Source organism: Acipenser ruthenus, chromosome 49 (genome assembly GCF_902713425.1).
Source record: "Acipenser ruthenus chromosome 49, fAciRut3.2 maternal haplotype, whole genome shotgun sequence".
NCBI lineage: Eukaryota > Metazoa > Chordata > Actinopteri > Acipenseriformes > Acipenseridae > Acipenser > Acipenser ruthenus.
Genome location: NC_081237.1, coordinates 1,731,602 through 2,308,317, shown reverse-complemented (window position 1 = coordinate 2,308,317; position 576,716 = coordinate 1,731,602). Strand labels below are relative to the sequence as shown.

General features: G+C 41.6%; 15 protein-coding genes and 2 long non-coding RNA genes across 38 annotated transcripts in view; 9 read left to right on the top strand and 8 right to left on the bottom strand.

The window, feature by feature from the left end:
* The window catches only part of LOC117428992 (microtubule-associated serine/threonine-protein kinase 3-like), a 95,266-nt gene extending 17,894 nt beyond the window's left edge, over window positions 1–77,372 (bottom strand). The window contains exons 1-18 of one of the 8 annotated variants that reach the window (XM_059014855.1): window positions 77,267–77,372; window positions 71,511–71,542; window positions 51,819–51,908; window positions 33,781–33,869; window positions 28,491–28,563; window positions 24,472–24,492; window positions 22,474–22,552; window positions 20,363–20,520; window positions 19,727–19,802; window positions 16,894–17,103; window positions 12,798–12,899; window positions 10,793–10,925; window positions 10,563–10,630; window positions 10,171–10,259; window positions 7,758–7,966; window positions 6,595–6,733; window positions 5,528–5,660; window positions 608–773 (exon numbers count right to left, since the gene is read on the bottom strand). In XM_059014855.1, coding sequence (XP_058870838.1) covers window positions 608–773; window positions 5,528–5,660; window positions 6,595–6,733; window positions 7,758–7,966; window positions 10,171–10,259; window positions 10,563–10,630; window positions 10,793–10,925; window positions 12,798–12,899; window positions 16,894–17,103; window positions 19,727–19,802; window positions 20,363–20,520; window positions 22,474–22,552; window positions 24,472–24,492; window positions 28,491–28,563; window positions 33,781–33,869; window positions 51,819–51,908; window positions 71,511–71,542; window positions 77,267–77,305 — 1,906 coding nt within the window. In that variant the 5' untranslated portion in view covers window positions 77,306–77,372. The other 7 variants (XM_059014858.1, XM_059014856.1, XM_059014857.1 and 4 more) reach the window with 7 other exon arrangements.
* Window positions 77,373–95,602: 18,230 nt separating this feature from the next.
* On the top strand, window positions 95,603–103,936 carry LOC131721829 (interleukin-12 receptor subunit beta-1-like). The gene is made up of 10 exons (XM_059014820.1): window positions 95,603–95,768; window positions 96,870–96,965; window positions 98,008–98,131; window positions 99,681–99,847; window positions 100,746–100,888; window positions 101,112–101,145; window positions 101,558–101,683; window positions 102,600–102,682; window positions 103,464–103,788; window positions 103,902–103,936. The coding sequence occupies exons 1-10, from the start codon at window positions 95,675–95,677 to the stop codon at window positions 103,934–103,936; spliced, it is 1,227 nt and encodes a 408-aa protein (XP_058870803.1). The 5' UTR covers window positions 95,603–95,674.
* Window positions 103,937–103,945: 9 nt separating this feature from the next.
* LOC131721895 (uncharacterized) lies at window positions 103,946–106,462 on the top strand. Its single transcript, XR_009319959.1, has 3 exons — window positions 103,946–104,947; window positions 105,954–106,046; window positions 106,398–106,462. It is a non-coding gene; the product is annotated as an uncharacterized LOC131721895 (long non-coding RNA).
* Window positions 106,463–114,753: 8,291 nt separating this feature from the next.
* LOC131721878 (uncharacterized) lies at window positions 114,754–118,574 on the top strand. The gene is made up of 3 exons (XR_009319951.1): window positions 114,754–115,429; window positions 117,335–117,404; window positions 117,678–118,574. It is a non-coding gene; the product is annotated as an uncharacterized LOC131721878 (long non-coding RNA).
* A 10,219-nt stretch (window positions 118,575–128,793) lies between these two features.
* LOC131721892 (growth/differentiation factor 8-like) lies at window positions 128,794–132,692 on the top strand. Its single transcript, XM_059015257.1, has 2 exons — window positions 128,794–129,404; window positions 130,758–132,692. The coding sequence occupies exons 1-2, from the start codon at window positions 129,086–129,088 to the stop codon at window positions 131,540–131,542; spliced, it is 1,104 nt and encodes a 367-aa protein (XP_058871240.1). The 5' UTR covers window positions 128,794–129,085; the 3' UTR covers window positions 131,543–132,692.
* A 37,043-nt stretch (window positions 132,693–169,735) lies between these two features.
* Window positions 169,736–175,495, bottom strand: LOC117401331 (uncharacterized). Its single transcript, XM_034911761.2, has 3 exons — window positions 175,400–175,495; window positions 173,088–173,914; window positions 169,736–171,242 (listed from the first exon to the last, which is right to left on the bottom strand). The coding sequence occupies exons 1-3, from the start codon at window positions 175,400–175,402 to the stop codon at window positions 171,098–171,100; spliced, it is 975 nt and encodes a 324-aa protein (XP_034767652.1). The 5' UTR covers window positions 175,403–175,495; the 3' UTR covers window positions 169,736–171,097.
* Window positions 175,496–180,255: 4,760 nt separating this feature from the next.
* On the top strand, window positions 180,256–196,408 carry LOC117401351 (kelch-like protein 26). Of its 4 annotated transcripts, none has more exons than XM_059015067.1 (3): window positions 180,256–180,421; window positions 186,820–187,002; window positions 194,596–196,408. In XM_059015067.1, the coding sequence occupies exons 2-3, from the start codon at window positions 186,821–186,823 to the stop codon at window positions 196,175–196,177; spliced, it is 1,764 nt and encodes a 587-aa protein (XP_058871050.1). In that variant the 5' UTR covers window positions 180,256–180,421; window position 186,820; the 3' UTR covers window positions 196,178–196,408. The 4 variants fall into 4 exon arrangements, with proteins under 4 accessions (XP_058871050.1, XP_033857850.3, XP_033857849.3 ...); XM_034001958.3 differs by lacking the exon at window positions 180,256–180,421 and adding an exon at window positions 180,909–181,206; XM_034001957.3 differs by lacking the exon at window positions 180,256–180,421 and adding an exon at window positions 181,251–181,379.
* An 11,403-nt stretch (window positions 196,409–207,811) lies between these two features.
* On the top strand, window positions 207,812–264,912 carry LOC117401412 (CREB-regulated transcription coactivator 1-like). 3 transcript variants are annotated; one of them, XM_059014934.1, is made up of 15 exons: window positions 207,812–208,050; window positions 223,466–223,582; window positions 224,045–224,184; window positions 225,468–225,527; window positions 226,394–226,488; window positions 227,207–227,292; window positions 227,918–227,961; window positions 234,165–234,385; window positions 236,433–236,566; window positions 237,529–237,744; window positions 250,486–250,587; window positions 255,915–256,001; window positions 256,799–256,900; window positions 257,002–257,182; window positions 260,616–264,912. In XM_059014934.1, exons 1-15 carry the CDS (start codon window positions 207,925–207,927, stop codon window positions 260,825–260,827), a joined length of 1,923 nt encoding a protein of 640 aa, XP_058870917.1. In that variant the 5' UTR covers window positions 207,812–207,924; the 3' UTR covers window positions 260,828–264,912. The 3 variants fall into 3 exon arrangements, with proteins under 3 accessions (XP_058870917.1, XP_058870918.1, XP_058870919.1); XM_059014935.1 differs by lacking the exon at window positions 256,799–256,900 and having other exon boundaries at window positions 207,819–208,050; XM_059014936.1 differs by lacking the exons at window positions 250,486–250,587; window positions 256,799–256,900 and having other exon boundaries at window positions 207,819–208,050.
* A 10,195-nt stretch (window positions 264,913–275,107) lies between these two features.
* Window positions 275,108–305,012, bottom strand: LOC117962947 (thrombospondin-4-like). The gene is made up of 19 exons (XM_059014987.1): window positions 304,873–305,012; window positions 301,313–301,386; window positions 300,320–300,371; window positions 299,020–299,189; window positions 297,553–297,690; window positions 295,272–295,349; window positions 294,558–294,710; window positions 293,844–293,948; window positions 293,156–293,263; window positions 291,825–291,984; window positions 289,509–289,627; window positions 288,546–288,598; window positions 288,236–288,429; window positions 287,400–287,578; window positions 286,368–286,416; window positions 278,270–278,466; window positions 277,434–277,606; window positions 277,112–277,251; window positions 275,108–275,450 (listed from the first exon to the last, which is right to left on the bottom strand). Exons 1-19 carry the CDS (start codon window positions 304,949–304,951, stop codon window positions 275,392–275,394), a joined length of 2,280 nt encoding a protein of 759 aa, XP_058870970.1. The 5' UTR covers window positions 304,952–305,012; the 3' UTR covers window positions 275,108–275,391.
* An 18,051-nt stretch (window positions 305,013–323,063) lies between these two features.
* On the top strand, window positions 323,064–355,458 carry LOC117401385 (regulator of nonsense transcripts 1). Of its 4 annotated transcripts, none has more exons than XM_059015162.1 (24): window positions 323,064–323,494; window positions 328,772–328,911; window positions 329,439–329,528; window positions 330,546–330,713; window positions 331,489–331,669; window positions 332,474–332,635; window positions 333,365–333,443; window positions 336,006–336,104; window positions 337,382–337,490; window positions 338,976–339,135; window positions 339,948–340,066; window positions 340,164–340,328; window positions 340,906–341,020; window positions 341,099–341,242; window positions 341,981–342,194; window positions 342,623–342,740; window positions 343,954–344,110; window positions 344,329–344,471; window positions 344,910–345,084; window positions 346,294–346,375; window positions 348,978–349,139; window positions 349,613–349,833; window positions 350,338–350,460; window positions 353,048–355,458. In XM_059015162.1, the coding sequence occupies exons 1-23, from the start codon at window positions 323,324–323,326 to the stop codon at window positions 350,455–350,457; spliced, it is 3,294 nt and encodes a 1,097-aa protein (XP_058871145.1). In that variant the 5' UTR covers window positions 323,064–323,323; the 3' UTR covers window positions 350,458–350,460; window positions 353,048–355,458. The 4 variants fall into 4 exon arrangements, with proteins under 4 accessions (XP_058871145.1, XP_058871144.1, XP_058871143.1 ...); XM_059015161.1 differs by having other exon boundaries at window positions 333,365–333,446; XM_059015160.1 differs by having other exon boundaries at window positions 333,359–333,443.
* Window positions 355,459–356,590: 1,132 nt separating this feature from the next.
* On the bottom strand, window positions 356,591–372,315 carry LOC117428906 (probable ATP-dependent RNA helicase DDX49). Its single transcript, XM_059015163.1, has 13 exons — window positions 372,059–372,315; window positions 370,031–370,154; window positions 369,597–369,682; window positions 367,087–367,208; window positions 366,039–366,226; window positions 364,612–364,752; window positions 362,720–362,795; window positions 361,360–361,436; window positions 360,615–360,712; window positions 360,462–360,536; window positions 359,813–359,901; window positions 359,046–359,117; window positions 356,591–357,693 (listed from the first exon to the last, which is right to left on the bottom strand). Exons 1-13 carry the CDS (start codon window positions 372,171–372,173, stop codon window positions 357,517–357,519), a joined length of 1,440 nt encoding a protein of 479 aa, XP_058871146.1. The 5' UTR covers window positions 372,174–372,315; the 3' UTR covers window positions 356,591–357,516.
* Window positions 372,316–383,631: 11,316 nt separating this feature from the next.
* Window positions 383,632–443,828, top strand: LOC117401240 (homer protein homolog 3-like). 2 transcript variants are annotated; one of them, XM_034001786.3, is made up of 10 exons: window positions 383,634–384,179; window positions 386,432–386,481; window positions 409,670–409,826; window positions 411,590–411,721; window positions 413,630–413,737; window positions 423,694–423,830; window positions 428,944–429,100; window positions 433,924–434,034; window positions 436,635–436,715; window positions 439,016–443,828. In XM_034001786.3, the coding sequence occupies exons 2-10, from the start codon at window positions 386,459–386,461 to the stop codon at window positions 439,199–439,201; spliced, it is 1,092 nt and encodes a 363-aa protein (XP_033857677.1). In that variant the 5' UTR covers window positions 383,634–384,179; window positions 386,432–386,458; the 3' UTR covers window positions 439,202–443,828. The 2 variants fall into 2 exon arrangements, with proteins under 2 accessions (XP_058871147.1, XP_033857677.1); XM_059015164.1 differs by lacking the exon at window positions 386,432–386,481 and having other exon boundaries at window positions 383,632–384,179.
* Window positions 443,829–447,078: 3,250 nt separating this feature from the next.
* Window positions 447,079–450,941, bottom strand: LOC117428916 (ubiquitin-ribosomal protein eL40 fusion protein). Of its 2 annotated transcripts, none has more exons than XM_034047950.3 (5): window positions 450,831–450,941; window positions 449,716–449,833; window positions 448,959–449,045; window positions 447,937–448,039; window positions 447,079–447,242 (listed from the first exon to the last, which is right to left on the bottom strand). In XM_034047950.3, the coding sequence occupies exons 1-5, from the start codon at window positions 450,882–450,884 to the stop codon at window positions 447,149–447,151; spliced, it is 456 nt and encodes a 151-aa protein (XP_033903841.2). In that variant the 5' UTR covers window positions 450,885–450,941; the 3' UTR covers window positions 447,079–447,148. The 2 variants fall into 2 exon arrangements, with proteins under 2 accessions (XP_033903841.2, XP_033903840.2); XM_034047949.3 differs by having other exon boundaries at window positions 449,716–449,836; window positions 450,831–450,925.
* Window positions 450,942–453,421: 2,480 nt separating this feature from the next.
* On the bottom strand, window positions 453,422–486,625 carry LOC131721849 (paired amphipathic helix protein Sin3b-like). Of its 2 annotated transcripts, XM_059014926.1 has the most exons (19): window positions 486,200–486,625; window positions 479,231–479,337; window positions 476,526–476,679; window positions 474,103–474,453; window positions 471,301–471,453; window positions 470,111–470,224; window positions 467,615–467,701; window positions 467,366–467,484; window positions 466,754–466,964; window positions 465,390–465,506; window positions 463,406–463,644; window positions 462,746–462,929; window positions 461,456–462,059; window positions 459,454–459,623; window positions 456,963–457,136; window positions 456,377–456,469; window positions 455,112–455,206; window positions 454,731–454,929; window positions 453,422–454,197 (listed from the first exon to the last, which is right to left on the bottom strand). In XM_059014926.1, the coding sequence occupies exons 1-19, from the start codon at window positions 486,299–486,301 to the stop codon at window positions 453,967–453,969; spliced, it is 3,504 nt and encodes a 1,167-aa protein (XP_058870909.1). In that variant the 5' UTR covers window positions 486,302–486,625; the 3' UTR covers window positions 453,422–453,966. The 2 variants fall into 2 exon arrangements, with proteins under 2 accessions (XP_058870909.1, XP_058870910.1); XM_059014927.1 differs by lacking the exons at window positions 471,301–471,453; window positions 474,103–474,453; window positions 476,526–476,679; window positions 479,231–479,337; window positions 486,200–486,625 and adding an exon at window positions 470,979–470,986.
* Window positions 486,626–498,057: 11,432 nt separating this feature from the next.
* On the top strand, window positions 498,058–535,378 carry LOC117428895 (NACHT domain- and WD repeat-containing protein 1). The gene is made up of 21 exons (XM_059014996.1): window positions 498,058–498,135; window positions 499,849–500,026; window positions 501,321–501,406; window positions 502,035–502,151; window positions 502,716–503,070; window positions 504,507–505,438; window positions 507,321–507,664; window positions 508,112–508,315; window positions 509,993–510,152; window positions 517,772–517,889; window positions 518,574–518,738; window positions 520,909–521,103; window positions 522,040–522,162; window positions 523,363–523,562; window positions 524,912–525,175; window positions 525,350–525,440; window positions 526,581–526,735; window positions 527,011–527,284; window positions 529,974–530,515; window positions 530,755–530,860; window positions 532,339–535,378. Exons 2-21 carry the CDS (start codon window positions 499,909–499,911, stop codon window positions 532,617–532,619), a joined length of 4,830 nt encoding a protein of 1,609 aa, XP_058870979.1. The 5' UTR covers window positions 498,058–498,135; window positions 499,849–499,908; the 3' UTR covers window positions 532,620–535,378.
* A 5,600-nt stretch (window positions 535,379–540,978) lies between these two features.
* On the bottom strand, window positions 540,979–554,431 carry LOC117428909 (tetraspanin-33). Of its 3 annotated transcripts, XM_034912196.2 has the most exons (8): window positions 554,252–554,429; window positions 551,452–551,509; window positions 550,752–550,876; window positions 550,157–550,231; window positions 547,365–547,460; window positions 546,021–546,146; window positions 543,518–543,679; window positions 540,980–542,661 (listed from the first exon to the last, which is right to left on the bottom strand). In XM_034912196.2, exons 1-8 carry the CDS (start codon window positions 554,306–554,308, stop codon window positions 542,542–542,544), a joined length of 819 nt encoding a protein of 272 aa, XP_034768087.2. In that variant the 5' UTR covers window positions 554,309–554,429; the 3' UTR covers window positions 540,980–542,541. The 3 variants fall into 3 exon arrangements, with proteins under 3 accessions (XP_058870978.1, XP_034768087.2, XP_058870977.1); XM_059014995.1 differs by lacking the exon at window positions 546,021–546,146 and having other exon boundaries at window positions 540,979–542,661; window positions 554,252–554,431; XM_059014994.1 differs by lacking the exon at window positions 550,157–550,231.
* Window positions 554,432–557,853: 3,422 nt separating this feature from the next.
* Window positions 557,854–576,716, bottom strand: part of LOC117966396 (trimeric intracellular cation channel type A-like) — a 20,565-nt gene continuing 1,702 nt past the window's right edge. The window contains exons 1-6 of one of the 2 annotated variants that reach the window (XM_059015140.1): window positions 572,059–572,161; window positions 564,020–564,176; window positions 561,784–561,968; window positions 560,390–560,477; window positions 559,918–560,035; window positions 557,854–558,672 (exon numbers count right to left, since the gene is read on the bottom strand). In XM_059015140.1, coding sequence (XP_058871123.1) covers window positions 558,469–558,672; window positions 559,918–560,035; window positions 560,390–560,477; window positions 561,784–561,968; window positions 564,020–564,176; window positions 572,059–572,128 — 822 coding nt within the window. In that variant the 5' untranslated portion in view covers window positions 572,129–572,161 and the 3' untranslated portion in view covers window positions 557,854–558,468. Of the gene's footprint in view, window positions 558,673–559,917; window positions 560,036–560,389; window positions 560,478–561,783; window positions 561,969–564,019; window positions 564,177–572,058; window positions 572,162–576,716 lie in introns of those variants that run through there. The other variant, XM_059015139.1, reaches the window with a different exon arrangement.

Sequence of the window (576,716 nt, the reverse complement as noted above, 5' to 3'; positions counted from 1 at the left end):
AGATGTACCGAACAGACACATCCCCTCTGATCCAGGCCAACACAACTCAGTTCATAGAAGTTCTGATATTTCAATATGTATTTATGTATTGCTGATCTCACAGCTGTAACTATAAACTGTATTAAACATTCACCTCCACTGCAGCCTGCCTGCCTGCCTTATTTTTGCATTTGTAGCAAAACATATTTTATCTGAAACATGTAACAATCTTAGAACATGTGGTTTCCAAAGGCAGTTTAAATCTTTGTTTTCACGTATGAATAAAAAATTACGAACTGAAAAATAAAATACAGGACATCCTGGAAAGGACTTGCTTTATAAACGTCCCTACACCAGCATGGAGAAAGTGTAAATGATTACCCGGTCTCACACACACAGGAGATATTCCTTTATACAGAGACAAGTTTGTACATCAAACATGTATAACATGAATTAAAACTAGTATTCAAATCATAATTTAGGAACCAAGGATATTAAATTAAGATAATACATTAATTTATAAAATTACACACACACATTTACCTGTGTTGTCTCCCCAATAACTTGAAGGATCATGGATTGATTGTATTTTTTTTTTTTTTTTTTTTTTAAATAAAGCAATCCTTACCGCTGACGACTTGCCCAAACAGCTGCTCTGGAGTGTCTCCGAAGAAAGGCACGCAGCCCACCAGGAACTCGTAGAGGATGATGCCCATCGCCCACCAGTCCACCGGCTTCCCATAGCCCTGTCGCAGGATCACCTCTGGGGCGATGTACTCCGGAGTGCCGCACACCTGCCAGACAACACAGGAAACCTGCCGTCACACTGAGAAACCAGTCATGCTCTTACTGCAACACAGGCCGTCACACTGAGAAACCAGCCCCGCTCTTACTGCAACACAGACCATCACACTGAGAAACCAGCCCAGCTCTTACTGCAACACAGGAAACCTGCAGTCACACTGAGAAACCAGCCACGCTCTTACTGCAACACAGGAAACCTGCAGTCACACTGAGAAACCAGCCACGCTCTTACTGCAACACAGGCCATCACACTGAGAAACCAGCCCTGCTCTTACTGCAACACAGGAAACCTGCAGTCACACTGAGAAACCAGCCATGCTCTTACTGCAACACAGGGAACCTGCCGTCACACTGAGAAACCAGTCATGCTCTTAATGCAACACAGGAAACCTGCAGTCACACTGAGAAACCAGCCATGCTCTTACTGCAACACAGGGAACCTGCCGTCACACTGAGAAACCAGTCATGCTCTTACTGCAACACAGACCATCACACTGAGAAACCAGCCCTGCTCTTACTGCAACACAGACCATCACACTGAGAAACCAGCCCAGCTCTTATTGCAACACAGACCATCACACTGAGAAACCAGCCCAGCTCTTACTGCAACACAGGAAACCTGCAGTCACACTGAGAAACCAGCCACGCTCTTACTGCAACACAGGAAACCTGCAGTCACACTGAGAAACCAGCCACGCTCTTACTGCAACACAGACCATCACACTGAGAAACCAGCCCTGCTCTTACTGCAACACAGGAAACCTGCAGTCACACTGAGAAACCAGCCACGCTCTTACTGCAACACAGGAAACCTGCAGTCACACTGAGAAACCAGCCATGCTCTTACTGCAACACAGGGAACCTGCCGTCACACTGAGAAACCAGCCATTCTCTTACTGCAACACAGGGAACCTGCCGTCACACTGAGAAACCAGTCATGCTCTTACTGCAACACAGGAAACCTGCAGTCACACTGAGAAACCAGCCATGCTCTTACTGCAACACAGGGAACCTGCCGTCACACTGAGAAACCAGCCACGCTCTTACTGCAACACAGGAAACCTGCAGTCACACTGAGAAACCAGCCCAGCTCTTATTGCAACACAGACCATCACACTGAGAAACCAGCCCAGCTCTTACTGCAACACAGGAAACCTGCAGTCACACTGAGAAACCAGCCACGCTCTTACTGCAACACAGGAAACCTGCAGTCACACTGAGAAACCAGCCACGCTCTTACTGCAACACAGGCCATCACACTGAGAAACCAGCCCTGCTCTTACTGCAACACAGGAAACCTGCAGTCACACTGAGAAACCAGCCATGCTCTTACTGCAACACAGGGAACCTGCCGTCACACTGAGAAACCAGTCATGCTCTTACTGCAACACAGGAAACCTGCAGTCACACTGAGAAACCAGCCATGCTCTTACTGCAACACAGGGAACCTGCCGTCACACTGAGAAACCAGTCATGCTCTTACTGCAACACAGACCATCACACTGAGAAACCAGCCCAGCTCTTACTGCAACACAGACCATCACACTGAGAAACCAGCCCAGCTCTTATTGCAACACAGGCCGTCACACTGAGAAACCAGCCACGCTCTTACTGCAACACAGGAAGCCTGCAGTCACACTGAGAAACCAGCCACGCTCTTACTGCAACACAGGGAACCTGTCATCACACTGAGAAACCAGCCACGCTCTTACTGCAACACAGGCCGTCACACTGAGAAACCAGCCATTCTCTTACTGCAACACAGGAAACCTGCAGTCACAATGAGAAACCAGCCATGCTCTTACTGCAACACAGGGAACCTGCCGTCACACTGAGAAACCAGTCATGCTCTTACTGCAACACAGACCATCACACTGAGAAACCAGCCATTCTCTTACTGCAACACAGACCATCACACTGAGAAACCAGCCCAGCTCTTACTGCAACACAGGGAACCTGCAGTCACACTGAGAAACCAGCCATTCTCTTACTGCAACAAAGGGAACCTGCCGTCACACTGAGAAACCAGCCCCGCTCTTACTGCAACACAGGCCGTCACACTGAGAAACCAGCCACGCTCTTACTGCAACACAGGAAACCTGCAGTCACACTGAGAAACCAGCCATGCTCTTACTGCAACACAGGGAACCTGCAGTCACACTGAGAAACCAGCCATTCTCTTACTGCAACACAGGCCGTCACACTGAGAAACCAGCCCCGCTCTTACTGCAACACAGGAAACCTGCCATCACACTGAGAAACCAGCCCCGCTCTTACTGCAACACAGGCCGTCACACTGAGAAACCAGCCACGCTCTTACTGCAACACAGGGAACCTGCCGTCACACACAGAAACCAGCCACGCTCTTACTGCAACACAGGCCGTCACACTGAGAAACCAGCCCCGCTCTTACTGCAACACAGGCCGTCACACTGAGAAACCAGCCACGCTCTTACTGCAACACTGGGAACCTGTCATCACACTGAGAAACCAGCCCCGCTCTTACTGCAACACAGGCCGTCACACTGAGAAACCAGCCACGCTCTTACTGCAACACAGGAAACCTGCCATCACACTGAGAAACCAGCCACGCTCTTACTGCAACACAGGGAACCTGCCGTCACACTGAGAAACCAGCCACGCTCTTACTGCAACACAGGCCGTCACACTGAGAAACCAGCCCCGCTCTTACTGCAACACAGGGAACCTGCCGTCACACTGAGAAACCAGCCCTGCTCTTACTGCAACACAGGCCGTCACACTGAGAAACCAGCCCCGCTCTTACTGCAACACAGGGAACCTGCCGTCACACACAGAAACCAGCCCTGCTCTTACTGCAACACAGGCCGTCACACTGAGAAACCAGCCACGCTCTTACTGCAACACAGGGAACCTGCCGTCACACACAGAAACCAGCCCTGCTCTTACTGCAACACAGGCCGTCACACTGAGAAACCAGCCCCGCTCTTACTGCAACACAGGAAACCTGCCATCACACTGAGAAACCAGCCACGCTCTTACTGCAACACAGGAAACCTGCCGTCACACTGAGAAACCAGCCATGCTCTTACTGCAACACAGGCCGTCACACTGAGAAACCAGCCACGCTCTTACTGCAACACAGGCCGTCACACTGAGAAACCAGCCACGCTCTTACTGCAACACAGGAAACCTGCAGTCACACTGAGAAACCAGCCCTGCTCTTACTGCAACACAGGCCGTCACACTGAGAAACCAGCCCCGCTCTTACTGCAACACAGGCCGTCACACTGAGAAACCAGCCACGCTCTTACTGCAACACAGGGAACCTGCCGTCACACACAGAAACCAGCCCTGCTCTTACTGCAACACAGGCCGTCACACTGAGAAACCAGCCACGCTCTTACTGCAACACAGGCCGTCACACTGAGAAACCAGCCCCGCTCTTACTGCAACACAGGCCGTCACACTGAGAAACCAGTCTTTAAAAGTATGCAAAGGATTTTAATGATCAAGCTGTCTCACAAGTGCAATGGGACCCAGCATGTGATCCATTGTTAGGAATGTAGAGTGACTAGGGGCGGGGCTTCTATTGCACAGTTTTCCTTTCAGGCCTCTTGCTCACTAAATATCTTCATATTTCTGAATAGATCATCTGTAAACATGTGAAAGATTTCGTGAACAATCAGTGGTACCACAAATATTTTCTACTTACTATCCAAAGGGTCTAAATGGGATAAGTCTTTCTACATTCCTAAAAATGGATCACATTTTGGGGTACCACTGAACTTGTGAAATAGCTTAATCAATACAATCCTTTGCATACTTGGCATTTATTTTCGAGGAGATGATTCACTATTCAGGGATACCAAGCTATTTAGTAAGTAAAGAGTCTTTGTGAAATAAAAGGGGCAATACATGTCCCATCCCTAGTCACTGTTTCAAGGTTGGGAATTTTGTCCACCAACGTATGTAACATAGGCTAGATCAGTCAAAGTGTCCTATAGAATTAAGAGCCGTCGCCACCTAGTGATAAGCTAGTTTGGATCAAGTTTCCTTTTGTTTTGATGGTAATACATTGCTGTGGGATTAATAATATAAAGACACTTCGGCTAGCCTATATAATGAACTCACAGCTCCTGAACTCATAGTTAGAGCACCTTATCATAGACTTAGTAAAAGAAAGTACAATGCTTGAGTAATGTCAATAAGAAGCACTCGGAATGATTGCATGATAAAGGAGGGAGGGAGCGACACCACAGGACACTGCATTCAGTCTGGAGCTTATTCACTTTATAGTTTATTCACAGGTACAGGTACAGGTACATCTCAATAGTGCAGCACTAATACATAGAGAGACCTGATTAGACCAGACTCAATAAAATAACAATACAACAATATAATAATTACTATACATCCAGAAAAAATTAATATGCATATCTATCTATCTAGATAGATAGATAGATAGATAGAGATATACACACACACACACACACATGCACACACACGTATATATTTACAGCAGTGTGGAGTAGTGGTTAGTGCTCTGGACTCAATCCCCAGTGGGGGACACTGCTGCTAAAACCTTGAGCAAGGTACTTTACCTAGATTGCTCCAGTAAAAACCAAACTGTATAAATGGGTAATTGTATGTAAAAATAATGTGATATCTTGTAACAAACTGTAAGTCGCCCTGGATAAGGGCGTCTGCTAAGAAATAAATAAATAATAAAAAGGTAACAGTGTTAAACCCAGCAGCCGCTTACCTGCTTGTCAATAAACTCCCTGGTGTCCTTCTCAATGTGTCCTTCATACAGATTGGTGGTCATGTTCATAAGACCAATTCTCGAGAGCCCAAAGTCAGTGAGTTTGATGTGTCCCATCGATGTAATCAACAAACTGGAGAACACAAAGAAATGGTCAAACTGAGCGACATTAGGAGACAAGGAAGTTACACACAGGGAAGCACAAGGTTACATTGTAGTTCCCCAATGCTTCTTGAATGAAGAATACGTGTGTTTTTTGTTGGTATGAACACATACTCTCCTATCTCCTTTAATTATTGTCTTTTAATAAAACAGGCCATCAATAAATGAGTATTTGATCTTATTCATACAAGTAGCCCATCAGGACCATTAAATGCATGGCATCTCTATAGAGCCCCATATTCTGACACACTAAATAACTGAAATAATGTCTTTGGCTACTTTCATTTCAGCAGGGTTAGGGGCTCTCTAGAGGGGTGCCCGGCCCTCCACTCTCCCCAGCGTCTCTCTAGAGGGGTGCCCGGCCCTCCACTCTCCCCAGCGTCTCTCTAGAGGGGTGCCCCTCCCTCCACTCTCCCCAGAGTCTCTCTAGAGGGGTGCCCGTCCCTCCACTCTCCCCAGAGTCTCTCTAGAGGGGTGCCCCTCCCTCCACTCTCCCCAGAGTCTCTCTAGAGGGGTGCCCGTCCCTCCACTCTCCCCAGCGTCTCTCTAGAGGGGTGCCCCTCCCTCCACTCTCCCCAGCGTCTCTCTAGAGGGGTGCCCCTCCCTCCACTCTCCCCAGCGTCTCTCTAGAGGGGTGCCCCTCCCTCCACTCTCCCCAGCGTCTCTCTAGAGGGGTGCCCCTCCCTCCACTCTCCCCAGCGGCTCTCTAGAGGGGTGCCCGTCCCTCCACTCTCCCCAGAGTCTCTCTAGAGGGGTGCCCCTCCCTCCACTCTCCCCAGAGTCTCTCTAGAGGGGTGCCCCTCCCTCCACTCTCCCCAGAGTCTCTCTAGAGGGGTGCCCCTCCCTCCACTCTCCCCAGCGGCTCTCTAGAGGTGTGCCCCTTCCTCCACTCTCCTCGCTCTTACTTGTCAGGTTTGAGATCTCGGTGTACGATTCCATAGTTGTGAAGGTATTCCAACGCCAGCACGGTCTCAGCAAAGTACATCCTGGCCATGTCTACTGGGAGTGGGCCCATGTTCTTCAGCAGGTTTGCACAATCACCACCTAAATAGGGAAACAAGTATGGAAATCAGAGGGAACAGGGGCATGTGGAAGGGGAATGGAGCCTCTCACATGAGATTAAAACCAACTAGTTATTAAAAACAACTACGTTTTGGATCACGCTGATGTTGTATTGGTATTATATGTATTTCTAGGCAGGTATTACTTTTTGAAAAACAATAAAACAAGGTACTGAAATACAAACTGCCTTTCCCAATATAAAAAATAAAGAGAGAGTGACAGAGACAGACAGAGAGAGAGAGAGGAGAGGGAGGAGAGAGAGAGGGAGCAAGAAAGAGGGAGCGAGAGAGAGAGCAGTAGCGGCTGTTTATATACAGGAAATATCAACAATGAGCCCAATGAAAAAATTGCTCACACATTAGATTGGAGTACCACATGGAGAAACTTTTAATTTGCTTTCTGCTTCTTAGGCGAAGAGGAGCTATTTTTCCAAAACTTCTGTATTATATATAGATCTGTGTCAATTAATCCTAAAGGTGTGTTGTCGACAGCACACACAAGCACACAAAAAATCATTTGTTGTACATCCTGTTACAACAACAACAAAAAAAGTGAAAAACAGTGTTTGGGAGCAGAGATTCTGACAAACTATTTATTTACTTATTTATGAGTTCTGGCCTTCGCTACAATTACTGTGTTACAGAACAAGCTGCAAAGTTTACAATAACCACCATTCATTTCAACCAGAGCACGCAGTGTTGCAGGAGGGAGCGTTATCTGGATACACTGCAGTGTTTAGAAGAACATTCCTGAGTAAAAGTAAACACAAAAAGAAAAAGCATGAAAAATATGTGAAAGAAAGAAAATAACTAATCCGGAATCTGTTAAAAGAAAATTGCTGCAATATGGACTGGATACTGGATACTGCAAAAGTAAAGTCGTGTGTTCCTTGCAAACACTGCAGAGGGTTCTGGGTCTGGGATTAGCCTGGTTGATTTTCGCTGGGCATTTACACAACCTCATCATAACCTCCATCTATCTGCTGCTCATGTCCAGAGTGGCTTACCTTCCACGTACTCCATGACCAAGCAGAGGTGGCGCCGCGTCTCGAAGGAGCAGAACATGCTGACCACGAAGGGGTTCTCCGCGAAGGTCAGGATGTCTCGCTCCACAAACACCTGCTGGATCTGGTTCCTCAGGATCACGTTCTGACGGTTGATCTTCTTCATTGCAAAGCGCTGCCGAGTGTCTCTGTGTCTCACCAGGTACACCGCCCTGCTCAAATCAACAGCACATCAGGAACACACACACACACACACACGCACACCCCATAGAGACTCACAGCAGCCATGCAGCCAGTCCTCCCCTTGTTAAGGTATATTCTTGAAATTAAGTGCCAGAAATTTAAGTAATCAGACCCTTGCTAAAACTACATGAAGTCTTGACTGTAGGTTTATTAAAAGGAGTTGTTCACTCACAGAAGAACGGTATATTTAACATATTGCTCCTGGCTTCTTATCATTTAAATATAATTAATTGAGGATAGTTCTGAAACCAAGAACTGCATGCAACCAATGGCTGTAGATGGATTTTTTCTCATTTACAGTAGCTGCCTGCCAGCACCTGACAAGAAACTACAGACACCACAACGCACCTGCACAGAATCAACTCCCTGTTTAAATTGCCTTGCTTGTTAATCATTATAATTATTGTTCCTCTGTATCTGAATCTGGAGACAGTATGGGTGAAGTTCAATTAAGAGTTACTATTTCAAATGATGATATAAAAAGCATGCCTATTTTGTTGTACTTATAAAGCAGTTATTGGCAAAATATGAGTTATTTTTTTTACCGCTGTGTAAGTTACCTACAGATTTGCAGAATGACTGATGAAAGTTTAATAATGTGCAGATAAAGTTTAGCATCACCTAGAATTTTAGCATAAACACAATTAAAAAAAAAAATATATGAACATCATTACAATTTTATTTAACATCATGTAAAGAAAAACTACAAAATTATATTGTAAAAGTCTACTGGAAGTCATAATAGTACAGTATTTAATGAATTCAAAATGTCACATTTCTAAATTTGTCAATTAAGTATATGATCAACTACAAAGTGATATGTGATTCAATGTTAACATTATTAGCAGGTTTCACTTGACTTTATGAAGCAAAATTACTTAATTCTATAGGGTGATGCAAAACATTTGGCCACAGCTTTACAGTGCATAGAAAACGTGTGTTTAAAACCAAATTAAAACAGCTGAATTCCTTCCTAAAAAAGGAACACTGGAACCATGCACACCTATGAATGAAAACACTGGAACCATGCACACCTATGAATGAAGTGCAGGGCTAGCATGCACACCTATGAATGAAGTGCAGGGCTAGCATGCACACCTATGAATGAAGTGCAGGGCTAGCATGCACACCTATGAATGAAGTGCAGGGCTAGCATGCAGCATACTGAAACGCGGATTGGCATGGAGTACCTTCACATTCATTTTCCATGATTGTTCCTTTTCCCTTTCCCTTGATGATGTTTGCAATCATTCGGAGTGGTTCATATTGCAATGACCTAAATACTGGCAAAGTACAGCTGTGCTCTACATGGTGCTGGTGCGGAATATAAGAGACACGTCAGCCTCCGTAACACATGTCAATGACAAACTAGAACAGAAGCTTCATAACTCATTACAACACAAAAAAGAATGATTGCAAACAAAATACAAGAAAAACAAAAAGGAAATGCAATTGGAATCTACTCACCCTGTAAACATTTCAAAACAGGCAGACTCAAAGTTTAAATTCAATTCAATCTAACCGAATCCAACACCTCTAACAGATACACCACGGCTGCCCAGGACCTTTGCTGTGGTGAGCTCAACAGTGAGCGGTACAGTTCGCCTCTGTAGTTTAAAAATGGTTTCTCATTTATGGAACAAACATTTGAGAGTCTACATTGAAGACATGTGTTTGAATGAAGGGGTAGAACGACTCGTAAAATCGGATAGAGTTGAATTGTTGAGGTAAAAATAGTCAATCCCGCATTTGATCGTGCCTGGTGCTCTATTTCATCGTGCCTGGTGCTCTATTTCATCGTGCCTGGTGCTCTATTAAGGCTGCAAAAGTAAATGAGACGACATGAGCTTTCTAATCATACAAAGTGTGTAGCTCATTCCTTTAAGTCCTGGGTTTTTACATATCTTTCCGATAGTCTATTCTGAATTACATTAATATGAAATGTGAAACCACAACCATGGCAATTTTTGCCACTGAATTGAAGCAGTGTTCCTTTGCAATATTCAAATATTTGCCCCAGCACTATTGCACTCTGACATCACAGGTTTAATACAACAGACATTCACCTTAAGGACTGAAAGTGCAGTAAGCAACTGTTGCTGTCTGTCTGTCACTTTAACCCCGAGGGCACGGGCTAGCTAGCTGTATATGGAGCTGCCAGTCTCTCACTCACCCATAGGCCCCGTTGCTGATCAGTTTGAGGGTGTCGAAGTCGCTCTCTCTCGGTTTTCTTCGTGACGGAGTGGAGGAGGCCCGACTGTGCTGAAATGTAAATGTCAGGAACTGTAAAGCACAGTGGCTCACAGAAGAAAACGAATGGGGGTGAAATAAGGAGGATCTTCACTAATAGTATCTCGCCAACGTGGAGTGGCTATTACAAAGGGTACAGGCCCAACATGTTCCAGATTGGCGGCTTTGTATAAAATACATAGAATACCGTATAAGGTACTGTATGAGACAAACTGGGGTGAAAAATCTGGCTATATATAACACAGCACCCTACCACCATTTATATTGATAACTATCTATAGATATATCTATAACTGGGCACACACAGTGACTTACATCTAAAGACTCCTCTGTATCTGGTATGAGAGTATTGGCAGAGTCGTATTGTTCAAGCTGAACCATGTCTGTTGAGAGAAAAAAGTGGATTTAAAAAATAAATTTGTACACTACAATGAAAATACAGGTTTGCTGTAACTTGTGTCAAAACTGCCCATTTGAAGCCTCTACAGTGAGTGGCAGTGCACACTGGGTAAGATTTATACAATCATTTTGTGGGCTGCTCTCACCCTCCAGGGGGTCCTTGGTGAGTCCCAGCTGGCTGATGATGTAGCGGGGGATGTCAGTCTTGATTCCCTGACCAACCTTCGCGTGACCCTCTGCCGCTTCCAACAGGTGATAAAATTCTTCGGGGTCGAACTCCTGTCAAAACAAAGCTGGTTAAAAGACCCTGTACAGAGACACTGGGTGCTAAACAAGAATACCTGCCCCATTTCACAGCTCCATCACTATCTCTGTACAGAGACACTGGGAGCTAAACAAGACGACCTGCCCCATTTCACAGCTCCATCACTATCTCTGTACAGAGACACTGGGAGCTAAACAAGACGACCTGCCCCATTTCACAGCTCCATCACTATCTCTGTACAGAGACACTGGGAGCTAAACAAGACGACCTGCCCCATTTCACAGCTCCATCACTATCTCTATACAGAAACACTGTGTGCTAAACAAGAACACCTGCCCCATTTCACAGCTCCATCACTATCTCTGTACAGAGATACTGGGAGCTAAACAAGAACGCCTGCCCCATTACTATCTCTATACAGAGACACTGGGAGCTAAACAAGAAGACCTGCCCCATTTCACAGCTCCATCACTATCTCTATACAGAAACACTGTGTGCTAAACAAGAACACCTGCCCCATTTCACAGCTCCATCACTATCTCTATACAGAGACACTGGGAGCTAAACAAGAAGACCTGCCCCATTTCACAGCTCCATCACTATCTCTATACAGAAACACTGTGTGCTAAACAAGAACACCTGCCCCATTTCACAGCTCCATCACTATCTCTATACAGAGACACTGGGAGCTAAACAAGAAGACCTGCCCCATTTCACAGCTCCATCACTATCTCTATACAGAAACACTGTGTGCTAAACAAGAACACCTGCCCCATTTCACAGCTCCATCACTATCTCTGTACAGAGACACTGGGAGCTAAACAAGAACGCCTGCCCCATTTCTATCTCTATACAGAGACACTGGGAGCTAAACAAGAAGACCTGCCCCATTTCACAGCTCCATCACTATCTCTGTACAGAGACACTGGGAGCTAAACAAGAAGACCTGCCCCATTTCACAGCTCCATCACTATCTCTGTACAGAGACACTGGGAGCTAAACAAGAAGACCTGCCCCATTTCACAGCTCCATCACTATCTCTATACAGAGACACTGGGAGCTAAACAAGAAGACCTGCCCCATTTCACAGCTCCATCACTATCTCTGTACAGAAACACTGGGTGCTAAACAAGAAGACCTGCCCCATTTCACAGCTCCATCACTATCTCTCAAAATGTGCAGTTTTGAAAGAAATGCATGTTACAGCAAACTGGCACTGCACTGAGTCCAGGAAATCTGTTCCTGCTTTACTTCCTTGGTCACCCCAGCAGTACCTTCTGGGTCATGTTACTGGCTGAATGGGAGGCAGCTGATTGGTTACTGACAGGAAAGAAGCCAGTCAAAGATGGGGATCCACCAGGTGACCCAGGAAGTGCAAGACAGTCTAAAGCATGGCTTGCAAACCTATTTCTTTAACCAAGTGTAGTACCCAATACCGTGTTTTAAAATGAAAATACATGTTTGCTAAACTTTCACAACTGCACATTTGAGACCCATGGAATGGATGTGCATGGCTGAACATGTATGCAACTATTTTGTTAGCTACAATTACTTTTCATTACTGCGTTTTTCATATTTTGTGTTTAACACGCTTTGCCTGCCAGATATATATTACAGATAGGATTGTGTCTAGGTTAGTAAGCTCCAGTGCCATCTACTGAACACCAGCTAAGGACTGAGTTTTGAGTTGCAGGGAATATTGAGTAGCTTCATCTTTGCTTTCATGTTAGCTGATCTCGCCTGTTACATATTTCAATGGCCGGCAACTAGCAGTGAAGATTAGATTCTGAACACAAGCATAATATAATAATAATTGTAATTGTAAATAGCAGATTGTAATTTGACGCTACTTCCTCTTAATGTATTTGATGCACAGGACCCCTTACCAGGCACTCGAGCAGTCGTGCAGGGCGCGAGATGACAATGAGGATCTTCTTCACCAGCTGATCGATCACTGGGACCTCCTCGCTCTCCGATCTCTCATGGGCCTGGCAAGAGGAATACAGCATTGCATTCAACCGATACAAACACATCATTCCTACACTGCATAACGACACTTTCAATTAGCAGCTAATTACCTTAAATCATAAGAACATAAGAAACGTTTGGCAGCACACACACTGTACAGCATTGGAATACAAGGCAAGGCTTGCAGCACACACACTGTACAGCTTTAGGGTGTTCGTTGAAAGTTTTAAAATTCTAAGTGCTATGCCTTATATAGCTTTTAAGTGTAAAGCATTCATGAAAGGAAGTGTGATTTCTAAAATTGCATTTGTGTTCACAAGGTTTTAAACTTCCCAACAAGATCACGTGGCCATATAGAGAAAGTTTGAGCATTTCTTTATTTGCCTATTGGAAGGTAAATGAAATGGGGGTCAGTCATACCTGATGCTTTCCTACTGTTCACTTTGGATATCTCCACCCCACCCGATCACAGCTCAGCTAGTCAGAAATGTGGCAAAACCTGTTGTATAGCTGATGGTGTTCCAATAAAGAACCCGAGTCAAACAAACATTCTAAGCGATTGTGACAGAGATCGAATGAGTCTTAGTGTTAGATCTCCCTCTCGACCTGTGAGAGCACGGTATACGAGGAACAGAGTACCCTTAATGAAGTGGCACGACAATTTATTCCGTAGGGTAGATGGAAGTCGGTCAGTTCGGAAGGGGGCGGAGCCATGGCACCCGAGCTCAGTGACCCAGACGGTAAGCGGCGTGGCATCCGAGGACTGGAGGAGCGGATGCGCTCGTTAACCTCGGGGTCATGGGCGAGGGTATAAATAGGGGGCATGGCTTGAGTGATCTGTTCCTTTGCATATGGTTAAGTTAACTAACCGAGAAGGAGCCCGTACTGTGAGTAAACCGTGAGTGTTTTGTGTCTGTGTATTAACACTGTGTGTCTTGTGTGTTATTTGTCACAGAAGATTACTGAGCACGATCCGGAGCTGCAGCCGCAGGCCAGCGAAAAACCCGGACTTCACCACTCACCTTTCACTACCGGAACTGTCTTTGTGTTTGCACCTTTTAGCACTTGAATCACGCACTGTCTTTGTGTTCGTGTTTAGTGTGGGTGTCGGAACGGGACTTTGGGGTTGCGGGTCAAACCCGTGGGATTATAAATTAGAAGTGATACACGCCGCTGTATCACTTCCAGCACTATTATTATTTACAGGTTTTGCCTTGAGGCTCTGGACATTTACTAAATTAAATAAACACCCTTGCACCTGTACCAACGTCTGTCTGTGTAATTATTCTGCACTGCACTCACCTGCACGTCATTACCACTTTGCCACACGTGGTCGTCAGAAGTAGGAGATGGACTACGCAACACTGTCGGCGCTGCTGGAGCAGCTGGACAGCAGACGGGAGGGGGAGGAAAGACGGAGAGAGGAGAGGTACACCGCGCTGATCGAGAGGGTCGGGCTGGCAATACCTCCCACAGCATCAGCGGAACGCGGCTTCATAGCGCCCAAAGCCAGGACGCATAAAATGACGGCGGATGATGATCCAGCGGCATACCTGGTGGCATTTGAGCGGCTGGCTACCACCGCGTCATGGCCCCGACAGTTCTGGGCAAGCCAGCTGGGACCCTGCCTGATTGGGGAAGCGCAGGCAGCATACCAGGCAATGGGGGATGACGACGCCGCTCAATATGACCTGGTAAAGCTGGCTATTCTCCGCCGTCTGAATATTACGGAGGAAACGCACCGAGTGAGGTTCAGGGAGTACAGGAGGTCCCCGAACGTACGCCCCAGGGTGGTCGCGCAGAAGCTCTGTGACCACATGATACACTGGCTCACCCCGGCGCTAAAAACAACTGCCCAGATGGGGGAGGCCATCGTTATTGAGCAGTTTTGTCATGTGGTCGGCGCCGAGACCCAAGGATGGATACGGCGCCACAACCCCGACACCCTGGAACAGGCAGTCAAGCTCGCTGAGGACTTCGAGGACTCCCTGGTATCCGCCCAGACCGGGCTACTCACCCCGCTACCTCAACGGAGCAGCCGAGCCCCACCTCCTCTCTCTGCTCCATCAGCCCCACCACCAGGACCGGGTCAACGACCTCCGAGAGCACCAACCCCAATGGGCGACCTTGCCTCCTCTTCATGGAGACCAAGGTTGGCCCCCAGCTGGGGTAGAGGTGCTGCCCCTGCCCCGTTGCCATACCAGCAGCGGGACAGACCATTTAATACTGTGCCCTCCTTTCCCTCTACCTGTTTTAGGTGCCGCCAGCCGGGACATCAGGCTAGGTCATGCCCATCTGCGATGGAGTGTGCGTTTGCCAAAAGAGAAACACAATATTTGGGATTTGTAATGGGGAATGGCAGGGTGAAACCCGTTGTCTCCAAGGTCCAGGCCTTGGTAGACACGGCAATCCCCAAAACCAAGGCTCAAGTGCGGTCGCTACTGGGGTTAGCCGGTTATTACCGCCGCTTTATCCCCGAGTATGCCACAGTGGTTAATCCCTTAGTTGACCTCACCAAAAAGAGCGCACCAAATTTAATTAAATGGTCAGAAGAATGTCAGGGGGCGTTTAATACTGTTAAGCAGAGACTTTGCCAGGCCCCTGCTCTCATCACGCCAGACTTCACTAAGAGATTCATCCTCCACACCGATGCTTCGGATGTCGGGTTGGGTGCAGTCCTGTCTCAAATGGTAGGCGGAGTAGAACATCCTGTTCTGTATATAAGTAAAAAAATGCTCCCTCGGGAGCGCAACTACTCCGTCGTCGAAAAAGAGTGTTTGGCCATTAAATGGGCTACTCACTCTTTAAGATACTACCTGCTGGGACACTCATTTGATCTTGTCACTGACCACGCCCCACTCAAGTGGTTAAGCACAATGAAGGACAGCAATGCCCGGATAACTCGGTGGTATCTGGCATTGCAGCCCTTCATGTACCATATGGTACACCGTGCAGGGAAAGACCACCAAAATGCGGATTATTTTTCCCGGGAGGGGGGAGTAATGGGAAAGGTAGGTTTAGCCGAGTGTTCCTTCGGCTCCACTCTGAGCGGTGGGATATGTGACAGAGATCGAATAAGTCTTAGTGTTAGATCTCCCTCTCGAACTGTGAGAGCACGGTATACGAGGAACAGAGTACCCTTAATGAAATGGCACGACAATTTATTCCGTAGGGTAGATGGAAGTCGGTCAGTTCGGAAGGGGGCGGAGCCATGGCACCCGAGCTCAGTGACCCAGACGGTAAGCGGCGTGGCATCCGAGGACTGGAGGAGCGGATGCGCTCGTTAACCTCGGGGTCATGGGCGAGGGTATAAATAGGGGGCATGGCTTGAGTGATCTGTTCCTTTGCATATGGTTAAGTTAACTAACCGAGAAGGAGCCCGTACTGTGAGTAAACCGTGAGTGTTTTGTGTCTGTGTATTAACACTGTGTGTCTTGTGTGTTATTTGTCACAGAAGATTACTGAGCACGATCCGGAGCTGCAGCCGCAGGCCAGCGAAAAACCCGGACTTCACCACTCACCTTTCACTACCGGAACTGTCTTTGTGTTTGCACCTTTTAGCACTTGAATCACGCACTGTCTTTGTGTTCGTGTTTAGTGTGGGTGTCGGAACGGGACTTTGGGGTTGCGGGTCAAACCCGTGGGATTATAAATTAGAAGTGATACACGCCGCTGTATCACTTCCAGCACTATTATTATTTACAGGTTTTGCCTTGAGGCTCTGGACATTTACTAAATTAAATAAACACCCTTGCACCTGTACCAACGTCTGTCTGTGTAATTATTCTGCACTGCACTCACCTGCACGTCATTACCACTTTGCCACAGCGATTTACTGCAGTATTTTGTGGGACCCTGAAAAGGGAGCATCTAGACTATTAGGAGATTGCTCGGAGGCCGGAGGGGGCTGGTTTGGGCTCGCTCGACCCTCTTGACTGTATTAGGAGATTGATTGGGGGCCAGAGGGGGCTGGTTTGGGCTCGCTTGGAAGAATGGTGCCAGTTGGAAGCTCACCTCGTGCAGCATTTTCTCCAGTTTCTCCTGCAGCTCAATGAAGTAGCGGGACGTGACCAGGCCTTCGAGGGACTTGTCCAGGCAGTCTCTGGCCAGCTCTACCAGCTGGTGTTGGATAAATCCCAGGACCCCATCAGCCAGGGGCAGGGTGCTGTCTGGAGAGAAGGTGGTGATGATATCCAGCAACCGCTCCTCCATCTGAGCTGTGGCCTGCAGGGGCAGAAACACTCTGTTACACAGAGACACACACACACACACACACACACACACACACACACACAGAAAGAGAGAGAGACACACACAGACAGAGAGAGAGACACAAAGACAGAGAGAGAGAGAGACAGAGATACAGACACACACACACACAGAGACAGAGGGAAAGAGACAGAGGGAGAGAGAGAGATAGACAGACAGGAGACAGAGGGAGAGAGACAGACAGACAGAGACCCACACACACACACACACACAGAGATAGAGAGAGAAAGAGAGAGAGACAGAGATAGACACACACAGAGAGACGGAGACAGAGAGAGAGAGCGAGGAGAAAGAGCGAGAGAAAGAGAGAGAGAGAGAGACAGAGATAGAGACACACACAGACACAGAGAGAGAGAGAGACACACACACACACAGAGGGAAAGAGACAGAGGGACAGAGAGAGACAGACACACACACACACACACACACACACAGAGACACAGAGTGATACTCTATCTGCATATCTACAAACTGAGGTATGAAATACAAGCAAAGAATCAAACTATCTTCAATAGAAGTGGTGCCAATTAGGGGTAATAAAATAGATTTTAAAACCTGAGCAGAGACAGTACTCAGAAACCTGGGATATTCTTTTAAATGGAAGTGTACGCTAAGAAAATAAAACAGTACTGCAAATGATATTCAATTTTTGCTTTGTCATACAACTGTCATACAAAAAAAAACTTGTTTTTAATTACCTAGCCAACCAAAAAATGAATTTAGTTCAGTGACCATGAAAGCAGAATGCTACCGTCAACATATTACAATTACATGCCTTATAAAAAGACACAAACCACTGAAAATGTTCAAATCTATAATTAACAGCAGACATCTATCAAATCATAAGACAGACAGGGATGCTGGAAGGAAGCAGTTTTCTTGTATTGACAGCCCTGTCAGAGGCAGCTGGGTTAGGACACAATGAAGGAATGAACCCAAGCAACTGGCTAGAGTCTACAGTGTGAATACCTGACAAACAGGAGGATCCCATTCACATAGTTAACACAGTAAGTGTTATCTACAGTAACATGTCTCCCCATCACTTCGTAGCTCTTACATTTCCCTGTATGAAAGAGGCTCACTTCATATTTAATGTGTATTTGATTTTTAATGCTATTTTGTTTTTATCCAGCACTTCCTGTTGAAATAATGCATCCGACACCCATGCTTCTGGGAGTTTGAACCCTTGTAGGAAAAGCAGTTCAGAATTTTTTTTTTGACAACGCCACTTCCTGAACGCATTTTTAAATAATAATAAAACAAACACATTCTAAATTTCTGCCATTAATTTTGTTTTTTTCGTTAGATTAATATTGTTCTCTGACAGCTTCAAATAGCGGGCAGCAGTGTGGAGTAGTGGTTAGGGCTCTGGACTCTTGACCGGAGGGTCGTGGGTTCAATCCCCGGTTGGGGACACTGCTGCTGCTGTACTCTTGAGCAAGGTACTTTACCTAGATTGCTCCAATAAAAACCCAACTGTATAAATGGGTAAGTGTATGTAAAAATAATGAGATATCTTGTAACAATTGTAAGTAGCCCTGGATAAGTGTGTCAGCTATGAAATAAATAATAATAATAATGATAAATGACCATTAAAAAATCCAATTCCTCTTTACCATAATGTGTGCGTTTTTCATTTAGGAATATCCGAGACCTGTGAAATGATGGCAAGATCTATCAGGTAAAACTTCCTGGAATTATTTTACTAGGAATAGTGTGGTTTAAGTACAGTATGGTATTGATACTGTTTTTGCTATGCTACACCGCACAAATATCATATTCACAGTTGCATCTTATTTGTGTTCCTATGAACAAAGTGATCATTTGAACACCTTTTCATTCAACATCCCGTACAAAACAAGTGTCAGTACCACTCTGCTTTCTCTCCGAGCCTCACACCTGAACATCCCTGCCACTTCTACTGTGCCGTCAATCCCCATCATCGCTGCTGTCATGTCTCTAGTGCAAGCACGCTTCTCAACTGTGCTGTCAATCCCCATCATCGCTGCTGTCATGTCTCTAGTGCAAGCACGCTTCTCAACCGTGCCGTCAATCCCCATCATCGCTGCTGTCATGTCTCTAGTGCAAGCACGCTTCTCAACCGTGCCGTCAATCCCCATCATCGCTGCTGTCATGTCTCTAGTGCAAGCACGCTTCTCAACCGAGCGGGGACACCTGCAGCCTCAGCAGAGTGTCACAGGAACATCTTTTCCCACCCACTATTATCTTCACTGAAGCACCAATGTTATTTATATTTAAACGCTAGACTTTATGATTATTATAATGCTGCCTAATACAATCAATACATTTTATCATCTTATTCATAGCCATACTAAATGTAATAGTTTATTTTTTAGTGTGAACTGATTATATTGTACTTTGATAATGGTTTTAAATGAATTAGCAGGAAAGCCTACTAATTCTCAAAGTGGTCTTGTTTAAAACATGTTATTTACAGTATTCAAAAGGTTAAGACAGTTATCATACCATGGAAATGTTATACTGGCCCACCCATAATAAGCACCATGCACCTTAACTGCCATAGGAGTGTGTGCTGGAGAGCGGAGTGTACCCTTACCTTGGGGAATCTCTCCTTGTACACGTGATTCATCATAACAATCTCATTATCAAACGAGCCACTTGTCCTTCCAGGGCTGAAAAAAGAAAACGAATGAGATGAAACCATACAGGAGGAAAGAGGAGAAATTTTGGTTGCATAGCACCATTTACTTTGCGCTTTAGATGACTGGCAGACACCATTATATTAATTGTTCAGTACAACACATATTCAAAACGAAACAAATGAAACGTATGGTATGATAAATATTCACTCTGTGGTATGACATCGTGTTACGACGGCGGTATTTAAATCTGCCCTGGTACTATTGAAGGGTTTATAGCTGGTGTTGAATTGCATGGAGAGAGCAGCCCTACCTGAGGCTGCGTGACCGGGGAGCAGGGGCAGCGCGTGATGAATTGCATTGCATTGAGAGAGCAGCCCTACCTGAGGCTGCGTGACCGGGGAGCAGGGGCAGCGCGTGATGAATTGCATTGCATTGAGAGAGCAGCCCTACCTGAGGCTGCGTGACCGGGGAGCAGGGGCAGCGCGTGATGAATTGCATTGCATTGAGAGAGCAGCCCTACCTGAGGCTGCGTGACCGGGGAGCAGGGGCAGCGCGTGATGAATTGCATTGCATGGAGAGAGCAGCCCTACCTGAGGCTGCGTGACCGGTGGCGCAGGGAGGGCGAGTGGCGCCCCTCCTCGTCCGTCATGCTCTCTGTGCTCCGGAAGTGTCTTGACAGGAAATGCAGCTCATCCGGGGTGGGCTGGTAGGGTAGCTGGTGCAAGTGTTCCTGGGAAGAGGATGAAGACTGTAAAACAAAAACAACAGATTAACAGATTACTCAATCCAGCAAGGCCTGCTATGCCCAGACTGCCAACACTAGATGATCTGCTCCGAATAAAAGGAATGAGCAAAATATTTAAAATACAAACATGCTGAGTTCATTGCAGTCATCAGCTGCACAGATTCAGCAGAATGAGGCAACAAACAAGTGAGTACAGACACAACAAACCTGGTTGTGATGGGGTAGGTCTTGGTTTTACAACAGCAGTTAAAGATTGCACACAGTTACTGGGACACCTGGTGGTCCCTGCTGGAAACACTGTTACTTGAGATGAAAAGACACTTTGTCGGGTTATCTAGCCTATATATTCCTATAGCAGGAAACTAGACCTGAAGAGCAGGTCCGAAACTTAAACACACTTCATAAAAAGGGGCAGTGATTAAAAAAAGCAATCAGTCAATCAATCTGAATCTCAGAGGTGTTCAGGGTGTAGCGGTTTAGAAGGGTCCACTTCTTTCATCCTGAACGAGGAAGTAGAAAAGGGAACTAAAAAGGCAGGGGGCTCTTCTGCCTGCCCCAACACTGCTGGTGATACTGAGCAGCAACTAACAATGAAAATCCAATGTTTAAAAATACTTTTGCACGAAACATGAATATACTGGACTTTATGCCAGTCAGTCTCATTTCCTCATTTTTATAATTTTCTTTTACTAGGAATGGTGCAGCGAGTCCAGACTGCCCCAGCACTGTACAGTTCATAGATATGCTTGGTTTCCTGTGTTAAAGGCAACTTCCTCTCAAATGCTGGCATCAGGCTCAGGGGTTCTACTGTATTTCCTACATCACAAGAAGTGAACAGATATGGTCCTTCCTCTTGCTTTAAGATTTAAATCTACTACAGGTTTACTGCCTAAATCAAACCCATCTTGTCACACTCATGCCAAACCTCTTCCTGTAACTGTTGTGACTATTTGCACTACAGCCTGCTCCCCTGACCATTCCAAATCCAATTCCAATCGCAAAACAGTGTGTGGAAGATATGAGTAATGCATTCAAGCTGACAGTGTTAGTTTACTGTGAGGACCTGCACATTTGTAAAACAGAGACTGTACTGACTCAGACAAATACTGCAGGGAATTCAAGGATGGGTAAGACTTGAATGCAGTTGTTTGGTATTAAAGGATTGCTAACTTTTAGGTCCATGTGTTTCTCAGAGCTGTTTATTGTGTAGAAACTTTGTTTAAGTTTGGTGAGCTACAGTATGTTTTGTTGCCTGATTTAGGCAAACAGAATGCTTGGTTATATTAATGAGAAATTACGATGCTCTGGTGAGACCACACTCAGAATACTGTGTTCAGTTCTGGTCTCCACACTATAAAAAGGTACATGGGAGCTTTGAAGACAGCCATCAATATAATTGCATTAATCTTACTGGGTTTGTACTTCCATTAGCTACACAAGTCTAAAGTGTGCAGTTTGGAAAGAAACACGTTATAGCAAACATGTATTTCTATTTTAAAACTTAAATCTGGTATTAGTTTAGGTTAAGGAATGTTCTCAGTTTCTATGCCTTATTCTCAGGATATATTTTACACTCCCAGGTCACTTCACCTCAGCAGTGTCTTCTGATCATGTTACTGGCTAAAAGTCTGTCAGGGGAAGCAAGAGCTGGTGGTTTAAAGACAGGAAAGCTGTTGAAGGGGTGGGGATGATTACACCCTGCAGGTGACCAAGGAAGTGCAACCCTAATGACAGCTTGTAAACTGGGATTTCTTTAACCAAGTACAGTACCGTAGATCATGTTTTAAAAATGAGCTGTTTACCATAACGTGTTTCTTTCGAAACTGCACATTTGTATAATGAACGGAAGTGCACAACAGATTCATGGAATTCTTTTTCAGCTACAATCACCAAAGGGCCTCCTCCGACGCTCTCAGCCTTTCTGATGCGCTCATGTGAAACGGGACAGTCACTTACTGAGACAGTGGAACTGGGGGTGTTGGTACCATAGCCAGAAGAGGGGAGAGAAGCCAAAGACCATCTTCGACCATCCGCCCTGGAGAAAACAGACAGGAAGAGGATTCCTATTATTTAACAAGCACACTCGGACTGCATGCTTTTTACCATCAATGCATCAACACAGTAAACATTTCACCAAACATAACAGCAGTAATTATGGTGCATTTGGAGATGCTGATAACAGTGCTAAGCTAGTACATATCTTTTAAAAAAAAAACAACAAAAAAAAAAAAAACACAATCAGCTACAAATGCTCCTAGAATAAAATTATCGGAACATCATAGTCTTCTATTGAACACCTCAGAGCTCAATCTCACTGGACCGTCACCTGAACAGCCCAGACACAGAGATAAAGTCATTAAAAAAACATGCACAGGACTGATGCATCACCCTAGCCTTGGTGTTTTGTTCAGTGCTTTCTGGATAAAACAAATGATACTGTTAGTAAGGCTGCATTTTTTTCACGGAAGATCCTTGAAATCTACCCATTGCCGTGTAATATGTAATTCCCCGTCAATTCCCAAATAGTGTAAATATATACACAGTGTATTTTTCTCCACTTAATAAATACAGCAAGCGTTTGCCTTATTGCCACACTACCTGTTGCACTGCATTTGGAACCTGGCAGTCGGTTTAGTTTGCTTCCGGTAAATGAAATGAAAAGGGCACCAGCTGCTTCAAAGATCGGAAATATTTCTGCTAAAGATCACTCTGTCCAGTACAAGAAGGGGACATTTCACGTGTCTGTTGTTATTTTTACATTTATGTTTTTATTTAGTTTGATAATTCACTGATGGTGAAAATAGAATGTCTTTAAAAGGACATACATAAACAAAATGTTCTATAATTTAGCATTTACTGTTGTTCAGGTAAAGCATTTAAATATTTAGGAAAATGTATAATAACTGCAGAGAAAATGATCTGTTTTGAATGTGACAACACTATTTTTCTACTCTAATAAATATTAAGTTTACTCATGAAATATATTGCTATGTTTTGACCGTGAAATAAGCCCATACAGGGAAAGATACAGCCCTAACTACAAAATAAGAAACTAAAGGGTTGATTTAAACAGCCTATACCTGCCAGGATAAACTACAGCTGGATTGTTTTATATGGTAGCTCAGCTGCCCGTGAATACATTTGATAATTTTATCAAACAACGTACCGGTATTGTCACTGTTACTGATGAATAAACTGAAGCAATCCTTATTCAAATATGTGTTTTTCCCAGCATGTACACACACACACAATTACTGGGTCTGTTATTTTGTGTTTACTATCAGGTTTTATTTTTGATCACGTGACGTCCCTTTAAACATATTTTGAGCCGATTCGTTTTCTTAATCAAACACTAATTACCAAAGGAAGTTGTTTCTTTTCATCCTCTTATCTTGATTGAGTTCACAAACGACATGCATTGATCTCCCCTGATTCTATTTTTTCGTTCTGGCTCTAATCGCCGAATTCAGCTTCTTAATCCCCACTGCGTTAGTTTCTAGTAGTGTGTCGCTAATTTAAACAATCTGGTATTCAGTTAAGGCTCAACAACTATTAATGTTTAAAGGGAGGGAGATGGAAAACAAAAACTAGAAGCCCTACCTATAATACAGTATACAGTCATATATCATAGCGGCTTCAAAGTAATTCATCTTTACATACAATGCGTGTAAAAGTACGTTGCTAATGGTATTTTTTCTAAGCTATTATGGAGAAAAATATATAAATTGTGTAATGCTTCACGTTCACTGCTTTCTACTATACGTCACGAGGCGAATAGCTATGAAACAACATCATTAAAACCATTCATTTAGAGAATCTTTGAAGTGGTGGCAATATCATATTAAGGTAAGAGTTCCTGGAATTATTTTGTTAACAGAGCAGAAAAGTAAAATAAACGCTGGGGTTACAGAGCTTAAAGGAGGAAAAACAACAAAAGAATAGATATTACTGTACCTGTCAGTCCTGGGCACGTGACTGTAGGTGTGAGAGAGAGAGAGAGGAGAGAGAGAGAGAGAGAGAGAGAGAGAGGAGACACACTCAGAGGTAATACATGAAATGTAGTAAGATGCATACATTAAAGTTGCTACAGTCATGACTTTTCTCAAAAGCTAAACTGCACCATGAACCAGGGGGGAGAAGTGAACCCACACAAATAAATGTAGTTTATTTCAACCCATGCATACAGAAAACAAATGATCTCTATGAAAAAAAAAGAGAGAAGCTACACGTATTTCTAATAAAAACATTTACTTCCTGGAAAAAGAAGAGCAACACACATAGAAAAGGGAATTTTTTGTAAAGAGGAACAAATTTGAAAACTTTCCCAGCTGCCCCACTGCTCTGAGCTGGGTGAAAAAACATGTTGGGATTCCTGATAATCACAGCAGTAGGGAAATCACTGAGGCAGGCCACGGAGGCATTCAGTGCTGGGACATGGGGTTTTCATGCTTGAATTCTCTTTCAAAATGCAAACAAATAATAATAATAATAATAATAATAATAATAGAATATTCTTTAAATCTGGGGGGGAAAAAAAGTATAATAATTTGTACCATATTACAGAAAAAAATCTCTTGGTAGTAAAATAAACCCTGGCACCCCAGCACCTATTAAAGAAAGGAAAGACTTCTTAGAACGTGCGTTATTTATTTTAGACGTGATTTATAAAACTGGTTTTATTTTTACTATTTCAAGCAGTGTTTGTCCCAGCACTAGTTATTTTTAAAGTTTATAATCCGTGTTGAATTCCTTCGCATTGAGCCGAGCGAAGGGATCTAGCCGCTGTGTCAGACGATGTAAACAGCATGGACGGGTTTAGCAATACACGCAGCCGCAGAGCCGTGTCTGGGTGTGATCCTGTACCTGTGTGAACTTGCATCATTATACACCTTCTCCATAAACAAAGAGCCGTCTCATTGCATGGACGCTGCTTGCCTGGGGGTCGGTGGCTGTGCTTAACTGTGTCTATCTGATGAGATGACGCAGCATTTCAATGGCAGAACTATATTCAAACAGACTGATGATGCCACAAATTACATGAAATGGGTAACACCCAGTCTTTTCATTTTCATTTAAAAGTAGGAGCCTAGGAATCCCAAGTAGAAGGCAGGGGGTATGGGGGTCCTCCCCCAGCGCAACGAGTTAACCAATCTATGCCTACATGTTGTATACTGTGTACCTATGTTGGCACCATGCCTTTTAGCATTTCCTAATTTTAGCATTTGGAACAGCAAATTCTGATTTGGACTATTTTCAATTACTACTATGAATGTGATTTTTTTTTTAAATTATGTTAGCTAATTGTACCAATTTTATTGTAAGTGCTTTGGTAGCTTTATCAACCGATGTGCATTAATGAGTGAAGATATTTTGTGTTCGATATAATTGTTTAAGTGATTCTCCAGATATAGCCAACATTTGACATAGACAGATGGATAAACGGACAGACAGACACCTCCAGTATCTCCATAAACATACACCCAATCACTAAATAATAAAACCAAGTTCCATTACAATTTAATAAGTATTTTTCCAGATTTATGCAACAATGTGTGACATACAGATGGGCCAATATACAAAGAGATAGAGAATCTGATACTCAATAACTTCTGCTAAATAATGTTAATATCAAGTTTCATGATAACTGGATAAGCGTTTTTCCCAAATAAAGTGGAACCTACGAACAACCACCTTCGCTGTACCCTGTTGTCACGTCTAGTTTTGTGAAAAATACTTGTGTGTCTAATTATGAATTAAAGTGTTGCCGACCCAACCCACATACTTTTACAGATCATAAAAAAAACAACTGCTAAACTGTGAGGCTGTAGCCCGAAGAACTGACAGTTTGACATCCTTTTATTCTTCACAATCGCTTCATTAGTCTAGAGATGACTGTCAAGTGGTTTAACACCTCAGAGGGTAAATTAAAGCTACAATGAGCTGTGTCTCTTGAAATACCAGCCTGGAGTGCATTTTCAAATCTCTTATTCAATGGTATATGCAATGCTATGCAAATAAATGAAAATGTGATGGAGAAAAGACAGAGTTAGCAACAAGAAATGCACCTGCAGTTTATTTGTATGCAAATTTAAAGACCTCGCTGCGTGCTAATTCACATGAGTTATCTGCACAGCATTTAACAGGAAAGAGAACTGATCGTTGCAGATTAGCTTTAGTTTTGTTTTGTTTATTTTGGTCTCAGTTATGGAAGTAAATTGTATTCAGGGTGTCTGTATAAAAGATGCTGCTCAAAGTGTGTGACATCGTTTCTCAGTACCACCCATGCCCCACCACGGCTGTAAATTCAAAGTTACAGCTATCAGTGTGATGAAAAAGTCGATCAGGACGTAGAGAAACAGCGGTGGAGAATCCTTAGAGGAGGCAAGGAAAAAAATCAAAGTGTAGCACATAGTATAATAATGTTCAATAAAACAAAAAAAAATGTAAGAAAATAAATGACATTCGAACCCAAGATTCAACATCCCTATATTAACAGCAGTTCCTATATTAACAGCAGCTCTGGCTCCTCAGAGGAGGCAAGTCTCTGTTATAAACTCCTTTCTGCTATTAACCACAGTACTAGCAGTAGCAGATCACATGATTTGAGCACTGGTTTTAATTGGAGGAGCCCAGAGTTTTTTTTCTTAAGTGGAGGCTAGCCTCTGTTATAAACTCCTTTCTGCTTTAACCACAGCACCAGCAATGGCAGATGACGTAGTCTCATCCCTGGTTTTAATTTGAGGAGCCACTCACACCTTCCAGCCCCCTGCTGAAGCACTGCTGTACTGAGCATGTGCGATCAGAGAATCCAAATTTTCTGAAGGAGATTTTTTAAAAAGTGACCAGAATAAAAAAAAAAAAATCCATCATAACGGTAAGAAAACAAACAAAAACCCAACATATTTAAAACACAGCTATTTTATTGTTTTATTAGGCCTTGGGGCTTGTTTTATACAGGAATTTTTAAAGGTAGAATACAGTAAGTATATTGTGTTGAAGCAATTGGGCTTTTAAAAAAAAGCAAGACAGTGATGGGTTGATCTGGGCCAGTCCTCAACATTACGATGGGTTGATCTGGGCCAGTCCTCAACATTACGATGGGTTGATCTGGGCCAGTCCTCAACATTACGATGGGTTGATCTGGGCCAGTCCTCAACATTACGATGGGTTGATCTGGGTCAGTCCTCAACATTACGATGGGTTGATCTGGGCCAGTCCTCAACATTGCTGATTTTAAGCAGGTTGCTGCCTCTCTAAAGGTGGAAACCCTGACTCTTGTTTTTGTGCGAGTCACAGCTTAAAAAAATTAAAATAAAAAAGCCACCCACCTTTCTGTACTGTGTGGGATCTGTGAGTCAGATTCGCCACTAAATTGCACGCCTGGGAGAAAATAAAATACCTAGTCTTTCTTCATTCTCAACCTTCTGACTTTTGTAGATGTGCAGAGATGAGATGAAGAGATCTCAACAAGAGATGAAGAGATCTCTACCCACGGTAATACCATAAACAAGAATCTAATTGAACTTTATAACATCCTAAATGCTATAGATAGTTAATCCAATTCACTACTACAAAAATAGTAGAACAAGCGGGCAGGGATGGAAATAAGACTCCTATTGCATAGCAGTTCACCCATTCCAGGTTTTACTTCGCGTCCGATTAGACACAGTGTATAGACAACAAGCTCAGGTGTGTCTCAAACTCAGTAAAACCAGGACTGGAAACTGCCATTGTTATTTCCATCGCTTCCATCTACTTGTGTTCTTATGTGACAGCTGCAGAGCTTGAGCTAGCTATGAGCAAAGGAGCAGTAACTGTTGCCATTTTTAAAGACAGAATTAAACACCTCTAGTGTTTAGTACTTGGTTTGCTCTGCTGGCTAAGCAACTATTAAATATTAGAGAATAGCTGCCAAACACTGCAATCTCTGGTAAAGTCCTGTCAGGCGGTATCCCTGCAATGCAAAGCCTTACCTGCGAGCGAAGGGGAAGTTAAGAGCAGCGCTGGCGGAGAAGTTTCTGGGACTTTCCAAAGGGCTGCTTCCAGCTGAGAGAACAAAGATAATTCAATATTAACACTGAGTATGCATACAGATAATGGGGTCCATTTAAATAAACTGCGACTCGTCTGAACTCCACCACTGTGTTTATCATTAAAAGACTGGAAATGTACCACAATACTGTTTGAGAAAACCGTGTCTTTTAAAAGCAATCAATTGCACCCCATAATAAAATAAAACGGAAAGCTGTGGACTGTGCTTTCTGACATGTGTAAATAGCTGGGTGTATTCAGCCCCTGCTATCCCCCTGTGGCACAATGTAAGGGGATGGCTTATCAGTTAGAAGGCTTGTAAAAATGAAGTAAAACATGTTAAAGATTAACACTGTCATGACAGGAGATTAGAATACAGAACTGTAACAGATCATTTGTACTGGACAACACATGCAATGAAACTGAGAAAGTGCAGCTGTGTAATAAAGATGAAGACGTCTCTCTACACCTGAAGCTGTCATATTAAAATAAAAACTAAAATAGGCATAGATACAGACGTGCTCAAATTTGTTGGTACCCCTCCACAAAAAACGAAGAATGCACAATTTTCTCTGAAATAACTTGAAACTGACAAAAGTAATTGGCACCCACCATTGTTTATTCCATATTTAATAGAAATCAGACTTTGCTTTTGATTTTTTTATTCAACATAATATTGTAAATAAGAAAACAAATGAAAATGGCATGGACAAAAATGATGGGACCGCTAACCTAATATTTTGTTGCACAACCTTTAGAGGCAATCACTGCAATCAAATGTTTTCTGTAGCTCTCAATTAGACTTCTGCACCTGTTAACAGTTAGTTTGGCCCACTCTTCCTGAGCAAACTGCTCCAGCTGTCTCAGGTTTGATGGGTGCCTTCTCCAGACTGCAAGTTTCAGCTCTTTCCATAGATGTTCGATAGGATTCAGATCAGGACTCATAGAAGGCCACTTCAGAATAGTCCAATGTTTTGTTCTTATCCATTCTTGGGTGCTTTTAGCTGTGTGTTTTGGGTCATTATCCTGTTGGAGGACCCATGACCTACGACTGAGACAGAGCTTTCTGACACTGGGCAGTACGTTTCGCTCCAGAATACCTTGATAGTCTTGAGATTTCATTGTGCCCTGCACAGATTCAAGGCACCCTGTGCCAGGCGCAGCAAAGCAGCCCCAAAACATAACCAAGCCTCCTCCATGTTTCACTGTAGGTATGGTGTTCTTTTCTTTGAAAGCTTCATTTTTTCATCTGTGAACATAGAGCTGATGTGACTTGCCAAAAAGCTCCAGTTTTGACTCATCTGTCCAAAGGACATTCTCCCAGAAGGATTGTGGCTTGTCAATATGCATTTTAGCAAATTCCAGTCTGGCTTTTTTATGTTTTTCTTTCAAAAGTGGAGTCCTCCTGGGTCTTCTTCCATGGAGCCCACTTTCGCTCAAAAAGCGACGGATGGTGCGATCAGAAACTGACGTACCTTCACCTTGGAGTTCAGCTTGTATCTCTTTGGCAGTTATCCTTGGGTCTTTTTCTACCATTTGCACTATCCTTCTGTTCAATCTGGGGTCGATTTTCCTCTTGCTGCCGCGCCCAGGGAGGTTGGCTACAGTTCCATGGACCTTAAACTTCTTAATAATATTTGCAACTGTCGTCACAGGAACATCAAGCTGCTTGGAGATGGTCTTGTAGCCTTTACCTTTACCATGCTTGTCTATTATGTTCTTTCTGATCTCCTCAGACAACTCTCTCCTTTGCTTTCTCTGGTCCATGTTCAGTGTGGTGCACACAATGATACCAAACAGCACAGTGACTACTTTTATCCATTTAAATAGGTTGAATGACTGATTACAAGATTGGAGACATGTGTGATACTAATTAAAGAAACTAATTAGTTTGAAATATCACTATAATCCAATTATTTATTATCTTTTGTACCAACAAATGTGTCCAGGCCATTTTAGAATATCTTTGTAGAATAAGCAATAATTCATCTCTTCACAGCTTCTTTGCTTTATTCTATGACATACCAAAGGCATGCAAGTATACATGATAAAATAGCTCTTAATTTCATCACTTTTCAGGAGGAATGAAGCATTATTTCAATGAGCTGTAAGGGTACCAACAAATTTGAGCACGTCTGTACATAGTGTATGAATTTGTTGACCGTTTTGAACGGTGTGATCTTGAGGAATTTGACAATCTCAATACTTTTATGCTGTAGACTTTCACATGAAGAGACCTTTGAGGTCTTGAAAGCTTGTGTTTGTTCAGTTAGTCCAATAAAAGGTATCACATCTCCTTCTCTATCTATCATCTCTGGACTGATACGGCTCCCATTTCATCTATCAAATGTAGACTGAAATGAATGAATGACCATTTAAATGAAGGGTTGTTTTGTTAAGACAAGGCAGTCTACTGCACAAAATGAGACAGAATGAGAAGGATACATTTTGAACTTTGGATGAAAAGCTAATACTGCAGTTGAATGTTTAATGGCCACTTCACATCACACTGAAACATTCTTATGCAATCTCAACAAATCCTGTTAAACAATCCCCTGTCGGGACGGGAAAGGTCAGGGGTTCTCCAAATAGAAACAACGACACAAACTCTTCACAGCAGACTCTTCAGATAGCTGCTGCACTTGTGAGCAATTCAAAGTGCAGCAGGTCAAGGGAAATGAATGTCTGAAGCACAAAGAAACACACAAGAGGAGATGACACACAGGACTGATCTATTCAAATAGGAGCCGGAAACATCGGACATCAAACTGGATTATTCTTAAAAAGAAAATACTGTAGCTCCATTTTAGTGTTTTTTTTTTTTTTTTTTTTTTTACTATCCCTGTAACTTTTTATCATGTTTAAATTACTGGGTGTTTTTGTTACTGCACACCGGTGCCTTCTGCCAGTTCTGATGTCAATTCAACGCGTGTCTGCTTTCTATTCCTTAAGGATATTATCATTCCCTCACAGTAACAGTTTAAAGTTTTTATAGAGCATGGTATAAAAAACTAATTCAAACAAACCCCAATGGTTTTGAGACACATTTGATAAATACATTGGCATTTAAATATAGCACTCTCCAGTTTTCATATTCCTGCTGTCACTAGCCTCTAGTAGGTTTGAAAACTACATTAACATTATGGCCTATTCACGTGGAAATAATTTGATCTCTCATTTGTTTTTAATTTGCTGTTGGTTACGATTTATGAATTACGTGGCCCAGCTTCTGCTAATGAAAGCAGCAGTCCCTTCCAGTGTGCCATGGATGCAGCTCACTTTTTGCTGTCATATTTTAATCAACACTTTACATGACTTTGCATAGCCACTTAGATTTGCATTATCTTAAGTGAATATAACTATGTCGTCATTTTTCCAATCAGTACATAGAGGTAGCCTACCCTTTCCTGCAAAGGAGCTTTCAACAGCGACAACTCCGGATGATACTTTTATTTTACGTCTCCATACTTGAATATGTTGAATATCTCTTTCACACGTGTATGTGGATTTATTATTAATTGACTTACAGCCCACATCGCAACCAAGATCTGTAGAATTGTGGCAGCAGTGTGGAGTAATGGTTAGGGCTCTGGACTCTTGACCGGAGGGTTGTGGGTTCAATCCCCAGTGGGGGACACTGCTGCTGTACCCTTGAGCAAGGTATTTTACCTAGACTGCTCCAGTAAAAACCCAACTGTATAAATGGGTAATTGTATGTAAAAATAATGTGATATCTGTATAATGTGAAATAATGTATAATGTGATATCTTGTAACAATTGTAAGTCGCCCTGGATAAGGGCGTCTGCTAAGAAATAAATAATAATAATAGAATATCTCTTTCATACATGTGTAGGCCTAATCAATCTACATACCACGCTGCAACCAAAAATGTGTCACATACTGGAGTGCTCGAGAAGCGTTTCGCCCACGTGGATTCACTTACACAGTACATTACCAAGGCTCTATCTATTTCACTGCCATGAAAAACGTGACATGGACCGTGAAATTCATTCTTCACCGTGAAACTGTCTGTTTTGTGTACTTTTACCCTGCACTTAAATCCAATTAAGTTATGTGTATCGGTCCAGGTTCCTGATGTGATTATAAGCTTGTATCAATCTGAAAAAGAAAACTGGACAGGATTTATTGATTGACACTTAATAGCAGCCAATAACCACACTGGGCTCTCCTCACTGATTGGTAGATATGGGCATCCGGGGCGGGTTTACTATCCTAGGAGATCTCAACTGATTAAGCGAGTGAACAGTTTGCGAGTGTCTAAAATTAATTTAAAAAAAATCTACAATAATTACTGCAGCGGATTGTGGGCAATAATTTTGCATTCTACCAGTTGCAAACTATTTTGTATAACCTGCAATGTTTCACTGGATCACATACGTCGAGCTACGATCCAGCTGACAGACAGCAATCAAAAACGAAAAAAGGTTGCGGATAGTCCACTGCTTCAAAACAAAAAGGTAAAAAAATATATATATCTGAAACAGCGGCACGTGACAACGTAGTAATGTTAAATATTATTAGTTTCGCTCAAGACAGATGGCTACAGTTGTGACCGATTTAAAACAAAGTAATATGTATAAAATACATTAACAAAGCAGGTTACTCTTGATCTCTGTATCATCCTGTATTTGTTGACAGATGCATATTCTCAATAACTTGAAGCAACAACACAGCTTACGTTCTTGTCAGTAAGTTTCATGGAATATTCGATTTCATTAAAATATTATCAATTTGTTATCATGGGGTCCCAATCGATAAATAATTTGATTATTATTGTTATCGTTACAAGCCTAATAAGTGTAATGAAAGAGTTTATACGTATTACCTACAATCACTATAAGCACTAGAAAAACATAAGTGCGACGTGCATACGTTCCTCCACATATCCCTCAATTCTAAAATAAGATTTATGGATTGATTGTTTCAGCTACAAATCACTTTACTAACTCCTGCAATATGTCTGTAACAGTAAACACAGAGATTGCGTCCAGTGTTAGTTCAGTCAGACCTTGTTAATAATCTGTTCTTCCCTACAGCTGTATAAACAACTCCTATTAGCAAACCTACAGATTCAGCAGGGCCTGCTTGTTCAGACTCCTGGGTCACTTCAATAATATAGCTGAAGAAGGAGAGTTCTGAAGCCAGGACTTTCTCAATGCAGTGCTGTCATAGTCTTTGTTTCTGCAGTGGAGAAAGGGCTGTGCTCTTACCTGTCGGCACGGACAGAGGAGAGAGAGGGCGGGACAGGGTGGGAGAAGGTGTTCCCACAGCGAGACTTTTGCGGTTGCTGCTGCGGCAACTGGAAATAAAAGAAATTAATTGTTAACTCATTACTCAGCTTCACACAGACATGTGCATTAAAGTCATTTCCACGTTGAACCTGAAGCCTCAAGAAACATGTCATATTTCTACAGCGCCTTTCATCACAAGGAATCCCAATGAACAATTAAACCACTACATTACAAACAGTCCAATAGAAAATTTGATTGAACAGAATAAAAAAGAGATTAAAAAAATATGGTTTTATTTGTTAAAAAAAAAAGGTAGTTTGTAGAAATACAACAATTAAGAGTCTAGAATTAATAAGGTGTATAACATTCAATTATCATTCATGCTGTTTTGCTGTAATTCATGTTTTTGAAGTTTGAGCTCAGCAGGGTTCAGATCAATATTTTCTCTACAGATGACCATTACAAGACGTTTCTATCAGCTCCCCACAAAGGCTTTACTGCATCATGGAGTCTATAAAACCAACACTGCCTCCGTTTCCAGTTTGGAAACTAAACCGCAAACATTGTCACTGCCTGTAGCAGGTTTCCTTTGTGCTCCTGTTTCTTGTCGTTGATTACTATGCCAGTGTAATACCTGTGCTTTGCCGCCAGTACCATGCTCTGACCCAGAAGACACTGCTGGTTTATTCTACTTCAAGCAGACTAACTTCAGGACTAGAAAATCTCCAGGAACTGAACAAGATGCGTCCCGATTGCTGCTCACTACTGTAATCAAAAGAGTCACTTACTTAGTTTAGCAGATCTAATCAAGTGGACCAAGTTAGACTGATCATAGGAACTAACCAATAGGCCCTGTACATAGAAAATATAAACCAGTATTTTAGACAATTTGAAGACACATTTTCTGTGTGCTGTTGTGCAAATATAATTAGACCACATTATTTCCCCCGCCTGCTTTTCCCTGTATTCACTTTTAACATCAATTGGACTGTGACAGGGAAGGCTTGTATTTGGTTGTCAGGCGCATGCGTAACCCTGCAGGGCGGGTCAGAAACCCCGTTTGATCCCACCTGTCAATCATGACAATGACACGGAGAGGGCGGACAGGGGTGTGTTGGCTGGCGATCTCCGATTGGCTGTGGGGTGGGTCTTGTGGGGCTGCTGACCAGTTAAAATGGCACTGTACCTTATCCTCGGTTCCTTGCTTTTTCAGGAAACTGGTCAGGTAAAGCAGGGGGAATTTCAATCCTGACACTGTTTTTCATGTGGCGAAGCTTTACCAGGGCTGCAGATCCTGACGCGGGTGGCGTGCAAGTGGCAGCTTGACAAAGTGAAGCAAGGACAGCTTCAGGAGAGAGAGACATTTATTCATTCAACCAGTAAACCGGTGCGGTCCGGCCAGTAAATACAAGGGCGCCCTAGTTCAAGGTGGGGAGTTAAGCAAGCCCCACAGTAGTATAGAGAGGATACAGTGTTTTTGGATCTCGGGGGCTCTGCACCTATTCTTTGTAGTTTGGTTTGCATTTTTTAATTTCCCTTTTGGTCTCTCCTTTGGTTTTGCACTGTGTGGATTATAATAGAAACACCAGCACGTGAATTATAATGGAAACACCTGCGTGTGGTATTGCAACATTACTACACAGTGGTACAGCAACTAATAATAATTAAAAAGAAACTTAAATAAATCAGTGCGCCTGAGCTGCGTGTCAAATAATAACTCCTGTCTGTCGACTTCAGTGAACCACCCACACCCTCTCCCAGACTTATATTATCCGTCATATAAAAAAGAAGGGGAATCTACACAAAGAATAAGCTGGAAAGTACATTCCTCACGGTTTATTGTTATAGATAAAAGGTACAAAGGAGACAATATTCCTATTCATAGACTGACCTCATCCACTCACTGTGGATCTGTGCTGTGACCACAACGCTCAGGTTTATTAAGCTACAATCAGCACTAAACTAGATCTAGTTTAACTGATGATCCCAATGATCTCATCAACTTTTGGTACATTGCAATTGGGATTAGCAATGGTACTAACGTTAGTCCAAGCAGGATTTAAAGGATGTGTTGCAGTAAGAATACCTGTTAAGAAAGGGGAACAAGACTAAAAGGCTAAAACACAGAAATTGGACTGTGGAACAATGGTCAAAGGTGCTTTGGACTGTTGATGGATGGACAACGACACCGGTGCCTTCTGCCAGTTCTGTTGTCAATTCAACGCTTGTTGTCTTTCTTTTCCTTAAGGATATTATCTTCAAGTATTGCTCATCTTTGTTAGACAGCTTTTTGATTCTTCCAGTCCTGGGTTTGTCAATTGCAGATGATGTTTCTCTGTACTTGTTGATTATGCTTCGGATACCACACCTTGAAAATCGAGTGATGCAAGCTATTTCACTCAGTGTGTTTCCTTCTTTATGCCAAGGTCGTTATAATAGTAGAAAAAACTAGTGGAGGCTTTGAGTAACTGCTGATGCTCATAATGCAGCAGAGCAGAAAAATGCAACATTTCTAAGACTTTTGCACATCAGTGTGTGTATGTGTATATTTTAGCCATGAACACTGAAATATTAGGTTATTTGTATGTTTTTGATTATGATCAGGATTTGGAAAGTTCAACATTGAACTTTCTGTGCATTGGTCCACATTTAGTGTACTGTATTTCATTGGATTTAGTTTAATTTCCTGTACAATCAAAGAATAACGTGTAGTATTTCAAAAAAATCAGAAAAAACAAACAAACAAAAACGACAGCCATTACTTTAGCTTATCAAACTAAACATGAGCTCCCACTAACTATCCAGGCACAGAGCAGCTCTGCAGTAGAATCAGGCCAGTCTAAACAAACAGAGCACCACTTATCAGCAATTAGCGGAACAAGATAAGGCATCAAAGCTTTCGTATCTGAACAGGGCTGTAGCTAACAACTTTCATAAATCTGTCCTGTCATGCAATATCATTGACTGTATTAGAGCTGAAATGTGCAGTTTCAAAAGACACTAATTTCAAATTAGTTCAAGTCAAATAAAACTCAGTTTGCTTGCATTACCTTCCAGGAAATGTGTCATACTTCCTGTCTCATTTTACATCAGCGGTGTGTTAATGGCTGTAAAGAACATCAGTCATTAGGGGAAGCAGTTGGTTCGTTACTGACAGACGAGACGGCCCTGAAGGGGCGGGGACAATTTCCCTCTCATGGGGATGTGACAGTGGAAGACTATCAGAAAGCAAGGCTCGCAATTAACCTCCTGGTGTAGTTTCAGGTACAGCAAAACCTGCCAAGAGCAACACTCATGGGAGTAAGGAAAAGGGGTTGCTTGTAAGAGCGGGTCTCTCTTCAGTGGTCAGCTGTAAAATGGGCACTTTCACGATGTACAGAAAGGCTAAAGAAAACCGTGCAACATTTGCAGAGCTTTTTGAGATGTTACAGTAACAGTATGTTACAGTAATAAAATAATGACTTGGATAGCATTATTGAGGAGTTTGGTGATAAATCGAGTGATCAGGAGATGATTTATCAGTATGCACGACTATGAATAGATGTGATAAATACAGTGAACAAGGGATGGGGTGGGGCTGAAGAGGCAGTGTCATGTTGGTATGCAGAGCCTTTTAAACCTGTTTTACTGTGAATAAAATTACTTTGAAACCATGAGTGTAAAATAAACAGCTTGTGTAAATATAAATTAGACCCGACGTGCCTGACAGGCACAGAATAAACAGACTGCAAAGGGTTAAAATAAAATACAGACAAGCACTAAGTAAACCCAGGTTTTCCTAAATGTTTAAATCTGTGTTTTTATTACAGTTTCGCTGGCAAGGAACTGCTGTGCACTAGATGGTGCTGGAGCTTACTTCTATTAACCCTTTAAGGACTGTGATTGTGAAAACACCATGCTTTGCAGTACAGCTTGTTAATGCAGATCACTGGATGGGGGGGGCGGGGGGGGGGGGGGGATTTCACTGCCTGCTTGTTTATTTTTTTTCATGTGATGTCACTGAGACAGGCATTTCATATTTAAAGGGCAGAGACATTTTCAAGCACCATGCAGAAACGCAACAGGAAAACACTGTAAATCCAATGTATATGAATTACCATTATATTAGAACCTTTATTCTGTCTTGTGTGTTTTAATATATATGTTTTTACAACATTATATTATCAAGAAACGAGTGCATACAAGAACTAAAACTGATCAGGTATGTGCTTTTCCCTTATTACTAATTAGGGATGGGAATTTCGAGTAATTCTGTGTTCGAATACTCAAGCGTTAAATTTCAAGTATTCGAACCTAATGCCAGATAATATTATTCTACATATGCGCCACAAAAATTACCACAAGTTAACAATAGAACCGCCACGGTTATACTCATACCTAAAACCACCGCCGGCAATCGATATGATGGTACATTTTAAACAACATCAATATTAAAATGAAAGACAACTATCGGATGCAACTCAAACGTTTTAATCAAGCACATCATGCCAAACATCTGCATAGCCGACACGCCGTATTTAAATGAACAATTAAACATAAAAGGATTTATTTAACTTACCGCATATAAAGCACTATTTGAAAAAATGAAAAAATATATAATAAAATAAACATTTCAAAAGAAACTAGTGTGTAAACAGGTATATGCACACACAAAACTGTAAAAACAAAAGTATTTTATTAAAAACGAAAGTAACATGTGTTAGATCTTGCGTGTGTCACTCGGTGCTGCACAGAATCCAGGTTGAGCTGCTGCAGCCTGCAGCTTTGCAGTTTTCTGATCGAAATGTTTCTGCTGAAGCGCTGTGGCTATTTTCAAGATGAAATCTCTCCTACTGATATTTTCCCTGGTGCATTCCTTGCACACTGTATTTATTTAGGAAAAGTCATAAACGGACAAACACATAACTTCAGACACGCAGAGTAATTTATATTTGAAAACCTCAACCCGCCAAAATGACTTCCGTGGCTAGTATAGAACATTGTAACGACCCCTGGCCTTGAGGCTCAAAGCAGGAGACGGAGACGGGATTCAGCGCTAACAAAACTACTTTAATAAAACAGGGTCCGTGTTTGGGTCAGGACCACACCACAAAAACAATAAATCCTTCCTCCGGTCTCTATCCTAAAAACTCACTCACTTTCTCTTTCGCTCTATTCCACACACACAGGAGCGCCATTTGTGCCAAAACTATCCAGCCATTAATCTGTCAATTTGTCCAGCAATTCGTCCATAAATTCATCAATTCATAAACGTATTTGTTAATTCATCTAATAATTCATTAATACAAAACGCTGTACGGACCTGCAAATTTCCAATTAACCAGACGAACTTCCCTGTAAACTTCCCAACAAACAGAAACTTCCAAATGTCAATCTCGCACTGTGCCGAAAACACTGCAACCTTTCTAGCCAATGGGAGCACACACTAATATATTATAACCAATGAAAATCCAGCCTCACTCAAAACTGCTTCAGCCAATAATATTGCAGTTTATTAGAAAGGGCGTTTCCAAAGATATTCTATTTAACAAGATACTTGACTCTGCTGATTTTCAATGGAGACTTCCGTCTCACTGCACGCAAAGCACTGTGGTATATACAGAGAGCTCGGCAAAAAAAAATTCTATGGGAGAGTCAATGCAGGCGTACGAAATTTTGAAGGTTTCCGCCATGTTAAAAAAATGCATCAAACTTTTGAAGTAGATTTCACATTTGCCCAAGACCTTTTGAAGAAAACGGCAACATTAGCAGATTATGACAATATGTAATTATTATGAAAAAAGCTATTTTCTGAACACTGTCCTGTTCCGTGGCACAAAAAATATATATATAAATATATATATATCATGTTGAAAAAGAAAAACGTTTATATGGTTTCTGAAGTACAGTACTTTACAATGTTCCCCAGTGTCCTGAAAAAAAGGACATGAATTCCAAGATTCTACTGTAAAAAATAGATTTTTTGTGAATTTTTATAGGAAGAGTCAGATACAGCCCAAAAAACACCTGGTCCTGGGGGAGCATCCCACTGTAAAACACTTAGTCCTTAAAGGGTTAAGACACAGGCTGTTCTAGGCTGCATTACACATGTCAAAGACAGGCAACTGCAAATGAAGAGCAGCTCCTGAAATCATAGTCACAGCCTCATTTACCTGTTAACCAAAGGGACTACAAGCATGGTCTGCTTTCTGATAAAAAGTTATTACTAATTTTGCTAATGACAAATACTGAAAAGAATAATCTCAAGAGTATTAGTGTTATTTGCAAAGGTATGTGCTAACTATGTTGCATCTGGAGCTGTAAATGTAAAACACACATGTCAAAGTACAAAGGTGTAGCCTGTTGGTTTACTGTCTGTCTTGTCAAACAAGCTTGCCAACCAAAACAATATTGTACTTCCTAACAAACCACGTGAAGAGAGAGTTTATCAGGCTCTTCAGATCTAGCTGCCTGCGTGTGTACTGCGGGTGTGACTGCTTATTAATTCAGAGTGACAGGATATCAGTGACTGGGGTAAATAGGTGATAACATAAACACAGTGTGAAAATTTTAACCAATCAGAAAAGCCATCAAGAAGCCCTCTGTCATGTTATATAAATGACTGCAGTGTTTGTGTAGCAGACTGTGGATATGTACAGCACTTCATCGCAAATGGAAAAAAGCTGAAGGAATATTGAAATAAATTGGCTTCCATTGTACATTTTAACTGTGCAAACACTAAGGCTAGCTTCTATTTGGGTTGCTTCCGGTTCAATGCGATACTTTTCCATTTATTTTTTGGTTCTGATCGGCAGCTGACCAAATATGGCCAGGGCCGAGATATCCAAGCAACTGAAACGGGTGTCAATCATACCCCCTAACCCCACCTGCAGCCCAGTCGATCACAGGGTGTCCTCAGCTCAGCTGGTCAGAAACAACTCAAACTAAGTGATCAAACCTGTATAATTAACAGGTTTCAAGGTGTTTCAATACAGAACACCCCAGTCAAAACTTACTCTAAAAGGTGTGTGATGAATATCAGATCTTAACTAGCATTCTTCTTCTTCTTCTTTAGATGTTGTGTATTTTGTTTCAGCCATCATGTCCTGGTGACTTCTTATAATAAGCACCTATGTGGCTTCACCAGAACGAATGCTCGAGTACACGTAATACCCATTAACCTGTACCCCAGCCTCTAGTGAAACGGGGTCAAACTCCAGTCCTCAAGGGCCGCAGGGTCTTCTGGTTTTCATTTCAACCAAAGACCTCAATTACTGAACCATAATTAATCTCAATTTTTGTTCAATTGGACATATTTTTCAAGGTCTGTTAAATGTGTCCAATTAATCAAAAGACCAATTAAGTAATTGAGAGCTCAGGTGGAATGAAAGCCAGAAGGCACTGCAGCTCGCCAGGAGCGGAGTTTGACAGCCCTGCTCTAGTGGAATCATCATACATTAATATGAAAAACACACTAAAAAAATATGGATGTGCAAAGCAAAAAAAAAAGGTAACTATTATAGTAAATGCTGCAGAGTTCAACCAAAGTACATAGCTACTTTGCACCCACCACTACGAGTATGAAGAAAAAAATTTAAATTAGGAAAATATATTTTACTATGATTTACATATTTACAAGTAGATCGGTGACATGCAGCCTAACATGGTTTTAAATACATAATTGAAGCCATCAGCTTGACTTGTATCCACCGTATGCATTGTACAAATGCAAGTTTGACATACAGACAGATACTAGAGTGTGATGCACTTAATTACTAAAAAAAAGAATACCCTTACCAAGTTTTATCAATTCGACAGTGTGACATATGGCCAGGACAGATACCCTCCCCCCTCCCCCTCCAGATTCTGATACTCTCAATAAAAGAATCTCTTTTGCCAGTTAATAGAATTGGAGAAGCGGTTCTCTAAATCTAATGGCATATATATATGTTCTTATCTATATAACATGCAGCTTAAGTACAATCCAGTGAAACAGACAGCCGCACAGCTTCTATAAAGCCCTGCCCCCTTACCGCTCTGCAGGCTGCACATCCCCACTGAGAAACAACACAGTGAAAGCTGACATTTCTAGGTCATGGAAGACACCAAGTAGTATATTCCAGTTGCCTGGAAACCCTTCATCCCATTCAATCAAATAAAGCAGTTTGAAAAACTACCAGATTAGTACATGGGACCTCACAGAAGCTACATGCATTATTTCACCTTACAAAATGCCAAGCTTCAAATGTTGCAAAAGCCAAGTCCAATTGCATGAGCTCTGATTTCATCAGTATGTAATGTACCATCTCTTTCCAATATGTACAGCTGCTGGCTTTAGTCTACCAACCACACAAGATCCTTACCAAGTTTAAACAGAATTTAAATAACTGCGTCCCTAGATAGTGTAGCAGTGTGACATGCGTACACAGGGATGGCATTGCATAGCAGTTTTCCCCATTCCAGGTTTTAATCCGAGTTTGATTAGCCCCACTGTATTGGTAACAAGCTCGAGTGTATCTTATTAGTAAGTCTCATAGTAAAAGACGGAAAGGATCAATGGGAGTCTTATTTCCATCCCTGTATACCTACAGACAGACCACCCATATACTCCCGGATCTGGATCATCTAAATGTCCTTTGCGAGTTTTAACAGAATGTTTAGGTAACATTTTTAAATCCCTTAATTCCTTGACAGTAAAATGAATTCACTGTTCTACATATATATGCCATTAGCCACGCAGACCAAATCGATCTCACTTGGGACTCTGTTAGCCCCAGTTTGGATTAGGCTGGTAGAACTCAATCTCTCCACACTGATGGTGGAAGCTTCCTAACAAACATTCATTGCGATGGATGCAAGAGGCAGATTTTACATTTCAGACTGCAGAGAAAAACATGTAGGGTGAACACGAGGGCTGTGAATTTAATATCAGGGAAATGTTGGAGGGAACCCATTTATAAATAGCAGTTCTATGGAAAAGGTGATATATGCAGGTGATATGTGACGTGTGTATTGTTCGGTATACTGGAAAGAGACTGGTTGCATGGTGCAGATGGAAACGCATGGAAATATACCTTGAAATCTTTGTCCCTTATGAAGCTTGACTCAGTTTTGAGTTTACATTGCAAGAGGCAGCACAGAGCTAATAGTGAGCTAGTGTGTTTGTGTAGCTTTCCAGATGATAAAGTCCCTACTTCACAAGTATTACCCCTGTGTTAATACAGCTGCCATACAAGATGCTCATTCATGTTGTCCAGTTCCAGTCTGAATTGTTCTGCACACAGTTAACCCATTAACCCATGAGGACCAACAATTAGGAGTTGAAAAGCCCTGATGTAATTTAGGGTGGGGGTGGAATAGCCACATACACATTATGAAATCTATAAACACTTTCAAATATGGGTTTTTAAAGTAATAGCACTCTTATGTAAAAACTAATTTATAAAAGCGTTTGTATTTAAGACTAAACATATTCATCCAGCTTGTAAATACTATTGTATAAAGCCATGGGTATGTGCGAATGAGCTGGAAGTGAAACGGTTTTGTGATGTTCCATTTTTATCTCCAGTGTTCAAGCTAACGCAATCCAGTCTTCGCTGGAAATAAACACAAGCATAGGCTGAAGCCAATGTACACACGCGCACGTGCTGAATACAAGCTTGTGTGCTTAATGGTTAGATAGCTACAGTGTGCATGAAACAATACGAAATAAGACTAGAAATAATACAACCGTACTGATATTCTGATTTTTTCCCCATCCGATTGTTCTATTTAGATTGAAAACAATGTTCGTTTTTCTTGCGCGTTGGCAAAGGTGCATGACGTAAACCACACTCTTTACCCCAAATACGTGTCTGCTCGACTGCAGACAGTAGCTGCCTGTGTTGTATTTACAAAATATTATCAACAGGAAAGCAAAAAAAATAAATAATAGCATTTGAACAAAATGCATACTGTACCTAAGGTCCACCTCTTCAAAACAAAGGTACAGCATTTCTACCGCGACGACTGCTTGGCGCATGTTGCATTTAAACAATACCTACTGAAAATGAGAATTACCTTTTGGAACGCTGCAGCAGAGCGCCCGTCACATAATGAGTCTTGTAACTCGGTAGAGCAGTCCAGTAGCTCGGGTCCGACATGGTTCCGGTCAATCGTTTAAAACAAAGCAGCAAAAAAGCTTGATGGTGAAATCTAAACAAAAAAAACGGAACCTTGGATTTTTCTTTTTAAACCCCCTTAAGTCTCTTCTGAATCTACGGCAAAACAAAGCGTTTCATGTCCTGAACCAGATCAACTTGTACGCAACCCATGACGTACATGGCAGACTCCATCACTAACACCGAGCAACTGCCTTTGTGCACTCTTCGTCTCTTGGTCAAATGATTAAAAGCATCTGGAATTTGTTCACAGGCACTCCAGCCATGTTTCTATGGTGTCCCCCACAGTATTAGACCAAAACGACCCGAAATAAGTCAAGCAGGAACATAACCGCCCCAGCTCCACGCTAATAACACACAAACACCAGCATTCTTAAACAACACCAGCGGCGGCGCGCACACAAGCCTCGGACTACCGCTGCAGGAAACTCGTCAGGGATGCCATCCTTCTTCTGAAGACAGCGCTCCTTCCGGGGAGGGGTGAAGACGGGTAATAACAGTTGCAATGCCACAGACTGTTGCTTTGTGTGAAATGTTAGTTTTTCTTTAACAATTTAAAATACCGAACATTTTTGTTAAGAAATGAAATGCAACTGTGACGTTTGCGTTTTAAAAGTGTATGAAAAAGGTTAAAAGCAGAAGGGTGAAAAATTGACTTCTAGTCTACTTTTAAAATGTTAAAGCTTAATTTTCACTGATGAAATTGTGAGGAAAGAGAATCTCTCCAGAACTGCAAGAGCAAATTTCATGAAACTTTACTTGGGTTTTAGTAATAGGAAGTAATTACATGTGCTGTGCATGCTGTTCATTCTGATCTATAGTTTTACAACACTCAGATATACCATCCTTAACATGTAGTTACATTATAATCAGATCTGAAACAAACAAACCAAAAAAAAACATTGGAAATGTGACACAATGCCAAGTTATCAGAAGTGCCCAGTCATTAAAGTGGAGATATCAAAAACACAAGCCAAGTTTCAAGAAACCATTGGGGCAACCTTGGCCAGCACAAAGCAAATAGGCACAACTGTAAAACCGATGGGGGTCAAGGTTGCCCCAATTGTTTTCAACTTGGCTTGTGTTTTTCAGGCACAATGAAAGCGGATCAAACTTACAGCTTGTTTTTGATATCTCCACTTTAAATGGCTGGGCACTTTTGATAACTTGGCATTTTGTCACATTTCCAATGTGTTTTTGTTTCAGATATCACTTATTTTTTTCACTTATAACACACGCGCGCACACACACATTACGGGAATAGCAAAATTGTTCAACCTATATTGAGACAATGTATTGCTGTTTGGATAGGGTAAATGTAAATAGTAGCCTAGTCTGTTGAATTGCTCACGTTGGGGAAACCAGAAATGTCATAGAAATTTGTTTTCAAGGCTTGTAAGTACACCCTGCTTTTAGGGAAAAATAGGTACTTGGGTATTTGCCTCAAAAATGTATTGAGCACAGCTGGCAACGCATGAGAAAAATCGGATTGGGAAATGCCAGCAACATTTATTGTCACTGTTGAAAATGTGCTTTCAAAAGTTTTCAACAAATTGATGCAATTGTAATTGTCGCAATTGCCGGCATCTTTAGTGCATCTCATTATAATATTTGAGAACCCTTATTTGCACATCTCCACCCCATTTTTGCAGGAACGCCCATAATTACATATTCATCTAAGGCTGAACTGCAAAGAAAAACTGCTGCCACAAGGCATTCCCTAAAAAGTCGCTAACAGTGAAAGTGAATTTAGTACATTTCACCCTAGACTTTCGACTCTTGAGACAGCCACAACACGTTAGTACCTCTACCCCTATATAGCTACAGTATAATTTATTAATAGGATACATCACATTTCTGTACAATATACTTAAAATGTGTATTTATACATTGTTGAATACTTGCCATCCTGTGTGATTAATACTGTTCAATTCAAAGAAAACCAAAGACCGTGCAAACATGTCAGCAACATACACCCCCCATTACCACGACTTTAAATTCAAAATGAGACCCATCTGTGAGATGAAGTTGATGACCATGGCACATTCAACAGTATGTACAAAATAATATAGAATACAAATCATCAAGTTTCATGACAGTTTGATTAGCCAGATGTAAGCACTGAATTATCAACTTATCTCTGCATTTAATTATTTACGAGAAGAAACCAGAATAAAAAAGTTGAAACTGTGCCGTCACTTTAGAATGTCAGTCAGTATTGGAATAGCAGTGCTTGATTATTCTAGAGACCTGTGTACGAGCTACACTGAGCACAGCCTCTGAGGGCCCTGCTCTTTGTGCTAAATTCAAAGAGGCTGTCGTCTCAATCAGCCAATAATTATTTTCTGTGCAAACGGGCTGTAATTTGCTTTATGAAAAAAGCAATTCATTAAATAGACTAATTAAACTGCTTCACCCTTTTAGGCCTCAGAGTGTCTGTCACTCCGTTTTGTACAAAATCACCACCATTTTCACTTTACTAGTTGACACAGGGCCAATATTTTTGATTTGCTTAATTATTTGGTGTAGATTTAAATGCTTTCTTTAAGCAAGGTAGTTCAGATAGGTCTCCAATGTAATGTACTATATGTAAATCTCTGATTCTCACTACACAGTGCAGCACTGAAAATCAACATGATTCGAAACAAGCAGTTCTGAATCCCTGATATTCTAATTTCCATGCAGTTCAGGTTTAAATATCAAGCACTTTGCATGCTGGAACTGCAAACAGAAGCTTTACCAGTCGACACTAGAGGGTACTGTTTCATAAAAAAGACATTAGGTCTTTTTTTTATTTTATTTTTTTAAATGGCAGGCCCTGAACTCAAGCACCTTAACAGTGACTTACCAAACAGTAAAGAAAACACAGTGATTGCAATTGGGACCACTCAGAATGACTGCAAACATCATGAAAAGATAAGGAGAGAAACAAAAATAGTTACTTTACATGAGGTGGAAATGAGTTGTGTGACTAATTAACTGGAAAGTGATACTATCAGCAGCATATCTCCATTGACTCCTGCTCTGTTCTGTCCGGGACATTGCAATGTGGTGATAATAAGCAGGTGTGACATTAACAGCAGTGATATTAAGCAGGCTTGACTGTTTTAATGTCTCAATTTTCTGAGATTTCAGACAATTGACAGTTTTTGCAATGAATAAACACTGCCACAAAGCCTGTCTCAAGTCTCACATGTAATTCTCTCGACCCATCACTAGATGGAAGCATCTACAGCGTGGCTCCCTGGTGAGTTTTCTGGCACAGATGTCTTTGAAATGTCTGACAAAGTAAAGTATAAAAAAAGAACCACATCTTCAACAGTAGTAAAGGGGTGGCATGCTAATCTTTGGATTTTCAGTGCTAGCAAGCATTCTGCCCCCGCCTCGACTAAAAATAAAAAACAGAGCTACATTACAACCTGTCTAATCCGGCATCGCTTGGGACTGGATAATAGTACAGGACTGTACAGCGTGCTGGATTACAGAGGTACATCTAATACTGTACTGTAATCACAAACTATCTGAAAAAAAACTCAAGGGGTGAATTCATACCTGTAAACATGTGCATCATACGTGATTATAAACTAAACAAGAACCACAGGACTCGGTGGCAGAGTGCACTGCTGGGTTTCCTTTGTTTTTAGGCAGACAAGACTTACACATCATGCCGGATTGTAGAGGGGAGCACACCATTCAATAGGGATTGTAAAAGGGACCACACCATTCATTTCAATAGGGATTGTAGAGGGGATCACACCATTCATTTCAATAGGGATTTTAGAGGGGATCACACCATTCATTTCAATAGGGATTGTAGAGGGGAGCACACCATTCATTTCAATAGGGATTGTAGAGGGGATCACACCATTCATTTCAATAGGGATTGTAGAGAGGATCACACCATTCATTTCAATAATGATTTGGTCAGGACCCAAAAACGATGGCGATTTACACACAGAATGCTGGTTTGTAGAGGAGCTGGAGTGGACGGGTGTTACTGTATCAGGGACATGACAAAGTATATCCACAATATGTAGAAATGAAAGTTTGGCATACATATGCCCCTGATTCAGAGAGCATGTGCTAATGTAATACAGACCAAGTTTCATCACAATTGGCTAACCTGTGCCATTACTGGACACCATGTCTTACTATACTGTATATGTCCACTTTGCGCGTGAAATACAAACATACAGAATACATTTATCCTGAGATTATGACATATTCAATAACTTGTGCTAAAGAAGGTCCTTAGCAAGTTTAATCACAATAGGAAAAGTGGTTCTCTAGGTGTAAAGTGTAAAGTGTGATGTACGCCTGTGACAGAGAGAATCTTGGTTATAAATCTCCCTCCCGACCTGTGAGGTTGCTGTGTAAAGGGAACAGAGTGCCTCGGACTGGATGGTCTGACAATTCATTCCAGGGAAAGGTGGAAGCCAGCCATCTAGAAAGGGGGTGGTGCCACGGTACACCAAGTCATCGCCCCAAAAGGGAAGCGATGTGGCAACTGCGGATTGGAGGAGAAACGATTGCACTCGCTAACCGTAGAGGGCGTGACTGACGGTACAAAAGGGGACGTGGCTAAGCGATCTGTTCCTTGTTCATGGTTGAGATGAACCTAAAAGGACCGAGAGTAAAATTACCGCGAGTGTTCAGTGTTTGTTTGTTTGTCGGATTCTAATTGTACTTGTTTGTTATCATTAGACGACTAACACGTACCGGGAGCTGTCACTTATAAGGCCAGCACCAACCCAGACAACACTTCACCATTGTACACCGATAAATTGTATTTCACCACTGCATGTAAACCACTCGCTCTGGACTTGTGATCGTGTGTGTCTGTGTGTGTGTGTTAATACTTGTATTATTACTTCAGGACTGCAACCTGTTGTTTAGAGACAGTGCAATACACATTGCTGTGTATTGCCTGGATGATAAAAATAAAACCTGTTTGGATCGTGAACTTTGTTGTCTGTCTTCTGTTTCATAATCGCATCACCCCACAACGCTCCACTCAACTGTATCATTAGCAGAAGGTTAAGATTTTAAAGCCTTAGTAAGCATTCCTTCAAAGAGCTAGGATATGATATATCAGGGTTATACATGGAGGATACACTCTGAGTTCAGGAGCTGCTCTTCAGTTCTAGTTGCTTGCCTATATTAAGTAAGCTAGATCTTTAAGTGTTTATACTAGCACCAAAAACGTCTTGTGCATAGCAGTGTATTGCCAACAAAACAAAAACATGATCCAAAGTGGCAGATCACTTCTATAAAACACTTTGGCTCATCTAGCCTAGGTTACATATATCTGTGGCAGGCAACTAGAACTGAAGAGCACCCTAACACCAATGTATCAAAATATCAAAAACGTAGGTAACATTGCAATACAAAACACCCAGAATGATTATAGTAAAATGAAATGTGATAAAGTCCCACATAGCCCTGTAAGGCAATGGCTTGAACAGCTTTCCTGGTAACAATTGTTCTGATTGGCAGGCTTATTGATACAACAACACTTCCTAAAGTACACAAGGATGACAAGGCGGTGTTCAAGGCCAGCAGCACTGCTGGAGGGACATCTGTTGCTAGGCAACCCTGTTTCCATACTATCGACAATAGCCCTCACGCACTTGCTGTCTGTCAAGCAGGAAACAAACAGCTGGGTGAGAACTAGAAAATGTGGGTAGAAATATATCAGTACAGCATTTTTATTAAAGAGCCATTCGATATAAACTGTTTGTATTGAGACAGAAGCACCCTCTGGTCTCTGTATACCTTTCAGAGATATCTCTTAGTACAGCAGGTACACCCGAGTGTAACCAATTAACCAGATCTAGCAGCGCTGGAAAGAGGCATGCTAGTGGGTGCAGGTGGAGCAGGTGCCATGGCAACAAGGACAGTCCTGTTGGTTCGGCTGCTCCAAGAGTCACCAGAGTGGATCAGCATGACAAAGGGAAAGCCGAGAGAAAGCTTGTGACAGGGCATGGGCCCTGCACATTAAATATATGTGTTTCTGTGGCCGGCAGTCATGTTGGCTCAGGAGCATGGGAACAGCCCGGAGCCAAGATGCCACCCTTTGCACAGCCACATGGCTTGAAATTAGTTCATTGGTGTGGTGTCTTTCTGGTGAGGCTGATTGTCTGATTGATCAGCAAGAGAATGCTGGGCAGGCAGTTCCTGGTCAGCAATCAGTCAGTTAACCACCTGGAGAATACACCACACCATTTCAAAATGTTGCTTTGGGTGGTGAGTTCTGTGGCAGTGTTAGAGGAGTCAGTTCCGGAAGGACTCAGAGAATGTATAGTTCAGTGAAGGCGCTGCTCAGCATGAACTTTACCCTAAAAATAGAGTTTGCAAAGTGTTTGTTTGGCTACCATGCTAATGTTTATTTTGAATGATTATTTGGAAAAATAAGAAACGTTTATTTGATAAAAGTTCCAGATTTGCCTCCAGTCTGCCTGAGTGATGGCTGCTTTACCACACAGCTGTGAGTGACGGCTGCTTTACCACACAGCTGTGAGTGACGGCTGCTTTACCACACAGCTGTTAGTGACGGCTGCTTTACCACACAGCTGTGAGTGACGGCTGCTTTACCATACAGCTGTTAGTGACGGCTGCTTTACCACACAGCTGTGAGTGACGGCTGCTTTACCATACAGCTGTTAGTGACGGCTGCTTTACCACACAGCTGTGAGTGACGGCTGCTTTACCACACAGCTGTGCATGACGGCTGCTTTACCACACAGCTGTGGCTGCAAACGGAGAGCAGATGTTCAGAGAGGGAATATAATGACTGAATGCAGTAACACTGTGGAGACACCTTCATTAGATAACTGTGCGGAACCTGCTTCCTATCTGCAACCTTGTTTATTTCTAGAACTGTTTCTCTGGCATAGCAACCCACACAACCAGCAGAAAGCCTTAAATAACATGACATGGTGCACACAGACAAGCTCATAGAAACATACTCTCTCACAGTCCTGCTTGATATCTCAATTAATACTTGAAGAGCTACAGCACAGCACATACACTCTGCTCTAGAAGCTACTGCAGGCACAAGCATTTACATTACCTTTTTAATACAGGGACTGAAAACAGGGTTAGAAATGTCTATTTACATATAGAAGCAGCGTTAGTAAAGCAGGAATGAGACTGCTACCCCTGTAATGCAGTGTTAGTAAGGCAAGTGTGAGATGGCTCGCTTACCTCCAGGGATGCAGTGTTAGTAAGGCAGGTGTGAGATGGTTAGCTTACCTCCAGGGATGCAGTGTTAGTAAAGCAGGTGTGAGATGGCTAGCTTACCTCCAGGGATGCAGTGTTAGTAAGGCAGGTGTGAGATGGTTAGCTTACCTCCAGGGATGCAGTGTTAGTAAGGCAGGTGTGAGATGGCTAGCTTACCTCCAGGGATGTAGTGTTAGTAAGGCAGGTGTGAGATGGTTAGCTTACCTCCAGAGATGCAGTGTTAGTAAGGCAGGTGTGAGATGGTTAGCTTACCTCCAGGGATGCAGTGTTAGTAAGGCAGGTGTGAGATGGTTAGCTTACCTCCAGGGATGCAGTGTTAGTAAGGCAGGTGTGAGATGGTTAGCTTACCTCCAGAGATGCAGTGTTAGTAAGGCAGGTGTGAGATGGTTAGCTTACCTCCAGGGATGCAGTGTTAGTAAGGCAGGTGTGAGATGGTTAGCTTACCTCCAGGGATGCAGTGTTAGTAAGGCAGGTGTGAGATGGTTAGCTTACCTCCAGGGATGCAGTGTTAGTAAGGCAGGTGTGAGATGGTTAGCTTACCTCCAGGGATGCAGTGTTAGTAAGGCAGGTGTGAGATGGTTAGCTTACCTCCAGGGATGCAGTGTTAGTAAGGCAGGTGTGAGATGGTTAGCTTACCTCCAGGGATGCAGTGTTAGTAAAGGGCTGCAGGGACTACATGGACTGCAGGGGCTCAGGAGTGTTGGGCTCTGACAAGTAGGAGACAAACTGCAAAGCAAGACACATCACATCGGTCAATTAATTTACACACTCAATAAGAGAGAACTTCTTCACTGCATAGCATAGGAAACAGGTGTTTTTACAAGGGTTACAGAACACCCTCTTAAAAGACCTTTTACTCATTTGCACATTTTATTCGGTTGGAGTGAAAGCAGCACGTAACTCAATTATTATTCCAATCAAGGAGAAAACAAATCACTTGTGATATAATATCGCGATTGTCTCCTTCTGCATTCTTTATTCCGTTGCTTAATTATACACAGTTCATCAGCCAGCAAATAGCAGAGCTGATACCTGCTGGCAAATAAACTCTAGTTAGGTAAAAAAAAAAAGCACTGGCTGAGACAGTTGCTAGGGTAGAGACTGGCTTGGTTGCTTAGCAACCTGGTAAACGCCAGAGAAGGAAGCTGAATCATCTTTGAAGTGGGTGGGGGTACAATAACCACATCCATTTACAAATACTTATTGCCATTTCAAATGGGTTTTTGTTTTTTTTAACAGATTATGCTATTTCAGCGAAGCTAAGGTCTTTATGCTATATCAGAATATTTTCATACTACTACTATAGAAAACCTTTCTTATATGCATTTAGTTGTTTTGTTACGCTATCATTCATTTACAACGATACTGTAATGAACGCACTCGCTCTCAGATAGCTAATATACAGCTGCTTACACAGACCCTGATTTGCACTAGTCTTGCACCACCTTACCCAAGAGAGCATTAGGCAGTGAAATATTAGTGTTAATCACAGTCTGTGAAACCAGCCCATGAAGTTTGATCTGTCTGCTCCGCAAATGGATGACAATTTCAACACAACTGGATAAGCAGTTCTGTGCACATGAAGTGTAATAATAATGGGTTATATCAACTTTACTAGGGACATGCAAACCACAGGACCCCATACTGCAGATGACAGTCATGAATGGCTGTGTTAAAACATGCAGACCCCTGGGTCTCCCTCAACCTCCCTTCAGGCTCGCCCTGTGGCTGCCAGCAGCAAAGCTCACGCTGCTTGGGGATACATCAGGCTGCTCTTGTAAAATATTTCTGCTAAAACAACAAAGTGACAGCTCTGCAGGTTGCTTCTGCTTTCAAAGCATGTCTCTGGGGCAAATGACAACGAAACGGCAAATGTGTGCGTGGGGAGCTGGAATCCATGGCACAGGAGCAGACGAGAAGATTATAGAGCAAGCGTGTTTGATATGACAGTGCCTCACAGGATTGCTGTGGTGCTGTGTGAGCGGGTGGCTTATCAAACGTTTCATTTAATGCCTTCAGCAATGCGATTACTCAGACTTATTATAACTGGGTGCAGGGCTTTAGTCAAAATTTGCCTAAGTAAGATAAGAAATTGCATTATGGAATACACCGGAGATAATGACTGACTTCTCACCTTACAGAAAACAAAAATGGCAATATAAAAAACATCATTACCACGGCTAAAATATGCACTACTATCAATATTATCCATGATATACTAACCGTTTGAATAGCTGGGGTGCAATTATATATTGTACTATAAATACAGAGGCTGCTAATGAAAACTCTATTAAAGTAAGAGCTCCCGAGGGATGGTTTAATGAATGTTGCTATAGCTGGCATTGTCTCTTCAATAGAAGATGCATTCCAGGGACAGGTGCCGTGGTACAGCAGTGTCTGCAGCACCCTCAGCCAGCAGGGTAGTCTTGTTATTCATATACTGTGCTGCTGCTGTTGTTACTCCTGTACAGAGCCATTCACTTGGGGTTGATATTCTTGGAATTTGAGAATTTACATCAGATGGGTCCACATAAAGTTACATCACAGAAAAAAAAAAAAATTCAAATATGTTTGTTAAAGGTATAGATTTTTGTTAACCTGTTACTTGTAGCAAAATAGTTCCATACATTTTCTCCACCGTGAACATCCAGTCATTATATACAGTAGGTTTCAAATGTGCAGTTTTGCAAACATTCATTTTTCCTTTTAAACTATCTGCTTGCAAGCTGTGCTTTTAGGCGTTCTTGCACTTCCTGCTTCAGCCAGTAGCATGACCCCGAAGACACTGCTGAGGTGAAATAACCCAGGAAGTGCAACATATTTCTTGTGAAAAAGGCATGTACACTTCCTTTAACCTAAAGTAGTATGTAAGTTTATTTATTTATATAGCGCCTTTCATACAACAGTATCTCAACGCACTTTACAAGTAAAAAAATATATATAATAAAATGATAAAATAAAAAAAATGAACATGAAAAAGTTCTAGTAAAATAAATAAAAACACCAAAAAAGCATCAATATTAGTAGACAAATTAAAAATAAACAAAACACTTAACATTTTGTATAAAATAAGTCCAAAAAAGTGAGTTTTAATCTTGATTTAAAAATACTAAATCACTCTGCATCTCTATATCAGATAGTTTATTCCATGATCTGGGAGCATTGTAACTGAAAGCTCTTCCTCCTTTTGTTTTTGTCTTAATCTTTGTAGAAGACCAGAATCAGCCGACCTTAAAGCATGTCAGGAACGTTATGAGTTCTAACCGGGGCCACTGTATCAAAAGTATTTGATAAAAGAAAATTCTAACTATCAACTAACCTATCAAATGAAAGAGACGTAGCAGCGCTGAGCGTTGATAGCCTCAGTATATCAGAGAGCCTGGAGGCAGCTGATGAATTTGTTTTGCAAGTTTTAATGTATCGCACTGCACTCTTAGTCTGTAAAGCCAACTTAATCTCAGAAAGAATAGCCAAATGATCACATATAGTAGTATCTAATGTTGACAATTTTTGAACATCTAAGCCATGAGAAATGATTAAATCTAATATATGGCCACGATTATGCATAGGCCCTGTAACATGCTGAGTGTAATCAAGACAATCTAAAAGCCTTAGGATCAGATTCAGCACCAACATGTACATTAAAATCTCCAAGTAGAAGGACCCTACTGTGTTTATCAGAAAGCCATGATAGGAAATTGGCAAATTCTGTCAGAAAAGATTCATTAAATTGAGGCAGACGGTATATGATTACAATATGAACAGGTAATTGCATATTTAACATTAGTGTCAACGATTCAAATGAAGAATAATATTCATTATTTTCTTGTTTAATATTGGTATTTGTGTGACAAATAGTGGCAAGTCCACCCCCCCACCCCCCAGAGCGTGCCTTCTGCAAAAAAGTCTAATGTGGAGGAGAAGCCTCTATCAGGGAAATACTATCAGCAGCACTGAGTCATGTTTCCTCTAAACATAACATGTCAAGGCTGTGATCTGTAATAAAATAATGTATTAAAAAAGATTAATTGGATAGAGATCTAACATTCAATAATGCTAATTATAGATTAGTATTTGCAGCTGGCAATGTTGGAGCAGGGTTAATATTTGTGAGATTACTAAGGGAAGCCTCTAAAGATTTGCATAGAGGCATAGAATGGGAGCCATTTGATTGTGTAACTTCTATTTTTTTAAGCAAATCAGCCTCAATTGTATTTGTTCTCCCTCCCACCTCCACCTCTAGTTTCAATTATTAGCTAAATGACGTTCAATATGTTCTGCAAATCTACTTGCCCCCAGTTTATTTAGGTGCAGCCCATCTGTTAAATAATACCCAGAGGTTCCCCTGAAACAGTCCCAATTATTTATAAAACCAATACCTTCTTGTGTACACCAACCAGCTAACCACTTGTTTATTGATCATATTCTGCTGTAAATGTCATTACCTTTACCCACAACTGGTAATAAGCCGGATAAAAAGATTTTGCCTCCCAGTTTTTTTTATTTCTTTGTCAGAGATCTGAAATTTTCCTTTGAAGATTTCATGTTTTAAATACATGTTTGCCATATTGAGATTTCTGTCCTTTTTCTGTCATCTAGCTTACCTGTGTGTTTTTTGTGTTAAGAAACCATGCGATATTGTGACCTTTCAACTCAACTGTCTTCCTGCGATCTAAAGTATATATATGCGAAAGATGTCCATCAGTTTTCCTCTACTTGTTTTCACTTATATTCACGTATAGGTACATGATAAAATATATAATGTCCAATTCAGTTCCCTCACCGCAGCAACTCCCCACACAGCTCAGGAGAACTGAAGGTCAGTGGGTGTCCTCCAATCCCCAAGCCAGTCGCCTACTTACACCCAGGAGCGCCACAGCGGATGTTAGCTACCGACCCCCAGACTCAAGGACAAAAGCCAGCCCTGCAGGAGTCCGCTTGAGGACTCAAGAGGCGCCTGATCACAAGTGTGCACTGTAGCACAGTGAGGTGACCTGACAATTTTGGCTCCTTGACCCAGCGCCAGAGCCAATGCTCTGTGTGGAGTCCCACGTGAACACTGGCGAGGCGGCACAGCCAGGAACCTGCACTGCCCTGACTGCACGACTAACACAGACATGCTTCACCCAGTGTCTTCATCAGTCCCTGGGAATTTATGAAGATCTATACAATCTTCCTAGTAAAATACGTTTAGAGGAAATGAACAATGCTTTCTCATAATGTGCACGTCTCAGGTTTGCTTGACTGTTGAAAAGGAAGACAACAGTTAACTGCACACACAACTGAGTGGATGCACTAAAGGGTTGTCATAGAAATGGCATTCCTCACATACCCGGTGCTGTGTAGACCGCTTTCAAATGTTTCAGATCATTAGGGAGAGACCATCGTTCGCTTGAATTGGGGGGTGTAACAGGGCGAGCAGCCCTGTACATTGTTTTGTGTTATTTTTAGAACGAGGGTTCATCCTCCGCCCCTGTGCAAAGTATTGTTTTTGTTTTATTATGATTTATTGTATTTATGTCGGCGAGCGCCGTATGTTTTATTGTATTGTATTGTATTTATGACGGCGTAGCGCCGTGTTTGTTGTTTTGTTTATTTTTAAAACATGTCCTGGCAGAGGCGAGATCGGTGCTCGTCCTCTGCCAGGTGTAATAATTAAAACTCGTGCAGAAGGTGGCCATCTCCCGAATTAATTAGGCGATTTAATTTGTTGCTAATCGGGAGATGGTCACCTGTTATAAAAAGCCTGCAGCTCTCTAGATCGGGGTGGGTGATAGAGACGGAGAGCGAGAGAAGGTTTATTTAAAAACGAAACTAAAGCATAGCCTACAGGAACAGTGACAGCGACTGCCCAGCCTGACCTGTATGGTGTATGGTTTATTTATTTTGGATTTTGTGTTCGTGATTTGTTTTTGTTTACCCTTTTATTTTGCTCTGTGAGCGACTGTTTTCTGTTTGAATATTTTATTTATTTTTTTGGATTCATTAAATAAAACGGCGCCCGCGCCACTGCACAATACCTTTTTGGTTTTGTTGTCCCTGCTTCTGCCGTGACGTCAGACCCTCAGCCATTCCTGTCACACGTGGTGTCCTGCGTGGGATCGCAGCGCCTCCAGGACGCAGGCAGAAGTAGGGTACTGCATCTTTTTCATTTTTTGTTTCTCGTTTTTTGATTGGGTGGAGTGAAGAGGAGGAAGGAAGATGGGAGGAAAGAGGTTGGAGGAAGCTTCGTGGTGCCTGCACTTCACAGAAGTGAGGCACTACCAGAGGGAAAGTGCTCCACAGAGGCCACCTCTCCAGAGAAGGATGGAAAGGTATGAGAGCTGGCTGAGGGACCCCAGCGCCCCGCTGTGGTTAAAAACAGAGGGGAGACATCTGCTGGGGGACAGCAACCTGGATATCCTCTTGGACTTCGTTAGGCTGGAGCCAGAAGTTCAGAAAAAAGCCATCACCAGAGGATATCCAGGGCTCATAGAGGCCTTGGAGAGGATGACCCAGATGGTCGACTGGGTCTACCAGGAGCGAGAGGGGAGAGAGCGGAAGGTGAGGAGAAGGAGGCAGAGAGGGAACACGGACCTGGAGTGGGAGGAGCCCGAACGTCCTGCGCCTGAGTGGGAGGAGCCCGAACATCCTGCGCCTGAAAGGGAGGAGCCCGAACGTCCTGCGCCTAAAAGGGAGGAGCCCGAACGTCCTGCGCCTAAAAGGGAGGAGTCGGTGCGTCCACGGCCCGAGAGGGGGGAGTCGGTGCGTCCACGGCCCGAGAGGGGGGAGTCGGTGCGTCCACGGCCCGAGAGGGGGGAGTCGGTGCGTCCACGGCCCAAGAAGGGGAAGGCCGAAGGTCCACAGCCCAGGTACCGGCCAGCAGAGGGGGAATACCTGCTGGTGCCGCCTCCATCTCCATGGGAGGACTGTGAGTCGCTCCCACCTCCGCCAGCAGAGGGAGCATACCTGCTGGTGCCACCTCCGTCTCCATGGGAGGACTGTGAGTCGCTCCCACCTCCACCAGCAGAGGGAGCATACCTGCTGGTTCAACCTCCACCGCCGTGGGAGGACTGTGAGTCGCTCCCACCTCCGCCAGCAGAGGGAGCATACCTGCTGGTGCCACCTCAGTCTCCATGGGAGGACTGTGTGTCGCTCCCACCTCCGCCAGCAGAGGGAGCATACCTGCTGGTTCCACCTCCACTGCCGTGGGAGAACGACGTGTCACTCCCACCACCAGCAGAGGGAGAATACCTGCTGGTGCCACCTCCGTCTCCATGGGAGGACTGTGTGTTGCTCCCACCACCACCAGCAGAGGGAGCATGCCTGCTGGTTCCGCTTCCACCACCGCCAGCAGAGGGAACATGCCTGCTGGTTTCCCTGTTGCTGCCAGAAGGGGAGGAGCCGCCTTCGCTGCCAGAAGGGGAGGAGCCGCCTTCGCTGCCAGAAGGGGAGGAGCCGCCTTCGCTGCCAGAAGGGGAGGAGCCGCCTTCGCTGCCAGAAGGGGAGGAGCCGCCTTCGCAGCCTGAAGGGGAGGAAGCCCTGCCGCCTTCGCAGCCTGAAGGGGAGGAAGCCCTGCCGCCTTTGCAGCCTGAAGGGGAGGAAGCCCTGCCGCCTTTGCAGCCTGAAGGGGAGGAAGCCCTGCCGCCTTCGCAGCCTGAAGGGGAGGAAGCCCTGCCGCCTTCGCAGCCTGAAGGGGAGGAAGCCCTGCCGCCTTCGCAGCCTGAAGGGGAGGAAGCCCTGCCGCCTTCGCAGCCTGAAGGGGAGGAAGCCCTGCCGCCTTCGCAGCCTGAAGGGGAGGAAGCCCTGCCGCCTTCGCAGCCTGAAGGGGAGGAAGCCCTGCAGCCTGAAGGGGAGGAAGCCCTGCCGCCTTGGCCGCCTGAAGGGGAGGAAGCCCTGCCGCCTTGGCCGCCTGAAGGGGAGGAAGCCCTGCCGCCTTGGCCGCCTGAAGGGGAGGAAGCCCTGCCGCCTTGGCCGCCTGAAGGGGAGGAAGCCCTGCCGCCTTGGCCGCCAGAAGGGGAGAAGCCTTGGCCGCCAGAAGAGGAGGAGCCCCTGCCACCTTTACCGTCAGGAGGAGAGGAGCAGGAGCTACCTCTATCTCCACCACCACCATTGGGAGAAGTGGAGCTCCTGCTGCCGCCTTCATGGCCAGGGGCTCCCCTCCCGCCGTCAGCATCGCCTTGGGTCGCCTGTGTCTCCCTTGCGTCTCCTAGGGTTGCTGCCGGTCCTGCGTCGCCTCCCGAGGGTCCGCTGCCGTCGCCTCCCGAGGGTCCGCTGCCGTCGCCTCCCGAGGGTCCGCTGCTGTCGCCTCCCGAGGGTCCGCTGCCGCTGCCGTCGCCTCCCGAGGGTCCGCTGCCGTCGCCTCCCGAGGGTCCGCTGCCGTCGCCTCCCGAGGGTCCGCTGCCGTCGCCTCCCGAGGGTCCGCTGCCGTCGCCTCCCGAGGGTCCGCTGCCGTCGCCTGGGGTCGCCAGGGATCCTGCTTCACCTGGGGTCCCTACACTGTGGTCGGAGCCCCACGGAGGGGAGCTGCCGGCCATGAAGAAAGGGGGAGAGGTCAGGAGACCAGCTCCCCCAGCCGCACTTTCGCGGCCGGAGATAATGTGGTCGGAGCCCCACGGAGGGGAACTGCCGGCTATGAAGAAGGGGGGGGAGGTCAGGAGACCAGCTCCCCCAGCCGCACTTTCGCGGCAGGAGTTTGTGTGGCCAGAGCCCCACGGAGGGGAACTGCTGGCCATGAAGAGGAGGGGGAAGGTCAGGAGACCAGCTCCCCCAGCCGCAATTTCGCGGCAGGACAGAGTGTGGAGGGAGCCCCGGAAGAGGGAGCTGTCGGCCACGAAGAATTGGGGGGTGCTGGAGATTCCACCATGGCCACCCCCCAGAAGCAACTTGCTTCCCCCTCTCCCAGGACTTTGAGACTGAGGGGGGAGGTGGCCGTTGGGGCCATGTGTGCGTTGCACAAGGGGGGGGATATGTAACAGGGCGAGCAGCCCTGTACATTGTTTTGTGTTATTTTTAGAACGAGGGTTCATCCTCCGCCCCTGTGCAAAGTATTGTTTTTGTTTTATTATGATTTATTGTATTTATGTCGGCGAGCGCCGTATGTTTTATTGTATTGTATTGTATTTATGACGGCGTAGCGCCGTGTTTGTTGTTTTGTTTATTTTTAAAACATGTCCTGGCAGAGGCGAGATCGGTGCTCGTCCTCTGCCAGGTGTAATAATTAAAACTCGTGCAGAAGGTGGCCATCTCCCGAATTAATTAGGCGATTTAATTTGTTGCTAATCGGGAGATGGTCACCTGTTATAAAAAGCCTGCAGCTCTCTAGATCGGGGTGGGTGATAGAGACGGAGAGCGAGAGAAGGTTTATTTAAAAACGAAACTAAAGCATAGCCTACAGGAACAGTGACAGCGACTGCCCAGCCTGACCTGTATGGTGTATGGTTTATTTATTTTGGATTTTGTGTTCGTGATTTGTTTTTGTTTACCCTTTTATTTTGCTCTGTGAGCGACTGTTTTCTGTTTGAATATTTTATTTATTTTTTTGGATTCATTAAATAAAACGGCGCCCGCGCCACTGCACAATACCTTTTTGGTTTTGTTGTCCCTGCTTCTGCCGTGACGTCAGACCCTCAGCCATTCCTGTCACAGGGGGCTATGTGAAATATTCAAGGCCTGTTATATTCGGTTTTTATTTTATATACAATTTCCTGGGAATTTATCAGTGTTTATCAAGAACACTGGGGACGATCACAAAGGCAGCTCGCCTGCTTCTGACTGTGTAAAGCTGTGAAGTTAACCAGCATCAGTGCTTCAGTGTGTTAAATTGACAGACCTGTATTGCACTAAAACTATTTTCTATTTAAATAAATGTATCAGCTGAATGTAAAGTCATGCATTTTCAATGAGTAATCAGTATTTTCACATGCTTGAACAAGTACCGTCCTATACCTTTAGTGAAACCCGAGAATACAGAGCCTTGGTGATATTATATATCAAACCTCAGAATTCTACCAAAAATAGCCAAACTCAGTTATAGTGTATGGTCACACTGGTGAAAAATACCTGTATATCCTTATGAAACGAAATATATTGTAATATAATGATGAGATATTAAGAAATATTTTATATCACACATGTGGCTAAATGTCCGGGAGTTATTTTTATTAGTTATTTTACAAAAATGTAATAAGCACATTTTATTATTATTAATTTATTAGCAGACGCCCTTACCCAGGGCGACTTACAATTGTTACAAAATATCTCATTATTTTTACATACAATTACCCATTTATACAGTTGGGTTTTTCCTGGAGCAATCTAGGTAAAGTACCTTGCTCAAGAGTACAGCAGCAGTGTCCCCTACCAGGGATTGAACCCGCAACCCTCCGGTCAAGAGTCCAGAGCCCTGACCGCTACTCCACACTGGATTTTGCAACGCAAAGCCATTCTATTGCTGAGAATGCTGCATATTATTAAGAGAAACACTGCTTACGAAACGCTGATAGTCTCATAATATTTTAAGATGGAAGAACAATGTGATCTATTTTAATAGCTGAATTTCATACAGACTGAAGAATGCTCTTCTCTACACCCAGCCCACCTGTCAGACGGGGGGAGCTCCGTGCTGCGTACTCTGTACTGCCTTGTAAACAGTAATAAATTAGCGTACAGAACCTTCAAATGAGTTCGGGGAGCTACAGTGTTGTTACTGATATCTTAATCATAGAAAATGGAAACCTTCAAGGCATAAACAAGCTATGCTATAAAAAACCATGACACACCGGTTTGTATTTGTGTGAAATCCATCTTCAATAGAGGAACCGTAACAGTTCAATAGATATTACAGCTTGTATAGAATTAGACTTGCTGTAAATATCTTAGTATCAGTGTAAGTTGCAGGCACACAGAGCAGGTGGTTGCTATTGTAGAAGTAACAGTGGCTGCTTGCTTATCTCTGTAGCCATGATAAGAGCAGTCAGCTTGTTGACTCAGTGGAATAACCAATTCCTATATCTGCTTTTAAACAGACATTTGTCTTGTAAAATTATTGTAAAAAAAAACACTGTATGCTTACAAAAACAACTAAACTATTTCATGGTGTTTGCAATCCTCCTGAGTGAGATGATCTAACTTGAGATTGTCTGGAGAATCCTCAGTGACACCACGGAACAGCCTTCCTCATTCTATATTCCAAATCATGTAACAATTAAGAAATAAGTCTCGTCGTAGGATATCGCTACCCTGGGGTGCATTGGGAGACACGAGGCAAAGCTGAGCTCCTTCAACCAACCAGAGAAGTGTCGATACCCTGTGACACACAGCCTGGTGCCACACTGCGCTTATGCAATGGCTAAGAGATCATCTGAAATTAAAAACAACCAACGAGGACCTCTCAGGACATTACATATCTTACTGAAATGAATAGGAAGTGATTGTAACCACTAACCCTTTAACCCTAACCCTAAACCCAGAACCACTTACCTTGACACTGAGGCTTCTAGTGAAAACGTTTTCATTGAATTAAGTTTCTTTTTGAGATTCTAAATTATTTGAGGTAACTGTTTTAACCTAGTCTTTAGTCAAAATGTTAAGTAACGATATTGAAATAACAAGCTAACTAAATAAAGTTTTTTAACATATTATTTTTCTGTTTACTTCTAATAAATAAAATTAAATATACCGTATATAAAATATAAATACAGGGTGATTCATAATCATAATTCCCACAACATTGTCATGCATTGCCAAAACTGCAGGGTACGTGGAGGATCATATGCAAAGGAAATGTCTGTGATGCTCTGTGATGTACAATAATGTCAACATTTAAGTAGAATTGAAAACAATCCAAAACAACAATGTTGATAGATATAGATATATATAGATATAGATAGATAGATAGATAGATAGATAGATAGATAGATAGATAGATAGATAGATATGCTGTACTCCACAAATTAGTTTTTATTTCTCCAGCATAAAACCAGCATCGTAGCATGTCTGCTTTGCTATTAAACTATTAAGAATTATATAATAACTCAAACTTAATTCACAAAAAACAACAACATGGAATAATATTATAATACATTCCCCATATTTCATAATGATATATATATTCCTCCCGCTGTTTCATGAATCATACAAAAATAACATTATTTTTCATCATTATTAGAGAGATAGACTGTACACCATATGCATATGTTTTTAACATAAAGATACTTTATAAAGATAAATATAAAGATTCTATTCACAGCCTATTCTCAACTCTTGTGGATCATAAACAGACATGAATAATACAGAATGCAACATTCCCCTTGCTCATTTTTGCACCTACTGAAGCTCTACACATCTCCTCTCTGCATTATTTATTTTACATGTGAATGTAGAAATGTCAGCCATCAATATTAATAAGGAAATGTAATATTAAAATACTTACTCCAGGGTTAGGGAAGGGATTTTCAGCTTGTCTCTTCTAGATTTCATAGCTACTCACGGCTCACACTAGCTGATGTTGTGTGCGTTCCTTCCTCTATACAGATAACTGCACAAAGACAGTCATAGGCAGCATGGAGCAGGGGCTGGATCTACTGCAATCCAGTGTGGATTCCCCAGGCATCGCCTTTTAACACAGCCCTCTACGATTCCTTCTAGGAATAGAAAGCTAATACAATCTGTAGCAGAGTTACAACGATGATAGGTGGTGAAATAAATAGATGACTGCATTGAATCACTGAACCATGTGACTGGTGGGGTGAGAGGGGGTGCACAATCAATCTCACTGCCCTGGCTGCTCTTCAATGTTTTCAGCACTGATAGTCGCTGTCATGTGAATCTGGATTTCAGCTGTAGTTTCCTCTCCTGGTAATCAATTAGCCACAGGTCACAGTTTTACTTCATATTTTAGTAAGCTCTGAATTCAGCTTGAGGAAGAGAAAACGTATTTGAAAGTAAATGAAGGGCTTGTAAAAGATGAGGAACAATGGCAATAGCCAGAGAACAGTGCCTACGAGCTCCTCAATCCTGACCTGAACCCCCTGCCTGCCATCCAGTCCTGGGCCTCTCTCAAGCAGACTGACAGTATTGTTCACTGTAAGTGGTTTGCTTGGCTAAAGCGTCCTGTGGCGGAGTCTCTGCCCCTATATATATATATATATATATATATATATATATGTGTGTGTGTGTATCTTAGGGGCGGACACTCTGCCACAGGACCCTTTAAAAAATCTGCTAACTGCGAGTGTAGATATTGACCGCTGGTCCACACACCACTGAACATCCCTATTTCGCATGTATCAACAATATTCAGAAGAAATAATGACATTACATAACCAGTTATGCACCAGTGTTATCACTTGAAAGTATGGGTCAGAACTGGGCTGAAATGTGGGGAATGAAATTTGTATATTAAAGCCATCAATCAGTTACATGAAAAAGTTGTGATCTATATCTAAAAAGAAGGTCATTTTCAAGTTTCAATTGCATAAGCAACTTCTATATATATCTTAAAAAGTGTGACAGAGAGTGGAACGGACAGACAGACAGCCTCAGATGTGTGTAATAGTTATATTGTCCAGACTGTACAAGATGACATCTCTGCTACAATTAGCGACCGAACACAAAACACACACACACACACACAACGCATTAACTTACATCTGTGCTGTATTTAGGTCCTGCCAATGTATTTATGGACACCATAATCTATGAACTCTGCAATATTCTGAATTCTGAGCAAAACTGCACAAGGATACACATGGAAAAATAAGAATGTGGTATTACAAACAATAATTCCATTAAAGGTGAAACAGCTTCATAGTAAATATACTGTTTTTGGCCTTCACTTGTAAGAAAACCGCTATCTTATAGACCTTTGTTCTTTTCTAAAAATAAATAAATAATATAAGAAATACAAACTGTGATACCTGAGTAAAGGTTTACCACAGTAAATCTGCACAGTAATTTTGCAGTTTTTACCATACCTGACCATGCCTTACAATGCTTGCCTATGTTTTTTCATACCTCTCTGTGCTTTACAATGCTTGCCTGTGCTTTACCATGCTCTCACTGTGCTTTATTACACTTTGCTATGCTTTTACTATGGGAATCTCTTAGAAGGCTAGTCCCAGAATGAAGCTTCATAAATCTATTTTCATGTTAGGCTACACAGACAAAATGTCTGGCTTTGTTTTCATGGTTTTGAGAGAGTAGAGTCACCAGTTCTATTTAGTGTCTCCTAGAATATCAAAGCTCAAATCTTTAACCTAAATAGCCATTGAAGCAGCCTGCTGATTGACAATCCAGGCATTCCTCCTTCAGCACCCCTGATTTGATACAGGAGAGTGACCCCATCTCCATTGCATGCCTTTGTGTCTGCCATGTTGCCAAGTTGTGTTCTCATGGCAACCAACACAAATGGTCCAAGTCAATGGCTAGCTGAGGGGAAAAAAACATCTTGGAAAACCCTTATACCATGTGTTGTTCATACTGTATATTCGTTTTTTTAATGTTTATTTTTCAGGAGTGCACAACTGTACCACGGTCTTTACAATAAATGCAATTTTCACTATTTTTTTGTGTATACTGTTAGTAACAAAACCCTCAGGGGTAGATGTACTAAAGTGTCGGAAGTCTAGGGTGAAATGTACTAAACATGCGCAATGCTGTTAGCGACTTTTTAGGGAAGGCTTTGTGGCAGCAGTTTTTCTTTGCGGTTCAACCTTAGATGAATATGTAATTATTGGCGTTCCTGCATAAATTTGCAAAAAGGGGGCAGAGGTAGTGCAAATGAGGGTTCACAGATATTACAATGAGATGTACTAAAGCTGCAGACAATCGCGACACTTACAATTGCATCAGTTTGTTCAGAACTTTTGAAAGCACGTTTCAAAACAGTCACAATTGTTGCTGGTATTTCCCAGTCTGCTTTTCTCTCGTGCGTTGTAGCATTGGCTACAGCACAGCAGCATAAGAAATGTGCTGTCTGCTGCACTTAATGGAGTGGCAGAAACCTGGCCAGGTGATTGTGTTCTGTATGGATAAGACTAATCTCATTAATTAATCATTTAAGATAAATTATCTTAATAACAGGGTTTGTTAGTAAAAAAAAAAAGCTGAAACTAAAGCTTCACAGTCATTCTATCCTCACATTTTAAAGTTACTCGATCTCTGTACTCTGGGTTCTGTAAAGGGGACTATTAAAATCAATATGATATCCAATCAAGGCACTAACAATCAAACCGTTTCCCTAATTAAGAGAAAAAAAGGGTTAGGTGTGTTTAAATAGTTTCTTTTGTTCTGGTGTTAGGGGTTCGGGTTTGTTAGGAGGAAGCAACCTTCTGAGCTATCGTGTGGAATAAAACTCAGTGAAAGAAGATATTCTCAGTGTTAAATAGAAAGTGCTTTGCTGTTTCGTTATTCTTTTGTTCTTGTTAACGGAGTTAAGTGTATATGTGTACTGCTTTTTTATTTACTTCTCTCCTGTCATGATGTTTGCTGCCGTTCTCCCAAGGACACTGCCACCTCCTCTGGTTCCCTTCAACAGGTCTTTCCATTTATATAACTCCCAATACAGTACCAGGACTTTCAAGGGGTACTGGAAACAGGCCCAGGACGCTGAGTGAGATTGAACTGTGTTTTTTTTTTTTTTTTTTTTTTACTTTTTCTGATAGATTATTTTGACTGGGAGAACTGTTTTGTTTTGTTTATAGGGTTAAACGAGCGCCTCGTACATAAATCTCATTTCGTTTGTTTTATCTCGGGGTTAAACGAGCACCCCGTTATCTAGGCTCATTTCATGTTGTTTTGTTTGATTAGTCATGCTCCTGATTTGTTGTCAGATGCACATTATATTGCTTTAAAAGGACTTTTTTTTTTTTTTGTTCTCAACACTCTCTTGTAGTTTGCTGTACAGACTTTTTATTCATATATTTGTTTTTTTAAATGTGTGAATTGCTGTAGCTGCTGTGCATATAAATGTATTGTTGTACTGTAAGGGCGTGGGTTATAATTAACTGGAGGAGCTTTATTTGAAGATTGTATATATTTTGCATACTATTGAAGTATTTCTTGTAAACTTCTGTTGTAATTTGAAACTGACTGACCCAGCGATTTTTGTTTTTCTTGGATCTGTGGCTCAACTCCCCTTCCTTTTATATTATCCATATATTCTGGGGGGCAGTTTTATTATTAATTCCAATAGGGATATTTAATATTGGGTTTGTCCGTGGAGTTGAGTTTGTTACTAAGTTGCAAGTTGTGCTCAATGCATTTGAGTACCTAATTTTCACTAAAGTCAGGGTGTACTTATAAGCCTTGAAAACAAATTTCTATGACATTTCTGGTTTTCCCAGCATGTCGGGAGCAATAGACTGCACATGTGCCACTAACCCCTCCAGCTCATTCTGAGCATCTGTATAGGACCAGGATCTATTGTGTGTTAATTGTCTAGGCTACTAAGTAGGCCAAGTTAAAAATAATAATTAAAATAAACCCTAAACTCATTTGTTTTCAATTTAAAATAATCTTATTCTCATTGTACACTAGTGTACAATGCAGCAGCATGATTTATTTTGTGTTCGGTAGTCTGAAGTAAAAAAGTACGCTAGGTATTCATTTGATTTTACTGCTGTACTGTATAGGGCAGCAGTGTGGAGTAGTGGTTAGGGCTCTGGACTCTTGACCGGAGGGTCGTGGGTTCAATCCCAGGTGGGGGACATTGCTGCTGTACCCTTAAGCAAGGTACTTTACCTAGATTGCTCCAGTAAAAACCCAACTGTATAAAAGGGTAATTGTATGTAAAAAATAATGTAATTGTATGTAAAAATAATGTGATATCTTGTAACCATTGTAAGTCACCCTGGATAAGGGCGTCTGCTAAGAAATAAATAGGCCTACTGTACAGATTTATATTTTTTATAATGTAATGTGTAGCGTACCCAAAACACATTACTGTTATTTCAGCGCAATGATTTACATTTAAAATACATCGAGAACTGTAAATGTGTATGTGTGCGATTTTATTGTATTGTTTTTAAACCCAACACCTCCTTATGTCGGACATAAGGGGCTACTCTATGATTTATGAAAAGCTTTTTGGGGGTGAAGGTTGGGACCCAACTATAGAATCTGATGGGATTAAACTGTCTTTCATTTTTCATATATATATAACAGTTAAAATAGGTAAAATGAATACAGAGCAGAATGCATTGTATAGATGATGTTTACATTTAACAAAAACAATGTTATTTTGATTCCTGCACCCTTGCATGTATAGACGTTATCCTTCAGGCACCCTCTGCTGCAGCAAACCACAACTCAACTGCCACGGTTTATTTGAACAATGTCGCACGACTCTCGCAATGTATGCTAGAGATCTTGCTAAGAAGACGCAACAAATTTTTTAATTAATACATTGCGGCACTTTTCATTAACATATTTTCTCTTGGTATACGACAAAATGTATAATTTGCAAATTGTCGCAACAAAAATGCAAACTGCGTTTTTTTTTCGCGCTGCGACTGGCCCATCTTAGTTCATCTACCCCTTAGCGTTCCAGAGCACCCTGCAAGGTTTACAAGAAATGTATTGCGTTACCTTTGCTGTGTCCCTTGTCTGTATCGCAGCGTTATATTTTTTTGCATTTTTAATCGCACATCCTGGGTTATTAATCAACTGGACAAATACATTCTCAATGGCAGCGCTCTGCAGTAGAAAGAGAATTCCTCTTATAGGGATGGCAGTGTATCGGATCATGCTCCTGTAACAATTGCTGGGATACCTTCACACAGACTGGGATTATCAAAACTTCATGCTGATTCAAAACTGTATCACATCTGTAAATACAATTAAGTCACGTCCCCATTGGAACCAGTTAGCAGCAACTACACTTCTACCTTTGCAGAGAGTGTAGATCTCGCACTCAGAATGGCAATGACAAAACTATTGAAATGTTTAAACCACAACTGGTTCTATAGAAACAGATTAGTGTTTAATAAGTCTGTTTTTTATTTAGATGTAATGACTTCTAATAAGTTGTAAGTGTTCGGTAGCTGCCTCTAGTCTAGTAGAGTGCATTTTCTCTTGCACTCTTTGTATGACACACCCAACAAGGAGTGTGCACTTGCACTTATAAACATACCAATGACAGCTAACAGTATCATGGGAAAGCAGATCAAAATGGCCTACATTCCCAGGACATGTGAAAATGGGAACATACTGTATGTAAAGACAGAGTTCTCCATACATCGCCAGATTCTGACTCTCAATAATTTGTGCTAAAGAATGTCCTAACCAAGTTTTATCACTACCTTTTAAACTGTAGGGGACAACATTAAAGGAAACCCCCCTCTCAGTGCACTGGACATTACCACTGTGAAGCATCTGGGGTTAAACTCCCCTTACACAGCTGTCTGGTGCTTGAGTGAATAGTGCATGTCCTGATCTGCACATCTTAGCTTTGTGCTCCATCAACCTGGATAACCAGTTGCAAGCTCGTCATGTGCTAGTTTTCATTAATAAAATATAACCCAGTAAAGACTGCCACCCACAGGCAGCACTGGCATACTTCAATGGAATAGAGATCCTTAGCCTGGTAGGTTATCCACATTTTTTGCCCTATGTATTGTAAAAAACAATTGGTCCTATTTACAAAACTTCAGGAATGTTTTGTTAGGGACTGTTTTTTTAAACCAATATGGATTTATAAATGTTTCCTAACCCTTTTCATGAGTCTTGCAATGTAATTGTATGTAAAAATAATGTGATATCTTGTAACAATTGTAAGTCGCCCTGGATAAGGGCGTCTGCTAAGAAATAAATAATAATAATAATAAAAATAATAATAATAATAATAATAATAATCATCATTCTTGGTGGTTCTTATTACAATTACTTAAATATTGAGTTTTTTAAATATTTTTTTGTCTGTGTTGCTTTGACAAGGAGTTTGGGATCTGCTTATCAGTTCTAGTTTCCTGACACAGACTAGCCGTGTGTGTTTATATTAGTACAGCAACATCCAGCACCATCTAGTGCACAGGAATGTATTGCCAGCAAAAAGAGAACTGGTTTCCAAAGTGGCAGACCACTAGATGGCGCTGGTTCTTACGTCTATAAAGACACTGATCTAGCCCACATTACATGTCTATGGTGGACAACTAGAACTGAAGACTAGCTCCTGAAGTTGGGTTGAACTTATTGAAGTAAACGAAAACAGTATTTGAGTAATTGCAGTTAGAACCACTCAAATTGTGCAAAAAAAAACAAAACATAAATGTACGATCAAATTTGAAGCTAGTTTTTTCCATAAAGCTTGCAATAAATGAACCCTTTTTTCATGAACTGATTTAGGCAGGGTTTGAAGTGCATCCTCCTTTTTTAAAATCACGTTTAACCTAAAAGAACATTTATAAAACAGTCCTTAAAAATATTCATTAAAACAATTTGTGTGAATCTCAATCATTTGTATTTTAAAAAGGGTGTGTGCATCTTTTATATGAAAAGCACGATGCATTGGATGCTGTTAATAAGAAAAAGTGTGACAAACAATATCCCAATCGCTGCTCCATCAGAACCAATTCTCAATCAGCAGGGAGTTCTATCGGGATGCAGAGGGAGCCCATGTATGCAGACTTCAGAGTTTTAGACCTATCTAGAGAACTGCATATCCAATTCTTTAGCATTATTGGGAGCATCTGAATGTGCATAAGCAGGTGCTTGTATGTATGTCTGTCTATGTATAGGAATATGTCACGTTTACAGTCTATCTAGACAACCGCTTGTCCAATCTTTAACTACCTGAGTATCAGAATCTGGGTGTTTATGATGGAACCTGTCTGTAAGTATGTATTCTTAACATATATACGGATGGCATGTTGATATTTTTCATGCTACTGATGCTATAATGTTTTATTGCCAGCAGTGGTGGGGTTTTTTTTTGTTGCTATCATGCTAAAATACATGCATGGCAGAAAATGAATAAAAGATCACGTGCAAACGACCATCGATGCTCTTCCGGTTCCTATCAACTGATTGACCTCAAAGCAGAGCCTCAAAGAATTCCACTGATTTCAGCATCAACAACGTGGCAGCTGTAGGTAATGCACTCCATACCCTCAGCACTCTCTGTGTAAGAAGTGTCTCCACTGAAAACTAAATCCAGCATTTCCAATAAAGCACACGTATCACCTGTCATCAAGCCCCCTGGCAGGGGAAAGGAAACCGGTTCGCTTTCCATGTGCAAACACTCACAGCACAACATTGTATTACACTAGATTAGGTGTAGATATTTACCAGCCAGACAAAAGACACTGCATTCGTCAAGAGAGGTGTCAGTAATGAACAGTTGGTACTTACATGCTGCCTCTCCTTGGAAGACTCAACTCCTTCTGTGAATTGAAAGAAACGAAATGCGAGGCATTAACAGTCAATAAATGAACGTGTACTTGTGTACTATTGCAGCATTCTGGATAGGTGTTTTAAATTAACGGGACTGTAACTGGCAACAGAATTCCATAAATCTTGTCATGCACTTCCATGTGTTTATCTGGATCTCAGATGTGCAGTGCTGAAAGAAACATATGTAACAGTAAGCTGGATTTCCATTTGAAGCATGCTGTCAGGCTGTGCTTGCTGCGTCACCTGGAGGATGAAATTCTTTCCAGCGGTTCATGTTTTGTTGTCATATGAGTAATAATACTATTTAATTAGTTTTGATAATGTATTGAAAAAAACAAATGTTGACTGATCAGCAATACAAATGTTAGTCTACATATGGTAGGTTGTTTTTTTTGTTTTGTTTTGGTTTTTGTAATGGTTATTGCCCATTGGTAGAAAATGTTATTTGGGATTCAAATTTAGCTGACGTTTTGGTCCACAGTAAACAAACAGATCAGCCACATTAAAGGGCATTAAAACCTTTAAGAGCACATGTCAAATATATGCAAATATATTTGTAAAGGTAAAATGAAAATCACAAATAGTGAAAATAAACACAATATTAATAAACCTGTCCTGCAAAACTAGCAACCTTGTTTATGGTATATTTTGCCAAACATTTTAAATAAAATATGTAGGACAGGCAGGTACAGCATTATATAAACAAATACAGAATCCCCTCCCAAACCCAAGAAATAAAGTAAATGAACCAATAATAGTTCAACACTTCATAAAAAATGTGCTTAACATGAATGACCTACACTTTGTAGTTTTAGAAGAAAGTTAGATAAATGTATAGTACAGAAGAATAAAGGAAAATAAATGGATAAATAGACTCAATACCATGATGCCTGTTAAATAAAGGAATAGTAGATCGTTACATCATTAACTATGTAGTAAATGACATCACAAGCACATTAATAACAGATTTAAACAGAAAGAAGTGAGTGGAGTTACCATGGCATCAGAATCCTGTAAGTACCTCCTGTTTGTTTTCAAACACACTTTCCCTTGACAAAGGCAGGTTAAGCACACCAAAATGTTGGGAAGGTGGTTCTTTTTAATCAAACAACTTTATATAATCGTGATTTTTAAAATTGTATTTATTTATCAAGAAGTCGCGTCCACTGTGTATTAAAGTTGCGGTTTCGGCGCGGTCATAAGTAAACTGTTTGCACGCATGTATAATTGCTTTCAAGATGGATTTTTGTTCATATCTTCAAAAACAACACTAAGAAAAAAACATACAAACAGATAATAACCAGAACATAAGTTCTTAAGACTCCCTCTTTATCACCATTTGAAAGAACACGTTTTATGTTTCATTACAAGTGAAGAGTTGCAGCTAACAATAATGACGCATAACATACAGTACCTGCATAACAGTAAAAACTCACTCATAAAAATGAACAGCCACTACAGTATCTGCAAAACGCCAATAAACCTTCAGTCACAAAATTTAACAGTAACTAAGTTACAGTACTTGCATCACGGCTCACAATCTTCCTTCCCGTTCCTAACCATAGCAACGGGAAAGAAGATCACTGATTGGCTAGAGAGGATGAAGGCATACCAATCCACCACTAGCAAAAGACAATGTGAGTGACGTTTCCTTTTCTGTTTCAGTTTACGTTTCAGCATTATTTTGTAACGAAATTACATATAAATAATAGAACCATTGTAGTCACATTAAAAGTTGCAGCAACTATATAAAAAATGAGTTTTCCGCAACAAAGGCCCGCGCTTTTCCTACACCCTTATATATAAACAAATAAAAACAAGCTGTTGAAGGAGGAGACGATTTCAAATCCAGGTGAAATGAGGAAAGAGGTACAAAACATATTTATGAAATCATTTTACTAGCTGCCACAGAAAAGGCAGGTGTAATTGTCTTCAGCGTGGTGCCAAATCAATTAGGAGCTGTGAATAAACACAGGCTGCCAACACTTTGACACAATGCATACAGATTCCTCCTATGTGACAGTAATTACTTTCTTAGGAAATGTGTTCCATGCTGGGCCCCGCAGTTCACAGTGGGCCCTGCTCGACAGGATAATCAATAACATTAATTTGGACCTTTTTATACTCCTTGTCAGGTAGTTATGAAAAGGCTTCACTGGAATCCTCTTATACACTTGTAAATTGTAAAATTAAGGTGACAGTCTGAACCAGCAGCCACTGCATTCAGATATGAAAAGACTTTACCTGAAGCCGTCTTCTTCGTAGAAATTTCATGATGAGAGTTTCTAATATAACACCTGTGTCTTCAATATGATTTCCAAACCTGGTCAATGTTTCACCGTTACAGAGAACACCTCTTATTCTGACTGCTTCGATGGTGCGAGACTAAGTCAGTGACCTGTTTAACATAGATTTAGCTGCAATGACATGAGCTCCTTCAATCATTAACCGTCTGCAGAATGACCCGTCGAAACCTGAACTAGCTAGTGTGTCTCTTTCATAACTTTAGAAAGCTAATCTTGATTAGTGAAATGCTAAACCTTGAAGCTGTTATTCATTTATGCTGGAAGGCATCCTCTTCCTTTTTCAAAACAGAGGCACTTTATGAAGCGTGCTTTTCAGAATGACGTGGTGGCTTTTATTATTGTATTTACTGGGCTAGCTCCTGTAACTAAGCTAGTCAGCCACCTGGAATCATTTTTTGTTTACTGTTTCTGCACTCATGGGTATTTGGCATGTTTAAAAACGTCACCTGCACATTTGTCTCTGAACAGGCCTGGGAAAGTGGAATTGTTTTTCCTGAGTCTAGTATATACATGACCTCTAGAGATGCACTAGTAACTTCTTACCTCTGGAACAGTTGTATATTTTCCATTGCAAATCTTTATATTTAGAAAATTCTTCAGAGTAATCGTAGCTAGCAAAACTGTTCTATAAAAGGTCTCCACCATGCACATCTATTCACTGTATAGGCCTCAAATGTGTAGTTCTGAATGAGACATTTTAGCAAACGTGTATCATTTCATAACATGATGGGCACATTCACTAAACCTTCTTAAGTAGAAACAAGGTGTGTCTTAACACAATCCCTTAACATACACCTTATTTCTACAACTGAGGTGGTATTAACTAGGGTGACGCGCCATGGCGAGTGTTATGGAATTCATTAGCACACCATAGCGCGTGCCCACGACCTATTAAGCAAGGAGCTGAGCTGGAGGATGTGTGGAGGAGAAGAGAGGCTCTAGAAAAAACTTGTGCTGAAAGGCAGCTTTTTATAAGACGGGTCTGTGACAGCGAGCGAATGAATCCTAGTCAACAATCTCCCTCCCGACCTGTGAGGGCGCTGTCTAACAGGAACTGGGTGCCCCGGACTGGATGGTTTGGCAGTTCATTCCAGGGTCAGTTGGAAGTCGGCCATACAGAAAGGAGGCGGAGTCACAATACCAGAAGTCATCGCCTTAATGCGGTCGGTGATGTGTCAGTCATGGATTGGAGGACACGTGATTGCACTTGCTACAGAAGGGGGTGTGGCTGAGGGTATATCAGGGGATGTGGCAAAGCAATCTGTTCCCTACAAAAGGACCTATAAAGGGTGCAGCGAAAATATAACCGTGAGTGTTTTCTGTTTACTCCGTGGTTTACCTGTGTGATACACATTGTTGTGTAGAGCCAGGTATTATTATTTCAGGCTGCAAAACAAGCAACCCGGCTGAATAAAGAGCTGTTTTGACCGTGAACTGTATTTGTGTCAATCATTCCTGAGCACCGCATCACCACCACACCTGAGCACAGCATCACCACTACACCTGAGCACTGCAAACCACTTTGCCACAGGGTCTCGGCTCATAACACCTGCTTTCCATCCGTGTTACTAAGCACGGGATTTAAGGTGCACCTAATGGTCAGCACGGTTTAGTGAACACCATGTGCATACCATTCCCCTCGTTAATGCTATCTTTCCACATCATTTGAATACATTACAATGCATTAGGCATATTCAGCAGACCCTAATCAACTCAACACCTTATTTTTAAGGTGTGTGTGTTAACATGCACCTTATTTGTTAAAGTGCACCATATCTAGGTTGATGAATAAAGTTTTTAATAGCACACACCTTATCCTAGGATAACCCATAAGAGTCTTTTGTGAATGAGTTCCCATATCTGGCGCTACATTAGGGTCAAGAAAACTGTTTGGAAGCCATGCTTTTTTGACTGTCTAGTACTTCCTGGGTCACTTCACACAGAGAGTGAAATTGTCCCCACCCCTTCACTGACTTCTTTCCTGTCAATAACCAATCAGCTGCTTCCTCTATTGACTGACATGCTTTCAGCCAGTAATATGACCCAGAAGACACTGCTGAGGTGAAATGACATGGGGAGTACAAGTACAAACAGATAACCCAAGAATAAGGCACAGGAACTGAGCTTCCTTTAACCTGAAGTAGGACCAGATTTCATGTTTTAAAATCCATGTGTGCTATAACATGTGTTTCTTTCAAAACTGCACATTTGAGACTGCAACTAAACATGTGTGGTATACAAGTGCCTTTTTTCCTGCTTTTTGTCAAAAGCTGATGAAGTGCAAAATGTAAGCTGTAATTACGTTTAAATGTCTAGTTTCTTATGTTATCATTCTTGCTCATCAAGTAAACCAAATGAATAAAAACATAAAAATGCACTTTATCCGGTGCCTCTCTTTTATATATATATAAATTATATCTGTGTTTTGTTTTTTGGGTATGGCTTGCTTTAGCGAAATAGACTGGTAATTAAGCACACTTCCTGTGTGGTTGTTCAAGACACTAACTGACCTGCGCTAAGTCCTGTGGAATCTGCATCAGCAGCTCGAGCTTGACTTACAGAGATATCGCCACAGCAACAGATGATGCAATCAATCCCTGTTGGTGACGATGACAACTGCGTCCTCAAACAGGTTGCTTTGGAAACAGTGGTACCAAATAATACCCAGACAGTGACCCTGAAGAAGGTTCAGTGGTAGATCATACTAGCGCACTTAGTTCCAGCTAAATGTGTGTGTTTTTTTTCTTTCTACAAAACAATAGTTCTTTTGTATGCAAATGTTTACATTGCTATAAAAACAATAATAAACATATTAATATGCGTCAGTGATAAGACATGATCATCTTTAGTTGATAATTATCTGTAAATCACATAGCACACAAAGGTGCTTCATCTTTTAATGGACAAATAATGCTTCTGTAGGATTTGAATCCAATCAGTTTGCGCTCAGCCCCATTCACTAGATCATATAGTTTTTTCATATCGGTTCTTACTCTAGACGTGCCATTTATTATTATTATTATTATTATTATTATTATTATTATTATTATTATTATTACATATGCCTAATGCATTGTTAAACCTCCCTTTTACAGTATTGTAAAAATCAAACCAATACACGACCATTACCTTTAGTGCAATGACTTCATAGGGCTTCAATGAGCTCTAAATCATAAGGCAAAGTAATGCAACATTGTATCAGCATTGTCAACATCATTATTGATACCATTGTATCAGCATTATCAACATCATTATTGATACCATTGTATCAGCATTATCAACATTATTATTGATATCATTGTTGCAAATCCATGGTATTATGTAGCCGAGTACATAAAAAAAACGGAAACGCTTAATTAAAAAAACACAACTTCCAATTACAGTACCGGTATTTGTTTTGCATGTTACCTGTAGCCCGCGGCGTCTCAAAATGTTTGGCTCGTCCATGGTCCGGCTGGGGGACGCTGCCGGCAGTGCTGCTTGTTTCTCTCAGTTCATCCTTGCACTATTTCTCAATGAACGAGCTCACCGCTGCCCTTGGATACTCAACATTCAGCTCTGTTGTGTTGCCATTGAACAGGACTGTGGTCAGCTGACCACACACCAGCGATGAATGAACACAGACTCCCGTAGCCATCCTTCCTCTCTCAAAATCTCTACACGGAATATATAATGACCGAGGATATTTAACCCTAGTGAATCCGACTGGCCGAGGGGTTAGGAATTAGTGCGTACTATTTTGACTCGATTTTTTTGCTTGGGCCCGTAAATCCAGTTAGATAATTGATTGACTTTATACGATGTTATCTGCGGGAAATATTGTTCATATGAAATTATGGCTGGATTTTAAGATTCTCATTTTAATTTGTTTAAGGCAAAAGTACATTTTTCGTTGCGTTTCTACTGATGTTGCCGGGCTACGCGAATTACCTCAAAACAAGCCTGGCTCACCATGTTATAACAACTGCCTGAGTCAGACCCGTGAGGAATGCGAGAGAGACGTTATGGGATGTGAGAGATGTGTTACTCTCATTCCATACTTCATTACACCTCATTGTAAAAATATCAAACATCTATTTATTTAATTTAGTTTTTCATATTTCATAACTTGTTTAGATTTCAAAGTGACAAGGAGACAAAACAGCCTCATGTTTGTGACTATCGTTCAGGAAAGAAAACAAACCGGACATCAAAGTCTGGTTTCTGGTAAAATAAGGTTCATGCAAGAGTAAACAGTCATACAGTAATGATACATTTCTCTAAATAAAATGATTAAAATAAAAAAAGAAACGGCAGGGGTGAAATTCTCAACAAACACGTGCAGGTACTCATATGCACAGGCCGGTCTAAACATTTTAAAAAAATGGAGACAATCGGTTTGCCAATGAATAAATACTTTTAAAATGTACACAATACATTTATAAATACAAAATATAACTGATCAATTATAACCAATTCACTGTAAACAAGGAAGCTGAAAATCCTGAAAGCGTTGTATCCTCTGCTTGTATCACTCAGTCATGCACTGTAATATAACACTGAAGCTAAACCTTAAATGACAAGCATTAAGAAATATTACACTATGCAGTAACTGCTGTAGAGAGGGAGTTTTGTTTCAAGATATCCTAAAAAGGGATGATGTTATAAAAAATGGTATGAAAAAAATGTGCTATGAAAAAATGATACAAAAAGGTCTAAGTCAAACCATGCACAATAGGGGCTAAAATACCCCTCAAATGTTTTATGTAACAGGCACTACTAGTACTAATGATGTACCGGTACTTGACTTGGCCATTGTAATCTCCAGAGTATTCTCTGAAATCATCCCCTTACTTTCCAGACCCTGGGTACTCACCTACAACAGGACCTGGTCATGCTACAATAATAGCCTTTTGCTTTATTACTTTACCAGCAATAATATATTCTGTGTGTTGCTTTGTTGTGTTTCTGTGTAGATTAATTACCATGCTCTATTCCATATAAAGATTTTCCAGGTAAAAACAGTATAAAAGTTGACTTAAAAAAATAAATGAATGTATCCCTGGTATTATGGTTTCTGCACAATAAACAAAGTGGCAAAAGACACGTTTTCATAAAGTAACATCATTACTGTGGTTACTGATGCCTTTGTTGTTTTTAGATGTACACACAAGTGAAAACTCATGTTTAATTTAAATCAGCTCTTCAAAATGTTTTTGAAAAGGGGGCATTGTACAAAGAAAAACACCTCAAGTCTCCATGCCTCAAGCCTGCCCTGGACTGGAGGGAACACCCTTTCTCTTAGGGGGTGAGGGAGGGAGCAGTTCAGTCTCCATGCTTCAAGCCTGCCCTGGACTGGAGGGAGCACCCTTTCTCTTAGGGGGTGAGGGAGGGAGCAGTTCAGTCTCCATGCTTCAAGCCTGCCCTGGACTGGAGGGAGCACCCTTTCTCTTAGGGGGTGAGGGAGGGAGCAGTTCAGTCTCCATGCTTCAAGCCTGCCCTGGACTGGAGGGAACACCCTTTCTCTTAGGGGGTGAGGGAGGGAGCAGTTCAGTCTCCATGCTTCAAGCCTGCCCTGGACTGGAGGAAGCACCCTTTCTCTTAGGGGGTGAGGGAGGGAGCAGTTCAGTCTCCATGCTTCAAGCCTGCCCTGGACTAGAGGGAGCACCCTTTCTCTTAGGGGGTGAGGGAGCAGTTCAATCTTCCTTGTGAAAAATCCAAGTGAAAAAATAATGCTTTAACCTCCTTCTGTTTTTCAATATACCAACAAATACATTTCTTCAGTTTTATGGATATATGTAAGGACTGAAATCTACTAAATGAACGGGGTCTATCCATTGTACATGTGCAGATAAACAGCTACTGTCTTGGAGGCCTCCTGCAGAAGCTTGATTAATTGCTATGCTTCTCAATGCTCATCTGTCTGTTGTGCCACACAGCTCTTTGGCTGTCGTCATCTGGAAATGCTGCTGTTATTGCCAGACTCAAAGTGGCACAGGATTTTCACACAAAGCCTGTCTCTCATGTCAGACAAGGCGCTCCATTATCTGTGCCCAATAGCATCAACACCCTTTTGTTCCGGCTCTCTGGTGGTGAATAGCTGTGCTACATGATCAGATGAGGACAGCAGACTGAGTCTGTTCTCCCAGAAGCGTTGCTTCATTTCTTAAAGGTGCAGTGTCACAATTCACACATTTCTACCTGTATCTGCAGGTACAGACGTGCTCAAATTTGTTGGTACCCCTCCACAAAAAACGAAGAATGCACAATTTTCTCTGAAATAACTTGAAACTGACAAAAGTAATTTGCATCCACCATTGTTTATTCCATATTTAATAGAAATCAGACTTTGCTTTTGATTTTTTATTCAACATAATATTGTAAATAATAAAACAAATGAAAATGGCATGGACAAAAATGATGGGACCCCTAACCTAATATTTTGTTGCACAACCTTTAGAGGCAATCACTGCAATCAAACATTTTCTGTAGCTCTCAATGAGACTTCTGCACCTGTTAACAGGTAGTTTGGCCCACTCTTCCTGAGCAAACTGCTCCAGCTGTCTCAGGTTTGATGGGTGCCTTCTCCAGACTGCAAGTTTCAGCTCTTTCCATAGATGTTCGATAGGATTCAGATCAGGACTCATAGAAGGCCACTTCAGAATAGTCCAATGTTTTGTTCTTATCCATTCTTGGGTGCTTTTAGCTGTGTGTTTTGGGTCATTATCCTGTTGGAGGACCCATGACCTGCGACTGAGACAGAGCTTTCTGACACTGGGCAGTACGTTTCGCTCCAGAATGCCTTGATAGTCTTGAGATTTCATTGTGCCCTGCACAGATTCAAGGCACCCTGTGCCAGGTGCAGCAAAGCAGCCCCAAAACATAACCGAGCCTCCTCCATGTTTCAATGTAGGTATGGTGTTCTTTTCTTTGAAAGCTTCATTTTTTCGTCTGTGAACATAGAGCTGATGTGACTTGCCAAAAAGCTCCAGTTTTGACTCATCTGTCCAAAGAACATTCTCCCAGAAGGATTGTGGCTTGTCAATATGCATTTTAGCAAATTCCAGTCTGGCTTTTTTATGTTTTTCTGTCAAAAGTGGAGTCCTCCTGGGTCTTCTTCCATGGAGCCCACTTTCGCTCAAAAAGCAACGGATGGTGCGATCAGAAACTGACGTACCTTCACCTTGGAGTTCAGCTTGTATCTCTTTGGCAGTTATCCTTGGTTCTTTTTCTACCATTCACACTATCCTTCTGTTCAATCTGGGGTCGATTTTCCTCTTGCGGCCGCGCCCAGGGAGTTTGGCTACAGTTCCATGGACCTTAAACTTCTTAATAATATTTGCAACTGTTGTCACAGGAACATCAAGCTGCTTGGAGATGGTCTTGTAGCCTTTACCTTTACCATGCTTGTCTATCATTTTCTTTCTGATCTCCTCAGACAACTCTCTCCTTTGCTTTCTCTGGTCCATGTTCAGTGTGGTGCACACAATGATACCAAACAGTACAGTGACTACTTTTCTCCATTTAAATAGGCTGAATGACTGATTACAAGATTGGAGACATGTGTGATACTAATTAAAGAAACTAATTAGTTTGAAATATCACTATAATCCAATTATTTATTATCTTTTCTAAGGGGTACCAACAAATGTGTCCAGGCCATTTTAGAATATCTTTGTAGAATAAGCAATAATTCATCTCTTTTCACAGCTTCTTTGCTTTATTCTATAACATACCAAAGGCATGCAAGTATACATGATAAAATAGCTTTTAATTTCATCACTTTTCAGGAGGAATGAAGCATTATTTCAATGAGCTGTAAGGGTACCAACAAATTTGAGCACGTCTGTATATATCAGATTCTGGAGATAGGGGGTCCTTTCATCTATCCCTCTGGAAATGTTTGCATTAATCTGGAGCATTGTGATTTCATTGCTAATTCTTTCATTGCGAATTCTATACTATGCTGTAATACTGTTGATGCAGATCTTGTTCATAAACTGCTTTTCCATCACACTGGAAGCTCGAACTTTGAATTTACAGCTGTGGCAGGAGATGTATGTTACGAACATGTCTAAAAATGTAAAAGCTTCAAATGTTATTTTATTTCAAGGACTGACCATCTGAATGTCAAATATCATTTTCTATTCAGAAATCAAATCCTGGTGAATTTTAAAAGTGGCCTCAATAAACCTCTCAGAATCATGTCAATCTGCAACACCAGCGTGTAACCATTAAACTGTTCCCCTGCAACACTTTCCCCCAAATGGATATAAGAAATTGTTGCAGGGGGACAGGTTAATGGTTACACTCTGGTGTACTGGCTGTAGTCAGAAGCCATGTTTAAGAGCTATACTGAGGCCACAGGTGGTCTTTAAACATTTTAAAAAGGCACTAGTATATGATAACTGAAACAGAAAATGATACAAAGTGAATCTAAAGACCATTCATTTGAATAGCTGTGTCAAAACTACAGCAAGTCACTATTTAAAGTTAGGATGACGGTTCAATTGGGATTAAAGGGTACGATTACTGTGGTTTATAAAAAGCACAGTGAAGTGTAATCGAGCACAGTGAGAGCTTGGTAAAGCATAGGGAAGCATTGTAAAGCACAGAGAGGTAAAGAGTGTGGCAAACCATGGTAAACACATAGCATAACCATGAGAAAACTGCTCATTTACTGTGGTGCTTCTGGAAAACACTGAGAGACTTCTAGTCAAACCATTTGTCATTGAACTTGAGGTTCTTTTATTATTATTATTATTATTATTATTATTATTATTATTATTATTATTATTATTATTATTTCTTTCTTAGCAGACACCCTTATCCAGGGCGACTTACAGTCGTAAACACAAATACATTTCAAGAATCACAGTACAAGTATTAATACAATTAAGAGCAAGATAAAATACAATGACTTCAGTTCTAGTAAGTACAAGTATATTACAAAATACGAATCAATATCAGAGCGGATAACAGTGTCAGTGATAGTTACATCATGATACGATTAAATGAAAAATACTACAGATTGAATAACACTTGTGGCAGATTACAGTACAGTACTCTGTAAAGTACAGGATTAAATGCAGTAAAATAGGGAGCAGATAAGTGCAAGTAAAGCGCATTAAGGAAGAGTGATAAAGTGTCCAGAGGGAAAAGAGGAGTTCTACAGGTGCTGTCTGAAGAGGTGAGTCTTGAGGAGGCGCTGGAAGGTGGTCAGGGACTGGGCAATCCTGACATCTGTAGGAAGGTCATTCCACCACTGCGGGGCGAGGATGGAGAAGGAGCAGGCTCTGGAGGCAGGGGATCGTAGAGGAGGTACAGCCAGTCTTCTAGTGCAGGCGGAGCGGAGAGGTTGAGTGGGGGTGTAGGGAGAGATGAGGGTCTGGAGGTAGCTGGGCGCAGTCTGGTCAAGGCATCTGTAGGCGAGTGGTGATCGGGAGCCAGTGGAGTAGCGTGGGAGAAGCGAGGCAGAGAGAACACCAGGCGAGCAGCGGATTTCTGGATGAGCTGGAGCGGACGGGTGGCGGACGCAGGGAGGCCAGCCAGGAGGGAATTGCAGTAGTCTAGGCGGGAGAGTACCAGGGCCTGGACAAGGAGCTGGGAGGCGTAGTTGGTGAGGAAGGGTCAGAGTCTTCGTATATTGCTCAGGAAAAATCGGCAAGTGCGTGCCAGAGTGGAGATGTGCTGGGAATATGAGAGGCAGGGGTCCAGGGTGACTCCGAGGTTCTTAGCTGAGGAGGAGGGAGAGTGTGGTAGATTCCAGAGGAATAGAGATAGAGAGATCAGAGGAGGGGGATGAGGAGGAGGGAAAGAAAAGGAGGTCAGATTTAGAGAGTATGTATACATCCAGCCGTACTGAGTGTTTGCTAGGCACGGATGATGGTGTGTAGTGTTTAGTATATCAGGAGATGCAATAATGACCAGTTTTATATGGTAACCTCACTCTTAAAATGCAATTTGTAATTATTTTTTTCCACTGCATAATTTCAGCTCCACACTGCCAGAAATTGTTCTGATCTTCGCATTGGGGGTGTATTTGAACCTCACTTCTGCAAAACATTGAATAAACCCTGTGACAATATCACCACTACTCCATAGAAAAGAATGCAATTATTGCTTTAGAAATACAAAAGCATTATTTGCCTTTACATCAGAATGAATCAATACATGAATAATAACACATTATATTAACTTGTTGTGTCCGCAATAATTCTGAGCGGTTCGTCTTACTCTAGAAGGTGTTATTTGACAGCTCTGTGTAAGGTGCCTTGACGGTGAGTTCAGGAGCTGCTCTTCAGTTCTATCAGCCTGCAATACACATATGTATCATACTGAAGGCTAAATGAAGTGTCTTTGTATTAGTGAGCTCCAGCACCATCTAGTGCACAGCAGAGTACTGCCAGAAAAACAAAAGGAAACTTGCTCCAAAGCGACAGATCACTAGATGGCGCTGGCTCTTACACTGGCTGCTCATCTTGCCCTCGTTACATGTCTATGGTGGGCAACTAGAACAGAAGAGCGTGTCCTGAACTCGTAGTCAAAGCACCTGGACACAGACTTATCAAAGGTGATAAATCACATATCAGAAATCAACCAATTACAGTGAAGTATTTGCCAAGATTCCAGTACCCCTTGCCCTGTGTACAGATGCCATCCCGTGCAGAGAGCACTGCACCTAATTCCAACGTAAAAAAAACACACACCTGGTACCTTTAAGAAACATTACCGAAATGCAGAGATAGACAAGCAAGAAATGAAATCGCTACAATCTGAACAAGGTAAAAGACGTTTACCTGTTGGCCTGCACGCATTATTCAAGGACTGTGCCAGATGATTCTAGACTGAACCATTTCCGAGGGGAGGATAAAAGTTATTTTAAAAAAGAATAAAATGTTAAAAGCTATTCCTGAGTTCAATCCTCAGCTTTGCCTTGCGGTCCTCTCGCCCAAACCGCATGAGATGACATCTCTTGTACAAGAGACACCATACGTACGTATTAACTTATTAAAAAAAAAAAAAAAAACCAAAACACAATATGTATGTAATAATATTACTATGAATGATTGTAGACATCATGAAAAAATAAGGGGACAGTAAAAAACATAAATTGTAATTTCACAACTTGTTCATTTTAGTCATCAATTTGTATTATTTACCCGTGCTTCTCAATGAGTATCCAGCAGAGGGGGCTATAGCTCTCAAATAGCACTCTCAGTCCCAGCTTTAAGCTTTACGTCGGCTTGGTACAGGTGTTTTTCTTATTTCGATTCACTTTGTAAATCAGTTTCTGTTTCACTCACACACACCAGTAAGAATTACCTCATAGCCATTATAATTTTTAAAATTGTAAGATTTATTTTAATGGAAATTAAAAAAAAAAAAGATTGCTTCTGATAAGAAAGTGCTGATAATGTGGAGTGTGGTTGAACGAGATAACATCAGGTTGTATAAACAGCCACATAATGTGGTTAAAAACAAGGTATCAAAACAAATGGTTTATTAAAACAGGTCACTGAGCCGATGTGTTAAACACAGAACTAAACACTAAGGTTTAAGCTTCTGGCCAGGGACTAAACTAGATCAGCCAGTGTTTTATACTCCTGAACTCGGTCACTTTAACAGACTTAATACAAAAACCACGACATCTGAGCAGGCCCCAATTGCACTTTGAAGCACTATAATTACAAACATAACAGAGAAAAAGTATAAACAAAAAACATTTCAAATGTCTTATTGAAGTGTTAACCTTGTCTGAGAAGCTGTGTTTATGATACCTATTGAGATGACTTCTATTATAAATGACTATTCATCTGACTCTTAAAGGTGCTTTCTAACTATTACAAAATCTAATGAGACTAACCTTTGCAACGTTTCCATTGATATTAATGTTCTTCTATCAGATTGTTTGTGAGACCTTTAAAAACGAGCAGAATAAAAACACCTTCAGATTTGGAATGCTGTGAATTATTGTGGAACATTTTAGTGTATAAACCCAATACTGTGACCTAAGATGCATGAATCTGTAAGTATGTATTACACTGAATGAAAATGATAGAATCCTGTATTGTGACAACAAACACACAAGCCCTACGGTGTCCCAAATAAACAGCACAGCACCTTGCATTCTAATGAATTGGTATCTCAGCCCTTTGAATTGAATGCAAATGCAAGGTCTGGATGGGAACCACAAAACAATGGGTTCAAAGAGGAGCGTCTTACCTGAAGAGCAAGCCCTGTAGTCTTACCATTCAACTAGAGAGCAGGCCCTGTAGTGTTACCAAATATAGTAAGTGTTAGCAAATATATTAAATGATTATATTTCACAGGTTTTTACAAAGGAGGACACGGACAACATGCCCCACATGTCGACCTGTTCCTATCCAGTTTTAAATAACTTTAGCATAACAGAGGCAGAAGTGTTAAAGGGACTAGGAGCTCTTAAAATAAACAAATCCCCTGGGCCGGATGAAATCGTCCCAATAGTACTCAAAGAAATGAAAGAAGTTATTTACAAACCGCTAACCAAGATCATGCAACAGTCTCTTGACACAGGGGTTGTACCAACAGACTGGAAAACAGCAAACGTAATACCGATCCACAAAAAGGGAGACAAAACCGAACCAGGTAACTACAGACCAATAAGCCTGACTTCTATTATATGTAAACTTATGGAAACTATAATAAGATCCAAAATGAAAAATTACCTATATGGTAACAATATCCTGGGAGACAGTCAGCATGGTTTTAGGAAAGGGAGATTGTGTCTAACTAACCTGCATGATGTTTTTGAGGATGCAACATCGACAATGGATAATTGCAAAGCATACGACATGGTTTATTTAGATTTCCAGAAAGTTTTTGACAAAGTCCCGCATAAAAGATTAATTCTCAAACTGAACGCAGTAGGGATTCAAGGAAATGCATGCACATGGATTAGGGAGTGGTTAACATGTAGAAAACAAAAAGTACTGATTAGAGGAAAAACCTCAAAATGGAGTGAAGTAACCAGTGGTGTACCACAAGGATCAATATTAGGTCCTCTGCTATTCCTAATCTACATTAATGATTTAGATTCTGGTATAGTAAGCAAACTTGTTTTTCAGACGACACAAAAGTAGGAGGAGTGGCAAACACTGTTTGCAGCAGCAAAGGTCATTCAAAATGATCTAGACCGCATTCAAAACTAATACAGACACATGACAAATGACATTTAATAGAGAAAAGTGTAAGGTATTGCACGCAGGCAATAAAAATGTGCATTATAAATATCATATGGGAGATACTGAAATTGAAAAAGGGATCTATGAAAAAGATCTTCTAGACAATGTGGGGAAGCTATGAAAAAGGCCAACAAGATACTCGGATATATTGTGAGAAGTGTTTAATTTAAATCAAGTGAAGTAATGTTAAAACTGTACAATGCATTAGTAAGACCTCACCTAGAATATTGTGTTCAGTTCTGGTCACCTCGTTACAAAAAGGATATTGCTGCTCTAGAAAGAGTGCAAAGAAGAGCAACCTGAATTATGCCTTTTAAATTATTATTTAAAAGGCATGTCGTATGCAGACAGGCTAAAATAATTGAATCTATTCAGTCTTGAACAAAGAAGATTACGCGGTGATCTGATACAAGCATTCAAAATCCTAAAAAGTATAGACAATGTCTACCCAGGGGACTTTTTTGACCTGAAAAAAGAAACAAGGACCAGGGGTCACAAATGGAGATTAGATAAAGGGAAATTCAGAATACAAAATAGGAGGCACTTTTTTACACAGAGAATTGTGAGGGTATGGAACCAACTCCCCAGTAAATTTGTTGAAGCTGACACCCTGGGATCCTTCAAGAAGCTGCTTGAAGAGATTCTGGGATCAATAAGCTACTAACAACCAAACGAGCAAGATGGGCTGAATGGCCTCCTCTCGTTTGTAAATTTTCTTATGTTCCTATTCAACTGTACAGCAGGCTCTATAGTCTTGCCATTGAACAAGAGAGTAGAGAGTGACATGAAGATGGGACTCCCGAGGGACCCACGGGATTCCCGCGGTACAGGAAAAAAAAGGTGTTAAATTTTGCGGGACGGGATGGTACAGGAGTGAAGCGGGCGGGACCGGGAAATAAAATAAATAAATAAACCTCTCAGGACGGGCAAGAACGGGATTTAAGATTCCAGGAATGGGAAGGAATGGGACTACTCTGCCACCAGCAGACAGGAAGAGTGTTTTTTTGAAAGTCGTAAAAGAGCCTATGACATGGAACTTGACTGCTACCATAAACATACAAAATAATATTAACATATAATCACATTAATTTTACCAAATTATGTTTAATCACGCTACAATTAATCAAATAATACCCTGAAATACTCAGAGGGCGATCTCCATTTCCTGGTGTGGGGCCAGGAGGCTGTGACCTCAGGCTCCTTGCATCTGCCAGTGTGGATTTTAACCGTATCAGACACCTCTTATGAATGTGAATTATGTAGTGATGGATGAGAGGTAGAGAGAGAAAACAAGGATTGTCTCCACCGGCTACCGGTGTAGCGTTTGAATTTTTATTGTTGTCAAGTCATTTTCATCAAGTCTCAAGTCAAGTCCCAAGTCAAGTCTCAAGTCCCAAAAGAAGTGACTTGAGTCGGACTTGAGTCCGAGTCACCAACTCGAGTCAACAACTCTGTTAAATAATAAGACTGACTCTCTGGCCTCTTTCCCTCTGACTTCAAACAAGCCTCTATCACCCTCCTCCTCAAAAAACCTACCCTCTAGCCCACCTCCCTCCAGAACTACTGTCCTGTCTCCCTCTTACCCTTCCCCTCTAAAACCCTCGAGCAGGCAGTACACCACCAGCTCTTTGCTTTCCTGTCTAACCATTCCCTGCTCAACCTTCTCCAAACTGGTTTCCACTCTGCTCACTCCACTGAAACTGCTTTCCTGTCTGTCACTAACTTGCTAAACACTGCCCGTGCTGCCTGTCTCTCCTCTATCCTAATTCTCCTCGAACTCTCTGCTGCCTTTGACACTGTCGATCACTCTATTCTCCTATCCTCTCTCGCTGACCTGGGAATCTCTGGCACTGCTCTGGCCTGGTTCTCCTCCTACCTCTCCGACTGCACCTACCACGTAATCTGGTGCGGCTCAACCTCCACACCTGACCTCCTCTCTATGTCCGTTCCTCTGGAATCTACAACGCTCTCTCCCTCCTCCTCAGCCAAGAACCTCGGAGTAACCCTGGACCCCTGCCTCCTACTCCCAGCACATCTCCACTCTAGCACGCACCTGCTGATTCTTCCTGAGCAACATACGACAAAATCTGGATTTGTTTGCAGTCAACAAACGACACAGTTATTGAAACACACAAAACACTCCTTCTCCCCCTCATAGCGGGCCTGCAGCCCTTGTATACTGACCTGCCCCCTCTCGCGTCTGAGAATCTGGTTGGCGGAGACCTCTTGGTAGCCTCCGCCTCTCGCCCACAACGCTCCAGTCACCTGTCCATCACACAGGTCCTCCGAGGATCTTATCACGATGTGTACACTTAAACATATTTAGGTCGTTATGGGCCCCTTCTGAGTGTGGGCCCGGCGCCATTGTAAACCCGGCCCTGACAAAGACGCATATACGACTCCTTGTACAGGCGTACATTTTCAATCCAGTCACTTGGAAATCACTCAAGTTGTTCCCACCAGCCTTCTGATTTGAAGATCGCCCGAATGTTTCGATCTACCCTCATGGTACTACAGATCGTCGCCACTGTATTTAGCAGGACAGAAAAATCAAAACGGCGTCTCCGCTGGTTTTCCAAAAAATTGGGTTTTTTTTTTACATTTGTGGCAATTTATTTATTCCAGTTCTCCTTAGTTATGTCAGACTTTAAATGAAGACTCTTGAAGGTTCCTGCCTTGAACTAGTAAATAACTACAAATATTGGGAGTATGGTTAGATAGGAATTTGAATTTTACAACAGGTATTGATATGCTCTCAAAAAAACTAAAATTGAAATTGGGTTGTTTTTATAGACATAAATCCTGTTTTTCAGAACAAACCAGAAAACAACTGACCTTGAGTACACTTTTGCCTCTGATTGACTATAGTGACATTATTTACAGAGTATCTACTACAACAGTCTAAGGAGAGCTGGATCATTTGTACCATTCTGTACTGATGTTTATAACAAACCTGGGTTATTCTGTTCATCATTGTGAATTATATAGATTAGCTGGTCTGACTTCTTTATCTTCATGAAGAGTGAAACACTGCTACATAATTGTTTATAAGGTTGTCCTTGGCAAAAACCCAGATTATTTCAATAAATTGTAATTGCCTCTAGTAGTACTTATAATCTTAAATCTCAGACTCTTCTAAGTTTTTCAGTTCCTAAAGTTCGTACAGAATTTGCCATTCCGTTTTCTTGCTCCATAGGCTTGGAATAAACTTCAGGAAGAACTGAAACTTACTGTCTTGATCCCTTTAAAGGAGTTCAAACTGAATGTGCTCCTATGCAGCCGAGCCTTGTTTCTGTTTTGGCCGGTGCTCCTGAATTGTTTCTTGTGATTTGATTGATTGTTTGTATTGGTTGTGCCGTTTGAATTTGTGCTTTTTTGTTTTGTATTAAATGCCACCTTCTTGACCAGGTCTCCCTTGAAAAAAGAGATTTAAATTTCAACTGGACTTTTCCAGTTAAATAAAAATTAAATAAATAAATACATAAATGTCATATTGCAAAGAAGCCTTCTGATGTGGTTCACCAGAACGGACCCCAGACACCTCCATACTTTCTACTGTCTTCTGATGTGGTTCACCAGTACGGACCCCAGACACCTCCTTACTTTCTACTGTCTGCTGATGTGGTTCACCAGAACGGACCCCAGACACCTCCATACTTTCTACTGTCTACTGATGTGGTTCACCAGAACGGACCCCAGACACCTCCATACTTTCTACTATCTGCTGTATATAGTCAAAACTTTTGATTAAGTATTGATGTTCGCAAACATGTACCTGAAGATGTAAAAGTTGGGGGAGGTGCCTCAACAGTTATCATGATGGTTGGTTCTCTACACAAGCTTTTTGCATAATTCTCATACATATTTTACCCAATGTGCCCAATTATTTTACCCCTGTTTTTTCAACCAATTTAGAATGTCCAGTTATGTTCCTTCACACAGCAATTCCCCTCAGCATCTCAGGAGAACAGAATTTCAGTGGGTGTCCTCCAATCCGCAAGCCAATTGCCTCTTTGCACCCAGAATCTCCACAGCAGATGGAGCTACCGCTCTCTGGAGGACAACGGCAGCCCTACAGGTGTGTGCTTGGAGCTCACCAGGCAGCTGGCCTGTAGGGGCCGCTGTAGCGTTTTGAGGGGAAACAGTCGTGCTAGTTTTGCCTCCCGGGAGCAGGAGAGCCAGAGGCAATGTGACATTCCCTCTGGAATCCTCGTGCGAATCACACAGCCAGGAACCTGCACTCACCCCTAACCCTAACCCTGCACTCACCCTGCACTCACCCCTAACCCTAACCCTAACCCTGCCCTCAACCCTAACCCTAACCCTGCACTCACCCCTAACCCTAACCCTAACCCTGCACTCACCCCTAACCCTAACCCTGCATTCACCCCTAACCCTAACCCTGCACTCACCCCTAACCCTAACCCTAACCCTGCCCTCAACCCTAACCCTAACCCTGCACTCACCCTGCACTCACCCCTAACCCTAACCCTAACCCTGCCCTCAACCCTAACCCTAACCCTGCACTCACCCCTAACCCTAACCCTAACCCTGCACTCACCCCTAACCCTAACCCTAACCCTGTCTCCCAGCAGTGAGCCGGGTTGAAATAAACAATAATTGGGCTTACCAAATTGGGGAGAAAATAAGAAAAATAATTGCAGATTCCAAATTTATAAATAAATAAACAAATAAATAAATAAATAATTAAGAGCCAGCGCCATCTAGTGACCTGACACTATGGATCAAGTTTACTTTTTTTCGTTTATTTTACTGCAGTATACTGCTGTGCACTAGATGGTGCTCGAGCTTACTAATATAAAGACACTTTGGCTGATCTAGCCTACAGAACATGTGTTTATGGCAGGCAATTTGAACTGCAGAGAAGCTCTTGAACTCATAGTAAAGCACCTCACTTATCAAATAATACAAAATACTTGTGCACATGCATTAGAGCAGGGGTTCCCAAACTGTGGTCTGCGGCCCAAAGGCGAGAGCAATGACAGTCTATGTATTTTTTTCTATTAATAGCGAAAAGCAGGCGCTGGCGGCAGCTGTAATTGTAGAAAAATAAAGTGTGGCATGAGAATATTGGCGGACTGTCAATCAAAACAGAAATTCACAAATCAGAGCTAACAGATTGGCGGGATGTAAAGCGAGAGCTCTGGCAATAAGAACCACATCATATAGTGAGGGAACAGTGAAGAAACTAAGACTGTGTTATTTGAAGCTACCGAGTCTCTAAGTGCTTGAGTTTTCAGTTTGGGAGGTTACGCACAATCGAGGAAGAACTGGATTTCATTTAACAGCAGGCTTACAGGTCTGGGGCTGCACAGCTGACAGGAAGCAGTCTAGCTGCGGATAGACTGCACACACACAAGATATACTGTGAGAGTGGCTGGAAAGACAGCCGACTGCAGGGAAGTAAAAGTGAACCGAGACTCGAGAAAGGGGAATTGAGAGCCTGTCTGGCACAAAGTGTGTGGAGAGTCAGATTCATCCAGACACAGAAAGATAACTAACCACTGGGTTTAGTTTAGTAGCCCAATTGCCTGCCAGAAGTGACGTTCAGTGTTGCACATTTTAAGGGGGCGTTTAAATATTACGTCGACACTGGGGGGGTGTTACCTTGACGACTGCTGCTGATTAATTTGAAAGGGCAAATTTCATTATTTACACTTAACTGAAGAAGAGACTTTTAAGGTCTTGAGAACTAGTGTTTTATCTGTTTATCTAATAAACTTTATCAGCTCTTCAAAATAATATAAGTATGAACATTTTAATAAAACTATCATCATTCTATTTTGAAACAAAACTACATTCATTTTGTGAATGACCATTTTGTCTAAGATTGATGTATTCTGAAGGGTACCTAATTTAAGTAAAATACTTCATTAACCTGTGGTGTACAGTCAGGGGAGCGCAGGGGTCCCCAAGGTCACCCCTGGTAAAGGCACGACTGTGTGGTGTGCAGAATGAATCATACAGTCAGGGGAGTGCAGTTACTGATCTTCGCTGGGGATTCTATAGGGAGCATTGACTGTGGCACTAGGTTAGGGGAAAAAAATCAGCAGGGATGTCGTCTCCTACAATGCCCCCTACTGGCCAGGCGCCTGGTGAGCTCAAGCGGACTCCTGAAGGGCTGGCCTTTGTCTTCCGAGGGGTAGTAGCTCACATCCGCTGTGGAGCTCCTAAGGGGTGACTGGCTTGGGGATCGGAGGATGCCCACTGGCCTTCAGCCTTCCTGAGCTGTGTGGGGAGTTGCTACAGTCAGGGAGCAAAAGAGAAAATTCGAACTGGGGTTAAAATGAGGGTAAGATAACTGGGCAATTGAATTAAAAAGCATGAATGCCTCAACTGGTATCACACTGACTGTCAGTTCAATTGTCTTCCTGGAATGATGAAGCCTCAACTGGTATCACACTGACTGTCCGTTCAATTGTCTTCCTGGAATGATGAAGCCTCAACTGGTATCACACTGACTGTCCGTTCAATTGTCTTCCTGGAATGATGAAGCCTCAACTGGTATCACACTGACTGTCCGTTCAATTGTCTTCCTGGAATGATGAAGCCTCAACTGGTATCACACTGACTGGCTGTTCAGCCTTTCCCAGCACTGGACATTTTTTTGAAAAGATTTGATGCTTTCCACATCATTAGCTATTTTCATAATCAGTCACCGACCCATTTTGAAATCGAAACCACTGCATCATATCCTCAGTGTGGTTACTCCCCCGCGCAAGTATTTCCTGGATTGAGGGTTTGCAGTTTGTAGGAAATACAATACTGAGGTTGGGGGACATCGCTTTGTATCTGCCCCTAGAAACCCTAACCCTTCTGTTCCGATTGGATACCAAGATAACTGTCCCAGGGTTCTTATCAGTACTATTTTAACCTGATACTGATAACTTGTAAAACAAAATGTAAAAGGCCTTTCGTTGCATTAAATTCCACTGTGCATTAATTCTATAAAATAGTAGTGAAGGTGACATGCTCAATTGTAAACACTTCATAATTTATATAGTTTATACTATGTAGTATAATGCATCCCTCCACCGACCCTGCATTTCAAGATGATAATGCACCCATCCACGACCCAGCATTTCAAGATGATAATGCACCCCTCCACCAACCCAGCATTTCAAGATGATAATGCACCCCTCCACCAACCCAGCATTTCAAGATGATAATGCACCCATCCACGACCCAGCATTTCAAGATGATAATGCACCCATCCATGACCCAGCATTTCAAGATGATAATGCACCCCTCCACCAACCCAGCATTTCAAGATGATAATGCACCCATCCACGACCCAGCATTTCAAGATGATAATGCACCCATCCACGACCCAGCATTTCAAGATGATAATGCACCCCTCCACCGACCCTGCATTTCAAGATGATAATGCACCCATCCACGACCCAGCATTTCAAGATGATAATGCACCCATCCACGACCCAGCATTTCAAGATGATAATGCACCCCTCCACCGACCCAGCATTTCAAGATGATAATGCACCCCTCCACTGACCCAGCATTTCAAGATGATAATGCACCCATCCACGACCCTGCATTTCAAGATGATAATGCACCCATCCACGACCCAGCATTTCAAGATGATAATGCACCCATCCACGACCCAGCATTTCAAGATGATAATGCACCCCTCCACCGACCCAGCATTTCAAGATGATAATGCATCCATCCACGACCCAGCATTTCAGGATGATAATGCACCCATCCACAACCCAGCATTTCAAGATGATAATGCACCCATCCACAACCCAGCATTTCAAGATGATAATGCACCCCTCCACGACCCAGCATTTCAAGATGATAATGCACCCATCCACGACCCAGCATTTCAAGATGATAATGCACCCATCCACAATCCAGCATTTCAAGATGATAATGCACCCATCCACGACCCAGCATTTCAAGATGATAATGCACCCATCCACGACCCAGCATTTTAAGATGATAATGCACCCCTCCACTGACCCAGCATTTCAAGATGATAATGCACCCCTCCACCGACCCAGCATTTCAAGGTTTTAGTTTAAGGAGTTCATTGCCACCACAATCCCTGGATCTCATTTCAATTGAGCAAATGTGGGATGAACTTGGAAGCATCTGTTTTCTCCATCCTCTGCCTACCTCTCCAATTGCGTGGAATAAAAAATGTCTGAATGGATTTGAGACACCTTCCAGCACCTTGGGAAGTTTATGCCACTTTGTGTCAAGGCTGTGATCATGGCAAACGGTAGCCCAACCCAATATTAGGAACAGGTCCTAATAAAGTGGCCAGGCAGTGTGTAATGTGAATGTATGAATATTTATAGATTTTGTTTTTCATAGCTATAATCAAGGTCATTCTAATTACACAACTGTATTTCACTCTTGGTCTCCCCTCCCCTCAGTAAGTGTGGTCTGTGGTTTTACTAAGTGTGAATACCTGCAGCCTATGCAAATGGCTTATGCACTTTGGAATATATGAGAACACAGTGACATTAGACACACGTCCCTTACCAGAAACACATGTGAAACACAGAGCACATAAGTTTTGTTTTCAGTTGTAGCAGCCAAGAAGAAGAATGACTCTTAAGAGATGAGTTCTAGACACAGCAAAATTGCTTCAAAAGCACTCGGACTCAGAAACAAGATGCTACTTCTTATCTTTATGCTGTTGTTTTCAGCGGAAGGTAAGGCCAGATAAGATTATCTAGTTGCTATGTGCTGAACACATTTTCATTTATAGCAGCCCTCTATCAGATAAAAATGTTAGTGTTATCTCGTGCTATCTGCCTTTAAACCATAACAATACCACATCAGCAAGTCACATAAAAGACTGAAAGTGGGGAGGTTTTTTGGAATATTATATATTTTTTATATAAATCATAGTTTGTAATAAAACCATTTAGAAATACTAGAAGAAACTTAAATTCAATGGCAAACTTTTTTGAAGACATTGAGAATTGATTAAGTTTGTTTTGATATTTCTAAATTCCGTACTATTGAGTGTTTAATAGTTATTGATGTAATAAAACTATGTTACAATTTATCAAACTTATCAGAGCTGCTGGTTTGCTGGTTATCAACTGGTTTTCAACTGGTTGTACGGGTTCAGGGGACTTGGTGCTGATCAGTCCAAGTAAAATAGTTCATGTAAATCAAATAAAATAGATGTCCATTTTTATGAATAAAATGAAGTTTGATAATTATGAAACCACCAATAGCCCAGAACAGTTTCTTACATATCAAACATAATTTTATTCATCAAACAGATCTAAAAACATCTATTTTATTTATTAATCTTTAAAAAAATACATTAAAATATAATTTCCTCTTAATATCCATAATAAAAGTTTACCACAGTAGACTGCATTACATCAGTCAGTTTTTTTTTCAAGCAGTGACCCAATTCAATGAAAGCACACTTTGAGCAGCAGAGTGGCAGTTGTCAGCTGCACAGGAAATGAAGGATATCCACTGGCTGTTGACAGCAATCACTTTAATCTCATGAAAACTAGGTGACCTCGATCCACAGGTCATGCACATGAGAGATGCAGCAAGTGGTCCTCCTCTCATGGCTTTCTAAATCGTTATTCTAATTTGGTATGACCTCGTTTGGAATTAACATTGCTCTTGGAGCACCTGTGCTCACATGTTTGAGGGATATACAGTATGGCATTTAAGTATGGGAGATATCTCAGTCGGAACCTGTAGTAATGTTATAAGTAGGCTTGCTCCTTTTTGATGGTTATTTTTCACAGAATATCACATGGACCCTGTTAATTGTACAGCAGGTTTCAACACTCAGTGCTGTGACGATCTCAAGCCCTGTGAAGATATCAATCACTGCACAAGTGGGCACCAGATACCGGCAAAGAAAACTACAGGTATTGTGTCTTTAGTTGTGTCTACATATTCTGTGTTTAAAGAGCATAAGAGTAGTGTGCACATGTATTAGAACACGCCACTGCTTCTGTAGTTTGGATTTGTTGTGCATATGAAATCAATCCACTGGAACTGAAAATCTGGGAAAACTGTAAAAATAGTCAACTTAGTGATTGTCTAATTTAAATGATGACTTTAATAGGCCACACATGCAGTTCATTTAAAATAGTAAGAGAAAAGGAACACAGAGCCACAAATGGTAAAATGCATGAAACTTTTTAGTTGCTTAAGATGCCTAATAAAGTATATTTCTATAACATGACTTGAAAAATGACAATAAAATGAAATGCTCACACCCAGTTTTCATGCTGGTAGGTAGATACAGTGTAAAGAATATAAGTGACACATCTTGAGGTGCTCTAATACATTTGCACATGACTGTATAGTAATTATAGATGCCCTGGATAAGGGCGTCTGCTAAGAAATAAATAATAAATAATTATCAGGTTGGAGATGTGAATCTGATAAAGGGAATGTTATTGAGTTGTAAAAAACTACATGATTACTGGACCAAAATATTCAGGCACATCCTTGAATGTCTGCTCCTTTAATACACATTCCTTTAGCCTTCGAACACGCAAAGTTACTGAACCACAGTACAAATTAATACTCACGTTATTTCTTATAGCTAATAAAATAAATTACTTTCTAGAAGGAATATGAATCCCCAAAATTAGCGCTTTGGAATATATCTGTTCTATAAATTATTAATTTGGATTATTGAGATAAATACTCTGAATTCACTGAAATATGGAATAGAACCTTCTCTTATTTTAGAGATGTGGAATTTGACTAAAATGTGTTGTTTCACATCAGTATTTAATTAATCTTTACCTGACCCTTTTATCTGGACCACTTGACTGATATCTGTGATTTGTTTATTGAACACTAGCAGATGAACTGATAATGTGAAAACAATCAAACATTAACACTGAAATACTATTACTACTACTACTAACAATAATGATGCTGTGGTCTTTCCAGAAGATTGCGAAGGCCTTTGTGGTTTAGAGTGCTATAAAAAGACAACAGACGACGACGATCCTCTCCTTTGTACCTGGAAGTCAGACACAGCCTCTCCCGAGGCTCAGTACACTCTCCACTACTGGTGAGGGAAAGAACCAGCCAGGGCAAGCATGCAACCTCGACCACTGCATTCTCCTCATTGCAACCTCGACCACTGCATTCTCCTCACTGCAACCTCGACCACTGCATTCTCCTCACTGCAACCTCGACCACTGCATTCTCCTCACTGCAACCTCGACCACTGCATTCTCCTCACTGCAACCTCAATCACTGCATTTTCCTAACTGCAACCTCCACCACTGCATTCTCCTCACTGCAACCTCAATCACTGCATTCTCCTCACTGCAACCTCGGCCACTGCATTCTCCTCACTGCAACCTCAACCACTGCATTCTCCTCACTGCAACCTCGACCACTGCATTCTCCTCACTGCAGCCTCAACCACTGCATTCTCCTCACTGCAACCTCGACCACTGCATTCTCCTCACTGCAACCTCAACCACTACATTATCCTCACTGCAACCTTGACCACTGCATTCTCCTCACTGCAACCTCGACCACTGCATTCTCCTCACTGCAACCTCGACCACTGCATTCTCCTCACTGCAACCTCGACCACTGCATTCTCCTCACTGCAACCTCGACCACTGCATTCTCCTCACTGCAACCTCGACCACTGCATTCTCCTCACTGCAACCTCGACCACTGCATTCTCCTCACTGCAACCTCGACCACTGCATTCTCCTCACTGCAACCTCGACCACTGCATTCTCCTCACTGCAACCCCGACCACTGCATTCTCCTCACTGCAACCTTGACCACTGCATTCTCCTCACTGCAACCTCGACCACTGCATTCTCCTCACTGCAACCCCGACCACTGCATTCTCCTTGCTGTTCAGATTCTATTTCTGTTTCATCACATCCTGGGGAGTTGTTAAAGCTCAAAAGTTTAAAGAACCTCAAGATATCTTTCAGAATCTCGAGCCGGTACACTCAGGTGCTTTGCTGCTTGTGCACTAGATTTAAAAACTGCTTGGAATTTTTTAAAACTATTTATTAATGTTCTAAAATAAAATCCCCATGCACCTCTGTCCATCTGAAACGGCATGCTTCACAAGGACCTCTCCACTGAGGTCAAAGGAGGGCTTCTGAAATGTAACCAGTCATGAATGAATGAAACAGAATGGTAATCTAAACAACAGGAATATATTAGTCAAGGTAATTTTGATGTTACTGACCCAGAGTTGCTTAGAAAAGTGTGACAGTCAGATTATTTGATTAGTCCATAGCAGACAGATACAATCAAAATACTCAACCAGAGAAAGCCCATTGCAAATTTGTGAAATAATCTATATATCATTGCTATGATAATTCAGATAATTAACCAATGCAACCTTATGGGAATGGTTTTAGGAATGACCACTAGGGGTGCACAACTGTAATTTCTGCAACTCTGTTGCAAAGGTATCCCTTTAATTTGACAAATAAAAATATGGAATAGACTTCTGTTAATATTCTAGTAATATATAAAAAAAAATATTAAAAATATTTAGTTTCTTAAGCAACCAAGTACCAAACAATCTGCCCTGCGGGGTCTTTTTCAAGTTGCCCTCTTCTGATGTTTTCTAGTGCTCAAGGTAAACACTGCCTTTCCTTTGATGCTGGGACCTCCACTTACTGCTGTATTAAACGAATTGACTTGCGGATGAGACTCAACATGACGTTCTGGGTTCAAGAGAGAGCAACCAATACAAACATCACATCCAGGAATATTACTGTTAATCTCACAAAAGCTGGTAAATTTCATTTCAAAAGTGTTTTTCAAACTCCACCCTTTAAAGATGGTTATCTTGGTCTGTAATAAATAAAGTACACAGTGCTAACAAAATGATCCCAGTAAATCCCACCTATATATTCTCATTTCTCATTTTGTCCTTTTTTAATGATCATTTATTTGAAGCTGTTAGAGAAAATATTTTCTGAACACTCCGTTTTCAATTCTACACTTCCGGAAAGACAGATCAGGGGGACCTTGATTGAACATTTTAAAGGAGTTGACAGTTCACTCTAACCAATACCTTAAGCGCAGTACAGAAACCAGGACCAGAGGACAGTTGGAAATTAAGTGGAGACAGACTTAGGACAGAGGGAAGGACACACAGGAGTGCTGAGGGGATGGAATGGGTTACCAAGCCATGTTGTTGATGTTAAATCACTAGGATCCTTTAAGACCTAACTTGAAAAAGTTTTAAAATGAATAATCTACTAGGAACCTTATAAGCTTAGGTGGGCCACCTGTCTGGTTCCTAACAGACCTCAGCATTGGTTCTGAAAAGATCCCAGCGATTCAGCATCAATAAGGTGGTTATGTAGCTGCTCTCTGTGTGCTGGTTACTTTTAAACAGTAATCGCTATAGTTACAACTTGAACAAAATTGTAACTAGTTACAGCTGCGATAGTCACTCCCCAGGTTTGGACTGCGCTGTTGAAGCACTTTCTGAGTTCAATGTTACACATTCGCTGTAGTCCCTAGAGGAACGTCAGTTTTTCACATAACATGTATTGCGTTACCACATTCCATTGTCATTGTCAGAAAAAGGAACCATTACACTTCCAAATGACTGAAAACCTGATAATAGCAATGCATGCAAACACTGATTTGTTCTCTTTTTTTGTGTTCATGTATATTGGCAGTGAAGCCTGACCCTCCGAAGGATTTGAAAATGAATAAATCTTCTGGAAACCTTCATCTGTCATGGAAGAAAGCAGCTAAAGAAATCGAGGGCTCCCTCAATGAGATTCACATCAGAAGATTGAATGACTCCCACTGGCACAATGTATGAAACCTGCAATCCACCCTATACAAGAATATTATATACAGCAAGACGAATGCAGAAGAGAAAGACATTGCAACATGCATCTGTACTTTAATACCATTCTATTTTGTAATCAATAGAAAAATGGTTCTGCAGAACATCCAATTTATTGGTGTGTTGCTAAACTGCACTCTGTAGAACTAGCTGGAAATGATTTCATTGAAATACTGTTATGTCATTTTAGGTAACATGTGAAACCTCAGGAAAAGAGACTCCAGGTAAGAGCACTGCAATTTCTCACAGCCAATATGTTTAAAGTGGTAAGTTCAAATTGTATCTTACCAAAAAGCTCCATTAAATGACTCTGTCATGCACATCCATTCGTTATATAGGTCTCAAATGTGCAGTTTTGAAAGAAACACATGTTATAGCAAACATGTATTTTCATTTTAAGATATATGGTACTACACTATGCTAAATAAATCTGTTTATAAGCCATGATTTTAGACTATCTTGTACTTTCTGGGTCATTGCACCTGGAGAGTCACAGTGTCCCCTTGTCTGGCTGCTTCCCCCATTCACTGACATGCTTTCAGTTAGTACCATGCTTTGACCCAGAAGACACTGCTGAGGTACAATGACCCAGGAAGTGCAAGTGAGACAGACTCCCCCTTTCCCTCTCCCTTCCAGAGCAGTGCAGTGTGCAGGTGGACAGTCAGCCAGCCTACAAGCTTCAAATTCGGACGATACTCAAGAAACATACAGAGCTGTGGGGTTTCTGGAGTGAATGGAGCAAAATTGTGTTTGTTCCTGCTGGTAAACCTTTTATTGCTGTTTTCTATAAAAAGCCTCATATTATAAATACATCACTTACATTCAAGAGCTTCTAATACAGTTTTTCTTAACAGTTTTGAATGTGTTCATTTTGTTATGGTATTCGCAATTGTTGCAAGTGTTGCCCCTCGATTTGTTATTGGACAGTGCTTTGAACTGTTTTAAGAGTTTCAAACACTGTCCTAGGTCATATGAATTTCTTTTATACAACTCAATATTTGACCATGGCACTCGGAATGGGGCTAGAATGGCTACTTATTTGCCAAAGTCGAATAGTCAAGGTAAGAAGACATTTCTTTACACAGAGAGTGGTGAGGGTATGGAATGGGTTGTCTAGCCATTCCTTACACAGAGAGTGGTGAGGGTATGGAATGGGTTGCCTAGCCATTCCTTACACAGAGAGTGGTGAGGGTATGGAATGGGTTGCCTAGCCATTCCTTACACAGAGAGTGGTGAGGGTATGGAATGGGTTGCTTAGCCATTCCTTACACAGAGAGTGGTGAGGGTATGGAATGGGTTGCCTAGCCATTCCTTACACAGAGAGTGGTGAGGGTATGGAATGGGTTGCCTAGCCATTCCTTACACAGAGAGTGGTGAGGGTATGGAATGGGTTGCCTAGCCATTCCTTACACAGAGAGTGGTGAGGGTATGGAATGGGTTGCCTAGCCATTCCTTACACAGAGAGTGGTGAGGGTATGGAATGGGTTGCCTAGCCACAACGTTGCAGCTGAATAATTGGGATCCTATAACCTGACTAGAGTTCTGTGATCAATCAGCTGCTAGGAACCGGACGAGCACTGATGGGCTGAACAGCCTCCTCTCATTCATAACTTTTCTTCTGCTCTTATTACAATCAGAGTTTCTGAACCTGTTGTGTGTTTTTCGTTCTCTTGTACAGAAATTCAAGAGCCTCCACAGTTGCAGTTTGTGTTAAGGAAACTGGAATCCAGTGGCACCCGATCATTGAATCTAAAATGGACGGTAACAAAAAAGATTGAAAATATAGTACTATTTTCTGTCCTGCTTAATTCTGCATTTACAACACATTCATTAAGGCTACTTAACGCTGGGTAACTACGAGCTAGAGCATGACTGGGACTCCTAGCGATGAACACATTTACTGTACCAATTGAGATCAAGTAGATCATATAATGTTGTAGCATTTAAGCAAAAAGGTTGGGGAGATGTCGTGGAGATTTTGTTTCCAGAGTTCATGAAATAAAAGAAAAGAAGTTAAAACTAAGAGTTGTAACTAACAAAATAATCCATAAATTTTACCTGTTCTTTACTTTCATTTGTTATTCACTGTCAAATGTTCAGTTTTGAAAGAAACACACGTTATAGCAAGCATGTATTATAAAACCTGATATCTGGTGCTACATTAGGTTAAAAAAAGGTTTCTATGTTGTATTACACTGTGTGGGTCATGTTACTGGCTGAGCAGTCCGTACGGGAGGTAATGACAGAAAAGAAGCCATTGAAAGGGTAGGGAAAATGTCTCCCTCCAGGTGGAGTTACCAAGCAAGTGCAACACTAAAAGCATGGCTTCCTAACAGGTACTTTACTTGTACTGTACTCTGACACGTGTTCCTTTCATTGGAACGGTGGACGGGTGATACTGATTATCATCTTCAAAGCAGCCACTGTCAGCAGGGTACAGCTGCAGCATTGTTGGGTGAATCTTGATGTTTAACTAAACTATTTGTTCAGCCTTTCCAGAATAATGAAGGGATTCTGACCATCTTTACATTGTCTTCTCCAGGCTCCTCACAATGCTATGGATTCTCTAGGGAAGATGAAGTATATCCTAACCATCAGTATGTTGCCTAAAGAATGCAGAACACCTCTGAAATTAAAAATAAACACAACAGAACATACCATGAACATCTTTAATGCAGGATACAGAGTGTCGCTGGTTGCGTTCAACAAAGTCGGACAATCCCCAAAGCAAACTGTTTTCATCTCCCCTGATCACACAGGTAAGAGCATGATTCTCATCTCCCCCGATCACACAGGTAAGAGCATGATTCTCATCTCTCCCGATCACACAGGTAAGAGCATGATTCTCATCTCCCCCGATCACACAGGTAAGAGCATGATTCTCATCTCCTCCGATCACACAGGTAAGAGCATGATTCTCATCTCCCCTGATCACACAGGTAAGAGCATGATTCTCATCTCTCCCGATCACACAGGTAAGAGCATGATTCTCATCTCCCCCGATCACACAGGTAAGAGCATGATTCTCATCTCCCCCGATCACACAGGTAAGAGCATGATTCTCATCTCCCCTGATCACACAGGTAAGAGCATGATTCTCATCTCCCCCGATCACACAGGTAAGAGCATGATTCTCATCTCCCTTGATCGCACAGGTAAGAGCATGATTCTCATCTCCCCTGATCGCACAGGTAAGAGCATGATTCTCATCTCCCCTGATTGCACAGGTAAGAGCATGATCTGTATACATGACAATGCTTGTAAGAGAAACCCTGTAAAAGTTGAGTATTTATTTCAATGTATTGCTGAAATGCAGACACCACACGACACTGCAAAAGTAAAATAATGAGTTTTGAGTTTCTTATAAACACTGTAGGGAGTTCTGTAACACAAATGTATAAAAAAAATAAAGACTGAAGTATAATATTTGACTAAGTGCAATAATAATAATAAACACTCAGCAAACATCAGAAAAAGGTAAGGGGACAGTAAAATAAAAACCTAGTCATTTGAAGGAAGAACGAATGTGAGTCAAATAAGTGAGTTAAAATAGAATAGGTCGACTAAATAAACTTAATAATAAATATTAATAAAACATGTGTTTGATAATGTCTGCTACTCTTTGTGAACATATTGTTTTGTAAGACTTTGCTGTTTAAAACTGTCCATCTGAAACCGCCCACGCTTCACAATCACTTCACAATCACGTGACATGTGATCAGTGGACTGCCAGTTTCTGACTGTCACGTTACTGTACCTTAGTAGTTGACTATTCGGTGCTACCCCTAACTTGAACTGCATCCAAAGCAGAATGCCATCTCTACACCCTTATGCTAATAGTTTCTTCTATTCTCCTTTTAAAAGAAGTGTGTCGAGCGAATCTCACCATGGTGATAGACAGGATCCGGCAGGAACAGCATTGCAAGAAAATATGCGTTCAGTGCCAAGATGTGCTGGAAACGCAGCCATCGGGATCCTGTGGCACTTACACTGGTAATAAAAGACACATCATGAAAGAGATCTTCGGTAAGGCTGGTACTGTACTCGGAAATGATCTGCTGTTTTGAATCATTATTGCCAACATAGTGAAACTTTCCTTTTAAGGCCAAAATACCAGTAATTACAGTAAATGTTATCTAATATATATTGCCATCATTCTGTAGGCCTCACATTTTCCTATACAGAACACCCACAAATTATAGTAAAGGTGCATTTGATTTTTGTTATGGTATCTGAGCCACAGTGTCTTTACTATTATATAATAAACACTATGGATATAGATGTACATTTTTGGGGCGGGTGTACACAAAAGGCTTGTGTACATTGCAGTTATACTGCCTTTCCTGATCAAATCTCTTGTATATTTTTAAATTATCTATTCAGGGACACCAAGATATTTAGTGAGCAAGTAGTCTGAGTGAAGTTATCTGGCAACAAACTCCCCATCCCCAGCTGTGCTGCTTTCCAAATAAAAGGAGAACATTTCAGGAGACCATTCTACTTGTGAGATGTCTTGCTCATTAAAATATTTAGCATATTTTTTAAATAGGAGACACTTATATATTCAGTCTATTTAGTGAGGAAAAATGGGCAATACAATCCTCACCCCTAATCTTGTTTTAAATCATACACACACACACACACACACACACACACACACAGGTGATTCATAATTTGCACAGTAGGGACTGTGAATACAGAGGAATTGCAGCATCCAGCCTCTTTTATACCTGAACACCCCTCTGTTGGGCAAACAGTGCACCACAGAGCATCTGTCAGACATTCTCCTTTGCATATCATCCTCCACGTACCCTGCAGTTTCCGCGATGCTCCCACAATGTTGCTCCAGTTATACATCACCCTGTATATATCTCTAACATTATTAAGATTAAACAACGCTTTGAAAAATGTAAATAAACTCCTTATTTTCTCTAAAACAGTTTTGAGAACTGCAAGCTTGATTGAATTAATCAAAATGGACCTTAACCACCCTTAAACCCTGTTTTGTGATTTTCTTCTGTTTTTTTTTTAGGTAATATGAAGAATCTCACACGATACCGAATCACAGTTCATTGTTTAAAGAAGCTTAAAACTCGAACATATGAAGTGTATTTAACAGAAGGAAGTACGTTGTACAAATCTTTTAAAGTCAATAATAAACACTACAAGGGGCCATTCAGTCCCTTATAAAAGTCTACCATAGTAAAAGAGTAGTAAAGGTTATAGCACAGTGAAAGCATGGCACAGCATAGGCAAGCCTTGCAAAGCACAGAGCGGTACGGTAAAGCATATTAAATAATCTTGACAAACCATGGTAAACTATGGTCAATGCACAGCAAAAGCAATTGGGGGTGGACTGCACAGATCTATTTTGCAATTTAGATCTAACAATGTTTAGATCATTTGAAAAGCCATGAAAAAGCCATAAAATGAGTTGACTAATTTGTTGATTTCTAACTGTTGGTTGGTTTCATAGCTCCCAAGAGTGGCCCGAGGAACATTTCCGTGCAGGCAACTCATAATTCAGTCCTGGTCACATGGCACCCAATTCCGATTGAAGCCTGCAAGGGGTTTCTGCTAAAATACCGCCTCTATTATTCTGCTGGGAATGAGAGGAACCAAACACAAGGTATACATTGAGCTCAGCTTTACAAGCATCGCAGATAAAGATACATTCCAGGGAATCTCCCCTGATATACATTACCATCACTTCATGGCTCTCAGATTTTGATATATGAAAAAGGCACACATTATGGCAAAGTGAAGACTATGTATGGAATACTTCCTACAGACACCTCAATGCTACACCGGTCACCTGTGTAAAGCGAAGGAAACAAAACAAAACCCAGACGTATCGTTACACAGATACCAAAAAAATAAAAACAACATTCCACAAGAGAGCGCTTTGCACTATCCATGCATTATTTGCTAAACATTTTTGACTGCATATACTGTATATTCATATACATATTATACACGAACATAGAGTCGCAGACAAAAGTATTGGCACCTAAGCTTCATATCATATTAAGGATAAGCATTTAGTAAACTTTAACCACTGTTTAATAAAACAAAAAGCAAAATAACACAATTTCTAGTAATTAAACAAATAATGTATTATGGTTTTCAGACATTTCTGATAATTCTTAACCAGTACAGTATGTTACATCTTGTTGGTGAAATCTGGGCCCATTCTGTCTTGCATATTTCCTTCAGCTCAGACAGATTGGATATACAATGCTTGGCTACAGCTTTTTTCAGATCAGTCCAAAGCATTTCTATTGGCTTGAGATCTGGTGATTGCAAAGGTCATTCTAGAACTTGTCTCTTCATTTTTTTCAAGAATTCCACAGTTGACTTAGCTGTATGCTTTGGGTCGTTGTCGTGTTGGAAGACAAACTCTCTGCCAATCAGCCTTTGAGCAGATGGAATCATTGTACTGTGTAGAATGTTTTGATACATGGCTGCGTTCATTCGATCTTCAATCACATGAATGTCTCCAGTCCCTGAACTGCTAAAACACCCCCATATCATGATCACACCACCTGCAAGGTTTTCTTCATTGAAGGCTTTCCCTTTTTTACTGTGGTCCATTTTTGGGGAAAAGTTCAATTTTAGTCTAATTGGACCAAAGAATTTTGTTGAAGAATGCTTCAGATTTTCTGTTTATATTTCTTGGCAAATTTTAGATGGTTTGTTTTATGAAAAGTGGTTTGCAGTGAGGTCTGCATGTATACAGCTCTTCTGTGTTCAGATACAGTGAGGTCTGTGTGTATACAGCTCTTCTGTGTTCAGATACAGTGAGGTCTGCCTGTATACAACTCTTCTGTGTTCAGATACAGTGAGGTCTGTGTGTATACAACTCTTCTGTGTTCAGATACAGTGAGGTCTGCATGTATACAGCTCTTCTGTGTTCAGATACAGTGAGGTCTGCCTGTATACAACTCTTCTGTGTTCAGGTACAGCGAGGTCTGTGTGTATACAACTCTTCTGTGTTCAGATACAGCGAGGTCTGCCTGTATACAACTCTTCTGTGTTCAGATACAGCGAGGTCTGCCTGTATACAACTCTTCTGTGTTCAGATACAGTGAGGTCTGCGTGTATACAACTCTTCTGTGTTCAGATACAGTGAGGTCTGTGTGTATACAACTCTTCTGTGTTCAGATACAGTGAGGTCTGCGTGTATACAACTCTTCTGTGTTCAGATACAGCGAGGTCTGTGTGTATACAACTCTTCTGTGTTCAGGTGCAGCAAGGTCTGCGTGTATACAACTCTTCTGTGTTCAGATACAGCGAGGTCTGTGTGTATACAACTCTTCTGTGTTCAGATACAGTGAGGTCTGCGTGTATACAACTCTTCTGTGTTCAGATACAGTGAGGTCTGCCTGTATACAACTCTTCTGTGTTCAGATACAGCGAGGTCTGCCTGTATACAACTCTTCTGTGTTCAGATACAGCGAGGTCTGTGTGTATACAACTCTTCTGTGTTCAGATACAGCGAGGTCTGCCTGTATACAACTCTTCTGTGTTCAGATACAGCGAGGTCTGCCTGTATACAACTCTTCTGTGTTCAGGTGCAGTGAGGTCTGCGTGTATACAACTCTTCTGTGTTCAGATACAGTGAGGTCTGTGTGTATACAACTCTTCTGTGTTCAGATACAGTGAGGTCTGCGTGTATACAACTCTTCTGTGTTCAGATACAGCGAGGTCTGTGTGTATACAACTCTTCTGTGTTCAGGTGCAGCGAGGTCTGCGTGTATACAACTCTTCTGTGTTCAGGTGCAGCGAGGTCTGCGTGTATACAACTCTTCTGTGTTCAGATACAGCGAGGTCTGTGTGTATACAACTCTTCTGTGTTCAGGTGCAGCGAGGTCTGCGTGTATACAACTCTTCTGTGTTCAGATACAGCGAGGTCTGCGTGTATACAACTCTTCTGTGTTCAGATACAGCGAGGTCTGTGTGTATACAACTCTTCTGTGTTCAGGTGCAGTGAGGTCTGTGTGTATACAACTCTTCTGTGTTCAGATACAGTGAGGTCTGTGTGTATACAACTCTTCTGTGTTCAGATACAGTGAGGTCTGCGTGTATACAACTCTTCTGTGTTCAGGTGCAGCGAGGTCTGCCTGTATACAACTCTTCTGTGTTCAGGTGCAGCGAGGTCTGTGTGTATACAACTCTTCTGTGTTCAGATACAGCGAGGTCTGCGTGTATACAACTCTTCTGTGTTCAGGTGCAGCGAGGTCTGTGTGTATACAACTCTTCTGTGTTCAGGTGCAGCGAGGTCTGTGTGTATACAACTCTTCTGTGTTCAGATACAGCGAGGTCTGCCTGTATACAACTCTTCTGTGTTCAGATACAGTGAGGTCTGCGTGTATACAACTCTTCTGTGTTCAGGTGCAGCGAGGTCTGTGTGTATACAACTCTTCTGTGTTCAGATACAGCGAGGTCTGTGTGTATACAACTCTTCTGTGTTCAGATACAGCGAGGTCTGTGTGTATAGAACTCTTCTGTGTTCAGGTGCAGCAAGGTCTGCGTGTATACAACTCTTCTGTGTTCAGATACAGTGAGGTCTGCCTGTATACAACTCTTCTGTGTTCAGATACAGCGAGGTCTGCCTGTATACAACTCTTCTGTGTTCAGATACAGCGAGGTCTGTGTGTATACAACTCTTCTGTGTTCAGATACAGTGAGGTCTGTGTGTATACAACTCTTCTGTGTTCAGATGCCTTGTGTAGTTCTTTCCTACACTGTTATGAATGATGCTTCTAAATTTTCCTTTAAGTCCTTAAGTTTTTATAAAGATTGTTTGTCAAAGTATCAAAAATTGTGCATTTTCGTCTTAGTCATATTAATTAGTGGTGAATGTTCAATAAATGCTTGTATTGCTTTCTTCAATGATCTTATATTAAGTGTAGGGTGTGTAACAGGGTGATGAGTTACGTGCATGGGTCGTCACTGAATAATAATGAGTCAGACACAGAGCAGTGGGTGTTGGCACACCGCACAGGCGCGCAGATTAATTAACACAGGCCCCGACGCAGTTTACCAACAGTGGTAATCCTAGCGAGGGATTTAATAAATAAAACAAAACAAAACAAAGCTAAAAATAAACAGTTGCCACACAAGGCGAGGGCTAGTCTCAATAAAAGAGGACTTCCAGGAACCTACTAGACTACAAAAACCCTCTCTATACACTGTTTGTGACCAACCTCCCCTAAACTAACCTACTGCTGTTGCTCCCGAAGTCCCGGCCTCCCAGCGACTCTGGGTCTTTACCACAGTCCTGGCTGAGCAGAGCCTTCACAGGCACCGTCTTGCAGGTGCAGGGTTCCGTTGTAGTTATCCGGCAGAGCGGACGCTCTCCTCCTTGATGTCCTCGAGCTGTGGAGCAGACGCTTCCTGAGCTCCACGAAGCCTCCTCGCGCACGCCCCCCAGCCAATCCGCACCTCCCGATCAGCTCAGCGCTGGGTGAGCCTAACTGCTCAATTGGTTGCTCATCAACGCGTCTCCTGTTCCACGTCCCAGCTGCACACATCTGCACTGGAACCAGCGACAGGGCTCTCCCTGTCACAGGTGCCAATACTTTTGTCATTACATGAGAGTAGCTGTTATCTACTAAATGCTAATATTTGACTCTGCTTTCTCTAAGATAAAATTAGATAGTCGTGGTGGGGACCAAACAAGACGTAGCCACACTGTAATATATGAGCTTTCAGTGCTTTTCCTATTGGCTGAAGTGTAATGCTGGCTCACGGGATCAGCCTATTTGCACCCCCCCCAGTGCATCAGCACACACAACGCCAGCGATGTTGGCTCCAGGGGTACAGCCTCCCTAGCGCCTCAGCATGGCAGCCGTGTGGAATGGGCTGGGTGGGGCACTTCTTAAGGGTCATCAGGTGGGCACCTCCCATCTTCAGTGTTACGTCGACTAGCCCACAACACCTCAGGAAAACTTGACATTGATCCACAGAATCCTCCCATGGCTTTAATGTCGGGTACGTTCCTTCAATGGGAACTTGCTAGAAACTTGTGAATGGAACGTTTTGAAATGACGCTAATGGGTTAAAATACATTGTAACTATATAGACCTGCTGTGTTTGTCATGGTTCTCTTCTCCATTACATCAGAACATTACACTGATATATCTCAGCTTTCCAAAAGAAGGTTTTGATTTTGACCCCAGTTTGTTGTGTTAATAAATAACTTGCTGTGCTCTTCCCCATGCTTGTCTGTCACCCAGTTGCTGAAGTAGATGGGGAGATGACAGAGTATGAAATCAAGAACCTGTCTTCAAATACTGTGTACAAGCTGGAGATAACAGGGACCACCGCTCAGGGGGAGGGAGTGCGTAGCACCAGACACTTTCAAACATTGTACAGAGGTATCAGCATTATTATTATTATTATTATTATTATTATTATTATTATTATTATTATTATTATTATTATTATTATTGTTGATTAGTAATTGGGATAGTCTACTGCATTCATTGTGCATGTCTTGCTTGATCCTAACAAGATCCTTGCATTTGTATTTGCATGTGTGACAGGGTAGCGTCATGGCCCAAGCTGTTACAGGCAGGAAAGAGACCCAGAGACAGATAGGAGACTCAGAGACAGAAAGAGACCCAGAGACAGAAAGAGACTCAGAGACAGAAAGAGACTCAGAGACAGAGACAGATAGGAGACTCAGAGACAGAAAGAGACCCAGAGACAGAAAGAGACTCAGAGACAGAGACAGATAGGAGACTCAGAGACAGAAAGAGACCCAGAGACAGATAGAGACTCAGAGACAGAGACAGATAGGAGACTCAGAGACAGAAAGAGACTCAGAGACAGAGACAGAAAGGAGACCCAGAGACAGATAGAGACTCAGAGACAGATAGGAGACTCAGAGACAGATAGAGACTCAGAGACAGAAAGAGACCCAGAGACAGATAGGAGACTCAGAGACAGATAGAGACTCAGAGACAGAGACAGAAAGAGACTCAGAGACAGATAGAGACTCAGAGACAGAAAGAGACCCAGAGACAGAGACAGATAGGAGACTCAGAGACAGAAAGAGACTCAGAGACAGAAAGAGACCCAGAGACAGATAGAGACTCAGAGACAGAAAGAGACTCAAAGACAGATAGAGACTCAGAGACAGAAAGAGACCCAGAGACAGAGACATATAGGAGACTCAGAGACAGAAAGAGACCCAGAGACAGATAGAGACTCAGAGACAGAAAGAGACCCAGAGACAGAGACAGATAGAGACTCAGAGACAGAAAGAGACCCAGAGACAGATAGAGACCCAGAGACAGATAGAGACTCAGAGACAGAAAGAGACTCGGAGACAGATAGAGACTCAGAGACAGAGACAGATAGGACACTCAGAGACAGAAAGAGACCCAGAGACAGATAGAGACCCAGAGACAGATAGAGACCCAGAGACAGAGACAGATAGGAGACTCAGAGACAGATAGGAGACTCAGATACAGATAGGAGACTCAGAGACAGAAAGAGACCCAGAGACAGATAGGAGACTCAGAGACAGAAAGAGACCCAGAGACAGAAAGAGACTCAAAGACAGATAGAGACTCAGAGACAGAAAGAGACCCAGAGACAGAGACAGATAGAGACTCAGAGACAGAAAGAGACCCAGAGACAGATAGAGACCCAGAGACAGATAGAGACTCAGAGACAGAAAGAGACTCGGAGACAGATAGAGACTCAGAGACAGAGACAGATAGGACACTCAGAGACAAAAAGAGACCCAGAGACAGATAGAGACCCAGAGACAGATAGAGACCCAGAGACAGAGACAGATAGGAGACTCAGAGACAGATAGGAGACTCAGAGACAGAAAGAGACCCAGAGACAGATAGGAGACTCAGAGACAGAAAGAGACCCAGAGACAGAAAGAGACTCAGAGACAGAGACAGAAAGGAGACTCAGAGACAGATAGGAGACCCAGAGACAGATAGGAGACTCAGAGACAGAAAGAGACCCAGAGACAGATAGAGACTCAGAGACAGAGACAGATAGGAGACTCAGAGACAGAAAGAGACTCAGAGACAGAGACAGAAAGGAGACCCAGAGACAGATAGAGACTCAGAGACAGAGACAGAAAGAGACTCAGAGACAGATAGAGACTCAGAGACAGAAAGAGACCCAGAGACAGAGACAGATAGGAGACTCAGAGACAGAAAGAGACTCAGAGACAGAAAGAGACCCAGAGACAGATAGAGACTCAGAGACAGAAAGAGACTCAAAGACAGATATAGACTCAGAGACAGAAAGAGACCCAGAGACAGAAAGAGACTCAGAGACAGAGACATATAGGAGACTCAGAGACAGAAAGAGACCCAGAGACAGATAGAGACTCAGAGACAGAAAGAGACCCAGAGACAGAGACAGATAGAGACTCAGAGACAGAAAGAGACCCAGAGACAGATAGAGACTCAGAGACAGAGACAGAAAGGAGACTCAGAGACGATAGGAGACTCAGATACAGATAGGAGACTCAGAGACAGAAAGAGACCCAGAGACAGATAGAGACTCAGAGACAGAAAGGAGACCCAGAGACAGATAGAGACTCAGAGACAGAAAGGAGACCCAGAGACAGATAGAGACTCAGAGACAGAGACAGAAAGGAGACTCAGAGACAGAAAGAGACTCGGAGACAGATAGAGACTCAGAGACAGAAAGAGACCCAGAGACAGATAGAGACCCAGAGACAGATAGAGACCCAGAGACAGAGACAGATAGGAGACTCAGAGACAGAAAGAGACCCAGAGACAGATAGAGACTCAGAGACAGAGACAGATAGGAGACTCAGAGACAGAAAGAGACTCGGAGACAGATAGAGACTCAGAGACAGAAGGAGACTCAGAGACAGAAAGAGACTCAGAGAGAGAAAGAGACAGAAACAGAAAGAGACTCAGGTTCCTTTTATACATGTGGCCACTCCCCAGTTAGCATCAATGACCTAACTGGGGAATGGCCACACCTGTGATTGCTGGCAGGGACAGATTTAACCCCATCCCTGCCAACCTGGCATTCCCACACACACACACTGTTTAGAGCAGCAGGGCTTCTGCCCTGTCACAGTATGAAAATAATGTTATCCAGAAACTAGTATACATCTTTAGATTCAGATTAAAAGAATAATTGTATACCCTGTAATAACGGTCAGTGTGTGTTTTGTATAATTCTCTATTGCTGTTTCTACTTACTAACTAATGTCATTTTGCTCTTTTGAAAAGTCAAAATCCTCTTACTATCACTTCTATAATCACTTCATATATTCATTTCTTGTATTTAATGGAAATCAAGTTTTACATACTGTAGCAGTAGTATTGGCTGTTTTAGATTGTGGTTGGAGCAGGTCAGTAATGGGACTTGGATTCATATAATACTACCATTGCATAGCAGGGGGATCTGTTCCAGGGTTTCTATTAGCCTTTGATACAGGTGAGAGGCATGGTTCACTGTGAGTCTTATTATCACCTCATTGAAATGTCCCAGACGCAATATAATGGGAGTCAGGGGGGACACGCTGCTGATAGGAAAATCACTCTGGTTATTATCACTCACTTGTATCAGTCATACAACTGATTTCTACCCCCACTTGATATCACTTAGGGAAATCATTGAAGATATACACAGAAGTGTGTTGCAGTACAGCACTGGACTGTTCTGCCTTAGAAAGTAAATGGACAAGTCGACAAGGCCTTTTATTTTCAATTTTTATTGCATGTAAAATTTCCTGGGAATGTATCAGGGTTTATTAAAAATGTATAAAACAGGTGAGGGAACATTCTAAATTAGAAGTAAACCCAAACATTCTAAATTAGAAGTAAACCCAAACATTCTAAATTAGAAGTAAACCCAAACATTCTAAATTAGAAGTAAAGATAACAACATGCCCCAACCACAGCCCAGCGTAAGAGATTAATAACATGGGGATAAATAACAAGACTGTTGAATTTGCAGACGACACAACACTTGGGGGAATGTGAAATCCTAAATGATTAAAACTACATACAGAACTGGGTAGAAACATGGCAAAAGAAATGTCATGTCATCAAGTGTAAAGTGTTACATGAGGAGACCCAGCTTGATGAAGTTCTGAGATCAGTCAGCTACTAGGAACCAGGTGAGCTGAGATGAAGTTTTGAGATCAGTCAGCTACTAGGAACCAGATGAGCTGAGATGAAGTTCTGAGATCAGTCAGCTACTAGGAGCCAGATGAGCGGAGATGAAGTTCTGAGATCAGTCAGCTGCTAGAAACCAGATGAGCTGAGATGTGCTGAATGGCCTCCTCTCGTTTGTGGATTGTCTTCTGTTCTTGTGTATTTGTGCTCATTTGGAATTTGTAAGGATGGGTTTGTTACCATGAATTCCTGCAATTTCTCCGGCAAATACATATCCCTTTGTAGTTGTAGGAAGCATCTTGCAGTGGACTATAGCAGCAATCAGTGTCTGCACACTGTCTCTCACAGGAGTCCTGGCCATCAAAAGGTAAGGCGCTGGGTTTGGAATCGACAAGCAGAGAATGAGCAGCAAGCTAACGTGTGTGAAATATTAAAGTAAATAATTACAGGTGTGGAAGTTTAACAAAAAGGAGCTTACCTTCATTTTTGTTTAACATTCCTGTTACTTTGAATAATTTCTTTAGGCTTGTATATGCAATTTTACCATGAACATTATTTTAAGCATCTCTCCTCAGAAACTGTAAACAAAATAACATCCCCATCAAGCACTTACTCTGATGGAATGTGTTCCTGACTGCAAGCAGAGCCACGTGCTCACGTGCAAATTAACCCCTTAGGGGTCAGGTGGGCATACACAAAACTCAGAGACCATAGAGATTATTGACAGACAGATAGGCTAAACAGCCCTTCAGTTCCTACAGTGCCTGTGTTTCTACAAAAGCCTGTATTTAATCTACTGTTAAATCTGTATATCACTGGATAAACAAAAACACAGCTCAGAGGCAAAAATAAAAGTTTAAACAAAAACAAATCTCGCTCACAGAATACCTCCACCCAAAACAAGTACCATGCTGGTCCTTCCAGCACACGTTCTTCTGCCCTGCTACAATCACGTTAATGTATTTTAACTTTTAATTGTTTGGGATGTGCAAATAATTAATTTGAGAACTTCTTGAATGAATGTTAACGTTAAGCAGCTTGCCTGTGTAGTAATTACAAGATGATGTCATGTTGTACTGTATAGTAATTACAAGATGATGTCATGTTGTACTGTATAGTAATTACAAGATGATGTCATGTTGTACTGTATAGTAATTATAAGATGATGTCATGCTTGCCCGTGTCATGTTGTACTGTGCTTGCCTACAACACATCAGGTATTTTTGGTTTCGTATAGAATATAAGTTAATTTACGAATACAAAAATATAAGAACAATAAATGTAGTGTCTTTGTGATACAAGGTGCCATCAATTCTCTTCATTAATTTGCTGGCCTATACATGTACAGCCAGTCGCTGAACATGTTTAAATCCGATTTCATGTAGTTCAAAGTTCTACCACACCGGTATATAATGTTGCAGAGCCACGACTCCAATTTGATGATGTATCATTAAAAACAAACAATATTCTGTAGATGGCTTTTTCAAAAACAGCCTGAAGAAATTATTCTAGGATTATACTAGGAGTATTAAACAAAAACAAAGGTACGCTCTGTTTTGTTAAACTTCCACACCAATAAATATTCAATTTAATGCATTTCTGTCTTGTTTAGACTCTTTTTGTATAATTTTCTCTTTCGGTCAGAAAATCCTGGTGACTTTTTAATAAAAGTTTGAAGCACCCCTGTGACCCCAGTAGAGCTCTCAGAATCATGTCTAACCTATAAGTACATCTGGTACACCAGAGTGTAACCATTAATCTGTTCCCCTGCAACACTTCTAATAGATGTTGAAGATGTGGAGTTTTTTTACTTCCATCCACTAGGGGCAGAGTGTTGCCAGGGGGCAGGGTAATGGTTACACTCTGGTGTAGCAGCTGTACTTTGAGAGCTCAGGGGTGTTTTAAGAAAAATGTCACCAGAATGGGATGCCTGAAACAGAACATTATACAAAGTGAATCTAAACTACATACATTATGTAACTTTAAATTCCACCCAGGTTATTAAAATCTTGACTTTTCTATGTGGCATTCTGTGTTTCTATCGCATATCACCATCATTTCACAACATCAGAGCTCAATTGCACAACATGAAACACAGAAGTTTGAACAGGTGGTTAGCTCGAACAAGATAGTTATAGTTAATGTTAAATTGAGACTTCCCCTTTATTTTCATTCAGGGTTTTTAAATGGCTTAAGAGTGACTATATTAGCTTTAAATATTACAATAAAATATACAATTCAGCATTATATAAAATGAACCCATTTTTTTCAGAATAAAGAAAGTATTGTTGTCTGCAATACCCAGTCCAGAATGCAGTTCTGCAATGAACTTCCCTGCACAGGTATGCTTTCTGCTTGATTGTTTAACAATACAAAGCCCTGAGGAACATGTCTGAAATATCAGTTATCGTGAGAAATATATTCGTCTTGTTGTTTAGGGTTAAGGTTGGGGTATTTTTTACATACAGGTCACAGGTTAAAGCTAACAAAATAGTCGTTGTTCCACCATGCACATCCAATCATCATATAGGTCTCAAATGTGCAGTTTTGAAAGAAACACATGTTTTATCAACATGCATAATTAATTGCTATAGTATTTTCAATACACATTCCAGGCTCCTATCCCTCTACAAGCACTGAAATGTGAAGAAGAGGATGAAGTGAAGGTGCTGGTAGTGCTGGAGAGAAGCGCTGGACCCCCCCCTGCCGAGGACACAGCCCTGACGAGGGCGGAGGAGAGCGGGGACAGCGACCACACGGACTCCTCGTCAGAGAGCGGGAGCCTGGCCGGCTTTGAAAGCAACTTCAATCCACATTATAAAACACAGGTGCTGACCCACCCTGAACTGGAGGGGGACGATTCACATGATGAAGCCCATTTATAGAAACAGACAAAAAACACTGAGTGTGGAGCAGCCTAAGGGATATGTTAAACAAGGCGATATTGTCAATCACAGCTGACAATAATAGATAGTACACACATTGCCTAGCGTAAATATACACTGGCAACCTTGCCAAAGAAGATCTGACTCATGGGTCTCAGAGTCTCTCCTGGTAAAGGCACGACCGCGTGGTGTGCAGGGTGAGTCGTACAGTCAGAGCAGTGGTGGTTATTGCTGTGTGAAGCTGCTGTTCTTCGCTGGGGATTCCACAGGAAGCTCTGGCAATCCAGTAAGATCGTCAGGGACTATCTCCAAATTGCTGGCCAATGCCTGGTGAGCTCAATCAGACACCTGCAGGACTGTCCTCCAGCGGCCGGCAGCTCACATCCGCTGTGGAGCTCCTGGGTGTAAAGAGGTGATTGGCTTGGGGATCGGAGGATGCCCACTGACCTTCAGTTCTCCTGGTGTTGTCGGGAGTTGCTGCTGTGAGGGGCTAAATTGACTTCTAAATTGGGGTGAAAACTAGAGAGGCAATTCCAAGATGTTATTGTATTTTTCAAGGTTAACAGATGTTATGGAGACTGTACACATACAGAATATTTCCATATTGACATGTCACACAATTCTTAACAGCTTGGCAAATATATATATACAGTATATATATATATATATATATATATATATATATATATATATATATATATATATATATATATATATATATATTTGTGTGTCTTTGTTACTGTAAATGTGTGTAGGCTTTCTCAGCTGTTTCTTGCACTTTTATCAATACAGTAGACCAGAGCTGTCTGACTTATCTAGCTCTCTAGCTTCTCTAGCTACTTCTAAAAATATCACACACAAAGAAAAAGGGTAGTTTACTGAAAAAATGTAACAGCAACTATACTCAGACACTACTGCGGTAGCTTTCTGCTCACAAGACATTTTCACTGCGTTTCCTCCATTCTTAATTCACTCCTATTTTTTGAAAGTAGAGAATCATGTTAGTGTGACAAAATGAAAAGCTTGAAATATGTCATGTAAGTTATTTGGTTCTTGTTTTGTAAAATGTACCTCTTTCAAAAAATAGGAGTTAAATGAAGACTCGAGTAAACTTTGAAAATTGGTCCTGCATGTTTAAACATCAGCATGCTGAATGTTGTCAGACTGTTACAGATTGTCCTTGCAGTCTTTTCAAACTCGTTAAAAACTTGAATTGTGTGCTTCTAAAGAGCCATATTGTATTTGCCATGCATGGAATAGAACAACTGATATGATATGTGTTGGCAACTTTTGCCTAGTGTGAAAAAACATCCCAAAGACCTCATCTCTTCAGTATAGAAACAGAAGTAGCAGAGGGAATTGACTTTATAAAATCCACTGCTTCAGATTTAGCATGGAGAGAAGGAAGAATGAGAGGGTGTAAATGGAAGTTTAGAACAAATGGTAGGAAGCAGTGTTTTACACTGAGTTCAAAATGAGTGGACTAGCACAGGGGTAGGCAACCCTGGTTCTGGAGTGTCACAATCCTGCAGGTTTTGTAGGTATCTCTTAACATCAATTGCTAAATACCTGGAACACATGGTCATTCTGACCAATTAAGCCAATCATTGAATCAATTAGGGCTTGGGCAAAACAAAAACCAGAAGTGCTGTGACACTCCAGGACTAGCCCACCAGGTGAAGCGTCTAAAACACTAAGAACATAAAAAAACTATTAGATTCTGTCCTAACAAATTCGATGCACTAGTCTGGGTGAATGGTGTCCTGGGACAGGATGAGCCTTGATGGCCTTTTTTGTTCCTAAACTTTTCTTATATTCTTCTTTAGCAAATTAATGTTTTTAAATCTAATAATTCATTCTATATCTCTCAAATTGAACAAAGAAGCAGACACTTAAGCTTGCAGTTTGTGGCAAGGATGATTATTACCTTCCGATGAAGGGACTAATAAGAAAAAGTGCATTTGCAGTAAAATGTACATCCTGTTGTGTGGCTTTTCTGTGTATTTCAGGCCAGCATCTTCACATGTTTGCTGGTTTTCAAAGAACATTCAGCCCACACTGTGTATTTTCCACATGCAAACCTCAAACAGCATTCAATGAAATGAAAAAAAGACTTCCATTTTACAACTTCTGGAAAGTTTGTTAAAGATCTGGGCTTTTCAAAAAACACTTTTTCAAGTCAAAGGAAATCATGAAAACTCAGTGTAATGGAACAGCAATTGCAAATATCACAAAGAGGTACAGCAATGTGAAACTGCTGAAGCTCCTTTCTCTTTAAAGTGCATACAACTAACACAATAATTCCAGTACATCTGATGTAATATGTATTGTCATAACATCGTAGATATCTCTTATTTGAAAGATGCACACATGATGTTAAATGTGCATTTCAGTTTTAATGGTATTTATTTCTTAGCTGTTAGTTAGGAGCGCAGTAGACGTGTGTTTCTTTTATTATCTATCTCTTTTTTTCTTCTTTTTTTAAATGTAGTCGTTGCCAATTATTTTTTTATTATTTTCTCCCCAATTTGGAAATGGCCAATTATTTTTAGGCTCAGCTCACCGCTACCAGCCCTGTGACAAACACACGCTGTCCTCCGAAGCGTGTGCTGTCAGCCGACCGCTTTTTTTCACACTGCGGACTCACCATGCACCTAAAAGTTACAGCGTCGGAGGACAATGCAGCTCTCGGGCAGCTTACAGGCAAGCCCACAGGCGCCCGGCCAGACTACAGGGGTGGTTGGTGCGCGGTGAGCCGAGGACATCCTAGCCGACCTAGCCCTCCTTCCCCTCAATTGGCCGAGCGCCGCCCCCTAGAAGCTCCCGTCCTCGGCCGGCAAAGGAATAGCCTGGACTCGAACTCGCGACGTCCAGACTATAGAGAGCATTCTGCCCTCCACGTGGAGCGCCTTTACTGGATGCGCCACTCGGGAGCCCCCTTATTATCTATTTCTTAAGGAAGATGTAAAGTCAATCAAAACATTCCACATTTCTGCTTTGTATGTTTTTATTAGAACTCAAACTCCAAGCAGCATCACACTTTGGCTCACTTTCCCAGCACCAACTGCTGCGTTTCCTGTTTTCAAAGATGACTGCGTTCCTTAATGCAACATAAGAAGATTCATAAGAACATTAGAAGATTTAAGAACAAATGGAGGGCTTTCAGCCCATCCGACCTCGTCTATTTCCTAGCAGATGATTGATCTGAGAACTTTGTCAGGTCAGGTCTTAAAGGATCCCAGTGATTCAGCCTCAATAACATTACTAGGTAGCCCATTCCATACCCTCCCCATTCACTGTGTAAAGAAGTGTATCCTTCCCTCTGTCCTAGTCTATATCCACTTAATTTCCAGCTGTGTCCACTGTTCCTGGTTTCTGTACTGCGCTTAAAGTACCATTAAAAAAACAAACTCACCTTATAGAAAAATGTGAGACCTGTGAAAATGTAAATACATATTAGATAAGATGTACTGGAATTATCTTCGCTAGGGATTCTGAAGGGAACGTCGTATTGGCTCTGGCACTCCTGTGGGTTAGGGAGGTGAAGAAACTGGCAGGGACTGTTTCTCCTCATCGCACTACAGCTGTGTGGGGAATTGCTGAGGTGAGGGGGAAAATGATTGGACATTTCAAAGCAGTTTTGAAGGCAGCTGGAACTGTTCCTATTGACCGAGATCTGCAGCTGCAGCCGTATTAACACCCTACACTTAATATAAGAAAAATAAGTAATTATTTCCACATTTGAGAAAAGCACTCGTAGCAAACAAAGGAAATGACTACAGAACAGTATCAAAGAAATCTGGAATACCAAAACCCACAATCAGAGCAATAATCAAGAAGTACCACAAAGGAAATTCAGCTGAAGCGCTTGAAAAAGAGGATGTCCAAAGAAAATGATGGGTACAGCAGGTAGGAGAATCATCCGACAGCTATCCACGATAAACAGCCAAGGACTTCAAGAAAGATTCAGAAGCATCAGGCATAATCGTGCACGAAGGAACTGCACAAGGCATCTGAACACAGAAGACTTACTGCAAACTTTTAAAGAAAATTCTTAAAACAAGCCATCTGAAATTTGCCAAGAAATATGAACAGGAAACTGAAGCATTTTTTTTCTGGTCCAATGAGACTAAAATAGAACTTTTCCATAAAAATGGACCACAGTATGTTTAGGGAACAAAATGAAAAGCTTTAAATGAAGAAAACCTAGTACACAGTTAAACAAGATGGTTCGATCGTGATATGGGGCAACAGTGCCGGAGCCTTTCTAAAAGTGGGGGGGGGGGGGGAAGGTGCCGGAGCCTTTCTAAAAGTGGGGGGCCAAAGTCCGGGGATAAAGGTGTAGTCGGGGTGGAGGGTTGCAACAGTTTTCATGAATAAATTAAAATACTATTTTGAGAATGCACTTTAATTTGAAATGGACTTTATTCCTTCATAGGTGAGTTTGCATTGATTTTCTATATGAAGGAGCTGCTCTTCAGTTGTAGTTGCTTGCCATAAATATAAACAGTAGTTCTTTGTAGAGAGCCATCTAGTGATCTGCCACCCAAGTTTCCTTTTATTTTGCTTGAAATACACTGCTATCCAGTAGATGGTGCTGGTGCTTAGTAATATATATTTTAAAAAAATGGCCTGTGTTATGTAACTAGAACTGAAGAGCAGCTCCGGAACACAAAGTTATAGCACTTTAACACAGACTGTGAGAGAGAGACGGAGTACACCTCAATCCTGACCTGAACACCCCCTGCACCCCAGTCAGTCCTGGTCCTCTCTCAGAAATGGTGCCGGATTATGTGCTGGCTTTATGATTATGTCCACCACTAAAGCCCACTTACCAAACTCATGTGTGAGCCGGGCGTCCCCACCAAGCTCTCTGTGAGCCAGACGTCCTCACCAAGCTATCTGTGAGCCAGACGTCCTCACCAAGCTCTCTGCGAGCCGGGCGTCCCCACCAAGATCTCTGCGAGCCGGGCGTCCCCACCAAGCTCTCTGCGAGCCGGGCGTCCCCACCAAGCTCTCTGTGAGCCAGACGTCCTCACCAAGCTCTCTACGAGCCGGGCGTCCCCACCAAGCTCTCTGCGAGCCGGGCGTCCCCACCAAGCTCTCTGCAAGCCGGGCGTCCCCACCAAGCTCTCTGTGAGCCGGGCGTCCCCACCAAGCTCTCTGTGAGCCAGACGTCCTCACCAAGCTCTCTGCGAGCCGGACGTCCCCACCAAGCTCTCTGCAAGCCGGGCGTCCCCACCAAGCTCTCTGCGAGACGGGCGTCCCCACCAAGCTCTCTGTGAGCCGGGCGTCCCCACCAAGCTCTCTGTGAGCCGGGCGTCCCCACCAAGCTCTCTGCGAGCCAGACGTCCCCACCAAGCTCTCTGCGAGCCGGGCGTCCCCACCAAGCTCACTGTGAGCCGGGCGTCCCCACCAAGCTCTCTGCGAGCCGGGCGTCCCCACCAAGCTCTCTGTGAGCCGGGCGTCCCCACCAAGCTCTCTGTGAGCCAGACGTCCTCACCAAGCTCTCTGCGAGCCGGGCGTCCTCACCAAGCTCTCTGCAAGCCGGGCGTCCCCACCAAGCTCTCTGCGAGACGGGCGTCCCCACCAAGCTCTCTGCGAGCCAGACGTCCTCACCAAGCTCTCTGCGAGCCGGGCGTCCCCACCAAGCTCACTGTGAGCCGGGCGTCCCCACCAAGCTCTCTGCGAGCCGGGCGTCCCCACCAAGCTCTCTGTGAGCCGGGCGTCCCCACCAAGCTCTCTGTGAGCCAGACGTCTTCACCAAGCTCTCTGCGAGCCGGGCGTCCCCACCAAGCTCTCTGCGAGCCGGGTGTCCCCACCAAGCTCACTGTGAGCCGGGCATCCCCACCAAGCTCTCTGCGAGCCGGGCGTCCCCACCAAGCTCTCTGTGAGCCGGGCATCCTCACCAAGCTCTCTGCGAGGCAGGTGTCCCCACCAAGTTCTCTGTAACAAGCACGTGCAGCGAGTCACTGCAGCAGCGGTGCAGTTTCCTCATTCGATAGCTTGTCTTTGAGGTTGTGGTTGTAGGTTTCTGTCTCAGCCTACTTTGCGTGGTTTGAAATCTGCCTCTTCACAGTGCTTTTATAACGGTTTGAAAAGTACATGGGAAGTTTTGCTGATAAACTGAAACTTACCACCTGTGTAGAAAAAATGTGCTTTGTCTGAAAAAGTAGGTAAGCTTCGGAAATGAACAACCTTAAATTTAGACTTAGTCAGATAAAAACAATCTCTTTCAAAGGTTTGTGGGGAGCTACACAATTAATCATATTTTTCTTTTGCTTTATGACACACATTTTGGAAAAGTGCACCACAATTTTACAAATTAAAGTAGCTAATTTTCCATACCTTTGATCAGATTTGCAATCATTTTGAGCAGTGCTGAGTGTCTTTGCCTAAATATTGAGTTCTATTTAATGTTTATATATACTGTATATATATATATATATATAATGGGAATTGATTTGTTTCTTAATACAAGGATGGTAAGACGCGACTGACATGCATCTAAGTGTCGTATATCCGAGTGCTGTCTCTAATACCCACTGGGTGGCACCAGATTTAGTACTGTGCGAACAGAACACATATGAAGGCTAAAACCAATGACTGTCCGTAGCTGACGTTTCAAATGGGGTCTTAAAGGATCCTAGTGATTCAGCATCAACAACATGGCTTGGTAACCCATTCCATCCCCTCAGCACTCTGTGTGGAGAAGTGCCTCCTTCTCTCTGCTCTAAGTATCTCCACTTACTTCCAACTGGATCCTCTGGTCCTGGTTTCAGTACTGAGTTTGGCTGGGGTTAACTCCTTGTAAGAGTTTACATACTTTGATTAAGTCTCTCCTAATCTTTTTCATGCTAGGCTTAATAGATTCAGTGTGCTCAACATTCTTAACTAATTCCTTTAAGCCCTGGGATTAGTCTGGTTGTTCTTCACTGGACTCTCTTTTTGTATTGCAGGGACTAGAACTGAACACAGTATTCTCAGGATACAGATAAAGATATGTGTGACATAATCACTACAAACAGACAGGTGCCTGTCTGCTCCAGATTCTGATGAACTCAACAACTTTTGCTATAGAATTCTCATTAAGTTGCATCACAATTGGATAACAATTCTCTAGCTGGAATGGTATCCCCGTAGCTAATAATAAACACAATTACCATGGCCATCTACAAAAAGGACTGAAATAACAATGTTTTTTGTGAATTGGTCAAATGCTGCCATCTGCTGGAGAACATAAAATGTTGCATGAGGTGAGGTGCTCACCTGAGCCGTTTAAGCTGTACTTAGGTTAGAAGTTCATACAACATACAATCTAAAAACGTCATAGATGCCTTAGAAACTATGGAAAATGTATCAATAAGACATGGACACGGGGTTCCATTGAAGTAATAGAACCCGAAAAAGAGGGCTTGAACCATCTGGTAAGGCCCGCCTCATGCCGGTAAATGCCTGAGCCGGTGAAGGCTTTTAACATAACTAGGACAGCAAAGCCGCCTTCTTTGGGTTACATTGCTATTGCATTATCAAAAGAGCGGCTCAGCCCCAAAGAAACACTTGGAATCTCAATTCATAACATTCACTTTGGGTGTCTTAGTCAAAGGAAAATCTGTAGTACGAAGAAATTCAAAAATGGCTGCGTTAAAAATATAACATTTTAAGTTTTTCTGCATGTTCGCGTATGTGTGTATTTTTTTTTTTTTTTTGTATTTACGTTAACGTTAGGTCCTAAATGTATTAGCAAAAGTAATATGCAATAATCTGTCTGCCGCTTAATGACAGCTTTTATTTTTAAAATTTCTGTGACGACGACACGCACACGAATACATTGCGCGCACGCAGCTGTACATTTCTGATTGTCGTCGTCATCATGGCTTCAAAACTTGTAGACCTTTCTATAGCCGATACAGTTTGGATTCTGGAAGCACTACGCTAAACAAGTACGGGTAGCAGAAAAGTTTGGCATCTCAAAATTTGTTGTATCCCGTATTTTGAAATTGGCTACGAAGCTGCACGCAAAATTGAGAGTGATTTACAGCTGGAGGTGGCGAATCGTAAAATAACAAACAACATTGGACCATTAATTTAAAGTGATGCTTCTGTATTAAATGTAAGTCCTGTATACCAAGTTTCTTGACTGTTTTTAAGGACAGTACTTTTTGTAGTACTGTGTGTATGTAGCGTGCACGGGGAAGGCAGCAGTAAGGCTGGTAGGTGACGTAATCACACAGAAAGACAGCGGTTTCGGCGCTGTGCTTTAGTGCGAGAGGTCCCGGGTTCGCGCCCGCCCTCCGCCTGTGTGTGGATTGCCTCGTCCTGAGTGATGCACCTGCCTGCGGGAATCGCTCCAATATTTTATTGACTTTTCAACAGCACTCACAAGACATTGATCTCCCGCAACAATACATCAACCAAAAGAGTTCATATTAAATAGAGCTATGCAATTCCATAACTATATGACCTAAATAAATAAACACATGAACATGTTCGTGCTCTCTAGTCAAAAGAGTGGAAGTAAACCATTACAGTATGCCAGAGACCAGAACATTCTGAACATTTATCCAAATAAAGACAGTGTATTTTTTCAAGTGAAGGTTCAGTGTCCTTCCAGATACAAAGGATAGCTTTTTTTTTTTTTTTTTTTTTAGCAAGAATTAAAAGATTAATAACTAGTCTTTGTTCTGGATAAGAAAGATATAGATCAGAAGTATCAAGTATAGCCAGATTGCGAGAGATATTTATATGAGTATTAAATATTTGATTTATATGAAAGAAAACATCTGACCGGAATGTAACTTTTGTGCAATACCAAATTAAATGTGGCAAGTCAGAATTTTCTTTGCTACATCTCCAGCATAAATAATTATTTATTAATGTACAATTTATAATTGATACTGGGGTAAAGTAAGCGCTGTGTACATTTCGGGACTGTCCCGCCCAATCACGGACGGGTGGTGCGCTGTATTATTACTGTTGCTATTGTGTACAATTTGACCTAAAACCAAAGTTCATGTTGACATTAGCCTGCCCACTCTCCTTCCACTGGCGCGCCTGGTATTCCTTACAGCAAGCACATATTTATTTGGATGTCTGGTACATTAAGTTAAAGAAGTTTCCATGTACTGCTGGCGCTCTTTATTGTGTCTTTGCTGTACTAAAACGAATTTCAAACAATGATAAATCGCTCAAAGAAGGATCCCAGCAATTGCACAGATTCCTTTTATAGTGCGAATGCCGCGGACTCGTGCCAGTGTGATTAGCCTGTAGTTAATGTGTTAGTCACGCGGGGAATGTAAGCTTGTGAAGTGTGCGCAGTATGGATCATACCTGTCCGACTCGCCCTGCTGCTGTAGTCAATTTGAAAAACATGTCGTTAACTTATCAGAATTGCATAACATAATAACGGTATCTTATCTGCAAGTAAAACTACTTATGATATTTATAAAGGGAATTAGTTGCGTCGACGCGTGCAGTATCATCGTGACTAATGTGTGTCATATCAGGTCGTTGTGTTCTCAATTGCAACGAAACCAAAGCAGGGGCGTCGTTTGAGAAACATTTAAAAATTGTATCTGAAAGTACAATTTTGAAAACTTGTAAGAACGTGTTTGGTAACATTTATGTATTAGCTAAATCTGGATTTGTTGTGGTTACATTTAGGGGGAAATACGCGATTTACATTAAAACAGGTGTTGTGAAATATCTGCATCCCGTGGACTCTTTGCAACCCCCGCCCGTGAGAATATACGAAAGGAGCAGTTGACGTCTTCAGAACTGGTTTCAGTGCAAAGTTAAAGCGGTTAGCAAATATCAAATAAAGGCGAATACACAAAATAACTATTAAAAAATGGCAAAATGAAGCTCTAAGCAGAGCAATATCCCAAACCATTTCGTGAAAGCGAAGGGCTTTAATGAGAAACCAACTTCAAATTAACCGAAGCCTTTTGTGCAGAAAATATACCCCTACCTACACCTGATAATGCAAAGCCTAAAGGGAGGGCGGTTTACAGTTCTGCAGAAGCATGAAACCCGATTTGCAGCTCTTGCAGTCGTTCCTCTGTGGTGCTTAACCGGTCAACAGTGTAAATGCAGAACGATGCATCTAATATTTTAATGTACATCCTGTAATACCAGCACCACAGGATATTGTACAATTCTCAATTTAACCAGAACATTTATTTAAAAATACTAAATGTCAGTGTTCAGATTGTTCTCAATTAATTAATTAATTAATTAATTAATTAATTAATTAATTAATTAACTTTACATAGGCAAGGTATAGGCCTACGTGTTAAAATTCAAAGGTAAGCATGTTCCTGCTACGGCTGTTTTTAAAAGTTAAGCCTGCTGTTAAAATAAAATCAATGTTTACTTTTGACTAAAAGCGCGTGGTATAAAGCACATTAAATACATTAAATCTATATTTGCTTATCAAATATTAGAGTATATTACATTAATACATATATTTAAGTTCAACTCTTTGTAGCCGTGAAATTGTCTAGTTTTAGCTGTGACTGTGCCGTGATTTTTACATATTTTTACCCTAGCCACGATTGCCAGGTGCCAGATGTACTGAGAAATGAAGCTTTTATAGGCAATGGCTGAAATATTCGCCTTTCTGATTCGATTCACACTTTTTATAGTCTACAGCACACCTTTGGTATACACGCATGCATTTGTTTTGTTTGTGAATTGAATAGTGAGGACTAATTAAGTTGTGTTTATCCTCTAACGCAGCTTCATTGATTTTGGTGGTGTTTTAGCAAAACGTGTTTATAGATGTGAATTTGGTTTAAGAAAATGGGAAAATATGTAAGTCAGCCTTAGTATTTAAATTCGAGCGTAAATACGTTTCCGTACATCATTTTCTTAAGTTCAAAAAATGAAAATTTAAAAAACAATAATAATTAAGATGTTAGGTCTCTCACAGCCTACACTTCAGTTAACATAATAATAATAATAATAATAATAATAATAATCATCATCATCATCATCATCATCTCCAGCCAAATTAGGAATTCCTGTAACCAGGGATTCCATTTCACGATAAGTGATGCGTGTGAAAAGGTGGAGTTTAAGCACACTATAAATGGGAGCAACCTCTGGAATTTCATTCATACATCTCAGCACAGACCATGCTGCTATTACAGAGAGCTGCATGCGTCAGGTACCTCGTGGCCTGTGCGGTTTTATTCTGTAGAACGCCGGGGGCGGAATTGAGACCCCGCCAGCAGGACCAAGCACGGGACACGCTCCTACTTGAAGCTGTCAAAAAGGGAATACTCGAATCTCTGGGAGCTGAGAGCCCGCCTGTTCCCCGCGAGACAGTGCCCACGCACGAGCTGGAGAGGGTGCGGAGCCTGTATGAGGAGAAACTGCGTGAACTCCGAAAAAACACGACGGGAGAAGACATCCATTCATCAGAGACGAGGACAATTCTACTTACAGCTAAGTGTGAGTAAAACACAAAAGCAAACAAGTTTGAGTTGCTGTTGTTATTATTATTATTATTATTATTATTATTATTATTATTATTATTATTATTATTATTATTATTATTATTATTATCTGGAATTATGAAAAGAGGTTTAGGTTTAGGACGTCATTGTAACCCAGTATTACTAATAATATAGCAGAATACTTTGTACCTTAGAAAAAGCCTAGCAATTAATGTGACAGAATATTATTATTATTATTATTTATTTCTTAGCAGACGCCCTTATCCAGGGCGACTTACAATCGAAAGCAAATACAAGTGTTACAATACAAGTAATACAATAAGAGCAAGAAATACAATAACTTTTGTTCAAGCAAAGTACAAGTGTGACAAACCACAATTCAATAATACAGCAGATAATAGTGATAGTTACATCAGGATATGATTAAATACAAAGTACTACAGGTTAAACACTTGGCAGATTACAGTATTCTGAAGTACAGGATTAAATGCAGTAAAATAGGGGGCAGATAAGAGCAAAATAAAGCACATTTAAATGAAGGGTGATAGTGTCCCAGGATACAAACAGAGGAGTTCTACAGGTGAGTCTTAAGGAGGCGCCGGAATGTGGTCAGGGACTGGGCAGTCCTGACATCTGTAGGAAGGTCGTTCCACCACTGCGGAGCAAGGGTGGAGAAGGAGCGGGCTATGGAGGCAGGGGAGCGTAGCAGAGGTAGAGCCAGTCTTCTAGTGCAGGCGGAGCGGAGAGGTCGAGTGGGGGTGTAGGGAGAGATGAGGGTCTGGAGGTAGCTGGGTGCAGTCTGGTCAAGGCATCTGTAGGCTAGTACAAGAGTCTTGAACTGGATGCGAGCGGTGATCGGCTCGAATAAAACACAAACAATACGTATGTAATATGAAATCAGTATGTATGAAGTTTCACAAATATCAGTTAATAGATACATAGACAAGCTGTGGCCAAGTGATCAAATTAAGAGGGTAAATTAATGTTCAAATAAATAAATAAATATAACCCCTTTGGTCATTATATAATTTAGAAATCTGAAAACAGTTTGTGTGAACTCTATGGAGTTCGAGAAGTTGCCCTGACAAAACTAAAAAAAAAAAAAAAACACATTATAAAACAGATACATAGATAGGAAACTTAACATGGTACAATTATATACACAGTCACTACTGATATGATGAAACTTAATCTGAAACATACATAATATGCCTTTTAATATCTTTAACTTCTGTGGTTGCTTGGTGGTTTACATTTAGGATATTATTATTACAATTATATATGTTTAGTAATGTCTGAACAGGTTAAAGAAAACTATTTATAATAACTTTCTTTATTTCTTCTACAGTAGAACCTTCTGTTGAAAGTATAGAACTACACAAAGGAGTTGCCAGCCAACACACTCAGAAGTTCAAAGCCGTGTTCCACAAGACCAACCTAATTACAAACAAACTCCACATCGTACGCGCTGAACTAAAGCTTTACAAACAACTACTAAATGCCCTTCCCCCCAGAAAGCATCCTTCTGGGATCACCCTTTACAAACTACAGAAGACTGCTCCGGACCGTGAACCGACTGCAAACCTCATTGCCTCAGATCTCTTGGCCTTCAAAAACGTTGATGTCAAAGCCGCCATTTCAGAATGGCAAGCGAGCTCAGAAATCACTTTGGAGCTGGGGATCGAATTTGTTCCACAAGCCAACGAAAGCCTCTTATCCTGGGCAGAACCTCAGCAACTCACGCTGCAGATCGAAACCAAGGAAGGAGAAGATAGACAGAGAAGGAAAAGATCTGTGGTGTCCGAGGAGGACTGTAAGAAAAATGAGAATGAGTGCTGCCGAAAATCGCTGAGGGTGTCCTTTAAGGACATTGGCTGGACTGACTGGGTGGTTGCCCCCGAATCCTACACCATGTATTTCTGTGATGGATCCTGCCCTCATAATTACAAGCCAGCCAGCATGCATGCACAGATCAAATCTAGAATGCACCATTTCTCTAAAGGAGCAACGCCTGCTCCCTGCTGCATCCCAGCCTCGTATGAACCCATGGTTCTAATGCACTATAACACTGAGGGGAAACTGACTTTGACTCCTTTCAATGATATGATTGTCAGCAAGTGTTATTGTGCTTAGGTTTATAGGAATGTAAGAATATAAGAAAAGAACATTCAGCCCATCAGTGCTCGTCTGGTTCCTTAATTAATCTCAAAACTTGAGTCTGATCTTAAAGGAGCCCAATGATTCAGCTTCAAAACTATGACTAGGTAACCCATTCCATACCCCCACTGTGTGAAGGTGTCTCCTACCCTAAGTCTATTTCCAACAGTGTCCTCTGGTCCTGGTTTCTGTACTGTACTTAAAGTATAGATTGGGGTTAACTTTGTCAGGTCATTTTACGATTTTAAAGACTCCCTCTAATGTGTGAGCCGGTAAATCAAAAGGGGGGAAAAGCAATGTGCAAAATAAACTAAAAACCGCCATACTATTTACAATGCAAACTGAAATTATTACAGCCATACAATCTGAAAATGTTGCAAAAGTGTGTATAAAAAAATATGTGAAATATATTGTTTGTTGTTTGACCAGCCTGCACGCTGTTAAGCCACAGCTCTGTGATTATCCTGAGGTTACCCCACAAAGTGCATTACGTGGATTCTAAAGGGCTCTAAAACATCCAAAATGAATGGTATATATTATAACTTCCACTGACTGTCAACAAAACGGTTTGCAGAAATTGTGCATAAAATTGCACATGATTGTGGAACACAGTAGTTTTCTTTTTTTAAATGCATTTGGTCTTTGTTTTTGTATCACAAATGAATTCTGCTATATTGCTGTTTTATCCCCATAGAAAGCCCAGGCTGCTTTCAGTTGAAGTTCAAGCTACACAGCCAGAAAAGGGTTTGGCTAAAATCAGCAGCTATCTTTGTTCAAAGTTCAAAGAAAGCATAATAAAGGGAACTTTCACTTACATGTGACGTAGCGCAGCACATTTCACAATTAGTTAACAATTTTCTAACACTGCCTTAGCAACTATATAATATTAGGGATTTTAATCAGATTTCTTTACTGTTTCTTATGTTTATGCTTATATTATTTATTATTTACACAGCTTCCCCAACTGGGTCGGCTTCTGAAAAAACTCCTACAAGCTGATGTGGTTTGAAAAATGACTACTAGCGTAGATATTACTGTTCCACACCCCTAGTGGTCACCTCACTTCAGAATTTTAGGAGTCTTTTCAGAAACAGACCCAGTGGTTGAAGAAAATATTAGTAAGCTTAGTAAATAATATAGCAACACAAAATTAGACATCAGACAGGTATAGTAATCCTGTACTTAATTGATCTTAGGTTTCTTAAGGTACTGTTTTTCAATATTTGAATGCATTATCACAAATATATTTCTGTATCCAAAAGAAATATGTTAAATGAAAACCTATTAAAAAAAGTTATTCTCAGGCACAATAATACAGTGTTGTGCAATATATTTAATATAAGTAAGTAAGAACAAATGTATTTATAAAGAAGCATATTTATTGTAACTTATTTACTATTTATAAGATGCCTACGTTGGTTTTGCAAAGATATTTAAAATGTTATTTTAAAAAATGTTTTATGAATTTGTAAAATTCCAGACTTGTTAAGCTTTATTTTTGATAATAAAATTATTTTTAAAGAACTCACTGATTTTGTTCTTGAGAGCGGACCCCTGCAGGACTGGTCTTTGTCCTCCAGGGGCCGTAGCTCACGTCCGCTCTCCAGTTCCTGGGTGTAAACAGGTTATTGGTGGGGATCAGAGGACGTCCACTGACCTTTAGTTCTCCCGAGCAGCAGTGTGGGTAATTACTGCAGCGAGGGAAGGTAATTGGACATTTTGAATTAGGGAGAAAATAATATACATATATACTGTATAATCAGACTTGTAGGACTCGAGTCATCAGGGTCAGAGTACGAGTCACTATCATTTGAGTCCAAGTCAGAGTCACAAGTGCTTGACTTCGAATATAAATACATAAGAACATAAGAAAGTTTACAAACAAGAGGAGGCCATTCGTCCCATCTTGCTCGTTTGGTTGTTAGTAGCTTATTGATCCCAGAATCTCTTCAAGCAGCTTCTTGAAGGATCCCAGGGTGTCAGCTTCAACAAATTTACTGGGGAGTTGGTTCCAGACCCTCACAATTCTCTCTGTAAAAAAGTGCCTCCTATTTTCTGTTCTGAATGCCCCTTTATCTAATCTCCATTTGTGACCCCTGGTCCTTGTTTCTTTTTTCAAGTCGAAAAAGTCCCCTGGGTCGACACTGTCAATACATTTTAGAATTTTGAATGCTTGAATCAGATCACCACGTAGTCTTCTTTGTTCAAGACTGAATAGATTCAATTCGTTGAGCCTTTCTGCATACGACATGCATTTTAAACCCGGGATAATTCTGGTCTTTCTAGAGCAGCAATATCCTTTTTGTAATGAGGTGACCAGAACTGAACACAATATTCTAGGTGAGGTCTTACTAATACATTGTAAAGTTTTAACATTACTTCCCTTGATTTAAATTCAACACTTTTCACAATATATCCGAGCATCTTGTTGGCCTTCTTTATAGGTTCCCCACATTGTCTAGATGAAGACATTTCAACATAAACTCCTAGGTCTTCATAAATTGCAGTATCTCCCATATGATATTTATAATGCATATTTTTATTGCCTGCGTGCAGTACCTTACACTTTTCTCTATTAAATGTCATTTGCCATGTGTCTGCACAGTTCTGAATGCTGTCTAGATCATTTTGAATGACCTTTGCTGCTGCAACAGTGTTTGCCACTCCTCCTATTTCAAGTTTGCTTACTATACTAGAATCTAAATCATTAATGTAGATTAGGAATAGGAGAGGACCTAATACTGATCCCTGTGGTACACCACTAATTACCTCGCTCCATTTTGAGGTTTTTCCTCTAATCAGTACTTTCTGTTTTCTACATGTTAACCACTCCCTAATCCATGTGCATGCATTTCCTTGAATCCCTACTGCGTTCAGTTTGAGGATTAATCTTTTATGCAGGACTTTGTCAAAAGCTTTCTGGAAATCAAAATAAACCATGTTGTATGCTTTGCAATTATCCATTGTCAATGTTGCATCCTCAAAAACATCAAGCAGGTTTGTTAGACACGATCTCCCTTTCCTAAAACCATACTGACTGTCTCCCAGGATACTGTCACCATATAGGTAATTTTCCATTTTGGATCTTATTATAGTTTCCACAAGTTTACACATAATAGAAGTCATGCTTATTGGTCTGTAGTTACCTGGTTTGGTTTTGTCTCCCTTTCTGTGGATCGGTATTACGTTTGCAATTTTCCAGTCTGTCGGTACAACCCGTGTCTGTTGCATGATCTTGGTTAGTGGTTTGTAAATAACTTCTTTCATTTCTTTGAGTACTATTGGGAGGATCTCATCCGGCCCAGGGGATTTGTTTATTTTAAGAGCTCCTAGTCCCTTTAACACTTCTCCTCTGTTATGCTAAAGTTATTTAAAACTGGATAGGAACAGGTCGACATGTGGGGCATGTTGTCCGTATACTCCCTTGTAAAAACTTGTGAAAAATAATCATTTAATATATTTGCTATTTTTTTTTCTTTGTCTATGATTTTGCCATTTGTGTCTCTTAGACATTTAAACTCCTCTTTGAATGTTCTCTTGCTGTTATAGTATTGGAAAAACATTTTGGAATTGGTTTTAGCCCCGTTAGCAATGTTCATTTCACTCTCTCTTGGCCTTTCTAACATCCTTTTTGACTTGCGTTTGCAGTTCCAAGTACTCCTTCTGTGTACTTTGTTTTTGGTCCCTTTTAAACGCTCTGTAAAGTGCCTTTTTTCACTGAATATTTTTTTTTTAATTGATCTATTAAACCATTTTGGCCATTTTGTTTTAGATTTAGATTTGTCTACTTTTGGGATGTAATTGTTTTGTGCCTCTAGTACTACATTTTTAAAAAACTGCCATCCTTTTTCTGTGGACGTTTTCTCTATTTTACTCCAATCTACTTCTGTTAGTCTCTGTTTCATACCTTCATAGTTTGCTTTTCTAAAATTGTAAACCTTATCTTTAGTCATTACTTTTGGGGTTTTAAAAATCACTTCAAATAAGACCATGTTGTGGTCTGAGTTTGCCAATGGTCCTGACCTCTGTTTTAGTTATTCTGTCTTCGTTATTTGAAAAGACTAAATCAAGGCATGCCTCCCCTCTAGTCGGTGCCTTGACAAATTGCGTTAAGAAGCAGTCATTTGTCATTTCCACCATTTCAATTTCGTCCGTTGTGTTCCCCACCGGGTTCTTCCCCCATTAGTATGGCTTCTCCTTTGCTACACTCATTTCGAATGTCATTGTATAACACATTATTTTGCTCAGCGTCTGAATTTGGTGGTCTATAGCATGCTCCTATTATTATGCCCTTTGAATTTTTGTCCATTATTCTGACCCATATTGATTCGGTGTTGTTTTTTTTGTCCAGATTTAACACCTGGGCTTCAAGACTATTTCTTATGTATAGCGCTACCCCTCCGCCTCTTCTGTCCTGCCTGTCTTTCCTATACAGTATATACCTACTAATATTATATTTGTCTCCATCACTCTCAGACAACCAAGTTTCTGTAACACCTATCACATCGTAGTTACTTGTTAGTGCAGTAGCTTCAAGTTCTAACATTTTGTTTCTGAGACTTCTACCATTTAGATACATACATTTAATGGCTGTCTTACCTGAGTTGTTGCCCTTGTTTTGATGTAGTCTCCCTTCTGTTTTTTTGTTTTCTTCCCCCTTCCTTTCTAGTTTAAATGTTTCTGAACCTCCTCAAGGATCCTTTCTCCGAGTAGATCGGTTCCCTTTTTGTTTAAGTGCAGCCCGTCCCACCTGTATAGATAGTCCTTGTTGTAGAATGTGGTCCAATGTTCAAGAAAGGTGAAGCCTTCCTGTGTGCACCACGATTTCAGCCATGCATTTTGATTATGTATTTCCAGCTGTCCGTATGGTCATTTGCAAGGTGCCGGCTGTATCCCAGAAAATACCACAGTTTTGGTCTTGTCTTTTAATTTCCTTCCTAGCTCTCTGAATTTGTTTTGCAGGGATCTTGGCCTGTATATACAGTGCCTTGCAAACGTATTCAGACCCCTGACCAATTCTCTCATATTACTGAATTACAAATGGTACATTGAAATTTCTGTTTGATATTTTATTTTAAAACACTGAAACTCAAAATCAATTATTGTAAAGTGACATTGGTTTTATGGTGGGAAATATTTTTAAGAAAAATAAAAAACTGAAATATTCAGTAATATGAGAGAATTGGTCAGGGGTCTGAATACTTTTGCAAGGCACTGTATATATATATATATATATATATATATATATATATATATATATATATATATATACATATATATATATCACTAAAAAAAGCTGTCTGAATAATAGAAACTATACTCAGACACCGCTTCACTAGTTTTCTGCTCAATGAACATATTTAAACACAGGTTGCATTTTGACTGTACTAGCATCTATTAAAAGCAACAGATTATGGGATACTTCAAAAGAGCCATATTGATGAGCTAGGCCAGTGACTCAAGAGCCACCTGTCAGACAGCCCTGTTTTACACAATAGTTCCTGTACGTAGATTACATTATTTTCATGCCCCCTTCACTGAGCTTATATATTTAATCGTCAATGAAGTGACAATTTCAACACAGTTTACTAAAGGATTGGTGTAAACCCTTGTCCTTGTAAAAACCAGGGTGGACCGCAAGCTCGTGTCTCAACTACAGCAATAAAATGGTTCTTCTTGCTGAGATATTGGATTGTATAACAATATAAGGACACTGTAAAAAAAAAAAAAATTCCTCAAACAACTGCCACCAAATTGTATTTTTATTTTTCTGGAGAAATAAACAACTATGGCTAAAAGTTTTTCATTACGTAGAGTTTTAGGATTAAGACTAAATGAACATAATTGTGATATTTTATTTAACATCATGTAATCAAAGAAACTACAAAATGATATTCCAAAAGTCTACCAGAAGCCATACTAGTAGTACAGTATTTCATGTTAGATTTCAAAATGTCAAATTTTTACATTTTTGTCAGTTTTTCATTAAGTATATGGAAAACTATAAAGCGGTGTGTAATTCAATACGTTAACACAACATTATTCAGCAGGTTTCATTCAACTTTATGAAGCTAAATTAGTTAATTCTATAGGATGATGCCAAACATTTTTGGCCATAGCTGTAACATAGCAGGTATTTATCAATAAATAATCCCTATGGTCAATTATTATATTAGTTTGGTCCATTAATTCGATTTATGTCCACTGTTTAACAAATGAGAAATGAATGTTATTCCTCCATCCAGTATTTTATATACAAAGCTTATTGTTAGATAATATGAGTTGATTATTCCAGTGAAGATATACTGTAATTATGTCAGTTATTTAACAAGTGTTTACTGTTTAATCTTTTATGACGTTAGTCATGACATTGCTCGCTGGTTGAGAAACAATTGAAAAATGTGGTTACGGCATTTGGCCTAGAGCTGTGTGTAATTTAACAGTGAAGGCAGGAGAAACTAGTTTGGCATGTTTACCTTAGTGGCAGCGTTACCACATTCTGGGTATTTGTGCTGTGGCCGAGCTAGCCACATCATAGTCTTTGAAGATTACTCACCACAGTATTGTGAAATATTTCAATAAAATAATGTAAGGCTTATAAAAGCTTGTCATGGTAAAATCAACTAAACACATCGTTTATTTATTTCCTTCTGTGCCAGCAATGATTTTCCAGACTTACCTTTAAGTTTTAACATCTGTAGCTGTAATTATTGTCCCCTGCTGTGGATGAAATCCTCTGTGAAAGGGATATAGTGAAGGCAGTCGTATCTGTGAACATCCATTTCTATAGCCCCCTTCACATTACATTTAACCATCTATCTGGACAAACACTTATCTAATTGTCATGAAACTTGGTCCTAATATTTTCATGTTATTGAAAATCTTATATTATGGGGGTATATGGAGATCTGTCCGTTCATCCATCTGTCGCTATGTAACACTGTTTTTAACATGTTAGCTTATACCTGGAGAAACGCTTATGAAATTGTGATGAAATATTTCATCCCCATTTCTTATACTATGCTGTACTTTTGATAACATCAGGTCATCAACTTTTTCATCATTACAAATTCAGCCACCCAGGAAATCCAAAAGGATTTAGACCACATAAGGCCGAAACTCATGAGTGAAAAAAAACTCTGCATTCTATGAACGTTCATGGAGTATTCTGTTTATATAATAACTCCCTTTTTAGTATTTGACTGGGGCAGAGATATCCATTCTACAATAGGGAAGCGTCGGGTATGATTGACACCCGTTTCATTTGATTTTCCTCAGGTTGGCTATCCCAGCCGCATTTGGTCAGCCGCTGCACGAAGCAGGGAATACATTGAAAATGATCGCACTGAGAGCAGCAAAGCTCCTGCAACCTGGTGCACAATTAACAGGATTTTGCAGTGTTGCAGAAATGAGTGCAATGTTACAGTATTTTGCGAGCCCCTGAAAAATAAACATTGGAAAAGAGCAGCATAGCCCCAACTGCAGGGCGACACATATTTGTATAAACATTCGAACAATCAGTTGGAACAAAGCGGGCCAATGTCCAGTAGTAGACAACATCACAGGTGGGGTGAGTGTTATGATGTACTGTTTAAACAGCATGGACACTCCCTTTTCAGACCCCCCAAGTGCAGCAAGCAGGCATGGTTTGGGAAACTGCTCTTCATCAGTGCCATCAGGGAACAGGTAGTCACCTCCACGATAGGCAGGTTCAAAGGGCAGGGTAAGTCACCTATATGTATTCCAGCAGGTATGATGGTGTGGGTCCCTGTGACCTGCCCTCAAGGGAGGGTGGCTGAACCTTTAGCAGTGCTCCTGGACCCTCAAGGGCTGGAGGAGGGTAGCTTACCAGCAGGGCTTTTAGTCTCTCCAGAGCTGGTGACCATCGAGCGGGGAATACCATACATACCTGTAGTTAATGTGGGCATCAGTGAGGCTTGGCTGAGGCCTAGAGAGGTTCTTGGGATCATGCATTACACAGAACCCATGGCTTCTAGGAAAAAGGTTAGTTTTGAGGTGGAGGTTACTGCCCACAGGCATGTTGCTCACATTCTATCACAGGGTGCGAGTGTTGCGTTTAGTGACATGAACTCACAGCTGCCTGCGACATGTCTGTCTGGCAGCCGATTAATTATGAACAGAGTTGCTGTCGACCATTCAAATATTAAAAACCCAGTGCAGAAGGAGACCGTCTCCAGATTAATGGATTAATTTATTGTTAATTTGGAGTCACCGATATAAAAACCAGCAGCTTTTGCTGGTTGGTGTGGGTGTTCTGAGGAGGAGTGTGTACGAGAGATGAGAGACGAGAGATGAGAGACGGGAGACAAAGTGAGTTAAAACGAAAGTAAAGGTATAGGACCAGTGAAGACGACTGCCTAGCCTGACCTAGATTTTGTGTTTTGTCCATGATTTGTTTTTGTTTAAACCTTTTATTTCGCTCTGTGAGCAGTTGTTTTGTTTCAATATTTATTCAATAATGTTTCTCAATAAAAACACGCCGCAGCGCCTTCACCCTACCTGCCTGTGTGTCTCTGTCAGCTGTCTGCTCTGGGAACATCACTACTCGGCCAACCTGTCACATGAACGTATTTAATTCAGTGAGGGAGCCACATTCCTTCATTCTTTCCATCTCGCTGTTTTAAACAGACCATAATATTTTGAAGGAATGGTTTATCTACAGTTTAATATCATACCTGTTTAATATCCTGTTAAATGTTTTGCATAACTCTGTATTGCTGCGTCTGATTAAATCATACTTTCCAGTGCTTGCCTGATGCTAATGATAAACAGAAGTAATGTGAATGCAAAGAAAACAGCCAGTCCTTTATTCAATGCACAATTAATCATCAGGTGAAAATTGGTTGATATTCCAACATGCAACAAGTTACTTGTAATCAAATTATTTATTTTGAGTAATTTATATTGAGTTTTTGTTTTTAAATGTAATCAGACTGCTTTTCAGGGACACAATTGCCAGATATTACACTTCATGAATAGGTAATTGTGCAGAATCTGCAGTTGCTAATACAGAATTTGAATTTAATTTAAAGATTAAAAGTATACTTTGTGTCGTCGTCTTCTTCTTCTTCTTCTTCATTGATTAAAATATTCATTATTAATCAATATTTTTCTTATTTTCAAAAGTAATACATAAGTAATCAATAATATATTAGTTTTAAAATATAGTAATCAGTAATAAGAAATTAAATTTATATTACAATCACTAATCCAAATAATTAGTGTCTACCTGTGAAAAACTCAAGGACTCTAATCAATGCTCAACTGCCAAAAGAATATGCATTTGTTGATCAGCAAAGTTCAGGAGCTTCTAATAGTGTGCTGGAGCATTGATTCAGCTGGAAGAGAGAGCCCACTACTGAGCCATCAACACCACCTCCCTCACTGCATGTTTCCTTAAAGGCTGACGAGGTCTCGTCTTGCCGTGCTGTCCCACTGCTGTAAAATGCTCTTTAAAATCCAGCTGTAGCTTTTCACTGAAACGTGTTTACCAATGTACCATCTGACAGCCTTCCTTCTCTACCTCCCACACACATACACAACCATTAGTTATTATTTATTTATGTATTTATTTATTTGACAGATGTTCATTCCCATGTCCTGTGTGCTGCTTCGTGACTCTGAAACCCATCAAAAACAAGGAAGAGTTTTTTCAGTATATGTAGAGCAGATTATATATAAAACCACATGGTTCCTGCAGTTCACACGTAACCTGGAAAAAATGCAGTTTTAACAACATAAAAACCTTGTGAACCAGAGGAGGCCCATCAGCGGCCATCCAGTTCTGAGCAGCTGATTGATCTCAAAACTGTGTCAAGTCAGGTCATAAATGATTATGAATTATTATTTGTTTATTTAGCAGATGCCTTTATCCAAGGCAACTTACAGAGACTAGGCTATGTGAACTATCATCAGCTGCAGAGTCACTTACAACTACGTCTCACCCGAAAGACAGAGCACCAGGAGGTTTTTAATGACTTGCTCAGGGTCACACAGTGAGTCAGTGAGTGAGCCGGGATTTGGTCCAGGGACTTGCTGGTTACAAGCAATTTTCTTTAACCACTGGACCACTCAACCTCCTATAAAAGGATCCCAATGATTCAGCATCACTGGGTATCTCATTCCATCCCCTCACACTGTCTGTCTCCTACCCTCTAAGTCTATATCTACTTCTTTTCCAATTCTGTCCAGTCACTGTACTGGACTTAAATTATTAGCTAAGGTTTGTCAACACCTTATAGACCTTAAAGACTGCAATGAACGTTCTCCCAACCTTTCTTTGTTCTAGGCTGGATAGATGTAGTGAGGGAGCCTCTCTTCCAATGTAATACTTTTTAATTATAATTATGGAAAGTAGAGAAGAAACACTTTTTTACATCATAACAACGTAAGGAAAGTTGAGCTAAAGTTAATCCATATGAACAATTCCAAAAAATATCCAAATCTTTTCTATAGGAAGTGTGTTATTTCTATGACTAACAACCTACAGAGTTACCTGAACCCTAAAGCTTTGTGCAATTAGGCTCTACTTTAAAAACCACGGTTCAAGTGAGAAGAAATACTTTACAACTGCACATCTGAAAGAGACCTCTGTGGATAGTAGACTTTGCAAAATATATAAATAGAAATTGGATATAGTTTAAAATATGCATATTCATATATTGTAATATATTTGTAAATATATTAGAGTCAATTATCCGAACTAATTGGGTCCGATACTAGTTTGCATAATTGATTTGTATGGATAATCGAACAGGTATTAATAACAATTACTGTACCTTTTAATAATGTTTAGAATAAAGTTAACAAACACAAGTACTTTGTGCACAAGTACCCACTGATGATGATATATAGCATTCTGTCACATTAAACACACACAATTACACAGCTTTACAAATCATTAAATTAATGCAATTCAGTAAAGAGAACACCTACAGTTAAGGTGATGAAATACTGTAATTAAATGTACTATATACCTTTTAAAACTTTGAAAATCAACAAATAATACAATTCAGTACAACTTTGACACATTACAGAACTTCAGGAATCATTAAACTTCAAAAATTCAGTAAAATGTTTCTATACTTTGATACTTGCTGTTAAGGCATTGTAATAACGTGCAATTGAAATGAATAAAATAAAAGTTCTTAGCTGCTCAATAACATAGACAGGATCTCCAGCCCTTACTGACAAAATACAAGAAAAACGAGGTGACTGTTTATTTTAATTTGGTTAACTGCAACAGTTTAAAGCACACAATGCTTCATCTAAGGTTTTGGTGGTCTGCATAATTCTGTGACTTTCATTTGCCTCAGTCTACGCTGGTCCTTTTTTTGGCAGCTAAATCTCGTAGGCGTTTTAGCAGCAGAAGCTGTGTGTGTAATACACCACACGTAATTCATCATGTGATTACAGGTGCGTTCGGTTGATTAGACAGTAGTGACTCTACTGTATATTATTTTTTCAGTTTAATATGACTTTCATAAATCAATTATTGTAAGGAAGTGGTAAATTACGCAAGGGATAAACACAATGGTTCTCTGTGGGTAACTGTGGCAAAGTGCCCGCCCCTGTGTGTATTTTGTGTGTTGTGTGGTGTATGTTGCGTGTGTTAATGTTGGTGTATAGATTGGTACACGGGATATAAACGGGTCTGTGTTTCACGTGTATTTAAAAAGTGTAGAGTTATATTTAGGCACGAGGATGGCACATCACTTCACGTGCAGAAAAATGTGTATAAGGTGTGGCACGGGGTTGCACGGAATTAATTCACGTGCTGGGATTCAAGTGAATAATTAATTAGTAATTGAATCCCAGCACAACAGTATAAATAGGCACATTTTTAGTCACTCGGGGTTAGGTGTTCAGAGAGTGGAGAACGGGAGAGAGAGAGAGAGAGAGAGAGAGAGAGAGAGAGAGAGAGAGAGAGAGAGAGAGAGAGAGAGAGAGAGAGAGAGAGAGAGAGAGAGAGAGAGAGAGAGAGAGAGAGAGAGAGAGAGAGAGAGAGAGAGAGAGAGAGAAAAAAATCATTAAGAGTAAAGATAAGTGTGTGTACTCACCGTGTTTGTTTGTCTCCGTGCACCGTTTGTGTTTAGTGCGTTTTTGTATGTCTGTTTATTTTGGCGTCAAGTGCCGTGTCCTGTTTTTGTGCTGTTTCAACCCTTTTATTTGTTAATAAACGCTGAGTGCAGCCATTGCACTCAGCTCATCACAACCACCGTGTCTGTGTTTGAATTCCTTTCTGGTCTGACGCAACCCACTCTGGCCGTCTTTGTGACAGTAACACATAAATAATTATCAGTTAAGACATAAACAGCTTGAGACTGTATCTACCAGTGTTTATGTCTTCCCTCACTCATCAGTGCCTTTCCCCCTTAGTCATCGTGAATCCTCTGTTTAAAGCACTTCTCAGATTCCCCGTTCTGAGCGGGGTAATGTAATCACAAAGCTTATTGAGGAGTGTTGTTTAAATACATCTCAAAATCAAGAGTGCAAAGAAGAGCAACCAGAATTATCCCGGGTTTAAAAGGCATGTTGTATGCAGACAGGCTAAAAGAATTGAATCTATTCAGTCTTGAACAAAGAAGACTACGCGGGGATCTGATTCAAGCATTCAAAATCCTAAAAGGTATAGACAATGTCGACCCAGGGGACTTTTTTGACCTGAAAAAAGAAACAAGGACCAGGGGTCACAAATGGAGATTAGATAAAGGGGCATTCAGAACAGAAAATAGGAGGCACTTTTTTACAGAGAGGATTGTGAGGGTCTGGAACCAACTCCCCAGTAATGTTGTTGATGCTGACACCCTGCGATCCTTCAAGAAGCTGCTTGATGAGATTCTGGGATCAATAAGCTACTAACAACCAATGAGCAAGATGGGCTGAATGGCCTCCTCTTGTTTGTAAACTTTCTTATGGTCATATGTTCTTAAGGGCCAGCTTAGTCAGTACTATGAGTGATGTATGAGCTCTCCTGTGTATTTAGCTAACAGCTTTGTTTTATAAGTCAATACATGATGTGCTGTGGAAGAAATCTCCTGCGAAGGGCATATAGTGGAGGCATACTATATATCTGGAGAACCACTTGTCTTGAAACTGGGTTTTACAGACGTTATTGAAAATATCAGATTGTGGCTCGATAGGGGAGTGTCTGTCTATCCGCACCTCCATCCATCTGTATGTCACACTGACATGTTTGCATAGAGCTGGAGAACTGTTTCTCAAACTGTGATTAAACATTTCATTACCAATTGTTATTCTATACTACTGTTGATGCATGTCATGGTCATCAACTTTTTTCATGTATATTGATAGCTCTAATTTTGAATTTACAGTGGCGGGATGGATGTAACTGACTGACAGAAATACAACGATTCTTGGTTGTAAATTACCCTCGTGAGGGTGCTAAGCAGCGAGAACAGAGTTCTTTGGACTGGCTGGTCTTTCTTTCCCAGGGTCGGAAAGTCGGACAGTCTGGATGAAGACGAGACTCTGTTGCAAGAACGCATTGACCTGGAAGAGAAACGATGTGGCAGCCACAGATTGGAGAGGTGGTTGCACTCGTTTACCAAGGGGTCAATGTGTGACGGCATAAAAGGGGACAGAGAATCGCAATCCGTTCCTTCGTGTTGGTTTTGTACTTTAACCTAGAAGGACTGTGAGAGACCCCAGAGAACGCTGCAGTTTCATGAGTGTTTTGTTTGTTTTGTTCAGTCTGTTAGTTGTCTTGTTTGTGAATCACCAGACGGCTATCACGTTTCCGGAACTGTCGCCTTGGGCCAGCACAAAGCCGGAACAGCACTTCACCACTGTCACGAAATAAACTTGTATCACCCACCACGAGCACTACAGCACGCACTCAGGACTGGTGACCGTGTTTGTATTATTGAGGGGCGGATATTATTGTTTATTATTTGGGACTGCAATCCTATTGTTATTTACCCCGTGCAGTTTATAATCATCTCTGTCTGTTTCATTCTCGCACTGCATCACTCCTGCACCTGTACACTGACATACTTGTTTTTGTACATTATCAGATGTCTTAATAGTTTCGTTTTGTAATTCTTCGAAAAAGTTAAAGGATAAAAACCAACCCTGGAACAAAAAAGACGTACATTCATAGGTAACAGAATACAAGAATCACATGGTTTGTCATTTATTTAAAGAAGGGGAGGTTGTGGTGTTCTGACAACAGAAGAAAAGGCATCTGTTTATTTAACTCTGTTTTCTTGGCTGTTATATTTGTATCACTTAAACAGAAGAAAGCCAGCGGAGTGACTGTTCTGTTTACATTTTCAGTGTGTTACTCACTTCAAAACTCCTGAAAGCTCAGCGCTTCAGCCTTTCCATTTACCATCAAGAAGCGTAATTAAAAGATGTGAGTCGCTGCTATTGGAATGTATAAATCTACTTCTGTGAGTCAAGAAGGGTTAATCAATGTGGGAATAGAAAGCAGCGAAGCTGTGATTAATTCATGAATGTACCCCACTTACCTTGTAAGTAAGCCAGCAGCAACTGGATCTTATTGATCTGATCTTATCTCTCCAATCCTGTTCTTTCACCTGAGTTCAGGAGCTGCTCTCCAGGTCCAGTTTCTGCCCCTCTATTCTATTAGATTCTGTATGTGACATGGGGTTGGCCACCGTTTACCCTGATCCCAGCATTACAGTGGCATCGAGTCCACAGGGCGCTGTCTCGAGGGATGTCAATCCATTTACTCATTCATATATCACACAATTGGTATGTTTTGTCTTTCTTGGGTATTCCCTGTTCTGCTTTTCTGAATTCTAAAGCACCTGTTGAAGTTTTTATTTTGTATGTTACTGTCCTGGCCTGCAAGTCTGGCTACAAATGTGGCATCAGTGGGCAGGGCAGCAATGGGCAGCAGTGTGGAGTAGTGATTAGGGCTCTGGACTCTTGACCGGAGGGTTGTGGGTTCAATCCCCAGTGGGGGACACTGCTGTTGTACCCTTGAGCAAGGTACTTTACCTAGATTGCTCCAGTAATAACCCAACTGTATAAATGGGTAATTGTATGTAAAAATAATGTGATATCTGTAAAAAAAAAAAAGTGAAATAATGTATCATGTGATATGTTGTAACAATTGTAAGTCGCCCTGGATAAGGGCGTCTGCTAAGAAATAAAAATAAATAATAATGTAAAGAGAACCATTTGGGTAAATTGGGGCACTGTGGTGCTGTTACAGAAACACACAGCTTTTTATTTGTGGGGATGTAATTAAAGCACATTCATTTATTCAGTTTCCGATTGGAAGTTAAAGCCAGCCATGACCTGACAGCGCTTATAATTCCCCAGGGGCAGTTTTGCAACATACGGATGGCATTTTTGCTTACCCAGCAGCACCGCATAAATTAATCTGCAATGAATCCATTCATATGCTGTGGAAGGGTAGTGTTACAGTCAAGGCTAGCAGCTGGAATAGCAGAGGCAGGAGACAGGAGATTGTAGGGATGGAGATATACCACGTGGTCAGGTCTAACTTGCAATCTATCCAGTAGAACCTGGCCACATTCTTTGCAGCGATGGCATTTGAACTCCTCTACAGACAAGCTGCATTTTTCCTTGGACCCCAAGGATCATTAAGCCATGGCATCCCTGTTGTTGACTTCTGGAACAATCCTCTCAGGATTTACTCTGATCAGCACGATTTTACCCTGGAGTTTAAACTGGGTTGGCAGAAGCAGGTGGAACGAGCCCAGTGAACAGAGCTTAAAGTAGAGAATGACTTTGTGATTAAGTTCTGCAGTGAGCCTGCAGAATTGGAGGAAAGGTTCATTCAGGAAGCATTACTGCTGGAGCTGCTGCACTCCAAGAGACTGGCTTCACACAGCCCAGCAAGCATTACTGCTGGAGCTGCTAAGAGACTGGCTTCACACAGCCAGAGCGATCGGAAAGCTCTGGAAGAAGGACCCACTGGGGGCATGTGACTGTGTTTCAAATAAAAAGTAACCACAAGTTAATATCACTAACATGTTTAGCAGGATTATATACACTAGCTGACATTTAAGAACTTTTAAACTTTCTGAAAACATCTTTAAAATCGTAGTCTTGCAGATAAAAGTGAAGCCTCTTTATATACAAATAAGGGGACCAGTTGCTAAAAGGTGAGAACACGTATTATAAAGCCTTGTTTTTAATATATAACGATTATATTAAATACTGGTTTTATTATACATAAAACAAAGAATAATTATAGGGAACTTCGATGTTTTTAAAAACTGGAATTGACATAGTTAGCCCAAACCAATACTAAGGCAGCACAGAAACCAGGCCCAGAGGACACTGTTGGAAACTAAGTGGACAGAGACTTTGGGCAGAGGGTGGAGACATGTCTTCTCCACACAGAGAGTGCTGAGGGGATGGAATGGGTTAGTGTGCCATGTTGTTGATGCTGAATCAATAGGATCCTATAAGACCCGACTTGACAAAGTTTTATAATCAGTCATTGAGATCAATCAGCTACTCTGAACTGGACAAGCACTGATGAGCTGAACAGCACCTTCGCGTTTCTACATTTTCTTCTGTTCTTAATGTTTGCACTCTGGTACACCAACTGAGCTCTGAGAGAAGACATGTTTGAGAGCTCTGTGAAGGCAGAGACCTGGATTCAATCTAATTCATGGTGGTGCTGTGCTTTACAATGGCTATGGCATCACATTGATATAGGAGGCTGTGTGGTCCAGTGGTTAAAGAAAAGGGCTTGTAACCAGGAGATCCCAGTTCAAATCCCGGCTCCCTAACTGACTCACTGTGTCACCTTGAGCAAGTCACTTCACCTCCTTGTGCTCTGTCTTTCGAGTGAGACGTAGTTGTAAGTGACTCTGCAGCTGATGCATAGTTCACACACCCTAGTCTCTGTAAGTTTCCTTGGATAAAAGCAGCTGCTCAAATAATAAAATATAATCTACTGCAGATCCTGGTGGGGAAATTCTTAAAAACCTTTACTCCAAAATGTCAAAACTAGAACTGAATCATCTCTAAGAGACGTCACAGAAATAATAATGTGAATTACACTGTGGAATAAATGGTCCATTTCAAGTTTTTGCTGGAAAAAAAGCACTTTAGGAAAATAACCCCAGAGTTAATGAGACACAACATTTACTGTGATTAGATCGACCATCGCTGAGAAATCACAACATTGTGTATTGCATGAATTTGTATTTTAATTTTAATTTTTTTTCTAATGAAAACATCATAGAATGTGGAGCAGTTTTAATTTGATGCCTTAATATGTATTTATTAATTCTGAATAATAAAAAACTATATTCTTTTAGTACAGTTTATAATTTCCATGTCATTTTTTTGTGATTATATTTTATTTAAATTACTGTAAAACTAAGCAAAAATAATAGGGGGTCGCCAGGCTTGTTTGTTTTATTTTTATTACATTTTCATTTTCCATTATTGTCTATGGGAACATCTCAAAATTCATATATTCTCAGAGCATTTAATATGTTCATCCCATGAAAAACACACATACCGACAATCAATGACAGAATGTAAAGAATAACGTTAAATCTGCTGATTTGTACTCTACACTATAAACTGTAAATAGTAAGATATATTTCAGTTTTTCATTTTATATAACATTGTGTTCAACTTTTATGCAGCTCTGCTTGCATTGCAAATATCTTGCATATATTTCCAAGTCTGTGAAATTCAGAAGGGTTTGGAGGAAATTGCTAATATCACAATGCTGTGGAAATGAATACACTTAAATGAATAAACAGGAAATGAATCACAACTCAGAGTACACTTGCTATCCCGGTGCTTGCTCTCTCTCCTACACTCTCTCTCTCCTCTCTCCTACACGCTCTCAAAAACAAACATTTCTCTCTTCCTTTTAGACCATGTGGCCAGGGGATGACTGACAATTACTCATTCAATCAACCCCTGGCCACATTCCACACAATCACTCTCTGTCAATCAAACAATTACTCATTCAATCAATCAGGAGGCTGTGTGGTTCAGTGGTTAAAGAAAAGGACTTGTAACCAGGAGGTCCCCGGTTCAAATCCCACCTCAGCCACTGACTCATTGTGTGACCCTAAGCAAGTCACTTAGCCTCCTTGTGCTCCGTCTTTCGGGTGAGATGTAATTGTAAGTGACTCTGCAGCTGATGCATAGTTCACACACCCTAGTCTCTGTAAGTTGCCTTGGATAAAGGCGTCTGCTAAATAAACTAATAATAATAATAATAATAATAATAATAATAATAATAATAATAATAATAATAATCAACCCCTGGCCACATTCCACACAACCACTGACTGTCAATCAAACAATTACTCATTCAATCAAACAATCAATAACCAAAAACTCTCACTCACTCACTCACTCAAACACCCCCACATTGACTAAGACAAACCTGCCCGGAAGGGGCACCAAATCAATGAGAAATGTTTTCTAAACTATACCACACAATTACAGAAGTATGAAGTCATATAATGATAATTATTTTAATATATAGAGGCTGCGTAATCATTCATGTGCTCCAGATGTTACACACTGTGCCATGTCTAGGCAGTTTTGTCTTCATCTGGCTTTCACAGATCCTCAGTGTAAATGCTGTTTCAACTGCTCCATGGGTTTTTGATGGGCATTATGATTTGAAATATAGAGCTAAGAAAAAACTGCTCAGATTCGAAAATCTGCCAAATCCACTGGAGGAGGACCTGCTTCAGAGCCGACCTCTTTAACAGAGGCATTAGAAAGGACGTCCCAAACAATTCTCATGGACCTGCTTCAGAGCCGGCCTCTTTAACAGAAGAAAGGGTGTCCCAAACAATTCTCATGGACCTGCTTCAGAGCCGACCTCTTTAACAGAAGAAAGGGCGTCCCAAACAATTCTCATGGACCTGCTTCAGAGCCGACCTCTTTAACAGAAGAAAGGGCATCCCAAACATTTCTCATGGACCTGCTTCAAAGCCGGCCTCTTTAACAGAAGAAAGGGCGTCCCAAACAATTCTCATGGACCTGCTTCAAAGCCGGCCTCTTTAACAGAAGAAAGGGCGTCCCAAACAATTCTCATGGACCTGCTTCAGAGCCGGCCTCTTTAACAGAAGAAAGGGCGTCCCAAACAATTCTCATAGAGCTTGTGGAGGGTATTCGAGGTCATGACATTATTGGGAGCGCTCAGGGCACAGCTACACCATCAGTGCCACCAGCTTCTGCTTTTACTGGACCAATATCTAAAACTGTGAACTTACCTGGGACATCCGTTACTGGAGCTACAGACATCTTAGAAAAAATGTGTCGAGACACACAGGAATTTTTTTTTAGACTTATTTAATAATGCCAATAATACATTTTTGTATATTTAGTGACAGTATCTATTCAAGTTTTTTTCAGTTCTCGCTCCACTCTGAACAACTAGAACTAAAGTTAGTTTAAGCAAAGCTTAGTGAGCTCTAGACTCCCTCTTGTGGTCAACATTGGTACAGTAGTAGTTTATTTTTTGAAATATTGCATGGATGAGAATCAGTTTTATTATTTTTTTGTTTAACATTACATATTTCATAATTCCAGAACGGTATTTTCTCTTTCTTTTTTCGTGTTGCTGTTGTTCAGTCAGCATTCTAAAAATACAAATGCTGAAATGCCATCTTGATTAATTATAAAAATCCACACACACAATTGACTTTAAATGGTATTTTAGTGTGTTTGTGAATGAATTCAGTGAAATCAGACACACGCAATACATTTGTGTACATGCCTTTGGTCATTAAGCTGAAATGTTATTGTATTTATATTATATTATTGTATAGTATATTTATTTTTCATGTGAAGCGCTTTGGGATGCCTTGGAATGAAAGGCGCTATACAAAATCAATTTGATTGATTGATTGATTTGTCCCACATATTGTGATTTGTGGAAACACTTCATGTTCAGTGGTATTATAGATCCATTCACTTCCTGTGTCCATGTTCAGTGGTATTATAGATCCATTCATTTCCAGGGGTGCAGTCCATTCATCCTTTGTTCCCCGATGGTCTGTGACTGATCCGATGAACATGATGTCGTCCTCATCCTCACTCAAGTCACCACATGCTCCATCCTCATGATGAACTAGCTGCACTAGGGCAGCAGTGTGGAGTAGTGGTTAGGGCTCTGGACTCTTGACCGGACGGTTGTGGGTTCAATCCCAGGTGGGGGACACTGCTGCTGTACCCTTGAGCAAGGTACTTTACCTAGATTGCTCCAGTAAAAAAACCCAACTATATAAATGGGTAATTATATGTAAAGATAATGTGATATCTTGTAACAATTGCAAGTCGCCCTGGATAAGGGCGTCTGCTAAGCAATTAATAATAATAATAATAATAATAATAATAATAAACATGTCTTTTTGAGAAACAGTGTTTAGCAAAGTGATTCTTGCCCCCGCATTTTCGGCACATTCTTCCAAAAGCTGGGCACTTTTTCGGTTCATGTTTATTTCCACTCCTTCCACATTTATCGGTTTCTTTTGAGGTGCTAGTTTTAAATGTACTTGTATATGCTCTCTTTTGACCTGAGGCTTTACACACAGCTATACAGTGCCTTGCGAAAGTATTCGGCCCCCTTGAACTTTGCGACCTTTTGCCACATTTCAGGCTTCAAACATAAAGATATGAAACTGTAATTTTTTGTGAAGAATCAACAACAAGTGGGACACAATCATGAAGTGGAACGAAATTTATTGGATATTTCAAACTTTTTTAACAAATAAAAAACTGAAAAATTGGGTGTGCAAAATTATTCAGCCCCCTTAAGTTAATACTTTGTAGCGCCACCTTTTGCTGCGATTACAGCTGTAAGTCGCTTGGGGTATGTCTCTATCAGTTTTTCACATCGAGAGACTGAAATTTTTGCCCATTCCTCCTTGCAAAACAGCTCGAGCTCAGTGAGGTTGGATGGAGAGCATTTGTGAACAGCAGTTTTCAGTCCTTTCCACAGATTCTCGATTGGATTCAGGTCTGGACTTTGACTTGGCCATTCTAACACCTGGATATGTTTATTTGTGAACCATTCCATTGTAGATTTTGCTTTATGTTTTGGATCATTGTCTTGTTGGAAGACAAATCTCCGTCCCAGTCTCAGGTCTTTTGCAGACTCCATCAGGTTTTCTTCCAGAATGGTCCTGTATTTGGCTCCATCCATCTTCCCATCAATTTTAACCATCTTCCCTGTCCCTGCTGAAGAAAAGCAGGCCCAAACCATGATGCTGCCACCACCATGTTTGACAGTGGGGATGGTGTGTTCAGGGTGATGAGCTGTGTTGCTTTTACGCCAAACATAACGTTTTGCATTGTTGCCAAAAAGTTCGATTTTGGTTTCATCTGACCAGAGCACCTTCTTCCACATGTTTGGTGTGTCTCCCAGGTGGCTTGTGGCAAACTGTAAACGACACTTTTTATGGATATCTTTAAGAAATGGCTTTCTTCTTGCCACTCTTCCATAAAGGCCAGATTTGTTCAGTATACGACTGATTGTTGTCCTATGGACAGAGTCTCCCACCTCAGCTGTAGATCTCTGCAGTTCATCCAGAGTGATCATGGGCCTCTTGGCTGCATCTCTGATCAGTCTTCTCCTTGTATGAGCTGAAAGTTTAGAGGGACGGCCAGGTCTTGGTAGATTTGCAGTGGTCTGATACTCCTTCCATTTCAATATTATCGCTTGCACAGTGCTCCTTGGGATGTTTAAAGCTTGGGAAATCTTTTTGTATCCAAATCCGGCTTTAAACTTCTCCACAACAGTATCTCGGACCAGCCTGGTGTGTTCCTTGTTCTTCATGATGCTCTCTGCGCTTTAAACGGACCTCTGAGACTATCACAGTGCAGGTGCATTTATACGGAGACTTGATTACACACAGGTGGATTCTATTTATCATCATTAGTCATTTAGGTCAACATTGGATCATTCAGAGATCCTCACTGAACTTCTGGAGAGAGTTTGCTGCACTGAAAGTAAAGGGGCTGAATAATTTTGCACACCCAATTTTTCAGTTTTTTATTTGTTAAAAAAGTTTGAAATATCCAATAAATTTCGTTCCACTTCATGATTGTGTCCCACTTGTTGTTGATTCTTCACAAAAAATTACAGTTTCATATCTTTATGTTTGAAGCCTGAAATGTGGCAAAAGGTCGCAAAGTTCAAGGGGGCCGAATACTTTCGCAAGGCACTGTATATATATATATACACACTCTGCTGTGCAAAAGTCTTAGACATGTTGCATTTTTCTACTCTGATGCATTATGAGCATCAACAATTTACTCAAAGCCTCCACTAGTGTTTTCTACTATTATAACAACCTTGATGTGCATAAAGAAGGAAAAACATTGAGTGAAATAGCTCGCATCACTCGATTTTCAAGGTGTGGTATCCGAAGCATAATCAACAAGTACAGAGAAACATCATCTGTAATTGACAAAACCAGGACTGGAACACCCAAAAAGCTGTCTAACAAGGATGAGCAATACTTGAAGATAATATCCTTAAGGAATAGAAAGAAGACAAGCATTGAATTGACAACAGAACTGGCAGAAGGCGCAGGTGTCGTTGTCCATCCATCAACAGTCCAAAGCACATTTGACCATTGTTCCATAGTCCAGTTTCTGTGTTCTTGTGCATATTTTAGCCTTTTAGTCTTGTTCCCCTTTCTTAACAGAGGTATTCTTACTGCAACACATCCTTTAAGTCCTGATTTTGAGAGTCCTGACCTTCGTACTGTTGATTTGATGGACAAAGGGACAACACTGCATTGAATATTACACCAGCCTTGCCACTCACACCCAGGAACATCGTTTTGTCAGTAAAATAGAGAGCAAATGCTCCCCCAGTCATTCAGCATTGTGAGTAAATGAATCATATTGATGGTACCATTGAACTTGTGTGCATGGTTCTTAATAGTCACATTAGGTAGAGAGTGCTGATTTTGTGTTAGACATTAACCTTTGGTGTGAATGGTGCTAGAATAATTGTAATTTATAAATTAATTCATCAACCTCCAACATTTCCCTGACCGTATAATATATTCACAGTCAACTCCCCCCATCAGTGTAGACATGGAGTTCTGCCAGCCTGCAATCCTAACAGGGCCCAATTGAGATCGATTTGAACTCAAATCACTAAAAAACATGTTTGCAAAACGTGGACTGTCAACTAAGCATGCTACCAAACCAAATTATACAAGGATTTGTCAATAAATGTACACATTTAGGTAAATAAATAATGACTTGGTATGTATTAGTCATGTCCAGACTTGAAGCAGACTGGATTGTAGATTGCTGGTGGAACCTGCACCTTTGAGGCTAGCCAGCTTTTGAATAGCACCTGCCAGATGTCATAAGTGTTTCTGTTTTTTCCCAGTGAAGTTTTAAACTCTGTTCTTTGACTGGCGGAGGAACATGACAGTTAAAGAGTCTCTCAGTCACTGCAGCGTGTGAGATTCACGACGGGAACCAATTGTTCTCCTTTTACAAAAGAAGAAGTTCAACCTCTTAATCAGCAACTGTCAGCTTGAGGTTTTATAATCTGTCATGCAGTAAACCTGCATGTCAGCAAAATTAAACAGAGCTGATAACCCCGCTAAAAACCCTTCACTCTCGTCATGCCTCTGAATCGATCATGTTCCCGGATATACATGCAAAACATTTCAATGAGCAGTATGACTTCCCTGCAGGGAAATAGAGGATAATAGCAATTGTTTTTTCTGAAGCTGTTATTTCCTGTTTTGCTGAGCTTTGGACAGCTCACTCCCTGACTGTACTGTGCTTGGTAAGAGCCCTCTATACCTGTAGTTATAGTTATGTATAACCTATAGTTATACATGTATACTGCTCGGATATCTGCTGACTGCACTGCACTGTGAAGTCATATTGATTTTCTCAGCCTTACCTGACATCACACTGCCCGGATGTTGTGACTTGGTTTCCATGCATTCTTGTTCCATTGTGAGAATGTGAGGTAGCGCGCACACGTCACCCCCGGTCCTCACGCTGAAGGAAGTGTGCGGCCAAAACATGATGCGACTTAAGAGTGGGTAAAGTGCCTTCTCACACTAAAAAAAAAAACGCAATACAACAAGTCCGAAAGCCAATTCTTTATGAACAACTGAGCCCTGGCAAGCTTCTCTGATCAAATTAAAATAACAATAATAATGAAGCCCTTTGCAAAGCAGAGACAGATATCTTTTATTCTTTACACTTTTGCTATTTTTATGTTTGGTGATTGGACAGCTGATTGCTTTGAGCTTAGACTTTTCAGTTCCTTAGCAGTAAGATAATTCATTATTTATTAGCAGATGCCCTTATCCAAGGTGAATTACAGTTGTTACAAGATATCACATTTATTTGTACATACATTACTTTATTTTTTACATACAATTACCCATTTATACAGTTGGGTTTTTACTGGAGCAATCTAGGTAAAGTACCTTGCTCAAGGGTACAGCAGCAGTGTCCCCCACCTGGGATTGAACCCACAACCCTCCAGTCAGGAGTCTAGAGCCCTAACCACTACACCACACTGCTACCCTTACACTAGTGTTAAGTAACATCTATCATGGGTACCTACTAGGAACAAAAACAAGTCATGTTTGTCCCCCAAGACGTATCTCAGTATTTCTCAAATAGTAAAATATATAAATCAAAACCCTTGACACAAATACTAAAACATGTAGGATAAATATCTAAACTGCAACACATTTGCAAAACTGACCACACATTTCACTCGTAAACACACACATAGCAAAACTTTAAATACATCCTCTGATTCTGTGAACACAGTTTCTTATCTGAGTGTTCCTCCTCAAAATGCCAGTATCTTATGCAATTGCCAATAATGAACACTCATTTATTTAAAGAAGCGGTCCTGGAAACTCAATCAGCATGCTTGATAAACACTTTCCACCTGGGATTCCTGTGTAACAGGCCTGTATACAAGGACAAGGTTTTTATTGACACGGAACAGAGACAATGCGATTGTGTATCTGAGATGATGGCTGCTCATGGGTGTCAACAGCAGAGAGATTAGAGAGACCTCAGCGTGTCTCAAATGCAACGCGGGCGACAGTGGTTGACCATGTCAAACGGGTGTGACAGTGAGTGAAGCCAGGAAAATGCTCCAGCCAAACATGACACGCTCAGTGATTGCATCTATTATACGTACATTTCATACTGAGAATAGGTAAGTGCAAACCATGGTACATGTATGCAGGGTGCGATTTGTCAAATTTCCAGTGGGGGGGATTAAATAGACAAACACAAAATCTCATGGCAAGCCTTGATACACAATGTAAACAGTTAAGAGAATCACTGTTACTTATTTATACTGAATCAACTGCTGACAAAATCTTCGCACATTTGCCGAATCTGCCGTCATGCAGGATAAATGCAGTTATTATTATTATTATTTTTATGGATACGGTATCAAAAGGCAATAAAAAAACTACCTGCGCTTACAGCAACTAAAATAATGTTTAAACGCACTCATGACAGGTGCTTGCGTTGTTGTTATTTTATTATTATTTGTTTATTTAGCAGACGCCTTTATCCAAGGCGACTTACAGAGACTAGGGTGTGTGAACTATGCAGCAGCTGCAGAGTCACTTACAATTACGTCTCATCCGAAAGATGGAGCACAAGGAGGTTAAGTGACTTGCTCAAGGTCACACAATGAGTCAGTGGCTGAGGTGGGATTTGAACCGGGGACCACCTGGTTACAAGCCCTTTTCTTTAACCACTGGACCACACATAACCTCATTGATAACTAGTCTCTTAATTTATTTTTTCTTTAGTATTTATTTATTTATTGCATTTATATAGCGCTTTTTATACAAAGTATCGCAAAACACTGTTCAGTACAGAGCAGAAAAAAAGAACAAACCACAATACATTTGTATAGCATGTCACACATACAACTGCCATAATCAGACCATTTAAATAACAGATTTAAATAATAGTATACAATTTTAAAGTTACATTAAAACCCAGTAAGATAAGAAAGCCATTTTATAAAAGTGCATTTTTAGTCTTGACTTGAAAACTGGAACAGTCCCAGCTTCCCTGACAAACGAAGGCAGAGCATTCCATAATTTAGGAGCTCTACAAGATAAAGCCGTGCCTCCCGTGTTGCTTTTGTTGACCCTAGGAATAACCAGCAGCCCCGCATCCTGTGATCTCAGAGTGCGGTTTGGAAGATACAGGGTCAGTTACTCCTGCAAATAACTAGGTGCTAATCCATTCAGGGCCTTGTAAGTTAACAGCAAAATCTTAGCTGAAACATAGCTGCTGTTTATTGCTTCACTATCCAGTGCGTTGTTACTACTGAACAAGCTGTTTAAAGATTCTTAAAACGATTATAAATAAATAAATAAATAAATAAAATCACCCTTAAAGATCAGGTCAATGAGTTTGGCAATAGCCACTCAGGTGACAAACTCGAGACACTAATATGAATACTATTTTTTGGTTTTTATTATGACTACACAGCCGTATTTGTAATGTTTAAAGTAAAATGGTAAGTGTGTTTATGTAATTGATTGATGGCACTGGTGAGCGTGTAACTTCCTTAGAATTTAAAAGTGTACTAATAAATACTTCCTGTGTTAACTGTTATTCAATAGTACTGTTTGTGTATCTTATAATTTTAGTTTTTATTTAAATTGCGGAATAACACTTTTAAAAAAAAAAAATAATATTTATTTATTTATTTATTTATTTATTTATTTATTTATTTTTTTTATCAGAGAATGTGGTTATTTCTTTTTGCAGGAAACTAAGATCCCTGGTCATGAACCACAATATTAACCAAGACATACATGCCTGCATTATTTTCTCTTAGTGTCGCAATTTCTTATAAAGCTGACAGTGAATCATTTTCTACAACACATCAGTATTAAAAAATATATATATCTACTTCCTTGAATCTTAATTAAAATGGGCACATTATTGAAAAAAGAAAAACTTTTGATATATTGTTGTACTTTGTTGTCTTCTTTCTTTCAAACATGTACCTGGCTGATTTTTACCGAGGCTAGCCGCCTCGGCTGCCTCAATGTACGCTACGCCCCTACGAGGGGGGAGGGGCGGGTATAACCACTTACAATGTTATGATTTATGATTGACATTTAATAATACAAAGGAAATAGACATCCCTGTAATGCTATTACAACTGCATGCTGGTAATCTTAATGTTATTACAACTGCATGCTGGTAATCTTAATGTTATTACAATTGCATGCTGGTAATCTTAATGTTATTACAACTGCATGCTGGTAATCTTAATGTTATTACAATTGCATGCTGGTAATCTTAATGTTATTACAACTGCATGCTGGTAATCTTAATGTTATTACAACTGCATGCTGGTAATCTTAATGTTATTACAATTGCATGCTGGTAATCTTAATGTTATTACAACTGCATGCTGGTAATCTTAATGTTATTACAACTGCATGCTGGTAATCTTAATGTTATTACAACTGCATGCTGGTAATCTTAATGCTATTAAAACTGCATGCTGGTAATCTTAATGTTATTACAACTGCATGCTGGTAATCTTGATTCTATTAAAACTGCATGCTGGTAATCTTAATGTTATTACAACTGCATGCTGGTAATCTTGATTCTATTAAAACTGCATGCTGGTAATCTTAATGTTATTGCAACTGCATGCTGGTAATCTTAATGTTATTACAACTGCATGCTGGTAATCTTAATGTTATTAAAACTGTTAAATTAAAATGAACACCTAATTTCCTTTCCATGATGTGGAAGTGTGGGGGACAGAACCAAAAATTGAGGGGGCTACACCCCACTTTGTGCGGGCATGCATAATATACATTCAAATAATTCAGTGTCAGAAGTGGACCAGGATGAAGAGCAAGCATTTAAACAGCAACCTTAATGAAAGATAGAAGCTACAGGAGAGGAGTCATTATCTGAAGAAGTGAAGTAATAATAATAAACTGTAAAAAAAAAGATTCAATTCAAGATTAGGTTATGGAGTGTACTGACGCGAATGGGAATGAATGTGCATACCGAGTGTGTGACTCAGTGTGCTCTCCCCTATCTGCCCTTGGTACTTCGGTATCTCGGTGCTCATTGCATACGGCACACGGTGCCCAGTGCTACAGCGTCAGTGCACAGACACAGCGCTGCACGGTACACAATGCACGTAGTGCTGGGTACGTACGGTGCACACGGTGCACATGGTGCTTGGTGCCCACTGTTACTGCGCTAGTGCACAAACGCACAGTACTGCATGGTACACACAGTGCATGCGGTGCACATGGTGCAAGGTGCACACCGTGCTTGACCACTGCTATGGAGCTAGCGCAAGAGCGCATGGTGCTGCACAGTACTCGGTGTATGTAGTGCTATGGTACTCGGTGCGCATGGTGCTCAGTACACATGGTGCACGTGCCACTGCTACACTAGTGCACGGGCAAATGGTGCTGCACAGTACATGGTGCACGCAATGCCCACGGTACTCTGTGCGCATGGTGCTTGGTACACACAGTGCACGGTGTTCGGTTCCCTCTACTACATAGCCAGTTGGTGAGCACATGACATTGCAGTATTAATCAGTGCTTGAGCTCAGTGCAAGCGGTGTTCGGTGCACAGCCCGTGCAGAACACCAGACCCATGTCAGGCAAGTCGGGGTTCCACCCCTGCACGGCCTGCAATGCAAATATCCCGCAGGAGGATAAACATACCCTCTGTGCGCGGTGCTTGAGCATCCAACATGCCAGCTTGGCCCTCGAGAGGGACGTGGCCTGCAGCATCTGTGTGGCTTTTCAGCCCCGGGTGAAGGAAAATAGGTTGGAGAGGACCACGAAGGTGAGTTCCATGTCCGAGGGTGCCCGAACCCTCAATGCAAGGTGACGGAAATGCATCTTAAGCGGGCATATGCAGCAGAGGTGCAGGCAACTCGCCTGTCAAACACGGCGAGTGTGCTCACAGCCTATATGGATGGTGTACTGCGCGAGGCACCGCTCCCTGAGTTCCCTGAAAGAGAAGACGACCTCCAACCGCGAGGTCGCATCAGTCGCTCTCACGGGTTCGATGGAAAAAGAGAAATGGCTTCCTCAGGATGACAGGTTTAATCTCTCGGTGGGCGGGACTGAGTGCATCATCCCAGGAAGGGTCCTATCGGCAGCTCTAGTATAGAGAGCTCAGCGATACCTTCCCAATGGGCAGGCATATCCCATACGTAATGTTTGTTGGTGGTCGTCTTCTCTTTTAGGGAACCACGGTTACGTGAGTAACCTAACGTTTTAAGTGGTCATTTAAAAAAAAAAAGTGGTCTTGTTTTAGTGTTCTTCATTCTGCATTTAATGAGAAATTAAAGACTTGGATGATAAATTAAAGTGATCTTCCCACAAAACGTAATTAAAAACACCCACATTTTGCTGAAAAACCGCCCAGTAGGCTTTCACGGACTGCCAATTGAAGAACGCTGGGGAACAGGAATTGGAAACTAATTGTCTTTCAGAAAGGAGACTCCACCCATCAATCATATACGTTACCAGTTTAACCAGTTAAATAGGCTCTCTGCCCACAAACCCTGGTCGTTTCTTTGTTTGGTATGCTTACCTGGCACTATGGATTCGACTCCTCATTCTGAAAGTCGCATTCTGTCTCCTGAGAGCCCAGCTACTCCAATTCAACCTAACCGCAAGAAAACGTCTCGGCCGTCTCTCCAACGCGCCTGCACCAATAAAAAGAGGAAATACCAGTCATGGAAAATTCTTCAGCTTCTTAATACCCTGTTCTCCAGGAAAGTTTCTTACAGCGCTGATGCTTCCCGTGAGGATCTCATCTCCTTGCTAAATCAATCCAATGCATCAACCTCCAAGTCTCCGGACCCATCTCCAGTCGACGATGCCTCCACCGTTCTAGCCCCCCAGTCTGGGTCAGATTCCCCCGACATCATCGTAAAATCCCCCATTCATGCCAGCTCCGTCTGCAACGCGGACATGCTCTAAGCCCTGCAAACGATTCAAGCTTCATTCTCCAGGATGGATAAACGCTTATGTTACCTTGAATGCCATCTCATACCTCTCAGTCCTTCTGCATCAGCTCTCCTCGCCACTCCATCTCAGCTCCCCGCTGCGGTGCCCTGTTCAAGCTCACTCACTACCACCCCTTCTTTTAATGTTTCTACAGCAGTAGCTAGCTCCCATTCCCACAACCCGGCTTCCCTGCTGCTCAGACCAGCCTGTCTCCAGCAATCTCTGTACTCAAATTCAAAAAGGTAGGGACATAAATCTAGTTATTTTGCTTCTCTGTTCCCTCGAGGTGCATGGTAACAGAGTGTGGAGAAGTATCCATTGTTTTAAAATCCAAAGACCCCCGGTTGTTCAAAATACTTACCTTGGCAGACATTCTCTGTGACGCATTTCCCATGCGCTGTCAGGATCTTAGCCCTGTGACCGATTTGTCTATGAGATACGGAGGTACAGCTTTTTAAGACTATCACAAGTCTTTTTCAGCTGAGGCCACCTCAATTTTGGAACAATTTAACATGGGGCATCTTAGACAGTGAGCTATTTTGTCGCCATTTTGCCGGCCTGAGAGCTTTCACTTGCATGGTTTCCACAAAACTAACCTCTGCCCCTTTCAGCCCAGTCCACTTTAAACCAGCAAATGTATTCCCACGTTTCGCCAGCAATTCCAAGTTGTAGTTCTTTCCAACCACAGTTTTCAGTTCATTTACCTCCCCAGTCACAGGTTCCTCATAATCCTTCACTGCTCATTTACCCAGCCCAATCAGCAGGTCAGGTGCATGGCTCTCAAAGGCTAATATCACAGATGCATTCAAAGTCATGCCCATTCATCCCTCCCAGTGGCATCTCTTCGGAGTTCAATGGAAACAGCAATTTTATTTCTCAGTTTGCCTCACTTTCAGTTGTAGGACCAACCCTCACATCTTCAATTCACTATCTGAAGCATTGTGTTGGATTCTCCTAAATAATTTCAAATTGCCATTCATGCTCCATCTATTTCTGTTAGTGGACTTTAATGATCAGCCCCCTGCTCGTTCTATTAGTATTTTAAGAACTGCATTTTTCAAACTCAGAGTTCCTCTATCAGAGGAGAAAACCTTGGGACCTACCACCGGCCTGAAATTCCTCGGGATTGAACTGGAAGCACATGGAAGCACATCTCCCCCAAGACAAACTTTCAGGACAGAAAATCTTGTACTAAACGTGAACTGCTTTCTCTACTGGGTCATCTTAATTTTGCCACAAGGATCATTCCACAATGACGTTCATCTTTTGAAACTAGCATCTTCCGTATTCGAACTACAACACCATGTAAAATCAATGCGGGGTGCCGGGCTGATATCACCCTATGGTCTCGCCCCCCCTCTCCAACTGGAATGGCATTTCCTTATTCTACAACAACTTAACTACCTCTGCAGACTCTCTCAGTCTCTATACCGATGCTGCCCTGTCACAAAGACGGCCGGAGTGGGTGGCGTCAGACCAGAAGCAGGAAATAAACAGACAGAGATGTGTGGTTTGGTGAAGCTGAGCGAATGCTTTCGCTCAGCATTTAATAAACAGAACAGAAAATAAAAGGTTTGAACACAAAAACACGGGACACGGCACTATACGCCAAAATAAAAAGACAAACAAAACGTACTACACTTAAACAACAGACGAACAAACACGGTGAGTGAAAACTTATATTTACGTTCTTTGTAATATTTTAGTTTCTCCTTCTCCACACTCGTTCTCCACTCACCGAACACCCAACCACGAGTGAAAGAAAATGTGTCTATATATACTGTTGTGCTGGGATTCAATTACTAATTAATTATTCACTTGAATCCCAGCACGTGAATTAATTCTGTGCAACCCCGTGCTCACATATTACATTTAACCAGCACGTGAAGTGATTTGTGCCCTCCTCGTGCCTAAATACAAATCTACACTTATTAAATCACACGTGAAACACAGACCCGTTTATATCCCGTGTACCAATCTATACACCAACATTAACACACGCACGCAACACACAAATGCACACAGGAACGGGGCACATTGCCACATATACCCCCCCCTTGTGCGCAGCACACACGGCCTCAACGGCCACCTCCCCCCTTAAAAATCCAGCAGTCCAGGACAAAGTCTCGGGCTGGGAAGGGAGGCTTCAGTGGGCCCATGGCTGGCAATGCTGTCAGCACCCCTGCCGGTAGTGGCACGGCTGACAGCCTGCTGGTCCATGCTTGCAGCGAAATTGCTGCGGGGGATGCTGGTCTCCTGACCTCTCCCCCTTCCTTCGTAGCCGGTAGCTCCCCTTGGTGGGGCTCCGACCACAGTACTGCCGGCAGCGAAGAAGCTGCAGTGGGAGCAGGTCTCCGGACCTCCCCCACGATCTCCGGCAGCGAAACTGCTGCAGTGGGAGCAGGTCTCCGGACCTCCCCCACGATCTCCGGCAGCGAAACTGCTGCAGTGGGAGCAGGTCTCCGGACCTCCCCCACGATCTCCGGCAGCGAAACTGCTGCTGGGTTGGTGGTCTCCAGACCTCCTCCCCCTTCTTCGTGGCCGACAGCTCCCCTTTCTGGGGCTCCGGCCATCGTACTCCCTGTGGTGGAGGTACGGAAAGCAGAGACAGCTCCTGCTGTTCTGCTTCTGACAGTGGCGGAGGCAGAGGCAGCTCCTGCTCCTCTGCTCCTGGAAGTGGCAGAGGCAGCTCCTGCTCCTCTGCTCCTGGCGGTGGTGGTGGAGAAGGCAGAGGCAGCTCCTGCTGCTCTGCTCCTTCCGGTGGAGGTGACGGAGGCAGAGGCAGCTCCTGCTGCTCTGCTCCTGCCGGTGTAGGTGGCGGAGGCAGAGGCAGCTCCGGCTGCTCTGCTCCTGCCGGTGAAGGTGGGAGCAGCGTGTAGTCTCCTGCCGATGGAGGTGGGAGCAGCGTGTAGTCTCCCCCTTTTCCAGGGGACTGGTGCTGCTCTGCCTCTCTTGCAGGGAACTGGTGCGGCTCCGCCTTTGACGGGGAAACCAGCAGGCATTCTCCCTCTGCTGGTGGAGGTGGAACCAGCAGGCATTCTCCCTCTGCTGGTAGCTTGGGTCCTGGGGCTGTGGAAGCCCCGACTTCCCTCTCTTCGGGCTGTGGACGCACAGACTCCTCCCTTTTGGGCTGTGGACGCACCGACTCCTCCCTTTTGGGCTGTGGACGCACCGACTCCTCCCTTTTGGGCTGTGGACGCACCGACTCCTCCCTTTTGGGCTGTGGACGCACCGACTCCCCCCTCTTGGGCTGTGGACGCTCGGGCTCCCCCCAATCAGGCGTAGGACGTTCGGGCTCCTCCCACTCAGGCGTAGGACGTTCGGGCTCCTCCCACTCAGGCGTAGGACGTTCGGGCTCCTCCCGCTCAGGCGTAGGACGTTCAGGCTCCTCCCGCTTGGGCTGTGGACGCTCAGGCTCCTCCCGCTTGGGCTGTGGACGCTCAGGCTCCTCCCGCTTGGGCTGTGGACGCTCAGGCTCCTCCCGCTCGGGCTGTGGACGCTCAGGCTCCTCCCGCTCGGGCTGTGGACGCAAAACCAGCAGGCATTCTTCCTCTGCTGGTGGAGACGGGGACAGCAGGCATTCTTCCTCTGCTGGTGGACCTGCTACCTGGGCTGCTGTTCCACTTATAATTGCCTCCAGGTAGCTGAGGACCAACCCCACACCTTCCTCCCAGGTGCTTACGGTCTGTTCCCTCTCGTAAGCCTCCCATCGTTCCCTATCCATAAACCGCAGGAACCGGACGACTACTGGTATAGACTGGGCCTCCAGCCCAGCATTTTCCAGCATCCAGTCCCGCACTTTGATGGCGTCTTCTGCCATGTTTTTTTTTTCCTCTTTTTTTTTTTTTTTTTTTTTAAACACAAAACCCCCTCTCCTGGTCTGACGCTTGGAGGCGCTGTTTATCCCACGATGACACCACGTGTCACAAAGACGGCCGGAGTGGGTGGCGTCAGACCAGAAGCAGGAAATAAACAGACAGAGATGTGTGGTTTGGTGAAGCTGAGCGAATGCTTTCGCTCAGCATTTAATAAACAGAACAGAAAATAAAAGGTTTGAACACAAAAACACGGGACACGGCACTATACGCCAAAATAAAAAGACAAACAAAACGTACTACACTTAAACAGACAGACGAACAAACACGGTGAGTGAAAACTTATATTTACGTTCTTTGTAATATTTTAGTTTCTCCTTCTCCACACTCGTTCTCCACTCACCGAACACCCAACCACGAGTGAAAGAAAATGTGTCTATATATACTGTTGTGCTGGGATTCAATTACTAATTAATTATTCACTTGAATCCCAGCACGTGAATTAATTCTGTGCAACCCCGTGCTCACATATTACATTTAACCAGCACGTGAAGTGATTTGTGCCCTCCTCGTGCCTAAATACAAATCTACACTTTTAAATACACGTGAAACACAGACCCGTTTATATCCCGTGTACCAATCTATACACCAACATTAACACACGCACGCAACACACAAATGCACACAGGGACGGGGCACATTGCCACATGCCCCCTCTCAGGGCTTCGGTGATATCTCAGGTTCCAAGTGGTTCTACGGGAATTGGCCCCCCGAGATGTCATCCCTTCCTTCCACAGAGCAATCTTCAGTTGCGGCTGTAATCTGGGGGCATCAATGCTCAAAAAAGGTCATAACACCTCTACAGTAGCTATTATCAATAAAGGCAAATCCTCTTCCCCTGCCTTCAATGAGGCTCATCAGAAAACTCACCTGGGTTTCAATGTTGGGTAACTTTAGAATCCAAGCTAAACACATCCCGGGTTCAAAAAACATAATTGCTGACTCTCTTTCTCATTTTAATTTTCAGAAATTCCATTCACTGTTTTCAGGAGACCCCCTACCGCATCCATGTCCAGGGTTCAAGGACCTCACATTGTACTAAGTCAACCATCTCCCAACATCCAGATCTCCGAATCAGCAGTTAATCTCATGAAACAATCAGTCTCACAAAGCACCAGAGCTGCTTATAATACAGGGTGGCGTTCTTACATCAAATACTGCTCCCTGTCACATTCACGCCTTACTTCCGAATCTTCCATCATAGAATTCATTACTTATTGTTTTAAAAAACGCAATCTCTCCCTTTCCACCATACACCGATACTTGTAAGGACTACAGTTTCGCTGTCGTTTGCTCGGAATCTCGATCTCTCCCTGTGGCATTCTTACGTGTTGTTCCCGCACTGAGGCAGGCAGACAGACAGGCAGGTGAGAGCCAGAATGGAAGCACGGAGACACAGAAGTGCAGTGAAACACGACAGCACGGCGCTCACGATTTATTACCACATAAACAAACTCTACGTTCAGGCTGCTTTTCTCCATACAAAGATGCCATGCTCATAATGATATATTTGTATGTTTTGTAATATGCACTTGACTTGCCGATTCTCAGTATGAAATGTACGGATGAGAGATGCAACCGTGGAGCGTTTCAGGTTTGGTTGAACTATCAACCCAGCTGCTTTCATTGTCAAGCCTCTGTTTATGACATGATCAATGACAGTTACTCGTATGTTATTTGAGACAGCAGCATGTTTTTGTCTCCCTTGTCAAGGCTGTCTGCTCACAATACCACGACCGCGACCACATCCACGCCCACGTCCACATCCACATGTGTTTACATGTTTTGGGAATTGTGCTAATAGTTTCAGGAATTTTGTTTTAGCAATTGAGAAAAACTGTAATTGGTCTATCTAAATTTTGGAGAAAAAAACTGCTGCATTTTATTTTGGATGAGGGGTTAAATACTATATAACTTTTTGTTTGATGTATTGATGTTAGCATTATGTTTTGCAAGATGTGTGAATAAATTTGACATACTTAATTTTGCAAATGTGTGATATGTCTTAAAATGTGCGAAGTGTTTTTGCATTTGAGTTAAATGTTTTGATAATTGCTTTCGGAGTATCCAACATTGTGCTTTAGCAACTGAGAAAAACTGTAAATTAGCATAGACTAAATACACAAGCAATACTGTATTTATGTGAGGTGTTCCTGTGGCAGTGCAGATAATCACTAAGATTCTACACTGCAGGGGGCTTTCAAAGATCCATCGAGACAACTCAGGTATATAAGCCAGTTATCATGTCCAAAATAGCAACTGAAGTGACTGCGTGTGAATAAATATCTATGCTATACATTTGCGGGGATTCAAGATGTTATTCCATCCTCTGTTTTGTATGGTTACTGGATCTGCTGATCTTTTGCCTTGCTGGAAGGTTTTATATAAATTAAAAGTTACATCAGCTAGTATGGTAAATGAAAGATATATTCTAACGCTTAATCATTCAAGAGTCATGAAAAGACATTTTGCCAAATTCCACCAGCAAACCTCAACTAAACAAAACAAAAGAACGCAAGCTTGACTGCTGCTTGTGACGTCACTTCTCAGAAAGAGGAGTAGAGCGCAAAGTACCACAAGCTAGGGACAAATTAAAAAAACTAAAACAGTCCTACCTGCAGGAACGAGCAAGGAGGGGCCATTCGGGAGAAGTGGGACGGTCCCGCAGAGCAATGCTTTGTGCTTCAGTTACATTTGGCATAGCTATGTACGTGTTGCAGTGAACAAGGGAGTTGACAAACTTGTAAATACAGCGATGAACTGTGGTTTTATGCACCCCAAACACATTGCCAACTACCCTGTACTCAGCTGAGTAACCCTAACCCTGTACTCAGCTGAGTAACCCTAACCCTGCACTCAGCTGAGTAACCCTAACCCTGCACTCAGCTGAGTAACCCTAACCCTGCACTCAGCTGAGTAACCCTAACCCTGCACTCAGCTGAGTAACCCTAACCCTGCACTCAGCTGAGGATGCCAGCCTATACAGAGCAATCGCCACTCTTTTTTTCCACTGGCACAGGAGGCAGTACGTAATTCCTTTTTGGCTGCATATCTTCTTTTACCAGTGCCACTATAATACTGAATGTTGCCCTGGTGATGCAAAATGACATCCACTGCACTTCTGAAAGCACAACCCCTTCCCACCAGCAAGATGGATGAGTATGTGTCCAAACCATCCTTTCGCTAGCCACTAGCATTAGATAACAAGGCATAAGGACTTGCTGGTAGAGGATGTTTGAAGGTTAAAGCCCCCGAAACAAATGGAAAACATCCACTGTTCCCAATCCAGACAGCCTTGGGAGCACACGTGGAAGATGTCTGGCACAGAGCTTAGGAAGCTTACGTCTCCACCGGTTTTCAGCCGTGGTGATCTGCAATACCTGTGTTGGTCAGTTTCATTATACCTCTCAGTTAATTTTTAATAAATGAGTCGTAAGATAAAATTAGTTCAATACTAATGACATGACACCCCACTAATGACATTTGAAAAACTATTTGGGCAGAGCAGTAAAACACTTTATTAACCAACCAGGCACCAGGTATTTTGCTTTATTACAGCAGCTTAGATTCACTCCTGTACCAGTTCTCTGCGCATGTAAACCACATTTTCACAAAATGTCACTAGTAATCTTCAAAACCAGCACGAGTATTTTACGCATAGTTAATTTACATATCAACCCCCACCTTTCCCATTCATTTGCATGACGTTGGGTGAAAAGCCCGGTTTACTCGAGTAAAATAAACTGAGCGAATGGAAACTCAGAAAAGCATTTTACACGAGACATTTTTCTTGAGCAAATGTCTCGAGCTAAAAAAACACGCATGGAAACTCCACTGTTGACACGTCTAAATCCAATGTTACCTGTAGGAACAAATGAGCTCTGAATTACTTAACTAGACCCTTCATTGAACTGATAATATGCTTAATTCAACCTTTTTAGTTGTTTTCAGCATCAGATTTCAAGTTAAATATATCATTTTATAAGTAACTTTTTAGGCACTGAGAACAATTAAAATGGTCTAATGAACCACATTAGTTCAATTAAGAGTTTCATTAAGTAATTGGAATGAATCCCTGCTCTAGACGAGCATAAGTGATTTAGATGCTTAGTCATTTACAAAAACCGGGGCTATACCAGCCTACACCTGCCCAAAAAAAACTACAGCCTTACATTTTTAACTGTAATGTTACTTTGAACCACTGTACAAAAGCTTGGTCTTACAATAAAAACAAAAATGACTATTGTTTTTTTTTTTTTTACTTTATTGACCACAAATGGCTGTGAAGCAAACACAGAAACAGAACTTTCATTTGATCCAGCGCTGCAGATGGAATATACTTAACAAAAGCATAACAGTATATATTTCTAAAGAAACGATAATATTGTATTCCTGACTGAGCCTTGCTTTAGCAATATAACGCATCCCGACTCTCTCCAAACACGGAATATTGTATTTATTAGATAGATTTACCTTCCAAAAGTTTGGTCGACAAGAAGCAAAATGGCGATGCGTATTATTTATGCATTAAAAGTAAATATCATGCATAATTCATATTTTCAATGGGCAAAACCCCCTTTACATGGCCTGATCGTGTTATTTATTAGTATTATTTATTTCTTAGCAGATGCCCTTATCCAGGGAGACTTACAATTGTTACAACATATCACATTATTTTTACATTCAATTCTGTTATTTTTTTTACACATTATTTATTTATATACAATTACCCATTTATAGAGCTGGGTTTTTACCAGAGCAATCTAGGTAAAGTACCTTGCTCAAGGGTACAGTGTCCCCCCACCTGGGATTGAACCCACAACCCTCCAGTCAAGAGTCCAGCGCCCCTAACCATTACTCCACACTGCTGCCCTACTAGGAGTGTGGTTAGTGTGGTGAGTAGTGTGGTTAGTCCAGAGCCCTAACCACACCACTACACACTGCTGTTATTAGGACTTGCATCGCCCTGCTGTGAGTTTTCAGATATATCATGATGCTCATAATAATGCTGAGTGGTTCTTATTGCAGTTACTCAAATAGTGTGTGTTTTTAAAGAGTCTCTTCAGCTCTAGACCAGGCAGAGTGTATTCATATTAGAAAACTCCATCCAGTGCACAGAGGTGCATTGCCATGAAAACTAAAGGCAACTCAAATCCAAAGTGGTGCAGATGGTGCTGGCTCTTACCTCTCTAAACTGACTTGGACTAATCTCGTCACAGCTATCTACAGCAGGTAACTAGAACTGAAGAGCAGCTCCTGAACTCAGGTGAAAGCACTGGACACAGAGAATGATTGCAAGCATATGTAAAGGTAAAGGGTCAGCGAAAATATATCCCATTCAATTACAAGGGACTGCAGGGAGGGAGGAAACCTGCAAAGCTACAATAAAACTGCCTTTAGAAAACATAATCAAACTGGAGCCAGAGAGGAAGCTGCCACTAAACTGACCTGCCTTCGTAGCACATTAACAAACGAGGGAGTCCACAGTGTCTTGTTTCCAATGAAGTACAGTGCAGAATAAATCCTGGGTGTGACTGAGATTCTGCAGCTTTAAAGCCTCATTGCACTTGTTTTAGTGACATCTTCCACAAGCACTGCTGTGTGTTTTTGTTGTGTTACTGATCAGGCATGATGTAGACATCGTCAGTGGGATTGGCAGAGCTGGAGTAGTTGTAGTACACAGATGGGTCATTGTTGTAGATGGCTTCATCCTGAGGTTCGTACTGCATGTAGCACTCATCATCACCCTGGGGGGGCTGCCTAAACAAACAGCAAACAAAGGGTATTCTAAACAAAAATACAACTGGAACACAGATACAAGAACCAATACAAGAAACGGCATCAATTAAATGGCAAATGATTCGACTACAGTTTCAGCACTAGTGAGTGTTTCTCAAAGGGTATTCAGTAATGTCGTTCTCTGGGAAAATCTGATACAAGGTGCAATTGGTATGTTACCCGTAAAATGAAATCATGCTTTTTTATACTCTGGGCAGTCACCCTGGGTTGCATTGTGTGATTACCCCTAACAATAAGGGGTCAATACAGCCCAGGGGAATACCCTGGGAATATAAATGCAACTGCACACTTTTCTGATCTAGCCGGCGCTACACATGTCTAAGCAATGCAGGCACACACAGAGAGTCCTGATAATCAGGTAACAGCCCAGGGGAATACCCTGGGAATATAAATGCAACTGCACACTTTTCTGATCTAGCCGGCGCTACACATGTCTAAGCAATGCAGGCATACACAGTCTCCTCATAATCAGGTAACAGTCACACAATACCTGAAAGATTCATAATATTTGTTTAAAATAGCAGCAGTGTGGTGTAATGGTTAGGGCTCTGGACTCTTGACCGGAGGGTTGTGGGTTCAATCCCCAGTGGGGGACACTGCTGTTGTACCCTTGAGCAAGGTACTTTACCTAGATTGCTCCAGTAAAAACCCAACTGTATAAATGGGTAATTGTATGTAAAAATAATGTGACATCTGTATAATGTGAAATAATGTGATATCTTGTAACAATTGTAAGTCGCCCTGGATAAGGGCGTCTGCTAAGAAATAAATAATAATAATAAAATCGCAAGTTTATCGTATTATTGCCAAATGCAATCCATGGGAGTATGGGAGGCTGGAGAGTAAAAGTTTAGCGAAGAAATCAAGGAAATTAGTCTGACAGACAAATGGATGTATAGACAGATGGATGGGACCATTAAGAAATTTGCCTCAACTTGTTGCACTATTTAAGACATTGAAACTATAAAAGAAACTTAATAAATGTTACATTTTGTCATTGAATTTACTATATTTATGTAATTATTTCAAAATTCAGCACTATTGAGTGTTTACTAGTTATGGATACCATTGAGACTTCTAGGCGAGACGTGTGGCAAAGAGTTGTATGTTGTTGCTAGTTAAGCTATAGCAGAGACACCCGGAGCTGTGTACTCACCCCTGTGCTTGGAGCTGTGTACTCACCCCTGTGCTTGGAGCTGTGTACTCACCCCTGTGCTTGGAGCTGTGTACTCACCCCTGTGCTTGGAGCTGTGTACTCACCCCTGTGCTTGGAGCTGTGTACTCACCCCTGTGCTTGCTGGTGTGTACTCACCCCTGTGCTTGGAGCTGTGTACTCACCCCTGTGCTTGGAGCTGTGTACTCACCCCTGTGCTTGCTGGTGTGTACTCACCCCTGTGCTTGGAGCTGTGTACTCACCCCTGTGCTTGGAGCTGTGTACTCACCCCTGTGCTTGGAGCTGTGTACTCACCCCTGTGCTTGGAGCTGTGTACTCACCCCTGTGCTTGGAGCTGTGTACTCACCCCTGTGCTTGGAGCTGTGTACTCACCACTGTGCTTGGAGCTGTGTACTCACCCCTGTGCTTGGAGCTGTGTACTCACCCCTGTGCTTGCTGGTGTGTACTCACCCCTGTGCTTGCTGGTGTGTACTCACCCCTGTGCTTGGAGCTGTGTACTCACCCCTGTGCTTGCTGGTGTGTACTCACCCCTGTGCTTGGAGCTGTGTACTCACCCCTGTGCTTGGAGCTGTGTACTCACCCCTGTGCTTGGAGCTGTGTACTCACCCCTGTGCTTGGAGCTGTGTACTCACCCCTGTGCTTGCTGGTGTGTACTCATGCCCACACTTTCATACTCCATTTTCTGTGCCGCAGCAGTGGCAGCAACCTCCACATTTTCATAAAACTGGTTCTGCGAAAACGTCTCTCTCATAGTTGTGGCGGCGTACCTAGGATTCTGGCCTTCTGGGCTTCTGTTTGCTACTTCTTTATTGCCACAAGAAGGTGTAATTGTCTTTGAAGTACTCCTCAGACGCCAGATCACAGCCCCGATCACAACTACAGCAACCACAAGAAATGCTAGACTAAGACTGACGGCAAGTATAATACTAATCGAACATTTCTCTTCATAGAAACTGTAAACGTTGGTCAAGTTTGAATTTGATGAACATTTTAGAAAAGAGCTGCAGTTTTGACAGTGTGTTATTGCACTTTGTACAACATCACACCTGCAGTCCACCACCATCTGCTGCAGAGCTTTATTTTCAAATATGGTGGACGGGACTGAATTCAGAGGGTTTCCTTCCAGGTTCAAATGTTTTAGATTGGTTGCGCGCTCCAAAAAATTTGAAGGGAGAACAACCAGGAGATTATGGCTGAGATTGAGGGTTTTTAATGAGGTTGTGTTCACAAGAAAATCATGCTGTAAGCGCGTGAGTTTATTATTGGAAAGATCTACTTCAGCTAGATTTGATACACTATGATTGGTGTGTATAATTGTGGAAATGTTCCTGTTTCGACACTGAAGATTTCTAGCAGTAAGATGTGCCCAGTCTAGTGTAGCATCTGTGCCACAGTCTGTGCTGCTACAAGTCCGGATGAAAAGAAGCAGAAGTGGTATCGTCCTCCTTAGTGCCATGCTCTACTCAACAAAAAAAGAAAATCAATTTACATTCATTCAACTGTTTCCAGGCTCATCCATATTGATAGCAAACAAATGGTTTTTGCAATGGTGACTGCCAAGAGTCTTGCGAGTCTTGCCAGTCACCATCGAAGAAACTAATTGGCAAAGGTAGAAAATAAAGGGTAGAAACACCCCACCAGTCTATTCTAAATTGGTTGGTAAATAGATAACATTTGCGGTATCACACACAACTTATCCATTGACAAAATTCCAGTAACTGCTGGTGACCAGTTAAAAGCTGGGAATTTGAACAAATACATTGTGGTCTCTTACTGGGAACCCAGCAGGTGTATCAAACCCCAGGATGAATTATTTAAGTTAAAAAATCCAGCAAACATTTCTAAATATAATCAAAAGGAGTAGATATCGGGTTTTATGCAAAAAATAAATAAATAAAATAATAAAGTTCTACTTATAGCTATAAAATGACATTACAGTGTCAGCTGGGATCGTTTAAACAGTGGTACTCAGCTCTAGCCCTCGAGATCCACTCCAGTCCTGGTCTTTATTCCAGCCAGGTCCTACATTAGTTAATTGCCTCTCAGCAGCTTCAATTAACTACATTAGAACCTGCTTGGAGTAAAAACCTGGACTGGATTGTATCTCGAGGGCCAGAGCTGAGTACCACTTTGTGTTAAATCCTTAAAGAAAAATAAATAATAACTTCCTCAAAATGCTGGCTGTGATCTGTCTACCCTGCAATCTAACACTGCACACTAAGCATTCACTTCCAAATACACATCACCATTATCAAGTTCATCTTCCTGCCCCTCCAGATGAGCTACCCGGGCTTTAGTGGGTTAAAACCTGTACATTTCAGTCAAAACACAGGGTAGCCCGTTTGAAGCCGTCATTTGTGCTTCTCCAAATGAGCTTCCTTGTATTGTTTGATTTAGGTAGCTCATTTGGAGGGGAGGCGCTATTTATCAGAGGCTCAGATTTTCAGAACACTGGTACTGTGTGTGTGTGTATATATATATATATATATATATATATATATATATATATTATCAGTTATATATCAGTTATATAGGTTATATATAAACTCCTCAGTCTTCAATAATGTTTTTATTTCCCATTAATAGAAATAATTGTACAACATGTACTGCTGGAATGTTTACCATTTATATATTTTCATATCTTATTTTTAACTGTTTCTATTTCTCTAATAAAATGTTTCTTCAGCCCTTAATCAGTGAATCCCTAAACTAACAAACATCCTTTATACTTGACAATGAATTCAAATTAATAGAAATAAACTATTTACTAATTTATTTCTATTAGTTAAAATGTAGCATGTTCTGAACCCAGATGTGACCCTGATAAACAACAGTGGAAGCAGCCTGTGCAATCTCTAGTTTAATCATTCAATTAGCTTCCCAGCTGTTTAGAATATTCTCGATATTAAATATATACAGAAATAATTCAATGTGTGGAACTTACCATAATGTGCGTGTGTACCTCTGAACACTTGACAAAACCATCTGAGAACTGAGTTAGCACATATGTAACCAGACTGCCTAATATTGCAGAAAAAGGAAACAAAATTGCTCTGCGCAGTAAAAAAGCTGGACTTCCCGTTTTGTATGTGCTGAAATTTGAGTCTTACAAACGAAGTAGTGAAAACTGAGGGAGCATTAAAACTTCACAGCGAAATAGTGAAAGAATTCAGACAATGCAAAAGGATGCAGTTGTGACAGCAAAAGTAAATGGGTTGCATGGGCTTTACCAAATGTGTCCTTCTTTCCATGATGTTTTATTATTGGTACAATTATTGAATGTTTCACAATTAAAGAACAACTTGGTACTGCTATCAATTATCACAGTTATCTGGTGTATGACTAATTTAATGATGTCTTTTCATTTAGAATCACTTCGTACTTCATTTTTTGTTTCAGTCATACATCCTGGTGAATTTAAAATCAGCCCTGTGGCTTCTAGAGTTCTCAAACACGTCTTCTCTCTAAGTGCAGCTCGTACACCAGAGTGTACCCATTAAACCTGTCCCCCGGCAACACATTGCCGCCAACATGTCCTATGAGGTATTTCTAGGGACAGCGTGTTGCAGGGGAATGGGTTAATGGTTACACTCTGGTGTACCAGCTGTTCTTAAAGAAAAGACTCTTACCTTACTGTATATTTTGCTAGTACGAAATACTGTCAAACAGTTCCCTTAACCAAATGACTCAGGCTGGTGGCTGGGTGGTTTCCAAAATTACTAATGCACATATTGCAACCCTATTGACACACAAGTGTGACTTAGCTTACATTTTGAAATTCAAGCACAGTATCACGCCATTTTTGCTACTACTAAGGAAATAGACATTATTTCCAATAATTGAATCAAAGGTTTGTGGTATATGTAATACAAAACAGTGACAGAAACCATAACATTTCACAAGCCCATCATTTTTTATGCTTTATGTTCTTAAGGCTTAAGCTTTAAAATTGTAGCTAACAAAATAATTCCATAAATGTGACCTGTCATGCGCTTGCATTCACTACACAGGTGTCAAATGTGCAGTTTTGAAAGAAATGCATATTACAGCAAACATTTACATTTTAAAACATGATATCTGGTGGTGCACTTTGTTTAAAGAAAATTCTCAGTTTTGTTTGCACCTCTTTCCAGGAAGTCTGTTACTGCTTTAGTTCTGAAAGTGCAAGACTAAAAGCATGGCTTGCTGTGACCAGGATGACTTGTGGTGATGTCAGACCAGGAAGAGACAGACTCGGTACTACGGGGTATGAAGCGCTGATGCGCATGTTTATTATAAATAAATAAAAGTGCTTTTCAAAACAAAACGGCACAATTGCCAAAACAGACAGACAATAAAAAACACGGTGAACATACCCAAAACAAATAACATGCTGGTTTAAGAGCCAGCACGAGTAGCAATTGTTTTCGAAGTATTTAATTTCACTCACGACTCAAGTCTTTCGTCTCTGAACCAAACCAACCCCGTTCAGCCAAAGCTGCGAGTTTTTATACATGTGACCCTCTCCAGATTAGTAATAAATTAATCATCTGGAGATGGTCACATTCTGCACAAGTTTAGCATGGATGGGGAATTTTAACCCCATCCATGCTGTAAAACATTAATAACAAACATTGTGTTTTATTAAACACTAAACAATAAATTTGATTCATATTACAACAAATATAATACAAAATACGCACAGGGGCTGGATGTAGTGCCAGATATCATGATCTAAAATGCAAATACCTCTACATATGTTCCACATATGAGACCTATATAGTGAATGGATGTGCATGGCAGAGAAAATACATGGAACATAGCTGCAATTACTGTAACATGAGAAATGTATCAAAACTTTTAAATAGAAAATGACCAGCCTACTAACTTAATGTCCTCTTTACTATTTTAAGCAGTATTCACATTTTTTGATAATGATGCTTAACACAAGCTGCTTAAAAAAAAAAAAAAAAAAAACAGAAGGAAGTTACAAGCAGAATTATATGGGTACGAAACACAACTGGATTTGACAACGGCACTGTAGTAAAATCGAAAGTAGACAGTTTGTTTTTAAATCGACAGCCGTCTCGAATTATAGGAGAAGTTTAGTTGGTTACTTTCTATAGGATTGCACTGCACACTTTCAATAAACAAACATCACAAAGGCTCCCACTGACAGCCTGTCCCTGAATGATGCATTCGGTTGAAGTCAGACTCCAAAACTTGTACAAAATGTACAACTTTTTGAAAGAAAAACAAGTTTTAACAGGGAGGAGGCTGGGGGCATGAATCAGCGACCCCGCGTACCGCAAGTGAGAGCCTAAACCACAATGCGAAAGAGCTGGGCTTGTCTGCTTTCGTGGTTTTAGTGCTTTTAACCTCATCTCGTCTCACTGACACACTGTCAAAATCCCTGGGTTATTTCACCTGGAGGCTGAAATTGTATCTACCCTTTTACTGGCTTCTTTCCTGTCACCCCACCCCCCATCTTGCCCAGCTGCACCGGCTACCTGTAAATTCAGGATTACTTTCAAAATTCTCCTGCTCCCCTACAATGCCCTTCATCACACAGGTCCTGAGTACCTCCTCAACTTGCTGTCCCTGCCCACAAGCTGAGGTCCTCCGACTCTATATGGCCTGCTTGTTATCCCCAAGCAAAAGTGCACCACACTTGGAGAACGCTCATTTAGCTTCATGGCTCCGACTCTCTGGAACTCTCTCCCAGTTTTGGTGCTTGATGCACCCATTGTCCCGCGCTTTATATCAACTCTCAACTTGTTCTCTCTTGCTTTCCATGCTCTTTAAGCCTGAATTTTCACATCCTAGCCTTGTATTGTTTCTTACTGTATCTTGTAAAGCGCTTTGTGATGGTGGTCCACTATGAAAGGCGCTATATAAAATAAAGATCAATTGAATAACCAATCGGCTGCTTCCCTTATTAACTGTCCTGCCAGTGACCCAGAAGACTATTGGGGTCTAATAACCAAGGAAGTAAAGCAGGAACAGACTGTAATACCAGATGTCTGTTTTAAAATAAAAACATGTTTGCAATCACGTGTTTCTTTCAGAACTGCACATTTGAGACCTATGTAGCTAATAGAAGTGCAAAATGGGTGCGATTCACAGAATTATTTTGTCAGTACAATTACTTTAAAAGGCTGCCATTGTAAAGCTTCATCCTTCAATGTTACCCCATTAAGAAAAAGTCATGGTATAATGACATCAGTATTACATCACAAAGCCACTTTGACTCAAGGACAACACGAAATGCTCTCTGGCCCCATGCAGCATGCAGTTGTGTATTTCTTTTACATTGGTTACTAGATAGTGTCAAATGTAGTAGTGGTTCATTCTGTTGCCTTTTTTGTTCACTGCATGTCACCCTTGTCATTGTGTTTGAGGAACTGCACAGAAGAGATCATCTAGATTAAACAACTGGTGAGATACAAATAAATTGTTTTACTGAGAGTCTCACCTACTGTTGTAAAAGAAGTAGAGTGCAGAGTTAGTCATGTTAGCAGTTCAGTCTCCATGCCTCAAGCCTGCCCTGGACTGGAGGGAGCCCCCTTTCTCTTCGGGGTGAGCAGTTCAGTCTCCATGCCTCAAGCCTGCCCTGGAATGAAGGGAGCCCTCTTTCTCTTAGGGGTGAGCAGTTCAGTCTCCATGCCTCAAGCCTGCCCTGGACTGGAGGGAGCCCCCTTTCTCTTAGGGGTGAGCAGTTCAGTCTCCATGCCTCAAGCCTGCCCTGGACTGAAGGGAGCCCCCTTTCTCTTAGGGGTGAGCAGTTCAGTCTCCATGCCTCAAGCCTGCCCTGGACTGGAGGGAGCCCCCTTTCTCTTAGGGGTGAGCAGTTCAGTCTCCATGCCTCAAGCCTGCCCTGCCCTGGAGGGAGCCCCCTTTCTCTTCGGGGATAAGTGAGGCAGCAGTTCACTTACCCCCGAAGAGAAAGGGGGCTTCCACCAGTCCAGGATAGTTTTGAGGCATGGAGATTGCAACCCCCTCCAGTTTGTCAGTACTTAGTAAGACTAATCTTCACTAAACATAGTATTTTTCAATTGGACTTACTGTAAAAAACTTTCTTTTTTTTTTTTAAGTACTAGAGTATCTTGAAAAGTTACTTTAAAGACTAGCAGCTTCAAACTCCAGTCTCTTTTCCCTTTCTATCATGTTTGCAGTCATCCAGAGAAGTGTTTTTATTGCAGTTACTCCAATACTGTGCTGTTGTTTTATTGTAATTACACCAATACTGTGCTGTTGTTTTATTGTAATTACTCCAATACTGTGCTGTTGTTTTATTGTAATTACACCAATACTGTGCTGTTGTTTTATTGTAATTACACCAATACTGTGCTGTTGTTTTATTGTAATTACACCAATACTGTGCTGTTGTTTTATTGTAATTACTCCAATACTGTGCTGTTGTTTTATTGTAATTACACCAATACTGTGCTGTTGTTTTATTGTAATTACACCAATACTGTGCTGTTGTTTTACTGTAATTACACCAATACTGTGCTGTTGTTTTATTGTAATTACACCAATACTGAGCTGTTGTTTTATTGTAATTACACCAATACTGAGCTGTTGTTTTATTGTAATTGCACCAATACTGTGCTGTTGTTTTATTGTAATTACTCCAATACTGAGCTGTTGTTTTTTGATAATAGTGTGTTATGTTTTGACAATGAGTTTAGGAGCTGCGCTTCAGTTCTAGTGTCCTGCCATTGATTAGTCTAGACCAGCCAACGTGTCTTTGAATAAGTAGGCGCTAGCACCACCTAGTGCACAGTAGGGTATTGCCAGCAAAACAACTTGTTTTCAAAATGGCAGATCACTTGGTGTTGCCAGTAAGAAAAAAAAAATACAAAAATGGAATTTGAAGCTAAACTCTTTGGAATATACCACTGAAAGAAGGTTGTTTTTCTTTCAAGCAGGTCTTAAAAATACAGCTTTATCACCACCCACAGGAGGCAATAACCAATCAAAGGTAAGGTGTGTGGTTGTGTTTACATGCAGGGGCCTTGAGTAAATAGGAATTCATCCATTTGATGAGCAATTCCACTATGCATGTTTTTGTATACATCTCACCACGTCTGCAAAAAGATATCAGGTCATAATAATGTCAGAAATTGTGGTGTAACACTCAGCCCACTTGTGAATCATTCTAACTTTAGGTAATTTACACACTTTGGTAGCAAACGCAGACTGACACATGTGAAGATTTATAGCGACTCCTGCTGATAATAAAAAAAAATACCAGAAATTACATGTCAATAAAATCATTTTTTAAAATTCACGTAAAAAATATTTACATTACTACTTTTTAAATGCTGTGTGAAACGGTTTTACAGCTGGAAAATGCACCGCCATTGCACGCTTTTCACCACAAACAGATTAACAGCTGACCTTGAATTTCACAGTATGGGATATTTAGACGACCTATTTTATCTTGAACCAGTTTAACCAGTTCCTAAACCAGAACGCACCTGAACCAGTAAACCAGTTAAAAAACAGCAGCTCTAATTAGAATTACCGACATTTTCCTTACAGCACACCTACTGGAAAATATGTAAACATGTTGTTTGCCATGTTTTAGTCATTAATAAAACAGTGATGGTACTCAGACACTGGTTTGTCACGGAACCTGTACCCTGCTTCAACCCCGTTGAATGAACCGTCCGCGTCTCCTGTGCTGCACCTGTGCGTGTGTGACTGAGTGAAGATGGCGGAATCGGGAGGTAGGGAGTTCGCCTCGGAGCGACCGCAGAACAGGTGAGGATGAGACCACGGACAAAGCGACTAATTCGGGCTAGTATCTGTCATCCGTCGGGACTTCAGACATCTATGCCATGTCAAAAAAAAAAAAAAAAAAACCGGCACCGGAAAGGAAATCGTAAAGAGGTTTATGTGAAGTTTGATAACAGTTTGCGTGAGGGGGTATGGCGGTGAGTAAAGGCAGGAAATTCCGAGGATTCATTTGAGGTCTTACTGTAGGCCCCTGCGAGTAAATATCGTGAACATGTGTGTATATTTTAAATTACTGTAGTTGAATGTTATCATAATTAACGTTATAAAAATGTATTAAATACCGTATTTTTTGTTTTAGCTGACTGCAGTCATACAATAACGGGACGTTCAGGCATGCATGAGAATAAGTAGCGTATGTCAAATATACTGTAATTTATTATAAAGCTTAAAAATAAAAGACTTAATGACAATAGAGTTCTAGTACATTTGTGTCAGGAAGCGTTGATAACACTTGTCGATTTTATGCACTCCCTGTCCTGTAAGTGACAGCGTGTGCATTTTGTGTTAAAACAAGTTTAGTTTGCAAACTCCAGCAACCTACACGTATATTATTAAATAAGCATTAAGCTGTTTCGAGTTATCATTGGTTTACGAAATGGCATTGACGCTTGAACTTGGCGGCTGGTATTCTAATGAAGGTCTTTGAAGTACAGTCACACAGTTGAGTTGTGTTTGGATAAGCAGATCTGTTAATTACACTATAGGCCTCTCTCCACTATTAAACAAACAAAAACGCGCTTTCCATATACTGTAACTTCTCCCACATAGTAACTTCTACATGACATCTATGCTGTAATGTACCTCACATTACAACAGACCAGCGTTATGTTTCAACAAAGAATTTTTTTTTTCTCAGTGCATCTGCGATTTAAAGGTCACACACACACACACACACAATGTTTAATCGAAGCGTAGCTTTACAGATTTAAGAGATACAAAGAGACAGACTAATTCATGAGTTTTGTAGGACAGAAAGCTGATGGCACACACACACACACATAAAAAAAGAAAAAGTCTGTTCTCATCGGGTTAAACTAAGAATTGTATAATAAATCTGTAAATGGGAGCTGGGCAGGTGTTGCTGCGGGACTCATTCCCTGTAACTGCTTGCTTTTCTCAGTACACAGGGATTAGAGACTATAGTTATATTGCTTTATTCAAATGGAAACCATACAGACAAGCTGCTTAATATCACTCCTGTTAATGTCACCTCCGCTAATCATCACCACATTGCAATGTCCCGGACAGAATATAACTGGATCAACAGAGACAAACTTTTCATAACATCATGGTAGCAGCACAGTATACGGAGCAGCGTCCTGGGTTTCCTTTGTTTTTGGTTACGACAAAGTGTTGTAGTGTACACCTTCAGTGTAGTAGACTGTTGTGAACAGTCTGGCTTTAGGGGTGACGTCAGGCCAGAAAGAAGCACACACACAGGCAGTCCTTGCGGTGAACCGGAGACGCTGTGGCGCTCAGTGTTTTATTGCACACAGAAAATAAGTTTGAACAAAACAGAACACGGCACTTGACGCCAAAATAAACAGACAAACAAACAAAAAGTACCGTGCTGGTCCTCCAGCACGACGTAGCAATTGATTATTATTATTATTTATTACTTTTACCTCCTCACTCTCCCCCGTTCCTTCGCCCTGAACACACAAACCCGTGTGAATGAGATGTGCATCTATATATATAACTTGAATCCCAGCACGTGAACTAATTTGTGAAAACCCTGTGCTCACATATTTTTAAGTACTTTAAATGCACGTGAAGTGCAATCCCCGTGCCTAAATATAATTATACATTTTAAATAACTCGTGCTACACACACCCATTTATATCCCGTGCAGCAACTACAATACACCAACATTTACACACTACATACAACATAAAACACAAAAATACACACGGGTGGGGCACATTGCCACATATACCCCCCCCCTTGTGTGCAGCACACATGGCCTCAACGGCCACCTCCCCCCTTAAAAGGCCAAAAGTCCAGCACAAAGTCCTGGGCCAGAACCATAGGCTACAAGGGGCCCACATGTCGTAAGGCTGTCAACAGCAATGCTGACAGCGGGGTGGCACACTCCTGCCACTCTTCTGCTGCTGGTGGCAATGCCAACAGCTTCCCAGCTGACAGCGGAAATGCTGTCAGCAAAGACATTAATAGCTTCCGGTCTCGCTTCTCCAGCCGGGGTACTCCTGGCAGCAGAAAGGCTGCTTGGGGGGTGGTCTCCTGACCTCCCCCATGATCTCCGGCAGCGAAACTGCTGCTGGGGTTGGTGGTCTCTGGACCTCCTCCCCCTTCTTCGTGGCCGACAGCTCCCCTTGGTGGGGTTCCGGCCACAGTACTTCCTGCTGCCATGCAGGGCTGGCAGCAACCCCAGGCGAAGCGAGGCAGGCATCCTTGGGCGAAGCGAGGCAGACATCCTTGGGCGAAGCGAGGCAGGCATCCTTGGGCGAAGCGAGGCAGGCATCCTTGGGCGAAGCGAGGCAGACATCCTTGGGCGGTGCGAGGCAGGCATCCCCGGGCGGTGACGTGAAGGCATCCCTGGGCGATGGCAAACTCAGCTGTAGCTCCTCTTGTGGTGGAGGTGGGAGCTGCAAGCAGTCCTCCCACGTTGGGGGAGGTGGAACCAGCAGGTATTCACCCTCTGGGTGGAGGTGGTGGAGGCAGAGGCAGCTCCTGCTGCTCTGCTCCTGGTGGAGGTGGTGGAGGCAGAGGCAGCTCCTGCTGCTCTGCTCCTGCCGGTGAATGTGGTGGAGGCAGAGGCAGCTCCTGCTGCTCTGCTCCTGCCGGTGGAGGTGGCAGAGGCAGAGGCAGCTCCTGCTGCTCTGCTCCTGCCGGTGGAGGTGGTGGAGGCAGAGGCAGCTCCTGCTGCTCTGCTCCTAGTGGCGGAAGCGTTGGAGGTGGGAGCAGCGTATAGTCTTCTGGCGACTGAGGTGTTTTATTTGCATGTTGTGATTCATGCAGTCCCTAGTAATAAATTTGCAGTCCACAATCAGTCATGTTTGATGCCTCTTCCATGGAAACTCCCTGTAATGAGATTCTCTCTGAGGAATTATTCACTGTTGACTTTCTAAATAAATAATTGAAATACATTAAAGGAACTTCTAATTTAATTCTGGGACACATTTCTTGTTAGATGGTAGATTGAGGAGCAATCAGCAAGCAATTTCCTAAATTAATGTGATTATCAATAATCAGTGCATTGGGAACACTTCTATTCAATAGCAAGAAGCACAAAAACAAGACTCTTCACAATAGCCTTCAAATAGGACTGAAAACGTGCATTTAATTTTACATGTTTGTAAAGTAATATATGCATTGAGGAAACTGTAATAACTATTCAAGCAGAGATTCTGCCATTTCTCATCACAAAACAAATAAAAGCCATTGTGATGAATACTAGATTAACTGATGAGTGCTGTAAGGGTATAACTAGGTTAGTGGTATTTTTCTAGTGTTGGTCTTCACTCTCAAGCGGAGAAGCCATTTGTGTTGTATGTTTTTATAATTACCCGACTTGACAATCTTGACAGCTCAGATAAATCCCATGCTGGAATTCTCCCCCCACTTTATAAACGAATGCAGATGCCGCTTGAGTGCTGAGAATGGACAGTCTTGCATTCCACGTATTCCAGGCTGCTGTTCCTGCGAGAACGATGAGTCTTCTTTTATATCAGGTTGTTCAGTTTTGAGTTGCAGCCAATGCCAGGTTTCTATCTGCCACATCAGCAGCAAATCAGATGGATTTTTTAAAATTGGGACTATGCCAGCCCCCCTTAAGATTGCTAGTAGAACCTGATCTCTCCAACTAGCACTGCTGATGAAAGGTAGCTACTGTCAATGTGAGGGCTGTGAATATATTATACTGCCAGAGAAATATTGGACTGCTGTGTAATGTCTGGTAGCGGATTGGATTGTAGACTGCAGCTGGAACCGACTGCAGCCCCAGTTTCATACTGGAACGAGATGACAGTTTTACAGAATGGTTTTATGGTGCAGATGGAAATGTGGCAAAGTAATCCATTTTTTTAAAATCTTAATCGTTACAACAGATATATGGTAGAGGAAATAACACATTAATAATATGGTAAGAAATTCAATGTTGTAAATCCTACATAGTTGGTAAGTTTTTGTAGCTTTCTTCTTCATAACTTCAAATTTCACTCAATGTATTTTTGCAATTCTGTGTTTAACCTTTTTTAATAGATCAACTTGGTGCTAGAAATAATATAAGATTCTGGAAACTCTGGTCCACATTTCAACATTGCTGCACTCGTGTATGTTGTAGGTGTCTCTGCACTCTTAAACATTTTTAGCAGAGTTCAGACAATCTTTTTGTAATGTTTTTATTTTAATCTACACTGTTGCTCTAGGCGTTCCCCTGCCCTAGTATTCTGTAGCTGTGAAGCACCTGGTTTCACATTGTGCACTGAGTGTAAAGATATCTGTTGGTAGAGAGGTTGGAAACGGGTATACATGTTTTTAGCTTTGTTTAATTGTTGTTTTTAAACTCACGTTTAAAAATACAGCGCCTCTCATTGAACTTCACACTAAATTTGATCATGACTGACATACCATGACCTCCAGGTTTTTATTTCAACCAAGGAACTAAATATTTTAATAGCGGTCTCACTGCACTTTGCAAATCTATATATTTTATAAACGTATGCAGTTTATGAATTTGTGTTTCAAAGTTTTTTAGAAATTGTGCTTCTGTTTTATTATTATTTCAAACAATGTACAGTAGTGTACAATATACAAATAGTGTACATTGGTTATAAATAAAGACACGCTTAAAATTATCTTATTTTATGAATTACAACAATATACTAGAATAGGGTAGGTTGCAGCAAACATTTGAGAAACAAACAGGTAGCAAATTTAACTTGCTACCTGTTCTGAATAGATCATAGATTTCTGTGGCACGACAGCTGCTGGTTGCACAGACCCTGCTTTAGGCAAGGTAGTCCAGGATTGCACAGAGAAGCCAGCAACAACAAAAGCACAAGGGTTAGAAATGGGAATCTTGACAGCAAGTGACAGCCAAAAATGATATGTTTACTAATGGAAGTGGTTTAACCTTTTGTGGAACTACAATAGGGTATCATTTGTATTTAGGCCCACTTGTGCAATTTTTTCGATTTTAAGGTAATTTCCCCTTACTTTACATCAGGTTTTTAGTACGTTGTTGTTGAGATGTGATGAATATTAAGAGATGATATTGTTTAAAGAATGCGCTCACCTTAAAAGATCAATGCAAAACTCAAGGGAACAAAATTGCACAAGGGAGACTACATAAGATTCGATGCACATGTTTTGTCTTCTGAACTTGTGTAAGCAGCCAGGCCACGTGAGCCTTGTTTAATATTATATAATCCAAGCCATCAGTGTTTGTAGTTGCCCCTTCAGTACTGCAGTCTGTTGAAATGTGGAAACCTGCATGCACTGAATACTGAAATGATGCTTCCAACTGCTAAGGCAGTTAATAATTCATGGTAGGAGGGAGGGAGAGCAGGGGGGTGGAAAGTGCTTACAGAGTTTCTTGTGGCTTGTCTCTTGCAGCATGGCTAACAAGAACAGCACTCTGCGCTGCACATTCTCTGCCCCTGGCCACAGCACCACACTCCTGCAGGGTCTCTCTGCACTACGAGCGCAGGGGCAGCTCCTTGACGTCGTCCTCACCATCAATGAGGAGCAGTTCCAGGTCCACAAAGCCGTCCTCGCCTCCTGCAGTGACTATTTCAGGTACAACACCAGGGCTCCGATACGCCGGCTGGCTGTGTGTCACTTCAGACTTTGCTTAGTTGTGGTGCAAGTCTTTACTGTTACGCTGGGGATTCTGTTTCATTTCCTAAGTGTTTAAACTTGAACATATTGGGAATTTAAAAAAGGAGCACTAAAGCATTCATGTGGATAAGATGTCATGTATACAGCAATGATGTGTATATGGAAAAGACTTTCAATGAGTATTGAAATAACTTTACACTGCACACCTTCTTTAGAAACACTACAGCTCACCTCTGCATTTGAAATGCATATCTTTGACAATGGTTAAACGTTTTGGAACAGTTCTAAACATTTAGTACTTGGGGAAACATTTAAACTCTAAGCTATTAACATCCCTATTTTACACATTCCCTTATAGAGGCTTTACATTTTAACCTTTTTTTTTATACTGGTGCAATCCATTGTATAATAAGACATCACTTCTTATATGTTAGATTCTGTTCCATTTTCTGATGCTTTTGACACTGTGGATAATGAGCTTCTGTCTCAAAGACTTGTAGAAATCTGTATCAGTGAGAAGGCAGTTCGATGGTTTAATAATTATCTTCTAAATCGAACCCAAAGTATAAAAACAGATTGATTAACCTCTGAGAGTACTGAATTCAAAAAAGGAGTTCCTCTGGGATCTGTACCGGTTTACTCTTTACATTAACAATCGGCATTAGTATTGAAAATCCTCAATTATGTGGTTATGCAGATGATGCTGTATTGTATTCTAATGGCTATTTGCTTGACCGGGTTAATAAAAACATGCAGGGAGCTTTCAGGATCATTCAGCAACATTTGTTGGATTTGAAACTTGTGTTAAACAGTGCGAGACTTTAAGTGAAGACTCTTCATTGAACTAGTAAATAACTACAAATATTGGGAGTATGGTTAGATAGGAATTTGAATTTTACAACAGGTGTTGATATGCTCTCAAAAAAACAAAAAATGAAATTGGGCTATTTTTATAGACATAAATCCTGTTTTTCAGAACAAACTAGAAAACAACTGATCTTGAATACATTTTTGCCTCTGATTGACTATAGTGACATTATTTATAGAGTATCTACTACGACAGTCTAAGGAGAGCTGGATCATTTGTACCATTCTGCACTGATGTTTATAACAAACCTGGGTTATTCTGTTCATCATTGTGAATTATATAGATTAGCTGGTCTGACTTCTTTATCTCCATGAAGAGTGAAACACTGCTACATAATTGTTTATAAGGTTGTCCTTGGCAAAAGCCCAGATTATTTCAATAAATTGTAATTGCCTCTAGTAGTACTTATAATCTTAAATCTCAGACTCTTCTAAGTTTTTCAGTTCCTAAAGTTCGTACAGAGTTTGCCATTCTGTTTTCTTGCTCCATAGGCTTGGAATAAACAGTATTAATCACCAAAGGTTTGTATGATGCCTGGAGAACGAGGGTATAAAGTGTGGTCACCAAGCCCTTTGATTTTCCCCCTTTAATTAGAATATTGTGTAATATGTGTGAAGGCAGCTCGGTCCCCCAAGGCACCCCATAGGCACGCATTGCGGAACGTAGACGTAAATAAAAAAAGAATAGGAAGATTTTGGTACATTGAATTGTAGCTGTAAATCTTGGAACACACAAAGGTACTTATTCCTACAAATGTCTGAGAGAGTGTGTATTCCCCTGTCCCTCCATTGTGGAAAGGAAAACGGGCGACCGCCTGATAAAAGTTTATAATTATGAATAATAGGAGTATGTGAGTGCCATTTGAACTGAATTTTGGTGTGCTTTTCAACTGTGCGCCACACAGAAATTAGATGGGAGATTATAGGGCCAAAACGCAATTTGCAATGTTTGAGAGGAACAGCTGAGTAAACCAAATCTTGAAGTCTATGCGGAAATACCAATTTTTCCTTGATTGGTCGCCAGGACACATGAACATTGGAGTCCAGCCAAGATGCAATTGGACGAAGTACAAATGACCAAAAATAATACTTAAAATTAGGCAATGATAGCCCTCCTGTGCATTTTTCACGAAGAGTAGAAAGTTTATTGCGGGAACACTTCCCATTCCATACGAATTTAGCAATCATACTATGCAATGTGTCCCAATATTTAGTAGTGGGGGAAAGGGGGATCATAGAACTGAAGAAGTTAATGCGTGGAAGTACATTCATTTTGACTATTGAGATACAAGCTTGTAATGAGTTGGGGAGGTGGGTCCATCTGGTTCAGTCAGTCTCTATCTGTCTGAAAATTGTGTTAAAGTTATTCGAACTGATAGCATGCAGTGAGGAGTATATTTCTACGCCAAGATATCTGAAATGCTTAACCACCGGTATATTAGAAGGCAGGACACATTTTCTCATTGCAGCATTCAGGGGCATTAGGGCGGACTTAGACCAATTAATCTTATAACCTGATAACAAACTAAAATCATCAAAAATGGACAGTGAATGAGGGAGTGATTGAGGCACATTATCAACAAATAAAAGCACATCATCAGCATAGAGTGAAATGTGATGCTGAGTATCATTGATATTAATAGGATTAAAAGCTGTTCACTGAGGAACAGCCTGGGCAAGTGGTTCGAGTGATAGGGCGAACAGAAGCGGAGAGAGCGGGCAACGCTGATGAGTACCGCTGGAGATAGCAAACTGGGAAGAACATTTACTGCCCGTAAGCACCATTGCAGATGGGTTAGCATACAACACCTTAATCATACAAATAAAGTCTGACCCCAGACCCATATGCTCCAAAACCGACCACAGATACCCCCATTCAAGGCGATCAAAGGCTTTCTCAGCATCCAGTGACAGGACTGCACAAGGAGTATTGATATCCATAGCTGCATGGATAATATGAAGAAGGCGACGCACATTATCAGATGCGAGGCGTGACATGAACCAGTTTAGTCATATAAGTTTAATCATATAAACCTCAAAACGACGTGACAAGACCTTGGCATAGATCTTAACATCAGAATTTATTAACGACAGAGGGCAGTAGCGCGCACAGTTAGTGGGGTCTTTATCTTTTTTTAGCAATAGAGATACAATAGATGAATTAACATCTCTTGGTTCAGATTTTCCTGAGGGTGTGTTTGGTTGTCACTGCTAAGAAGTCTGCAGAATCTCTATTGTTTAATAATAAGCCATGGGCCAGTGCCCTTCTAGAGCACAGTTTGGTAATACAGTACATACTGCCTGTAGTAAAGTGGTGTCCCAAACTTCAGTGCTAACCTGGCTCTTTGTGGGCCTCTTTCAGCAGAGACTGCAGGTGGTTCAGTTTTGTTGATCCCAGTGTCTGCTAGAAATAGGTTGAGACCACCAAACCAACGGAGACGGGTTTGAACCCAGGCCTCCAGAGGCTAAAGACTCTGAGAGGTTAATTAGAAGTTAGCAAGTAGCACTGTGAGATGACACCTAATGGTGTTTATTGCAGTTCAGTGACTTTAAATCTTATCAACATTTTTTATGAGATTCTTTGTCTTCAATTTCCAGTTCTCACCTGATCTTTTGTGCTCTTGAAAACTTTTGTGTGTGTGTGTGTGTGTGTATATATATATATATATATATATATATATATATATATATATATATATATATATATATATATATATAATACAGTACTGTGCAAAAGTTTTAGGCAGGTGTGAAAAAATGCTGTAAAGTAAGAATGCTTTCAAAAATAGACATGTTAATAGTTTATATTTATGAATTAACAAAATGCAAAGTGAGTGAACAGAAGAAAAATCTACATCAAATCAATATTTGGTGTGACCACCCTTTGCCTTCAAAACATCATCAATTCTTCTAGGTACACTTGCACACAGTTTTTGAAGGAACTCGGCAGGTAGGTTGGCCCAAACATCTTGGAGAACTAACCACAGTTCTTCTGTGGATTTAGGCAGCCTCAGTTGCTTCTCTCTCTTCATGTAATCCCAGACAGACTCGATGATGTTGAGATCAGGGCTCTGTGGGGGCCATACCATCACTTCCAGGACTCCTTGTTCTTCTTTACGCTGAAGATAGTTCTTAATGACTTTTGCTGTATGTTTGGGGTCGTTGTCATGCTGCAGAATAAATTTGGAGCCAATCAGATGCCTCCCTGATGGTATTGCATGACGGATAAGTATCTGCCTGTACTTCTCAGCATTGAGGAGACCATTAATTCTGACCAAATCCCCAACTCCATTTGCAGAAATGCAGCCCCAAACTTGCAAGGAACCTCCACCATGCTTCACTGTTGCCTGCAGACACTCATTTGTGTACCGCTCTCCAGCCCTTCGGTGAACAAACTGCCTTCTGCTACAGTCAAATATTTCAAATTTTGACTCATCAGTCCAGAGCACCTGCTGCCATTTTTCTGGACCCCAGTTCCTGTGTTTTCGTGCATAGTTGAGTCGCTTGGCCTTGTTTCCACGTCGGAGGTATGGCTTTTTGGCCGCAAGTCTTCCATGAAGGCCACTTCTGACCAGACTTCTCCGGACAGTAGATGGGTGTACCAGGGTCCCACTGTTTTCTGCCAATTCTGAGCTGATGGCACTGCTGGACATCTTCCGATTGCGAAGGGAAGTAAGCATGATGTGTCTTTCATCTGCTGCAGTAAGTTTCCTTGGCCGACCACTGTGTCTACGGTCCTCAACGTTGCCCGTTTCTTTGTGCTTCTTCAAAAGAGCTTGGACAGCACATCTGGAAACCCCTGTCTGCCTTGAAATTTCTGCCTGGGAGAGACCTTGCTGATGCAGTATAACTACCTTGTGTCTTGTTGCTGTGCTCAGTCTTGCCATGGTGTATGACTTTTGACAGTAAACTGTCTTCAGCAACCTCACCTTGTTAGCTGAGTTTGGCTGTTCCTCACCCAGTTTTATTCCTCCTACACAGATGTTTCTGTTTCAGTTAATGATTGTGTTTCAACCTACATATTGAATTGATGATCATTAGCACCTGTTTGGTGTAATTGTTTAATCATACACCTGACCTATATGCCTACAAAATCCCTGACTTTGTGCAAGTGTACCTAGAAGAATTGGTGCTGTTTTGAAGGCAAAGGGTGGTCACACCAAATATGGATTTGATTTAGATTTTTCTTCTGTTCAGTCACTTTGCATTTAGTTAACTGATAAATATAATCTATTAACATGTCTATTTTTGAAAGCATTCTTACTTTACAGCATTTTTTCACACCTGCCTAAAACTTTTGCACAGTACTGTGTGTGTGTGTGTGTGTGTGTATATATATATATATATATATATATATATATATATATATATATGAAAAAAGGAGTAACACAGGGATGTCTCTGTCATGAATATAGGTTGTCAAAAAACACTTTCCTAAGCAACCATGCGGCAAAGCAAAATTGATTAAAGAAAAAAAAAAAAAGCCTGTATCTGACTTTTCATGTCAAACTTTTCATGCTGGGTTGATTTGGAATAAAAGCTCAGGTTGGAATTCTTGCATGTTGGATTAAGATTTGGTGCACTTTGAAACGATTCGTGTCAGATTCTGAATAAATGTTCAGCTTCAATTTGGGATTTGTGCTTTCTGTACTGCATTATAATACTTTAACGAACAGGATAAAGCAAAGGCAGAATACTGCATACATGAGACTAACAGGTATGTGTTCTACTTGTATTCACAATCTCATCTCATTAACTTACTCCAACAGTTTATCCTTCATTTTGATTGTTCTTTCGCTGTAACAAACCCCTCGATATAATGAACAAAAGGCTTGGACCCCAGCAGGTTCGTTATAGCGAGCGTGTACTGTATATGTAGATTGGTGCTGGGACGAACATGGTATTTTCATGTTCGGATATTCACTTAAATATTAACTTAAATATTCGTTCAGATATTCGTTCGTTTTTCAAAAACTAATAAAAGCCAGTAATTGCTCAGAACGCAGGCAGACAGCAGCAGGGGCAGGGGGCATGGCTGTATCCGCTGTGTGTGTGTGCCTTTATTTTACAGTATGTAACATGTTAAAATGAAAATATCCCAGGAGTAAAGAATATGTTGCGCAGGCTTTACATTACCCCAGTGAATTAGCTACAAAACAAAGGATGCCAAATAGTAGTTGCATCGTTATAATAACAGGTGAGCTTGAAAAAGAATTGACTAATGCTATTGTTATAACCATGTTTGAAACAATATAAAAATTGTATTAATATTTCTAAAGTAAAAATGAAATGGATCAGTCACTCTGGTATTTTGAATGGATTGTCTGTTTTGTATCAAATCTTATTTTACTCTTCATGTAGGGGATCTAGCAGTTTTGATGCCAATGCAGTAGGATATTTTTGTGTTTGTTCTACATAATGTTGGTGTGCATACATATTTAAACAACACATTTCTTTTCACTATTAGCCAAAGTTTATAACCAAATAGACTGTTGCTTCACTTCATTTATATTAAAATACCCATGTAGTCCACTCCTATCAATATAATTAGGGTTTCTGATTTTCGGTTTTAACCGATAAACACCCCCGATTACAAAAAAAATAAAATCGGTGGATAGCCAATAAACTCCGGAAACCACCAGAAGTACAGTGTAAATGGATGATCAATTCACGTTGACTTCACCCCTTTCCCATTAAAAAATAAAACCTACTACAAATTTAAAAAATATATATGTACATTTCCCACTTTCCTGCCTTGTATCTATCATTCATTCGTTCTGAATATTTTAAAACCGCCCCAACTACTGAGTGACAGCACATTCCTACATTTCTATTGGAGACTCCGCTTGCGAGATTTTTAAACAAGATAACAATTAGGAATGGAGGGTTGTTAGCAGGATTTAAAGCTGTATTACACAAAAACCCCAGAAGAATATGCCCGTGACCATAAGGATTTTGTTGTTGAAGACAAAGGAAAGAAGGTACAACTTAAGTGTTCAAGTACTGTTGAGTTACTACTGTACATATTTTGACAGAAAAAAAAATGCTCAAGCATTTTGTAAAGTAACCGAAAACACTAATTTCATACAGTATATTAAAAACGAAAGCCCCCCCAAAAAAACTATTTACATAAAACTCAAAAATAGCTAAAAATAAGCAGCGAAAAATAAAATGAACTCCGAAAAACAGAAGCCCTAAATATAATCTACATTTAAACTTTTCCATTGATGTTGTAAAAGGTACAGTATCTAGTATGTTAAATATTACTAAAATTGTAATCATACATTTCATTGAACTATTTCACTGACCCACATGTCTGTCGGTTGCACCCTACATTGTGAATATGATAACTATATTAATTTTGCACCAATCTACAACAGACTTTTATTTTACACTCCTAGAATCCTATAGAAGTTTCAGAATACATTTCACTCTAACCACCTACTGGGATTATGAGGACCCTCTGTATGTAACTGCACTGGTTTTAAAGTCGTGGATGTACAACACAAAGTACCTGTTAGAATTCTGAGTAGTGACATTAGGCTTCATTCTAGAACTCTTTAAGCAATCAAAAAATGCAGAAGCCATGGCGATACTTAAAATTTGTACATATACACTGCTGGACAATCAGTAAAGCTTCTTATACAGTGTGACTGATTGTTTGTTTGTAATCTTGACTTGCAGAGCCATGTTTACTGGGGGGATGCGAGAGGCTAATCAAGACGCTATTGAGCTGAAAGGCGTGTCAGCAAGAGGACTGAAGCACATCGTTGATTTTGCGTACAGCGCTGAAGTGACGTTAGACCTGGATTGCATCCAGGATGTGCTGGGGGCAGCCGTGTTCCTGCAGATGCTGCCAGTTGTTGAGCTCTGCGAGGAGTTCCTCAAATCGGCTATGAGCGTGGAGACCTGTTTAAACATCGGACAAATGGCTACCACCTTCAGCCTTTCTTCCCTGAAGGAGTCTGTGGACGCCTTCACTTTCCGGCATTTCCTCCAGATTGCCGAGGAGGACGACTTCCTTCACATTCCACTGGAGAGGCTGGTCTTTTTCCTTCAAAGCAATAAACTGAAAAACTGCAACGAGATCAACCTTTTCCATGCTGCAATCCGCTGGTTACAGCACGAGGAATCCAGGCGCTTAAGTGCCAGCCAAGTCCTATGCCACATCCGCTTTCCGCTAATGAAATCCTCAGAGCTGGTGGACAGTGTCCAGACCGTTGATATCATGGTGGAAGACGTCTTATGCAGACAGTACCTCTTAGAGGCCTTTAACTACCAGATCCTGCCTTTCCGCCAGCATGAGATGCAGTCACCTCGGACGATAATCCGATCGGATGTTGTGTCTCTCATAACGTTCGGTGGCACTCCTTACACAGACAACGACAGGACTGTAAGCAGCAAAGTCTACTATCTCCCCGACGTAGGTGCCAGGCAGTTTAAAGAGCTGACTGAAATGGAGACCTGCTGCAGCCACGCGTGTGTTTCCATTCTGGATAATTCCGTCTACGTTGTCGGAGGGCAGCATTTGCAGTACCGTAGCGGGGAAGGCGCGGTGGACATTTGTTACCGCTACGATCCTCACTTGAACCGATGGCTCCGGATACAGCCGCTGCAGGAAAGCAGAATACAGTTCCAGCTGAACATCTTGCAGGGCCAGCTTTATGCCACAGGAGGGCGTAATCGGTCCGGAAGCTTGTCCTCAGTGGAACGCTACTGCCCCAAAAAGAACGAGTGGACATACGTTGATTCTCTAAAACGGAGGATTTGGGGTCACGCTGGCGCATCCTGTGGGGGGAAGCTGTATATTTCCGGTGGATACGGCGTCTCTGTAGAAGATAAAAAGACTCTTCATTGCTACGACCCTGCGGTGGACCAGTGGGAGTTTAAAGCCCCGATGAATGAACCGAGAGTACTGCACGCAATGGTTGGGACCAATGGCCGGATCTATGCACTGGGAGGCAGGATGGATCATGTTGACCGCTGCTTTGATGTCTTAGCTGTGGAATATTACGCTCCCGACACGGATCAGTGGACTACTGTAAGCCCTATGCGAGCTGGTCAGTCGGAGGCTGGGTGCTGCTTGTTGGATAAGAAGATCTACGTTGTTGGGGGCTACAACTGGCATTTAAATAACGTGACGAGCATTGTACAAGTTTATAACAGCGAGACAGATGAATGGGAACGAGACTTGCATTTCCCTGAATCCTTTGCCGGAATAGCATGTGTGCCAGTTATACTCCCACAGATGACCACTCAGCGATAACCATGCCACAGAAACCAGTGAAATAATAGCATGCTATTTGTTGATGTAATAAATACAGAGGATGTATAAACTTAGTAAAGACGCATTTTGAGGGAACCTGTTGATTTTGCACATTTTAGAGGATTTTTGATAGTGTTTTAAATTAATCAGTGTATATACATATATATGTGCGTGTGTCTTAGAAAATGTAACTTTTTATAATTAAATATAATAAAGAGTCTAGGTATTGTATTCTGAAAGCATTTATATTGATTTAACTGATCTCCTTCAAGGTAGATCCTTAGATTGCAATTAGCAACCTATTTGGCAATATATTTATTTATTACTTTTCTTAGCTTTTTATATTTGCAGTCGTTCTGAGTTTTATTTTTTTATTTTTTTTTTTATATGACCGGGTTGCTTGAACTGTTTTGAAAATCAATCACCACTTTATTTAACCAGGTAAGTCAGCTGAGTTCAAATTCTGATTTCCATACTTGCACAGCTGCAATGCAAAAATTACAAGCAAAGCTAAACCGAAAAACTGCTTCCAACAATACAAACCAATATCACAATGTACTGTATATTATACAACTGGTGGTAGTGAAGTACAGACTCTAGTGCACACAAGATATCCACCAGCAAGGAGTCTACATTCTGACTGAAGAGATCAACAGAGAGTTAAATTCAACCTTTTTTGAAGGGTATTCCAAACATCAGCAGACAAGAATTTGAAAGCGTGTCTGCCAAAAGTAGTTGGGAACAATTCATTTCATAAATGTATTGGACCCCAATTGATGATGAGGGAAAGGCCATTAAATACGAAGGTACCCTGGTGTGTTCTACCAGCTAATGAACCTGTACCAGGTTTGATTAATATGCCTTATAGTCGGGGAGGGGCAATTCAAAGACTGTATAAAACACAGTGGTGAGTTCTGCAGGGTGCATTATTGGACAATTGCAGAGTGATATAAAACAAAACTTAGCGAAGTTGCTGGAACTTTGAATGTTTCTTGCTCTTCCTCATTCTGGCCATTCTGTTACTTGACCCCGTAAGCCAAAACAATCACATTGTGTCATATATTGGATTGTATAAACAGTGTTCTGAAAACACATCTAATTATTACTCGGATAAACCCACAGTAAAAACTGCAGAGGCTCTGTAGAGGAGCAATGACACTTAGGACTACTCAGAATGATTGCATCCTATGGTACTGTGCAAGAAAGCTTGTGCGTGTGTGATTTTGACCGGGGTTTTCACAACTCGGGGCAATAGTTTCTACTATGGACCTGTACCAGGTTGAGCCTCCATTTGCCCTGATCAAAGCCTTTACACAGTGCGACTCCACAAGGTGTTGGAAGATGCATCCAGGGATCCATTCAGTCATTAATGTTTCAGGCAGTCGGTGAAGTGAGGTAGGTGACGTTTTAAAATGAAAACCCTCTACGTGATTGCTATAACGTGTGTTTCTAAACATTTGAAACATGACAAGATTATCTGAGTTCAGATAACTGTTAAAACTCTTCGATTAGAACACATCCTGTAATACTGTTATTTTCACAAGCTGCTTCGATTCAGAATCACCCAGCATTTCACATACACGAAATGATCAATTAACTGCATTTGTACAAATTACACTTGGCCATGCTCCTTTTCAACGTTAATTTTTCAGAAGCTCACAAAACACCCAATACAGCTTTATTCAAACATCATGACTTAATTGTGCACCGAGTTTCAGGGGCTTTCCTACTAAATGTGATAATTTTCAATTTACTCTTTGCTTCTGACCAGATAAAATGCAGCCGATTCAGAGATAAGTGGGATTATGTATTCTAGAACAGCTGCAGTTCAAACACGGTTGAAATCCCTGTGCCAGATAACCCGGTAATGTCCTCTGCTGCACCGACGCAACTCACATTTCCTACCCGTCTGCTGTGGTCATGATGATTGCTATATTGCTGTTGTGCTTGCCGTAGTTTCTTTTGCTTGAGGATTTTTATTTCATTCTAATCTTGGCACTACCCTGACATAAAACCGTGTTCCTCTTTTTATATTTGAAAGAACAAGTATGTTCTGTAATCGATGCTATTTCAGACAAGTAACTAAATGTATAAATTAAATTAGGGAGCCTAAATAGCTGTGCATTGCTCTGTGATTCACCCTCGATGTGCATTAAGTTAACAACAGTCATGCCAGCACAAAGCTTTCTCCGGTGACATCTGGCCAGCTCAACAGCAGAACACAGGGCTGCTGGCAGGCAGCCAGGCTAGGTGAGGATTTCACTGCAATCACAACTGGCATGACTCCAGCCATGAATGAATGAGTGAATGAATGAATGAGTGATCAGTCATCATTCGAGTGGTTCTGGGTTCTTTTGCTCTCGTACTGAGTTATGATCAACAGTGAATGTTTCTGTAAATTAAATATACACTGGCTGGTGACAAAATTATGGTGTTCCCAGCCTTGAAACAGAATGCATGGGTGTAGGACATTTATTGTCCCTTTGATCCCACTTAGACTCCTTACTTACTCTTGGTATCCCTGAATAGCTAACAGTCTCCTCTTTAAAAACAATCAAGCCATCTCAGAAGTGCAGTGGTACCACAAAGTTTTTATATGATACAACATTGCATGTTGTACCAGCCTTGGCAGTCACTATTGCAGAAACATGTATTTTGGGTAAAAATGAAGAACAATTGTCCCACTCTGTCATTCTGCATTGGAAGTAAATTGATAAGATGTGTGGTACTACTGCACCTGTGTAAATCTTTCGCACATATTTAAAGAGGACACTTCAGAGATAGCAAGATATTTAAGAGGGGGAAACTGGGTGATAAAAGCCCCACCTTTAGTCATTCTACACTCCTAAGAATTGACATTTTGGACTACCACTGCACTTGTGTGATCACTGAAATCCTTTGCATATTTACAAAGAGGAGACTATTAGCTGTTCAGAGATACCTATATGTTTAGTAAGAAAGGGGCAATAAATGTCCCACCCCCATAATTTGGACCGTGTTGTTTTTCGAAATCGAATTTTCCAGAACTGCCTGCGTGTTTTGGTTCCACTGTGTGTGTGTTCAAGCAGAGCTCTTGTTAAGAAGAGCAGCACCTCTCCCTCGAAGTCCCTCACATTATGAAAATCTCTGAAAGCCTTTTGAAATTGTAATCACTGGACAAATTGACGTCACCACGATGAACAGCACAATTGCAGCTTTTGAAAGTGTGACAAGATGGTGTGTGTGGTGACATCAGGCCATGAAATGAATGCATCACAACAATTGCAGACTGGGGTGCAGCTGCGCTGTGGCGCGTTTATTTACAAAATAAAAGTTTTAAACAAAACAAAACACTGATACAAAACAAAGGGCACGTGGGCCAAAATAAACAGACAAACAAAACACTAATACAAACAAGTATCGTGCTGGTATAAAGCCAGCATGAGTAGCAATTGTTTACTTTTTTTAGTTTTCCTTTCTTTACCTCCTCTCTACTCCCGTTCTCCACTCACCATCACTACAAACCGGTTGCAGCCAAAGCTGCAGGTCTTTATAGTGGTGACCGAGGGATCAACTAGCTATTAATTATCTTATTATCCCTCTGGCACGTTCTCACAGGTTTATTAATTCTGCGTGACTGTCAGCATCAGTAGCTGATAGTCACGTATTTTAAAATAATAACAAATAATGACGGACGGCACCTCGCTCGTCCTGCCAAACATAATAAATCAAAACACTGACTTTTCGCCGTCATATAAAATACATTATTAATAATAATAATAATAATAATAATAATAATAATAATAATAAACAAATAAACTAATATATAACATGCACAGGGGCGGGGAGTACCCGTCACAGATGGGTACATAATTTTAATATATGTTGCCATTCAATTATTTTCAGCTGTAAAGATAGATGTTGCTGGCTGCCAAACAGAAGAACGCGGTGCCAGTGTTGTGTAGCAAGCCTGCTGGTTCTGTAATTGTTTGTCAACTTTATGTTCTTTCCAAAAAAAAAAAAAAAGAATCAAGGTCACTTGCTAATATATATATATATAGTGTTATTCAATTTATAAAGATATATTTGAATAAAACATTTATCTCTTTGCACAAGTGTATATCGCTGTCAGAAAAGAAGGGGGAGTGATGTCCGGTTTTGAAACAATGGAAAGTTGGCAACCCTACAGGAAACACTACCACTGGATATAATCTTATGCAAACTGCTGGCTCCCATGTGAGAGCTGTGTGTTAGCGTAATTATACCATCCCTGATCCCAGTGGTGATCAGATGAGGATGTGTCCTCATTACAGAGTCTGATGGTACAATATTATTAAGAGGGCTGGAATAACTGCTTCATATTAAGTTGTAATGGCTACATGCTGGGGAAGCAGACTCATTGACATCTTAAAGAATATGTTGCTTCAAATGACTCCATTTTGACTGGACATTAAGATGTTTGCATTGTAAGTGGTTCTTATTGCAATGATCTGGAATCTCTTCTTGTTTGAGAGCCTGTGTTAAGATGACTGTGAGCTCAGGAGCTGCTCTTCAGCTCTACTTGCCATAGACGGTTTTAGGCTAAATCAGGGTCTTTACATTCATAAGGGCCATCTAGAGCACAGCAGAGTACTAACGGGACTTGTTTGAAAAGTGGTGCTGTCAGTCATACCTGATGCTTTCCTATTGTTGACTTTGGATATCTCAGCTCTACTCAATCAGTCGTCAGCTCAGCTGGTCAGAAACGACTCATAAACTGAAAGTGTTGAACCTGCTATATAATGAACAGGTTTCATGGTGTTCCGCCAAGAAGCCCAGTCAAACACATAATCTAAGGGGATTTATTACAGTATTTTGGGAGCCCCTTAAAAGTAAACATTAAAAAGGAACAGGCCTATGTAATTATGAGACAACAGGAACAGTATCTGGTTACAATAATTTTTTTTATTATTATTTTTCATAATGATATAGATAGCTATTTTAGTGTGTCAGTTTCATTTAAATGATTGACAGGCGCTTTGAGAGTGCAGTCAGTGTCAGTTCCATTGCGTGGAGGCTGAGCTGACTGAGGTTTAAAAAGTAAAGCCTATATGACATCGTGTTTATCATAGGATATACTCTTTCTGTACTGAGTGGGTATATCGTAGGATATACTGACTTGAAACCCCTTTAGAAGTAAGTGGGACAGTCAAATCCACTCTAGTATAATACTAAGTAACACAAATTCTAAGGATCACATGATAATTCCAACATGTTTCAATGCAATTCAATGAAAGTAATCCCTAACGCACTACATGTTCAGCACTGTAATGTTCTCATTGATTTTACTGTTGATATTTGTGCTCATGAAGATAGTAATTAAATGGTAATTAAAGAGAGTTGTGTCTAGCAAACAGCCGCAGTCATTATGTAGTGTTGAGCTAATAAACAAAGACAGACTTCAAGGTTTTCTGAAGCCAGGAGGCCTCTGAATAAAAACTAGGCCAGGTTTCCATGGTAACCTCAGAGTGTCTACTATTGCCTGTATCAAACAAAACAGCAGAAGCAGTGGAACACACTCACAAAACAAAAAACCTTGTTTACACCACCTTGTTATACCGACACCAGTGTAGAAATGGTTATGTAGACAATTATACCACGTTTCCATGAACCACACAACCCGGGTACGCGCTCTTAAAGGGCACTCGCATTTACTCTATTACACTCCTCCCTCTTAAGCTAAGAAGATCCTTCAATAAGCAGCAACATTTTTTTTTTTTTTTTTTTTAACTATCTAACTACAAGGTGGAGATAGACTGCTCCATCCTCAATCCCCAGTCCAGGGGATTATTCTGCCCCGTTGATGGATCTGAGTTCCTGTTCTAACTATATGCACAACACAGTCCCTTCAGTTATTAAAGATTAAGTCTCTGAGGAGATCTCCTTTGCTGGGCTGGGTAATGCTCTCCTGTGGGTAACGGTGAGGGCGTGGCTTGCTCTGACTGTGGTGTCTGTGTACTCATGGTATCCCCTCCACTCAGACTGCTCCTTGGTTCTGGTGGAAGCTCTGCCTGAGGTACCTTGAACTCCTGGTCTGTCGTTACTGCTGGGTCTATGTTCTCTATAATTGAGTTCCGTCTAAGTGAAGTTAGCTCCGGGTCAGGAATACTGACACTTGGATTAGACTGGTCCTCTGCTTCACCCTCAGCAACACCTTCTGTAGCTTTAAGCAAATGATCTAAATACTTTCACCATGAACGATCGTGGTCCTCGTTTTCTGTAAACCACTCCTTTAATCCACTTGTTCTTCCGCCCCCCTTCAATTTTTCACCCACACTTTGTCATTCTCCCCTATCTGTCTTTCAGTGTGGTGTCTTTTGTCATGGTACACATTCTGTTGGTCTTGTTTTGCCTCCATTGCTCGTTCCAAATTTGGTTTCAGCATGGACGGTCTTGTGCGAATTTCTCGCTTGAGGAACATTTCTGCAGGTGATCTTCCAGTTACAGAGTGAGGGGTATTTCTATACATGATCAGGAAGTTAGCTAACCGATGCTGCAGTGCTAATTTTGTTTTAGTTTGGTCTGCCTCCAACACATCTCTGGCTAGAGCCCGTTTCAAAATCTGTACTGTACATTCTGCTGTTCCATTAGTAGCAGGATGATATGGTGGAATTAGACTGTGCTTGATACCATTGCCCCTGGTAAAACGTTTAAATTCTGCTGATATGAATTGTGGACCATTATCCAATACCAGTTCTTCTAGGACTCCATATGCAGTTCTCAAACTGTCGATTGTGCTGGACGTAGTAATTTGTGTGAGGAGCATCACCTCAGTCCACTTTGAATGGCTATCAATCAGGACCAAAAAATATTGGTGATCCTTCTCTGCAAAATCAATGTTTATGCTTTGCCATATTCGGGTAGGCCAGCTCCAGTAGTGCAACGGTGCAGCTGATGGCATGTTTCTCACTGTTATGCACACATTGCATTGTTGAACCTTGTTTTCCATGTCTTTGTCAAGACCTGGCCACCACAGGTAACTGCGAGCAAGTGCTTTCATACGGCACATTCCGGGGTGTGTCTCATGTAGATCCTCCAGTAGCTTTGATCTGTACACTGGTGGTATGATCACTCTTCGTCCCCAGGGCACACAACCCTGTTCAGTTGAAAGCTGTTCCTTTCTGCTAAAATATGGACGCAAGACTTCACTGTCCCCATGGTTTGGCCAGCCATTTAGGGTACAGTCCAATACCCGAGACAAAATTGGGTCTTTTTGGGTTGCCCTTGCAATGTCAGTGGCTTGGATAGGAAGCTCATCAACAGTTGAGAAATAGAAGACTTCGCCTCCACTGTCAGCCGTTTCCGCATTCTGTTATGGTAACCTGGACAATGCGTCCGCATTTCTATGGTCCTCAGATTGTCGGTACTCAATCTCAATGTCATACCGATAGGCAGACAAAGTAATGGCTCAACACTGCATTCTGGCAGCTGCCAGAGTTGGCATGGCTGTTTTGGGTCTTAAAATTGAAAGCAGAGGTTTGTGGTCTTTAACCAGCGTGAATCTGCGGCCATACAAATATTTGTGACATTTCTTCACCCCGAATATTATGGCTAGGGCCTCTTTTTTGATTTGTGCGTAATTTCTTTCACTAGAACTGAGTATTCTGGATGCAAAAGCAATGGGTTTTTCTTCCACATTTTTGAAGACATGTGAAATCAGCACTCCAACACCCTACGGCGATGCATCACATGCTAAGCGAAGTGGCTTTCTTGTATCAGGATGAACCAGCGCTTGGCTTTTAAGCAGTACTTGCTTACACTTGCTGAAAGCTTCATCACATGTCTTGGTCCATTGCCAGGGTGTGGATTGTAATAATTCAGTAGGGCAAGAAATGACTGGAGCTCAGTCACATTCTGAGGTTGGGAGCTTCTGTAATAGCTGACACCTTCCCTTTGGTTGGGTGAAGGCCTTCTGCATCAATTCAGGGTCCCAGATACTCCACACTGGTTGGCATGAAACTGCACTTTGCAAGCTTCACCTGGATTCCCTGTTTTTACGTTTCCATTCGGTACTTCAGAAATCTTTTAAAACATCTTTGTCCATATCAGTAGAAAGATTGTTAATATAACATGTTATCTATAGTCAGATAATGGAATCCTGTTTCAGCTGATAATTTAAATGGGCAAGAGACATTCTCCCGAGGTGATCCTGTTCAAGGTAAACGCTATTATACTTCTATTTATATTACACCTTCCACATTTTATAAGGTTATGTGGAATATTTATATTGGTATTACTTATACAATGTAGCAGATTTAGCTATAGCTCAAGTAAAGTACAAATTGTTTTTTGTGCTATAAACACATTATTTTCTCCACACAGACTGAGCTAAAGAGAGAAAAATAAAATACATCTTGTTAGATTTTTTTTGAAGCACAGTTGAGATAGTGGAGTTGAAATATGAAGACATAAGATGTTAAGACAAACTACATGAAATTAATCTGAACAACGAAATGTTGAAACATTTTTTTGTGAAATAGCCTGGGAAGGACAAAAAATATTAGGCAAGGAAATTTGCAGGTATGCTTTGTATTTAAAAAAAAAACAACTTTGTCATCCAAATTATTAAATTACACATTCTTAATTATTAGAGATACAAAGTTTGACCTCTGGGTGATACTTGGCAGAGGGAAAAGGAAACATTTTAATGTTGTGTATTTCTGTCAAGCTGCGACCTCGCCGCCTGCCCGTGGCCAGACAGGAGGCTGCCGAGAAGGTTCTGAGGGAGATGCGGGATGCGGGCCTGATTGAGCCGTCACACAGCCCCTGGACGTCACCAGTTGGGATGGTTCCCAAGAAGAATGGAGAGTGGCGCTTCTGCGTGACTGCAGATGGCGGAACGAGATGACCAAAAAGGACTCCTATCCCCTCCCCCGTATCGATGAGTCCCTGGACCTGGTAGCAGGGTCTACATGGTTCTCGTTGCTGGACGAGAGGTGCTGACACAGTTCCCGGTGGGACATTCACGTTGGGGTTCTGCAGCACCAATGAAAGGAGCCAGCTACAGGAGAGGTGAGGAGGTGGCAAGTGGTGTTCCCTCAGGTAATGCGGGAGGACGTACTGAAGGCCCACCATGGCACCCCCGGCACCGGGCACTTCGAGGTCACTAAAACCCTGCGCCGGGTGCGACAGGGGTTCTACAGGATGGTGCAGGCGAGATTTGGAGGACTACTGCTGCCGCTGCGACAGCTGCACCGCCCGCAAAGGACCCATGGATTGGTCACATGCCCCCCTCAAGACGTTTCCCATTGGCGGACCCATGGAGAGGGTTGGGGTCGACATCCTAGACCTATTCCCCCGCTCAGAAAAAACGATACATAGGTTCAGCCTATGCACTGCCTGACCAGGAAGTGGAGACAGTGGTTGAATCACTGCTGGAGGGGTTCTTCAGCTGATTCGAGGTTCCCCAGCTCCACAGCGACCAGGGGCGGAACTCTGAATCAAGGGTGTTCGCGGAGATGTGCCGACGGCTTGGCATCAGCAAGACGCAGATGACCCCCCTTCACTTGCAGAGCGGTGGCTTGGCCGAGCGGTTTAACTGCACGCTCGCGGTCCAGCTGGCCATCACCACTGCCACTCACCAACACAACTGCCCCTTGTCCTCCTGGCCTGGCACTCCACCGTACAGGACTCCACCTCCTGCACCCCCGCACTCTTGCTGTTGGGCCAGGAACTTCGCACCCTGCTGAGATGGTGTTCGGCTAGCCGCCGGACCCCTCCGCTAAACCAACTGGACCAGAGTATGCCAGGCTGCTGCAGGACCACCTGGAATTGGCCCACGGCTTAACCAGGAAACAATTGAGGCTGCAGGCTGCCGGCAGAAGAGGAACTATGACAACAGGGCACAAGGGAGGCACTTCACAGCGGGGGAGCTGGTCTGGGTGTACAGCCCCCGACGGAAGCAGCGCCACTGCCCCAAGCTGGACAGTCACTGGCTAGGACATTGACAGGTCGGAACAAATCAGCGAAGTGGTATACCGGATTCAGTTACGACCCAGAGGACGCCGGGTGGTGCTCCACTGTGATCGGCTCGCCTCCTACCAGGGATGGGACCCTGTCCAGCCCTGTCCGACAGCACCTGCCTCCCCCTTACCTGACAGTCCTGGTCCGCCACCCTTCAGCCCTGGCATGGCCGATAGTCCCCCACCTGGACTCGACAGATCGCAGCATAAAGGAATATCCATTAGAAAGTGTCCTGAGGGCATCAGATGATTCTAGGGCATTTGCCATTTACTCACACCTTTCACGTTCAGAGCTCGGCATCTCTACGAAATCAACCCATCCTGACCCTAACCCAACCCCAACACTAACCTTAAGCAACCCCAGCCCTAAAACCTAACCCTAAACCTAACCATTAAAAATCATCTGATGACCTCAGGACACTCTCCTGGATATTCATTTGTGCTGCCGACAGATCAGCAACTGCGGATGCAGGGAGTCTTTGTGGTCCCCTCGGGGACGAGGGACTTTAAGGGGGGAGCTGTGTAACGACCGTGGGTCTGCTGTAACCAGGTTTGGGAAGGTTCTATGACCCAGGGTCAACAGTTCAATGCAGCAGGTGTTCGGGGACGTCACCAATCAGAGGCTCGGCTTGCTGCAGCGAGTGGTACCCACAGACGAGATGTTGCAACCATCAGGGGATCGAGAGCTTGGGATTGGTGGCCAGTGTATCGTGGGCGTGCCCTGGACGCGGGGATAAGTAACGGGCTGCTGCTGAGACGAGTGACAAACTGGAGTAAGAAAAATAACTCAGAAGAGAAGCAGGACTACAGCAAAGAGAAACCAGGCTAAGAGTGTATTTTTTTTACTTTCTTTTTATTATTATTATTTGACAGTCTGATTAGCACTACGCTGTTCACCTGTAGTTGTACCATGGCGGGGAAAGCAGCACGCTTTTACCTGCCTAGTGTAGAGTCCCGGCTTAATAAACAGTGAATCTGAGAACCTACAAATATCAGCGTGAGCCTCCTTCATTTTCCATGCAACGCTACAATACCATGGAGAATGTATAAAAACTGAGCTGGGGTCTGTGTACTGGTATTTGAGTGCACAGAAATATATACTATGGGAGAAAGAGGGTAAAGACATCGATTTATCAAAATTAGTATTAAAGTGTGAATTATCGTAAAGCACCATAAACAAACGTTTGTCAATTTGTTTCATTCGGATAATAGAACCAGTAGCCTTTATATGTATTGATGTATTTATAATTTATTGACATTAAATTAATAAAATCAGTAGTTACATTATACAACATTGGACAAGGAAATCAGCTGCTTTTGGTGCCAGTAAAAATCCTACTGGTGACTATTGCAGCCTGGCTCGTGCAAAATAAAAAAATATTATTACCGGTAAAACATGAACTTCACAACCGCACACGCGTTTCTCATTTATAAAAATGTTTTACTATTGTAATCAATTTCGTGGTTTTGTGAATGGTTTCTTTTGTGCTCATTATATAGAGAATAACGCTAACGTGTACAATTCACCTGTGGCAGAGCTGGAGACATGAGTAAATCACGGTTCAGGGGAAACAGACTTCAAAAAACAACTCCACGTCTCGTAATATTTAGTCAAAAAAGTTATTATCAAATCATGCCAGCCGCATTCATGAAATTACTGTAGTGTATTCAAACATCACCGTACCGAGCGTCCTCATGACAGCGTGGTGACGTCGCCGACGCGCTGCTACGTCCCCGCAGAGGGAAAGAGGAGGAGAAGAGCGAAAGATGGCGACCTCAAACAATCCACGGAAATTCAGCGAGAAAATCGCTTTACATAACCAGAAACAGGCCGAGGAAACGGCGGCTTTCGATGAGGTGATGAAAGACCTGAGCATCACCAGAGCGGCACGGGTAAGCGGCCATGTCAATATTTCCAATTATTTCTGCTCGGCACGCACATCGGCACCGTTACCTTGACAAGAAGGTAAACAATAACAAGCAGCCGGTCACTCGGTGTCAGTAATCGATCGCAGGGGTCGAGGCAGAGCCGACACATGGACGCGGACGCATTAGGTAAAGTACAGGTACCGTTTGCATTGCGAGCACCTGACTCGGTGTTATAAGTTCAATAGACGCATGCATGGGATTGTAATGGCAGGCTGGCAACTGTGTGACACCAACTGACAGCTCCACTCATTCCGCAGGAAATCTGGAACAAACACAAGATTCGTCTACCTTCCAGAGAAAGACACGGGCACAGTTAAAGGGTGCTCAGGTCTGACTGGTGTCGTTTTGAAGAAAAAACTAAACAAAACCGTGAACATCATATACCCCGCAGCCAGAGTATATAGACTTTTCAGAATACGTTATTTTATTTTATTTTTTATCAATTTAAATGAACTGATTTGTTAAAATGTTGCTAGACTAACCCAATTTACGCCGCATACGTTTGGAGTACACACGCTTTTTGTATTGTAGTCTTGCTGCATTGCCTTGATGAACACTGTATTTTTTATGAATGGGCGGTTAAGGGATTCGCTAGTGTTGCAAGGCTGAACGGAGCAAGTTGCTGTTTGGATAACGTGATCGTTGAATCGTATAAACAGCATTGCACTGCAGGTTCATTCGTGTGAGTGTACAGAATTGTATGTTAAAACGAGTACAGTTTCTTGAACTTGGAAGCAAATGAGGGAATTGGACCGAGTCGATATCTGTTACCTGTCAGAAAACACATTGGTTGACCACAGTTTCACTAGTGTTGTTAACACAAATCTCCACTATCGCTTGTGGTATCTCAAAATCGTAATGATGTTTGCTTTGGTGCTGTGTGTGTAATGCTGATTATTGTTGTTATTATTATTATTATTATTATTATTATTATTATTGGTAGAGAAATCACTGCTGTGCAAACCTACTCGTGAATTGAGTGCAAAATGTGGTCTTACTACTGAAGGGGCAACAGATTGTCTAAGAATTGTGCTAAGATGTTACTTGTAGTTTTCTTCTGTGCAAACTATTCCAGTTCACTGCTTTGAGTTCAGTTTTTTTAAATCTCAATCCATGGAAAGGGTGTGTTTCATCAAGCGGTAGTTTTAAAGCATGTTGGTCTTATTAAAGAGGTTTGGCACTGCTGGTGTCCGCCTTCAAATTGAATAAAGGGGTGGCCTTAATATTAGAGGCGGTTTATGTTGCTGTCAATGGGAGCACAACACAGTGCCCTTAATTGTGTGGGTTTATAGTAATAACCTGGTCTTACCTGAATGTGAACTCCAGAATTAGGCTTTTCCAGTGCAAGTTAATGTGAGCTGTCTGAATATGAAGCCACCTGCTTTAGACAGCTATACATGTGGGAGCCCCTTTGGCAGGTTACTTCAGGTTCCACTTTATATAGGATGCTATGCATGTGGTAAATGTATATACTGTAGTTACTGCTGCAACGAACATGGCTTTATCATGTTGGAGTGTTTTGAAAGAACGTTCTTTTATTTTAACTTGGATTGGAAACAAAATCATAATGTGTACCATATTACATTAAAACAAATCTCCAGGAGTAAAATGAACCCTGTACCCCATCACCTCCATCACCTATTAAAGAAAGGAGAGACACAGTACAATGTGTTGTTTAAAGGGGAGGCACGCTCCTGTACTGTACAGTGTGTGTTTAAAGGGGAGGCACGCTCCTGTACTGTACAGTGTGTGTTTAAAGGGGAGGCACGCTCCTGTTCATTACAATGTGTGTTTAAAGGGGAGGCACGCTCCTGTTCAGTACAATGTGTGTTTAAAGGGGAGGCACGCTCCTGTACAGTACAATGTGTTGTTTAAAGGGGAGGCACGCTCCTGTACTGTACAGTGTGTGTTTAAAGGGGAGGCACGCTCCTGTTCATTACAATGTGTGTTTAAAGGGGAGGCACGCTCCTGTTCAGTACAATGTGTGTTTAAAGGGGAGGCACGGTCCTGTACAGTACAATGTGTTGTTTAAAGGGGAGGCACGCTCCTGTACAGTACAATGTGTTGTTTAAAGGGGAGGCACGGTCCTGTACAGTACAATGTGTTGTTTAAAGGGGAGGCACGCTCCTGTACAGTACAATGTGTTGTTTAAAGGGGAGGCACGGTCCTGTACAGTAGAATGTGTTTAAAGGGGAGGCACGCTCCTGTACAGTACAATGTGTGTTTAAAGGGGAGGCATGCTCCTGTACAGTACAATATGTTTAAAGGGGAGGCACGCTCCTGTACAGTACAATGTCGTGTTTAAAGGGGAGGCCCGCTCCTGTACAGTAGAATGTGTGTTATAATTCAGACATTGTTAATGCATTGGTTTACACAATCTTTTTGATATAAGCATTTATAAATGCTGTTATAGGAACAGACATGTCTTTCCTCTGTTTGTTCGAATATTTTTTGTCCCAGCTCTATGTACTGTATATTTTAAGCTTTACTACTTTTTAGTATTTAATAGAAAGTGTTTGTGACATTTAAAATTACTTTTAATTGACTGCTAACCAAAGCCATGAAATCCTGAATTTGTGGAATATTTAAAAATTGCTGGAACACATTTTATTTAATTGGAAAAAGAAGTTTTACACACTGTAATAGTAGTATTGGTTGTTTTAGATTATGATTGGTGCAGGTCTTAGTAATGTGACTGGGATTCAGACAATACTACCATTGCATAGCAGTTGGATCCGTTCCAGGGTTTCTGTTAGCCTTTTCGTAACCCTCCACTGGTTTTAGGTTAAACCACAAGCAACATTCATTTTACAGTCACACCCATTGTTTATTGTCACCACATTGAAATGTCCCGGACAGAATATCATGGGGGTCAGCGGTGACAAGCTGTTGATAATGTCACATAGGTTCTTATCACACTGGGTAATATCTCTCACATTTAATCAGCATACAACAGATTCACACTCCTCTTAATATCACTTTGTGCAATAAAAGCATAAGATCTGGAGCTGTACGTGGAAGTAAGATGCTGTTCAGTGACATTTTCTGATTAATGATGAAGTACAGTCGCACATACAGCAGGTTTACAGCTTTCTTATGTTATGTTTTGTAAATGTACAGTATAGTTGACTGTATATTAAGTTCATTTTAAATATCACAGGTTTTAGTAATGGTTTTTAAAACAGAGTTGTACTTTTCAAATGTCATCTTCTTAGTTCTTGCTTTCTTTTGCAATCATTGAGTGGTTCTAGTTGCCATTACTCAAGTACTATATATTAGTGATGCAATCAACAACCTCATTTCTTAATCGATTATGACATATGTATTTATCGACAACAAGCGATGCATCAACAACATTTTAATTCTCAAAATCAAGAACAAACATTACGATTTTTATCTGAAGATTCAATAACTAAAAACGGTTTGGACAATAGTTAAACAGCAAAGCACAACTTGCATTTGAATGAGAACTCATTTGATATAAATAAATAAATACATCCTCACCATTTGTAACTTGTAAGACATTAATAATAATAAAAAATCAATACTGTTTTATTTATATTTATTTATTTATTTTGATTCCTCTGTGTTGAAGTGCTTTCACCAAGTTCTGGTTGCCTGTTGCAACAAAAGTCTGTTCATAGAAGTAAGAGCCAGTGCCATCTAGTGATCTGCCACTTTGGCTTCCATTTTGCTGGCAGTACCCAGCAGTGCTCAGTGATGCTGGCACTTACTAACAAACCTGAAGATCTGGAACTGAAGAGAAGCTTCTGAACTCACAGTCAAAGGACCTTAACTCAGACTCTCACACAATAATTCCAATGAGAAGCACTCTGAATGTTTGCAAACATAAAAAGGTTGGGGGACAGTACAAAAGAAACTATCAAACAAACATATAATCTATTTTTTAAATTCAAACTCTAACCCCCGTCTACGAAATACTTTATCCTGGAGATACCTTCTCCAGGATGAGACGCTGGAGCTGCATTCATTTTAAGCTGGTAAGTACAGCTCACCAGCTGCTTGCATTTCTTCTCTAATTAACATTTTGGCTTACTTTTTCTGTCCATCAGGGGCTGATACAAAAAGCAATGATCCAGAACTTTATATTTTATTTACTCCAAAAAAAAAAACCCAACAACAAAAGCTACAACATGCATATTGCACATTTTCCATTTAAAAGTAACAGGGATTTCCGCACTGTGTGTTTCACAGATAGTGAAGGTTAGGTGGTACAGCGTTAACAAGATGCAATGCGGGATGCTGCAGCTGTCACTGAATAAAAAGATGGTTTTCATAAACTCGCGTCTCGTTTATATAGATTACATTCGAAAGTACTGTGATCTGTTTGGAATAAATATTTTAGTAACAACCCTGTATGTTAAACTTGCTTTAGGCTCCTTTTAAAAGTAGAAGAAATCTGTTGTCCAAAATTAAATCATTCTCTCGCTCATTCAAAATTTTAGTTTAAAAAAAAAAAAAAAAAAAATGTAATTCGTTGTCCATTTTAAATCACATTTTTTTGATACAATGTGCAAAAATCTCACTTTCAGCACTAAGTCACACAAGCACCAAAACACAAACTAACAGATCTGAACAAGAATAACACAGTTTACAAGCACACATTATTTACAGAGTACATCCCCTTCCCCAGTCTCCTCTTCAGCTACAGAAACCCCAGCTTTTTGCATTGTTTGCTGACTGACAGAATTCCAAGCATGCTTTAGCAAGCGCACAGCATCTCGCAGAGACATTTTATTTACACTGAATTTTCGTGCTGATGTGCATCACTTTTCTCTCTCCAGCCATGCTTGCTGTTGCAGTTGGTGCTGTTTTTTCAAACTATAAACCCGACACTGTACAGGGATTAAATAGCCAAGATATAGTACTGGGGTAATCGCTCAGTAACAAGGTGCAAACAGTTGCTTGATCGATTAACACGGTATAAACAATGCCTTTGTTATTGAAATCAATGGGAATGGCAAACGCTATTTGTCCAATATAAACAGCTGACTGAAATAACCCTGTATGGTGTAAGTGGTGGATACTGTATATCATTATAAAGACCAAACTAGTAGCATCGACACAAATGTACCACTGCTCGACTCATGACATTCTACCCCACTGTTCATTTAGGTACACCTACCCTCTGCTCCTGTTGGTGTTTCTGTTCCTGGAGGCTGTTGTTGTTATTTTTATTATTTATTTCTTAGCAGATGTCCTTACCCAGGGCGACTTAAAGTCATAAACAAAAAATACATTTCAAGAATCACAGCACAAGTATTAATACAAATAAAATGCTTTGACATGTTTATGTTTTTAATCTGTTAAAGATAGGTTCCCTTATAAAAGTTTACCCCCAATTTTCATGATATTTTTGCAGTTTTCCCATGCATTTCCAATGGCTATGCATTTTGCATATTATGTTGCATTAATTTTAACCATGCTTTTATTACAGTTTTTCTAATTTAAAACTAAATAATGTAATCAAAATGAGGGCCGATTTCTAAGTAAGTTTTAAATCATTGAAATAATGTAGGATGCTCTTCACATGTTTGAGGTGAGTGTATTATTATTATTATTATTATTATTATTATTATTATTATTATTATTATTATTATTATTTATTCCTTAGCAGACGTCCTTATCCAGGACGACTTACAGTCGTAAACACAAATACATTTCAAGAATCACAGTACAAGTAATAATACAATTAAAAGCAAGATAAAATACAATGACTTCAGTTCTAGTAAGTACAAGTATATGACAAAATATGATTCAATATCGGAGCAGATAACAGTGTCAGTGATAGTTACATCAAGATACGATTAAATGCAAAATACTACAGATTGAATAACACTAGTGGCAGATTACAGTACAGTACTCTGTAAAGTACAGGATTAAATGCAGTAAAATAGGGAGCAGATAAGTGCAAGTAAAGCGCATTAAGGAAGAGTGATAAAGTGTCCAGAGGGAAAAGAGGAGTTCTACAGGTGCTGTCTGAAGAGGTGAGTCTTGAGGAGGCGCTGGAAGGTGGTCAGGGACAGGGCAGTCCTGACATCTGTAGGAAGGTCATTCCAACACTGAGGGTGGAGAAGGAGCGTAGAGGAGGTACAGACAATCTTCTAGTGCAGGCGTGTAGGGAGAGATGATGGTCTGGAGGTAGCTGGATGCAGTCTGGTCAAGGCATCTGTAGGCGAGTACAAGTCTTGAACTGTATGCGAGAGGTGATCGGGAGCCAGTGGAGTGAGTGAAGCAGTGAAGTTGCGTGGGAGAAGCGAGGCAGAGAAAACACCAGGCGAGCAGCGGAGTTCTGGATGAGCTGGATCGGATGGCTGGCGGACGCAGGGAGGCCAGCCAGGAGGGAGTTGCAGTAGTAGTTTTACCATGTTTTGATTGGTCGATAGACCTATCAACAAGCAATATGCATGCTAACACAAGTCACAATGTGTAACCACACTTGTACAATGTTTCTTTGAGTTTCGAGACACAGTGTAGTTTGAGCTTTGTTAAAAATGGCAAAAAGAAAGAAAACAGATCTTCACCTTTGTGGAGAGCTCTGGATTTCCACATTGCCTCAGATGCAACGAACGACTGGCTTCAAACAAAAAATCTAACTTACACCTACATCTCATGACAAAACATTTTGCATTTGAAGTGAAATAACCAGAAAGTGCGACGCGGAAAAAGGCCTGCGAGGAGCTGCAGAGAAAAATGAAAGCAGGGCAAAGTAAACTGTTGGCGTGGTTTAAAGGTAGACGTTTAACTTATCTTTAGAGGTCGTTCACAATGATAAGCCTTTCACTGATGCAAATATGTAAAGAAATGCTCAATATAGCCAAGGATTTATTTGAAGAATTACCCAACAAAGACCAAATCTTGCAGCAAATACAAGATATGCTTTTATCTGCATAAACAGTTCATGATCAAACTGTGAAAATGGCAAATCAGGTTGACAAGCAGCAATTAAACAACAAGTTTTGCAATGGTTGAGTCAGCAGGTGTTTGTGATGTTGCACAGCTGTGTATTCTTGGGCGGTATATATGCAGCAATGTAGTAGGAGAAGAAATGCTTGCAATTCAGCGAATGAAAAATCAAACAAGAGGCGAAGATATACCAAATGCTGTGCTGGATTTTGTTAGTGAGAAGCAGATACAGTTAGGGAAACTTGTTTCAGTGTGTACACACAGTGCACCTGGCATGATGCGTAAACACAAAGGATTTGTTGCTCTGTTGTCAGAACAACACAAACGGCCCATTTTAAGTTGTTTTTCTGTGCAGCAGGAAGCACTTTGTGCCTAGTCATGTGGAGTGGAGCTGTGTGATGTGATGGCATTGGTTGTGCGTGTTGTCAGTTGGGTTTTTGCTTGAGTGTTCAGTCATCGTCAGTTCCAGGCCCTGTTGGATGAAGTGGATTGTGAGTATCCACGACTTTCGATGCACAACGATGTATGCTGGCTGTCCCTGGCATAGTTTTAGCTCGCTTTGCTGCCTGCTTGAAAGAAGTAAAAACATTCCTAAAAATGAAAGGTATCACAAAGTCTGAACTTCTAGACTGTGAATGGCTACTCAAGTATTAATATCTTGTGGACATTACAGATAATTTCAGTCAACTTAATGTCAAACTGCAAGGGCAAGTGAACACTATCCTATCTCTACAGCAGGTGGTTTTTGCATTTTAATCCAAATTGAATCTGTTAATTAGTGACATCGAGACTGGCAGACTGACTCGCTTTGTTTTGAACGATTTGAGATGCATGCATGGAAGACGATCCTGGCAACAGTCTGGATCTGCAACAGCCTGTGGCATTCACATCTGATCCGTTTATGTCCTTCAAGTCTCGCCTTGTGGACTCACCAGCATTGCGTCTTGTTCAAGTTTATGATTCGCCCCCATGAAGCTTGTGTGGAACAACTGGAGCTGACGGTGATTCCAGGCATCTCAATTAGAGATTCAGAGCCAAGTTGTTGACTTCAAAGAGTCAGACATTGGGTTGAAAAGTTTTGCACACCAAATGCAAATCTGTAAACCCTAGCTCGGCAATGTGCATAACTGCACAAACTCACTAATATGAAGAAACTGGAGCACGAACGACCTCATGAACTTACACTTACATACAGCACAATGCTCTCTTAACAGTGTTTGGCGTTTCCCACTTGAATCATATGAAAAACAACCTGCACTCAAGATTGACAGGAGAAAGTGAATGTTTGCATGAAGCTAAACTTGACCAGCTATGAACCCGATTTCAAATGAGCGAAACCATGCAGCAGCAGAATTAAAGCTGCTCGCTGTTAGCACAATAATCAATTTACATTTCATTTTTTAATTTGACATTATATTTTTTACATTGCACTTAAAAGTACACAAAATATGTATATGTAAAAAATATATATATATTTGAAAAGTTGCAAAATCAAAAAGAAAAATGTAATGTAGGTACACAAAAATGTGAATAATCGATTTAAAAAAAATCTATGATAACAGGAGGTTTCCGACAAGTCCTTCATGTGGATGGAAAAAGCAGTGCTGTAAACAAGCTGTCATAAGCAAGTTGTCTTTCAAAAGAAAAGCTCTGGAGGATGGTGACTTCAGAGCAGATTGTTAATATATATTAGGGCTGTCAAGTGATTAAAAAAATGAATCTCGATTTAATCTTGAGATTTAAAAAAATTAATCTCAGTTAATCTTGGTTTGAATCGCATATTTAATTGAAACAATTACTGCATCCATCTCATTTAAGTTTGCTTTACTGATGCTATTTTAATGTTGGAATGCATTTTCTATTGTTTGGCCAGGTTACAGTATTTGCACTGTTCAGATTATTGTATTAATGTTATCAGTGTAGAATTAATACAGCAGAAATGATTCGTTGGAACTCTGTTTTGTACTGCGCAGCTAATGCAACTGTACCTTTAACTGGAAGACGTGGCTGCTGAATTGAGCAAGTTTCATTGAGCTCTGTATTCCAGTGCTGTAACTAAAAGCAACAAACCTGTGCCAAGGAAATAAAGAATATTGAAGTGAGAAATCTCATTTGGACATTGTTTATACACTTCACGGTCCCAGCTGGCTCCTCTGAAGAGAAAACAAACTGTACATTGTTTTCCTATTTCTGGATTCTCTTTATAGTTTTATATTTACAATCCAGCATTGTTGTTAAATTGTTTGAACCAACTTCTAAATCACAATGGAGTCAGTTTATTATTGCATTTACAATTATTAGTTTCAGTTTCCTTTACTCATAAACTGATGTTTTTCACTGCCGTTTTAAATAATAATAATTGTAAGTTCTCTTAATATGAAATTGCCTAAATAAAACAAAACATTCACTGAGTAATGGTTATATCCTCCATAATTATAAATAATATCTTATAAAAAAAAAAAATTAAAAAAATGTGGTTATTGAAATGAAACCAAGCTACAATGTTAACGGGTCGGCAGCTATCCAACAGCACTGGTTATAGCATTGTAGCACTGAGCTTGATTCAAGGGTTTGCAGCGATCCTGAATTTCTAAAAGAGTACTTCATTTGTTGTTGCTTTGTTGTTGACTGTACTGTAGCAGAAAAGTGTATTTTAAGAAGTGAAAGCATGTTTAGCATGCAGGTGGTACAGCAGACTAGAAGCGCTTCTGTGATACTGAAACTCACTTTGACAGTAGATAGAAGTAACCCTCTTTCTATCCAGTGAACCGTCAGAAAATGTTTAAAAAATAAACGTCCCATTCACAAGTCCTTTAGTTTGAGTGCTTTGCTACATAATGTGGTTCCATGAAACTAAAATGGTGGTGCAGGAAATGAGTTAAGGTATGCTAAGAGGGACAAACTAGTAAAGGCCATTACATGTAACACCACACAGCAGTTAAACTAGGCACTCTCATGAGACGATCGCTTCTTAAGTATACTGTAGTAAAATAGGACTCTGCAGCCTTGAGTAAACATAATTGTGATCATATAACAAGCTGCTTACCCACGAGGACTTGTTGTGATGTATTGTCCTCAGTGATTGAGCAGCATCTGTATACTGTATTTAAACTCCTGATGCGCAGAGGCACGCTTTTGCTAATTGTAATCATAACTGTCTGCTTTTAAGAATCAACGAGCTTATAAGAATCAAATAATCCTGGACGGATGTCATTCTTATAAACGGAGTGCACTGTATATATATATATATATATATATATATATATATATATATATATGTGTGTGTATTTACACACATACAGGCTGGCTCAAATCAGGTCGCCCGGTCACCAAATGCGACCTTCAATTTTAATATGGCCAGTAGATTTTACCATAAAGTCCCCATGTCGGCAACTAAGCATTTACAGGATTTACAACAGAACTTCAGTTCTGTAATAAAGGCTATCTGCTTCACTGTCAGAATCTATACAGTACTGTCAATCTCACAGTGCAATCCTTTCGTGGGATCAGACCCCTTTCCCTATTTCCATAGTAACATGCACCAGCCTGAAGTTAGGGTAGAACAGCGTAAATTATCATTCTGAATTCATTCTGCGTTGTCTGCAGTTTGGAAGAGACAGCTATTGCCACTTAAAAACTTAAAAACTTCCAAAGCAAGTAGATTCCCCTTACCCCAACAACAGCAAGGGACGAAAGGAGTGTTGTGGTGTTTAGGCTGCCTTACGGCACAGACAGGGTGGGTTAAAATAACTGCACAGCTTTTATAAAAACTCTCCGTGTTGCAGGAGGGCTGCAATGCTACAGGCCATTGCGTTTCCCCGACTCGCTCGGCTGATCAGACTGCACAGGAAATAAAAAATAAATAAAAAACATTTTCTCAAAATATCTCTTACTTACCCTGAATAAAATGTCAAAGAAACTGAAGCAACAATCAAATTTATTTGCATTTGGATTTGGAAAATCTACATCTGGCCAACTCCATGAAAATGAGATTGTAACTGAAGAGAGGAGGAGGAGCTAACAGAGTGTTAGTATTTTAGCCAGTAACTGAAAAATAAAAACGTGTTCACTTCCATGTATTTGTCTTCCCTGGCATTTGATTAATACAGTTCTATTTCCTGGCATTTTATGTATATAGTTACCTGGCATTTTATGAATATTTTTCACTCGCTGGTGCGCGGTAAGCCGAGAACACCCTGGCCGACCGGCACTCGGCCAATTATGCGCTGCCCCCTGGAAGCTCCCGTCCACGGTCGGCAGTGGAATAGCCTGGACTCGATCCGGCGACGTCCAGGCTATAGAGCGCATCCTGCACTCCACGTGGAGCACCTTTACTGGATGCGCCACCCGGGAGCCCTCCCGAATGCATCGTTGATTGAGAACTCAAGTGGTTGGTTTACCATTGTGCAGCAAAGGCTTTTGAGGTAGCAATAACATGGCTCCAACACCTTAGCTGTTTTGTGAATTAAAGACAATGATGGCTGAGATTAAAAACTACATTTGAATACCATGTGTGTACTATAAACAGACACTACTTAACAGAAAAAGAGCGATCGCTCTCACTTCATAAAAATGTCTGTCTGTCTGTCTGTCACGTGGTGAACGTGGTAACTTATTTTCACTTATCATACACTCCTAGCCTCTTATAGACAATTTGGATTACATTTGGCTAAACTATAAAGACCGGTAACAGTATTTGTTTTTTTCATTGTTAGTGCAGTAGTGACGACAATGTTTTTTTTATGTACGTATGCATGTCAAATGCAGACAGAATGAAAGTAGGAGAAACTATGAATGATTGTTTTTCTTTGTACTTCAGAATCTGTATTGTGGATGGATCTGTATTATAATAACTGTAAATACATTTGCTAAATGATTAGGAAGTGGGTTTTTTTTTTTTTTTAATATATAAGCTGATTTTATATATACAGTTGTAGTCAAAAGTTTACATACCCCAATGGAAATGTGTAAGTTTTAGAAATTTCTCAAACAAAGAATTTTAGGAAAAATCTTTTGCAGTAAAAGTTTTGCATCTGTGGATGAAGAAAAAAAAGTTACAAGAACTAGATGTCTACAGTTATTTATTTCAGCAGTTTTTTTTAGCAAAACTCAAAAAATGCCAATTCAAAAGTATTCATACCCTTTGATGCTATGATTGTATTGTCTACAAGGTGCTAGAAATGTCAATATGATAATGCAGAACCTAAAGTTTAGAAAATGCTGGATTGTAGGTGAACATTCTTAGAAAGTATAAAAGGGTTAGGCATAGGATGATTGCTGTCATTACCAATAAGTCAATATGGGAAAAAAGTAAAGAGCTATCTGAAGACCTTCGGCAAAAAAATATTTGTTGTCATAAAGCTGGATACAAGAAGATTTCCAAGCATTTGAGTATCCCAATTTGAACTATTGTTTCTACTATCAAGAAGTACAAGACTCATGGTACTGTCACAACGCTCCCTCGGTCTGGAAGAAAGAAGGTTCTTTCACCAAGAACAAGTAGAAGAATTGTGAGGAAGGTTAATAACAATCAGACATTGACTGCCAAAGATATTCAAAGTGAATTGGCTGCAAGTGGGACTGGGGTTTCCATTTCAACCATAGGTCAAGTATTGCATGGTGAAGATCTCAATGGTCGCAGGCCAAGGAAAATATATATATAATGTAATTCATTAATGTTTGTATTGTTATGTAACCTGTTGATATTTTCATTACAGTTGTTTGCTGTTGTACCAAGTGGTGAAGTTGGTTAAGTTGAGTGTAATTACTGTAGCTTCAATAATTAATGTTACAGTTTAAAAAAAAAAAAAATCAATAAACCACTTATGGGGGAAATCCATGTTCATAAAGAAAAGGGCTTGTAACCAGGAGGTCCCCGGTTTAAATCCCACTTCAGCCACTGACTCATTGTGTGACCCTGAACAAGTCACTTAACCTCCTTGTGCTCCGTCTTTCGGGTGAGACGTAATTGTAAGTGACTCTGCAGCTGATGCATAGTTCGCACACCCTAGTCTCTAAGTCGCCTTGGATAAAGGTGTCTGCTAAATAAACTAATAATAATAATAATAATAATAATAATAATAAATATATGTGTGTGTGTATATATATATATATATATATTACACACACACACACAAACACACACTGCTTAATTATTAAAAAAGGAGGTCAAGTTGTTCAGACACACCCTGTTATACAGGCCTGAGCAGAATTCCAGGATTCAGGCAATGACAGCTGTGGAAAAACAAGTGGAACAGGGTCTGTTTGAGTACATAGAGTGCAACCCAAGCTCCATTTCTTACCTCATGTTAGCACTAGCATTAGCACTGATCCGCATTTGGACTGATTTATTGCTGGTTTTGTATTCTTCCATTCATTTGTTTCAGGTGTAAATAATAATAATTAAAAATATATATGCTATCTCCGGTGTAGTCCAATTATTTTTTGCGAAGGTCCACAATTCTTGGTCACAGCAAGGTCAAGATCCAGAGTAACATTTACACTCCTCTCCCCAAACCCACAAACACACAGCTGCACAAATATAGTTATTACACATGCTGTTGGTTTCACAGTTTTTTGTGTTTTTTTGGGAATAGATTTTTTGCATAATTGCTTTCTCTTTTCCCTCCTTGCTGTTGTGTTACTGATAACATTCCCTCACAGAACTGTAGAACTATTCTTGTATGTTTCTGTGTAACAAAGCGAGTCTGTGTGGTCCAGTGGTTAAAGAAACAGACTTGTAACCAAGAGGTCCCCGGTTCAAATCCCACCTCAGCCACTGACTCATTGTGTGACCCTGAGCAAGTCACTTCACCTCCTTGTGCTCCGTCTTTCGGGTGAGACGTAGTTGTAAGTGACTCTGCAGCTGATGCATAGTTCACACGCCCTAGTCTCTGTAAGTCGCCTTGGATAAAGGCGTCTGCTAAATAAACAAATAATAATAATAATAATAATAAAATACAAATTACTGTGCTTTCTCTTTCAAGTGAATTACAAATAAAATAAACGCATCTTTATAGATAATTTAGCAATTTTACATTCAGTGCATTTAAAACAGGCTAATACTCACAGTAAATGGCAGGTCCTCAAGAGTCCTGAGTTACAGGAGAGCTATACTGAGGTACATGCAAAGATTTACATCAGAACAGAACGCTCACATCAATAATATTTATAATGCTAATATTGCAGAACGAACACACACACACACATAATGTGATCTGCAGATACTTCGGACTGGAAACATTTTAATTGCATGTGTTGTAAGACTGGCTTGGACCGCAAAATATGTCATTTTGAATCTTTGCACGTAACACAATTTGGTGTGATATGGAATGATGCCATATCAAGGAGGTGAAATCTGTCAGTTGTGCTTCCATTGCTTGTAAAGTGTTTCGTACAGTGTGTGTAGTACAGTACAGTATTGTGTGCATTCCTGAGTGATGCGTATGCAACAGAATAACAAATACACGTGAACTCCTACAAGTTATTAATAAGAGCATATCATAGGTTATATTTTAATAAGCTTGGAAGAGCTACTTTTATAAATGGGCTTTGTAGCACTCGTATAGTTGCTGTCTTTGTCTCGGTGAAGAGTGATTTTTCTGAACTCAAACTATTTGCAAAACACGTCCTAATGACCGTTGTTTAATTGCTGTAGCCATAGAGGCGGCGCTTGCAAACCAAGCTGAAGCAGCCCAAGCACGCTACAGCAGTGTCATGTAACTATAGCTGCCGCTACTGTTGTATATTTAGTTTATTCATAGCACTCGCTGTTTATCTGCTACTGTACTTCCCATCACAACACCTGTTATACCCTCTGCTACCACACTCATAAGAACTGTCATGCTTTATTTCCAGTGTGAATGCAACATAAAGTATATAACCTGGCTGTCCGTTCAGAATGTACTGGTGGTCCGCCTGCCCCAGGTGCTAATTTCACAAAACTCTTTTCAGTGGATTATCAATGTAATTATATAAAGTGATAATGGCATTACTGATGTCTCGGGTCTCTGGGTTTATAGACTCCGGTGTTCCATTATTACCTTGCCGTTATCCCTTAAATACAATATATACATTCAGAAAATGTTCTATTAAAAAGCAAGAAAACTTTATTATTAAAAAGGCATAGCTTGAGGCATGCATCGTTTAAGGAGATCACGTGTTACTGGGTAGCAACTACATTAGCCTCCAAATACTGTAGGGTGATGAATTGATCAATGTTTAATTGAGGTTTGAAAAATAAAGACTTTTGTGATCAATAATTATTTCATCAATTTAATTATTGAGTTGTTTATGGCATCTAATTTTGCTTTTAAAAATTGCAACCAAAACTTAACGATGGGTTTGAATTAGTGCAAAATAAATACAAAAAATTGTTTGTCGAGGACCAGTTGTGCATCAGATGATCCGTTTCTTTTTCAACGCGTTTTGACTTCATGATATTTGTGTTCAGCTGCAGTTACAGAAGACTCAGTATTTACAGCTGGGACAGAGCCGTGGGCAGTACTATGGAGGATCCCTGCCCAATGTGAACCAGATCGGCAGCAGCACCATCGACCTGCCCTTCCAGGTGAGATGTGTCTCTGTCATGCACTTCACACAAACAAAAACAGCCTAAGAAAGGAGGCAAAGCAATCCGGTTTAAGAAACAGAGACTATATCAAATAATAATATGGGTCAGAATATATTGCCACACAGTAATGGGTCTCTTTGGTTTTGAGTTAGTAATGGACTCGTGGCTCCACCACTCATGCATTACGACTCATAACCATCTCAAAACATATTATTGTATGGTTATATATTCTGACCCATAAAACTATAACATTTAGAAATAACATAAAATACTGTACTACTATTATGGCTTCCGGTAGACTTTAGCAGTATCAGTTTGTAGTTGTAGTTAATTGAGGTTAACTATATGAAATAAAACTACACAAGGCATTGTTAGTTTAGGGCAATCACTTATCTGTAACCGGGTCAGAAATGGTTTGGATTAGCGAGTCCACTGTATTAATGTCTGTTGATGTTGCAGACTGCTTTCCAGACAGCAGGACTGGACACAAGCCGATCAACCCGACATCATGGACTGGTGGACAGGGTGTACCGAGACCGGAACCGGCTCAGCTCTCCACACAGACGCCCGCTGTCAGTGGACAAGCACGGGCGCCAGATATCCTTTCAGTGGGACGCTAATGCAAGGCTGCCTCCTTCCTGGGTGTTTACTGGATTCAGATACGCTTGGATGATAGTGGCGTTTATTAGGGGTGTAGTGATTCATCATGTACCGATGGGTCATGATGCTTTCATTCCACAATATATCACATCCTAATATTGGTATATATTGTGGTACAAGACCAAAAGCACAACATTGAAGTTCACCATGTGGTTCTTGAATGTGTGTTTTATAGCTGGTATGAATGCATGCTTTTCCTTACCCATTTATTTTTTAGTTTTAACAAAATAGTCCTTTAATAAGTGATCACATTTTGCATCATACAAGTAGCCCATCTAGACTATCACATGTATTGTGATACATATTGTATCGTTACTTGCATATCACAATACGTATCATGACATTATCGTAACCCCTATTGGCTACAGGGATTTAATCACGAAAATCTTCTTAATTCATATTTGAACACCCATTAATTGTGACCTTCTCCCTAGTTGCTAGTTCTCTCTCTCACACACTATTTTTCCCATTTTGCTTTTTATAAATACAATTTATGTATTTATTACAGCATTGTTAGTTATATGGCTAAAAGCTAAACTGAGATAGTTACTTTTTGTATTTTAGTTTTCTCTAATTAGCTGCAATTGGCATCTGTTTTTCAGCCTGTTCCTACACAGGAAGCCAGGAATCTATGCACTGACCTGTTGTAGAATCTGTCTGTGGGATTTGCTAGCCAGTGAAGTGAGAATCTACTTAAGTAGAAAAAGCTGGCAATGTTTTGTAGTGCTATTTCTGAGCAATTGTGATGCAACACCAAGAATAGAGCACACTCCCCAGAGGCGGTTATGCATCATTTATAGTCAAGCTTGTAACTGGGTCCTTAGCGCATCATTTCTAGAATGTCCAGCATTGTGTTCTGAATACTCAAGCCTGCAGTTCAGTTTCCAGCTCTATCCTCCTAGAGAAAGAAACATTATTTTTCTACACACAGAACATGTGTGTCCAACGCAGTACTGATTGTGTCTCAGTAGAGGATACACCATGACTGTTCCTGGAGTACTGTAGTTATGGCTGTCCTCATGAGTGAAATAAACACAGCACTCTTCAAACATTCATGCAAGTACAATGTATGGAAAGGAAAGTTCAGCCTAGATAAGCAACTGAATTTGGAGGTTTTTAAAGATTCTTCTACTGGACCTGGTTTAAATTGTACCTGTTGATTTTCCCCTCTGCTTTTTGAAGTGTTTTCTTGATTGCTGTTCCTTGACTGCTAGCCCCACATTGATAGCTGTCCCTACAGCTCTGTTTACCTGTCCCCCCCACCGGACACCAGCTGGAGAAGGTAAGCAATACCGACATTTTCACTTTTAAAAATATTGGTAAAGTAATTGTAGCTAATAAAATAATTCCATAAATCCAATCATTTATCACTTCTACAAACGTCTCCATTTTAAAAATAACATGTTATAGCACACATGGATTTTAATTTTAAAACATGAAATCTGGTCCTACTTCACATTAAAGGAAGCTCAGTTCCTGTGCCTTATTCTTGGGTTATCTGTTTGTACTTGTACTCCCTATGTCATTTCACCTCAGCAGTGTCTTCTGGGTCATATTACTGGCTGAAAACATGTCAGTCAATAGAGGAAGCAGCTGATTGGTTATTGACAGGAAAGAAGCCACTGAAGAGGTGGGGACAATTTCACTCTCCAGGTGAAATGACCCAGGAAGTGAAAGACAGTCAAGCATGGCATGTCAAGTTTTCTTTACCCTAGTATGGTACCAGATATCATGTTTTGAAATGAAAATACATGTTTGCTAGAACATGTTTTTTTCAAAACTACACATTTGAGACCTATAACATGAATAGATATGCATGTCAAAGAGGTTTTATGGAACTGTTTTGTTCGATACAATGACTTGCATATTTGCTAAAGAGAAGTACATAATAGTCTCCTAGTGAAGTAGAGGCATTACAACATTAGACCTTTTCCAAAACCAAATTCATTCTTCTAATAAAATATAATTGTGGGAGGTCATTAAACAAGGGCTCTTTTGAGTTATAATATGTCATACATTAGTCCTTTGTGGCTTAAAAGGCTGTGGGTCGAATGCTTAGTAGAGCTCCTGGTAATTAGTAGCGAAGGATATAAGAACAAAAGAAAACGTGATTCCTTCTTAAACTGTGCAACCCCCTTGTTCCGGTAGGACCAATTCAGACTCTGCCCTGCATCAGAGTACCATGAACCCCAACCCACAGGACACCTTCACAGGAGGATCACAGGACATGCAGCACAAAAGAGGTAAGCTACTGCTGGAGATGAAATCCTCCTGCACTGCAATAATATCTGTCAATGCTAATCGATAAATCAGAGCCAATGTTATTGAGAGATAGAACAGGATAAAGAACATCGGTGCTCATTGTCAAATAATCAGAGTATACTATGTTTATTTCAGTTAAGTAGTCTTAAATAGTGTAATCTCTTTCTTGTTTAGATTCACTTTGTATATCATTTTCTGTTTGAGTCATCACATCACATACTCAGAAGTTTTAAAGCGCCCCTCAATAGAGCTCTCCCATCCTAGTTCCTAAATAGAGCTCTCAGAATCACCTCCTAGTACATCTGGCACACCAGTGTAACCCTCAACCTGTACCCCTGCAACACTCTTCCCTTGTGGATGTAAGAATTTCTTGTCTGAAATACCACATAGAACAAATGTGCCATTTCTTACTTGCGCTGGGGGCAGTGTTGCAGGGGCACAGGTTAATGGTTGACTAGGAGGGTAGACATGATTCTGCGAGCTCTATTGAAGCCACAAGGTTGCTTTTATCACCAAGATGTGACAACTGAAAAAGAATGATACATTAGTTAGATAACAACTGATATTTTAAACCCATGCTAAGTAGGGGTAGAATTGGACTCCAGTAGTTGAATAGGACAAATAGGTTGACTAGTCACCACCAAAATCTTAAAATGTTTCTTGAAAGCTGCTCAATTTTGTTCGTCTGTCCCCCCACAGTGCTTTTATTAACAGTACCCGGCACAGAAGAAAATGAATCGGAGACGGACAAAACACACCCAAAGCAAATGTGGGACAACAAAAAGGTAGGCAGGCCTGTGCAGTCTGGAACACCAGTGAGTGTTGTTCCAATTATTTATTTATTTTTTTAAATTTAGTCGTTGCCAATTCGTTTTTTTTTAATTATTTTCTCCCCAATTTGAAATGCCCAATTATTTTTAGGCTCAGGTCACCGCTACCACCCCTGCGCTGACTCGGGAGGGGCGAAGATGAACACACGCTGTCCTCTGAAGCGTGTGCCGTCAGCCGCCCGCTTCTTTACACTCTGTAGACTCACCGTGCAGCCGCCTCAGAGCTACAGCGTCGGAGGACAACGCAGCTCTGTGCAGCTTACAGGCAAGCCCGCAGGCGCCCGGCCAGACTACAGGGGTCGCTGGTGCGCGGTGAGCCGAGGACACCCTGGCCGACCTAACCCTCCCTCCCCACCGGACGACGCTCGGCCAATTGAGCGCCGCCCTCTGGGAGCTCCCGTCCACGGTCAGCTGTGGAATAGCCTGGACTCGATCCGGCGACGTCCAGGCTATAGAGCGCATCCGGCACTCTGGCGAGTGCTTTTACTGGATGCGCCACTCGGGAGCCCCGTGTTGTTCCAATTTTTTAAGTTGGAATGATAATTGGCCAACTTCAGAGACATTGTTATTCTTTTTGCAGAATGTGTCGTCGAGGCCGAAGTCCTGTGAAGTCCCGGGAATCAAGTGAGTGTTCAGCCTGTACTTGTGTTAGCTCAGTGGGGGTACGCTGGCCTTTCTGTACTTGTGTTAGCTCAGTGGGGGGGAGGTACACTGACCTTTCACCTTTGGAAACTGGAGAGTGTTAGGAATGCATGTTTGGGAGCAGTTGCAGGTATCATGAAAAGGTCTTGCTCTTTATTCACTACTTGTGTTGATACTTGACCAGAAGGTCTGCACAGCAACCTGTAGTATACCAGCGGCTCTTGAATTGTGTGTACAAGTGATTCATAGTTGGTATGACTCCCCTTAACTCATCTTAAAGTATCTGTAGTTTACAAATACATGCATTTTCTCTGCCAGCACATCCATACTATAGGTCTCAAGTGTGCAGTTTTGAAAGATGAGAAAAAACAAAACTGAGTAATGTGTAAGCTAGAGTGCAGTTTACTCAATATATTAGACAGCTAATGATAATGGAGAGATGCGATAATGGAGAGCTGTGCTGCTCTGCATAGGAAATAAGTAATCACTGTAAAATCAGGATGTATTCAATGTAAATCAATGTATTCTCACTAACTAACCAGGAGTTATATGCAACGTGTTGCTGTCCTGTGTTTTTGCTTGAGCAAATTTCAAAGGCAGCAGCACCCCTGGTACTGTCGGTCACTCGGATGAACGCATTGTGTAGTTCATCCACAATTGACCGCACATCGTTTACTTTCATTACTTTTTTTTTCTCTGTACTGTTACAAAGCACAACATAACTGTAGTAGATTTATTCTCTTACCAAATTGCCATGACGTTGACCCGACTCCACATAGGGAGTGTGAATAACATGTGCGTGCAGCATGCGTTTTACTGGTATCTGGTATAGCAAATATGTATTTCCGTTTTAAAACATGATATCTGGTTCTACACTAGGTTAAATAAACCTCTGTTTGCAAGCCATTACACTTCCTGGGTCATTTCACCTGGAGATTGAAACTGCCCCCACCCCTTCACTGGCTTCTTTCCTGTCAATAACCAATCGGCTGCTTTCTCTGTTGGTAAGACATGCTTTCAGCCAATAGACCCAGAAGACACTGGGGTGGAATAACCAAGGAACAGACTCCTTTGAAGGAAAGACAAGCAAACTGAAATTTCTTGAATCTAGTGTGGTACCACATGTCTGCTTTAAAATGAAAACACATGTCTACTATAACTAGGGTGTCTGATTTTCGGGTTTTTACCTGATTTAACCCGATCTCACCCAAAATGCTTTTTTCTGCATTCGGGTTAAACCCGAAAACTCCCCGAATAGGCACATACTATATATGAATAAATGCATGTGCAGTTGTATGTGATTCACATGCAACAGAGCAGAACTGGCGCCGATGACGGTAAGATGATTTACCTTTTAGAAAAATGTGGCGGTTTAAGTTTTTGCTTTGTTTGCACACTTTTCTTCCCAGTTATTTGTTTTATGAGTGTGTGTTTAAGCCAAGAGCATTTAGATGTGACAGTCGATCGTTTCTCTTTGTAAAACAGCATGGAGTAAAGTTGTTTAGTTTTCCTGTATGTTCTGTGTGCAATTATACCTGCAACTCCACTACAAAATAAAACTTGATTGGAATGGAGAAATGCACCCATATACAGTATGTGTGTGTGTGTGTCTGAGAGAGAGAGAGAGAGGGGGGGAGAGACAGATGTCGTCAAAAGTTTGCATACCCCACTGTGTGGAACTATACATACGCTGGGGATTTAAACTGGTGACGACAACTTTGTTGTCAACACTGTGCTTAAGCTTTTGTTTATTTCTTTCTAAATAAAACCCGATTTCTACCTGAATATTTATTCTTTCTTGATTTATATATTAAAAAATCCACCGGATTTTTACCAGATTTTTAATTAAATAATTCTACCCGATTTTTAAAAAAGCATTCTGAAAATCAGACGTCCAAGCTATATGTGTTTCTTTAACAACTGCACATCTGTGACCTGTGTAGTTAATGGATGTGCAGAATGGGTGAGATTAATGCAGTTATTTTGTTATCTCGAATTATTTTAAGTTTTAAAGTCCATCAGGTTCTTCATTTATTACACAGTGCTCGAAGTAGCAACCAATTTGGTCGCCTTGGCAACCTTTTTTTACTGTAGGCGACTGTAAATATTAATTTAGGTGCCTTCAGGCAACCACCTTTCTGTTTGAATTTATTTTTACATACATACTTTTCACAACATTTTACAACAATATTTAGATGTTTTTCTTAACAAAAAAATATAGTATTACAGCACATTTCACTTTGCGCCTGCATAAAAATAACATTACGGTATCCTATGACTCCAGACCCACGCTCCATAGCTGGCTATAGGTCATAGCTGTTTTTTCTTTCAAGAAGACATTTTGTACTAGTCCTGCAGTAGAACTATGCTTTATTGAAGGCATCAAAGGGGTGTACTGTACTTTGATGCCTTCAATAAAGCATAAATTAACTTGAACAAAAAAACCAACACTACTACTACTACTACTACTACTACTAAATAATAATAATGATGAACATGCAGACCAGAGTGGTCAAGTCAGGTGGTAAAAATTGCAGCAAACGGACAGCGGAAAATACTCAAATGTATTACAAAACCAACTAACATACCATCAGAAGTTGAAAGCCGCAGCAGCAGCACAAATAAAGAGGAGAGTGAGCCAACTTCTGAAAGGGAAGCGCTCTCAACATCCAAGTCTTCGTTTTCTGAGCCGGTGAAATGAAAAGCTCAGCCATTATGGTGCCAACAGTTCAGCCGGGTAGTTCATCAAATCAGGGAAGTGCACTGCAGTTATTGTACGCAAGCAGGGCCACAGATTTTAATACTGATTTTATAGCAGGCTGTTCCTCTTTTAAGAAAGAGTCACTCATTAAAAATAACAGTAGTGCAAGACATGCAAAGGCTCAGCAGTATATTTCAGGAAAGCAAACGCATCCTACAGAGCGTAGAACCTCCATGTGTTTTCATCAAACGGAGTCAAACCGCAGCAAAGCACAGAAAGAGGATGTGCACATAGAACTGATCTCCGCCTGTTTTATTGCAAAAGAAGAGCTCCCTTTCACAAAATATCACCCAGTGCTGGAGTTACAAAGAATGAATGGGGTGAATGTCAGCGCTACCTTTGCAAACGACAAAATGTGTGCTGAAATGATGGGCACCATTGCTGTACAAATGCAAAATTTACTCAAAACACAACTCTTAGAGTAATTGTTTTTCATTAATGGTGGATGGATCCACCGATGTCTCTGGTTCAGAAAAATGAGGTGGTCTACGTGCGACTTATCCAGGAGGGAAAGCCAAGAAACCATCTTGTTGGAATCCAATCTGTTCAACATGCTCGTGCAAATGGTACATTTCACACTTTCTGTTTTCATTTTATTTAGTAATAAATTCTATTTAATTTTGTGATATGGTATTATTTATTGCTACTGCAGTGGCAGTTAGTGTAACAAAATACACTGGGGGGGGGGGGCATTGGTGACAGTGTCACTGACACACACTCACACTACTTTAGACTGTTGAAAACATATTTCAAACGTATGTGGCTCATCATGCTATATTATCAGACAACACTACCAGAAGTACTAGAATTACAAAGTTACAGTTCATGTTGGATTGAACTCTGCAAACAATTAAAGTCGCTAAAAGCTTGCTTCTGTTACCGTTTCAGAATCGTTACTGTATGTCTATGCAGGCTGGATTTTTCTAACTTATTTTTACAAACTAAGACTGTAGCATATCTTACGCACTCATGCTTTAAATAGGCAACCATAATAGGAAAAATAGGAGCCTGCAGACTCCCAAAAATAAAAAGCTTACTTTGAGCACTGTTACATATTGTATAAGACCTGCCTGTTCTAATATTTAGTAATGTAAAAATATCTTTCAAAAATGTAATATATGATTCACATAGAGTGCAGTTCCACCTAACCCAGAGTCTCTGACAAGCAGAGCAGATAGCCAGGCACTGAGGTACTAAATGAGTTTCAAATTAAATCAAAGTACTGTCAATCTGAACTGTAGCTGGCCTGCAGGGCTGGATTTCTGTAAATCAAATGCTTCACTGGGGAATCCTAATTTGAGTTGTAAGCTCACCAGGCGCATTGTCCTCTTGCTTTTTTTATTTGATTACATCAACGATTTCCACAGGAACTGCAGGTCACCTGATTAGCAGCATGCTTTAAACTTTGCCATAATATTGTATCTCTTGCATGCTGATATTAAGGTCTTCAGCCACTAGCTCATACACTCTTCTTAAAGTGATTGTAGCTGGTAAATCGTTTTATAAAACCTGTTTTGCACTCGCTATATACACTGCCTGGCCACTTCATTAGGACGTGTCTACCCAATTGGATTTGGCACCGCCCTGGTGTAGGGCATGGTCTCCTGGTATAGCCGGGTCCCTTGATTATGTTCTGTTGTGGGGAGTTGCTGTATTGAGGGACATTCTAAATTGGGGGAAAAAAGGGGGGGAAACAATTGAACCCTCCTTTTTAAAGAAAAAAAAAGTCAAGACAAGACACAAGAAGATTTTTACAGAACAAATGAATCCCTAAACTCATTTGAATCCAGTACTATTTAAGCACTAGAACCCGAAGAAGAAATCTGTAGTCTGGTAAGGCCCTCCTCGTGCTGTGAAATGTCCTGAGCCGCACTCGTTTTTGTTTGCTAATGAATACAAACGTTTTCCTCAGTATTCCATGAATAATACGGTTAGCTCTGAATTCCATGTGCGCTTCTACTTCAATGGAGCTGCTCTTCAGTTCAGGACCTCGTACACAAAAGTGAACATGGTTTGTGAACAGTTTGTAAAACATTTAAATAAATAAACTTCTTATTTTTTAATTCGGGTTTGAGTGCAGATTTGTGTATTTGTGTAAGTTTCAGTATTTACTGTTGGGTCCTATAATGTATTTGCAAAATAAATAAATAAAGTTGTAGTAATTAAAAATATCTCTTAGTCTACACGTGATTGTGCTGTTTGTTCAGTAACTTGTTCACAGTGTATTTAAAGCCTCCTTCCTGGCTTTGTTAGAGAAGGGAGCACCGTCCTGTGTTGAAATAACGTAGCTGAAAGTTATCAGACTGCATCCAGTTTGATTTCTTCAACTCGTCGTTCAAACCGGAGACTTGTTGCTATTGTGGTTACTGTATTGCTGCCGACAGCAAACACTATTCTCTTTGCTATACTAAATTCAAATAGACAGCTTGAACGTGTAGGACAGTGGGGAAGCAGACTTTGTCTACATTGATTGACAGCATTCAGAGGGCGTGTTATGTACTAGAACAGAGATTTTCTTTCATCAAGCAGCAAAAATGTACATTACATAAATGAATACTGTATTTACTGACGGATTGATTTGGAACAGTGATTAAACATAGTTTGAACGATAACATTCAAGGCCATTTAGGTAGGTCATTTTGAAGACTTTCTCTAGAGCATGAGGAGATCCTTGGCATGGATTTCTATGCCAGTATAATTACACAGCACTTGATTAAGTCATTCAAATTGGACCAGTCATGATGTCAGTCTCACAGTATTTTTTTCCCATACCGATTTCTTGTGCATCATAGACTAGTGTAAGTGCTGTGCTACAGTAGGAAGTATTGCTGTATCTAAGAAATGATCAGAATAATAAAAGCCTTTCTGAGTGTGACCGGTTCTTAATTAAAACTGATTAGAGTGAGTCTGGCTGCTGGGAATGTCATTCAACTGAGCTTCCTTGATTTGCATTAAAGCACAAGATTGCTGATTTGTGTCGGGATAAACTGGGAGTCACAGTAATTGCTTAGGCCAAGCTGGGCTCCCTCTACCGGATGGGACTTTATGGGAAATCCTAATGAGACTATCTCAGTTGTTCCAGTGCCAATGAATATTTTTCTGAACACTCTAACATCACACGCAAAAGTATATTTTAAGATCTTCGGAGAAATCAAAAAGTGGAAACAAAAATCTTTTCTTTGGTCATGAAATTCTGCATGCTTACAGGGATTGAGATGAACCAGGGAGTGATCTGAACTGGCACTTGTGTTGCTGTTTTTTTGTGTTTCTTTGATTGAGTTTATCTCTTTAACTACCCCTTTTACCAAGCAGAATGATTACAAACAACATTTTAAAGAAGAAATGAAAATGACAGTTGAAGTTACTTAACTGAAATAGTTTCATCACAGTATAATGCTCGTATTATTTTTCTCTTTGGATTTAGTATATTTCCATCACCTGACCAGGAAACGACCTCGTCTCTGATTCCAGCTGCTCACAACACAGGGGGGTCTCTGCCAGACCTGACAAACATCCACTTCCCTCCTCCTCTCCCCACCCCGCTGGACCCTGAAGACTCGTCCTTCCCAGTTCTGAGCTCCTCCAGCAGCACTGGCAACCTGGCAGCCACCCTCACCCACCTGGGCATCACCACTGCTAATCAAGGTATCCCTGCAGCCATTGCCTTGCACATGCAACAGTATGGCACCTGTACTAGAGGCCGGCAGATTCTCAGAATATATGAGGAATTCCCTTTTTAACATGTGTTTTCAGCAGGTATTAAGTAAACTGAAGCCTGTTACAAATGAGTTAATTTCAGGGCAAGAAAAGCAGCCTTTCCCTCATTTGCCCTCATCTATACAATTGAGTACCAATCAATGGCAGTGAAGTTCCACACTGAGTGATTTTAAAAGCCGCTTGGAAGCTAGTTTTCCTTTCACTTGGGGTGCAGACATTTTTATTGCCGTACCGAGGCTTTAAACTGACAAGAAACTTGGAAATGCCTTTTCTAATCCTACCTTAGAGTTAATCACTCGGACCGAATTATCTTCCAGTGTTGTATACTGGGATATGTAGTTGTTTGTCGACTTTAATCGCAGGTTAAATCTAGCTCAGGACTACAATCCCACAATTCACTGCATGGATATTGCGCACACTGGGAGACGCAAGTTTCTATGTAAATATAAAAATCAGGAAGCAAAATCAAAAGGACTTCATATCAAATGGATAAAAGACAAAGGAGGCTGTGTTTTCCAGTGGTTAAAGAAAAGTGCTTGTAACCAGGAGGTCCCCGGTTCAAATCCTGGCTCAGTCACTGACTCATTGTGTAACCCTGAGCAAGTCACTTAACCTCCTTGTGCTCTGTCTTTCGGGTGAGACAGTGTTGTAAGTGACTCTGCAGCTGATGCATAGTTCACACACCCTAGTCTCTACAAGTCGCCTTGGATAAAGGCGTCTGCTAAATATACAAATAATAATAATAATCACATCTAAAATATGAGTGATTTTAGTTGGTTTGATCGTGACAGATGCTATATAGGTTCAATTACTCAGATACAGCAAAATTAAAAATAGGAAATATTGTTTGGCTGCATTGTCTATAGGGGTGTTTATAGCTTTAATCGTGAAATATGTAAGCCATATTAATTGTTACCCTTACATAATAGTAAGTGTACAGTGTACGCCAATTGACTTCATATTCAGTATTTTGTCACAGTTGAGACCGTTCAGCCCATCAGTGCTTGTCTGGTTCCTAGTAGCTAGAACCCAAAACTTTGTCAAGTTGGGTCTTAAGGATCCCAGTGATTCAACAACATGACTAGGTAACCTAATCCTTTATCTCCTACCCTCTGTCCTTAGTCTAGCTCCACTTAATTTCTAACTGGTCATGGTAATGGCTAGGGCTAAGTCCACTGACCCTCACTAAATTCATGAGTACTAAATTCACAAGAATCAATAATAGGATTAGTCTTGGTATCGGAAGTTATCAGAAGAATAATCATACTGTGTATAATGTGAAAAGTCTCTGAAATAATGCATAGTTTTGTATGTTTTAAGACAGATTAGTTCAGTTAGCAGTCATTATTGTAGTATGAGCACAAGTGATCCTATCAGGAATCTGGGATGGCCCTTTCTGTCTGTCACACCGTCTCTTTGTATTTCACAATCTGCAAACACGGTCCTAATTGAATAACTGACAGGTAATCAAGAATAATCAATGAAAACACTTTATTATACAAGAGCAAAAACCCTTAAAATAAAACAAAACATTTGAGAAGAGCTGAGGTTTGCTTGGGGTAATGAGTAATGTTTGGTACAGCCGGAGTATTATTGCAATCCCCTGCAAAGGGGGTATAGCAGAGACGGTCATACGTGTGTAACTTAAACACAAGGTTATTTCATTTTAATATGCTTGAACTTGATTTGCTTAAAATGCCAACTATCCAATTTTCCATTTTTCATTACAGTTTCTTATTCTATACTATTCTGTACATACTGTTGATATAATTGTTGTCTCTAATGTTGAATCTATAGCTGTGGTGGGGATATTTATTACTGACATACTTGTTTAAATTATCTAGAATTGGAACAAACTAGTTTGTTTTGGGTAACGCATATTTTTTGGAATACAGCCCGGATATTGCTTCCAGTTTCTGTTGGTGGAGTCCCATTCAGATCAGGTCTTAAGGCTTGTAATTTTCCTCCCCCGCAGTGGTTACAACATCACAGGCAACACTAAGTGGATCCGGCCAGCATCGTCAGCAGGCAGTGGGGCCGCTATCCCTGAACACAGACTCCAGGAGACAGCCACCCCAGCAACTCTCCCCCCCTCTAACCATCTCCCAGGTACAGCTCTCCCCAATGCTGTCCCCTCTAACCATCTCCCAGGTACAGCTCTCCCCAATGCTGTCCCCTCCTCTAATCAACTCCCAGGTACAGCTCTCCCCAACGCTTTCCCCTCTAACCATCTCCCAGGTACAGCTCTCCCCATTGCTGTCCCCTCCTCTAACCATCTCCCAGGTACAGCTCTCCCCAATGCTGTCCCCTCCTCTAACCATCTCCCAGGTACAGCTCTCCCCAACGCTTTCCCCTCTAACCATCTCCCAGGTACAGCTCTCCCCAATGCTGTCCCCTCCTCTAACCATCTCCCAGGTACAGCTCTCCCCAACGCTTTCCCCTCTAACCATCTCCCAGGTACAGCAGCAGATTTTATACAGGATAAAAAGCGGAACAGGGTTAATTGTTCCATTAACTGTTTCCACAGGTCTCAAATGTGGATTTTCTAAAGGAAAAATATGTTCCAGCAAATGTTTGTTTTTATTTTAAAACAGACACCTGGTACTGCAATAGTTTTGCTTGCCTTGGAGAAATGACCCAGGAAGTGCAAGACAGTCTAAAATCATGGCTTGTAAACAGCAATTTCTTTAACCTAGTTTAGTACCATGTGTTTTAAAAGGAAAATACTTCATTATGAATATATAGGCACATTTACTTAGGTTAAGATAGGCAATGAATTACAAAAATCAATAGATGGCATTGTACGGCCATATTAGGGCAGCAGTGTGAAGTAGTGGTTAGGGCTCTGGGCTCTTGACCGGAGGGTTGTGGGTTCAATCCCAGGTGGAGGACACTGCTGCTGTACCCTTGAGCAAGATATTTTACCTAGATTGCTCCAGTAAAAACCCAACTGTATAAATGGGTAATTGTATGTCAAAATAATGTGATATCTTGTAACAATTGTAAGTCGCCCTGGATAAGGGCATCTGCTAATAAATAATAATTAGTGACCTTTTGTTCTGTTTTTGAAGGCTATCGCGATGGAGGCTCTGACCCTGGAGCAGCAGCTCCCTCTCTACACCTTCTTCACCCAGCCCAGCTCACAGGCCCACACCCAGGTAGTGAGCGGCCTGCAGCAGCACAGGCTAGTGCAGCTCCCCGCCCTGTCTGTTTGCACCACATCCACCCTGCCCCAGTCTCCTCCGGGCAGCCAGACGCAGACATCCGTGGGCATCGACATCAATTCGGTGAGCATGGCTCAGGTGCAAACACTTGGAATCTGGCTCTTATCAGCTTAAGGCCCTAGTTTAAAAGGCAAAGAGGAAAAAGTATTAAACTTAGGACTATAAGAATCAGCGGAGGCCATTCAACCCATCAGTGCCTGTCCAGTTCTTAGGTCATAAAGGATCCCATTGATTCAGTATCAACGACATGGCTTGGTAATCCATTCCATGCCCTCACCACTATCTGTGAAGAAGTGTCTCCTTTGCTGTTTTCAGTCTGTAATCATTTTTTAACTGTGCTTCACTTTTAGTGAAAGTAAAAGCTGTTCATGCAGCAAGTAACAAGCAGGTATTCAACCATTAACAGACCCTAAACATACTGGTTAAAAAAACCAAACCAAACACTTTGCTTATTTGTAGATGTACTGCTGTATTAGGAAGACATATTCACATGGTGTGTGTTATAATCCAGTCTACTTATAAAAAGAATGCAACAGTCCCATACATTTGTGCGTTGGTTGTACTTTAGAGTTTTCCATGTATCTAGAGAATCGCTTGGGTATGTGGAGGTGTCGGTCCAACAGTCTTTATATATACTTGCTAAGGACTTTTTTTTATCACAACTTATTCAGTGTTTCAAAATCTCTGGGCAGTGTGGAGGTTGTCTGTCTGACTGTCAGTCACACTTCCATTTGTTTTCAGTCATCTAGAATCCTTTGTCCAGTTGTGAGGAAACTTGCTAGGGACATTCTTTAGGGAGTATGAAGGCATCTATCTGTATGCTATACTTTTGTACTGCTATATATGGAAATGATGGATTTGGGTCATGGTGATCTACGTGGCATGGCATGAGTGTCTTGCTGGGAATTTAGTATCTGTAAAAGCGTTTATCAGATTGTGATAAATCTTAGTGATGACAATCCATAGCAGATTATTGAGAGCATCAAAATCTGGGTACATGTGAAGAAATCTGTCTGGTTAAGACAATGGAGAGGTATTTGCCAAGTTAGATCAACTGTTATTCGATAGCTGGATGAAACGCCTCTTAATTTAACTGCTGATTAGTAAAGAATAAGAGAGACTTTAGCTGGCTTTGAGAGTTGGGTTAATCTGTGCATTCTATACCTGCTGATGACAAGTTTCCAGTTTCTTATGGTACGTGTCTTCTTTGTGAGAGCTTTGGGTGCCCAAGAAGGCAGAGAAGACGGGAGAGCCATCATTGCTGTAAATTAGAGGTACCGACCCATTGTAAACGCATTGTTCATGTTTCAATCATTGTGCTCCTCTTTAGAGAGCCGCTTATCTGATTTGTAATACATTTTGGTTCCAAGTAAGGCTCTAAAGGTATACATGTTTAAAAGGTAAAGAAAAATAAAATAAAATAAACCTTATTAACATATAGTATTTTAAATGTTTACTGAAGATCTGTTTTATCAGAATGTTGCAATGATTTTAAAATATTGATACATTATAAATCACTGTATTTGAATACTGGGTGTAAAAATTAAATAAGTACAAAAGTAAAATATAAATATGACTAAATACTAAATCAAGTCTACTTTTCCATTTAAAATGTATAGGAATGTTTAAAATGCTTTGACATGTTTATGTTTTTAATCTGTTAAAGATAGGTTCCCTTATAAAAGTTTACCCCCAATTTTCATGATATTTTTGCAGTTTTCCCATGCATTTCCAATGGCTATGCATTTTGCATATTACTATGCATTAATTTTAACCATGCTTTTATTACAGTTTAAATAATTTAAAACCAAATAATGTAATCAAAATGAGGGCCGATTTCTAAGTAAGTTTTAAATCATTGAAATAATGTAGGATGCTCTTCACATGTTTGAGGTGAGTGTATTATTATTATTATTATGATTATTATTATTATTATTATTATTACTATTATTTATTCCTTAGCAGACGTCCTTATCCAGGACGACTTACAGTCGTAAACACAAATACATTTCAAGAATCACAGTACAAGTAATAATACAAATAAAAGCAAGATAAATACAATGACTTTGGTTCTAGCAAGTACAAGTATGACAAAATACGATTCAATAACGGAGCAGATAACAGTGTCAGTGATAGTTACATCAGGATATAATTAAATACAAAATACTACAGATTAAATAACACTTGACAGATTACAGTACTCTAAAGTACAGGATTAAATGCAGTAAAATAGGGGTAAGAAGATGCTTTGTGCACACAGATCTAGTGAGTTAAGCTGTTTCAATCCAAACAAACACAGCATTACTGGATGGAAACCCCATTCGTAATACACTGAAGAGACTTGCATACACTGTTAATCTTGGTACACTGAGAACCACAAGACTCTAAATGTCAAGTGATGCTTCTTGCCCACTCAAAGTGCTCAGAATATAATGTAGAAGACAAGCCTCTACTCTAAGAAACAAGGTCAGCTCTATAAAATACTATGTTTACTGTGAAGTACATGTTTCACCTTCAATCTCTAATAATCCTTTTTACAAGGTGTTCCAGAACCCCCTGCTGTGTTTACAAGAAGCGCATTACGTTACCTTTGCTGTGTCCCATGTTGTCCTACCGCAGCATTACATTGTTATATTTTGTTATGTCATATTGCACTCTTTTTTTAAAGTTTTTTCCCTTATTACTGATAATAATGGAATGAAGAACTAATATTTTATTTATAAATATTTATTTTGAGAAAATAATTGAGAGTAGTGTCCATTATTGCTTAAAAAGAACCTGAGAATAAACGTTTATTCTGGCATTGCAGTTCCAGCTTGGGGGGGTTACTATGCTGGTTTATAGTTGTCTTGGGGGGGTTACTATGCTGGTTTATAGTTGTCTTGGGGGGGTTACTATGCTGGTTTATAGTTGTCTTGGGGGGGTTACTATGCTGGTTTATAGTTGTCTTGGGGGGGTTACTATGCTGGTTTATAGTTGGATTGGGGGGGTTACTGTGCTGGTTTATAGTTGTCTGGGGGGGGTTACTATGCTGGTTTATAGTTGTCTGGGGGGGTTACTATGCTGGTTTATAGTTGTCTTGGGGGGGGTTACTATGCTGGTTTATAGTTGACTTGGGGGGGTTACTATGCTGGTTTATAGTTGTCTTGGGGGGGGTTACTATGCTGGTTTATAGTTGTCTTGGGGGGGTTACTATGCTGGTTTATAGTTGTCTTGGGGGGGTTACTATGCTGGTTTATAGTTGTCTTGGGGGGGGTTACTATGCTGGTTTATAGTTGACTTGGGGGGGTTACTGTGCTGGTTTATAGTTGTCTGGGGGGGGTTACTATGCTGGTTTATAGTTGTCTGGGGGGGTTACTATGCTGGTTTATAGTTGTCTTGGGGGGGGTTACTATGCTGGTTTATAGTTGACTTGGGGGGGTTACTATGCTGGTTTATAGTTGTCTTGGGGGGGGTTACTATGCTGGTTTATAGTTGACTTGGTGGGGTTACTATGCTGGTTTATAGTTGTCTTGGGGGGGGTTACTATGCTGGTTTATAGTTGTCTTGGGGGGGTTACTGTGCTGGTTTATAGTTGTCTTGGGGGGGTTACTATGCTAGTTTATAGTTGGCTTGGGGGGGTTACTATGCTGGTTTATAGTTGGCTATTATTATTATTATTATTATTATTATTATTATTATTATTATTTATTCCTTAGCAGACGTCCTTATCCAGGACGACTTACAGTCATAAACACAAATACATTTCAAGAATCACAGTACAAGTAATAATACAATTAAAAGCAAGATAAATACAATGACTTTGGTTCTAGCAAGTACAAGTATGACAAAATACGATTCAATAACGGAGCAGATAACAGTGTCAGTGATAGTTACATCAGGATATAATTAAATACAAAATACTACAGATTAAATAACACTTGACAGATTACAGTACTCTAAAGTACAGGATTAAATGCAGTAAAATAGGGGTAAGAAGATGCTTTGTGCACACAGATCTAGTGAGTTAAGCTGTTTCAATCCAAACAAACACAGCATTACTGGATGGAAACCCAATTCGTAATACACTGAAGAGACTTGCATACACTGTTAATCTTGGTACACTGAGAACCACAAGACTCTAAATGTCAAGTGATGCTTCTTGCCCACTCAAAGTGCTCAGAATATAATGTAGAAGACAAGACTCTAAGAAACAAGGTCAGCTCTATAAAATACTATGTTTACTGTGAAGTACATGTTTCACCTTCAATCTCTAATAATCCTTTTTACAAGGTGTTCCAGAACCCCCTGCTGTGTTTACAAGAAGCGCATTACGTTACCTTTGCTGTGTCCCATGTTGTCCTACCGCAGCATTACATTGTTATATTTTGTTATGTCATATTGCACTCTTTTTTTAAAGTTTTTTCCCTTATTACTGATAATAATGGAATGAAGAACTAATATTTTATTTATAAATATTTATTTTGAGAAAATAATTGAGAGTAGTGTCCATTATTGCTTAAAAAGAACCTGAGAATAAACGTTTATTCTGGCATTGCAGTTCCAGCTTGGGGGGGTTACTATGCTGGTTTATAGTTGGCTTGGGGGGGTTACTATGCTGGTTTATAGTTGTCTTGGGGGGGTTACTATGCTGGTTTATAGTTGTCTTGGGGGGGGTTACTATGCTGGTTTATAGTTGGCTTGGGGGGGTTACTGTGCTGGTTTATAGTTGTCTTGGGGGGGGTGTGACAGTCTGGCTCGCAGTGGTGTGGTGATGACGTCACGGACCAGGAAGTAACTGACTCCAAAACAGTGGATGGGCGGGTGAAACCGAGTGCAAAAGCACTCGGCGTATTTAATAATAAACAAACAACAGATTTAAACAAAATACAAACAAAAGGGCACGAGGGCCAAACGAATAAATAAACAAACAAGTAAGTGCCGTGCTGGATAATCCAGCACGTATTAGCAATTGTTTTTAAATGTTATACCTTCTCTCCGCTCCCCGTACTCTCTACTCCAACACCCCAACATCAAGTGCAGAGAGCTGCAGGTTTATATACTCTGGCCGAGGGATTAACTAGTTAGTAATTATCTTATTATCCCCCGGCCAGAGTCTGCACGCGTTTGGTAAGGATGCATGACTGTCAGCTATTTAAATAATCAGTAGCTGATCAGCCATGCATCCTCACGGGGTTTTTAAATAATAATAAAAGACGCGGCGCTTTTACCCGCGCCGCAAACAAAAATACAAATAATAATAAATAGGGGCGGGACACTCCGCCACACATGCCCCCCCTTGTGCGCAGCACACATGGCCCCAACGGCCACCTCCCCCCTCAGTCTTAAAGTCCCGGAAGAGGGGGAAGCAAGTTACTTCTGGGGGGTGGCCATGGTGGAATCTCTGGCACCCCCCCATTCTTCGTGGCCGGCAGCTCCCTCTTCCGGGGCTCCCGCCACACTCTATCCTGCCGCGAAAGTGCGGCTGGGGGAGCTGGTCTCCTGACCTCTCCCCCCTTCTTCATGGCCGGCAGTTCCCCTCCGTGGGGCTCCGACCACATGATCTCCAGCCGCGAAAGTGCGGCTGGGGGAGCTGGTCTCCTGACCTCCCCCCCTTTCTTCATTTCTGGCAGCTCCCTTTCATGGAGCTCCGGCCATCGTGTAGCGACCCCAGGCGAAGCAGGATCCCTGGCGACCCCAGGTGAAGCCGGACCCTCGACGACCCCAGGCGAAGCAGGATCCCTGGCGACCCCAGGCAAAGCCGGACCCTCGACGACCCCAGGCGAAGCAGGATCCCTGGCGACCCCAGGCGACGGCAGCAGCAGCGGACCCTCGGAAGGCGACGGCAGCAGCAGCGGACCCTCGGAAGGCGACGGCAGCAGCAGCGGACCCTCGGAAGGCGACGGCAGCAGCAGCGGACCCTCGGAAGGCGACGGCAGCAGCAGCGGACCCTCGGAAGGCGACGGCAGCAGCAGCGGACCCTCGGAAGGCGACGGCAGCAGCAGCGGACCCCCGGAAGGCGACGGCAGCAGCAGCGGACCCTCGGAAGGCGAACTCGGGAGGGGAGCCCCTGGCCATGGAGGCGGCAGCGGGAGCTCCACTTCTCCCTCGTACCCTGTGTCCTGTGGAGAACAAAAGGCAGCCCCAGGCGATGCAGAACAGCCATCCCCAGGCAATGGCGATGGTGGGAGGGGAAAGCAGTCCTCCCACAGCGGCTGAGACGGAACCAGCAGGTATTTACCCTCTGCTGGTGGAGCTGGGAGTGGCAAGCAGTCCTCCCACGGCGGCTGAGGCGGAACCAGCAGGTATTCACCCTCTGCTGGTGGAGGTGGGAGGGGCAAGCAGTCCTCCCACGACGGTTGAGGCAGAACCAGCCGGCATTCACCCTCTGCTGGTGGAGGTGGGAGGGGCAAGCAGTCCTCCCACGACGGTGGATGTGGAACCAGCAGGCATTCACCCTCTGCTGGTGGAGGTGGGAGGGGCAAGCAGTCCTCCCACGACGGTGGAGGCGGAACCAGCAGGCATTCACCCTCTGCTGGTGGAGGTGGGAGGGGCAAGCAGTCCTCCCACGACGGTGGATGTGGAACCAGCAGGCATTCACCCTCTGCTGGTGGAGGTGGCGGAGGCAGAGGCAGCTCTTGCTGCTCTGCTCCTGGTGATGGTGGAGACAGAAGCAGCTCCTGCTGCTCTGCTCCTGGTGGTGGTGGAGACAGAGGCAGCTCCTGCTGCTCTGCTCCTGGTGGTGGTGGAGGCAGAGGCGATGGGGCGGATGCTGGCCACTCAGAGGGAGGCTGTGGCGGTGCTGGCTCCCTCTGCTGTGGCGGCTGGGCTGGTGTGTGCCGTGCTCCCTTCAGCAGCATAAATAGAGGCTGCTGGGGAACACCAGCATCCTGCCCTTCTCCCCCCCAGAAAAATTCAGGGGGTTGAGCCTGTAACTCCTCCCCTTCTGGCTCTTGGGACTGCAGCTTGGGTCCTAAGGCTGTGGAAGCGCAGACTTCCACCTCTTGGGCTATGGACGCACCGACTCCCCCCTCTTTGGGCTGTGGACGCACCGACTCCTCCCTCTTGGGCTGTGGACGCACCGACTCCTCCCTCTTGGGCTGTGGACGCACCGACTCCCCCCTCTTGGGCGTAGGACGTTCGGGCTCCTCCCACTCGGGCGTAGGACGTTCGGGCTCCTCCCACTCGGGCGTAGGACGTTCGGGCTCCTCCCACTCGGGCGTAGGACGTTCGGGCTCCTCCCACTCGGGCGTAGGACGTTCGGGCTCCTCCCACTCGGGCGTAGGACGTTCGGGCTCCTCCCACTCGGGCGTAGGACGTTCAGGCTCCTCCCACTCGGGCGTAGGACGTTCGGGCTCCTCCCACTCGGGCGTAGGACGTTCGGGCTCCTCCCCAGGCTGTGGAGGCGAAACCAGCAGGCATTCTCCCTCTGCTGGTGGAGACGGTAGCGATGGCTCCTCTCCCTCTGATGCTGGAGACGGTAGCGATGGCTCCTCTCCCTCTGATGCTGGAGATGGTAGCGATGGCTCCTCTCCCTCTGGCGCTGGAGACGGCAGCGATGGCTCCTCTCCCTCTGGCGCTGGAGACGGCAGCGATGGCTCCTCTCCCTCTGGCGCTGGAGACGGCAGCGATGGCTCCTCTCCCTCTGGCGCTGGAGACGGCAGCGATGGCTCCTCTCCCTCTGGCGCTGGAGACGGCAGCGATGGCTCCTCTCCCTCTGGCGCTGGAGACGGCAGCGATGGCTCCTCTCCCTCTGGCGCTGGAGACGGCAGCGATGGCTCCTCTCCCTCTGGCGCTGGAGACGGCAGCGATGGCTCCTCTCCCTCTGCTGGTGGAGACGGTAGTGATGGCTCCTCTCCCTTTTGTGCTGGAGATGGCAGCAGCAGGGTCTCTCCCATATCCGCAGCCAGGTAGTTGAACACCATGGCTGCGATGTCTGGGAGGGAAGCTGGGTGGTGTTGCTGTTCCCAGGCCTCCCAGCGCTCCCCATCTCTTGCCCACAGGAGGTTGATCACTGCAGGGAGGGCTTCCTCATAATCCCTCCCCGGCTCCACCAGCCAGTCCCAGACTCCCTCAGAGGAGAGTGCATTCGTCCTCTTTGGAGGATGCAGGTCCTCCCTCACTGGACGCTCTGGCTCCTCTTTCTCCTGCCATGGAGGGGGTTGGTCGGGTGCTATGTGACCCACCTCCCCAACAGCGAAGCACCACTCCTCACCTTTCAAGCAGGTGGGGCAGACGTCCAGCATGGTTGAGCTACAGTGGGACCTGCGACCGGCCCCACGCTGCTGTAGCTGCTGCTTCCTCCGTCCGCTTCTTCCCATATTTTTTTTTTCTTTTTTTTTTTTTCCCCAAAAACCACACAAAAACACTTTGAAAAAAAAACGAACAAAAAAAACGAGCTTTTCTTTCCTGGTCCGGCTATTGGAGGCGTTTGTTTTGTCCCACGCAGGACACCATATGTGACAGTCTGGCTCGCAGTGGTGTGGTGATGACGTCACGGACCAGGAAGTAACTGACTCCAAAACAGTGGATGGGCGGGTGAAACCGAGTGCAAAAGCACTCGGCGTATTTAATAATAAACAAACAACAGATTTAAACAAAATACAAACAAAAGGGCACGAGGGCCAAACGAATAAATAAACAAACAAGTAAGTGCCGTGCTGGATAATCCAGCACGTATTAGCAATTGTTTTTAAATGTTATACCTTCTCTCCGCTCCCCGTACTCTCTACTCCAACACCCCAACATCAAGTGCAGAGAGCTGCAGGTTTATATACTCTGGCCGAGGGATTAACTAGTTAGTAATTATCTTATTATCCCCCGGCCAGAGTCTGCACGCGTTTGGTAAGGATGCATGACTGTCAGCTATTTAAATAATCAGTAGCTGATCAGCCATGCATCCTCACGGGGTTTTTAAATAATAATAAAAGACGCGGCGCTTTTACCCGCGCCGCAAACAAAAATACAAATAATAATAAATAGGGGCGGGACACTCCGCCACAGGGGGTTACTATGCTGGTTTATAGTTGTCTTGGGGGGGTTACTGTGCTGGTTTATAGTTGTCTTGGGGGGGTTACTATGCTGGTTTATAGTTGGATTGGGGGGGTTACTATGCTGGTTTATAGTTGTCTTGGGGGGGTTACTATGCTGGTTTATGGTTGGATTGGGGGGGTTACTGTGCTGGTTTATAGTTGGATTGGGGGGGTTACTATGCTGGTTTATAGTTGTCTTGGGGGGGTTACTGTGCTGGTTTATAGTTGTCTTGGGGGGGTTACTGTGCTGGTTTATAGTTGGATTGGGGGGGTTACTATGCTGGCTTTTAGTTGGCTTGGGGGGGTTACTATGCTGGTTTATAGTTGGCTTGGGGGGGTTACTATGCTGGTTTATAGTTGTCTTGGGGGGGTTACTATGCTGGTTTATAGTTGTCTTGGGGGGGTTACTATGCTGGTTTATAGTTGGATTGGGGGGGTTACTATGCTGGTTTATAGTTGTCTTGGGGGGGTTACTATGCTGGTTTATAGTTGTCTTGGGGGGGTTACTGTGCTGGTTTATAGTTGGCTTGGGGGGGTTACTGTGCTTGCTTATAGTTGGCGTCTTGTAGTTGGCAGTATTTATTCTGCTGTTCTTGCTGTTTGTAAAATACTGCTTTTGATAATAGAATTTTCTGTGTATATGTTTAGTGTTTATGTACAGAAGTTGATATGCACACAATATAAGCGTTTACAAAATGTTATTTCAAGCTGGCAAGACGATTATTATATTATTGTTTATTTCTTAGCAGACGCCCTTATCCAGGGCGACTTACAATTGTTACAAGATATCACATTATTTTTACATACAATTACATTATTTTTTACACATTATTTTACATACAATTACCCATTTATACAGTTGGGTTTTTACTGGAGCAATCTAGTTAAAGTACCTTGCTCAAGGGTGCAGCAGCAGTGTCCCCTGCCTGGGATTGAACCCACAACCCTCCGGTCAAGAGTCCAGAGCCCTAACCACTACATACTGTCGTCTGATTCGGTGAATCAGAATTTTCTGACAGTGACTCACTGTATATAATATAGATGTTCTTAGTATTTCTTTTAAAAATAAATGTTCAGTTCTAAACCATGTGTTGTGTTTTTTAACAAAAGGCTCAATTCATAAAGTCACTCAAAGAATGTATTGTATTTTGCCCATATTTAAAAAAAAGAAATCAACGAAACTTTCATGGTGTTGTAGGGTCCTCCAGTAACAGATTTTTTTTTTTTTGTACCATTATTTCTATGAAACCCAAACATTTTACTGAATAATTCATTTTTTTTTTATTATTATTTATTTTTTTAATACTTTAATTGAAGAGGAACATCTGAACTATTGTATAATATTCTCCTAAACCAAAAAATACCAATTTAAAGTCTTTGCTACAATTTTTTTTTTAATGAATTTCAAAGATAGAAAGGCAGTCGTCTAAAAATTTGTAAAAATAAATCACAAAATCCCTCGGGTGAAGTAATCAATCAATCAGTCTTTATTTTATATAGCGCCTTTCATAGTGGACCACCGTCACAAAGCACTTTACAAGATGCAGTAACAAGAAAATTCATAATACTTCAAATACAGAGAAATGCATCATACATGATATACAGTAAAAACAATGCATAATACATGATACAGTTTTAAAAAAGTATAATACATTAAATACAGTGAAAAATGCATAATGCATGAAATAGTAGCAACAACACAGCAGCTAATAGCAGATATCAGGCTTAAAGAGCATGGAAAGCGAGAGAGAACAGGTGGGTCTTGAGAGTTGATTTAAAGCGAGTGACGGTGGGAGCATCACACACCAAAGCTGGGAGAGCGTTCCAAAGAGTCGGAGCCATGAAGCTAAACGAGCGCTCTCCGAGTGTGGTGCACTTTTGTTTGTGGATAACAAGCAGACCAGAGTCGGAGGACCTCAGCTTGCGGGCAGGGACACAGCGGGTCAGCAAGATGAGGTACTCGGGACCTGTGTGAGGAAGAGCATTGTAGGGGAGCAGGAGAGTTTTGAAAGTAATCCTGAAATTTACAGGTAGCCAGTGCAGCTGGGCAAGACGGGGGGGTGATGTGATCACGTTTTTTACATCTGGTAAGGATCCTGGCAGCGGCATTCTGAACTAGCTGCAGTCGGTTTATGGTGTGTGCTGGGAGACCACCATATAGAGAGTTGCAGGAGTCGAGAGGAGACAAATGCATGACAAAGTATCTCCGCATCCGGATGGGAAAGGTAGGGACGGACTTTGGAGATGTTTCAAAGATGATAGAAGGAAGGTTTGACCACAGAGGAGATGTGGGCATCAAAGTCAAGAAGTACACCAAGGCTTCGTACTGTGGGGGAAGGCAGCAGCAGACAGTTTCCGAGGTTCAGGGCAGCTATATTGAGATTCTTAAGTTGAGTTTTAGATCCTACTAGGAGTTCAGATTTGCTAGTGTTCAGCTGAAGAAAATTGGCAGACATCCAGGCCTCAATGTCTTGAATGCAAGCCGAGAGCTGGACCATGGCAGAGGGGCTACCAGGGTCGAGTTTTAAGTAGAGCTTGGTGTCGTCCGCATAGGAGTGAAACATGAGGCTGTGTTGGCGGATGAGGTGACCCAAGGGAAGCATGTAGATATTGAAGAGAAGGGGCCCAAGAACAGATCCTTGATGGACACCACAAGTGACATCAATGTTTTTCAACAAAACTTTGTGGACGTATTGTGAGGTCACTCATGTCATAGAATAACAAGCTTGTATACAAGTATCTCTTTGAAAACACTAAGTGGAATACATAGTAATACAAAATAAATAAATAAATATAGTGCTGGGGGGTAAGAGCACCAATTCCAAGGTGCTTGTGTGAACTTTCATATATGAAAATGTGAGCTGTGAGGTTCTTCATTTATCAGGTTTATGAGTCACCATTTCACAGCCCTATTTCATTTGGGAATGTCTAATTCAAGGTAACAATGGAACTCATTTGAAGTGTGGGTAAGGAATAACAAACTGAGCATTATAATAAAGTGATCTGATTTTATTTACCGGTGGCATGCTATTGTGTGCTGTTTGCAACCACAGTGGTTCTGGGTTGTGTCTCCAATATTGAGTTTTTAGCTTGCTTTAAGCTTGTCTGGAGAAATCTAACTGCCAGCACTGAGTGGACTTCCTCATTCCACTCACTTCATCTGGCACTGTAACTTTTCAACTCTGTCAGCCCCACCTACTTTATTTAGCCTTTATTTATTCCATGATTAGTATTTATTCTTTACTCCCGTCTAAAGTACAGGTAGCTTTTTCAATGTGGGGCGAAAAAGAGAAAAGGTTAAATATCTGTATTGGAGCAACATAACCCAGAACCACTCGGAATGATGGCAAACACCCTGCCTTTTACTTTAGCATGCAAAAAAATACAAACAGTAAATATTGTTGTTGAACTTTGTTGTTGAACTTTCTCAATGTTTAAAAAGATGCGGTGCATCTCAAGTTTCTCTTTTTACTAAAACAGCTTGCAGTCAGAAAAGGAAGTGCCTGAACCAATGAGAAAGCTCCATTACCTTGTTGTAACCAATCAGTGATGAAAAAGCAGGGATCCTGCCTGGAAGACCGACCAATGTCTTTAATTAATGTATGCTTGCACAATTTGCAAGTATGTTGTTGGAGGCCAGTTATAAAAGGGGCCAGAAATTGGATGTGTTTGTAGTTTGAGATGTGCAGAAAATGTAGTGCAATAATCATCTACCAGGTGGATAAAACCAGTAAAGGAATTTGTCAATGGTCAAATGAAGCTCTTGTCTTTAACACCTATGTTGATCCTGTAGGCTTCACTCCAGCAGTACCGCAGTAATGCTGGGTCGCCAGCCAACCAGTCTCCCACCTCTCCTGTCTCCAATCAAGGCTTCTCTCCTGGCAGCTCCCCTCAAGTAAGGGCCACCGTGCTTCCAAGGGCCTTGCTTTCCGTTTTCAGTGCAGCCTTCCATCACTGACCCATGGTCCCACTGCTCACTGTGCTTGTCTGCATCACACCTCACCACGGCAACCTTGTATTCTCCGTTGTTTGTTTATTGTATTTATTTATCAGGGACACATACAATTATAACACAAGTGTCACTTACATGACACAAGATGCTTTGCATTTTCAATTTAGCCAATAGGCTAATTTCTATTGACAGTCCCCGGGCAGACATTGATGACAACTGTAATAAATCTCCATATTACTTCTATTCTAAACTATAGCAATAACCACCTATTGAATTTGATTTAAAAATACATACAACATTGAAGTCGTAAATTACGTATTTAAAGTGCATAACAAAGAGCAGCATACATAATCAAGTTACAGTACAATTTATATAATCTAAATATCCAATATACGCAATACAAATTCAAATACATCCTGAAGAAATTAATGATGGCATAATTGATTATGTTTCAACCAAGCCTTAAGTTTATTACAAAATATTTTAAAATCCCTGTTGACTGTCAGAGTGCTTTGATTATCTGTCGCTGCAGTGTGTCTTTCATGTTGTTGCTGCTTTTCACAGTCATCTTTACTTTGGAAATCTGTTGATAGCAACTCGAAAAAAAGAGAATTGACCTTAAAGCAGAACGCATAAAATATTTTTTTTTTTTACTGTTCCCTTACATTTGTTTTCAGTGATCAATCTGTTTTAAGTTTCTATGCCTGCCCTAGATATAATGTAGATGCCAAAGTGTCTTTATAGAAGTAAGAGTCAGTGCCATCAAGTGCACAGGATTATATTGCCAGCAACACTAATGGAAACTTGTGTGTGTATATATATATATATATATATATATATATATATATATATATATATATATATATATATATATATATATATATATATATATATAATGGCAGCAACTAGAGCTGAAGAGCAGCTCCTGCACTCAGGTGAAAGCTCCTTCATACTGTGGTAGGGTAGCTGGACAGTCTAGGCTGGCTGGCGTCAACAATAGCACACCCAGGAGACAGGAGACGACAGTTTTTGCAGTTTTATGCACTACTTGCCGCACTTTTTACAAACAAAAACAAGAGCGCTAAACAATAAAACAAACAAATCCAAAACAAAACTGCACCCAAGCAAAGCTATACCTGTGTAGTGACAGGGGCCGCCTTCTGGTCTCAGTCAATTCTCTAAACTAACTGCATAGGAGCTGTCAACCAGCTCCTCTGTTATACAGGGCGCCACCCCCAATAGCAACCAGTTAACCAACAGGGTGCCACCCCCAATAGCAACCAGTTAACCAACAGGGCGCCGCCCCCAATAGCAACCAGTTAATCAACAGGGTGCCATCCCCAATAGCAACCAGTTAACCAACAGGGCGCCACCCCCAATAGCAACCAGTTAACCAACAGGGCGCCGCCCCCAATAGCAACCAGTTAACCAACAGGGCGCCACCCCCAATAGCAACCAGTTAACCAACAGGGCTCCGCCCCCAATAGCAACCAGTTAACCAACAGGGCTCCGCCCCCAATAGCAACCAGTTAACCAACAGGGCTCCGCCCCCAATAGCAACCAGTTAACCAACAGGGCGCCATCCCCAATAGCAACCAGTTAACCAACAGGGTGCCACCCCCAATAGCAACCAGTTAACCAACAGGGCGCCACCCCCAATAGCAACCAGTTAACCAACAGGGCTCCGCCCCCAATAGCAACCAGTTAACCAACAGGGCTCCGCCCCCAATAGCAACCAGTTAACCAACAGGGCGCCATCCCCAATAGCAACCAGTTAACCAACAGGGTGCCACCCCCAATAGCAACCAGTTAACCAACAGGGCGCCGCCCCCAATAGCAACCAGTTAACCAACAGGGCGCCGCCCCCAATAGCAACCAGTTAACCAACAGGGCTCCACCCCCAATAGCAACCAGTTAACCAACAGGGCTCCACCCCCAATAGCAACCAGTTAACCAACAGGGCGCCATCCCCAATAGCAACCAGTTAACCAACAGGGCTCCACCCCCAATAGCAACCAGTTAACCAACAGGGCTCCACCCCCAATAGCAACCAGTTAACCAACAGGGTGCCACCCCCAATAGCAACCAGTTAACCAACAGGGCTCCACCCCCAATAGCAACCAGTTAACCAACAGGGCGCCGCCCCCAATAGCAACCAGTTAACCAACAGGGCTCCACCCCCAATAGCAACCAGTTAAACAACAGGGCTCCACCCCCAATAGCAACCAGTTAACCAACAGGGCTCCACCCCCAATAGCAACCAGTTAACCAACAGGGTGCCACCCCCAATAGCAACCAGTTAACCAACAGGGCTCCGCGCCACCCCCAATAGCAACCAGTTAACCAACAGGGCTCTGCCCCCAATAGCAACCAGTTAACCAACAGGGCGCCATCCCCAATAGCAACCAGTTAACCAACAGGGCGCCATCCCCAATAGCAACCTGTTAACCAATTCCACACGTTTTTGTAGGGATGGGATTTTGCCAACCTTCAAATTCTAAATAAACCACACTTAATTTACAAAACTAACACACACACAATCTCGCACACACAATATGTACATAATGACACATGCAGGTTCTCTGCCCTCCTCGCATAGTAATTCTGTATTTACAGATAGAACCACTCAGGGTGACTTGCGTAAAATGATAAGGGGGCAGTAAGAAACTACAAGGAACAAGCCGGTGTTATGCAATGAAACACAGGGAAACTGTTTCTGTCCACTAGTTAAAGGGAAGTCTCAAGTAGTATTTAGCTTACCTGAATTCTTCTCCCTGGGTTAGCTAGAACCACCCTCGCATATTCAGTTTGTGTAAATGTATGTACAGCCCATATTGAGTCCCTGCTCACTGCCATGAGTAAGAGATGTTTGCTTCTCCTTCCCAGAATCCTACTGCAAAATTACATTGTAGAGCGGTCAAGAGATCACTTCATGTTTCCATAGCACAAACCAGGCCTGCACACCTGCCCAATTCCAGAGAGGGACCATAGCACAAACCAGGCCTGCGCACCTGCCCAATTCCAGAGAGGGACCATAGCACAAACCAGGCCTGCGCACCTGCCCAATTCCAGAGAGGGACCATAGCACAAACCAGGCCTGCGCACCTGCCCAATTCCAGAGAGGGACCATAGCACAAACCAGGCCTGCGCACCTGCCCAATTCCAGAGAGGGACCATAGCACAAACCAGGCCTGCACACCTGCCCAATTCCAGAGAGGGACCATAGCACAAACCAGGCCTGCGCACCTGCCCAATTCCAGAGAGGGACCATAGCACAAACCAGGCCTGCGCACCTGCCCAATTCCAGAGAGGGACCATAGCACAAACCAGACCTGCACACCTGCCCAATTCCAGAGAGGGACCATAGCACAAACCAGACCTGCACACCTGCCCAATTCCAGAGAGGGATGATAAACTAGACAAAAAAGTGTTTCAGAGCCCAGGCAGTTGAGATGTGAAAATAGTGGATTCCCCCATTGGGTATATGATCTATTGCAAAGCATTGAATCCCCACATAGTGGCAGCAAAAACATTTTAAAAAATCTGATTCCAGGGGTTGACACCAGCTGAATTCATGGGCAGGAAACGAAATTAGATGAAACAAGTTGTTTTGACCACAGTTCAAGTGTCCACAGAGGTTTTAGGGACAAAAGAAACATCTATCCACTGATTTTTATAGAACTTATGGGTTTCTATCGCACTGCAGTGTCAAGGATTTAAAATGATTAATTTGTTAGTGAAAATGTTTTACATTTATAATTTACCTTTAAAAGCACCAATGAGACTCCTCCTTTTAATTGAGACATTTTCAACAACTTTCAGCATGCTTCTCAAACCAAAATTAATACAATGTAACTTGAACACCACATGTGGAAAAATTGATAAACAATTTTTTATTTTTTTTATTTCCTGGAAACAGTATTTCATGGTCTTTTAAAGCTACAAAACGTCAAAATATGTTTTTTAAGGCCAGCAGCAGTATATGTAGTGAGTTTAATTGTTAGAAGCACTGCCTTCTCCAACTCTGTAAAAGCACCAGCTAATTCTAGGTTTGATTCATGGATTTGGTGTCTAAAGAGTAGCAGTATATTGTTTTGTATGTATATATTATCCTGGTTGAAAGGGAATATTTCTCAGGCGGTCTTGCAGATCCAGCGATAACCTTGAATATGATGTTGCATGTGATTTTCATTTGGATTGCGTAGAATGCTACTGCCTGTGACCAGAAGCAAGGAATTCAATTTCAGTTCATTGAAACAAAATCCAGTTAGCATGGCTTAAACAAGGGCCACAGTTGTATTTTTCATGTTTAGATTCACTTTTTGTTTGTCATCACATCCTGGGGCCTTTTTAAACTCAGAAGCATCCCTGTGTCCTTTGTAGAGTGCTCAGGATCACGTCTAATCTGCTACACCAGAGTGTAACCATGAACCTGTCCCCCTGCAACAAGCCAGGGGATGTAAGAAAAAAAGTGTTCTATGTGGTATTTCTTACAACCACTGAGGTGTTGCAGGGGGGCAGGTTAAGGGCTACACTCTGGTGTACCCACTGTACTTGGATGTTTCACATATTCGTAACGATTTTATATTTTATATAAATAACAATCAGAAAATATGCAATAATAACAAGAACAAACTATTCAAAAAATGTACATACATGTTTCAATGCATATCGGCATGTACAAAATATATCTTCCATAAATACATAGATTTACTTGTCAGTAATTAAGAAAACAAATCAAAGACTTCCAAGGTTTTTTTGGGTTTTTTTTAAAGCAATTTAACTACATACTTTTTTTCTTTGGGACAGTTTTTTAGGCTCCAATACCATGTTAGACATGACTCTGAAGAGCTCTCTAGAGGCCATGGTAGGAGTTCTTCAAACTTTTACAAAGTCATCAGTATGCGACTGAAATAGAAAATGATACAAAATGAATCTAAACAAAAAGAATACATGGCATTTCACATCTGTACCGTGATGCCCTTTGCAGTCGATTCCTATCGGTAACATAGAACAGTTACCTGTTACACAGAAACTGAAAACAAAGGTGACAGGAAAACTGGACAGCAATAAAGCAGAATATTAGTAAGCTATGAGAATTTTCTTTATTGGACCGCTTTTTGTTTTTGGTCTGTTTAGAATTGGAAAAATGGTATTTAAAACCCAGGCAGCTTGCAGTTCTTTTTCTGCATAAAAAAAACAAAAGTGGTGACAAAGTGTATTTGTTTTGAGTCAGAGCCTTTATTAAATCACATGTGCTTTTATTTTAGCACACTTCAATCCTTGGCAGCATCTTTGGGGATTCGTACTATGATCAGCAACTCACGGCCCGGCAGACGAATGCTCTGTCCCACCAGGTGAGTGAACTCGCTGCTTAGATTGCAGCTTACCACAGTTACATTGCTGTCTTTACTGGTGCCATTGTGTTTGATTTGAAGGGACTATGTTAGTAATTGTATTATTGCTGTGCCTTCTTTCTTTCTTGCAGATTTTTGGTAGGATGTAGAACACAGTAAACTTTAACAGAAAAAGTAGTTCTGTTAAAGTGTTTACATGAAACACATTGCATCACCTTTGCTGTGTCCTGTGTTGTCCGTATCGCAGCGTTATATTTTTAAACATATTGCCAACTCTTGAAATTTGAATCACACATCCTTGGTCATAAGTCAACTGGGGAAACATTTCTCAACATTTACTCAGGAGCGTTCGCCAGGAGAAAAAAAAAAAAAAAATCTTCTAAGGATTGCGGTGTATCTAGATCACGCTCCCTCTGCAACAGTGCAGATTTTTTTTATCTCCCACAATACGGCACTAATTTCTGTCAGAGCACCAGCATTGTTGCAGGAGGGAGCATGAACTGAATACACTGCCATGTTTAGAAGAAAATTCCCTACTCACCTCTAAGGTGTGAATAAAAATATCAAAACAATCAGGATTGTGTTGAAAAATATATTCTCTAAGGGTGGTAAAGGCACGGCCGTAGGGTGATTATATACAGTCGATGGGGATACCACAGGGAGCATTGGATCCAGTGCTTCGTTAGGGTTAGGGTTAGGGAATGGAAACTGGCAGGGACTGTTTCACTCACCACGCTGCAGTGGACCCTACTGGCCAGGCACTCAGTGAGCTCAAAGGCTGCCCTTTTGTCCTCCAGCAGCCGGCAGCTCACATCCACTGTGGAACTCCTGGGTGTAAAGAGGTGATTGGCTTGGGGATCGGAGGATGCCCTCTGACCTTCAGTTTGTGGGGAGCTGCGGTGAGGAAAAGTAATTGGACATTCTAAAATTGGGGGAAAGAACTAAACAAAAAACCGTGATGTCACTCCTGATTGTCTAATTCATTGTTTATTCCACACAGCTGGAACAGTTCAATATGATTGAGAATCCTGTCAGCGCCAATAACCTGTACAGCCAGTGTTCCACCCTGAACTACTCCCAGGCAACCATGATGGGCCTGACAGGGAGTCATGGGAGTCTACAAGATTCACAGCAACTGAGTTACATGAGCCACGGAAACATCCCCAACATCATATTGACAGGTAACACCAACTACTGCACACCATCACACAAAACATCCCCAGCATCATATTGACAGGTACCACCAGCTACTGCACACCATCACACGAAACATCCCCAGCATCATATTGACAGGTACCACCAGCTACTGCACACCATCACACGAAACATCCCCAGCATCATATTGACAGGTACCACCAGCTACTGCACACCATCACACGGGCAGGCAGGGCGGGGAATGTCTTTAAAAGTTACTGAGGAAAACAAAATGTGTTACAATTACAAATCGGGACTCCTAGGCACATTTTATAGAGGTTTTTTTTTTTTTCGGTTTGTTCAAGCTGTAGTTGGAAATATTCTTTAAAGATCCAGCTATCGAACCACATGTTCCCTCCTCGGACACCATTTCTAGTAAAATTATTTGAAAGCGTGTTCCTGTCACGTGTAAGGTGTGCATTTGCCACCTGATCTCTGTTTCCTGTACATACCCCACCCTGCCTGATCTCTGTTTCCTGTGCATACCCCACCCTGCCTGATCTCTGTTTCCTGTACATACCCCACCCTGCCTGATCTCTGTTTCCTCTGTATACCCACCCTGCCTGATCTCTGTTTCCTGTACATACCCCACCCTGCCTGATCTCTGTTTCCTGTGCATACCCCACCCTGCCTGATCTCTGTTTCCTGTGCATACCCCACCCTGCCTGATCTCTGTTTCCTGTGCATACCCCACCCTGCCTGATCTCTGTTTCCTGTGCATACCCCACCCTGCCTGATCTCTGTTTCCTGTGCATACCCCATCCTGCCTGATCTCTGTTTCCTGTGCATACCCCACCCTGCCTGATCTCTGTTTCCTGTGCATACACCACCCTGCCTGATCTCTGTTTCCTGTGCATACCCCATCCTGCCTGATCTCTGTTTCCTGTGCATACCCCACCCTGCCTGATCTCTGTTTCCTGTGCATACCCCACCCTGCCTGATCTCTGTTTCCTGTGCATACCCCACCCTGCCTGATCTCTGTTTCCTGTGCATACCCCACCCTGCCTGATCTCTGTTTCTGTGCATACCCCACCCTGCCTGATCTCTGTTTCCTGTGCATACCCCACCCTGCCTGATCTCTGTTTCCTGTACATACACCACCCTGCCTGATCTCTGTTTCCTGTGCATACCCCACCCTGCCTGATCTCTGTTTCCTGTGCATACCCCACCCTGCCTGATCTCTGTTTCCTGTACATACCCCACCCTGCCTGATCTCTGTTTCCTGTGCATACCCCACTCTGCCTGATCTCTGTTTCCTGTGCATACACCACCCTGCCTGATCTCTGTTTCCTGTACAAGGAATATTACTCTGGAAGGCTGAGACAATGCTGTAGTTAAATAAGCATTGTTGGGGTTCAGGTAAGGGCAGAGCTGTCTGTTACATGCTGTCGTACCAGGACTTCACTAACACAGAGCATGGGAGCTGCACCGTGCTATTTCCCATATTACAACTGTACACAATTAAAGGTGCGGTCACCAATTCCATACACAACACTTGCAAAATATTTAAAATATAAACATGCTGAGTTCATTGCAGTCATCAGCTGCACGGATTAACCACTCAGCAGAACACGCAAGTACAGACATTAAGTTACTGTTTAGTATCACTTTAGTGTCTGAGCAAGGTGTTGTATTTTAAGCAGTTGAATATGGTAGCAACTTGACTTACCCCTGAAGTGGCACTCAGCAATTAGATTTGGTAGCCAATTCTTTGGGACCTAGGAGCCATTGGCTTCTGGAGCCCTGTAGGGGAGTGGACCTGTCAACTTGGAAAGGGAGAGCACAAGAAATACGTTGTTATTATTTCTGTTTAAATAACTGTAAATATATAGTATCTGCATACAGGCCTTTCATTATTTCATCTGCAGTGTTGGAATTTAAAAAAATCTAAAAGTGATTTGCTTCACAGCCATAATGTTTGTGGTCAATAAAGCAAATAAGAACAATTGTTTTTTGTTTTTATTTTAAGACCCAAGTTTTTGTACAGTACAGTCGGCACTCGCATATCCGACCCTATAAAATGTTGACTTCAGTGACGGTTAAATGTGTGTGATGCATATCTGAATATTTCATTTTGTCCCGTTCCAACCCTTGTCCGTTTCAGGGAACACAAAAAAGATCCAATATCAAAAATACATAGCTGAAAAGACTGTGTTTTAAAATAAGTAGGCTTCCATTTAGATGTACTGTATTGGTTTTGTTGGTACAGTACTATATTTTCAACAGAAGAACGATATGATTCTGAAAATATCACTTGCCAAAAGACACGTGGCCTGTAATGCCGTACATACTTTTAAATCCGGTACATATTGTAGCAGTTAGTAAAATTCCCTGTTAATGATCCAACAGCAAAATGAAATAAAAATGTTACCCATACGCAAAACTGCGTACAGCATAAAAGGTAATGCAATTTAGTAAAAGATTTAAAAAAAAATCAGTTTCCAGAATTAAAACAGTATCCAAAGTCAGTATTCAAAATTGCAGAATATAGTGCTCGATAAGGCCCTAATGTCACAGTTCACTTGCAAATGAAAATGCACCAAAAATACTAAATATCACAGATTAAAAATAAAAACAAAAATCACAGTATCTAAAACGGTTTAATGATTAACTGTTGCATTACCCTAGCTTGTCTCATTTGCTTTGTTTTGGCTGCATTTTCATCAGGTGAAACTGGAGGAAGCGCTGTGTAACTGCACAATAAAAACAGACTGATTTGGCATGCGAGAGAAAGAAATTAATTAAATTAAACACGGGCTGTGATGGATATTCACATAAATTGTAACATGAAGAGATGGGCTTTGTATCAGAAAGCTGGTGACGGAGTCAGAAATGTGACGGGTAAGCGCATTAATTTGTTACGTATATATATATATATAATGGGGATTGATTTTATTCTTTAATACAAGGGCTGCAAAACAAGACTGACGTGTAACTGGGTAATCCCAGTGCTCACGATAGTTCAAAGTAACATTACAGTTAAAACGTAATGCATAAGAAGTATGTACAGTATTTATTGAAAGTATTCATGACTTCAAGGTAATGTTGCCTTTTACTCACATAGTGTCTAAATTGGGGAGTAAATTATTCAATGACCCATAACCTTATCTGGAGCTCTTCCTGAAGGGCTGGCCTTTGTCCTCCAGGGGCCGGTAGCTCGCTGACATCCGCTCTCAAGTTCCTGGGTGTTGAGAGGAAGTTACGGGTAGGTTGATCATGGTATTGGAGAATGCTCTCTGACCTTCAGTTCTCCGGAGATGTTGTGGGGAGTAGCTGCGGTGAGGGAATGTAATTGCACATTCTAAATTGGGGAGACAATGGTAGGTAAAATAATTGGGCAGGTAGTAATAAAATGAATATGAGATTGGAATGAAAATCCTCTGGGGGTTGATGCTTACCTCTGCTAATTTCCTGCTTCAGTTACAGGAGAGTCTCCTCCCAGCTTGTCTAAGGAACTAACCAACTCGCTGGCAGGGGTCGGTGACGTCAGCTTTGATGCAGACTCCCACTTCCCTCTGGACGAACTGAAAATCGACCCTTTGACCCTCGACGGACTTCACATGCTCAATGACCCAGACATGGTCCTTGCAGACCCCGCCACAGAGGACACGTTCAGAATGGACCGGCTGTAGCATGGGACCACCCGTGGAAGGGGCCAGGGAACAGCGCCCCTTGCAGGTTCTGAGAAGAATAGCAACCCAACTGATTGGTCAGATGTGTTTGAATGGTGTGCCACTGTTGATAGTGGCAGCTCTGTCATGTACAATGAATTTAAGCTTCTTGTTCTGAGCTTATTTTGCCACAGCGCTCAGTTTAGCGCTTGCCATTTGTCCCTCGTCGCAGCTGATGAACGGGAGATTCTGCATCGCCCAGACTTAAACACGCTTTTAAGGTTGTCGATTTGTATTTTGCATCAGATTGAGCTTTGATCTGGCTGAAATCAGTTAAAAAAAAAAAAAAAATCCCAATTTAAAAATGATGGCAATGTGTATATAATTCTTTTCATGACGTCTTACGTTGACCAGATGTGTCCAGGCTGCAATTTAAGATGTGCAACTTCTATCGACACCCACATGTTCTTAACTGCTGTGTTGTATGCTTTTGTTATTTATTTGCCATTATTTGTTACGTTTTGAATTGACCAGCATTCACTGCCTATTTTTGTACCCTGCCAAACTATTCAATGTGAATAGTCATATTTTATTTTTATTTTTTACTATTTATTTAAAATCTACCAGCACTGGTCAACATTTCTTTCTCTTTTTTTTATTTTTAAGCACAAGGAGTACTAAACCTCCCCATAGTTAATATTTTTGGTTCTAAAAACAGATGTCATGCTTAAAATGAAACAGCACTTGTACACGTTTTAGTTTTGTAATCCGACTAGTTTACTTTGCAGTCTACGCAGCAGAATTAAAGGGAATCCTTACGATTTGTATTATTTTTATATTTGGACAAATTCTAAAATGTAAATGCTACTATAAGGTGTAAAACGATACACTACAGCGATGAAAACCAACTACAATGAGTCACTGTGATCACCCGAGTTTGCCTTAAGTAGTGAGTTTTTTGTCCGTTAGATAATGGGAAGAATATTTTCGTAAAAAAATTGTTTTAAATAAAAATGTAATTGGTGATGAGGCAACAAAATCTTACTCACTCTTTGCCGAGTCTATTTTTTTACTTGCACACTAAAAGGGATTATGTGCAATCCTTAAGGAAGCATCATGGTTGAAACTTTAACCAGCATTCGGGAGGGGGAGGGTTATTACTCCTTGGGATGTCTCACTGATAAGACATCAGGAAGGGTGAGGCTTATCCAGCAGGGCACCATTACTGATCACTACTGAGGCGAATGTTTTGCAGTCAGTTGCATCATTTTTGTATTCTGTGCAGGACAGATTTAATAAGCTTTGACTCTTTAAAAAAAACTGAAAAAAATAACTGAAAAAAGAATAAAACTGTAATGATACAAACATTTAGAAAAAGACTTCTAAATGAAACATTTGCCATTGTATTTCTAAATTTAGCACAGTATTAATAGCTATGATGATAACTTTGAGTAAGTAGCTTGAAATGTCATTTCAGTGTTTTTTGGGTTTTTTTCACACATTTGCCTCACTATTTTGTGGTGTTTGCAATGAAGCTGCCAGCACTGCAAACTGTCTGTGAGTAGGGGGATTTGAAAGGTCACGTTGTCACATGATTTGAATGGAATAAGAAGGCTGTTCAGTCCTGGCATTTAGAGTAATCCAGACAATCTTAAAGCCAGGCAGATTTAGAGCAATGATGACAACTCTGAACCACTCACAATGATTGCAGATACCCTCAGATAGTGAAGGCAATGTAAAAAAAAAGAGATTGAAATGACACTAGAAGCTACTTGCTCTTTAAAACGGCTCATTTTTGCATTAAATGCTACAAAGCCATTTGGATAGATTTTCTTCTGAAATGTAAAACCGTTTTGTAGAGTACTATTCAAAACGTTTTTTTTCATTGAATTTATTGAGTTTCCTTTCAAATTTCAGAATGTAATGTAAATGTTTTATACACTACTGTAGATAAAATGGCAGAGATTTTATCTTCATGAAAGTCCACCTCTGCTGATCACTATAAAACACTAAGGGCTGGTTTCACAGACCTGGATTCGCACTAGTCTTGAACTTCCTTACCTAAAGTAACATCGTTCAGTACTAACCAGGGTCACAATAGAAGTCATTGAATTTTTCAAGATTGTTAGATATTACAGTTTAGACTATCAACTTTAAAATGCATCTGTAACTTCTGAACACAAATTGTTACTTTTGACAACGTTTTTTGATGGAAAAATGCAAGCAAATCATTCTCAATTTCTTTAATCAGTTATTTTAAAAAATCCTTTCTCAACAATCTTGCACACACTTTTAATACTAGCTGTTACTAAGTTTGTAACATTGCCAGTTGTATTTTGCTTTTACAAACAGTTGTGCAAAGTGGGCTTCAGAGTAAAGTGTAAATCTGGTCCTGTGTCTTTCGTGCCATTTCAAATGGTTAGCACTGTTATGTTTGTCCTGCAGAAAACAATGCATAAAGCTTTGACATAATGCATTACAATGCTGTTAATACATAGCTTATATAGTAGGATGGGACTGAGTGAAACCGTATGCATACATTTTAATAGGGAAATATGCAGAGACCAGTATATTGCATTCCTCAGGAATGAAATCAATATACCTTTCCGTAACATATGGAAACTGGCACTTTGTTAAGATTGCTGGATTAGCAGTATAGGGGCAGTGTCCCAACCAGAATGTATTTATTTGTTATCTTAAACCTAAGGTAAGGTCTCTGTTACATCTGTAAGACCCAAAGGTGGACCTGTTTCTAAGATTTATGTACAAAACTGTACATGATGAGTCAGTGTGTGTGTATTTATATAGCTATATCTATCTATCTATATATATAAACCATATTGCAGCAGTTTCTCCCCTTATTTTCAATCTGAAAACTTTCCGAAGGTGAGCCAGTGTTGTGTTCCCTCAATGGCTTTGTCTTTTTGCATCTGTGACACCAGTGGTGCAGCATTAAACCTAAGAGGGTCATGGATTGATTTCATGTTTTTAAAAGACTGTTAACTGTTGCATTTCTAACCCATTAGTTAACATTATAATTCGATTACAGTAGCCAGCGACCTAGGGATATAGGTGTATAAACGCATGAATGTATTTATGTATTTATCTATGTATGAACAGTACCAACACAAATTATGGAAACCACTGATTTACTGAACTTGGGGTGTGGATTTTATTGCCCATTTTTCCTCGCTCAAACCCCTTACTAATATCTTGGTATACCTGAATAGGTAATCTCTTCAAAACTATGCATAATATTTTAATAACAATTCATCTCACCTGGTACCCCGGAAAAAATATCTTTCTCGGAAAGCCGTGCAACTGGGCATGGGCAGTTTACTGCCAGGTAACCTCATTCGGGCTACTTCACATACTAAATATCTTTGTATCCCTGAATAGATAATATTATTTTAATGAGCACTCTGTCCACACAGTGTTACCCCAAAATATGACCCACCTACTACCTTTGTATGTATGTATGTATGTATTTATCTGTCATGCATACCCTCCAACAATTCATATATTGATATCCTTAAATATAAAATCATTACTTCTTAAAAACACGCAGGTTATTTCAACTGAGCAATCTGCCTCACACAATTTATACCAATACAGAATTACAGTTGGGCATTTTTACTCCAAAAAACGGTATTGCAAAAATGAGTCTCGCCTTCTCCCCCTGTGCGAGCTTCCCTGCTGACCTCTGTTTTAACTAATGTGAGGCAAAACACTGTTAGATTAGTCTTTGAAAACATCTTCTGTATGAAAATACAATAATAGTTATACTGTGGCACAAGAGTAATGGGTTAATTTTAAAGTTTAAATTTAAAATGTTTCTTTTAGATGAATAAAGTCCAACCCCTTAAGCAGCTACTCACTGGGATCAGAAAATAATCTTGACTTCCTTGAGGGTTTAATGTTGAAACTGAATACCGTGGACTCCCCCCTCGTCCTATTTACCACCCCACCCCACCCCCCACCCCCCACCCCTTGTGCAGCTGACTGTTTGTTTTTTTAATAGTTCAGAATTCTTCTTGGGAATTGCCTTGCCTGAAATGTTGCTATTGATTACATAGGGCTAGTTTACCCTGCTCTGTGTGTGTGTCCTGTCTATATATATATATATATATATATATATATATATATATATATATATATATATATATATATATAGGTGTTGATTCTGGCTTCAAAATCTGCATTAGAATGGCATTTTAAACATGCATGAAAACGATGCAGTATTATCAGTACTGTTTTGTAGTGATGCTTGTGCATGTTGGTTAATCTGTTCCCAGCATTGTTTTGTGTACTAAACTTGTCTTTTTAAGTTGTAAAAAGATCATTTGTATTGCCATCGGAGATTTGATATTTCAGTTGAATCAGGACATTGGAACCCATCTCCATTGACCTATATTAGCATGCAGCTTTTAAACTTCACAAAATGTCCTGTCATGATAACACTTCGAGAAAGTGGCTACCCCTTTTCCATTATGTGAAAAAGTAGTTTGGGCAAAATGTGTGTCTCGTGTTTAGCTGTTATTGTCATTGCAGTATTATTTATGTTTTGTAGTTGTAGGCATGTAATGCATGTTGTTGTTTTTTTGTTTTTGTTTTTTTAAAGGCCAGCACGACATTTATGATGACATGTACTATAGACCATTTTTACCTTTTTAAAAATGTGTGGACTTTATATATTGCAAATGGAGCACTACGTTAGTTTATAATTTGTTTCCCTTTTTAAAAAGACCTGTTTTCTTGCTAGGTTCTAGCTGTGATGTTAACTGCCTTATACCTCTAGACTTGGCAGACATGGGTGTAAAGTACTGAATAGAAGTAATACCTTGACTTTGTTTTACATTACTTAAGGATTAGCTTCAAACAGCGTTTGGTTTTACTGCCCTCTTATCTTTGTGTGATGTTTGCAATCGTTCTGAATGGTTCTTTCTGCAATTACACAAATACGGTGTGGCTTTCATTTTCTGATAACTCTGTCTTGTGTTCAGGAGCTGCTCTTCAGTTCTAGTTGCCTGTCATAGACACATAGGCTAGCTCAGCCATTTTTATATTAGTAAGCACCAGCACCATCTAGTGCACAGGGTGGTATTGCAGGAAATCTGAATGAAACTTGTTTGAAAAGTGGCAGCTCACTAGATGGCACTGGTCTAGACGCTTGATCAGACTATGGTACATATATCTATGGGAGTCAGCAAGAACTGAAGAGCAGCTTCTGGACTTGGATGAAAGCACCTTAACACAGACTTACCAAAATATATCAGAGCACAGTATTTGAGTAATTACAATAAGAATCACTTAGAATAATTGCTAACATCAAAACAAGGTAAGGGGAACTTAAAATTGGAAGCTGTTTACTTTTTGTTTTTTGTTTATCATAAACATTTTGCTTAAATGTGTTGAGTGAAAATGGAATATGGGGTAACAATTGTATTGCTCTTTTGTAATTTCTATCCTGTAAATAAAGCGTATTTAGGAAAAAAAAACATGCTGAAATGAGCAGTAAAAAAACCATCATATTTGATTTTGCCCTGAACACATTTAAACAAAACCTTTAGAACATATAAGAATTTTAGACTGGGACTGTGTACAAAACAAAATCAAAAAATGTATTTTTAATTTTTTTAATCCTTAAGAAAACTACTGTGCCTAATTCTGCCAAGCCTACCTATACTCTGTTGCTGTGGGCACTTTTTAAAAGCTTTTTTTAAAAAAAAAATAATAATAATAATTTATATTTGGTTTTCGTCAATGACAAAAAAAATAATGTGAATGACAAACGCACAGTGATTTTCCACCCCGCTGTCTCTCCTTCCTGAGAGTAAAATAAACCTGGTTCTCCATCAAATCATCAAAGAAAAGAGAGGAACACTTTTCAGTACGGTTGAATATGTGTTATTTATTTTATTGGTTTACATATTTTTTATAGTCTTTTTCTAAATGCTGCCATATGAATGAATACGAACATGGCCGTTTTTGCATACATTTCAGGCTGTTTGTTTTCCAATATTTGCCCCAGCTAAACGTCTAGCTGTGATCCAGCACTGTTTTAATGTTTCTGCATGTTTGTTTTTATTAAGTCTAGTAGGTCATTTGGAAACAGCTATATGATGAGGATTCTTCTGTGAACTAGTTGCAGAAAAAAGGGGCTACTGCAGCTTTTACAAAAAAAGAAAGAAAGAAAGAAAGAAAGAAAGAGAGATGTCCCTGGTATTTATTCCATTGTCTTTTCTCTAAACAATGCTGTTATTTTTTCTTGCAGTTCTGTAAAGACTTCTTGTATGCACACCCTATGATTGCTAAAGCTTTGTTCTGTAAAGACCGAAGATTGTTAAAGCTCTCAAAACTACAGCGATTTCAGTAGTAAAACCCAGTCATAGTATTATTTGCTGTGGAAAAAAGAAATATCTTTTTTATGACCACTCAGAGTAGAGGGATTGTTTTTCACCCAGTCTGTGTACAGTATACTCTGTTTATTCACCCGAGCCAGCACAGCTTCATCTAAACACTATTGCATCCAGAATCTGAAAAATGGGGACCCTTATGCACTGATTGTGTCCATTTGCCTGTGGATACAATAACTGACTTGATTTTGCCCAGATCTTAATTTTGCTATTATCTGATGAACTTGATTTCATACAGTAAAACCTGTCCAATCCAACATCGCTTGGGACTGGAACATTTATTACTGTACATATATTATAGTAAACACAATGCCTCAATGAAATCTGTACCTGTTATACCTGTTTAAACCATTCCCACAGAAAGACGTTCACTTGATCCTATTGTACCTGCATGTGGCATTCAGGTTGTCTACATGTTGCTTCAAATGCATCTTCTCAGAATGTCTCAAACGGTTTGCCTTGCAATTTCGAATTTGTGTTGTTTTTGGTAAACTTTCAGCTTTTTTGATCAAAGCATTTTTTTCTATGCTTTTATCAAAAGACAGCTCATAGAGTGGAAGGTTACACAGTGTATTTGCTGTTCAACGTTACACATTGTATTTGCTCTTCAACACCTGCACATTCAGCATGGTGCTGGTGGGACATGCGAGTCTATATGCAACCTATCGCTTTATTTGAGTTTTTTTAGTACTAGTTTAAAATGTACAAAAGAACAATCACATGGCCCGGTGGCAGACTGCAGTGTCAGATTTCCGTTGGTTTTAAGCCAAGGGGACACTAGTCTATATGTTGCTAGAAAATGTAGAATGAAATCTGTTGCTTCTACACTGTTGCTTCAGATTTCAGGGGACACTGTAGATGGAATGCTGATGGATGGCCAATGAGATGTGTAAATAAAACTAATTGTAAATAGAGTGAAGTTGAAATGTGATTATTGTTATAGTTTTTTTTTTATTATATTATTTTGAACAGAATTCATAATTATGCCAAGTGAAGATTATTATGTATTTATATTCTACACATCAGATATCGGTAACTGTGTAACAATATTTGCAAGTTGCGTCTGCTGAACTGCAATGTTCAAAAGGCTTGAAACAAAAGTAGGACTCGCTTTATCCATTACTATGAAGTTGTATCAAATGAAAGCCTTTATTTGTGACAAAATGACCACTGAAAACACAACTTGGAAACTTAAACGCAACACACCGTTAACACACTGCTGCAGTTTAACATGAACGCTCCAATGCTTCAGCATCGGCACCAAACCGGCTTTTTTTTTTTTTTTTTGTAATTTCTAGAATTAGACTATAATGCCAAAACAACATTGTTTAAAACGGTTCATAGTAGTAAATCTTTTTTATTCAAGGGATATAATATTAATAATTGTCGACTTTAATGCCGCTCCACTACATCTTGTGGCATTAACTGACACATTGGTCTTGAACTTTCAAGAATGGACCGATTTAACACTTATTGACTTGCCTATACCACCTATAGATTTATTTTTATTTTTTAAATCACCCTGAAAAAAATCGATAAGGAGAGTCACCCTCACAATATCGCACAAGGCTCCACATTCATTTTCTCCATCTCTTTTTTTTCTTCTATAAAGTTAGTCGTTGCCAATGATTTTTACCCAGTTTTCTCCCCAATTTAGAATCGCCAGTTGTGGTGTTATTAATCCTGGTTCACCGCTGCAACCCCCCAGCGACTCGGGAAACGGAGGCTGAAACATTCGTCCTCCGAAGCGTGTTCCTGCCAATCCATCAATCCACAGTGAAGCCATCAGACCTATAGTGCCGGAGGACAACACACATCTGAATGGCTCCACTGCAGACCCGCAGGTGTCCTATCAGCCACAGGGGTCGCTGACGCGCGGTGAACCCTGGATTGCCCTGCCGACCTAAGCCCTCCCTACCTGGGCGGCGCGCGACCGATTGTGTGCTGCCCCCTGGGAACCCCCGGCCACGGTCGGCTGTGACATAGCCTGATTTCGAACCTGCGATCTCCAGGCTATAGGGCGCATCCTGCAGTCCACGCGGAGTGCCTTTACTGGATGCGCCACTCGGGAGCCCTTCCACCTCTTTGAAAAAAAAGGTAGTCCCATTACTTTTTACATCACTTTCATTGGCTGATTTGTTCTACAAAATCAACAGTCCTTTGATACAGTTGCTTGCAACAAAGGCCCTGTCTACACCACCTGATCTGGAGAACCGTATTCGAAACCACTCTAATAAATCCAGTTTATTTCAAACAGAGCTGACAAATTACGTGAATTGTTCATCCCCGGTCCTACTTATAACTTGCATTTCATTTTTGCAGTCGCCTAATTTAACGTTGTGCTTTTGTTATTGCCCCCACTAGTTTTAATAGAGATTAGATATAAGAGAATAGATCTAATTTAGAACCGAACTCGAGACTACCCCTGAGGTGGTCTCGAGTGTGGTTCTCGAGTACGGTATTACACACTGTGTAGTGTAGACGCTAGCCGTATTTAGCACTTTTAAGTAGGTTTAAGGGCAACTAATACAGTTTAAAGCAGGGGTCTCCAATCCTGGTCCCAGAGAGCCAGTGTCCCTCCTGGTTTTTGTTCCAACTGTACTCTAAATTAATTAATTGGTCCAATTTAGCTTCTAATAAGCACTTCATTGGTCCAATTAAATAATTTAGGGTATAGTTGGGACAAAAACCAGGATGGACACCGGCCCTCCAGGACCAGGATTGGACAGCCCTGGATTAAAGGCATAGTGTGGACAGGGCCTAAGTTGCCTGAAACTTGTAGCTTGCATGTCACGTTCTACAAAAAAAAGTATCCCTTTCTACATTTTTCTAGTAACATGTAGACTAGTGTCCCCTCAGCTTTAGACAGACAAGACTTACAAATCATGCCAGATTCCAGAATAGATAGGCTCCAGATTGTAGAGGGGAGCACACCATTCATTTCAATAGGGATTGTAGAGAGGATCCCACCATTCATTTCAACAGAGATTGTAGCAGGGATTGTAGAGAGGGTCACACCATTCATTTCAATAGGGATTTGGTCGAGACCCAGAAGTCTTGCAGTTCAGAATGCCGGTATGTAGAGGGTCTGGATTAGACAGGTTTTACTGTACAGATGTTTTTTCCATTTCACGTAGGCACTTATTAGGGCCCGCTGATCTGATCCTTGGTGTCCAAGGTACAATAAGAAATGTACGTGTTTAAGTTCTGTTTTGTACATTCAAATTCAGATAAAGAAACCATGGCAGCTTCCTCTGTGTTAGACTGGCAATATTAAGCGTAATGTGAACTAGAAATTACAATTAGCAACTTATTATTGAATCGTTGCAGAATATGACCCAGGTAACTATGGATGGGGTTTAGCATGGCCTGAATTCTTGGCTCAGTCTTGACCATTTTAGTTGCACATTTTAACAAGGTGATGAGATACACGGCTGGGTCCATGACAGTGCAACATTTCCTCAGGTATTAGGGGTCATCTCAAAATGCTTATAACAGGTGCTGTTGAAGACAGCAGCCTGTTTTTTTTGGACACGGGGTTCAAAGCGACTTGGGATTTTATTAATCCTTTACTTTTTTTCTTGCTGTTTACGTCTCATCCGAAGGACGGAGCACAAGAATGTTAAGTGACTTGGTCAGAGTCACACACGATGAGTCAGTGGCTGAGCTGGGATTCAGCTGGGACCCTCCTGGTAAGAAGCCTCTGCTCTAACCACAATCCTACATATGATCTAGCCTGTTGCATATATCTTTGGGAGGCAACTACAACTGAAGAGCAGCACCTGAACTCAGGTGATAGCACTCTGACACAGATATCCAAAAAATAAGAAAGTGTTATTTGCAGATTACGCATTATAGTTAATAAGGTGATGCACTAGATTTTAGGATTTAAAACACTATTTGGAAGTAACATGATGACAGTTCAGACTCTATAATTCTTAGAGCCCCTCCACTACTTGTGCTCCCTGGGGTCAGTTGCATCATCATGATTCTCTGGGTTCAGCAAAGATCTCTGAAAAGTGGCTTGCGGATTCTAATATGGACCTTCTGACATCCAAATTCCTACTGATTAACCAACCCGTTGAGTAGCCACTAGGTGGAGTACACACCCTGTTTGAACCTGGATCCTTTTAAGAATCCAGTTAACCCCAGGAAGAACGAGCTGTGAAAATGTATTCGGGGGAATGTGCATGGAAAGCTTGAAATAACTGTCCTCCTATGCTGCCAATTATTTCCGTGGCTATTGCTTTCAAACTGTATGCAGCCACCACAAGGAATGACAGCACACTAATCAAGATGTATTGGTGTGCTACTTCAAATGCTCAGTACCTGATTTCATGTTTACAAGATAAATACAATATAAATAAACTTTTAACTTTAGAAGACACTTGGATATTTGAAGACGATATGTATGGCTCCTTTGAACAAATTGTTTACATTGTGTACAGATTTAGACAGCGTATTGGCATTCAATGAGAAGGGCTTGCTTTGTCAGCTTTACTCGTAACACTGGCAGCTACAATGTGTTTCTGTAACACTGCTCATACACTGCTGCTGTTCAGAGAGCAGAGCTGTACACTCACTCACTCACTATACACACCTTGGGTGCAGCTCTTGGATCCCGGTAGTTTTGAGGAGCTGACCCTTCAAAAGTCTGGTTCATTTATTATTGTGCTTTTTATATAAAATGGAAAATCAAAGTTGGCTTTAGCTGTGTGTGATCTGAGAAATGATGTGAAAGCTTAATTTGAAAAAGTACATTTGTAAGTATTTTTGTTGTGAGGGCTTCTGTCTTTGTATCTTTGCATTACTATTTGTAAATGAAATGTAATAAAAGTTCAATTCTTTTCGTCACACAGATTGTTTCTTGTTTGCTTTTACACACTGGTAATAATATACAGTTGAGGTCAAAAGTTGCCATACCCCAATGGAAATGTATAATTTCTAGAAATTTCTCAAAAACGAAGAATTTTAGGAACAATCTTTTGTAGCAAAAGTTTTGCTTTTGTGGATGAGGAAAAAGTTACAAGAAACAGATACAATTATTTATTTCGGCAATTTTTTTTGCAAAACTCAAAAAATGCTAATTCGAAATTACTAGAAATTTCAATATGATAATACAGAACCTAATTCTAGAAAAGCCTAGAAAATGCTGGATTGTAAGTGAGTATAAAAGGGTTAGGCATAGGATTGCTGTAATTACCAAATGTAAAAGTAAAGAGTAAAGAGCTATCTAAAGACCGTAGGCAGAACAGTATACATTGTCATGAAGCATTTGAGTATCCCAATTTCAAGTATTATTTCTATTATCAAGAAGTACAAGACTCAACGCCCCCCCTGAGTCTGGAAGAAAGAAAGTTCTTTCACTGAGAACCAGTAGAAGAATTGTGAGGAAGGTTAATAACAATCAGACATTGACTGCCAAAGATATTCAAAGTGAATTGGCTGCAAGTGGGACTGGGGTTTCCATTTCAACCATAGGTCGAGTATTGCATGGTGAAGGTCTTAATGGTCGCAGGCCAAGGAAAAAGCCACTCTTAGGAAAACGTCACAAGGACAATCGCTTAGTTTGAGTTCTGGTCAAATGTTTTGTGGAGTGATGAAACAAAAATTGAGCTATTTGGTCACGCTGATATTCGTTACGCTTGGAGAAAGCCTGGTGAAGCTTACAAAAAAAAGAACACCATACCTACTGTCAAGCATGGAGATGGTAATATCCTTCTATGGGGTGGTTTTTCCGCTAGTGGCACAGGAAATGTAGTTCCAATACATGGTAAAATGGATTCCATAGCATACCAAATGATATTGGCCAATCATCTGAAACCCTCCGCTACAAAACTTGGTTTAATGCTCAAATGGACATTCAGAAGAATAAAATTAAGGTTCTGGAATGGCCTAGTCAAAGTCCTGATCTAAATCTGATTGAGAATCTTTGGTATGAGTTGAAGAAGGCTGTGCATAAGAGAAGTCCTCGGAATTGGAATGAACTGGAACAATTTTGCGCTGAGGAATGGTCAAAAATCATTAAAGAATCATGCCAAAAGCTGATTGAGAAATATCCTAATAAATTAAAATAGGTTATTATTGCTAAAGATGCCTCAACTAGCTATTCATTTCATTTTCCTTGTTAGGGTATGAATACTTTTGAATTAGCATTTTTGGAGTTTTGCTGAAATAAATATTTCTTGTAACTTGTTTTCCTCATCCACAAAACCTACAATCCCTATTGAAGTGAATGGTGTGATCCCCTCTACAATCCCTATTGAAATGAATGGTGTGCTCCCCTCTACAATCCCTATTGAAATGAATGGTGTGATCCCCTCTACAATCCCTATTGAAATGAATGGTGTGATCCCCTCTACAATCTCTATTGAAATGAATGGTGTGATCCCCTCTACAATCCCTATTGAAATGAATGGTGTGCTCCCCTCTACAATCCCTATTGAAATGAATGGTGTGATCCCCTCTACAATCCCTATTGAAATGAATGGTGTGATCCCCTCTACAATCCCTATTGAAATGAATGGTGTGATCCCCTCTACAATCTCTATTGAAATGAATGGTGTGCGCCAATCCTCTACAATCTCTATTGAAATGAATGGTGTGCTCCAATCCTCTACAACCCCTATTGAAATGAATGGTGTGCTCCCCTCTACAATCCCTATTGAAATGAATGGTGTGCTCCCCTCTACAATCCCTATTGAAATGAATGGTGTGCTCCCCTCTACAATCTCTATTGAAATGAATGGTGTGATCCCCTCTACAATCCCTATTGAAATGAATGGTGTGCTCCCCTCTACAATCTCTATTGAAATGAATGGTGTGATCCCCTCTACAATCCCTATTGAAATGAATGGTGTGATCCCCTCTACAATCCCTATTGAATGGTGTGATCCTCTCTACAATCCCTATTGAAATGAATGGTGTGATCCCCTCTACAATCCCTATTGAATGGTGTGATCCTCTCTACAATCCCTATTGAAATGAATGGTGTGATCCCCTCTACAATCCCTATTGAAATGAATGGTGTGATCCCCTCTACAATCCATATTGAATGGTGTGCTCCCCTCTACAATCCAGAGCCTGTCTCTTCTGGAATCCGGCATGATGTGTAAGTCTTGTCTGCCTAAAAGCAATGGAAACCCAGCAGTGCACTCTGCCACCAGGTCCAGATTTTTTATTTATTTTTAAAGTTTAAAAGTAGTATTAAAAACACAAAAGCAAGATGTTGCGTATAGACTCGCGTGCCCCTCCGGCACCATGCTGAATTGTGCAGTTCTTGAACAGCAAATACAATATGTAAACTTCCACACAACGAGCTAGCGCTTGATAGAAAATGTGCTTTTATCAACAAAAAAAAGTGGAAAATTTACTAAAACAACACAAAAAGAGCTAAGTGACACGTTCAGATTTGCAAGGCAAACCGTTCGAGACATTCTGAGAAGATGCATTTGAAGCAACATGTAGACAACCTGAATGCCACATGCAGGTACAATAGGATCAAGTGAACGTCTTTCTGTGGGAATGGTTTAAACAGGATCGTGCGAATAACAGGTACAGATTTCATTGAGGCATTGTTGTGCTTATACTGTGTGTGTACAGTAAACGTTTTCTTTTTCTAAAGTGTTCAAATAGTTTTGTCATTTTACCTTTTTTTAGGTACAGTATTGGATTTTTTACTGCACAGTTTTCCGGTCCCAGGCGATGCTGGATTGGACACGTTTTACTGTAATTGCAATAAGAATCATTCACAAGGTTTACAAACATCATATAAAGGCAATTTGAAGACCCAGGTTGAAGCTAGTTAATCTCTAAACGACTGGGCCCGTTCTATTTCACACTAAATGATCCATTAATAACCATTTCATCTATCATCAATTAATAATTAAAACTGAAAAATGAATTGTTTATTACATTGAACGGGAAACCGTCATATAGCATTGTACAACAAAATATATTTTCAATTACAGTATAAGAAACAAACATTTCATTACATAATCTGATACAAACAGTTCAGTGAACAGGATAGAATTGGCAACAAATTAACCAGCAGCAATATACTAGCATGTTTAGTTTTAATGGTTTTATAACTTTGCCAAAAACGGACTGGTGAGTTGCTTAAAAATGCGATTGTAAAGGATTGGCAGCCTCATTCTGCCTGTCCAGTCTTCAACCCTGGAATTGGACCTGTTGAGTTCTGTATGTGTCAAAATCTTCAGGGAGGGTGTCTAGAAAAAAGAAAACATATTTACCAATATTGCAGATTTCAGCTATAGCAGCGCAGCGGTGCAGTTCAGTTTTTGTATGAGTTTGTTGTATTGCACACTCCTATGGATACCCTTGTATCGGTTCTTAGCACTACATTCTTACCTCGTCTGAGGAACTCCACACACAAGTGAACTCCTGGGCTCCATGTCGCTTGGGTCAGGAGAAACAAACTGATCTCTTACCCAGAGATCATTGTAATCTAATCCTTTTTAGCGCCAAAGTCAAGATACCTCCTCCCTAAAAACCTCACGTCATTATAGATTAATGTCCACATTTCTCCTCTCCTTACAGACAGTACAGGCGCTCGCATTTCTCCTTCGCTTGCTTTGGTACAGACCGTACAGGTGTTCGTGTTTCTCCTTCGCTTGCTTTGGTACAGACCGTACAGGTGCTCGTGTTTCTCCTTCGCTTGCTTTGGTACAGACCGTACAGGTGCTCGTATTTCTCCTTCGCTTGCTTTGGTACAGACCGTTGGAATCTGATGATTCCAACCAGGCTCAGCCTCCACAGCCTGTAGCCCCTGCGCTGGTTCCTGGTACCGCAACACCGATGATTGCACATGAGCGGATGCGCCTAGCCTGGTGGACAACGACGTCATCAACTCTGCCCCCGACAATGATGCTCCGGAATACTCAGAAGGTCATTCCACTCCTATACACCAATGCAGAGGCTGTTCTGAGATAAATTTCATCCTCTCTCAATGACCAGTACCGAGGAGGATGGTTTCCTGAGCATCATTGATGCAAAGGATAAAAAAGTGTTTGAAGGATTCCCCTTCCTTAAGGCTGGAGGCTGGTTGGGGCTGTATGGGAGAAATCTGCCTTCGCTGTGCAATGTCTTCCTGGAGTATATACATTCTACAGGGTGCCACCAGACCACAAGAACTCGCTTTTTAAACAGCTTGAGCTGGATTCCATCCTGGCTACACCAGCTGCGGGTGCCAGCAGGCGTTACGGTGTCACAGGAAACAAATCATAGAATACACGCTGCAATGCATCCCCGCATCCATCTTCATCATCCTCAATAATATGCATTATACTCTGAGAACTACAGTAACTATGGCACGTGGAATCTCTTTGCCATGCACTTTGATTGGGATGCCAAATCCTGTATAAATCAATGCTGTACAATTTGGATAAGGAGTCCATGAACAGCATAGCTGAAAAAAATGGCAAAGTTGATTTTTTTCAGCTATGCTGTTCTGTTGAAGTTCAATTCGGAGTAAAAGCAACACTTAAATGCCCTTTATTTAAAAAAAAACAGGAGATTAAAACAAAGAACAGCCAATACTCTAAAATAACAAAAGGACACGAAAAGCAATTAAGTGGTTTCCATTCTCTAGCTGATTTACATTTTCAACAAAAAACAACCTGCTTTTAGTGATTTAACAGTTCTTAGATCCACCACTGTTGAGATGAAGCAAATAAACACCACAGCATATTTCACAGCGGTTGCACTCTGTATAATATTAAATCACAGAAAATGAAACGGGTGTCAATCATACCTGACGCTGTCCTATTGGACACCAGTATCATGGAGTGTCGAAAGGAGCTAGCCTAGTTCTCCTCCTTTTTTTCTAACTCGTTGCTTTAGTACAGTACACAGGTAAGGCTGCACTCACCGTTGCAGCGGTAGCGCAGGTTTGCCCAGATGATATTCTCCTGTGAGAAGCAGAAGACTCCCAGACGGCCTCCTCGCATCGTGGTGTCAATGATGATGCCAGTGTCTGCAACCATCTGAGGGCCTTCATAAAACCTCACTCTGAAAATGAACAGGCATGAACAAGACCTTTAACCAAAGTACAACCCAGAGGGAAGCTCTTATACTCTCCTAACAGCCTCCCTCTGTTCTGTGCTGGTGGAGCAGAGAAAGAGGGGCTCTTACACTCTTCTAACAGCCTCCCTCCCCCTGAATGGAGCCTAACTGCCCGAAGTTGCCCATACCTGATGTACCCCTCTTGTGGCCGGTGCTGTAGGAACCAGCGGTAGGACGTCTTGTCTTTCCAGCCCACGTTTCGGGCATCTTTCCACAGGAGCTTCACCTGATCCGGCGTGTTCCCGGTGTGCCACAGAGAGTTCCGCAGATTTTCCCCAGGGCCAGTTTTCGATTTCACAGCCTGAAACACATAATATACAGGATAAGGACAGGAATGCGTTTCAAAAATACCTTTTTGTGGGTGGAGGTTTCTAAACTTAGGACTCAATTGAGAGAACTCTTTACAGAAACATCTCTTAAAGTACAAATCCCTAACAAAATAATTCACTAATTGTAATATGTGTTACCATCACATCATAGACACCACATTTGTACTGTTTTTCCTATGACAAACGTGTTTTCAGTGTCATCTTAAACCCTTCATGCACCCTTATGAAGCTGATAGCACATGCAGACTTGTATCTGCAAGGAGCATTCAATAAATACTGTACTCTTACAGCTCAAATAAATTACCATTACAAAATCAAATTCACCTTTACCAGAATGTCTGAGTTTTATGAAAAAAACATATATATTAGGTAAGATTTACTGGAGTTATTTTGTTAGCACCATGCACCTTATCATACATTTCTAAACTTCATTGTCAATGCCTGTGCTAACTGCATGTACTATTGGACAATGATAGAGGCTATAGTAAAGAGAACGTTTCACATTTTGTATTGATTAAATGGGTGGGGATTCTCAGTCAGAGTGCCTTAAGTAACAGGGGGCCACAAGCTAAGTAAGTTGGAGACCATTGATTTATGATGCCAGTTTTAGCCCAGTCTACCCCCTCCTGGTCTACCTTGAGCTGAATCCCAGGATCAGCCACTGCCCTGAAAGGGTTAGCCTGCCAGTAGATCTGCTCCACCTGCTTCCACATCACCACGTAGAAACTGGAGCTGTCCTGGTATCCGAAAATAAATCCAGCATAGTCGTCGTCCGTGACTGTGTTCACGTGAAACGTCCCTTCAAAATCCACCCCATTGAAGGCAGTGTAGCCTGCGAATGACAATCGGAGTTACAAATCTCTGTGTCTGCTTAGCAATGCTGTGCGATTCACAGGCTCGTTCTGCTGTTTAGCAATGCCGTGCGATTCACAGGCTCGTTCTGTTTAGCAATGCCGTGTGATTCGCAGGCTCGTTCTGCTTAGCAATGCTGTGCGATTCACAGGCTCGTTCTGCTTAGCAATGCCATGCGATTCGCAGGCTTGTTCTGTTTAGCAATGCTGTGTGATTCGCAGGCTCGTTCTGCTGTTTAGCAATGCCGTGTGATTCGCAGGCTCGTTCTGCTTAGCAATGCCGTGTGATTCGCAGGCTCGTTCTGTTTAGCAATGCCATGCGATTCGCAGGCTCGTTCTGTTTAGCAATGCCGTGTGATTCGCAGGCTCGTTCTGTTTAGCAATGCCGTGTGATTCGCAGGCTCGTTCTGTTTAGCAATGCCGTGTGATTCGCACGCTCGTTCTGTTTAGCAATGCCGTGTGATTCGCAGGCTCGTTCTGCTTAGCAATGCCGTGTGATTCGCAGGCTCGTTCTGCTTAGCAATGCCGTGTGATTCGCAGGCTCGTTCTGCTTAGCAATGTCATGCGATTCACAGGCTCGTTCTGCTGTTTAGCAATGCCGTGCGATTCACAGGCTCGTTCTGCTGTTTAGCAATGCCGTGTGATTCGCAGGCTCGTTCTGCTTAGCAATGTCATGCGATTCACAGGCTCGTTCTGCTGTTTAGCAATGCCGTGCGATTCACAGGCTCGTTCTGCTTAGCAATGTCGTGCGATTCACAGGCTCGTTCTGTTTAGCAATGCCGTGTGATTCGCAGGCTCGTTCTGCTTAGCAATGCCGTGCGATTCACAGGCTTGTTCTGCTGTTTAGCAATGCCGTGTGATTCGCAGGCTCGTTCTGCTTAGCAATGCCGTGTGATTCGCAGGCTCGTTCTGCTTAGCAATGTCGTGCGATTCGCAGGCTTGTTCTGCTGTTTAGCAATGCCGTGTGATTCGCAGGCTTGTTCTGCTGTTTAGCAATGCCGTGTGATTCGCAGGCTCGTTCTGCTTAGCAATGCCGTGTGATTCGCAGGCTCGTTCTGCTGTTTAGCAATGCCGTGCGATTCGCAGGCTCGTTCTGCTTAGCAATGCCGTGTGATTCGCAGGCTCGTTCTGCTGTTTAGCAATGCCGTGTGATTCGCAGGCTTGTTCTGCTGTTTAGCAATGCCGTGTGATTCACAGGCTCGTTCTGCTGTTTAGCAATGCCGTGTGATTCGCAGGCTTGTTCTGCTGTTTAGCAATGCCGTGCGATTCGCAGGCTCGTTCTGCTGTTTAGCAATGCCGTGTGATTCGCAGGCTTGTTCTGCTGTTTAGCAATGCCGTGTGATTCGCAGGCTCGTTCTGCTGTTTAGCAATGCCGTGTGATTCGCAGGCTTGTTCTGCTGTTTAGCAATGCCGTGTGATTCACAGGCTCGTTCTGCTTAGCAATGCCGTGTGATTCGCAGGCTCGTTCTGTTTAGCAATGCCGTGCGATTCGCAGGCTCGTTCTGCTGTTTAGCAATGCTGTGTGATTCGCAGGCTCGTTCTGCTGTTTAGCAATGCCGTGTGATTCGCAGGCTCGTTCTGCTTAGCAATGCCGTGTGATTCGCAGGCTCGTTCTGTTTAGCAATGCCGTGTGATTCGCAGGCTCGTTCTGCTGTTTAGCAATGCCGTGTGATTCGCAGGCTTGTTCTGCTGTTTAGCAATGCTGTGTGATTCGCAGGCTCGTTCTGTTTAGCAATGCCGTGTGATTCGCAGGCTCGTTCTGCTTAGCAATGCTGTGTGATTCGCAGGCTCGTTCTGCTTAGCAATGCCGTGTGATTCGCAGGCTCGTTCTGCTTAGCAATGCCGTGTGATTCGCAGGCTCGTTCTGCTGTTTAGCAATGCCGTGTGATTCGCAGGCTCGTTCTGCTTAGCAATGCCGTGCGATTCGCAGGCTCGTTCTGCTTAGCAATGCCGTGTGATTCGCAGGCTTGTTCTGCTGTTTAGCAATGCCGTGTGATTCACAGGCTCGTTCTGTTTAGCAATGCCGTGCGATTCGCAGGCTCGTTCTGCTGTTTAGCAATGCTGTGTGATTCGCAGGCTCGTTCTGCTGTTTAGCAATGCCGTGTGATTCGCAGGCTCGTTCTGTTTAGCAATGCCGTGTGATTCGCAGGCTCGTTCTGTTTAGCAATGCCGTGTGATTCGCAGGCTCGTTCTGCTGTTTAGCAATGCCGTGTGATTCGCAGGCTTGTTCTGCTGTTTAGCAATGCTGTGTGATTCGCAGGCTCGTTCTGTTTAGCAATGCCGTGTGATTCGCAGGCTCGTTCTGCTTAGCAATGCTGTGTGATTCGCAGGCTCGTTCTGCTTAGCAATGCCGTGCGATTCGCAGGCTCGTTCTGCTGTTTAGCAATGCCGTGTGATTCGCAGGCTCGTTCTGCTTAGCAATGCCGTGTGATTCGCAGGCTCGTTCTGTTTAGCAATGCCGTGTGATTCGCAGGCTCGTTCTGCTGTTTAGCAATGCTGTGTGATTCGCAGGCTCGTTCTGCTGTTTAGCAATGCCGTGTGATTCGCAGGCTCGTTCTGTTTAGCAATGCCGTGTGATTCGCAGGCTCGTTCTGCTGTTTAGCAATGCCGTGTGATTCGCAGGCTCGTTCTGCTGTTTAGCAATGCCGTGTGATTCGCAGGCTCGTTCTGTTTAGCAATGCCGTGCGATTCGCAGGCTCGTTCTGTTTAGCAATGCTGTGTGATTCGCAGGCTCGTTCTGCTGTTTAGCAATGCCGTGTGATTCGCAGGCTCGTTCTGTTTAGCAATGCCGTGTGATTCGCAGGCTCGTTCTGCTGTTTAGCAATGCCGTGTGATTCGCAGGCTCGTTCTGCTGTTTAGCAATGCCGTGCGATTCGCAGGCTCGTTCTGCTGTTTAGCAATGCCGTGTGATTCGCAGGCTCGTTCTGCTGTTTAGCAATGCCGTGTGATTCGCAGGCTCGTTCTGCTGTTTAGCAATGCCGTGTGATTCGCAGGCTCGTTCTGCTGTTTAGCAATGCCGTGTGATTCGCAGGCTCGTTCTGCTGTTTAGCAATGCCGTGTGATTCGCAGGCTCGTTCTGCTGTTTAGCAATGCCGTGTGATTCGCAGGCTCGTTCTGCTTAGCAATGCCGTGCGATTCGCAGGCTCGTTCTGCTTAGCAATGCCGTGTGATTCGCAGGCTCGTTCTGCTGTTTAGCAATGCCGTGTGATTCGCAGGCTCGTTCTGCTTAGCAATGCCGTGTGATTCGCAGGCTCGTTCTGTTTAGCAATGCCGTGTGATTCGCAGGCTCGTTCTGTTTAGCAATGCTGTGCGATTCGCAGGCTCGTTCTGCTGTTTAGCAATGCCGTGTGATTCGCAGGCTCGTTCTGCTGTTTAGCAATGCCGTGTGATTCGCAGGCTCGTTCTGCTGTTTAGCAATGCCGTGTGATTCACAGGCTCGTTCTGCTGTTTAGCAATGCCGTGTGATTCGCAGGCTCGTTCTGCTGTTTAGCAATGCCGTGTGATTCGCAGGCTCGTTCTGCTGTTTAGCAATGCCGTGTGATTCACAGGCTCGTTCTGCTGCTTAGCAATGCCGTGTGATTCACAGGCTCGTTCTGCTTAGCAATGCCGTGCGATTCGCAGGCTCGTTCTGCTTAGCAATGCCGTGCGATTCGCAGGCTCGTTCTGCTTAGCAATGCCGTGCGATTCGCAGGCTCGTTCTGCTTAGCAATGCTGTGTGATTCGCAGGCTCGTTCTGCTTAGCAATGCCGTGTGATTCGCAGGCTCGTTCTGCTTAGCAATGCCGTGCGATTCGCAGGCTCGTTCTGCTGTTTAGCAATGCCGTGTGATTCGCAGGCTCGTTCTGCTTAGCAATGCCGTGTGATTCGCAGGCTCGTTCTGCTTAGCAATGCCGTGCGATTCGCAGGCTCGTTCTGCTGTTTAGCAATGCCGTGTGATTCGCAGGCTTGTTCTGCTGTTTAGCAATGCCGTGCGATTCGCAGGCTCGTTCTGCTGTTTAGCAATGCCGTGTGATTCACAGGCTCGTTCTGCTTAGCAATGCCGTGTGATTCGCAGGCTCGTTCTGCTTAGCAATGCCGTGCGATTCGCAGGCTCGTTCTGCTGTTTAGCAATGCCGTGTGATTCGCAGGCTTGTTCTGTTTAGCAATGCCGTGTGATTCGCAGGCTCGTTCTGCTTAGCAATGCCGTGTGATTCGCAGGCTCGTTCTGCTGTTTAGCAATGCCGTGTGATTCACAGGCTCGTTCTGCTTAGCAATGCCGTGTGATTCGCAGGCTCGTTCTGCTTAGCAATGCCGTGCGATTCGCAGGCTCGTTCTGCTGTTTAGCAATGCCGTGTGATTCGCAGGCTCGTTCTGCTTAGCAATGCCGTGTGATTCGCAGGCTCGTTCTGCTTAGCAATGCCGTGCGATTCGCAGGCTCGTTCTGCTGTTTAGCAATGCCGTGTGATTCGCAGGCTCGTTCTGCTGTTTAGCAATGCCGTGTGATTCGCAGGCTCGTTCTGCTGTTTAGCAATGCCGTGCGATTCGCAGGCTCGTTCTGTTTAGCAATGCCGTGTGATTCGCAGGCTCGTTCTGCTGTTTAGCAATGCCGTGCGATTCACAGGCTCGTTCTGCTTAGCAATGCTGTGTGATTCGCAGGCTCGTTCTGCTTAGCAATGCCGTGTGATTCGCAGGCTCGTTCTTCTTAGCAATGCCGTGCGATTCGCAGGCTCGTTCTGCTTAGCAATGCTGTGTGATTCGCAGGCTCGTTCTGCTTAGCAATGCCGTGTGATTCACAGGCTCGTTCTGCTTAGCAATGCTGTGTGATTCGCAGGCTCGTTCTGCTTAGCAATGCCGTGTGATTCGCAGGCTCGTTCTGTTTAGCAATGCCGTGTGATTCGCAGGCTCGTTCTGTTTAGCAATGCCGTGTGATTCGCAGGCTCGTTCTGCTTAGCAATGCCGTGCGATTCACAGGCTCGTTCTGCTTAGCAATGCTGTGTGATTCACAGGCTCGTTCTGCTTAGCAATGCCGTGTGATTCGCAGGCTCGTTCTGTTTAGCAATGCCGTGTGATTCGCAGGCTCGTTCTGTTTAGCAATGCCGTGTGATTCGCAGGCTCGTTCTGCTTAGCAATGCCGTGCGATTCGCAGGCTCGTTCTGCTTAGCAATGCTGTGTGATTCGCAGGCTCGTTCTGTTTAGCAATGCCGTGTGATTCGCAGGCTCGTTCTGCTTAGCAATGCCGTGTGATTCGCAGGCTCGTTCTGTTTAGCAATGCCGTGTGATTCGCAGGCTCGTTCTGTTTAGCAATGCCGTGTGATTCGCAGGCTCGTTCTGCTTAGCAATGCCGTGTGATTCGCAGGCTCGTTCTGTTTAGCAATGCCGTGTGATTCGCAGGCTCGTTCTGCTTAGCAATGCCGTGTGATTCGCAGGCTCGTTCTGTTTAGCAATGCCGTGTGATTCGCAGGCTCGTTCTGCTTAGCAATGCTGTGTGATTCGCAGGCTCGTTCTGCTTAGCAATGCCGTGTGATTCGCAGGCTCGTTCTGTTTAGCAATGTCGTGTGATTCGCAGGCTCGTTCTGTTTAGCAATGCCGTGTGATTCGCAGGCTCGTTCTGCTGTTTAGCAATGCCGTGCGATTCGCAGGCTCGTTCTGTTTAGCAATGCCGTGTGATTCGCAGGCTCGTTCTGTTTAGCAATGCCGTGTGATTCGCAGGCTCGTTCTGCTGTTTAGCAATGCCGTGCGATTCGCAGGCTCGTTCTGTTTAGCAATGCCGTGTGATTCGCAGGCTTGTTCTGCTGTTTAGCAATGCCGTGTGATTCGCAGGCTCGTTCTGCTTAGCAATGCCGTGTGATTCGCAGGCTCGTTCTGTTTAGCAATGCCGTGTGATTCGCAGGCTCGTTCTGCTTAGCAATGCCGTGTGATTCGCAGGCTCGTTCTGCTTAGCAATGTCGTGCGATTCGCAGGCTCGTTCTGCTTAGCAATGCTGTGTGATTCGCAGGCTCGTTCTGTTTAGCAATGCCGTGTGATTCGCAGGCTCGTTCTGTTTAGCAATGTCGTGTGATTCGCAGGCTCGTTCTGCTTAGCAATGCCGTGTGATTCGCAGGCTCGTTCTGCTTAGCAATGCCGTGTGATTCGCAGGCTCGTTCTGTTTAGCAATGCCGTGTGATTCGCAGGCTCGTTCTGTTTAGCAATGCCGTGTGATTCGCAGGCTCGTTCTGTTTAGCAATGCCGTGTGATTCGCAGGCTCGTTCTGCTTAGCAATGCCGTGTGATTCGCAGGCTCGTTCTGTTTAGCAATGTCGTGTGATTCGCAGGCTCGTTCTGCTTAGCAATGCTGTGTGATTCGCAGGCTCGTTCTGCTTAGCAATGCCGTGCGATTCGCAGGCTCGTTCTGCTGTTTAGCAATGCCGTGTGATTCGCAGGCTCGTTCTGCTTAGCAATGCCGTGTGATTCACAGGCTCGTTCTGCTTAGCAATGCCGTGCGATTCGCAGGCTCGTTCTGCTTAGCAATGCCGTGTGATTCGCAGGCTCGTTCTGCTGTTTAGCAATGCCGTGTGATTCGCAGGCTCGTTCTGCTGTTTAGCAATGCCGTGTGATTCGCAGGCTCGTTCTGCTGTTTAGCAATGCCGTGTGATTCGCAGGCTCGTTCTGCTGTTTAGCAATGCTGTGTGATTCGCAGGCTTGTTCTGCTGTTTAGCAATGCCGTGTGATTCGCAGGCTCGTTCTGTTTAGCAATGCCGTGTGATTCGCAGGCTCGTTCTGTTTAGCAATGCCGTGTGATTCGCAGGCTCGTTCTGCTGTTTAGCAATGCCGTGTGATTCGCAGGCTCGTTCTGCTGTTTAGCAATGCTGTGTGATTCGCAGGCTTGTTCTGCTGTTTAGCAATGCCGTGTGATTCGCAGGCTCGTTCTGTTTAGCAATGCCGTGTGATTCACAGGCTCGTTCTGCTTAGCAATGCTGTGCGATTCGCAGGCTCGTTCTGCTTAGCAATGCTGTGTGATTCGCAGGCTCGTTCTGCTGTTTAGCAATGCCGTGTGATTCGCAGGCTCGTTCTGCTTAGCAATGCCGTGTGATTCGCAGGCTCGTTCTGTTTAGCAATGCCGTACGATTCGCAGGCTCGTTCTGCTGTTTAGCAATGCCGTGTGATTCGCAGGCTCGTTCTGCTTAGCAATGCCGTGTGATTCGCAGGCTTGTTCTGCTGTTTAGCAATGCCGTGTGATTCGCAGGCTCGTTCTGCTGTTTAGCAATGCCGTGTGATTCGCAGGCTCGTTCTGCTTAGCAATGCCGTGTGATTCGCAGGCTCGTTCTGTTTAGCAATGCTGTGTGATTCGCAGGCTCGTTCTGCTTAGCAATGCCGTGTGATTCGCAGGCTTGTTCTGCTGTTTAGCAATGCCGTGTGATTCGCAGGCTCGTTCTGCTGTTTAGCAATGCCGTGTGATTCGCAGGCTCGTTCTGCTGTTTAGCAATGCTGTGTGATTCGCAGGCTTGTTCTGCTGTTTAGCAATGCCGTGTGATTCGCAGGCTCGTTCTGCTTAGCAATGCCGTGTGATTCGCAGGCTTGTTCTGCTGTTTAGCAATGCCGTGTGATTCGCAGGCTCGTTCTGCTTAGCAATGCCGTGTGATTCGCAGGCTCGTTCTGCTGTTTAGCAATGCCGTGTGATTCGCAGGCTCGTTCTGCTGTTTAGCAATGCCGTGTGATTCGCAGGCTCGTTCTGCTGTTTAGCAATGCCGTGTGATTCGCAGGCTCGTTCTGCTGTTTAGCAATGCTGTGTGATTCGCAGGCTCGTTCTGCTTAGCAATGTCGTGCGATTCGCAGACTCGTTCTTCTGCAAGATTCCAAAATGAAATCTGGTAAAACTACATTTTTCACTCTGTAGCATTTAAAAGGAAAAAAGGTTAGACTGCTTACCAACTGCCAGTCCAGGGTCACTGTTCATGGTCTGAACAATTTCTCTACCCTGTAAAATTGAAAAAAACTTACTTAGGAAAAGTGCTGTCATATCATTTGTTGAAACTATTGCATATCAAGGACTCTGTACACAATTATACTACTGCATATCGAGGGCTCTACACAATTATACTACTGCGTATCGAGGGCTCTACACAATTATACTACTGCATATCGAGGGCTCTACACAATTATACTACTGACTCTGGACACAAATCTACTGAACGGGTTTTATTAGGGCTGTCCAGATTCCCTTGAATGTGTTTTAAGTCAGCAGGTATAAATTCAATTAGAGAGAAAGAAATGATGCTTTTCCCATCATTTGCAAGCTAAGTGCGAATCAGTGATAAAAAGACAATGTCTTCTGGCAGTGTGAATAGATATAAGATGATCTAATAGCTTTCAGAACCTAGTCTTAAAACAACTCTTTGTCCTACCGTTGATTAGGGTTCGACTCACTGGTTTTATTTCATGAATATACAGGAAGCGTCAACTACAATATTCAAGGAACGCAAGGGAATGTTTATCTATGTAACACAATCTAACAAGAGCGAGTAAGTGTGAGTTTGTGTTAATCTTCAGAATGGAGTTTGCGATGGCCTAGATGCAGGCAAAACATTACTGAAACCTTCTGCATAACCTATGTGGAATGCTTTAGTCCTATTGAAAGCAGCGCAAATTGCACTGAATGTTAATTGCAGACGTTCTGTCCCCAGGTCCGCTGGACACACCCTGCCCCTCCTGACGATTTAGTTACATTTGAATCAATTAAAGCCGATACAACACTGGTGTGAATTTTCATTCCAAAGTTGCAGATAGCATCAACTCTTGCAGGAATACATAGAAAGCTTTTTCAAGAATGAGTCCATTCATAAATTCATATTCATTGGACTCACCTTGTCCACCTGCTGTCTTAATACACGTTGAAGGGGATTGCATGGAGAGTATCAGCACAGCCCTGCCTGAAACCTCCTGTGCCTCGTAATGTCTTACCTGATTGAGGACCACCCAGTAGGGATCAATCTGGGCGTCTCCTTCAGGGTCAAGAACCACAGTCTGATAGGCTCGGAAGTCAGTCAGTGTGATCTCGGCGTTCTCTGGACACACGTCAATGGTGTCTATAACTGTGTCATTGTCAAAGTCATGCTCGCATATGTTACCAACACCGTCCCCTGCATCAGAGAAGAGCAACACAATGTCACACCAATGTCCCAAAAACAATGCGCATGTACAGAGTTCTTCATTTTTATTATTTTTGAGAAATAATAATTCATATGCTCAGTCTAATCAGACTCCAGCTGCCTGTTCCAGGAAGCGATTCCCACATGCTCTCATATATTCTGCATGCAAACCAGCTGCAAGCTGGACCCCGTCTGAGGGTTTATCAGTTTCTGCCATTTCTAATGCACCTTTAAAAGCTCAAATGATTTTGATTCCACACCCTCCTCTAACAATTACAGACTTTTCAAAACTGTAGATCTGCTTTGATTTTGTATTTTCACTTGCATTTGATTTTTTGCTCAGATAAGTGTTGCTAAGTAAACAGTCACAACATCTGCTCTTTATGAACTTCTTTGTGGTTCATTTTGGTCTTTTATCGACAGACTAGGGTGCTACTTTATTAAACAACAGGGTGGATTCAATTGATGGCAGACGGACACAGTCAGGTCAGTGTATTCAGCTGATATAAATACTATTGAAATCGTTAGGATTTGTTTGCAAAGTCTGTAAGAATATGTAAAGCAGTAGTGAGGCTCCTGCAGTATAAAGACATATAAAGGACGATCCTTCACTGTTGAATCAGTTGAATCAAGCCCATGGATTGTTACCGTCGGAATCCTCCTGCCTGGGATTCGGAATGAGTCTGCAGTTGTCAGGTCCAGGAGGAAGCTCATCTGGGATTCCGTCTCCATCATCATCATCGTCACACTCATCTCCCAGCCCGTCCCGGTCGGTGTCCAGCTGGGAGCTGTTGATGACGGTGGGGCAATTATCCCGAGAGTCCTGGTGCCCGTCCCCATCGCTGAGGAACCAGGAACACACAATGCAGTGTTTAAGAAGTCACCTTCACTGAGGAACCAGGGACACACAATGCAGTGTTTAAGAATAAAGCAGGTATATGTTTGGAGTGTTTTTTACCTGTCCTTATTAGTGTCACATGAGTCTCCAACAAGATCATTGTCCATGTCCAGCTTTCGAAACACAAGAGAAGGGAGTAGTGTGTCATTCAGATGCATGTCTGACTGTGACTAGATTAAGGCAAAATGAATTATACAAAGGCTTACAGTGGAAACCTCTTGCCCTGAGTGTTAAAACAGTGAGAGAGCTTTGTTACTCACTAGAAGCCTCATTTTCAGCTCAAGGGATACCATTTTGTAATTCGAATATTTAAAAAAAATCACTTCAGAATAGTGCTGGGACAAATATTCCAATATTCCAACAAACACTGCTGAAATATTTGTGACACAAATGACCATGGTCGTATTTATTCATATAACAGACTTTATAAATAAGTTTTTCAAAAGGAAACTAATTCATAATGAGGGCTGAAGTACACATTCTACTGCACAGAAAAGTGTTCCTCCACTTTTGTAAGTAATTTGGTTACCGGATTTATTGGATGCCATTGAGATGTATGAATTATACTTAGTTTTTTAGCGAATTCAAAATTGTATTCAAATGAATGTTAAATTTTGAAAGAATATTCAAACATGAATAACCTGTTTGTCCCATTTCTACTTTAGAAGAAAACTTTCAATACAGAGAGATTTACTTTTGCATCATTTAAACAGGGATAGAAATAAGACTCCTATTGCATAGCAGTTTCAGCCAGTGCAGGTTTTACTACGAGCTTGATTACCCACAGTGCATAGGTAACAAGCTCCATTGTGTCTTACTAAATTCATAATAAAACCAGGAATGGATCAAACTGCTATGCAATGGGAGTCTTATGTACATCCCTGGTAAATCCACACTATATGGGAGTGACAATTGGCTGGTTTGGGACACTGTATTTGCTAACAGGGTTGCAAGTTACTGTATAATCCACGGGTTGAATAAATGATACAATACACATGGGTGTTTGTATATTGTTGTTCCGACCTGGTCTGGATTCCGGTCGTCAGGACAGCTGTCACAGGCGTCCCCAACCCCATCCCCGTCTCTGTCCCGCTGATCCGTGTTCGGAACCTTCTCACAGTTATCAAGAGCGTTCCGGATTCCTGGAATAAACGGCACACACATCTGTGCTTTCAGTAAGGGATCAACAACCATTATTTTCTTACTGATTCAACACTTTGAGTTGTTTATGCCACTTTCTACACTTCTTCCTAACTGATACTTGTTGAGATTCAATATTGTTAATTTGTTTTTTGCTCGTTTGTTATGCTTACTGTAATTCAAACAGTTAAAATGATTGTCTCTCATATTGTGGGAATGTTGCCATGAGTTTCTCCGAGTTTGAAATCCCACTCACATAGACAAATGTGTCTGCTGTAAATGAAGATAGTAGCTTGAACAGGAAAGTGGCTTTAGAAAAATAAAAATGCAAAAAACAAAGCAAAGTGAACCGGGAACGGAGAGTAAAGTTACTGTCAAACCAAAAACAGATGAAGACCTAAATAACATTGGATTTTGGCAAGATAAGTGGGCTGTAATCTTGTTTGAACAACAGAAATTAAATAAATGCAAAAGCAATATGAAATGTGAAATGCTAAACTGAAATCGCAAGCCTGTATGCTTAGTGTTACTCTTGAAATGTGTAATACTCTAATGAACTCATTGTTGAAAGGATTGTTGAGTAATAAAATGGTGATCGCTTTTCTATTGAAGTGTTCTGTGGTTTTGTTGACAAATCAACAATATATCTGCGCCGCACTGTCCTTCTCTTCAAAGCTACACAGCCACTTAGATTCAATCAAAAGACCAAAGGTGACAGAAATCTTTCAACACAGGAATAATCTTCAAACTACTGTTTCAAAAACGGATTTGTCAAATTAAAAGACCAGTTTCAAACCAGGATATAGCAAGCATCACACAAGAATGTGGGTGTGATTTTTGGGGGTTCGTATGAATAGTGGCTGAGTTCACCAATGCCCCGTTTCCACTGTGTTCCTGTACCTGACCCTTGAAGAGCCAGGTAACATATCTGAGTCAGGCCGTGGGCCAAAGCAGAGCGAGGGCGGGGCACCAGTGTCAACCCGTGACGTATCACCCCGTCTCAACCCGTGATGTGGAATCAACCAGTGTTTGGAATTGCATTGACTGTTTTAATTATTTATTACTTTTGTATTGTCTGCTGTGTTATTGGTATTGAATGTAATGGAATAAGAAATCTAAAGGTTACATTCATGAAAATAGGGAAAGATACATTCCTTTTTGCACCTTTGTTGAGTTTTGCACGATAAGTTTAGGAATTGATATTATTTTTGTATTCTATTATTTGTGTTTCTATGTATTATTTGAGATGTGGGTGTGATTTGAAATGTATTTGAGAGTGATTTGTATTTCATTTGATTTGTTTTATGGAGATGGTGAGCTACCATCACCCTTTTTCTCTGGAAGTATCTTTTTCGTGAGCAAGATTTGTGGACTGTGACTATTAACAACTAAGCTAACTTTCTTGGATACGGTGCCCCAGCATTCTACACACAGCCCTTACACACTGACGTGGCAGGAGCACTAGTCTACTCGTGGTAATCCCACCTTTAATTTAGTTTTAATAGCTTCTTCCTCGTCACCACTCTTGCCGCATCCTAACCATCATCTTCTACTCTTATACTTTCTCTGCTGCTCCACCTCAATTCCATTAATCATGCATTCCTTCCATCTTCTGGTAAGTTTTGAAGTGACCGTCTTGAAACACGTCATAACGTAGGGCTACGCATTTTCATCAGCGAATCAGCAATGGACCTGCAGTGGAAATGTACCCGACCCGAACCTACCCATACCTGGGCAGCCTAAGTACGTGTCGGGTATGACAGTGGAAACATAGTACAAGAGAACAATATCAGAGTTTCAGTTCCCTGCATATCCCATCTGCTTACTGAGCCGATACAGCATGTGCACCACAAGCGCCCTGTTCTACAGGCATTAGTGTACAACACACATAACAACACTGACTTCTCAAAGCAAAATGTGTCCATTAGAAGACTACATTGATGCTATTAGTAATGAAAGACTAACAGTGTTTAAATTTAGAAAATAATAAGAATTTAGAGAGCTTCTCGAACCTCAAGGCAAGTTCTCTGTCCATTGGGCTACAGCAAGCAGCTCAGCAAGCCACTCAGATTTGTGCCTGCAGCAGACGCTGGTCTGGAAACAGCACACTGGTATTGTGCACTCGCCCCAGTATTGATCTGGTTATTGCACTAAAGCTCCCAGCTGCCCACTAAGGAAATGCGCACTGGATTGGCATACCATCTCCGTCTATGTCATCATCGCAGGCGTCCCCCTTGCTGTCCCCGTCAGTATCTCGCTGGTCGTTGTTGTTAATGAGTCGGCAGTTATCACAGGCGTCCCCGAAGGCGTCCTGATCCACGTTCCTCTGGTTCACATTGGGCACCAGCACACAGTTATCCTGCATGAGACGTATCCTATTGTTAGCACTGGAACTGCAGAGGACGTACCCTAGCATTGAAACTGCATGAGATGTATCCTATTGTTAGTATTGGAACTGCAGGGGACGTACCCTAGCATTGAAACTGCATGAGATGTATCCTATTGTTAGTATTGGAACTGCAGGGGACGTACCCTAGCATTGAAACTGCATGAGATGTATCCTATTGTTAGCACTGGAACTGCAGGGGACGTACCCTAGCACTGAAACTGCATGAGATGTATCCTATTGTTAGCATTGGAACTGCAGGGGACGTACCCTAGCATTGAAACTGCATGAGATGTATCCTATTGTTAGCACTGGAACTGCAGGGGACGTACCCTAGCATTGAAACTGCATGAGATGTATCCTATTGTTAGCACTGGAACTGCAGGGGACGTACCCTAGCATTGAAACTGCATGAGATGTATCCTATTGTTAGCACTGGAACTGCAGGGGACGTACCCTAGCATTGAAACTGCATGAGATGTATCCTATTGTTAGCACTGGAACTGCAGGGGACGTACCCTAGCACTGAAACTGCATGAGATGTATCCTATTGTTAGCATTGGAACTGCAGGGGACGTACCTGTTGTGTGCAGCAGCCTCATCGCCACCGCTCACGCTTCCTAGTGTTCAAGATTCTGGTCCTGTGACTGTGCAGGTTATTGTTTTCTTAAACTATAGTTTAATCAGTACATTACAGTAGCTGTCGCAATGTACTGCTACTAGTTAATTGTATTGCTTAGCTTCAAATTACATTTCTTTCATTGTTTTTTATTTGTTTATTTGTTTTTTTAACTTTATGATGTTTGAAATCATCCCGAGTGGTTCTTCTTGCAATTAGATATTCCATAAATATTGCTTATTTTTATATAAATCTGTGTTCAGGTTCTTTGACTGAGTCCAGAGCTGCTCTGGTTGCCTGCCATAAGTAATGCAACGAAGGCTAGATCAGCCAAGTGTCTTCTTATCAGTACAGCACAATCTAGTGTACTGCAGGGTATTGACTGCAAACAAAGCAGCATGGCAGCAAGACGCTGGCTGATCTAGCCTGGGCTACATATATGTATGGCTGGCAGGCAGCTAGACCTGAAGAGCACAGTGTTTGAATCATTGCAGTAAGAACCACTCTGTGGTGAGATGAACTGACCTCCATGTTCAATATCCCGTCTCCATCAGCGTCCTCATCACAGGCATCTCCAATCCCATCACTGTCCGCATCCTCCTGGCCTGAGTTCGGCACGGTCAGGCAGTTATCCTGGAAGACAACCGAATGTACCGTCACTGCACACGCTAACACAGACACACTGCATACAACAGGATCCAGTGCTCTACCGTCACTGCACACACTAACACAGACACACTGCATACAACAGGATCCAGTGCTCTACCGTCACTGCACACGCTAACACAGACAGGTTAAAATTGCAAAAGAAGTCATCCTCCTAGTATTTTATATTATTATTATTATTATTATTATGTATTTCTTAGCAGACGCCCTTATCCAGGGCGACTTACAATTGTTACAAAATATCAAATTATTTTTACATACAATTACCCATTTATACAGGTGGGTTTTTACTGGAGCAATTTAGGTAAAGTACCTTGCTCAAGGGTACAGCAACAGTGTCCCCGACCTGTGATCGAACCCACAACCCTCTGGTCAAGAGTCCAGAGCCCTAACCACTACTCCACACTGCTGCCCTACTACGCCACACTGCTGCCCTAACTGGAAGCATTGTTTGACTAAAAACTTGATAATTGCTGTTAAAATATAAATACTAAAAGAAACGTAATAAATTCAGTGGCAAACATTTTCAATGTTTTGAAAACATTACCTTCTGACAGGGTGTCTCTGGACATGGCAGCTTCTCATCAGGGAATCCATCAATATCAGTGTCTTCTCCACACATGAAGCCATTCCCTGCCCATCCAACACCACACTGCGGAGAAACCGTTCAATAAGAGGGTGTTATTATACAGTCACCTGTGTGATATCTTTATTAACACGCCTTGTGAGTCACCTTCAATATTAAGACCTCTCCTGTATTCAGTATTAAAGCCACTAGCTGCAGACCCAAACATATAAAGCCTCTGTTAAATAACCTCTTAATCAGACTCACATGCTGTAGATTATTTTTAACAAATCCTCTAACTTGGATGCAACATAATGTAATACACTGGGAACATTTTAATAATCAGAATCCTAAGATAAGTAATTTTCAATCCCTTCAGCAGTAAGACCCTCCTCCCCCCCATTAGACTCTTGACTGGACCTAATAGCAAGTTGCATTTTAAATACAACTCTGGAATTAAAAGCTGCTGTTGTTTCCTCGTGCATAAATGTGTCCTGTTCTGCACTGTAGTGTATATCCCTCAATCAGACCACGTGGCCTACACCACAGGAAGTGCTTCTTTTATCTGTAGTACCGAAAAATCCCAAACTGACGTTAAAAGGAAGCAAAAAGATTTCAATCACATGACAGCGTTTCTAAACACAGTTGTTTCTGTGAATGCGACCCAGTGTTCAGTAATATTTGTCCTATCCTCACAGTGCAGGTGACTGCTCCGTCTCTCTGAGGGATGCACTGTGCGTTCCTGTGGCAGGGGCTGGGCTGTCCATTCACACAGCCCTGCTTTGCCCGACAGCCTTGCCTCTGGTCTCCGATATATCCAGATTTGCAGGGGCCACACCTGAAGGATCCCTGCTCAGAACACAGAGACACAGACAGACAGGTGGGGAATGCTTTAGTTGAATTAGACACAATGTAGGATTCAGAACGCCTTCATAAAGGCTATATATAACTGCGTGCAGAATTCTTCAGAATCACTCTGAGAACGCACATAACATGCATGTAAGTAGGCATTTTAAATGCTAGTATGTGAGTTAATGTTACAACTCACATATGAGAAATCAACAAATCACAGTGGAGGGTTTGTGACAATCCCAGAACATCTCATCCTGTGTATAACTGTCACCCCCTGCATAGAACATACAGCATCACGTTTACCTGTCTAATGGTTCCTGGGTATACCTTTGTTTTGTGATGTATAGTAAGTTAATGTGTTGAGTATAGGGTGTCTTTTATTGTCTAAGAGATTCACAAGATGACATCTCTTAGACACCTTACACACAACATGCTAACTTAAACCCCTTTTACTAGCTCAGAGGGAGGGGCAGCCCTTCAAATAAAATGACGATACTACTTCTAATCAGTACATTTTGACCAGGCCCTGACCCTAATGTTTCCCTTTATTATTTGTACCTGTGTGTTGGAGCAGATAGAGTTGGCAACACAGCCCCCATTGCGACCATCCTCACATTCATTCACATCACTGCAAACCTGCACAGGAAACAATGTCACACAAACATTAACAGGGCTAGTTATGCTTAAATAATATTTGTGTTTCCAAAATACATCACTTAGTCATCTCAAAACAAATACTCTTCCTGGCACCTTTATTAGGATATGTACCTAATACTGGGTTGGGCAACGTTTGCCCTGACCACAGCCTTGACACGAAAAACAAATCCACGCTTTGGTGTCTTCCCGACTTGACTATTGCAATGCTCTATTCACTGGGCTTCCGGGTCACTCCATAAATCACCTGCAGCTGATACACAATGCAGCTGCTGGGCTTCACTGCAGCTGATACACAATGCAGCTGCTGGGCTTCACTGCAGCTGATACACAATGCAGCTGCTGGGCTTCACTGCAGCTGATACACAATGCAGCTGCTGGGCTTCACTGCAGCTGATACACAATGCAGCTGCTGGGCTTCACTGCAGCTGATACACAATGCAGCTGCTAGACTTCACTGCAGCTGATACACAATGCAACTGCTGGGCTTCACTGCAGCTGATACACAATGCAGCTGCTGGGCTTCTCAGAAGAACAAAAAAAAGAGACCATATAACTCCTGTGCTGGCTTCACTGCACTGGCTCTCAGTGAAGTTCAGAGTTGATTTTAAAATTGCACTTCTGACTTATGAAGCACTTGGAGGTCTGGCACCAGATTATATAAAGGAGCTTCTAGTTACAGATATACCTTCTCGTGATTCAAGGTCATCTCATGCAGGCCTCTGTGCTCCCACAAGTGTGCACAAGAAGGGAGAGAGCTTTTAGTCACTGTGGACTGCACTGCCACATACCATATGTTTGGATTTTCTCCTGTTTTTTATATGAGCTTTTTTTCTTTAATTTCTATACACATGAATTGTATTTTGATTTTCTTCTGTTTGATATACTTTTTGTATGTAAGGCTCTATATAAATAAAGTAGTGATTGATTGATTGATTGATTGATTGATTGACATGGCACAGAGTCCACAAGGTGCTGGAAGGTGTCTCGAGTGCTCCATTCATGTGATTGGTGCGGAAGGCAGAGGGTGCGCTTTTCAAATTCCTCCCAGACTTGCTCAGCTGGATTGAAATACAGGGATTGTGGTGACTCTGTCATCAGGGTTCAAGTGCAGCTTGGTTGGGTGGACATGATCCACAGCATTGCCTTACTACAGCCTTCATTCAGCCTTGATCCACAGCATTGCTTTACTACAGCCTTCATTCAGCCTTGATCCATAGCATTGCTTTACTACAGCCTTCATTCAGCCTTGATCCACAGCATTGCTTTACTACAGCCTTCATTCAGCCTTGATCCATAGCATTGCTTTACTACAGCCTTCATTCAGCCTTGATCCACAGCATTGCTTTACTACAGCCTTCATTCAGCCTTCATCCACAGCATTGCTTTACTACAGCCTTCATTCAGCCTTGATCCACAGCATTGCTTTACTACAACCTTCATTCAGCCTTGATCCACAGCATTGCTTTACTACAACCTTCATTCAGCCTTGATCCACAGCATTGCTTTACTACAGCCTTCATTCAGCCTTCATCCACAGCATTGCTTTACTACAGCCTTCATTCAGCCTTGATCCACAGCATTGCTTTACTACAGCCTTCATTCAGCCTTCATCCACAGCATTGCTTTACTACAGCCTTCATTCAGCCTTGATCCACAGCATTGCTTTACTACAGCCTTCATTCAGCCTTGACCCACAGCATTGCTTCACTACAGCCTTCATTCAGCCTTGATCCACAGCATTGCTTTACTACAGCCTTCATTCAGCCTTGATCCACAGCATTGCTTTACTACAGCCTTCATTCAGCCTTGATCCACAGCATTGCTTTACTACAGCCTTCATTCAGCCTTGATCCACAGCATTGCTTTACTACAGCCTTCATTCAGCCTTGATCCACAGCATTGCTTTACTACAGCCTTCATTCAGACTTGATCCACAGCATTGCTTTACTACAGCCTTCGTTCAGCCTTGATCCACAGCATTGCTTTACTACAGCATTCGTTCAGCCTTGATCCACAGCATTGCTTTACTACAGCATTCGTTCAGTCCTCCACAGTAATTGAGGGACCCAGGATATACCAGGAGAACATGCCCCTAATAAAGTGGCCAGGCAGTGTCTGTTTCTATCAAAGTGATTTATTGTGACTATGTCCAGTCTATCTGTATTGCTCTATAAATGGCTACCTGCTTGTTTGCTCTTGCGAAGGACAGGCCGACTCCCTCCAAGGTGGGCCCCGAGTATCCAGCAGGACAAGGGCCACAGCGGAATCCGGGAGCTGTGTTCATGCAGCGCACGGCGGGGTGGCAGGGGCTCATAGTGCACTGGAGAGACAAACTACACTTAGACCAGAAGAGCACAAAAACTTAAAAAACCGAAAGAGAGGCCGCCATTTGGCCCCCAGTGCTCGTATCCTATAGCTGATTGACCTCTTAAAGAGCCCAGTAATTCAGCATCAACAACATGGCTAAGTAACCCATCCCATCCCTGCAGCACTCTCCTTGTGAAGAAGGGTCTCCTACCCCCTGTCCTAATTATGTCTACCTTGTTTTTAACTGTGTCCTTTGATCCTGTACTGTGCTTAAAGTGTTGGTTTGGGTTAACTTTGTCAATGCCTTTTAAGATTTTAAAAAACCAATCAAGTCCCCCCTTTATTCTTTGATCAAGGCTAAATAAATTCAGTTACTTCATCTTCATAGCTGAATACTTTCAGCCCTGGGATTAGTCTGGAATTGAACACAGTACTGTAAGCGTGGTCTCATCAGTGCATTATACAACCTCATCATAACCTCTTGATCTATATGCTACACTTTTATCTATATACCCAAGTATTTGACTGTCTGACAGCGAAGAGTCTATTACAATGCCAAGCTCGTTCTTTTGCTGGGATACAGCCACAGCACACTGGCATGTGACGAGCCAGCACGCGGGCATGTGACGAGCCAGCACGCGGGGCATGTGATGAGCCAGCGCACGGCGTGTGACCAGCCAGTGCGTGGGCGTGTGACAAACCAGCACGTGACCAGCCAGCATGCGGGGCGTGTGACGAGCCAGCACGCGGGCGTGTGACGAACCACCACGTGGAGCATGTGACGAGCCAGCACGCGGGGCGTGTGACGAGCCAGCACGCGGGGTGTGTGACCAGCCAACACACGGGCGTGTGACCAGCCAGCACACGAGGTGTGTGACCAGCCGACACACGGGGCGTGTGACCAGCCAGCACACAGGGCATGTGACGAACCAGCACACGGGGCGTGTGACGAGCCAGCACACGAGGCGTGTGACCAGCCAACACACGGGGCGTGTGACCAGCCAGGACGCGGGCGTGTGACGAGCCAGCGCACGGTCATGTGACGAGCCTTGGTTCATTTTTATGGTGCCTTGTAGGAGTCCAGGAGCTACTCTTTAGTTCTAGTTGCCATAGATGTAGATATCTGTGCCTTTACAGTGAAATAGTAAAACAAATATGAAAATGTACCTTGAAGCTTGTTGGAGGTAAAACATATCATGCAAATATAAACAGTAACTCTTTAACCTGAAGAAGAAATGTTACATTAAAAACATATACATTGTGGCTATTGCAGTTCATAGTAACATCTGTAATAAACCAGACTGTTTTATTTCCACCCCAGTGGTTATGGTAGACTCTCTACCTCATCAATATCAGTGCAGTGTGTTCCGTTTCCCAGCATGCCGTTGGGACAGGCGGCACACTTAATCCCTGCAGCCGTCTCCATGCACGGCACGCCGGGGTGGCACGGGCTCGGCACACAGGTCTGTCGGGGGGCGGGCTTTGGGGGGTCGACCCGGTCATTGCGAATCCCTGCAGGAAACAAATGTCAGAACCAGTGAGAGCATTGTCTCCGTGTTCCAGGTAACGGGACCCCACCTGGAGCTCACTTTATAAACGGGGTGCACCTTTTTGCCAACCCAAGAAGCCAGTGCTCAGAGGTTATATAGCAATAGGCTACGAAAAGAAGAATGAAGTAACAATGCATCTTCCAACAGAGCAGAAGTTCAGTAACAGCATGTAACGATCTGGGATGGGCATCTCTGAGGTAGTAGAAGGCCACAAAAACCAAAAAACCTTTGGCAGACCATGCATTTATTTTAGTGAGCTACAACATAATGCATAACTGAGAAATATTTGCTACAATGAATGCAGCACATCACAATACAATTAACCACGTATTAACAGTGTAAAACTAAAAATGCCCCTATAGCAAATAACCTTTATAAAAAGTATTTTGTGTTCAATGTGCAGATGATTAAGCGGTAAATAATTTATCATAACAAAAATAAAAATAAAAAAAGACATCTTTCGAAATGTTTTTTTCTCATGTTGGTATTGCGACGAGACAGGGTTAATGGACAGTCCTTACAAGAACTCTTCGGAACTAAGCGATCACACTGATGTGATTGGCAGCAAAGAAAAGAATCACTCACTGACTGACTGACTGAATGTAGCTCAGAGCCCAAAGGATGTCTGCTCTAGCACTGTAAAAGCAGGGGGTCCCCAGGTTTCTCCCCACATTTATAACCCACCCCTAGTCCTGTACACATCACAGTATCTTGCCAGTCACTCAGTGAAACGTGTGGTTCACGTTAGGCTATATTCCATTGGCACTGCCACCAGGCATTGGGTTTACCTCCATTTTCTTAAGAAATCACGTTGCCACCATGCATGGAAGCCCTGGTTTTCTTTATCTATCTTTGTTTTCTGTAAATGCTTCGCTTCCCATCTGATTCACGTCCCGGGGGTGAACTGTAGTGATAGGGACCGGGTAATACGTCTTATTTTGCATTGGCCTATTATTTACAGTTATAACATGTCTTTTTCAATTAGTGAAGTTAGCACTGCATGCAACTGCAAACCCGGGACATTGTACACAACATGACAGGTTCGTTAATTAGGTTAGTCTGTGAGCATCTCGTTTCAATAGCTTGACTCACCGCATGCTTCACACTCCATGACCGTGTTCTTCAGGAAAACAATCTCCTTTATCTAATGAAACACAATAAATAACACAATTCAACAAAAAATAGCCCCATACCGGTAACATGCAATGTGCATTCTATGTGTAGAGGCTGCAAAGAAGGAATCTGAAAATGAGGAAAATGCACATGTGTGATTTGATCCCCAAGTAAAAAATAAATCAATTTCTGCAATATCCTCTTCTACGGGTGAAACAACTGCCACAGTAAATATTTCATTCTTGGCCGTCACAGGAAGGCAGAATTCTATTCTCTTATAGCCTTGTCCTTTCTGTGTGGTGCAACACATTAACAATAATTACAAAAGCAAATTACTTTTCAAATAATATGGTCAGCTCTAATTGGCCAGCTGACGTGATCTGATTGAATATGATTTTAAAAAATCCATATTGCAAATTGAGGAGGTCCAGTGACATTCCAGAGAGGGTTACCTTTCATATGATGCCACACATGCAAGCATATACTGTGAGGAAAGCAAGCCTCTTAAAATTGGATCAAGGGTCTACAAGCTAGTCCATGATGAAACATTTACTATGGAAGCTTTCTTCTTTAATGAAACTACCACAGAGTATCTTTACACAGAGTAATGTGTCTGCTGCCACATGCTTAAACAACCACAATCTTCTGCATGGTGTTTATCAATATGAGATGAACTCAAAGATTACATTGTTTAAAGATGGCGCTCACATTAAAAAACCGAAGCAAAAATAAATACATCATTTGGGCCTACATAGGATTCGATAAACATGGAAAGAATAAGACAAGGTAAATTCTGCAGATATACCATATGGTACTTCCACTAAAGATGAAATGACTCCCACAGGAAATATTTAATTTTTGGCCGTCACTTAGACAACATTCCTCATCTTGCAGACCCTGAGAAAACTAAACCCATTCAAGTGCTTAGTTGGGACCTCGCTTGTAATGTTAGCATTGTATTCCTATGCTTACCTGTTGCTTTAAGAGTTCTTTGATTTCAGACAGAGCTTGATTGGTCTCCTTTATCTGACTGACAATTTGCCCTTCTGTTTTTGGAAGAAAAAAAAAAGAACATTTAAATGTGAAATGTTCTAGTTAAACCAGAGTTCCACGTATGGGTTCAAAGGACTGGGTTTAAAGGACAGGGTTCAAAGGACTGGGTTCAAGTTCAGCTGAGAGGATGAGTTTGGTGTCCTGGTCTTCCTGCTTCTATATAAAAGCACAGCTGGGTTTCTGGTATTTACTCACAGACAGATCAAATGGAATTGAAAGGGATACTTTGCAACATCTTCTTTTCCTCACTATGTCATGCCTTACTTGTGTCAGACCCTATTACTGTATGTATGTTCAGTATGATTCTACATGTTTTTTCTCAGGTTATTTTTTACCATGCTGGAATAATCAAGGTTAAGGTTGATTGTGGGGAAGGGAAGACAGTCGTTGAATTTGTATGTATTGTTCCTAATTTTAGCACTAGTGAGTGTTTTCTCGTTCCAGTGAGACTGAGGTGAGAAGGCATGCTGGTGCTCTGCATGGCACTAAAGCTGTACCTGCTGCATTACCCACCGTGCCACACAGCTGTGCTTCAACCACACCAGAAAAGGAGCCTTAAAGAGTAAGTAGTGGGGTTCTGCAAGTCTACTGGAAGCCATAATAGTAGTACAGTATTTAATGTTAGATGCAAGTATATGGAAAACCTCAAGGTGGTATGTAATTCAATATGTTAACGTAACATTATTCAGCAGGTTTCATTCGACTTTATGAAGCAAAATTAGTTCATTCTATAGGGTGATGCAAAACTTTTGGCCATAGCTGTAGATGTTCTAAAGTGTTCATTTCATGTCTCCCTGGTTGAGAGGCTAACCCCATGACAGAACACACCCACAGATGTTACAGTAATCACTGGAGGTCTGTAGAATTTGTTACAAATGTCCCATTTATCATTGTTAGTACTGTATCAAAACAAGCTTCCTGTTGGGTCCCAAAGACCATGTTGCTGATGCTAATAAGTGGTATGAATTGAAAGTCTTGTTAGAACCCCTTTAAATGATGTCCCAAAAAAACTTGATGGGTTGTATCGTAAGGCTGCAAGGTTTGTATTAAATGTTTAAAAATTAATATGTTCAAAAACGGCCAAGTTAGCATAAATGGACTATCCACATAAAGATGTGATATGTACAAAAGGGTCCTCTCACCCAAACTGCACAAGATGACATGTCTAATACAATTAGAGACACCCTACATACCATATATTAACATTTACAATTGGGCTAAGCTTGATCCCCAAATTTTATTGCACTATTAACAATATGAATAAAAGAGCTGAAGCCAAGTTTACCCCAATTGTGTCTACTTAGAGTTAGATACACATAGAAAAATACAATAGACAAAAATAATATTTCATTTCTGGCTATTACCTGTAGGCAGAATTTTCAACTTCTAGCCAATTGTCCTGTAACTGTTTTAAAAGTTCTGGAAATGGTCTGAAGTTTCGATGTGCTGTTTGTTCTGTTACCAATTCAAATGATGCAGCTCTTGCTGTGGCGTTTCCGTTTCTGTCTGTCTGTACATGTTTTGATCTGTGTGTCGCACTTACATGTTTGCATGTATCTGGTAAAGCATGTATTCAGTTATGAAGGAGCTTCATTTCTCATGTATTATTGGGAGTATCAGCTTGCAGGGGTGTATCGAGTCTGTCTGTACATACGTCCATTTGTCAGTCTGTCATGCTATGTGTCGTGGTCATCAGCAGTTGCTAATACTGGCAGTACTCATTCTCAGTGTTTGCTAGTGGTATACTGAGCCTCATTGTCTCAGCACTCCCATGGGGATTTTGTACTGACATCTCCAAGCCACTCTCCCCTCCAGCACGTACACTGTAGCTTCCTGCTGACAGGCTGCCTTCCTCTGCCCCCAGGTGAGTTAAATACCCCCTGGGTGTTCTCACATTAGGAAGTGTGCTGTTTTCATTCAAAAACACGGAGAATATATTTACAGAGTGATTTTCAACAGGGGCTCATTTGTCAGAACTCATCTGTAGAACAGGTTTGTAACCTGAATCCTTTGGGACAGATGAATCAATACAGAACGACTGGGGCTGGCTCATTCCTTTTACCCCTGTCTGCCCCTCATAGTAAATAGCATGGCTTAATTAGCATTGTATTTAAAGTAAATGGATAATATGGGGTGCCTCTGCATATAGCATGTCACACATACACCTGCCACAGTCAGACCATTTAAATAACAGTATACACATAATACAAAAGCAGCAATTTTAAAGTTACATTAAAACTCACTAAGATAAGAAAGCCATTTTATAAAAGTAATTTTTTTAAAAATCAATTTTAAAAAAAATCAGACACACTAACAAAAGTTTATATAATATTAGCTCAGATTCTGTATTATTCAATAGCAACTTTTTAATAGAAATCCTAATTATTTCTATTGGAATGTGTCAGTGGTGCCCAGTATTAGGGAATGGAAGATACATTCTCTGTTAAATATTGTCTGCTACAATCCGACAGAGGAAAATCAAATCTGTGATAAAGCCTGCTGTTAATAAACATAAAGAACATTCATTTATTTTAATACCGGTAATGCAATCACTGTTAGAACACAAGAACAGCTGATCCATATCCTCACCACTCTGAAATTGACTTGTATCCAGTATTAAATAACAAATGACATAATTATCTAACATATTGAAACTCATAGCAGCTGCCTGAATATTCTGGTGCTACTGTAGATTGCAAAAAAACAAAATGATCTCATGAATTTACTCCCTATACAAAACAGCAGCATTTCACTGCTAACAAGATTTGATTCCCCTAAACACCTGAAATGCTGCTGGAAATGAATTAACTTGTTTTTTCTTTAAGAAATAAACATACCTGAATCAAGCATTTTAAGTGATCAAAATGAAGAGTGGGTGATTGCATGAATTCCAATGGAATAGCTAAACATTCTGTTGGAATTCACTGCAACACTGGTGCCATTACTATACCGTTATATGTACAAGCATGGTAAAGTATAGGTATGCATTACACAGCCCAGAGAGGTATGGTAAAGCATACTAAAAAGCATGGCAAATCATTGTAAACTATGTAATTCACAGCATAACAGAAAAAAAGTTTGGTAAAACTTTTAAAAACATAATTACTGTTTTTTTTTGTTTTGCTTTGTTTTTTTTACTTTTGTAAGTGATAACTTCAGTTGTAAGAAGCCAATCATTTAAGACCGGTGTTTTTCATTTTACGTTTTAAAAATGAAAAGTAAATTATTAAGAAAAGTTTAAAGAAAATGCTTACAAACAGAAACCTAGTTGATGCAGCGCTCACAAAATACTATTTTAAAATTCATGGAAACACAATTTTCTGAAAAAAATATTGCAATATTACTATAGATTATGTAGCCCAAGTCATGTAAACACAGACAAGTGCAATCTTCAGAAAAAAAAAACATTCTGCTGAGGAATAGCTAAAAAAATGTGCCAAAAATATAGAAATACAAAAATTAGCTTTCATAAAACCTACCTTTGGATGCTGACAACTGACCTGAAACCAACCGGCCCCCAATATCGAGAGCCATCATCAAAAACAGAAGTTTAAACATGTTCTGTGTTCCTTCAGAAACGAAAAAGAAAAGAATGGTTTCCAAACAGCTCAAGATTCCCTCCTGGCTCTGCAATCTCTGTGCTTAGACTGCCTTGCTTCTTTATATACCCCTTGTGTGTGTGTGTGTGTGTCTGTCTGTCTGACATCATCACTGGCCTGAGCCCTTGTGAGAATCGAATCAATCCTGGACAAGCATCTCTGCTTGAAAGAACCGTGGTGTCAGCTGGCAGCAACCAGGCAGTTTGGACAAGTACTTAAAAGGCAAACAGCATGCTGGGGCACATAGTCACAAGTGTACAAATCTAATGGCAGTTATGATGAGGTTGTATAACGCACTGGTGAGACCACACCTAGAATTCAGTTCTGATCATCACAGCACCAAAAGGACATTGTGGCCCTGGAGAGAGACCACCAAGAGCAACTTCATAACTATATGAAGACTGGGGACAGTGAATCTATTCAGTCTATAACAAGAAAGAATTAGGAGGGACAGGATTGAAGTCTTTAAAATCTTCAAAGGAGTTGACAAAGTGAACCCAAACCAATACTTTAAACTCAGAAACCAGGGCTAGAGGGCACAGTTGGAAATCAAGTGGATGGGCAGAGGGTAGGAGAAACAAAAGGTAAAGGTAGATAAAGTATGGGGTACAAAAAACCATTTCCTCACACACGTGTCATTCATGAGATTTGGTTTACCAGTCTCGTCTCGTTTCCATTTTTCATCACATCCTTGAAGTGTATTTGTAAAATGCTTGTGCTCAGCAAGGTTTAAAGCAGTATCTGCTAAAGACCATTACACGATCATTTTAATAGTTCCACACAAGGGCTTTTTGCTTCATCAGTGTGAGACTAAAGGTAAGACAGTGAGATGGATCACCTTCAACACCTGTGCGATCGTCCCTGCTGACAGTGCATTGTGACGGGCTGGTAGAAGTAAAAATGCTGCTATTGACTGATACATCAATACTCTTCTCTTAATGGGGGAAAACAACAGTAGACATTTATTTTAGTGTGAAATTGAACATGATTGTGGTTAACTGCTATAGGGTTAATCATTGCAAAGCATTCTCTTTGGGCTTTATTAGCAGGCTCTAAACCAAATTGGTTCTGCACACCTGTAAACGGCTGTCCCTCGTGATAAAATATAATGGGAATGTGTTTCAGAATTACATTAGCATGTCTAATTAGCATGTCTTGTGGCTTTTATTCGCATGATCTTCTCTTGTGAGTCTCAGATGTATTGCTGTGGGTGTAGTCTGTGCTCTACGTTTCTCCTAATAGCTTATTTATATTACTGTCTGAATGCGGTTCAGTTCATAGTTTTGTATTTAATACTGCCTGCATTATTCATTTTTTCCTACCGTGTTACTAAATGTTCCTGGGATTTGTGTGATTTCCTTTATAAACAAAACCTTCCATTGAAAGCCAAACTGCTCAATTTCACTCAAATGCTCCTAAAAAATCAGACTACAGTCCTAAAGTGTAGTCTAAAGTAAAGTCTAAAATTACTCAAAATCAACAGGCCGGATGTCAGGGCCTGGTAAAGGCATGGCGCTGGAGTGCAGGGGGAGTCGTGCAATACAGCTCCAAATCCACCAGGGGGAGTCGTGCAATACAGCTCCCAATCCACTAGGGCGAGTCGTGCCATACAGCTCCAAATCCAACAGGGTGAGTCATGCCATACAACTCCCAATCCAACAGGGTGAGTCGTGCCATACAGCTCCAAATCCAACAGGGGGAGTCGTGCAATACAGCTCCCAATCCACCAGGGCGAGTCGTGCCATACAGCTCCAAATCCAACAGGGCGAGTCGTGCCATACAGCTCCAAATCCAACAGGGCGAGTCGTGCCATACAGCTCCAAATCCAACAGGGCGAGTCGTGCCATACAGCTCCCAATCCACCAGAGCGAGTCGTGCCATACAGCTCCCAATCCACCAGGGCGAGTCGTGCCATACAGCTCCAAATCCACCAGGGCGAGTCGTGCCATACAGCTCCCAATCCACCAGGGCGAGTCGTGCCATACAGCTCCCAATCCACCAGGGCGAGTCGTGCCATACAGCTCCCAATCCACCAGGGCGAGTCGTGCCATACAGCTCCCAATCCACCAGGGCGAGTCGTGCCATACAGCTCCCAATCCACCAGGGCGAGTCGTGCCATACAGCTCCCAATCCACCAGGGCAAGTCGTGCCATACAGCTCCAAATCCAACAGGGCGAGTCGTGCCATACAGCTCCCAATCCAACAGGGTGAGTCGTGCCATACAGCTCCCAATCCATCATGGGGAGTCGTGCCATACAGCTCCCAATCCACCAGGGCGAGTCATCAATCCCAATCCACTTCAAGACAAGCTGCCAATCTTGGCTGAGAACCAACATCCTGCGGGTTTCACCCAGTGGTGTAGTCGAGGGTATACGCAGGTAAACAGCGTTTACCCACCTTTAATTTGGGCAATGTAGCGTTTATCCACTTCTCATATAAGAGATACAGAGATTACTAATTTCTACTCTCCTGTGATATGCAAATCCTGGGTCAAAATCAAGATATTTTAACAGTGAGTGTTTCTGAACGAGAAACTGACAGCTGAGAGCTCTCAGTTAGAACTCTGGCACGAGCAGGGGGCGTGGCCACTGGACTGCGTGTTCTGTTTGTGTGTGTGTGTGTGATCTGTGATTGGTTGTTTATATTCTGTTAATGTTCAGTTGTTAGGCACACTGGACCTGCAGGGCGGTGCTAGTAGCCTTCATTCTAGCCCGTGAAAGGACGCTCACAGAGCTGTTCAGTGAAGCGCATCATCGGCTCTGTGACTGTTCACACGTAAACAGCACCTGAGAGGGGAATAACTGTATGGGGGGGCAATAACAATGTATGTGTTCATGTTTATCTGTTCAATCTATCTGTTCAACTCCACCAAACTGGGGCGTTTACCCACGTTTTTATTTACCATTACACCACTGGTTTCACCAATCAGATATTCTCAATAATGCTTGCTAAATAATATTAAACCAAGTTTCATGACAATTGGAGCGGTTCTTCAGTGACATGCAGATGCAAGGATGGATAGACAGACACCCCCATATATCCCCAGACTCTGATATTCCCAACCACTTACAGGCTAAATATAAATATATGAACACATGTGCACCATCCTCAGCACAGGATAATAACATGTGAATACAGTAATACACTTATAATACAAAACTGGAGGTAAAACCAGTGACTTTCCTAAATCTTAAGCTACCAATTACAGAATAACCTTTTATAACATTTTAACATTCATTTAGTCATTGTCCGTGTGGCAACAATGTGATACACACCAGTATAATAATGACTTGGTGATTTTATTTGAGTGTTCCAGTGTAGCTACTTCAGAATGTCTTCAGGGAAGTGGAAAGCTGTCAGTTATTCCAGAAGTGCAGCGCAGATGACAGGGTAGCTTCGCTGTAGTGCTCACCAGGGTTTGTTTCTCAAGACTGCCCTGTTCTGTGTGAAACGGTTTCTTCAGACTCCTCTTGTGATAACGAGCTCTGCAGATGTTTGACAGTGATTCAGATCCCTGTTGCACACCGCTGCTCGGAGCTCATGCCCCTCCCCTCCCGAGAGCTCTCATGTGGGGATTCCATTCAGATACAGCTCCTGGAGAACTGGGACACGGCTCCACAGGAAAACCGCACATTTTTCCATTGCTACTCATTTAAATAATTTAACAAACAATGAAATGTAAAGTAAAACACCAGAGGTAACCCACACAGAAATGGGTTATAGCAGCCTTTCTAAAACTTAGCATTCCAGCTTTCCCTTTAGTCAGTCTTTAGCTTTCCAGATTCACTCCCTCTGCAGCAGGTAAAACAACCGAATAAACACAATTAAATAATACCAGTCCTTCCGGATATTGGGGTTGCAATTCTTGCTTTGTTTCCTTTTTCATTCTTGAAACTTTTTTTTAAAGAAGTTTCAGTTCAGCAAGGTTCATAGCAATATTTTCTCTACCAAAGACCATTGCGAGATGGTTAGTCCCCACAAGGGTTTTTTGTAATACTAAAGGTTAGAGAGTGAGATTAATTTGTTTTGTCGCACCTTCAGCACTTGTGTGAGCTTCCCTGCATTGAAGACCTCCCCGCCACGGCTGTGAATCACAATCAGAGCTCTCAGTATGATGAACAAGATGATGACCATGACATATACCAGTGTTACAGAATCTCTCCCACTTATCATTCATGTTATTTGGTTTCCAGTTCTTGTTTGTTTTCTGTTTTTTCATTGCTGTACATCCTTGAAACTTGGAGCTCAGCGTGGTTCTTAAGGATATTTTGTCAACTTAAGACATTACATCATGATTCTAGTTAGTTCCCCTTAAGGGATTTTGCATCATCTGTCTTACCTTCACTTCATATGAGCTTCCTTGCAATAAATGAAAACAAGAAAACTAAAACCAGCAATAGAATATGAATTAGCAATGAAATGTTGAAACAATTGGAGAAGCTGCTCCCCAGGTATTTCATCCCCAGCGGGGATAATTAAGAACTGGAAACCAAACTCCATGAATAATGAGGGTTTCAAATGAATAATGTGCACAGTGATGTTTTATTTAGATGTAGGAAGGTGATTGCATGGAAGGATGTGTATGGATGAAGCTTGTGGTTCAGTAGTTTTCTCTTTTTACTAAAATACAAAACAATCTAAACGCCAGGTTCCCTTTACAAAGTCAACATACGGAACAAAGAAGACTGAGAATTTTTCTTAAACAAATATGTTCTCATGCCAGAAACCGCTAAAATATTAGTGGAAAAAATCCCAATGCTGCAATGCAGACAGACTGTCTATATTAGATCATTCCAGTTTAGTTGATGTGGTTACTGGAGTTTACGTAACTTGTAGTTCTACCAAGAACTTTCACAAGCACTGACTATTACTGCTCGGATATTATTTTTTCAGATGAACATTAAAGGAGACAAACACAAGAACATAAGAAAGTTTACAAACGAGAGGAGGCCATTCAGCCCATCTTGCTCGTTTGATTGTTAGTAACTTATTGATCACAAAATCTCATCAAGCAGCTTCTTAAAGGATCCCAGGGTGTCAGCTTCAACAACATTACTGGGGAGTTGGTTCCAGACCCTCACAATTCTCTGTGTAAAAAAGTGCCTCCTATTTTCTGTTCTGAATGCCCCTTTATCTAATCTCCATTTGTGACCCCTGGTCCTTGATTCTTTTTTCAGGTCAAAAAAGTCCCCTGGGTTGACATTGTCTATACCTTTTAGGATTTTGAATGCTTGAATCGGGTCACCGCGTAGTCTTTTTTGTTCAAGACTGAATAGATTCAATTCTTTTAGCCTGTCTGCATACAACATGCCTTTTAAATAATTCTGGTTGCTCTTCTTTGTACTCTTTCTAGAGCAGCAATATCCTTTTTGTAATGAGGTGACCAGAACTGAACACAATATTCTAGGTGAGGTTTTACTAATGCATTGTAAAGTTTTAACATTACTTCCCTTGATTTAAATTCAACAAACCTTTGGCTAATGTCTTCATCAGTGTTGTAGAAGGTTGAAAGCATCCATGACTTTCAGTGTATTTCCTTTTACAAGGCAGTATGGAGCTGACCCCATCCAACAGGTGAGCTAGGTGTAGAGAAGAGCATTCTTCACCATTAAATCATTGTAATCTGAGTTCAGACAGGGAACTCATGCAATAGATAAAATATTTATTACAGATCAGACACGATAACACTTTTATGCATATTATACGTTCTTGAATAACATGTTTCATATATAATCTTCGGCCTCGCCTCGGGGAACTCCTGCCCATAAATTGTTCCGCTGATAAGTGGAGAGGCTGAATGTAGGGAAGCCATGGGCAGGGGCAGGATAGCTGCCCTGCCCCTTAGACGAAGCCAAAAAACAGATGGAGGTAAACTCTAACTTACAGCAGGGAGGTAATGGATCAGGTGAGATTTCAATCCTTTCCCTGACGATCATTGGATAAGTAATGACATTGTTAGCGATAAGGTACTGCTATTTCGATTGGCAATTGTCTGGTTATCAACGCTTAATAAGCTTGATTTGATTGATTAAAAGTGAGTTCCCTGTCCGAACCACCGCTTTGCTTCGTTAAAAATGTCGGTCAGTGTTTACTTCCATCTTCAATCTCCATTTTGTGAATATCAGCGTTTTGTAAAAGTGTTGGTTTTAAATGATACACTGCCTGCTTAGCAACAGAATGTATTTGTATAGCAGTTTGTCATGAACAAATTAAAACAAACTTTCTGAACTTCATGACATAACATTAAGAACGGGAATGTAGCCACATTACTACAGTTCTCCACTACATCAGAGCTGGCCAAAGAAAGCTGGCCTTTTAAGAGCCATACTGATGAATAAAGCACGGGTAACAGGGTACAGTCAAAACAACTGCATTTAAAATGAATAAAAGCATTTCTTTTGTTCAGGAATGTATTAACAGATGCAATCAGATGTTTTTATTAGGCACAACTATTTATACTGCCCTTTAAAAGTGACCTGAAAGACAGGGCCCTGGGTGAGAGGTAAAAGGTTACTGACCCCAAGGAGGCAGTTCTACCTCACTGGCTATAACATAGTAACATTAAAAACATCTCCTTTTAAAAATATATAAACTTTAGCACTGCAAACAGTCATTTTGCAGTTTTCCTATGCTTTCCCATGTTTCCCATTAAAAAATCTGGCTTGCCAATATAGAAATTTTAGCCGAGAGTTACTTCTCTTTATAATGTGATGTGCCACAGACTCTCTTGACATTGTGACTTCTAGTGTAACTATTGAACAGAGCTCTTTCTTTCTATGTGTACATTAGTGCACGATACAGCAAAGTTCTCAGTGTCTTTATCTTTCCTCTTAGAGATAAATAGGGCAGATTCTGTCTTTCCCGAATGCATGAAAGTTTGTCTTTAAGCCATTGGCTACACGATTCTAATTCCGAACTCAATGTGTTGCCAGTTCCTGCGAGTCCTTGCCTGATTCCAATATAGCACTATTGTCAGCATAAAGTAAAAATTTGCATTTAACACTTGTTGGCATGTCATTAATATAACATAAGAACAGCAATGGGTCCAAAATACATCCCTGTGGATCGTCACAATTGATGCTCATGAATGATGGTTCAACTCCATTAACACTAACTAACTGCTTCCTATTGCTTGGATAAGACTCAAACCACATCATCAGTTCCACCCCCATCGCTTCTAATTTCTTAAGTGAAATTGTATGATGAAATCTAAAAATCCTGATTGAAATGCATACAGTATTTTATTATCTGTTAAATAACTTTCTAATTGAGTGTAAACTGATCTTTCTAATACTTTGGATACTGCTGAGAGAATACTAACAGGTCTATAATTTTCTTGTGTTTTTCTTAGAGAGGTCTTACTCTTGCTATTTTAAAGTCATCAGGTACCGTGTTTGTAAGAATAGATACAGTTACAATAAATGTAACAGCACACTTTAATTCACTAGCACCGTCTTTCAAGAATCTCACAGGTATATTATCAAGTCCAGTACTTTTGCAGGGGTTCACACCACATAATTATTCATATATAAAACGTTCACTTACAGGTTGCAATTTAAAACTGTTTGATACTACTCCTTTAGTTCTATAATAATCTTTAAGATTTATTTTTTAAATATAGGTTAAAATGTTACAGGGTAGTTCATGGCAGTGAGCGTCAGATGTAGTAGCCGCTAGAGGCCGCTAGAGGGTGCAAAAGGTATTGCAATAATAATAGTAACAGAGTTAGTGTTTAAATAATAGTAACAGTGGGGCAGTTTACAAGCAAAAACTGAAAAGCGTGACAACAGATCTCTCGCGCTTTTTTGGTCATGACAGTTCTGCTTCCACGTTTACATGAGAGTTTATTTTAGAGAGAGAATTTAGTCGTCCAAATGCAAACGACCTCATTAAAATAATAATAAAATAATGGGAGGATTTATTGAAATATCACCAAACGCACTGAAAAGAGATGCTGCGCGATAAAGGATATCGTTCAAATAATGCATAGGGGTTTACATGAGGCTTTACGAGCTAGGCAGAGATGAAGAGAAGGTTACCCCCCATCTGTCTAGAATGCAAAAGGCTTGCAGTTAAAACGGTTCATGCTGCCAAGAAGTAGAAAATAATAACAGTTATTACTAGTGATGAACCTAATGATCCTTGTGAACCCGGTCAGACAAACCAGCATAAGAGAGAAAAGAACCTCAACGGGCACAAGCCTGGAGTTAAATGGCCAAGAGCTTGTGAGAAAACTGCATGGGACACAGTAAACACAGATCTCTGCGTTGCATTGGAAAGATTAAGTGGAACAGTTGAAAAGAAGCTGGATAAATTTGGGGACATCATCTACGCATATGGAAGTGAGAGGTTTGGAGTTGAAAAAAGGAAGGAAAAAGTACAAACTATTCCTGGAAAGTCTAGACGGCAGCAGGAGATTGAACGCTTAGTTAGAGAAAGGAGACAGCTGAGGAACCAATGGAGAAGAGCAGAACAAAGTCAGAAGGAGGGACTCAATCTCTTACAAAAGGTCATAAAAGATAAGCTTGCAACATTGCGCAGAGCTGAGCGCCTACGGAAACGCTACAAAAAGAAGGAGCGTGCGAGAGCTAACTTTTATAAAGACCCATTCAAATTTGTAAAGAAGTTATTCACCAGTGAGAAGAATGGCACACTAAAAGCATCTAAGGTTGAGCTGGAGAGATATTTGGAGGAAACACATACAGATTCAAAAAGGCAGGAGCCTATGTCAATTCCGTCAGACATCCCACCTATCAATCCACCAGAATACCAAATGGAGGACTGTGCACCTAAGTGAAAAGAAGTAGAGCAAGCTGTGAAAAAAGCAAGGGCTTCATCATCTCCAGGGCCTAATGGAGTTCCGTACAGAGTGTACAAGAGTGCTTCAGGAGTTCTACGAATTCTGTGGAAATTGATGAAAGTGGCATGGGAAAAACAGGTTGTACCAAGAGCATGGCACCGAGCAGGTGGAGTCTTTATACCTAAAGAAAAAGATTCTACAAGCATCAGTCAGTTTCGTCCCATTTCCCTATTAAACGTAGAAGGCAAGATTTTCTTCAGCATTATTGCTCAGAGATTGTCAGCTTACCTATTAAAGAACTGCTTCATTGACACTTCAATGCAAAAAGCGGGCATTCCAGGTTTCCCAGGTTGCTTAGAACACATCAATGTGATCTGGCAACAAATTCAATCAGCTAAAAAGGAGAGGAAGGAGCTCCATGTGACATTCCTGGATTTGGCTAATGCATATGGTTCAGTGCCACATGAACTACTTTGGGCAGCATTTGATTTTTTCAGTGTACCGATGACAATAACAAATTTAGTGAAAGCCTATTTTGGAGATTTGCAATTCAGTTTTTCAACTTCAGAATTCAGCACTACATGGCAATGCCTAGAGGTTGGAATAATGGCAGGATGCACCATTTCTCCACTGGCTTTTACCATGGCAATGGAAGTAATCATTAGGGCATCAAAATGGGTAGTAGGAGGAGAGCGCTTGGCTTCTGGAATGCGACTACCACCAATTCGAGCATATATGGATGACATGACAACCATGACTACAACAGTAGCCTGCACTAATCGATTATTGGGCAAATTAACCAATAACATTGAATGGGCACGAATGCAATTCAAGCCCACTAAATCAAGGAGCATCTCTATAATTAAAGGCAAAGTAGTAGATAAAACATTCTTCATTAATGGTGAGGCAATACCAACAGTGTCTGAGAAGCCAGTGAAGAGTCTTGGGAGATGGTACGACGGGGATCTAAAGGACACAGTTCGTGTGGGAGAAGTTAGACAACAAGCAGTGGAAGGGTTGAAGAGCATAGACAGCTGCGCTCTACCAGGTAAACTAAAACTCTGGTGCTTTCAGTTTGGTCTACTGCCGAGGTTGCTGTGGCCACTGACTGTGTACGAGGTTTCTTTGACAACAGTAGAGAAGCTGGAAGCTTTAATCAGTTCATACATCAGGAAATGGTTGGGAGTTCCACGCTGCCTCAGCAGAGTGGGACTTTATGGTAAAGGAATACTGCAGCTACCAGTCTCTGCTCTAACTGAGGAGTTTAAGTGCGCCAAGGTCAGACTGGAAATGACATTAGTAGAGTCACGCGATAAATGCGTAAGGGAGGCAGCACCTGTGTTGAAAACTGGAAGAAAGTGGGCGGCAAAGAAAGCTGTGGAAGATGCAAAGGCTGCCCTTCGAATTGGTGATATCATGGGGCAAGTTCAGCATGGAAGAGGGGGTCTTGGTTTCAGTTCAACTCCTCCTACATGGCACAAGGCGGCCCCAGCTCAAAGGAGGAAGCTGGTAGTCAACGAGGTGCAAAAGCAGGAGGAGAGGATGAGGTGTATAAAGGCCATTTCCCAGGCCAAACAGGGAGAATGGATGAGATGGGAGAGTGTGGAACAACGCAAGATTGGCTGGCAAGACCTATGGCCAATGGAACAGAGCAGGATCAGTTTCCTCATCAGGTCAACATATGATGTTCTCCCATCACCACAGAACCTAAACCTCTGGGTAGGAGAGGATCCCTCATGTCCTTTGTGTTCATCACCTGCAACATTAAGGCACATTTTGACAGGATGTAAGGTGGCTCTTAGCCAAGGACGGTTTACTTGGCGCCATGACCAGGTGCTGCGATGTTTGGCCTTAGCATTGGAAGACAAGCGTAACATGACCAATAAGTTGCCACCTGTTCCATCAAAACATTACACACAAAAGACAACATTCCTCCGCCCAGGAGAGCAACCACCAAGAAAATGTGTTAAAACCAATCCTCGCCCAGGACAACTGGAAGCTGCTAGAGACTGGAATATGCTGGCAGATGTTGGTCAACGGCTTATTTTTCCACCTGAGATTGCCACCACTAACCTTCGACCAGATATTGTCTTGTGGTCTGGATCAGCACGCCTTGTTCACCTGGTAGAGTTAACAGTGCCATGGGAGGATGCTGTAGATGAGGCGTATGAGAGGAAGAAACTGCGGTATGCTCAACTAGCCACTGAAGCGGAACAGCGAGGATGGAGAGTTCGGGTTTACCCAGTGGAAGTGGGTTGTCGAGGATTTGTGGCACACTCTACAACCCGGTTTCTCAGAGACGTCGGATTCAGTGGCCAAGAGTTGCGTCGCACAGTGAAGAACTTATCTGAAGCAGCAGAGAGGAGCAGCAACTGGCTGTGGTTGAGACGGAAAGATTCTGGCTGGGGACAGGTAAGTAAGCTGGGCTGAGTTGAGTGGGGGACGGAGGGGGGTGATGCTGGGACGCCAGAATCACCGTCGAGCCCTCTTGAGGTGTCGTGGGCTAGTCGACGAAACACTGAGGATGGAAGGTGCCCACTTGAAAACCCCAGAGATGTACCCTACTTAGCTCAATCCAGACGGTTGTCATGCTGATGCGCTGGGGAGGCCGCACTTTGGTTGATCCCCGGAGCCAGCATCGCAGCCGTTGTGTGTGCTGATGCGCCAGGGAGGCAAAATAAGCTGATCCCTGGAGCCAGCATTACACTTCAGCCATTAACACCAGACAGAAGGATATCTACATCATCATGTGGAAGGAAACGTAAATGGATGGAGACACATATGGATCACATTAGTTTACTGTAAAGCTACGTCTTAGTTGGTGCTTATCTTGGCGAGAGCCGAGTTCAAATCAGCATGAAGTTTTAACATCTACTCTCGTGTAATGGAAATAATAATAATTATTGTTGAGAATTAGTTGTTCTAGAAATGGTAGAAGTATCATGTGTACACAAACCGACACTACTCACCAATTCCCATTACTGCTTTTCTTATGCTTCTTAGGCTACTGATGTCCTTTCACACACCCATATATATTAGTATTAGCCAACTGCGTAACTGTTAATGTGCTAAACAAAAGGATTATGCGTTCAATAATCACACATATGAGTTAATGTGGAACAAATATATTAAAAACAACTCAGGATGTGTTGGTTTCAAACACAGGTACTTTGGGTATATAAAATCATAGGCCTACTTACAACGTACTTGCGACAAAAATTGATGGATGGAGAAGACGCAGACAAACACTGGCTAGATTAAGTCTTGTATGGGAAGAACTCCTTCAGTCCCATGCAATGGGTTTGCAGGAAAGGAATCGTATTGTGCGCAGAAATTCGGCGTGCAACGCAACCACATCTTGGTGCTGTTGATCAGCGTGGTCCAGCCTTTCCAAAAGGTGGCTGTATTGCCGATCCTGTCTGGCAGCGGTGCGTGCAATCAGACGGTACATCCTTCTGTACTCCAGGCGCATCAGACAATGCTCCTGGATCAGCAGCTACAGCAGCTACAGCGTTCAAACCAACTTTAATTTAAAGATGAACAGTTGTGAATTGCTTGCGTAAAATGGCTTGATATCCCCAACCATTTGTTTTTTTTCACAAATTATTATTAGGATTCACATATAAAACAGAAGCTGTGAAGCAATTCACAGCTGGTCTTCTTTAAATTAAAGTTGTTTTGAAAATGCTAGCTGCTGTGGTTGGGAATATCAAGCACTTTTAATTGGCGCTGGGACGGTGGTGTGTATATGCGATGTTATCGTATTCACAAATTATTCTTAGGCTTCACAGGTAAAACGGTCCGTATACATTCCGGCCAATCGTTTTTGCATTCTAAATCGGAAATCGGAAAACCAGAAAACGACTCGTTTTTCTATTTCGGTTTTTCATAAAAACAAAAATCGACCCGTTTTAAATTTTCCAATTTCTGAGTTTAAAATTCAAAAACTGATTCAGACTTGTTTTCCCATTTTTCATATTGCATTTTGTAACGAAGTATTCGAAATGGAATAATCTAATACAAAAATAAATAACAGACTGCAGGGACGGAAAATGAAATCAATCTCCAAGAGTCGGTGACAGAGAAGGTAGTCTTTATTCAAGCAGATATCTGGAGAGACAATACTTCGCAGGAAATATGTTAATGCTTCTCTAACAGGTACACACTTAAACAATGATAGATATACTAACGTATCTGAAGAGGGGCAGACCTATTCAACCAAGCGTGCCAGCCCCTTCAGTGATCCTATGGCAAGCTCTGTAAGATGCTAACATGTCCTCTCCCTGCGGTTTGCAGCTCTTACAAAAGACGGAACTGCGATAGAGTGCGAAACTGTAAACAGAATTCACCCCCCACCCTTCACCATATTCTGTTACAAAAGAACCCCCCACTGCAGCATGAAAACACTCCACAACATTTAATATCTTAAAAAGTATGTAGCTCCTTCAAGACCTTTAATAAAAAGGTCAGACACGGCCAACTCTCTGTGTCTCGCTCTTATAACGATGCAATAATTTCGGGCCTGTGCTTATTGTCGTGGAGGTGTTCTCTCTGTTTACCAGCATTATTTATTAATTAATTTAGCAGTTGTTACAAAGTACTGTATTATAATACAGCCGTAGGGCTACACTAAGTTAATATAATAATCATCCTTGTATCACTCAGGTACAGTGCATTATAATAATACTAAAAATAATACGCCTTCACATAAAGGGGGAAAAAAATCCAGGTACGGTTCATATAATATTTATATCCGGCTTTATAAATTAACTGGATTATATTATCATAGCACATTTGTCCAGGACGCTCACCTATGTTTAGAGCTCCCGTTTCACTGGTACCCAATTTGTTTCACTTGGGGGGTGCATCTCCATAGATATAGATATCAATGTATTGATGCAGAAAACATCATTATTATTTATTTCTTAGCAGACGCTCTTATCCAGGGCGACTTACAACTGTTACAAGATATCACATTATTTTTACATACAATTTCCCATTTATACAGTTGGGTTTTTACTGAAGCAATCGAGGTAAAGTACCTTGCTTAAGGGTACAGCAGCAGTGTATGAAAAATATGAAAAATGGGAAACAAGCCTAAATCAGTTTTTGTACTTTAAACTCAGAAATTGGAAAATGAATAACAGGTCGATTTTTGTTTTTATGAAAAACCGAAATAGAAAAAACAAGTCATTTTCTGGTTTTCTGATTTCCGATTTAGAATACAAAAACGATTGGCCGGAATGTACACGGACCTAAAACACAGACTGTCAAGCAATTCACATTTGGCCTCCTTTAAATTAAAGTTGGTTTGAGCGCTGTAGCTGCTGTGGTGGAGGAGATAAAGCCATTTTACGCGTGTCAGGTAGGCTGTGTGCGTATATGCGGTATGTTATTGTTTTTCACAATTTATTTGTTTGATTCACATGTAATGGAGGGCTTGTGAAACAATTCACAATTGGTCTTCTAAACATTAAGGTTGGTTTGGACGCTCTAGCTACTGTGGTTGGGGAGATAAAGCCCCTTTACGCGTGGCTGAGGCTAAGTGTGCGTATGTGCGGTATGTTATTATTTCGCAGAAATTATTCTTAGGATTCACATGTAAAACAGAGACTGAAACCATTCCCAATTGGTCAATCTGGTGTTGCGTGCTGTCAGAAGGGGTGGAAGCTTGAAACATCCTGCGGGAAAAAAAAGCTACATTATTCGTAGCATTATTATTATGATCATAATGCTGGTCATAACGATCTCGTAGTTGTCATGCATCGTTCATAATACACTGAAATGAATAAATAATGGTATAAATCAACATCTCTATATGCAATTTATATATAATGTAGCCGCGACCCTCATCAGGAGAAGCGCATTGATAATAATGGATGGATGGATATTTAACTGATTTGTATTAGTAAGACTGGGATAAGAGCGTTTTTTTACATAAGGAAAGTGGAAGAGGTATCGTGTTATTTCATGAAAGTCTATTGTTAAGTATTTTGCACGACTGTGGAGTGTGTTGCTATGGGACTAATGAGGCCAATTAGCGCACACTTTACCGTGCTTTACCAAAGTGTAATGACACTTGAGTCACACACTTTCTTTTGCCGTGCACTTTTGGAACGAGCACAATCATGCGTCATTTGATCGTGACACGTCATGAATGCACTATGGTAGCGCGATTAAAACTTTCATGTAAACACCGCCGGTGTTAGTGTGATAGTGACAGTTAGGTTTAGGGGTTAGATGTAAGTCGCATATGATGTGGCGTGGACTGAAGTTGCAGCTGTATTTTGTTTTGCTATTTTTGTAAATAACTTTAGAATTTATATTTTATTTTACTATTTTTCCCAATTAAATTAATATAATAAAGGTCAAGGATGAGAAATTTGCTAGAATTGTGTTTAAGTGTTACGTTATTGTGCCCCATCAGGGGCCAACTGCCCTGAACTGAAAGGTAATACGCAGTAATGTTTTCACCTATATTTCATAAATAAATTCATAATGTCTGTATCCTCCTCACTTTATAGTTATTAAATTAACCTATTAAAGTTTAACGAGAAAAAATATGGCAGAATGTTCTATTTTTGTGTGTTTGAGTTAAGTGTACCGTATCTGTGTAATGTAATAACTATACTTAGTTATTAATGTAAATTAATTTGGAAGTTATTCACAATGTCCCGGTTAAAGAACTTACAAATCTGCTCACCTTAACAATAGGCTACCCTACTCACCCACATTTATCACCACATAATATTCTTATAATAAGCCTGTCGGTGTCCACACAATAATACAGGAGACCACTGGCCGGAGTCCCAGCTATGATAACTTAATACATTTTGGTGTACAAACGTGACTTTTTTTGTCCCTAGTTGCTGCTTAAGGGTACAATGAATTGCTTCGTATTGCCAAGGGACAGAAAAGTCTAGGCTTAAAGCAATCAGCTATCCGATAACCAAACATAAAAGATGAAAAAATATATTTCTGTGCTTTGCAAAGGGCTTCGTTCTTTATGTATTTATTTCTGTATTAATTGCAAAGGGCTGCATTTTTTAAGATGTGTAGTAGCTTCAGTATTTTTTTTATAACCTCGCTTCTAAAACAACTCAGTTAGTATAAAGCACTATCATTTTATCATTTTTAGTTAAATGGCAAAAATTTGAAACGTTTATAAATGGTGTCACATTTAAAAATAAAAATAAAATCCTGAATGAACAGGTATCTAAACCCGTACGGTATGCTTATTTACTGTATGCTTTTTTATTTATTTTGCTATTTGGTCAAAGAAGCTTGCCAGGGCTATTTCCATCAGATTCGGTTGTTAATAAAGAATCATTTGGTACAGCCTTTAGTTCTAATAGTTTAGTTATGAAGTCTAGTGAACATACGGTACGACTTTCAGACATGTTTTTGGTCAATTTGCTCTGCTTTTTAGCGTGAGAAGGCGACTTACTTGTGGTTTTAAGTCATACAATGTTTTGGCCGCCACTTCATATAGGAACGTGTGTTCATGTGCTGCTACGTCACATTCTCACAACAAAGAAGTGTGTGCAGGGGTTGCATGGTGGGTGTGTGCCTACAGAGGTTGCATGGAGGTGTGTGCGTGCAGGGTTTGCATGGTGGGTGTATGTGTGCAGGGGTTGCATGGTGGGTGTATGCATGCAGGGGTTACATGGTGGTGTGTGCATACAGGGGTTGCATGGTGGTGTGTGCTTACAGGGGTTGCATGGTGGGTGTATGCGTGCAGGGGTTGCATGGTGGGTGTATGCATGCAGGGGTTACATGGTGGTGTGTGCATACAGGGGTTGCATGGTGGTGTGTGCTTACAGGGGTTGCATGGTGGGTGTATGCGTGCAGGGGTTGCATGGTGGGTGTATGCATGCAGGGGTTACATGGTGGTGTGTGCATACAGGGGTTGCATGGTGGTGTGTGCTTACAGGGGTTGCATGGTGGGTGTATGCGTGCAGGGGTTGCATGGTGGGTGTATGGGTGCAGGGGTTGCATGGTGGTGTGTGTGTGTGTGCAGGGGGTGCATGTGGATGTGTGTGGAGGGGAATTGGAGTGAGAGGGGGAAGCAAGGGCATATAAGGGGGTGCAGGGAAAAGACTGGGAAGGGTAGGGTAAAAGACAAACTACTACAATCATTTATTTTCACTTTCAACTCCCAATCCCCTTTCCCTGATTATTTAATTATTGTAAAAATAAAGGGCCTTCATCTACTCACGGTTGCAGTCTCATTTCTGTCCCAAAAAGAACCCGAAACGCTACAATATATTGATGGACATTACATAAGAAAATGAGATGTCCTTTTTTTGGAATACCATGTTCCTTCTCAAAAATGTGTTTTAATATTAGCCTTTAATATAGGAAAACGACTGCTTTAATTAATTTTCATGTATCTGTTTCAGTGCAATGTAGTTTTTTCATTATAATAAAGAAATACGTTTTTTAACATTAACATTTTATTTCTGTTTCTTCATAAAACAAATAATGTTTTCTGGGGAGAGTAAAAAATACATTAACTTTGATTCATCTACTAAGGGTTACTCTTAAATGAATTCACGATCCAGTTAATGGTAAACTGTGCATGCATTACTACAAACTCGGCTGTCAGGTGACAAAACTAGGCTGAATTCGAAAATGCAAAGCGGCCCAGAATTTGGGACGTAAATGAAAACAGGGACAGTCTATATGTAAAACTGTGATTACATTAGAGATAAACTAATGTATCCTGTAACAAAACTATTATAGTGTGGAAGAGATATATTTGCTATTAAAATATATCGTGCAAACGATTAGAGATATATGCTATTTGAAAGAAAAAAGTACACCACCACAGAAAGCCAATTCTTACATTCGTGCATAACATGATAATTCATATAAAGTAATCGCCCATAGTTTGTTACATTAGTACAGCAAAATACCACATTATATTTTAATTGAAAAGTTGTGGAAACATACATGCCGTTAGTGAAAACCACACGCTGTGCTCTTCGTGCGGCTGACACATCTGCTGATCACGAACTTATACCAAGGTAGGAACGCTTCATTGTGTCTATTTTTACTGTCATGATGGACGTGTCGTGTTGAGTGGGGGGGGGGGGGGGGGGGGTACGTCTATTATATGATAATGAGTGTTTTTGCGTATCGGTCTCATAAGTAAGCTGAGTATTTGTTGTGGTGAGTACATATTAAACACACACAACCAGCGGTATATCAAAAAGGCATCACCGTTAACAGAGGCCAAATTCCCCGCCCCGCCCTACAAACGAGCAAAAGATCTGAGCGTTCTACGTCACCTATTCTTGCGTACTACGTCGAAGTTCAGCGTGCAGCTGAATGTTTCGTCACTAGTTGGTGTGGGAGTTGAAGCTCGAGCTGTGTGTTTCAGTTTAATTTGTGGTTCGGTTCGATTTCGGTTTGCGAGTGAGTTTTTACAGCTTCGGACGACACGTTTTGGTACAGTGAACATCGCTGCACATTTGCTGAATCTTTTTTGAAAAGGCGGCTGTATAACCCACCGGATCTTCAGTAGAAATGAGCGTGGAGGCGTACGGGCCGAGCTCCCAGACTCTCACCTTCCTGGACACGGAGGAAGCGGAGCTGCTGGGAGCTGACACGCAGGGATCGGAGTTCGAGTTTACTGACTTCACTCTGCCGAGTCAGACCCAGACCCAGGGGCACACTCAGAGCCAGCTGGACAATCAGGTACGCGTCTCGGTGAAGCATGCATAACACATACTTAACGTGCGGTTGTTCTCCTGAGTTGTGTATCATAAAGCGCACACTCGCGGCCTGCTGTACCTCACACAGTCCTCTGCTCTGGACAACTGTGGTGCTCACATTGTACGTGCAGCAAGCAACACCCGCCAGAGCCAGGTTATGCTAACTAATCGAAGCTTTTAATACTTTTTACCCAATCGTATTTAATCTGTATTTCATATCTAATCGAACTAGGCGGGGGGCGCTGTAGTACTAGGCCGGGCTGCTTTACCTGGTGCGTGTCGTTATCATTTTACGAATTTGATCAGACAGGTATCCGTGTCCTCATGGATTTATTATGGTGCTATACAAAACTGATAAGCGGATCCTGTCGAGACAACCCTCCAGCTAGGTGCAGTTTGCTTTATTAGTAGTAAACCAACACATAGCTACCACGAGTTGTGTGTGTGCGCAAATATATACATTATTAATACAGTTCCGTACTCGCAAGTGAATGATCTGTAGTGGTTCACATTTTATAATACAATGCGGTGCTAGGTAACGTCAGCAGTAGTGAGTAACTAAGTAAAAAGTAAGCAAAGTTTTTAGGTACCCTGCAAGTCCCATTCAGCCGGTCAGTACTGAGTTTGGGCGTGTACTGGTAGTGTTATGCCTAGCACAGTTCCGGTAAACGAGGCTGTGACTATAGTACTGCTAGCCGCCAATATTAACACATCAGCAGCAGCCCACGTCTAGAAGTCCCAAAACTTTCCCAAAGTCGATATTCATCAGTTTACTTCTTATAAGTGGTCCCGGTAGACCGTGTGCTCGGTTTTTATAGCTACAGTTTAGTGTTAAACTGTATGTGTGACATTTTTTTGTCTTTGTTTACTTTTAAAATAGCGAGGGAGGTAGTTAGAATCTGACAACATTCTCGTCAGACCCTGGTGGTTTTTGTTTTGTGTTGTTTTTTAAAATTTATCACATGATCATAATGGCTGTTTCCTTAAACATTAGAAACCTATAACATACATGTGTCGTTTGTTCAACGGGTTTTAATAAAGTTAGTCTATTTCTGTGTATACTGCACTGTAACAATATGACATCAATTTATTATTATTATTATTATTTATTATTATTTATTTCTTAGCAGACGCCCTTATCCAGGGCGACTTACAATCGCAAGCAAATACAAATACATTCAAGTGTTACAATACAAGTAATACAATAAGAGCAAGAAATACAATAATTTTTGTTCAAGTGTGACAAACCACAATTCAATAATACAGCAGATAATAGTGATAGTTACATCAGGATATGATTACATAGTGATAGTTACATCAGGATATGATTAAGTACAAAATAATACAGTAAAATACAGTCGGCCAGCTTTATGCTGTGACAAATGTTAATAATTATCAGTCAGGGATCAGTCAGGGATGTGTTTAAGATTTCAGAACAGGGATCACAAAAGATAGGGGGATCCCTCTGCCGGGCATAGCGATGCAATATTTCTTTCTAGACAGGTCTTTGTGAAGCTCTGCCAAGCCAAGGAACCTCTTTTGCTGTTCAATCTGAGGCTCAAGTTAGAGTTTTTGTAGTTGTAAACCCTAAATGTGGGAAGGTGTTTCAGCATAAAATATTAAGTATATGCCGAGTGTTGAAAACAACTCTTCTGGGGGGGTTGTTTTGAAATCACAGAAATGACCTGTTATCAAAGTATGTGTTTGGTCATCATGCTTATTTGTAGAACTTTTAGTGGCAGGGATGCCAAAGGTACAGTATGCTTCAATCATGTCTTCAGAAGTGGAATTATAATATGAAGAGGTTTGTACATAGCTTGTTCTCTCATTGTTTATATAGCTTGTTATAATCTTGAATCTCCCTTAGCAACACAGCTACCATTTTTCATGGCGGTAGTGTGCTACATGTTTTTTGAGCAGCAACTTCAGTTATATTGGTAAGGCATACGAGAAAGCTCACTTCCTGTAGGTTATCTACCAGTCTTAATAATTGTATTTAAATATTAGGTAAAGTTGCCAGATACTAATTTGAAGATTTTCTCAAACACCTTCATTTACATAAATACATTCCTGTTAGTTGGGGCCTGGGAGGTTTTTTTTTATTTATAAGTGCTGGGATGAACACAGGATTTTCAGGTTTGGATATTTGCTCATAATGTAAATATTCGTTTGGATATTCATTCTTTTTCAAAAAGTATTAAAAGCCATTATATTGCTCTGAACGCACGCAGACAGCATAGCAGCAGGGGCAGGGGGTGTGGCAGTGACCCCGTGTGTGCGCCTTTATTTTAGAGACCTTGCAATATGTAACACGTTAAAATAAAAAAAATATCCCAGGAGTAAAGAATAAGTTGTGTAGGACTGGCTTTACCCAGTGAATTAACTACAAGACAAAGGATGCCAAGTAACAGTTCAAGTTAAACGTTGTTTTGTTTATTCCCGAAATATAGTACATAAAGTTGACACCGCATTTTATATTATTTTTCATTTCTTGCCATTTGCGTTTCTTCACAGTACAGCGGCCATAGACACGTTTCCATAAACTAATAACACAAGGTTTAGTTCTGCCTTTTTGTAACTGAACAAGCAAACAAAAACTGAAATTTAAACTTTAAACACTTCAAATAAAACAAACCTGGAAATGGCGTTGTAAAATGAAGGTGAAGAAAACTCACCGTTTTGCTTCTCATTTATTACATTCCACATAACATAAAGCTGCAACACATAATATATAATGTCAAAGCTAGAAATTAACTTTAAGACAGCAGTGAGGATTTGCTACCTGCCTGGAAAGTAGGTAGCAAAATGGTCTTATTCAGTAGCGGTTTATTTGACTAATAATTATATAGAAAAATAATTAAAAAAATAAACACCTATGTACTGTTTTAAATAGACTGAATAAACCAAATTATCACACAGTAGGCCAATATTTAAATCATAAAGTATTTATTGAAACCACCTTGTGCTTAACTAAGTAATGGAACTAATGTAATTCCTTGTTGAAATGTATTTTGTTTTATCCTTAAGTTCTACAAGAAGCAACCATATCTGTCATCTAAGCATCTGATATGCCATCAGTATGTTTCATCGGTGCAATTTAAGTGGTACGAAATTATTCTTATGTCTTCAGTTGTTAACTGAGATTTCGGTAACTAACAAATTGTACACAGACAGCGATTAAATAAAAAAAAAAGTAAAAAAAAGTAACACGTGCCACAATATCATTGAATCCTGCATTGTATGACCTTCTTAATTATAAGGTTACAGCCACAACTGAGCTGTTTTGAAAATGAAAGCTAATTCCAGCATGGTACCACTACATTTAAAAGATTCATGCAACATGTCATACTAACTGGTTTGTTCATAAATATGTATGCTTGCACCCTGCCTTTCACTGCATTTTTAAATGCTCTACAATTTTGAAGAAATTAACAAAGAAGTAATAACCGAATAAGGGATATAAACTAGGGCTCTCAATTAGGCCTCCAAATAACAATCGATTAATTGGGCACACAAAATCGAATTGTTTGAATAAATATCGCTGATTGTACCGTCCACATACATATTCACTCCATTCCTCTCCCCGACGTGATTATTTTAATATCATTGCAGTTCAGTAAAAGCTTGTGAATGCGAGAGGTAATTTTACCTTGGTAGTGTCAGAAGAAAGAAAAAAAAAAAAAAACACACAACATTCGCAACAAGCCTAAAGCAAGTTTAACATACTACAGGGGTGTTACTAAAATATTTATTCCAAACAGAGTACAGTACTTTGGAATGTAGTCTATGTAAACTAGACGCAAGTTTATGAAAACCTTTTTTTTTTATTCAGTGACAGCTGCAGCATCACGCATTGCATCTTGTTAATACTGTACCACCTAACCTTCACTGTGTGAAACACACATAATAATAATAATACAAATAAATTGCCTAAAACAACATCATCATAATAGTAATACAAATAAATTGATTTACTTACCACAACGTGCATACCTGCTACAGATCAAGCTGATCATTACTCCAAAATAGCGTTTAACATCACTGATCTAGCGGTTTCTTCTTCTTTTTTTTTTTAACGTTATTGAATATTGTTAAATATTCATTATATAACAGTTCATTTTGAAACTGTCAAGTATAGCAACACATTTTATAGACACTGTATAAACTTAATATCCTGTTAGGTCATTGCCTGTTATCTTGTAAAATTGTAATGTTTTTAACAGTTATTTAATTTTACTTTTGGTCTATAAAATAAACTTTTAAATTGTATCCACGTTGTTCTGCTGTAGGTACAGTGTTTGTACTTTACTGTGCAATACGACTTGCATTGTGGGTCTCGCGTGTATCTACATGGGGCGGTACAAACCTCAGTCATCTATCGGGAAGCTCTATAGCAGTGGTTTCCCGCTTTATGACATGAAGCTACCATTTCACCCAAAGCTCTGTGGGACGCGGGTACCCTTGTCCTTTACGCACACAGGGTTTGTCGGCACATTCAGGTTTACAGCTATCTGCGTCCCTGGGACACGTGTCTGTTTGTAACACAGGCAGCCCTACCACAGATTTTTAATTTTTGTTTTAATCATGCAGGTAATGCAGTTGTGTTGTGTGAAGTGCATGGTTCAGAATGTCGGCTAGCTCAAACTCTGTGTTGTACAGTAGTTTCTGCTGTGGAGTACTGGGAAACATGGATACGGGTACGTCGTGGGTCGGAGAAGAAAACTCCATTAAACTTCTGAACCATTTCTTTCTGTTAGCAGCCGCTACAAACACAGTTGCTTATGCTTGGGAAGCAGGAGGCAAAAAGCCTGAAATGGATTTCAGCAAAGCTCGCAGCCGTACACAGGTCACGTAAAAAGGGGTGCAACTCAGTATTCTGTCTGCTCCAATCCAAGAGTGTCTGCATCCATGTATTCCAGTTCTCCACAGCGGGAACTACAACGCGAGCACAACAACATTCTGAAGCTTGCACAGACAATTGCAGACCTAAGAGTCCTGACAAACCATGCGCGTGTAAAGGACGGGTACCTGCATCCCAGAGAGCCTTGTATAAATCATTAAAAAGAATAAGAAAATCAATACAAGATCTTCATAAAACATTACATTTTCCATTCTACATAAATAAATGCCATTTAGGATTTTTACTTTTGTTTACCGCTTGAATGCTTGAACCATTGCAGCCTTAATTATGACATCACTCTTCGGAGGTGTCACCTCTGGTGTGCGTCGCTGTACTTGACCGCTTTATTTCCGCTCTTAGGTTAATGGTCCTGATGGAGTACTGCAGAATGGGGCAGTTGATGATGCAGCTAAAGCAAGCCAACTTCTTGCTGAACTGAATTTTGAAGAAGATGAGGAGGATACCTATTACACCAAGGACCTTCCAGTGCATGCCTGCAGGTAGGAACTTGGGAAATCTGGGGACAAAGACTGAAAACAAAACCTTATTGTAGTGTAGTGCCTGTATGTAAGGCATCGCTGGTTTAGCATTGTTTGTTTTACTGTAATATGTCCCATAGTAAGGTGTAGCTATAAAGCAGTCATGTTTTAAATGGACCTGAAATGGAAAACTGCACTAGTGATATGGGGCCATTTTTTCTTTTTCTTTTGAGCTTGTCTTCTGTTTACCTAGATCACATGGTTATGTACAATGGTTAGACAGCTGCAAATTTACAACATACTCCTAATGCATTCATGATGAAAGCACTATGTATTGTACAGTGCTTTGCAATACTTTTATATAAAAAGTGCTATATAAATGCAATGAATAAATTAAATATACCAGAAAAAACAATGCACAGGTTGCTTTTGAGAATTTGTATTAATTCTTAATCTTAGAACTGGTCAATTGTTGGCATACATTCTTTTGAATAATCTTTATTACAGCTAAGATTGCTTGTTAGAAATGTCTTTTATTACAATTTAAGCTACTGTGGAATACATGACCCGGCCTGCGTGGTTTACTGCAATACCAGTAAGAAGTGGTTCTGTAATGGACGAGGAAATACTTCGGGCAGGTAAGCGCATTATAAAAATATCTATGGTACAAGTAGGTTTGTATGTACAGCTTGAATAAAGTGGAAAGTGAGGCTTCAGGCAGATGCTGCTTTCGGCGTTCAGTAAAGAAGCTGATTTAACGACTCAAGCGAGTTTTCTATGGCGAGCATCGAATATCGCCTGTGGCAAACGTCCTTATTCAGATGAATGGATCTTTTTATAAAATTGGAGTGTTGGCGCTAGACTAGAGAATGTATGTTTAAATGTTATGCAGGTCTAAAAGTAATATATTTATGTATCTTACTGTAATCCCTTTCAAAATAAAACCCAGCGTTCAGATGTGGTTCTTTTTTTTTTAAATTGGGTCAGTTATTGTATTTTGCTTCATAATAACTGAATATTTTATTTAAAGTGTGAAATACATACAGTATAAACAGAAATAATGGAAAAACACCATAGTGTTACATTTAAAGTTTAACACACTGTAGATCTACAGTACAATACAAATTACACAGAAACTGTGTAGGCAATGTTCTATCCATTGTTCTTGTGTATTTTGCTGCCATCAAGAGATAGCCCAACAGCTGTACTGAACAACACTGCTAGTATTTAAAAAGGCTTGCTCTTGCAAACATTTCATGTTTTACAGTACCTGTCTTGCAGCTCTCGACCATATGGAAATTTTGGAATGCGGCTCGTAGGGTCAGGAAGTTTGGCCACTCCTGGCATAGACTGAGAAAGCATTTTAAGAACTGTTATTGGAATGCTGTTTTGTAAATTGCCAAATACATTATTCCAGTGCTTTGTTTTGCAATAATGTTCACAGATTCTTTGTAATGTGCATGCAGTACCGTCCTTTGGTGTTTTAGACACTGATGTTCCTGACTGTTCATTTTATAATTGCACAACGTTAATAAAGCAACTACAATGTAGTATAGCAAGTCCCTCTGAGATCCAATAGTTGTACATATCCAATGGACCCCTGGAACCAATTCAATCAGATATGACGGGTCAATACGCTTGTTTGTTTTTTTTAGCCACATTGTGAACCACCTTGTCAGAGCGAAATGTAAAGAAGTGACTCTGCATAAAGATGGCCCGCTTGGGGAGACTGTCTTGGAGTGTTACAACTGTGGGTGTCGCAACGTCTTTCTTTTGGGCTTCATCCCTGCCAAGGCTGATTCTGTTGTTGTACTGCTGTGCAGGTAAATTGAATCCTTTCAATTCAAAGAGATAAATCCATTATAATTCTCATGCTGTAAAACCACAATTATTGTCTCTGTTAAGGGGCTTTGAACGTGGAACTGCTCTTCAGTTCTAGTTTCCTGCCATAGACCTATGTAATGTGGGCTAGATCTGCCAAAAAGTCTTGTAATAGTAATGCCAGCACCATCTAGTGCTCGGCAGCGTATTGTCAGAAAGAGAGAACTCTGATCCAAAGCATGAGATGGTGCTGTGTTATGCTTTATAAAGACACTTGTCTGATCTGTCTAATCTAGTCTGTGTTATGTGGCAGGCTATTATTATTATTATTATTATTATTATTATTATTATTATTATTATTATCATTATTTATTTCTTAGCAGGCGTCCTTATCCAGGGCGACTTACAATTGTTACAAGATATCACATTATTTTTACATACAATTACCCATTTATATGGTTGGGTTTTTACTGGAGCAATCTAGGTAAAGTACCTTGCTCAAGGGTACAGCAGCAGTGTCCCCCACCTGGGATTGAACCCACGACCCTCCGGTCAAGAGTCCAGAGTCCTAACCACTACTCCACACTGCTGCCCTTGAACCTGAAGAAGAGCTTTTTGAACTCGGGTGAAACTTCAGTGACAAACATTTCAACAAAGTATTTTTTATGTCTTAAATTTGAAGATATTGTAGAATGTCAAGTGGAAAAGCGATTGGTAAATGAGAAATCGTTCACGTGATATATGTTGTGTTGCTAATATGTTCCTTTTAAAATTCAGACAGCCCTGTGCCAGTCAAAGCAGCCTGAAGGATATCAACTGGGACAGTTCTCAGTGGCAGCCTCTGATCCAAGACCGCTGCTTCCTTTCCTGGCTGGTAAAGATTCCTTCTGAGCAGGAGCAGCTGAGAGCAAGGCAGATCACAGCTCAGCAGATCAACAAACTGGAGGAGCTCTGGAAGGTAAGAGAGGCAGCATGTGACTGAAACTTCCTTCAGAGATGGTAAACAAACAAGGTCACTACATAAGAGTATACAGTGACATAATGGGGCCTATATGCAAAACATTTAGTCTTAAAAGAGAAGAACACGTAATCATAGAATCAGCATTCAAACAATAAAAACAGCACTGAAGAAATGCTTTGTAAATATGAAGCAGACTTTCCCAGGTATCAAAATAAATTTGAACATGACTGTGGGACACAAACTTCAATATTGGTTTGAATCTGTAATTTTGTGGTTCGTATGAAGAATTTCACCTCTTCAAGTTTGATTAAGTTTATTGTTAAATATTGATAGTCGCGTAACTCTGGGTCACTTCTATATATTGGCTTTACATTTGACATCCAGCTTTCTTCTATTCTCTTATTCTACTTGCTGTGAATAGGCAATGGTTAGCTACTTTTTCATTGCACTACCTGTTTGGGTAAGTAACTGAATGCTATAACTTGGGGTCCATTCCCCTAAAATTTGTATGAACCTTTACAATCAAATTATTGCACAGTATACTTTTTATATTGAATGATTAAGGTACAGAAATGTTTTTTTTTTTTTTTAACATACCGGTTTGTGTAAAGAACTAGATTTGTTGCCTAACTTAAATGTCCAATAAAATGTACAGCTGACAGAGGGGTTAACATGGTTTTGAGTGATTTCTTTATAACAATTCTATATACTGTATTGGGAATATTTGTTTAGGAAACTCTACGGGAAATCCTTTTTAAATGAATTCATCTCTGCAGCACCAATAATGTTTGTGTTCCTCAGGAAAACCCTTCAGCCACTCTTGAGGATCTGGAGAAACCTGGAGTGGATGAGGAGCCACAGCACGTTCTACTCCGTTATGAAGATGCCTACCAGTACCAGAACATCTTCGGACCGCTTGTCAAGCTGGAGGCGGACTATGACAAGAAACTCAAGGAATCTCAGGTGCGATAGTAGAGCCATATCTAGTACTTTAAATGTTAGCCAAGAATTTAGCCTAAACGTTTAACTGTTATAATATGCAGGCCAAATCTAATTGTTAGTCTTAAGGGGCGTTCACACCGGATGCGGCACGCATGCTGCCTGCTTGCGCGCCGCGCTGCAGTACTGTTCACACCAAACGCGACAGGGTAAAGTCAGTGGGCGGTCCGTTGTTACCTCACGGCTGCAGGTACCGTGGCTTTTGGTTACCGAGCAACAAACCGTAAATGCCAGCGGGAAAATAAAACGCTTTTGACAGAACTGAAGACACTGTATTATGTACTGTACAGTTAACGTGTCGTCTCTAGTTTTGGCAAGTGATATTTTCAGAATCATACCATTCTGAATTAAAATAGTACTTCTGTTAAATATAGTACTCTACCAACAAAACCAATACAGTACATCTAAATAGAAGCCTACTTATTTTAAAAACACAGTCCTTTCAGATGCGTATTTTTGATATTGTCTGTTTTGCAAGGAAGGGTTACAAGGGTTGCAACGGGCCAAAATGAAATAATCAGATATGCAGCACACGTGTTTAACCGTCACTGAAGTCAAAGTTTTATAGGGTCGGATATGTGAGTGCTGACTGTATTGAGAATTGCCCATATAAACTGTTTATAAACTGTAATCTGAATGAATGTGTGTTTAAATTGTGACTCACTAAATGCTCTGCTTCTTTCGTAGACACAGGATAATATAACTGTGAGGTGGGACCTGGGTCTCAACAAAAAGCGAATTGCCAACTTCTCTTTGCCGAAGACTGACTCAGGTGGTAATATTGTTCGAGTTTATATTCATTTTTTAATTTCTTTGGAAAAAATAAGAATTTTGTAAATAGACTGTGTAAGCAGTAGCCTAAAAATGAAAAATCATTTAAAGTGATTCGTATTCCCTGTGTATATAGGGACGTGATATTTTCATGGTTATCTAAACTCATCATTTTGAATCTTTTAGTGACAATGCCATTGACCTCTCACCTAATATAGCTGCCATATTAAAGTCATGATGTTTTATGATTCACAGTACATTATTGTACTAATGTTTGGAACATGGCTGTATTCTATTATTTTGTTAGTCAATTTCCATTACTAGTGTTAGCCAATAGAAAAAATAACCCTTTCAGTGCCGCATTGTTTTAACCTCTATCCATATCAATGATACAGACCACATGCTTTGACATGGGGTCTGATTCACAAACTGGTTTTATTGGCGTTAAGTACCATTTCTGACTTCATATCAGTACTAAAATCCTCCTTTTGCAAATGATCTAACCCACAAAGGTCAGTCTCTGTGCTTGAATTCGTGCTATTAACATGTTTTCTTAATAGCGCTTTGTGAATGCATTTGGGACGCTTCCATTTTAATTATATAATTTGTGCAATCCACAAAGGTGCAAGACAATTTTTGCAGCTCTCAATGGAGCATTATTAAAACCAGGAGAGGTCAGCTTTTGAAAGGTGTGTTAAAACCAATTCTTATACACAGGAGTAGTAGGAAGATGTCTGCCATTCGTTGGTTACATAGAAGGTCACAGAGTAAGAATTATGCAGGTGGAAATCCCATCCACCCCATATCAGTCCCCTAATAAATGTAGTGTTTCCCAGATTACATGTTAAAAGGTTTCAGAATTATGCAAAGAGCGAAGACCCAAACGGGAATCTCTACCAGATAATGATATGCGATATTTGTTTAGGCTAATATTTTATCAGCAAGTTTTAAGTAGTGGTTATAGTGCTGCCTTTTCTGTAATATAAGTGTGTGTTATTTCCTATTACAGTTATTATAATTAAGTGATATACCAAAATACTACACCAGTCCTTTTTTTATTAGTATGTTTACTCGCAGTTCTTTTTGTTTGACCGACCGTGTTTATTTCCTGTCATATTTGATTTCCAAATTATGTCTCTTCTTGATTAGCTGTGTTTTGTTCCTTTTACATTTATAGTTATTAATAATCCCTTAAACCATTCAGCATAGCAGCACATATGAAAGCCGGACCAAGACAAAACTGCATGGAAAGGGCACGCAAACAATTTAAAACGTATTGAAAGCTGCACCACGCGATTAGTCTAGTTTATATATTAAACATAATTATCAATATGTGAGGTTTTTTAGTGCCTCGTCCGGGCAGTTTTGTCTTGATCCGGAAGCATTTTAAGTTATAGAAGAAATATGAAAAATCATCCAACGATAATTCTTTTCATATGTAAACTGTAGATGAAGTGATTGTGTGGTATAGTTTTCAAGGTGGTTCGCATTTGTCTGGCATTCATCTACTCCCTGTTTTCATCTACAGATTGTATGATGAAAGTATTAATTGTAGTGTGAAATTTTAATCACTTTAACTAAATCAGAGATTGTTTAAATGCTGGTATCTCAAATGTACATTCTCTGCCTTAACATGTAAGGAAAAAATATAGAATTAACATTTTTAATCACACTAAACAAATGATTAGTCACAAAATCCTACACAGCGTTTAGTTCTACATGTCATAGGAGGTCCCCGGTTCAAATCCCACCTCAGCCACTGACTCATTGTGTGACGTCACAAGTCACTTAACCTCCTTGTGCTCCGTCTTTCGGGTGAGACGTAATTGTAAGTGACTCTGCAGCTGATGCATAGTTCACACACCCTAGTCTCTGTAAGTCATCTTGGATAAAGATGTCTGCTAAATAAATAAACAAATAATAGAAATCAAAAGAAAAAAAGTTAAAGTAACTCGTAACAAACTTCTATTAGAACGAATGTTAAAATGTACTCCCTTATTGAGCCATTTTTCTTTAACGCAAGGGCTTTTCAAAGCTATGTTATCCCGGTGTGTCTACAGGTAGCTGTACCAGAGGTATTACACGTAGGTAATTTATTTGAAGGACATAATAAAGTAGGAGTCGTGCTATCATGGTAAAAAGGGTGGTATTAACGCAAATTCATGAGAACTGGTCAAACACCACAGTAAAAACATCTTTTGGATGTTTGTGAATTACAGCGGAAGCAAGGAGTAAAGTTTGGAGCAGTGATAATAACACACATCCAATCTTCACTCCAGTTTTACCACTGGTACATGAATCAAGCCCATAGTGTCTTTAGGTGGTACACAGCTGTATTCTATGATTGTCAAAGTCAATTAACCACTTCCACGTTGCTTTAACTTGATGTTTACAAGCTATTCACTCTGATATGGTATCCCACTTAGATTATGCCCCCTGTGAGGATTTGTTATTGTTCAGAAAACACCCGTTTCAGTTTTGTAGTGCTGTGTAAAGTGAAACTTGCCTCAAGTACTCAAGGAGTACAGTAAACCATTTTAATCAGTTTCCCTTTGCTTCTCAGACATGCGTTTAATGCAAGGAGATGAGATTTGTCTGAGGTACAAAGGAGACCTGGCTCCCTTGTGGAAAGGAATTGGACATGTCATCAAAGTTCCAGACAGTATCCTTTCATTCGCTTGAATCATTTAACTTTTTATACCTAACATACGTAAGTATTTAAACATAACTTTGAATATGATGTCAAACACTTCAGCTGTGCTTTCTAAAACAAATTGCTATATTTAATTTCTGTCTTAAACTACTGTACTGCATGAATTCATGTATTAAGAATATATATATATATATATATATATATATATATATATATATATATATATATATATATATATATATACAGTAAAAAGTATGGAAATATATAATTTCTAGAAGTTTCTCAAACAAAGCATTCTAGGAAAAAGAACAGCAGCAAGCCTTGCAAAAGCAAATCCAGTGATTTGTATGTTTCTAAATCTAATTTTTTATTTTTTTAAATGAGTTCTCATTATGGTTTCTTTATATGTCTAATTTGATTGAGCTACTTTAATTTGATCTGATTCTTGTTATCTGAACAATCGAAACAGTGTTTTAAAATGAGGCTCAGTGCCCAGTGGAGCTCTCAATATGGTTTCTATTGAGACTGTTCATTTAGTTAAGTTCTCGTCATCTAAAATAAAAACATTTAAGAAGGTGTTTTTTTTATTTGATTTTATTTATTGCATTTATATAGCGCGTTTTATACAAAAGTATTGCAAAGCACTGTACAGTACATAGCAGAAAAAAAACAAGAAACCACGATGCATTTGTATAGCAGTCTCCATCTTTATTCCACAGGCTGATCGGGGTGTGCAAAACCTTTTTTCTGAGTGGTAGTTCACCCCTTCTATGATTTATGAGAATATTATAAATGTTTAAGCATTTCTTTCTTTCTTTCTTTTTTCGCTTAAACAGTGATTAGACAATGTGGATTGACATTTGATTGTGTAGTTTGAATACTGTATATACAGTAGTCTTTTATAATATGAATAAAACAATACATTTTTAATTGTTAGTTTTTTACTCTAAAACTGTATTTTCTAAATAACAAGGCATGAGCCATACAAACCTTATTTCAAACCTCGTTTGAAGTTTAATTTTTGAGGTCACTGTTCTCCTAAATTGCTTGCCACAACCTTCTTGCAAATGAGGCCACGTACGTTCTCAATGGATTAACTTCCTGCATAAATAATAAATACATAAGTAATGAATCGATGACATGTATCTTATAAATATTTATATATATAAAAAATAAGGCAAATTTACTAAACATAATTGGGTACTTTTCTATTCTTTACTCTGCAAGTTTGTATTGTATGACTGATATAAATTGTTTAACTGAAGTTGGTCCTTAACAACACTAAGATTATGGAGATGAAATTGCTATTGAGTTGAGAAGCAGCGTTGGTGCCCCCGTCGAAGTTCCTCACAATTTCCAGGTCGACTTTGTTTGGAAATCGACTTCCTTTGACAGGTAAGATGCTTCATGATTACACGTGAAGTAGAATACAAGGAAAACCCATTTCAGGGGTCTTCAGTCTTCTGAAGTATAGAAACTAACAATACTAGTGAAAAATGAACCAATTATTAGTCAAGCGTTTAAGAACCTCTCACGTTTTTCTTACTTGCTCATTTTGATATGTTGTACCCCTACGCTTCTGCTCATCCAGTTGGGTATCAATCCGGGTTTGTCCAACAGCGGGTTTGTAACAGCGGCTTGCAAGTGACTGTGGGAACGCTCATGTTTTTGTGCTGACTCTGATAGACATCCTAGATTGCTGTAGCCAGTGCTGTTCCATATCGCCTTTTCTGTACTGAACAAAATACTGCTCCACCAGTATCCTTTTTTAATTGACATCTTCTGGTAACCCACGGATACCTTTCATAATTAGAATTTTGGAAGTGGCGTGTATATACCTTCCCTTCCTGTGTCAGTTTGGGTATTTGTGGTGTATACCCTCAATACTTGTTGAAAATTGATTCGTAACCAAATCGACTATGATGTCTCCTTTTTTTTTTTTAATTTGTAAAAAGCAATTCGAAATATTACTTTGAAGTTCTCAATATAATTCTCAGTAACAGTCTCTATAATGAGCAATATCGTGTGAAATTCAGCTGTTTTTATAACCTTACCCTAGCATTTTTATGTCCTGCCACTTCTCACTAATGATTGGACAGCTGCAAAACCAGGGCAGATCTTTGACTTTCCCATTGGTTAAACTCCCAATTATGTCCCGCCTTTGCTCACTTATGATTGGATACCTGCATAACATAGGAGACTGTGGTCCAGTGGTAAAAGAAAAGGGCTTGTAACTAGGAGGTCCCCGGTTCAAATCCCAGCTCACTCACTGTCTGACCCACTGTCTTAACCTCCTTCTGCTCTGTCTTTCGGGTGAGACGTAAGTGACTCTGCAGTTGATGCATAGTTCACACACCATAGTCTCTGTAAGTCACCTTGGATAGAGGCATCTGCTAAATAAACAATAACAAGTGGCAGATCTTTCACTCTCCCATTGGTTAAACCTACTAAGACCTTCAACTGTTTGTGCCCTGCCTCCACTCACTTATGATTGGACTGCCGCGGAGAAAATGCAGATCTTCTATTGGTTGATTTTATTTTATATACAAAAATAAAATTCTGCATGATTTAAAATTGTAAAAAAAATAAATCTGTGATCAGCTCTTTAGTTGGTTAATCGGAGCGGCCCTAGTATATACATTACATTGCTACAGGAACAGATGTAAGCAAACCTTTCATGCAGTGTTTGTTTGAATATTGCAATATTTGACCCTGCCTTATTGATTTAATGTGCTGTATATTGATTATTGCTTAAATTATTCACCTACTGTACAAGAGCCTTTCAGTAATTCCCTGTTTTAAATATTTCAAATAAGGCTTTTACCTTGTCAACGGGCATTTATTAACCTATTTCGTTGTTTTGAATCTGCTTCCATGCAGGATGCAAAGTGCTCTGAAAACCTTTGCAGTGGATGAGACCTCTGTTTCTGGATACATTTACCATAAACTGCTGGGGCACGAAGTGGAAGATGTCATCATAAAGTGTCAGCTGCCGAAGCGCTTCACTGCCCATGGGCTCCCTGACCTTAACCATTCTCAGGTTGCGTTTTGAGCTTTTAGTCAAATTCCAGAAAAGTTTAGAGCACGCTTTCTGTATTGAATTAGTTAGAATAGAATGCTTTTTTTATACCTGCAGGGGATGAAATGGGGATACAGTACAGTGGAGGCGTTCATACAGTACGTCTGTATGTAACACTTTACATTTTTCCATGGGAAATCGCTTACTCAGTTGTTATGAAACTTAGTATTACCATTATTTAGCATACGTTATTGAGAAGATTAGACTTGAGATATATGGGGTGTCTGTCCGTACATTTATCCATCTTTAAGTCACACTCACATTTTTACATGTATCTTGAGAACAAGTTCTTCTACCTGCTGTGAATCATTTTAATATATATTACCATGATACGCCTCAGCATGTCACTTACATGTTATGCTTATTAAACTGTGATTAAACTTGGTTTTAATTATCTAGAATCAATTATTGGAAGTATGAGATTGTTGTGATATATGGAGGTGCCTCTGTCTGTACAACCATCTGTATGTCACACTTATATTTGACGTTTTACACAATTTTACCATACTTCACCGTAATATGTAATATTAAAACCTTATTTGCTTACCTAATTCAATCTAGGTCTTAAATACTACTCAATTTTCATGAAACTGTTCAACCATTTCTTAATCTATAAGAGTGTACATGCTGTTGAGGTTACATAGTGGGCATCAACTGTTTTCATACTGTTGGCTTTAATTTTGCATTTACAGCCATGGTGGGGGTTGTATGTTACTGACATACTAGTTTAAGGTGCATTAATGGAGGCATTTTCTCCCCTGTGTTCTGTCCAGGTTTATGCAGTGAAGACTGTACTTCAGCGTCCTCTCAGCCTTATTCAGGGCCCCCCAGGGACAGGAAAAACTGTTACATCTGCTACCATTGTGTACCATCTGGCCAGGCAGGGCAATGGGTAAGAGTTGTCTTGACTACTGTTCTGTTTTGTACATGCCATGGAGGTAAAGAGTGGAATACATAAATTACTAATTTCTCTTTTAAACATTTTTCAGACCAGTGCTCGTCTGTGCTCCAAGTAACATTGCTGTGGATCAGCTGACTGAGAAAATTCACCAGACTGGACTTAAAGTTGTAAGGCTTTGTGCTAAGAGCAGGGAAGCCATTGATTCTCCTGTATCTTTCTTGGCATTGCACAACCAAATCCGTAACATGGATAGGTAAGAATACACACATTCCTAGCTTTAAAAAAAAATGGACAATACAACTTAATACTACAGAATTGTCCGGTGCTAAAATATTATAAAAATTCATAGTAAAATGTTGTAATGCAACATGGGTTTTTTCATGTTCAAATATGTTTTCAAAGTTTTAAATTAATATTCTGTTATTTCGAATTAGCTGGAAAGCAAAAAGTATAATTTTGTACCATATTACAGTACAGCGATCACTCAGGTGTAACATATGCAGAGTACAACACTCTTCTGTATAGTAAAATGGTTTGCATAATCTATATCTGATAGTCATTTATAAATTCTGTTAAATGAACCGGTCATTTTTTGCCACAGAATACATTTCAAGCAGTGTTTGTTTGATCATTCAGATATTTGGCCGAGTCCTGTTAAAATAGATCCTCTACTAAGTGACACTGTTAGGATTAGACACTGCAATTATTTGGCTGCTTCTACACATGTTCAGAGGTTTTGTTCTTTTATATGCTAGTTTTTGCAGGTAATAAAACAACAGCAGACATTGTTTTATAAGGTCATTTTTTAAATTGTGAATCTTGTATTTCAGTATGCCTGAACTTCAGAAGTTGCAACAGCTGAAAGATGAAACTGGGGAATTGTCCTCTGCAGATGAGAAGCGCTATCGAGCATTGAAGCGCACGGCTGAAAGGGAGCTACTGATGGTGAGGCTTTCTCTCATTTCTTCTTGTTCCTTGGTTTGACTCCAGCAGGTATTTCACAGTTGTGTGTTTCTCTTTTAGAATGCTGATGTGATCTGCTGCACCTGTGTTGGAGCCGGGGACCCACGTTTAGCTAAAATGCAATTCCGCTCAATTCTGATTGATGAGAGTACCCAAGCTACTGAACCTGAATGCATGGTGCCTGTGGTGCTGGGAGCAAAACAGGTAATGCAGGAATAAGTAGACATAGAAGCAACATCAAACACAAAGACAACATCCAGTATACATCACAAAGATTCTCCTAACCAATATTAAAATATGTAGAAATGATTATATATACCTTTTTAATTGTTTTGAGCTCTTTAAACAGTTGCAGAGTTCAACTTGGCTATAACATTTTATAAGTAACTTGAACTCTGCAACTGTTTAAGAGCTCAAAACAATTAAAAAGGTCTAATTAAGCAAATTATCAGTTCAATTAATGGTCTAGTTAAGTAATTGAGAGCTCATTTGGAATGAAAACCAGCAGGCACAGGGGGTCCCCCAGGACCAGGGTTATGAACCCCTAATTTAGAAGACAGATCTCAAACCCAAGTGGACTAGAGCGGCCATTTTGAAAAGAGCATTGAAACAGTCTTTTAAAAGTGTAAAGAGTTGTCAGGGTATTAACAATAAAAAGAACAACTTCAGTACGTTATTTAAAGAGTTGTAGCAACACGTGGGGATGTATAACGGTAGATTTTTTGGAACCCCGCTACTTTTAAGATGCTAACTGATTTTTAGTTTTTATTAAACAGGACATTTCCGGTTAAATGTTTTGTAATATTTGTGCTTACCGTTTAAAAGTCTAAACTATTACAGCGTTTGTATACACTTGCAGTTCTGTACATGTAAACATCTGTGTTCATTTCAAGAAAATTACAAATAAGCATATTGTCTTTCTTTTTTATTTATTTGATATAGTTGATCCTTGTTGGTGATCATTGCCAGCTAGGTCCTGTTGTCATGTGTAAGAAAGCAGCCAAAGCAGGCCTGTCCCAGTCTCTGTTTGAACGGCTGGTGGTGCTGGGGATCCGTCCCATTCGTTTGCAAGTACAGTACCGTATGCACCCAGCACTCAGTGCCTTTCCATCCAACATCTTCTATGAGGGCTCCCTTCAGAACGGAGTCACTGCAGGTAAGCTCGGCAACAAAATCTAACAAGTTTGATGTTTTATTACGGCTACCAAAAATGTGGTGGATCTAAGAATGTGAAGACAATTTTATTTGAAAATCTAATGTGCTTATTGGGCGTCTTCTGAGATTTTACAACACGCCGCAAAAGTATGAAAATGTTGTGACCAAGATATCTCCGGAATTCATTAGACCTGGAATGCTTATCCGAAGAGCATTGGATATACAAATGGGCTGCTGGTGTAACCAGGCTGTTTGCCTCTTGGCATGGGTATTTACTGTACCCAGGTCTGTCTTCTACCCAGTTGAGAGCTTTGGTATAGCAAGAGACACTGAGATTTTGGGTTGAATGGGTCACTAATTGTCTAAACCGCCAAACAGATTTTCAATACAATAAACATACTTATTTTTTATTTTTATTTTTCTCTCTAGCTGACCGCATTAAGAAGGGGTTTGACTTCCAATGGCCACAGCCAGACAAGCCCATGTTCTTCTATGTAACTCAAGGGCAGGAAGAAATTGCAAGCTCAGGAACTTCCTATTTGAACAGGTATGTTTGAAATTAGGAGTTAATTTCATTTTAAAAACATTTTAATTAACATGTTGGAATGTTTGTAACCATCAGAAAAGCCATCGTGAGAAGTCCTCCATCACTTTTTATAAAATGCCACACGTATAAATGTAAAAAACGTGCCCATATTTTGAATACAAGGAGGCTGTGTGGTCCAGTGGTTAAAGAAAAGGGCTTGTAACCAGGAGGTCGCCGGTTCTAATCCCGGCTCAGCCACTGACTCATTGTGTGACCCTGAGCAAGTCACTTAACCCTTTGCGGTCCATTGTCGGACTGGGTCCGACATTGCAATTATTCCTCACAGGTCCTTTGTCGGACTGGGTCCGACATCATTATAGCAACGCAATAAACGGGTGTTTAGTCGTTTTTTCTCCGGAAAAAGCCGAGAAAACCATTCAATTGCCGAGTGGTAGCGACAGGAGCCGAGACAAGTCGGAAAAAAAAAAAAAAAAAAAAAAAAGGCGTATTTCATGAATAGTCATACATGGTATCAGGTATCAGATAATGGGCGTCCATAATAAACAAGCTGGCTAAGTGCGTCGGCGCACTGAGACTATCATGGATATTTGCAGAGCTTTTTTCAGATGTTATAGTAATAAAATAATGACTTTGATCGCATTATTGAGGAGTTTGGTGATAAAACGAGTGATCTGGAGATGATCGATCGGTATGTACGACTATTATTATTATTATTATTTATTTCTTACACAGCTGAACGCTATAGCAAACAAAAGGCTGGGGAGGGGCTGGAGATGCCTAGTGTGTGCTTTGTTGATATGCAGGGCCATTTAAACCCGTTTGACTGTGAAAAAAAATACTTTTAAACAGCGCGTATAAAATTAACTGCGCGTGTGAAAATTAATTATTCCTGGCGTGCCTGACGCGCGATTAATAAATGGACCGCAAAGGGTTAACCTCCTTGTGCTCCGTCTTTTGGGTGAGGCGTTGTAAGTGACTCTGTAACTGATGCATAGTTCAAACACCCTGGTCTCTAAGTCGCCTCGGATAAAGTCATCTGCTAAATATACAAATAATAATAACAACAATGAAGTTCAGTTTTGTCAATAAGGAATTAATTTAGGCCATGTTGATAAAGTGCACATGTAGATTGCAGGTTTGAATTACGAATTGCTGACTTAAGCTTATCCTGTAATTTGTGAATCATGTTAATGTGTAACCTTCTTCCTCACAGAACTGAAGCTGCTAATGTGGAAAAGATCACCACAAAGCTTCTGAAAGCAGGAGCCAAACCAGACCAGATTGGAATTATTACACCCTATGAGGGTCAGCGCTCTTACTTGGTGCAGTACATGCAGTTCAGTGGCTCTCTGCACACTAAACTTTATCAGGTATTACAATACATCTCAGAACTCGTGGCATTAATGTTATTGATGTATTCTTAGTTAGTTTAATATGTATGCTATTGTTCCCACTAGGGATAGGGGCAATAGGGCCACACTTTCAATTTGTGAATGAAGCAATAAATACAATTCCAGATCCCAGCACCACTTGCTTTGGATCGGTACTGCTCTTGTTTTCATTAATAGCAGTTGCTGTTTTTTCCCAGGAGGTTGAGATTGCCAGTGTGGATGCTTTCCAAGGACGTGAAAAAGACTTCATCATTCTGTCTTGTGTCAGAGCTAATGAACATCAGGGTATAGGATTCTTAAATGATCCCAGGCGTCTCAATGTGGCTCTTACTAGGGCAAGGTATGAGACCATTTTTATTAGATTTTCTCTAGGCGTAAATTCAGATTTTCAGTAGGGAAGTTCGTTTTCGTTTTTAATTTGTGACATCTAAAACAAATGTGTAGAATACTACAAACTTCTCCATATTGTGAATCATGAAAGCCAAACATCTCTTTTTTACATAAATTACTGAAATGTGTATTTGTGTAGAAGACTATATGTGTACAGCATTTAATTGTTGATGGAAAGAGAGTAGAAATGTTTAATATTAAATAAATTGGAATACACTGTACAGTCACTATTATATAAACACTAAGGCTGCATATATGTCATTCATATTTTTGACAACTGTTGAACTAAATGGTACACTTCTAAACCTGTAACACTTGGCAAACTGAATGATTGTTCTCATGATAGCGAGAGAAATTCAGATGTCTTTTTGTTTCTGTTTTTGTGTAGGTATGGTGTGATTATTGTTGGCAACCCTAAGGCTTTGTCCAAGCAGCCTCTCTGGAACCACCTTCTGAACTATTACAAGGAGCAGAAGGTCCTGGTTGAGGGGCCGCTGAACAATCTGCGAGAGAGCCTCATGCAGTTCAGCAAGCCTCGCAAGCTGGTCAATACTATAAATCCAGTGAGTAGCTGTTACTGAAGGAAGCTTTACCTGGATGAAAACGTTATTCATGTTTCATACAACAGCAACCTAAACCGTGTTAATATACACTGAAGCATGCAGTTATACTGCTGAAAGTGTAAAGCCATGCATTTATACTACAGCCCCGGATGAAACCTGCATTACAGTTCAGTTAGCTTTATGTGCCTGGTCATTTCAGACATCTCCCTTTCATTGCTAAGGTTCATCTTTGGCCTTTGTTTACTTGAAGACAAATAACATTTTTAACATTCAAAGCAAATGCTGAAAGGTATGAGTTTATTTTGTTTTGCTTACCTTTGTTTGGTGCATGTTTCACCTTTTCTCGGTCTCTTAGTTGCCGTTTTGAACATTATAATCATTATATTCATTGCAATAAATTTACGACACAAGCTCACAAAACTAAGGAAATTGGGGTTAAGTTTGTACAATACAGCAATCTTAAGAGAGACTTGTTCATCCTAGGCAGCATAGTCAAGGAAAGTGTGGAGTCTTCCCCGGTACCCACATGTGTAATAGTTGGCTTTAAATCAGGGATCTATGTATGTACGCACCACTTGTAAAACACTAATTTCACATTCTTCTATGTCTTTAAACACATTGACAAAGTAAATATTTCTTTTTTCAGATACAGCTGTGATGACTGTAATTCACTTTGCAATATAAGCAGTGTTTTCCTCGACTCCGTCAGGGAAGCAGAGTGCTCCACATACTGTTTTCTAAGATCACCGTGCCAAGCGTTTGGCTAATCACTCACTATAGAGAAAGAACATACCTTCAGCTAGGCTACATCCAGGCATACCTGGTATAGAAATCAGCAAGTGGAGCACTCTGACATGCAGGGAAAGCACTGATAAGTAATACTTTAACAATGCACTTCAATCTTTGTTGTCCGAGGCTTTGCATGCAATTCGGTTCGGTATTTTTTTTTCAAACTCAGCTGTTTTTGAGGTCCAGGAAACACTTCTAGTTTAAAAGGTCATGTAGATTTATGTCAGCAAAAAACTAAAGCTGGGCCTCGCATCTGCCGCCAGAGTTCTCGTTGAGTATGCTGATTTATTGAAGCCTGTTACTAGAATACATGTGACTCCGTGGATATGGCTCTTGCACATCAATGTCAGTGTGTGTGTGTGTAGTCAGTGGAAGCTGAGTCGTTAGCTTGTTTTATTCACAGTCTTTAATTTGTTGCAGGGAGCACGGTTTATGAGTACAGCTATGTATGATGCCAGGGAAGCGCTCATCCCAGGATCAGTGTACGACCGGAGCAACCAGGGTAAGGGTCCTGTATAATTATACTGTATGTGTGAATTGGCAATGTTGATGAAAGTGTTAGTTGAAACCTTTGCCTACACGATTATGACTGTTTCTTGTACTGTTAAGATTGCTAAATATACATATTTTAAAATGCTTTCAATGAGAACATTGTTGCAAAGAAAATAAGTGTTCATTTTTTAAAGTCAATCTCATTTAGGATATAGTTGCCACCTGTGTCCGTTCAGATTGTGTGACAATGTGACCTGCCAGCCCTGCCTACTCTCCTTTTTATAAATGTAGAGTAGGCAAGGCTAGCAGAACGGAAAAGTCACATGATGCCATGAAGAAGGCTGTTGAGTCCCGGCACATAGGATACTTCTAACAAGCTAAAAGCCTGGTAAAGGCAGCTTTCTAGTTTCACATTCTCAACACCATCAAAGAGCAATGGAAATGCAAGAAGCAGTTCAAATGACATTTAAAGCTACTTAAAGGGAACTTGTAGTGGCACTTAATATACAATCATTTCAATAGAAAACGTGTGGCTGAATACATTTGACACACTTTAAAACTTCTGCTCGGCCAGTTTCCGATATAAAAGCATTAAAACAACGTTAAGCTTCTATGCATTGGGTCTCTCATGTGGCACACAGGACATGCGGTCCGGTCATTGATTTCCCTATTTCCGAACACTACTAGTCTATAGCTGGAACTGTAAGACGATGTTTATCCGATGTATTATGAAACCACTCGTTTCAGTACAACAGATACTAACGAGCAATAATATCACTCCAGCCAGAATAAAGTTGCAGCAGAGAGTATTATAATTAGGGCTTCTGATTTTCAGTTTTAACCGATAAAACACAATAAAACACCCCCGATACCAAACAAATTAAATCAGTGGATAGCAAATAAACACTGGAAAACACTGGAAAAACTGTGGAAATGGTTAATCTATTCACGTTGACTTTACCCTTTTCACATTTAAAACAGTAAAACCTACTACAAAAATAATAATAAATACATTTCCCTGTGCTGCTGGGCAATGTCCCGCCTTCCTGACTATAATGTTGTTGAAGCTGACACCCTGGGATCCTTCAAGAAGCTGCTTGATGAGATTCTGGGATCAATAAGCTACTAACAACCAAACGAGCAAGATGGGCTGAATGGCCTCCTCTCGTTTGTAAACTTTCTTATGACTTGTATCTATCATTGATTAGTTCTGAATACTTAAACCCACCCCAACTACTGAGTGACGGCACATTCCTACATTTCTATTGGAGACTGTGCTTGTGAGATTTAAAACAAGATTACAATCAGGATGGAGGCTTGTTAGCGGGATTTAAAGCTGTATTACAGTTAAGACACGAAGGATTTAAAACAGAATTGTGCCGAAATGTACAAAAATGCGTACACACAGAAACCCCAGAAGAATGTGCCCGTGATCATAGGGATTTCGTTGTGGAAGACAGCAAAGGAAAGAAGGTACAATTTAAGTGTGCAAGTACTGTCGAGTTACTATACATACACACAAAAAAGCATTTTGGAAAGTAACCGAAAACACCAATTTCATACAGTATATCAAAAACGAAAGCCCCGAAAAAAAATGATTTACGTAAAACTCGAAAATAGCTAAAAATAAGCACCAAAAAATACAATTAATAAAACCCGAAAAACAGCAGCCCTAATTATAATTTCTAGAGTGAGAACAGAGAAAACAGCATGGCGCCAATACACACGTACGAGAAAACACCATGGAGCCACTGCACACGTACGAGAAAACACCATGGAGCCACTGCACACGTACGAGAAAACACCATGGAGCCAGTATTTGTGTTTTGTGGACTTTTGGAAAGATGCACCTCAATTGTTTTTACATACACATCCAAGAAATACACAAATCATTGTCAAAATGTAATACACGTCCGCTTTTTTTTGTCCTGTATGGCATACAGACAAAAAACGAATATGGTGACCTTTCAATTTTATAGCTTTAAAACATTTCTATAGATCTGTTCTTTGAAACAAAACCAAAAATATAGCAAGGTTTCATGCAAAATATGAAGATATAATTAATTATATGCAGTAGAACGCACTTGTAAGGGTTGGTCTGCACAGGAATTCAAAAATGTTCTTATATCTATGTGTCTCAGTTGCTCTGTGTTTTAGAACAGTTAGTCCATTCAGTCAATTTTTTTACCACTTTTACACTTGCATGCAGCACATTTTGTGTTGACATTGTAGCAGGATTTGTGAGAACTGCCTGCTGTAGAGTGCTGTTTTTTTCCCCAATGTCTTCTTTTAAATTTTTTTTTGTAAATATGGTATATGATCACTTGTTGTGATCACTTCAACTTCCTCTGCTGGCACATGCGTGATCGAGGATGTTATTCTAAACGGAATGAGGTTTAAAAAACATTTGCAAGCAAACTTTCCTTTAACTCTGGGCGCTGACATCTACTCCGTACTGTCAGAACTGCCGTTAATGATACAGAATGTATGCAAATTAACAAAACGATAATTTCTTTAGCCCTACCTTAAACTTTCTCAGGGGATGTGTTAACCATGATTTGGCACACTTCCTTGACTATAGTAAAATGTGTCAATCTGAATTCTTGTTGCAGGGCGCCCTTCAAATATGTACTTTCAGACCCACGATCAGATTGGAATGATTGGTGCTGGTCCCAGCCATGTTGCTGCAATGAACATTCCCATCCCCTTCAATCTCATGATGCCACCCATACCTCCCCCAGGATACTTCGGCCAGGCTAATGGCCCGGCAGCAGGTGAGATTGACTGTGATACCAGGAAACAGGGCGCCACACGGAAATGTATGTTAGTTGAAAAGAAAAAATATAGTATGTGAATGTGTGGATGAAGTCCAGAGATGTTCATAAAAAGGTTTAAAAAGATGATGAGCGGTATATTTTTAAAATGTGTCGACTTTTATGGTGACATACAGGCGCTTCCTGTATTAGGAAGTACAAAGCGAAGTAATGTGTGTCTATATGTATCTCTCTATATATCTAGATCTCTCTCTCGGGGGGGATATAAATAAAAAAAATGGATGTAAAATAGTTCAACACAGTTTTGGACAGCTTGGAATGGTTGGTGTGTATGAGCTATAAAATATTTAATTTGCTATTCTAATATCCTTCTAATTGTACATTCAGTCTGCTCAGTTGTAGTATTTTTTGGTTTTCAGTGTTGGACTATAATTGTGCTGCACTCAGTAAATGTGTGTGTTTGTTTTTATCAGGCAGGGGAGCACTGAAGGGGAAGGCTGGCCGGGGAGGACGCCAGAGAAATCGTGGCATTGGCAATCAGGGAAATAGCCAGTGCAACCTGCCTAACAGCCAGGCCAGTCAGGACGCTGTGTCCCAGCCGTTTTCACAGGGTCCGCTGACTCAGGGCTACATCTCTATGAGCCAGCCATCTCAAATGAGCCAGCCAGGCCTTTCTCAGCCAGAATTGTCGCAGGTAAACAGGAAAGATTGTCCAATTCGTCTTTAAAGAGAAGTGCAGTGTGTGTCTTTTTAGTATTTGATATCATTATACTGAAGCCTTGAATACATTAATACTTGCATCTCTAGTATGGAACTAGTACTGCACTCTAACTGCACAGAATCGGCAGTTTTAAAGGGTTAAAAAGAAATATCAAATGCCAGGAAGTGTTTGATTTAGTAATTACATCTAGGGAAATTATTGTGGAAATGTATCAATAGGAATACCAGATATGCTAATAGAATCTTTAAAAAAAAAAAAAAACTACTTTCTCCATCAGATTGCATAAATAGAATTCTACATTATTCTAACACACCCAGTGTAAAGATCCACAAACACATAGCACAGTGGTATTTTATTTTGAAGTTATATGGTAGGTGAGATGCGTTCAAGCAGGAAATGATGCTTAGTATCTCTCTAGGGTGAAATGTGTTGCTTCTTCCTTTTTATTTCCATTGCTGTTGTTTTTTTTTTTAACAGGACAGTTATTTGGGTGATGAATTCAAGTCCCAGATTGATGTGGCGTTGTCACAGGATTCTACTTACCAGGGTGAACGTGCTTACCAACATGGCGGGGTGACTGGACTGTCACAGTACTAGAGTGTAAGCCTCTTTGTTTATGAAGTGCTGGCAAAACATTTCAATAACAACTTCATGGATCCAATATATTTTCATTGGAGAAACCTTGAAATTCATTTCTTCCTGTTTTTTTTTTTTTTTAAAGCTACTCAGAATCTTTTCTTTATAAAGGCTACACATTCATAACTGGCTGCTATGACACTGGAAGTTGTGAAAATCAGCTTCTATCTATATTGCTACAAGGAAATTAAAGATGACTATCACATCACTATTCGGGTCTACTATAAATATATATATATATACAGTGCCTTGCAAAAGTATTCAGACCCCTGACCAATTCTCTCATATTACTGAATTACAAATGGTACATTGAAATTTCATTCTGTTTGATATTTTATTTTAAAACACTGAAACTCAAAATCAATTATTGTAAGGTGACATTGGTTTTATGTTGGGAAATATTTTTAAGAAAAATAAAAAACTGAAATATCTTGCTTGCATAAGTATCCAACCACCACACATTAATATTTGGTAGAGCCACCTTTCGCTGCAATAACAGCTTTAAGTCTTTTGGGGTAAGTATGTACCAGCTTTGCACACAGTGTTGGAGTGATTTTGGCCCATTCTTCTTGGCAGATTTGCTCCAGGTTGTTCAGGTTGGTTGGACGACGCTTGTGGCCCGCAATTTTCAAATAGTGCCACAGATTCTCAATGGGATTGAGATCAGGACTTTGACTGGGCCACTGTAGGACATTCACATTTGTGTTCTTGAGCCACTCCAATGTTGCTTTGGCCTTGTGCTTGGGATCATTGTCCTGCTGAAAGGTGAATTTCCTCCAAAGCTTCAGTTTTTTAGCAGACTGAAGCAGGTTGTCTTGCAGTATTTCCCTGTATTTTGCTCCATCCATTCTTCCTTCAATTTTAACAAGATTCCCAGTCCCTGCTGATGAGAAGCATCCCCACAGCATGATGCTGCCACTACCATACTTCACTGTAGGGATGGTGTGTCTTGAGGCATGGGTAGTGTTAGCTTTGCGCCACACATAGCGCTTTGAGTTTTGGCCAAAAAGCTCTATTTTGGTCTCATCTGACCACAAAACTTTCCCACATCGCAGCTGGGTCACTCTCATGCTTTCTGGCAAACTCCAGATGTGCTTTCAGATGGTACTTTTTGAGTAACAGCTTCTTTCTTGCCACCCTCCCATACAGGCCAGTGCTATGCAGAGCTCTTGATATGGTTGACTGGTGCACCATTACTCCTCTCCCAGCCACTGAAGTAGAGCTCCTTCAAAGTGATTGTTGGCCTCTCTGTGGCTTCTCTCACAAGTCTCCTTCTTGTTTGAGTTTTGAGGGACGGCCTTTTCTTGGCAGTGCCTGGGTAGTGTGATGCTGCTTCCACTTCCTGATTATTGATCCTACTGTGCTCACTGGGATATCCAAACACTTGGATATTATTTTGTACCCTTTCCCTAATCTATGCATTTGTATTACTTTATCTCTAACTTCTGTAGAATGCTCTTTGGTCTTCATTTTCCTTCAGATTCACAGCCTGACCAATGATCCTTCAACAGTGGGGTTTTTATCCAGAAAATGTGACAGCAACTTTAATGATTCACAGGTAGAGGCCAATGGTAAGGTAATTGTGTCCTCATTAGGGCAATTTCTTTCATCGGTGTAAACTGGGAGCTTCCACAGCACAGGGGTTGAATACTTAAGCAAGCAAGATATTTAAGTTTTTTTATTTTTCTTAAAAATATTTCCCAACATAAAACCAATGTCACCTTACAATAATTGATTTTGAGTTTCAGTGTTTTAAAATAAAATATCAAACAGAACGAAATTTCAATGTACCATTTGTAATTCAGTAATATGAGAGAATTGGTCAGGGGTCTGAATACTTTAGCAAGGCACTGTGTATATATATATATATATGCTAAGCAGTAAATTTAGGTTTAACCCTTTGCGGTCCTACATTACAATTTTCCCTTTCTGGTCCGATGTCGGACTCTGGGGGGGGGGGGAAGGGTCGGATCTGAGCAATACACAATACCCTGGCACCACAGAGATAACACGGCTATAAACAAACAAGATAGCTGCTTCCACATCCAGCGCTCAAAGAATATCACAGACATTTGCAGAGCTTTTTGAGATGTTCTAGTAATAAAATAACGACTTGGATCGCATTATTGAGGAGTTTGGTGATAAAACAAGTGATCAGGAGATGATTTATCAGTATGCACGACTATGAAGAGGTATATGAAAAATACAACACAAGGGGTGGGGCGGGGCTGGAGATGCAGTACTGAGTGTCCTATTGATATGCAGTGCCTTTTAAACCTTTTAAAATACTTTTAAACAGCGTGTGTAAAATAAACTGCGCGTTTGAAAATAAATTGGACCTGAAGCGCTGAATAAATGGACCACTAAGGGTTAAACATTTATTCGGCCGTCATCATTTGTGGAATAACTACAGCACTCCATGAACATGCACCTGAAATGAATCGATGCTGGAATCTAGATCATCGTGTCAGCTCTGTACCTGTGATTGTATCCATAACCCTAGGATTGTATCCTTTATTTCTGTGTATGACGTTTCAATTTTGTTTTCCAGGTTGTGGGAAGAAGAGCTAAGCTTGAGATGAGCTTAGTTCATCAGCATTTTAATCTGGGAAATAAAAAAAAACAAAAAAGGATACCTGTTTTCCACTGCTACAACTGAAGCACCACTGTGTGAAAGCAACAGGAGAGAGAAACCAACCAATCACGAGAGAGAGGAGAAAGACGGACGGATGGACGGACAGACAGAAAAGGAGAGCGAGAGAAAGACCACTGCTAGCACACTGAGACACGGAGAAGGAAAGGAGGAAACACTGGGTGCGTGGTAGCGCCTGTCGCGGAAGGCAGGGGACCTGGTCTTCAATCCTAAACAAAGTTCCTCCCTGTGAATCAAGCTCCCCCAAGAATGACTGATTGTCTGAGGACCTTACTCTACTGGCAGAGTGAGAGAGAGGGAAGGGCCTCAAGCAATTGATAAGCTCATTCTGAAATTTGCGTTCTTACATGGAGCAGGGGGAGTGCTTGAAGCACTCAAAGAAAATTTTTACCTCAAAGTTGATCTGTTTACACAAGGCATCACTTTCAGTCGACACCGTACTGAAAAATGTGGCAGCAAAACCAACTTTAAAAGCAGGAGAAATACATATCTTATCTTGTATTCCATAACAACTACGCAGTAAAAAAATCCCTGGGTTCAACTTTGAGTTGCAAAGTTTTCTGTTTTAAGTCTGATGAGAAATTCTTGATCTACATGCTTTTGAAGCATTTGAATTTCACCTGCTTTCTAAATCAGGTCTTTCATAAGGTGGTTTACTAAGTATGAGGTTAATGCACTGGATTTATAATGAGGTTTGTCTCTTGAGATCTTAGCGGTGAACCTGAAAGATCTATAGTCGTGAGACAATTTCCAAAGTCAAACTTTCTTCTTGTAGAAAACCAGCATTGAAGAGAACTAACTTGGTGTAATTTGAAGTTGCAGCAACGGCTTATTGATCTTCTTAATGAAGGAAAGCAGTAAATAATAGTAACATGTGGCCTTTGCGCTGCCAATGGAGGAGGGGTTTCAATGTTTTAAATGCTCTGTACGCTTTAATCGGCTACTGTCCGAACTCTGAAAAGGGGATTGATTTTTTTAAAACAATGCCTTCGGCTGTAAGGATAAACCTGCTTTCAGTGTCTCCCTGGAACACAAGGAGCAGTTGATAGGGAGCTCATGCATACTGAAGGACTCATACAGCTTAAGATAAAGCAGGTAAATGAGGATTCAGTAGAAAAATAAATTAAGTAAGGAAGGTGGCTGAATGTAGTTTAAACCCAATAAAGAATAGATGCCATGTGTGCATACCTTTTTATCTTGCAAGGAAATTTGAAAGTATTTCCAGAAGTGGACACAAAAATATATAGCAGACCACAGGGCTGATGCACAAACCATTACAGTGCAAAATGGTGGCATATTGGAAGCACGAAACTGAAATCTTTTAACATATAGGAAGAACAATTATGAATGTTCGTGTTCACAGTCCTCAACAAGTGGAAAGTGTACATTTCATTTTATTTGACACATTGTACTTTCAGCAGTAAAGTTTTAAGATGGCGTTCCCATAATTTCCTAAAATGAGTGACATTTCAGTTTAGATACAAATAAAGGGTTATTAAATTAACAGCCTTCATGTAGAACTTATGGAGAGCACGTTATGCAAGTGTATACAGCACCATCAAATAACAGAAGTAACCCTACTCCAGTTTAACAATAAATAAATTAAAAACCATTTTTAATATCAAGGACTATTGGAATAATCACAGGTAGTTTCCGAATAAGAGGGAGGAGTTATCAGCTGGTGCCTATTCCTGTACTGTTTTTTATGGAAATGTTTTCAGATGAAGATAAAATAATTAAGATAGGTAACTCAAACGGCACCAGTCGATCCTACACCTAACTCCTACTCTACACAACTTTTTAAAGCTACGAGTAACCCCAGGTTAAACTGAGGAGTTGCCCTTCATTTTTCTTTTTCGCCTGGTTAATTTTGTTGTGTGCTAATTACATTCAGAAGGACAGACAGACGCAAGCCACCTTCCTTCTGTAAAATGAGTTGCCATAATTAAAAATATGGACTTGCCGAAGGGCTTTTCTTTCATTAATTGCGGTTTTTGTTTTGCTTTTTGGTTGTTGATCTAGGCTGTATTCTGCCTGTTTTGTAGAAGTAGAGGCTTTCACCCTTTGTGAAATGTGATGGCGTGATGTAACCCCCTCCCCTTTTCACTGGTTGGAATGATTGCTTCTTTGTGCTGTTATTTTATTAACATTTTTTGTTTTTGTAGCAGCAAGTGATTCCGTTTTATTATCCATGGAGATCGATGCATGTACTGCGTCTGATTATTAAATGGAAAGTTGTTTTTGATTTTTGTCCAAGTTGTTTTAAATGTCTTTAATAAACTATCCTAAGTAGCTTCTGCAATACAGAAGATGTGTCTTTATTTGTCAATGTGTTGGTTTCCTTGTTTCTTGGGAGATTTTTATCCAGCATTTATGTATATCTTACCAAGTAAGATCTTGCATAAATCAAGTAAAACTATTATCTGTGGTCATTGTAAAGGTTCAGTGTGTCATAGTTTAATTAGTATTATTTATTTATATATGTCAGATGGGCTTCAGTGAGTTACAGGAAAATAATTAGAGGGTTTCTGTGACCCTTGTAATGCTAATATTAAAGAAGACGAGGTCCAGCAGTACAGGTGTTTTTTTTTTTTTTAAATGTAGTGTTTCAGTGCTGTACAGACGTTCTGTGTCGTTATCCGTTTCTCGGAAATATGAATGTACCAGCTTTACTTTTTTTTTTTTTTTTTTTTTTATAAACGTATTCTCATTTTGTTGCTCTTTAATGAACATTTCTTTACTGTGGCTGTTGTCGAGTGATTGGAAACGAGACATTTTGTGTTTGAATTGAAAGTGATGGTCTCGGAGTCGAATGGGTCAAAGTTCAAGTACGTTTTCCTCTAGAGGAATTATCACTTTTTGACGGCACTACTGTGGTATTATGCCTTTTGGGGCGTACTATCAAAACTATCAATCCTATTCTTACTTCGTGTTCATATTAATTTGTGCCTCTTTTTCTGTTTAGATATACAATATAATAACAGCAAAAGGCATCAATGTGAAATAATTTATTTACAGTTTGGTAAAGAACGTAGAGTCTTAACATAAGAAAGGTTACAAACAAGAGGTAATTTGGCCCATCTTGCTCGTTTGGTTGTTAGTAACTTATTTATCCCAGAATCTCATCAAGCAGCTTCTTGAAGGATCCTAGGGTGTCGGCTTCAACAACATTACTGGTATTTTGGTATATGTGTTAACTGTTTTGATGATTGTGATAATAGTACAGGTAAATTTATGATAGCAATTGAGAGAAACTCTGATCTGCTTAGTGGTTTTAAGTTCTAACCAGTGCTTTTAAGTGGTTAGGCAACAATGCTTGTTCCTCTCATTAACAGATGTGGTCTTTGTCCAAGCAGTGGAACCCTATTTAGAAATGAGTGCATAGAAAGCATCAACACCATGGAGAAGATAAGAAAACTGTTCTGCAAAAGAATGAAAACACAATTTTATCATTATATATCATTTTATTTTGAGAGAAACATTTTCTTCCAAACCATGAAAAAACAAATCTGCATTAACATTCTTTTTTTTTTTTTTAAATGTATGATGCTGTGGTTTTCACAGAAAGAGTCAAACTGGTGAAACTGTTTGTCGCTGTGAAACTGAGGCGTGAAAGTGTAACCTGGGAAGTGCCTTTATGCCCTTTGACACAAAGAACCAACCCCACGAAACCTGTTTCAAATAAGAAGGCCATTACAGAGCTTGCTGACAGATGGACAGTTAAAGGCCTATTCCACTCAGCAAGGGGCACTTGTTTTGTTATGGCATGATCTAAACAGCTGCTTTTAACCCCATTTCTACCATGGAAATATTTACTTAAATACACAAAAGCAGGAAGGAAACCCAATGGAAAACAAAGTGTGTGCAATACACTGGAAGCTGTCAACGTATTACTGGATTACAGACTTCAATAAGTTCATTTCAGAAGTTACTGATAGATATAAAGCATTTCGTGTTAAAATCACTACTGCAATTCCAGGACCTTACAGGGTTTTACACTGGACAAACCAGCCTCTTCTCTTCAGCCTGAACTTGTGTACACGCTTGAGATAAAGAATCCAATTTAAAATAGGCTGACTGAACTCTGCACAAAATCAGATCTTCAGTAAATGCAGGGGTCACAGCAACTAGATTATCAGACATGACAAAATATTAACAAACAGCATTTTAGTCACTATTGCAGGATCTTTTGGTGTAAACTGAACAATAAATGACCCACCAAGTCATTCTGTAGAATGTCCCAATGCCTGTTAAAGGGTACTATAAGAAATGGATCTTTAATGGACTGGAATTTTTAGTTGCTGGTTTAATGTTGTCAATCTGGACCCAAAGCAGACCCGATCCATGTGGAAAAGTTCCCCAGTCCCTCATGGCTTCTCCTTTGCCTCTTGTTTCTGTTGCCTGCGTTTTTTCTTCAGCAGTTTCTTCTTCAGCAGAATGTCTTTCTGTCTCTGCAGATTCTCCTGTATCTTCTCCTTGAATTTTCTCTTCTGTTTATGGATTTTCTCCAGTTCAGCTTTCCTTTTCTCTTCCAGGTCTGGGTCCTACAGGGTTCAGAGGGATTGATAATGTTAGGATTGCCATCAGTCTGTTCTAGTTCAAAAGACTGTAAAAACTACGGCATGTTAAAAATCAAACACACCTTTCTGAAAATGAAATGTCCGTGGGTTATAGTGTTTTTCCACAAAGTAGTTTTATTAAGCAAAATGAGGTGAATCTGAAATCGTGGATATAGTTTTTTTTCTCCAATACATTTTTTAAATCACAAGCTGTCTGACTGAATGGAAGATCATGCCACAGTATTCGACTGTCCAGGACCGTGAACATCTTTATATTTATTTGGCATGGATACAAAATCTGGAACCAGTTTTGTTTTCAGGTAATTTCAAACTTGTGTTGGATTAAGTGCATTGAAAGCTCAGCATACCCAGACCTGCTTTCAGACTCGTACTAGAAAACTCATTTTCACCAGCGACGACGCAGCAGCTCAAAGACCTCAAGGGGGTCATTCTTGAACAGACTTTAAAGTTAAAGCTTGAGTGTAGGAAAAGAGAGCTGCACTTCTACAACCTTCAGTTAGATGATCAATGTGAGAGCTTCCCCCCACAGCTCTGCAAGCACACCTGAATCTCCCCATTAGTGCTAAGTGCCTCTCAAGCAGAATTGTGCCGAACAGCTGAGAAACATGATAAACTACTTGGAATCAGACCACTACACAACACTGGCCCTCAGCTTTATTACAAAGACTAGCTCAACCAAAGGATCTGCAGAGTTAGGCTTCCTTCAGTATATTTTCTTTTCCGATGCTGGTAAACAAGATGGCATTGTCTCACCAGTGTTTGATTTTAAGGCTTGTCCATTTCCCATATGGTAATCACTGCCATTTATTGATTGAATATCGTTCATTGAAATCAGTTTAAAAGTGCCCGTCACCTTGAGCAATGCAAGCTATGTGGTTATACATTAAGTGCTACGTATACTGTAGCATACTACTGTATATTTGCATATTAATAATTCTGTTTATAGGTACCATAAGTATATATAGATATTTTTGTTTTGTGTTGCGGACAATCAGTCTTGTTGGGGACAGCCACTGATCTGCCTTTCACTCATCTGTGGGACAATCAGAAACAAACCCTGAAAGCTTGCCAGTTATTACACACCCCTGCTGTATTGAATGATCAGTTATTACACACCCCTGCTGTATTGAATGATCAGTTATTACACACCCCTGCTGTATTGAATGATCAGTTATTACACACCCCTGCTGTATTGAATGATCAGTTATTACACACCCCTGCTGTATTGAATGACCAGTTATTTCACACCCCTGCTGTATTGAATGATCAGTTATTACACACCCCTGCTGTATCGAATGATCAGTTATTATACCCACTTTTCCTTCCAGAATCATTTGCTTTCTTTTGTTGATTTCCTTCTTCTCATCAAAGTCCGACGATTCCAGTTTCTAAAAAATAAATATAAAAAGCTTCAATGTTCATTATATATATATATAAATAATTAAATAAATAAATTAGAGGTTGGCACGGGTACCCGTCGGGTTTTATATTACCCGACGCTACCCGGGTCTCTTTTTACTATCCGGGTTTCAATTTATTAATTCAAGAATTTAAAGAAAAAGTAGAATAACAATGAGGTTGTAAGCGCGGGTTTCTGGCCGGCGTAATAAAGACGTTAAAACAAGCTTTTGCATTAAGTCTTTTCTTAACTGACAGGATATCAATGTTTTACAGAAAACAATAATACACAGCAAGCGAGCGTTCAGCACTTACAATCTCACACCGAGGACAGCGAGCGCTCAGCACTTACAATCTCACACCGAGGACAGCGAGCGCTCAGCACTTACAATCTCACACCGAGGACAGCGAGCTCTCAGCACTTACAATCTCACACCGAGGACAGCGAGCTCTCAGCACTTACAATCTCACACCGAGGACAGCGAGCGCTCAGCACTTACAATCTCACACCGAGGACAGCGAGCGCTCAGCACTTACAATCACACACCGAGGACAGCGAGCTCTCAGCACTTACAATCTCACACCGAGGACAGCGAGCGCTCAGCACTTACAATCTCACACCGAGGACAGCGAGCGCTCAGCACTTACAATCTCACACTGAGGACAGCGAGCGCTCAGCACTTACAATCTCACATTCTCTCCTCGTCACGTTCACCTGGGTCAGGATCTTCAGCACCTCACTCTCCGCCACGGAGAATTCCTTCAGCTTGGCTTCTAAACACACAAGAAAATACCCTTCCTTGATTAAAAACATTTTGGAAGCATTTGCATAAACTATCCTGCAACGGGTATTGAAAACAGAGGCATTCATTACCTGTTTTACTCATTATCTTGGTGCCCTGACTCACTAATCTGAAGTACCAGTATTGTGCCTTTTTTTTGTGCACACACACAGACTTACCTACTACCTCTATCAGGTATTGACCCTGTGTTTTATGGTACAGGTTACTGTGAGGTGGGCACAAAGACAGGCCTTTAATCTCCAGCTCTCCTGAATTCTGGATAATACACAGTCTCAATATTTGATGTTCTTACTCAAATTCTAATGACAAATAAAAAATATAAAATGTGTGTTTCTTGGGTCCTTTGTGGATAAAGCTGGCTGTGCAACTTGATAACCTTTTCCTGCTGTGTATAAAATGAAAATAAGATAACAAAATAAAGCTTGTTTGACAAGGCAACAAAAACAAGTGACTACTTACTGTCTTGAATGATACACTACTTACTGTTCAGAATGATACACTGCGCAGTGTCTTGAATGACACACTACTTACTGTTTTGCTCTTCAATGGCGTGAACAAGGTGAATATCGTACTGGGTCACCAGTGTAATGGAAACACCGTGTCGCCCTGAAGAGAGGAAACAGAGACGCACGTTATTCGTGAAGCTGTGCTCCTGTGCGAGGCGTTCTCATCGAGTTCACGTACCTGCGCGGGCCGTCCTGCCGACGCGGTGCACGTAGATTTTGGGCAGGCCAGGGGTGTTGTGATTGATCACAACCTGAACAGTGGGGATGTCCAAACCCCTGGTGGAAAATGAGGAGAAAAACAAACAGAAAACGTCAGGAGCTGCTCTACTTCCCTATTAAAACCTCCTCCAGTGCATTCATAAAATCATGAATGAATGCATGTGCATTTCTCCATATATCCAGAGAAGCACTTCTCCAATTGTCATGAAACATGGTGTAAGAACAGGTATTGAGAGGATAGCATCGATCAGGAGGACCGTTTATCTAACTGATTGAACATTTCTTATTCTATACTATTCTGTACACACTGGTGACACATGTCATGTTCATCATGAGAGCTCTAATTCAGAATTGAGAGTTGTGCAGAGCAGTGCTGAGTCCCTGCAATGTTGTACAGCAAGCTGCCCAGAGCCACTCTCCACTCAGCAGCCTGAGAGCTAGTGAAGGGGAGGATGGATAGAGCAGTGCTGAGCCCCTGCAATGCTGTACAGCAAGCTGCCCAGAGCCACTCTCCACTCAGCAGCCTGAGAGCTAGTGAAGGGGAGGATGGATAGAGCAGTGCTGAGTCCCTGCAATGTTGTACAGCAAGCTGCCCAGAGCCACTCTCCACTCAGCAGCCTGAGAGCTAGTGAAGGGGAGACATGGAATCTGTAACCCGCAGCTGGGTTTTGTCCGTATGCGGGGGTTGGGGAGGGGTTTCTTACCTGGCAGCTACATCAGTTGCAATGAGGATCTTGAAAATGCTGGACTTGAATTTCGCCAGAGCTGCAAATCTCTGTTTCTGAAGTAACATAAAAATGTGTCATTTTAGTACAGCTATAACAAATGTAAAATGGATACAAAAACATGAGATTTCAAAAATAATGGTTTGCTGCAGTTCACAGTGAGTTGTAGTAATGTTGATAATAATACAATGCATGTTTACTATATATATATATATATATATATATATACACAGTAGTCACATGTTCTAGGCAATATTTTCTTCACTTTCTCTTCTCCACTCCATGTTTACTTGATAAAGGGACACGTGGTTTTGAAGCTTGTATATTTTAAACCTATGAAATCTTTTTTTTCTCTCTCTCTACACATACACAGTCGCAGACAAAAGTATTGGCACCCTACACTTAATATAAGACAATTCAAGAAAACATGTTCAATACTAGCATTTAGTGAGCATTCGCCACTAATTAATATAGCAAAGACCAAAATACACAATTTCTGGTACTTTAACAAATAATATTTAAAAGAAATCTGGAATACCAAAATCCACAATCAGAGCAATAATCAAGAAGTACCACAAAGGAAATTCAACTGAAGCGCTTGAAAAAGAGGACGGCCAAAGAAAATGATGGGTACAGCAGGTAGGAGAATCATCCGACAGCTATCCACGATAAACAGCCAAGGACTTCAAGAAAAATTCAGAAGCATCAGGCATAATCGTGCACGAAGGAACTGCACAAGGCATCTGAACACAGAAGAGTTGCACGCATGCAGACCTCGCTGCACCTGAACACAGAAGAGTTGCACACACGCAGACCTCGCTGCAAACTTTTAAAGGAAATTCTTAAAACAAGCCATCTGAAATTTGCCAAGAAATATGAACAGGAAACAAGCATTTTTTCTGGTCCAACAACTTTTCTCCAAAAATGGGCTACAGTAAAAAAAGGGAAAGCCTTCAATGAAGAAAACCTCGTACCTACCGTTAAACCTTGCAGGTGGTGTGATCATGATATGGGGGTGTTTCAGCAGTTCAGAGACTGGAGACATTCATGTGATTGAAGATCGGATGAATGCAGCCATGTATCAAATCATTCTACACAGTACAATGATTCCATCTGCTCGAAGGCTGATTGGCAGATTTTTTTTAGTCTATTTCAGGGTATCTACATAATACTTAAAAGTTGCTAAAAATAAACACCAAAAAACAGAAGCACTAATTATGGTATAATAAGCATAGGGTGCCAATACTTTTGTATGTGACTGTATATATGTTAAGATATGTGTAAAATAAAATACCTCAAATTAACACTTTCCCAGAAGTGTTTCCCCTTCATGGCCTACCTGTTTCATCATGGAGTGGAGAGCCACAGACGGGAAGCTGAATTCTCGAAGCATCATGTTCAGGATTTGACAATTTCTAAAAACAAAACAAACACACACACAGTTCAGCCTGGCTGCACAATGTGTTCCAGCAGTGCTAGTGGAGAGAGCGCACGCACGCACACACGCGCCTGGCTGCACGCTCCGTTATAGCAGTGCTAGTGGAGAGAGCGCACGCACGCACGCACGCACGCACGCACGCACGCACACACGCGCCTGGCTGCACACTCCGTTATAGCAGTGCTAGTGGAGAGCACGCACGCACGCACGCACGCGCCTGGCTGCACGCTCCGTTATAGCAGTGCTAGTGGAGAGCGCACACACACACACACACACACACACACGCACGCACGCGCACACACACACACACACACACGCCTGGCTGGACACTCCGTTATAGCAGTGCTAGTGGAGAGCGCGCACACACACACACACACACGCACCTGGCTGCACACTCCGTTATAGCAGTGCTAGAGGACAGCAGTTCTGCTCCGTTATCATACAGAACGTGTGCTGTCCACCTTCCACACTGTCACTGCAGAGTACATTATTAACAGACAAACCCTTTAACGTCACTCTGTTACACTTATTATCACACTGAAATGTCCCAGCCACAATATGATGGGAGTCGCTGGCTACACTTACAACAAAAACAGCCGTATCACACTCTAGTGCTATTACTCCTGAAATCTACTTCACCCTCTCCTTTTTTATAAGGGTTACAACAAACTTCCAATGGGGGGGGTCACTGTAATTAAACGTACATTGTATTTAGATTGATGTTACAGAAACGCTCCAATTTTACTTACCTAATCGTGGCCATACATCACCTCTGCTTTTTATTTTTATTTCTGAGATCGGTAAAATGTAATTATTTGTAAAATGTTTCCATTAATAGTAATTCAATCTCATTAGCACAAGAGATTTGTTACTGTGCTGTGCTAAAGCTGTGCCATTAGGCTATCGCTTTTAATTCCACTCTGCAATGCAATCATCAGCATCAACAGCTTCCCTGTAAAATGAATTTCAACTTAAAAAAAAATATGTCTGCTAAAATGTAGAATCTAAAAGATTCTTAACTCCATATTATTATGAATTAGTCATTTCGCAGACTCTTTCATCCAACGCGACTTACAGAGACTAGGGGGTGAAATATGCATCACAACTGCTGCTGCAGAGTCACTTCCAATTTACATCTCATCTGATGGACGGAGCACAAGGAGGTTAAGTGCCTTGCTCAGGGTCACACACACACACAGCGAGTCAGTGGCTGAGCTGGGATTGAACCGGGAACCTCCTGGTAACAACAAGAACCTTTCTTTAACTGGCCCTTGTGTTATTTTTTCTAAAGTTGTGTGATAAATTTCTTAACATGAGATTTGCAGCCAGATTACAGGAGATAAGGAAGTGTATTACTGTCTCGTGCATCAATCTCCTGATCATTTCAATAATATACTTCAAATCATTTTTAATGGTAATTTATTTGAAGCTGGTATTTATGGAACGCTCCTTGCAGACACTTCAATGCTACACTTCCGATCAACTTCATAAAGTCACATGAAGGAATCAGATCAACACTGAAAACACGTCAGCCACAGGAAAGGCAGCGTGGGTCTCAAACGCAAGCCAATGCAGGAAGAAGACATATATTTCTGGAGAAATATATATCTGACAATAAAGCACTCCGACAGAGTCACTGAAACATTGAGAATTCCTGCAAGGACTCTCAGAAGAGACTTTCACAGGACAATGTGAGATGTACGAGGTCATGGCAACACATATTACATACGATTTACCAGAATGATTTGGTTAGCTACGTGTTCTTTAAGTACTGTATGAACAGAGATACCTACTTGCAAGTGCTGGTGAAGATCATGATAGACCAGTCTTCATGTTCGGTCTGAAATTTCTGAATCAAACGCACGAGGTAAGCGTCTTTCACTTTCTCAGCAACAAGAATGTACCTCTGGTCCAGTTCATCAACCGTGCGCACCCTGAGAGAGAGAGACAGAGAGAGAGTGAGAGAGAGAACAAAACAGGAAAATGTCTCCAATCATCTGTATTGGATCAGTGCTCAACTAACAACCCTTGAATTAGACCAAACTAAAGTATTGATTATTAAAGCCAACATAGACAATATTTTCAGAGTTACAGATAAAATAACACACACACACACACACTCACTCTTCTATGATTTAATATTATTTTCTGGGGCGTGTTTAATGTCTTGTATAAGAGAGTAACTTATTTTAAATTCCTTTACTGTTTTATGGTGTTTGCAATCATTAAGAGGTTGCTACAATATTCAATTTCTTTCCTCTAAATCTGGTTTTATTGTTATTCATTTAGTAGATGCTTTTATCCATAGCGACTTACAAAGCTTTTACCTGTCTTTGAGCTGCTTTGAGCTTTCCTGGAGAATCCTAAGTGCAGGGACAGCAGCCTTCTTCATTCCATTCACATCATGTGACAATGATACCTTTCAACGGTGCTGCCAGCCCCGCCCGCTCTCTACCATGTGAGCTGTGCTGCCAGCCCCGCCCGCCCGCTCTCTCCCATGTGAGCTGTGCTGCCAGCCCCACCCGCCCGCTCTCTACCATGTGAGCTGTGCTGCCAGCCCCGCCCGCTCTCTACCATGTGAGCTGTGCTGCCAGCCCCTCCCGCCCGCTCTCTACCATGTGAGCTGTGCTGCCAGCCTACGTGAATGGAATGAGGAAGGCTCACAGTCCCGACACTTAGGATTCCTGCAGTTCAAAGCCTGGCGAAGGCAGATTTAGAGATACAGGATAACTCCATACTGGAGCAACAGTGACTGTATCTATCAAAATAATTCCATACATGATTACCTCCATGTCCAGCGCTGAAAGAAACACATGATAAACATTTATTTTTAAAAACATGATATCTGGTACTACTCTAGGTTAAATAAATCTCTGTTTGCAAGCCTTGCTGTCTTGCACTTCCTGGGTCATTTCACCTGGAGAGAGAAATTGTCCCCACCCCTTTAGGGCTGCCTTTCCTGCTAGTAACCAATCAGCTGTTTCCCTGAATGAATGATGGAAGAAAGTGCAGAGCTGAAATTAATCACGAAATGTGAGTGGAACAGATACCGGGCAAGCAAACTGAGAACTGTGTTACTTAGTGTAGGGCCAAATAGAATGCTTTCAATGAAAACACATTGCTTGTGAAACTTTACATGCGAGACCAATATGGTGAATGGCAGTGCACACTAGGTCAGTTATATGAGAGTATTGTGTGTGGCTGTATCGTGGATGCTCACTCAGACTGAGACTCCCAGTAGAAGGGCTTGTTCAGGGCTATGCTCTTCAGCTCCTGCAGGGTGTCTGTTAAGGTGGCACTGAACAGCAAAGTCTGTCTTTTAGCAGGAACAGCTCCCAGGATCACCTCCAAGTCTTTGGTGAAATCTGTACAGCCTTGTTCTAGGAGTCTGTCAGCTTCATCCAGAACCTGGGAGGAAGGGTAAACTGTTAGGAGATTCAGCAAGCCCAATGCACTCTCAATGTATTACCTAGTGTGCAGACGCAGCAAGCCCAATGCATTCTCAATGTATTACCTAGTGTGCAGACGCAGCAAGCCCAATGCATTCTCAATGTATCACCTAGTGTGCAGATGCAGCAAGCCCAATGCATTCTCAGTGTACCACCAAGTGTGCAGACGCAGCAAGCCCTATGCATTCTCAATGTATTACCTAGTGTGCAGACGCAGCAAGCCCAATGCATTCTCAATGTATCACCTAGTGTGCAGACGCAGCAAGCCCAATGCATTCTCAAAGTATTACCTAGTGTGCAGACGCAGCAAGCCCAATGCATTCTCAATGTATTACCTAGTGTGCAGACGCTGCAAGCCCAATGCATTCTCAGTGTATCACCTAGTGTGCAGACGCAGCAAGCCCAATGCATTCTCAATGTATTACCTAGTGTGCAGACGCAGCAAGCCCAATGCATTCTCAATGTATTACCTAGTGTGCAGACGCAGCAAGCCCAATGCATTCTCAATTCCCAAGACTTTTAGATTTTAAAGACTTTAATCATGTCTGCCTAATTCTTCTCTGTTCTAGGCTAAATGGATTCAGTTCTGTACAGCTGACCTGGTCTCTTATGGTACAAGAGTGCCTTCTCCGGAGCACTCCGAGGCAAACCCGAGTGGTTGTGTCACCCGAAGAGCAAAACAAATCTACTAAAAGGTACAGGTGATCTTAAATACTAGATTTTGTATAATGTGTCGTATTAAGGGAAATAAGGGATTTGGCTAGCTTCCCCTCTGGTGTTTGGTGTAGGGGAATGACAAGAAGCCTGACTAGTTTATACCAGGAAGCGGAGTTTTCTCATGTTGAAGGTGTTGGAACTTCTGATATGGTCTGCCAGTCTCCCAGGGGTTGCTATGACAACGTGAGGCTTTTTGGAGAGTTCCAGGGCCTGTGCTACCATATCTGAAAAGAAAACACAAAAACAGAGTCACCCTGTTACAGAGGCACACACGCATCAGGAAAAATTATTCCAAGTATTATTTTTTGTTTTATTATTAAAGATCTCTCCAAATGTAAACAATGTTTTGCACAATGAAAGATAACGTCTGAATACTACCACAAAATAAACTATGAAGCTAGTGTGCGAAGTCAAGTTATTTCCACCTGTGTGACCATGTGACTGGCTTTGTCAGGGCCTTTTGCACCACTATACAGTAAAACCTGTCCAATCTGGCGTTGCTTGTGACTGGAAATGTGTGCCGGTTTAGACAGTGTGCTGGATCACATGTTAAAATCTAATATTGTACCTAAAAAAGGTCAAATGACAGCACCATTTCAATGCTTTAAAATAATAATAATAATTACTATTATTACTGTACATACACAATATAATTAACACAATAATGCCTCAATGAAATCTGTACCTGTTATTCGCACGATCCTGTTTAAACCATTCCCACAGAAAGACGTTCACTTGATCCTATTGTACCTCCATGTGGCAGTCAGGTTTTCTACATGTTGCTTCAAATGCATCTTCTCAGAATGTCTCAAACGGTTTGCCTGAGCTCTTTTTATATTAGTTTTGGTAAACTCATCTTATCTAGCATGAACTACCATCGCTTCAGAGATCTCCTATCTCCTAGATATGGAAGAGGCACACATTATGTTGAATGTGTATTTGATTTTTAAATGCATTTTTGTAAACAATAAAACAGCTGAACTTCTCTTGCACTCTTTCCCATGCTGCACGTCCCGCTGAAGGAACATAGCTGGCACACTAGGGCTGGGTATGGGCTGTGTCTTCATGATACGATACCTATCACAATACAATATCTATCACGATACGATACCTATCACGATACAATATCTATCACAATACAAATATCTATCACGATACAATATCTATCACGATACAATATCTATCACGATACAATATCTATCACGATACAGTAAATTAAGCATGAAACAGAAGAATCACACAATCATCTCATGTGCTTGTGCAAGTGTTTGCAATAACACTGGTAAAGCACTTACGATCCAATAAGCTTCACGGCCTGTTCTGCTTTTGTTTCCTGTTTATTCTTGAAAATACATTTTTAAAACAAAATTACAAATCAGGGCTCCAGACAAAGTTTTTGTCTTAGGAGCCAATGGCTCCAGGCCAAACAAATTGGTTGCCAAATTCAATTGCTAGGTGCCACTTCAGGAGCAGGTTAGCTGCTACCATATTCAAGTGCTTAAAATACAACACCTTGCTCAGACACTAAAGTGATACTAAAACAGTAACTTCATGTCTGTACTCGTGTGTTCAGCTGAATGGTTCATCTCTGCAGCTGATGACTGCAATGAACTCAGCATGTTTATATCTTAAATATTTTTTATAACGTATATTTTGTATAACGTATTTCAAGTTGGCTTATTTTTCTGAACTTGTTCAGTATTTTAAGCTACATGTAATAAAATATAAAAGGAAAAATAAAGTTATGAATCTGATCAAAACGAGTCATATATACATGTACATGTGAGACGTACTTTCATTGCATCCCATTGTATTCTCTCACTCCGGTTATGTGCGTGACCTCACACCGAGTCGACTGTATTCACTTTAAAATGTTTGAATGTTTCATTTATTTTCTTTAGAGGCTTCACACACTGGCTTGCATTTGAGTACCACGCTGCTTTTCCTGTGACATGTGTTTCCCATGGCAACCGAATTCCTTCATGTGACTTTATGAAGCTGATTGGAAGTGTAGCATTATCTGCAAGTAGCTTTTGATAAATATTTTTCACTAACAGCTTCAAATTATTATTATTATTTGTTTCTTAGCAGACGCCCTTATCCAGGGCAACTTACAATTGTTACAAGATATCACATTATTTTTTACATACAATAACCCATTTATACAGTTGTGTTTTTTTTTGTTGTTGTTTTTTTTTACTGGAGCAATCTAGGTAAAGTACCTTGCTCAAGGGTACAGTAGCAGTGTCCCCACCTGGAATTGAACCCACAATGTTCTGGTTAAGAGTCCAGAGCCCTAACGAAAATGTGCATGCATTATGGTAAAATATGAGACCTACAAATGTCAGCACCATGTACTTTAATGCAGAACCATGCAATGCGTGTCATTTTGTGATGCTCTAACCTTTTGCCCTTTTAAAACAGTCAAAAAAGGGGTTTGGCTTTTGTTCATTTGACCCCACTGCTCAGAGCATTAGCCCTATAGAATAGATTATCTTCTCCTAGGCAATATATAATACAACTTTTAATAAGTAAACTGTCTCAATAGTGAACTGATATCTAGCTGAACATCGAATCTGTAGTTTACAGAGTTCACAGTGTAAGAGTCTTACTCATTCCTCCCACTACGACACAGTCCCTCAGTCCCAGTGGCCTTCCCAGTACTCGGAACTGCTCTCCAATCTGATACGCCAGCTCCCTGGAAACACAAACAACATTCATTTATTACCTATAATCTAGACTTGCTCCTTTTCAGGCTCACACAATGCAGTGATAAATCGCCTTTCAGAGTATCAGAACCACTTTGAGTAGGAGTCATTCCTGACTAGCTGGGTCTGATTGAGTGGGGCGGAGATACTGCCCCTCCCAGCACCCAGGGTTCCAGTGCCCTGGCATTGAGGAGCAAAGTGCCTGCAGCCTGCTGCACAATGACCAGGTTTCACAATGGATCAGCAAGATCTCAAGTCAGTTCAATAACACTGAAAAGGATCTGTAATCATAGTAAACCCAACACAATCTGCAGTGCATGATCTTTGAATATACTGACCTTGTGGGCGTAAGCACCAGACAGAATATCCCGTAGGGGTCCTCGGATAGTTTCTGCAGCACTGGCAGGACGAACGCAGCCGTCTTTCCACTGCCAGTTTTTGCACAGCCCATGCAGTCCCGACCTTACAAAAAACAGACAAAATGCACTGGGGTCACCAGCCTTGAAACAGAATGACTGGGAGGGACATTCATTTTCCCTTTTATTCCACTCACATCCCTTCTTACCAGACATTTCTGAATATCTCACTGTATCCCTGAATACAAATCTGCCATGCAGGTGTAATGGTTCCCCAGATGTTATCAATGCAGAATGACTGTGTGGCTCCACTGATCTTGAGTTTTGTTACAGTAATGGCAGTTGCCATTGCAGAACATGTTTGGGATAAATGAAACCAATGCTTTAGGTTTGTACCATGATGAAACCTGAAAACAATTAAAAGCCAAACATCACAACTTCAACAAAAGCTGACTTGATGGAAATGAATAATTCAGATTCACAATCATTCCACCACCTCCCTAAACAAATGCAGAGCTTGTCCACACACGGTTCAGGGGTGGAACATCCCCACGTGTATCATTATCACCTTCCCTTTCTTTGCCAATAACCACGTGGACAAAACCGTTCTAATTTCAGCTACACACAAGACATGTGCAGCATAACTTTTATATGGGAACTCAAAATGGAGCGAGGTAACCAGTGGTGTACCACAGGGATCAGTATTAGGTCCTCTGCTATTCCTAATCTACATTAATGATTTAGATTCTGGTATAGTAAGCAAACTTGTTAAACTTGCAGACGACACAAAAATAGGAGGAGTGGAAAACACTGTTGCAGCAGCAAAGGTCATTCAAAATGATCTAGACAGCATTCAGAACTGGGCAGACACATGGCAAATGACATTTAATAGAGAAAAGTGTAAAGTATTGCATGCAGGAAATAAAAATATGCATTATAAATATCATATGGGAGATACTGAAATTGAAGAAGGGAACTATGAAAAAGACCTAGGAGTTTATGTTGACTCAGAAATGTCTTCATCTAGACAATGTGGGGAAGCTATAAAAAAGGCCAACAAGATGCTTGGATATATTGTGAGAAGTGTTGAATTTAAATCAAGGGAAGTAATGTTAAAACTTTACAATGCATTAGTAAGACCTCACCTAGAATATTGTGTTCAGTTCTGGTCACCTTGTTACAAAAAGGATATTGCTGCTAATTGCTGATATTGCTAGAAAGAGTGCAAAGAAGAGTGACCAGAATTATCCCGGGTTTAAAAGTCATGTCGTATGCAGACAGGCTAAAAGAATTGAATCTATTCAGTCTTGAACAAAGAAGACTACGTGGTGATCTGATTCAAGCATTCAAAATCCTAAAAGGTATAGACAATGTCAACCCAGAGGACTTTTTTGACCTGAAAAAAGAAACAAGGACCATGGGTCACAAATGGAGATTAGATAAAGGGGCATTCAGAACAGAAAATAGGAGGCACTTTTTTACACAGAGAATTGTGAGGGTCTGGAACCAACTCCCCAGTAATGTTGTTGAAGCTGACACCCTGGGATCCTTCAAGAAGCTGCTTGATGAGATTCTGGGATCAATAAGCTACTAACAACCAAACGAGCAAGATGGGCTGAATGGCCTCCTCTCGTTTGTAAACTTTCTTATGTTCTTAAACAAGTGCGAGTAGTGTCCTGCGTTTTGAAGTCGGGAATTTCTCATTTCAAAGCTAGACCAACTTGATTTCATGTGATCTGTGTTGATTCAAATACAGTGCGATTAATCCTAACCCTTCACTCTTAGCTCAGCACGACTGCGTGATTACTGTCTCAGGTAACCGGAGGGGGGTAAGCATATTATTGGAATAGCCCCGCCTCACCCGATCACATGTACAGCAGTGTATAGTCGAGTTTAGAGGGTCTTGTCTGTATATTGATTTGTATGACGTTGTATTTACAAATTGATTCAATACATTAAATATTTTTAATATTCAGTATAGTTCAATATATAGCATTACTGTGTCCTTACCTTCTAATATCGCCGGCACACAGCTCTGCTGGACTGGAGTCGGTTTATTTATGCCCATCTGTCTGCACTGCTGTGACAGCCACTCCGACAGCCCCAGAGCTGAGAAATCCGACATCTTTATATCCAAGTTGTCAGGCTCCTAAAATATCGTTTACTGAGCGGAGTTATTTACCAGGACAGACAAGCTCTCGCTTTAACCCAAACTGTAAACGCGTGATGCTTACTCTAGCGTCGCATACATTATACACAGCAATACGTCATCATGTGGCTGCTCGCTGTGTGGGTGGGTGCTTTGTGGAATTGCAGGCCAGTGTTATTGTATATCGTTATCAGTAAGTTTGTCCCCAATTATTTTTATTTCTGTCTTTGCGACAATTCCTGACTAGTTTAAAACCTTGTTCTAGGGCGGCTAAGCAATAGTATTGGACAACAAACTATTTGGAATGATCTTTTTAATACTGTGTCGTCGAATGAGCCTGTGATGAAGGAATTAGTAAAGTACACAACATTTGCAAAATGTCCAAAGCTGTGAACGAACTGATGACGAATTAATTAAGTTAAAACGAATTAACTGCGTGGGGAGTCCAAAAATGGTGTTACACCGTTCAGTCTAACTACCGCGTCGCTGTGTTACACCGTTCAGTATCTCACGCGTAATCAATGCAGGGAGAACGTGGACAATAATATTTTAAATCAGATGTGGTGTTGTTGTACACAATCATATGTACTTTTTGTCAAGGTTGTGCCGAAGTGTATCATGTACACTCCATTTCTCTTATAAAAAAGCAGGTTGTTTGCAGTCCAGTTTGTGTACATTCCCACAGGTAGATTCAACCCTCCTTCAAAGAGCTTTTACTATCATCTTGCTTTGTTATGTTTTTTTTTTTTTTATTAAAAATATTTTTTAAAAGACATAATTTAAATGATTGACAGAATAATACCGTTTACAAAACAGGAAATCTTTACTTTTGTTTTTTAAGGGCTAGCAGTGGACCCTATATTTTTATTTATTTATTTATTTTTAAACAGTTCAGTCTACAGAACCTCACTCTGCAACAGCTTATCCAAGTGTGGAATGGGAAGAATAATATAATGTTGAATTCGTTTTTATTGAAAGGAAGAGCATGAGAAATGATTCAGAAGTTAATAAACAGGAATTACGGTGCAATATGTTTCGTTTGTTTGGTAAATTAAAACCTTCATGTTTTTTCTGGTGTGGTATTTGTGTACATAGCCACTAGATGGCAGCAAATGACAAGCAAATGTATAAAATAAACTCGCCAATAGTTCAATAGTGACAAAACCGTACTAACATTCCAGGCCTCTCTATATAAGAATATAAAATCACCTGTAATGAATTTTGCTGAAATACATATGAAATGGATGAACATATTTTAAATACATATTTTCAGTAAGCTTCAAATGTTATTTGAATTTCTTTTTTTATGGTTATGGAGTTGTGTTGTTCTAATATAAATTTTTTCTCTAAATCTGCCTTTAATGACCGCTAGAGATGTGCAGCTGTAATTCCTGTCCCCTCAGAAACTGATTTTGCACAGAGATGTTCCATTGACTATACAGTACTAATGTGTGGTCTGTGTGGTCCGGTGGTTAAAGAAAAGGGCTTGAAACCAGGAGGTCCCGGGTGCAAATCTCAGCTCACTCACTGACTCACTGGTGACCCTGAGCAAGTCATTTAACCTCCTTGTGCTCCGTCTTTCGGGTGAGACATTGTTGTAAGTGACTGCCGCTGGTGCATAGTTCACACACCTGTCTCTGTAAGTCGCTTGGATAAAGGCATCTGCTGAATAAACAAATAGTTGCAGATACTAACTGAGATTGCAAATCACAGTTGTACTCACCCTAGTGGTCATTAATTAAAAGTACAAATAAAAGGAGAGCAAACAGGTAAAACATTGGTCTTAAATATCCCAGTTATCTTAACTAATATATTCTTCTTGTTTAGATTCACTTTGTGTTTCAGTCACCACATCCTGGTTTAAATCCCAGAAGTTTAAAGCACCCCTGTGTCCTCAAAACGGTTCTTAACATGTTCACACAGAACAATGAGGTGTTTCTTACATCCACAAGGGGGCAGTGTTGCCAGGGGACAGGTTAATCGTTACACTCTGATGTACCTGCTGTACTGAGAGAGAAGACATTGTTGAGAGTCCTATAGAGGTCTCAGGAGAGCTTTATACTTTTGAATTGTTATCAGGATGTGACGACTGACACACAAAATGATACAAAGTGAATCTAGGGGTCCCCGAGTGGCTCACCTGGTAAAAGCACAGCGACGTGGTTGGCCGGGGGAGTCATACAGTGCAGGTTTGGGCGCTTGCTGTGTGAAGTCCCCGGTCTTCGCTGGGGATTCCAAAGGGAGCGTCGTATTGGCTCCAACACTCCCGTGGGTTAGGAAGCAGAACCACAGGGACTGTTTCTCTTCATCGCCGGCCAGGCATCCAGTGAGCTCCAAGGCGTACAGCTGCAGGGCTGGCCTTTGTCCTCCAGAGGTCGGTAGCTCACTGACATCCGCTCTCGAGTTCCTGGGTGTAAAAGGCTCGGTCGTGGGATCGGAGGATGCCCACTGAACCTTCGGATCTCCTGTGCTGTGTGGGGAATTATTATTATTATTATTATCTATTTCTTAGCAGATGCCCTTATCCAGGGCGACTTACAATTGTTACAAGATATCACATTATTTTTACATACAGTTACCCATTTATACAGTTAGTTTTTACTGGAGCAATCTAGGTAAAGTACCTTGCTCAAGGGTTCAGCAGCAGTGTCCCCACCGGGGATTGAACCCACAACCCTCCGGTCAAGAGTCCAGAGCCCTAACCACTACTCCACACTGCTGCCCTATTACTGAATTAAAAGGAGTGCAAACAGGTAAAACATTACTGCAGTGAGGAGAAAAAAGAATTGGACATTCCAAATTGGGGATAAAATCGGGGGGAAATAATAGGGCACACTAAATTAAAAAATAAATATTAGGGAAATGTATAAATTCCTGTATTGAATTCTACTATAAAAAATGAGCTTTTCCAAACACTGCTAGTGCAGTAGGACTTAGAACATAAGAAGAACATAAGAACATAAGAAAGTTTACAAACTAGAGGAGGCCATTCAGCCCATCTTGCTCGTTTGGTTGTTAGTAGCTTATTGATCCCAGAATCTCATCAAGCAGCTTCTTGAAGGATCCCAGGGTGTCATCTTCAACAACATTACTGGGGAGTTGGTTCCAGACCCTCACAATTCTCTGTGTAAAAAAGTGCCTCCTATTTTCTGTTCTGAATGCCCCTTTATCTAATCTCCATTTGTGACCCCTGGTCCTTGTTTCTTTTTTCAGGTCAAAAAAGTCCCCTGGGTCGACATTGTCTATACTTTTAGGATTTTGAATGTTTGAATCAGATCACCGTGTAGTCTTCTTTGTTCAAGACTGAATAGATTAAATTCTTTTAGCCTGTCTGCATACGACATGCCTTTTAAACCCGGGATAATTATGGCTGCTCTTCTTTGCACTCTTTCTAGAGCAGCAATATCCTTTTTGTAACGAGGTGACCAGAACTGAACACAATATTCTAGGTGAGGTCTTACTAATGCATTGTAAAGTTTTAACATTACTTCCCTTGATTTAAATTCAACACTTCTCACAATATATCCGAGCATCTTGTTGGCCTTTTTTATAGCTTCCCCACATTGTCTAGATGAAGACATTTCTGAGTCAACATAAACTCCTAGGTCTTTTTCATAGATTCCTTCTACAATTTCAGTATCTCCCATATGATGTTTATAATGCACATTTTTATTGCCTGTGTGCAGTACTTTACACTTTTGTCTGCCCAGTTCTGAATGCTGTCTAGATCATTTTGAATGACCTTTGCTGTTGCAACAGTGTTTGCCACTCCTCCTATTTTTGTGTCGTCTGCAATTTTAACAAGTTTGCTTACTATACCAGAATCTAAATCATTAATGTAGATTAGGAATAGCAGAGGACCTAATACTGATCCCTGTGGTACACCACTGGTTACTTCACTCCATTTTGAGGTTTCTCCTCTAATCAGTACTTTCTGTTTTCTACATGTTAACCACTCCCTAATCCATCTGCATTAATTTCCTTGAATCCCTACTGCATTCAGTTTGAGAATAAATCTTTTATGCGGACTTTGTCAAAAGCTTTCTGGAAATCTAAATAAATCATGCTGTATGCTTTGCAATTATCCATTGTCGATGTTGCATCCTCAAAAAAATCAAGCAGGTTAGTTAGACACGATCTCCCTTTCCTAAAACCATGCTGACTGTCTCCCAGGATATTGTTACCATATAGGTAATTTTCCATTTTAGATCTTATTTTTGTCTCCCTTTTTGTGGATTGGTATTACGTTTGAAATTTTCCAGTCTGTCGGTACAACCCCTGTGTCAAGAGACTGTTGCATGATCTTGGTTAGCGGTTTGTAAATAACTTCTTTCATTTCTTTGAGTACTATTGGGAAGATCTCATCCGGCCCAGGGGATTTGTTTATTTTAAGAGCTCCAAGCCCCTTTAACACTTCTGCCTCTGTTAGTTTTTTTAAACTGGATAGGAACAGGTCTACATGTGGGGCATGTTGTCCGTGTCCTCCTTTGTAAAAACCTGTGAAAAGTAATCATTTAATATATTTGCTATTTTTTTTTCTTTGTCTGTGATTTTGCCATTTGTGTCTCTTAGACATTTAACCTCCTCTTTGAATGTTCTCTTGCTGTTATAATATTGGAAAAACATTTTGGAATTGGTGTTAGCCCCCTTAGCAATATTGATTTCTATCTCTCTCTTGGCCTTTCTAACTTCCTTTTTGACTTGTGTTTGCAGTTCCAAGTACTCTTTCTGTGTACTTTGTTTTTGGTCCCTTTAAACGCTCTGTAAAGTGCCTTTTTTCGCTGAATATTTTTTTTAATTGATCTATTAAACCATTTTGGCCATTTTGTTTTAGATTTAGATTTGTCTACTTTTGGGATGTAATTGTTTTGCACCTCTAGTACTACATTTTTAAAAAACAGCCATCCTTTTTCTATGGATGTTTTCTCTATTTTACTCCAATCTACTTCTGTTAGTCTCTGTTTCATACCTTCATAGTTTGCTTTTCTAAAATTGTAAACCTTAGCTTTAGTCATTACTTTTGGGGTTTTAAAAAACATTTCAAATGAGACCATGTTGTGGTCTGAGTTTGCCAATGGCTCTCTGACCTCTGTTTTAGTTATTCTCTCTTAGTCTTTTCAAATGACGAAATCAAGGCATGCCTCCCCTCTAGTCGGTGCCTTGACAAATTGCGTTAGGAAGCAGTCATTTGTCATTTCCACCATTTCAATTTCGTCCGTTGTGCTCCCCACCGGGTTCTCCCATTTCATATGAGGAAAGTTGAAATCCCCCATTAGTATGGCTTCTCCTTTTCTACACACATTTCGAATGTCATTGTATAACAGATGATTTTGCTCTCATTTCTTCAGACTTGTTGCAGACATGTTGGATTTGCCTCATAAATGAAATAGTTATGACGTATGGATGCACCAGTACAATATTATTTATTAACATTAAAGGTAACGTGAGATGAAAAGTAAGATAGCCCTTCTGTAAAAACATAAAAATATATAAAGGAGAGGAGGCCATTGTCCGTTTCCTGGCAGCTGATTAATCCCAAATCTCTGCGTTGGGTCTTAAAGGATCCCAAGCATGAACAGGACTAGGTAACCCACTCCATACTTTCACATCTCTCTGTGGAAAGTCTCCACGCAATCTCCAGCAGGGTTCTTAATGTATTTGTTGGGGTTAACTTCAATCAAGTCCCCCTAATTCTTTGTTCTAGCCTCAGTACAATGAACTCCTCTTAAGGGTTAGGGCTCTGGACTCTTGACCGGAGGGTCGTTGGTTCAATCCCAGGTGGCGGACACTGCTGCTGTACCCTTGAGCAAGGTACTTTACCTGGATTGCTCCAGTAAAAAAACAACTGTATAAATGGGTAATTGTATGTAAAAATAATGTGTAAAAAAAAAAATGTAATTGTATGTAAAAATAAAAAAAGTGATATCTTGTAAAAATTGTAAGTCACCCTGGATAAGGGCATCTGCTAAGAAATAAATATAATATAATAATATCCTTCATTTACCAGCAATGCTATCTTTACTGACAGTGTGGAACAGTACATTCCATGACCTTGTCACACAAAAGCACACAATGAATGAACATTCGGGCTTGTCGTCTGCATTGAAATCTTAAACAGGATGTTAATCAGTCTTTCTTTTAGAATGTGGCGTTCTGGTCTTTGGGTGTAGCTAACACAATGATTCAATACATCTTACTTGCTGAACCCTTCCTTTAGCTACACATGTCTCTGCAGTTTTGAAAGGAGCATATGCTACAGCAAATGTACTGTATTTTCATTGTATATATCTTGTATGCCAGGTTAAAGACATTGCTCAGTTTCATTTCACTCCAGCAGTGTCTTCTGGGTCATGTTGCTGTCTGAAAGCATGTCAGTGAATAGAGGAAGCAGCTGGTTAGTTTTTGAAAGAAAGTGTGGGATCATTTCTGCAGCTGACCAAGGAAGTGCAACACTACCTGAATGCATAGCTTGCAAACAGAATAACCTTGTATCAGATATCTTGTTTTAAAATGAAAATACATGTGTTTCTTTCAAAACTGCACAATTGAGACAACTGTCTACAATTATTTGCAGCCAACATAATGTACAAATGACTGTATAAAAATATATTGTGCATAGAAAACCAATGACTGTTCAAGAACACATGGGAACTCATGTTTGTTACAGTAATTATATATATATATATATATATATATATATATATATATATATATATATATATATATAATTTATTTCTGATGCTTTGACTGAGTTCACTAGCAACACTTCCAGTTGCCTGCCATATTATGCTAGCACCATCTAGTGCACTGCTGTGTATTGCCAGCAATACACAGCAGGCTCACACAACGCAGTCAATACAATATTGTTGCTATTGAGACCAATGCTGGTCTAGGATTAGTAGATTACAGCATTGCCGATTGAGCAGCTGCTTCCAATGGTGTAATACTGTCTGCATTGATGAAAGACCAGTCACTGCCTTACTTCAGCAGTATTAGCAGTGCTGGCACTCAGCATTCCAGCAGGGATTTCACTCCTATGAGTTCCAAGCTCAGGGAGTCCGAATTTCAACTTGCCACATGAAACACAGTGTAGTATAAAATGTGTAATGTATCAAACCAAGGCCCTCGGCTGAAATGGTTTTTCTGCTACAGCTCAGTCTGAACTGAGAATAGCACACACTGGTAGAGTATACAAACTTGGAATTTCATTCACTTGGTGAAAGAAATCTGTTTGCAAGCTATGCTTTCAGATAGTGTTGCACTTCCTGGGTAATTTTAACCTTGAGAGTGTCCCCACCCCTTTATTGGTTTCTTCCCTGTCAATAACCAATCACAGCTGCTTCCCCTATTGACTGACACGCTTTCAGCCAGCGACATGACCCAGAAGACACTGCTGGAGTGATCAAGGAAGTGAAGCAGTAAGAGACTTCCTGGCAGGCAAGGTAAGCACACTGAGAATATCCTTTAGCCTCGTGGAATACCAGATTTTAAAATGAAAACACATGCTTGCTATAACGTGTCTCATTAAAAACGGCATATTTGAGACCTATTTACTAATAGAAGTGCAAAATGGGTAAGAGTTCTGTAAATATTTTGTCAGCTGCAATCACTTTAATGGAACTCAGCTCAGGCACCTGTATCTATAATGTCATCCCTGTAGTAAGTGGATTCCTCCCATTCAGCAGAGTGGGCTGCAGCTCATCAGAGACTCAATACCTTGCTTAGCCAGCATTCCCCCAGGGTGCTGGGAGAGCCAGCAGACATTCCTCCAATCAGAGCATCACTACAGACATTCCTCCAATCAGAGCATCTCTACAGACATTCCTCCAATCAGAGCATCATTAGACATTCCTCCAATCAGAGCATCATTATTGCTACCAACTACAGTCAACGGAATGACATCAGGTCAGGTCAAGCCTAGGCACTGCTAGCTATTGGATAATCACTCCACCTTTGCTGGGGTTCAGCTACTGTCCACAGTGAGGGCTACCAGGAGTAAGAAATGGGCTTCCCTCCAAGTTTTATATTTTTTATTACAGACCCATCTTGTCTTGCAAGCTGTCACATTAAACTTTCTTCTGTGAAGTCATCTTTTGCCTGTCATTTACCAGACGCTATACTGAAATGGCCCTGTATAAAACATGCTGCATATCAATTTTTGAATAAAGAAACAGATATTTAAAGAGTAATGTTAATAAACGTTTACCACAGTAAAAGCATAGCAAAGTGTAATAAAGCAAAGCATGGTAAAGCATAGGTAAGCATTGTAAAGCCTAGAAAGGTATAGTAAAGAATATTTAAAAAGACATGGTAAACTATGGGAAATGCATAGTATAGCCATGGGAAAATTGCACAATGACGTGGTGGCTTTGTAATACAAAGAGAGGAAGAACAAAGATGCCACAGCTGCTCCTGTCCTTCAGAGCTCTGAAGAATTTGCCATTTAGAAGAGCGGTGATGGAAACTGGATCAGTCATACTGCCAGGAGCTGGGTGGGATTCTTTCAGACAGTTCTATGTCTTCTCGACCCTTCACATTCTCCCAAAGAAGAGCAGAGAGAGCACAGTTACTGCTTCCTAAAAACGGTCTGAAAAAAGATCTAGCAATTCCACTGTACAGTAAAGGGTTGGTACAATAGATATTGTGATATTGTTGCTAATTTGATTATTTATGTACTGAAAAATTATTATTGTCAATAATTGTGTTTCTGAGCATAAAGAGAGGTGTGTTAAGAGTCATGTAATTTAGGGGGTCCTGGAGTGGCAGTCACCTGGTGCGCAGGTGAGTCCTACAGCACAGGTTCACGTCCTGGCTGTGCACAGCTGTCAGTCTTCACTGGGGACTCCGAAGGGAGCACCGCATTGGCCCAGGCGTTCCCGTGGGTTAAGGAGGCAAAACCAGGTACTGTTTCTCCTCATCGCGCTACAGCGAACCCAGACACCCAGTGTGCTCAAAGAGACACCTGCAGGGCTGGCCTTGTCCTCCAGAGGTCGGTATCTCGCTAACATCTGCTCTCGAGTTCCTGGGTAAGAGGAAGCCGGCTCGGTCGTGGGATCGGAGGAACCTTCAGGTCTCCTGAGCCGTGTGGGGAACTGCTGTGGTGAAGGCGAAAACGATTGGGCATCCCATATTGGGAGAAAATCAGGGGGGGAAATAATAATTGGACACACTAATTTTAAAAAAGGTCATTTAGAGTGATTGCAGCTAACAATATAATTTAATAAATATTACACATTTTAACTTATATTAGCTACATGGGTTTCAAATGTGCAGTTTTGAAAGAACACATAACAAACACATGTTCATTTTAAAACATGATATCTGGTTAGGTTAAAGGAAGTTTCAATCTTCTCTGCCTTTTTCTGAGGAAATATTGTATACTTGAACTTCCTGGGTCATTTCAGCCCAGCACTGTCTTCTGGGTCATGTTACTGGCTGAAAGCATGTCAATCAATAGGGGAAGCAGCTGATTGGTTGACAGAAAAGAAGCCAGTGAGTGGGGGACAATTCCACCCTCCAGGTGAAACGATGAAGCAAGTGCATCTTTACATTCAATAAGAACAGAAGATTTACGAGCGAGAGGGGGTCATTCAGCCCGTCTATGCTTTTTTGAGTCTTAAAGTATCCTAATGATTCAGCCCACTGACCATTTCCCCTGTTGTGGGTAATTGCTGCAGTGAGGCAGTGCAATTGAACTTTTGAAATTGGTGAAATAATAAGGGGTATAAGACCACTGTTCCTGCTCCCCATGCTTAGAATTCCTGTCTGTTTGACCTCAATGAAACTCACACCCAAACTCACATCCACAGATGTATGTTCCATTCAAATACAAAGATCTCACTGACATAAACAAGCCAGGCAGCCTGTCCCTACAACAGGAATACTCTCTGTATACTGTCCCTACAACAGGAATACTCCGTGTAAACTGCCCCTACAACAGGAATACTCTCTGTATACTGTCCCTACAACAGGAATACTCTCTGTATACTGTCCCTACAACATGAATACTCTGTGTATACTGTCCCTACAACAGGAATACTCTCTGTATACTGTCCCTACAACAGGAATACTCTCTGTATACTGTCCCTGCAACAGGAATACTCTGTGTATACTGTCCCTACAACAGGAATACTCTGTGTATACTGTCCCTACAACAGGAATACTCTGTGTATACTGTCCCTACAACATGAATACTCTCTGTATACTGTCCCTGCAACATGAATACTCTGTGTATACTGTCCCTACAACAGGAATACTCTCTGTATACTGCCCCTACAACAGGAATACTCTCTGTATACTGTCCCTACAACAGGAATACTCTGTGTATACTGTCCCTACAACATGAATACTCTCTGTATACTGTCCCTGCAACATGAATACTCTGTGTATACTGTCCCTACAACAGGAATACTCTCTGTATACTGCCCCTACAACAGGAATACTCTCTGTATACTGTCCCTACAACAGGAATACTCTGTGTATACTGTCCCTACAACAGGAATACTCTGTGTATACTGTCCCTGCAACAGGAATACTCTGTGTATACTGTCCCTGCAACAGGAATACTCTGTGTATACTGTCCCTGCAACAGGAATACTCTGTGTATACTGTCCCTACAACAGGAATACTCTGTGTATACTGTCCCTGCAACAGGAATACTCTGTGTATACTGGGTTACATCAAACCTGTATTTTTATTTCAAACACCTGGTACTACACTAGGGGAAAGATGATCAGGCCCTAAAGGGGTGGGGACGGTTTCACTGACCAGGTGAAATGACCCAGGAAGTGCAAGGCAGTCTACAGCAAGGCTTGCAAAGATTTCATGATGTCATACAGTGTATTAAACTCTGGACATATAAACGAGTCTGTTAAGTCAGGCCATCCTAGAGCTACAGAATACTGAAGAACATTAATAATAATAATAATAATAATAATAATAATAATAATAATAATAATAATAATAATAATAATTTTCAAGACAATTGGATAGCGGTTCTACAGATATATATGCAAAAATGTAGGTGTGTCAGATGCATGGACAGACATTATTACACACCAAACCTCGCATTAATACAACATGAGAAATATAAAAATGATAAAGTCTTCAGGGGGCTGAATGTTTATTTCAGGATGATACCACAGGGGTAACCAATGGCAACATTTTATTTCCCCTGCTTGCTGGTGATGATGTGATTTATCACATGCAATGTATCATAGCATATACAGCACATTGTATAGGTAAACAGAAATCAGGATGTAATCTCGACTAACTAAACACGGTTAAAATAAAATATAACATTTGAATAAACTAATTGTATTGTACACCAATATTAAAAACAATACCGGGTATTGTTGTATTGAAGAAGCTAATACAGGTCATGAAATTTGTGTGGCGTGGCTTTAAGTAATTTGACACTAGGAGCTATCGCCAGCAGGCGGTGTGAGTGAGGATTTAATAAAATCCAACTGGAGCAAGAAATCTCTAGCACAATGGGTTCGGGAGAGTCATTCAAGAAGAAAACAACGGAAGCCACAATATAAGTAAAGGAACCAATTAACTTGTGATCCTCTTTGGCATTATAAAACACAGAGAAAAAGAAAAGATAGACAGCCAAATGAAGCTCTGCGAAGGATCACAGCCTTTGAGCTATACAGCGAAGAAGAGGCAGCACGAGACCGTCTAAAAAAGACGAATAATATTTTAAGAAAAGCATATTAAAAAAACTTAGAGTAAGCGAAACTGCAGGAGAAAGACTGTATGATCAATAAAGACGCGTAGAAGTAAAAGGACAGTCTTTTTGAAGAAAAAAAGAAACGTTTTTTTTTTCCTGTGAAATTCCGGTGGTAATTTAAGAAGCATCCGGATCCGGAGACAAAACGGGGAAGAAAAAGAGGAAGGAAAAAACAACACGATAGAAAAAAGGACAATTGGAATAAAACCAAAAGAAAAGAAATATAGAAGAGGCAAGACCGAAATGGGGTGAGTTTTTAAAACTTGTTTTGTGGGATTAAAAAATGCCAGTATAATATGGTTAAACAGCAAGGAGAGTTTGAAGCAATAAAAGTAAACAAATATTCTTGAGCAACAGCGTGCTAATTATTTTAAACCCTGTGTTAAGTTTGAACGAAAAAGTGCCAACGGCGCTGACTAGCATTCAGTCACCTGATAAACGGTGCAGGGGGGTTACGGATAACTGTAACCAAATGACAATTCTAATAATGCAATACAGTGCAACTATATTATGCATGCTGTTTTAAACATTACATTAACCACCAGTTTAGACTTCATGAATTTGGTAGCCGAAACACGAAATATACATTTTACTTAAGATTACCTGTTCAAACTTTGTGACAGTCTGAAGGTACTGCAGCTCAAATAATTATGAAACATGTGTAAAATAACGCGAATACGATCATTTATAATATGTTTTATATAAATACAATTCCAAGATTAGTATTAGTATTGTTATTGTTAGTAGTCGTAGTATTAATTGTACGTTAAAGTGGCATTGATAACTCCTAGAGTCTGGCTCTTAAATTGAGCATCACTGAATACAGTAGGTTCGCTTATATTGTATATAATAATTGCAAACTTTATCGTTCTAAAATTCATTTTAAGTTATATTGACAATACCATACGAAATAAATATCCGTACTAGATTTGATGCCCAAATTCTAACCGAGACATGGGATAGATGGTAAAGCAATTCGGGGTGATCTGTAATCTATTTCTGATGTTGCTTATTATTGTAGTCAAGACAACATGGTACGATTTTGTATTGACGGGGTCCTGTTAAGTGCATATGAATCAGACTGGGAAACGTTTAAGTACACTGTAGCTACGAGCAGCTCTCCGTCACCGCCAGACCTATCCCGTATTGCAGATAGAAGCGATGTGCTAAAAGCATTCGTGGTTCCATCAGCGAGAAACCTGATACAGTCATAGCTTTCCTGGCCTAGATTTATTTGATTGGGTAAAGTGCTGGAGAGACCAGGGCAGGATCACTTTCTGAAAGATACATTTAGACAGACCTAGTTTTTAACCTAGTTGCAATTGGATACAAGACTTCCTCTTATAAATGTGAAACTTGCAGCTAGTAGCTTCCAATTAGATGTTCTTGGTATTATTCAATGCCCCTTGCTTTTTATGATGTGTAAAATGAGTATCTTATTACAATTTCTCAATCACTTTCTTGTATTAACTTTTGCTAAGTCTGGGATGGCTTTGCTTCGGAGTTCAGAGCCTATAGATGTAACACAGGCTAGATCACTGTCCTTATAGCAGTTCAGATCTGACACTTTGTATCACATTTCCTTTGTTTTGCTGCAATACACAGCACTGTGCTAGATGGCGCTGGAGCTCACTGATATAAAGACACTGGCTGATTTAGCCTGCATTACATAAGTAAACTGGGACTGAAAAGCATTTAAAGTGCAGCTAACAAAATAATTCTATCAGTCTTTCCTGTCGTACACTTCCATTAGCTTCGTAGGTCTCATGTGCAGTATTGAAAGAAACAGCAAACCTGCTTTTTATTGTAAAAGATGATCTCTGGTGCTAAAGAAAGTTCTCTGTTTTCTTTCTTTAGTAAGTTACTCTCACTAAACCTGTCTTCTGGGTCCAAGCATGTCACTGTTTGAAAGCATGTCAGTCAGCAGGGGGAGCAGTTGAAAGGGTGGGTGCAGTTCCACCCTCGAGGTGGCCAAGGATGAGCAACACTATCTGAAAGCAGAGCTTGGAAACAGGTTTCTTCAGCTGTGTAGTACAAGATGTTTCAAAATAAATACAATCTGTGTTTCTTTCCAAACTGCCCATTTGAGACCTATATGAGAATGAGGCAGTGATACAGTGGAGACGGTTGTTGGTGTGTCTGTCACACTGGCGTTGTAGTGCATATCCGCAGAACTGCTCATCCAGTTGTCATGAAACTTGGTATTAACGCTGTTTAGTTTATCGTGGGGATGTGGGTGGAGGAGGGCTACTGTCCATACTGTACATCCTTCGATATGTGTGTCACACTGTCATCGCCATTTCTTATTCTATACTGTTGTGTACATACAGTTGATGTCCTGGTCCTCCGCTGTTTCACCAGACGGATGGCTCTCATTTTGAATTTGCAGCCGTGGCTGGGGCTGGGTGCGAGTGACATACTTGTTTAAGCTTCATTGGTTGAGTTGCTTGTTGTTTTGATTGTGTACAGTATGCTTACAGAGCTTTCTTTTCTCTTCCAGACAGGGCTTCTCGACTGGCCTGTAAGAATGTATCCGCTTCACAGAGAGAGGTACGAGTACATTTCCAGTATTTTGGGGGTGATTTTTAAAATCCTTTTTATGTACGGTGAAAATGTAGTACCATCATGTTTTAAAGTGATTCTAGCTGACATAATAATTCCAGAAATATGAACCATTCTGCACTTCTGTTTGATACACAGGGTTCAAATGTGCAGTTTTGAAAGAAACATGTGTTATAGCAGACATGTCTTTTCAGACATCTGGTACTACACTAAGTTCCCAGTGTGCTTGCTTTGCCTTCCTCTGTTACTACTTTACTTCCTTGGTCACTTCAGCCGTGTCTTCTGGGTCATGTCACTGTTTGAAAGCTTGCAAACAGAGATGTATTTAAGCTAGTGTAGTAGCAGATGTTTTGAAATGAAAATACATGTTTTGCTAAAACAAGTGTTTCCTTCAAAACTGCACATTTGAGACCTATATAGTGAATGGGATTTGCATGGCTGGGAACATGAATTAACTATTTTGATAGCTACAATTACCTTAAAGTGTAACAGAACACTCTGGTTGGTGTTTATTGCACAGGCTCGTGGAGTGCTGAAGGAAATCTCCTGCTTGATAATCCTGGGGAGTTTTTCATTAGACTTGCATTCCAGTTCTGCTGATTTAATTGGGGAGCAGCAACGCTGTCATGCTAATTTTAAAGCTACTTCTCTGCACAGAGCAACTAAATATCTAAATATCAAGGCTCAAAGTTAATGTATCTTTGGTAGCATTTTGCTACTCAAAACTCTTCATTTGCTAGTTTTTTTATGCAGTAGCATTTTTCTGATACCTTACGCTGCAGTTTATATGACCGACCCTGAGTGAACAGGCACATAATTACCGGTATTAGTTTTTTAAACATACATTATCTTTCATAAAGCGGGAAACCATTGCTATAGAGCTTCCCAATAGATGACTGAGGTTTGTACCGCCCCATGTAGATACACGCGAGGCCCACAATGCAAATCGTATTGCACAGTAAAGTACAAACAACGTGGATACAATTTAAAGGTACAATTATTTATTTCAGCAATTTTTACGTTACGTTTGGAGAAAGTCTGGTGAGGCATATAAAGAAAAGAACACCATACCTCCTGTCAAGCATGGAGGTGGTAATATCCTTCTATGGGACTGTTTTCCTCTAATGGCACAGGAAATTTAGTTTCAATACGGATTCCATAGCATATCAAAAGATATTGGCCAATCATCTGAAACTCTCCGCTACAAAACTTGGTTTAAAGTGCAACTGGACGTTCAACACGACAACGATCCAAAGCACACATCAAAATCTACTTCAGAATGGTTAAAGAAGAATAAAATCAAGGTTCTGGAATGGCCTAGTCAAAGTCCTGATCTAAATCCGATTGAGAATCTTTGGTATGAGTTGAAGAAGGCTGTGCATAAGAGAAGTCCTCGGAATTTGAATGAACTGGAACAATTTAGCGTTGAAGAATGGTCAAAAATCACTAAAGAATAATGCTAAAAGTTCATTGACAGTCATTTAAAAGAGGTTATTATTGTTAAAGGTGCCTCAACAAGCTATTAATTTCATTTTCCTTGGGGTATGAATACTTCTTAATTAGCATTTTTTGAGTTTTGCAAAAAAAGAAAAATGTAAATCTATTTCTTGTAACTTTTTTCCTCATCCACAAAAGCAAAACCTTTGCTACAAAAGATTTTTCCTATAATTTGTTTTTGAGAAATTTCTAGAAATTACACATCTCCAGTGGGGTATGTAAACTTTTGACTACAACTGTGTATGTGTAATAAAAATCTATCTATCTATCTATCTATCTCTATCTATCTATCTATATATATATATATATATATATATATATATATACACACAGTACTGTGCAAAAGTTTTAGGCAGGTGTGAAAAAATGCTGTAAAGTAAGAATGCTTTCAAAAATAGACATGTTAATATATTATATTTATCAATTAACTAAATGCAAAGTGAGTGAACAGAAGAAAAATCTAAATCAAATCCATATTTGGTGTGACCACCCTTTGCCTTCAAAACAGCATCAATTCTTCTAGGTACACTTGCACAAAGTCAGGGATTTTGTAGGCATATAGTCAGGTGTATGATTAAACAAGTATACCAAACAGGTGCTAATGATCATCAATTCAATATGTAGGTTGAAACACAATCATTAACTGAAACAGAAACAGCTGTGTAGGAGGAATAAAACTGGGTGAGGAACAGCCAAACTCAGCTAACAAGGTGAGGTTGCTGAAGACAGTTTACTGTCAAAAGTCATACACCATGGCAAGACTGAGCACAGCAACAAGACACAAGGTAGTTATACTGCATCAGCAAGGTCTCTCCCAGGCAGAAATTTCAAGGCAGACAGGGGTTTCCAGATGTGCTGTCCAAGCTGAGGACCGTAGACGCAGTGGTCGGCCAAGGAAACTTACTCTCAGCAGATGAAAGACACATCATGCTTACTTCCCTTCGCAATCGGAAGAAGTCCAGCAGTGCCATCAGCTCAGAATTGGCAGAAAACAGTGGGACCCTGGTACACCCATCTACTGTCCGGAGAAGTCTGGTCAGAAGTGACCTTCATGGAAGACTTGCGGCCAAAAAGCCATACCTCCGACGTTGAAACAAGGCCAAGCGACTCAACTATGCATGAAAACACAGGAACTGGGGTGCAGAAAAATGGCAGCAGGTGCTCTGGACTGATGAGTCAAAATTTGAAATATTTGGCTGTAGCAGAAGGCAGTTTGTTCGTCGAAGGGCTGGAGAGCTGTACACGAATGAGTGTCTGCAGGCAACAGTGAGGCATGGTGGAGGTTCTTTGCAAGTGTGGGGCTGCATTTCTGCAAATGGAGTTGGGGATTTGGTCAGAATTAATGGTCTCCTCAATGCTGAGAAGTACAGGCAGATACTTATCCATCATGCAATACCATCAGGGAGGCATCTGATTGGCCCCAAATTTATTCTGCAGCATGACAACGACCCCAAACATACAGCGAAAGTCATTAAGAACTATCTTCAGCGTAAAGAAGAACAAGGAGTCCTGGAAGTGATGGTATGGCCCCCACAGAGCCCTGATCTCAACATCATCGAGTCTGTCTGGGATTACATGAAGAGAGAGAAGCAACTGAGGCTGCCTAAATCCACAGAAGAACTGTGGTTAGTTCTCCAAGATGTTTGGGCCAACCTACCTGCCGAGTTCCTTCAAAAACTGTGTGCAAGTGTACCTAGAAGAATTGATGATGTTTTGAAGGCAAAGGGTGGTCACACCAAATATTGATTTGATGTAGATTTTTCTTCTGTTCACTCACTTTGCATTTTGTTAATTCATAAATATAAACTATTAACATGTCTATTTTTGAAAGCATTCTTACTTTACAGCATTTTTTCACACCTGCCTAAAACTTTTGCACAGTACTGTATTATATATATATATATATATATATATATAATGTATGTATAGTTTACAAACGAGAGGAGGCCATTCAGCCCACCTTGCTCTTTTTGGTTGTTAGTAGCTTATTGATCCCAGAATCTCATCAAGCAGCTTCTTGAAGGGTCCCAGGGTGTCAACTTCAACAACATTACTGGGGAGTTGGTTCCAGACCCTCACAATTCTCTGTGTAAAAAAAGTGCCTCCTATCTTCTGTTCTGAATGCCCCTTTATCTAATCTCCATTTGTGACCCCTGGTCCTTGTTTCTTTTTTCAGGTCAAAAAAGTCCCCTGGGTCGACATTGTCTATACCTTTTAGAATTCTGAATGATTGAATCACCGCGTAGCCTTCTTTGTTCAAGACTGAATAGATTCAATTCTTTTAGCCTGTCTGCATACAGCATGCCTTTTAAACCTGGGATAATTCAGGTCACTGTTCTTTGCACTCTTTCTAGAGCAGCAATATCCTTTTTGTAACGAGGTGACCAGAACTGAACACAATATTCTAGATGCATTGTATAGTTTTACCATTACTTCCCTTGATTTTAAATTCAACACTTTTCACAATATAGCCAAGCATTTTGCTGGGATTTTGCTGGCATATTGTTCCCGAAACTTGTACAGTAAATATTGTTTTATTGCTGGCTCCCAGCATCTCATGAGCTGTAGCTGCTGTACCACTGCATAGATGCCGGCACACATCAATACAGGAAGAGTCAGCTTTTTTACAGAATATTTAAGACTTTCATTAGGGGTTGTCTAAATAAATAAATATACTTTTATAAAAATGCTGACATCAGAAACAGCCCCTATGTTTTCACAATGTAATTAGCCACCATGGTGGAAGTGAAAATAAACGCTTTTGAGTAGTTAACTGCATAATAATGTATAATAATCTTTTTCTCTTTGTCTCGCAAGAAGATCATCATTTGTAACATTATTGGCTTTTCTGAGCTTAACCTAAGGAAGCACCGAGAGGGCTGGCTTTTCACTTGTGAAAATGTATTGAGATGCCTCTGCCTTACCTAGAACAAAGATCCCTGTATCGCTATCTTTAATATTACTACTATTATATAGTACAATTCTGCTGGGGGCCCTACGCTATAGTGTAATTTGCATATAGGTTAATTTTCTTGTTCTCCTTTTCAAGGGTAAAATCCATACAGCACATGTTTAAATGCCTGCTGTTCACACAGGTCCACTTATCTGACCCGGAAAACGATTCCAATGTATTGTATGCATGCCGCACAAGACCCCCACAGATTTTTGTTCTGCCCCCCTTAGACCCCTCACCAGGGAAGGTCTGGCGCCGCCACTGTTATTGAGAGAGGCAGCTCAAGTCATTTTAAGGTAAATTGTATTACTTTCATGGGGGGCAAGTCCCCCGTCACGTAGGAGTGATACAGCGGCGTCTATCACTCGGTATTTGTAATCCCCGGGTTTGACCCGCAACCAAAAGTCCAGTTTCACACACAAACACTAAACACAAAACACAAACACAGTTTTTAGTGACAGTGGACAGGTGGTAGTGGTGTATTACAGTTCTCTGTGAAAGTGATGTCCGGGTTTATGCTGGCTTCTGCTACAGCTCCGGATCGTGTTATAGGAAGTCTAGTTTGAGACAAACAGACACTCAAAAATACTGCAAACACAGGCTCCTTGTAGTGTAAGTGAACAGATCACTTACACTACGACGCCTATTATACCCTCGCTCGTGACCCCAAGGTTAACGAGCGCATCAGCTCCCCCAATCCTTGGATGCCATGTCGTTTCCCATCCGAGTCATTGAGTTTGGGTACCGTAGCTCTGCCCCCTTCCTAAATGACTTCCACCTACCCTAAGGAATAAATTATTCCTAATTGGAATAAATCATCCATCCAACAGTATGTCACACTTACATTTTTGCATATTTCTGGATATTGCTTATCAAATTCTCCTATACTATTTTGTACATACTGTTTTATGTACATCATGATCTCCATCTAGCTGTGGGTATAGGAGCACCGAGTGTCACCGCAGCACATGGATACGTTTATTACCGCTGAGCTAGAAGATTTAGTGCTGTGTAAAACCAAATTAAGACAACAATCAAACCGACTAAGCAACACAGACAGGATGAAGAGGAATCTGGGGATTTACAGTAAAAAGGAGTTAAGGTGCTTTCCTCAGAGTATCAAGGAGATTAAGGAGTTTGATTTCTGGTTTTTAGATGATGGGGGGGGGGGGGGGACACGTTGATGGAGTCGGGGAACAGAATAATAATAATGAAATAATAATCCAAAGGGCTGACCACAGTATACCAGAATTGTGTTTTTTCTAAACCAATTGTGTCTGAAAAGGGAGGATCTGGCACTAGCCCTGCACCCAGTCCTGGGTTTCAGGACTCCCTGTTCAGGTATTTTATTTATATTACAGGTGCCAGTGGTTTGAACAATCCGTTCCCTGTTAATCAGCTCTGAGCTTCAGTGTACACTGCCCCCAGTGAATGTAAGACTGCAAGTGGTATTTCTGGCTGAGGTAAGAAATACCACTTACAGAAATACCAATGAGCTTGTTTCTTACACAGCACCCTAGACTATATTAAATCAGAATAATCGATAGTTAAATCAGAATAATGAAACATTATAGCTCATTTTAATGTCATGTAATTTTACTTGTTATACAGAGACATTTCAGATGGCTGTGTAACATCAATATCAAGGTGTGCTATATATTATAAAGAAATTCCAGATGGCTGTGTCTCATTCATATCGGGGTCTACTATATAATTAGGGCTTCTGATTCTCGGTTTTAAACGATAAAACACCCCCGATTACAAAAAAAAAAATGAAATCGGTGTATAGCCAATAAACACCAGAAAACACTATCATTGATTCGCTCTGAATACTTTAAACCCGCCCCAACTACTGAGTGGCAGCGCATTCCTACGTTTCTATTGGAGACGCCACTTGCGAGATTTAAAACGAGATTACAATCAGGAATGGAGGCTGCTTTTTTTTTTTTTTTTTTTTTTTTTTTTTTTATTTAGTCGTCGCCAATTTTTTTACCCCGGTTTTCTCCCCAATTCTGTATGCCCAATTATTATCTGTATCCTCTGCTCACCGCTCGCAACCCCCCCGCCGACTCAGGAAACGGAGGCTGGAACACGCATCTTCCGAAACGTGCTCCTGCCAAGCCGTCATTTTTCGCACTGCAGATCCACAGCAATGCCACCAGACCTATAGTGCCGGAGGACAACTCAGATCTGGCGGCTCCGCTGCAGAGCCACAGGCGCCCTATCGGCCACAGGGGTCGCTGATGCGCGGTGAGCCGTGGATTCCCCTGCCGACCTAAGCCCTCCCTACCCGGGCAGCGCTCAGCCAATTGTGTGCCGCCCCCTAGGAACTGCCAGTCACGGTCGGCTGTGACATAGCCTGGATTCGAACCTGCGATCTCCAGGCTATAGGGCACATCCTGCACTCCGTGCGGAGCGCCTTTACTGGATGCGCCACTCGGGAGCCCTATAGGAATGGAGGCTTGTTCGCAGGATTTAAAGCTGTATTACAGTTAAGATACTGAGGATTTAAAACAGAATTGCAAATTGTGGCGAAATGTACAAAAATGCGTACACACAAAATCCCCAGAAGAATGTGCCCGTGACCCTAGGGATTTCGTTGTGGAAGACAGCAAAGGAAAGAAGGTACAACTTAAGTGTGCAAGTACTGTCGAGTTACTATACATGTTTTGACAGAAGAAAACGGCCAAGCATTTTGGAAAGTAACCAAAAACACTAATTTCAGTGAAAACCCCGGGGGGAAAAAAACAAAAAAAACAAAAAAAAAAAACTATTTACATAATTAGAAAATAGCTAAAAATAAGCACCGAAAAATGAAACTAATAAAAACTGAACAGAAGCTCTATATACAGTGCCTTGCGAAAGTATTCGGCCCCCTTGAACTTTGCGACCTTTTGCCACATTTCAGGCTTCAAACATAAAGATATGAAACTGTAATTTTTTGTGAAGAATCAACAAGAAGTGGGACACAATCATGAAGTGGAACGAAATTTATTGGATATTTCAAACTTTTTTAACAAATAAAAAACTGAAAAATTGGGCGTGCAAAATTATTCAGCCCCTTTACTTTCAGTGCAGCAAACTCTCTCCAGAAGTTCAGTGAGGATCTCTGAATGATCCAATGTTGACCTAAATGACTAATGATGATAAATAGAATCCACCTGTGTGTAATCAAGTCTCCGTATAAATGCACCTGCACTGTGATAGTCTCAGAGGTCCGTTTAAAGCGCAGAGAGCATCATGAAGAACAAGGAACACACCAGGCAGGTCCGAGATACTGTTGTGGAGAAATTTAAAGCCGGATTTGGATACAAAAAGATTTCCCAAGCTTTAAACATCCCAAGGAGCACTGTGCACGTGATAATATTGAAATGGAAGGAGTATCAGACCACTGCAAATCTACCAAGACCTGGCCGTCCCTCTAAACTTTCAGCTCATACAAGGAGAAGACTGATCAGAGATGCAGCCAAGAGGCCCATGATCACTCTGGATGAACTGCAGAGATCTACAGCTGAGGTTGGAGATTCTGTCCATAGGACAACAATCAGTCGTATACTGCACAAATCTGGCCTTTATTGAAGAGTGGCAAGAAGAAAGCCATTTCTTAAAGATATCCATAAAAAGTGTCGTTTACAGTTTGCCACAAGCCACCTGGGAGACACACCAAACATGTGGAAGAAGGTGCTCTGGTCAGATGAAACCAAAATCGAACTTTTTGGCAACAATGCAAAACGTTATGTTTGGCGTAAAAGCAACACAGCTCATCACCCTGAACACACCATCCCCACTGTCAAACATGGTGGTGGCAGCATCATGGTTTGGGCCTGCTTTTCTTCAGCAGGGACAGGGAAGATGGTTAAAATTGATGGGAAGATGGATGGAGCCAAATACAGGACCATTCTGGAAGAAAACCTGATGGAGTCTGCAAAAGACCTGAGACTGGGACGGAGATTTGTCTTCCAACAAGACAATGATCCAAAACATAAAGCAAAATCTACAATGGAATGGTTCACAAATAAACATATCCAGGTGTTAGAATGGCCAAGTCAAAGTCCAGATCTGAATCCAATCGAGAATCTGTGGAAAGAACTGAAAACTGCTGTTCACAAATGCTCTCCATCCAACCTCACTGAGCTCGAGCTGTTTTGCAAGGAGGAATGGGCAAAAATTTCAGTCTCTCGATGTGCAAAACTGATAGAGACATACCCCAAGCGACTTACAGCTGTAATCGCAGCAAAAGGTGGCGCTACAAAGTATTAACTTAAGGAAGCTGAATAATTTTGCACGCCCAATTTTTCAGTTTTTTATTTGTTAAAAAAGTTTGAAATATCCAATAAATTTCGTTCCACTTCATGATTGTGTCCTACTTGTTGTTGATTCTTCACAAAAAATTACAGTTTCATATCTTTATGTTTGAAGCCTGAAATGTGGCAAAAGGTCGCAAAGTTCAAGGGGGCCGAATACTTTCGCAAGGCACTGTATAATGTATAACATAATAATAATGTATAAAATAATAATCAAGATGTGTATTTTATTAAAAACACTGACATCTCTAATAAATACTATGATTGAAAAGATTGAAAGAAAGAGTAGATCTTTGAAATGAATAAATATTGTGTCTGTTTGCTTTGTTTACACCTGTGTGTGTTTCCATGGAGATGAGCAGTGGTAGGGGAACAGTGGGCTTGTTAAGTAAGTGAGCCGCTCAGAGCAGCTCAGTGAAAGAACCCATGTAACGGCAATGCTCCCTTCCACTCCCTCTGAGCCACTCTGTCACTTCACGCACCCAGCGATTCCCATGGGAACACTGTATAATTGGGGTGTGTTTCCATGGAGATGAGCAGAGTGGTAGTGGGAATAGTCCCTTCAGTGGTTCACTTGGGAACGCTGTTTATAACAGGGGGGGACTCCACTGAAGCACTCGAGCAGATGACTGGAGTTCAAGCAACAGAAACTGAATTCTGTGAAAAGTCCCCTTGCTTTTATGTCTTTCATTGGTAGTTGATTTGTAAAATGCAGCTTTCAAGAAAATCCATTAAGAAATCCGAATGCAAAGAAGACTTTGAGCAGCTCTGAATGTGTGTGTCTTTGCATTTATTAAAGTAATGGCAGCTAATAAAATAATTCCGTAAATCTTACCCATTTTGCATCATGTTTTTAAATAAAAATACATGTTAAAAAACAAAAACAGTTGAGACCTGTATAATGAATGGATTTGCATGGTGAACAAAAATGAGCTACAATTCCGAAGTAATTTTATTTTAGTATTTTAAATTGAGTGTTTAATAGTTATGAAAGAAAATACACCTGCCCGACAAGTATTTGGACATGAAAGTCGCAATTATTGGTTGCTAAAACTTGATTTCAGATAATAAAGATAATTATGATCATATGAAAAATGTACAGGGTGTATCCGAATTAATAAATACATTTCTATATTTTACATTCAAAATGCCATTACCAGCTGCCATTAATATTCCACTTTAGCAGTAAACCATGTAGTATTAACAACTGGCTGAGATCGCTTCATTTAAATTGCATGCTGTGGAAAACGTGGTATTAATAGAACTCCCCACCTAGTGAGCTGCCTCTTGAGGTCAAGCTTCCTTCAGTTTTGTGGGTGATTTATGTTGCTGTGCTGGCAATTATTAATGTAAAGACACATCGGCTGATCTAGCAAATACATACATACATACATACATACATACATACATACATACATACATACATATATATAATGAGATAAAGATAGCAGGCAACTAGGACTGAAGACAGCTCCTGAACTCCTAGTCAAAGCACAGCCACTCACAGATTGACCGGAGGACGGTAAGAAAGGGCACGTGAAGATGTAATCCTGAAGAGGCTCACTGTTCTCTCCAGCTTGTTTCAGTGTGCACTCTTGAACTCCACAATGAAGCCAAATAGAAGAGATAATGTGTAAAAGAAAGCATCATTAATTCATAGGCATTCAGAATTCATCTCGGTTTAAAGAGGATTGTCTTGCATATAGCACGAGAAACTGAAAACTGTGTTAGGGAATCGCTTTCAGGTGAGTGGACCATGAATTCACTCGTGACTTAACCTTCTGAGCACCAACCCAAATAGAGCATTCGTGTTCCATCTCAGTAACAGAATGGCACTTTTACACCATGTGGTGCTGACATGATAGTGCATTAAATGTTACCTAATATGTGTACCCCTTTAAATCTCAGGTTACCCTATGTGAAAAACACACCCATTATGGTAAAGATTAATTTGTTTTTAATGCTAATTTATTTGAAGCTGTTTGTGAAGAAAATATATATATATATATATATATATATATATATATATATATATATATATATATATATATACAGTACTGTGCAAAAGTTTTAGGCAGGTGTGAAAAAATGCTGTAAAGTAAGAATGCTTTCAAAAATAGACATGTTAATAGTTTATATTTATCAATTAACAAAATGCAAAGTGAGTGAACAGAAGAAAAATCTGCATCAAATCAATATTTGGTGTGACCACCCTTTGCCTTCAAAACAGCATCACACCTGCCTAAAACTTTTGCACAGTACTGTGTGTATATATATATATATATATATATATATATATATATATATATATATATATATATATGCACTAATAAATTTTTCATTTATTTCAGTAAAAATCTGGTGTTTTGTTAGATTTTTGTATTGCTCTGACAACAGGACAAACTTAGGCTAACCAATGCTATTGATAGAACCATTGATAGAAATCAACACAATACCTAAGATAAGGTTAATTACTTGCACATTGAAGTTAAATAAATACAAAAACTACTTTCACTTTCCTGTTCCAATCACATGCTGCACAATTCTCAGCTAAATCCAATACCAGTATAACAATTTGCAATGCTCTCGTATCATAAAATGATATTTACACTTCCAGAACAGGCTGTGAAGACCTTACTTTGCCTCACTGAATAACTATAAATCAAAGGATGTCACGCAGTAGTTAAAATTAAAATTTTTATCTTGTGTGTATTTAAAGCAGAAATAAATACGCTCAGCAATACTTAATAAAAGTTCCCCATGGTAAAGCATAGGTAAGCATTATATATCCCAGATAGGTTTGGTAAAGCTTATTAAGCTATGGTAAATGCATAGTATTTGATTGTAAAAGGCATTCCCCAATTTATCCCCAAATAACTAAATAAATACCATTAAAAATCAAATGCATGCTTAATATACCGTATGCATCTTTCATATAGGAGAATGAGAGCTCTGCAGAGCAATGGCAATACATGTCTGATTTACTGGAATCTGCTTTAATATTACCCAGCACGTGCCACTTGAGACATGCTGCCAGTTTAGCAGGAGAGAGGATCTTAATCCTAATCTGTTGGCTGGTTGCCACGCTAAAGAATTTGATGGTGCTTGAACTCATTTTACATTTGATTAAGATTTGAGAGCTCTATATTGCTGGAGTACAAGACCGTCCAAGCGCTCGGGAAATGCTCAGTCCATCAGGTCAACTCGGACCGTCCACACCCCAGAACAGTCCATCAGGTCAGCTCGGACCGTCCGCACCCCAGAACAGTCCATCAGGTCAGCTCGGACCGTCCGCACCCCAGAACAGTCCATCAGGTCAGCTCGGACCGTCCGCACCCCAGAACAGTCCATCAGGTCAGCTCGGACCGTCCGCACCCCAGAACAGAGCCCAGCCTGGGGGCTCAAACCCACAGCGATCATGTTCCTGTGGAACTTGAGGTATGAAATTTCAAATCCGCTGAAAAGTGTTTTGTGCTTTGTCTAAGATATCGATTGGGTAAGTGCCTCTTTGTGTAAGATATCGATTGGGTAAGTGCCTCTTTGTGTAAGATATCGATTGGGTAAGTGCCTGGGTTAATATCAGTTAGGTATGAAGTGTCAGCAGGTTAATGTATGTTTTTGGTTGGTGTGTTTGGTTCATAGTGTCGTCACACTAACATTTCTAGCTGTGTTCTAGCAGCCAGGCTTTCTCTGCAATACCTGCTAGAACTACATCAACGCATTGTGTAATGTGGAAATGAATTTGTTCCATTTCAGAAGTCTGTTCAGATTTTATATTCATGCTGAAATTTGATGTTGGCTTCTTGGTTATACTTAAGCTTAGTTCTGTTTTCAGTTTAAACCCAGGGTTCCAAGTTGGTGGACCGGCAGCTTAAATGGGAACTTCCTAAAAGCGTGCCATGTGAAAAACCTCGCAGAGTTGCAAATCCTCATGTCTGTGGAATGCAGCTGTTTGGTTCAGATTAATACTGCATATATGTGTGTGTGTGTGTGTGTGTGTGCTCTGATTTTCGCAACTTGGTGAATGATTTTAAACAAAGCAGGGGAACAAAATAAGAGGAAGTCTTGCTTTTTATGCACATAATTATTTATGTAAGTACACAGTATTTAATTATTGACCTCTCCCTTGGTTCCCAAATTCAATATTAGAGAGAAGAAAAGCTGATCACCATGACATCACAGCAGGTACAGAAAGGTATAGAATAGGAATTGGTGATGAAATGCTTAATCATAGTTTGATAAGCACTTCTCTGTGAACAGACAGACGGTTTGATGCTAAACGTGTGTCATTTTTTAACATGCCTGGAGAACCACTTATTGTCATGAACATTTAATAAGTGGCTCTACAGTTATTTGCACAAATGTAAGAGTGACAGACGGATGTACGGACAGACAGGGACCTCCCTATTTCACCACAATCTGATATTCTCATTACCATATGCAAAGTAAAATTAATAATACCGACTTTTATAGCAGTGCGATACGCGGTTCTCCAGATAGATTGAATAAGTAAGCAGTAAGGCACGACAGGGTGTGTGAGATACTCTAAAATAACCAGGCCCTGGGTGCGTGGTGATATTGGAGTATATCACACACCCTGAAGTGCCTTATTGCGCTTAGAAAATGCGTTAACTAACTAAATTGAAAAAGTAAAAACATTTAACAAAAGTCATTTTTATTAAATATCCTTCCGCCTAAAACTGAACAAGAAAAAAGTTCCATATAACTTTAAAAATAAATAAAACCAAAAATGAATTTAAAAAAAAAAAAAAAATTAATTGAACATTGCCATTGAAAGTGCAGTTTCTTTGATTTTTTCTACTTATTGTAATTCTTGGTTTGTTCATTACATTTTAGAGTAAAATATTAATGCCCATTTTCATCATGACGCGGCACAAATGAGTCTGCCTTCACGTAACCCCTTCCTCACAAGACCTGCAACAGTATGAGGTGACAGTGCTGTTTCTTATTTATTTTAGTTTTTTGTTATCCAGGGTAGTGACAGGAGGTATTCATACCAGATTTGTGCTTCCGCTTCACAGTGGCGAGAAAGACATTATTTGCATTATGGAATACCCTGTTACTTATCAAACTGACCTTGCAGTTTACAGCTTGACAACGTTGGGAACTGCTGGGCCCGTGTTAAGAAACAACTTAAAACAATGCAGGGCACAGCAGAAGAGATGATACCATCGTACCTGGACACATTTATGTGGAGAGAAAGGTGATGCATTTATAAATATTCTGCATCAGATCACACAGCTATGCAGGGGGTGGGACCTGTAACAGCAGGCAGGGCAGGAGATGAAACCGACCAGAGAAGAATGGACAAAGACGGGGGCAGTGGCAGTAAAACATCCATTTAACCACCAAAGTCTTTTAAGAGCAAACCAAATCTTTTAAAAAGCTGAAAGTTTAAGATATATTTTTGTTGTCCAAGTCAGACTCATTCAATATCTCATGTACATTCGGTTTCCCAAAAAGTCAACATCTACATAAATCCCGTCAGTCATGTTAATTGCGATAAATTCAAATATGTCTGCCTTTTTTTTTTCTTCTAAATTCTACTAGCATATGGATATCTATCAGTGATTTGACCCTTTTTGAAAAGAAGTGCTGACCCATGGTGATATGCTGTAATATCAACACCCCCATGTGCTGTAACCCTGCATTGCAGCGTTGCCTTGTTTCTGAACTGCTTGTAAACGCACTGGGTCCCCTGTCCTTTTGAAGCACAGCCCCACAAGGACAGCTTCAAATCGGGTCAAGCGGAATCAGTTGCTGAGGAGTAAGAACAGCTGGCTGGGCTTGTGGTGTTTTAATATTGCAGTCACAGACCAGAAGCTTTAGGTCCAGTACTAGAGATTAAATAGCATCTGGAATACAAATACAATCTCAACTTGCAAATGCTGTCTTTTGCCAAAATGTTGTAAAATATAGCAGACCCTGATACTGTAGAATATGTAGTAGATCCTCAAGGTCAGAATGGTAGATCCGTACCCGCAGAATCTGATATTCTCAATAACTTATGCTACATAATGTTAATACCAAGTTTTATAACAATTAGGTAAGTGGTTCTCCAGATGTATTGAAACGTGTGCAGTGTGACGTGCCTGCGTACGACAGCTTCCACTAGATCCCCTTCACATATTATAGAGCATTCAAATCTGGAGCTATTTAGATGTGTCTTCTAGTCTATAAATCTAGAAAACTGCTTATCTAACTGTGAGCTAGTCTAATATATGGCAGAGCCTGTCCGTATTTACTTGCATAGAGTATGTCGCACTTACATTTTTACACTTCATGCTACTGTATGTAGGTTGGTCTACTTATTCACGATACTGATAGCTACTGGCATGCAAGTTATTCTGGTACATGCTGTTTAAACCATGTCTGTTCTCCACCTACCAATTACAATCTCCAGTCTCCTGCGGTTAGGACGTTTGCGCCAATGCACAGAGCCAGCTGGGTTAATATGCCCTTCACAGCTTCATGTCCTTCTCCTAGTCCTCAAATATTCTATCATTGTAAACCTAGGTAACTCCTCCTCATAACCCAGTGTGCTGTCTGACTGGGTGACTTTCAGTAATGTCTCCTGAGAGGGTGTTGCTAACAAGCTCTGCACTGGAGCCCATGTGTTCTTGTAACGTGTCTCTACTGTGTGCAGATGAAAGCAGGCTGGAATAGTTTCAACATTTTCAGTAGTTCAGGACACACTCCCACCACACAGAATGTAATATAGGACACAGCCCCGCCGCACAGAATGTAATATAGGACACAGCCCCGCCGCACAGAATGTAATATAGGACACACTCCCACCACACAGAATGTGTAATATAGGACACACTCCCACCACACAGAATGTGTAATATAGGACACACTCCCACCACACAGAATGTAATACAGGACACGGCCCCACCACACAGAATGTAATATAGGACACACTCCCACCACACAGAATGTGTAATATAGGACACACTCCCACCACACAGAATGTAATACAGGACACAGCCCCGCCACACAGAATGTGTAATATAGGACACAGCCCCGCCACACAGAATGTAATATAGGACACAGCCCCACCACACAGAATGTAATATAGGACACAGCCCCACCACACAGAATGTAATATAGGACACAGCCCACCACACAGAATGTAATATAGGACACACCCCACCACACAGAATGTAATATAGGACACAGCCCCACCGCACAGAATGTAATATAGGACACAGCCCCGCCGCACAGAATGTAATATAGGACACAGCCCCGCCGCACAGAATGTAATATAGGACACAGCCCACCACACAGAATGTAATATAGGACACAGCCCCGCCGCACAGAATGTAATATAGGACACAGTCCCACCATACAGAATGTAATATAGGACACACCCCACCACACAGAATGTAATATAGGACACAGCCCTGCCGCACAGAATGTAATATAGGACACAGCCCCGCCGCACAGAATGTGTAATGAATGGTGTTTATTTGATGATGGAGTACGGTACAAGGTGAAACACTCGGCTTCACTTGGTTGAGAGTTCGTTGCCGGGCTGTTTGGATGATACGATAGACCCCCTGTGGTTACCATAGGGGAAGTGAAGCGGGCTGGCGATTGGGGGGAAAAGGAAGGATGGGAGTACACTGTATATATATATATTGTAAGACAGCAGGGAGGGGGTTAAAGCCTCCCTGAAGAAAAAACATGTGGAATGCACGGTTAATTGTGTTTTGCTTTATTGTTTGATTGTGTTACTTTATTGTTTAATTTAATTTGTTAGTTTTGTTATTGTTTAATTGTATTTTGCTTTGTTGTTAATCAGTTCCATTAATTGTTTTATTGCTTAATTATTCCCTGCACCTGGAGATCATTATTAAATTAGAACTAGGTGCAGGGTATAAAGTGGGAGCAGTCAGTTTGTTTGGGGCTGCTAAGGAGAAGGAGGCAGAAGGGGTGCTCTGCTTCCAGGGCAGTCATTGAAAGGGCAAAACGTAAGTTTATAGTACGGAGTGTTTTGATGTTTGTAGCAGGTGAACGGCTTAGCCGTCCTGTGGTTCAGTTCAGGTTCCCGTGTGTTTAGTCCGTGCTCAGAAAGGAGCTAGGTGTTTATTTTGTGTTTTGTGTTTTGTTTGTTTTATTAAAAGTGCGCGGAAGCACTGAACCTCTAATTTCTGTGTGTTGGGTCGTGATTTTAAAAGGGGCAAGAACCCTGAGTGGTGCAAGTGTGTTACATTTGGTGTCAGAAGTGTAGGTGCTCCTACGACCCAAGAAAAAAAAAAAGGATATTGCGGAACTGATAAGGACTTTGGAAAAGTCCACGGCGGAGACGCGGGAGGCGACTCGTAAGCAGTGGGAGTGCAACCAGCAATGGAGGCAAGAGTTGGAATTGCCTACACGGGAACTGGAGTTCCCCGTGTCACAGCTAGGGCTGGTGCTGCAGCAGGTGCTGGAGAAAATGGTGTGGCCAGCACCCGAGCGGGAGGGGGAGGAGCTGCTGCCCCGAGAGGCAGAGGGGGAGGAGCTGCCGCCCCGAGAGCCAGAGGGGGAGGAGCTGCTCTGGCCCGAGAGCCATAGGGGGTGGAGCTGCCGTCCCGAGAGCCATAGGGGGTGGAGCTGCTGTCCCGAGAGCCAGAGGGGGAGGAGCTGCTGTGGCCCGAGAGCCAGAGGGGGAGGAGCTGCTGTGGCCCGAGAGCCAGAGGGGGAGGAGCTGCTGTGGCCCGAGAGCCAGAGGGGGAGGAGCTGCTGTGGCCCGAGTTAGAGGGGGTGGAGCTGCTGCCCCGAGAGCCAGAGAGGGAGGAGCTGCCGCCCCGAGAGCCAGAGGGGGAGGAGCTGCCGCCGCCCGAGCAAGAGGGGGAGGAGCTGCTGTGGCCCGAGTTAGAGGGGGAGGAGATGAAGAGCCCTCCAGTGCTCCGGTTGTCGCTCCGGTCGCCCCTGACAAACCAGTGGGGTCCCTCGTCGCAGGTGCGCGGTCCCTACCTGGCGGGGCGGGAATGTGGACCGGCCCATCCTCAAGTCCGCCTGTGGAAGAGGGCGAAAAGGGACAGTGATGGACTCGAGGGTGGGTGGTTGTGTTTTAGGGGAAGAAGTGGCCGTCAAATGGCCGGTGTCTTGAAAGACAAGGGGGGGATATGCAAGACAGCAGGGAGGTGGTTAAAGCCTCCCTGAAGAAAAAACATGTGTGGAATGCACATTTGTTTGGTTAATTGTGTTTTGCTTTATTGTTTGATTGTGTTACTTTATTGTTTAATTTAGTTTGTTAGTTTTGTTATTGTTTAATTGTATTTTGCTTTGTTGTTAATCAGTTCCATTAATTGTTTTATTGCTTAATTATTCCCTGCACCTGGAGATCATTATTAAATTAGAACTAGGTGCAGGGTATAAAATGGGAGCAGTCAGTTTGTTTGGGGCTGCTAAGGAGAAGGAGGCAGAAGGGGTGCTCTGCTTCCAGGCAGTCATTGAAAGGGCAAAACGTAAGTTTATAGTACGGAGTGTTTTGATGTTTGTAGCAGGTGAACGGCTTAGCCGTCCTGTGGTTCAGTTCAGGTTCCCGTGTGTTTAGTCCGTGCTCAGAAAGGAGCTAGGTGTTTTGTTTGTTTTATTAAAAGTGCACGGAAGCACTGAACCTCTAATTTCTGTGTGTTGGGTCGTGATTTTAAAAGGGGCAAGAACCCTGAGTGGTGCAAGTGTGTTACAATATATACACACACACACACACAGCGGTGTGTATGTACTGTATATTGTAACAAAGCCTTCTGTCTAAGGTTCATTTGCGCCCTTTTAAAGCAGACAGAGACACAGAACAGTACTTATTTTTTAGCACTTTTTATTATTTACAAAAATAAACAAAACAAAAACCTAACTCCCACGTTGAGTGCTAAACTATACTTGTCTTCCAGTTCTCACTAAAACTGGACAGCTAAGCCGTTTACCAGTCAAACAGAACTCTTGTAACACACTCACATACGCACACACCGGTTTACAGACTTTCACACATTTTTTTCTTTCACAGACTTTTCATTTGTTCCTAGCTCCCTGGTGGTCTCCCCAAATGGAGCTTCAAGCGCTCTTTATTCTCTGTGGCTGTTCCCAATTAACAACAGTTGGCTCATTTGGGAACAGCTAACATTCACACATATATTTGGCAGGGACAGGAATTAACCCCATCCCTGCCAACCATCACCAAAACACATAACACCAAAACTTTAGTTACAGGCAGTGCTCTGCCCGGCCACAATATATAATGTGTGTGTCTGTGTGTGTGTAATATATATATATATATATATATATATATATATATATATATATATATATATATATATATAATGAGATATATTACACACAGTGCCTTGCAAAAGTATTCAGACCCCTGACCAATTCTCTCATATTACTGAATTACAAATGGTACATTGAAATTTCGTTCTGTTTGATATTTTAATTTAAAACACTGAAACTCAAAATCAATTATTGTAAGGTGACATTGGTTTTATGTTGGGAAATATTTTTAAGAAAAATAAAAAACTGAAATATCTTGCTTGTATAAGTATTCAACCCCTGTGCTGTGGAAGCTCCCAGTTTACACTGATGAAAGAAATTGCCCTAACAAGGACACAATTACCTTACCATTGGTCTCCACCTGTGAACCATTAAAGTTGCTGTCACATTTTCTGGATAAGAACCCCACAGTTGAAGGATCATTGGTCAGGCTGTGAATCTGAAGGAAAATGAAGACCAAAGAGCATTCTACAGAAGTTAGAGATAAAGTAATACAAATGCATAGATTAGGGAAAGGGTACAAAATAATATCCAAGTGTTTGGATATCCCAGTGAGCACAGTTGGATCAATAATCTGGAAGTGGAAGCTGCATCACACCACTCAGGCACTGCCAAGAAAAGGCCGTCCCTCAAAACACAGCGCTCAAACAAAAAGGAGACTTGTGAGAGAAGCCACAGAGAGGCCAACAATCACTTTGAAGGAGCTACAGAGTTCAGTGGCTGGGAGAGGAGTAATGGTGCACCAGTCAACCATATCAAGAGCTCTGCATAGCACTGGCCTGTATGGGAGGGTGGCAAGAAAGAAGCTGTTACTCAAAAAGTACCATCTGAAAGCACATCTGGAGTTTGCCAGAAAGCATAAGAGTGACCCAGCTGCGATGTGGGAAAAGGTTTTGTGGTCAGAAAGGTGGCTGTACCAAATATTAATATGTGGCTCTAACAAATATTAATGTGTGGGGGTTGAATACTTATGCAAGCAAGATATTTCAGTTTTTTATTTTTCTTAAAAATATTTCCCAACATAAAACCAATGTCACCTTACAATAATTGATTTTGCGTTTCATTGTTTTAAAATAAAATATCAAACTGAATGAAATTTCAATGTACCTTTTGTAATTCAGTAATATGAGAGAATTGGTCAGGGGTCTGAATACTTTTGCAAGGCACTGTGTATATACAGCTCTGGAAAAAATTAAGAGACCACTGCAAAATTATCAGTTTCTCTGGTTTTACTATTTATAGGTATGTGTTTGGGTAAAATGAACATTTTTGTTTTATTCTATAAACTACTGACAACATTTCTCCTAAATTCCAAATAAAAATATTGTCATTTAGAGCATTTATTTGCAGAAAATGACAACTGGTCAAAATAACAAAAAAGATGCAGTGTTGTCAGACCTCGAATAATGCAAAGAAAATAAGTTCATATTCATTTTTAAACACCACAATACTAATGTTTTAACTTAGGAAGAGTTCAGAAATCAATATATGTGGTGGAATAACCCTGATTTTCAAGCACAGCTTTCATGTGTCTTGGCATGCTCTCCACTCTTTCACATTGATGTTGGGTGACTTTATGCCACTCCTGGCGCAAAACTTCAAGCAGCTCGGCTTTGTTTGATGGCTTGTGACCATCCATCTTCCTCTTGATCACATTCCAGAGGTTTTCAATGGGGTTCAGGTTTGGAGATTGGGCTGGCCATGACAGGGTCTTGATCTGGTCGTCCTCCATCCACACCTTGATTGACCTGGCTGTGTGGCATGGAGCATTGTCCTGCTGGAAAAACCAATCCTCAGAGTTGGGGAACATTGTCAGAGCAGAAGGAAGCAAGTTTTCTTCCAGGACAACCTTGTACTTGGCTTGCTTCGTGCGTCCTTCACAAAGACAAATCTGCCCGATTCCAGCCTTGCTGAAGCACCCCCAGAGGAGTCCAATTTTCAGCTTTGCCCAACTCCTGGTCGTCTAATGGTTAGACGGAGACCTGGAGAGGCCTACAAGCCACAGTGTCTCGCACCCACTGTGAAATGTGGTGGAGGATCGGTGATGATCTGGGGGTGCTTCAGCAAGGCTGGAATCGGGCAGCTTTAGCATGAATCAAGCCAAGTACAAGGTTGTCCTGGAAGAAAACTTGCTTCCTGCCCTTCCTGCTCTGACAATGTTCCCCAACTCTGAGGATTGGTTTTTTCCAGCAGGACAATGCTCCATGCCACACAGCCAGGTCAATCAAGGTGTGGATGGAGGACGACCAGATCAAGACCCTGTCATGGCCAGCCCAATCTCCAGACCTGAACCCCATTGAAAACCTCTGGAATGTGATCAAGAGGAAGATGGATGGTCACAAGCCATCAAACAAAGCCGAGCTGCTTGAAGTTTTGCGCCATGAGTGGCATAAAGTCACCCAACATCAATGTGAAAGACTGGTGGAGAGCATGCCAAGACGCATGAAAGCTGTGCTTGAAAATCAGGGTTATTCCACCACATATATTGATTTCTGAACTCTTCCTAAGTTAAAACATTAGTATTGTGTTGTTTAAAAATGAATATGAACTTATTTTCTTTGCATTATTCGAGGTCTGACAACACTGCATCTTTTTTGTTATTTTGACCAGTTGTCATTTTCTGCAAATAAATGCTCTAAATGACAATATATTTATTTGGAATTTGGGAGAAATGTTGTCAGTCGTTTATAGAATAAAACAATCATTGTTTTTGCATCAGTGACTGAAAGGTGGCATTTTAAAGCATGGTAACCCATTGTAATTGAATACTGTATGTGAATATCTGTGTAAATAGTCATGGTATGAAATGGTAAAGAGTTATTGTAGAGAAGGTTTAAATGTTTAATCTAATAAATGTACAGCCTTAATCCAGTCGCTTCTCCAATTGTCATGAAACTTGCGAAGGACATTAATAGTAATTTAGAGATGTATGGCGGTTGTCTGTCTGTCCGTCTCTCTATGTAACACATGAGTTTTTCCATATATATATATATATATATATATATATATATATATATATATATATATATATATATAATATTATACCCAACAGCGCTTGTCCAGTTCCTTGTAGCTGATTGTTCTCTCAAAACTTTATCCAGTCGGGTCTTCAAGGATCCAAGTGATTCTGCCTCAACAGCATGACTAGGCACCCATTCCAGTCTATCGCCTCGGTCTATCTCCTCTTAATTTCCAACTGGTCCTGCTTCTGTACTTCTGTATCTCATCCTTTTGAAGACATGTCTCGCTACTGAAAAGTTGTGTTTTCAATGTAAAAGATCTGTTTTTATAAATGAAACCTGCAGGAATTCAGTTGTCAGGCTTCAAGTCAACAAACAGCCTGAATATTTCCAGCTCTGATACAGTTTTCACAATGCACCGACAAAGATGCGCAGATTAGGAATCGCCCGGTATCTGTAAAACTCCCCATTTTATTTTTCAGCCTGAGAGCCCCTGTTTGCAACAAGACATGAGAACAAGAACAGCGCCTCCCTGGGGACACAGTGTGGGATTGATCCCACTCCTATAATGGCTTGTAAAATGTAGTCGTGGAAAAATCTATTTCTAGTCACAAAAACATTCTTTAAATAACTCATGAGTTAAAGCTTTGGGAATACGGCTGTGATTTTGTTAAGCAAACAAGTGTGTCAGTGTTCACTGCTGGAAATACAGAAGACCACCATGCACTATACATGCATAGGGCAGCAGTGTGGAGTAATAGTTAGGGCTCTGGACTCTTGACCGAAGGGTTGTGGGTTCAATCCCAGGTGGGGGACACTGCTGCTGTACCCTTGAGCAAGGTACTTTACCTAGATTGCTCCAGTAAAAACCCAACTGTATAAATGGGTAATTGTAATTGTAAAAAAATAAATAAATAATGTGTAAAAAATAATGTAATTGTATGTAAAAATAATGTGATATCTTGTAACAATTTTAAGTCGCCCTGGATAAGGGCGTCTGCTAAGCACAAATAGACAGGCGGACAGATGACTCCATGTATCCCCAGATTCTCTAAATAATGCTAAACAATGTCCTAACCTGGAGAAGCAGTAGACCTATGTAAAATAGCAGACACCCCTCCAGATTACAATGTAGCTTCGCATTGCCTGAAAGCAAATCTGTTTCTTTTTTCTTCTTCATCCAGGGAGCAGCCGATTTTCAGTGCTAGAGCTCATGTGTTTCAAATCGACCCGACGACCAAGCGAAACTGGATCCCAGCCAGCAAGCATTCCGTTACTGTGTCCTTCTTCTACGATGCTACAAGAAACGTGTATCGCATCATCAGTGTGGGGGGCACCAAGGTGAACATACTAACACACTCACTACATGTACATGCAGCCTACATCACTGTTTAGTGATCTGTACTGTTGAAATATTACTTAGCAACGCACTAAAATGCTTATTTGAAAAAATAACACTGGAGGACGTGTCTCAGTTGACCTATTTTTCAAGCCCCAAATGACACCTGGTCAGCCTTGTTTTCTCGTACCCTGTTGTACAACAGCAATTACCTGCAACAAATTAAAGTTCATGCCTAGACTGTGTGTGTAACCACATATTTCAAAATCCTCTTTGGCTTCTGACAGTATTTTCAGAAATGAATTGGACGAAGGTCTAAACATGTGTCTGTGTGTCACAGTTGTACATATATCTAGAGAACCACTTTGTAAAATTGCGATAATGTTTTTAAATGAATTCAGGAATGTTCTGTAATGTGCGTACGACTGTTAAATAAACAGCGTCTTTCCCCAAGTGGCTGCCCTGGAAACAGCACAACCGTGTGGTGTGCAAGGTGAGTCATACAGAGTGCAGGTTCCTGGCTGTGCCAAGTCGCCGCTCTTCACTGGGGATTCCTTACGCTGGGCGGGTCGCCGCTCTTCACTGGGGATTCCTTACGCTGGGCGGGTCGCCGCTCTTCACTGGGGATTCCTTACGCTGGGCGGGTCGCCGCTCTTCACTGGGGATTCCTTACGCTGGGCGGGTCGCCGCTCTTCACTGGGGATTCCTTACGCAGGGCGGGTCGCCGCTCTTCACTGGGGATTCCTTACGCAGGGCGGGTCGCCGCTCTTCACTGGGGATTCCTTACGCAGGGCGGGTCGCCGCTCTTCACTGGGGATTTCTTACGCTGTGCCAAGTCGCCGCTCTTCACTGGGGATTCCTTACGCTGGGCCGGTCGCCGCTCTTCACTGGGGATTCCTTACGCTGGGCCGGTCGCCGCTCTTCACTGGGGATTCCTTACGCAGGGCGGGTCGCCGCTCTTCACTGGGGATTCCTTACGCTGGGCCGGTCGCCGCTCTTCACTGGGAATTCCTTACGCTGGGCCGGTCGCCGCTCTTCACTGGGGATTCCTTACGCTGGGCGGGTGGCCGCTCTTCACTGGGGATTTCTTACGCTGTGCCAAGTCGCCGCTCTTCACTGGGGATTCCTTACGCTGGGCCGGTCGCCGCTCTTCACTGGGGATTCCTTACGCTGGGCCGGTCGCCGCTCTTCACTGGGGATTCCTTACGCAGGGCGGGTCGCCGCTCTTCACTGGGGATTCCTTACGCTGGGCCGGTCGCCGCTCTTCACTGGGAATTCCTTACGCTGGGCCGGTCGCCGCTCTTCACTGGGGATTCCTTACGCTGGGCGGGTGGCCGCTCTTCACTGGGGATTCCTTACGCTGGGCGGGTCGCCGCTCTTCACTGGGAATTCCTTACGCTGGGCGGGTCGCCGCTCTTCACTGGGGATTCCTTACGCTGGGCCGGTCGCCGCTCTTCACTGGGGATTCCTTACGCTGGGCGGGTGGCCGCTCTTCACTGGGGATTCCTTACGCAGGGCGGGTCGCCGCTCTTCACTGGGGATTCCTTACGCAGGGCGGGTCGCCGCTCTTCACTGGGGATTCCTTACGCTGGGCGGGTCGCCGCTCGTCACTGGGGATTCCTTACGCTGGGCGGCCCCCAAACCTCCAGCCAAAAGATTTTTGCCCAGGAGTTTGTCAAAATAGTCATTCGCCACTTTCACCCATGTAAATAATCAGTGGTTCATTTACACCAAATTGTTCAAAATATATTTCATTCATTTTCAGGCGATCATTAACAGCACCATTACTCCCAACATGACGTTCACTAAAACGTCCCAGAAGTTTGGGCAGTGGGCAGACAGCCGAGCGAACACGGTGTATGGACTAGGCTTCTCCTCAGAACAGCAGCTTCAGCAGGTAAGCACCCAGCTGCCAGTGGATACCAATCATTTAACTGAACTCTGCAATACATTTGAGCTCATGTTGCCTTTTCCTATTACATTTTAAAGTGATTTGTAGCTAACACAATAATTCCATCTTATCTGTCGTGTGCTTCCATTCGTCATAGAGGTCTCAAATGTACAGCTTTGAAAGACCTGTGCTAATTGGTTAAGAACACCTCTGTTTGCAGCTCGTGCTGTGAGTTAGGGTTGCACTTGCTTGGTAACCTGAATCATCTCGCTCCATTCGCAGTCTACAAATTTAAGTATGAATCGATGATAATAAGATGTCTTCTTGTAGTGTGAATGAATATACAATGATCTCCTAGCTTTCAGAACCTAATCTATTAAAACCACTGGCTGTGTGAATCTGCTGGGGATTCCAGAGGGAGGGTTGCATTGGGTCTGGCTCTAGGGTTAGAGTGGCAAAACCTGCAAGGCCTTTGTCCTCCAGGGGCTGGTAGATCAATGTTGGCTTTTACCTCCTGACTGCCGAACGGTTTTACTGTTTGCCCATCAAAACTAAAAGGATGGATCTCAGTAAAAGGCATTCTTTGACCCTCATGAAAATGACATATCTGGAAAACTGTGCAAGGTCTCCACTTCATTTCCAGCAGTGTCCTCTGCTCCTGATTTCTGTGTTGTGCTTGATGTATTGTTGAGGATTAGCTTTGTCATCTCTTTAAGATTTTAAAGATGATCAAGTCCCCTAATCCTTCTAATATCCAGTTCTTTCAGACCATCTTCAGAGCTCATTCCTTTAAGTCATCAGTGCATTCTATAACCTCCTTTTGATTTGTACTCTTCACTTTTGGCTATTTTTCCCCCCTGCATGAATAACGAAATTTCAGGAAAACTGAACATTTATGCCCATTGTTAGTTGTCAATATGCCCTTCATAGTAAGATAAGTGTTCAATGCTTATCTGCAGATCTTCTCTGTAGCATTCAGACTTGTCTAGACAACCTAGCTTAGTGCTGGATCTATGGGGAAAATGGCATGAATGAGTAAGTCCTTGTTGGATAAGCACAGATGTTTCTGTTGGAAACTCGTACAGACACACACATATCTGTGCTGTTCGTGGAGGGTGATTGATTTTTGCCCAGTGTTCTGTGTTTTTTTCCCAATAGAAAGCACAGTTTAAGAGATTGTAGCTAACAAAATAACGGTTTGGTATTTTATATTATTGTGAATTTCAGATTCTGAGTATGTCAGTACATCAATCTATCTGTGTGCCTCATTTCTCCATAACAGCTTATACATTACTGAGAGTATGCTAAGTCTGTGTTAATCCATCTGTGTTTATCACTTACATTTTTGTATATATCTGGAGAATTGGTTATCTAACTGATTTAAACTAGTTTGATTATTAGTCTCACCTTTATTAGCTTAATGAAATCAGACTCATTGCATGTCATTCTAGCAGCAGCAATGAACTCAACTAGCCCGTCACACCGAGACTGTCAGCAGGGTAGCTCACACAGGTCTTGAAGGTGAGACTGATAATCAAACTAGCCTCACTGTATTACCTTTAGTCTCATGTTGCAAAAAACAAACCCTGTGGGAACTAACCTAGAAGTATCTCGTCATGGTAGATATTGCTATGAACCTTGCTGGTCTTAAACCTTTTAAAAAATTATGTTTCAAGGATGGGATAAAAAACAAAACAAGAATGGGAAACCAAATACCATGGGTTATGGGTGAGAGAATGCCTTAATGTTGTACACCTATTTATTCTACTTTTTACTCTGCTTCTTGTCAGCCCAGTCCCTTTTGAAGTGATTTTTTTTTTTTTGTAAAAATTTGAATTTTCTGTGGTCCGAACCTTTTAAAATAAGAAGAGTTCCTTGTCACGGTTGACATCTTTTGTGTTTTTTTTTTTTCAGTTTTCAGAAAGGTTTAAAGAGGTGAAAGAGGCGGCACGCCTCGCGAGGGAAAAATCTCAGGATAAACCCGAGCTGAGCAACCCAGCGCTGAGCATCGCTGCACCGCAGGTGAGACTGTGCAGCACCAAACAAGCCACAAGCATGGCAAACAAAGAGTTAAGTTGTGGATGTGTGTGGAGAGAGAGAGGGGGGAGGGGGATAGAACATGACAGAACAGGTCATTTATCTTTCAGAGGAGAGAGAAACTAGGACACCGCTAAAATTATCACAGCTCCCCTTTACAGACTGCTGTCGGCTAGGGGTTTCAACTGAAAAGACAAGACAGAAAAAGTGCCACTGACCTGGACACTGAACAGCAGGCTGTAACTGGTATTAGCACTGGATGTGTGACGCTGGCTATGGCATTGACACTGGAGTAATAACACAATCATTATTGACTCGCAGTCTGGAGTTTCCTAGCAACACAGCCTATCAAGTCCACTTTGTAAAGCACATTAGGGCCTGAACACGTATTCTATTATCCATTTTAATTAGTTTAGTCTTAATTGCATGTATTGTACAAAAATTTATAATTGTATCAGCAATAATTGTCTTTCCTGCAGTCATAAACCAACTATTTCAATAGTGCTACATTTAGAAATACTAAAACATAAGTGAAATGACTAACGTTAATGTCATCAAATAAGTCGAAACATCTGTCTGAGGTTTCTGTTCGTATTAAGCAGCTGATTTTAAGATGATCAGGATTTTGGTGATAAGTGTTTGGCTGAAAATCAATAAACAAATTCATTTTTTGTCTAATTCATGCCCTCAAAACAAAGTTGTTTCACCTTTTAAGGGATCTGCCATCGTGTATATGAGCACATCTTGTAACGCTCAGCATGCTGAATTTGTTTAAAGAGGGCACTTGCATTTAAAAACATTGATACAAAGTAGGAACCTTAATGAGTGGGCATACATAGGATTCGATTTGCATGGAAAAAATAAGACAAGAGACAGGATCATTTCTTCAGCCTTATTCTAGTTCCATTAAAGGTGGAACAACTTCCATAGGAAATAGTTAATAGAGCCTTGCCCTTCAAGGGGAAAAATACAGTTTATTTAAAGGTGCAATGCATGTTTAAAAGAAGGGTAGTCTTTACTTATAAGGAATATTTGTACTAAATTGTTTGGCTCATTTTAACCAGTGTTTTCAATTTGTTTTATTCCCTTGCTTCTGTTCTGGTGGTTCTGACAGATGTCACAGGTGAGTGTTCCATTGTATTCCCATCAGCCAGCGGGGTGCAGAGTCACCTGCACTGTGTACACAACTCTCATGAACACTGACTCACCAGAAGCATGACCTGCCAGGACAGTCTGTTTATTGGCACTGAGGGCCTGCAGGTGTTTATTGTATCACTGCAGATAGAAGCAGCGTTTACACATCATGAAAACGTTTCAATACTAGTAAAGTCCTGAATGATATCCTCAAGATCTTTCCAGTGTTCTCAGCTGCACTCGGATGCCCTTGCAGACAGGTGTTCTTAGTGCTCAGTCTGTTACGTGTACGTGTGCACTAGCTTTCTGTCCATCTGTCACACTCTGTCTGACAATCTAAGCAGGTTGCGGAGGTCAACATAGATAAACTAGGTGACATACAAGGGAGACACCATTCATTCATTCATTCTTATGTGCTTCATCCACCTTTTCTTTTAAACACATTATATTTGTTTAAAATCCATTGATAGGTGTTCATAGTCATAGTTTCTTCACTTCAGTATTTGGCACACTTAATAAATTCACCAGCATATTTTACTGTCTCAAACCTGAGCAAGGTGGAATTTCTGTCACAAAGCCTCTATAAAGATGACCACAAGAGGTTGCGCACCAGAAGCACCCCCCCTCCTATGAAATAGACAGTTTGACATATTTTGCTGTAAAACAGTTTAAATTGAATAAATAAATGAATGATTTCCTTTTTTCTTTTTTTTCCCATTGCTGCTTTGCCGAGCCTCACAGCTGTCTCAGGTGAGTTCCATTATAGCGTCTTGTGATCCATCGTGTGGGGGACAGCGCAATCTTATTGTTGCATTTCAGTGACCCTGTGACGGAGTGTCCCGCCCCTATATGTATATTTGTATTATTATTTGTATTCTTGTTTGCAGCGCAGATCAAAACGCCGCCTATTTGTTATTGGTTTTATAGTTTTAAAAACCTCGTGAGGATGTCTGACTGATCAGCTGGTGATTTATTTAGCTAGCTGACAGTCATGCATCCTTATTAAACTCGTGCAGACGGTGACCATCTCCCGAGTTAATTCATTGATTAATTGTTGCTAATCGGGAGATGGTCACTGTATATAAACCTGCAGCTCTCTACCCTCAGGGGAGAGTGTATTAGGAGTGAGAGTGGAGAGAGTGAGGAGAGAGAAAATGAAACTTAAAAACAACTGGTAAAACCAGCACGCTTATTTGTTTGGCCAACGTGCCCTTTTGTTTCTGTGTTGTTTGTTTAAATCTTTTGTTTGTTTTATCATTTAATAAATACACTGAGCGCCGTAGCTCTGCAGTTTCACCACCATCCATTCCTTGTTTTGGTTCCTGTTTCTGGTCCATGACATCACCACTCACACGCCACTCAACAGCACTCGGTCACAGACCCCTACTGATCAGACATTTCACAGCACCAGGGAATCCACCTGGATGTATCAACAGTGTACTTTAAGGGCAATTAATCCAGGGGGGTTCCCAATGCTGTAGTAAAATTCTCAAGTTATATTGAGTATCATATTCTGTGACTATATGGAGGTGTCTGTTCCACAGCCACCCTTTCTGTATGTTGTACCTCAGTTATATCTGAAGAACAGCTTATTCACTTGTCATGAGACTTGGTATTAACATTAATTAGCGTTTGCGAATAACCTAGTTGTCGTGAGACTTGGTATTCTATATCCTGTGCTATTCTGCAATACCATTGATATATGCCATGGTCATCAACCTGTTCCTCATTTTGATGGCTAATTTTGAATTCGCAGCTGTGGCAGGGATGTGTGTTCCTGACATGTTTTTTAAAGATCATTAAAACAGACTCCACCTCTAGTAGCTTCATAGCCATGTATACACTGCAGGAAGACATTCTTTGAGCAATCCAGTATTACTTATTCATGCCCCTTTATCATGTATAATTCAGGATCTGAAGATGCCTTTCCATTGGTTCTGAGAGCTCTGTCATGTTTTATTTAAAATATGGGTCTCTGCACAGCTTCAGTTTCCAAGCCCTACTTTTCTCCAGCGCATCTCTCTTTTTTCTAGTTTTTCTGTCTTTCTTTTTAAATTGCTTCTCTCTGCCTCTGTGTCTAAGCCGCTTTCGAGACTTCTGGGATTTTTATATGTGGCAGAACATGCAAACTAAAGCACAGTATCTCACAGGGCGTGGTTCAGCTACATGCTGTTTTTGTATTGCACTCTAGAAACATCTTAAGTTAAAATGTTTAGTAAATTTCTAAACTAAACAAAGACTACAGTTTTGATACACATGCAATACACTTGATATTTAACTTATCCAGGAACATTTTAAAGGCACTCTGATGGCATTCTATCTGTCAGAGTTGTATGTGTGTGTATAATATATATAATATATAACGCTGGCTCTTTGAGCTAAAATATATGTATATATATATATATAATATATATATATATATATATATATATATATATATACATACAGACGTGCTCAAATTTGTTGGTACCCCTCCACAAAAAACGAAGAATGCACAATTTTCTCTGAAATAACTTGAAACTGACAAAAGTAATTGGCATCCACCATTGTTTATTCCATATTTAATAGAAATCAAACTTTGCTTTTGATTTTTTATTCAACATAATATTGTAAATAATAAAACAAATGAAAATGGCATGGACAAAAATTATGGGACCGCTAACCTAATATTTTGTTGCACAACCTTTAGAGGCAATCACTGCAATCAAATGTTTTCTGTAGCTCTCAATGAGACTTCTGCACCTGTTAACAGGTAGTTTGGCCCACTCTTCCTGAGAACTGCTCCAGCTGTCTCAGGTTTGATGGGTGCCTTCTCCAGACTGCAAGTTTCAGCTCTTTCCATAGATGTTCGATAGGATTCAGATCAGGACTCATAAAAGGCCACTTCAGAATAGTCCAATGTTTTGTTCTTATCCATTCTTGGGTGCTTTTAGCTGTGTGTTTTGGGTCATTATCCTGTTGGAGGACCCATGACCTGCGACTGAGACAGAGCTTTCTGGCACTGGGCAGTACGTTTTGCTCCAGAATGCCTTGATAGTCTTGAGATTTCATTGTGCCCTGCACAGATTCAAGGCACCCTGTGCCAAGCGCAGCAAAGCAGCCCCAAAACATAACCGAGCCTCCTCCATGTTTCACTGTAGGTATGGTGTTCTTTTCTTTTGAAAACTTCATTTTTTCATCTGTGAACATAGAGCTGATGTGACTTGCCAAAAAGCTCCAGTTTTGACTCATCTGTCCAAAGGACATTCTCCCAGAAGGATTGTGGCTTGTCAATATGCATTTTAGCAAATTCCAGTCTGGCTTTTTTATGTTTTTCTTTCAAAAGTGGAGTCCTCCTGGGTCTTCTTCCATGGAGCCCACTTTTGCTCAAAAAGCGACGGATGGTGCGATCAGAAACTGATGTACCTTCACCTTGGAGTTCAGCTTGTATCTCTTTGGCAGTTATCCTTGGTTCTTTTTCTACCATTCGCACTATCCTTCTGTTCAATCTGGGGTCGATTTTCAATCTTGCGGCCGCGCCCAGGGAGGTTGGCTACAGTTCCATGGACCTTAAACTTCTTAATAATATTTGCAACTGTTGTCACAGGAACATCAAGCTGCTTGGAGATGGTCTTGTAGCCTTTACCTTTACCATGCTTGTCTATTATTTTCTTTCTGATCTCCTCAGACAACTCTCTCCTTTGCTTTCTCTGGTCCATGTTCAGTGTGGTGCACACAATGATACCAAACAGCACAGTGACTACTTTTCTCCATTTAAATAGGCTGAATGACTGATTACAAGATTGGAGACATGTGTGATACTAATTAAAGAAACTAATTAGTTTGAAATATCACTATAATCCAATTATTTATTATCTTTTCTAAGGGGTACCAACAAATGTGTCCAGGCCATTTTAGAATATCTTTGTAGAATAAGCAATAATTCATCTCTTTTCACAGCTTCTTTGCTTTATTCTATGACATACCAAAGGCATGCAAGTATACATGATAAAATAGCTTTTAATTTGATCACTTTTCAGGAGGAATGAAACATTATTTCAATGAGCTGTAAGGGTACCAACAAATCTGAGCACGTCTGTAGATATATATATATATATATATATAAGGGCAGCAGTGTGGAGTAGTGGTTAGGGCTCTGGACTCTTGACCGGAGGGTCATGGGTTCAATCCCTGGTGGGGACACTGCTGTTGTATCCTTGAGCAAGGTACTTTACCTAGATTGCTCCAGTAAAAACCCAACTGTATAAATGGGTAATTGTATGTACAAATAATGTGGTATCTTGTAACAATTGTAAGTCGCCCTGGATAAGGGCGTCAGCTAAGAAATAAATAATAATAATAATAATAATATATATATATATATATATATATATACCTAGCTACTTTATTAGGACCTGTGCAGATAAGTAGAGGATCATACTGTCTAATCATTCATGTTCATCCCAAAGATGATCAATTGGAGTCTTCACTGGGGATTCCACAAGGAGCATTGCCTCTGGTGCTAGGCTGGGCATTTTAGGGGCTTTGTCCTCCAGCGGCCGGCAGCTCACATCCGCTGTAGAGCTCCTGGGTGTAAAGAGGGGACTGGCTTGGAGATTGAAGGACACGCACTGACCTTCTATAATAAAATACATGCAAATTAAAGGAGGGTTATATTCACAAGAGAGCCCATTTACAAGTGTGTGTTGCACATTGAAACCATTTAGAATATTTGTCCAGATCTGTTTGTTCCCAACCTGGCAGTGTAATGTTTTATAGGATGTTCTAGTCGGTGCTCTGAGTAAGTGCCAGCCAGAGAAGGTGAGAGACAGTGAGAAATGTGCTGAAAGCAATCATAGTGATAATGTGACAGAGAGGAGAGATGAAAGGGAGCCAGCACATTCAGTGCCCTGTCTCAGAGGAGGGCTAGCTAATCAGAGCAGGGGCGGGTAAAGGGCACTGCTGGATAAACATTGTAGGCTTTTTATCCACGCAGCAGAGGCGACTGTCTGTATTTCTCATGACGTAGGTGTTGCACTGACATTTTCCATACAGGCACAGCATACGTAATGGGACACACATTATTGGAAAGTCCTACAGGACTAATATTCTAATCCTGAGCAGAAAGATATTTAATGACTGTTTTATTATACTTTTACATGATTATAATGTGTTAGTTTAACATGTTGTTAAAACTGGGCTAATTTATTCAAGTGTTCCAGAACCCCCTACAGTGTTTACAATAAACCCATGACTTTACCTTTGCGGTATCCCGTGCTGTCCATATGACAACATGACTGTATACCTATAAGCAATATATGCAATCCCTGATTTTAAACAGTTAAAATAAGTCAAGTTCCTGGTGTCCTCCGAGTTGGTCCAAAGCAGAGGACATCTAGTAACCTCCCAGACGTGGATTAGTTTTCATTGAGGAAAGTCGGTAAATTCAGAATGAAATCCCATGTGTGGCCAGAGAGGGCGCTGTTGTGCATGATTTGTAAACTGAACAGCGTGTGACTAACTTGTGCAAGAGGAGGAAGAATGAAGCGTATCGACGCAGCCTTTTCATTTCATTGTACCTGCTTTTCATAGGCTAGCGGTGCCTTGACTGAGTTGAACCGTTTTGTCCCTTGAGTGATGTGTATTTTGATACATATCTCCAAATGCTTCATTCAAAGCATCAATTTAGTAAATATTTTGTATTTTTGTCGTCACAAATTTGGTTTTGCCCAATCATAGCATTTTACTGAACTGTAGAATCCCCGGACAGATCGTACCAATACTGTATTAGATTATGGTTTATTGTAAAGGCTGGTATTACTTTGAGGCGAATACCCTGGAAATGCTTGTAACAATGCTAATGTAACTCTGACATGCAGTGGAGGTGTTTGTCCCGCAGTGGCCCCATGCAATGCTCGATTTCCGGGGCCCCTATTCTCTATTCTGACCAGTAGTACTACACTACTGTACCAGTACTTTCAAGCAAGGCAACAACAACACTATTAAATGTATTGCATTTTACAACAGCAATCACAAAAAAACACTTGCAGAGATGGTTAGAAATTAACTTTTCGTACTTTCGCAGCGGCAAAGTCTGCAGTTCTAGCTGAATAATCCAGTTTCCTGCAAATCTGGTGCCCGATCGATTTCTGCCCGAGTCCTATCAAACACTGCTGCGACATTGTAGAAAGTAAATAGTTTTTGATTAATTTCATGTTCAGGCAAGAATGCTTCTCCCCTGACACTACAGTCAGGCACAGTCTAAAGCAGACACAAGGCAATACTGATGTTAGGGCAGCCCAGCAAACTTCCCTTGTAGATGTAATCGAGCATCGCAAGAGACGAGGACGATACATTGGCTGGAAACGCATTTATTTGTTTGTAGTGTGTCGAAATGAGTTAATTTTTAAATGTGTTATTTTTTTTTAGGTTAAATCATGGGTGACATGATTAGGAGGCACATACTGACATAAACTTGCGCACAGCTTTAAAACCCTACACGTTGTTTTTTCTGTTTGGCTTGTTGCATATTGATAAAAAGAACAGTAAAATGGCTAAAGCTGTTCATTCTGGTGCAGACTTGAGGTGAATATAAGCTTTTTTTAATAGTAACTGAGCCACGACAATAGTGGGGCCCTTGCTGCCTCGGGGGTCCATGCAGTTGCATGGGCTGCATGTGCCTAAACCCTCTACTGCTGACCTGGTCGATTCACACGGGAGTAAAAAGACACAGGACGCCCGAGTTTGAAATTTTACAGAAGGTCTCGATGTCCTGTAAAAAAATCAAAGGACTTCTGAGAATTATCTGGATAAAAAGAAATGGACGATTCACACGGGACTACATTTCACAGGCATTCCGAGGCCATCTGATTTTTTTGCGAATCTGGCTTTAATGTGGCTGGTATAGTGAGGTCATGTTTCTGGGGTATAGACACAACAGTTTGAGTTAATGTCTGAATATTTGGTATACAAATGTATCTAGGATTCTGTCAGTTCCAGTGCCATTGTTGTACTGTGAAAATGAACCATGACTGCTGCACTGTTTTAACATCGGAGTATACAACTGGAATACATTTTTTAATTTGATTAAAAGTGTTTTGAGTGAGTTCATCTTTTATTTAATTTATATGAGAGAATGCCAGCTGCCTGCTCTGCTGTTGTAGCAGCGTGTGGTGAGTGAACATCATGCAGGCTGTCTCTGGGGTGCAGACTGTGACTCGACTGCTGGAGTCCAGCTGAGATCTGAACAAACCCGGGACGTAGGGCCAAGCAGCGCAGTCACACCGGGAATCCACTGATTTTAAAATGATTGTAGCTAACCAAACAATTCGATGCATCTACCCTCTGTGCACCTCCATTCACTACACAGCTCTCACCTGTGCAGTGTGGAAAGAAACACATGCTTTAGCAAACATGTGTTTTCATTAAGACCTCTGGTACTACACTAGGTTCCATGTTTGCTATAACGTGCGAGACCTATGTGTGAATGACAGTGGACAACGGGGGAGATGTGTTAAGTTATTGTGTAGGCTACAGTCACTTTTCATAGTATACGTATGGAAAAGAAAGGATGTTAAAACCTAAAATGAATCCAGACTTTCTTAGATTAAGCTCTGCATCTGCTTGGCAGTGCAGCTTCATTAGGAGTAATGTGAATCCCCTGTGCATTCTGTCATTGGATCTCATAAGATTGCAAAATGAGATCCAGAAAAAACCCAAGGAAAACAAGGGGTCATATGCATCATACACATGGGAGGACTCATACGCAAAACACACTCATTATCATAGAAAAGACGTATCCCCCCCAACCCGACACGACCATCATGACAGTAAAAATAGACATAATGAAGCGTTCTTACGGTTGTATAAGTTAGTGATCAGCAGATATGTCAGCCGCACGAAGAGCACAGTGTGTGGTTTTCAATAACTCTGCTGTGCAGAATAAATAATTTTTTTTCTATGGGTAAATATCGTGACTTTCTTCCTTTGCATCGGGACGCAGGACATTTTCTAGGAAATCGGGACTGTCCTGACCATATAGGGACTGTTGGCATGTATGGAGTAATATCTAGTGAAGCCCATTACAAGCTGCTTGTCTCCCCTGTGTGGGTTTCCTTTGTGAATGCAAACTGAGTAAAGCTGGTGATCAGTAACCTGTATCCGTGCCTCCGTGTTAAACAGACCCATATTACACTCAAAGGTGAAAGAGTTGAAAGAGTTCTCATTATGGGAGTGGATGTGCATGACAGTGCAGCAGTGGTAATGATCTTAAGATTTTGCTGTTAACTTACAAGGCTCTGAAATGGATTAGCACCTAGTTGTTTGCAGGAGTTACTGACCCTGTATCTTCCAAACCGCACTCTGAGATCACAGGACACGGGGCTGCTGGTTATTCCTTGGGTCAACAAAAGTAACATGGGAGGGAGGAGGGCTTTTTCTTGTAGAGCTACTAAATTATGGAATGCTCTGCCTTCGTTTGTCAGGGAAGCTGGGACTGTTACAGTTTTCAAGTCAAGACTAAAAATGCACTTTTATAAAATGGCTTTCTTATCTTAGTGGGTTTTAATGTAACTTTAAAATTGCTGGTTTTATATTGTGTGTGTATACTGTTATTTATATGGTCTGACTGTGGCAGTTGTATGTGTGACATGCTATACAGATGTATTGTGGTTCTTTTTTTTCTGCTATGTGCTGTACAGTGCTTTGCGATACTTTTGTATAAAAAGCGCTATATCAATGCAATAAATAAATAAATAATGGTATCAGAACGGTTTCACGCCGCTGTATTGGAAGGAGTGAGTCTCAAGGTTCCTGCCTCCTCTCTGCAGGATATGATGGAGGACCTGCAGTCCCCTCCTGTCCTCTGCATCAACGGCCCGGGTGAGGAGAAGCTGTACCGGAGCCAGAGCGCCGACATCGAGCTGTCCTCCGAGAAAGAACGCATCAAGAAAATGCTGTCCGAAGGGTGAGCCACGTTCGCCATTACATGCTGCAATTCATTTCCACCTTTCCTTTGTGTTTGTGGTGTTTGCAATTCATTTCCACCTTTTCCTTTGTGTTTTGTGGTGTTTGCAATTCATTTCCACCTTTCCAATGTGTTTGATGTTTGCAGTTCTGTTGAGTGGTTCTGGGGTCAGTTGCTTCAGTACTGTTCATTTTGCTCTATCTGTCTTTGTCTGTATCTGCAAGCTTGTCTGGAGAATTCTAACTGACCGAACAGACTTCCTCATTCCATTCACATCATGTGACAAAATGGCCTTTCAACTTGCTGGGTCCATCAACTTGCCCTTTTGTAGAGTAGGTTGGCCAGTAGAGTTGAAAGTTCCCATTGTTTGAACGGAATGAGGGAGTCTGTTCAGTGCTAGGCAGTTAGGATTCCTCAGACAAGCTCAAAGCAGTTCAAAGCCAGGTAAAGGCAGATTTAGAGCAACAAAACCACGCAGAATGATTTACACACATCTCTGGTGTACATGTGCGTCTTATAGAAAAGCTTCAGTTCCGTGTTGAAATTTAGTTTATATTTGAAAGAGCCTTTCAATGTTTGTTTGTTTGTTTGTGTATTTCCTATTTCATGGAGATTTGCTATGATTCTGAGTGGTTTGAATTTGGCTGCTCCAATGGGTCAACTCTACATACAGTGCCGTGAAAAAGTATTTGCCCCCTGTCTGATTTTCTGCATTTTTTGCATATTTGCATATTTTTGACACTGAATGTTATCAGATCTTCAACCAAAACCTAATATTAGATAAAAGGGACCCTGACATATTTCATTTATTCATTAAAGAAAGTTATGCAACACCCAATGCCCCCTTGTGAAAAAGTAATTGCCCCCTTAGACTCTGGTTACGTCACCTTTTAGCAGCAATAACTGCAACCAAACACTTCCTGTAGTTATTGATTAGTCTCTCACAGCGCCGTGGAGGAAGTTTGGCCCACTCCTCCATGCAGAACTGCTTCACCTCAGTGACGTGTGGGTTTTTGAGCATGAACTGCTAGTTTCAGGTCCTGCCACAACATCTCAATGGGGTTTAGGTCTGGACTTTGACTAGGCCTTTCCAAAACTTTAAATTTCTTGTTCTTCAACCATTCTGATGTAGACTTGCTTGTGTGTTTCGGATCATTGTCTTGCTGCATGACTCAGCTGCACTTCAGCTGGGACGCGGTGCCCTGGAGTACCTCATGCAAATCTGACATCTTTATTTATTTTTGGCACGGGCGCAAAACCATAAAAAAAGTATTTTAACAGTAAAGTGTCTGTTATTGGATTTGTGTGCAGTTCACGTGATGTTGCACTAGTGAGCTTCCAATGTTGTTACACAGGATCATTACACACCTAGAGATAGGAAAATAAATGTCTTCACTTAGACAAATGAGTTAAAAACTGTAACTAACCTGTTAAACAAAACCACTTTGAGAATTAATAAGCTTTCCTGCTGCAGTCGCTTGTCTCTGCTAATTCTTGAGACATTGAAACTGTCTGTGTCGCTGACAGTTTCCTTCAAAGCCATTATTAAAATACAATATAATCAGTTCACACTAAATAAGATAAACTGACTATTACATTTAGTAGAGCCATGAATAAGATGATAAAATATTACTTATTACTGTAGCTTTTATTAGGCAGCTCTAGAATAAAATCATAATAGTCTGACATTTAAATGTCAATAAAAATGATGCGTCACTGACAGTGCAGATAACAGCCTTAGTACTAGTCCTGCTGCTAAGCCTGTGTCATTACCTACTGTTTCTTCTGCTCTTCGCAGTGCTTTTTCTCTTTGTTCTTAGTGTGTCTGGTGAGTTATTATGTTTGTTTTAGCTGTGAGACCCCACCTGCACACAAAGCTATTTTTGTTTTTAACGGTGTCTCCTAATATTGTCATGAGAGACCGAGGTACAGCACTGCCCCGGAGTGCTGCATGGTGTCTCCTAATATTGTCATGATGTAAATGAGAGAGACCGGGGTACAGCACTGCCCTGGGGTGCTGCATGGTGTCTCCTAATATTGTCATGATGTAAATGAGAGAGACCGAGGTACAGCACTGCCCCAGAGTGCTGCATGGTGTCTCCTAATATTGTCATGATATAAATGAGAGAGACTGGGGTACAGCACTACCCTGGGGTGCTGCATGGTGTCTCCTAATATTGTCATGATGTAAATGAGAGAGACTGGGGTACAGCACTACCCTGGGGTGCTGCATGGTGTCTCCTAATATTGTCATGATGTAAATGAGAGAGACTGGGGTACAGCACTACCCTGGGGTGCTGCATGGCGTCTCATTTCAGTTTTTTGCATGTACACATACATGCAGTCTCACACTCATTCATGTTCCAGTGCATCGTTAAACAGTAACAGCACTCTAAGGAGGCTGTGTGGTCCAGTGGTTAAAGAAAAGGGCTTGTAACCAGGAGGTCCCCGGTTCAAATCCCACCTCAGCCACTGACTCATTGTGTGACCCTGAGCAAGTCACTTAACCTCCTTGTGCTCCGTCTTTCGGGTGAGACGTAATTGTAAGTGACTCTGCAGCTGATGCATAGTTCACACACCCTAGTCTCTGTAAGTCGCCTTGAATAAAGGCGTCTGCTAAATAAACTAATAATAAGGGAGGGCTTCTCATGGGGGGGGCTTTTTTAATTGATTACAAACATTTCCAATACGTTAAAGTTTAAACATTTAGAAAGACTAACACCCTAAGACATTTCAGCTCAATTGTGGCATTTGACAGTTATTTGGTTGATTCTGTAAGTTCTGGTAGTTTCAGAAATCCCTGTGATTTTGTGCCTGTACTTTTAACACTCTGCCCAGATGTCAGCATGTGTTTGGTTTCCAACGCAATGTTAATTCTTTAATCGGTTGCGTTACTAATTTGCTCATGAAACTATAAGTGACTGACAGGTGAAATTGAATTACACAGACAGCTATTTTTCAGTTGACTCTGGGTCTAACATACAGTGTACATGCTGTATTAAGTCACAGTCAATTATGAGTTTAAATTCAAATTTATGTAGCTTTCAATGGTCTTTAAAGAGTAAGTAGCGGGGTTCAGAAAAATAGAGCGTTATACGTCCCCACGTGCTGTTACAACTGTTTAAATAACGTACCTGCTATTTTGAAAAGAGCTTTGTAACGGACTTTAAAGTTTTAGAAGTGTAGAAAGTTGTCAGTATGTTAACAATTAAAAGAAAAATTACAGGTACGTTATTTAAACAGTTGTAGCAACACCTGGGGATGTATAACGTTATGTTTTTCAGAACATATAGGGGAGTGCAGAAGTCCCTGAGGGTCTCCCCTGGTAAAGGCACAGCCCTGTGATCCCTGTGGTGTGTCATACAGTCAGGGGAGCGCAGGTTCCTGGCTGTGCCGAGTTGTCTGATTTCATTTGGGATTCCACAGGCAGCACTGGCTCTGGTGCTCCTGTGGGTTAGGAAGGCAAAACCGTCAGGGACTGTTTCTCCTCATCGCACTATTATTATTATTATTTATTTCTTAGCAGATGCCCTTATCCAAGGCAACTTACAATTGTTACAAGATATCACTTTGTTATTTTTTTTTTACATACAATAACAACATTATTTTACACATTATTTTTACAAAAAATTGCCCATTTATACAGTTGGGTTTTTCCTGGAGCAATCTAGGTAAAGTACCTTGCTCAAGGGTACAGCAGCAGTGTCCCCCATCTGGGATTGAACCCACGACCGTCTGTTCAAGAGTCCAGAGCCCTAACCACTACTCCACACTGCTACCCCAGTGGACCCTACTGGCCAGTGCCTGGTGAGCTCAAGCAAACACCTCCCGGGCTGGCCTTGGTCCTCCAGGAGCCGGCAGCTCACATCCGCTCTTGAGTTGCTAGGTGTAGAGCTGACCAGCTTTTTGGATCGGAAGACGCCCGCTGACCTTCAGGTCTCCTGTTGTGGGGAATTGCAACAGTGAGGGAGCAGAATTCTAAACTGGGACAAAACAACGTTCCTATGTCTTTAATATCCTTTCTCAAAAGTCCCCTTTGTTCATGTTCAAGTGACTGTTGGGCTTGCATTACATCATATGTAATTATATTCCACCTACCCTTCTGTACCTAGCTCATGTATGTAGGAAGTACACTCACTTTAAAGCTGAGATCTCATTTAAAATGTACTTGATTCATACTGCTGTTGTAATAGGGAGCTGTACTGTATTTGGTTTTGGGATAGTCTTTTACACAGATGTGTTAGCTTCACAGCAATATATACTGTCCTGTAATGCAAAAACCTGGTGGTTCCTGGTTGCTACGGTGACCGAGTAACTGGCTGTGCCATCATCCTACTTCAACTAGTACACTCATTCAGTCGGCATAATTGAGTTAGTAAATGTTTCATAAAGCCGTGCTGAATTTGTACATACACTTCGACAACAGAAAACAGAAGATGGACATTGCAGGGCACCTGGGAAGCAGGTAAGAGAACCCCTTCTCTTAACTAGTTTGAGGTAACTGCTGTCTGCCGGCCTTGTTTTACACTGTGTTTTAAATGAAGGTGCCATCCTCTTAAAGTAGTTGTTGCTAACCAAAAACTGATATATATCACATTGGCATATTGGATTATTTTTGCCGTTTTGAGTGGAGTTCTCTTTCCTGTCGCTGTATACAGCTGTTGTTTTGAAAGATTTTGCTTTGCCGTGTCAGACTTCAAATAAGATGATAAACCCGCTAACTCCTGGCTAGCAACCACATATTGGGTCCTTCCAGCTGACATGGACCAGATTCTGGGATGCTGTTTGTGGTTGATGATGATGATGGTGATGATGCTCACTGTGTACTTGTTCAGTTGGATCCGCTGCAGCTCGATGAGGAGCGACAGTCCCTGCCAGTTTTGCCTCCCTAACCAGAGCTTTCTGTGGAATCCCCAACGAAGACTGACTAGGCACAAGCCTGCGCTCCCCTGACTCAGTCACAGGGCTGCTCCAGTGGAGACACTCAGACCCCTAATGTTATCATTTCAAAGCTTGTGTCACCTTTCCAACCAAGAAGAATTAATTGAGGGATCAGGTAGCCTCCGCTGGTCCAGGGGAGCTGGAGTTAACCGCTGTGCTTGTCTTCCTCTAGATCAATCTGTGAGCTGAGCTGGGAGGCAGAGTTGTTCACACTGCAGGACAGTAACTCCAAGCTGGTGGCAGCGCTGCATGAAGCCAACGCCAATGTGGAGCAGTGGAAGAAACAGCTGTCTGCCTACCAGGAGGAGACGGTGCGGCTGAGAGACCAGGTGAGAGACGGGGCAGCACAGCACACGTGTTTCTATGCAGGGGAATGGGAAGCTCCTTTAGAAATACTAAAAGAAAATTGAATGTTTTGGATTATAACAGCATGATAGTGAAGTGTTTGATAAGCAGAGTCTCATTTGTAACACTGTTTTAATTAAACACATTTGTACTCTCTGGGATCTACCTGTATCGCAGCGATGAGCAAGGGTCTGGTTAATTTCTGGGTCAAATGTGTATTGCCTGTGTCCCGTGTGGTGTCGGCTTATTCTGTCCAAGTTTAGCATCTCATGAGGGGTGCTTATTTGAGTAAATCTGTCACTACCTGTGTAATATTTCTTATCAGTAAATGTAATTGGTCACGTTTTCAGCCCAGTTGTTAATGCAGTCTTAATCCTTTTGGATTCCTGGTTGGCTGAATACGTTTGGGCCACTCCCCCAGCTCTCAGTGGTCTGCAGATTACCCCTGATCTAGATCATTAGTATTGACAAGGAACAGCAAGGGTCCTAGCACAGGCCCCTGTGGCACCCCACTGAGTACATGTCCCCAGATAGGTTTCTTAAGTATTCTCTGCTTCCTGCGTTTTAACCAGATAGGTATCCATGTACTACATTTAGGAGTCTCTCCAGAAGCAGTTTTTTTTAATTGAAATACTTAAGCATGGCAAATAATGGTCTTATTTATTGTTAAATTTAGGTTTTATCCCTGATTTTCTTACTGTCCAATTACATTATGCAGTGTATTCTTAAAGCAATTGTAGAAATGTTATATGACGTTTCTATGAAATCTGAATTGAATATGAATTAATTTGTTTTGAAGTTTTAAATGCATTTTTATTTTCCCCAACAAACTTCAAAAATCTATTTTTTTGGTCTGCATCAACATGTAGGGAAAAATGTAAGGAAAGAGCTGGCAAACCTCATCCATTCCAGTTAGTATTTTAACAATTGCTGTGCCCAGGTGGCTGGGACTCGTGCCTGTCTCCTGGGGCCACGGTTTTTAGGGCAGTGCTTTCCTTTTTCCATTGGCCTAGTTTGAAGCAATGATAAATCACCACAGGGAAATGGCAGCTTCTGCGTCCACGTGGTTAAAAATACTCCAGAGTGTCTCCAGGCTTTTAAACTGAGAGCCTATTGGAGGCAGCTTTTTTGGGTTACTTTGACTTTGCAGGGATGGCTGCCTCCCCTGCGTGGCTGCTCACTTTCTAACTAGAACACCAAGCATATGAGGGAATATGTTGCCTTAATAACTGAGGTATAACAGAAGTTATAGACTTACTCGCAGAGAGGTGAGGGTATGAAATGGGTTAGCAAGTCTTGTTGCTGAGGCACAGTTACTTGAATCACAGGGAGCACTGCTCTTGAAAACTCTTTCAGTTGACTACAGTGCATATTCAGACAAAGAAAGATGAATAGACCAATAACTTTACAAAGCCAGGACTGGAAGCTCACAACCTGTAAGAGTTGGGCAATTATTGTGCTGGCTGCAATCTCTTTAAAGTGTGCACTGCCTCTGAGGTTCCCTTTAGGAGACATTGACCAGATCGGAGCAGGTGGTTAGCAGTGCAGGCCGGGGAGGTGTTAAGGGCTCGGAGGCCGGGGAAGTGTTAAGGGCTCGGAGGCCGGGGAGGTGTTAAGGGATCGGACGCTGGGGAGGTGTTAAGGGCTCGGAGGCCGGGGAGGTATTAAGGGATCGGACGCTGGGGAGGTGTTAAGGGATCGGAGGCCGGGGAGGTGTTAAGGGCTCGGACGCTGGGGAGGTGTTAAGGGCTCGGAGGCCGGGGAGGTGTTAAGGGCTCGGAGGCCGGGGAGGTGTTAAGGGCTCGGAGGCCGGGGAGGTGTTAAGGGCTCGGAGGCCGGGGAGGTGTTAAGGGCTCGGAGGCTGGGGAGGTGTTAAGGGCTCGGAGGCCGGGGAGGTGTTAAGGGCTCGGAGGCCGGGGAGGTGTTAAGGGCTCGGAGGCCGGGGAGGTATTAAGGGATCGGACGCTGGGGAGGTGTTAAGGGCTCGGAGGCCGGGGAGGTGTTAAGGGCTCGGAGGCCGGGGAGGTGTTAAGGGCTCGGAGGCCGGGGAGGTGTTAAGGGCTCGGAGGCCGGGGAGGTGTTAAGGGCTCGGAGGCCGGGGAGGTGTTAAGGGCTCGGAGGCCGGGGAGGTGTTAAGGGCTCGGAGGCCGGGGAGGTGTTAAGGGCTCGGAGGCCGGGGAGGTGTTAAGGGCTCGGAGGCCGGGGAGGTGTTAAGGGCTCGGACGCCGGGGAGGTGTTAAGGGCTCGGACGCTGGGGAGGTGTTAAGGGATCGGAGGCCGGGGAGGTGTTAAGGGATCGGAGGCCGGGGAGGTGTTAAGGGCTCGGAGGCCGGGGAGGTGTTAAGGGCTCGGAGGCCGGGGAGGTGTTAAGGGCTCGGAGGCCGGGGAGGTGTTAAGGGCTCGGAGGCCGGGGAGGTGTTAAGGGCTCGGAGGCCGGGGAGGTGTTAAGGGCTCGGAGGCCGGGGAGGTGTTAAGGGCTCGGAGGCCGGGGAGGTGTTAAGGGCTCGGAGGCCGGGGAGGTGTTAAGGGCTCGGAGGCCGGGGAGGTGTTAAGGGCTCGGACGCTGGGGAAGTGTTAAGGGATCGGAGGCCGGGGAGGTGTTAAGGGATCGGAGGCCGGGGAAGTGTTAAGGGCTCGGAGGCCGGGGAGGTGTTAAGGGCTCGGACGCTGGGAAGTGTTAAGGGCTCGGAGGCCGGGGAGGTGTTAAGGGCTCGGAGGCCGGGGAGGTGTTAAGGGCTCGGAGGCCGGGGAGGTGTTAAGGGCTCGGAGGCCGGGGAGGTGTTAAGGGCTCGGAGGCCGGGGAGGTGTTAAGGGCTCGGAGGCCGGGGAGGTGTTAAGGGCTCGGAGGCCGGGGAGGTGTTAAGGGCTCGGAGGCCGGGGAGGTGTTAAGGGCTCGGAGGCCGGGGAGGTGTTAAGGGCTCGGAGGCCGGGGAGGTGTTAAGGGCTCGGAGGCCGGGGAGGTGTTAAGGGCTCGGAGGCCGGGGAGGTGTTAAGGGCTCGGACGCCGGGGAGGTGTTAAGGGCTCGGACGCCGGGGAAGTGTTAAGGGCTCGGAGGCCGGGGAGGTGTTAAGGGCTCGGAGGCCGGGGAGGTGTTAAGGGCTCGGAGGCCGGGGAGGTGTTAAGGGCTCGGAGGCCGGGGAGGTGTTAAGGGCTCGGAGGCCGGGGAGGTGTTAAGGGCTCGGAGGCCGGGGAGGTGTTAAGGGCTCGGAGGCCGGGGAGGTGTTAAGGGATCGGAGGCTGGGTACAGAGGCGTTTTCAAGGAGAAACTTCAGAACAGTGAAGTATTCAGAGCACCTTGAATAAAACAATAGCGCTACGTACCCACTCACAGGAAGAAGGAAGAAAGGAAGAAGAGTCTCCAGCCTTTAATTCCTGCTGTTTTGAAGAGAAAGATTCTAAAAATGGGTGTGCTCATGCACTGTTTGTGTCTGTCTCTGATAGTCTACATGGTGAACAGGCTTGATTTTAAACTTGTATCACAGACTCCTAGCCTCAGTTTGAATTGCATTTGGCCGTAATCCGATAAACAATTTTATACAAATATTTGTAACCTTTCAGCTGCTGTGTGATTATTACCCAGTTATGAGGACCCTCTGTATGTGCCTGCACTGGATACAAATCTAGAGCCAAACCAGCCAATTCCAGGTGTCTTAAGCACTGTCAGTGTTTTAAATAATATATTTAAAAAACCAAAAGCACGATATTGTCACGAGTTCAGATAGTTTAGGGAATCTATTTAGCCCAGAACAAAGAACGATTAGGGGAGGACTTGATTTTCAACTCTTTTTTATATTTTAAGAACTTCATAGTTAACACTAACCAATTAAGTGCAGTACAGAAACCAGGACCAGGGGGCAGAGCTGGAAATTCAGTGGAGACAGACAGAGGGAGGAGACTACTTCTTCACATAGAGAGTGGCGAGGGGGATGATATGGGTTGCCATGTTGATGCTGAATCACTTGGATCCTTTATAAATTGACAACATTTTCAGGTCAATCAGCTACTAGGAACCAGACTCACTGATGGGCCAGTTGTCCTCCTCCTCTTGTTCTAAAAACATTAAAAGATTTACGCTCTTTAGAACCACCTATCCAATTATGATGAAACTTGGTAAGGACATTCTTTAGCTCAATTGAGATAACCAAAGCTTTCATTGTCTTATAGATTTGGGGTATTTCATCCATAACTGTAAAACATTCAGTGGTGGTTTCTGTGGAAATGAAGACATTGAGAAAGACTTTGAAACATTTGTCATAGAAGTTTCTGTTTAGTTTTAGTACATGGACTTCTGGGACCCAGTCACTTCCTGTGCTATAGGTCACACAGACCATTGGAGTAAATGTGACCTGCATAAGAAGGAGGTGATTTAGGTTCTGCCAATGGCGCGATATGGAAGACGTATTACATACAATGGTTGTCAGGCCTCTTTGCATGCTTGTGATTGCTTTCATTTGACAGCTTCTTTGTTCTTGAGGAGAGTTTCTTGCATGCTTGTGATTGCTTTCATTTGACAGCCTTGTCGTTCTTGAGGAGAGTTTCTTGCATGCTTGTGATTGCTTTCATTTGACAGCTTCTTTGTTCTTGAGGAGAGTTTCTTGCATGCTTGTGATTGCTTTCATTTGACAGCCTTGTCGTTCTTGAGGAGAGTTTCTTGCATGCTTGTGATTGCTTTCATTTGACAGCCTTGTCGTTCTTGAGGAGAGTTTCTTGCATGCTTGTGATTGCTTTCATTTGACAGCCTCTTCATTCTTGCGAGAGTTTCTTGCGAGTCTTGCTCTGATTGTGCTGTGTCTCTCTGTGGTCCAGGTGGCTGAGCTGGAAGCGCAGGGGGCCCGACACGCTGCCTGTGACATTGGCAAGGACGAGCTGAACCAGTCCCTGGAGGAGCTGGAGGCCGTGCTGAAAGCAAAGGATGAGGTAGCGCATGAAGAGCATGGCTGTGTCAATGCAGAGTCAACATTGAGGCTGTATTCAGTATTCACAACATACTGTGATCAATCACTGCCAGTACTTGACTGGGGTTCTTCATCAGAACACCAGGGGCCTGTTCATTGTACAACACGGTTCGCCTCTTTCAGTTTGAGTCTTTTCTAATCAGCTGATTGAGTTGGGACGGAGACATCCAGTCAACAATAGGAAAACATCAGGTGTGATTGACACCCGTTTCATTTGCTGTGATCACTAAGATATCTCTGGTCGAATTTGATCAGCTGCTGGTCAGACACAAAGAATACATTGAAAAGACATTCAAAATAAACATTAAAAAGAAACCCTTCTGATATCATTCCCATTTCAGTTTACAAGGGCTTTCTTTTCAGAAGCATTAGGAAGTTAGTACGCATAGCAAATGATGAGCTAAACAGAAGCTATAGGAAACGACAGAGAACCTGATATTAAACTGGTAAGTAAATTAAAGTGATACTAAAAATAAAATAGAAATATCCCTTTAAGAGGTGCATGGTATAAAAATAATAAGAGTAATGAGGACAGTGTGACTCACAGGATGAACCCAGCAGCCTCGCATTGTATTTATAATGTCTGATTCAAGTCTGTGTGAGAGAGCTGTTGTACACTTGAACACATGTAACTGGGGGTGGGGGGACGACTAGATGGCACGTATACTTTACAGGATTTATACTGTTTTTTCCATTAGTGTTCCAGAACCCCCTGCAGTGTTTACAGAAACGCATGACTGTGTTGTCCGTATGCAGCAAATTTAGTTTTGATTTTTCTTTAATTCACAGGTAAATAAATTAGGGAATTGCTTTTTTTTTCAACCTCTATACAGGAGCGTTCCCCAGGAGAGAGAGATGGTTTCTTCTAAGCATCACATTGTGTCCAGTTCATGATCCATCCTGCAAAAATGCTAGAAGCCTTTTTTTCTCCTGGCGAACGCTCCTGAGTTAATGTTGAGAAATGTACAGCACTGCCCAGTTGGTTCATGTATGAGTAAACATTTCGAGTGTTGACTGTGATTGGCTGATTTGGCAGTTGCAGTTACAGTTACAGGACCGGTTGCTTTCACCGGTGCAGAGTATTGATTTGACTGGTTTTGTGGATAATAAAATTAACTTGAACCAATGTCTTTGTTTAGTATTTGCTGTCCAATAGATGTGAACTGATCTTTCCTTACGGTATGTCATAGTGTTAAATCTGGCACATGCGTGGATTGATTTTCAGTTTGTCACAGTTGATGATGTGAAGCTCCAGCGGGCATCTACTGTCTGATAGAAGCCCGCTAGAGCTGGAAGCTGATTGGCTGATGGTACTGAATCTTTTCTAATATAAAGTATAACGCACAGCAAAGGTAAGGCAATGGACCGAGATACAGAGACCACAGGCATTGCAAAGGTAAGGCAATGGACCGAGATACAGAGACCACAGGCACTGCAAAGGTAAGGCAATGGACCGAGATACAGAGACCACAGGCACTGCAAAGGTAAGGCAATGGACCGAGATACAGAGACCACAGGCACTGCAAAGGTAAGGCAATGGACCGAGATACAGAGACCACAGGCACTGCAAAGGTAAGGCAATGGACCGAGATACAGAGACCACAGGCACTGCAAAGGTAAGGCAATGGACCGAGATACAGAGACCACAGGCACTGCAAAGGTAAGGCAATGGACCGAGATACAGAGACCACAGGCACTGCAAAGGTAAGGCAATGGACCGAGATACAGAGACCACAGGCACTGCAAAGGTAAGGCAATGGACCGAGATACAGAGAACACAGGCACTGGGAAGGTAAGGCAATGGACCGAGATACAGAGACCACAGGCACTGCAAAGGTAAGGCAATGGACCGAGATACAGAGACCACAGGCACTGCAAAGGTAAGGCAATGGACCGAGATACAGAGACCATAGGCACTGCAAAGGTAAGGCAATGGACCGAGATACAGAGACCACAGGCACTGCAAAGGTAAGGCAATGGACCGAGATACAGAGAACACAGGCACTGGGAAGGTAAGGCAATGCGTTTCTTGTGACACTGCAGGGGCTCTGAAACACCTTGGTTCAGGACCTGCAGGGATTTCAATCCAGCTATTCTTGGCTTTCTAATAGATAATTTTGCTTATACCTTTCAATTTAAATAGTTTTTTTGCATACACTGGGACTTCAGTTATTACAAATAAGAGAATGTGACATTTAAAAAAATGTTAGTTAGAACTTCTTTACACTCTGATCTCTTTTTTAATGATTATGGAGTGCACAAATGGCTGCTTCAGCAAGTTACATTCTTTGATCCTGAAATTGATCCCATTTGGAAAACATTTGGATATCCACATCCTGAATACTCTGCTGAGGTGAAATTAACTAGGAAGTGAAACAGTACAGACTACCTGAAAGTAATTCCTTTCACTAATAATGAGTTAAATTTGGTTCTTAATAAAGCGACCTCATTTCTCAGATTGCTTGATTTCAATTCTAAGATGGCTGCAGTGATTTTGAAAAGACAAAACTAAAGATTTCTTCATTCAAGTGCAATTTAACACGGTGTGTTCATGTGATCTAGGAAATACATCACCTGCAGAGCAAGAAGTGTGATTACAATGAAGTGGAGCAAGAGAGGGAAGAGGCTGTGCAGAGGCTACAGGTAAGAGCAGCTTTCAATATCCCAGGAGCGAAGGGAGCTGTGGGTAGTATTGTGGCAATTCATATCCTTAAAACAGTAACCACATTTTATTATAATGTATAAATCCGTTCTCAGTATCTTTCTCTGAAAACGGTAAAATAAACTAAAAATAGACCACAATATTTAATTTAAAGTTCATAAATCGAGGTTGTTACAAATAATTTACCAGGAATCTATTTTAAAAACAAGAGTTTATTAAACATGCATTCAATCTAATAATATGTTCATAAAAACAACAAGAAGCAATAATGCAGAATATCAACATAAGTAAGCAGGCAATACGTTCATAAAAACAATTGCACAGTCAATATTACATGAAACAAAGTTAGAATAAAACAAAGCATTAGACAAAAATTGATCAATGAAACAACAATAATAATTGGTCAACAACTTCGATAGATTTCAATGCAAGACATTCTCTTCTAATTGCTTAGCTTGAAAACTGTAAGTTGCATACAATTGCGATGGAAACTCCATAGCTTACCATACACAGAACAAGAAATAAACATTTAGGATTGCGTTCTTTAAACGCAGTGCTCCATTAGTGAAATATCTGATTCTGCATCATAAGATATTCTCCACTAGTACATAGCATTGCTTATATGAGCCATTCTCTAAAAGGACTTCACAGTGAATACGATAAGTTACCACAATTACAATATGAACTCTATAGGGTAAGATGCCTGTTATCTAATCACATATATAAGCATAGATTTGTACTCTCTATCTTGGGTCTGCCTCTGTTCTTGGGTAACCCTGATAAGCATGTTACAGGGAATGAGAGTCTGAGCTCCTGCACAGCCCTGCTAGCAATGAGAGAGAGAGAGAGAGACAGAGAGAGAGAGAGCGCGAGCGAGAGAGAGCCCCCAGCAAGGTGGCACATGGGCAGAGAACTTCTCCTCTTGTAAAGAGGGGGGGGGGCACTCATCAAGACACAGCCTGAGCCTGAAAACGCATGATGGCTCGGGGGTGGGGGGTTATTTTGGAGGGATGTGTGTGTGTGAGAGTCCAAAACATCTAGACAACAGATAAAGTTTTAATGAGCCAACCAAACAGATGGCTGGTAAAATCTGTGGCAAATAAACAAACTAATTGACAGTGACTGTTAAGGAAAATAATAACTGTGATGAGAGGTTATCAAATAAACACAGTAATTAAGAATAATTAATAGAAGAGACACAAACGCTTCAGTTTGACATCGCCACTCTCATGGTCATTCTGGGGACGGACAGAGATGAGTCATTCTTGTACTGGTGCTCAAATCATACTCATGAGCTGCTTTTACAGTAATTGTCACATTGATTTAAATGGAATGATGAAGGCTATTCACTGCAGGCAAGTAGGACTTCAGGATAGCTCAGAGCCAGGTAATGGCAGATCTAGTGAAAAATGCTAACTCTATATGAGTGGTATTATTAAAGAAATCTCCATTTGCAGCCATGCTTTCAGTTAGTGTTGCACTTGCTTGCCTCCACCCCTTCAATGGCTTATTTCCTGTCGTTAACAATATCATTGCATGATGGTCTCTAATGTGCAGTTCTGAAAGAAACACACATTATAGAAAACATGTATTATGATTTGAAAACATATCTGGAAATCAGGGAAGAAGCCACTGCAGGGTGGAGGCAATCAAGTGCTTGGCTTTCAACAGATATTTCTTTAATAATACCACTCTCGTATAGAGTTAGCATTTTTCTCTAGCTCTGCCTTTTACCTGCCTTTGAGCTTGCCTGGAGAGCCCTACATGCCTGCAGTGAATAGCCTTCATCAATCCATTTAAATCCATGTCCCTTTTCAAGGGTCTGGCAGAGTTAAAAAGGCACATGGATGGAATGAGGAAGGCTGCTGAAACCTGGCACTTAGGTTTCTGTAGACACGAAAGATGTCAAATACAGCTGAAAGCATGCATGTGCTGGTAATATAATATATAGGGGAGACGTGAGGTTCCACATAGAGCACTGAATGTTCAATGAATGTTTTATTGAGGTGCACAAAGTAAGTGCCATAGCGATCAATAATCCATTAATATGCAGCGCTGGTCCTCCAGGGGGCAGTAGCTCACTCACACTGTGGAGATCCTGGGTGTAAAGAGGCGACTGGCTTGGGGATTGGAGGAAACCCACTGACCTTCAGTCCTCCTGACCTGTGTGGGGAGTGGCTGCAGTTAGGTTTAGATTTGGACAAACTGAGGAGAAAATCAGGGGCAAAATAATTGTGTTTTATTTGCACAGGCCCGACCCTTCCTTGTTCTGTGTTTCCAGGAGGTGGAGTCTCGTAACGCAGAGCTGGAGAGGCGCGTGCACGCGCTGGAGCAGACTCTATCAAACTCTCTGGACGAGCGCAGCCGAGCGGAGAACGAGGTGCAGAGGATCATCGACATCCTGGACGTCAAGATCTTCGACCTCACTGACCTGCGACAGAGCCTGGCCACACTGGTCCACAAGTAAACTCCTGAGTGTCAGCAAGATACAAGCACAGCACTCTGGGACCAGGCCAAGGGAGTCTAAAGCACAAAATCCGTTAGCTCAAACTGAATGTAGAACGCAGCGTTAACTAGGTAGTCGTAGCATTCGGGAAGTCTTCTTACAGGTAGTTTCACAAGGCGAAAGTGTGCTGTTTAGATGCTTAACCCTAGTACTGGCTGTTACATTTTTCAGTGTTAAGATTTGAGGACAGTTTCAGAAGTTTAAGAGATCCCTTCACAGGGGTGTTTGTATGTATGATAAAGGGCTCTGTGATCATATAATGGTGTGCCTGTTTTAAACTAAGTTAAGGAGCTCTGATCTTAATCTGGCTTTAAAATGATCTTAAATGTGTAAACCGAGGCTTTAAAAACATTACCGTAGCCTGAAGGAAGAATTAATAGGGTTAGGGTTAGCCTAAAGGAAGAATGGATAGGATGTAAAAAACAAATTCTCTCATGCACAAATCATTCATGGTTTTTCGTTTCTTCTTTATTTCTGTTTTTCATCCTTAAAACATATTTTTAAGTTTGAGCTCAGCAAGGTTCATAGCAATATCTACTAAAGACCAGTTGTCCTCTTTTTGCATTATCGATATGAGACTAAAGGTAAGAGAGTGAGACTAATTTGATTATTAGTCTTGCCTTTAACACCTGACACCTGTGTGAGGGTCCCAGCTGACTGCTGATGGGGTGGTTGAGTTCGTTGCTGCTCCTAATCAGGTGCAGTGAGTCTGATGGGGTTTTTTTTCCATTTAAAGGGAAGCTTGCATTGGTGTTGATGGTGAGACTAATAATCAAATAAATCTAAACCTTTAGTCTCACATTGATGATGCAAAAAGCCCTTGTCGAGTACTAACTAGAAGTCATGGTCCTTAGTAGATACTGCTCTGAACCTTGCTGAGCTTTTTAAAAATAAGTTAAGGATGTCATTTAAAAACAAAATAAGAATCGGAAACCAAATCCCATGAATGGCACGTGAATGAATGTATACAGGTATTGCACAAACATGGAAGTCTCGCTTGAATTGGATGGAATTCTTGTTTTTGCTTCTCATTCTTTTTCTAGCATTCTTATTGACTGTTCTAGAGTGTCTGTGCTCACAGGCTTCCAGTTGAAATGTTAGTATTGCGTAAGAAGCTTTACATTTCATTTCCTGAGTTTGCTTTTCTGCTTGTTTTATGATGTTTCTGTTATCCTGATTGGCAGTTTACTCAGATACTGTGCTTTTATTCATCGTTGAGAAGTCTGTGTTCAGGAGCTTTGACTATGAGATCAGGAGCTGCTCTTCATTAGTTACCTGCCATAGACATAGGTAACATAGGCTAGATCAGCACTGTCTTGTGCACAGCAGTTTATTACCAGCAAAACTAAAGGAAACTTGATCCAATGTGGCAAATCACAAGATGGCTTGAACTTATTTAGACACTTTGGCTGATCTAGCCTGCGCCTCAGGTATCTATGACCAGCAACTGAAGAGCAGCTCCTGAACTCGGGTCACCTTGACACAGTATTTTAGGAATTACACCAAGAATAATAGCACCATACAACGCTGGATGTTAGAAACAAATCTAAGAAAATGTAATTTAGTGTGAAGTAACACAAAGAGAATGTTAGAAATGTTAATATTCTGTTTCTGTTTAAACGACTGGACGTTAACTATTGATAACCAGGTATTAAGGTGGCATTGCTCAGTTAGTGTTGAAGGAAGGAGTATAAATTATTTACAATACCGTCTTTTAAATGAATGAAGCCATGGTATCTTAACTTTATCACGAGACCCTGTATTGAATTGGAAATATTTCAGAGCTCCCTCGATAAACAGCTGCTTCCTTAATGTGCTGTAGGTCACCCGGTCTGATTTGCAGCTTGACTACTGGAGTGAGTTTTACCTACAGCCCATGACATGATTAGGTACCAGGATGCAGCAGCAACTTTCCATCTGTAGGTCAGATATACAGCAGTAAACCCTGTCGAATCCAGCCCCTCTGTATAATTCAGCATCATGTTTAGGTCCTGACCAAATCCCTGTTGAATTGAATGGTGTGATAATATCTTTAGAATAATATCTTTATTTTTATATAGCACCTTTCATAGTGGATCACCATCACAATGCACTTTACAGAGGCAGGCTGTGATCCCCTCAATCCGGAACATGTCTTTTCTGGAATCCCCCATGATTTGTAAAAGTCCTTTCTTCCTAAAATCAGTGTAAATCCGACTGAGCGTCTGTCTTCGGCTCATGTGGTTTTTGTTTTCTAGATTTTATAATGAAATACGGAAATATGCACAGTCGGCACCGCCTAATCGGGATCCTGAGAATCAGGATTTCTGCTTAAATGGGATACAACTCTGGGAGACGGTTCTTCCCAATGCTATTTATATCGTTTTAATTGGGATACAGTATTTTCAAATGTGAACGGAGCTCGCTTTTCATAGCGACAGGTTTGCCTAGCACAGTGCAGCGAGTGCGTGATTACACTGTGACTTGCGTAAACCACATTGAACTTGAAGGAGCTGGAGTCTCAGGCTGCTGTGGCAAAGAAAGTTGGCGTATGATGGGATTTCATTCTTTTTAATTTCGAGTTGAAATAAAAAGGGGCGATTTTCATTTTGTTTAGGAATTATGTATAACATTTAATCATAATGTGATGCTAATTTGTTCATTTACAAACAAAAAAGTGCGACTAAGGTGGTCTCAAATGCCTCTCGTTTAATTGGGACAGCCACTTATTTGGGATATTTTTACTTCTCCCTAGGCGTCCCAAGAAAGCAGCTGCAATTGTATCCTTGATTCCACAGTAAAAGAGACGAATGCAATCCTAGAATGACGCTGTACACCGGGACAGTATTTCTACTGTATGCACTGTAATAGACTTTAAAGGGTTGACATTTGTCATTTTATATCTTTTTTTTTTTTTAGGTGCAGTATTAGATTTCACAGCACCTCTGTAATCCAGCACAGTGGGATTTGGAAATTATGCTGGATTATACAAATGATGCTGGATTAGACAGGCTTTACTGTACCAAAAGTATGAAAGTGGAATACAATGGCAAGTCTTGGTTAGCACTCCTGTTAATAATACTCAACACTAAATGCACGGCATTGGGGGAATGAAAGCACATTGCTTACTGCTATCTGCTATCTGATAAAGGTCTTTAAATTGTCTCATATCTAAACCACTGAATCCGCCCGCCTCCTTCACTAGTTTATTCTCCGATACTCTTTCAATTGCATGCGTTGTATTCTTTTCCAATAACTTGTGTCTAAGCAACTTCTTAATGAGAACGTTTTTGTAGATGACAATGTTAATTTAAAACTGACACCTGGATTGTTAATGTCGTATTCCTTTTAGTGTAGATTCAAGAGCTCTCTAAATGATTAAGAGTGCATAAGGCGAAGCACAAGGCTAGTTTTGGTGTATATTTAATTATAGGTAGAACTTGTATTGCTATATAGTATTGATTTACATTTACCAAAGATGTCATTCAGAATGCTTTGCATACGCTATTGCGCTGTAAGAGTATGATGTCTTGTGTTGTCTCTTTTTAATGAAACTGGAAGCTGATTTTAAAAAAAAAAATCTACATTTGTAATCTAGAATGTTTATTTTGAAGGGTTTAGTCCCATGTGTATTTATTTAGTCTGAAGTGTAAGAAACTTTGTTATTAAACAGAATTAACCGGTATTCGTAAAAGCGGAAAGCACAGTTGTATAGATTGCTATGCTTTTGTCTCCTCATATTCAAGGTACTGCAGTCCGATCCCTATAAGAAACCCCTGTGGAGTTATTAAGTGCACTCTCTGTTAGGAATTATCTGAATCATGTTGTAATCAGATAGGAAATTGCCTGTTAGAATTACTTTAGGATTCGTAGTTCAATTTCCGAAACATTTAAGAATACATTTGTTTAAAAGGATGTATGTGGATATTTCCAGTACTTTCTCAACTTCATTATACACACATCGTTTAAAAAGGGGACTTTGACAAAACCAATATCACGTACTGCGTGTGGAAGTCTCTTGTGTATTTAGGACTTAAATTAACCAAACCTGGCATTTTTATTTTTCGTAAGTAGGTTTTTTATCTTACATTATGGAGTTATGACTGTTGTTGTTAAAGTGGGTTAGGGTTAGGGCTCGGGCTCTCGAGCTCTGTTGGCTGATCTGGCCTAGCTTCTATATCTATATTGCAGCAATGAGAACTGAAGAGCTGCTCCTGAGCTTGGTGAAAGCCCCCCCTCACAGACTAACACTACAAGAAAGACATCATTGCACTTAAATGTACAGAGAAGGGTGACGAGGCTGATCCCAGGACTCAATGGACTGAGCTATGAGAACACGTTCAAATAATTCAATCTTCAGCCTGGAAGAGGGACTCGATGTTAAGAAAATCATAAGTGGTTTAGACAGTGAACCCATGTCACTACTGTGCTTCAGAGAGGGCATGGAAGCTTAGTTTAGAACAGAAGGTAGGAATCACTTTTTACAGAGTTTGAAATGCATGGAACATCCTACCAGGTGAAGTGTCTAAGACACTAGTAGCTCGATTTAGCACTAGTATTGGCCAATCCAATGTTACTTTAGGTAAGGGAGTCTGAGATTCGTGCTAATCAGGGTCTGTTTCAGGGGTTATTTTCAGTATTAGCTGGATAATAATATATCTGCAGTAGTTTTTTGCTTTTTATAATCAGCTAATAGTTGTGCAATGCTAATTATTTTTAGTAATAGGCTCAGTTGGCTATTGCTAACTTTATTTTGGTTCAGAATGGAGTTACATGCTGCTGTTCTGTGTTCTGTTCAGTTAAAATGTAGTTCAGTTCAGGTCTCCCTCGTGCGAACGTCTAGTCCACATCATAAAGCTACTTTTTTTTCAATTCAAATGTTCAATAAATGGTCAGATTCCTTAAAGTTTACCACAGTATCTTTGCAGTTTTGCCATGCTTTTCAAATGGTACTGTAATACCATGCGTTTGCCAGAGTTTACCCTGGTTTGCCATGTTTATTAATATCCTTTACCATACTTTGCTATTCTTTACAATGCTTTTACTGTGGGAAACTTTTAAAGGATCTTCAAGTGTAATCAATATTCCAAAAATGCATCCATCAATAACAATCTCTTCCCTCTCACTAGCTGTTTGGCTTGTGATTGCCGGTCAGATTCACTCCAGTGGCTGTTCTTACTGCAGTGGGACCATGTGACTGGGTACAGAAAGCAGCAGTTTAAAATATTATCTGTAATCAAGGCCCTTGTATTCTCACCATCCCAGAGTATTACCCCCAATATGTACCAGAAGGACTGGGAGGTTCATTATTCTCACTGGTTTTTAATTCATTTGAATTTTTTTTTTTTTTTTTTTTTAATAAACATTGATAAATTCCCAGAAAATTTTATATAAAAACCAAAAAAGGGCCTTGTCTATAATGCTGCACATGAAATATCTCCACTAAAAGATCTTCATGCAATGCAGATGGAATGGGGGCAGAGAATGTTTCTGATACAGTAGCCCTTTTAATTCTATATTGTTGTGTTCTATCTGCAAAAAAACAAACGAGGACCAGTACAAGAAAAGGGTTATTTGTGCAAATATTGATTTATTATAATAAAATGGCTTTTACAAGAGTGGATATCACGCCTTCAAGAGGGGCAGTTCTTTCTGTCATGAAGATAAGGGAGGGGTAGCTTTTTCTATACTTACAAAGCTGCATTTTCATATGGGATATCTGGACCCTCTATATTACTGAGCATGTTTATTTAAAATGGAAAGGTATTTTGTTATTCACAAGTGCACAATGAGCACAAGAGTAGGCATTGTTTCTTTTAAAGAAACACTTGATTTTCACAGGTTTCATAGACTGGTTTTCAATAATAAGGCAAAGTCCAAGATGAGTGCTAATCAGGGTCTGTGAAACCAGCCTGTCCAATTAAATTTGCACTTACAAGTTTAATATCTATACATGTTTTCATGAAAAGGTGGGCAGAAAAACTATGATCTTGGTACAGCTAAGTTGAATTATTTTAAAAAACAGCTTTTGACCAATCAGGACAGAGTATTTAAAAGTCCTGTTTTATAAAGAATAGAATAACAATTGGCAATGAAATGTTTAACCCTAATTTCATAAGTGTATCCCCAGAATCTGATATTATCAATAACTTGCACTAATTCATTTTAATACCACGTTTCAAGACAATAAGCGCTTCTCCAGCTGTATGGAAACATGTGAAGTGTCACATACGTATGGATTTTTTACACACAACTAAAATACTGTTTTAAGGTGAAAGGGTAAGTGTATGGATATTTTTGGTGCCACTTTTTATAGTCATTGGTTTACATGCGCTACCTCAAACAAGTAGAATCAAAGGGTTGAGGTAAAGACTGAAATGAATGAAAATTACTTACAGCTACTGGGCATTCGCAGTTGGGAACAAATATTTCATATTTTGTAGCACTTCCATGCATAAAAACAGAGACTGGAAAAGGTGGATAACGTATATGAAAGGCGTCAGGTACAAGTTACATGTGGTAAATCTGTGAAAACTGGACGTATAGTTTCAAACTTGTATTTTTAACTAACTTTAATTTACAGCTTGTTAAGATGAGTAAATAAGAATGTATTGAAGAAATGTGTATTTAAAAGCTGTATTGGTCTGTTTAGAAATATATTTAATCCAGATTGCCAATAAAGTATTAAACTACATCAATAGTGTTATGGTTTGAAATGTATGTTTCTTTTCTAAGGGTGATAACATATACTGCCAGTTTCTTTTGTATGTTTTCAAACTTGAACCGCGCTGCTCAGTGTTCTATTTCTAGTCTGCAATTTGTAGTTTCTTAACACTATTGAATGCAATTGCTGTAACATTTAAGGTTCAGTAAATTAGTAAATATATTTTAAGATTTCTAATGTTTGCGGAAAATAAAGAACGTACTTCTCTCGCTTTGTCTCCTTTTATTATAAGCATCAGAAAGCTCACACATAGGTTCAATATCCTATTGTGGAATTTAGAAATACTAAAATAAACAATTATATCAATGAATTATCAAATTTAGGCAAAGACCATCCAATACAGTATTAGCAAGAACACCCCTCCACTGTGTGAGCTGTGGTAAATCCCTTCCCCCACCAGGTCCTATTAATCAGACTACGGGTAATACATGTCATGAGCTACCCTTGTAAATACAAGTAATATACATGCTTTCTGCTGTACTGCTGCCCCTAAGGGAAATTATACAGAATTACTAGCTATAATACAACACTACAAATTATTACAAATTCAAAAGCATCTTTAACTTTTAAATCCCAGATTACTTTCAAATACCAACCAGGGATGCATTCAAAAATACTTTCTAATCCTGAAAATATCTGCAACGAGGAATACATTTAAAATGCACTGTATTGTGGAACACACGGGACAGGACTGCTACTTACCATTTGTGGGATAATATTTAGATATCTCTGTGGTCTACAGATTAAAGTAGGGGTTTAAAATCCAGTTACTTTAAAATATTCTCAATTTTGATAATCGACTCTGCAAAAGTGTTTTAGATGGTTAACTGTAAAACAGATGTACACCTTCTTCATAAACAAATACATACTTCTCAATGTCAAACCCACACCACAGCTGTAGAAATCACATCAGTATTAAAAATAACTAGAAAGGACTTTGTGTTATTTTAAATATCCCATTTCTAATCAAGAGTCTGATATCTTACTAAAGACTGTCCAATGAAGTTTCATCAATTGGACAAACAGTTTCCTTAAAATTGTAGTTTGACATGTGTATGGCTCGATTGGCTATACCCTGCATTAGCAAAGATATTAAGAAATCGTGTTCAATTCAAATTAAAGTTCACAAGGCATCTGTTTTTGAAATCCTTTTATTTGAAACAGCTTTGTGGACAGTGAGAGCTGGTAGTCCCGGGGTCTCCAGTTTACTTCAGCTTCTTCTTGGGGCGCAGGTTGTTGGTGTGTCCGCACTTCTTCTTGCGGCAGTTCACTGCACGAGGGTGAAGACGGGCGTAGCACCTAGAACACACACACACACACAGAGAGAGACAGTCAGGGCTCCACTGTACTGGAGGCAGTGCAAACAGCTTGACCAGGACTGACACATTACACGGCTCTATTTCAGTATCTGACTTGGCATCAAAAAATCATTAAATATTGAAATTTAAAGTGAATTAGTGAAGGGCCCTTATACAAGTAACAGGACCATTTAGAAAGACATAGCCTAACCATGAATTACCCTAAGCTGTGAATTATCATAATGTGACATAACAAGAGAGCACTATAATTAACACTATTTCTAATTAAAATGGTAAAAATTTAGTTCTTACACAATGAAGTTCAAATGGCAACTACTGCAGTCAAAAACACTCAAATATACAAACTATATCATCTGGGGCGCACAGACACCTATTTAGGAGGCAACTATTCTATCCATAATGTCTATACATTACATCAATTCATAACTTTACATTCAATCATAGATTTCAAGGTAAAATGTATTAAATACAGGGTTAATCAACCTTTACCAGGATCAACTGGATGATATTTTCAGCGGTTGATGCAATCCAATAGGATTCCCTGGTTGACCAACTCAACCCCCGAAGCCAAGAAAACCGTTTGTGCTTCATTGTAGTGTTTTGTCTACATGGCTTTTAGTCTTATTGATGCTACCTTGCCCTGTGAGGAAAGGAGTAGCTGTATGAATACTCACTTGCGGCAGATCATTTTGTCGCAGTTGTACTTCTGAGCCAGCATACGAAGAGAAGGCTCAATGATGCCTCCCCGCAGACGCAGGACCAGATGCAGGGTGGATTCTACACAAGCAGAAGCAAAGACCACCCGTCAGTACCCTCAGAGAGCCAGTGCAGGAAACGCTTGGAAAGGATCTTCAAGTAATTGGGCCATTTATGAAAAAGTGATCCCAACACCTGTATAGTCAAGAGGCAACAGTATCCGCCCCTCTCGGATCTAGTTCAAAACTAATTTACAGGATTCTTCAGACCCAACTAAGCTCAAGTGAAAGTGGGCAGCAAAGGTGTAGATCGGAGACACATTTGTAGTTTGAATAAAATCACACAAGACATTTAATTTATTGCAGACATTTTAAAATTGTCTTTATGCACCCAAAGACCCTTTTTTAACGAAGGAAATTGAATGAATTTTAAATATTGGAATCATTATGATCACGCACGTTCTTGGAATTCGTAAGATTTGATGTTTTCACTTTACCATTAGACTCATGGAATTGCCACAAGTTTTGTGCAAACAGTAAAATTGTTTTTTTTACGAGAGTGCATGAGATTTACGAGAATGCATGAGTTTGTCCAAAGTTGTTATAAGCTAAACCAGTGGTTTCCAACTCTGGCCATCAAAATCAATTTCAGTGCCGATAATTCCAACCAGGACCTAAGTTAGTTAACATAAGACTATGGGTCAATTAACTAATACAGGACTTGACTGGAACTGACCTTGAGAGCCCTAACCTCTGAGCTAGACCATCACCTGGGTCCGACCCAATATAGTTATTAATATTGCTGTACCAATTTAACAATTCACAGACTTAAATCTATCACACTGAAAGCAGAAAGCATGCTTTTGCAGATAAAGGATTGAGGGTGACTGGTGGGCAAGTCACCAAGTTTAAAAAGAAAGCACCACGTCTGTGCTGGCAACAGATGGCAGCCTTCCTAAACTAGACTGATGAACCCTATTGACAGGCAAGTGGAGCCATACCTTTCTGGATGTTGTAGTCTGACAGCGTGCGTCCGTCTTCCAGCTGCTTGCCAGCAAAGATCAGACGCTGCTGGTCAGGGGGAATACCTGGAAGGAAGGGGAGGACTGTGTTATACATCAGCTTCACATCATTGCAGGATTCAAGTTACACACTTGTCACTAATGAAGCAGTGCTGTAACAAATTCATAAACTGTTTGAATGTATTTGGAGGCAAATAACCATGTTCATATTGGTCCCTGAAACAGAATGTTGAATGACTGCAGCAAAAAGATATCACGTAAAACAAAGCCAATGCATAGAAGATATCTGAAATACACATTCTACTGTACAGAGGAGTGTTCTGTTCTTCATTGCAACGATAATTTAAAAGCATTTCAGGGTTATTTTCCTCCCAAGACCTTTCTTTATTGCAATACATTTGTCAGCTCCCGCAATTAAAGAATTACATGTGTCAGATAGACAACTAAAGTTCATTTGTGAGCAGAAAATCTACCAGCAGCTGCCTTTAGGGTTTATTACCAGTACATATTTTACTGCCAGAGACTAACCCCAAAGACACACTGTAGTTTAATATCATAACTGAAGAAAGGGAAATGGGTGGTTATATTAAGAATGCATTTTGTGCAGCTACATCCTGGCAGTAGTGAAATCTGCCACCACAGTGCCAGTAAAAACTCCTCTGGTTGTAACATCCACCGTCATATTGGTGTTCATGACAAGTTGTAGATATTGTTATAACTGCCCGCAGTTCTGTACCTTCCTTATCCTGGATCTTGGCCTTCACATTCTCAATAGTATCACTGGGCTCAACCTCGAGGGTGATAGTTTTACCCGTTAGGGTTTTCACAAAGATCTGCATCTTGGCAACAGCGGGCTGCTGGAAAAAGAAAGAGGTTTTAGTTAAAGAACACGTAGAAAATAAAATGGATCCCACTATCGTCTGTCTACCCCTCTAGACATGCACCAGCCTGTCACCTCCAACTACACTGAATAATGTGCTTGGTGACATGATAACGCGAACATCTCTACTAAATAGTCTGTATTAGTAACCGAATAGGCGATTAAGAATGAGGGTAAGGAGACGCAGGTCAGCTATCAGAATTAATCCGCCCACAAGCACAAACCTACTTTTGGTTGGAAAATAAATTAAGATCCAGTTCGATCACATTCCGTTAGACAGGGAGACCCATTCTGGAAGATTGAAGTTAACCACGCATACAACCTATTTCTTTATTGTTGGTAAAGTCGTCATCCATTTAAGAATTGTTTTTACCAGACACATCCACGTTTTATTCAGTTATCTTGGAACAAACCAAAAGCAATCATTATTGGGGAAATAAAAACGCATCCCGGTTTAATTTCGGTACCAAAACCGTCTCGCCCCTGAACACTACCGTAATATAGAGACGTGTAATTGCATGAACACGGAACTACTGCAGACAAAGTCAAAAATAAAAACAAAAAACATTACAGAAACGATTAAGAAAATTAAGAAAAAGTTTCATTTAACACTGTCACATACAGCAGTATTAGTAGTCTCTACACGTTAAGTTTGTATCTTTGTGTTTTATTAGTTTTTATATTATGTGAAATAAATGGTTTAAATGTAAAACATCCAGATTCGTGCCCGGCGCCGGCCCTGCAGCCTCGGTTCTTATTTCGGGGTGATATCCCGGCTCACATGGTAGGCCTCTCACGCACGCCTCAACACACAATGTCTGTTATACTCAATTATAACACTAGAAAGCTATATTTCTGCATCCAAAAAGAACACCACCGTATTATCACAATAACGTGCTAATTTTATTTCAACCGGCGCTACACTTTTATAACAAGTTCTTTGAGCAAACCAGCAGAGTGGAGATACACACCCGGTCGACTGCCAAGCCAGAAGGGAAAGGGAGGAATGACGGAAACGGAAACATACATTTATCTCAGTCCCGCCCGCTAGCGCCTCTCATTGGCTAGTTGCGCTCTTGGCTCTTGCACAGTCAGTAGCGAGCGTGCAGCAGGTCGTGTCAACTTCAAGTCCAGGGTTCAAGGGGCTTCCAGTCCAGGGTTCAAGGGGCTTCCAGTCCAGGGTTCAAGGGGCTTCCAGTCTTATGTATTTCATTTGGGCAGCCACACTGTAAAGAAAAGGCTCTGAGCCTAAAGCTGCATCCACACTGGAGAGAGCGAGGCGAGTCTCTGAATGTCAATCCACACCACACGAGACATGGAAACGATCCAGAAAGAGTGGAAATAAATACATGACCCCGGCCATGCATTCCTATTGGACATGCTGGAGATAGTACCATTAACAGCAGTCCGATTTGAAGCTGTCACAAGACAGCTGGACAATAGTAGTATATGTAGCTAAAATGACATTTTCAACCAAATTATTTTATTGTTATACATTTATATATACAACTTACTGCATTCTCAATTGAGTTTCTTACCAATTCTTCTTTGATTTGTTTATTCACTTTTTAAAGTATTGTAAAGTGCAACATTATTATTATTATTATTATTATTATTATTATTATTATTATTATTATTATTATTATTATTATTATTATTATTAAGCAGTGTGGAGTAGTGGTTAGGGCTCTGGACTCTTGACCGGAGGGTCATAAGTTCAATCCCAGGTGGGGGACATTGCAGCTGTATCCTTGAGCAAGGTACTTTACCTAGATTGCTCCAGTAAAAACCCAACTGTATAAATGGGTAATTGTAGGTAACAAATAATGTGATATCTTGTAACAATTGTAAGTCACCCTGGATAAGGGCGTCTGCTATGAAATAAATAATAACAATATTATTATTATTATGCGCAGGTTAACACTTACCTTGTATTACTACAGATGCTGTTCTCCAAATCTGTTTTTCTACTTTATCGTGAACACTATTGAAGACTGTGACGCTTCAGATCATGGGTGAGTGTTTGAGCCGTCTCTGACTTATTTACTTATGAAGAATTATACACAGAACAAGGTTGTGTGCAAGACGCAAGACTTTCCATTTAGTTTTTCCCTTTAAAACAGTCCGGTGAACAGATATGGCTCATAATCTTCAAAACTACGAGCTTGGTAATGTTGGGATGTGTCACACAGAATACAAACGTGTTGCTGGCTTTGTTTCACAACGTATAGAATAGTAGGACCTCGATAATATTTCTGTTTGTTTGGTGAATCTCCACAAAACCTTGCTTTATGTGTATGTAAAGAACTACTTCTTGTCACAGATTTGCCACAGAACAATTTAGTGAACAAAACGTTATCAGAAAAACAAACAAACCAAAAAAGTTGTGTGAATGCAGGACCTTTTTTGTGTCATTTTTAAAAGCCAGCAAAAATGCACATTTTTCATTTAAATGCTGGATATGTAGACTGCATGTATGGTTATTTTTGCTTATTAATAAACCTATTTTTATGCAACTTGCATAATCGGAAAGAAAATGTCTCGGTGCTGCTAAGTGCAGAGATTTGAGAAGGGGCTTGTGATTGTATCTAACAAAATCATCTGCAGAGATTTGAGAAGGGGCTTGTGATTGTATCTAACAAAATCATCTGCAGAGATTTGAGAAGGGGCTTGTGATTGTAGCGAACAAAATCATCTGCAGAGACTTGAGAAGGGGCTTGTGATTGTAGCGAACAATCATCTGCAGAGATTTGAGAAGGGGCTTGTGATTGTAGCTAACAAAATCATCTGCAGACTTGAGAAGGGGCTTGTGATTGTAGCTAACAAAATCATCTGCAGACTTGAGAAGGGGCTTGTGATTGTAGCGAACAATCATCTGCAGAGATTTGAGAAGGGGCTTGTGATTGTAGCGAACAAAATCATCTGCAGAGATTTGAGAAGGGGCTTGTGATTGTAGCGAACAATCATCTGCAGAGACTTGAGAAGGGGCTTGTGATTGTAGCTAACAAAATAGTTCTAGTCATTTTCCTTGCCGTACACATCCATTCACTATGCAAGTCTCAAATATGTAGTTTTGAAAAAATAAGTTTTTTTTTTTTTTTTGTAAAACATGATACCTGGTAATACACTAGGTTAAAGAAATCTGTTTTGACTTCTTGGGTCATTTCATCTGAAGAATGAAATTGTTCCCACCCCTTCAGGGTGCTTCCCATGATGACTGTGATGCTCTGCAGCCAATAAGATGACCCCGAAGACACTGCTGCACTAGGAAGTGAAGAATCAATAGACTTCCTGGAAGTCAAGGCAAGCCAACTCAGAACTTTCTTTAACGCAGTGTAGTGCCAGGTGTTTTAAAATGTAAACACATATTTGCTGTAACGTGTTTCTTTCAAAACTGCACATTTGAAACTTGTACAGTGACTACAAATGCATGAGACGACATTTATGAAATTATTTGGTTTGCTTTAAAATACAAAAAAAAAGGCAAAGTCAGCTTCTCAGTACAACAGGTCATATCTTTTAAATCATATTGAATATACAGTAGTAAATATTAACAAAGAACTCGTGAAAATGAAGATTTATTTCATGATCATTTTTCTACTTAAAGGGAAATGCTTTACATTCGGTTCAAACACTGATTTTAATATGGAAAAAAAAAATATTACAAGAAACTTCAGTAAAGGAATAGCAAGATTACCTTTCTGAGATATAATACATAAACAGGGAGGCAACGCAGGAGCTGTAAAAAAATTCAATTAACCCTTAATCATTTACAATGCACAGACAAAACAATCTAAACAGTAACAAAATGTGTATGCTTTAGAAGGCGGTTGCTTCCTGACAATAGATCGATATATTTCATTAGGTTTGCAAGGATGCTGTATAGATGCTTGAATTAAGAGTATACTGTACAAAACAGACATGGATTGTACTCATCTTACCAGTATAAACATATACAAATATAAACAAAATACTCTTGTGAGAGCTAAAAACTACATTTATACTTAAAAAGGAGATATGCACTCGGTGTGACCAATTCCGTTGTTCTGCTTTGCAATACTGAGAGTCCATATAGTTTTTCAGACGGGTCGGTTTAGCCGGTGCTGGTCAGGGTGAAGGGGGCTGCTTGCTGTAGTCCACCTGGTATCTGTGTACTGGGATTCCATTGACGTGCACGGTCTCACGCGTGGTTTTGCATGGAACCATTTCCTCTTCCTCTTCCCCCATTAACCAGTCCTGTACCACGGTGTCCATCTCGCCGGTCACGTTCTGGGACAGCCACTTCTGATGCCACTCTCCGAAACGCTGGTGCTGGGTCTGAGCAACCACGTACTGGGACTGAGAGAGGAGCAGGGCAGCGTGTCAGCAACACACCGACGGCTTTATACACTTCTTATATAAACAGCATACTCTGTGAAACTTCATGGAGTGGAGGGGTGTAATACTAATGTCACAATACCACGTGTGTATCGCGGTTCCATATCTATCACAATACATGTGCTGGTCCATACCGGCACCAAATAGTCAACATCAGAAACTGGTGGTTGATTAATAAACGCTTCAATTTCAAAGCAGCAGCAACAGCCATATTTGAGTGTATACTAGAAATGAACTAGCAAAGTCAATATTGTAATTGCATTCAGCTGTTTGAATTGAAATATCCCCAGAATATAAAACTTATGCTAAATAAAGTTAATACCAAGTTTCATCAAACTTTAATAAAGACCCACAAAATGTGGTCTTAATGGGAGTGTCCGAATGGGTTATCTGGCCATTTGGCGCGGTAGTATTTATTTAAATTCAAAATGAATTTTAAGAACTGGACACAAGATATTTTAATAAGTTTTGCGTGTGAATATTAAGAAGCTCACCTTCCTGGCTTTCACCAGGGCTCCTCGTCTGTACATGTAGTCCTCCGAGTTCATAACGAACACCATTTTGTGAGTGTTCAGTTTGAACCTGCAGTCCAGATTGCTGGCACTCTCCACCCCCAGACCCAGCCGCCAGGCCCTCCTGTTCTTCATCGCAGTGATCTGTTTGATCTGCCACTTCCTGAACTTCCGAAGATTTCTGGAACAAAAAACAAGCACATTAATTACATGCACTGCTGTAAGTAGGTACATGCTTCAAAACCCAATCTAAATATCAAGTCAAACGGTCTCAGATATGAGGCTTGGGAGTGTAGAAGGGACAGCTTTGAGAAATTCCTAGCACAGAGGTGTCTGGAGATTGGTTTGTATGAGGTGCCCTACCTTGGTAGAAAGACAGGTTTGAAGTAGAATCCTTCCGTGTGGTGACACTGGGCTGCCTCGGCACCCACATACTGCTCCATGTAACTTGCTAAGTGCTGAGAAAAGAAGACTGCATTAGAACACACGGCTGCTTCTTTAGAGGTGCAGTGATATCATTAGAACACACGGCTGCTTCTTTAGGGGTGCAGCGATATCATTAGAACACACGGCTGCTTCTTTAGGGGTGCAGTGATATCATTAGAACACACGGCTGCTTCTTTAGGGGTGCAGCGATATCATTAGAACACACGGCTGCTTCTTTAGAGGTGCAGTGATATCATTAGAACACACGGCTGCTTCTTTAGGGGTGCAGCGATATCATTAGAACACACGGCTGCTTCTTTAGAGGTGCAGTGATATCATTAGAACACACGGCTGCTTCTTTAGAGGTGCAGCGATATCATTAGAACACACGGCTGCTTCTTTAGGGGTGCAGCGATATCATTAGAACACACGGCTGCTTCTTTAGGGGTGCAGCGATATCATTAGAACACACGGCTGCTTCTTTAGAGGTGCAGCGATATCATTAGAACACACGGCTGCTTCTTTAGGGGTGCAGCGATATCATTAGAACACACGGCTGCTTCTTTAGGGGTGCAGTGATATCATTAGAACACACGGCTGCTTCTTTAAGGGTGCAGCAATATCATTAGAACAGTGAATTATGTTGTGCTATGGTCTTGCATCATGTATCACGGTACATACCTCTTTGATAAGATACATCATGGAAATATCATTGTGTATTGCCTACTGTTTACTTAATAAATTCAATGACAAGACTAGAAGTCTTTCTCAATGTCTACAACAGAAACACTAAAAGAAACTATAAATTCAGTGACAAATGTTTCGACTACTTTCTCAATGTCTACAGCAGGTTAGAGGTTTGATTGACATTCTGTCACTGGGTGATGTGGACTCTGACCCCAGCTGGGAAAGTGGGAAGGATCTCCTAATGGTGCCATTTCATGGGAATCAAAACTCATTTCAACATCGAAGGCGTTGAAAGACTGAGTTCACGGGTCACTGAATCATCTTTCTTTTGGTATTTCTAGGTGAAAGTGTACAAGGCATTCTCGGGTCACTGAATGATCTTTCTTTTGGTATTTCTAGGTGAAAGTGTACAAGGCATTCTCGGGTCACTGAATGATCTTTCTTTTGGTATTTCTAGGTGAAAGCGTACAAGGCATCCTCAGTATCTGGGAACACTGAACAGCCGACTCCTTTACCTGCACATCAAGAGGGTCGTCTGTCTGGGACTCCTCGGTGTCGAGCAGTTCAATCGTCATGGTTACCTGGCCTTTACTCTGCATAAACATCACCTGTGACAGAAACGCTGTCATTTCAGTTATAGCTTGCTACAGGGGGCGGAGCTGCATTCACAATACACTTATTGTAAAAATAATAAGCATTCTCATTCTTTTGTATTTTCCATGGTCAGCCATAGTTAAACACTTAATAGTGCTGAATTTAGAAATACTAAAACTCAATACAGTCAATGACAAACGTTACAACTAGATCAAAGTCTTTTTCAATATCTTTTAAAAAGTTTGTCCTTGAATTTATTAAGTTGTTTTAGTATTTCTATTTGATATTGTTTATGGAACATGCCAAAATTCATACATTGATAAATGTATACTTTTATTTTGAAACATAATATTTGTATACTTAATAAAGTTCACTAATAAGGAATTCTTCCAATTTGGTTCCGTTAGAGGGATATGTTTTACAACCCACATTTCCGCAGTCTTACCTGAAGTGTATTATGTATAATGTTTCTGTGATTGGATGGGGTTTGGTATATTGAACACACACCTTGAAGCAGTTCTCATCTGCCATGGTGCGCTCTGCTTTCCACTGGTAGCTGGTCTCCCAGCCGGCGCGCACACACTGGGACGTGAGGCTTCCCCCGGCCGCCCCTCGCCTCCGCTCACTCAGATACAGCTCAACCACCTGCAGGCACACGTCATCGCTCACCAAGTGCTGCAGCTGCAGGGAGACATTCATTACTTTACAACTGCAGAAGTGCCTGTGTGGAGCTCAGTGCAGAGGTACCTGTGCGGAGTTCAGTGCAGCGGTACCTGTGTGGAGTTCAGTGCAGCGGTACCTGTGTGGAGTTCAGTGCAGAGGTACCTGTGTGGAGTTCAGTGCAGCGGTACCTGTGTGGAGTTCAGTGCAGCGGTACCTGTGTGGAGTTCAGTGCAGAGGTACCTGTGTGGAGTTCAGTGCAGCGGTACCTGTGTGGAGCTCAGTGCAGCGGTACCTGTGTGGAGCTCAGTGCAGCGGTACCTGCGTGGAGTTCAGTGCAGCGGTACCTGTGTGGAGCTCAGTGCAGCGGTACCTGTGTGGAGCTCAGTGCAGCGGTACCTGTGTGGAGCTCAGTGCAGCGGTACCTGTGTGGAGCTCAGTGCAGCGGTACCTGTGTGGAGCTCAGTGCAGCGGTACCTGTGTGGAGTTCAGTGCAGAGGTACCTGTGTGGAGTTCAGTGCAGAGGTACCTGTGTGGAGTTCAGTGCAGCGGTACCTGTGTGGAGTTCAGTGCAGCGGTACCTGTGTGGAGTTCAGTGCAGCGGTACCTGTGTGGAGTTCAGTGCAGCGGTACCTGTGTGGAGTTCAGTGCAGCGGTACCTGTGTGGAGTTCAGTGCAGCGGTACCTGTGTGGAGTTCAGTGCAGCGGTACCTGTGTGGAGTTCAGTGCAGCGGTACCTGTGTGGAGTTCAGTGCAGCGGTACCTGTGTGGAGTTCAGTGCAGCGGTACCTGTGTGGAGTTCAGTGCAGCGGTACCTGTGTGGAGTTCAGTGCAGCGGTACCTGTGTGGAGTTCAGTGCAGCGGTACCTGTGTGGAGTTCAGTGCAGCGGTACCTGTGTGGAGTTCAGTGCAGAGGTACCTGCGTGGAGTTCAGTGCAGCAGATGATTTAAGTGCAGTTGCGGGTTCAAAACTATATGATGTATTTCCTATTGTGTTTTAACCTGGCACAGCTAGGATTTACAAGTGCTGGAATGCAGAATAAACCTCCCTGGACATGCTGCTGATCAAGTCCATAACTAAGGGTGTAACGACACATGAATGTTACAATACGCTTCACGACATCCAGGTAATGAAACTCATAAAGGTCCTGATGGGCTACTAGTATGATGCAAAATAAGATCAAATGTCTGATTGGTTGGCCAGCACATCTCTGGATTTCAAACCAGTTGAGCGTATTGATCTGAGTTCTATTTTTTTTTAAACATATTGCCAAACTTTGATCAACTGCACAATACATTTCTCAATACTTACTAGTGAATGTTCGGCAGAAAAGAATAAAAGGCTAAGCATCTCCAGATCACGCTGCCTCCCGCAATAACGCAGTGTTTCTGCTCCCTCAACACACCACTCATTTCAATCACCAGCACTGTTGCAGGAGGGAGTGTGTTCTGGATACACGGAAAGGTTTAGAAGAAAAATCTCTCTCCTGGCAAATGTTTCCAAATAAAAGCAGAAAATTCCCTGTTAATCTACCAAGATTAAAATCAAGAATATGTTTATGAAAAAACTAAACTTTAAAAAACCCTTCTGCAATATGGACAACAGCAAATACTGCAAAGGAAAGCGATGTGTTCCAAGTGAACACTGCAGGGGGTTCTGTTACACTTTGTAGACGGCGCATCAGAACTGCTATTGAGTTAGATCGTTGCATACAGTATGGTGACAGGTGTGTTGTTTTTCTTCAGTGTCTATGGTTGTGATTACAGTATACCATGGCTTCAACACGCAGGCATTACTGGAGAGCATACTGCATTGCTTTACATAACCAAGAATGCTTACTGATCCCGCAAAACTGATTATTTATTTACTTATTTGTTTCCAGAAGATGTTGATGGGATGACGGGTCTCTCGGATGACGGACTTCTTCACACTGATTCTAGTAAAGAATCTGAAGCAGACAAGCCTGTGCACTCATCAAACTATCTGGTGTGAAATCAAAATCACACGGTGTTTATAGCAATCTTTCTGATCCCGAGGGATGTGGCTACCACTGATAACGAGGACATTTCTAAAAATTGAACTGAAGTGAACTAGGTAATCATAGGGTATATTTCACCATAGAGCGAAAACGCTATTTTCTTAATAATCTTTAGAGCCTCAGCTGTTTTGAAAGATATAATACTGTATACTGTCGATGATAAGCCTTAAAGTCATGTCAGTCGCATCTCAAAAGGGTAGGATTTTCAGTCTGCAAAGGGTTAGGGTGTTACATGTGTAGTATTTTAAGACCCATTCCCCCCCGGTGTTGTGCAGAGCAGCTCCTGCGCAGTTCTTTACCTGGCGTATGATGTTGTGTATAAGCTTATCGATGGTGAACCCCACGTAGGCGTGGATGGTGAACATCTCCCGCAGAGTGTCTTCATACTGCATGGAGTCGAGATTCCCATCGAGCAGGCTGCGCACCATGTGCAGGAAGGCAGGGTAGTACTCCTCCAGCTCCACCTCACCTAGCACAGCAGCAAGGGCACACACACACACAGAGAGAGACACACACACACACACAGAGAGAGAGAGAGAGAGAGAGACACACACACAGAGAGAGAGACACACACACACACACAAAGACACAGAGAGAGAGAGAGAGACACACACACAAACAGAGAGAGACACACACAGAGAGACACACACACACACAGAGAAACACGCACACACACAAAGAGGCACACACACACACACACACACACACACACACACACACACACGCACGGTATCTTTATTAGAATATTACTACATAAATGAGAAGCTTTATATTTTAAATGTACATCCATACGAATACACTTATTAAACCATGAAATACCTCTCCAATAAGTAATGGGACAGACCAGGGGTTTTCAATAAGGGGTACGCAGGACGACTCAGAAATGCAAAAATAAAAATGAAAGTAATAAGAAAATAATGAACTTGAATTGATTTTTTAAAATGTATTTATTTTTTTAAAGTATTATACACTGTCTAAACCACGGTGCCTGACTATAGTTTCTACATTATTTCCACTATTTCCAGTTTCCACTCTGATATTAGGGGCGGCTGCATTTTAGTAACAGCAATAGCGGCTGGTTGAATTTGTTTCCGGTGTTTGATAGAATACATCCAGATCAAAAATAGATACATTTCTTACTTGCAAAAGAAAAAACGAAGGAAGAAAACACAAGAGAGTCTACAGAAAGTGCAAAGCGACAGAGAGTTACATCGAGTCCCTTTGGATCATTTTTATGTTGGCTTTACTAAAACGTTTATCATTGTTAGTTATTGTAGTTTTCTCTTGAGGTTAATGTTTTTGATGTTGTAAACATGTTAAATGTCACACACAGTTATGCTGAGATGGGAAGTAAATGGTAACGGGATTACAGTGCAGACTGTTTCAGATTATTTCTAATTTCTTTGCTGAATAGAAAGCGAATCCAGGTGATTAACGGTTACCAAAGAGAGTCTCTTTGATTCTGTGCATCCAAAGACTTCATTCAAAGTTTGAAGAATTACTGTTTGGTATTCTGTCCTATACCAGCAGTTTGTCAGTCCCAAACTGCTGTGCCAAATTATATATTAAAATAAAACGGGGAGCAAATTGAATCTGTTAATCAGATTATTCTGCCTTTTATTGAAACTGTGGTATCATTCAGTAGAGAGGGAATTGTGAAGGGGCACTTGAGCTGAAACCTCCAGACAGAAGGGGTACCGTTTTTAAAAAGGTTGAAAATCACTGGGACAGATGAATGAATGCAGAACGACAGGGTGAAGTACTTGCTGTCTATCTGACCCAATTCAGACGGCTAACTACATTTCCACCATATTCTATAGTGCTGGGTATTTTGTTGATTACAGTTTTTGTAAATGAACATTTTCAATATCCAGTCTGTCTACAGGACTGTGTAAGCCATTGTAAAGATTAAAGACATACAGTAATGCCAGCTGGAAACACGGCAGTGTTCTGTATGATATATTGTGCAACCAGACTATTTCTTGGAACATTTCAATACAGCAGCATGTAACACTTCTAATAGGATTATTTTATTTGAAGTGATATGAAGTGGGGTGGAAATCAGTTGCATGACTAATAATGAAATATTAAGCAGAGTGCTACCAGGAGCTTGTCCCCATTGACTTCCATTATATTCTAGCCGGGTCTTTTCAATGTGGTGACAACAAGCAGTGGGTGAAGTGTGGTGTATGTACGGATGCCTCCACTGTATCCACGTTGCTGGTAAACAATCCTTAGCGGCCTGTAATAATCATGGCTTACACTCCTGAAACAAAGGAGAAAGCTCCAAAAGGCACTCACTTGGCTGCTTGAGCCTCAGCTCCATGGCCAGGTCGCTGATCTTCTCCTTGCGCCCATCTGCCAGCTCCTTCTCCCTCTCCTTGTCGGCGCGGTGCTGCAGGAGCTGCCTCTCCGCCTGCTGGTACACCCGGAGCAGCCGCGAGCACAGGATCTGGTGCAGCCGCAGGAAGAAGTACCAGTTGTTGTTCATGAAGATTAGATTGTAGACGCCATCCATGTTTTTCTGATGCTCGGCCTCGCTGTCTCGCAGGTCCAGCTTCTCCCCCCCGAAGGCGCTGGTGCTGCGAGGGGAGCCGCAGCGCCTCCTCCTGGGCTCTCCGTTCAGCTCGGGCCCCCGGGCCGTGTCCTGGCTCTCAAGCTCCTCGTCGGTGGAGTCCTCCGACTCGCTGAGCTCGCCCCGCTTGGAGAAGAAGAGGTCGGGGACGAAGTGCTGCAGGATCCTCTTGATGTGGTCTTTGTCTTCTTTCTGGATGGTGGGCTGGCGCTTCACGTGGTAGATGATCAGGGCAGCCGCGTCCTCCAGGATCTGCTTGTCCTCGTACAGATAGACCATGTGCGGCTCGCTGCTGGCCTGGCTGCCCTCCTCTGCGCTCTGCTCCTGCCGCTGAACAAAAAACCATCTTTATTTTATTATTAAACAAGACGTATTCAATTATATTGCTTATTTTCAAATAAAAATGGGTTCCTGCTATGCTTTAAAAGGAGGAGTGGATCTTGGTTCACATTAATTTTCAAGGATGTTCTGTTAAACAGAAGAAGCCCACCATCAGTGCACAATGCAGATGCTACAATGATGTGGAAATGCCTGCCGATACCACTTACAAACAAACGTCTTTCTCTGCCTCTGCATATATTATTGGATCTCTCATGTTGTATGGAAACATTTAGTTAGTGAAATACACAAAAAATGCGAAGAATAAATATATACAGCCCTAAGGCATTCAGATTCACGATAGCGTGAATTATAAATTAGCAGGTTCTTGTTACCGAGGGAATATTTACATGAAGACAGCATTAGAAGAGCATTTGAATTGAACTATTGCACACAGTGTCTAATTGAACTGTGACGCAGAGTTCATCCGGGGCTGTAGAACTGCATGGCTTTACACTTTCAGCAGTATAACTGCATGGTTGAGGGTAGGATTGCCTAGTTTGTGCTGTTGCTGCTCAATACATTCATTTATTTGTGCTCACATTGGCTGAAGGGACCTAAGCTGTGTGTAATTCTTATAGAACAGATGTTTCAACATACATGACATTTAAAAAGGTAAGTTCATCAGAAAGACCTACCTCGTCATACACGCTTTCAATTTCATTGAGTAAACTTTTTGAGCGGAGAGCCTTGATGTCGTTCTGTTTGAAATTGACTCCCTGGTGGTCTAGGGATTTGAGGTACGCTTTCTCGTACTGCTCACGCCAGATCTTATTAAAGCCCTGCTGAGCCTCTCGCCACTCCTCCTCTTTTGCTTTCAATCTGAAACACAAACACAAGAGACTCTGGTGTAACCAATCCATTCATATTCAAACTGTTTGTACTGAACACGCATACTTAAAAGCAACTTATCTTAAAAGAGTGACTTGGTCTTGTTATCTTAACTAATGTATTCTTCTTGTTTAGATTCACTTTTTATACAATGTTCTGCTTCCTGTCAATAACCAACAAGCTGCTTCCTGTTTTGATTGACATGCCTTCAGCCAGTAACGTGACCCGGAAGACACTGCTGGGGTGAAATGACCCAGGAAGTGCTGCACTAACAGGAAGGCAAGGCAAGTGAGGGACTAGTGTAGTACCAGATGTCTGTTTAAAATGAAAACATGTTTGTTATAACATAAAACCATATATCACATGGCAGGCCTATGCAAACTAACAGAAATGGTTATCTTATTCTGTTAGCTACAATTCCTTTCCCCATACCCCTGAAGGGAATGGTCTCCAGTGTGTGAATTCACCTCTTCAGTACCACAGGCACTGCGTTGGCTGGGTTCTTCTTCAGCCCCTCTATGATCTCCGAGGCCTTGTCCCCGTAGATCCGGTACACGGCTCTGCGGTGGATCCCCTCGGACGTCCCGCCCAGACACTCGTCCAAGCGGAACTTCTCCTGGTCCTCTGGGGACAGGCGGGACAGTTTCTTCTGAACACTTTCCAAAACACGGATCGTGGCTAGATTGGTCTCTAACACCACATCCAGCTGAGGGAGAAGAAACTGACTTTATCACTCTGCTAGCAAGAACATGCTTCTAAACTGGGACCTGCTTGCTAATTATACCAAACCGGTCTGTATTCACCAGGCATTATTGCGATTACAGGCCCTATTTTAACAAAAAAAATGAAATACATTTAGTAAGCTGTTCTAGACTGCTGGCTTCTTTAAATAACACTAGCACAGTTTGAAACAAGCTGTATTTTTCTTCATAAAAACACAGTTTGAAACACAGGTCTCTTCAAATTACTCAAGTTAAATGTCAATGAAAAAGAGCTCTGTGTGCGTCAGTGTTCGTTATGGTTCTTTAAACCTCACAGTTTTGCAGAATTGGTTTGATTTAGCAAGGATTTAGCAAGCAGACAAAGAGTGATAAAAAGGGTGTTAGTGACCAACATCCCTACCGGAGCTGTGAATTCAAAATCAGAGCCATCAGTACGACAGAAAAGCTGAAACGACGACGATGTATATCAACAGCATGTATAGAGAATATAGGAGAAAGGGCAATGAATAGTTTCATGAAAAATGAATAGTGGTTTTTAAGACCTAGATGTCATTAGATAAGCAAATGAGGTTTCATGGTAAAGTACATTAAAATGAATTGCATCACAATTTAACTACATTTTCCAGAAATTTGGAACATGTAAGTGTGCCACACCCCCCGGATATCCCAATCTCCATATCGACAGAGACTCCGTATACCCCTGTGACAGAAAGACAATGATTCTTGGTGGTAAATCTCCCTCCCGACCTGTGAGGGCGCTAAGTAACGGGAACAGAGTACCCTGGCCTGACACTTCATTCCTAGGGTTAAAAGGAAGTGGGTCATTTATAAAGGTGGTGGAGCTTCAGTGCATTAACTCATTGACCCGGAAGGGAAATGATGTGGCAGCCGCGGATTGGAGGAGTGGCTGCAATTGTTTACCAAGGGGTCACGAGTGACGGTATAAGTAGGGGTCGAAGCGATGTGATCTGTTCCTTCAGTTATGGTTACGGAACGACCCGGAAGGACCATTGTTATGAATTATATCGTGAGTGTTGTGTTTGTTTTGTCTTGTCTGAAAATACTGTTTGTTATTGTTTAGACAGCTTACACGATCCGGCGCTGTCACCAAAGGCCAGCACCAACCTGGACAACATCACTGCACTTTGTTTCATTTAGGACTGTATATTCACTATGAGCACTCGAGCTCTCACTGTGGACTTGTGTTTGTGTTACGTGTGGGTGAATAAGAACGGGACATGCTGCTGCAGTGTGGAGTAGTGGTTAGGGCTCTGGACTCTTGACCGGAGGGTTGTGGGTTCAATCCCCAGTGGGGGACACTGCTGTTGTACCCTTGAGCAAGGTACTTTACCTAGATTGCTCCAGTAAAAACCCAACTGTATAAATGGGTAATTGTATGTAAAAATAATTTGATATCTGTATAATGTGAAATAATGTATAATGTGATACCTTGTAACAATTGTAAGTCGCCCTGGATAAGGGCGTCTGCTAAGAAATGAATAATAATAATAATAATAATAATAATAATAATTGCCTGTTAACATTGTTTATTATTTACTGTTATGCCATTAGGCAATCGGATTACAAACCATTAAAACAACACTGCACCTGGATTATAATCGTCTGTCTGTTTAATGATCATCTGCACCTGCACGCTGTTAAACACTTTGCCACACCTCCCACAAGTCCCATCAATATTGCACAAAGTTACCCATGAAACGCGTGTTACCTCAAAGCGCTCATCTTCACAGCGGTGCAGCTGCTCCTCGTACGGGGTTTTCTTCGAGCTGACAAATGTTGAATCTTCAGACCAGGAGGGGAAAGAAACCCAGGTGTCGTTTAATACCTGTGCAAAGAGGATCATTAAGAGAGGAGTACGAGCACACGCACACACACACACATCACGTCTCAACACCTGTGCAAAGAGGATCATTAAGAGAGGAGTACGAGCACACGCACACACACACACATCACGTCTCAACACCTGTGCAAAGAGGATCATTAAGAGAGGAGTACGAGCACACGCACACACACACATCACGTCTCAACACCTGTGCAAAGAGGATCATTAAGAGAGGAGTACGAGCACACGCACACACACACATCACGTCTCAACACCTGTGCAAAGAGGATCATTAAGAGAGGAGTACGAGCACACGCACACACACACATCACGTCTCAACACCTGTGCAAAGAGGATCATTAAGAGAGGAGTACGAGCACACGCACACACACACATCATGTCTCAACACCTGTGCAAAGAGGATCATTAAGAGAGGAGTACGAGCACACGCACACACACACATCACGTCTCAACACCTGTGCAAAGAGGATCATTAAGAGAGGAGTACGAGCACACGCACACACACACACACACACACACACACACACACACACACACACACACACCACGTCTCAACATCTGTCTGACCAACACTGATCAGCAGACCCCTTGATTCTAGAACAAATAGCCTGTGTCAGTACCACAGCTGTAAACTCAAAATTAGAGCTATCACTATGATGACACAGTGTATGACCATGACGTATATATCATCAGTGTGACACAATAGTATAGAAAAAGAATTGGCAATGAAATGTTTAATCACAAATGTCATTCTATAGATGCAAAGACAGACAGGCATATCTCAGAATCTGATATTATCAATAACTAATGTTAATATTAAGTTCCATGACAATCGGACAGGCGGTTCACTGGATATATGGACATACAGCTATGTCCAAAAGTGTTTGTATCACCTTATATAATTAACTAATTGGGTTTCATAAAGTAGAATGAAACCTGCTGAATAATGTTACATTAACATATTGAATTACAAACCGCTTTGTAGTTTTCCATATACTTAACAAAAAACTGACAAATTGAAAATGTGGCATTTTGAAATCTATTTGATTACATGATGCTAAATAAAAGATCACAATTATGTTCATATAGTTTATTTTTTCTTAATTATGATTCTAGGTGATGCTAAACCTTTGGCCATATCTGTAGGTACATACGACTGCCTGCACTATCTCCCCTTCGTAGGGGATTTGAAAGAAAAGCTGCAGCTGTGCTGTGGGCTCCAGACCTACCTCTTTGCAGATTGCCGTCCTGCCTGTGCATTTTGGCTGCTGGTAGGTTTTTGGCAGAGCCCTGTAACTGGAGCCCAGTCTTTTACAGGAAGCATAATCAATGTCTCTGCCATTGCCCTCTGTGTAGCGATCGGCCAGGAGGGTCGGCGCATGTGAAAGCTCTTTATCACCCAGGAAAGACTTGAACTGAGCAAAGAGTTCAGGGAATTTACTGTTAACAAAAAGCAGAATGTATTAGATCCCCACTGAAGAGAGAATGCCTTCTTTCATTTCAGTATTAAAAAGACATTTTCAGTATCAGCAATGTCTCGAACGACCAGCATCGTTCAAAGCTAAAAAAACAACACTTTAATATTCAGTAGTTGTGATAATTGTGTGTAGGGAGTGATTTTGTACATTCATCAGCTTCGTGGTCATCTCACCCAAACTGCACAAGACGATACGTCTTACAATAATAAATGACACTGCACATGACAAATTAAATGGTATCATTAAATTAAGAAGATGAAGAAATGTAACTATGCAGAGTGCGCCACTTCTATGCAGGTGAGAATTTGATCCAGTGCCCCAGCCCTTCCATTCAGCAGTTTTCACTGCACACAAGCAACTCACCCCAGGAATGGAGTCACAAGCTGCAGGAGCTCAGCCCCGGACACCACCTCCTGGTTAAACAGGGCAATGCAGCGCAGAAAGTTCTCATACACTTCCTGGCTCTTAAATAACCTCCGCACCTTTAAAAAAAATAAAAGAAAAAAAAGAACATTCTGAGACTCTTGTAAAACGGTCTGTTTGACTGCTGTAGCATGTTTTACTAGCTGGAGTTACCCTTCATTGTTATTAACAGGACCTGCGATTAACTACCTTGTCAAAGAAAGTGAACTCCCGGAGAACTCCGTGTTTTCCAGCTGACGCACACGACTGCTCTTTTGTACACAGCTTCATTTTTTTCTGAAAGAGAGAAATATAAATGGTCATGAAATTTCTACTGTATTGTCCTGATGAGTTATATGCCGGCAATGAAATAATGCAACCCTCAATACCTGCTGCTCACAGTGTAACACTACACTACACTACACTACACTGCACTACAGTGCAGGTCTGCATCCGCCTCCACTACACTACAGTGCAGGTCTGCATCCGTCTCCACTACACTCCAGTGCAGGTCTGCATCCGTCTCCACTACACTCCAGTGCAGGTCTGTGATCGGCAACGTCATCACTCCAGTCTCCGCACCCTCCTGAGAGACACTAGGCTCTGTGATGATGTTTGAACAGCGCCAGTCAGCCTGCTGTGTGTAATGTACGCAGCGCACGAAGATTGTATGGATACATTTCCATTTCAGGGAAGCAGGGTTATGATAATAATCCAACGTTCCCTTTCAAGTACCAAATGTATCCATTACATAATGGGTAATTATACCCAAGCCGTCGCAAAGTGCATTACTTGCAGAACGACTTCAATCTGAGAGGGTCAGACGGGAAGGATGCCACAATATAGATTATTTATTATTTATTATTTTTAGTACAGATGCACCCTGGAACAACGCCCAAGAGGTAGACATGCCTCTTGTGGAGTGACCAGCGACCTTCACAGGAGGGAGGCAAGTTGGTTTGTTTATAGGCAATCTTGACTGTCTCTGCAATCCAACCGGACAGCCTCTGCTTAGACAGGGCTTGACTGTGGGCCTTAGCTCCATAGCAGATGAACAGCTGTTCAGACTGCTTCCAACTTTTTGTTCTGTCAACACAATACACGAATGCCCTAACAGGACAAAGCGCGTGGATCTTACGCTCCCTATCCGACTGGAAAGGAGGGGGACGGAAAGCCTCCAGTTCCACCCGATTCGTTGACGTGGAAGGTTGAAATATATTTGGGCAAGAAAGACGGGTTCGTGCAGAGTGTGACCTTGGTCCTGGCTCCACAAAAAACAGACAAGCTTTCACCATGGAAAAGGCCTGCATCTCGCTCACAAGCTTGGCAGAGGTGATGGCAAGCAAAAATGTCTTAAAAAGAGATGCTTCAGCTCAGCTGAATGCAGGAGCTCAAAGGGCAGGTTCATGAGTGCCTCCAGCACTACGTTCAGCCTCCACCGAGGAACCTTGTCCTTAAAGGGAGGGCGCAGCCTCTGTGGCTCTTTCAAAAATTGCCCCGCCAGGAAGTGAACTCCTGGGGAGCAAGTCAGTTTTAACATGGCAACCTGAAATACCTGCCAGACAGACTTTTTAAATGTAGAGGAGGATTTCTCCTCATCAAACAGGTCCTGCAAAATTTGCAGCAAAACTGTCATGGGACAGATCGTGGGGTCAAGCCCTTAGGCAAGCACCACGTTTGAAAAATGCCCCGCTTGTACCCATACTGGGAACGCATGGACGCTGCTCTGGCATTCTGCAGGGCATCAGTAACCCTGTTGGAAACCATTTGAGAAGATGAATCTCTCTGCAGCTTGCTCGAATCAAGCTGAAAAGAAAATGGTGCTGTTCAAACATCATCATGGAGCCTAGTCTCTTCCAGGAGGGGCGGAGGCTGGCGTGATGACGTTGACGGTCACTGCGTGACAGCTTTGGTAAGTCTCTGAATTTTCAGGTTAAAGATAACCCGATATGTAATGGATACATTTCGTACATGAAAGGGAAACACATCTACACTAAGGGCCTTGGCTCCCTGGAACAGTGCTTTCAGACACAATGCGCTCCTACCATTGAAGTGCTAATCTGGGGTTTGATTCTCTATTATGAATGCGCCTGCACGCCCTGCTGTCTACAAAAGCACTACAAATGCTTTCCCACTGGAATACAGGGTTTCCACAGAGCAGTGGGTACATGTCTTCTGTGCCAGAACTCTGCACCCTTTCTCAATTAGAGAGCAACAGCAAATCAATACCTTTACATGACTAATAATAAGACAATTCCAGTGGTCTCAAATATCACAAACAGATGCATCAAGGACGTTAACATCACTACTGTCTCTAAACAGCACCGTACTGAAGTTTTTATGAACACAGTCTTGGAGAGCTAGGCTACCTCTATAGAACCCCCCACCATTGTGGTAAACTGTCCAGTTTCATATAGTTTGTCAGCGCAGCAGAAACTGTAACCAGCTGACAAATATATTATAGAGTCTGCTGAATGTGCATCGATTCTGTGACTCAACAGCATATAGAAGGAGTTTCATTTTCTATGGTTGGGAATAAAGATGAGTATAGTATTGCCATGTAGCTCCCCCACCCCACCCAACGAACTAAATCCGAATGTGAAGCAGCACTGGCTGAAACACTTCACTACTTCTTATAACCTTATGATCACAATTCAGATCACTAGATCCTTTCAGTGGATAAAAGAAGGTTTTGACTGGAATTACCTTAACCTGAGGCATCAGCATTGGTCGAACTCTCTTTTTACTGTGTTTTGAAATGTCTTCTCCCTCTTCCATTTTCTTGAAGTGATCTTTTCCTGTCAATCCACTTCCGGTAAACTGAAAACAAACAATGTTAATGTAATTGCTGCAGCAACAAGACTGAACGGGAGTGCTGCTGTACTGAGCCATGTCCCTGGGAGACGGGACTGGATTTAGCTTATTATTTATTATTTATTATTTGTTTATTTAGCAGACGCCTTTATCCAAGGCGACTTACAGAGGCTAGGGTGTGTGAACTATGCATCAGCTGCAGAGTCACTTACAATTACGTCTCACCCGAAAGACGGAGCACAAGGAGGTTAAGTGACTTGCTCACAGTCACACAATGAGTCAGTGGCTGAGGTGGGATTTGAACCAGGGACCTCCTGGTTACAAGCCCTTTTCTTTAACCACTGGACCACACAGCTTAACTATGTGTGTGTGCTTACTATGAGACGATCCCCAAGTCCTATTGGAGAACAGGGTGTGGATCTCAGGTTAGAAATCAAGAGTGATCAGCCTGTGTTTTAAATCTGCTGCCTCTGAACCTGGTAGCTACGACATCGCGCAAGATTTCAACTTTCTGACGAGATCAAGGGGCCAGATAGTGGTAGTGGGTTTTCTTTTTGTTTTTTTTTTGTAAGAGAACACACTATTTTTTTTTGTCCAATTTTGTCCAATCACGTTCACTGCCACAATACCCTACAACAGCTCAGGAGAACTAAGGGTTAGTGGTGTCCTCCGATCCCCAAACCAATCGTCTCTTTACACCCAGGAGCTCCACAGCGGGGCTAACGCACATAGTTATAATCAGAGCAGGACAGACACGGACCAGGGATCGTTTAGACAGTTATAATCAGAGCAGGACAGACACGGACCAGGGATCGTTTAGACAGTTATAATCAGAATAGGACAGACACGTACCAGGGATCGTTTAGACAGTTATAATCAGAGCAGGACAGACACGGACCAGGGATCGTTTAGACAGTTATAATCAGAATAGGACAGACACGGACCGGGGATCGTTTAGACAGTTATAATCAGAATAGGACAGACACGTACCAGGGATCGTTTAGACAGTTATAATCAGAGCAGGACAGACACGGACCAGGGATCGTTTAGACAGTTATAATCAGAATAGGACAGACACGTACCAGGGATCGTTTAGCGTCAGGGAGGAACTGTCCGAACTCTGACAGCAAGTCCTCTTGTCCTTTAAAGAGACTGGCTACTTTAGAGAAAACCTCATCCTCTGTCATTCCACTGCCAGCTCTTCCCTTGGACTCCTTCACATCTAACTGTTCTTTCTGACAAAACCAAGAAAGACACAACAAAATGAAAAGTATTCATCATGTTAGTACAACAGGGGTAGAAATAACACTCCCACTGCATAGCTGTTTCAGAAATTCCAGATTGTGTTACTTGGTAGTTAATTGAGCTTATAGTAAAACCTGGAATGGATCAGACTGCTATGCAATAAACCGATAACTTAAATGGCTATTATTGCACAATGTACTGTATAAAAAGGAAGTCACACCATGCTGAGTAGTTCTGTTGCTTCAATACTCAGTTAGTTTCTACAAACTGCGTTTACTTTAAGCTTGTCTGATGACTCTGAAGTGCTAGACTGAACATGTGCCCTTCCTCTGTAGAGTAGGTGGGATGGAGTTGAAATTCATTCTCCACACAAGCATGGAGCGACAGAACCCAGCACCACTCAGAATGCTGCTATCACCGGAACACAGGAAAGCGTACTGAACTGCTGAGAGCTGGGGGCACACATTATGTATTATCTACCTACCTACCAATACGTCTCAAAACATTTTATCATTTATTTCTCCAAATGTTGCTAAAATCCAATCTAAACCTGTAATTGATAATTATTAGCACACAAATAAGGCAGGTTTCCTGTATATGAAAAGGTCTGGTTTTAACAAGTACAGTATTTATAAATAACCCTGCCATGTACAATTCTGTATAAACACTACAGCTGATCTATATATTTTTGATATTTAATGCTAAACATTTAACACTTTGGAAACTATTCAAATCAGCATTGAAGGGAATGGAGAATGTAGCCCTTAGTGTTACAGTGAAATGAAATAATTGTAACCAACTGCATTGATCTGCGATGGACGCCAGTAACTTGCTTATTAACACATAATGGCTACAGAACCCCCTTCAGTACTTGCAAGCAGCACATGACATTACCTCTGCTGTGTCCCAATCACACATGACATTACCTCTGCTGTGTCCCTATCGCACATGACATTACCTCTGCTGTGTCCCTATCGCACATGACATTACCTCTGCTGTGTCCCTATCACACATGACATTACCTCTGCTGTGTCCCTATCACACATGACATTACCTTTGCTGTGTCCCTATCGCACATGACATTACCTCTGCTGTGTCCCTATCGCACATGACATTACCTCTGCTGTGTCCCTATCGCACATGACATTACCTCTGCTGTGTCCCTATCGCACATGACATTACCTCTGCTGTGTCCATATCACACATGACATTACCTCTGCTGTGTCCCTATCGCACATGACATTACCTCTGCTGTGTCCCTATCGCACATGACATTACCTCTGCTGTGTCCCTATCACACATGACATTACCTCTGCTGTGTCCCTATCACACATGACATTACCTCTGCTGTGTCCCTATCACACATGACATTACCTCTGCTGTGTCCCTATCGCACATGACATTACCTCTGCTGTGTCCATATCACACATGACATTACCTCTGCTGTGTCCCTATCGCACATGACATTACCTCTGCTGTGTCCCTATCGCACATGACATTACCTCTGCTGTGTCCCTATCACACATGACATTACCTCTGCTGTGTCCCTATCGCACATGACATTACCTCTGCTGTGTCCCTATCACACATGACATTACCTCTGCTGTGTCCTTATCGCAGTTTTTTTAAACAGTAGACTCTGTTGAAATTTTTAATCACACTTCATGGGTCATAATTAGGGCTTCTGATTTTCGGTTTTAACCGATAAAAAAACGGTATAACACCCCCCCCGATACAAAAAAAAAAAAAAAAATCGGTGTATATCCAAAATAAACACTGGAAATGGTTTTATGACTTCCTAAAATCCAAACGAACCACATTTTATTTATTTTTTTCCTTTTTTTTCATTCCTTGCCTTTGTTATTTATTTATTTCTTAGCAGACTTTGCCGTTTCTTCACAGTAAACAGCGGCCATCGACACGTTTTCATAAAGTAATAACATGAGGTTTACTTGTGCCTTTTTGTAGCTGAACAAGCAAACAAACAAACACTTCAAATAAAACAAACGTGGAAATGGTGTTCTAAAATGAAGGGGGAAAAAAGTCACTTATAGTTCTCGTTTATTGCATTCCACATTACAGTTGCAACAAAAAAAAAATTACATACAATCTATATAAAAATCACTGCACAACATTTTCAGGAAGTTGGTAATTGTTTAAGCGAGGCATTTCAGAATGACATGCTTCACTTTTGTCTGTCCCATTTCATTCTTGGGATTTTCAGTGTTTAAAGTTAAATTTCAGTTTTCGTTTGCTTGTTCAGCTACAAAAAGGCACAAGTAAACCTCATGTTATTACTTTATGAAAACGTGTCGATGGCCGCTGTTTACTGTGAAGAAACGGCAATGGCAAGGAATGAAAAAAGGAAAAAATAAATAAAATGCTGTGTCAACTTTATGTACTATTTATTTCAGGGAATAAACAAAACAACGTTTAACCTGAACTGTTATTTGGCATCCTTTGTTTTGATTCACTGGGTAAAGTAAGTGCTACTCAACTTATTCTTTATTCCTGGGATATTTTCCTATTTTAACATGTTACATATCGGAAGGTCTTGCAAAGGTAACGTAATGTGTTTCTTGTGAACACTTCAGTCCGGGGTACACAGTGGAAGGGATAATAAATGCAAACACTTGTACCTGGTAGGTGTGGAGTATCTCCAGAAAGGACCTGTATATTTCAGGGTGGTCAAGAAAGCGGTTCTTGATTTTATTGACGTAGCTGATGGCGCTGTCAAACTCGATGGGGCTGGGGTCCGGCGTGGGGGATGTGGTGCTGGGCTGGGGGAGAGGCAGTGTTGGGGGTGGAGGCTGGCTCTCCTTCTCCTTGCTGAGCAGAGGGGAGGTGAGCTTCCGCTGATATTCTGTAGGGCTGCACACAGAGTTGGTGCCCTCGCCGTGGCTGCAGGCGGTCTCATTGATTGTGGAAGCTGCAGCAGACAGAACAGGGGCAGCAGCAGCAGCGGCATTCTTTACAGGACTAGGAGACACCTGGAATTAAAAGTGAAATCATTTTCTGGAGAGTCAGTGGGTTTTTTTTACCCCAGGGGCTCCACAGTGGATGTGAGCTACTGGCTACTAGCACAGTGAAGTGAAACAGTCCCTGTGGTTATACCTCACTAACCCAGCACCAGAGCCAGTGCTCCCATAAGAACAGAAGAAAGTTTACAAACGAGAGGAGGCCATTCAGCCCATCTTGCTCGTTTGGTTGTTAGTAGCTTATTGATCCCAGAATCAGCTTCTTGAAGGATCCCAGGGTGTCAGCTTCAACAACATTACTGGGGAGTTGGTTCCAGACCCTCACAATTCTCTGTGTAAAAAAGTGCCTCCTATTTTCTGTTCTGAATGCCCCTTTATCTAATCTCCATTTGTGACCCCTGGTCCTTGTTTCTTTTTTCAGGTCAAAAAAGTTCCCTGGGTCGACATTGTCTATACCTTTTAGAATTTTGAATGCTTGAATCAGATCGCCGCGTAGTCTTCTTTGTTCAAGACTGAATAGATTCAATTCTTTTAGCCTGTCTGCATACAACATGCCTTTTAAACCCAGGATAATTCTGGTTGCTCTTCTTTTGCACTCTTTCTAGAGCAGCAATATCCTTTTTGTAACGAGGTGACCAGAACTAGGTGAGGTCTTACTAATGCACTGTAAAGTTTTAACATTACTTCCCTTGATTTAAATTCAACACTTCTCACAATATATCCGAGCATCTTGTTGGCCTTTTTTATAGCTTCCCCACATTGTCTAGATGAAGACATTTCTGAGTCAACATAAACTCCTAGGTCTTTTTCATATTTCCTTTCTTCAATTTCAGTATTTCCCATATGATATTTATAATGCACATTTTTATTGCCTGCATGCAATACTTTACACTTTTCTCTATTAAATGTCATTTGCCATGTGACTGCCCAGTTCTGAATGCTGTCTAGATCATTTTGAATGACCTTTGCTGCTGCAACAGTGTTTGCCACTCCTCCTATTTTTGTGTTGTCTGCAAATTTAACAAGTTTGCTAACTATACCAGAATCTAAATCATTATTGTACATTAGGAATAGCAGAGGACCTAATACTGATCCCCGTGGTACACCGCTGGTTACTTTGCTCCATTTTGAGGTTTCTCCTCTAATCAGTACTTTCTGTTTTCTACATGTTAACCCCTCCCTAATCCATGTGCATGCATTTCCTTGAATCCCTACTGCATTCAGTTTGAGAATTAATCTTTTATGCGGGACTTTGTCAAAAGCTTTCTGGAAATCTAAATAAACCATGTTGTATGCTTTGCAATTATCCCTGTTGAATCCCGAGCAAAGACGTCTGACTTCGCACAGCCAGGACCCTAAACTCTCCCGACTATGACCCCCTGCACACCACACGGCCATGCCTTTACCAGGGGAGACCCTCGGGAGCCCCTGCGCTCCACTGACTGTACGACTCCCCCTGCACACCACGCGGCCGTGCATTTACCAGGGGAGACCCTCGGGAGCCCCTGCACTCCCCTGACTGTACGACTCTCCCTGCACACCATGCGGCCGTGCCTTTACCAGGGGAGACCCTCGGGGACCCCTGCGCTCCCCTGACTGTACGACTCTCCCTGCACACCACGCGGCCATGCCTTTACCAGGGGAGACCCTCGGGGACCCCTGCGCTCCCCTGACTGTACGACTCTCCCTGCACACCATGCGGTCGTGCCTTTACCAGGGGAGACCCTTAGTAATTCCAGTAAATCTTATATAATATGTTTTACCATCACTTCATAGATCTCACGATTTCCATTGTAAGAAGCACATTATGGTAACCGTGTATTTGAAAAAGCCATTAATAAACTTAATTTACTGATCCAGGAATGGAAATAAGAAACCTACTGCGATGCATAGCAGTTTCACCCATTCCAGGTTTTAATACCAGCCAGATTAGCCACACTGTTGAGGCAACAAGCTCAAGAAATGGATCAAACAGCTGAGCAATTGCAGCCTTATTTCCATCCCTGAAGAAATCTTTTAGATATATCAGGGATACAAGTATCCAAGCACTTTATATTGGTTTTCTCAAGAAGTCTTCCACCCACCTGGGCTGACAGAGGAGACTGCAGAGAGACGACTCCGTTCTTGGGGATTTCAATCCTATATCCGGGAGGGAGGAAGGCATTGAATCCCAGCACAAGGTCAGGATGCCCGTGGAATAGCTGAGAAACTCTGCTGATCACACCAGGTGTGTCGATGCTTAAAAACAAACAAACACATGAATTAAGAGATGTTGTATTGGCCACGGTTAATGAACCATCTGCCAATCGCAGTGACAAATGTGCTGAACTGTTTAAACTCTCAATAGTGCTGAATTTAGAAATACTAAGAGACACAAAGTGTACATAAAACCCTGCAAAGTTTACCAGAGAAACATTACCTTTGTTGTACCTGTATTGTCCGTATCGCAGCATTGTATTTTGTAACATACTGCCGATTTCTAATCACACATCATGGGTCGTAAATCAACTGGGTAATACATTTCTCAGCGTTCATCAGGAGAATGAAACATCTCTTCCAAGGATCGCAGTGTATCCAGATCATGCTCCCTCCTGCAACAACCCTGGTTTTCAGTTCCAACAACATGACACTCATTTCAATCACCAGCATTGTTGCAGGAGGGAGTGTGAACTGGAGACACTGTTGGGTTTAGACGTAACAGTCTTTCTCCTGGTGATTGTTCCTGAGCAAAAGTATAAAAACAAACAAAAAAAAGAATAAATAAAAATCTTTACTTTATTTATCTAATGTGTTTCTTGTAAACACTGCAGGGGGTTGAGAACAGTGAAAAAACAGCTCACAATGGGGACCTGGCCAAGAAGGCTCAAACTGCAGCAAAGACAAGAAATAATTAACATCCATCATAAAAAAAAAAAAAACACCAGGCTTCACTTAGTACTTCAGGAAATCTATTTTACGTAATAATTAATCTTCTGTTTTCCATCTAATTAACCATTAATCTGTCCCCCTGCTACACTATGCCCCTAGTGGATGTAAAAAATACAAATGTAGTATTTCATTTATCCACTGGGGGCAGAGTGTTGCAGTGGGTCAGGTTAAACCTTTGCAGTCCATTTATTAAGTGCGCGTCAGGCACGTCAGGTCCAATTTATTTTCACACGTGCAGTTAATTTTAGACGCGCTGTTTAAAAGTATTTTTTTTTTCAGTCAAACGGGTTTAAATGACCCTGCATATCAACAAAGCACTCACTAGGCATCTCCAGCCCCGCCCCACCCTTTCGTTCGCTATCGCTTTCACATATGCTAAGAAATAAATAATAATAATAATAATAATAATAATAATAATAATAATAATAATAATAATAATAATAGTCGTACATACCGATCGATCATCTCCTGATCACACGTTTTATCACCAAACTCCTCAATAATGCAATCCAAGTCATTATTTTATTACTATAACATCTCAAAAAAGCTCTGCAAATGTCTGTGATAGTCTCTGTGCGCTGATACAGTAACAGCCAGCTTGTTTCCTTACGACCTCCCATATGGGATGCCAGGGGCAAGTATGACTATTCATGAGATATGCCTTTTTTTTTTTTTTTAATCGGCTTGTCTCGGCTCCTGTCGCTCCCACTCAGTCATTGAATGGTTTTCTCTGCTTTTTCCGGAGAAAAAATGACTAGAAACCTGTTTTTTGCGTTTTTTTGATGATGTCGGACAGGGTCCGACAATGGACCGGATAGGGTTAATGGTTACACTCTGGTGTACCCACTGTACTTGTAGATTAGACATGTTTCTGAGAGCTCCACTATGCTTATAGATTAGACATGTTTCTGAGAGCTCAACTGTACTTGTAGATTAGACATGTTTCCGAGTGCTCTATTGCAGCTACAAGGGTGCTTAAGAGTTTAAAATCACCATGATGTGATGGCTGGCATAGAAAACAAAGTGAATCTAAATAAGAATAATAATAATACACTAGTTAAGATTGTGGTTTTATTTCACTTGCATACAAACTGGTATAAATATTTTGTGTCTATTAGCAATTTATAACAAAACTATATTCATGTTCTGATAAAACCCTTTCTGAGGCAGAGTGTTACACACAAGCCTGGAGAGCCAGCCCCTGGCCCCAACACTGCCTCCTATTCAAATGATTGCAGCCAACTGAAGAATGTCCTAAACCTGTTCTACACTCCCATTCTCATTTCAAAATATGTGGCACTACATTAGGTTAAAGAAATGTGTCAGATTCCATGCCTTATTCTCAGTCTATTGCACTTGCACTTGCTGGGTCACTTCACCAGTCAATAAGGGAGCAGTTGGTTGGTTAATGACAGGCTAGAAGCTATTAAAGGGGTATTTTATCATCTTTTACTATTTCTCAATTGTTTTGTATATTATTATTTTTTATCTATGAAGCGCTTTGAGGCGATTTATCATGAAAGGCACTATATAAGAAAAAGATTGATTGATAGATTGATTGATTATTAAAGTGGTCAATTTCACACTCCAGATGACCAAGGAAGTGCAGCAAAATCTGAAAGCATGGCTTGCAAACAGATATTTATTTAACCTAGTGCAGTACTAGATATTGCATTCTACAACGAAAATGCACGTGCTTCTTTCAAAACTGCACATTTCTATAAATGGAATTATACAACAGGCACGATGTATGGAATGAATGTGTTAGCTAATGCGTTAGCTACAATCACTACGTTTTAACTATGTTTCACTAAATATAACAGAAGAACACCTCAAAGACAATGGACTGCTGAATACATACCTCTGTGACTTGAACTCTTTCATTATGTCAAGAAACTTATTGTATATCCCAGGATCATTTCCAAATCGGATTTTAACCTGGTCCAGATAGGACAAGGCATCTTCCACCTGAATAACAGAATACATGAATTATAAAGCAATACAGAAACAGAAGAGCTGTGGCAGCACTCGAACATTGCTTGAAATGTCTTACGAGCTAAAAAAACAATGATCACATTGCCCACTGCTGAAGCAAAGCCAGAAAAAATAAATAAAAAAGATGAATAATTTTAAGAGGAGTGTTACAGAAGACCCTGCAGTGTTTTCCAGAGCAACATCACAGTACCTGCTGTGTCCCGTGTTGTTCGTATCACAGGGTTATATTTTTAAACACACTGCAGAATCTTGACATTTTTAATCACACATCATAAATGAACTGTGCAATCCATTTCTCAACATTCACACGAGAGCGATCGCGAGGAGAAAAAATAAAATGTCCAAAAAACGTCTCCCTCCTTTCAGAGTGCCAGCACTGCAGGAGGGAGCAGGAACTGGATACACTGCAAAAAAACATTTCTCCTGCCAGACGTTCCTGAGTAAATGTAATTCCCTAGTTTATTTACCTATGAATGCATGAATAAAAATAAAAAATAAAAACATCAAATCCAATAAAAGAACTACCAAAAAACTGCCTCCATACGTCGTTTTCTTATATGTGTAATTGAGGTTGTATCTTTGTAAATGCATATTTATTTATTTATTTATATTTATATATTTTTTTCCTCAGATTGAGGGTGGGAAATTTGGGCTGCGTGTTAATTTCATAGGAATACGGTATATGGGCTGATATCATCAAGCCGTTGTTAAATCCGGTCTAATTTAGATACCTGGGGTCCTTGTGGGGGGTATTGGGAGGGAGGGGGATAGCTACCCGGGAGGTGGGGTTAAAGAAAATGGGAATTTCACTTGTACTGGGAATTTCTGTACTGTTCTTGTTTTGTGATTTCCTCAATAAAAACATTTGATCACAAAACAAAGGAATACGGTCTATGTAGGGCTTGATTTTCATTTTGAACCCACCCCAACTACTGAGTGGCAGCAAACGCCTCCATTTCTACTGGAGGATTGTAAGACGCGTGCAAGATTTAGAACAAGGTTACAACGGAATACGGAGCACTGTTCTTGCTCACGAGACAAAGATACATTACAGTTCAATACACACTCATGGAATTTAAAGCAGAATTGAAAACTGTGGCCAAATGTAAAAAAATGTACATAAATCTCAAATAGTTCAACAATAAGCACAGAAAAATGAAATTAATAAAAACCAAAAAACTGAAGCCCTAGGTATATTATATTAGTAGCATGTGCACATTTTCAGTTGCATTAGAAAGCTTCATGACGTCTACACTCCTGATAAACCATGACAAACGGTATTTCTGTCAAGAGCGGACAAGGTTAGTTATCCTTCCGCCACTGAACACCGAAGACAGAAATACCGTATCTCAGGTTTGTTCATGACATTGTTTATCCCATGAAGGCTTCCCTCAATAAGAACATTGTGTGTGTGTGTGTGTGTGTGTGTGTGTGTGTGTGTGTGTGTGTGTGTGTGTGTGTGTGCGCACGTTTTAAACACGTGCCGCTGCACTAGTTGGTTTGCGAAGGCCTATTTTAAAATAAACAGTATTTTTTTTATTGTAATGTGGCTTATGACATCACTGCACTGATTAAGATATCAGTAACAACACTGTAGCTCCCCGAACTCATTTGAAGGTTCTGTACGCTAATCTATTAATGTTTACAAGGCAGTACAGAGTACGCAGCACGGAGCTCCCCCCGTCTGACAGGTGGGCTGGGTGTAGAGAAGAGCATTCTTCAGACCCGCGCTTTTGTCAAGTCTATACGAAATTGCTCTATTAAAAGTATCCTCATGCAAGTAGACAATTAGATCAAAGTTCAATTTTTACTTTTAAGTTTACATCTTAAAATATGTGTACTTTGAGTGTCGGTGCTTTGAACACAGTGCTGGTTGTAACGGACACACAGTCTGCTGAGCAATAGAATGTATCTGAAAAAGAAGATCTGGTCACTAACTTTCCATGAGATTACAAACAAAGAGCTCACGGCAATACAGCCACACGAGAGAGTGGCATAACATGAATTACATTATACTATGTAATATGCACATGCATGTTTTCAGCAGTTGAATTGAATGAGCTTTAGTGAAGAGACTACATATTATTTTTGCCAAAGTGCATTGATTACTTTCTGTTAATACAGAAATTGTCACTCATTTCTGAAAATCTGAAAGATATACATTGATTGTCTTAAACATTTTTAGATTATGGAACGGGTTGAGTTTGATTTTTAAAAAAAAGAAAACGTTTTGATCTAAAATGTAGAGCTAATGATTTTCAAAATGAAATGTTTTTACCCCAAATCCTTTTTTTATTGCCTATTTAACCAATTTCTATTGGTAGTTAAAACAAAGGTGAATTATTAACATATTGTGTGTGTATTAAAAAAAAAAAACCTACAGTTCATAAAAATATTCAATTTCAGAGATTCAATTTTATTGACAGTTCACAAACTGCCATCAACAACACAAGATTATGACAGTTAAGTTTATTGTTACTTCAACAGAATTTACCATAAAATTGCAGTGCAGAGATAAACATTGACTATTCTAACATGCACTGCTTGTGGGGAAATGACTACGTTCGTATTCACTGATATAACAGAATTTATAAATGACTGTCAAAAAAATACAGAAGAAAACCAACAAATGAATGAGGTCTAATAAAACAACACACTGTACTGTACAGCAGCGTGCCTCCCCTTTAAACACATTGTACTGTACAGGAGCGTGCCTCCCTTCAAACACATTGTACTGTATAGAAGAGTGTGTCTCCTTTAAACACATTGTACTGTACAGGAGCGTGCCTCCCCTTTGAACACATTGTACTGTACAGGAGCGTGCCTCCCCTTTAAACACATTGTACTGTACAGGAGCGTGCCTCCCTTTAAACACATTGTACTGTATAGAAGAGTGTGTCTCCTTCAAACACATTGTACTGTACAGGAGCGTGCCTCCCCTTTAAACACATTGTACTGTACAGGAGCGTGCCTCCCTTTAAACACATTGTACTGTAGAGAAGAGTGTGTCTCCTTTAAACACATTGTACTGTATAGAAGAGTGTGTCTCCTTTAAACACATTGTACTGTATAGAAGAGTGTGTCTCCTTTAAACACACACTGTACTGTACAGCAGCGTGCCTCCCCTTTAAACACATTGTACTGTGCCTCCCCTTTCTCTAATAGGTGAAGGGGTACAGGGTCCATTTTACTCCAGGAGATTTCTTTTACTGTAATATAGTTCAAATTTTGCTTTCCAGCTAATTTTTAAATTAAAGAATATTTAAACCTTAATATTTTAGAATACTGGAGCATGACATTTGCCTTTGCAATATAAGAATGCCACTCCATTCTCCACTGAATGGAAAGGTAAATAAAGCAGCAAGATATTGGTTGAGTGCTTTACTTTATCAATCAAAAGTTCTGAACTTGAAACTGGAGTTTGACCGTCGTGCTTGTAATATAAATGGCTGTGGTATTTAAATGTGGCACTGGATTCTTTGATGCACGTTATTTGTTTACCATTGAAAAGGAGCAAGTCTGTTTATATTGAATGTTTAAAACTCCACCGGCCGGTTTCACAAACCCAGAGTAGCATTAATCTCACTTTCCGTAAGGGTTTTGAGGATGAGTGCTCGTCTGGTGAAACCAGCCGCAGCTGTATTAGAACACTACATGTCATGTGACTACTTTACAGCAGTGACTGAGACAGAATACAAGACATGAGGGAATGTACAATGCTCTTTCAATGCTGAATTCCAAGCAGACTCACTTTGGCAACAGTGGCACGGACAGCAGGCACATTCAGACTGTTAGTCATGTTTAAACTTATTGGGAATGTCTGGAACCAATAAGAAAACCCATCTTAAGAAGCCCTCCATCGTTGTTGTATAAATCACTGCAGTACGTATTATATATATATATATAACACTGCATGTGTACACCATTTAATTATACCTAAAGTGACCATCTGGCTCTGTGTTCAGCGGGACAGTTTGGGACAGTTCAGGCTTTTCAACTCACAACCCAATGCATTCTGGTAAGCGTAGCCCTGCTTCACTTAAAGGTAAGAATGGTACCTGAGACAGGTAAAACGTACCAGAATGCATTGGGTTGCCAGGTAAAACGTACCAGAATGCATTGGGTTGCCAGGTAAAACGTACCAGAATGCATTGGGTTGCGAGTTGAAAAGCCTGAACCGTCTCAAACTGTCCCACTGAACACAGAGCCATATGGTCACCTTAATTATACCTGTATATGAAAAAGAAATACTGAATATGAAATAAACTGGCCTTCACTATAAGGGGATCTTACTGAAAGAAAATAATCTAGTTCTTTTAAAAATGTTCCCAGAGGGGGCTCCGCGTGGAGTGCAGGATGCGCCCCACAGCCTGGAGGTCGTCGGTTTGAGTCCAGGCTATTCCTGAGCTCTGAGGTGTGGCTGCATGGCAGGCCTGCAGAGTGAAAAGCAGCGGACGGCTGACGGCACACGTTTCAGAGGACGAGTGTGTCCGTCTTCGGCTCTCCCGAGTCAAGTTTTTTTAGAACCAGTGTCATGTAATAATAATATCCAATTCTCCGTGAAAATCACAATTTCTGAAAGAATACTATTTTTAGCATTTATAAATGCACTGATTAAAGGTTCACTTCACCAGCAGATAACTTGTTATATGAAATCCAGTTAAACTTGCTTACCCTAAATTATGAAACATGGCATAGAGGGTTTTAAAAAAGCTTTAATTGCAGGACACAGACAAGCGCTATATTTAGCTCTTGTTAACAGGGTGACAGACTTTAGTAAAAAAATACCCTGAATACCTATTTTTTGCCAAATTACCCTTTGTATTTTTTCATTATGAAAGTTTGTTTTTAAATTGGATATGTTTATACCATTTTTACAATGGAAAAGTGACCCATTTTATTTTTGTAACAATTAGTGTGTGAATCACCCAGAAAACATTGATTTTTATTTGTCTGAATTAACATTTCATCAACATAATGGGCTCTCTATTTCTTTTTTGTTGTTTTATGTACGAGTATGAAATCGCCTTGGTGCTCTTGGGTTGGATTTATGTTTTGCCCCTAGAACTGCCTTGGTGCCCTCGAATCTTCACGCCCAATGAAGGCAACACTGCCTTGCCCCTCATGACCTTCTCGTCATGCCCTGTACTAGGTCACCTGGTCGGCTAGTCCATGCATTAGAACTCTGTGTAACAAAATGCTTCTGTCCTACACTCTTATGCCCTCTGGTTCTACTCTCTGCGCTGACTCTGAAGGAGTGACTTGGGTTACCTTTATCTAGAACATGTCCTATTGGATAAACTTCAATTAAGTCCATTCGTTCACCACTTGTTTGAAAGCTGAAGAGATATAATTATTTTAACTATGACAGTTTGAACAATGACATTTCGGGCAAAAAACAAAACCAAAAAATTAGCAATTTGATAGTTTATATGCCCGTCATTGAAAAAGGATACAAAATTACGACATTGCTTTAATTTCAGCACTGCGAATAAAAAAAAAAAAGTGAGATTTGTAGATGTACACTACGAAGGAGGACTGGTAGCAAATTCAGCTAGTGCCATCGTCCCTCGCGTTTTCAATGGACAATGCACTTCTTAAACTAAACATTTCAAAACTAGTAGTGAACAGCTCAGAATGTTCATTTATTTAAGGGTCTAGCATCTTTTGTAAGGCAAACATGATGTCCTTTTTAAATAGCTTTGTCAATACCCTCAAAAAGCCAGTTATGAATCACATACCGTAATAAGAACAACATTATTATGTCAACCAAACCGTAACCATTCAACATACTCCAATGAACTGTTCAGAATACCTGTGAGGAGGCGTGCATGTGTTTATACAGGTGTAAAATCTCTATGCTTAGTGTTAAAACGTGGTGTAGTGTGCAGTAAATGTGTTGTCGGGGTGGAGGGAGGGAAGGGGGGGCGGTACAGTATGACATGGTGTGTAATACCTCCTGTACAAAACAACGGAGTTCATTCAAGACAAACACCAATTATAAGGGTTTCATGTTTTTTGTTAGAATTACGTGAATACGGTATCCCGTGAAGACCACCGCCTACCTCCATATGAACAGGGCATTTCTGTTAGCGGTTATGAAGCCTGGTCCTATAAATAGCTGAAAATATGACAATCTGCATTCAGGTCACAGCTTGTCGTGGTCCCACAGATAAGACAGTCGCGGCTTCATTACGCTACTGTGGTACTACTAGCCTGACAGTATAAGCCGGTTACAACTCGTAACTTTTCTTCTGACGGGTACACAATGTTAATGTTCTGCAGTCACAAGCAGGGTACTCGACCGAAGAGAAACGGATACAGTTTCAATTTCGGTAAAGAACATTCTCCTATAGAATACCAATAAATAAAATAATACTCGCACACCATTTAAACAAGAATGCAATTTCATATAGCTTGTAAACAAACGGTGTAAGAAAAAAAATAACAGTATGCGACTGCACTGTCTGTGTACACTATTCACTGCGCAAGAAATACAGAGAGAGAGACAGCAGCCTTTGTGCAGACTCCGAGGAAGTGAAACACACTCGGTCTGCACGCAGAACCGCGCAGGACCTTCATACTGCATATCTCTGTGCCACGTTATTACGGGGCTTGTGTGAATTGAATTACATTACACAAATCTGCACACGACTTGACTAGTTTTGTCCACAGCGTATTCTTTGTCTACAAATCAAACTGTGGTAATACTTGCACTAGTAGTAGTACGACTACACAATTCGAGTGGGTGTCGTTGCGCTTCACGGCTGGGTATTATTGGGCATGCTATATACGACAGTAATAGTCTTACACATTAAACGGAGCTCTTTCTTACCTTTAGTTTTTGAAAGTGTTGTTGCTGCACTTGTTTTTGTACCGCGTAGGCCTGCTCTTGGAGTTGGCTTATTTGCTGTAGATGAGCTTGAATTTTCGCCATTGTCCCTAAATCATACGAAATCTTGGACTCGGATCAGCCACGACACTTAACTTAAAAAGCTATATTTAATAAACATCTCTATATACATGACTTCCGTTAAAAACTTTAAGACAATGAAGGCGCGGGCGTGCGTTTGAGCGCTAAAATTAGTTAATGAAAATTATGTCTGTCTCTTTAAATTCAGCGGCTGCTGTGTAGTGCTGGGCACCAAACAGCTTCCCGTTCGAAAAGACGAGTGCGCAAGCGCACAGCGTTACATTCCTCTACTGTCCCCGTACTGCGCATGTCTGTCACACTGAAGTTCCCCACGGAACTGCATGTCCTTAAGTCTTTTGTCTTATTGTCTGCAAAATGATACAGGAAAGACAGGACAGTAAGCTTGTCGGCAGAGATGTCCATGCATTCCATTTAGTGCGGTGTGTCTTCAATAACATGCAGGCTGAAAACACAAACCAGGATCCTATTCAGTTAAATGTAGTGTTTGTTTAAGGGGCCCGAAAAAGGGGAGGTCATTATATGCTCGATGGGTACACAAAAAACTAGCGGGCTGACAAGGGCATGACACTATGAATAATAATGTAGAACGAAACACGCATTGCTGAGATTTATTGGTTATTATAATAAACATCTAATGAAAAAAGTGTGTTATTTACAATGATTTCTTACTAAACTAATTAATTTTGCCCAAAGAGCAAACTCCCAAACGTTTCGGTATGTTTAACACGCCTTTGTCAAGGGAAAGTGTCTTTGAAAACAAACAGTGGCGGTATTTATAGGATTTTGATGCCATGGTAACCACAGATTTATTTCTCTTAAATCTAATGTCATTCACTATAGTGTAACAATCTACTGTTTCATTCTATTTAAACCTGATCATGGTATCTAGTCTTTTCATCCATTTATTTCCTTTTATTCTTGATCATGTTTAAACAAAGTGTCTATGAATTCAGTCTACCTTAAATCCACCGGAATGTTAGGCTAGCTATCATTTGCTGATTTATGAAACTGTACAAGAGATTCTTCTCCATGTGTCTATATTCCAAATATGTCATCCACATATCTGATGTATTCGAATGGTTTCTTGTCTAGTTTACACAATAACATTTCCCCCCATTTGCCCATAAACATGTTGAGCCTATTGCTGTGCCATCATTCTTTTTGTAAATATAGAATGGTAATCTTATATAGTCAAAATCGTGACACATTTTTACAGTTGAAATTGCTATCTGTTTGTATACAAATGTAGCTACTATTTGCTTAATTTATATTAATTTAATTTTTTGCAGAGAAGCCTTGACAGTCTTCATCATGGAGATGGAGGGAGGTCTTTTCTGTTTCTTATACTGTAGTTATAAAAGTTTTCCACACTAGCACTGTAATGTTGCAGTTTTCTCTTGGTTATACCATGCATTTACCATGGTTTGCCATGGTTTACCATACCTCTATGGCTTTACAGTATTAAATGTGCTTTCGCTATGCTTTATTACACTTTGTTATACTTTTATTATGAGAAACGTTTATAAGGGGAGACCTCAGATGATACGTTAACTTGGTTTTACCAGAAAACTGAAAATGTTTTTGTTGCCTTTTCAATTTCAATTTCTAGCTTTGTACAGGCATTTCATAATTAAACAAATAACCAGGCATATTAATAAACTACACATGTGTCTTCTAATGGATTTACTATCTATCCATCCTCAACATCAAGTACATTTTATTGTCCTCCTTTTATGATGCAATCATTCTGCACGGTTCTTACTGCAATACTGTGTTTTTGTATTTGTTGAGAAGTCTGTGTTGCTTTCCCCTGAGCTCAGGGAGTGCTCTTCAGTGGCAGCTGTGTTGCTTTGCCCTGAGCTCAGAGAGTGCTCTTCAGTGGCAGCTGTGTTGCTTTCCCCTGAGCTCAGAGAGTGCTCTTCAGTGGCAGCTGTGTTGCTTTCCCCTGAGCTCAGAGAGTGCTCTTCAGTGGCAGCTGTGTTGCTTTCCCCTGAGCTCAGAGAGTGCTCTTCAGTGGCAGCTGTGTTGCTTTGCCCTGAGCTCAGAGAGTGCTCTTCAGTGGCAGCTGTGTTGCTTTCCCCTGAGCTCAGGGAGTGCTCTTCAGTGGCAGCTGTGTTGCTTTGCCCTGAGCTCAGAGAGTGCTCTTCAGTGGCAGCTGTGTTGCTTTGCCCTGAGCTCAGGGAGTGCTCTTCAGTGGCAGCTGTGTTGCTTTCCCCTGAGCTCAGAGAGTGCTCTTCAGTGGCAGCTGTGTTGCTTTCCCCTGAGCTCAGAGAGTGCTCTTCAGTGGCAGCTGTGTTGCTTTCCCCTGAGCTCAGAGAGTGCTCTTCAGTGGCAGCTGTGTTGCTTTCCCCTGAGCTCAGGGAGTGCTCTTCAGTGGCAGCTGTGTTGCTTTCCCCTGAGCTCAGAGAGTGCTCTTCAGTGGCAGCTGTGTTGCTTTCCCCTGAGCTCAGAGAGTGCTCTTCAGTGGCAGCTGTGTTGCTTTCCCCTGAGCTCAGGGAGTGCTCTTCAGTGGCAGCTGTGTTGCTTTCCCCTGAGCTCAGAGAGTGCTCTTCAGTGGCAGCTGTGTTGCTTTCCCCTGAGCTCAGAGAGTGCTCTTCAGTGGCAGCTGTGTTGCTTTCCCCTGAGCTCAGGGAGTGCTCTTCAGTGGCAGCTGTGTTGCTTTGCCCTGAGCTCAGAGAGTGCTCTTCAGTGGCAGCTGTGTTGCTTTGCCCTGAGCTCAGGGAGTGCTCTTCAGTGGCAGCTGTGTTGCTTTCCCCTGAGCTCAGAGAGTGCTCTTCAGTGGCAGCTGTGTTGCTTTGCCCTGAGCTCAGGGAGTGCTCTTCAGTGGCAGCTGTGTTGCTTTCCCCTGAGCTCAGAGAGTGCTCTTCAGTGGCAGCTGTGTTGCTTTCCCCTGAGCTCAGGGAGTGCTCTTCAGTGGCAGCTGTGTTGCTTTCCCCTGAGCTCAGAGAGTGCTCTTCAGTGGCAGCTGTGTTGCTTTCCCCTGAGCTCAGGGAGTGCTCTTCAGTGGCAGCTGTGTTGCTTTCCCCTGAGCTCAGAGAGTGCTCTTCAGTGGCAGCTGTGTTGCTTTGCCCTGAGCTCAGGGAGTGCTCTTCAGTGGCAGCTGTGTTGCTTTCCCCTGAGCTCAGGGAGTGCTCTTCAGTGGCAGCTGTGTTGCTTTCCCCTGAGCTCAGAGAGTGCTCTTCAGTGGCAGCTGTGTTGCTTTGCCCTGAGCTCAGAGAGTGCTCTTCAGTGGCAGCTGTGTTGCTTTCCCCTGAGCTCAGGGAGTGCTCTTCAGTGGCAGCTGTGTTGCTTTGCCCTGAGCTCAGAGAGTGCTCTTCAGTGGCAGCTGTGTTGCTTTGCCCTGAGCTCAGGGAGTGCTCTTCAGTGGCAGCTGTGTTGCTTTCCCCTGAGCTCAGAGAGTGCTCTTCAGTGGCAGCTGTGTTGCTTTGCCCTGAGCTCAGGGAGTGCTCTTCAGTGGCAGCTGTGTTGCTTTCCCCTGAGCTCAGAGAGTGCTCTTCAGTGGCAGCTGTGTTGCTTTCCCCTGAGCTCAGGGAGTGCTCTTCAGTGGCAGCTGTGTTGCTTTCCCCTGAGCTCAGAGAGTGCTCTTCAGTGGCAGCTGTGTTGCTTTCCCCTGAGCTCAGGGAGTGCTCTTCAGTGGCAGCTGTGTTGCTTTCCCCTGAGCTCAGAGAGTGCTCTTCAGTGGCAGCTGTGTTGCTTTGCCCTGAGCTCAGGGAGTGCTCTTCAGTGGCAGCTGTGTTGCTTTCCCCTGAGCTCAGGGAGTGCTCTTCAGTGGCAGCTGTGTTGCTTTCCTCTGAACTCAGGGAGTGCTCTTCAGTGGCAGCTGTGTTGCTTTCCCCTGAGCTCAGGTAGTGCTCTTCAGTGGCAGCTGTGTTGCTTTCCCCTGAGCTCAGAGAGTGCTCTTCAGTGGCAGCTGTGTTGCTTTCCCCTGAGCTCAGAGAGTGCTCTTCAGTGGCAGCTGTGTTGCTTTCCCCTGAGCTCAGAGAGTGCTCTTCAGTGGCAGCTGTGTTGCTTTCCTCTGAGCTCAGAGAGTGCTCTTCAGTGGCAGCTGTGTTGCTTTCCCCTGAGCTCAGAGAGTGCTCTTCAGTGGCAGCTGTGTTGCTTTGCCCTGAGCTCAGGGAGTGCTCTTCAGTGGCAGCTGTGTTGCTTTCTCCTGAGCTCAGGGAGTGCTCTTCAGTGGTAGTTGCCTGTCTCAGATAGCTGGAACACAGGCTAGAGCATTGGTGTCTTTATAGTTGCAGGAGCCAGCGCCATCTAGTGCTTTGGATGAAGTTTCCTTTGTTGTACTTTGTACTAGATGGCGCTGGCGTTTACTAATATAGAGACACTCTATAGCCTACATTACACGTGTCTATGCAGGCAACCTGACGAGAATGATAGCAAACATTCTGAAAGGATAAGGAGACCGAACAAAACCAAGGACCTGCCATTTTTGGGTGCTCTTTGATATGATGTACTGCGGCCTTTATCTAAAACTAAGGCCAGAAAGTACTCATATTTCTTTTTCTACAGCCTCGAGTCTGTAAGCCACAAGAGAAGAAAAATAGTCAAACTATCTTCATTTTTTATATCATTACACTACTTCTGTATATTGCTGATGATGATTTTAACGTCAATACACTTCGTTGACGTAAACCAATTGCAGTTCAACTCTTAGACAGCAGATGGCAGTGCACTTCATGGCATCAACACAATGAAAGAATTAAGCTGCCGTGTCGCTGCTCAATTTCACATTCAAATGTAATCCCCGGGTGAACTGCAGCTTTCCATTCATCAGAAATCAGAGACATTATTGGCTTTGCAGTTTGTTTACGTTAGAAAGACTTTTGTTTTAGCGTCATCCACACAAGCCTTCTCTTCTAAGAGTTTCCCATAGTGAAAGCACAGCAAAACAGTAATAAATAAGGTGACCAGATTTTTAAGTCCTTAAAATGGGACAGGATGGAAATATTGTGAGTAACTTCCAATGCCCAAACTACGGGGAAGATGCAGAGACTCACAGTGATATTCAGAATACTTTCAAAATCTTTTTTTGTGAATAAATTATTTTATTGAGGCAGTGTGGTCCTGTGGTTAAAGTCCAGGGCTTTTAGCCAGAAGGTCCCCGGTTCAAATCCCACCTCTGCCACTGACTGACTCACTGTGTGACCCTGAGCAAGTCACTTAACCTCCTTGTGCTCCATCCTGTGGATGAGATGTTAAATCAATGTCCTATTGTAAGTGACTCTGCATATAATGCGCAGTTCACAGCCTACCTCTGTAAAGCACTTACTAAGAGTTAATTTACTAAGCTTTCTACATTTTTTATGGCATTTCACTGTAAAATGTATGTTTTTTTTTATTTAAAAAGTATGTATTACTGTAACCGAACCAGGTAACTACAGACCAATAAGCCTTTTAGGAAAGGGAGATCATGTCTAACTAACCTGCTTGATTTTTCTGAGGATGCAACATCGACAATGGATAATTGCAAAGCATACGACATGGTTTATTTAGATTTCCAGAAAGCTTTTGACAAAGTCCCGCATAAAAGATTAATTATCAAACTGAACTCAGTAGGGATTCAAGGAAATGCATGCACATGGATTAGGGAGTGGTTATCATGTAGAAAACAGAAAGTACTGATTAGAGGAGAAACCTCAAAATGGAGTGAGGTAACCAGTGGTGTACCACAAGGATCAGTATTAGGTCCTCTCCTATTCCTAATCTACATTAATGATTTAGATTCTAGTATAGTAAGCAAACTTGTTAAATTTGCAGACGACACAAAAATAGGAGGAGTGGCAAACACTGTTGCAGCAGCAAAGGTCATTCAAAATGATCTAGACAGCATCCAGAACTGGGCAGACACATGGCAAATGACATTTAATGGAGAAAAATGTAAAGTATTGCACGCAGGCAATAAAAATGTGCATTATAAATATCATATGGGAGATAGTAAAATTGAAGAAGGGATCTATGAAAAAGACCTAGGAGTTTATGTTGACTCAGAAATGTCTTCATCTAGACAATGTGGGGAAGCTATAAAAAGGCCAACAAGATGCTCGGATATATTGTGAGAAGTGTTGAATTTAAATCAAGTGAAGTAATGTTAAAACTTTACAATGCATTAGTAAGACCTCACCTAGAATATTGTGTTCAGTTCTGGTCACCTCGTTACAAAAAGGATATTGCTGCTCTAGAAAGAGTGCAAAGAAGAGCAACCAGAATTATCCTGGGTTTAAAAGGCATGTCGTATGCAGACAGGCTAAAAGAATTGAATCTATTCAGTATTGAACACGGTGATCTGATTCAAGCATTCAAAATCCTAAAAGGTATAGACAATGTCGACCCAGGGTACTTTTTTGACCTGAAAAAAGAAACAAGGACCAGGGGTCACAAATGGAGATTAGATAAAGGGGCATTCAGAACAGAAAATAGGAGGCACTTTTTTACACAGAGAATTGTGAGGGTATGGAACCAACTCCCCAGTAATGTTGTTGAAGCTGACACCCTGGAATCCTTCAAGAAGCTGCTTGATGAGATTCTGGGATCAATAGGAGGCTGTGTGGTCCAGTGGTTAAAGAAACGGGCTTGTAACCAGGAGGTCCCCGGTTCAAATCCCACCTCAGCCACTGACTCACTGTGTGACCCTGAGCAAGTCACTTAACCTCCTTGTGCTCCGTCTTTCGGGTGAGATGGTGTTGTAAGTGACTCTGCAGCTGATGCATAGTTCACACCCCCTAGTCTCTGTAAGTCGCCTTGGATGAAGGCGTCTGCTAAATAAACAAATAATAAATAAACAAATAATAATAATAAGCTACTAACAACCAAACGAGCAAGATGGGCTGAATAGCCTCCTCTCGTTTGTAAACTTTCTTAATACTGTGTAACTGTTATTTATAATGGCAATTGACCAGCAACAGATTACACTTTTTACTGTAAATTTTATGGTTTTCCAGGAAGGAGTACTGTAATATGCAGTATTATGATACCATTTTTAATACGGTACGTTATTGGCCACCCAGCTGCCAGTTTTTTTTACCGTAAAGACAACAGATTTTTTTTTATACAGTGAGTCCAAAACTGGACTTCTGGTCATCTTAGTAATAAAGCAAGGTGGAAGCATGGTACAGCACAGGCGAGCATTGTAAAGCACAGACAGGTATGGCAAAGTTATTGAAATGAAGCACTTTAAGAGGAAAATGTGCACAATGTGCATATACAACCCCTATAATAACACTTCACAATGTGCATATACAACCCCTATAATAACACTTCACAATGTGCATATACAACCCCTATAATAACACTTCACAATGTGCATACACAACCCCTATAATAACACTTCACAATGTGCATACACAACCCCTATAATAACACTTCACAATGTGCATACACAACCCCTATAATAACACTTCACAATGTACATACACAACCCCTATAATAACACTTCACAATGTGCATACACAACCTCTATAATAACACTTCACAATGTGCATACACAACCCCTATAATAACACTTCACAATGTGCATATACAACCCCTATAATAACACTTCACAATGTACATACACAACCCTTATAATAACACTTCACAATGTGCATATACAACCCTTATAATAACACTTCACAATGTGCATATACAACCCCTATAATAACACTTCACAATGTGCATATACAACCCTTATAATAACACTTCACAATGTGCATACACAACCCTTATAATAACACTTCACAATGTGCATACACAACCCCTATAATAACACTTCACAATGTGCATACACAACCCCTATAATAACACTTCACAATGTGCATACACAACCCCTATAATAACACTTCACAATGTGCATATACAACCCTATAATAACACTTCACAATGTGCATATACAACCCCTATATTAACACTTCACAATGTGCATACACAACCCCTATAATAACACTTCACAATGTGCATACACAACCCCTATAATAACACTTCACAATGTGCATACACAACCCTTATAATAACACTTCACAATGTGCATACACAACCCCTATAATAACACTTCACAATGTGCATACACAACCCCTATAATAACACTTCACAATGTGCATATACAACCCCTATAATAACACTTCACAATGTGCATACACAACCCCTATAATAACACTTCACAATGTGCATATACAACCCCTATAATAACACTTCACAATGTGCATACACAACCCTTATAATAACACTTCACAATGTGCATACACAACCCTTATAATAACACTTCACAATGTGCATACACAACCCCTATAATAACACTTCACAATGTGCATATACAACCCTTATAATAACACTTCACAATGTGCATACACAACCCCTATAATAACACTTCACAATGTGCATATACAACCCCTATAATAACACTTCACAATGTGCATACACAACCCTTATAATAACACTTCACAATGTGCATATACAACCCTTATAATAACACTTCACAATGTGCATACACAACCCCTATAATAACACTTCACAATGTGCATACACAACCCCTATAATAACACTTCACAATGTGCATACACAACCCCTATAATAACACTTCACAATGTACATACACAAACCCTATAATAACACTTCACAATGTGCATACACAACCCCTATAATAACACTTCACAATGTGCATACACAACCCTTATAATAACACTTCACAATGTGCATACACAACCCCTATAATAACACTTCACAATGTGCATACACAACCCCTATAATAACACTTCACAATGTACATACACAAACCCTATAATAACACTTCACAATGTGCATACACAACCCCTATAATAACACTTCACAATGTACATACACAAACCCTATAATAACACTTCACAATGTGCATACACAACCCCTATAATAACACTTCACAATGTGCATACACAACCCTTATAATAACACTTCACAATGTGCATACACAACCCCTATAATAACACTTAACAATGTGCATACACAACCCCTATAATAACACTTCACAATGTGCATACACAACCCCTATAATAACACTTCACAATGTGCATATACAACTCTTATAATAACACTTCACAATGTGCATACACAACCCTATAATAACACTTCACAATGTGCATACACAACCCCTATAATAACACTTAACAATGTGCATACACAACCCTTATAATAACACTTCACAATGTGCATACACAACCCTTATAATAACACTTCACAATGTGCATACACAACCCCTATAATAACACTTAACAATGTGCATACACAACCCCTATAATAACACTTCACAATGTGCATACACAACCCCTATAATAACACTTCACAATGTGCATACACAACCCTTATAATAACACTTCACAATGTGCATACACAACCCCTATAATAACACTTAACAATGTGCATACACAACCCCTATAATAACACTTCACAATGTGCATACACAACCCCTATAATAACACTTCACAATGTGCATATACAACCCTTATAATAACACTTCACAATGTGCATACACAACCCTATAATAACACTTCACAATGTGCATACACAACCCCTATAATAACACTTAACAATGTGCATACACAACCCTTATAATAACACTTCACAATGTGCATACACAACCCTTATAATAACACTTCACAATGTGCATACACAACCCCTATAATAACACTTAACAATGTGCATACACAACCCCTATAATAACACTTCACAATGTGCATACACAACCCCTATAATAACACTTCACAATGTGCATACACAACCCCTATAATAACACTTCACAATGTGCATACACAACCCTTATAATAACACTTCACAATGTGCATACACAACCCCTATAATAACACTTAACAATGTGCATACACAACCCCTATAATAACACTTCACAATGTGCATACACAACCCCTATAATAACACTTCACAATGTACATACACAAACCCTATAATAACACTTCACAATGTGCATACACAACCCCTATAATAACACTTCACAATGTGCATACACAACCCTTATAATAACACTTCACAATGTGCATACACAACCCTTATAATAACACTTCACAATGTGCATATACAACCCCTATAATAACACTTCACAATGTGCATACACAACCCTTATAATAACACTTCACAATGTGCATACACAACCCTATAATAACACTTCACAATGTGCATACACAACCCTATAATAACACTTCACAATGTGCATACACAACCCCTATAATAACACTTCACAATGTGCATACACAACCCCTATAATAACACTTCACAATGTGCATATACAACCCCTATAATAACACTTCACAATGTGCATATACAACCCCTATAATAACACTTCACAATGTGCATACACAACCCCTATAATAACACTTCACAATGTGCATACACAACCCCTATAATAACACTTCACAATGTGCATACACAACCCCTATAATAACACTTCACAATGTGCATATACAACCCCTATAATAACACTTCACAATGTGCATATACAACCCCTATAATAACACTTCACAATGTGCATACACAACCCTTATAATAACACTTCACAATGTGCATACACAACCCTTATAATAACACTTCACAATGTGCATACACAACCCTTATAATAACACTTCACAATGTGCATATACAACCCTTATAATAACACTTCACAATGTGCATACACAACCCTTATAATAACACTTCACAATGTGCATACACAACCCTTATAATAACACTTCACAATGTGCATACACAAACCCTATAATAACACTTCACAATGTGCATACACAACCCTATAATAACACTTCACAATGTGCATACACAACCCCTATAATAACACTTCACAATGTGCATACACAACCCCTATAATAACACTTCACAATGTGCATACACAACCCCTATAATAACACTTCACAATGTGCATACACAACCCCTATAATAACACTTCACAATGTGCATACACAACCCCTATAATAACACTTCACAATGTGCATACACAACCCCTATAATAACACTTCACAATGTGCATATACAACCCCTATAATAACACTTCACAATGTGCATATACAACCCCTTTAATAACACTTCACAATGTACATACACAACCCTTATAATAACACTTCACAATGTGCATACACAACCCTTATAATAACACTTCACAATGTGCATACACAACCCCTATAATAACACTTCACAATGTGCATACACAACCCTATAATAACACTTCACAATGTGCATACACAACCCCTATAATAACACTTCACAATGTGCATACACAACCCCTATATTAACACTTCACAATGTGCATACACAACCCTATAATAACACTTCACAATGTGCATACACAACCCTTATAATAACACTTCACAATGTGCATATACAACCCCTATAATAACACTTCACAATGTGCATACACAAACCCTATAATAACACTTCACAATGTGCATACACAACCCCTATAATAACACTTCACAATGTGCATATACAACCCCTATAATAACACTTCACAATGTGCATACACAACCCCTATAATAACACTTCACAATGTACATACACAACCCTTATAATAACACTTTACAATGGACTGAGCTTAATTGGTAACAATACGCATAGCTGGCTTCATCAGGGGTGCACACGTATCCAGTATCTGAAATGAATAACACAACGGCACACATGAAGCATTACAGGTATGAATGAGAAACACAAACACCATGCAGGCCCCCCAGACATTTCTCAGCTCATGAATACCTTTTCTTTTAAGTGAGAAGACAAAGGTTGTCATGGTGAGCCCAAATCCCGAAAGACAGTTCGTTGTAGCAACATTCTAGTGAGGGTTAGACGAGGGCTGGCAGAGTAAGTGAGACACTGAAGTATCGAGAGCTGAAACTGATTTTGTAAGTAATTTCAATTTCCATAATAAATGTGCTCCATGCTGTGTGTTTGATATAATATATATATATATATATACATATACATATATATATATATATATTCGATATGTGTTAAACAATGTGTAAAAGTAAAAGCAGGGTACAGCAGAGAGTTCATTTGTACAACATGTAACATCTGAACGTTTCCTTACTCACTTATAAATGTTTACCAGGGTAATATGCACTGTAATGTTGCTTTTTTCCCCATGCTTTTCTGTTGTTATACTTTGCATTTACTATAGTTTGTGCATATTACCATGTTGTTTAATATGCTTTTACCATACCTCTCTAGGCTTTACTGTTCTTACCTATGTGTTACACTGCTGGTACTACAGCATGCTTTATTACACTATGAGTTACACTGCTGTTTCTACAGCATGCTTTATTACAATATGAGTTACACTGCTGTTTCTACAGCATGTTTTATTACACTATGAGTTACACTGCTGTTTCTACAGCATGCTTTATTACACTATGAGTTACACTGCCGTTTCTACAGCATGCTTTATTACACTATGAGTTACACTGCTGTTTCTACAGCATGCTTTATTACACTATGAGTTACACTGCTGTTTCTACAGCATGCTTTATTACACTATGAGTTACACTGCCGTTTCTACAGCATGCTTTATTACACTATGAGTTACACTGCTGTTTCTACAGCATGCTTTATTACACTATGAGTTACACTGCTGTTTCTACAGCATGCTTTATTACACTATGAGTTACACTGCCGTTTCTACAGCATGCTTTATTACACTATGTGTTACACTGCTGTTACTACAGTATGCTTTATTACACTATATGTTACACTGCTGTTACTACAGCATGCTTTATTACACTATATGTTACACTGCTGTTACTACAGTATGATTTATCACACTATGTGTTACACTGCTGTAACTACAGTATTCTTTATTACACTGTGTGTTACACTGCTATTACTACAGTTTGCTTTATTACACTATGTGTTACACTGCTGTTACTACAGTATACTTTATTACACTATGTGTTACGCTGCTGTTACTACAGTATGCTTTATTACACTGCTGTTTCTACAACATGCTTTATTACACTGCTGTTTCTACAGCATGCTTTATTACACTATGTGTTACACTGCTGTTACTACAGTATGCTTTATTACACTGCTGTTTCTACAGCATGCTTTATTACACAATGCTATGTGGCTAGGGTTCTCTCGGCAGTGTACTGACTGACACTTTTTTTAAATTTTTACTGTAAGCCATTTTAAATTGAGTGGATTTTACTAATTTTTTTCAACCCTTAAACCCAGTACTGGACACTGCAGAGGTTACCTTGAATAATAACTAATATTAATACTACATAAAGTAATTCAATGTATTTCCATATGAAAAAAATACAATTTAAAGGAGCGCGTTTTTAAGTGGTTTTAATTCCATTTGCTGTGTAGATGTTTTGAAATGTATTTTCTTTTTTTTCATACATTTTCTATACACTGTTACTGCTACTGAAATACTGCTGAAAACGTGGCTCATCAGACTCTAGCTGTTGTATCAAGGTGTGATACTCTCATGAACCCACCACCTTCTCTTTTGTCTTTAACATAAACTGTCTACCGCGAATAAAAAAAATGCAGGTGTGTCTGGTCTTAAGAATGCCATTTTAGGTTTCTTACTAGTTTTATATAATTAGCAGATTTCCTTGAAGAGCTGGCTTTGAAAGGAATCGGTGGAGTAGTGCAGCTATCGTATCAGCATGCAGGCTTTACCTCTGAGTGACGGACAGACCCTGGATCTTCTGAAGGGCAGGGGAAGTGGAATTGCAGAGGAGATATCCAATGTGGTGCGTGTCTTCATCAGCTCCACATTCACAGGTAAGAATACCTCCATAGGTCCTTCGCTGTCTCAGGAGTGCAGGGGGACTCATGCAGTCAGGGGAGCGCAGGTTCACGTGCCCCTCTTCGATGGGGATTCCACAGGGAGCATTGGTTCTGGTGCTAGGTTAGGGAAGCAAAACCATGAGGGACTGCTCTCCTCACCATGCTACAGCACCCCCTACTGGCCAGGTCCAGGTGAGCTCTAGCAGACACCAGCAGTGCTGGCCTTGTCCTCCAGGTGGCGGTAGCTAACATCTGCTGAGGAGCTCCTGGGTGTAAAGAGGCTGTAAAGAGGAAGATTGGCTTGGGGATCGGAAAATAAAGGGTACGGTAATTGGACACTTCCATGGCCACCACAGTCCCCCGATCTCAATCCAGTTGAGCATGTTTGGGATGAACTTGACCATCTTCATCATTATCCTCTGCCTACCTCACCGATTGTGTGAAACATTAATGACTGAATGGATCCCTGGAGACACCTTCCAGCACCTTGTGGAGGTTCCGTTCTGTCAAGGCTGTGATCAGAGCAAACAGTGGCTATTATGTACAGAGCCTAAACAAAAACATTTCACATGTACAAAACAGTTCAAATAAAGGGATCAGCAAATGCAGATGTGATATCTATAAAAGGGGCCAAGTTTTAAAAAATCCACCAATTTTATGACATATTTGACCAAATAAATAAAAAAAAACAGTATTAAGAACATAAGAACATAAGAACATAAGAAAGTTTACAAACGAGAGGAGGCCATTCAGCCCAACATTACTTAAGTTATTGCAATAAGAACGACACAGAATGATTTATAAAAAAAGTCATAAAAAGATAAGGCGACAGTAAAAAGCTATGAAAATGTAATTTGAAGCTGCTGTATTACAGTCAAGGCTGTTTATTTGCAGGTTTATACTGATTATTACAGAACAATTCCTGGTGTTTTACAAATGTTGTTAGTGGGTATTTAATGCATGCCTTTACATTACAAAATGTCTCTGTGTAATACAGGCCCCTCTGTTTACCGCACATGAAGCACTGATGCAGGTTCAGCAGCTTTACGCAGTCTGCAAACACAAACAGCAGAAGCAGAGGTGCTTCTCGGACCCCTGCGTATTACACAAGATGCTTACCTGAAATCACTATTTTAACAGATCTGCACCTGCTTTTTTTTTAATAAACAGTGACAAATTCACAGGAAATTGTATGTAAAATTATAAAAAATAAGGGCCTTGATGACAGAATCTTTTTCAATATTCCTGTAAGATGAGGTTTTGTGAAGATGGCTCTCTTTCGTTTCAGACATGTCTACTGAGAGAGATGCTCTGCTGGACAAAGCCTACCCTGAGCTGCAGGCTTTCTGTCAGACACTGGGCCTGGTCTTTGAGGTATGGGCCTCAGTTCAAACACTGTGCTTTTATGAACTGTGTTCCAGTTGCTTACTTTCTTACCATACATCCCTTACAGTAATTGTAGCTCCATGTTCTCCACCATGCACCTCCATTCTATAGGTCTCACATGTGAAGTTTAGGGTTCATAGCACACATGTATTTTCATTTAGAAAATGGCATCTGGTGCTACACCAGGTTAAAGACATGCAGGAAGCCTGTTCCTGCTTTACTCACTTGGTTATTTCACCCCAGCAGTGTCTACGGGGTCATGGTATGGCTGACAGGATGTCAATCAATGAGCACAGCAGCTGATTGGTTATTGACAGGAAAGAAGCCATTGGTGGGACAGTTTCACCTCTAGTGGACCGAGGAAGTGCAGCACTATGTGAAAACATTGGTTTCAACCAGAGGTTTTAAAATGAAAATACATGTTTACAATAACGCGTTTGCTCCAGAATGAAGGGAAGTGCACAACAGCAGGTATGATTTCTGGAATTATATTGTCAGCTACGACCGCTTTAAATGATCCAGGAAAGATACATTAAGTTCCAAAGACTCCAGGTCCCATCTGGGTTCTCTAAGGAGTGTGGAGACGAGTCTTAATGAGGTGTAACTGTCTTTGCAGGTAGTGGATATGCGATGGGGAGTGCGTGATGCGATAGCTGTGGATCACATGACAATTGAACTGTGCTTAAGGGAGATACAGTCCTGCCAGAGAGTGTCTGTGGGGCCAATCTTCACTGTGAGTCTACAGTACAGTGCACTGCACTATACTACACAGCACAACACTATACTACACTACACAACACTACACTGCACTGCATTATACTACACTACACTATTATTATTATTATTATTATTATTATTATTATTATTATTATTATTATTAATTTCTTAGCAGACGCCCTTATCCAGGGCGACTTACAATTGTTACAAGATATCACATTATTTTTACATACAATTACCCATTTATACAGTTGGGTTTTTACTGGAGCAATCTAGGTAAAGTACCTTGCTCAAGGGTACAGCAACAGTGTCCCCGCCTGGGATTGAACCCACGACCCTCCGGTCAAGAGTCCAGAGCCCTAACCACTACTCCACACTGCTGCCCGCTACTACACTGCACAGCACTACACTACACTACACTGCACTGCACTACACTGCACTGCACTACACTGCTGGTAGTGTTTAAATGGACCTCAGGTTTCAGCATTAGTCCGTTCACTTTACCTCGTGCCAATATTCCGCTATACAGACGTTCTCCATCCTGTAACCCTATATGAAAGATCTGAATATGTCTTCATAGGCTCTGATTGGAAACCGCTATGGCTACCGCCCCATTCCCAGAGTCATTGAAGAACAGGAGTTTGAGCTTCTTCTGTCCAAATTGAGTGCAGATGAAAGCACTACGCAGCTCCTCAAAGACTGGTTCTGGAAGGATGAGAACTCAGTGCCCCCTGCCTACATCCTGCAGCCCATCACCACCCACCTGCCCCACTACAGCGACACCAGACCCGAGAGCCGGCCGCAGCACCAGCACGATGTCGCCACCTGGTGGAGCACCGAGACACAGCTTTCTCGTCTCCTCAGAGCAGCCGCTGTGCAGGCAGAGAAGGAGGGGGAGTTCAGCAGGGAGCAGAGGCACAGGTTCTTCAAATCAGGTGTGCTTTACAATCAGGAAGCAATTCATTAAATAGTGATAGAGCCGTGGCTGGAAAAAGCTGTTGTTGCACGGTACAATCTGCACCCCAAACCAAACACAACAAATTCAAGAGAAGGAAGTTAAAAACCTGATGAACAGCTGTTTCAGAGCCCCTGCAGTGTGGGGGGTGAATAGAGGCTTAGCATCTGAATTAGGGAACAAAACTAGATTAAGCTATGTTTTGGTCACAGTTTAGGCATCCAAATAAAAATCTTGCTGCTAAATGTACACAGAGCTTTCCGTGTTTCTGCTGCACTGCAACGTGAAGCTCAATGGCACAGCATGCCGGGTGCCTGCAGCTCAGAGTCAGAGTGTGTGGATAGCTAGAGCAAGTAAGGGCAAGCATGGCACATATTTCACCCATCTTTTTATAATTGATCTTACAAAGCCCCAGTTGTTGATCTTTACTTAACAAATTCAGTGTGTCATGTTACCATTGACTTCTTATCATTTGTCAGATTTGACACGCTTCTTTTTGTCAACAGTGAAATACAATTTTATCATGTACTGTGGGTGATATCGTCACACTTATTATTCTTAAAACAATAACCGCATCTATTAGAAATGTATAAACCTGTTTTCAATATCGCTGTCTGAAAACGATAGCAGCTTTACACGTTACAACAGTGGTACTCAACTCTGGCCTTTGAGATCTAATCCAGTCCAGGTTTTTACTCCAGGCAGGTTCTAATGTAGTTAACTGAAGCTGCTGAGAGGCAATTAACTAATGTAGGACCTGGTTGGAATAAAGACCAGGACTGGAATAGATCTCGAGGGCCAGAGTTGAGTACCACTGCATTACAACAAACTAAACATAGACCACAATATCTTTAATTTAAAGTTATAAATTGAGGTTGTTACACAAGCAAATCATTTACTAGGAATCTATTTAAAAACAAGGGAATTTATTAAACATGCTGTGGAAGGGCAGAAGCCCTGGTGCTGTAAATGGTGTGTCTGTTGAACATTTTGCTATTTTGAAGGGGCAACTCTGAGTTGCTAAAACTTTTGTCTTAAAGGGATTTGGAACAAAGGGAGGTCAGAGAGAGTTATTGATTGGCTGCTCACATCAGAGCCCAAAGTTTCTGATTGGCTGCTCACATCAGAGCCCAGAGTTCCTGATTGGCTGCTCACATCAGAGCCCAGAGTTCCTGATTGGCTGCTCACATCAGAGCCCACATGAAGGTGTGAAGCTCTGTCTCAGTGTCAGCCAGGCTCTGAGTAAATTACCATGATGCTGGAAAAGCAAGAGTGTCTCCCCCATGGTGTGCAGTCTTGAGTAAATTATTTTAATTAATTGGTGATAGTCAGTGTCTATGCATTCACAGACTTAAACTAATTACTGAGTGCCAATCTGTCTGCAATATGATCTACAGTACCTTATTTGTCTTACAGTTACTGAATGGGAAATTGAACAGGGTCTCCTAGCTAGCCAGCAGAGCAATGCCTGCGTGCATCTCTTTCTTCGAGAGCTGCCTGATCTCAGTGGCTCTGTAAGTCAGAAGAGTTCTTCCCAGTTTATCGATATCAAGGAAGATGGCTGCGTCGACACTGAAGCCCAGGAACTCCTCTCCAGCCTAAAGATGAAGATTTCTAGCAACGATTCCATCAAACTCAATGTGCACACCGTACAACTCAGCAAAGGAGCCATAGACCCCTGCAACAAGACCCATGCCCAGTACCTTCAGACCCTATGCGAGCAGTTCATCTCTGAGATGAAACAGCAGATCCTCCGAAGAGACCAAAAGAACCGGGCAGAAGAGAAGTGGGCTTGGCTTTTACAGGAGGTCTCCCACCACATGGCTTTGAGTGCCTCCAAATGTGCTGTCTTCTGTGGCCGAGCAGACCTGCTAAACAGCATCTGTGAAACCGTCAAGGAGCAGGATTCTGGCCACCATGCCCCTCTGGTTGTCTTTGGTCCTTCTGGAATAGGAAAGACCTCAATGATGTGCAAACTGTCCCAGGAAGTGCGTCGCACACTCGGGGAGGACTCCGTTCTGGTTTTGAGGCTTCTCGGAACATCTCCCATGAGTTCGGAGATCCACTCCGTTCTGAAAAGCGTTTGCTTCCAAATTTGTTCGGCTTATGGATTCAATCATCCCACTCTCCAAACAATCAACGCGTACGAAGACCTTGTCCGTTTCTTTCAAAGCACGCTAGCGGCTGCCTCCCAGAAGAAGGCAGGATCGTTGGTCCTGATTCTGGATTCCCTGGACCAGCTTTCCCCTGCTGATGGAGCTCACAGACTGCACTGGCTACCCAAGGAGTGTCCGCAAGGAGTCCACATCATCGTCTCCACCCTGGGGGATGGGAATCCCATTCTGGAGGTACCGCAGTCAGCAGGGTTCAGAATATTACGTGTATCACATGGTATACTTGAGTGCAGATTACATGTTTATCATAAATCCCAACCAGTGTTGGGAGTAACACATTACATGCAACACATTACTGTAATCAGATTACATTATTCAGGAACTTGTAACTCTAATGGTCCCTTCATCAGACAGGTAATGAAATGGGTAACGGATGACATTTTATCTCAAAAATACCATAGTTACTAAATCCAACTATTTTATGGTGTGCAGTTTATGCTTGATTCATACATTGATAATAAAGTAATCACAGTTTAAAGTATAAGCTGGAATCTGGTTGGGGTTTAATGTGATTCAAGTTCATAGGTTCACAAGCATTGATTCGTCCGATTTAATTTTGTGCACATTGGTTTTCAAAAGAATCAATTACAAAAGTACCGATTCCTTGTCCATGCAAACACTGTCAAACCTCTATTATAAAAACTCATTGGGACCAATTTGTTCAGATAATCAAACAAGTATGTTAACTTATACTAGAGAGATCTAGCATTGAAAAAGTTTTCATATTCAATGCTGCTTTTTTTTTTTTTTTTTTTTACCGGATCTCTTTTTGGAATCTTGCCTTCATTCAAAACCAACGACAAAATGACCGGGCAAATTGCACTGTCAGGAAAGTAATTCTCTGAATCCAGCTGTCAAATATCAGGTTACTTAGTGTTCTACACATTATACTTATATACAGGCAGTGGACAAAAAAATGGAAAAACCAATGTAAAGTCACTTAATAGGGCGTTGGGCCACTATGGTATCCCGCTCTGTGGAGTTCTCGGCGGACCGTTTTTGATGAAACTGGCTGCTCGTGCCCCAGGTTGAAATTTGCAGTCAATTGATCTGCAGTTGCTCGCCTGTTTTGCCTTGCACTTTGAATTAATGCACGGATATCACGATCCTGGAGTATGCGCTTCCGCCCACTGTTGCCCTTTGCTGATAATGTCTTTCCCTTGGAGTTCCATGCCGACATCACCTTAGACACATTTGCTCGTGAAACATCAGCAAGTTGAGCTGTCTTGGTCACTGAAGCTCCTGCTAAACGCACCCCAACAATCACCCCTCTTTCAAAGTCACTGAGGTCTCCTCTTGCAGCCATGCTAGCCATAATTATAGGCAACCAGGCCTGTCCAGCAGTTTTATACATGACCCTAAGCATGCTGGGATGTTATTTGCTTAATTAACGCATGAGCCACACCTGTGTGGAAGCCCTTGCTTTCAATATACTTGGTGTCCCTCATTTACCCAGGTGTTTCAATTTTTTGACCACTACCTGTACTACACTATTAACACTTGTAGAGTGCTGTGGTTATTTCACTCATGAGGATAAACAAGCCTTCGGTGGCTCGTGGGTTATTCACGATCCTCATTCGTGGAAGAAACACAGGACTCTATGAGCAGCAGTGTGGAGTAGTGGTTAGGGCTCTGGACTCTTGACCGGAGGGTTGTGGGTTCAATGTGGGTTCAATCCCTGGTATGGGACACTGCTGCTGTACCCTTGAGCAAGGTACTTTACCTAAATTGCTCCAGTAAAAACCCAACTGTATAAATGGGTAATTGTATGTAAAAATAATGTGATATCTTGTAACAATTGTAAGTCGCCCTGGATAAGGGCGTCTGCTAAGAAATAAATAATAATAATAATAATTCATGGAGTATACTGTCTACATAACAAGTGCAATGTATATCAAATAAGGTATGTTTAAACCTGCAGATTTAACAGTGGTATTCTGAAAGTTCTTGGTGTATCCACTATAAACAGCTGTAAAAGGGCCTCATAATTAAACGAATACCACCACAAGACACCTCCAGGCACTGGTGGAAATGTTAGTCTCTTTGTGTTTTGAAGGTCCTCCTTGGTGGGATCCAGAACCCAGACAGTTACTTTGCTGTGGGGCAGTTGTCTCTCCAACAAGGTGAGCAGGTGATCCGCACGTACATGGCAGCGGCAGGGCGCAGTCTCACCCCTGCCCAGCACAGTCTGATTCTCAGCAGCTTCAATCAGTGTGGGCATCCATTCCTGCTGAAGCTGGCACTGGATGCTGCCAGCCAGTGGGCCTCCTACACGCCTCTGCCAGAGCTCCAGGGGGCCACATCGACCAAGGAAGCCGTGTCCCAACTCTACGAGCGTCTTGAGAAGCAGCACGGAAGGGTCCTTGTGACCCACGCTTTGGGGTTCATTGTGTCGTCAAGGTTGGTGTTCAGCAGTTAAATAGAACTGTACCACTTGTGGTCATGTGGTGTGCAGGGCGAGTCATTCAGTCAGGAAAGCTCGGGTTCCTGGCTGGGCTAAGTTGCTGGTTTTCGCTGGAGATCTCAGAGGGAGCATTGGTTCTGGCGCTAGGTTAGGGAGACATAACCGGCAGAGTTTCTCCTCTCCTACAGCGGACCCTAATGGCCAGGTGCCTGGTGAGCTCAGGCAGACACCTGCAGGGCTGGCCTTTGTCCTCCAGAGGCAAGAAGTTCTCTGACATCCACTCACGATGTCCTGGTTGTAAAAAAAGGAATGAATGTAATCTTTGATTGATCCATTGCTATTTTTATATTTTTAGTGTAAACTAAAAATGAATGACATTGCTCCTTCTTTTGAAGGGTACTGTGTGTGAAAACGGTAAGATGTGTCTGAATGTTGTCCTACAGGAGTGGTCTGACGGAGGCAGAGCTAAGGGACGTCCTGTCTGTGGATGACGAGGTTCTTGCTGATATCTACCAGTACTGGCCTCCTCCCAACAGCAGTATGATCCGCCTGCCCCCGCTACTCTGGACTCGACTGCGTTACGACCTGGGGGAATACCTAGTGGAGAGGCAGGTGGATGGAAACAAAGTGCTGGCACTCTACCACAGGTACACTTTTATATTGCACATCTCATACAAGCTTTTCAGGAGCTCGCAAAATCCGAAAGTAAATATTTCACCTTTTACAAATTGTCTGGGGTTCTTCATTGGAACACCATGAAACATGTTAATTAGACATCAGATTTTGCCACTTTCAGTTTATGAGTTATTTCTGCCTAGCTGAAGTCGTGATTGAGTGGGGCAGAGATATCCAGAGTCAATAGGGAAGCGTTGGGTATGATGACACCCGTTTCATTTGATTTTCCTCAGCTTGGATATCCAATCTACAATAGGGAAGCGTCAGGTATGATTGACACCCGTTTCATTTGATTTTCCTCAGCTTGGATATCCAATCTACAATAGGGAAGCGTCAGGTATGATTGACACCCGTTTCATTTGATTTTCCTCAGCTTGGATATCCAATCTACAATAGGGAAGCGTTGGGTATGATTGACACCCGTTTCATTTGATTTTCCTCAGCTTGGATATCCAATCTACAATAGGGAAGCGTCGGGTATGATTGACACCCGTTTCATTTGATTTTCCTCAGCTTGGATATCCAATCTACAATAGGGAAGCGTCGGGTATGACTGACACCCGTTTCATTTGATTTTCCTCAGCTTGGATATCCAATCTACAATAGGGAAGCATTGGGTATGATTGACACCCGTTTCATTAGATTTTCCTCGGCTTGGTCAGCTGCTGGTCAGAAGGACAGAATACATTGAAAATGATCACACTGAGAGCAGCAAAGCCCTGTAACCCCGTGCACATTAACAGGTTTCATGATGCTTCAATAAAGAACTCGGCTCAAAAAGAAATACTCTAAAAGGTGTGTGATTTATTACAGTATTTTGTGAGCCCCTGAAAAAAGGAGCAAGTCTGCATATATCCTGCTTCAAGCTGGAATTGAGTTGGGGTTTTAAAGTGGTGTTTGTCAGTGATTCTACATTGAGTGTCACATTGGTTCAGCCGGTTAGGGAGACTACAGCACCCGCTATTGGCCAGGCACCCGGTGAGCTCAGACACCAGCAGGGCTGGTCCTCCAGGGGGCGTTAGCTCGCATTCGCTGTGTAAAAAGGTAACTGGCTTTTTTTAGTCATCGCCAATTTTTTACCCCGGTTTTTCTCCCCAATTTAGTATGCCCAATTATTATCTGTATCCTCGGCTCACCGCTCGCAACCTCCCCGCCGACTCGGGAAACGGAAGCTGGAGCACGCGTCCTCCGAAATGTGCTCCTGCCAAGCCGTCATTGGCCTTTCGCACTGCAGATCCACAGCAATGCCACCAGACCTATAGTGCCGGAGGACAACACAGATCTGGCGGCTCCACTGCAGAGTCACAGGCGCCCTATCGGCCACAGGGGTTGCTGATGAGTGGTGAGCCGTGGATTCCCCTGCCGACCTAAGCCCTCCCTACCCGGGCAGCGCTCAGACAATTGTGCACCGCCCCCTAGGAACTCCCGGTCACGGTCAGCTGTGACATAGCCTGGATTCGAACCTGCGCTCTCCAGGCTATAGGGCACATCCTGCACTCGGGAGCCCGAGGCAACTGGCTTGGCGATCGGAGGACACCACTGTGGGGAGTTTCTGTGGGGAGGGAATGTAATTGGACATTATAAATTGGGGAGAAAATAGGGAAGTAAAATAATAAATTATTAAAAATAAATTGTATTAATCTTTGTAGGCAGTTCATAGAAATGGTCCAGGAAAGATACTTGTCTGCGGAGCAGAAATCCCGAAGACATCATGTCTTGGCAGATTTCTTTAAAGGAACGTGGAGTCAGGGAGCGAGGAAACCGATCTGTCTGCCTTCTCTGAAAACCAGCCTGAACGCCAACCGAAAGGTAGCTCTCCTGCCATAACACTGTCAACGGGGTGCAGGGCCCGAGTTTAGAAGATGCTCTGTAGTTCTAGTTGCCAGCCATAAATATTGTACTGCTGTTCACAAGCACCAGTGCTGTCTGCTGAACCTGCTTTTCATCTCAGCCTGGATTCTTACAAAAGAGCTCAGCCAAGTCCATAGCAACATGCTCTCTACTAAACTCTAGGTAGTTCCACACAAGGGCTTTTTAGGTCATCAATGTGAGACTAAAGGTAAGAGGGAGACTCGTTTCATTATCAGTCTTCTTCACCTGTGCAAGCTTCCATGCTAACAGTTGTTTTGTGATGGGCTTGTTTTTTTTGGTTTTTTTTGCTGCCAACGAGATGCAATGAGTCAGAAGTTGCTTTTTTTTCATTCCAGCCAAGCTCAAACTGGTGTAGAAGGTGAGGCTAATATTCAAACTAATCTCACTCTCTGACCTTTAGTCTCACATACATGACACAAAAAGCCCAATGACACAAAAAGACTCATTTCACCTTGTACACTCTATATACCATGATGAATGAGACGCTGGTGAGAGACTCATTTCACCTTGTACACTCTATATACCATGATGAATGAGACGCTGCTGAGAGACTCATTTCACCTTGTACACTCTATATACCATGATGAATGAGACGCTGCTGAGAGACTCATTTCACCTTGTACACTCTATATACCATGATGAATGAGATGCTGGTGAGAGACTCATTTCATCTTGTACACTCTATATACCATGATGAATGAAACGCTGCTGAGAGACTCATTTCACCTTGTACACTCTATATACCATGATGAATGAGACGCTGCTGAGAGACTCATTTCACCTTGTACACTCTATATACCATGATGAATGAGACGCTGGTGAGAGACTCATTTCACCTTGTACACTCTATATACCATGATGAATGAGATGCTGGTGAGAGACTCATTTCATCTTGTACACTCTATATACCATGATGAATGAGACGCTGGTGAGAGACTCATTTCACCTTGTACACTCTATATACCATGATGAATGAGACGCTGGTGAGAGACTCATTTCACCTTGTACACTCTATATACCATGATGAATGAGACGCTGGTGAGAGACTCATTTCACCTTGTACACTCTATATACCATGATGAATGAGACGCTGCTGAGAGACTCATTTAATCTTGTACACTCTATATACCATGATGAATGAGACGCTGGTGAGAGACTCATTTCACCTTGTACACTCTATATACCATGATGAATGAGACGCTGCTGAGAGACTCATTTCACCTTGTACACTCTATATACCATGATGAATGAGACGCTGGTGAGAGACTCATTTCATCTTGTACACTCTATATACCATGATGAATGAGACGCTGCTGAGAGACTCATTTCACCTTGTACACTCTATATACCATGATGAATGAGACGCTGGTGAGAGACTCATTTCACCTTGTACACTCTATATACCATGATGAATGAGACGCTGCTGAGAGACTCATTTCATCTTGTACACTCTATATACCATGATGAATGAGACGCTGCTGAGAGACTCATTTCACCTTGTACACTCTATATACCATGATGAATGAGACGCTGGTGAGAGACTCATTTCACCTTGTACACTCTATACACCATGATGAATGAGACGCTGCTGAGAGACTCATTTCACCTTGTACACTCTATATACCATGATGAATGAGACGCTGGTGAGAGACTCATTTCACCTTGTACACTCTATATACCATGATGAATGAGACGCTGCTGAGAGACTCATTTCATCTTGTACACTCTATATACCATGATGAATGAGACGCTGGTGAGAGACTCATTTCACCTTGTACACTCTATATACCATGATGAATGAGATGCTGCTGAGAGACTCATTTCACCTTGTACACTCTATATACCATGATGAATGAGACGCTGCTGAGAGACTCATTTCATCTTGTACACTCTATATACCATGATGAATGAGACGCTGGTGAGAGACTCATTTCACCTTGTACACTCTATATACCATGATGAATGAGACGCTGGTGAGAGACTCATTTCACCTTGTACACTCTATATACCATGATGAATGAGACGCTGGTGAGAGACTCATTTCATCTTGTACACTCTATATACCATGATGAATGAGACGCTGCTGAGAGACTCATTTCACCTTGTACACTCTATATACCATGATGAATGAGACGCTGGTGAGAGACTCATTTCACCTTGTACACTCTATATACCATGATGAATGAGACGCTGGTGAGAGACTCATTTCACCTTGTACACTCTATATACCATGATGAATGAGACGCTGCTGAGAGACTCATTTCACCTTGTACACTCTATATACCATGATGAATGAGACGCTGCTGAGAGACTCATTTCATCTTGTACACTCTATATACCATGATGAATGAGACGCTGGTGAGAGACTCATTTCACCTTGTACACTCTATATACCATGATGAATGAGACGCTGGTGAGAGACTCATTTCACCTTGTACACTCTATATACCATGATGAATGAGACGCTGCTGAGAGACTCATTTCACCTTGTACACTCTATATACCATGATGAATGAGACGCTGCTGAGAGACTCATTTCACCTTGTACACTCTATATACCATGATGAATGAGACGCTGCTGAGAGACTCATTTCACCTTGTACACTCTATATACCATGATGAATGAGACGCTGCTGAGAGACTCATTTCACCTTGTACACTCTATATACCATGATGAATGACACGCTGGTGAGAGACTCATTTCACCTTGTACACTCTATATACCATGATGAATGAGACGCTGCTGAGAGACTCATTTCACCTTGTACACTCTATATACCATGATGAATGAGACGCTGGTGAGAGACTCATTTCACCTTGTACACTCTATATACCATGATGAATGAGACGCTGGTGAGAGACTCATTTCACCTTGTACACTCTATATACCATGATGAATGAGACACTGGTGAGAGACTCATTTCACCTTGTACACTCTATATACCATGATGAATGAGACGCTGCTGAGAGACTCATTTCACCTTGTACACTCTATATACCATGATGAATGAGACGCTGCTGAGAGACTCATTTCACCTTGTACACTCTATATACCATGATGAATGAGACGCTGCTGAGAGACTCATTTCACCTTGTACACTCTATATACCATGATGAATGAGACGCTGGTGAGAGACTCATTTCACCTTGTACACTCTATATACCATGATGAATGAGACGCTGGTGAGAGACTCATTTCACCTTGTACACTCTATATACCATGATGAATGAGACGCTGCTGAGAGACTCATTTCACCTTGTACACTCTATATACCATGATGAATGAGACGCTGGTGAGAGACTCATTTCACCTTGTACACTCTATATACCATGATGAATGAGACGCTGGTGAGAGACTCATTTCACCTTGTACACTCTATATACCATGATGAATGAGACGCTGCTGAGAGACTCATTTCATCTTGTACACTCTATATACCATGATGAATGAGACGCTGGTGAGAGACTCATTTCATCTTGTACACTCTATATACCATGATGAATGAGACGCTGGTGAGAGACTCATTTCACCTTGTACACTCTATATACCATGATGAATGAGACGCTGCTGAGAGACTCATTTCACCTTGTACACTCTATATACCATGATGAATGAGACGCTGGTGAGAGACTCATTTCACCTTGTACACTCTATATACCATGATGAATGAGACGCTGGTGAGAGACTCATTTCACCTTGTACACTCTATATACCATGATGAATGAGACGCTGCTGAGAGACTCATTTCATCTTGTACACTCTATATACCATGATGAATGAGACGCTGGTGAGAGACTCATTTCACCTTGTACACTCTATATACCATGATGAATGAGACGCTGGTGAGAGACTCATTTCACCTTGTACACTCTATATACCATGATGAATGAGACGCTGCTGAGAGACTCATTTCACCTTGTACACTCTATATACCATGATGAATGAGACGCTGGTGAGAGACTCATTTCACCTTGTACACTCTATATACCATGATGAATGAGACGCTGCTGAGAGACTCATTTCACCTTGTACACTCTATATACCATGATGAATGAGACGCTGCTGAGAGACTCATTTCACCTTGTACACTCTATATACCATGATGAATGAGACGCTGGTGAGAGACTCATTTCACCTTGTACACTCTATATACCATGATGAATGAGACGCTGCTGAGAGACTCATTTCACCTTGTACACTCTATATACCATGATGAATGAGACGCTGCTGAGAGACTCATTTCACCTTGTACACTCTATATACCATGATGAATGACACGCTGGTGAGAGACTCATTTCATCTTGTACACTCTATATACCATGATGAATGAGACGCTGCTGAGAGACTCATTTCACCTTGTACACTCTATATACCATGATGAATGAGACGCTGGTGAGAGACTCATTTCATCTTGTACACTCTATATACCATGATGAATGAGACGCTGGTGAGAGACTCATTTCATCTTGTACACTCTATATACCATGATGAATGAGACGCTGCTGAGAGACTCATTTCACCTTGTACACTCTATATACCATGATGAATGAGACGCTGGTGAGAGACTCATTTCACCTTGTACACTCTATATACCATGATGAATGAGACGCTGGTGAGAGACTCATTTCACCTTGTACACTCTATATACCATGATGAATGAGACGCTGCTGAGAGACTCATTTCATCTTGTACACTCTATATACCATGATGAATGAGACGCTGCTGAGAGACTCATTTCACCTTGTACACTCTATATACCATGATGAATGAGACGCTGGTGAGAGACTCATTTCACCTTGTACACTCTATATACCATGATGAATGAGACGCTGCTGAGAGACTCATTTCACCTTGTACACTCTATATACCATGATGAATGAGACGCTGGTGAGAGACTCATTTCACCTTGTACACTCTATATACCATGATGAATGAGACGCTGGTGAGAGACTCATTTCACCTTGTACACTCTATATACCATGATGAATGAGACGCTGCTGAGAGACTCATTTCATCTTGTACACTCTATATACCATGATGAATGAGACGCTGCTGAGAGACTCATTTCACCTTGTACACTCTATATACCATGATGAATGAGACGCTGGTGAGAGACTCATTTCACCTTGTACACTCTATATACCATGATGAATGAGACGCTGCTGAGAGACTCATTTCACCTTGTACACTCTATATACCATGATGAATGAGACGCTGCTGAGAGACTCATTTCACCTTGTACACTCTATATACCATGATGAATGAGACGCTGCTGAGAGACTCATTTCACCTTGTACACTCTATATACCATGATGAATGAGACGCTGGTGAGAGACTCATTTCACCTTGTACACTCTATATACCATGATGAATGAGACGCTGCTGAGAGACTCATTTCACCTTGTACACTCTATATACCATGATGAATGAGACGCTGGTGAGAGACTCATTTCACCTTGTACACTCTATATACCATGATGAATGAGACGCTGGTGAGAGACTCATTTCACCTTGTACACTCTATATACCATGATGAATGAGACGCTGCTGAGAGACTCATTTCACCTTGTACACTCTATATACCATGATGAATGAGACGCTGGTGAGAGACTCATTTCACCTTGTACACTCTATATACCATGATGAATGAGACGCTGCTGAGAGACTCATTTCACCTTGTACACTCTATATACCATGATGAATGAGACGCTGCTGAGAGACTCATTTCACCTTGTACACTCTATATACCATGATGAATGACACGCTGGTGAGAGACTCATTTCATCTTGTACACTCTATATACCATGATGAATGAGACGCTGCTGAGAGACTCATTTCACCTTGTACACTCTATATACCATGATGAATGAGACGCTGGTGAGAGACTCATTTCATCTTGTACACTCTATATACCATGATGAATGAGACGCTGGTGAGAGACTCATTTCATCTTGTACACTCTATATACCATGATGAATGAGACGCTGCTGAGAGACTCATTTCACCTTGTACACTCTATATACCATGATGAATGAGACGCTGGTGAGAGACTCATTTCACCTTGTACACTCTATATACCATGATGAATGAGACGCTGGTGAGAGACTCATTTCACCTTGTACACTCTATATACCATGATGAATGAGACGCTGCTGAGAGACTCATTTCATCTTGTACACTCTATATACCATGATGAATGAGACGCTGCTGAGAGACTCATTTCACCTTGTACACTCTATATACCATGATGAATGAGACGCTGGTGAGAGACTCATTTCACCTTGTACACTCTATATACCATGATGAATGAGACGCTGCTGAGAGACTCATTTCACCTTGTACACTCTATATACCATGATGAATGAGACGCTGGTGAGAGACTCATTTCACCTTGTACACTCTATATACCATGATGAATGAGACGCTGGTGAGAGACTCATTTCACCTTGTACACTCTATATACCATGATGAATGAGACGCTGCTGAGAGACTCATTTCATCTTGTACACTCTATATACCATGATGAATGAGACGCTGCTGAGAGACTCATTTCACCTTGTACACTCTATATACCATGATGAATGAGACGCTGGTGAGAGACTCATTTCACCTTGTACACTCTATATACCATGATGAATGAGACGCTGCTGAGAGACTCATTTCACCTTGTACACTCTATATACCATGATGAATGAGACGCTGCTGAGAGACTCATTTCACCTTGTACACTCTATATACCATGATGAATGAGACGCTGCTGAGAGACTCATTTCACCTTGTACACTCTATATACCATGATGAATGAGACGCTGGTGAGAGACTCATTTCACCTTGTACACTCTATATACCATGATGAATGAGACGCTGCTGAGAGACTCATTTCACCTTGTACACTCTATATACCATGATGAATGAGACGCTGGTGAGAGACTCATTTCACCTTGTACACTCTATATACCATGATGAATGAGACGCTGGTGAGAGACTCATTTCACCTTGTACACTCTATATACCATGATGAATGAGACGCTGGTGAGAGACTCATTTCACCTTGTACACTCTATATACCATGATGAATGAGACGCTGCTGAGAGACTCATTTCACCTTGTACACTCTATATACCATGATGAATGAGACGCTGGTGAGAGACTCATTTCATCTTGTACACTCTATATACCATGATGAATGAGACGCTGGTGAGAGACTCATTTCACCTTGTACACTCTATATACCATGATGAATGAAACGCTGGTGAGAGACTCATTTCACCTTGTACACTCTATATACCATGATGAATGAGACGCTGCTGAGAGACTCATTTCACCTTGTACACTCTATATACCATGATGAATGAGACGCTGCTGAGAGACTCATTTCACCTTGTACACTCTATATACCATGATGAATGAGACGCTGGTGAGAGACTCATTTCACCTTGTACACTCTATATACCATGATGAATGAAACGCTGGTGAGAGACTCATTTCATCTTGTACACTTTGTCTGTTCTGCTTTTAAATGTGGCTCAGCATCTACCTGCACTGTTTTTATCAGGTGGCCTCCCAGCCTTTGTGGTTCACTGACAACGTGGCCAATCTGAGGAAGCTTCGGGAACTGCCTTTCCATCTGCTGCACGCCGGCCGCAGAGACGAGCTCAAACACAACGTCATTGGTACGGGCAGCACCTCTCCATTGTAAACAACACGGTGCTAACAGAATAATTTCACTACATCTTACCTAATATATAGTGCTATTATTTTGTAGGTCTCAGATTTTCCTATATGAAAAACGCACACATTATGGTAAAGGTGAATTTGACTTTTAATGGTCATTTTTTTGAAGCTGTAGTGAAGAATATTTATTGAACGCTCTTCAATGCTAAACTCATGGGTGAACATTATTTTGTTAGCTATATGTACTTTAATAAAGATGAAGCTCACTGAAACTCTTAACCAGTATCTTGGTACGGATCTGGAATATCACAGTTATCTTACGCAATGCAGTCTTCTCATTCAGATTCATTTTCTGGTTCAGTCACCATGTCCTGGTGACTTGTTAAAGCCTGTGGATGGATGGAGTTGTCAACATCTCCTCTGGAGTGAAGGAGAAGACATGTTTAAGAGCTCTGCTGAGGCCACAGGGATCCTTTAAACTTTCCAAAGAGTCACTAGGATGTGAGAACTGAACCAGAACATGATATACAAAGAGCTCTAAACAAGAGCAATACATCCGTTAAGAAAACTGGTTTTCAGACCTGCACCAAAACACTTCTTCTCAGAAACATATCTGCATCCTCACGTTAGCCAGCTACCTCTAGATCATTGGGATCACTAGCTCTTTCTTCCCCTTCTCTCAGGTAATATGGACTGGCTTGTTTGTAAGACTCAAGCCTGTGGAATAAGGAGTGTCATTGAAGACCTGTGCATGTGCGCTGAGCATATTGACTGTCCTGAAGTGCGGCTTGTGCGAGATGCATTTCTCCTTTTCAAACCAACCATGGATTTCATCGAGGGACAAATGGGTGAGTGGAAAACTCAGATCAATTTAACTGCATTTGTACATTTTCTTCATTTACCCAAAAAATGTATTGAGTTTAAATATTTGTTTATTTTCAAAAACTATTTAAAAAGTGTCCAAAATCGAGGCTAAGTGTTTTTAGGTTTACCATAGTCATTTTGCACAGTAATTTTGCAGAGCTTTTTCCATGGTTATACTATGCATTGCCATTTACTCTGGTTTGCCATGTTGTTCAGTATGCTTTACCACGCCTCTATGTGCTTTACAATTCTTTACCACGCCTCTCTGTGCTTTACAATGCTTTACCATGCCTCTCTGTGCTCTACAATGCTTTACCATACCTCTCTGTGCTTTACAATGCTTTACCACGCCTCTCTGTGCTCTACAATGTTTTACCATGCCTCTCTGTGCTCTACAATGCTTTACCATACCTCTCTGTGCTTTACAATGCTTTACCACGCCTCTCTGTGCTCTACAATGTTTTACCATGCCTCTCTGTGCTCTACAATGCTTTACCATACCTCTCTGTGCTTTACAATGCTTTACCACGCCTCTCTGTGCTCTACAATGTTTTACCATGCCTCTCTGTGCTCTACAATGCTTCCCTATGCTTTACCACGCCTGTGTGCTCTACAATGCTTTACCACGCCTCTCTGTGCCTTTACAATGCTTTACCATGCCTCTCTGTGCTCTACAATGCTTTACCATGCCTCTCTGTGCTTTACCACGCCTCTCTGTGCTCTACAATGCTTTACCATACCTCTCTGTGCTTTACAATGCTTTACCATGCCTCTCTGTGCTCTACAATGCTTTACCACGCCTCTCTGTGCTCTACAATGCTTTACCATACCTCTCTGTGCTTTACAATGCTTTACCATGCCTCTCTGTGCTTTACAATGCTTTACCACGCCTCTCTGTGCTCTACAATGCTTTACCATGCCTCTCTGTGCTTTACAATGCTTTACCATACCTCTCTGTGCTTTACAATGCTTCCCTATGCTTTACCATGCCTCTCTGTGCTCTACAATGCTTTACCATGCCTCTCTGTGCTCTACAATGCTTTACCATACCTCTCTGTGCTCTACAATGCTTCCCTATGCTTTACCACGCCTCTGTGTGCTCTACAATGCTTTACCACGCCTCTCTGTGCTTTACAATGCTTTACCATGCCTCTCTGTGCTCTACAATGCTTTACCATGCCTCTCTGTGCTCTACAATGCTTCCCTATGCTTTACCACGCCTCTCTGTGCTCTACAATGCTTTACCATACCTCTCTGTGCTTTACAATGCTTTACCATGCCTCTCTGTGCTCTACAATGCTTTACCACGCCTCTCTGTGCTCTACAATGCTTTACCATACCTCTCTGTGCTTTACAATGCTTTACCATGCCTCTCTGTGCTTTACAATGCTTTACCACGCCTCTCTGTGCTCTACAATGCTTTACCATGCCTCTCTGTGCTTTACAATGCTTCCCTATGCTTTACCATGCCTCTCTGTGCTCTACAATGCTTTACCATACCTCTCTGTGCTCTACAATGCTTCCCTATGCTTTACCACGCCTCTCTGTGCTCTACAATGCTTCCCTATGCTTTACCACGCCTCTCTGTGCTCTACAATTCTTCCCTATGCTTTACCACGCCTCTCTGTGCTCTACAATGCTTTACCATACCTCGCTGTGCTTTACAATGCTTTACCATGCCTCTCTGTGCTCTACAATGCTTCCCTATGCTTTACCACGCCTCTATGTGCTCTACAGTGCTTTACCATGCCTCTCTGTGCTCTACAATGCTTTACCATGCCTCTCTGTGCTTTACAATGCTTCCCTATGCTTTACCATGCCTCTCTGTGCTTTACAATGCTTCCCTATGCTTTACCATACCTCTCTGTGCTCTACAATGTTTTACCACGCCTCTCTGTGCTCTACAATGCTTTACCACACCTCTGTGCTCTACAATGCTTCCCTATGCTTTACCACACCTCTCCGTGCTTTACAATGCTTGCCTATGTTTTACCATGCCTCTCTGAGCTCTACAATGCTTCCCTATGCTTCCCCATGCTGTATTCTCTTTAGTTCAGTCTGTAACTCAGTATTTGTTTAATCCGTTGCTGTTCAGGTCAGTGGAGTGGAGCTTGTTATCCTGTTACGTGTGTTGTTGTATGTTCTGTTGTGCAGATAGCTGTCTGCTGCACACCGAGCTTCTTGCCAGACTCCACTTCTTTGCGGACTCATACTCTCTGATTGGGTCTCTGTGCTCGCAGTGCAGTGACTTTCTCAGCACCTCTCCCAACCCCACCTTCATCCCCCTGTCGGGATTCTTTCAGCCCCCCGGCGGGCCATTAAAGACCACCCTGACTGGATTTAATAAAGGTACAGCAACGTTTTCATTGGCACTGTGCCCAGGCGTATGCTCTGAGTGTTTCCCTGTGATACGGGGTGTGGGACAGACAGGCAGGACAATGGGGCTTGAAAACACCACTCAGACACTCAAGATTAATTCAGCAGCACACAAAGCGATGGCCAGCATCAACAATGGTAAGGACTGGGCGACAATACACCATAGTGTAAAATAAACAAATACAAAAATGCAAAAGAAAACACTGTTGAAAAGAAAAAGATGCCATAATTACAGCGTGTGCTGCTCTCACTAGACAGAGAGGTCCGGCTGACACGCTCCTATACTCTCGGGGTCTAAAGATCCCAAAACACGTCCCAGTCCCTGCAGGAAAATAACAAATACTGATCGGGGGCAGGGTGAGAGGAATATTAGTTTCTAGTTGACTTTTAAAAGATACGGAAATTATTTTCCATCGATTGGTATTCAATGGACTTTCTGGATACTTGTGTAGGTCATGTTTTCATTAGTTCATCTTTGGTCTCAGTCTACTAATGTAGGCTCTTCCTAAAGTCCAGATGTGATAAACATATAGCTTGTTGTCTTTTGTCCACGAATTCAGATTTGCAATCTTGGTGTGTTTTATTAACTTTGAAAATAACATAAATAAAAGGTCACTTCCAATAACTGAAGACTTGGGTATCCTCCCTTTCATGAAGGTCTGCCTAAAAACTTACAGGGGTAAGAACCTAGTCTTTGAAAATCACTTTCTTAAAACTTGTCAGCATAACCACTTTCTACCAAGTCCCTTAGTGTTCAGCCTTCAGTTTGGATAATGTCTGAAAACAGAACTTTCTCATTCACATAGTGTTTCTGGGTAATGCAGAGTAGTAAGGAAGAGGTTTTAAACGCTGCTGCGCACCCTGCTAGCTGTGGGAGACACTCTCCTCAGTGCTGTGCTTGTCCCTCAGGTATCACAGTGCTGGAGCTGTGCTCACAGTCCAGGCTGCTGCTGGTCGGAGCGGAGGACGGCAGAATGATTGTGTGGAATGTGAACGACACTGAAGTGATCCACACCCTGACCGGACACACGGGTGAGACTCTGATATAATCCCCTGTGAGGATCTGCGCAGATACATCTGTATGCATGGCAGGCCTGTATATCAAACGTACCCTCCAGTTTTCGCGATGCTCTGACAATGTTGTGCGAATTATGAATCCTGTATAGGATTTTAGATCGTTAGAGTATAATACAATTTTATCAGTGGAGCAAGTATACAAAATTTGTATTTTTGTAAAAAAATGAAACTTAGCCAGAATCCTTCACCTTTCTGGATATATTCTATTGAAACATTTGTCATTGAATTTAAAAGGTTAGTATTTGTAAATGTAGCACTTTGAGTGTTTTAAAAGTTAGTGATGGTAATTGAACTCAGTCGACACTGACTCACATGTGCCTTCAGGCTTGCAGATTTTAAATAGATCTTGCTAACCCTCTTTAATAATGGAGTAAACCCCACAGTGCTGTATTGTGGAAGCCCTCTTTAATAATGGAGTAAACCCCACAGTGCTGTATTGTGGAAGCCCTCTTTAATAATGGAGTAAACCCCACAGTGCTGTATTGTGGAAGCCCTCTTTAATAATGGAGTAAACCCCACAGTGCTGTATTGTGGAAGCCCTCTTTAATAATGGAGTAAACCCCACAGTGCTGTATTGTGGAAGCCCTCTTTAATAATGGAGTAAACCCCACAGTGCTGTATTGTGGAAGCCCTCTTTAATAATGGAGTAAACCCCACAGTGCTGTATTGTGGAAGCCCTCTTTAATAATGGAGTAAACCCCACAGTGCTGTATTGTGGAAGCCCTCTTTAATAATGGAGTAAACCCCACAGTGCTGTATTGTGGAAGCCCTCTTTAATAATGGAGTAAACCCCACAGTGCTGTATTGTGGAAGCCCTCTTTAATAATGGAGTAAACCCCACAGTGCTGTATTGTGGAAGCCCTCTTTAATAATGGAGTAAACCCCACAGTGCTGTATTGTGGAAGCCCTCTTTAATAATGGAGTAAACCCCACAGTGCTGTATTGTGGAAGCCCTCTTTAATAATGGAGTAAACCCCACAGTGCTGTATTGTGGAAGCCCTCTTTAATAATGGAGTAAACCCCACAGTGCTGTATTGTGGAAGCCCTCTTTAATAATGGAGTAAACCCCACAGTGCTGTATTGTGGAAGCCCTCTTTAATAATGGAGTAAACCCCACAGTGCTCTGTTGTGTGTCGTGTGTTTGTGGTCCTGCAGCGGAGGTGCAGTGTGTCAGGGTGATTGGAAAGGGCACTCGCTGTGTGTCCAGCTCCTATGATCAAACTCTGCGTGTATGGAGCCTGGTGACGGGGAAGCAGCTTCACTGCATCGAGGAGGGGCCTCGCGGCCCCCAGAACTGTGCCCTGCTTCACGTGGAGGAGGAGAGGGGCATCATATACTCCGGGACCAGCGCTCAGGTACCGCCTCCACTCTCACTGGTCAGTAGAACAGAAGACAGTAGAACGAATGAGAGCCATTTCAGCTGTGCTATTCTTTTTCAGAGCTGTTAGTGTACAACAAATGTGAATGCTTTTTATACTCTTATCAAAGCTGTACTTCTGGTTATGCAATCCATGTTGAAAGGTTCTTGTAAAAGAACCTGAAAATTCTAAATGTTCACTTTTAAAAGAACTCAAACTCCCAGAAGATTCTCTTGTTGGCCAGACTTCTGTTCCAGTGACTGACAGGTTTTCAGAGTTCCCTCTGCTGTTCCAGTGACTGACAGGTTTTCAGAGTTCCCTCTGCTGTTCAAGTGACTGACAGGTTTTCAGAGTTCCCTCTGCTGTTCCAGTGACTGACAGGTTTTCAGAGTTCCCTCTGCTGTTCCAGTGACTGACAGGTTGTCAGAGTTCCCTCTGCTGTTCCAGTGACTGACAGGTTTTCAGAGTTCCCTCTGCTGTTCCAGTGACTGACAGGTTTTCAGAGTTCCCTCTGCTGTTCCAGTGACTGACAGGTTTTCAGAGTGAGAACTCGTACAGTACAATGCTGTTGTTTCACTCAACCAGAGCCCAGATAACCTTTCATTACGCAGCAGCAGCAGCAGCATATTCCAACCCAAGCCATGTAAATGCACCCTCAGCCTCAGTTATACTTCCAAACGACTGATGATAGCCAGGCAGTTCACTGCAGGCCCGGATGATTCCTGCATCACAATTGAATTAGATGCACTGATGTGCCATGATTCAGTTCAAACACAGCATGTCTCTCTCTCGTTACTGACATTCCACTCTGTGCTGCGCTGGATCAGCCCCCACTGGGGTCATAACATCTGTCCTTTCAGAAGACAGTAATAAAAGGGGTTCACTAATGCAGTCTGCATGTAAACCATCCCTCATTAACGAGCGCTTGATTATTCTATATATACAGGTCAATAAATATCTCCCATAATAGAGCTAACATTGATCTGCCATGATTTGTAAGGGAGGCTCCATCTCTCGCTGCATTTAAAATAAGATTAAACCCCCATTTTTATAATTCAGCATATGTATTTTAAAGGGAAAATATATCATCCTATTTTATAGTACTTATTTACATTTTTTATACTACTTATTTTTGTCACTGCTTTTTAAAGTAAGAATTTCAATGACTTTTTCAAATGATTTTAATGTATGTAATTTAAAGGGGTGTTTTATCATCTTATCTTTTATTATTTCTCGAAATTGTTTTGTATATTCATTTTTGTTATTTGTATCTGTAAAGCGCTTCGAGGCGGTTTATCACGAGTAAGACATACAGATTAATTGATTGGTAACATTTGTCCTCTCAGTTGAATGCCTGGCAGCTGGAGACGGGCTCTCTGCTCTTCTGCATTGACTCAGAGAGCGCTGTGTTCACTGTGATCCCCGGGGGCGATGAGCCTGGCATAGCCCTTGCTGAAGGAGGCCTGCTCACACTGTGGGACAGAGGCACAGGCCGGTTAGGAATGACCTCCAAGCTCTGTGACCTGGGAAGAGCCGTGCCCACATGCACCCTTCCACTGAGAACACACAGGAGACTAGCAGCCGGGTTCAGCGATGGATCAGTACTCCTGGTATATGCAGTGCAACTTCACATTATTAGAACTTATAGTCATTGGGTCGTTCCATGTATTTCTAACTGTGTAAAAAGTGCTTCTTACAATCCCTTCTAAACACACTTCACTTCCATGTATCTGAGTTTACAGCTTACCAACAGTAACTGCTGTCTTTGTTTTTCTTCTCTGCAGATTTCTACAGATGGCAGGTTTGATGCTCAGAAAGTTGCTTCTTCTATTTCATTTCTTGTTGTTTCTGAAGACGAGACAGTCCTTTGTGCAGGTACACAACATTGTAGAAACGTCTACAGAAATGACACAACTGATAGAAATGAGACATACGTATCACAATGTGTGTTGCAATTGTGCACACAAGCTGCCACATAGTGATCTCTACCTAAATCAGCAATGTGATACAGATCAATTGGGATTCGAGTCTATCAGGTCAGTTTCTGTCAGCAATGTGATACAGATCAGGTACGTCACTCCAAAACGCGCCTCGCTTTTCTTTCATTTTGAGAAGTAAAAGGGTGAGTGAATATTGTTGTTTTTTTGTGGGCAATGCTCTTTTTTCTCACATTTATTTTATTTGAGGAGTTTATTCAAGATAAAAGTAATGTGATTATTGTATGAAAATGTGTATATGGCCCCTTTGTTTATTGCAAAGACATTACAATGGCAGGGTTTATAAACCACTCCCCCCAAAAAACACGTTGTCAAGATAGAAGTGTTTTAACCATAACTGTGTGGCTCCTCTGTTTTGTAGTTAATTCAGTGGGTGAAGTAAGGCCTTCACAACGTATTCTTACTTATGCAGATTCTTTCAGCTTTAATGCAGTGTTACATGTAATGGCTTTGATCATGTTTTGCAAATGAATGAATATTCCAATACTTGTCTGAATCTTGAGGGGATATCTGAACTGGAAACGTCCCTGACCCTCCCAGCACTAGGACAGTAACTGTTGGTTTCCAAAACCTGATTCCACGTGCTGTTGGTCTGACGAAGAACACAACTTTCCTAGAAATTCATTTTATGATGTGAATTGCAATAATATGGTTTTTAAAAGTGTTTAACCGTACATCAGTTCCTCCTCTTACTAAAACACAGGAAATCCATCTGTGGCTTATCAAGGCTGGACTCTTTGTAATGGTTCTGATTCTTATCCAGGCTGGACTCTTTGTAATGGTTCTGATTCTTATCCAGGCTGGACTCTTTGTAATGGTTCTGATTCTTATCCAGGCTGGACTCTTTGTAATGGTTCTGATTCCTATCCAGGCTGGACTCTTTGTAATGGTTCTGATTCTTATCCAGGCTGGACTCTTTGTAATGGTTCTGATTCTTATCCAGGCAGGACTCTTTGTAATGGTTCTGATTCTTATCCAGGCTGGACTCTTTGTAATGGTTCTGATTCTTTCACTGCAGGCCATGGTAAGAGTGTTGCAGTGTTCCAGTTAGACCCCTCCGCGATGGAGAGGTGCTTTGTGAATGACCTGGAGCATGAAGACACTGTGCTGACAGCAGCCGTGGGCACCACACAAGGAGTTCTGATCACCGGCTCAAAGAACGAAGCGATACGGGTTAGTGCAAGAGATAGAGCTGTCAGCACTTAGACACATCACTGAGACTTCAGATAGAATTGATTAGCTAAAGGGCCTCCTCTCGCTCCACACTCAGATATCAAGTATCTGCTCGGGGCGTTCAATAAATAATCTTCTCTTACAGCTTCAGGTAAATTACTATTAAAAATCCAGTTCATCTTTAGCAAAATGTGTTTTTCATATGAGAATGCATGATTTTCTAGAATGGTTTTGTCTGCTCCATGCACTTTAATATCCCTTCCCATCATTCCCAGGTGTGGAGTTTGTCCAGTGGTGCGCTGCTGGACTCGTTCTCTGGGATGGGGGTCTCGGTCACTGCACTGGTGTTGGTGGAGGATACTCTCATCTCTGCTTCAAGACATGCTTATTACCTGAAGCTGTGGCGTCTTCACTACAACCCGAGAAACAAGACCACTGCCCCTGTCCCCGCCTGCAGCCTGCTCACTGCTGTGTCACACCACGGGGAGTATGTGTACTTCCTGAAACCCGGAGACAGAAAGAAAGTCATTGTGTGGGACTACCTGCAAGGTAAGAGAGGGTATATACAGCAGCAACACATCCATACAGCATGTGTTTTATATTACAAACGAGAGGAGGCAATTCGGACCATCAGTGCTCGTCCGGTTCCTAATAGCTGATTGATCTCCAAACTTTGTCAAAGGGTCTTTTGAAGGCTACAAGTGATTCAGCATCAACAATGTGACTGCAGTAGAACCCGTCATATCTGATTGAATTGCTTCCAGGGGTCCGTCGGATCTCAGAGGGACTCACTATGCTACATTGTAGTTGCTTTATTAACGTCAGGGCTTTATAAATAACAATGTCAGACACATCAGTGTGTCGAAAACACCAAAGTACAGTCCTGCACGTGTACTATACAAAGTACAGTCCTGCACGTGTACTATACAAAGAGCAGTCCTGCACGTGTACTATACAAAGAACAGTCCTGCAAGTTTGCTATACAAAGTACAGTACTGCACAAAGTAAATCAGTGAGTATTTTGAGAAACAAGGCACTGTAATACCGTATTTTGTAATTTCCCAAAAGCAGTTGTGCCGTGCTTTCTCAGTCTGTGCAAAGAGCACCGTGCCTGTTAACGTGAGACAGAATCAACAACATGAAAGCACGCACACAAGCACACTGGCTTTGGAGGGCAGCAAATAAAATCTTCTTCCAGCTTTTTAACAGAATTCTGTCAATCCCTTGCTTTCTTGTTTTCTTTTGTTTAACATGGTTAAACTGGGCAGTTGCATGAAGTGACAGCATGTAAAAAGGGAAACTGAATTCACAAACGCACCGTCTTTTCTTTTCTTTATCTGCAACTGAATCCATTCTGTTCTGTAAAGATCAGTATTTGTTTTTAGACCCATAATAAAATGTACATTGATCAGTTTCCATCAGTACCGTTCAGTTGGTAGCAGCATGTGCAAATGAAACACAAGTTAATAGAGGGCATCGTATCTTACAGGATCGGATATGACAGGATCAGATATGACAGAATCGGATATGACAGGCTCTACTATATACAGGATCGGATATGACAGGATCAGATATGACAGAATCGGATATGACAGGCTCTACTATATACAGGATCGGATATGACAGGATCGGATATGACAGGATCGGGTATGACAGGATCTACTGTATAGAGGATCGGATATGACAGGATCGGACATGACAGGCTCTACTATATACAGGATCGGATATGACAGGATCGGACATGACAGGCTCTACTGTATACAGGATCGGATATGACAGGATCGGACATGACAGGCTCTACTGTATACAGGATCGGATATGACAGGATCGGACATGACAGGCTCTACTGTATACAGGATCGGATATGACAGGATCGGACATGACAGGCTCTACTGTATACAGGATCGGATATGACAGGATCGGACATGACAGGCTCTACTGTATACAGGATCGGATATGACAGGATCGGACATGACAGGCTCTACTGTATACAGGATCGGATATGACAGGATCGGACATGACAGGCTCTACTGTATACAGGATCGGATATGACAGGATCGGACATGACAGGCTCTACTGTATACAGGATCGGACATGACAGGATCGGACATGACAGGCTCTACTGTATACAGGATCGGATATGACAGGATCGGACATGACAGGATCAGATATGACAGGATCAGATATGACAGGATCAGATATGACAGGCTCTACTTCATACAGGATCGGATATGACAGGATCAGATATGACAGGATCGGATATGACAGGCTCTACTGTATACAGGATCGGATATGACAGGATCGGATATGACAGGATCAGATATGACAGGCTCTACTGTATACAGGATCGGATATGACAGGATCGGATATGACAGGATCAGATATGACAGGCTCTACTGTATACAGGATCGGATATGACAGGATCAGATATGACAGGCTCTACTGTATACAGGATCGGATATGACAGGATCGGACATGACAGGCTCTACTGTATACAGGATCGGACATGACAGGCTCTACTGTATACATAATAGTTCATCCTTTCTGTGTCTTCTGGATCATGTTACTGGCTGAAAGCATGTCAGTCAACAGGAGAAGTACCTGGTGGACAGGAAGGAAGCCAGTGAAGGGGTGGAGACACTCTCACCCTCCAGGTGCCCAAGCGAGTGCAGCACTAACTGAAAGCATGGCTTGCAAGCAGCCTTCTTAACCAAGTCTAGTACCAGATTCTCTAAATTCAAAATACAAGTTTACTAGAGCATGCGTTTGTTTCAAAACTGCACATGTGAGGCTGATATAACGAATGGGAGTGCAACACCGGTGGGATGCAGGGAACACATGTGCTTGCTGCAGTAAACTGAGCGATCCGGGCTTCCAGAGCATCTGAGTCAAATAGCTGAGCTAAAAATAGGTGGTTAGTTCATTAGTCGTCACTTAAAAAAAAAAAAGAATGCGTATTTGATAATCTCTGGTGCTGTGAATGTTTTTTTAAATAATTTATTAGTGTTTTAATATGTCATTTATAAGTAATAGATTGCAGCTGCACTTCCATCCATTTGAAACCACATGTTCACATGTTGACAGAATTACTTGGGTCCTTTAGGACCCAGCTTGACAAAAATCTGAGATCAATCAGACACGAGGAACTGGACGAACGTGGAGGGGCCCAGTGACCTCCTCTGGTTGGTAAATGTTCTTATGTTCTATATATTAAAACAGTTCCAATTCTGTACGGCAGGTTCTTCTGTTGATACGATTGACTGCTCAGCAGAGGTGTGCTGTCTGGAAGTGGCTCAGCTGAAGAAGCTGCTCTTCTGTGGAGTGCGATCAGGAACAGTGCTGGTCTATCCACTGGAATTCAGACATGACGCGATGTGCATTCCCCCACCAGAACCGCTCCAGAAGGTGTGCAGCATTGGGCTCAGCAAACTGGAGGACAGGCTAGCTGTGGCGTACGAGGACACTATACTTGTATTTGATTTCAACCCTGGAAAGGATTACCCAGTAATTCCAGGGCCTATTCACAAACTAGCCGCCCCTCAGCACACTGTGTCCAGTATCGCGGTGCTGTCAGACTGCAGTCTTCTCTGTGGCTTGGAGAATGGTGAGGTGTCTTTCCTAAAGGACTCGAATGCAGTTCCTCTTCAGGCCCACTCCAGTCAGATCACTTGCATAGCCATCAGTAACCAGGAAATCCATGCGCTTGTAGGCTCTCAGGATTCAATACAAAGACTGTGGAACTTAAAACTGGGCCTGCTGGATCATGAGATGAAATATAAGGTAGGCAATGCAAGGAATGAGATGAAATACAAGATAGGCAATGCAATGACCTGGCCCCCATTTAATCGAATGGAAGGGCAAACCATACGGTTTGAACATCTTACCATTCAAGTAAAGAGCAGGCTCTGCAGTCGAGAATTAAGCATGGGTCTTACGCTGATGTCAGTATTATTAACACATTAGCCGTACATAGTATAATATGAATTACTGTCCCATTGATTCCTGTTTTGTGTTTGCAGAGCTTCTTTTTCGAGGGGATTCTCTGCGCTGCGTTCTCTCAGGATGATCAGTATGTTTACACTGGATCCCATGATAGGTCCATTAAAGTGTGGCACACTGGGAACGGTAAATATGATGTCATTACACATCTCTGTGAGGGGAGCTTGTACTGCAAACTCGCTGCTGCACCTACTGCTGCTAATATTATAAACTGGTCAAGCTGGCAACACATGTTCTGTGTTAGAAACTCAGCAGGCAAAACTGAACAGCACTCTTCACTTGACATGGTGATACAGAGCTAACGCACTGGGATAGTGCCTTCATACTCATTCAGACTAGATAATCGTCTCCTCTTTAAAAATATGTGGTCCCCAAATATGATCCACTTACCAGTGCGGAATGACACTCAGACAGCACTGGGATATGTAAGCGCTGCTGCGCGTTTAATAATAATAAATAAAAGGTTTAAACAAAACACTGAACAAACAAAACGGCACAGTGGCCAAAATAAACTGACAATACAGATACGGAACATACATCGTGCTGGTTTCTACCCAGCACGCGTAGCAATTGTTTACTTTAGGTTTCACTCCTACCCAAGACTCCCGTTCCGTATCTGAACACACCAACCTTGATCAGCCAAAGCTGCAGGTATATATACATGTGACCATCTCCAAATTAGTAATAAATTAATCAATCTGGAGACGGACACATTCTACACGAGTTTAGCAGGGATGGGGAAGTTTATTATTATTATTATTATTTATTTCTTAGCAGACGCCCTTATCCAGGGCGACTTACAATTGTTACAAGATATCACATTATTTTTACATACAATTCCCCATTTATACAGTTGGGTTTTTACTGAAGCAATCTAGGTAAAGTACCTTGCTCAAGGGTACAGCAGCAGTGACCCCCCACCTGGGATTGAACCCACGACCCTCCGGTCAAGAGACCAGAGCCCTAACCACTACTCCACACTGCTGCCCAAGTTTAACCCCATCTATGCTGCAAAACAATTAACAATAAAATAATGTGTTTTTACACATGTAAACAATATATTTAAATAATAATAATAATACAACACCATACAATACACACAGGGGTGGTGTGTACCCTGTCACACTGGCTATGAGATTTTCTCTTCATTTTACCCTCAAAAATAGGTTTCTGGCTCAGGACTGCCAGGGACAGCACTGCATTGAATATTGTACCAGTCTTGGAAATCTCCACCCAGGAAAAACATTTTTCTGGGGTAAAACAAAGAACGAATACTCACCCAGTCATTCAGCAGTTAGTAAATGAATCATATTGAGGGTACCACTGAACTTGTGAGACGGATTGCTCATTAAAATCCTTAGCGTATTTTTAAAGAGGAGACTATTAACTATTCAGGAATACCAAGATATTTAGAAATTAAGGGGTCTGAGTGAGGATAAATGGTCAATAATATACTCACTCCCAGTCGTTCTGGGCCTGTAGGGGATATTTCATTACCAGTCTTTTTAAAGGACCACTATACCCCCCTTGTCTATATATATGTCCCAGTACTTGTTGGAGGGGGTTGTGTCTGCCTCTCTGATGCAGTGTTTGTGTTGTTTCAGGGAGCCTGCTGGCAGTGCAGTATGTCTACGCTTCAGTTCCCAGGATAGTAGCCACTTCAGAGGGGTTCATTGCAGTCTCACACCTGGGGTACATCATCAAGGAGAGATTCATCAGCCCCAAGAGAATCCGACCCCAGTACAACCCACTGCAGAACAGCAGAGACCAATACAAAGTGACCTCCAGAGAGAGAGCAGCCCTACCACTCCTCAGAGCACCAGCACAGCAGGGCAAGAGCAGCAAACCCACGCTGAAGAGATCTCAGTCATGTGCTGTGTTATGAGAAGCAATGAGCACACACAGGGGGACCTCATGTAATAATCACACAGAGAGGCCTCATGTAATAATCACACAGAGAGGCCTCATGTAATAATCACACACAGAGAGGCCTCATGTAATAATCACACAGGGGAACCTCATGTAATAATCACACACAGGGGAACCTCATGTAATATTCACACACAGAGAGGCCTCATGTAATAATCACACACAGAGAGGCCTCATGTAATAATCACACAGGGGAACCTCATGTAATAATCACACACAGGGGAACCTCATGTAATATTCACACACAGAGAGGCCTCATGTAATAATCACACACAGAGAGGCCTCATGTAATAATCACACAGGGGAACCTCATGTAATAATCACACACAGGGGAACCTCATGTAATATTCACACACAGAGAGGCCTCATGTAATATTCACACACAGGGGAACCTCATGTAATAATCACACACAGGGGAACCTCATGTAATAATCACAGAGAGGCCTCATGTAATAATCACACAGAGGCCTCATGTAATAACCACACAGTATCTGAGAGGGGAGGAATCTGTGTATAAATCAAGAGTTTATCTGATTATAGCCCAATGCAATTGGAAACATCTACAGGAGTGTAGAAAAGATTGGCAAAGACACACTTTTATATTTTTACACCCCAGCACTTGGGTCTTCAATCATCTCAGTGATTCAACATGGCATGGCTACCCATTCCACACACCCAGCACTCTCTGTGTGAAAAGGAAAGGGCTTCCTTCCCTTTTGAATTTGTCCCCACTTTGACATTGCCACTGGGCTGTTGGTCCCTTTTGGGATTTAAAAAACTGCTCAAATCTCCCTGTCATTTCCAGGCTAAATAGATTGAGTTGCCTCAGCCTCTCATCTTCAGCACTCATTTAGTCCTGGGATTAGGCTGGGTGCTCTTCATACTCTATACTGTAGAAGTAAGCCCCATTCAATTACCTGCCGTAACATATTCCGTGCACTAGATGGTGCTGGCGCTTATTTCTATAAAGACACTCGCCTACATTACACATGCCTGCAAGTTGAAATGGTTGCCTACATGACTTTCTTATAAGTTTTACATTATAACTGATGATGGTTGCGTGATCTGTAGGACTGTAAGAGTAGCTAAAAGGGTTACACATCTTTTTAATTGCAACAGCACCTTTACATTGTATCAAAACATTGATAATAGATAAGACACAGGGCGCTCTGCTTAACTGGGCGACTCCCTCAAATTCCAACTTGTTTGGGTCCCCAATCTTGAAGCAATAAGATATGTGTGTAATTTGAAAAACAAACCCAAGGTTACGAAAGAGCTGTCTTTTTGTTTTAGTGAGATTGCTGGTCAGAAAGAGAAAGAGGAGCACATAGAGAACTTGGAAACAACAGCTTCAATAACATCCAGCTAAAACACCCCAGTAATTCAACCAGCTTGGAAGTAAACCCAAATATTGTTCAAAGGACTTAAAAAGAAACCTTATTAACCTGGATCACCATTAAAGAAAGGGACAGTTAATGATTGATGAATTAATTATGGTCTGTGTGTCCTGCCGAGTTGGACACCTCAATGCGAAGAGACCCGATAGGGACAGCACTCTGGAGAGGATTTCTCATCAACAAAGACCTGATAGGGACAGCAGACTTCGGATCAGCTCTGCAGAATAACACAGTCTTCTCCATTGAACTAATAGAAAAGAGTTATAGAAAATATAGCTGGGGAATGTAATACATGCATATTTACAGTAAGGTTGATATGTGTGAAATATAAAAGGGTGTTTTATATGTTGTTTATTAACAAAAGGGGCTGAAGTAAGAATTTAATGAGTGATTTAACAAGCATAGCGTGAGAATCATATAGTGATCTAAGAAATTGAGTAAAAGGTACTAGAATAAATAAGAACAAGTGAAATGGGTGTTACATTTGTGTGCCGTGAATTCTAATTGTAGGAAATACAATTTAACAATAGATTGATGAATAATGAATTACTAGTTTGTAACATTTTATTAATTAGAATTCACTGAAGTCTGAATATTAGTGTTATCTGAATATTAGTGATTGCTGAAACATAATGAACTGATTTATGCTATTTTGATATTAATCTTCTTTTCTACTTTTATACTGTACCTATTTTCTGACCTTGATAAAATTCATAAAAATATATACGGTGTTATGTGATTGTGGCAATGTGCCCCGTCCCTGTGTGCATTTGTATGTTGCGTGCGTGTGTTAATGTTGGTGTATAGTCATTGGTACACGGGATATAAACGGGTCTGTGTTTCACGTATATTTAAAAAGTGTAGATTTGTATTTAGGCACGAGGAGAGCACAAATCACTTCACGTGCTGGTTAAATGTAATATGTGAGCACGGGGTTGCACAGAATTAATTCACGTGCTGGGATTCAAGTGAATAATTAATTAGTAATTGAATCCCAGCACAACAGTATAAATAGGCACATTTTTAGTCACTCGTGGTTAGGTGTTTAGAGAGTGGAGAACGGGTGAGAGAGAAAGGAGTAATTAGCAGTAAAGATCGTAAATATAAGTGTTTGTTCTCACCGTGTTCGTCTGTCTGTCCTGCACCGTTTGTCTGTGTAGTCCGTTTTGTTTGTCTATTTATTTTGGCGCAAGTGCCGTGTCCTGTTTTGTATTCCATTGTTCAAACCTTTTATTTTCTGTGCTGTTTTATTAAATGCTGAGCGAAACCATTCGCTCAGCTCCACCAAAAAAAAAAAAAAAAAAAAAAAAAGGAAAAATGGCAGAAGACGCGATCAAAGTGCGGGACTGGATGCTGGAAAATGCTGGGCTGGAGGCCCAGTCTATCCCAGTAGTCGTCCAGTTCCTGGAGTTTATGGATAGGGAACGATGGGAGGCTTATGCGAGGGAACAGACCGTAAGCACCTGGGAGGAAGGTGTGGGGTTGGTCCTCAGCTACCTGGAGGCAGTTATAAGTGGAACAGCAGCCCAGGTAGCAGGTCCACCAGCAGAGGAAGAATGCCTGCTGTCCCCGTCTCCACCAGCAGAGGAAGAATGCCTGCTGGTTTTGCCTCCACAGCCCAAGCGGGAGGAGCCTGAGCGTCCACAGCCCAAGCGGGAGGAGCCCGAACGTCCTACGCCTGAGTGGGAGGAGCCCGAACGTCCTACGCCTGAGTGGGAGGAGCCCGAACGTCCTACGCCTGAGTGGGAGGAGCCCGAACGTCCTACGCCTGAGTGGGAGGAGCCCGAACGTCCACAGCCCAAAAGGGAGGAGTCGGTGCGTCCACAGCCCAACAGGGAGGAGTCGGTGCGTCCACAGCCCAACAGGGAGGAGTCGGGGCGTCCACAGCCCAACAGGGAGGAGTCGGGCGTCCACAGCCCAAAAGGGAGGAGTCGGTGCGTCCACAGCCCGAAGAGAGGGAAGTCGGGGCTTCCACAGCCCTAGGACCCAAGCTGCCAGCAGAGGGTGAATACCTGCTGGTCCCACCTCCACCAGCAGAGGGTGAATGCCTGCTGGTTCCACCTCCACCGCAGTGGGAGGACTGCTTGCCCCTCCCACCTCCACCAGCAGAGGGTGAATACCTGCTGGTTCCACCTTCACCGCAGTGGGAGGACTGCTGGCCCTCCCACCTCCACCAGCAGAGGGTGAATACCTGCTGGTTCCACCACCGCCAGGAGCAGAGGAGCTGGAGCTGCCTCTGCCTCCACCACCGCCAGGAGCAGAGGAGCTGGAGCTGCCTCTGCCTCCACCACCGCCAGGAGCAGAGGGGCTGGAGCTACCTCTGCCTCCACCACCACCAGGAGCAGAGGAGCTGGAGCTGCCTCTGCCTCCGCCACCGCCCGGAGCAGAGGAGCAGGAGCTGCCTCTGCTGCCCGTACCTCCGCAGGGAGTACGGTGGCCGGAGCCCCAGAAAGGGGAGCTGCCGGCCACGAAGAAGGGGGAGGAGGTCTGGAGACCACCAACCCCAGCAGCAGTTTCGCTGCCGGAGATCGTGGGGGAGGTCAGGAGACCTGCTCCCACTGCAGCAGTTTCGCTGCCGGAGATCGTGGGGGAGGTCAGGAGACCTGCTCCCACTGCAGCAGTTTCGCTGCCGGCAGTACTGTGGTCGGAGCCCCACCAAAGGGAGCTACCGGCTACAAAGAAGGGGGACGAGGTCTGGAGACCACTTTCCCCAGCAGCAGTTTCGCTGCAGGAGTTCTTGTGGCCGGAGCCCCACAGGAGGGAGCTGCCGGCTACGAAGAAGGGGGAGGTCGGGGGACCACCTGCCCCCGCAGCTTTTTCGCTGCAGGACGGGACCAACAGGCTGTCAGCCGTGCCACTACCGGCAGGGGTGCTGACAGCATGGCCAGCCATGGGCCCACTGAAGCCTCCCTTCCCAGCCCGAGACTTTGTCCTGGACTGCTGGATTTTTAAGGGGGGAGGTGGCCGTTGAGGCCATGTGTGCTGCGCACAAGGGGGGGTATATGTGGCAATGTGCCCCGTCCCTGTGTGCATTTGTATGTTGCGTGCGTGTGTTAATGTTGGTGTATAGTCATTGGTACACGGGATATAAACGGGTCTGTGTTTCACGTATATTTAAAAAGTGTAGATTTGTATTTAGGCACGAGGAGAGCACAAATCACTTCACGTGCTGGTTAAATGTAATATGTGAGCACGGGGTTGCACAGAATTAATTCACGTGCTGGGATTCAAGTGAATAATTAATTAGTAATTGAATCCCAGCACAACAGTATAAATAGGCACATTTTTAGTCACTCGTGGTTAGGTGTTTAGAGAGTGGAGAACGGGTGAGAGAGAAAGGAGTAATTAGCAGTAAAGATCGTAAATATAAGTGTTTGTTCTCACCGTGTTCGTCTGTCTGTCCTGCACCGTTTGTCTGTGTAGTCCGTTTTGTTTGTCTATTTATTTTGGCGCAAGTGCCGTGTCCTGTTTTGTATTCCATTGTTCAAACCTTTTATTTGTTAATAAACGCTGAGTGCAGCCATTGCACTCAGCTCATCACCATCACCGTCTGTGTGTTTGAATTCCTGTCTGGTCTGACGCCACCCACTCTGGCCGTCTTTGTGACAGTGATTTATTGCTCAATTGTTAATCTCGCCAATTTTTAACTCTTAAGATTTTTTTGTTTATGAGAACAGAGTGCTAATCATTATTTATTTCTTAGCAGATGCCCTTATCCAGGGCGACTTACAATTATTACAAGATATCACATTATTTTTACATACAATTATCCATTTATACAGTTGGGTTTTTACTGGTGCAATCTAGGTAAAGTACCTTGCTCAAGGGTACAGCAACAGTGTCCCCACCTGGGATTGAACCCACAACCCTCCGGTCAAGAGTCCAGAGCCCTAACCACTACTCCACACTGCTGCCCTAATTAAATGAAAACCACTGCACATATTAATTAAATATATTCTTAAATTATATTCTTAACTCCTGTTATTCCTACAGATATGCTGCTAGAGGGAGACAGACTCACAGGTTGTAATTTTTAAATGAAACACAAGGCAGAACACACCACACTGAACAACAGCATGATACTCACTCAGATTGCAGTCCCTCTGGATTAGTTAGCTGGGTTCTAGTATTGGTTAGCAGGGTTCTAGGATTGGTTAGCAGGGTTCTAGCATTAGTTAGCAGGGTTCTAGGATTAGTTAGCAGGGTTCTAGGATTAGTTAACACTATGTAACACAATTTCTGTTCCTGGGTAGTAAGTGTTATTTCCTATTTGCTTATACCTCAAAAGTATAGAAAATTATTATTATTATTATTATTTATTTCTTAGCAGACGCCCTTATCCAGGGCGACTTACAATCGTAAGCAAATACATTTCAAGTGTTACAATACAAGTAATACAATAAGAGCAAGAAATACAATAACTTTTGTTCAAGTGTGACAAACCACAATTCAATAATACAGCAGATAATAGTGATAGTTACATCAGGATATGATTAAATAGTGATAGTTACATCAGGATGTGATTAAATACAAAGTACTACAGGTTAAACACTTGGCAGATTACAGTATTCTGAAGTACAGGATTAAATGCAGTAAAATAGGGGACAGATAAGAGCAAAATAAAGCACATTTACATGAAGGGTGATAGTGTCCCAGGATACAAACAGAGGAGTTCTACAGGTGCTGTTTGAAGAGGTGAGTCTTAAGGAGGTGCCGGAATGTGGTAAGGGACTGGGCAGTCCTGACATCTGTAGGAAGGTCATTCCACCACTGCGGAGCAAGGGTGGAGAAGGAGCGGGCTCTGGAGACAGGGAAGCGTAGCGGAGGTAGAGCTAGTCTTCTAGTGCAGGCGGAGCGGAGAGGTCGAGTGGGGGTGTAAGGAGAGATGAGGGTCTGGAGGTAGCTGGGTGCAGTCTGGTCAAGGCATCTGTAGGCTAGTACAAGAGTCTTGAACTGGATGCGAGCGGTGATCGGGAGCCAGTGGAGCGAGCGGAGTAGTGGAGTAGCGTGGGCGAAGCGAGGCAGAGAGAACACCAGGCGGTGTTCTCTCTGCCTCGAGAACATGGCTATTATTCCCCACAAACTTTGCTTTTGTGACCAGGACAGTGATATTTTGAAATGTACCTATTTCCAATGAGAAAATGGGCGAATTTGTATCTTTTCTTTCACATAAAGTCAGAAAAAAACAACATATGAATCCAAATTAACATGTATTTATACTAAAGTAATACAAAAATGACTACAAAAGATTTAGAAGTGAGTAGTTTTTCGAGATTTACAATTATACTGTAAATCACTTTCACGAATCAGCCCCCAAATGTAGTCTCCCATCATGTTCTCGTTATACTGTCCTTGGTAGCGGCGTTCAAAGTCCAGTATATCCTGGTGGAAGTGCTCGCCTTGCTCCTCCGAGTACGCTCCCATGTTCTCCTTGAATTTATCAAGATGAGCATCAAGGATATGGACTTTGAGGGACATCCTACAGCCCATTGTGCCGTAGTTCTTCACCAGAGTCTCAACCAGCTCCACATAGTTTTCGGCCTTGTGATTGCCCAGGAAGCCCCGAACCACTGCGACAAAGCTGTTCCAAGCTGCTTTCTCCTTACTAGTGAGCTTCTTGGGGAATTCATTGCACTCCAGGATCTTCTTTATCTGTGGTCCGACGAAGACACCGGCTTTGACCTTTGTCTCAGACAGCTTAGGGAAGAAGTCTTGAAGGTACTTGAAGGCTGCCGACTCCTTATCTAGAGCTCTGACAAATTGTTTCATAAGGCCCAATTTGATGTGCAGTGGTGGCATCAGCACCTTCCGGGGGTCCACCAGTGGCTCCCACTTGACGTTGTTCCTCCCCACAGAGAACTCGGTCCGCTGTGGCCAGTCCCGCCTGTGGTAGTGCGCCTTGGTGTCCCTGCTGTCCCAAAGGCAAAGATAGCAGGGAAACTTGGTAAAACCGCCTTGGAGACCCATCAGGAATGCCACCATTTTGAAGTCTCCTATGACCTCCCAGCCATACTCATCATACTTCAAGACAGGTCTTGATGCTGCTGTGATCCTCTTTGAGGTGCACCGAGTGAGCCAGGCGAAGAGACGGGTACTTGTTACCATTATGGAGCAGCACGGCTTTGAGGCTCCTGGATGAGCTGTCAATGAAGAGGCGCCACTCATTCTGGTTACAGGCAATTCCAATTGCCTCGAACAGACTGGTCACATTGTGGCAGAAGCAGAGCCCATCTTGACGGATGAAGAAGCTGGAAAAAGGTTGGCGACGCTTCCTCTGATCTGCGACTTGCACACTTTCATCCAACAAGTTCCACTGCTTGAGCCTAGACGTCAAAAGCTCGGCATTGGACTTGGTGAGACCAAGATCTCTAATCAAGTCGTTGAGGTCTTTTTGGTTGGGGTAGTATGGGTTTCTCTCCTCAGCTCCACCTCTGAAATTGTCATCTGGATCTATAACGTCTTCCTCGCTCTCTGACTTGCTGCTCTCTTCTAAAGACGGCTGCTCTCTCTCCGGAGGAGTGGGTACGGGGAGCTCATGGCAGTGTGGCACCGGGGCGATGGATGAAGGAAGGTCCGGATACATGATAGCAGGTGCATTCTTGCCAGTCCGACGTTTGGAAGGGTCCACCATGCAGAAGTAGCAGTTGCTTGAGTGGTCAGTGGGTTCCCGCCAAATTCTTGGGATAGCGAACTTCATGGCTCTCTTTTCCCCTCTGTACCATCCTACAAAAATACATTTATTTCACCCAGCACTGAATCTATCTGGAATGTTCTGGAAAATAAGTAAATTTCAAAATATCACTGTCCTGGTCACAAAAGCAAAGTTTGTGGGGAATAATAGCCATTTTCTATACTTTTGAGGCATAAGCAATTAGGAAATAACACTTACTACCCAGGAACCAAAAAAAAAAAAAAAAAAAATTTGTTACACGGTGTAATCATCTGGAAAGGCCATGCTACACAGCCATCATTGAGCCTGGGAATTCCACATTTTACAAGATCAGGTTATTCAAAAAGAAGATGAAGATTGGGTCCTACACAGTCCTTCCCTTGACTGTCTAAATCTCTCATTCTAAAATCCCATCAAAGTCTGCAGTAGATATTGTAAAGATTGTATAGTCTGCTGAAACCTGGATTTAGCCTACAGTACATCTTGTAAAGACAAAATGAAAGAGTTTTTCCACATGCAAGCAAAGAGTTTTTATTGTTTAGTAAGATGTACATATCTGCCCTTAATGCGTTTATTTAAATAAATGATTCAGTTTGTATTTAACACTGTGGGCGGCACCTGCCCGAGTGCACACTCCACCCGGCTTCTTACAGCAGTGCCTGCCTGAGTGCACACTCCACCCGGCTTCTTACAGCAGAGCCTGCCTGAGTGCACACTCCACCCGGCTTCTTACAGCAGAGCCTGCCTGAGTGCACACTCCGCCCGGCTTCTTACAGCAGAGCCTGCCTGAGTGCACACTCCACCCGGCTTCTTACAGCAGTGCCTGCCTGAGTGCACAATCCGCCCGGCTTCTTACAGCAGAGCCTGCCTGAGTGCACACTCCACCCGGCTCCTTACAGCAGAGCCTGCCTGAGTGCACACTCCACCCGGCTTCTTACAGCAGAGCCTGCCTGAGTGCACACTCCACCCGGCTCCTTACAGCAGAGCCTGCCTGAGTGCACACTCCACCCGGCTTCTTACAGCAGAGCCTGCCTGAGTGCACAATCCGCCCGGCTTCTTACAGCAGAGCCTGCCTGAGTGCACACTCCACCCGGCTTCTTACAGCAGAGCCTGCCTGAGTGCACACTCCACCCGGCTCCTTACAGCAGAGCCTGCCTGAGTGCACACTCCACCCGGCTTCTTACAGCAGAGCCTGCCTGAGTGCACACTCTGCCCAGCTGACACAGGAAGACAGCTGCTCCAGTTTTGGTGGAAGGCTGCTTTTGCCCTCCCTGAGCCTGCATCCTGTTTGAATCAAAAACAGCTTGTGGTCGGACTAGCTGGATTTGATCCCACACCTCTAGTACTAAAAAGCATGTATTACATTTATTTTTAAAATCTAAAAAAAAAAAAAAATCACATTTACAAGTCATTAATCACATCACATTAAAGTTTAAAGATAAATTCCATAAATATTACCTGCCGTGCCCTTCCATTCCTTATGTAGGTCTCAGATGTGCAGTTCTGTTTCTTTCAACACACACACACAAACACACACACACAGCTAATATATGTAGCGAATGCATCTGAAATTATTTTGCTAGTTACAATTACTTTTAGGTTAGTATCCTACATTTAGCAGGACTTCTCATTTCAGTACTTCCAGCTCTTAACTTGTTTTATGAGGCCCGGTTAGTTTACCACAGAAGCAGTAATTGACTCCAAAGATAAATGAACACAGTATTCCAGAGGACTATAGGAAAATACCCAGACCCACCCGACAGCAATCCAGAGAAGTCTACAGTGTTGTGTGTGTTCTTCTGCTCAAAGTTTTAACACATGACAGTAGTTTTATAGCTGGGATTAGATTTTCTCACAGTTGACTTTCTCCTTTTCTCTCGTATTTTCTTGATCTGGTAGGTCTGAACTGCAGCCAATGTAATCATAAAAATCTGAGGAGAGAAAAAAAAAATCTGTTAGGATTAATAAAAAGCATTCTCATTTAAATACAAATGCAAAGATGTTATTCTGTTTATGCCGTACCCTACCTCAGCATGACATTAATACTTCTTATATGCTGCTGAAAAGCTCTACAGCTCTGGAATTTTAGGATTGAGTCTTTAAAAATAAACTACATGAACATAACTTAGCTCTCTTATTTAACATCGTGTAATAAAATAAAAAATTAAAAAATAAACTACAAAATTATATCACAAAAAAGTCTACTGGAATCCATAATAGTAGAACAGTATTTTCATCAGTTTAGGGTGATGCAAAACGTTTGGCCATAGCTGTGTAAGATGGGGATTTTGCCTACAAGTAATGGCCAAAAATGAAATATTTCCTATTCACCTACCGTAGGGGGTCTTTTCAGAGTGAACTTGTCTATTGACATTTATTGAAATTGTAGCCATTTTTTCCTGCATCCATTTTTGTAATGCGAGCACCGTGTTTAAATCACATATTCTGGTAGTGTTTATGATGCTGAAGACAGAAGTCTAACGATGTCCCTGCTGTTATTTAGGGACTAGGAGTAAATACAATATTTTAAGTGTGATCTCTCCAGTGTGTTACACAACCATGACTCCCCACTTTGTAACTGCTTCCCCACACTGTGTGGTTGCTGACAGTGAGGAGTCTATTGCAACAGCAAGGGCTTTCTGTTCATGGGCCTGTTCTACTGCTACACCACCCACTTGGTGCTTGAATCCTGCAGTTTTGAAAGTAGTTAGTAGTAGTAGTTAAGCCTCCTAATGACCTATTACAGGTGTATTGAAGTTGTGCACTGCATGTGTTATTCAAACCTGCCTCCAGCAAGCACAGCCCTGTAGTTATTCCTCCAATAATAAGCAGGTTCTGTCTTCCCCATGTCCCAATCTTCTTCAGACAGCCATTCAGGTGGATCTTGTCTTCAATAGACCAGGCCTTAAAACTCTGCATACCATACCCACACATGGTGTTTAGGATAGACTGCCAACAGGAAAGGGTACACAAAAAGTATGATCTCAAAACGTTATTGACTTTTTCAATGTCTTCAAATAATAACCGATACCCCATTCAGAATGAACAATATAACCGCACTGTACCAGAACATATTCCCACTGCGACCTCGCGCTCCACACACCCCTCCCGTCTTATCACCTTTCATGAGTTTATTTGCATTAACTTTTCTAATTCTCACATCTTTATTTTATGTTATTTATTTCTGGATATTCCTTTCTTTTCTGTTCTTGTCTACATGCCTAACCCTAACTCCTCTGCAAGCTTCATGTCCCATTCGTGGATAGTTGGCACACACCCACTCCTCTTGATGTGACCATTAAGAGATCATTCACACTTTATCAATCAGGGGTGGAGTCCACACTCCAGAATAGTGCACGCAGTGAATCTCAAACCATTCCAGCATTTGAAGACTTTGAAAAAGACTTCTAGTCTAAACGTTTGTCAGTTTATTTTTTATAATGTATAAATGTGTTGGTCTGTTACACAGATTCAAGCTTGTACTGTGCCATCATTAACACAGACACGCTGATGTAGAAAACTTAGTTCTCATTCCTGGGAGAGTGTTCACAACATTCCTCCACAGGTTAGCCTTCAGTGCACTCTGCTTCATCAGGAACAGGTATTGTTGGTATGTCAGTTTGTTTACATTACTTAGGTTAGTTTTAGCTGCAGGTAAACTTTCTGAGCCGCACACCATCCTGCTACTACCTGCTGCAGCAGAGCGGATGAATGCTAGCGAAGCACAATGAAAATGCAAGCAATTATTATTTTTATTTTTTTTTACTAATAGCATTTTATTAAACACCTTTAATGGCACACACATATGGGCTTGTGAAGTGTATAATGTTTTTAAAGCCAATGTAGAACCACCCTTTTAATGTGATTGTAGCAACAAAACAATCCCATACATGCTTTAGCTCTCAAATGTGCAATTTTGAAAGAAACACATAATTGTAAACAAGTATTCTATTTTAGAGCTCAACATGGGACTCCAATCTGCACAGAACACGCTCGTCTCTGCCGAGCTCAGCACGGGACTCCAGTCTGCACAGAACACTCTCGTCTCTGCCGAGCTCAGCACGGGACTCCAGTCTGCACAGAACACTCTCGTCTCTGCCGAGCTCAGCACGGGACTCCAGTCTGCACAGAACACTCTCGTCTCTGCCGAGCTCAGCACGGGACTCCAGTCTGCACAGAACACTCTCGTCTCTGCCGAGCTCAGCACGGGACTCCAGTCTGCACAGAACACTCTCGTCTCTGCCGAGCTCAGCACGGGACTCCAGTCTGCACAGAACACGCTCGTCTCTGCCGAGCTCAGCACGGGATTCCAGTCTGCACAGAACACGCTCGTCTCTGCCGAGCTCAGCACGGGACTCCAGTCTGCACAGAACACTCTCGTCTCTGCCGAGCTCAGCACGGGACTCCAGTCTGCACAGAACACTCTCGTCTCTGCCGAGCTCAGCACGGGACTCCAGTCTGCACAGAACACGCTCGTCTCTGCCGAGCTCAGCACGGGACTCCAGTCTGCACAGAACACTCTCGTCTCTGCCGAGCTCAGCACGGGACTCCAGTCTGCACAGAACACTCTCGTCTGAGAAACACAGTGTCTTCAGGGACCTTTCTTAGTACAACAGGAAATGATGTCCGGAGTAAAAAAGCTTGCAGTAGGAATACTTGTATGGTTGGATGCTCAAACTGACAAAAAAAAACTAAATAATACATCAGAGAAAAGTTGAAATGTGCCCAAAACAATTGCAAGCAAAACATTAGTAAACTGTTATACCTATCAATATTTTCTTTAACCTAGTGTAGTACCAGATATCACATTTTCAAATACCAGGTGTTTCTTTCAAAACTGCACATTTGAGGCCTATATAGCTAATGGAACTGCAAAACAAATTTACAGAATTATTGTGTTTGTGCAGAGGGCTCTGTTATTGTGTTTGTTAAACTTACTTTAACAGTGTCGGGGTGGGGTGCAGAGGGCTCTGTTATTGTGTTTGTTAAACTTACTTTAACAGTGTCGGGGTGGGGTGCAGAGGGCTCTGTTATTGTGTTTGTTAAACTTACTTTAACAGTGTCGGGGTGGGGTGCAGAGGGCTCTGTTATTGTGTTTGTTAAACTTACTTTAACAGTGTCGGGGTGGGGTGCAGAGGGCTCTGTTATTGTGTTTGTTAAACTTACTTTAACAGTGTCGGGGTGGGGTGCAGAGGGCTCTGTTATTGTGTTTGTTAAACTTACTTTAACAGTGTCGGGGTGGGGTGCAGAGGGCTCTGTTATTTTTAAAAAGTGTTTGTATCATATTTACCTCATTGTTTTTAATGCAGCAGGAGTAGGGCACACCACAGCGCTCGAGACTTGGGTTCGAGTCGACACAATTAAAATACACATTGTGTGACCAGTCTGTGTACTGGCTAACCCCACAGCACTGAAACTAGACAAGGCAAAGGAGCTGTTAAGCAATGTTCACAAGGTGCTGTCAGCCTAGAGGCACAATCTACAGCCAACTGCATGGTGATTCAGCCCAATGACAATGTCTGTAAAACCACAGCGAGCACAACACGCTTATAGAATAGGAATTGTCTGGTTAACTGGAAAATAACTGTGTATGACAGTCAATAAGGCCTTCGCCCACGGCTCGTTTGAAAAAGGAAATTGCTGAAAATGAATTGCTGAAAATATGTCCTTCATAGAAAAAGACTCATGTGATGCCTGTCCACAGCTCTTCTCTGTAGAACAGCACTTGGTTAGGCTACCTGGCTTCTATATTGTATTAGAAACATTCTCTAACCTTGAGCTGAGATTTGAGGTCTTCTGTGATTATAACAGGACCTTCAAATCCCACAGTCAGGCTGTTTTTCCCTATCAGTGTTGTACCCCATGGTGAAGCTTCTACAATGCTACAGAGATGGGCTCAAAGCCTCCAATGCTTAATTTTTATGGAGGGCACTTTGACTATCAATTGACAAATATTTTCCAGAAAAGTTATTGCAGCTAACAAAATAGTGAATTCACTTTCTCCAGCATGCACATCCATTCATTATACAGCTCTCAAATGTGCAGTTTTGAAAGAAACACGTGTTTAGCAAACAAGTCATTTCATCTGGTGCTACACTAGCGTAAAGAAATTTCAGTTTGCAGGCCATGGAGAGTTGAACTGTCCCCACCCTTTCACTGGCAATAGTCAATAACCAATCGGCTGCTTCCCCTGTTGACTGACATGCTTTCAGCCAGTAACATGATCCAGCAGACACTGCTGGGGTGAAATGACCATGGAAATTAAAGACTTCCTGTAAGGCAAGGCTAGCAAACTGAGAAGTTTCTTTATCCTCGTGCAGTACCACATGCCTGTTTTAAAATGAAAAGACATTTTACAATAACATGTTTATTTCTAAACTGCACAGGTAAGACCTCTGTAGCTAATGGAAGTGTAATATATGCAAGCTTTATGGGATGATTAAGTGAGCTCCAATCACTTGAATGCGATAATGAAGTGAGTGGAGGCTGCTATCACAGATCTGTCCTTTAGACTGGCATTGAGCTTGAGCTCTGAGCAGTACATTCAAGCCCTAGTTATACACAATGAGGAAACTCCATACAGTAGTTTGATGAATGCACTGTTGAAGCTTGGTCTATTCCAGTATTATTGTACCTTCTTCTGTACAAAGTCAATGAGGTTTTGCAGGTCAAGGTCATCTCTGTATGTGGTGATCCCTCTCCTCATGACAGCCTCTGTTCTGATCAGCACCTGAAGAGAAGAATGGGAACCCAAACCCATTTCAACACTGAGAAAGACTTTCAGTCAGTTCACTGGCAGAGAATCAGGTCATACAAAATAAAATACCTTTCTTTTTTTGTTATAAATGTAGTCATTGCCAATGATTTTTACCCGAGTTTTCTCCCCAATTTTGAATCACCAATTGTGTTATTATTAATCCCGGTTCACCGCTGCAACCCCCCGGTGACTCAGGAAACAGAGGCTAACACACACATCCTCCGAAACGTGTTCCTGCCAAGCCGTCATTTTTCACACTGCGGCTCCACAGCGAAGCCACCAGACCTATAGTGCCAGAGGACAACACAGATCTGAACGGCTCCACTGCAGACCCACAGGCGCCCTTTCAGCCACAGGGGTCGCGGTGAACTGTGGATTGCCCTGCCGACCTAAGCCCTCCCTACCCGGGCGGCGCTCATCCAATTGTTCGTCGCCCCCTGGGAAGCCCTGGTCATAGTCGGCAATGACATGGATCTCCAGGCTATAGGGAGCATTCTGCACTCCATGCAGAGCGCCTTTACTGGATGCACCACTCAGGAGCCCCATGAAATACCTTTCTGACTCACGCATCATTCATAGTATTTGATTTCCAATTCTTTTGTTTTGTTTCAGTTTCTTCAGAAATACAAAGAAAACTGAAATTCAATTACAAACATTTTGACAAAGTCTTTTTTTAAAAAACGTATGTCATTGAATTGGAGTTTCTTTACCTTTCTGAATTCAGCACTATTGAGTGTTTAATAGTTATGGGCGATTCTGTTTTTCAACACATCCTTGAAACTTAAAGTTCAGCGAGGCTCACTACTTAATAACAATAACCATCAAAGAACTGCACTACACAGCTTAGTGGAGAAAAACAAAACTGCATCAATCTGGGATTAGTTTCCAGTGTGGAAGCAGTGCTGACGCAAATCCGGTCACTTGCAGTGTCCCTCAAGGGTCTGTTCTTGGACCTCTTCTCTTCAACATTAAATGCTTCCCTTGGATCACCTCATCCGCCAACACAGCCTCATGTTTCACTCCTATGCTGACGACACCCAGCTCTACCTAAAACTAGACCCTGGATGTCCCTCTGCCATGGTCCGGCTCTCAGCTTGCATCCAAGACATCGAGGCCTGGCTGTTTGCCAATTTTCTTCAGCTCAACACTAACAAATCTGAACAACTTCTACTAGGATTGAAAACTCAACTCAAGAATCTCAATATTGCTGCCTTGAACCTTGGAAACTGTCTGCTGCTGCCTTCCCCCACTGTACAAAGCCTTGGCGTACTTCTGGATAGTAACCTCTTCTTTGATGCCCAAATCTCCTCTGTAGTCAAATCCTCCTTCTATCACCTCCAAAACATCTCAAAGGTCCGTCCCTACCTTTCCCTCCCGGATGCAGAGATACTCTGTCATGCATTCATCTGGTGGTCTGCTATGAAAGGCACTATGAAACTACTCCTGGATTTGATACCAGATTCAGCTCCTGGATTCATTTAGCTCCAGTGTGAAAACAGTATAACGGCAAGACAGCGAGACTAATAGGTTTCTTCATCTCACCTTCTACACCTCTGTGAGTTTCCCTGCTGACAGTTGTGTTGTGACGGGCTGGGTGAGTTCATTACTCTTCCCTACTGACAGTTGTGTTGTGACGGGCTGGGTGAGTTCATTACTCTTCTCTGTTGACAGTCTCGTTGTGACGGGCTGGGCGAGTTCATTACTCTTCTCTGCTGACAGTTGTGTTGTGACGGGCTGGGTGAGTTCATTACTCTTCTCTGTTGACAGCTGTGTTGTGACGGGCTGGGCGAGTTCATTACTCTTCTCTGTTGACAGTTGTGTTGTGACGGGCTGGGTGAGTTCATTACTCTTCTCTGTTGACAGCTGTGTTGTGATGGGCTGGGTGAGTTCATTACTCTTCTCTGTTGACAGTCTCGTTGTGACGGGCTGGGTGAGTTCATTGCTGTTGCTAACGAGTCTGATTGTTTTTTTTTTCATTACAGTGAAGCTACATAGGTGTAGAAGGTGAGAATTATCAGTAGTCTCACATTGATGATGCAAAAATTCTAGAAGCAGCTTGCAATGGCTTTATTGCTATGAACCTTGCTGAGCTCAAACATTTTTTTAAAAGAAGTTTCAAGAATGAAAAACAGAAAGAAAAACAAGCACTGGATTCAAGTTTTTAAAACCCTAAAAAGGATTTGACAAAGTTGCCCCAGTCATGACCTCAGCAGAGAGACCAGGACCAGAGAACACAGTGTGGATAGGAGGCCCTTTCTTCTTCACACAGAGAGTGGGGAGGGGGTGGGATGGGATTCCCAGCCACATTGTTGATGCTGAATCTCTGGGATCCTTTAAGACCCGACTTGATAACGTTTTGAGATCAATCAGCTGCTAGGAACCGGACGAGTGCTGATGGGCTGAACAGCCTCCTCTTGTTCATAACTTTTCTTATACTCTAAATTCAAACCTAATATTGTAGTGTTCTACCTGTCACAGTCACTTTTATTGTAGACTCCCTTGTAAACATTTAGCACAGTAGATTTGCACTATGCTTTTACAATGGGAATGGCACCTTTGTTAATGTAGGGGTATGTTGGGGGGCTGTCCTGGGTAATAATGCAAGTAAAAATACAGCAATATATTGTTTGATTAACTCTCCCCAAAGATTAAAAATCCTCTAGAATTACCAAGTCAGAAAATACGAATCCGAGTGCAGCAGCTGCAATCTGCAAGACAATAATGGCAACCAGAATCCCCGCAAACTAAGGGAAAAAGAGAATCAGAAAGAAATCAAACACAGAATAATCAAAGGGGATGTCATGAGATTGAATACTTTGTAAGGATAGAAGTCAAATGGCAGTGAAAGGGTTCCTTATTACTCGACAGCATTGGTAATGGAACTGACTTAAGAACATCATAGAATACAGCTCTGTAACAAACAGTAAGACAATTACTCAAAGGTTACTGTCTTTATGAAACTGTATTTTCATAAGTCACATGACCTCAATATGACAGCCATATTAGGTCAGAGGTCAATATCATGGCCAGCAACACATTTAGCCTGACAGGTTTATATAACCCTGTAAATATGAAGCCACTATCTCAGTGGTTTCTGAGACACAAAGCTTTGACACTGTGGAGGCAGCAGGTTCCATTTCTTTAGGTCACAGTTCAAAGTGAAGGGTGTAGATTTTGCCCAGTTTCCATAAATACAAAGTTGCAGCTGAAATGGTTTAGGAGATATTAGCATATTACTCATCCAAGCTTCCTTACTGTACTTACAATGTTCAGCAGATTCAGTGCGTCCCTCAGGGCCCCAAAACAGCCGAAAAACGTGATGATAAACATGAAAGAGCCGACCACTATCAACAGGAGAGCTGGGTCTGCTGTCAGTGAGTCGACCGCACCTGTGAAACAAGAACAGGCTCTGCAGGGAACACAGCACAGCACAAAGCATTCCTCGCTGTTCCTGGAGGCACTGCTTAGAAGGCTCAGAAACTGAAATACTATATCATTATGTGAAAGGTTGCTACATTTATACATGAAAAGGAATAACTCATTTGGGGAGCTCACAATGGCCTTGGCTATAATATACCGCAGTGTATCCAGATCATGCTCCTTCCTGTAACAATGCTGGTGATTGAAATGAGTGCTGTATTGTGGGAATAGAAAACCAGCATTGTTGCAGGAGGGAGTGTGATCTGGATATACACTGTGGTCCTTACACATTTTATTTTCTCCTGGCGAACACTCCCGTGTAAATACTGAAAAATCAATTGCCCAGTTGATTTACAACTCATAATGTGGGATTCAAAATTTCAAAAGCATTGGCGATATGTCTAAAAATATAACGCTGCAATACAGACAACATGGGACACAGCAAAGGTGAACGATGCGCTTCCTGTAAACATTGCAAGGGGTTCTGTAACACGCAAAAAAAGCAAATAAGGAGTTTTTCAGCACCACATGTTTTCACACCTACCTCCTTCTTTCGCTATTTTTGCATAGATACCCACTGATATCAACACAGCACTGGAGACCTGTATGGAAGAACATGCAGACACTGCGTCAGAGTCACTGCTTATCCAATTCACAGTAACTGTAAGATATACACAAGGCTCAGATCCACTGCTCATCCAATTCATGCTAACTAAGATATACATGAGCAGAGGCATGAATTCAAGTCAGCCCCACATTCTTGCAGTTAAACCTGCGTAAATAGAACATGCTGCTCAGGGCCCTGTTTTTACATCATCTGCAGTGCTAGAATGACTGTATCAGGACGAGTCTACCCGAGCGAAGCAGAGATGTATGAGGACAAGTCTACCCGAGCGAAGCAGAGATGTATGAGGACGAGTCTACCCGAGCGAAGCAGAGATGTATGAGGACGAGTCTACCCGAGTGTATGAGGACGAGTCTACCCGAGCGAAGCAGAGATGTACGAGGACGAGTCTACCCGAGCGAAGCAGAGATGTACGAGGACGAGTCTACCCGAGCGAAGCAGAGATGTACGAGGACGAGTCTACCCGAGTGTATGAGGACGAGTCTACCCGAGCGAAGCAGAGATGTATGAGGACGAGTCTACCCGAGTGTATGAGGACGAGTCTACCCGAGTGTATGAGGACGAGTCTACCTGAGTGAAGCAGAGGTGATGATTAACATGATCGAGACACTTAATATAAGATCATTCCAGGAAACACATGAAATGAAAACATTTAGTGAGCATTAGCCAAAATTAATATGACAAAGACCAAAATACACAATTTCTGGTAGTTTAAAAAACAAATCTTTGTAAAAAAAAAAAAAAATAATAATTAAGAAATTTAAAATATTTGTTCATGACAAAAGTATTGGCACCATTACATTAAAAGTCTGTTAAAATGTAATATAACTAATTAAAATATATATATGACTTGATTGAAAACAATTACACAGTAATGAAGCAGCATTATAAAGTCAATAGCCAGAAAAATAGGTCATTATTTCCAACATCTATTGAAGAAGAACATTTTGACAACCCAGCAGATGATAGTCAAGACAAAGGAGTGGGATTCACGTTTGAGAAAAGCACTCGTAGCAAACAAAGGAAATGACTACAGAACACTATCAAAGAAATCTGGAATACCAAAACCCACAATCAGAGCAATAATCAAGAAGTACCACAAAGGAAATTCAACTGAAGAGCTTCAAAAAGAGGACGGCCAAAGAAAATGATGGGTACAGCAGGTAGGAGAATCATCCGACAGCTATCCACGATAAACAGCCAAGGACTTCAAGAAAGATTCAGAAGCATCAGGCATAATCGTGCACGAAGGAACTGCACAAGGCATCTGAACACAGAAGAGTTGTATACAGGCAGACCTCGCTGCACCTGAACACAGAAGAGTTGTATACAGGCAGACCTCGCTGCACCTGAACACAGAAGAGTTGTATACAGGCAGACCTCGCTGCACCTGAACACAGAAGAGTTGTATACAGGCAGACCTCGCTGCACCTGAACACAGAAGAGTTGTATACAGGCAGACCTCGCTGCACCTGAACACAGAAGAGTTGTATACAGGCAGACCTCGCTGCACCTGAACACAGAAGAGTTGTATACAGGCAGACCTCGCTGTATCTGAACACAGAAGAGTTGTATACACACAGACCTCGCTGTATCTGAACACAGAAGAGCTGTATACATGCAGACCTCACTGTACCTGAACACATAAGAGTTGTATACATGCAGACCTCACTGTATTGGGCAGCAGTGTGGAGTAGTGGTTAGGGCTCTGGACTCTTGACCGGAGGGTTGTGGGTTCAATCCCTAGTGGGGGACACTGCTGTTGTACCCTTGAGCAAGGTACTTTACCTAGAGTGCTCCAGTAAAAACCCAACTGTATAAATGGGTAATTGTATGTAAAATAATGTGCTATCTGTATAATGTGAAATAATGTATAATGTGATATCTTGTAACAATTGTAAGTCGCCCTGGATAAGGGCGTCTGCTAAGAAATAAATAATAATCTGAACACATAAGAGTTGTATACATGCAGACCTCACTGTATCTGAACACATAAGAGTTGTATCCAGACACAGCAAAAAACAATAAAAAAGCTGCCCGCATTATTATTAAGGTGAACTACATCACTGCTAACCATAAAACTGCCCTTCAGCCACTAGTTTCTAACATTTGGAATCCACAGTAACAACTGACCTGCTCCCTTGCAATATTTATAGTTGAAAATAAACACGCTCATTTTCCCGCGTGTTTCGTCATTTACACGAGTAAATGAGATTTACCCTATCCCTCTCTTTGGCCGTTTTTATTTTCGGCCACAAACCGGTTTTAAACGACTAATTCTCCCAAACGTGCACGCGTATCCCCATTTCACGTGTACATTGACCCGCATGGAAACCCCATGAAACTCCGATGGAACCCCCACATTTTTCTAGTGTAAATGTCTCGAGTTAAAAAAGAAAACTCGCATGGAAACCCCATGATTAACTCTCACTATATTTTTATGTATTATTTCTAACTCGTCAGACTCCACACAGAGCGAAAGTTGACAACAAACTCAACATGTTGGCACTGTTACTATTTTTTTTGCAGGCATATTTAGTTCTTATAAATGTGTTTTACAAATGTGTTTTTTTAAGGAGTTACTATTTTTGTGGGGATATTTTGTCAAAAGCACCCGCCCACCAGCCCCCGAGACACACACACACACACACACACAGTGTATTTTAAAATCACATAATAGTTTTGAGAATGACAATTACGATATTCTGAATTCACTTACCCAGAAAATATAGCAGCAGGCAAACAGTGTATACTTAATCCCCCCGCAGGTCTTCATAGTCTTAAAGCCCTGGACACAGCTCGCTGTGTGTCGTTCCGTTCCGCGGACTGAGGACGCAACTGCTGTGCATTCGGGTCGGCGTGTGTGAGCCTGTCTGTTATCAACACAGAGCACGGTAATCAGAGCTGCAGTGGTGAGTTAACAGGAAGCAAGCCATGCGTCACACATTACAAACTCAGTCGTGTTTTCTGTTGATTTTTTTTTTTTTTTAATTTTTTGATCTAGTTAAAACAATCCAAAAATGAGATAGCAGAACTAAAATAATGTAACATATTTAACATTACTTATTTTCAAACTAATATCAACAACATGACAAATATTATCGGAACTCACACCAGGCAAATATCTGTAATAATAATAATAATAATAATAATAATAATAATAATAATAATAATAATAATAATTTCCAGTGGTTAAAGACAAGGGCTTGTAACCAGGAGGTCCCCGGTTCAAATCCCACCTCAGCCACTGACTCATTGTGTGACCCTAAGCAAGTCACTTAACCTCCTTGTGCTCTGTCTTTCAGGTGAGACGTAGGCTGATGCATAGTTCACACACCCTAGTCTCTGTAAGTCGCCTTGGATAAAGACGTCTGCTAAATAAACAAATAATTATATATATATATATATATATATATATATATATATATATATATATATATATATATATATATATATATATACCTTGATAATGTTCTTTTTTGAAGGTAGCAACATTTGATGGGTGCAGATCAGCTGTCACAGTTTCATACCTGGGAGATTCTCTACCAAAATGTGATGGGTGCTTCTTTAATGTCAAAATATCATACTTTTTCATCTCAAGTTATAATTAGTCCCGACATTTCGGATTCTCCAGACCTGAACCCAAGTAAAGGCAGGTTTAGAAAAGCATGTGAACTCAGTACTGGAGCAACGAAAATCAGAGTCCCTGAGAATGATTGCAAACACTGAGCAGTCAGGGGGATGGGAGATTGCAAACACTGAGCAGCCAGGGGAATGGGAGATTGCAAACACTGAGCAGTCAGGGGAATGGGAGATTGCAAACACTGAGCAGTCAGGGGAATGGGAGATTGCAAACACTGAACAGTCAGGGGAATGGGAGATTGCAAACACTGAGCAGTCAGGGGGATGGGAGATTGCAAACACTGAGCAGTCAGGGGGATGGGAGATTGCAAACACTGAGCAGTCAGGGGGATGGGAGATTGCAAACACTGAGCAGTCAGGGGAATGGGAGATTGCAAACTGAGCAGTCAGGGGAATGGGAGATTGCAAACACTGAACAGTCAGGGGAATGGGAGATTGCAAACACTGAGCAGTCAGGGGGATGGGAGATTGCAAACACTGAGCAGTCAGGGGGATGGGAGATTGCAAACACTGAGCAGTCAGGGGGATGGGAGATTGCAAACACTGAGCAGTCAGGGGGATGGGAGATTGCAAACTGAGCAGTCAGGGGAATGGGAGATTGCAAACACTGAGCAGTCAGGGGGATGGGAGATTGCAAACACTGAACAGTCAGGGGAATAGGAGATTGCAAACACTGAGCAGTCAGGGGGATGGGAGATTGCAAACTGAGCAGTCAGGGGAATGGGAGATTGCAAACACTGAGCAGTCAGGGGGATGGGAGATTGCAAACACTGAGCAGTCAGGGGGATGGGAGATTGCAAACACTGAACAGTCAGGGGAATGGGAGATTGCAAACACTGAACAGTCAGGGGGATGGGAGATTGCAAACACTGAGCAGTCAGGGGAATGGGAGATTGCAAACACAGAGCAGTGAGGGGGATGGGAGATTGCAAACACTGAACAGTCAGGGGGATGGGAGATTGCAAACACTGAGCAGTCAGGGGGATGGGAGATTGCAAACACTGAACAGTCAGGGGAATGGGAGATTGCAAACACTGAACAGTCAGGGGGATGGGAGATTGCAAACACTGAGCAGTCAGGGGAATGGGAGATTGCAAACACTGAGCAGTCAGGGGAATGGGAGATTGCAAACACTGAACAGTCAGGGGGATGGGAGATTGTTGTTTTGTCCTGTAAATGTATATTTGATCTTTATTTTTTATGTTACAGGAAACACCATGTTGAATGTACCTGTATTTACACAATGTAGTTATAAATAAAGTATCTGTCTTCGTTTTCTATGTGCCTTTTGAATGTAGAATTAAAATATAATTCCATATAATAAAATATCCAACATGTTTACATGGTAAAATATGCAATGAATCAATGTCTGCTCGAAGAAATCTTGTGCAATTTCACAATAAAAACAATGTGCTTGTTTCAGGGCTTGAGGCAAAATTCCAGGCTTGTCTTAACATCCCTCTCAGCCAGAAAGTTCCTCCGACACCTACTGCTGCAGCACAGTATAAAGAGTAGTGACTCCTATTCCAATGTGTCCACAACATCTGATACAAATCAAGTCAGGATAAAGGGACTGGGCATACAAATACCATTTTCTACAAAAGCGGCCCAGTTATATAATTGTGCCTTGATTATAGTGCTGGCCTGCTTGATTAACTTGTGTTCAGAACCCCTGCAGTGCGCACAGGAACCACATGACTTCACCTTCGCTGTATCCCGTGCTGCCCGTCAGAGCAACTGTCTTCAACATACTCCTGATAGTCTTGATATTTTGTATTCACAGTCATGGTAGTTTTTCTGTTTTTCTTTACTCTGGCTTGGCTGGAGTAACTAGTGTGACTCCAAACACCTTTACCTCCCCTGAATGAATTCTAATTCATTTCAATGTTGTGTGGCACTCACCAAAGCTCCACAATCTCTTTGTGGAAGAGAGAAGAACATCTCGGTAGCAGCGGCGCTGATCCTTTCACTGTTAGATGACCGTCAGAAACATGATTATTGCTAATAATACGATTCTCGATAATATGTATTTATTTGTATTATCATTTTGGTGTACTCTATATTGCTTGGTCCATTAAAATAGCTCATCAAAAGTGTGTTTGTAGCAGGTGGTCCTACCTGAGATATGACTCAGATATGACTCAGTATATGATACCTGCAGTACTTTGAGTTTCACAGCAAACGTGCTGCTCTGTTGTATCCACACTTGTGTTTAAAGCTTATTTTTCCTGGTTACTGCTGATAAAGTCAGCTAATTGTGACCAAGAATGCACTTCCAATGGATATAAAAGGGCTTGATTGTACAGCTAATGAGAAATATAAATGAATCTCCATATTAAAGCAACTGGACCACTGAGAGAATGATCATGCATTCAAAACAAAATGTGTATGTACTGTACCATAGCTGCTTAATGTGTATGTATAATAGCTGCTTAATGTGTATGTATAATAGCTGGTCAATGTGTATGTATAATAGCTGGTTAATGTGTATGTACCATAGCTGGTTAATGTGTATGTACCATAGCTGGTTAATGTATGCACTGTACTGTACCATAGCTGGTTAATTTGTTCTGTGAAGTGCTTATTAAACATAAAAAGTATGTTGCATATTATATAATTAAATAAGGACACATTCAAAGGTTTGCTAGTAAATGTTTCACAGCCGCCATATACTGGAGCTCATTGAAAAATAAGAGTTTATTGCATTTTACTTGTTGGGAGAATTCTTATTTAACTGTATATTAGAAACATATATGGTGCTGTAGGATACAGACTGATTTCCCCGACTCAGGGTAGGAGCAGATGTGGCACAGCACAGCAGGGGAAATTCAAGCATTACAGAAGAGTGAGGTATTTTTTTAAAAAACATTTCTCCAGAATTTTATTGACAAGACCACCACTTATATATTTAACGGCACTAGAACCAAACAACTCAGTAAGGTAACTCTAAATGACTGATTTATATCAAAAGTTTACAATTTTGTAGGGATTGTGTTTAAATCTAACCATAGCAATTTGAATTAGCCATTACAGTGTCTTATTATTATTATTTTTTTTATGCTAAGATATATACAGGGTGATTCCTAATTTACACAACATTGTCAGAGCATTGCAGAAACTGCAGGGCTCGTGGAGGATGTATGCAAAGGGGACAGGCGCTGTGATGCACCGTTTGGCCACCAGGGGGGTGTTCAATAATGTCAGCATTTAAGTAGAAACAACCCAAAACAACAATGTTGAATTCCGATTCACCCTGTGCCTACAGAGGTTTCTGTGTGATATTCCAGGGCTTGTTTATTCTGCTTTCTTTGCCTTCCTCTTGCGCGCTCCCTCGTTCAGCTCCTCTTTGCTCTTGGCGGGAGAGGGAGGGGCATCGTGGGAGACTGCATGGCTGTCATGGGGAGCGGAACCAGCTGTGGAGCTGAAGAGGACCTTGCAGAGCATGGACTCCACCAGCGTGAAGGGGGAGCTGTGGGAGTGTGTGGCTGTCATGAAAACCTGTGGAGAGGGAAGCATTTTATCAGTGCACACACATCCAGGGCCATCCAGAGGGAAGCATTTAATTAGCGCGCACACATCCAGGGCTATCCAGGGGAAAACATTTCATCAGTGCACACATATCCAGGGCTGTCCAGAGGAGACACTCAGGGTCTGCCCCATAGCAGTTTATTTAGTCTGACTCAGATTGCTCAAAGGGGAGAACGACTACTAGTTGAGATAAAAAAAAAATAGCTGAATAGGTCGACTAGTCGCCACCAGTGGTGTAGTCCTAAATCTGAAAGTACAGGAATGCCAATAAAATATAGATTTTCTTAAAACAAAAATTATTCTACGAACTCGTGTTTTGTTTGTACAAGCAGCTTTGAATAGTAACAGCTAATTAACAAACAAAACAAAGCTGTGTTTGTGTTCACAGTCGTAGTCGATGCTTTTGCTGCTTCTTCGTCAGCATTTTACTTAACATTTTTTAGCCTTCTTAAAGTATTAGTTTGTAATAGAAGAAGGTCCTCACATTCTCTTGATTGCGTCACAAGGACGACTGACAGAATCAGATGTGTGACTCTTGAGTCTGCAAACATTGAAAATACGCCCGGTTATCAGAGACTCTGATTCGGAGTGCACCAGCAAGTGGCATGTAGGGAATCGGACACTGATTTTCTGTTCCTAGTGCCTATTCAATGGCAAGGCGCAGAAAGATGAATTTGATTTCCTCACGGAAAACAGATCATTTCATCTCTGCCCAGGCACCGCAATTAGAACGGTCGGGCACCATATAAGCATTTTCATAACAAAATCGGGAAAGATTCTTAAGTTAATTCTTAAGTCAAATTTCTGCCTATAGAAAAAAGTTCTGGCTCCACTACACTAGTGGTCGCCACTTACATTTTCTTTTTTAATAAAATCATGCATTTGATCAGATCTGGTTCTCTATTTATGAACTTACTATTTATGGAGTGGGTGTCTGCTTGAGCTCACCAGGTGCCTGGCCAGTTGGGCCGCTGTAATACAGTGAGGAGAAACAGTCCCTGATGGTTTTGCCTCCTCATCCTAGCCTAGAGCCAATGCTCTCTGTGGAATACCCATGCTAAACCAGCACAGATCCCTGCAGCCCTCCACTGAGTACATCCCCACGAGGAGGCAATGCTAAACCACCACAGATGCACATCAATTTCATACAACATTTTGGTATCGGATTATACCCAAATGCATGGAGGGGAACAGAAAGAACAGAAAAGCCGGTACCTTTGAAGCTGCCATGAAGAGAGTGAAGAGGAGGATGAGGGTGTTCTTGGAGACAGGCAGCCAGTGTGTCTGCTGCAGAGTGAACACAATGGCACCGTACAGGCTGGCCTTCGTGGGGCTGGAGGGAAGAAGAGAGACAAGATCAGAAGACATTACACAAATTACTGGACTGGAGGGAGCACCCTTTCTCTTAGCGGGCGAGGGATGGAGCATTTCAGTATCCATGCCTCAAGCCTGCCCTGGACTGGAGGGAGCACCCTTTCTCTTAGGGGGCGAGGGATGGAGCATTTCTGTCTCCGTGCCTCAAGCCTGCCCTGGACTGGAGGGAGCACCCTTTCTGTTAGGGGGAGAGGGAGCAGTTCAGTCTCCATGCCTCAAACCTATCAATACTAACATGGCTCCTCAGGGACTACCATCTGAAGTACTGTACATGGAAAGCTGTTTATTACAAAGACAGGGAAGCCATACTCACAATGACATGTTCATAATCTCATTGGTCTCTGGTTTCCAGACCCCTCGTAAGAGCTGCTCAAAGTTAGCCATCAGAGCCACCCCAGAACCTGTCAGGATAAAAGAAAGGGTATAGGGGAATACTTATCATTCCATACCAGCCTCCTTCATGAATACTTATCATCCCATACCAGCCTCCTTCATGAATACTTATCATCATCCCATACCAGCCTCCTTCATGAATACTTATCCCATACCAGCCTCCTTCATGAATACTTATCCCATACCAGCCTCCTTCATGAATACTTATTGCATACCAGCCTCCTTCATGAATACTTATCCCATACCAGCCTCCTTCATGAATACTTATCCCATACCAGCCTCCTTCATGAATACTTATTGCATACCAGCCTCCTTCATGAATACTTATCCCATACCAGCCTCCTTCATGAATACTTATCCCATACCAGCCTCCTTCATGAATACTTATTGCATACCAGCCTCCTTCATGAATTCTTATCCCATACCAGCCTCCTTCATGTAGAGGGTCCTTCATATACAAGTATTGCAGGGTGCTTTACATATAGGATAGTGTACAGCTGTGGCCACAAGTTTTGCATCACCCTATAGAATTAACTAATTTAGCTTCATAAAGTCGATTGAAACCTGCTGAATAATGTTACGTTAACATATTGAATTACATAGCGCTTTGTAGATTCCCCATACACTTGACAAAAAACTGACAAAAATTGAAAAATGTGACATTTTGAAATCTAACATGAAATACTGTACTACTATTATGGCTTCCGGTAGCCTTTTGCAATATCATTTTGTAGTTTCTTTGATTACATGATGTTAAATAAAATATCTCAATCCTAAATTCTAGTGATGCAAAACTGAATGCCCTTGATAGCTTTGTAACTAGTTACAGTAACTTAAGCATGATTCACATGGAACTAAAAATCTGATGTGGCCAGATAGGACGCATGATAAGTAAACAATGATCTGGATGTAATTAATTAATTTAATTGTACCTTCTTTTCCAAAGACTAGATAACCATTTTGTCTATTTAGTGATATGTATTTCTGCATACATATCTTCTACACGGGCACTATTTTCTAGCAAGATGATATGAAAAGTGCGCTCATGTGACATGTAAGGGTTGACTTGCACTGCTGATGTGTTTCTGATTTACATGTTATGCATTAGCCACATTATTTTTGTAACTAAAGTAACAATGTTATTTTTTCTCATAAAATGTAATCTGTTATTGCATTTCATTACCTGTCTGAAAAAGGAACCATTACAGTTACAAGTTACTGAAAAATGTAATCAGATTACAGTAACTTCTTCCATAATGTGTTACTCCCAACACTGACCCCTGGCTGGATGTACCCAGAGAGCCAGTACCTCACCTTTGACCCATCCTGTGAGTACCATGATGACCCAGCCGTTGTGATAGGCATGGTGGGCGTGGTGGATTCCGGCTGCTATCTTGCGCACACGCACTACTTCCTTCATGGCCACCAGGATCAGCTTGACGGGCAGGAAGGCCACGCACTTGTAGAACAGGTTCAGAGGGCAGAAGAAGATGAGGTACCTTTCGAAGAAGAAAAACCCTCAACTCAGAAAAATTATATATAATATGTATTTCCATCAATTCTTAGGTACCAGATTTTTGAATATGAAAAATGCACACATTATTTTATTTATTGATTGATTTAAAATAATTTAGTAGTCACCAATTGATTTTACCCTGTTTTTCTCCCAATTTGAAATATCCAATTGTATTTTAGGCTCAGCTCACCGCTACCACCCCTGCACTGACTCGGGAGCGGCGAAGACGAACATACGCGGTCCTCCGAAGCGTGTGCAGTCAGCCGACCATTTCTTTTCACTCTGCAGGCCCGCCATGCAGCCAACCCTCTGGGCAGCTTACAGGAAAGCCCGCAGGCGACCGGCCAGTCTACAGAGGTCGCTGGTGTACAGGGAGCCGAGGACACCCTGGCCGACCTAAGCCCCCCCCGGGCAGCGCTTGGCCAATTGTGTGCCGCCCCCTGGGAACTCCCGTCTACAATCGGCAGTGGAAAAGCCTGGACTTGAACCGGCGACCTCCAGGCTATAGGGAGCATCCTGCACTCCACGCGGAGCGCCTTTACTGGATGCGCCACTCGGGAGCCCCACACACATTATTTTAACTTCATTATTTGAAGCTGTTAGTGAAGAATATTTACCAAATGCTCCTTGCAGATACGTCAATGCTACGCTTCATAAAGTCACATGAAGGAATCAGATCAACACTGAAAACACTTCAGTCACAGGAAGAGCAGTGATTGATACTCACATGCGAGCCAATGCATAAAACTGCCAGGATTTCTTTTAATGAAAAAAATAGCATTTAAAATGTTTTGGATTTTTTTTTTCTGGAGAAATATAGATTTAAAGAAAATGGACTCAGGACTAGCCACTGTCTCAAAAAATGAGAAGTTCAAAATAATTTTCCTACAGCTGACACCCTGGGATCCTTCAAGAAGCTGCTTGATGAGATTCTGGGATCAATAAGCTAGTGACAATCAAACGAGCAAGATGGGCCGAATGGCCTCCTCTCGTTTGTAAACTTTCTTATGTTCTACAAGGACTCTGTGTAGATCTCGTGTTCCTTCAACGGGACGTGCAGCATGGAAAAGAGTTGAGGATCTGTTTAGCAGCTTATTGTTTAAAAGTGCTATACAAAATACCCTTAAAAATCAAACATGTTCAACACAGTTCTTTCATATAGGAAAATGTGAGCTGTATGGTAGTACATAGATACGATTTACTAGAATTATTTTGTTATCTAGATATACTTTAAGACACTGTGTGGCAGAGTAGGGGGAGGAGAGAGGAAGATGAAGTCCTTGTGTTCCTCTCTGCTTCGGCTGTTTTGCACCCCTGATCAGCAGACCCAGACACAAGAACTTGCAGTTTAAAGCACTTTTGTGCACTTTTATTATTTACAAAAATAAAACCAAAACAAAACAAGTCTAACTCCTTCCAGGAGTGTGAAAATAAACGTCTCTTCATTTCTAACTATACCGGACAGCTAAGCCATTGACCGGTTCAACAATACACACACAAAACAATACAATACAATACAATACAATACAATACAAAACAAAACAAAACAAAACAAAACAAAACAAAACAAAACAGTACCTTTTCCGACCACACAGGTCTCAACATTGGTCTCAGCCTTCAACAAACATTTGTAACCTTTCTTTTATACCTGTCTGTTTAATCACAGGCAGGTGTCCCTCATTTCATTAGAGCCAGGTGAAACTCATTCTGGCTCACTCCCGTGGCATTCTGGGGGATGTAGTCTTGCACCAAACCTCCAAGGACTACATCTTCCTCTCTCCTCCCCCTACTCTACCACAACTGCCAGTGCTAATGCTAAGAAAAGCAACAATAGGTGGCTATGTGTTCCCTGGACTTGTTCAGTGCCATTACTGAACTTCAGCCGGCTAGACAAGGGCTTCATTGATCAGCCTAAACCAGCCGGGCTCAACTCCAGGGCTGTTTCAACAGCAAGGAGAACCTCTCATACATTACTGTGGAAGACTGCCTGTATTCACCTCTCATACATTACTGTGGAAGACTGCCTGTACTCACCACACAGCAGATGCCAGCAGCACATGGGAGTTGTTGTTGAAGTAGTCGATGGGAGAATTTCCCAGCAGAACATCAGCAAGAACGTAACTTGCAAAGCAGTAAAGCATGGCACAGAACCAGGAGGCGACGGGGCTGCGACGGGATACCTCCACCGCCCCTGGGGAGAGAAATGAACATGAAAACTACAGACACTCACAGGACTGCGAAGGGATACCTCCACCGCCCCTGGGGAGAGAAATGAACATGAAAACTACAGACACTCACAGGACTGCGAAGGGATACCTCCACCGCCCCTGAGGAGAGAAATGAACATGAAAACTACAGACACTCACAGGACTGCGAAGGGATACCTCCACCGCCCCTGAGGAGAGAAATGAACATGAAAACTACAGACACTCACAGGACTGCGAAGGGATACCTCCACCGCCCCTGGGGAGAGAAATGAACATGAAAACTACAGACACTCACAGGACTGCGAAGGGATACCTCCACCGCCCCTGGGGAGAGAAATGAACATGAAAACTACAGACACTCACAGGACTGCGAAGGGATACCTCCACCGCCCCTGGGGAGAGAAATGAACATGAAAACTACAGACACTCACAGGACTGCGAAGGGATACCTCCACCGCCCCTGGGGAGAGAAATGAACATGAAAACTACAGACACTCACAGGACTGCGAAGGGATACCTCCACCGCCCCTGGGAGAGAAATGAACATGAAAACTACAGACACTCACAGGACTGCGAAGGGATACCTCCACCGCCCCTGGGGAGAGAAATGAACATGAAAACTACAGACACTCACAGGACTGCGAAGGGATACCTCCACCGCCCCTGGGGAGAGAAATGAACATGAAAACTACAGACACTCACAGGACTGCGAAGGGATACCTCCACCGCCCCTGGGGAGAGAAATGAACATGAAAACTACAGACACTCACAGGACTGCGAAGGGATACCTCCACCGCCCCTGGGGAGAGAAATGAACATGAAAACTACAGACACTCACAGGACTGCGAAGGGATACCTCCACCGCCCCTGAGGAGAGAAATGAACATGAAAACTACAGACACTCACAGGACTGTGAAGGGATACCTCCACCGCCCCTGAGGAGAGAAATGAACATGAAAACTACAGACACTCACAGGACTGCGAAGGGATACCTCCACCGCCCCTGAGGAGAGAAATGAACATGAAAACTACAGACACTAACAGGACTGTGAAGGGATACCTCCACCGCCCCTGAGGAGAGAAATGAACATGAAAACTACAGACACTAACAGGACTGCGAAGGGATACCTGTCATTAAATAAGGTACGTTTCTCTTATTGATTTCTAAAGAAATAAACTATAGATTTCCTTGTGCATTTCGTGGAGATCTCAGTATGGGGTTCCATTTACTCTAGCAGAATTTTCAAACTGAGAAAAAGGCAAATATGAACAAGAGAAGGCCATTCAGCCCATCACCGGTCGTCCGCTTCCTAGTAGCTGATTGATCTCAAAACTTTGTCAAGTCGCAAATGATCCCAATGATTCAGCATCAATACCATGACTAGGTAACCCATTCCATACCTTCAGTGTAAAGAAGTGTCTCCTTCCCTATATCTGTCTCTACTTAATTGCAACTGTGTCCTCTGGTCCTGGTTCCTGTGCTGTGATTAAAGTATTGATTAGGGGAACTTTGTCAAGTCCCCCCTGATTCTTCTTTGTTCTTAGCTAAATAAATTTAGTCTTCAACTTTTACTCGGGAACGTTTGCCAGGAGAAAAACACATGTTCTTGTAAACATTGCAGTGTATCCAGTTCATGCTGCCTCCTGCAACAGTGCTGGTGCTGTTTAAAATGAGTGCTGTATAGTACGCTCCTTTGATTTGTACTCTATGCTTTTAACTAGTACTAATTATGAAATTAAACATTTTCTTAACAAGAATAGCATTCAGATCAAAAGGTAATGAATTACACCTAAAAGGGGAGTAAAAAAGCTGTCCTTGTGCCCATCCCAACTGCTGAATAGGAGAGTGTGTATATGTGTGCTGCAGGCATATCTCTAACAGCCCAGCCATTAGCAAACAGAACAAACAAGGACTTGTGTTTCACTAATCTTTTAAATACCCACCCAGCTGTACTAAGAGCTTGAGAACATAAGAAAATGCATGAATTCAGAAAACCATTCGGTCCGTCATTGATCATCCGGTTCCAGAACTTTGTCAAGTCGGGTCTTAAAGGTTCCCAATGATAAATCCCTGATACCCCATTCCATCCTCCCCACTCTCTGTGTGAAGAAGTGTCTCCTACCCTCTGTCTCTACTTCATTTCCACGTGTGCTCTGGTCCTGGTCTCTGGCTAGCTGCATGAACAACTCCTATGTAACATCGACAATGGATAACTGCAAAGCATATGACATGGTTTATTTAGATTTCCAGAAAGCTTTTGACAAAGTCCTGCATAAAAGATTAATTCTCGAACGCAGTAGGGATTCAAGGAAATGCATGCACATGGATTAGGGAGTGGTTAACATGTAGAAAACAGAAAGTACTGATTAGAGGAGAAACCTCAAAATGGAGCGAGGTAACCAGTGGAGTACCACAGGGAGCAGTATTAGACCCACTGCTATTCCTAATCTACATTAATGACTTAGATTCTGGTATAGTAAGCAAACTATAGGACAAAAATAGGAGGAGTGGCAAACACTGTTGCAGCAGCAAAGGTCATTCAAAATGATCTAGTCAGCATTCAGAATTGGGCAGACACATGGCAAATTACATTTAATAGAGAAATGTGTAAGGTATTGCACGCAGGCAATAAAAATGATATATAATGAAAAGTGCTGAATTTAAATCAAGGGAAGTAATGTTAAAACTTTACAATGCATTAGTAGACTTCATCTAGAATATTGTGTTCAGTTCTGGTCACCTCGCTACAAAGGATATTGCTGCTCTAGAAAGAGTGCAAAGAAAAGCAACCAGAATTATCTTGGGTTTAAAAGGCATGTCGTATGCAGACAGGCTAAAAGAATTGAATCTATTCAGTCTTGAACAAAGAAGACTATGCAGCGATCTGATTCAAGCATTCAAAATTCTAAAAAGTACTGACAATGTTGACCCAAGGGACTTTTTCAACCTGAAAAAAGAAACAAGGACCAGGGGTCACAAATGGAGATTAGCTAAAGGGGCATTCAGAACAGAAAATAGGAGGCACTTTTTTTACACAGTGAATTGTGAGGGTCTGGAATCAACTCCCCAGTAATGTTGTTGAGAGAGAGAGAGAACCTCAATCCTGACCTGAACACCCCCCACCTCCCTTCCACACAGAGAGCAATGCCGAGTCCTAGTGGCTGCTGTGCCAGCTTACACCACAGAGAGCAATGCCGAGTCCTAGTGGCTGCTATGCCATCTTACAGAGAGCAATGCCGAGTCCTAGTGGCTGCTATGCCAGCTTACAGAGAGCAATGCCGAGTCCTAGTGGCTGCTATGCCAGCTTACAGAGAGTAATACCGAGTCCTAGTGGCTGCTATGCCAGTTTACAGAGAGCAATGCCGAGTCCTAGTGGCTGCTATGCCAGCTTACAGAGAGCAATGCCGAGTCCTAGTGGCTGCTATGCCAGCTTACAGAGAGCAATGCCGAGTCCTAGTGGCTGCTATGCCAGCTTACAGAGAGTAATACCGAGTCCTAGTGGCTGCTATGCCATCTTACAGAGAGCAATGCCAAGTCCTAGTGGCTGCTATGCCAGCTTACAGAGAGTAATACCGAGTCCTAGTGGCTGCTATGCCATCTTACAGAGAGCAATGCCAAGTCCTAGTGGCTGCTATGCCAGCTTACAGAGAGTAATACCGAGTCCTAGTGGCTGCTATGCCAGCTTACAGAGAGCAATGCCGAGTCCTAGTGGCTGCTATGCCAACTTACAGAAAGCAATGCCGAGTCCTAGTGGCTGCTGTGCCAGTTTACAGAGAGCAATGCTGAGTCCTAATTTAGTCTACATGAGATAATGAGACTGAGATGCACATGGATCCCTACAGACAGCTGCTCCCATGCTGACTCCCTGAAAGCGATATTTTAAGATGCAGGATATAAATAAGCACTTTGGCACAGGATAGCCTTCAAACCCTGACCCTTGAACACTGGCCTTGTCTTCTCCTTTCATCAGAGACGGGAACATAGAGCACGTTGTCAACTGTAAAAGGCCCCTCCTAGCAGAACAGCACAGTACACAATGTAATTCAATCCTTTTGAAGAATTAAAAGGAGAACATTTAACATGCAAAATGAACAGGCCACCTTGTGAAAGTTTACCAAGCATAGTGTATTAAGCATAGTGAAAGCATGTTATAGCATAGGTAAGCATTATAAAAGCCTAGAGGTATGATAAAGCACATTAAAAACTATGGCAATCCGTGGTAAATGCATAGTATACCCATGTGCAAATTGCAAAATGACTGTTCTGGCCATCCTGCAGTTTTGTTTTGAAAAGCGTTTTGTTTTGTTTTGTTTAATCTTTTATTTATTTATAATAAACACGTGCATCAGCGCTTCATACCCGTAGTACTGAGTCTGTCTCTTCCTGGTCTCCCCACAAGTCATCCTGGTCACAGGGTATCAAATCTTATAGAAACTAACCCTCGCCCGCTCGCCCGAGGTGAATTAAATCTGATGAGGACTAGTTGATGTCTGTGTCTCAGTAGTCCTCTGGGTGAGTACTTAAAACAAATGTACACATATACTCTCACGTTCAGTGTAGAAAAATGCAGGGAAGTCAATTTTCTAACGGGGTGTAGTAATGGTGAATAAGCATTCACAAATAATGCTTAGAAAACAGTCACTTGGAACTGAAACAACCCTTCATCTCCCCTGCAATGCCACTCCTGCTCACTGGTAAATCCATCTCAGTTACATATGTGAGCAGGAGGATGATGGGAAATGTAGTTCTGAGAGGTCCATGCAGGTACATGGGAAGCCATCTTGAGGCAGGGAATGCATTTAAAAGTTTAAAAAAGTGGTCCAAATGTAAAAAAAATATATATATTAATTAAAACAATACACACACCTTACATAAACAGCTGTAGCAACACATGGGAACAAGTAACACAATAAAATAAAAAGGTCCTTATGTACCCTTTAAAATATTTTAGCATATTTTCTTTTTAGCCTATTTTGTCTACAATTAGCCCAAAATAGATTATAGTGCTGCATTACACAGGAAATATAGTCTACTGCAAACACTTTACAATTTACAGACACTTTGTAAAACACATCTGTTGAGTTTACATGCCCTTTATAAATCCTGCTCTTAATTTTAGTGGTTTGTGGGCTGCTTAGATCTTAATAAACGTGTGTTGTTTTGTTAAAGTTGTATCGAGTTGCCTAGATCATTATTATAAATAAGTGGCAATGAAACACATAGAAGGAAGTTGAGTTCTTTGTTTGCTGGTTTGCTACAGGCTATAGAATGTGAAATGTACTTGCTTTGTCTCTGTTTCCTGTTATTACATAAATATGTGATTATTATTTTTATTAGTAGTAGTATAATAATAATAATAATAATAATAATAATAATAATAATAATAATAATAATAATAATAATAATAATATGCTCCAAGCGTCTCTGGGCGGGTTTTAGGATGACCCGTATTTGCCTGATTTGTGGTGCGGGAGTTGCAGTTGTATAAAGAGCAATGCTGAGAGGCACTTTAGTGAACCTGTCAAGCTACTCGGCTAGACCCACCCTGTTAATCACTAATTGAATGAGCATGTTCACTGTTAAATTAAACCAAAATCCAACAAGTTATATTCTACTTTTTTGTGCAACTAGATTTTTAAGATGGACAAGAAGATTTTTCTAGCATTCTGTCCCTTGGACAAGAAGTGTTTTTCAAAAATTGCACACCCGTTAATACGTTGAACCCTGTTTTGACAGTTGCCTCTGCAAATGATTTTTGATATGTGCATCCAGTAATGCAAAGGACAACAGGCGGAACTTCGTGAGGCGAACACTGAACAGACACTGCATGTGCAAGAGTATACAGCTGCAGAACGGAGGCTCCCACAGCATAGCTCACACAGCGTAGCTCACACAGCGTAGCACACAGCGTAGCTCACACAGGGTAGCACACAGGGAGCTCACACGGCGTAGCTCACACGGGGTAGCACACAGCGTAGTAGCACACAGCGTAGCTCACACAGTGTAGCTCACACAGCGTAGCTCACACAGCGTAGCTCACACAGCGTAGCACACAGCGTAGCTCACACAGGGTAGCACACAGCGTAGCTCACACAGCGTAGCTCACACAGCGTAGCACACAGCGTAGCTCACACAGGGTAGCACACAGCGTAGCTCACACAGCGTAGCTCACACAGCGTAGCACACAGCGTAGCTCACACAGGGTAGCACACAGCGTAGCTCACACAGGGAGCTCACACGGGGTAGCTCACACGGGGTAGCACACAGCGTAGCTCACACAGCGTAGCTCACACAGTGTAGCTCACACAGCGTAGCTCACAGCGTAGCTCACACAGGGAGCTCACACGGCGTAGCTCACACGGGGTAGCACACAGCGTAGCTCACACAGGGTAGCACACAGCATAGCTCACACAGCATAGCTCACACAGCATAGCTCACACAGTGTAGCTCACACAGCGTAGCTCACAGCGTAGCTCACACAGGGAGCTCACACGGCGTAGCTCACACGGAGTAGCACACAGTGTAGCTCACACAGGGTAGCACACAGCGTAGCTCACACAGGGAGCTCACACAGCATAGCTCACAAGGCGTAGCTCACACAGGGTAGCTCACACAGGGTAGCTCACACAGGGAAACTCCCACAGCATAGCTCACACAGCGTAGCTCACACACGGTAGCTCCCACAGGGTAGCTCACACAGGGAGCTCACACAGCATAGATCACACAGGGAAGCTCACACAGCATAGCTCACACAGCATAGCTCACACAGGGAGCTCACACAGGGAGCTCACACAGCATAGCTCACACAGCATAGCTCACACAGCGTAGCTCACACAGGGTAGCTCACACAGAGTAGCTCACACAGGGAAGCTCACACAGGGTAGCTCCCACAGGGTAGCTCACACAGGGAGCTCACACAGCATAGATCACACAGGGAAGCTCACACAGGGAGCTCACACAGCCTAGCTCACACAGGGTAGCTCACACAGCGGAGTTCACACAGGGTAGCTCACACAGCGGAGTTCACACAGGGAGCTCACACAGGGAGCTCACACAGCCTAGCTCAAACAGTGTAGCTCACGCAGTGTAGCTCACACAGGGTAGTGCTGCGTGCGCAACTCGTAATTTATGTAGTGCTACATTGACCATCAACACCCCTACCACGTGACCATAATACCCCACGAACATGGGGTATTATGTATAATGATGATGTCTATTAGGAGTTGCGCACGCAGCACTACCCTGTGTGCGCTACGCTGTGGGAGCTTTCGTTCTGCAGCAATACCCCTCTCAGCACGTTCAGGCAAAGATGCAATAGTAAGTATCCCTGGCTCAGATTTTTCAACGTTGAACAGGAACAGGTTTGAGCCATTTCGCGATATAAGTTTGTTTGATTTTTTTGTAGTTTTAAGGACGAAATCTCCCGTTTCAAAATATAAATTCCCAGTTAAAAAGTAATTTTCAATTTTTCTTGACTGGACTCGCGGCTCTTCAGATATAATATGCGATAAAATATAATAATATTATTATGGGTCAAATATACACAAAACCTTGCTATACAGTACAGACCATCGTAAATCGAGGGTACGTTTACTGTATTTTGCCAGTAAGTACAGTTTGTCACTTATCTAATTATAATACAGAATCAGCAGTACCTGCGGGACGCCGCCATGTTACACAGTGTGGAGCCGCACTCCTCACGCGCTCCACGGCGGGAAGGCGCAACGGTTTCAGATTGTCCGGTTCTGTTCGGTCTCACGAAATTACACCTGCCTTAAAGTTAATGACAGGTATACTATCCATAGTGATCCACTATACAAATGAAACCGTGCGTGAAGAAGAGAAAGTAAAAATGCCACGCTCACCTGGCTCATACTTCAGGTAGAGGATGGAGACGATGTAATAAGCCAAGTCAAACAGGGGGAACGTGGCCATGTTTGAAAAATATTCGGGAACATCGCCGAGATTCATGGCCGCAAGTATCTACATTTAATAAAAGACCTCCCGTCTCCACTGTAAAATATCTCTAACCCGGTCGATACTATACGGCTATTTAAATTGCCTTTTGCCTGGCAACCTCTCTATGACGTCACTCGCAGTACACGTTGCAAACAGCTTATTTTAAGCAGCCTGTTTTACAAGCCACACTTTGACTTCTATTCAAACTGATCTAAGGATCAGTTTGAATAGGCACATGACAGCTGTGTAGATCTCGCTGTAGTTACCTAACTATGGAGTGAAATAACAGTCAAGAATACTTGTGTGCGTAAAAACAATTTGTACCTGTAAAGTACATTTGTACCTGTAAAAAAGCATTCCGTGTAGTTGCAAAATACATGTGTATCCAAATGTACGAGTACAGCTGATTTTACCAGACAACTCACTTGACAGTTATTTAACGCAGCCACGCTGAATGCCGCTTGCAGTAGTAAGTGCAGGGAGAGTTGTATTTCATTCCAGTTGCGCCGCGCACATTCTCAGCGGGACGTGTACAGTTCCACCGTTTTATTAGGATAATGTATACTGTAATAGTTTATTTTTATATCTGTTGTTTACAATCGCCTCTGCGATTCTTATTGGCACATTTTATTCCGCGAGACTGGGCAACGTCTTTCAAGGTTCTCCGAGGCTTGCCTGTAGGAGGGCTACGAATCTAGGGGAGCATTTGATCATAGCAGATGTCTTTCAAACACCTAAACCGTTTCCTGGGATCACCCTCATACAGGCACACCATTGAGAGTTATGCAGGCTGCAGAATAACCTGGCAAACCAGAGTTGCTGCAGTTTGCTGGACCTCACGGCACATACATGTGGATTGTAACCTGTACTCTATGGACTCCCTGTTAAATATTTACCTAGTTTCACTAAGTGGCGTTTGGGGCAATTATTCAATTTGTTCAGCACCGTGACACCCAATTCATTCTTGTATATTGAATCGGTTAAGAACCCAAGGAGGGGTGGTGAGCATGATAACATACTGTTACAAGAACAAGCGAAATGGATACATGGGCTTCGAAGTGAATCTCCAGGAGGTTTAAATGAGGAACTTTCATTGGTTCCAGTTCTGTAATTGCATTGTTGCAAAATAATTCATTGTAACTGAAGTCACTGAGAAACGCTGCTGTATACTGTGTTATTGCAATATTTAGTAGCCTACGTCCCTTTAAGAATTAATGAACTAACTAATTGTAAAATGAGGAAATAAGTAAAGTAATCTTTTTTAATTATGTAGTGTATGCAATTTCACTAGTGTATAAGGTTTCAGTATATAGTGTATGCGGTTTCACGATTGTATGATATTTCAGTATGTGTCAGTTTGAATTTTGTCCCTAACGGCGCCTCATAAATTTATGCAGCTTTTTAGACAACGAAGAAGAAGAAGAAGAAGAAGAAGAAGAAGAAGAAATAAATAAATAAATAAATAAAAATAATAACTATTAGCGTTTCACAAAAACAAACGTGTCAGCCTGCTCAATGCACCAATTCAATGCGATATTTAAACCAAGGGAAGTCATGTTAAAACTTTACAATGCATTAGTAAGACCTCACCTAGAATATTGTGTTCAGTTCTGGTCACCTAGATACAAAAAGGATATTGCTGCTCTAGAAAGGATGCAAAGAACAGCAACCAGAATTATCCCGGGTTTAAAAGGCATGTCGTATGCAGACAGGCTAAAAGAACTGAATCTATTCAGTCTTGAACAAAGAAGACTACGCGGAGATCTGATTCAAACATTCAAAATCCTAAAAGGTATAGACAATGTCGACTCAGGGGATTTTTTGACCTGAAAAAAGAAACCAGGACCAGGGGTCACAAATGGAGATGAGATAAAGGGGCATTCAGAACAGAAAATAGGAGGCACTTTTTTGAGGGTCTGGAACCAACTCTCCAGTAATGTTGTTGAAGCCGACACCCTGGGATCCTTCAAGACGCTGCTTGATGAGATTCTGGGATCAATAAGCTACCAACAACCAAACGAGCAAAATGGGCTGAATGGCCTCCTCTCATTTGTAAACTTTCTTATGTTCTTATGTTCTCATGTTTTTATGACAGTGATGTTTGTTTACTGGCGTTATTTTACTTATTTGTTTTTCTTCTAACACATATTCGAGTAAAACTTGTTGCATGTGCAGAGGCGATTGAAAACAAGGTTAACGTACATTCTAATAATAAAACTACATGCCTAGCTGAGAGTGCACGCAGTGCAACTAAATACAGCTCTGCCTGCACTTACACGAGACTGCAAGCGGCAATCTGCGCATGCGTTTAAATACTCGTCGATCGCATCGGCATTCGACTGTGGCTGCCTGAGCTTCGCATACAAGTTTTTCTTGTGAGCGTGAAACTACACGGAATGCTTTTTTTTACAGCTACAAATCTTTTTTTTACGCACAGAAGTATTTTTCACAGTTGTTTCACACCATCCTTTCAGTTGTTTACAACTGGACTGTGGGTATTTAATGCAGGCATTCCCTTAGAAATAAACTGTAGTGCACCCTAGTGGTGTGAATGTGCAGTCGTGGGCTACTGTAACGTGGAGGCTCTCCTACATTCATTATTCGTTATCAGCTTTACAGCTTTACAAAATCCAGGAGGACCCCTGTGTACCCCAGCTCACTATCTTTAACATTAGCAGCACACGCACAAGGCGCATTTTTCATAAATGCAGCGAGGGTGCTCATGCTCAGGCGACCCATACCTGCCTCACCTCTAGATTTCTTCCGGAGACTCAGGGTTTTCTATTCACTGCTAACGATCTTGGGTACCTGAGCTGACCACAATTAAATACCAGTCCCCATATTTCAACTTAACACCGGAGGGTTTCAATTTAACTCCAGTCCCTCCCTGCTAGAACTATCATTGGCTGCTTCAAGTTTTTATTTTAAAAAAATGGAGAGTGATAGGTGTAACCACTCATAACATCAATAGTGTTCTTTTAATGGACACTCGAAACAACCAATGATAGCAGGGATCTCTATTAAGCCGTCCATTCAGAGAAGAGCGATGCAGTTACGGGGAGCGGCGTTGTGGAAGCTCACTAACGCTACGCTTCCCAAACTGAGCGGGGGTGAGAGGAGGTGTTGATGTTTGAATAAACTGCCCGCAGGGGCGTAGCTCTCATAAGTGCAGGTGGTGCAGCTGCTCCAGGGCCCACGAGCCTTTGAGGCCCACTCGCACTTCAAAAGGGACAAATAAAATATGTGAACATGTTTTAATTGTTCTGGTCAAAATACTATTCTGGTCAAAATAAAACAGTAGGCCTAACGAATAATGACAAGCGAGTTAAAGGACTAGCCGGCACCTTTCCACTAGCCAGCACACACCGGCCGGGTACCCTGCCACTAGTGACTTGGGTTTTAACCCTATAGTGTCGTATTAAAATAACCATATATGGACGTAGATATGACCACTTTGTGTTACAGCCCCAGGAGTTTCTCAACCGTAAAAATCAGTATAGGAGGCTGTGTGGTCCAGTGGTTAAAGTAAAAGGCTTGTAATTAGGAAGTCCCCGGTTCAAATCCCACCTCAACCACTGACTCTGTGTGACCCTGAGCAAGTCACTTAACCTCCTTGTGCTCTGTCTCTCGGGTGAGACGTAATTGTAAGTGACTCTGCAGCTGATGCATAGTTCACACACCCTAGTCTCTGTAAGTCGCCTTGGATAAAGGCGTCTGCTAAATAAACTAATAATAATAAAAAAAACGTAAAATCAGAAATTAAAACCCAGTATATCCAAGGCATTAAGTAGCTGTTTCCAATGATATTATATTATATTACTGGAATGAATTAATTTTTTTTATATAAGCCGCGACCGCCCAAAAAGAAATACAAAAAATGATAATAACTCTTTCTAAGTTAGCTCTAAAAAATGCGGAATTGTACGAGGATTGCGGAGACACAAGACTTTGTCCAAACACAAAACTAACAGATTTTCAGCTTGTCACCCTCTCTACCTGGCCACCTTCTTTTACTTTGATCATGAATCAAACCCGAACTTGCTAAGACATCAGCAATACTGGAAATAGCTTCACTTTTAATGGTTGAGGGGGGGAGGGGAGGGGAGGGGGGCCCATTTAATAATCCTGCACCGGGGCCCATTCCAACCTAGCTACACCCCTGCCTGCCCGTCTGTCAGAGGAGGAGGTGGAGCTAGACAGCGACTCGGATGATGATCCCTAACTGTGGTGCCAAACCATTTCTGCAGGTACTCCCGTGAGAACCCAGTGTTAAGAGTTATGTGAACCCCTGAACATAAGACATTGTGTAGACACAAACAATAAACACATACCATTCAGCAATTTAAGAAACGGACACAAAAACAGTAAAGCTACAAAAAGCTTCACTGGTATTTTGTATCCAGTGTCAACGATAACCGCATGCTGAGCAGTCCTGCAGTGTTCACACCTGCATGGATACTGCGTGCGGCTGAAACAGCAGTTGGGTTGGTAATAAGAGGATGTGTATGCTGCCATGTACACTGCAGACAGCAGCGTTCACTTCTACAACGCCTGCCCACAAATA

Bases quoted from the DNA above. Each gene is read 5' to 3' on its own strand.
- LOC131721829 (XM_059014820.1), top strand. From the start codon at position 95,675: ATGAGTTCTAGACACAGCAAAATTGCTTCAAAAGCACTCGGACTCAGA. The intron at 101,146-101,557 runs GTAAGAGCACTG...TCTCCCTTCCAG, and splicing joins CTCAGGAAAAGAGACTCCAG to AGCAGTGCAGTGTGCAGGTG. The intron at 102,683-103,463 runs GTAACAAAAAAG...TGTCTTCTCCAG, and splicing joins CATTGAATCTAAAATGGACG to GCTCCTCACAATGCTATGGA.
- LOC131721892 (XM_059015257.1), top strand. From the start codon at position 129,086: ATGCTGCTATTACAGAGAGCTGCATGCGTCAGGTACCTCGTGGCCTGT. The intron at 129,405-130,757 runs GTGAGTAAAACA...TTTCTTCTACAG, and splicing joins AATTCTACTTACAGCTAAGT to TAGAACCTTCTGTTGAAAGT.
- LOC117401331 (XM_034911761.2), bottom strand. The intron at 171,243-173,087 runs GTGAGTACACAG...CTGTTTGTTTAG, and splicing joins ACACACCAGCAAGCACAGGG to GCAGCCCCCCCAGGGTGATG.
- LOC117401351 (XM_034001957.3), top strand. From the start codon at position 181,279: ATGCCATGTCAAAAAAAAAAAAAAAAAAACCGGCACCGGAAAGGAAAT. The intron at 181,380-186,819 runs GTGAGTAAAGGC...TGTCTCTTGCAG, and splicing joins TTGCGTGAGGGGGTATGGCG to CATGGCTAACAAGAACAGCA. The intron at 187,003-194,595 runs GTACAACACCAG...CTTGACTTGCAG, and splicing joins TCCTGCAGTGACTATTTCAG to AGCCATGTTTACTGGGGGGA.
- LOC117401412 (XM_059014934.1), top strand. From the start codon at position 207,925: ATGGCGACCTCAAACAATCCACGGAAATTCAGCGAGAAAATCGCTTTA. The intron at 236,567-237,528 runs GTACAGCTCTCC...CTGTTTTTGAAG, and splicing joins CCCCTCTAACCATCTCCCAG to GCTATCGCGATGGAGGCTCT. The intron at 237,745-250,485 runs GTGAGCATGGCT...TTGATCCTGTAG, and splicing joins TGGGCATCGACATCAATTCG to GCTTCACTCCAGCAGTACCG.
- LOC117962947 (XM_059014987.1), bottom strand. From the start codon at position 304,951: ATGTTTAAACTTCTGTTTTTGATGATGGCTCTCGATATTGGGGGCCGG. The intron at 295,350-297,552 runs GTAGCCATTTAT...TTTCCTGTGCAG, and splicing joins TCGCAAGAGCAAACAAGCAG to GTTTGCAGTGATGTGAATGA. The intron at 294,711-295,271 runs GTACAAATAATA...TGTTCTGAGCAG, and splicing joins CTATCTGCTCCAACACACAG to GGATCCTTCAGGTGTGGCCC.
- LOC117401385 (XM_059015159.1), top strand. From the start codon at position 323,324: ATGAGCGTGGAGGCGTACGGGCCGAGCTCCCAGACTCTCACCTTCCTG. The intron at 332,636-333,358 runs GTGCGATAGTAG...CTTCTTTCGTAG, and splicing joins AGAAACTCAAGGAATCTCAG to ACACAGGATAATATAACTGT. The intron at 344,111-344,328 runs GTATTACAATAC...GTTTTTTCCCAG, and splicing joins TGCACACTAAACTTTATCAG to GAGGTTGAGATTGCCAGTGT.
- LOC117428906 (XM_059015163.1), bottom strand. From the start codon at position 372,173: ATGTCGGATTTCTCAGCTCTGGGGCTGTCGGAGTGGCTGTCACAGCAG. The intron at 369,683-370,030 runs GTCAGTATATTC...TTGTGTTTCCAG, and splicing joins CTGGTGCTTACGCCCACAAG to GGAGCTGGCGTATCAGATTG. The intron at 362,796-364,611 runs GTAGGTATCTCT...TTTTGTTTTTAG, and splicing joins ATCTTCACCAGCACTTGCAA to AAATTGTCAAATCCTGAACA.
- LOC117401240 (XM_034001786.3), top strand. From the start codon at position 386,459: ATGTATCCGCTTCACAGAGAGAG. The intron at 434,035-436,634 runs GTAGCGCATGAA...CATGTGATCTAG, and splicing joins TGCTGAAAGCAAAGGATGAG to GAAATACATCACCTGCAGAG. The intron at 436,716-439,015 runs GTAAGAGCAGCT...CTGTGTTTCCAG, and splicing joins AGGCTGTGCAGAGGCTACAG to GAGGTGGAGTCTCGTAACGC.
- LOC117428916 (XM_034047949.3), bottom strand. From the start codon at position 450,884: ATGTTTCCGTTTCCGTCATTCCTCCCTTTCCCTTCTGGCTTGGCAGTC. The intron at 449,837-450,830 runs GTGTGTATCTCC...TTCTTTTTCCAG, and splicing joins CTGGCTTGGCAGTCGACCGG to CAGCCCGCTGTTGCCAAGAT. The intron at 448,040-448,958 runs GTATGGCTCCAC...CTGCTTGTGTAG, and splicing joins AGACTACAACATCCAGAAAG to AATCCACCCTGCATCTGGTC.
- LOC131721849 (XM_059014926.1), bottom strand. From the start codon at position 486,301: ATGGCGAAAATTCAAGCTCATCTACAGCAAATAAGCCAACTCCAAGAG. The intron at 467,702-470,110 runs GTAATTCCAGTC...TCTCTCTTTCAG, and splicing joins TGCTGATGCCTCAGGTTAAG to AAAAAAATGAAGCTGTGTAC. The intron at 465,507-466,753 runs GTAGGTCTGGAG...CTCTTTGCACAG, and splicing joins GGACGGCAATCTGCAAAGAG to GTATTAAACGACACCTGGGT.
- LOC117428895 (XM_059014996.1), top strand. From the start codon at position 499,909: ATGCAGGCTTTACCTCTGAGTGACGGACAGACCCTGGATCTTCTGAAG. The intron at 522,163-523,362 runs GTGAGACTCTGA...GTGGTCCTGCAG, and splicing joins CACCCTGACCGGACACACGG to CGGAGGTGCAGTGTGTCAGG. The intron at 530,861-532,338 runs GTAAATATGATG...GTGTTGTTTCAG, and splicing joins AGTGTGGCACACTGGGAACG to GGAGCCTGCTGGCAGTGCAG.
- LOC117428909 (XM_034912196.2), bottom strand. From the start codon at position 554,308: ATGAAGACCTGCGGGGGGATTAAGTATACACTGTTTGCCTGCTGCTAT. The intron at 550,877-551,451 runs GTAGGTGTGAAA...CTTGTTTCACAG, and splicing joins AAAAATAGCGAAAGAAGGAG to GTGCGGTCGACTCACTGACA. The intron at 543,680-546,020 runs GTAAATATGATA...TCCTGTTGGCAG, and splicing joins GCTGCATTAAAAACAATGAG to TCTATCCTAAACACCATGTG.